The 558,305-nt window shown below is 35.4% G+C and overlaps 15 protein-coding genes and 11 long non-coding RNA genes across 37 annotated transcripts; 17 read left to right on the top strand and 9 right to left on the bottom strand.

Moving 5' to 3' along the window:
• The first annotated feature begins 19,372 nt into the window (after positions 1-19,372).
• LOC127875920 (uncharacterized) lies at positions 19,373-45,214 on the top strand. Its single transcript, XR_008047514.1, has 2 exons — positions 19,373-19,597; positions 45,094-45,214. It is a non-coding gene; the product is annotated as an uncharacterized LOC127875920 (long non-coding RNA).
• Positions 45,215-51,884: 6,670 nt separating this feature from the next.
• LOC127877810 (uncharacterized) lies at positions 51,885-55,458 on the bottom strand. 2 transcript variants are annotated; one of them, XR_008048621.1, is made up of 5 exons: positions 54,110-55,458; positions 53,392-53,858; positions 53,087-53,204; positions 52,673-52,896; positions 51,885-52,494 (listed from the first exon to the last, which is right to left on the bottom strand). It is a non-coding gene; the product is annotated as an uncharacterized LOC127877810 (long non-coding RNA). The 2 variants fall into 2 exon arrangements; XR_008048620.1 differs by lacking the exon at positions 52,673-52,896 and having other exon boundaries at positions 54,110-55,305.
• A 2,664-nt stretch (positions 55,459-58,122) lies between these two features.
• On the top strand, positions 58,123-63,739 carry LOC127877808 (uncharacterized). Of its 2 annotated transcripts, XM_052424061.1 has the most exons (6): positions 58,123-58,692; positions 59,038-59,259; positions 60,755-60,820; positions 60,959-61,012; positions 61,264-61,319; positions 61,802-63,739. In XM_052424061.1, the coding sequence occupies exons 2-6, from the start codon at positions 59,158-59,160 to the stop codon at positions 61,962-61,964; spliced, it is 441 nt and encodes a 146-aa protein (XP_052280021.1). In that variant the 5' UTR covers positions 58,123-58,692; positions 59,038-59,157; the 3' UTR covers positions 61,965-63,739. The 2 variants fall into 2 exon arrangements, 1 of the variants encoding a protein (XP_052280021.1); XR_008048617.1 differs by lacking the exons at positions 61,264-61,319; positions 61,802-63,739 and having other exon boundaries at positions 60,959-61,175.
• Positions 63,740-71,875: 8,136 nt separating this feature from the next.
• LOC127877811 (uncharacterized) lies at positions 71,876-73,911 on the top strand. Its single transcript, XR_008048622.1, has 2 exons — positions 71,876-72,137; positions 72,652-73,911. It is a non-coding gene; the product is annotated as an uncharacterized LOC127877811 (long non-coding RNA).
• Positions 73,912-82,548: 8,637 nt separating this feature from the next.
• On the bottom strand, positions 82,549-86,659 carry LOC127877809 (uncharacterized). 2 transcript variants are annotated; one of them, XR_008048619.1, is made up of 5 exons: positions 84,770-86,659; positions 84,051-84,518; positions 83,745-83,862; positions 83,337-83,560; positions 82,549-83,158 (listed from the first exon to the last, which is right to left on the bottom strand). It is a non-coding gene; the product is annotated as an uncharacterized LOC127877809 (long non-coding RNA). The 2 variants fall into 2 exon arrangements; XR_008048618.1 differs by lacking the exon at positions 83,337-83,560 and having other exon boundaries at positions 84,770-85,971.
• A 16,636-nt stretch (positions 86,660-103,295) lies between these two features.
• LOC127878563 (uncharacterized) lies at positions 103,296-104,311 on the top strand. Its single transcript, XM_052425094.1, has 3 exons — positions 103,296-103,387; positions 103,616-103,716; positions 103,845-104,311. The coding sequence occupies exons 1-3, from the start codon at positions 103,296-103,298 to the stop codon at positions 104,024-104,026; spliced, it is 375 nt and encodes a 124-aa protein (XP_052281054.1). The 3' UTR covers positions 104,027-104,311.
• A 31,259-nt stretch (positions 104,312-135,570) lies between these two features.
• LOC127877480 (uncharacterized) lies at positions 135,571-136,745 on the top strand. Its single transcript, XR_008048454.1, has 3 exons — positions 135,571-135,685; positions 136,364-136,423; positions 136,626-136,745. It is a non-coding gene; the product is annotated as an uncharacterized LOC127877480 (long non-coding RNA).
• Positions 136,746-142,037: 5,292 nt separating this feature from the next.
• On the bottom strand, positions 142,038-142,905 carry LOC127878962 (putative nuclease HARBI1). Its single transcript, XM_052425527.1, has 3 exons — positions 142,794-142,905; positions 142,608-142,704; positions 142,038-142,328 (listed from the first exon to the last, which is right to left on the bottom strand). Exons 1-3 carry the CDS (start codon positions 142,903-142,905, stop codon positions 142,043-142,045), a joined length of 495 nt encoding a protein of 164 aa, XP_052281487.1. The 3' UTR covers positions 142,038-142,042.
• A 2,665-nt stretch (positions 142,906-145,570) lies between these two features.
• LOC127878963 (uncharacterized) lies at positions 145,571-161,157 on the top strand. Of its 2 annotated transcripts, XR_008048865.1 has the most exons (7): positions 145,571-145,948; positions 146,517-146,645; positions 150,625-150,764; positions 151,525-151,716; positions 151,999-152,063; positions 152,222-152,321; positions 152,941-153,059. It is a non-coding gene; the product is annotated as an uncharacterized LOC127878963 (long non-coding RNA). The 2 variants fall into 2 exon arrangements; XR_008048866.1 differs by lacking the exons at positions 152,222-152,321; positions 152,941-153,059 and adding an exon at positions 161,009-161,157.
• A 30,683-nt stretch (positions 161,158-191,840) lies between these two features.
• LOC127880252 (uncharacterized) lies at positions 191,841-194,951 on the top strand. The gene is made up of 2 exons (XM_052427569.1): positions 191,841-191,900; positions 192,054-194,951. The coding sequence occupies exon 2, from the start codon at positions 193,813-193,815 to the stop codon at positions 194,839-194,841; it is 1,029 nt and encodes a 342-aa protein (XP_052283529.1). The 5' UTR covers positions 191,841-191,900; positions 192,054-193,812; the 3' UTR covers positions 194,842-194,951.
• Positions 194,952-194,954: 3 nt separating this feature from the next.
• LOC127880254 (uncharacterized) lies at positions 194,955-195,930 on the top strand. The gene is made up of 2 exons (XR_008049488.1): positions 194,955-195,307; positions 195,461-195,930. It is a non-coding gene; the product is annotated as an uncharacterized LOC127880254 (long non-coding RNA).
• A 3,465-nt stretch (positions 195,931-199,395) lies between these two features.
• On the bottom strand, positions 199,396-203,853 carry LOC127877713 (iduronate 2-sulfatase-like). The gene is made up of 2 exons (XM_052423845.1): positions 202,784-203,853; positions 199,396-202,539 (listed from the first exon to the last, which is right to left on the bottom strand). The coding sequence occupies exons 1-2, from the start codon at positions 203,771-203,773 to the stop codon at positions 202,039-202,041; spliced, it is 1,491 nt and encodes a 496-aa protein (XP_052279805.1). The 5' UTR covers positions 203,774-203,853; the 3' UTR covers positions 199,396-202,038.
• Positions 203,854-212,760: 8,907 nt separating this feature from the next.
• Positions 212,761-225,579, bottom strand: LOC127877550 (ubiquitin-conjugating enzyme E2 R2-like). The gene is made up of 5 exons (XM_052423523.1): positions 225,259-225,579; positions 220,298-220,384; positions 219,743-219,840; positions 217,054-217,188; positions 212,761-216,646 (listed from the first exon to the last, which is right to left on the bottom strand). Exons 1-5 carry the CDS (start codon positions 225,433-225,435, stop codon positions 216,433-216,435), a joined length of 711 nt encoding a protein of 236 aa, XP_052279483.1. The 5' UTR covers positions 225,436-225,579; the 3' UTR covers positions 212,761-216,432.
• A 6,957-nt stretch (positions 225,580-232,536) lies between these two features.
• On the top strand, positions 232,537-267,041 carry LOC127877348 (tyrosine-protein phosphatase non-receptor type 9-like). Of its 3 annotated transcripts, none has more exons than XM_052423090.1 (12): positions 232,537-232,657; positions 242,712-242,855; positions 245,063-245,152; positions 248,312-248,436; positions 250,838-250,943; positions 251,369-251,479; positions 251,938-252,581; positions 252,790-252,950; positions 254,486-254,564; positions 254,899-255,046; positions 256,662-256,866; positions 258,833-267,041. In XM_052423090.1, the coding sequence occupies exons 1-12, from the start codon at positions 232,622-232,624 to the stop codon at positions 259,054-259,056; spliced, it is 2,073 nt and encodes a 690-aa protein (XP_052279050.1). In that variant the 5' UTR covers positions 232,537-232,621; the 3' UTR covers positions 259,057-267,041. The 3 variants fall into 3 exon arrangements, with proteins under 3 accessions (XP_052279050.1, XP_052279051.1, XP_052279049.1); XM_052423091.1 differs by having other exon boundaries at positions 258,792-258,998; XM_052423089.1 differs by lacking the exon at positions 258,833-267,041 and adding an exon at positions 258,139-258,448.
• A 7,102-nt stretch (positions 267,042-274,143) lies between these two features.
• On the bottom strand, positions 274,144-371,701 carry LOC127879205 (DENN domain-containing protein Crag-like). 4 transcript variants are annotated; one of them, XM_052425907.1, is made up of 32 exons: positions 371,628-371,701; positions 349,074-349,412; positions 333,612-333,916; positions 331,867-332,056; positions 330,861-330,917; positions 329,971-330,040; positions 328,678-328,847; positions 326,843-327,087; positions 324,877-324,999; positions 323,994-324,138; positions 322,942-323,035; positions 316,480-316,561; positions 315,061-315,084; positions 313,462-313,639; positions 313,085-313,226; positions 309,003-309,148; positions 308,620-308,675; positions 308,004-308,066; positions 306,804-307,022; positions 306,111-306,231; positions 304,184-304,312; positions 303,475-303,769; positions 302,018-302,212; positions 300,322-300,438; positions 293,384-294,673; positions 282,530-282,749; positions 282,011-282,062; positions 281,162-281,646; positions 280,393-280,543; positions 278,634-278,887; positions 278,078-278,250; positions 274,144-277,669 (listed from the first exon to the last, which is right to left on the bottom strand). In XM_052425907.1, exons 3-32 carry the CDS (start codon positions 333,905-333,907, stop codon positions 277,533-277,535), a joined length of 5,919 nt encoding a protein of 1,972 aa, XP_052281867.1. In that variant the 5' UTR covers positions 333,908-333,916; positions 349,074-349,412; positions 371,628-371,701; the 3' UTR covers positions 274,144-277,532. The 4 variants fall into 4 exon arrangements, with proteins under 4 accessions (XP_052281867.1, XP_052281866.1, XP_052281869.1 ...); XM_052425906.1 differs by lacking the exon at positions 371,628-371,701 and adding an exon at positions 371,383-371,494; XM_052425909.1 differs by lacking the exons at positions 302,018-302,212; positions 371,628-371,701 and adding an exon at positions 371,383-371,494.
• LOC127879210 (uncharacterized) lies at positions 282,805-285,740 on the top strand. Its single transcript, XM_052425917.1, has 2 exons — positions 282,805-282,978; positions 283,323-285,740. The coding sequence occupies exons 1-2, from the start codon at positions 282,964-282,966 to the stop codon at positions 285,039-285,041; spliced, it is 1,734 nt and encodes a 577-aa protein (XP_052281877.1). The 5' UTR covers positions 282,805-282,963; the 3' UTR covers positions 285,042-285,740.
• LOC127879218 (uncharacterized) lies at positions 288,725-289,411 on the bottom strand. Its single transcript, XR_008048972.1, has 2 exons — positions 289,142-289,411; positions 288,725-288,979 (listed from the first exon to the last, which is right to left on the bottom strand). It is a non-coding gene; the product is annotated as an uncharacterized LOC127879218 (long non-coding RNA).
• A 3,935-nt stretch (positions 371,702-375,636) lies between the features above and the next one.
• LOC127879213 (ras-related protein Rab-30-like) lies at positions 375,637-415,599 on the top strand. Its single transcript, XM_052425921.1, has 5 exons — positions 375,637-375,746; positions 401,015-401,111; positions 405,604-405,687; positions 409,230-409,413; positions 411,929-415,599. Exons 2-5 carry the CDS (start codon positions 401,025-401,027, stop codon positions 412,180-412,182), a joined length of 609 nt encoding a protein of 202 aa, XP_052281881.1. The 5' UTR covers positions 375,637-375,746; positions 401,015-401,024; the 3' UTR covers positions 412,183-415,599.
• On the bottom strand, positions 389,345-392,705 carry LOC127879216 (uncharacterized). The gene is made up of 5 exons (XR_008048970.1): positions 392,411-392,705; positions 390,871-390,949; positions 390,513-390,617; positions 390,115-390,245; positions 389,345-389,498 (listed from the first exon to the last, which is right to left on the bottom strand). It is a non-coding gene; the product is annotated as an uncharacterized LOC127879216 (long non-coding RNA).
• A 2,781-nt stretch (positions 415,600-418,380) lies between the features above and the next one.
• Positions 418,381-420,476, top strand: LOC127879208 (kelch-like protein 10). The gene has a single exon (XM_052425915.1). It carries the CDS (start codon positions 418,529-418,531, stop codon positions 420,329-420,331), a length of 1,803 nt encoding a protein of 600 aa, XP_052281875.1. The 5' UTR covers positions 418,381-418,528; the 3' UTR covers positions 420,332-420,476.
• A 9,891-nt stretch (positions 420,477-430,367) lies between these two features.
• Positions 430,368-441,626, top strand: LOC127879207 (uncharacterized). 3 transcript variants are annotated; one of them, XM_052425912.1, is made up of 12 exons: positions 430,370-430,548; positions 431,034-431,327; positions 431,779-431,915; positions 433,182-433,368; positions 433,844-434,125; positions 434,423-434,637; positions 434,976-435,090; positions 435,295-435,438; positions 435,717-435,830; positions 436,562-436,751; positions 437,564-437,819; positions 439,620-441,626. In XM_052425912.1, the coding sequence occupies exons 1-12, from the start codon at positions 430,482-430,484 to the stop codon at positions 439,920-439,922; spliced, it is 2,304 nt and encodes a 767-aa protein (XP_052281872.1). In that variant the 5' UTR covers positions 430,370-430,481; the 3' UTR covers positions 439,923-441,626. The 3 variants fall into 3 exon arrangements, with proteins under 3 accessions (XP_052281874.1, XP_052281872.1, XP_052281873.1); XM_052425914.1 differs by lacking the exon at positions 433,844-434,125 and having other exon boundaries at positions 430,368-430,548; XM_052425913.1 differs by lacking the exon at positions 435,717-435,830.
• A 28,534-nt stretch (positions 441,627-470,160) lies between these two features.
• LOC127879217 (uncharacterized) lies at positions 470,161-472,325 on the top strand. The gene is made up of 2 exons (XR_008048971.1): positions 470,161-470,879; positions 471,146-472,325. It is a non-coding gene; the product is annotated as an uncharacterized LOC127879217 (long non-coding RNA).
• Positions 472,326-483,503: 11,178 nt separating this feature from the next.
• LOC127878562 (scavenger receptor cysteine-rich type 1 protein M130-like) lies at positions 483,504-504,111 on the top strand. The gene is made up of 27 exons (XM_052425093.1): positions 483,504-483,614; positions 489,805-489,861; positions 490,016-490,175; positions 491,104-491,264; positions 491,451-491,627; positions 491,718-491,889; positions 492,165-492,310; positions 492,699-492,864; positions 493,922-494,088; positions 494,299-494,445; positions 494,669-494,828; positions 495,069-495,226; positions 495,626-495,779; positions 496,332-496,510; positions 497,207-497,362; positions 497,648-497,732; positions 498,840-499,006; positions 499,396-499,560; positions 500,002-500,158; positions 500,345-500,508; positions 500,678-500,854; positions 501,041-501,157; positions 501,377-501,428; positions 501,778-501,803; positions 502,069-502,105; positions 503,192-503,247; positions 504,098-504,111. Exons 1-27 carry the CDS (start codon positions 483,599-483,601, stop codon positions 504,109-504,111), a joined length of 3,393 nt encoding a protein of 1,130 aa, XP_052281053.1. The 5' UTR covers positions 483,504-483,598.
• A 172-nt stretch (positions 504,112-504,283) lies between these two features.
• Positions 504,284-506,115, top strand: LOC127879214 (uncharacterized). The gene is made up of 4 exons (XR_008048968.1): positions 504,284-504,395; positions 504,516-504,531; positions 504,763-504,818; positions 505,153-506,115. It is a non-coding gene; the product is annotated as an uncharacterized LOC127879214 (long non-coding RNA).
• A 23,905-nt stretch (positions 506,116-530,020) lies between these two features.
• LOC127879212 (uncharacterized) lies at positions 530,021-533,780 on the top strand. The gene is made up of 3 exons (XM_052425920.1): positions 530,021-530,328; positions 530,761-531,013; positions 531,431-533,780. Exons 1-3 carry the CDS (start codon positions 530,107-530,109, stop codon positions 532,540-532,542), a joined length of 1,587 nt encoding a protein of 528 aa, XP_052281880.1. The 5' UTR covers positions 530,021-530,106; the 3' UTR covers positions 532,543-533,780.
• LOC127879209 (uncharacterized) lies at positions 533,774-537,815 on the bottom strand. Its single transcript, XM_052425916.1, has 5 exons — positions 537,473-537,815; positions 537,090-537,182; positions 536,398-536,478; positions 535,705-535,767; positions 533,774-535,258 (listed from the first exon to the last, which is right to left on the bottom strand). The coding sequence occupies exons 1-5, from the start codon at positions 537,717-537,719 to the stop codon at positions 533,985-533,987; spliced, it is 1,758 nt and encodes a 585-aa protein (XP_052281876.1). The 5' UTR covers positions 537,720-537,815; the 3' UTR covers positions 533,774-533,984.
• Positions 537,816-558,305: the final 20,490 nt, after the last annotated feature.

The raw sequence follows: 558,305 nt of genomic DNA, 5'->3' as shown, positions 1-558,305 counted from the left end.
GTAATTAAAGAGCATGTCAAGTTTTGAATTTATATGCTGAAACGTAATGTTTAACCCACAAACGTTTTTACTGTAACAGACACTTTTTTAAGATAAGTGGCACAGAAAATACACGTCGAATACCTTTTTAAAGATATTTCTTGTTATATTTGATCAGAGAAATTTAACCCCGCCTCCCCAGTTTCGCTGAAAGGATCAAGTTCCCCACGGGTACTACTTCCCCCGTACCCCCATTTTTTTCGTACCCATTTTGTTCATACCCAAATTTTGCTCGTAACAAACTTTTTTTCGTACCCATTTTTTTCCTACCCAATTTTTTTTCGTAACCAAATCTTTTTTTACGTACTTTATTTTTTTTTGGCATAATAATTTTGTACCCAAAATTTTCGTACCCATTTTTTCTCCTGTCCAAAATTTTCGTACCCCACAAACACAATTGTGGTGATGTAGATAAACTTAAATAGATGCTTTTATATCATCCTCTTCAAAGGCATCGTCACACCAGTACTGTCAGTACTTTCATTTTGGGAAAGGTATACCATGATATTATGCTTTTGTTTACTCTTTTTTACTTGTTCTCCGGCTGATTTTATATATGTTGTTTTGTTTGTGACGTTGATTATTGTGATTGTTATTTGTATTCAATTTGTATTCATTATATTGTGTACTTTTTGTTATGTGTTGATTTTATATGTTTTATGTCCTTTCTTTGATTTTTTCGGTAAAGGTATACCATGATATTATGATTTTGTTTACTTTTTTAAATTTCTTTATTATTTTTGCAATTACAAGTTTTACAGACAGTCAATTGTTGTTATATATTGCCTGAGCTAAGCGTAAATACTTGGTATACAAGGGGTTAGGACCAGACAATTACTGGTAACTTTCATACGATCCAAGAACACTAAAATGGTACCATGCAAAGCAATAATAAAAACGGACATGTTGTATCTACAAATATATATTTTACCAGACCACACCTGGCGTTGAAATTTCGGCAATTTCCACGAGGAACAATGATTTTGTTAATTGTTAAGCTTATTTTATGAAATAGTGTACTAAATTTTCGTTGATTTGGAGTAGTAATGTTACTTAAAAAAATGTGATCTAAAGTCAAAATAGATAATCAGATGGAATAACAGAAAATGGGAATTACAAATCTTTGTCATTGTATTATTATAAAAACCGGGTTTAAATTGGAATCGAGGTAAGTGTGTCTTTTACTATAAATTTTGCTGTTTGACGAATCTTGTTAAAGCACAAATAGAGGCAAATATTGTTCTCTTAACATTTATGCTAGAACCAGTATTCTTTTCATCAAACAATCAATCACACCATTCTAATGAATTTTGTAAAAAATAAAGTACATGTATTTATGTTGCTGCATACAGTAAACAAAATGGCATATTTTTCTGCACATGTTAGATGCTTAATAATAGTGGATTGAAGCTGAATTTATTTAACACATTTGCATCAATAATGTTGTGAAAACATTCAGGCAATTGCATGCATATTTTGTCTCAATAAATCTAAAATTGGTTATAAAACAATTAAAAACATGTAGATGATTGAGATATGAACTGTGAAATGGCTTTGAACTATTTTATACCAGTAATAACTATTTAAATGTGTTTGTCTTGTTAAAAATGATTATTTATTTGGCTTTAACAAACATTATTTCATCATTTATTCATGTAGCAATTTTCAATTCTATCCCATTCTAAGCGGATTGAGGTTTAAAGTGAGTATGCATGATTTTTATATGGGTAAAATTATAATATATTCATAAAAATATGTTGCAATAAGACAAAATAGGCAAGAAAAATTATACATTTGACGAATTTCATAAAATGCAGCAAAGACCAATTATCGCCCCGAGCCGATTGTGATGAAGATATTGCGTACATATTTTCCTACAATAACCGAAGCATTCGTCTTTTATTAGGATCAGAGTTTAGTGTAAGTTTGTCGTATGAATAGGTATCGTTTGCAGGAAATTTAAATGATCCGTTAAACAGGGGGTGGATCGTACGCAAGTAACTGGCGTGGCGTAAGTGAGAAAAATAGTAAACTGGTGTTCAAAATGGCGGTTAATGGGTGAATTGTGAATGTTTTCGTCGGAATTTTTGAAAGGTTTGTACATTTACCATATTGATTCGACATTGTCCTTACGCGCAAGATGATCTACTGATATTCATTTAACCTCGGTATAAATCCTGTAGATGCATTATTAATATTAAACAAGTTATTGAAGACTTTATACGCAAATGCCTCATTGTTTACGATTAACACGGTTAATTTTATGTGCATTTTGAAACCATATATAAGGATAATCTCAGCAGTTTTCATGGAAAGGTGGACTCAATAACCATTATAGTTTACCTTGTATAAGCACCAGGATGCTTTAAAAACAAAAGGCAATCACAATATATGCATCAAAATTAGAAAATTAAACCCCATTTCAATAACTGGTGAGCACAGTACCCCCACTTTCAGTAACTGGTGTTTATTCAAAAGTCAGAGTACACAGAAAAAAGAAAACATAATAATATTTATTTTATGTGTTACTACAGATGGAATCGTCCAACGGAGATCAAATTCAATTGGAAGTGTGCGGTGTTGCATTATCATGAATATACTCTTTAAAGCGGCGCATGCAGATTCATAGTGATTCCACACACGAGTGCGATTTTCCAGAATGCGGAAAAACATTCAAGTGTAAAAAATGTCTGCAGCGTCACACCCGTTCCCACACCGATGGTCCACACCAATGGTCCAAAAGTCTGTAGTCAGTGTGGGAAGGAGTTCACAACGACGTATTGGCTTAACAAACATGAAAATGACATTCACCGAGGCAAAGCATCGAATTATTTATGGACAGTGTGTGCGAAGCCATGTCAGTCAGGATACGCACTTCAACAACATTTGAGTTGACATTCGGATGAAAAATACACCCGTGAAGTATGTTCGGAGTCATACAAAACCCCATCAATTCTTCGAATACACAAATGCAGCCCTCCGGACGATGGAAAAGGAAAGCATGCCTGTGCAACATGCACCAAAACATTTAAAACAATGAGGCTGTTGAAACAGCACATGAATAAGCTCGATGCTCCCAAATTTTCTTGCCACGTCTGTGGAAAAATGTTTAAATGGAAGCATTGCATGAAAAATCATATTAAGCAATGTTGTGTGGAAATTAATCAAGAGTAAATCTAACACCCTTTCTTGTAAAACTACAACGTTTGCCACTGTTTCCCTGTTTATTTTTTCATTGTTTGAATTGCTTGTTTTTAAGTTGAGTGCCATTTTTTTGCTTAATTAATAAAATTCCTATTCAAACCAAAAATCACAATATTTCCTTTAATTTGAGCTTTATCGTCGTTTTAATGTTAGTAATCAGGAAATCAACACTGACAGTCTTTTTGAAGTTATTTTTCTCGAATGTTTTGAAACTTATAGGCTTGCATCCGTTCTTTTATAAATAGATTTTAATAATTAAGTTATCACAGTTGATTTTTTAAAAGTTTTTTGTTTTCAAGCTGTATGTTCTATATTACGAGTAGACATTCTGGAACTGAGTGTTTGTTTTTGTATACACTTAGTTGTTTTTGTTCTTATTTCCCAATATGTACATTCCAATAATATGCGATTTTGTAAATTTTTCACAAGGACACATAGATAATCAAAAAATATGTATACATTGTGTTCGGATTTCGGCATGTTCAGTGTTAATATATTTAAAAATATTTTGTGTTGGAATTCATGGAAAGATTTTATATAGTATGGGTTTTGGTACTAGTTAAGTTTCGTATAAGTGACATAAACCATACATTAATAACGTCATATACTTTTCTAGTCGTTTAAAGTTGGCATGTAGTCTGAGTGTGTTCACATTTTATTGTGATAAATATCCCCCCATTCCGAACCGCTGTGATTGTCATTACAAATAGTAATGTGATTTTATGTTTCATTATTATTACATTCGTAAATAGTAACACAGTGTGTGGTAATACCGTGAGTCGTGTTCTGAGAAAACTGGGCATAATGCATGTGCGTAAAGTGTCCCAGATTAGCCTGTGCAGTCCGCACTGCTAATCAGGAACGACACTTTCCGCCTAAATTGAATTTTCCTAAGAAGAGACTTTATTTAAAAGAAAAATGTCATAAAAGCGGAAAGTGTCGTCCCTGATCAACTTGTGCGGACTGCATAGGCTAATCTGTGACGACACTTTACGCACAAGTATTATGTCGAGTTTTCTCAGAACGCGGCTCCCGTGTTTCTAGTCAATTAACATTTATTTGAATTTATTTTGAATCATTATTTAAATGTTAATAAACGTAATAATAAATAAAGTACATTCTAGTATGTCTTATTTGTATGGAACAGATCATGCGTATTATATGATACAGATTCGAGCATTCATGTAAAACGCAAACGTGAACAGTTTTACTAGCAATGCAATTTATTCAGGACAAAACGTTAATATTTATACATTGTAGTTCGCTGTACTTGTCACGCGGAGTTAAGCCACAAAACGGGTAAAACAACTTTTACCGTGTCACACAAATATTAGTTACTATTAATCTCATTCTGATCAAAATTCCGCGAACACTTTAAATAAGAAAACACGGCCTCGTTGAATCTTGTTATTTGTCTATTATGCACATTATCTGACAAAGCTTTTGCATGATTTCCGGGAGACAAATATTGTTCCCACATATCCGTTGCATTACTTATTCTTTGCTTAAACAAAATCATTTGGTTATGATTAAAACAAACATTGTAAGTACGAATCCCTTTTTAATGTCAAAGTCACTTTAAATCAGCTATTATAAAAGGAGCATTATTTGTTTTATTTAGAGTTCTTTTAAATCATTAGATGGAATGCCATGTCTTAAAGAAGGTAGTATTTTTGATTCATTAACGTTGAAGTGTTCCCGAATCGACTGAACGCTTTTCGGAATTCCACCGAGGTTGCTTATCGTTTTCTTCTTTCCTTTGTGCGGAGCCCTTATGTCAAACTCATGGTTTCTGAAACAGAAAGCTAAGTTGTGCGGAATGGGATTGTAACTGCACAAAGGCCCGTATTAAAAAATGTTGAAAGGCTAAAATATAGACTCAGACTGAGATTTTCAATCAATTAATTAGCAATTTTAAATCATGCTTTAATCATGAATGAAAAGTGGTCTTTGTGTAAATCTCTTTATAGTAAATGTGATTTTTGATTTTTGTATGACACGAATTGTAGAAAAAAATAATAGTTCGATTCTTTTTTTAAGTCTGAGTCTATAATTCAGACGAAAACGTTCACGAATTCAAGCCTTGTGTTATGTACATATACCAAGTGTTGTTTTTTTAAGAAACACCAGTTACTGAAAGTGGGGGTACTGTGCTCACCAGTTATTGAAATGGGGTTTAATTTTCGAATTTTGATGCATATATTGCGATTGCCTGTTGGAAGCATCCTGGTGGTCATAAAAGGTAAACTATAATGGTTTTTGAGTCCATTTTTCCATAAAAACTGCTGAGAAACCCTTATATATGACATAAACATGCATATACAATGAACCGTGTCAATCGTAAACAATGAGAATCTTGTGCATAAAGTCTTCAATAACTTTTGTAATATTGATAATTCATCAATAGGATTTATACCGAGGTTAAATGAATATCAGTAGATCATCCTGCGCCTAAGTATAATGTCGAATAAGTATCGTAAATGTACAAACCTTTCAAAAACTCCGACGAACTCGTTCACAATTCACCCATTAACCGCCATTTTGAACACCAGTTACTATTTTTCTCACTTACGCCACGCCAGTTACTTGCGTACGATCCACCCCCTGGTTAAACTAAATTTAGATTCACATCGTAACAATATTAATAATATACATGCTGGCGAATTCGACTGTTCAGACATTTTCGATTTCAGAATTAAATAAGTGGCTTATTTTGCATTTTTCGACACATCGTCTTCTGAACTTTTATTTTTATTTATTTTTAAATATATGTATTTTTACATATTTTATATATATTCATAAATATTTGACAATATTCGTGCATACTCACTTTAAATGAACAACTTAATGTTTATGGATTACAATTAGATCTAACTGAAATAAGTCTTTATTCAAACAGGTGATCAAATCAAATATTAGTATTTTGTTTCATGGTTTAAAATCCATCCTGGCATAAGGTACCTGACCAGTGAGCCCTTTTCAGATGCTTTTTACATAAAACTTAACAAACAGAGAACAATGAATGAATTTAAATACATTATTCTTTTTTATGAATGGATGCTAGAGAACCAAAGAAAAACAGTTGACTTTGAGACTTTGACTGACAGGGAGCTAAATGAAATTCTTGAACAGTTCTATGCATCTCTTCAAAGTAAGAGGGGCGCTGAATACTCGAAGTCTGCTTTGGTATCAATACGGGCAGGAATCAACAGGTACCTGACCAGTGAGCCCTTTTCTCGTCCAATCTCATTGATGAAAAACAGGGTTTTTATGTCATCTAACCAGGTCTTGGGTGGCATCATAAAGGGTCTGAAACGAGATGAAGGATGTTAGTAAACACAAAGAACCCATTAATTTTGCAGATCACAACAAATTATACCAGTGTGAAGTATTTTCCTTAAACAAACCACAATCTCTACAAGATAAAGTCATGTACGAGATTATTTCGCAGTTTGGACGTCGTGGACGTGAAGGGCTGCACACTCTGACCAAATCGGCTTTTACAATTAAAACCGACGTAAATGGAAAAAGGTATGTTGCCATGACATACAATGAAGCGGACAAAACACACCATGGTCTTGACAACAAAGAAAAAATGAAAGACGCAAGAATGTACGAAACATCAAATGAATTTTGTCCTCTAAAATCATTTGAGAAATATCTTTCAAAATTAAACCCAGAGTGTGACAGGCTCTTTCAGCGGCCAGCTAGAGTGTTCTTAGGAGACACACAGGAGTTTTGGTTTGAAAAAGCGCCACTCGGTATAAACACAATTAACAGTTTCATGCCAAATCTCTCTGTTAAAGCCAACCTGAGCAAAAGGTACACTAACCATTGCATCCGAGCGTTTGTCTCGACACATCTTCATGACCAGGGTTTCTCAAATGCAGCCATCATGTCAGTGACAGGACACAGAAATGTCCAAAGCCTCACATCATATGTCAAACCCCAGGATGAGGAGAAACGAACCATCAGCAACGCCATCGCTTATAAGGGAGCATCGTGTGAGCCAGCTCTCTCTTCACCACTGGAAATTTCGACTTGCAGTGCATCTTCTGACAGTAACAGCCATGCCTGGACTGAATCTGACCAATTAACACCATCAACTGCACCTAATCTCAACCTGTTGAACACTTTTTCTCAATCCAAGCAGTGGTCCATCTTCTCAGGTCCCATTAATTCCAGCACAATAAATATAAACATCCATAAATACATCCAAAAACGAAAAACACTTCCTGTTTACAAACACTAAAACACAAATAACGGATGAAGATGAGACGGTGAATAAACACCATTTGTAATTTGTTCTGTACAGTATCGTCAGTTTATTCCAATTTATTGTCACATATACCGTGTTGTTTTCTTGTAGATGTAACACTCTTGCGTTAATTTAAAGTGTACAATGAAAACATGTTAGTTTACGCAAGTTGCTGTTGTTCTTATTTAACCAAACGTGAGAAATGAAATGTTTTTTTTCCATCCAGTTTGGCTGTTATTGAGGGCGGAGATCTGATCGACAGAACAGCCGAAAGCTATTTTTATGGGCGGAGCTTTACATAAAATAGTATGCAAGAAAAATAAGATACATTCTATAAATCTTTAGTAAAAATCGTGTTAGAATCGGAATAATTCGTGTACGTTCTAATTTGTTGTCGAATAACCCACGACCGGAAGTTTAGATGCGTGGTTTCAAATCACTCGTGCTTCGCACTCGTGATTTAATCCCTACGCATCTAAACTTCCGGCCGTGGGTTATTCGACAACAAACTATTACGTACACCAATTATTTCTTAAATTTACCTAAGGCAAGCATTTCCTTAACTTTCTAACTAATAAGGTACCATAGGTAACCACTAAAGTAAGATTTATCCTTAAATACTTCGGAAAAATAAATCCGATTTTGTTTAAAAAATAATTCTATAACTTGATTGGTCAAACCAAAAATATTACTATATTTAGAATATGTCGTTGAAAAGTGCTCGCAAAATGGCGGAAGGTTATTAGCGGACAAATGTGTTGATAAGAAAAATCTTAATATTACGTGTAGATGATGATTAATTAATATAACAAAGTGCATAATGTAAGAGGTTTACGCTTCCGGCATCTGTCGAAACAGCTGTCACACAATGTCTGTATCGATTGTATGCTGTTGTCGTTTCCTAATTGGGGAAGAAAAATCGCTGTATTAATATTTATGTATTAACTATTAAGCCATTGATTTTATTCAATTTATGAAAGTTCATTGAGATGATCCATGCCTTATTGCATTAAATACAATTGTTTTGATATCATTAAGTGCCAGGTAACTAAAAATAAAAATGTTTGCTTGTAAGGCCAGAGTTTTTTAATAAATAGATTTTCGGACCCGCCGACTCTTATTTTTGACGAAACCAAAAAAAAAAAATTATATAATTTCAATCTCGGATTTTTTTTTCGGGTGCCAAAAGCCGGGTTTTAGACACAAAACGCGTGTCGGGTTTTAGAGAAGTAATTTATTTAAAGCGTTTACCGATATCGCGTGTAAATGTATCATAAGCGCTTCTGTAACATCGATCATTTTTACTGAAAACATTCAAAATGGTGGCGAGACCCCGATGAATTTATACTGGTTTGGACTTATTATTTACCAGGATGCTAAAACAACAAAACAATTTATCAAAGCCACTAGTGACCAATCAATTGGCGATGTTGTGCGCAAACATGTTAATGAACACGACGAAATCGCTTCACTTGAAGCGTCTAAGACAATGATTGACACAGATAAGGTTAAGTGTGACCCATCTATGCCAGTGAATGTTTTGGTCGAGAGCGAATTGAAATGCATACATGCTATTTTAAAGTACCAAACGCCACAGGATCGTAGTATTTTAAAAGAAAATGCATTTGATGTCCTAATGGCTATGAGGAGGAATTACTGCTACCTTCCATCCGCCAGGTAAACCATTTGTAAATTATTTAAGAAATTTTACAATTTAATATATGCAATATATTCATTATTTGGCAAACCTGTCATTGCAATTAGCAGGCTGACCAAAAATAATGATTTTATTTATTTTTTATATTAACCCTTTCAGTGTGAGAACCGAATTTTGAAGGCCTTTGCAAACAGTTTTGGATCCAGATGAGACGCCACAGAACGTGGCGTCTTATCAGGATCAAAACTGTTTGCTATTCTAATAGTATTCTTTGAAAAAAATCAAAGAAAATGCTAATAAATTGTAGCAATTCAGCAGACGCCATTTTAGCAGACCACAAATTTCCAAGCATGCAAAGGGTTAATTGCTTTATAATTGATAAAATACAAATCTGTTTTGATAGTCTTGGCAAGGTGGTATATGTGACTTTTATAGTGACTTTTAAAAGATCTGTTTTTCATCAAAATGTAACATTGAAGGACATACTGTAGCCACTTTTTTCAAGGTGCAATGTATTAAAAATGTGTTATTCTATCTCTACATAATTCCTCTTTGCTATAAGATTGTAGTGGGAAACTTGTACAGCTTTGTGTTTTACAATTTTAAATATTAAACCATCACAAGCTTTATCTTGTTAATTTTGTAACTAATAGATTTTGGTTTGTATTTTCTTTTAATACTCGAGCAACACTTGGCGTGTTTCATTTTTGAATTACATATAAAAGATGTTGATTTAATAGAGGAATATTAAAGTGCCTAGGCAGTGACATGGGGGATTGGACGACAGATTAAGATTTTTTTAATTTGAAGATTGACTTTGCCAGAGTTTTTTTTAATTCAGATGTTCATTTTGTCTTAAAAGGAATTACTTGCAAAAGACATATTTGCGTGTTTGTGCATTTTCATTTGTAACAGAAACTGTTTCGGATAAAAGAAAATTATGCAACTATAATTATATTCGTATGAATGAAATGCAGGTCCTTTAATAAATGTTTTTATTGCTAAAGATTTGTATGAGAATGTTTAGAACATAATAAATTTCATTGACATTTATTATTTTGGTCATGAAATATACAAAGAACTTCATACTATAACATTTTTAGCATAGTGCATTTTTGGTCACCATCTTTTTTTTTTTTTTTTCCGTCCTCCTACTGGACATGTTTTGGAAAAAAATCCGAAAATCTTTTAATTAAAAAACTCTGGCCTAATGCGTTTCACAGAATAAAGTATATTACCCTGTATCTTATTTGATTTTTATGCCCCCCGGATCGAATGATCGGGATTAAAGTGATATTACTCATCTTGCTTTCAGTTGTTTATTATATTCGATATTTTACATGACTCACCAAGTCCTCTAAGCCGAAATGATCCGTAAAACAAACGAAAATACGGTTGATATTCAAATTCATTATTTTTCTCTTTCCGGGATATTGTTTTAGTATGTTGATGCTGCATTAACACATATAAGTGTATATGAAGTGAAAACACCAAAAATAAACAACGGTTGCGATAGACACCTATAAACTGTCAATTGTATTATGTAGACTGTGTTTCTTAATTATTTCATCAAAGCTTACTATTTCGCAAAACAATGTCAATGTTTTATCCAAAGATTACAATTTTGAAATGACGCCATTAATGACCCACCGACTTATTTTTTTCTTAAAATTATGTATAGTTAACACAATGAAATAAAAAACAACATGTGGGTGATTCTACAAAAAAAATGGCCAGAGGCTGTCACCCGCACATAAAATCACATAATATCGCAATTTTCATATTTTACCTTCAAACAAACATGTATTCTGTTACAGAAACTATACCTTAAAAATACTACAAGTATGAATTGGTGTAAAATATCACTGTTTTTTTTTATATAAATATTATCCCAAACCCTAAAGGTGGTGAAAAATCCCTTGTCACTTGGCTGGGGTAGCTCATAATACTATCAATGACAAGTATGAATCATTATATTTCAAACAACTTTAAGGCTTTAAAATGTGCTTGAAAGTTTAAAATAAAAAACTAAGCACGTTATCTTACCAATGAAATACACAAAACATAAAAAATCCAACAGCTTCTTTTGTCATCCAGTTTTTTGTCATTACCGAAAAGAATGTGTGTTGGCAACAATAATTAAAGAAGTAAATATAGTTGTAACCCCGCGAAAATGACGTCACTCGAGAATTCATTGGCGCGAACATTTTGAAAGCGGTATCTGTACAGGACGCTATGGAAGATGGCGGGTCTATCGATGGTAAGTTGCACATTTTCATGCGTATGCTTTTTACACGTCATTACCGAACGACCACTCATATCCCGTTCAATGCATTTTTGACCGTTTTATATGTATATTACTATCAACGTAAGTTACCTCTTTACTATCAATGTTTAATTATAGCATGATTATAAGCGACAGACGCTTATAGAAATGTTTTTTTTCGAAAAATGTCATTTCCGAAACGGTCATTACCGAAACGAATAAGATGTTGCGGTAATGACAAAAACGTTTCGGAGATGACATTAAACATGCAATCTTGAAAATAGTTTTTATCTGTATACTAAGAGTACTTCAATTGCTTATTCTAACATTCATTATTAAGTTAATGTTACTAAAATCGCAATTTGGAAGTTTCAAAGATAGATGCGCGCATTTTTTGTGCATTAAAAAGAATAAAACAAATTGAGGCGTTCCGTGACAAAACCTGCATTAATGACAAAAAAATCATGTTTTAAGTGTTTTTCAGTTTCATATTCGTTCATCCACAGAACAGAACTAACACTTAAAACCATTCCGTAAATCACAAATATAATTTAAACTCCGCGTTAATGCACTGCGTAAACTCGCATGTGACGACGTCATAAAAAGTGTGATTTTCCGAACGTCATCACTGATGTAACTAATGCAGGTTTTGTCGTGGAACGGCTCAATTATATGAGTCGTGTTCTGAGAAAACTGGGCTTAATGCATGTGCGTAAAGTGTCGTCCCAGATTAGTCCGTGAAGTCCGCACAGGCTAATCAGAGACGACACTTTCCGGCTTAATTACCTACAGTTCAGTTCTAGTGAATATAAAGATAGACAAAATGTCAATCTAATACAGTGATTTTTCCTCTTTAGTCTTAGATGGGCATATAACTTCATTCACGTAGAATTATGGCACTTACAAGCGGTGAGAGAAGCGCCATATGGCGCAAGCGGCAACGTGAAGATATCGCAAAACACGAAGAATACAAACAAAAAGAACGAGATCGCTATAGAAAGAAAAAAGAAAAGGGTGTGATAAAAACTGTTGAGAACATGACGGAAAGATAGCATAGAAAACAAAGAAATAATTGGAGGCGTAAACAAAGGAATAAACGAACTAAAGATCAAACCCTATTAAAAGCTGTACAAAACACGTTAAGCCCTCCGAACTCACCAGACGATGCTTTACCAGAAGTGCAACAAGCTAATAATGGAAGAAAAAAATGGGAAGAAAAAAAGTAAGGAAAGATAGAGCAAAGTGTTACAGAGAACTCTTCAAACTTAGAGTAGATCTTGATAAAGAAAGAAGGAATACAAATAAGTTCAAACGAAGGTATTACAAGCTGCTAAAGACAGCAGATAGAGACAGTAAAGGTAAAGAGAAAAAAGTAACATATCGCACAAACGTATATAAAATGATAATCAATGGAATAAAAAAGAGATACAGAGCCACATTAAGTCAAAAAGAACGTAGAATGATAAAGACACTGATTTTTCGGGAAATCATGCTGAAAAAATAGTCTATACTCGTATGCTTCCAAGATGACCGGTATAAGGTTAAGGAAGAGAGATTTCAAGCAAAAGACGCAAACTCAGACCCGAAAAATAAAGTTAAAGTTGAAAGAGACGGTAGTGAGTTTTTTTTTAACGGGACGATAACTCAAGGGTCAAGGCGGAAAAAAATATACAATCACGCGCCACCGAGTGAAAAAGCAGATAAGACTTTTAATTTAAATGACTCGAGAAATGTCTTGCACAAGAAAATCTACTCCGAATTTAATACAAAAATTAGCTACAGCTTGTTTTGTAAACTGAAGCATTTCTGGGTTATTTAGGCAACCGAGAACGATAGAGAGGCGTGTCTATGCAAATTGCATGAAAACCCAAAGTTAAAGATCAACCGACTATATTCAGAAAATGTTATCAACACCAACAATGTAGACTCTTTGTTTGCAAGTGTGACATGCGATACCAACAATGAACAGTGCATGTATCGCACGCGCAACGCTTGTAAGGACACAAAAAATCAATCAATGATGTTTTTACAGGCAAAATAGTAGAATGGTTCTTGTGGACCTCCAAGAAAGTCGCACGTGAAAGACTTAATGAAAAAGGAGAAGTAGTTCAAACACAACATACTATGACAGTTAAAGATTTAGAATCTGGGACAATAGAAACATTAGTTACTGAACTCCAAACTGACCTAGAACGACTATGTAGACATTTTTTTAACATTAATTCACAATATAAATCGCTTAAAGTGATGAAAGAAACCCTGTCAGCTGGCGACGTGTTAGTGCACATTGATTTTTCAGAAAATTACAACTGCAAATATGCGTCAGAAATCCAAAGTATGCATTTCGGTGCATCAAAGCGCCAAATATCAATACATACATGTGTTGCTTATACCAACGATAAAACGGTTCCCTTCGCAACTGTTTCGGATTGTTTGAAGCACGGACCCAGTGGCATATGGGTACATCTAGATCCCATCATCAACTATGTACGCTCCTTGAAGCAATTGAAGCGTATCCATTTTGTAAGTGATGGCCCGACAACTCAGTACCGTTCGAATATAAACTTCTATTTATTCTCAAAGAAAATATATGACTATGGATTTCAAGAGGGCACGTGGAATTTCTGGGAGAGCGGTCAAGGGAAGGGGGCACCTGACGGAATTGGGGCGGTGTTAAAACGGCAAGCAGATACTATGGTCAGCACTAGAGGAAGGGATATTACGAAAGCCGCAGATAATTGGTAACCACATTTTAACTTACTCTTTCGACCTGTTTCAGCTCAATTCAACAGTGAAAAATGCCCATAATAACACTTGAAGCTGTTTTAAGTCAACGAGGAAAAGATGGAAGAAATAGAAAAGGAGATTCCCGAAAAGATAAAGCTAGTTAAAAATACTATGAAAATACATCGGGTATTTGCAATAATTTAAATTACTTTTATTTTTTAATAACGAGTTACGTAGTTTGTCGTTTTTACCCTTAGTCCACTGATTTTAGCCTTTGCAAACAAGGTGGAGCTATATGCCAGACGCAGAGTAACTACGCTCTTGATTAGATACCAATGCACTTACAGTAATTGATATTCAGACAGTATTACTTCAAAATTTTGATACCAAATGCCCAAACGGGTAAAACTCAACATTAAGCAAACAGATGACAATTATCCCAGCATGCAAAGGGTTAAACACTGCAGGATAATGACGTTAATAACTTGTGTGTTTTTTCAGGTGACAACTACTAACAGCTGAAGACTAGTGCCATGATACTCAGGTTGTTCTAGCTGTGTGGATCTTAAGTGCAGGTGCAATAATCCCGAGGACACATGCTTTACTGACCATGCTGACGAGGTTAATCTAATAAATTTATGGACTATACGAATCTAATAAATTTATGGACTATTAGTAGTAATACTGGATAAATTAATTGGCAAAACTGTCCGTTCGTAATAGCTTTCATTCCGCATATTTTATTTATTTAGCGCTATTGGTGTAGAATTATATGCATTTATGCACACTAATTAGAATGGAGATATTTTTTTCATTTTACATTCATTTGTATACTGCCAAGTGCCGACAACACTGGTCGCAAACACACTTTAGCGTTTAATATAAATACATCTCATTCATTTATCATTCTGGACTAATTTACATTTGTACATTCAGATTGCTGTGAATACTGAGGTCTCAGTCGGTGGTCCATGTTCTGAAAATTCTACAAAAGATGTACCCAGTGAAAAGGTAATGTGATTTATTAATTATTATACACAAATAGATACATCTATGTCTCGTCAAAATTAACCGGATTTCATAGAAGTCACATCCATGCGGACGTTATATGTATATACTAAAATTTTATGTCGCGTAGCGAGTTTAAATTTGTATACCCGATGGTTTTAAATATTTACCAAAACTAAATGCGTATTCTGTTTTGATCTTTAATTAATATGACTCCGTCTTATGTGCATATTGCTTTCTTATTTCAATGTTATATAAACCATATTGCATTTTGCCCAATACGTAGTTTACGGAATGTGCAATCCGTTCGTAAACGTGCATAATATTATAGACCTTAAAGCCATTTATTTCAATTTCATAATTATGTGAAATTTTCAATATTCAGAGTCTTCTTAAGTCGGTTGATGTTGTTGACGAGTCACTTGTTGGAAAGTACTGCATGGTCCTCTACGTTTACGATGGGCTATCCTATCCAGAGATCATTTTATCCGATGACGAGGATTACGTTGAAGTCAAAACCATGAGTAGAGTTTGGCTAAATACTTCAAATAGGTATGTCTGGCCTATGAGAGATGACGTACTGTGGTACGATAGAAAGTCAATCATAACACTTCTTGATGAAGAGCCAGTACATGTAACAAAGAGGCACCTTAAAATAAACGACGACATTTGGGCTGCGGTTGAAAGTGCCCTAGAATGAATTAAACTGTTTATATTGTGCCATACACTGCTAAATTGAATCGGACGCAATTAAATTGATGTTTACAGTTAATTGTTTGAAATCAACGTTCTGTTCAAACTTTGAGAGTTTTGTGTGAATAGAAAGTTCTGCTTTACGTTGGAGGAAGGTTTTTGAACTGTGAAATCGAACATATACATCAGTACATGTCAAATTAACGGACTTATATCAGTAACAGTGCGATCATTTACCATTGAAAGGTGTGAAATGCGGAAATGTTGGAATGTTTATATCTTAATCGACTTTTAATTAAGGTAGAATATACTTATTATTTATGAGAATACAATTTTGTAAAACAATTATTCCTACATTTTCGTAAACATTTACATTCCGTTTACCTGGGTGTATTCAATCACTATAATTACAGCATTAATACAAAACCCAATATTTACAGAAGTGCCTCGTTTCCAAATCAGCCTCGTTTCAATTATGAAAGTACGTTGCGCTCACAAACCGGCCAAGATGAAAACGAGGCACTATTGTCAATATTGTTTTGCGTCGTGCTGTAACTGCAGTAATGGTCGTATGATGTGATTTATGGATATAGAAATGATAAGATCCCTATATTACAAGAAGGATGAAATCACGTTTTGTGTATGTCGAAGTACATGTTTGTAACTTGTTTTATGAGTATCTAGATGTACTATCTAGTCTACAAACGTATAACAAACGAGTGTCATTCATTTGAGTTATAAAAATAAATATATAAGTTTGAACAATTTTTACTTGTCATTACCACAACGTTTCGTCATTTCCGAAACTATTTGTCATTTCTGCGACTGTCAAGATTTTTTAATGTATTTGCATAGAAAACATCGCAACTGTAAATATTCTGCAACATGAGTTCAAAGCTATTCACAATTAAGTAAACCGTATGCATTTCAGTGAAAATTATTTTTCACATTTGACACAAACAGAAGATAATCACCTCGAAATTGTATCTTTTTCGAAACAAAGAACTTCTTTGCAATCTACTTTCATATAATGTTTTTCATAAGAAACGTTCATGTATGAACGAGAAAATTGTACATATAACTATATTATTTCTGAAAATTTGAAAATATATTATTATTTTACAATTCAGAATTTATTAAATGAATGTTGCGGAAATGACATAAGTAGCCTATATGCAATTTTTTTTGGGTAAAAAATGACATAAAGTTTTCATTTAAAATCACTGCAGGTACTTGAAGTGTGCAAAAGACATCTCATAGTTAATCTAAATGCACACAGTTATAACAATTGTGTTGGGACCAGTCCGAGTTTTGCTGTTCACTTTATGACCATTTTTGTAGAATCACTCATGTATCTGAAATTGTTCACCATAAAAATGTGTTGTCTATACATATTTATTACTGTGTGTTGTCATTTCCTGTTACATGTGTTGTAATTATTAGATGAACGTACATGATATGCATAAAATGTATATGTAACTTGTTTGTTTAATTCATACCTATTCTGAATTATCATTATATTATACTCGCATTGTCGCGGGTGACCGGCAGGCACTCTAACCACTACACCATGCGGTTAGTTAAATCAAGTCGTTGAATACAAGACACGTATTGGCGGAGAGAAAATCGATCGATAATGACTCAGCCTTTTTCTTTGATCAAAGTATTTCCCCACCTTGTTTCATTATTTTTGTTTCAAATATGCATGTCAGTAAATGCAATATTAATTTTACTAACTTTCACTATACGGTATGCATAGAATATTAACTAGTCTTGAATTTAAGTACTAGCGAATGAGCGATATTATTACGAACTAAGTATTCCCAACAAATACTGTTTACATCTATGTCATTTAACTATTAAAAATTGTAGTCACAATTAGTAATCAAGATCTAAATTACAGTTTGACTTATATACTGCTTACATAATAGCTACATCGCACGGACGGTAATTAGTAACTTGAAAAATCATTTTTAAAAAAACAACCATATTGCCAAGCAATATATGTCCCCTACCGGATCCACCATTGTCAGATTTTTTTTAACAAAATAAAGGTCATATATGAACAATAATTATAAAATGACGACAAAGAAACGATCATTTTTAAATGTCAAAGCTCTTATTATAATCATATTTTTCTCATAACAACGCACTGCACTATTCGTTGCTCGTTTAAGCAATGTTAGTATTTATTTAACTATCTATCATAAATTAATTCTTGCAAACTACAAATGTACAGAACAAATAGTTTTATAACGCATTTCATAACTAGCATGGCTTTCTATTTGGATAGAGGCTTAGAGCAAAGTTTATTAGATTTCTAAACGCTATTGAGCAAAACTGCATCATTTTGTTTTGCTTTCACTTCAGACGGTTCATGTTATTAAAGCGAGATTATACGATTTTCTCAAATATTAATGAATTTATATAAAATGTGTAAAAACTTATTGACTGTATATATATTTCAATATAAAATAAAAGTCCACAGCAACATGTGTCGAAAAATGCGAAATAATCCAGATATTTAATTCTGAAATCGAAAACGGCTGTACAGTCGAATTCGCAGCATGTATGTCATGCATGTACGATGTGAACCTAAACTTAGTTTAACGGTTCATTTTAAATTCATGCAACGATTTATACTCAAACGACACACGAACACTAACTCTGGTCCTAATAAAAAGACGAATGCTTCGGTTATTGTAGGAAAATATGTTCGTCACAATCGGCTCGCGGCGCTTATTTGTCTTTGCTGCATTTTATGAAATTCGTCTTTAATGTATAATTTTTCATGGCTCTTTTGTGTTATTGTAACACATTTTATCAATATAACACATATACAAATAGTATAATATCGCCTTACAAGCAATATACATAAACATATTTCAAACAGAAACGTTCATAACACCATACAGGGATAATTTTAGGTCTGCGTCATGCGCCCTGGACGCATAGAAATCTCAGGGGACGCAAACATTTGCTTTATATGCGTCCCACGGACGCATATTCCTAAACGTGTATAAATTATGAAACTGAAAAACATTTTGCGAATGGAGAAAACAAGAACTTCTTACCAAAAAACTTGCAAATCGACCGAAAATGCCGCAATTTTACTTTGGCGCACTCAAAAATCCGGGTCATTGGAAAGCTTAATTTTGTATTCAACAATAAGAAGCTTCATTATGATACGGAGCATGGGTTGCATAGAACTATATTTTTCTGACAATTTTGATATTTTCAACCAACAAATTAACAGACCTCGTGCATTTCATGTAAAACATGCGAAAATAAGAAATCATGTAATTCTTCCACGGGGCAAGCCTTGGCTTTTAATTTGAATGATGAATAAAAACACTAAGTGCTTGTTTTAAAGTGGAACTTTTTATCTTAATTACGCTCCATCTTAATGACTACAGTTACTGTTTTACTGTGATATGACGTCATTTTTGTGACGAAATGACGTCATTATTTTAGCGAAATTCTCCAGATAAACTTGTAAACACTGTAAATAAACGGTAAAAACAGCATAAAATAAAAAGAATATTTGTTGGAATCGGTGTAATTGTTTTAAGAAATGCCACCGAAAAAGGTGCCACAATTTGAGGATCCACAACAATGGAAACTAAACTTCGGAAATCAGACTACGGGTGGAAATAACACTAATAACAGTGGGCGTCTTTTTGTTTCGTCGGCCGAAACTACAAACGATTTCAAAGCGCCGACTTACACGGAAAGGATCCAAAAGGTACGAAATTTTAAAGCGAATCGGCTGAAGATATATCTTATATACGTTCTGAAAAAGCGTCCTTTCTGTTGCAACTAGGACAAAAATATTACTAAACCCAGCTGTCTTAATGTGCTATCGTAACGGCGATTTCTTCTCAGTTAGTTCATTTTGGGGCTTTTAATTAAAACAGCTCTTGTTTTAAGTAGGTTGATTGGATAATTACTAATTATGTAAAATTTCATAATAGACGAAAAATGCTATTTGGATATGTAGTTACATTTCATACCAGGTAAGTTCACCTTTGTTTTATTTGCTCAACCGGTCGCGGCCCATTGTCCACCGCATTAACGCGGTCCTTAAGACTCATTCTCAGACAACCCTGACAGCTTATGTCGCCATAGTTTTTACATGCATATTAAAAAAAATGTTATAAAATGCATAAATCTTACCGATTTTGTGTTTAACTATTCCCCCCTGCGAAAATTGCAACATCAATTCCGAGTTGAGGAACTTTTTTGGTGTTTTCACTTTGTTTCAAAATCTGGATAGAGATATCAAAATCGCTGTCGTCGGAAGCGGGATGAATAATCAAACAAGTGACCCGGATGTAAAATAAACATTTTTCAAACATATAGATGTTCATCCAAAGCTAGACGCGTATATTTTAAAATGGCAGCACTAAATTTTGTTCAATCACTGAACATTTTTCTGATTTTACGTTTAATGCGTGTCGCCGATTTCGGTAAACGTACGAGACGCTTTCTTTACATGGCGTACTTATTTGAAAATAAACAGTAGAGAACACAATTACTTGACAAATATGCTACGGCATGTATATGTTATCAAGCATTTGTAAAACTTTTAATGCGTCTTCAAAACAATTTTGAAAAAAATCAGCTCAAAAATTGAACATTAAACGTAATTTTATAAAAATAACGAACGGGACATTAACTAACGAACATTTACCTTTCAAATAGGCATATTTGAAACAAAAGCATAATCATTAAAATGTCGCTCGATTACATTGTCTTCACTTTAACTTGTCTTATTTTTCTTAAATATGTTCTATTTGTTTCAACCGCATCAGAATCCCGATCGGACGTTTGCGATAATAACGTAAGGTCATAACATACGAAAACGCGTACATTAAAAAGGCGCTAAAACGAGTATTTCTTTTCTGAATTAATAATAATTTGATCAAAAATAGTTTATACGACAAGCGGGACGATTTTTACTTTGAAATTGTGAATTTTCCGTTCCTAGATGGCAACATCCCTAAAGGACCTTCCTATGTATTTACATTTCGCAGTTGGAACGTTATGCCAGAGCATGTTCATGTATTAAAGATTTTAATGATCGTATTCTAAGATTAACAAAAAAATTGCTAAAACAAGGCTTTTTGTATCATAACCTAAAAAAATAATTTGCTAAATTTTACTCTTAAGTATGGTGATTTAATTTCAAAATATAATGTTTCTTTAAAATGGCATTTAAATAATGGAATCTCCCATCCATCATTTTACGGGGATGTTTTGAAGCGTGTCCGCAAATTAAAATATGTTAAACCAAATGTTCTTATTAAACTTTTCAATTTAATTAACTTGTTTTTATCAAAAGTGTACGATGCTTATGTACTTAAAAACACGTGTTTGATGTTTTCGATTCACTATATCTTTCTTCTCTAAAAATTTGGAATCATTAGTGATATTATAGGCATTTTTCACTGTTGAACACAATTGTGTCTTTGTGTCGTATGAACAAATCTGCATGAAAACTACATTTGGACTCAAATCGTACATCAAATCATTTCTGTCGTCAGTTGTCAAAACACCTATATACTGTTTGAGTCCAATAATGTCGCTTTAATGGAATTGCTATTTTTATATATTTGATTCTTAATATTTAATCAACTAAACTTGTTTTATTAGTAGTACAATTTTGCAGTAGCCCCCCCCCCCCCATTAATAGTTTTATTATTACTTTACAGTACTGCCCCTGGATTTTTTTTTCACGTCATTGTTTCTTCGCCTGTCAATTACGTCATAACTCTTTCTCTGTTCCTGGGTACATGGATTTTTTGACGTTATACGATCAACTTTCCAGTTGTAAGCTACATGTATAGGTCATTGGGTTTATAACGTTCAATTTTATTTATTTTTCTCTCTGATAGACGTTTCTTTTTTTATTTAATTATTATTAATTTAATTTTTAGCAGTCACATAAACAACCAAGCAATGTATTATGGAATTTTTACACCCATTATTGCTGCTTCTTCCTGTATTTTCGCGATGATTATCTGAAATATTAACTTAATGACGCTATATTCTTAAATCTTTTTCTATAAAGAAGGAATGTAGTTGACACTTGTTTGTAGTTTCATTTTATCGTTCGTCAAAAAGTTGTAACTCTGTTGCTCTGGTTTCTTCAATACCATTGAGTAATTAAATTGTAATTAAATTGAATGCGTTTTAATTCCCTTTTATTCTTGTTTGATTTGAGTTACAATGCTATGACGTTACATTTTCTTCACACTTAAATGTATTATGAATATTGCTGGGCCAAGCGTGAGGTTGAGCGCTCTATAACCGGTTTAAACCCCCAATGCTTTGCATTGACCGTTCCAAGCCGGTGACCCCAGCTTTAATCATATTTTGTGTTTATGTTGGTTTGTATTGTGCAGTTTTGTACTGTTTGGGCAATCGGTCACTAGCTTTAAATAAAGGACCAACTAATTGTTTTTAATGAGAATTCAATACTGCTCCAGCAGCTGGAGTTTCACTTCTTAATATTTTCTGTGTTTAACTGTCTTTGAGTTCAATAGTAGTCACCTAGTTCAACCGGATGTTTACAAAATTTGATGACCGCCAAAATTTTGAATAAACGGATTTTTCCAATATTTCGATTTGTAGCACTATCTAAGGTAAGTCTTTGTACTTATATTGTTGCCGGTTTAAAGATATTTCTGTATGTTTTATATGTAATCTAAATTATATTTTAATTACTTGAAATTGTAAAAATGTTTCATGCTATAAAGGTTATGCAATGGCATTTAGAAAGTAAGCATTGTATGTTACGCGACATCGTCCCGTATGTTATTAAATGTTTCCGTGTTCTATGGTGCTTTTTTTTTTGGTATCCATGCATGTTTAAATTAAATTTATATATCTTGTATTATATTTAGAGAAACAGCATGTGTTGAATATGTGTTAAATGAACGCTTCTTATTACATGAACAGATTCTTATCAATGTATATATTTTAAATGGTATGTCGCTTGTATAGTCACTAATAAAAGTTCAACTATATTCACATAATTGTGTTGATAACAAATGAACCAAATTAATAATATTACAACTGATACTACTAACATAATTTAAGCACTATCAACTATTGCAGAAGCGGTAACATGTCCTCAAGATCATTTTAGTCAACTGTCCCGTACGTTACTATGCACGGTCCGGTATATTATTCCTTAAAAACAAGGTTTTTGAAATCGATTAAAAACTGTATTGTTATGCCCCCGAAGGGTGGTGTATAGTTTTTTTGTTTGTCCGTCAGTCCGTCCGTCTATCTGTCTGTCTGTCAGTTAGTCAGTCTGTCTGTCCGAAAACGTTAAAATTGGTCATAACTTTTGCAATATTGAACATAGCAACTTGATATTTGGCATGCATATGTATCTGATGGAGCTGCACATTTTGAGTGGTGAAAGGTCAAGGTCATCATTTAAGGTCAGACGTCAAATATATGGCTTCAAAGCGGCGCAGAGGGGACCATTGTGTTTATGATAATCACATCTCTTTTTTTTAAATCTGTGATCATTAAGTTTTCTCATTAGTGTTATAATGTAACGGAGTACAGGTAAAGCCCACGTGAAGGGGCGTTAGTGTTGCACTTTACATTCCACTTATGTACATATCTAATCAAACTTGGCCTGCTATTGTCTATAAGGCTGCATTCCGATGGACCTCTGGAGACTATATAAGTGTCAAAGTAATTTGAATTTTTTACAGGATGGCGAAGTCAAAGGCGCAAAGAATGCGTGAACACAAAGAGAGAAAAAAAGAACAACTTGGAGATAAGTGGCTTAAATCCGAGAGACGAAGAGTGAGGGGCTATTTTGTTCCAATGGCTGAACTCGATGACGAGAAACAGATGAAGTTAAGAGAGCAAAACAAAATAAGACAGGCAAGATATAGGAATGAGAAAAAGAAATCAGGTAACAGTGAAGCTGCTGCGTCAAGTGTAATTACAGATGGAAGTAATGAACCCCAACCATCAACTAGTACAAATGCTGTCGGATACTAGTTCTTGTCTATAACAGAGCCCAGTCTCTGCTTAGACTGCTTGAGGCCTTAAACAAGGCGGAGTACTTCGGTGATAATGTTAAACTGGAGGTTTGGATAGACAGGTCCGATTCTGGTAATATAGACGAAGCAACATACGAGATCGCAGTAGGTTTCCGTTTCCTTCATGGAAAGTATCAAGTGATGTCTATGAGAATCACATAGTCATCTACGGACAGTGGTTGTCCACGTGGCAACCCAGTGTCAATAGCTCTGAAATCGCAGTTATCCTCGAAGATGACCTAACAGTCTCGCCATTCTTCTATAGATATTTAAAACTTGTGCACAAAAAGTATGACAAACACCCAGAAGTAAATGGCTATGCTTTGCAAGGGGTGTCAATCTTGCACGGATACACGAAAACCCCAGAAATGTTAAAAGGTCCTGAAGATAGGACATGCTTTGAATATTTGGAGTTTATATTAATGCAATATTTTAACATAAATGTATCGATTTCACCATTTGTATTGTTAGATGAAATGCAGTTCTAAAAGAATGTTTTTGAAAAAATAAACAACAATTTGATTATAATTGCAGTTTTATTGTTGCATATTCACAAAATGTGGGTTGATACATACATAAACATGTTAGATTTTATATCAAGGGTGCCTTGTGCTAAATGGCGGCCCACACTTTATCCTGGATTGCTTTTGTGTTAAAGTAACATTACTACTCAAAATCAACGAATATTTCGTACAATATTTCGTAAAATAAAGCTAAACACTTAACGCCCAATGTCAATAAAAGGGACATTTTCGTATTTTCACTGCCTATAGATTTCAACGTATACTGAATGTGCAAAGGTTTGAAGCTGTTTGTGGCAGACCAAGGTGATATCTACCCGAACATAACACTTTTTATCGAATAAAACTCAGATTTTGCTATAATATAATTGTAGCGCTAACAATAAAATAAAATGCAATTAACACGAAGAAACACCACAAGTAAACATAGTGGTATAAACATATATGATTCAAATGTTAATTATGACTTAGAGTTGATGATAAAGCTATTATCACAACTTTTAAATCACGGGTAAATCACAAATAAATCACAGATGAAACCACGTTATTCAAGTCATTTGTGTTTATGTCCGTAGTACCTACAAAGTCATTTAAGTGTGCTGATATTGTTGAAGGGGGCTTTGCACACTCTGCAAACATGTGTTTTGTATTCACTTTGTGTTTTCAGATGTCCTCGCATATGCGCCCGAGTACTTGCCTTGTGCTCACATATCTAACACTCAAGAGCGCTATATGACAATGGCCTGTGTCTCTGTTATTGTCGTCTAGATGGAAATGCAGTCCCGCAAAAGTTAAAGGGTAACATCCCAACGTGTGATCTTTCATGATATACCAATTGCGTCTGTGCTTATATCCTCTGGCACATATAGCACATATTTGTCGCGCTTCTGCCGTCATGCTGTATATCTGAAAATATAAAATATGTTAAATCAAATGCACATGATTTTTTTTATATTCTGTAATCACCGTTCTGTCACTATTAGAGTATTATAATATTATAGATGTAATGTATGTGTCATGTGTGTTACCGTTTAAAATATTTCATCCAATTTTAATAACCATATTTAATAACAAGACAACGGGCATTACTAAATCTACATGTTAAAGCAATTAAAATCAACGTTTTAAACAGTACAGTTTAATCCATGCAATAACCTTAACAGTTGGAAAGAACATGGACATAACCAACAGTAGGATCAATCGAAAGCCAAGTTAACTGCAACTCCGATCGATATATCACTTGTTATGAATCTATATTTGTGCATTGAGTATTGTTTTATAAAAAAACGTTCAAAAATATGCTACTAACCAAATGTAACTTATATAATCCTACCAAAAATACAAGTGCAAATATACGTTATCATCTTTCACTAAAGTATACAACGATCAAAGAAACATGTGTTGATATGTTGCGTCAAATTTGCAATTTTATATCAATCAGTTCGTATTAACGATAGTGGATTTATTATGGACTTTTCATCGAAATCAAAAGATTTAATTGAAACCTGACTCCAGAAGGGTGTGTCAGACAGTCGCCAGATTAAGTTGGAACTTTTTGTCAGACATATAGTCTCTCTATCAGATTCCATGGCTTGTTTTTGTGAAAGTTTCACATTTTTTAAGCACTTGTGCAAGACAGCATCGAAGCTATTGTATTTGTTGTGTTTTATGTGCCGGATCAAGAAAATGTTTTGAAATTCTAATTATATTTTTGTTTTTTAACTCGACAATAACATCGCTTCAGAAACATAGTTTATAACTGGTCGTTTTAGCCGAATATCGACTTGTCGTGCTTGCCTTGAATTTTGTTGCTTGTCGTGTATGCCAAATTGTTGGTGTACATTAGAAATGTCATTAGATGGTGTTTTAAAATACTGTTTTCGGACAAAACACATTTTATATGGAATTATTGACGTCCGCATATAATAGTTCGCTGCAAAATGAATATAAAACGGATATTTTGGAAGATTTAAAATGTGCTTGTCGTGCTTGCGTGCATTGTAACGTAAAACTTAGGAATTTGCCTCGAATGATAGACCAAACTACGTATCTGGTGTCAAATATTTATATAACCGGGAATAGTGCTCAACTTTACCCATAGCCTGCGCTTTATTTCGTCAAAATAGAGTAAATTATAAGATACTTACGTGGATTTGAAGTTTCTTAGCGGAGGCAATGTTTACAATTTTCTACTTTGCGTGCTAGCCAAAATGACGTCACGAACCACGTGATATGGCCACACTGTTTAACATGTTAGTAAAAAATTCCCTTCGTGGTCCTCCATTATCTTAAGAAGTTAGATCTAACAATACTCAAGGTCCAAACATTTGACTTTTTTCCACCTCCTGGAACATGCTTTGCACATTATCCAACCCGTTGACTTTAGAATAGTTGGTGTTTTCAAAGAGAAATGGGGCAAAGAGACTCGGAGCTACCAAATTCAGAATATTCCAAACACCGCTTTGCAAGCGTCTTTAATGGAGCATGGGAAAAGTCGGCTACATTTGAACATGCTATCAAGGCGTTCAAATACGTTGGTCTCTTTCCACTCGACGAGAGCATTGTTTTGCATACTGCCAATTGGAGCCGTCTCGGATTTTTCGCCGTGACGCAGTAAAAGGACCGTCGATTGATAAGCCCAATTACCAAGAAACTTCTGTTATGAAGAAAAGTGTAACTGATTCTTCAATATATCAAACCCCTTCCTGTCCAAACCAATGTCCATGCAACAGTGGAACTTCGGACGGAACCTTCTGAGCTGTCAGATGATGCAGTTACCACATGCTCCTTTGAGTATATCTAAGGCTAAAGCGAAACGGAAATCGCTCCAAAAAGCCGTTACTGGTGTCAAATTTAGACAGATTATGATAGAAAGACAAAAGCAAAAAGAAAAACTTGAAAGGGAAAAACAGAAAAGAAGAGAGAGAGCTAATAAAGCAAGAGAAAGACAAGGAAAAGGCTTTGAAGCAAAAGGAGAGAGAAGAAAAGAATAAGGTATGTGAAAAAAAACAGAGGTTGAAGGAAAAAGAAGTTAACAGGAAGATTAAGATAGCAACTAAACGAAAACGGACTTTGTCAAGCAGCTCTGATTCATAAATTGCATATGAACCAAATGACGCATCTGACTACGAACTTGATATTGATGAACGCAAATGTGATGCCCTCTTCGATAATGACGTACCTGTCTCGTGGATTGCTTGTAACAATTGCCCTCGACTTTTCTACCGCAACTGTACCGACGTAACATTTGCCGACATGAGTGAGGAGGCCGCTGCGTTTCCTTTTGAATGCCTATTTTGTTGAATAACATGTGTTAATCGTAACAAATAATACAATTGAAATAAAATGTATAAAAATAAAAAACACTGACCGTTTTTTTAAAAACACACGAATGTTCGGAAATACACTCACCTCGTGTTCGGCTGACACTCCATCCCTTATTCAAGTTGACATAACATTCGATGAGTAATGCACATAATTATAACGAATCTAAGCAAATGTAGCCAAAACTCCGGTACAATTTATATGCACACATAGTCCGGAAATACACGCATGATCGGCGCTAGAAAGAAGCTCGCTTAAAGTGATATTATGGGCATCTAACAGTTTATAGGTGTCTATCGCAACCGTTGTTTATTTTTGGTGTTTTCACTTCATACACACTTATATTTGTTAATGCAGCATCAACATACAAAAACAATATCCCGGAAAAAAATACACTTTTAATATAAACCGTACTTTCGTTTGACAACTGATCATGCATGTACAATGTAAACCTATATTAATTTTTAGTGCAGATTCGTTCATACGACACAAAGACACAATTTTGTTTTACGAATCGTTTCGGCTTAGGGGACTGGGCGAGTCATGTAAAATATGGAATATTAAATATATTTTTAATAAACAACTGGTAGCAAGATGAGTTACAGATTATTGGTCATTAACCACATTTTAACTAACTCTTTTGACCTGTTAATTCTTTTCAGCTTAATTTAACAGTGAAAAATACCCATACTATCACTTTAACTAATTACAAACGAAACTATATTGATTCACGCTAGTAACAGATTCCAAACTGCGGTAATATTTTGATTTTAATGAAGTAAAACAAAAGGCATATTTCTTGTCGGCCTGTATGTTGGTTGCCATTTTAGATGTAGACCTCGGCTATTCTACCTCCAGAGCAGAGAGTATTGAAAATGTAAACGATATTTTGATTGGCCAACCGAACGAATTCGTGACACGTCAAAACGGCAACACACATTGTCACAACATATAAATATTCCAATTTTGTATTAACTAATTGCAACAACCTAAACATTGTAAAACAGACATACATTTCAATATGTACATTAAGAGGTTCCCTTTCAACACTACAGTAGTAAGTTGTTATCGTTCGATTATTGGATTTTTAAAGTAGTATTATGGGCATCTAACAGTTTATAGGTGTCTATCGCAACCGTTGTTTATTTTTTGGTGTTTTCACTTCATATACACTTATATTTGGTAATGCAGAGTCAAGATAATAAAACAATATCCCGAAAAGAGAAAAATAATGCATTTGAATATCAACCGTACTTTCGTTTTACGACTGATCATTCATGTACGATGTGAACCAAAATTTAGTTTTAGTGCAGAGTCGTTCATACGGCACAAGGACACAATGTTGTTTTGCGGATTATTTCGTTTTAGAGGACTGGGTGAGTCACGTAAAATATCGAATATAAAATATATTTGATCGAATATAAAATATATTTGTATAAACAACTGGTAGCGAGATGAGTTGCATATAATCGGTCAGTAACCACATTTTAACTAACTCTTTTGACCTGTTAATTCTTTTCAGCTCAATTCAACAGTGAACAATGTCCATAATATCATGTTAAGAAACATTCCGAATGTATTGCAGCCTTGAAACTCAACCAATTTGTGTTTACAGCCTTATTCAAACTCTTAGAAATTTTTATCATAGCCTTATCTTCTAAGTGGATAGCTTTAAGTCTGGCCTGTCTCTTTAGATATGCTGCCATTCTCTTCGGGGAGTTGTCAAGGAACTACCATAACTGTCTGAGAACTGTCTCCACAGTACTGATGTATTTCAAGTTAGTGTTGCTGTCGGTACATGCAAGGACTAACTGTGACAAATACAATAAACATTAATCAGTACTAGATTTATTTCAGTTTAGTCCGTTACTTCGTCTTTCTTAATCATAATTTTTCGCAAGGATTAATAAGTGGTTTATTTCCGTCTGTTTTCAATTTCCTCCTTTCTTTAAAATAATAATAGAAAACAGAGAAACAGCTTCAATGTTTTTCAATATCAATTTGCTCAACGTTTCGGTCAAAGACCTTCATCAGGAGTAAAACATTTGTAATCAAATGTACTCCTTTCTTTTGGACAGACTTGTTTGGTGCATAAAGCACAAGAATCATATTACGACATCCTAAATGAAAAATAAATGATAACATACGTTAAGAAGTCAACATAAAATTCTAAAATTAAAATACAACAGTTAAGATCGTAGCATACTGCAAGACCCTGAACTATTCACGCACAATTAAATCGATGACGTATTTAACAAATCGTCATCATTATTGAGAATAAATATCCAGTTGAGGTGACGTCATTCAACCTAAAGTTACGGTCTTCGTCATACCTTTGAATTAAACATTCTATATACACTCTTATATAGAATAAACATCATTCATTTTTAACAACCGATTTATGAAACTTAAAATTTACAGCTGTTTTACTAGACTTTATAATTACGCGAGTCGAGGATATATAAACTGAATTTTAAAGCTACTTTATAGATTCCTCAAATCCTGGTTTAAATTTTACAAATCTTACAAAAACAAAAACACTCCATACGCCAGAGTTTTGGTTCAATAATGATCGATGAAACTTGACCAGGATGTTTTTCTGGACAATATATAGGTCAAGTTTGACGTTTGGTAATGATTAGGTGAGCGAATTAGGGCCATCTTGGCCCTCTTGTTTACAATTATTACATGTATTTTATATTGATTAAAATATCACGACTAGTATATTACATTACTTTAAAAAAATAATAATATTTAGTTTATTCGGTAATAAATATATTATCTGCAACAGTCTTCACGATAACTATAAGCCCGACAGCCCGGGACTGGTTAAATGTTAATCGGGCTACTAGAAATTAATAATTTATATAGTTTGGCTATTGGATTTTTTGTCTGTTTGCAATAAAGCATCATAATTCGGGCTAGTGGTTAAACTATATTTATTTTATAAATATAAATAAAATTGTATACTGTTAAACAAACTAATTGTATATTATATAGTACACTATGTTATATGAGAAATGGTGCTGAAAATATAATACGATGTAACAATTGGATTACCAAAGTACGAGACTTACTTCAAAACACTGGTTTTGTAGATGTTTGGATGTACCCAGAATCAGTAAATGCAAATGTATTTATTCCTATATTTAAAAATAGACTAATTGATATTTACATAAGTTTGTGGCTAAATGATTTAAACGTTAAAAGTTCATTAACTTTATACAAAGAATTCAAAAATCGATTTGAACTATCTGATTACCTTAACATAATCCAAAACTTTAATTTAAGAAAATACATATCAAAATTAAGACTTTCGTCCCACATGTTAAAAATTGAATCTGGGAGACATACAAATATTTCTAAAAACGAACGCAAATGTAATATATGTAACTCAAATGATATTGAAGACGAATACCATTTTCTAATTGTATGTCCTCTTAATACAGATATAAGAAAAATGTATATTGACAAATATTATTATAACCGACCTAGCATAAATTTATTCTTTTGTTAACAATTAATAGAACCAAAGTCCTAAAGAAACTGGCGATATATTGTAAAAATGCTTTTAAATTGAGAACTAATACATTGAATGCAAACGTTGAGTAATTCGATGGCCTTAGTGCATTTTTAACACCTTTTTATGTACTAGTTTGGTCACTTTCGCATTACTATGCATGTGCTTATTGTTTATATATTGTCAGTTTTGTATATGTAACGATGAACTGTAAATGTTCAAGTTATATGAATAAACTTTCTGTTCTGTTCTATATTACCGTGAAGACTGATCTGCAATGCTTTTTGTATGCAATGTAACTAATAATGGACACATTTCTTTGTTTGAAATTAATAATCAAACACAATCACACATTCAAACTCATTATTCATTCACAATTATCCAATTAATCAAAAGGTAATTCATTTATAGCATTTTCACTGATTTCTTCAACGAATTTTTATCCGTATGCAAGCAATAATTTCAAAAACAGTTTACTAGATTAATATAATAATGAATAAATGCTTAACATGTGAACATAAACACAAGTGACCATTAAGACAAATAACATTTTAAGAAGTCGGCGTCTGTGACAGATGAATTATAATTATTTAGATACATTAATAATATTATAAATATTCTTCAACATTAACTTTAAAATAACACAAGGAAATATTAACTGCCCTTTAAATTCAACTCAATTTCATTTTCAACATCCACTGACACTGATTACAATTTCAAATTCGACCTTTTTCCCTCGCACATTTTTACGAGCGAATTCAACCCATAAAATCTTGATTCTAGGCTGCTGCAGGCAAATTATCGCCTTGTGTTGGGGAGAACATCCAACGAGATGTGGCATGTTTGCTGTTGGAAACGAAGATGGTTGAGAATAATGGTAAAATAAGTTGGGTTACGATCAATAAAGCTCCAGTACTTGATGTTAGTTTTCAACTGTTCTTGCTCACTGTATTTTTCCGTAAACTCATCTATTCATTTTACAGTGAATACTCAAGTGTTCAAATTAAACTATTATTGTAAAATTAGATAAAGGGAGATATTAAGAATTTTCGATTTCCTCGTTTCTTTTGAATACTTATAGAAAACGTAGAAACAACTTCATCGTTTCTCAACATCAATTTACTCAAGGTTTCGGTCGAAGACCTTCATCAAGAGTAAAACATTTGTAATTAAATGTACTCCTTTCTTTTGGACAGACTCGTTTGGTACATATAGCACAAGAATCATATTTAGACATCCTAAATGAAAAATAAATGATAGCATACGTTAGGAAGTCAACATAAAATTCTAAAGTTAAAATATAACAGTAAAGATCGTAGCAGAGCCCCTTAACTGTTCACGCACAATTAAATCGATGACGTATTTAACAAATCGTCATTAATACTGAGAATAAATATCGAGTTGAGCTGACGTAATTCAACCTTTACGGTCTTCGTCATAGTTATACATTCTATATACATTCTTACATAGAATATTAAGCATCCTTCATGTTTCACAACCGATTGATGAAACTTTAAATTAACAGCGTTTTTTATCTATTAGACTTTATAATTACGCAAGTCGAGGATATATAAACTGAATTTTAAAGCTACTTTATAGATTCCTAAAATGCTGGTTTCAATTTTGTATCTGTGTGAATTAGATGGAATTATTGAAACCAGTTAATATACTTATATACAAAAGCATCTTCAGTCTACAAAACAGGTAAAAAAATAAAGGTTAATGGTGAAACATAATTAATGCTATGGTATTAAGTATAGAATAGGATGTATACACCAAATTAACTCCTTACTTACTTCATTCATATAATTTACTGAAACATATTGAAAAAAGTGTCAATCAGTTGAATTACCTTAATTCCGAATCTACCATGCCCTGAATATTCAGTGCGTGGAAGCCTTTCTTACGTACAAACGCTTCATTGTGTTCCTTCGGGGCTATAATGGGTATCAGAGTTCCATCCACTGCTCGCATAACTTGTGGCAGTTCGCATAGTCTGAAGAATCCCTTCTTCACGCGTGTTTGTACTTGAACATCGACTGGAAACATATGATATGTTTCATGTGTTTAAATTAATTGATAAATCATGTGTACAGTATATATTTTGTTAACTTTGATTTAGTTTTCGTTATCTATTGATTTTCATTTGACATATCAAAGCAAAACTAAATAAATTGGTGAATTAAAAACACAATGAAAAGTAAATAAACTTAAATTGTTTTATCCCTGAACAATTTGACCCATGAGTTTAAAGTTTATTATTTCCCTAAATATCTACAATAGATTGTAAGATATGATTTATTTAGAAATAAGAGTTTTAAATCTTGGTGGATGAATTGATGATAAATAAAAAGTATTTATAAAATAGAAATAAAGACATTTACTGAATGTTTATAATACACTTGTTGATTGAATTAACGTGCGAACGCATGTATAATTCGTGAGACGGATGATTTACTGATCCCATGAAGATCAGCCAGCTCTGAGTATATGTTCCCTTTTGCCAAGAATCATAAACTGACGAGAACCTGTAGGACATGAAACATTAAATACTATTATTACATTTAAGTCTTTGAAAAAAAAAAGTAGCGTGTGTGCGTTTAAGAACATGTTATTCTGCTAACTCAGTTGTTATATCCCCAATTATGTGTTAAGTGGTTGTGGGTTGTATAACAGAGTCCCCAAACAAGGCACATTTTAAATCATTTAGCAGAATCATTTATATTAAAGGGGCCTTTTCACAGATTTTGGCATTTTTTAACTTATTCATTAAATTCTTTATATTGATAAATGTAAACATTGGATCGTAAAAGCTCCAGTAAAAAATCAATAATAAAATTAAAAAAAGGAAAAGAACATTGCCCGGAGCAGGTTTCGAACCAGTGACCCCTGGAGTCCTGCCAGAGTCCTGAAGTAAAAACGCTTTAGCCTACTGAGCTATTCCGCCGAGTATACATACTTAACGTATTTTATACCTTATATAAGCAATCTTCGTAGTTTCACAAAATTTAACGACAAAAACAGAACTCTCCAAATTATTCAATCGTTTCGCGTTGCAACGCTTTATAATTTTTAGGTTTTAAAATCGTCAAAAGATGCATATAATGGCTATATTAGACCATGGTAAATGTTCAGTATTACTGTTTCCTCACAAATATCATAACTAAAACGAAAATTTGCGAATCTGAAACAACTTTTTTCAATTTTGTCAATTTACCAAAGCGTGAAAAGATCCCTTTAAAGAATCACAGGACTAAGACAATTTTATAGATTGTTTCGAAATTTACAGCGTTCATAAATTAACAAAAACCTTGAGCAAATTATTATTATTTTTTAAGACTAGGCTCCATTCAGCACCTATCCGAACATAAACAATATCCGAACTCCCATCTCTTTCAATGCAGATAGATGCTTACAGCCACATCGATCGTTTATTGCACAAATGATTAGAGCGGCGGAAAGCGCATGTAGTTTAACTGTTGTTGAACAATATAATGTTATCACATAACACATACAGTAGGTTTTGACCTAATTAATCATTGCGAATCAAGTTTACTTATGTATTTCAAGAACACTTCTTTGATAGGTATGTCACGCGACATAAACATATCCTCTGGGATGTCGTCCAACAAAACACGGGGCGAAAAGCGTCTTAATCGGCGTCTACGCACAACAAACGCGGCGTCCATTTTGGTTTTGACGTTACTGCTACTGCTACTAACAGTCGAATTCGCCAGCATGTGTATCATGCATGTACGCAGCTGAAAGCAGTTAATGACAATGCAATCTGATTTCTCTTTTCCTCCACATCATTGCTTGTCCAGGAAAAAGTAATTCTCCACAAACTGAAGGAAATTTATTTTGACAATTTAGCATTACTCTAGTTTTCTTTAAAACATGTGAAGCATCACAAGTACGTTGATGGTGTTCATGATTTGTTTCAACACACCCTACATGAATTACATAGACACCATATGAAGTGCAATCAAACTGCTTTGCGTGAGGAAAACTCTCCATGGTCCATTACTGGGGCTGTGAGGTTTCCAATCCTCGCCTGAACCTCTCATTCATAAATGCACTCAAACGGATAACACTCTTACATTGACAAGAAAAAACTAAATTATAATGTTTTAAACGCGAATATATATATATATTCATAAGACGCACGAACACTTAAATGGTACCGTGTTAGTGTTCATGTGTCGTATGAATAGATATTGTTGCGGGAAATTAAAATGGACGTAAATATGCAAAACAATAATAAAAACGAGCATTTTGTTTTTACAAACATCTATTTAACCAGACCACATATGGCGTTGAAATTTCTGCAATTGCCATGAGAAACAATGATTTTTAATTGTTAAGCTTTATTTTAGGAAATATTACCAAATACGCTAAATATTGTTTTAAAAAGAATAGTTGATATCTAACTTCACCATGTGTTTTGAGTTGAACGGCATTTTATCCACTATCCTTTGAATTTAAGAAGATAAATTGTTAAATTAAATTTTAATTAAAATGTGTTGCGCATAGTAGCCTTAAGTATCGAAAAATTATTATAGTAAAACAACTGTGCCCTATCAATTATAGTGTTCACTTTACTCGAAATATAAATTAATTTATTCAACCCATGTATGCGATAGGAATTAAGCAATACATATGAAAACAATAACCTTTCTAGTTCCTTAAGAAATTCTTTATTGATATAGAATCAGACGCATTCTATAGCCATATAAATAACGAATACTAAGTATAATTTCAAAGATCATCGTGAAACACATATGGATATACATAAAAAATATATGTTCATTCATTAAATGCCGTTCTTAAAGGTATGGACAAGCACTTGTATTGTAAATAATTGAGGTGAAAGTGCGTCTCGGATCAGACAGTCTCCTAGTCAACTAAAACAAGAAAGAACGAGTCACCCATTTCTGACTAAAGTGGCAAGTAACAAACATGATTACTTTTTATGTTTGTTTAAACTTACTGACTATTGGAATGATCATTCCAGGACAAGTATTTACAGAAAAGGTAAAACTTGTGGGGAAAAAAACAGTTCATATCATAACCACCACAAAATTTGGCTAAACTCCTATAGCCAATACACATTTAAGTAAAATTTTAAGTTAAACACAAACAGTACATGTAGTTTTAGAACATGAACACTAGTAAAGTAAACAAATGTCATTGCCACATTAGATAGTGCGGTAGTAAAACAACAAACTATAAACAGGCACAGTTAGCGTTGTTGTTTTTTTTTTGTTTCTTTTTTTTTTTGGGGGGGGGGGGGTATTTGTTAGTTTTCTGTAGAGCGTCCCGTATCTTCTTAAGCAATTTAACTGTGCCCCTTTGGTTTTCATTGATGGCACTCAGTATGGAAGTATGTCCTTCTCTAATTGCATTCAACACCTGTATTGTAGATTGTCTGATCGCCTCACTTATTGGATCCTAGTCCACAGCGGTCGTCCCCTGGGGGGCTGCCACCATAGGGGAAAACACCACCACCTGTTCCGATGTTGCTATCAGGGGCAAGGGGTTAACCGTCTCCCGCTGTTCCGCAGACGTCAGTGTCGGCACGACCTGCTGATTCGGCGTCTCATGAGGAGCTGTATCCTGACAATCATGGACGACAAAAGACCCTAACCAGTCTTTGAACTCCTCCTAATCAATGTCTCATCTAATGTCATATTAAACTGATCTGACATCTCGTCAAATGTCTGTTCCCATTCACTACACTCCTTTTCTAAACCTGATTTTTCTTTCCCTGTCACAAGTACATAATGACACTTTCTATGTATATTTTTCAATAGACCAAACAACATTTCAACTTTTCTTTCGCTTCTATCAATTTGTGTAGATAAGATTCGATTTTCATTATCTATTTCTTTAATCACCCTTTTCAAATGTATGTGTTCAGTTACAACATGTTTTGTTTTACTGTCTAATAACTGGACCGTATCAGAATAAGCACTGCTAGCACCATCTTCAACAGTTAAGTTATTGCTCTTGGAAAAGACACAATCTTCTGCTCTAAATCTTTTCAACTCTGCATTTTTTTATCTCGCACAAGTTTTCTATCTCTTTTGTACAAAGAACCAATCTTCATTTTAAGACTGGCCTCAGTTTTATCAGAAACCTGAGCACCATACCTCTCTCATTCGGTCTGACGGATTGACAAATTCTGTCAGACCGGATGAGTATTTGTCAGACCAAACAAAAAGGGAGAAAACACAAAATGAAATGACGGTAACACATAGTATTTATTTATATCATAATGACATATAACAAGCAAGTAGTTATGACTCATTCAATCATTGGGTACAATTTTACACGTATATTAGTATGTTCACGTACTTCAAAGACATACATTTGTAATTAAGAATTAACAAGACCATTGCCAAGCAATATATGTCACCTACCGGCTCCACCATTGTCAGATTATTATTTTTTTTTTTTTTATTTGTTGCCATAGCAACCACAATTTTTGCCGTAGGAAGAAAATGAATTGACGTGCATAATGTCCATATTGCTATCTATTCATGTTTGAAGTTTCATGAAAAAATATGAAGAACTTTTAAAGTTATCGCAGGATCCAGAAGAGTGTGCAGGATACACCATTTTCAGCAGAATTTCTAGTCTATTTGTTGCCATAGCAACCAGAATTCTTGACGTAGGAACAAAATGAAATGACGTGCATAATCTCCATATTGCCATCTGTCCATGTTTCAAGTTTTATGAAAAAATATGACGAACTTTCAAAGTTTTCGCAGGATCCATAAAAGTGTGACGGACAGACGGACCGACGGACACACAGAGCGAAAACCATAAGTCCCCTCCAGTGAAACCGGTAGGGGACAAAATGCACTTTTTATTGTATCAATTTCTTTAAAACCCTTTTCGACCGAAAGCAAAGCATATAAATTATTTTATGGCAAAATTCTAAATAACTATGTCGTTGATATATGATATATTGCAAAGCTGTTTGGTTTTATTTTTTACTGTAATTTGTCATCAAATGATTGTTGCAGTTTTTTTAGGGTGTTAATTTGTAGATTGGGATTTTATTGTTTGAATAAAATTATAGTATCGTAAATGCTTCTATATCGTAACTCGGGCACATACGACCGATCTTACAATCCTCGTGAACAGTGTCAATAAGACCCTTGTAAATAACCTCATTACGAGCTCTCGCAATCAACGATTTCTTTACTTTCGTTATCGTTTCGTTGAGTTGAAATGCAACATTGTCAACATCCGGTATCGTCTGCAACAAAAATATGACAGACAGTTCGAAAGTTGCAAGCCGGGCCAAAATCTGGTCCCACAATGAGAAAGAGGAATCAAACGCCACTACAATGGGCTGTTTGGCAAGTAGTCTAATTTTACAACAGCTAAAAACAAAAATATCTTGTGGCATCAGATTGGCGAGAGGTAAGTTTCGATATGAAAAATTATGTACTGAGTTGACTGTAAAATCGATGAATTGTTTAATAGTAGGTATTATAAGGTCAGATCAGTCTGTTTTGCGTTAAAACGATAAATTAACTTGTAATTTAATGCATACATATTGTTTTTGATATTTATAGATTTATATGTAAAAATGCAAAGTGAATCCGGACTTATCTATATATTAATTTTCTTTTTGGCAAATTAAATATTTTGGTATGATGTTTAGATATTTCAGCTAGATTACCATCTATATTTGTGTTGGACTGTTCCAACCCGTTTTCATATAGAGTAAAGTGGGTAGTTATCGCCCATTTAACATGTTTTTGCATTTAATGTCACTAACTTGCGATTTATTCGCAATCAATTTGTACACTTTTTGGCAAATTAAATATTTTTGTATGATGTTTAGATATTTCAGCTAGGTTACCATCTATATTTGTGTTGGACTGTTCCAACCCGTTTTCATATTAGAGTAAAGTGGGTAGTTATCGCCCATTTAACATGTTTTTGCATTTAATGGCACTAACTTGCGATTTATTCGCAATCAATTTGTACACTTAGGTTATTTGACAGTTGAACGTGAAAATGCCGATATGCTTACAATAGTCTTAACGTGTTTGATGCAAGAATGCACTAACAAAAATACAAGGTGTATGTTGGCAGTTTTCGGACACTTGAGGTAGTTATCGTCCACTTTATAAGTTATAAAAAAAATCAAATTCTTGTACTGAAATTGAAGGTTTATGTGATTTTTTCTTTAACAAAATTAGTTTTGAACAAAATCACAAAGCAAATCAAAGAAACATTGTACGGTTGAGTTACAAGCATCTTTAACAGTGGAATCGGTAGTTGCAAACTTTTCTGATTCCTTCCGCTTTGACACAGCGCCACTCTTTGCCATAGTTATAGCAATTTTTAATTGGCATCTAAATATTTTTGTCTAAGTTTCTTTGCCATGATTCTGCATACTCAAAGGGGTAATATATAGTTTGGATATACTTACTTCAGCATGAACGATATTTTCCCGCAATTGACAATTCTGAGTGGTAATGTTCGACCATACAAGTAAATAAACAACGGTGATTGTTTTTGGCATTAACGATTAACAGTCATTATATAAAGGATACAAATTATTATTTCTCACTATTTCAACACTTTATAGCATTAAACAGATGTTTTGTGACTAACAATGATTTGTAACCTACCTTACAGATGTTGATGTTGACGCTCACATTAAGATACGGTGTGGTTTTCATCGATCGAAAACAAAAAGCGCTTAATGAATCTGGTAGAAGTCGTTCTTAGAAAAAATGCTAGATGTATGATGTCATAATAAATGACATAATTTTTCAAATACGTATAAGAAATAACAATAATTTAAATGAGTGCGATAAATACCACCGGACGATATTACCCGACCCTACTCTACACTTAATTATTTGCGCCCTGATATTTAATTTACAATAGAAATAAATAACTGCAAATGACATACTTGTCATTAAAGTTATATTATGGGCATCTAACATTACATAGGTGTCTATCGCAACCGTTGTCTATTTTTGATGTTTTCACTTCATATACACTTATATTTGTTTATGCAGCATCAACATACTGAAACAATATCCCGGAAAGAGAAAAATAATGCATTTGAATATCAACCGTACTTTTGTTTGACAACTGATCATGCATGTACGATGTGATACTAAATATAGTTTGAGTGCAGATTCTTTCATACGACACAATTTTGTTTTACGGATCATTTCGGCTCGAATATCAATATCGAATATAAAATATATTTTTATAAACGACTGGTAGCAAGATGAGTTGCAGATAATTGGTCAGTAACCACATTTTAACTAACTCTTTTGACCTGTTAAAGTGATATTATGGGCATTTTTCACTGTTGAATTGAGCTGAAAAGAATTAACAGGTCAAAAGAGTAAGTAACCATCACTCACGTGACAACCATACGCATGTTCGAACCGCACATGTACCTGTTTTGTGGGGTGCGTTATGTTTAGACATACGTTCTGTGTTGTACTCCGTAACGCACAAAACTGAAAATTGTCTAACACTGGTACGGTCAATTACGCAGGAACCTGTCGTTGGGGGCCGAACTAAGTAGACCATTTGACACACTGACGATGTTCCGTACGCTGTTAAGTCCCAGCCATGACGATGTGATTCTCGACAACACTGGAATATAACAAAAATCTAGCAAGCATCGTGTTACAAAAAAAATTAAGTGGGAGGGTGGGTGGTAAAGGTAAACTTGTAAACCATAGCGCGACCTACCCTGTGATGCGACGAGCTAGTAAAAGACCGACAATTTGCACGGGCAGTGGTTTTGTACTTAGTGGACGAGTCTGTGTGTTACAGTAGACAGGGTAGGATGGATTATAACACTGGGGTTTGGTTGTCGGCGATCCCTTTAGGAAAATAGCGTTTGCGTTGAATAAGACAGTTTATTCTTGAGCGAATAAACATTATACGGCATTTTTATAACTTTTCTTTTGTTCGTTATTCGTGCTTGACGGTCCCTTTTAATCGTGCCTTAATAAACATACAAAAATAAACATTCAGTATACGCTGGCTAAAATAATTTTCAATTTTGTTTCCGATCATGAACTTGGCTTCCGCATGAAATTTTACAAACAGAAAAACCTGCGGAAAATACATATGTTATACCATTTATTTGTACATATAATTCTAAAAATAAAGAAGTGTTCAGTGTCCTGAAAATTAATATTGACATTTTAAAAACTAAGTTATCCAAAAATGAACCAAATTTTACAAAATTCAAAAATAATTAAGTATAAAACACAACACCTAATTTAAAGCAGTTACTCACACAATCTAATAACAGTCCAGCCCATTGTGAAAAAATGTAACGATCCAAGATGCTACATGTAGCAAGTGTTTTGCCCATAGGCTTGAGCTGGCCGTTAAAGACTCCTTCAAAGTTACAAACATGGACATTATCATTGACCTGCTAGTGTTCATGTACTATTTTTATAGAGGCTCGACGAAGGACCATTTGAATTGTTTAACATATTTTTTACTGTTTTGAGATTAATGACCACAAAATAATAGAATAACATGTCATAGAAAACGGAAATTAAATATGTTTATATAAAAATTTAGATTCAGTTGTCTATATCAATGCAGTTCTATCTCAAATCTCTTTTTTTACTAATTTAATTGCATAGAATACAAAGTGGGGGAAAAATGAGAATTTTGACAAAAATAGTGTTACTCAGTGTCAACAAAATAGTTTAAATACAAATTTTAAATAATGAACTGTTGCGTATTTGTTAATCAAAGAATGTGTCTAATGAATAATGCAAATTATGTTTGCTAGGTTGGCTTTATAGACATTCATGTCTTCATATTTGTCGTATATTTTAAGATGCCCATCACTGATATGAAGTGATTATTAAAGTAATATTATTGTCATTTTTCACTGTTGAATTGAGCTGAAAAGCATTAACAGGTCAAAAGAGTTAGTTAAAATGTGGTTACTGACCAATTATCTGCAGCTCATCTTGCTACCAGTTGTTTATTAAAAACATATTTTATGTATGATATTTTACATGACTCACCACGTCCTCTAAGCCGAAATGATCCGTAAAACAAAATTGTGTCTGTGTCGTATGAACGAATCTGCCCTAAAACTAAATTTAGGTTCAAATCGTACATGCATCATCAGTTGTTAAACGACAGTACGGTTGATTCAAATGCATTAGTTTATATCTTTCCGGGATATTGTTTAAGTATGTTGATTCTGCATTAACAAATATAAGTGTATATGAAGTAAAACCCCCAAAAATAAACAACGGTTGCGATAGGCACCTATAAACTGTTAGATGCCCATAATATCACTATAATGTTTAGCCCGAAATTTATTCAGCTACGGTACTATGTTTTCATATCAGCTCCAGTGTCGCAAAATGCACTCGAACAGTGCGACACATTTTTTTATCATGCTCTTCATTCATGCTTGTTGATTATTTTCAATACTTTGGCAAACATGTAGTTAAAGGTATTTTTTTCTCATAAAAATATTTTCTGAGTATTAAACAAGTGTAATCGCATTTGTAAGTTCCTTTATCACATCAATAGTTAAATAGTAATCTCTAATCTATGTCGCATATTCCCCATACGGTTTTTAGTTGTGTCAACTTAAACTTTCTGAAAGTACGGTTGATATTCAAATGGATCATTTTTCTCTTTCCGGGATATTGTGTTAGTATGTTGATGCCGCATTAACAAAATAAGTGTATATGAAGTGAAAACACCAAAAAATGAACAACGGTTGCGAAAGACACCTATAAACTGTTAGATTCCCATAATATCACTTTAAATAAACACTGAAAATATACATTAAAACGTTATTTAAACACAACAGTTTAACTCATACATCATCGTTCTAAAGCTGAAAAGTCCCATCAGCCTCATGCCATGGCATGCACAGCCAAATCTCCTTTAAGCGATTAAATACTTAATCACACAAACAGTGCTACATGTACCTGGCAATTTGAAATTGTCAAATTTGACATTGACAAATCGTTCGTTGTTCATCAATTCCTGTTTATTTATGAACTCATTCGCCCGTGCAATGGCATCGCAACCTTCAAACACTTAAACATGCTCCGCCAAGTTGTTTCAAAATGGCACCGGCAATCGCGCATGCGTTACATTGATCCCGCCCATATACGAATACCTTCGTCCATATGGACTCAATAGTGATACTGGATGATATGTGGGAAGTTCATCATATGTCGTTGTAGAAGAAAAAGTGGATGGCTGTTCTCTCGTTTATTTGTCGGTGTTGGGGACATCTTGAATTGGGCTTGGAGTTGGATCTCTACGTGGACTTTTGGGTTCTGATGATATATCATGAGTTTCTGAAGTATCATCTGGATAAAGTGGTAATGGTGTGAGAGAGTAAAGCGTTTGGGTGTCCTCCTCAGCCAAACGGAAAGTCTTAACGATGATGTTTTCCTTCTTCCGGATGGAGTGAATGTCAGATGATCGAATTCCGAGAAGTGATGCAAATTCTTTGATAATGGTGGTGCTGTCATGAAAAGTAAACAATCTCCAAGTAATTCAGGGGCGTCTTTAACCAATGACTTGCGCCGCTTTAACGATTTCATTGCCAGACGGTCACTGAAGAGTTGTGGTTTAGACGGACTTGAAATAGTCCAGCAATGGATTCGGCAAAGGCCTTGATAGAGTCGAAGGTGATGATGATTGCAAGGAGGAAGAGATAATGAGTTGCCTTGTGCTTTGGGGGGGGGGGGGGTTTTAAAGGCTTCTTCCCATTTAGAGAGGCGGTCTTCAATACCAGGTTTTTCTTACAGTAGACCATTTTACATAAAGTAGCAGGCGTACTGTGACTCAGGGGAAAGATGTCCATCGACATCATCGATCTGAACATATTTCAGAGGGTTGACTAAGAAAAAAAAGCATATTCTGGATTAAAAGAGGCTCTTTGGTGCATTCGCCATTTCGATCGGATCTGTCAACATGTATTTCTTTACTTTGTGCATGTAAAGACGTTGTTAGTGATAAGACGTTGTGTTCAGGTTCGTTCCTGTACTGTATCTAAAATAATAACATAATATTACAGGATATGACCTTGCGTTAAAAACAACGTTACATAAAGTGGCGCTTCGTTACGTTATCCCGCTAAAATCGCGACATTCTGGGAGCCTCAAAATAATTAAGCAACATGTATCTGTAATGAGTCTGATCAAATGTTCATCTTACAAAAATACTTGAAGCACAAATTATTAGTCAAAATAATTATCTCAGTTACTCTCAAAGTATCAATTAATCACCTAAACTCCAGAATAGAATTCTTTATAAGTTCATTTTGTATCACATGTGTATCAATCACATTGTTTATCAACTTTTTATCGCGCTGTTAAAGTGATAAGACGTTGTGTTCAATTTCGTTCTTTTATTGTATTTAAAATTATAAAATAATATAACAGCATGTGACCGTTACGTCACGTGAAAAACAACGTTACATAAAGTGGCGCAACGTTACGTTAACGCGTCAAAACCGCGACATTGCCACTGTTGATTTTTTAATCATGTATACAAGGTCGTCTATCTGTTTAGTGATCACATATGGGCCTTTCCACTTAGGAGACAGTTTGCTTCATTTTCAAGGTCGGCGTGTTGTGTCGTGCAACCATACAGGGTCACCAATGATGAAAGGTCGAACATTTGCATGCAAGTCATAATGACGCTTGCGATAATTAATTTCGCTTTTTTAGACGTTTTCTGGCTTGATTGTGGATTGTTATGAGATTATCATTTAGGTCCGTTACATATGTTTCAGGTTGATCGGCTGCATTGCACTGAGGCGGCAAACCAATACATGATTGTAAAGGCAAGATTATTTCATGGTTGAAAATCATCCGGTTCGGTGTTTGACCAGTGCTGGAATTAACAGACGAAGGGTATGCCATCATCCCATCACCTTTGGTTTGAAGTACAATACATTATCCAACGTGTTCGATTTAAACGTTCAACCATCAGTGTTTTTTTTTACCTCCGAGTCCTGCGTCCTGGACTTACAAAAACCTCTAGGGATGAAAAGTTTCGAATTATGTGAGTCCCAGAAATGCATTAACATTTCTAAAAAAATATCGTTTACTATTTGAACTCATTCTTTCAATTCGGGGACTCGTAGATTTGAAAGATATCGAGTTCCAGGACTCAGATGAGAACACAAACGATTGAAAGCTATAACATTTTCTTTTTAATATATTGCATTATTTCATCACTAACTAACATCATAATTTAAACACATTTATTTAAATAATTGAATAATCATAACTTTATTTGTAAATTTTAATGTTTCTTTTATGACTGACAATAGTAACTGACATTTTCTTGATAGTCCGCCAAATTCGTCTGTCCGTCCGTCAGTCGCCCGTTTGTTTCAATTATATCCCTGATCTTGCGTCCCAATATGCTGAATCTGTTCTTTAATATCCCAAATGTATGTTAAATAATCACTCTAGGCCTACAGAGTGACCTGCTGAATTTGTCATGGGACTGGTTCACTGGTCGTAGATAGAATGTCTGCAAATAACGAGAACAGCCAAACCCGCTGTCTCCGATGAGTAGGCCAGAATGATGTCCTGTAATGTATAACATAGTTTAAGACGGACTAATTACTAGCGTTTTAGTTAAATCGATATACCAATATACGATCCTGAATATCACAACATAAGACAGTACGCAGTACAGTGTCAAAATAACACAGTAGGCATGCTCAATGGGGAAATACAATGTAAAGAGATGCAAAGTCTGAGAAAACCAAAAACCAAATCTTCGCTAACTCAATATGAGTGTCTGATAATGCAGTCACGATATAAAACAAAGCACAGTTACCCCATCCTTACAATTCATTTTATGGGACATCATTCAGTTATTGCATTGGCTTCAACGCCTGAAAGAAAATGCATTATAATATAAAATAATAGACATGAGTAGAACTCGTCGAGCCTCGACATTTCGTTGTCCTTATATGCACACGATGTACACTACCATACTAACTATCATTGTGTTATGAATTCATAAAACATATATACGAAAAAAACGCGACACATGTTTAAAAGTTGACCGTTTTCAAACCAGCTCATAAGTTCACGATTCCTCCATATCCTGGCGTCGTGTGTCCTCCCCGGCCAGTTCACTGTGAAACTTGTAATTATGCAGTCCGCATCGCAAATTGCCTGAAACAAAATAAATGCATACGAATTCTACTATCGTATTCAGGGGACCGGGCCGTACATTTTTTCAAAAGAAACCAGTACTTTTTACCTCGCGAAATGATTTACTTGACAATTTTAAACCACACAATAACTATATCATACATAACCGAATAGTAAATACATAAATCAAGTTAATAAATATCATGACCTCAACGTTCAACATTGAATATCGAAGTTTAACGACGTTAATGCATTATCTTGATGTGTATTGCACCTGTACGTTTATGGTCGGGATCCCTTTCCGTGCCATGATATCCTCTACATTTTTATTTGGTTTCTGATGTTATGTGCGTGTTGTCTATACACTCAGCGCATTAGGGAAACCTAAAATGTGTTTTATTAAAATTAATTTTTTAAAAAAGAACTTAAAAAAAACACAAATTGACTAGTAGGCATCAACATTTGCATTAATTCAACAGTTACCAAAGTTCCGGTTTCAATATTTATTTATTCAGAACTTTCGAGGTAAAATGCTGAAACAGAAAAAAAGACAGATACTTAAAGTGATATTATGGGCATCTAACAGTATATAGGTGTCTATCGCAACCGTTCTTTATTTTTGGTGTTTTCACTTCATATACACTTATATTTGTTAATGCAGCATCAACATACTAAAACAATATCTCGGAAAGAGTAAAATAATCCATTTGAATATCAACTGTACTTTCGTTTTGACAACTGACGACAGAAACGAATTGACGTACGGTATGAATCTTAATGTAGTTTTCATGCAGATTCGTTCGTACGACACAAATACACAATTTTGTTTTACGGATCATTTCGGCTTAGAGGACTGGGTGAGTCATGTAAAATATCGACAATAACTGCACCCAATTGTATAAACGCTGGTTAAAGTTAACGCTCGGTAACTTTTAAACCTTGGTTTTAAACCTAAGTTTGCGGATATTCAGGTTTAGTAACCGTCAAGGTAACTCGATTGTATAAACATGAAATACCGCAAAGTAACTTAACCGCGCATAGTGGAATTTAACCAACGGTAAATTTAACCAAAACATTTCCACAATGCATTTTCTAATGACGTAATTTTCGCGCGAAGTGTCACGCTTCGATTTCGTTAACAAACAAAATAAACAGAGTCATGTTATTTTTTGATCAAATTCATTTACAAATGCTTTTACAATAAAATAAAGTGTACATTTTAACTATGAGTTCATCAAATTTTTCAAAATGTTTACGAACATATGTCACAGACCAGGGAAAAAAATATCATGATGTCGAGATTTGCCTCATTTAGCGGAATCCCTGGTGCTTCCAACTGCGAGAGAGTGCTTGCAAAGACGCCTAATTTTATTGTTTTTTAAATGCTGTAACATATAAATGGTCGTCGTAACATGCTAGCCTATTCTTCTAATTTTGCTTATAACCCGTTTTCATATGACTGAGTTATAAAATAATATCTTTCGCCGAATAACGATGTTTACACATTCAAAGAACAACGCTGAGTATATCATTAACTTAAAATTACATCCGAAAATCACTCTGTCTGTAGTCCAATATTGCATATTGAAATTGAGAAAAGTGCGCGTCGTTTTGACGATTTATTATAAACGCGACTTATTTCACACGTACATGCACTGTATATCGACGCATTTCAATTGTCAATTTATCACATTTTCCTTATTTCGTGCAATGTGCATTGTTTATAATCCGTGCATATACTTTTGACATTTTTAGAATGTACAACAAGCCATACAAATATCGCACAATTCATAAATAATCTGCAATATTTGCTTTCCGATTAAATTCATGTTGGGCATAGAGATGTGTAAAGAATAAGATGATAAAAATAGCACCACACTGGAATTTGGAATGTCCCATTTTTTACACGTGTATTAACAATTCATTTATCTGTTGTGTAATGGAATGTTTTTCATTCTTTGTTTACTTATATATTAAATTATTTTCGTGTACAATAAGGGCATTTACCATAGACAAATAAAACATTGTGTAAGTTTAAACATATGTTTGTATGCAGAAATCTGCATTTTTTTTTGTAACCGAGTTTACCAACGGCTATTATTTGTTAAACTGCCCCGGTTCATTTGAACAGCAGTAATGTAGAGTACGTGACGTAGCGTGTGACGAAAATGAAAGTTTATCAAGTTCATAAACTCATTTGAAAATAGTAATAGGATTGCATAAGGGTCTTTATTAAACTATGCTAAAATAATTATTAGAGACCCTAGATGCAAAAATTGAGTTAAATGGATTATTTATGGATTTTAAAGGATTATTAAAGGTAAGATACTAGTTCGAACGTGTTTTGGTTTTTGTTTGTACTTGTGTCGTTTACTGTTTTCGGAGAAATGATTTTAACATGGGCGCCATTGATGCATCGGATCACACACGGCATATCCATAACATTATATAAAAAACACGTTCTGCGCGTCCTTGAATTCGTCGTCCGAAGTCGGAAAACGTATTGCCCTGAAAAATTAAGTCAAATAAAGTGTCAGTCGCTGTAATTGTCTGTTTACTTGTCGAAATGTTCAAGGTTGTCGATGGTTAGCTTTTATAATGTCGCGCGACTCGGCCATTTTGTGTATGTTACCTCTTGGTTACTTGTACTTACCCACCTATAGAAGCAGGGTATGTTTTAACTGGGTTTTAACCGATCGGTTTAACTTACCCAATTTTATACAAACGCTTACCGACCAATAACCAACAAGTTACCGACTTTTAACCGCCGGTATGTGGTTAACCGCCGGTTTTACTGTTTATACAATCAGATGCTGGTAGCAAGATGAGTTGTAAATAATTGGTCAACTAATTCTGTTGACCTGTTAATTCTTTTCAGCTCAATTCAACAGTGTAAAATGCCCATAATATAACTTTAAAGTTATACTATGCGCATTTGTCACATTTGCAATATAAACATCGTGTATACCTACCTACAATGATGATACTTATAGGAAAAGGAAACGGAGTTAAATGAACGTGGATGTGCACATGGACAGCAATCATATATGTTTAAAGTTAGTAAAGTATGATTTCATATTGACAAATGATGCGATCATTTCGTTTAATAAGATTAAATACTTGCATTGTGAACATCATTAAAATAATGAGATATGAACTACGTTTTTTGGATAAGATTCCATGGATTTAAAAAATAATGCAGTTTTTCCTGAAGATCAATAATACAAAAGGCTTACCGTTTCTGTCACAAGATGCCTGTACGTTGATTGAATGAAAATGTTTTCTGTTGACGTACGCTGTTTCGTCGGGCTTCCCGGGTGATAGAAGGCGGATGTGGGTTCCGTCTATACATTCAATGACGGAAGGAAATCCCCGAACCCGGAAGAAGTCATTAATCGCTCGGCGTCGGTCTTCGTCGCTGGTCGGAAATTTAATGAAATTGTCCTACAGTCCGAAAATAGCGTCAACGACAGCGGTAATAACCAGAGAAACAGTCGGGTTAGGTGTCGCCAATAACCTGAAGAAAATTCACAGTAGCCAAGAATCGAAGAGTAATAAGTATCAGCTGTCGTGTTGACAGAGACCTGTCGTCGTAAAATAGGGTCCAAGAGGTCGACAGGTCTGTCTAAGCTCTGGGCAGAAAACCTATACCTTAGGCGCAGTTCGTCATCATCAAGTCCATTCCATTATTTTGTAAATCAATTCGTCGAAATCGTCGCTGTTGTCTGTGTCTAAAATAAAGTACGTCCGTCGCCATGTTGGTCAGTAGTCCGTGTGGTAACCAGCTCTTAGAGGTGGGTTAAAAATAACCGCGGTAATACGGCGGTTACTGTCAACGTCTTTTTTTAAACCGACGAGACGCGGTACCCACAGCGGTAACCGCGATCTTGCGGTTACCTTGTCGTTAAATTATTTATACAATCGGCTGCTGGATACTTTTATCTCACTTCACATGCGATTTCTTTGAGTGCTTTTGTGCCTCTGCAAGGCCTTGTTGTTGTCTTGTGAGATGGTGAAATAAAATAAATTGGATATTACTATATCCAATTTCTTAACTAAACCTTATGAAAACCTCCACATTTTGTTTCATGTTTTGCGTGAGAAGTATTGCTTCTTTTCTACCCCTTTCCTCTGGTTTAAACTCTAATATGCGACGAACACATTTTTTTTTTAAATTTGGACAGATTCTTATTTATTTCACCGTCTATGTTCGGATTAACAGATGACTTGATGAAGTCGTCATTTTTCAAGCGCTCAGCTTCTCAGAATCTTCGATTGAACATAATTATTTGTGCTAAGGTACTTCTGCACAACTTGGTGTTTTGCAGAGTTTTTTATAGTGTTTTTTACTTAAATATTTCATTTTCAATGTGTTTAGAGAGCACCACCACACCCTCCACAAATGGCAACAACTTTACGGTGTTGTATTTTGTGGTTTCCAGTGAATCAATGTCTAAAGACGAGACCCTCTCGTCCCATTCATCCATTTAGAGTTCAATAAAATTATTAATCCTTTCTTGCGCAACAGAATCCCAGATTTCATTTGTGTGGTATCGCAGGATCTTAGCACATTTTAAAAAAACTGCCCTATTTTTAAGGCATAAGATGGGCTTCTGAAATTTTGATTATCAGAACTGTAACCTACAACGTCTCTGCTGCTTCAATTACACTTGTCCATTTCAATGGATTGATACAGGGGACCAAATATAAACAAATGAGTTGTATGGTTGGAACAGAAATTCTAAAAAGCTTTATATGAAAAGTTAATGTTCGACACTTCAGGTCATGGTTAATGATTAAGGACTTTGTCTGTAATCGAATTATTGCAGAAAAAATAAAAATTCTTAATTTGAAAAATGTAATTTGTTCCTCTAGAGCTAGTGTTTTAATATTCGGTTTTGCGGAAAGAATATGATCCACATATGAAAATACTCGTTCTGGGAACTTGTTGTGTTTATCAACACTTACAGTTTCGTTCGAATTGATAGTAGCATGGGTTCCACCAGGAAGATGGTCACCATACTGATTTTTGATGAGCTTCGACAAAGCTGTGATGGTTACTGAAAGAATCATAGTTACTTACCCATCTAAAGTTGAAGGTGTCACAAGACAGTCATTCACTTTATCTTTTTAAACTGGCACATCTTCAAACAATGGGAGCTCTCCTTTGATAGAGTTGTCAAGTCTATATACAGTGACATTCAAATAATTCAAAAGTCTCAGATTTCTCACATTCATCATAGAAATGGATATGCTTTTGTCCTCAATAACATTCCACGGTGGTGTAGCAGACAATACCAAACTTCAATATTGTTGTCAGACATTCGGTCTGACAGATTGACAAATTCTGTCAGACCGGATGAGTGTTTGTCAGACCAAACAAAAAGGGAGAAAACACAAAATGAAATGACGGTTACACATAGTATTTATTTATATCATATAACAAGTATATTACCATGTATTACTAAATATTCTACCACAGCATAAGCCAAATTTCATATAAAAAAAGAAGAACTTCTAGCCCTGGGTTATGTGACAACAAACTATGGGCGTATTTATGAGAACTTCACATAAAAAAGTACACAAGAAAAATAAGAGACATTGTATAAATCTTTAGAAAAAATATGTGTTAGAATCGAAATAATTCGTGACGAAGAAACTCAACAAATCAATGAACTATTCTATCTATAACTATAATTAACTATATATAATAACCCACTGCCGGAAGTTTAGATGCGTGGTTTCAAAATACTCGTGCTTCGCACTCATTATTAAATACATACACATCGAAACTTCCGGCCGTGGGTTATTCGACAACAAACTATAACGTACACGAATTATTTCTTAATTATCAGAATTCAAATACTTGATAATCATTTTCTCATTGTCTCCTTCCTCCTGATAATCTGTACAATAATCACTGTTGTCATGTTGACAAAATAGCTCATTGATTTGTTGAGTTTCGTCGTCTGAGTCAACATCATCAGGTTCGGCCGTTTCCTGCTCATCTGAGGTACCTTAAATTAAAAGATGATAAATCACTTGAAAATTTTTTTTGCCAATATGCTCAATAGCATCAGTACCAGGTAATACTCGAAATTAAGTAAGAGCTACAAACTGAATTTGTGTGATGCATATTAAAAACTAAATGAAGTACCAATTTCAGAAAATAGCCGGGCAGTAACATGTTAAAACCTTGTAATTTGTCAATATCTTTCAAAGGCCATTTGTTGAAGCAGAGGACTTTGCTGGCTTGAACAACAGATACAGCAGAATCGTCAAGTTGGAAGCGTTTGTGAACTGCTGAGACAATGCCATCAATCTGCTGATCTCTGTATGCCAGTTTAGGTTTCTGCCCCCTCAGTTTTACACATTTAAACTCCCCTGACTCAATGACCCCTTCAAGTGTTTCCATGTTCCTGCCATTCACACATCAATTTTAAGAATAACACAAACTGTATATTTCCTAATAAAAATCATTTCTTTAAACGATGACATATAAAAAGAAGTATACATTTTGAATTTATAATCTTGAATTTATAATCATGCATAGCTTTGACATTTTTTTTTGGGGGGGGGGGGGGAGAGGTGAGACATGGAGATATTTACCTTGTTTTCAGACCTTCAACCATTTCAGCTGTTGTTTCTATCCAGTCAAGACTTCAGCTAGTGTGATGTCTTTCTTTTTCAACTTTTTTGACAGCTGCATAAGTGGCTCAATCAGTTCCTGCAACGTTAAGTTTAATAATGAATTTTACTGATCAATCAAGATGAGTTTTTACTATATCATTTCTAGTACCAGGGTATTTGTTATTAAAATAGTAGGTTTCAATCAAAACGTTGCAATGTGTTAAGTATTGAAAGCCATAACCCATGGTTAAATTCAATTAAAGGGGCCATAACAATTTTTTTACCTTCAGATACAGAGCATAGCTGACAACATTGATGTCTGTGAGAATTTTCACAAGGTCTTCAGCTTTTGCATTACTGTGGCTGAGTGTAGACAGATGGGCCTCAAAAGCTGCAAATGTCCTCTCCAAACATTTAAGCCCATTGTTCAGATGTGGCAGCCAGCGTGTCCCTGTTACCTTTGGAGGCAAAACACCTTTAACACTCAGGGCTGTGAATGTTCTTAACAAGCCAGTTTTGTTTTTGTGCTTTTTTTTTATAAAAGTAGTGCAGGCCAATACGTAAGGTTATAATTCTATCATATGTTTTGTTTGTCTTAACTACATCACGAAAGGACAGTTCGAGGCGGTGACACAGGCAGTGAATATTAATTAAATCTTCTCCCAGTTCTTTTCGGAGTAGGGTTGCCAACCCAAAGCGTACACCTATCATGTTGGACGCCCAATCGGATCCCAGACCAACAAGTTTTTTTCTGCAAGAAAGACTGTAGTGTATTTATCAAATTATGGAGTACGGATATTTCTACTAACTGTATGATTTATATATAATTTATAGGTCCGCTTAATATATCAGCATGTAGCACAACAGGCTTCCTGCAACATTTTGGAAATAAGATAGGATTGAACTTGGTTCAGGTTTCACCAATGCTCCTCTCATTATAGCAGGAAATGAAATTTGTGAATAAAATAAGAATTTACAATTAACATAATAAAGAAAAGACACCTTTTGGGATCTCCAACTTGTCAAATGTTTCGTTTACAAAGTTGAAGAGGTCTGTGGAGCAGGTGCTGACTGGTGACCCTATTGTCAAGAAACGCTCCTCAATCTGCCCATCAGTTGGGAGTCTGACATACAGCGACTCTTGCTCCGAGCCACTTATGTCTGTCGAGCCGTCCATAATTAATGAGAAGGCTGTTTCATTTTTTAGCATCTGCGCTGTCTTTGTCCTCTCTGCGCCTGCAATGAAACAAAAAACGAACAGCAGCCTTTTCATTTAGGTATGTCGTACCCAAGTCAACATCTTTGGTCTGATCAAGGCGACATAGCCATTGGTAGTCATGAATTGGGCGACCTTGCTTTGCTACGGCATGTGCATTTTTGAACAAATACCTTAGCCGTTTGCGCTCAGCATCATTCAGTGAAAGCAGAGCACGCCCAGATTTTGAAGCAACAACTTCAGATGGGGTTGCTTTGTTTTGCTTTCAAAGCATCGTGAGCTCTAAGATGGGCCACAGATTTTTCATGGTCAGTAACTGTACTCGCCTTGAAATTTGAACTGCCAGTTACAAAAGTGTTGGCATTTGTTTACATTGTTCAAACCTGGCCTCAACCCCCCATTTGTGCCATAAAATGCAATACATGACGTGCACTTCATTTGCCCATGGGAATTGTCAGAGTCTGGCTCAATATAAACAAGCCAGGGCCTTCCAGTTTTCCATGCATCCTGGAATGTGCGAACTGGTTGTTTTTCCTCATACTTTTTCCATTTGGGATTGGTGTGCTTGGTGTAATCGGCCTCAGATTTACGTTAAGCCCCTTGACCTTGGCCATCGGCTTTGGTAAGAAACCTCAGCATATCGGGCAAATCTGATTCTAACATTGCTAAATATCTATAATGACAATACAATTAGTAGTGAAATAATCTTTTGGAAAGAATAAAACAATATTTTGCAAACGAAATCACCGGATTATCCTTCCACGTTATTTTGGCTTCGCAATGCTGTTGACATCGAAGACCATTGACCTCTAACGTATGCGAGCACCTTGCTGCATGTTCCCGAATCTCACATTTTGCGAATAAATATGCGCTTATAAGCGTGGAACTACTACTCAATAGATATCCGTTTGGAAATTTCCAGAAACTGTCACGGAATATACCGAGTTTTAACAGTTCGTAATTCCGATAATTCGAAACACACTCGGCAAATTCCGTCTCTTCGTTCAGAATATTTTACGTAAATGGCCTCGCGTGATCCGAGTGATTTCGGAAAATAACGCGTAAAACCTAACATGTGCGAGCTATTCTTATTGGAGGACACGAATAGATCGGAAACATAAAACCGACACTGGTATTTACGTATTTAGTTCTACATGTTTTGATAACAAATATTGGAATCCCACGGAGCATAAGACGATGATTCATAGGATGTTTATGATATTTTTTGGAGTCGGACATTTTGGTCCGACGGAATTGCAAAATCGATCGAACCTTGTCATAATCTGTCAGATTTGTCCGTCGGTCCGACGAAGTTTGGTATTGTCTGGTGTAGTTATAAACTTAGAAATTCAACTCAGTGCCTTGCAACCATCTAAGAAAAAGAGTTTGTAAGTCTTTAAGAACACTTTATTTTGCAAGCCATTTACTGCACTAGTTTTTTTCAAGATATTCCTGCATTGTATCTTTAAGGAAAATATATGTTCAGCATTAGCTAAAAAAATGTTGAATCTATTACCTCGTAAAGGATGCAATGGACGACCTAATTTGCAGTTTTCTTTTAAATACTCGGATATAAATGTTAAAAATACTGAATGGCAACTTTTCTGTTCCCTCCTCCTGCAAAAGTTTTACATGCAGTATATATCAGACGCACTGTACCAGTCTGGCCTGCCTTTAAGAAAGATGGGTTGTGAATTGGAATATTACCTTCAAAATGACCCTTTTCAACTTAAAATAATGACTTATGTGATACATCTGCCATATGAACTAATGTGTGCTGGCCACATAAAAAAAGTGTTCATTTGGGTAATGGCTTGCTTTGACTCTTCATTAATTGCATTAAAATTTCTCATACCATCAGGCAAAATCGACGTTCTGTACTGTTCCAACGTCATTAAATTTTGTTTCTGTTGAAGCCCGATCACTCATTGTGTTTTTATGTTACATAGCAGTTTTTGGTAGTTTCATTTTCAGAACAACCAGCTATTTTAATATCAGACAAAGAAGAAGGTCCGTAAAAGGTCGATTTTTCGCCTTTAAAAAAAAATAAATATGAAATATACCATTAAACAGACCATTCAATGTACTCTCTGAAAATACCGCATGTATGAACGTCGTTTTATCTACATTATTACGTGAAATGACGTAATGTTGATACAAGTATAACGCTTTTAAGCGTTTTAACTGCTGAAATAACGTTGACGTTGCTTAGGATTTTCTGCGTGTAATATCGACGTTACAGTAGCGTATGAGTTGTTATACTAATAAAACTTGTTCAGTGATATCAAATAAAAATATAAAACGAAGTGTATACGTAGTCTATTAATTTTAATTGTTTCTTCATTTATTGATTAAAAATTAATCGCCGACACTGTCTCAGTTGAACTGTCAACAACAAAACATATCTCTTCACCTCTTAATTATCTAAACCATAAAGTGACCTATACTTAAATACAATTATGTATACATGCAGAGAAGATATATAGGTGAAAGTTGCTGTAATGCATGAAACTATAAGCACATTGTGCAGCAAACAAAGATTGGTATATACCAAGGACATAGATGTTAATCTAGTATGTATGCCATTGGCATTACCTCCTAAAAACACTAAACAATCAACTAGAACATTCAATGTAAAAATTTAGAACAGCCAACTGTTGCTTCCTTGTCGCTTACAATTTTCAGGTGCACATTATCGTCACTAGCATCAGCAATGATTCCTCCATGTTGCATTCTGTACTTAGATTTCACAAGGGCCAGGCAGCATATTTGTTTTATTTCCCTTTTTGAGCATTTAAAGTCAACGTAATTTCAAATTACCATAATTTAGGAATTAATGCAAGGTAAGTCAGCGACAATTATGTCACCCACCAAAACATTTTATTTAAAGACATTGATATAACACTTTTTTGTAGTAGAATTTTGATAATTTACGAGACGGTACAATACTTTGATCATTTTCCAGCAGCAAAGAAATTTCCTTTTATTCATTTGAATTTGTTGGATATGTAACCAATGTGTAGGTTTGTTGGCTGTGTCGATTTACGCAGTTTAAATATATATTGATGTCAATTTTTAGTAAATAAGAGGCTGTCCAATTTCAGACGCATGGTCCCACCAATTACCATCCAGCATACCAGTTTTGCAGATCAGATTTCGAAACAGAAATTATTCGTTTTCCTTCAACGCTATATTTTCATTTGACACACGAACACTAACTCCGATCTTAATAAAGACAGTTCCGCTCGGGAAAGAGGACTGGGACAGTAATGTAAAGTATCGAATATAATATATATGTGCTTTAAACAACATGAAGCAAGATGAGTTGCAGATAATTGGTCAGTAACCACATTTTAACTAACTATTTGACCGGCTAATTCTTTTCAGCTCAATTCAACAATGCAAAATACCCATAATTTCACTTTAATTATATATATTGATATTCCAAAATGTATGTATACATTTTTGAGCTTTTCGAAAACTATATTGATGTTTTTATTTACAGAAAAATACACAGACACAGTTATGAAAAAGTTGAACAAGAAAAGGAAATGTATGTATTATTCTTTATTTTAAAAACCATAATATAATCATAACTTATGTCATGATGTTTGTTTATTAATAAGTAAAATAACTGCCAATAATTTCCAACATGCCTACTTGAATTAAAGTAAATTAAAGTAATATTTTGGAAAGATAAATACATTACATGGATTGCATATAATCAGATGTGCGGAAATAGCATTATAAATAATTTCACGACCAATGTATTTTCTAATCGGCCCTCAGAATGTGTGCGCGTGACGTCAACGTCACCCGTCACGTCATCACTTGATCAATATGGCCGCGACGGAGATTTTAGAAGAGCTCGCCAATAGAATAATGGATTTAGATTACATTATAGAGGAGAATCATGACAAGAATGTATCAGTAACCACTGAAGACACATACGCCTTCGTAGAAGTAAAAAGAATTAAAATACCAAAAAGAAGACGGGACAGTGACGTGAAACGTTTTAAGGACTGGCTAGGCCGTGAAGACCAAGAACAAAACTTTGAAGAGATGCCACCAAAGGAGCTTGACATGAATATAGCTCGATACTACATGAGTGTAAAGCATAACACGACCAATAAGGATCTTGAATCATGGACTCTGAAAGGAATGCATTGCAGTATTAAGAGATATCTCAGTGATAAGGACTTCCCCCATGATATCATGACAGATAAACTGTTCAATATGTCCAGGGAGATGCTTAGAGACAAAGGTGTCGACCTGAAGGAGAAGGGCCTCGGTAATCGGGCGAAGAGGGCTGATCCTTTCACTAGGGATGAGATACAGATGATCTACCAGAAACAACTTCTTGGATCAGGTAAATCTCGGAATCTAAAGGCACTTACCGATTTAATGGCTGATTTAAGTGTCAAACAAATCGTACTGTTGTCTGTAGCCAAAATTGTTTATATCTCACCATGCCAACAAGGGGAATCACTCTGATACTTCAAACAAAGAGCTAAAAATATACTGCTCATAACCATTTTGAATATATGTTATTCTTGTTCTGCTTTCTTTGATCTACCGTCACGATTTTAATATTTTGTAAAGCCTCTATTGGATCTTCTTCGAAATGCAAATACAGATTTCATGTAGACTACAGTGCATGTATGTCATCCATGCTATATTTCGACTTTCAGTTTCACCTTATTTTCTATTTCAGATTCTGAACAATCGCTTATCAATGTTATTTGGCTCAATACTACCATGCATTTCGGGTAGAGGGGACGCCAAGAACATATAAATATGTTGTTGGGTGATTTGGACATGGGCAACTTGAAAGATGGAACTAGATACGTGTCCTACACGGAGAGAGCAACAAAGACTAGGAAAGGCATCAACACAGATCCCAGGATGTTCAAACCAAAAATGTTTGAAAAACCAGGTACGTATCTTTTTTTAAGTAAATATAAAATCAAATTATAAAAATATGCTTCACTGGGTGTTCCCCGCTGAGATAACAATGCGCATGCCCAGCAAGATCCTGTTCGGGGCTATGCGGGGGAAACAGCCAAACGGGCCAAAGGGCTGGAGCGGGGATTACTGCATGCAACCCAAATATTTAATTAAAAAATCAAACTGGCCAAACAAAAACTGTTGTTTTCTTCTTTAAGCAGGCTTTATTAAGTAAACTTACAAGTCCTTACATCGAAACTCCTTCTAGATCGTCAACAAGTACTCCAATTGAAACTCTTTCCATTGTGAATAATTTAATAACAAGTGACTCTTTTGCATCAAAAAGCGGTATTTCATCAGCAGAAGATGAATCATCTCGTAATAGAATTGTGTATGCCGCAATATTGTTTTCTTCGCTAAAATATGAGACCAGGTACACATAGTTGTATTATAGCGCTGCCAAACAAGGCTACTGCTGCAAACTGTGTAAACTATTTGCAAGCACAGACACATCAAATGTGTTCATCTCTAGGACCAAGTTGGGGACTCGTCCAACACTAAAAGTAGCTGGCCATGAGGATAGTAAGTGTCACAAATTTTGTGTATCAAAGTACATTGCAATATAAAGAAGTGAAACTCCAGCTGACATTCAAAACTTACTTAAAATCTTGTACTTTGTTTCAAGACAGCGATGTGCTAGAAACAGTTTTGACACACTTATGGACTTCATGATAAACATGGGTGCGACTGATATGGTTCCGTACATTGACGCACATCCGCAAACAAAGTACACATCTTCAACCACTTGTACTGAATTCATAACAGCAATAAATTCCACACTTGATGGAGAGTAGGTTAAACTATATAACTTTTAGAAAAAAATTATTTTTATCATCTAGAATCAAAAGAGTCGTAATAAGTAGAGGGGAGAATGAATAAAAACGATTTTGCACCACGTAACATGTATGGTTCAAACACACGCATGCGGACGTCATCTATCTTTAATGAAGATTTCCTACACTTGAAGTTCCTGTGCATGATCTCAATTAATTATATGGATTAATCTCTGATAAAGTCTCTGGAGTGTCATTATTTTATGATTGTGATTTTTTTCAGCTTCAATATGCCCCTACAAGTTCATAAAACAACAATAGCAATGAAAATTCAAACCGCTGTATACTCCATACATCGATATATATAATGTAGGCTTTACTGGATGTGTTCACGGTGTGAAAAGTGGTTCCACCCGAAATGTCTGGACAGGGATGAAGCAGATTCAGCACACCCATTTTATTCTTTAAGTTGCTTAGTACGTGTGAAACATGTAATATGGTATAATAAAGAACTGTATCGCATTATTCATATATGTTTAAATGGAGTTTTATGTTTTAAGTACTTAATTTGTCATACATGTATATCCCGTTTAGAGTTTTGCAAAACATCTTATCCCAGTTGTATTTACCTATATTGTTTGATATTGCCAGAACACCTACATCGGCGGATGGAGCTACAACGACAATCATACTGATTGCGAATACGACCATTATGATGTAAGTATTGCACATTATAACATACAGAGATATACCAGAATTTTATGAAAATGAACCGTTGCATTATTTGTCATGTTATTTTACATTGCTTTTTCTTTTACGTCATAATCATGCATTTTTACTTTCATAAAATTGCAGGGCCCGGAGGACGTTGATAAATACGCGATAATGTCGAAAAAGTGCTTCAACATGGTAGGTGCATTATTATATTTGTTCGCGTTTTTTATTGCTCTAAAAAAGCATGCTGACAACTGACTGTCGTTTTCCCTTTACTCCCTTTTACAATCAACACAATGTATATCCATAGACCAACTCATTTTTGATTTTACTGCCTTTACATATTTTACATCATACATACAGCAAGCAAGCGCAGGTTGTAGTGGTTTTAAATTGTGTCCAAGTGCCCTTTGGTATTTAAAAAACATAACGTATGTGATTTATAGATGCACAAGGCATTCCAGAGGTGTTGCCTCATTTTGACATCGAAGGTCGAACAAGGGTAAGAATTTACTGTTGAAACTTTAAATGGCCCGACACATGCATGGTGCTCCGTATACTTACTGCAAATACAGTATAGGTCATCATTCATATTCATGGGCAATATTTTTTGACCGATCAATTTAAAGGAATATCGATTCTTTTTAAATATTAAATTTATTTATATGCAAAAATGTATAAACAATCGGTATCGTTAGAAACAATGCTTCAGTTAAAATTAATCACCAGGAAACGTAGAGTTTTTTTATAATAAAATGATCATCTCAAGATTTGTAGACTATAGTTTGAACAATACAACATTTTTAATTCATCAACAATTTTCAGTTTGTTAGAAACAAACAACGACTGTATAATAGTATGCGCTGATGTAGTATCATATTAAACATGTAAAATTACCCGTTAATACAGACACGCTTGGATATTGAGTTATTGAAGTATAATGGCATATATTGGTATTAAGTTCCAAAGTCTGTTTTATTTCAGTGTTGTACCATTGTTGAAGACACACTGCGATTTTGTGGTTGCTCCAACTTTTCCAGCCCGTTGTATTGGATTCGGGCTTGTAGTTTTTTTTCACAAGAGGTTTTCCGTCCTTATCGGTTATGAAGTTCCATACAGGACACAACAACATGAGCACTTATTGTAGGGTTGAATGGAAGTATTTAAAAAAAATATTTTCTATATATGGTGGCCATCTTAAATATTTCGGCCATTTTCATAAAAACAAGAGATGTGCTCGTCAGAAACACAATGCCCCCAACTGCGCCGCTTTGAAGCCATATATTTGACCTTGAAGGATGACCTTGACCTTTCACCACTCAAAATATGCAGCTCCATGAGATACACATGCATGCCAAATATCAAGTTGCTATCTTCAATATTGCAAAAGTTGACCTTTGACCTTGAAGAATGACCTTGACCTTTCACTTCTCAAAATGTGCAGCTCCATGAGGTACACATGCATGCAAAATATCAAGTTGCTTTCTTCATTATTGCAAAAGTTATGGGCAATGTTAAAGTTTTCGGACGGACGGACAAAATGACTGACTGACGGACAGTTCAACAGCTATATGCCACCCTACCAGGTACATAAAAACGGGTTCCTTTCATTTTTAAGATATTTACACCTATATCTCACTTTCTGCCAAATTTCATGCTTTTTCAACAAATGGCACGATTATAACACCATATGGCTTGACTATTAAGAAGGAGCAAAGGTTAATTACAATTCTGAGCTATTCATATAAATGGTTAATTCTGTTCACAACCGATAATTTGAGTTCAATGACTAGTCAATATGCAATGTGCTTGTTATGCTGAAAATTGATTTTTCTCATAACTGACAAATATAAGGCGTCTGAATGAAACTTAAAGAGGGGTTATTAAATTCATTAAATTAGCAATGTGTGAATTTAATTTGTATTTTAGTTCGAGGTACAGTAATGCCGGATATTACTCAGATTGCTGCCGTGCATTTGAAGACAGGTTTTAAGTTGTCGACGTATGTGAACTTAACGGAAGACAACAAGTGCCAATTTCTTCCGAAACTCAGAAAGTGACTGGCATCTCTGTTGATGATCATGGCAACATGCGTGTAAATGGTGGAAGTGTTGATAGTGTCTCAAGTAAAACTTCTCTAATTGATTGTATGCAGTGGCTTGCAAAGTTTCCTGGAGCCATTTTTGTTGTTTATAATGGGCGTAGGTTTGATTTTCCGGTTTTGGTTAGTGCATTGCTGAACACAACACTGTTTTGAAACGTTTTTTAATTGTGTAAGCAGTTTAGTTGACTCTTTGCCGGTTTTCAAAAATTGTATCCTGGACAGTCACACAAACAGGAAGATCTAGCGAACGTGTTCTCCAGCAACGCCCACGATGTCCTTGATGATGTTGAAGCACTGGGATCTTTGTTTAAAACATGTAAAACTACTGACAATATGGTCCACATCTTTACTGTGACTGCAATCCATAATTCAGTTCGTTTAAGTCATGAAAAGGCAAAGAACATTTAATTGTTAGACGTGCTGTTGCATAGACCAACTCTAAAGCGACAAACAGCTGAAAATATTGCAGGATCTAAACTGGCCTTGTGTCATTTGAAAGCCAAATTTTCATGTTCCGGAGAGGATGGCCTTAGGGATACATTGCAAAAAACAATGAGGGACTACCGAAAGTCACAAACCCCACAAAATATTTTATCTGAGGTGGTCTCTAAAATTGGTCAGTTTTTCAGTGACGAAAGGTTACGGAACGAAAAAATATGACTTTCAAATGACACACGGCCAGTCAAAATTACGCAATGGCTTTATACTGATGTTACATTATGAACATCTAGTTGGCACTGGCTGTTTTTATTAAAATATATGTTGTATATGATTGTGCTACATGTAAGTAACATTATAAATTAAACAACTTAATGCTACTTAATATTGGGAAAAAACATTTTGTGGTGACCTGTGGCTGTATTCATATGTTGCCTTTTGACTTTAGGTGACCTTAAGATTGTATTATTAATGTATTATTATATCAATATTAATTCAAAGTTAGCTAAATTTCTTCACATCTCATGGTTTATAATTGTAGCTTTTAATAAGCAACTAGAATCCCCCCCCCCCAAAAAAAAGAAGCGATATACAAATTTATACTTAAATTCATTGTGTGATAATGAATGGGGGTTGGCATACTCAAAGTGTAATTTCTTGAGATAGGAGAACGGTGAAACTTCCTGAAATTCATTCAGTTTTTAGAAAATATGTTGTGTAAAATAAATATGTACAATATATGGATTTCATCACACTACAAGTGACATAAAACGTAATTAAAGTTTATTGTCACTGAATCATTTGTTGTTGTTTTTGACATTTTATCGAGATAATTGCAAATATTATTGGAGATTAAAGTTATTTATGTGCATTTTTTCACTGTTAAATTGAGCTGAGAAGAATTAACAGGTCAAAAGAGTAAGTTAAAATGTGGTTACTGACCAATTATCTGCAACTCATCTTGCTACCAGTTGTTTATAAAAATATATTTTATATTCGATATCTTACGTGACTCACCCAGTCCTGTAAGCCGAAATGATCCGTAAAACAAAAGTGTGTCTTTGTGTCGTATGAACGAATCTGCACAAAAACTAAATTTAGGCTCACATCGTACATGCATGATCAGTTGTTAAACGAAAGTACGGTTGATATTCAAATGCAATATTTTTGTTTTTCCTGGATATTGTTTTAGTATGAATGCCCATAACATCACTTTAAAGGCACAATTCGCTTTCAATGACACTTTTTTCATGCTGTATCTACTAACAAAATCCAGTAGAGTACGTTTTATTAAGTTAATTGTCAAAATATATGTATATCCCATTACAAAAAACTATACATTTTGGATATAGGGTAAATCCATAGAAAACGCCCAACCGAGTCAAAGAGTAGGCGTTTTCAACCAGGTATAAAAAGTTAACCGGCTTTTGCAATTAGTTGTGATATACAATTTACTATGTGGAAATAATACCAGAGTGTTTCTGGAAAAGTACCCAATAGGCTCCCACTACCTTAAAATCTAGCTTATTCCGCATTTTTCGACACATGTTTTCCTGTGAATTCTCTGAAGAAGAGGAAGCTGGAGCTTCAGATACGATTGTTCGAGGCCCAGTTTTCGCGATTGGACGAGGAATAGAATATTCTAATAGAATTATCATATGTGTATTTAATCAAACATAAAATTATTATTTTGTTATGAAGATAAAGTTAAGTTATATTTAAGAGTAACATGAACTCATCAACATTGTGTATTTCTGATGATTGTTGGAAACATTGTAGACAGTAAGTTTAAAATGCTATAAATGCTAAAATAGTTTTTCTCAATTAAGAATGCAAGGTATTTGCATTAACGGCTCTAAAAACATGACCTATTCAATGTGAATATGATCTATAAAAAATGTATTTGCTGCTACATTCCTGTAACGAAGGCCATCTTCAATCCCATTGTAATTTTCAGGATGATCTGGTAAGGCATATATGTCCAAAGGATCGATTGGCAGATTTCGGATGTTGCATATATTATGCTGTACATCGCATGACAAAATCACCCTGTTAATAAAAATGTTAATTAAGTGACACAAGTTACATTAAAATGTCAGAACAAAACATGAAATATATAAAACATTTAATTATAACATAAATAATACTTGAAAAATATGCATTTTTTTTAATCATGTTAGTCACATTAATTCAGATGCTGTCTAGACTGTTGTTTTCTTTTCAAGGTTGGAACAGGGGCAAGAAATTAATCATTGATGTTACTTAAAAACATATTACATTAAAATTGTAAGTCAGCTGTAGAGTCAAACAATCATATTTTTTAAGAAATACTTTTTTTGAAGCTGTTTTGTGTTAATATAAAATTGTATCTTCATGTAGAGAACAAAACTATCTCTCTCGGTGACTAACACATTGCGTTAAACAATTAAATTGGTCTTATTGACTGTTCACTGTGTATCAGTTACATGATGAGGGTCTTATAATGAACTCACTTGCATGACTTTAATGGATGCAATCTAATTTTATTGTGAAGAATCGCCCATCTCCTTTTCACAAACCCAATGGAACGCTCAACAACAAATCTCGTACGTTTGTATGCCCTTTAACACGAAAGTAATGGTTAAATTCTTCTGATGATTGATTTTATCTTATGTAGTGAAAGCATTATTGCATGGTCATGAAAAAGTGGGTTATTTACCCCTAATAAAAGCAACATACTTTTATATTTATTGAGTACTCAGAATTGAACATCATTATTGTATAACGTTATACTTTTTTGGTATAGTAGTGTAATACATTTAAAACATTTAATGAGAGTTACACAATATCAAATTATAGTATTTTCATAAATCAGACATTCACATATAAGCACCCTGTGTGCTTTACATTTTGCTCAGGAATGAGATGGGTTTGGGGAGCATTTATATGAAGTCAAAAAAATGACATTCTTTCATAAGAAAATCGTAGAAACATGACTGTCGCTTATTAAATAATTCAAACATTTCAGTGAACTATTTATATTGAGCAATAGGGGTGCTTTTATATGTGCTATAGTGTTTATTATGGAATAGCTGTTACAATGTAGTAGAATTTACAAATGTATTTTATCTAACCGGTTGTAATTCAGCTGGTGCTCATCAGCCGTTTTCATGAATGGAGTCAGAAGCCATCTCTTGCAAGGTTAATCTGAATCTCCAAGGAGATATTGATGTTGGTAATGGACAAGGTTCCATTCCATGATTTGATGTAGGCCACTTTGCCTGAGGATTCTGGCATCATGGACAGCACCAGGCCATCGTGGTACAATGTCTATGAGACAATTGGCATCAACATGATCTGTCAAAAAACATTTTATAGAGATACAAACATAGTATTAATATTCTGTTCCACTTTATATTTTTACCACCGTTATATTTGTAGTATAGTACACTATACCATCTTGGAAAAACATATGAACAACAAATAAGAAGTTATATTAAAATATCATTCACAATCCATGCATTTCAGTATACATAGAGAATATCAGAAAGAAGAATGTTAAATTGGCTCCCAATTTATTATTTGATTATTTTTAGGAATTTTAAATCAAATATGCATATGTATTGTGCACATTAGAAAAAATTATCAGATTAAATCATGAACTGTATGCATATATTGAAAATGTGTTTATATAAATGATTAAACCTTTAAAAAAATAATCAACAGTGAACACCGATTCACCAAGTCGAAAAATTTCATAGATTATATAGCTATGTTTATAATAATTTGAGAATACCAGCATTACCTGTGTATTTATGGAATGGTTTCCCATCCGGTTAACATAAGCCGGTTCATCCACAACTGGGGCTTGAATTTGGACGTGTGTGCCATCGATAATACCAATTACATTTGGGAATCTTGCAATGTTGTAAAATTCCTCCTTTATTTGGCGGATTTCTCCAGGAGCAGTCAATGCTTCTGTAACCTGTGTTATAACCCGTGAAACTGTGGGTTGTGAAACCTCATGGACATCTCCATCATTAAGTTGAATGGTAGGTGTAGCAAAATATCTTAAAGAAATCAGATTTTTTTTCAATACTGTTTAAACTATTGTTCCTGTTGTTTGTCGGTGCAATTAAAGGAGTAGGTTTGTCGTTAAGAAATATAATTCCCTGTCTCTCCAAACGGAAGCGTTCAATCAGTTCTGTATTTTGTAGACTATCAAGTATATCTACCCTATGAATGAAACGTCAGGCCATTCTGAAAAAGAAAATCAATTATTTAAGCAAATAAAAAGAAAAATAGTTTGTACTTTCTAAATAATTCCGAGTTGATACACACATTCGTACATTGCAAAAGGGAAACATAAACACAATCTGACATTCGATACAATATAAGTACAATGTCGGATATGTAAACACATCCCAGGCACACGTACAGTAAGCCTGCTATTGATAAGTGTCACTTAAACAATCATATTCTTTCCATTTCTTAAAACATATGATGCATGCAAAAAAATGACGTTAAATGATTCACAAAATAGGTTATTATTGAAATCATGACATTCGCGTGATATAACAACGCTATACTGTTTAAAAACCGGATTCTTAGTCATTGGAATACATATCATTCTATGTATAGAACGGTGATAAATATTGTGGCGTCCGTCAGGATGGGTTTTTTTAGCTTTTAGGGTATTATGTTCTTATAACAAGACGTGTAGCAGTTTAAATAATATATTTATTTAGTAGGTTTAATATGTTATTGCAAAATTAGACAAGTTTGGTGGACACTTTCTCGGAAATACGTTACAAGTTATTTTTAGTTACCCAAGATGTTTTTACTCACTTTACTGCCCAGACAAGTGGAGCTACCAAGATGGAAGTTGTGCTGTCAAATTCAAATTCTAGCGCCCTGATATACTTTCTGGAAAGTGCCCACGTGACCTTAACTGACCAATGACCATATGACAGCCTGCCAGCATAATAACAATAAACCAATAGGATTCTGACAGCTCGGGAATCATCCAATCAGAATCCGTCAGCCTGAGCTGTCAGAATCCACAATGATGCTGGCAAATTCTGTGTCATAGCGGCCATGACAGGTCAGATTTATGCATAACATTTACATAATAATGCATAAATATGGCTTGTCAATAAACAACAGGATCGAAATGGAAACAATACACATAATACTAATAGTTCTGTTAGTGCAGTTAATAATTCGTGGTATTACGGAATAAGTCATGGAAATGAAATGGATTATTGTGTTAAAAGGATGTAAACAATGGACATTGCAAGCCTTACACGAATAACAAGGTAAGTGCAATTATCATCATCATCATCATAATCATTAGTAGTATAACTTTGGAAACTGCATTCCACGTAAGTATAACAGTAAACAATAAAGCATTTAAGCATATAATGGGTGTGGGGGTGGGTCATTACAATCGCCCCACCTTTCTAAAATTAAAATTCTCCTGAATTTTGATAGCTCAAAAGCAAACGTCATGTGGTAGTTATCACATAAAATATACTGCAATTCAAACTTATTATAAGACTAACATTAATTAACAAACGAACATGAACATTAGAAACAGTTGGTAAGTAGTTGTTATCCAGTGCATATAACTTCCACCAAATACCATTACGCCGTACTTATTCACTCGGGGTAATAAGTCACACTAAGATATTTTCAATCTTACAAAGGTTCTTGTTTTGCATTCAATGGTTGTACACTACACAATCATTATGAAATAATTACCCACACAGTAACGTAATAGCGGTACATTCATATCGCAAATCCCTAGAAGGTTGGTGTGCACAGACAATCAAACTATTGATTTTAACTTGAACAGCAACAACAATATCAGATAACAATACTGAACATAATAAATTTAAATTCGTTATAATTCGTGAATACGTTTACCAATTATCGATAATACAGTAACTATTATCAAATTTTAAACTTAACGCGTAATCACACAATTTAAGTTACCCCTCTGTTTCAGGTGTAATTTAGAATAATGACATAATGAACTTAATAAATAAACACTTAGTTCAGTCAATTAACAATAAAATGCAACATATTTGTGAATCAAAACGACAATACAATACATCAGTCAATAAACAATCAAATGCAACACATGTGTGAATCAAAACGACAATAATAATAATAAATTATCAGTCAATGTCCAGACTGAATGACGCCGTAAAATAGTTTGCATGTTAGTTAGGTGTAGCCTTCAACACCGGAAATTGAGTCACGAAATCAATGTATGGAAAACGATTGTTCGCAAATAACAACCACATGTTTGAGGGTTAGTTTGTCATCCATGTGAACCTCGCCGTTCGTGGTAAAGTATACCTTTATTGTCAAGCTGTCTATTTAACTATCATTTATCGAGTTTCTTTGCTGATGCTTCACACATTTATTAGTTTTAAATTAAAGGAATTGTTAATAATGTTTGGATCAAAATAAACTTGGCAATCGTTCACACGCTCAGCAATTATTTGTCTTGATAACTTAGTTACACATATATTGTTACAGATTTGAGACATCAAAGTCTGAAGAGTAAAATCAAGACCAATTTCATCAGTCGAATATAGTACAATATACGACGAAGACATCAGGGGAGCACGTAATGGATCGACATCAGGAGAGCACGTCATGGATCGACATCAGGGGTGACAATCATGGATCGACATCAGGGGAGCACATCATGGATCGACATCAGGGGAGCACATAATGGATAAAGTACAATATACGAAGAAGAAGACATCAGGGGAGCACGTCATGGATCGACATCAGGGGAGCACGTCATGGATAAAGAACAATACACGAAGAAGAAGACATCAGTTATTTCTTTTTCAAACGTAATGGAATTTCCTTGCACGCTGCTATTAATTTATCATTTGCAGTGTCACGCATCATGGATGCAGATTCGATCATGCGCAACCATTTCATGTCCTCTTTCCTTAGGGCAATTTCCCTCAGTCTCACATAAATAGCATGACACGAATGTACATTTGTATCGACTGGTGCCCTCGGGCTCAAACTTCCAGGCAAAACCAGAAAATTGAAGGCATTCAGTAGTTCCACACGTTCAAACTTGAAATTACATCCCCTAGCCTGCAAGATTGACATTGCCTGAAACTCTGTGAGCATTAATCGCAGATCTGCTGACATTCCCTTTCAGCCACGGGGAGGCCATTTGAATTTCGGTTCCAGGAAGGTAACTGCCTCATCCTGGTCCCACTCTCGCCGGGCTGGAGGAAACAAAGGCATCGCGCCCATGGCTAGCAGTTTCTTGGCTCTCATTTGGTTTGATGGTGTTGGGGGAAGCCTTGGCACCAGAAATTCAGAGTTTGCACTAGAAATAATCTCGGTTGGCCCCGAACGACGAGCAACAGGGATCCCAATTGACATTGAAACTTCAACACAGGCTGTTGGTTGTGAAGTTACACACAAAACATGTGGTATTGAAGATATAGATGAAGATGTAACAGATACTTCGACACAGGCTGCAGGCTGTGAAGTCACACCCGAGACATGCGGCTCCGAAGACACGGACGAAGACGAAGCTGTAACCGGTACTTCAACACAGGCTGCAGGTTGAGAAGTTACACTGGAGACCTGGGGCACTGAAGACATGGACAAAGATGAAGTTTCAATAGGGACGATGGAGTTGCTGGCGAGAGGACTGTTTGAAGAGGAGGTTTCAGAATAGTCGGCCTGGATAAGAAGTTGTCCAGGGTAGCCCATGGTGTCTTCCAAAGAAGAGAGAGCTGACATCTCCATTTCATCCAAAAGTGGAGTTGAGCCACCTGATGAATCTGTTTCCAGGAAGAAAGATGGGACACGATTGATTTTCATAAAAGTTATATGTTCAACTCCAACTCCAATCTGTCGAGCGACTTTCTCCTTGGTGTCCCTATCAACATCCACAGGATTTGGAAATTGGTCAAAGGGACTGTGTGACAGTGGCAGCTGAGCCAGCCTTTTAGCCAGACGTCTCAGAATTAGAGGGTGTTTAAAAATGTCATCAGATAATGTCAACGAAAACAATTCATTGTCGATTTTTCCTTCTACAGTAGAGGACCCATGATAAACCGCAACATGCGAGACCGATATACCGCCTGCAGCTCCCACTGATACCGAACGAATATCACGCCAAAAGCTGCTCCCAGCAGACCGCGATGGTCCATACACCTTTACGAAATCTTCCTGGAAAATGGCTAAACAAGCCATCTCCCTGACATGGAAGGCCGTCTCCGGAACATTCGTATCTGAGTGAACCGTAAGGATGTGGCGTTTCATATCAGCTGCGCGTTTAATGGTTACATGGCAAAATGGACACTCCACTCCCAAGCGCTGATGTACAGTCTCGACATGTCTCTCAAATTGACGTTGAGTTGCCAATGTGGCATGGCACAACCAACAATTTTGGTGTTTCATTCTGCAAATTTACAAAAAGGTATAACAGTTTATAAGTTTGAAATTTGCTACTTTATATGTTCTCGCTTACTTATTTTCATCTTCATAAAAAAAGTTATATGAGTCATTTATACATAACACTCCATTAACTCAAATATATGTGTTTTACACTTTAAGAATTTTACAAATGTCTGAATGTTTAAACAGCAAGCCAATAATGTTCTGTTCAAATTGCATGTTATTGTACACATAGATATAGTTCACCAAATCAAAATGTTATATGCAAAAAGCAAGTTTATTTGTTTCAGGTATCAACGAAAAGTGTCCACCGCCCTAATAAAAAGGCAACACAAGTACTCAAAGGTATCACACATTACTCTAAAAACGACTAATTACTTTTAATAGCACTATTTTAAAACGTCTGCTCCAAATATATAAAACATCATATTTATTTAAATATGAAAGAATAACCGATAACGAATATGGTTGCGCAGGCCAATTCAATTATCAAAACATGTGATATATAGCCCATATCACATACTATGGTGCCTTTAACACGGTCACCACAACTTCATGAGCAACTTAGCTGATTCTCCCCAGCTTTTGCAGCAGCTCATAAACTATATATTTGGATCAAACCGACACACAATATAGTGATATAAAAATTAAGTCATATTTACTTAATTCATTTATTTATTCGAAATCTGCACTTGACTAATTGCAGAATTGAGCAAACCAAGATGGAATATGGTTTCCTTTGTAGGGAATTAATCTGTCTATGTGATACACTTTTGGCTTTAACTTTAGTCCATTCTTTACTAAATAGGTTATGTCGTCTAATTTCCTTGTTATTACATATGGACCTTTCCATTTGCAGGTCAATTTCGAACAGACTCCAATACGTCGAATCGGGTTATACAACCAAACAGCTTGGCCGACCGAAAAAGACCTCTTTTTCGCCTTGATGTCATAATGACGCTTCTGATATGCTGTGTTCTTACGAAGAGACATCCTCGCAATTGTATGACAGCTCACCAGCACCGTCTGTAACTGGCTACAATATGACTCTGGATCACGTGCCTCAATTGAAGAATTTGGTGACCCGATAAATGCCTCTACTGGTAGGGTTACATCACGCCCAAACACCATTTTGTTGGGAGTTACACCAGTACTGCTGTGCACGGAAGCACGATAAGCCATGGTTAGCTGTGGAAGGTACTCATCCCATCTCTGTTGGTCATCTTCACAATAAATGGCCAACATGGATTGAAGAGTTCTGTTGAATCGTTCTGGACAACCATTACTTTGGGGTCGAAGCGAACTTGTTGTTACTTTGTCGATGTGAAGAAAATCACAAATATCTTGAAAAAGCTGTGAAGTGAAATTTGTCCCTTTATCACTTAAAATTTGTTGAGGACAACCAAACCGACAAATGAAATTATTTACTAAAACATCAGCAATAGTTTTTGCTTCTTGGTTAGGCAGGGGATAAGCCTCAGTCCATTTTGTAAAATTGTCCACTACTACTAAAATATATTTGTTGCCTTTCAGTGTTGTACTTAAAGGACCTAACACGTCAATGGAAATTCTCTCCATTGGTTCACCATTGATATAATTTCTCATTGGGGCTTTAGGAGCTGTATTAGACTTACGACATGCACATTTATCGCATTTAGTGATATACTTATAAACATCCTCTTTCATACCTGGCCAATAGAACGATTGTTTAAGCCTATGTAAGGACTTTTCTAAACCCAAGTGTCCAGCAGACGGAATGTCATGCGAATATTTAATAATTTCATCTCGTTTCGTTAACGGTACAATAAGTAAATTTTGTTCGAAGCCAGTTTCCGTGTCTATGAAAATACAATACAATATTTGGTTAATTACTTTAAGTCTATCCCACATGCGCCAAAGTGTTTTAAGAAAAGAAGTACCATCTGATATTTGATCCCATGAAGGCCTATCTAATTGGTTTGTCTTAGCATTAAGAATAGGACTAATATTTGGGTCATTTAATTGGGCAACTAAAAGGTCATCAGGGGTCCAGCCATTTATAACTATTTGTGCGTCTTGTTGTATTGCTCGTATAGTTACACTGTTATTTTGGTTTATGATTAAATTATTATCACAATCACTGTCAGTATCTTCATTATTTAAATTCTCTTGTCTTTCACAAACTTTACATGGTCGTCTACTTAAAGCGTCAGCATTTGTATGTTTGAGCCCAGGCCGATGAACAACATCAAGGTCATATGTTTCTAGTTCCTGTAACCATCTTGCCATTCGACCTGACGGGGTTTTCAGCTTTTTGATCCAACTTACAGCTGCGTTATCAGTTCTAAGCAATGTTTTCTGACCATATATGTAGGGGTGAAAAGTTCTTGAAGCCATTACGGCGGCCAAAAGTTCTTTTCTTGTTGCACAATAATTTTTTTCGCATTTACTAAGACCTTTGCTCATGTAAGCAATTACAAGTTCATGACCGTTTTGCACCTGGGATAATACACCCCCAACTGCTAAGTCACTAGCATCACAATCTATTATGTATGATAATCCCGTTATTGGATAAGCTAATATGGGTGCTGACGTTAGCGCCTGTTTTAATGTTTCAAATGCACTATTTGCGTCCTCATTCCAACAAAATTTAATACCTTTTTCACATAACTTGTGGAGAGGTCGAGCTATTTTAGCAAAACCTTCCACAAAACGTCGATAATATGAGGCAAGACCAAGAAAACTTCGCATTTCTTTGACTGACGTTGGCACTGGCCAACTATGGACAGCTTTTATCTTTTCCGGGTCAGTGGAAACTCCTTCCTCAGACACTATGTGGCCTAAGAAAGTTATTTTCTTTTGAAAGAAAGCACATTTGGAAGGCTTTAACTTTAGATTGGCATCAACGAGTCTGTCAAAAATACGGGACAAACGCTCCAGGCCTTCAGAGATGGTGTTTGCTGGCGAGGTTATATCATCCATGTAGAGGACTAGTTCTACCCACTGCAAACCGCGTAGAACATCCTCCATGCAACGTTGAAAGGTTGATGGAGAATTCGCGAGGCCGAACGGCATACATACCCACTGGTACAATCCCAGTGATGTGGCAAAGGCCGTCTTTTCACGGTCCTCTGGTGCCATTTCAATCTGCCAGAAACCGGAACACAAGTCCATTTGGCTGAACCAGGTCGCACCGGCTAATGAATCCAAACAGGCATCTGTTCTAGGAAGAGGGTACGCGTCCTTAACGGTAACATCATTAAGTTGCCTGTAGTCACAGCAAAACCTAACGGTAGAGTCCTTCTTTGTTACAATGACAACAGGAGAGGCCCAAGGACTTTTGGAGGCTTCAATGACATCCTGTTCGAGCATTTTCTTGACTTCATTTCGCTCAGCTTCCTGTTTTGCCAATGGTAATCGACGCAACGGTTGTTTAATTGGTAGCGCTTGACCAGTATTAATACGATGTTGTACCCGGTTACATTTTCCCAAGTCACTAGAATGTTTTGCGAAAACAGAACTGTATTTTAATAATAATAATGCTAACTGATGACACTCTTCTTTAGCTAGAAATTTCGAGCTTCTATCATAAAGATCTTTTAAATGCTCAGGCAAATCAGTTCTACTGGGGTTTACAATTTTTTTTTCACTAGTTGGTGTCACTGATCGTACTTGAACTTTATTAAAAAATTTCTTGATCAATGTATGGTTCACAAGTGCCAACTGATTGGTTTTCGTGTAAAGTTACAGAGCTGTCGGAACAGTTTACATAATTAATTTTAAGGTCACTATCGTTTGTAGTTAACACACCAGGCAACATAAGACAGTGAGGATTTGCAGAGCCGATAGGTTCCGCCAGCGAGTACTTTGTCAGTTTATGTTTATTAGAAATGCCGACGGATACAAAAGCTGCGGAATTTGGCAGGAATTACAATTGTCCTGCGCACAATAACGCGACATGAAAAAGATTTTTCAGAGCCCACAAAGCACGGGATCTCATTACAATGGGTAACAAGTTTACCGCTTTTGTAATCAAGAATTTCAACATATTTCAAGAGAAAATCCTGGCCTATTATCATGCCATCTTGCGAAATGTCACAAACTAAGACCTCGATGTTGAAATTACAACCATTTAATGTAACTTCTAAAGCAGTTTGGCCATGACAGTTAATTTGATTTGAACCGGCATCGAATACAGGGGTTGCAAATGGAGTTAATAAGTATTTTGAAAGCTTAGGCATATTTTGATAAACGGTACTTGATAAAATGGAGCATGTTGCACCGGAATCAATTAAAAATTCTACTTCTTGAACATCAAGTTTGCCTGACACGTAAAAACCATTGTCCCAAACTTTATCAGAAAAACTACCGGTGCGAATTACATTTCCAGCAGGCCGATTTTGATTGGATTCAGTCGACACATGACCTACTGGGTCGACCGTGAGCCGTTTCCCTGAGACAAATGTGCAGGAACGTTTCGAGAAACTTCGCCAAACGATTTACGTTCACGCTGAGGACAGTCCCGGAAGAGATGCGCTTCCGAGCGGCACTTGAAGCACTTGCGCGACTCGCTCTTTGTTTTGGGTGACTGTTGCGTTGATCTTGCCAGAGACACGCTTTCAAGACGCTCCAGGCGGGAGTCGAGACCCTTAATGAGACCTGACAACTTCCGGTCTATGCCGTTGGTGTCTACGGCTCGAACACGGCTGGATCTTTGTTGATCATACCCGAGGATCGACTCATACTTATCGATCACTGCAGCGGCCTCGTGAATACTGGAACAGTTGTTGTCGATACATCGACACTTCATTTCGGGTGAAATTATTTTATACAGTTGATTTAAAGCAACAATGTCCTGTGATTGTGTGTTCAATTGACTGTACGCTTTCTTTGTGAGTTGTCTTATGTCGTCACAAAGAGAGATGATGCTTTCTCCGGGCCGGCGCTGTCTATTCTCCAACATCCCAAGGTACTTCGATTCATGTACACTGCTGCCGAATCGTTGTTTCATACGTTTTACCAACGTACAATAATCGTACTCGTCCAGGCTCATATAAAACTGCCTCGCCTTTCCTCGAAGACTGGATGCTAGGAATAAAACACGGCTCCTCTGGCTCCAAACACCAAGCTCGGCGCAATCCTCAAAATGGGAAATTTAACTCTCCCAAGGCTCTTCGCCGCTGTATGGCTCTGGCTTGAGATGGGGGACATGTTCGGATGCCCTCCAGTTGTAGCCGCGGTCAACACCTACGTTGTTGAAATTAAGATTTTGCGCTCGGCCATGTCGGGGCACGGGACTGGACCCTGCCTCGGAATCACTTTCCGACGTCGGAACAGGTGTTGCTCGCTGACGTCGACGATGGCGACCAATTGACATTGAATAAGTGACTGAAGCTTCGCTCCTTGTTTCAATTTCGCTATTCTCTAAATTTCTAAAATTTAACACGACCTCCGAATCTGAACTGTCGTTAGCCATATTTAAATTGTCACTTATTTTATAGGAATAGTGAAATATTTATAGATTTATAGATCTATTATACATAATATTTATTAAATGTTCCCTGTACACAGGCCTTTTAAATACACACAATATGTAAGTTATTGCAAAAAGAACACACACAAATATTATCTTTTATATTATATTGCGATTCGTGAATCACGGGTGAAATATTTTAAAATATCGATGGATATGCCTCTTTAAATCACTTCAGCACTCGATGAGTAACATATTACGTCATATATTCATTCAAAATGACGTCATCACATTGGAATTTACTATAACATCAGGCGGGTTGTAAATCGTCTTCGGCACTTGACGATCCCACTTCTGACACCAATTGTGGCGTCCGTCAGGATGGTTTTTTTTAGCTTTTAGGGTATTATGTTCTTATAACAAGACGTGTAGCAGTTTAAATACTATATTTATTTAGTAGGTTTAATATGTTATTGCAAAATTAGACAAGTTTGGTGGACACTTTCTCGGAAATACGTTAATAAGTTATTTTTAGTTACCCAAGATGTTTTTACTCACTTTACTGCCCAGACAAGTGGAGCTACCAAGATGGAAGTTGTGCTGTCAAATTCAAATTCTAGCGCCCTTATATACTTTCTGGAAAGTGCCCACGTGACCTTAACTGACCAATGACCATATGACAGCCTGCCAGCATAATAACAATAAACCAATAGGATTCTGACAGCTCGGGAATCATCCAATCAGAATCCGTCAGCCTGAGCTGTCAGAATCCACAATGATGCTGGCAAATTCTGTGTCATAGCGGCCATGACAGGTCAGATTTATGCATAACATTTACATAATAATGCATAAATATGGCTTGTCAATAAACAACAGGATCGAAATGGAAACAATACACATAATACTAATAGTTCTGTTAGTGCAGTTAATAATTCGTGGTATTACGGAATAAGTCATGGAAATGAAATGGATTATTGTGTTAAAAGGATGTAAACAATGGACATTGCAAGCCTTACACGAATAACAAGGTAAGTGCAATTATCATCATCATCATCATAATCATTAGTAGTATAACTTTGGAAACTGCATTCCACGTAAGTATAACAGTAAACAATAAAGCATTTAAGCATATAATGGGTGTGGGGGTGGGTCATTACAATATCAAGAAAAACAGACCTAAAAAACGGTATTTGTTAAAATAACAAGACATATTTTTGTCAGAAACACAATGCCCCCTATTGCGCCAATTTAAAGCCATATAGTTGACCTTGAAGGATGACAATTGTCCTTTCACCACTCAAAATGCGCAGCTCTGAGATACACATGCATGCCAAATATCAAGTTGCTATCTTCAATATTGCAAGTTATGACCAAGGTTACAGTTTGACGCCGCTTTGAAGCCATATATTTGACCTCTGACCTTGACCTTTTGCCACTCAAAATGTGCAGCTCCATAAGATACACATGCATGCCAAATATCAAGTTGCTATCTTTAATATTGCAAAAATTATTCAATATTGCAAAACTTTAACCAAGGTTAAAGTTTTCCACAGAATGACAGACAGACAGACAGGCCAAAAAAAATATATATTCCCGATCATTCGATACGGGGGCATATAAATAATTTAACAAAAACGAGAATTGTTATTTAACAGAAAAAAATCCGCTTCAAATAACCTACATGTGTCAGAAGGAATACAATTAATTCATGACGTAATACAATCCGCGCTCGGTTTGAGATCAAATGACGTCATAATGGCTACATAAAAAAACACTCTGCAAAACGTTCACAGAAATCATATGTTATCAAACGTGAATACATTCAGAAATTAAGGAATGTGTTTGCAAAATGTTAAGTAACATTACTGCTCAAAATCAACGAAAATTTCGTACAATATTTCGTAAAATAAACTTAACCAATTAAAAATCAGTGTTCCCTATGGCAATTGCCGAAATTTCAACGCCAGATGTGGTCCTGTAAAATAGATGTTTGTAGACCTATACAAAATGCTCGTTTTTGTTTTTGTTTTGCATATTATTCCATTTTGATTTCCCGCAACGATATCTATTCATACGACACATGTACACTATCATGGTGTTCGTGTGTCGTATGAATAGATATATTTGCGGAAAATGGAATAGTGTCTTAAATAAATAAAAACCGAGTATTTTGTATCTACAAAAATCTATGTTATCATACCACATCTAGCGTTGAAAGTGTGGCTATTGCTATAAGGAACATTGATTGTTGATGTGTTAACTTTATTTTACGAAATACTTTACCAATTGTGTTGATGTTGAGGGTTATAGAGACTTTAAATACCATTTGTCCATGAACCACCTAGTATTAAAGTTGCATGAATGTGTTGTCATTCAGTTCCTTATATAGGCGGCATTGTTTTTTCAGACTGCATACATAAATGTGTGAGTCTTGAAATGCTAGCCGAAGATAATTCCATAGTAATATTTTCAGTAAAATATATATATATATAAAAACTTAGCTGTATATGTTACAGTTCAAAGAGGAGAACAAGCATAATATGAAGATTAGCATACAATTTATGCTCAGACCGTGTTAAGAAATTCGGAGTTTACATCGAAAACATTCTCGAATAGATTACCTTTGTAACCAAGCGACTAGTGTTGGCGTCCTCCGTTGGCATTTGTTTATCTCCCTTATTGATAAAAGCTGGCATTTCCGCATAAATTTCCATGTTATGAATCAGCGTTATTGAGTCGCGAAACCCACGATCAACCACAAAGACATCGTCCGGCTTTATCCATTGTTTGATTTCTTCTATGTTGTTGCAAAGAATATTGTTTAAACTTGATGTGTCGTTATTTTTGTGTCCGAAAAATATGGCCCTTAAATGCTTACAAAATATGCAGTAGTTGTTACTATAACAATTTGTTTAACTAAAGGACGGCCTTTGTGCACACTGTATGAACACCGTTGAAATTAAAAATTGGAACTTTTCTATATATAAATGTACGTACCGTCAATAACTAATATTACTTGATCATCATTTTGGGCCAGAAGAGATTGAGCTAAAGTCCTTGTATGAGTGTCAATGACATTTTCACGACTGATGTGTTGAAAACCTAAATAGTGTTGAAGAAAGTTTTGCATCAACAGCGTCCATACAGCTGCAATTGCCCTTCGTACACTTGATTTTGAAATGCCAAAGAGAGTCGCGAGTAAACTATTAGAGATTCCGGTTTTCATTTTTAACAAAATAAATACAGGTCGTTGTCGATTTCGATCTAACTGGAGTTTCTCTAATATGCTCTTTCAACATGCTGTGGAAGTCCAAAAATTAGTCCTTGTTAAGGCTAGTCATGTTTTGAAGATCAATAACAGATTAATATTCAAGATTTTCAAAGGACATTCGTTTAACTGTTGATTTAACGGCAAACTGACGTACCGTATCTAAAAGCTCTGTAATTGTTTTGTTTAAAAAGGCGTCGTTCATTGATTTAAAGTTAACAGATGTATCTGGGTGGAATTGAGACAATGAAAAGTCTTAATGGCATGGACCTCATCTACTATGAGTAGTTATTAAAAACTGCTCTCCACAAACACTTCTGTTCTTAGCTGTTGTGGCACAACGATAAGTTTTGCCCAGGCTTCTTACAAATGAAGCAGTACGCGTGGCTTTTCGATGCTGTCTGCACTCGCAGTCGTACAAACGGCGGACTTCCTGCACGTACTTTGTTGTCCACCGAAATATGCCTTCCTTAATGACATTGATGACGTTATTGGGAAAACCCGCTTTAACCGACGTCATTGTTTCAACCGGAGTGTATTTTAGTGTTTGGTGTACAAATAGGAGTGATCGAGAGTCGGACTTGCACAGTAATATATATTTAAATTTAGATCTACATGAATTGTTTCTACGATATTCAGAAAAATAGTTCTTACCAAATGCTTTTCTACAAAACAAATGCATGGACAAAGCACCACAAACAACTAGCCTTTTTCACCAGAGTTAAAGCACGCACCAGTCTTCTGCCTTATAAATACCTACTATTTTAAAATCAGTCTGCATTTATAATATATTTTGTTGTAAATGTTGATTTTGTTAACGATTATGATTTTGGTTCTGAGGTTGCTTTTCTCGGTTTTAGTACTTTATTATTGAATAATATAGTTAAGAATAATTGACATGATGCCTACTTTTATTGAATTGTTTCACCGATCAATCCTATAGATTTCTACAACCAGTCAGCCTTGACATTATTTATGTGGCGGGGGGAAGGGGCGCTCGGTGGCCTAGTAGTTAATATAATTACCGGGCATTGCAATGTAACTGAACACGTCTTTACGCGATGTTAACTCTTGTGCAAACAAAACAATTCCAGAGGTCAATTTTTCCAAGCTATATTTAGTTTACACCCTTTACTTGTTGTTAATTACTAGGATGAAGAATGTTATTATCCGTAACGTGTACGTTGTTGGCATGCACCACGGGGGAAAAAGAGAACTAGAGGTCGGGGCGCTATATGTTTGCAAGTCGGAGCCAGAAAACCCATGGGATCCGAATGCTGTAGCGGTCTTTGATGACAGAGACCTATCCCGGCGTGTGTGCTACTTCTTCACACTATTATTGCCGATTGTAGTACTGGCTAAAAATAATTATGATGTCATGTTTAAAAAAGTTACTCAAAATAGTGACCATGAATCATACACGTTTCCGACATAATTGTCTGTATCTTTTTGTAAATACCATGATATTGATAAATTAAAACGTTTTTTCATAAATTAATATAATTTATAATAATAATTAAAATAATTAATAAAATTCGGAATACAAAACGAAACCTAAAAGGTAAATTTTCAAAAAACGTTCCAAAGAACAATGCGGATTAAAATAGAAATACAATTACCAACGACAATCGGGATTCCGGTATGACCACAGTTATTTTGATGATTTTTGACGATGCTGGAACAGCAGCGTCCAAGGTTTGATAATCACCTAAAAAAAATTCACAATGGCCATCTATGTAAAAGACCGAGCCAGTCCGATTGAGATAACTCGATTTTTCAGTTACTTCCCTTGGGCATACGCCACTGCGTATGATCCTAGCATTAATAACATTCTCCTAGCAGAGTTGTCGTTCGTGTTTCAACATTCAACAATGGCCGCCTTAATGAGAGTTTCGATTAAAAACTTTCTTACTGCATCAGACAATACCAAACTTCAATATTGTTGTCAGACATTCGGTCTGACAGATTGACAAATTCTGTCAGACCGGATGAGTGTTTGTCAGACCAAACAAAAAGGGAGAAAACACAAAATGAAATGACGGTTACACATAGTATTTATTTATATCATATAACAAGTATATTACCATGTATTACTAAATATTCTACCACAGCATAAGCCAAATTTCATATAAAAAAAGAAGAACTTCTAGCCCTGGGTTATGTGACAACAAACTATGGGCGTATTTATGAGAACTTCACATAAAAAAGTACACAAGAAAAATAAGAGACATTGTATAAATCTTTAGAAAAAATATGTGTTAGAATCGAAATAATTCGTGACGAAGAAACTCAACAAATCAATGAACTATTCTATCTATAACTATAATTAACTATATATAATAACCCACTGCCGGAAGTTTAGATGCGTGGTTTCAAAATACTCGTGCTTCGCACTCATTATTAAATACATACACATCGAAACTTCCGGCCGTGGGTTATTCGACAACAAACTATAACGTACACGAATTATTTCTTAATTATCAGAATTCAAATAATTGATAATCATTTTCTCATTGTCTCCTTCCTCCTGATAATCTGTACAATAATCACTGTTGTCATGTTGACAAAATAGCTCATTGATTTGTTGAGTTTCGTCGTCTGAGTCAACATCATCAGGTTCGGCCGTTTCCTGCTCATCTGAGGTACCTTAAATTAAAAGATGATAAATCACTTGACAATTTTTTTTGCCAATATGCTCAATAGCATCAGTACCAGGTAATACTCGAAATTAAGTAAGAGCTACAAACTGAATTTGTGTGATGCATATTAAAAACTAAATGAAGTACCAATTTCAGAAAATAGCCGGGCAGTAACATGTTAAAACCTTGTAATTTGTCAATATCTTTCAAAGGCCATTTGTTGAAGCAGAGGACTTTGCTGGCTTGAACAACAGATACAGCAGAATCGTCAAGTTGGAAGCGTTTGTGAACTGCTGAGACAATGCCATCAATCTGCTGATCTCTGTATGCCAGTTTAGGTTTCTGCCCCCTCAGTTTTACACATTTAAACTCCCCTGACTCAATGACCCCTTCAAGTGTTTCCATGTTCCTGCCATTCACACATCAATTTTAAGAATAACACAAACTGTATATTTCCTAATAAAAATCATTTCTTTATGATGACATATAAAAAGAAGTATACATTTTGAATTTATAATCTTGAATTTATAATCATGCATAGCTTTGACATTTTTTTTTGGGGGGGGGGAGAGGTGAGACATGGAGATATTTACCTTGTTTTCAGACCTTCAACCATTTCAGCTGTTGTTTCTATCCAGTCAAGACTTCAGCTAGTGTGATGTCTTTCTTTTTCAACTTTTTTGACAGCTGCATAAGTGGCTCAATCAGTTCCTGCAACGTTAAGTTTAATAATGAATTTTACTGATCAATCAAGATGAGTTTTTACTATATCATTTCTAGTACCAGGGTATTTGTTATTAAAATAGTAGGTTTCAATAAAAACGTTGCAATGTGTTAAGTATTGAAAGCCATAACCCATGGTTAAATTCAATTAAAGGGGCCATAACAATTTTTTTTACCTTCAGATACAGAGCATAGCTGACAACATTGATGTCTGTGAGAATTTTCACAAGGTCTTCAGCTTTTGCATTACTGTGGCTGAGTGTAGACAGATGGGCCTCAAAAGCTGCAAATGTCCTCTCCAAACATTTAAGCCCATTGTTCAGATGTGGCAGCCAGCGTGTCCCTGTTACCTTTGGAGGCAAAACACCTTTAACACTCAGGGCTGTGAATGTTCTTAACAAGCCAGTTTTGTTTTTGTGCTTTTTTTTTTATAAAAGTAGTGCAGGCCAATACGTAAGGTTATAATTCTATCATATGTTTTGTTTGTCTTAACTACATCACGAAAGGACAGTTCGAGGCGGTGACACAGGCAGTGAATATTAATTAAATCTTCTCCCAGTTCTTTTCGGAGTAGGGTTGCCAACCCAAAGCGTACACCTATCATGTTGGACGCCCAATCGGATCCCAGACCAACAAGTTTTTTTCTGCAAGAAAGACTGTAGTGTATTTATCAAATTATGGAGTACGGATATTTCTACTAACTGTATGATTTATATATAATTGATAGGTCCGCTTAATATATCAGCATGTAGCACAACAGGCTTCCTGCAACATTTTGGAAATAAGATAGGATTGAACTTGGTTCAGGTTTCACCAATGCTCCTCTCATTATAGCAGGAAATGAAATTTGTGAATAAAATAAGAATTTACAATTAACATAATAAAGAAAAGACACCTTTTGGGATCTCCAACTTGTCAAATGTTTCGTTTACAAAGTTGAAGAGGTCTGTGGAGCAGGTGCTGACTGGTGACCCTATTGTCAAGAAACGCTCCTCAATCTGCCCATCAGTTGGGAGTCTGACATACAGCGACTCTTGCTCCGAGCCACTTATGTCTGTCGAGCCGTCCATAATTAATGAGAAGGATGTTTCATTTTTTAGCATCTGCGCTGTCTTTGTCCTCTCTGCGCCTGCAATGAAACAAAAAACGAACAGCAGCCTTTTCATTTAGGTATGTCGTACCCAAGTCAACATCTTTGGTCTGATCAAGGCGACATAGCCATTGGTAGTCATGAATTGGGCGACCTTGCTTTGCTACGGCATGTGCATTTTTGAACAAATACCTTAGCCGTTTGCGCTCAGCATCATTCAGTGAAAGCAGAGCACGCCCAGATTTTGAAGCAACAACTTCAGATGGGGTTGCTTTGTTTTGCTTTCAAAGCATCGTGAGCTCTAAGATGGGCCACAGATTTTTCATGGTCAGTAACTGTACTCGCCTTGAAATTTGAACTGCCAGTTACAAAAGTGTTGGCATTTGTTTACATTGTTCAAACCTGGCCTCAACCCCCCATTTGTGCCATAAAATGCAATACATGACGTGCACTTCATTTGCCCATGGGAATTGTCAGAGTCTGGCTCAATATAAACAAGCCAGGGCCTTCCAGTTTTCCATGCATCCTGGAATGTGCGAACTGGTTGTTTTTCCTCATACTTTTTCCATTTGGGATTGGTGTGCTTGGTGTAATCGGCCTCAGATTTACGTTAAGCCCCTTGACCTTGGCCATCGGCTTTGGTAAGAAACCTCAGCATATCGGGCAAATCTGATTCTAACATTGCTAAATATCTATAATGACAATACAATTAGTAGTGAAATAATCTTTTGGAAAGAATAAAACAATATTTTGCAAACGAAATCACCGGATTATCCTTCCACGTTATTTTGGCTTCGCAATGCTGTTGACATCGAAGACCATTGACCTCTAACGTATGCGAGCACCTTGCTGCATGTTCCCGAATCTCACATTTTGCGAATAAATATGCGCTTATAAGCGTGGAACTACTACTCAATAGATATCCGTTTGGAAATTTCCAGAAACTGTCACGGAATATACCGAGTTTTAACAGTTCGTAATTCCGATAATTCGAAACACACTCGGCAAATTCCGTCTCTTCGTTCAGAATATTTTACGTAAATGGCCTCGCGTGATCCGAGTGATTTCGGAAAATAACGCGTAAAACCTAACATGTGCGAGCTATTCTTATTGGAGGACACGAATAGATCGGAAACATAAAACCGACACTGGTATTTACGTATTTAGTTCTACATGTTTTGATAACAAATATTGGAATCCCACGGAGCATAAGACGATGATTCATAGGATGTTTATGATATTTTTTGGAGTCGGACACTTTTGTCCGACGGAATTGCAAAATCGATCGGACCTTGTCATAATCTGTCAGATTTGTCCGTCGGTCCGACGAAGTTTGGTATTGTCTGCTGCATACATTGGCTTGTTTCGCTATTTAGAAGCTGTCATTTAGGATATATGAATTATTTATTCACTAAATCTCCGCTTATGACAACACTAGTTGGAATTCGAAGGATATATACTCGATGTGAATGAAGGACTTTCTGGTCTCTGGATCGTAACAGCTTGACACGGCAAAACTGGCATACTGATTACTGGTATTTTTAGTTGTCAATATAAGTCACATTGTGCTTTATAAATTGTATTCGAGCATTTTGCGACTTATTGAATGACTATGATACCCGATATCAACATTTCATCGGGGATTTGCAGATCACCAAGCTGTCCTGAGATTCAACATTGATTTCAAACTTTTACTGGTTAGTAATCTTTCTTAGTGTTAGTACTTTTTATCATTTTAAAGTTAAATGAACTGTGTCACAGTAAAAGAGACATTAACCCTTTCAGTGCGTGACCGAATGTTAAAGGCCTTTGCAAACAGTTTGGTTCCAGATGAGACGCCACAGAACGTGGCGTCTCATCTGGATCCAAACTGTTTGCTATTCTGATAGTATTCTTTGAAAAAAATGAAGAAAATGCTTATTTTACAAATTTAGCAGACGACATTTTAGCAGACGACAAATTTCCCAGCATGCAAAGGGTTAAGGCGATTGTGGCCAGTTTGGATCTAGATCAGCCAGCAGTCTCTTGAAAGCTGTTTGCTTAAAAGCGTTTTTCTGACAATAACAAATAATTTAATTGGATACTGATTTGACTGCGCTTTTCCTGTGACCTGGCTCAAATAACAGAATTGTCATTAATCAAATTATTTATTTCGAACATTAATCAATTGTTTTTCTTGTCCCTCGGGATCAATGACTCCAGCACTTTCCTGTTGAGAATTGAATACTGCTAAAGGCGATGCAAGGGGGCGTGAGGGATGTTGCATCTTCCAGTATCGCTCGATTGTTCATTGTCGGCTCGGGTACTACGTACATGTACCCCGGGTACTCTTAAGTATACTTACATGTATCCCGGCTACGGTAAATAAACTAAAATGTACCCGGGAAATTTAACCCTAAATCAGTCGTTGTCGACTATTTTTTTGTAATAATTATATATACACATTTATGTCAATTTTCTGAAGATGGCCTCTATATTATCGGAACACATACTCAAAAAGGATGTTGATGCAGTGTTTTTTGAAGAGAAGTGTGTTTAAGATAATCGGTTACGCGTTTTACGACATCGGATTTTGGGCGCGAATACAACTCGGGTACAGTCTAATATGGACCATGTACAATTACGTTTATTTACCGTACCTGGGGTACATGTAAGTATACTTAGAGTACCCAGGGTACATGTTAATATACTTAATAGTACCCGGGGTACATGTAAGTAGTACCAGAGCCGACAATGACCAATCAAGCTCCATTATCCGTCATGGACCGACTCAAAAAACCGAATCGGCAATATTTGACTTAATTTTTGGTTTGGTTGCTCTCGAGGGATCGAACATTTCAGAATCTTCCTAAAAGCCCTACGGGTTCGATCCCCAGATGCGACATTGAAAACTAGCATACTTTGTTATCTAAAAGGTTGCTAAACCTGATATACAATGATAATGTGAATTTTCTCTCACATGATGTACATCAGTCATATTATATAAAAACTTACAGCAGTAGTAAACAACTGGACAATAATTAATGAACGCATCTTTCATTTGTCTTTGACACTTTGATTTTGACATGGCCTAGATTTAAATATGTGACTGGACTTTACCAGCACTCTTGTAACAGGGCTAAAGTTTAAATGTACCATTGAAGATCGCCTAAATCCAGATTTGCTATTATAGACGTGTGAAAAGTTTTAAGGGTGTGACAAGTAAGCAAAAATTGGTCATTACCCAGAGGCCACAACTGTTCTATGACTGTATTAAAACAAGAAAAATCAGTGCCTGATTTAGATTTCCTTAGATAGTTCAATAAAAACTAATTTTATAAGCCTGGTAACAGTTTAACTTAATGCTACCAATGTGTCACACCAGGGCCTTGAATTTGAAATCTAGGACATGCATGGTAATTTCTTCATGAAATCAGGACACAAAATTGTATTTTAAGTCCTTAATTGACCTGGCTATAGTTCTCAGATTATTAAGCTCAATCAGTATATTTATGCCCCCCTTCGAAGAAGAGGGGGTATATTGCTTTGCTCATGTCGGTCGGTCGGTAGGTCGGTCGGTCCGTCCACCAGGTGGTTTTCGGATGATAACTCAAGAACGCTTGGGGCTAGGATCATGAAACTTCATAGGTAGGCCTACATTGATCATGACTCGCAGATGACCCCTATTGATTTTGAGGTCACTAGGTCAAAGGTCATGGTGACCCGAAATAGTAAAATGGTTTCCGGATGATAACTCAATAACGCATACGCCTAGGATCATCAAACTTCATGGGTAGATTGATCATGACTCGCAAATGACCCCTATTGATTTTGAGGTCACTAGGTCAAGGTCACGGTGACCCGAAATAGTAAAATGGTTTTCGGATGATGACTCAAGAACGCATACGCCTAGGATCATGAAACTTCATAGGTAGATTGATCATGACTTGCCGATGACCCCTATTTATTTTGAGGTCACAAGGTCAAGGTGACCCGAAATAGTAAAATGATTTTCGGATGATTACTCAAGAACGCTTTTGCCTAGGAACATGAAACTTCATAGGTACATTGATCGTGACCCGCAGATGACCCCTATTGATTTTCAGGTCACTAGGTCAAAGGTCAAGGTAGCAGTGACAAAAATCGTATTTACACAATGGCTGCCACTACAATGGACAGCCCATATGGGGGGCATGCATGTTTTACAAACAGCCCTTGTTATATCATTATTTATGCTTAGTGTATTGTAAACATATACACAATCATGCAGTTACATGATAGCAATAAATAATATCAAAGCTACCCATACTATAAAGGTCATTGACAAAGCCTATGGTCAAAATGTGAACACATTGAGTGTAATCGCCCTCTCGTGCCAGCAAAAACAACACGTTGACAGGTTGTCATTTTTGACAGTTCTACTTTCACTTTCATTTTGTTATATCAAACTATTATCAATTATGTGGCTGAGAAAAATATCGCCATTGCTTTTAATGCTCCCGGTAGGGTGGCCTATATGAGTTGAACTGTCAGTCAGTAAGTCAGTGTGTCAGTCTGTCCGTCCGTCCGAAAACTTTAATGGCCATAACTTTTTTAATATTGAACATAGCAACTTGATATTTGGCATACATGTGCATCTCATGGAGCTGCACATTTTCAGTTGTGAAAGGTGAAGGTCATCCTTCAAGGTCAAATGTCAAATATAAAGCGTCTGTCTGTCTGTCCAAAAACTTTAACATTGGCCATAACTTTTTCAATATTGGCGTGCATGCGTATCTCATAGAGCTGCACATATTGATTGGTGAAAGGTCAAGGTCATCCTTCAAGGTCAAAGGTCAAATTTTGCAATATTGAAGATAGCAACTCCATATTCGGCATGCATGTGCATGTCATGGAGCTGCACATTTTGAGTGGTGAAAGGTCAAGGTCATCCTTCAAGGTCAAAGGTAAAATATATGGGTTCAAAGCTGCGCAGCAGGGGTCATTGTGTTTCACAAACACAGCTCTTGTTTAATATATTTTCTGCACATTTCTTCAAAAAACTTACATCAATACACGATTATCTTCGTTAATTCAATCATTCCTGACAGACTTAGTTAGATATTTCGCTTACATTTTGACGCGCGTAGGTAGGACCGCATTACCGATTCCGAAATGTGTATTCATACTATTGCCTTCGAGGAACTTATCTGATGTTTGACGGAAAGGGCCGAAAATGTGCGAGTGTGGGTAAAGTTCCCCAAAGGTACTACTTTCCCGTTCCCCCAATTTTTTTTCCGTACCTAAAATTTTTAGTACCCAATTTTTTTTCGTACCCAATTTTTTTTTTGTACCCAATTTTTCTTTATCCCCAATTTTTTGTTCGTACCCAAAAAAATTTCGGTCCCAATTTTTTGGTTCCCAAATATTTTTTCGTACCCAAATTTGTTTTCATACCCAATTTTTTTTTCGCAAAATTTTTGTACCAAATTTTTTTTTCGTACCAACATACACAATTGTGGTGATTGTGGTGATGTAGTTAAACTTAACTTGATGCTTTTATATCCATCCTCTCAAAAGCATCGTCACACCAGTACTGTCAGTACTTTGATTCTATCTGATCCTCGGCAAGCTTGATCACATGTGACAACAGCGATGCCAGTTGGGCAATTGGTAGACGTGTCGTTTAACTCGACACATTGGTCGAATCGCTTTCAGCTTGCAGTATAGTACCCATACATTTTAAACACACTGTAGAAAGCAGGGATTTCGGACTATGCACTACAACAATCCTATAGTTACAAGTGCTGTAGTATACCTCTATGATACTACTGTTGATTTAAGTTTTGCTCCTAAACTTATAAGCATGCATAGCAATGATAGCATGTATGTTTAACTGTGCATCCTTGTTATAGTGTAAGACACATATTAAGAACTACATGTACTAATTTTCTTTACCTATTGTGCATTCAGCCGCCGTTTGTTTTGTTGCAATATCGAGGTTGTAATATTTTGTACCATGTTCAATTAATTTTGTTGTACAGACATCATAACTACCTTTTCGGCAGTATCCTAGCTAGACTGCTACAAATTATCAATTACATGAGAATATTAAACTCACCCCATGTACAGGTCCAAATGTGGTGCCTCTGGTTAATCATTGAAGAATGTTCACAGATATATCCGGTAAAAATCACAAGATTATTCCACATGCTTAAAAAAAATCCAAAATTGTTTTAAACAAGCGTGAATCGCACATGTCAACACAACTCTCATGTCTGTTACACTGACCTGATTAACTCACGTGACCATGCTTACGTCACCCGTCAATTACTTCTCCACGCGCCTGTCAATATCCTATAGTCTGTTTCAATATTTAAGGTTACTATACATTTAAAATGTACTACGCCCAGGCAAGGTTAAAGTCCAATAACTAGAAAATGAAATCTCCATTTGTAAAGACACACCTTCGCATTGGACCAATGAAATCACTCGTGTATTTAAAATGTCAATTAGTTGAAATGCATGTAAACAACGGTTTCAAACGGCGCTGGACAGTTAGTTTTGATGCATAATGCAACGGCAAGCACGGTAAGAATGTTTTTATACGTTTTATTGAATTATGGTATCGGGGTCTGTAAACATTGCAGGGAAAATGCCTTTTACTCCGTGAAGATTTCAGTCTGAGATACTGTCTGATCGATGTTAACTGGGTCACGCGAGTTGTGTATCATTTTTTTTCTTAAAAGTTGACCCAGTATATGTTAAAATATTGCAAGACATGTACATTTCCAGAAATGAAATTTATTTTTGCGTTGAATAAGACCGAGATCGTGAAAATCGCTTTGAAATTGATGAACTAATGGCTCTTCAAAGCGAAGCACCCTGTTTTCGGGTGATTTCGAGTTGAATACCTTGTTATATATATATATATATATATATTTGATAGTGAATTTTTTTTCAGAAAAGTTTATTTTTCGTTATTATATGATTATTTACCATTCAAAATGATGTTTTCACTAATAAATATCATAGCCACACGCTAACCATCTGTGTTCCTAAGAAATCGTTTTTTAGATCTGTTAATATTCATGTAAAAATTGAAACATCATCCGCTAATAAACTTTATCATGAGATTTAATACGAGGACAGAAGCCTCAAACAATACGATAAAGAAATGAAGTTTACTACAAATAACATTTCAAACCGCTGTCGTTGATTTTACAATAAAACATGTAATTTATGATTCATTTTGAAGAAAACATGTAATACCGCAAACATATCAAAAAGGCAATTTCAATATACAACAGTATACTTTGCAATGGTTTTAAGCAGTTAAACATCAGGGGCGTAGCGATACCTCCAAGGATATGCAGGCACATTAAAAAAATATAAGGGGGGCCAGGGGGCCGCAGGGCCCCCGGTAGTTCCAGGGCAAAGCCCTTGTCAGGGTTTCAGGGGGCCGAAGGCCCCCGAAGCTCCTGAAGGATACCAAATTGATCAGAAGATAGGATGCTTTCCTAAAATAAAATATATGGGTTCAAAGCTGCGCAGCAGGGGTCATATAAATATAAATATTTGGTTTGGTACACATACATTCAGGAAATTAATACAAGTTACAAATGCTAGATTAAATGTCAGGCAAAATTAATTTTATTTAAGGATTGAGGTTTACTTTTATGCCAAATCAAAAGGCGGGACTGTGTTATTCCTCTGGGTTTGGGTAGTGGTTACAAACGACTGGGCAATAAACACATAGCTTTTTTCCCTGCTATCAACTGCACCATCTCAGGGGTGGAAAATATTAACCGCCCCTTGGCACCCCATTAACCCTTCATCCTGTGTTAAATTAGGGTGGGGAGTGTGTAACAAATAGGGCGTAGAAAAATAATAAAATATTAAGCATGTCAAATTTTAAAGTCTTACCTGTACCAAGCTTAGTGTTGACATCAAAGAAGGGCATTCCACCTTTGTTTATGTAGTAAACTTTCCCATATGCTGCTCGGTTGATGTGACCACACTCGGGATTTTGACACAAAGTCCTTTTTGTAATTCACTATACAAGGTCACTGGCATAGGGCCAAGTTTACACTTCTGGCAGTACTGGAGATTTGACAATAGAACTTCAATCTCAATCAATCTTCTTCCGTTTTTCCACCGATCGTGTACACCTTTACCAAGTTGTTTTTACTTGTAAATTCTTTCAGTACAACCATTTAAAAAAAAACACTCATTACCCAAACATAAATTAGTATTACAGTAATTGTGTTCTTTTTTAATTTGCTTATCTTTTTTGGGTCTACGTTGTTAAGAACGCGTCGAAAAACGCCCAATTTGTCACGGTATTTCATCTTGAAATTTCATTGTCGGCCATGCTGGATGCGGAAATTTCCCAGCATGCATTTATTTTTAAGTTATTGTGTTTTTAAAGCGAGATTATACGATTTTGTCAAATATTTATGAATTTATATAAACTGTGTACAAAATATTATACGTATATTTATTTCAATATAAATTAAAATAAAAGTTAAGAATAATGTCGAAATGTGAGTTAAGCCAGATATTGAATTCTGAAAATGTATGTATAGACGAATTTGCCAGAATGTATATCATGCATGTACGATGTGAATATAAATTTATTTTATCGGTTCATTTAAAATTACTGCAACGATATATATATATTCATACGACACCCGAACACTAACTCCGATCCTTATAAAAAGGCCAATGCTTTGGTTATTGTAGGAAAATATGTACGAAATAAAGTCGTCACAATCGGCTCGGGGCGCTAATTTGTCTTTGCTGCACTTTATGAAATTCGTCTACAATGTATAATTTTTCTTGCTTATGTTGTGTTATTATTTTAAGATATTTCAATATATTACAATTAAACATATATAAAAAATCGTATAATCTCGCTTTCATGTTTCAACAAATATTTTACCGAATTTCTAAAATCAACTCAATAATTTTATATTATTATTACAAAATACTAATGGAAAATAAAAATTATGACTTAATTCGGTTCCCCACGATAGTTCACGATATCATTCCGATGTCTTCCGAAAATGTTCTACCTTAACGTATTGTTTTACATTCTGTTTTAGTTTATAAGATGTTAAATTATTTTGCCGTTTGCCATTTATCAGTTTACTAAATGCATACATATTGCTGTCTGGCACCGACTGATTGAAAACATTTTTTCTGAATCTTAATAGAACTTTTAATGCATCTATCCTCTCTCTCTCTCTCTCTCTCTCTGGTTCTCTAAACAGTTCATCCTCTATCTGTTTGTTTGGTTGTTTTTTTGCCACAATCCATAATATAGCATGTCAATGATTTCCTTCTCCGATTTCACTACTCTTCGTTTCTCTTGCTCTTCATTCCTCCTGAAATCTTCCTGCTGCTTTTCAAGCCTCTGCTTATAAATTTCTTCAGACCTCTTTTTGAACCCCTCTCACTCCTTTTTCACTTGTGCTCTACTACTTTAAATACTGTCTTCCTTGTCCTGTGCTGCAAGCCATTCACTGGTTTTATTCAAGCTAAATGTTATTTGTGCTTCAAATGCCAGTGTTATAATATTTCGATTAGTTCTCAAAATGTGGGCGACATAGCTGAAAACACGTTCTGGAAACTTATTATGCTTGTCAACACTTTTTGTTTGATCGTTGTTGATGTGTTCATGCGTTCCCACAGCAAGATGATCCTTGTATTGGCGCCTGATAAGTATCACCAGTGCGGGTGGGACAACTGCAAGGATAATTCTAACAAGGTCATCATCTACAGACTGGGAAACTAGCGCCTCGTATACTTTGTCCTTCTTCACAAGCACGTCTGGAAAAACATTTCACCTTTCATGAATGTATCCGAATCATTTTCGGCATGTTCTACATACTCAGCCAGCCTTTGATAATGCGAGTTCATTTCGGATATTGAAACTTCCTTCTTTTCCATCACTTTCCACAATGGAGTTGTAATACATTTTGAAAAAAAAGTCAAGTGCTTTGCAACCACTGATATACTAATCTGTTTTCAAGTCACTTAAAACACTTTCCAAAAGTCTATTCAATGTACTACATTTTTAAGTATTCAATCATGGTGTTTTTTCAAGAAAAAATGTGACCAGCATTTGAGAACAATATATTAAATCTGTGACCATGAAGGGGTTCTAATGGAAAAAATAAAATATTGTTTTTTGTAAGAAACTTGAAATGAATGTGTTATACCCTTGATGACACCCACTTTTTTATCCCATCGCCTAACATAAGCCTTACATGCGACCATAATACAGCGAACAGTTCCTGACTTACCTGCCTTTCTGAATATAAGATTAATTATCACATGCTGTACCCTGTTTCCCATGTAATACTACCATTACATTTTTTTTATTACACATACGAGTTTGATCGTTCATTAAAAAAATGCTTCCTCTACAGGATATTTCAACCTGGACAACTTGCTGTTGCGATGGGGCGTGTTAGGGACCCAGATGGCTTGAGAGTGGTCAGTTATCCCACAGTCATCGTTTTGTGGTAGATTTCCTGCACGGGGAGAATGTTCTACTGACAGCTGATATGTCCTCCTGCCATAGGTAATCCAGATACGGAATCTTAAATAATGTTGAAGAATATATTTAAATTAAAACACAAGTATGTTTTTATTTCAAACACAATTATGTTTTTAGTTCCCGTACAAGTATATTTGTAGTGCACACGCATCTATGTTTTAGTTCACACACACGATTATGTTTAGTTCACACTTAAGTATATTTTTAGTTCACACACAAGTATATTTTTAGTCCACACAGAAGTATGTTTTTAGTTCACACTTCAGGTTGAAGTTGCTAATATTATAGCCATTTACAATGATTATTTCATTTGACACAGCGGGACTTTTACATTTCAAGACACTTGTGATTGTGGTCTCATACTTTCTTTTCAACGATTTTCCTCTTACAAGCTTGTTTGATGAAAAAGCAAAGTTTTCGGTCATTATTCGAACAGCTTTTTCATCACTTTTTTTTATAAAATTGATTGTCCCAAGATCACTCCATTGATATTTCGTCCGTATTGAAGAGCTGTAGGGTTTGAAATAAGACCATTAAATGACCACGATGCTGGCAGAAATTGTTTTCTATTGCATCAGATTTGATCATTGATGGAATGATAGATGTGTAAGGATGATTCTATATCATGAAGTCACACATTTCTAGGAAGCCAATGATAGATAACTGGGTATCTTCATGGCACTCTGATGACATGAGTGACTTTTGGGATTGAACTTTCTTTTGCCATTGTTGGACTGCATGACGTTTTTGTAGACGAATGTCATTGGACTCATTGACTGTTCTTCGGTCCCTGAATACATCAATCAGAATCGATGTGTTCTTTAACAATTCAATGACCCCATCCAGTGCTGAACCGTTAGCTCCCATACGCTGCTTGTAAGCTTCCATGCGGGTAAGCCAGTCTGCATCTTAAACTTCTTCTGCATGTTTATGTTGCATTTGTTTCTGACTGGTTTGGGAAGATGTGCTCATTGGTTAGTTTTCTGTGGACTTTGGACAGGATTTGTACGGTCAAATGTGTATGCATCCACCCACATTCTCCACTGTACTTCTTTACCATCTGTAAACTTAAGCAGCCGTGTGCACTTCTCATGTGTTCCACTTTTCATTATGTTATTCCGTATTGTCTTGAAAGTAAAAAAGAAGGATCCAGAAAAAAAATTGTTAAATTTCAGGGCATGGGAGCTGTAAACATATTTTCAATAATGGTCTCCTCAGGGAAATGTAATTTCATGAAAGAGCGATTGCTTACAGCCCCATCCATACTGATGTACATGGTTTCAAAGCCAAACTGTAACAGTTTGTTCACGGAATCCCAAACATGTATGTAAAGATCACCAGCAATTACCTGGTCTGAAACGAAGTGTGCACATGGAAAGCGGAAACCAGAGATCACATTGAATATTGAACTGTAACATGAGAGATCCCATTTGTTTTATTTTTTTTTTGCCAATAGGTTTTCACATGTGCGTTAATTGTGCTTCAGGTTGCCAGCAGTCAATAAACTTCATTTGTGAACATGAAAAATGACAAGAGTTAGAAAAAGCACATGCTGTAATTGTATTTCTATGTGCCAGCAGTCAATATACTTTATTTATTAACGTGCACAATAACAACAGTTAGAAGAAACACCAGCCTTCAATAAACTTAATTTATTCATATCTGAAATGACAAGAGTTAGACAATAACACGCTTTAATTGTGTTTTAGGTAACCAGCCTTCAATATACTTCATTTTGTTTTATCCAAAATGACAAGAGTTAGAAAAACACATGCTTTAATTGTGGTTTAGGTCACCAGCCTCCAATAAACTTCATTTTATTCACATGCAAAATGACAAGACCTAGAAAAAACACATACTTTAATTGTGTTTCACGGTGCCAGCAGTCAATATACTTCATTTATCCATATTCAAATATTAAAATGACAAGAGTTAGAATATAAAGAAGTGAAACTCCAGCTGCTGGAGCAGTATTGAATTTTCATTAAAAACAATTAGTTGGTCCTTTCTTTAAGGCAAGTGACCGATTGCCCAAACAGTACAAAACAGCACAATACAGCACAATACAAACCAACATAAACACAAAATATGAATAAAGCTGGGGTCACCGCCTTGGAACGGTCAATGCAAAGCATTGGGGGTTTAAACCTGGTTATAGAGCGCTCAACCTCACACTTGGCCCAGCAATATTCATAATACATTTAAGTGTAAATAAAATTTAACGTCATAGCATTGTAACTCAAATTAAACAATAATAAAAGGGAATTAAAACGCATTCAATTTTATTACTATTTAATTACTCAATTGCATTGAAGATACAAGAGTAACTGAATTACAACTTTTTGACGAACGATCAAATAAAACTATTAACAATTGTCAACTACATTCCTTCTTTATAGAAAAGATTTGAGAATATAGAATCATATAGTTAATATCTCAGATAATCATCGCGCAAATACAGGAAGAAGCAGCAATAATGGGTGTAAAAATTCCATATTACATAGCTTGGTTGTTTATGTGACTGCTAAACAAATTAAAAATAATTAAATCAAACAAGAAACGCCTATCAGAGAAAAAAATATAAATAAAATGGAACAACATATTGTTGTTGTTTTTTAAGTTACCACCACTTATTTATTTTATCAAACATTACTACTCTTAACTAGAACATCAGTTATAGACATAAACCTTTTCATTAAGTAGATTATAACTTGTTATGTAGCAAACAAATGGTAAGGGTAGAAACAAAATCATTATATTTATATGTTCTTGTTTGTTTTTTAATCAGGCTCAAATATTGTCAACAAGAAAAGATTACATTAGCTTAATGGGAAACCGTTCAGCAGCCTTGGATTTAAAGTGTACTTTTGTCATCATGGCAAAAATACCGACCGAACCATAATTTAAAATCTCCAAAGGTATTGTACTATCTACATAAGCTGAAGCAAAGTTTTGCAAATATATTTAGATTTTCATGAAGCAAATTTATTTTTATCCCCCGGCGAAGGCGGATGGATATTATTTTGGCGTTGTTCGTCCGTCCTTCCGTCTTTGTATGTGATAAAACTTCAAAAACCTTCTGTTGTTTAACCACAGGGTCTAAAGAATAATATTTGGCATACCGTTACATCATCGGTGTTCCTCGAACAAGATTGATAAACAAAATTCCATAGCGTAAAAAAAGTCCCGACATGTGGGCAAATATGTTTCCCGTATGTTTATATTGTAAAAACTTGGGATGCCCAGCAAAGGTGCTGATCAAAGAAGGAATTATGCTTCCTGCCAGTCATGTATGTATCTGTTAGGAATACACACATTTGTTAATTGCGCATTTATAATACATGCCCTTTTTTGTAGGTTGGTTTTACTGTCTGTTCATTTTCGGCAAAGTGGTACATATGGAAAAAAACACACTAATTCAACATTGAATACAAATGTATGATAATTGTGGACACTTCTTAAGCAAATAGGAGCATAACTTACATATGTATGTTTATGTATTGTAAGAGTCATCGGGATGGCGAGTTGTATATAATGGGATTCGTGTCGTGTATGGATTGTTGAATAAATAAGCGAAGGCGTTAAACGGTTAACTAAAACGTTATATTTTTCCGTCTTTAAAAGTATCACCAGGTAAAAAAGTTGAACAAAATTTGTAAATATAACGTGATAAAGAACATATAAGTCTCACCCTAGACTTTTAATTTCAGGTTGTTACTTTCAATTTGGTATACTAAGTTTTAATTGTCGATTTATTAATATTATATTTTATTTATCTTATTTTTACTTATTGATGTTACCCGTTCAGAGTTGGAAATTTGAATGCTTCCGCCTTCTGAAGCTCCCCTTTTTATAGACGGTATCAGCCAATCGGGTTGCACGTCATAAAATCCGGACCAATGAAATCAATTGTTACAAAGTGACATTGGCGTTCTAAAATGAATATTTCAGATAAAATTTTGCATCCGATGCAAAACTACAATTAATTACAATTTATATTGTGGCGTTCACTTGATATTTAGAAAGAAATAGAGGATATTTGTTGGTTTCGGTAGCATTATAAAGAAGTGAAACTCCAGCTGCTGGAGCAGTATTGAATTATCATTAAAAACAATTAGTTGGTCCTTTATTTAAGGCAAGTGACCGATTGCCAAAACAGTACAAACAGCACAATACAGCACAATACAAACCAACATAAACACAAAATATGAATAAGCTGGGGTCACCGCCTCGAACGGTCAATGCAAAGCATTTGGGGTTTAAACCGGTTATAGAGCGCTCAACCTCACACTTGGCCCAGCAATATTCATAATACATTTAAGTGTAAATAAAATTTAACGTCATAGCATTGTAACTCAAATCAAACAATAATAAAAGGGAATTAAAACGCATTCAATTTAATTACAATTTAATTACTCAATGGTATTGAAGATACCAGAGCAACAGAGTTACAACTTTTAGACGAACGATAAAATGGAACAGACATTACTTTTCAGGCAATAACACAGTTATAAAGATGTGTTTTCAAAATACATAATGCAAATATGTTGTTAAATTATATACATTTAACATAATTTTAATAAGACCACATGACTTCAGAATGCACTTAACTCATTCAATAGAGCTATGTCACATTTACTTGGGAACCATGCAGGAAACGAAATAAATTTTATATATAAAAAACATCATTCAATTCATATTCTTAGCAAGAATTTCTTGGATGTATACCAAATATTTCAGGATAAAGCTCGTGTGGCAAGGAATCTATTTTGCACTAAGTCCACAAATTGGAAAAACAAAGGCTGCAGAAACTTTAGGATATTTTGATGGGAAGGTATTTGAACTTTATAAATTGACTTGACCACATTCACCTAAATTTAATAAACAAAATCTCTGTAAATTGCTTGAAGACTTAAAATCTAAATTCGTCTTTGTTCCTGCTGATAAGGCTGCTAATAATGTTATAATAATATGACGAGTGTTTTATGTTCAAACTATTTCACAAGAACTTGCACAAACTACATCATATTGTGAGTACAATAAGCAATCTAATGAAATTATTACCGACCATTTTGCCCAATGCATAAAATTAAATGTAATAGTCAATATTACTTACAAGAAATTGCCATCACTTTACTGGATACCTAAATTACATAAGACGCCATATAAAAGTTGTTTTATCGCTAATTCAGTGTCTTGTACCACCAAACAATTATCAGTGTATTTTACATCTGCATTGAGTGCTATTAGATATCATATAGCTAAATTTTGTTATAAAGTTTATGAAAATAGTAATATTAACCTATTTTGGTTAATAAAAAACACCTTAGAAGTAATTGATAAAATTGAAAATAAAAAATATAAGGTGTCACAGGTAAGTACTTATGATTTTCTTACACTATATACAACGCTTCCTCACGCTTTAATAAAATCCAAACTTGTTTCTTTGATTGAAAAAACTTTTGCTAGAAAGAAGTGTTTATATCTAGCTTTAAACACTAAAACAGCTTTTTTTACTTATCAGATATTAGATAATTACATCATTTGGACTGGTCTTGACTTTTGTGCAGCACTTACTTTTCTTTTGGATAACTTGTTTGTTGAATTTAATGGTAAAATATTTAAACAAATTATTGGCGTTCTATGGGTACTAATTGTGCGCAACTTATAGCTGACCTTTTTTATATTGTAATTAAAGCGAATTTATGTTAGAATTATCTAAAACTAAGCAAGTAGATTTGATTAATTGTTTTAACCTTACTAGTAGGTACATTGATGACATACTTAATTTAGATAATCCATTATTTGAACAATATATTCACAAAATCTACCCAAAAAAACTAGTCTTAAATAGATCGTGTATATCCAATACAGTCGCTGCGTATTTAGACTTTCATTTAACTATTAATAATAATTTGATCAAAACTAGTTTATACGACAAACGGGACGATTTTAACTTTGAAATTGTGAATTTTCCGTTCCTAGATGGCAACATCCCTAAAGGACCTTCCTATGGTATTTACATTTCGCAGTTGGTACGTTATGCCAGAGCATGTTCATGTATTAAAGATTTTAATGATCGTAATCTAATATTAACAAAAAAAAATGCTAAAACAAGGCTTTTTGTATCATAACCTAAGAAGTAAATTTGCTAAATTTTACTCTAAGTATGGTGATTTAATTTCAAAATATAATCTTTCTTTAAAATGGCCTTTAAATAATGGAATCTCCCATCCATCATTTTACGGAGATGTTTTGAAGCGAAAACTACATTTGGGCTCAAATCGTACATCAAATCATTTCTGTCGTCAGTTGTCAAAATACCTATATACTGTTTGATTCCAATAATGTCGCTTTAATTGAATTACTTTTTTTATATATTTGATTCTTAATATTTAATCATTTAAACTTGTTTCATTAGTAGTACAATTTTGCAGTAGCCCCCCATTAATAGTTTTATTATAACTTTACAGTACTGCCCCTGGATTTTTTTCACGTCATTGTGTCTTCGCCTGTCAATTACGTCATAACTCTTTCTCTAATCCTGGGTACATGGATTTTTTGACGTCATACGATCAACTTTCCAGTTGTAAGCTACATGCATAGGTCATTGGGTTTATAACGTTCAATTTTATTTATATTTTCTCTCTAATAGGCGTTTCTTTTTTTATTTAACTATTATTAATTTAATTTTTAGCAGTCACATAAACAACCAAGCATTGTAATATGGAATTTTTACACCCATTATTGCTGCTTCTTCCTGTATTTGCGCGATGATTATCTGAAATATTAACTTAATGACGCTATATTCTTAAATCTTTTTCTATAAAGAATTATTATTGTTTGATTCGAGTTACAATGCTATGACGTTAAATTTTATTTACACTTAAATGTATTATGAATATTGCTGGGACAAGTGTGAGGTTGAGCGCTCTATAACCGGTTTAAACCCCCAATGCTTTGCATTCACCGTTCCAAGGCGGTGACCCCAGCTTTATTCATATATTGTGTTTATGTTGGTTTGTATTGTGCTGTTTTGTACTGTTTGGGCAATCGGTCACTTGCCTTAAATAAAGGACCAACTAATTGTTTTTAATGAGAATTCAATACTGTACCAGCAGCTGGAGTTTCACTTCTTTATATTGTAAGTGAATTTTCAAATACCAGGACGATTATTCTAGTTTTATTTCTGAAAACAATTTGGATTTCAAATTTTCACAACTTCAATAATTTAACAACTCATATTTTCACAATTATGAACAGTTTGTGACTCATTTGTTTTACAATTTTGAACAGTTTGTGACTCTTTTTTTTCACAAAATGAGGTTGTAAAAAAATCCCTGAAAAGTCCGGTACAAATAATCATATTGATAAATACTAGTTTTACAAATAATTTTTTACAAACATTCTTGAAATTATACTTGAATGAATGGCGACTCTTGGGCTTGCAGCATAATAAACCCAATTATTTGAGAATGGCACAAAGAGTAAAATTCATTGTCAAACAATTACATAGTAAAAAGAAGATATTTTATTTTAGGAATCTTAACTGTTGCTGGGTACAGTGCTTACAATAACCAGCTAGTTCTGGAGTTATTCAGCACATTTGACAAGGCTGATGATGGCAGAAACTTTCCCACACAATAAAATAGTTAATAGAATTACAACAACAGTATAACATGTATACACGATTATATATTGATAATTTCAAATTCCCATATTACTAAGATTTAATCATAGATGACAAATTTCTGTCAACATTGGAAACAAATGGTCTTTTTACAGCTTTTTCTGTGCCTTCAGTCCATGAAAAACGAAAACAGGGCAGCTTACTTGGCCAAAGCATCCGGTACAACTGGCATGAAGGTGGCCCAAATGATTGTGGATGACAAAAGGAGGTAAATGCAATGTTTAAGTTTCATAATAAATACAACTTCCAAACAATGTGGGTATTATAAGTTCAACAGCATTGATAAATTCAAAACTATTTAAATTCCCATTAATTACTTTAATACATTGATTGCAATTTGTAATTTATTGTTATTGGTTTACTCTATATGCTGATTTTAATTTTATCCACTGTCATAAATACACATAAAAGAAAAAACATTTTATTTTTTGGACAGAGAAAACATGAAACAAATAATTACCACCACCCTCCAGGAAAACCCATTAGCAGAGGTCAATGAGAGATACAGCAATGTGGAAAAAATGCTTGAATATAAAGGTAGAATATATCTGAAATAACATATCCATTTGAAATAACTAGATAATGGTAATTTTGTAAAATTGAAACATAAATTGCCTCATTTGAAGACTCAAACCTAATTTTATATGAAACTTTTATTTTTAAAGGAGACATATCAACTGCAGTTTGCAAACACAAGTTTGCATCCTTCATCAGCCATCTTTCAAAGAACATCGTCCCTATGGCCACATTGGAACTTTTAATTAATGGGGAAACAACAATGATTCCAACAGAGTTTCAGACAAAAATTAACAAGTTGGAGAGAGACATAGAGATGTACTTTTACTAAGAATGAAGAATTAATGAAGTGTGCAGTGAGTGATGCATGAAAAAGGTGTGTATGTAGAAGTGAGTGAAGTGTGAAGAGTGAAAGAAACAGAACATAAGTCAAATAGTCTTATGTATTTATTAACAATTATTTTGTTTTTAGTAAACAGCTATTGATTGAAGGTGGTCATCATTTGATATATGTTTCCACATGATAATTATTTTTCCGTTCTGCTTTTTAACATATGTGAGAACATTTAAAACTTGTGTTTATATACATAGTGCACATTCTAAATAACTTTCAGATTGAATAGAGGTAAAATAATAAACTTAATATACTTTACACGCATATCAAGCTTGTGAACGCATTTAGAACCAATAAGGTCAAGGCTACTGTAACTGGAAATACATAAATGGTTAACCGGTAATAATATTCAATTCGGATGGATTCATAAAGTCGATTGGTGTATAGCGGATTTTAGTGTGTAACGGATAGGTTAAACGTTTTTTGCAAAATACTTTTGTTTATGTTAAGATTTATAGTTTTCTATGAATTGAATACCAAAAGCCTATCATTGTTAAGTCGATTCATGTTTTTGTTGACTTGTGTCAATGTTTACAACTGTTTCTTTTTTTGAAAACAAAACAAGGTCACGTTATGTACGCACCGTTTTTGTGAGGACAGGAAAAGTGCAGACGAATGGTTTCTTGAACTTTGCAGATTTTGTTTGGTTAACATAATGTTTATTGATGTAATATTTTAGTATTATGTGTCCTTTACAAAAGAATGCTCAGAACCCAAATTAATGCGTACCATATAAAATAAGCATGAAAGCTGCAATTCGGGATTTAGTGAATAACAGACATGTGGTGAACCATATTCAGGAATGTGGGGATTGTCTCAAAATAAATATAAACTCAATTGAAGTTGTCAAATACACATGTGGTTATCGTGTGGCTATGTTATTAATTAGTGAAAACATCATTTTAATGAAAAAAATCAAATTATAAAGAAAAATCGATTTCTCTGAAAACATATTTTTCATTATCAAATCTCTATATATAACAAGGTGTTCAACTCAAAATGACCCGAATATAGGGTACATCGCCTTGAACAGCCATTACTTTATCAATTGTGCAGCGATTTCCTTGAACTTGGTCTTATTAAACGCAGAAATGAATTTCCTTTCTGGAAATGTACATATATTGCAATTATTTTTTTACAAATGCTGTGTCAAATTTCAAGAAATAACACGATACTTATGTAATCCGATGAAGACTTAAGCGATCCGGTAATGGCTGAAAGGGTGTACCATGAAATTTGCGCTGTAAACAAATAATATTTTTTCGGAAATTTAAAACCACTGGCATGTTTTAATAGGAAAGACATGTGTCTATCTAGGTTTAATGGTTTAATTACTGAATGCATGATGTTTACGTTTGAAATGAGACTCGACGTCCTTAGCTATCCGTTATACACCAATCGACTGTATGATTACACGCATGGTATTAGAAAAATCCACCTCAGGAGACAAACACATGTGAGTTGGAGTAAAATATATTCAGGTAGGACGTAATACAATCCCGCGGACGGTGTGAGATCTGATAACGTCATAATTTTTCAACCCAACGCAATTTAAAGGGACCTTTTCACATTTTGGTATATTGACAATATACACACACACAAATGTTTCACAATCGCAAAGTGGCGTTGTTGTTATGATATTTATGTGAAAAGGTCCCTTTAAAGCGCCATCTTGAATGTACCAAATAAACAAATATAATACATCCTGTAGTATCGTATCATGTTATGAGTATTCAATGGTCTAAGGGAAGTAATTCTGTTATACATATTACAAGGATTATTGTTAGAGTAGCATCCCCTGAGATGCACATGTTATAGAGGGCGCTGATTAGATTCTGGAACCTTCAATGGTGTCTCATGTTGTTTGTTATCTATCGTTATTTAAATCCAAGAAATCGGCCTCGAGCCGGGTTTGACAATACATAATTTTGGCGACGAGTGAAAAAACGGATCTTTCGGATACAAAATGGCAGCATCCAGTGTTTCTGACATTGCGGGTATTACGTATTTCGACGTGGGAACAGATCGCTCTACACTGGGATTTCGGTGGACAAGATGGCTGCGATCGTTCGAACTGTATGCAGATGGAAAAGGGATTACCAATAATGCACAACGGAAAGCCTTGTTACTTCACAGTGCAGGACTCGAAGTGCAGGACATATTTTATACGTTAAATTGTCCTGATCCAGGAGAACACGAGACTGTTTATTCGGTTTGTAAACAAGTTTTGAATGACTATTTTACACCAAAAGTGAACGTTGCATTTGAGCGATCTAAGTTTCGTGGACTTACTCAAACATCTGATGAGTCAGTAGAAGGATATATAACGCGGCTTAGACAGAGAGCTGTGTACTGTAACTTTAATGATGTTGATGAAAGTATTCGTGATCAGTTGATTGAAAAGTGTTCATCACAGAGATTGAGACGAAAACTTTTGGAAATGGATAATCCATCGCTTGCACAGTGCGTTAAAGTAGCATTATCGTTAGAGAGTTCAGTTAGCCAAGCTAACATAATGTCGGGAACTGTCAACAAAATACAGCATGAGTCGCGAAAACGTGTGACAAATGGGCAATCTATGAACAATCAACCTAGTAATCAAAAGGTGAATGTCATGTGCTATGCATGTGGTCGGTACGGACACGTGAAAACTTACATAAATTGTCCGGCAAAAGGAAGGAAATGCCGGAAGTGCAAAAAGGAAGGACATTTTGAAAAATGCTGTAAGTCAAAATCGAAGTTTGAGAAGCCTAAACACAAATTTGGAAAAGTGAGGACTGTTGAATGTGAAGAATCCCCATCAGATTCAGAGGACAGTTATGTGTTCACGGTAACGAGAAGGAAGAAAGCTCCAGGCGATATTTATGTCAACATAGGAGGTATTGAGACACCTGTTATTGTCGATTCGGGGGCGTCGTGCAACGTCATTGACCGGGAACTCTGGGAAGATTTTAAGAACCAGAAAATGAAATGTAAATCATATTTAACAACAAAGAGAGTTTATGCATATGGTAGTGCAACACCGCTTACAGTTGCGGGTGGATTTTTAACGCAAGTGTCGGTTGGGAATAAATGCGTGGATACAGAGTTTGTTGTTGTTGAGGAGCATGGACAAGCCTTGCTAGGTAGACAGACTTCAATTGATTTGGGGATGTTGGTAATAAATGACCCTAGTTGTGTAAACAGTGTAAACGTGAGCATTGATAAGTCGTCCATACAAACTAAATTTCCAAAGTGTTTTGATGGATTGGGAAAACTGAAGGATTATCAATTACACATTGATATTGATAAACATATTCAACCAGTTGTGCAAGGATTACGACGTGTTCCGTATAACTTACGTGAAAAACTTGAGAAGAAGATTGAAGAATTAGTTTCCATGGACATTATTGAAAAGGTGGAAGGTACAAGTAAATGGGTGAGCCCTATTGTGGTTGTACCAAAATCAAACGGAGATGTAAGATTGTGTGTGGACATGAGACGAGCCAACGAAGCAGTGATAAGGGAAAGATACCCTATTCCGACAACAGAGGAAATTCTTCAGGACTTAAATAAGTCAACAGTGTTTTCAAAGCTGGACATTTTCATGGCGTACCATCAAATTGAGTTAGATGATTCGTCCAGAGAGATAACTACATTCATGACACACAAAGGCATGTACAGATATAAGAGACTGCTATTTGGAATAAGTTGTGCACCGGAAATGTATAATAAGGTGATGGCACAGGTTCTGAGTGGACTCGATGGTGTGAGCAACATCTTTGATGATATTGTAGTTCATGGACATACGGAAGCGGAACATAATGTCCGTTTAGAAGCTTTGCTGAAGAGATTGCAAGATAAGGGTCTTACACTCAACTTTGATAAATGTCAGTTCAATTTACCAAACATTGACTTCATGGGACTGAAATTATCTAAAACTGGAGTTGAAATAACTGAATCTAAGATAAAAGCAGTACAGAATGCTCGTCAGCCGCAGAACAGTTCTGAAATCAAAAGTTTTCTTGGACTTGTGAACTTCAGTGCTCGATTCATTCCGAACATGGCTACTGTTGCGGAACCACTTAAGAAGTTAACAAGAAAAAATGAACCATTTGTCTGGGGAACAGAACAGTCGGAAGCATTCAATAAACTTAAAGATAGCTTGTCTAAAGCTAGTAGTTTGGGATATTTCGATAGGAACAGAAAAACAGACGTGATTTGTGATGCTGGTCCAGTTGGATTGGGTTGTGTTCTAGTACAAGAAGATGAACATGGAGAATCACATGTCATTATGTATGCGAGCAGAGGATTGAACAGAATTGAACGCAAATACTCGCAAACAGAAAAAGAGGCTCTTTCTATTGTATGGGCATGCGAACGACTACATATGTACTTAGTGGGAACAGAATTCACACTAGTGACTGATCACAAGCCTCTACAATTCATATTTTCACCTAGATCCAAGCCGTGTGCTAGAGTAGAAAGGTGGGTGTTACGCTTACAACCGTATCGCTATACAGTGAAACATATCCCAGGAACCAGTAATATCGCGGATTCACTGTCGAGACTAATTCCGGAAAGTTCTACTGGGGAGGGCCAGGATTTTCTTCAGACTGAGGAATATCTGAACAATATCGCAAGTGAAGCAACACCCGTTGCTTTGTCTACAGGGGAAATTGAGAACGTTTCTCAAAATGATCCAGAACTGAAACAAGTACGCGAAATTCTAGTGTCTGGTCGATGGCATGAACTCACTAATAAACATTATCTGCCCATCCGCCATGAATTTTCTTCGCTAGGTTTTCTAGTGTTACGTGGAACGAGAATTGTGGTACCAACGGAGCTACGAAGTCGTATTCTCGAACTAGGTCACGAAGGACATCCGGGAATGGTTGTTATGAAACAAAGATTGAGACCCAAAGTATGGTGGCCTGGAATGGACAAAGACATAGAAAACTGTTGTAAAGTGTGCTATGGTTGTCAACTTGTTTCTTCGGGTGAGAAACCGCAGCCCATGATAAGAAGAGAAATGCCAACAAAACCGTGGGAGCACCTATGTGCTGATTTTCTAGGACCTCTTCCGTCAGGAGAAAACTTATTTGTAGTTGTTGACTACTATTCCAGGTGGAAGGAAATATGCATTATCAAAACAGTGACTTCGGAGAAAGTTATTAAGTGTCTGAAAAGCATATTTGCGGTACACGGACTACCATTATCCATACAGACTGATAACGCCCAGTATTTCAATAGTGCCGAGTTCAATAACTTTTTGAACAATTTGAGTATTGAACATAGAAACACAACACCGTTATGGCCGCAAGCCAATGGCGAAGTAGAAGTGCAGAACAAGGGTATTATGAAGCGCATTCGAATTTCTAATGCTGAGAACAGCAACTGGAAAGAAGATCTGCAAACATATCTGATGATGTACAGATCAACACCACATTCTACAACAGGCGTTTCTCCAGCTGAACTATTGTTTAAAAGGAAAATGCGAACCAAATTACCGGAGATTTACGATTATTCATCCAACGAGTATGAAGTAAGAGATCGCGACAGCGAGCGAAAGGGGAAAGGAAAGCTGTATGGTGATCAACGACGACAGGCACGAGATTCAGAGATCAAGAACGGAGATGTTGTGTTAGTGAAACAGAAGAAGAAGAATAAATTATCCACAGTGTTTAATCCAAAACCAGTGTCAGTGGTTGAAAAAAGGGGAAATAGTGTTGTTCTTGAATCTAGTGATGGGGCCAGATATTCAAGAAATGTGTCTCATGTTAAGAAATTTAATCAATCTGAGTTTTGTGTACCCAAGTTTAGTGAAAATTTAAAGTTTAATGAAAATTCAAAGTTTAATGAAAATTCCAAGTTTAATGAAAATTCTCAGTTTTGCGAAAATTCTCAGATAAGTGAATATGATCAGATAAGTGAAAATGATCAGCTTAGTGAGAGTACAGAGTTGGATCCTACTGTTCCAGAAACTGCAGGTGGTCCGGAGGAGAGAGGATTTCCGGAGAGATTACCATCTCCTAGGCAGTCGACAAAACCACCTGATCCTGTGGTCAGGCCGAGACGCGAGATGAAACTTCCATCAAGATTCACAGACTTTGTTATGCATTAAATATGCAGTATCATGAACGTTATATACACTGTTATTTTGTATAAATGAGTTAATCAATCAGTATTATAGCTGTTTAGTCTGTATTAAAACTTTATGTTGTATTAACTTGTATACGGACAGACACACAGAATAGTATGTATTTTGTTTTAAAGTAGATAAGTTGGCTTAACTTTGTGCTATATTCAAGTATTAATAATCTGTACACAAATACAGCTAGTTAATAGTTGATATTGCATGGACCTGACTATTATGCATATTCCAATCACTCATGTGTAAATTTTAGTAAATTGTGAACAACAGTGATATTTAGACCTGTTTTATTTAGAACTTGATTCAACAATGCAGAGTTAAAAGTACAATATTGTCAGTATTTACTATGATTAAGTAGCAGAAAATGTTTTATAGCAAGTCAATGATATTTCTAAAAAATATTTGATACAAGTTTAGAATGACAGCATTGTTTCAATAAGAACAAAGGTTATTTGATTCATACTATGTAAGTATGTTGATGTACATATGTTTTAAATGTTGCAATTTTAAATTGATAAATTGAAGGATTTCCAAATCATATGTCGTGAAACATTAAGATTACCATTTGAAAAACAATACTATGTTAAAATATTGTGTAAGTTTACATACTAGTGAACGGTTCTTGGAAATCTATAATTCACTTGGGGAGGAAATGTAGTATCGTATCATGTTATGAGTATTCAATGGTCTAAGGGAAGTAATTCTGTTATACATATTACAAGGATTATTGTTAGAGTAGCATCCCCTGAGATGCACATGTTATAGAGGGCGCTGATTAGATTCTGGAACCTTCAATGGTGTCTCATGTTGTTTGTTATCTATCGTTATTTAAATCCAAGAAATCGGCCTCGAGCCGGGTTTGACAATACACATCCTTCGAGAATTGTATGAAATGTATTAGCTTTATCACTGTGAATGAACAAAAACTGTCACGTGACCACAAAAGTCAACGTCAGTAGTCATTTTATGACAACAAACAGCCGCGCAAGGTAGGTTTTTTTCCAATATCTTTGCTGATCACCCTCTGACTTTCATACGACCTAGTGCACGCAATATGGCATGCATATAGCTTTCGATCGCTATATCACGCGTTTTGTGTGTTGCTCTGGTTTTCGAGAACACTTCGGCGCAAGTTTCCATTTAAGAAGCAAACGTCAGTAGTAAAATTACAAAGTGTCAGTGTCTCGAAAATTAACGATCACAGAACTGTCTATGCTTTACCGGACGAACATATATTACATATGTCTATGCATAAACAAACACAAATATCTACCAGATATTGAATAAACGTTTAAAGAGTGAAAACAAATATGGCAAACGTCAGTAGTACGTTTCGGAATGGCAAACGTCAGTAGCAAAAATATGCTAACGGCAGTAGCCGAATAAATGCACGCGTTTAATTAAATGAAAAACATGTGAAACAATATAATTTATGCAAATTTAGATTTTAATTAGATATAACTAGTTAAGATTGATGTCATAAATTAAAGTAAGACATATATAAATTCTGCAACAACAAAAATGAACTAATGTTTAAGTGATATTATGTGCATCTAACAGTTTATAGGTGTCTATCGCAACCGTTGTTTATTTTTGGTGTTTTTACTTCATATTCACGTATATTCGTTAATGCAGCATCAACATATTGAAAAAATATCCCGGAAAGAGAAATATAATGCTTTTGAATATCAACCGTACTTTCGTTTTGACAACTGACGACAGGAATGATTCGATTTACAATGTGAATCTAAATTGAGTTTTAAGCAGATTCGTTCATACGATACAAAGACACTATTTTGTTTACAGATCATTTCGGCTAAGAGGACTCACCAGTCACGTAAAATATCGAATATAATATATATTTTTTATAAACAACTGATAGCAAGATGCGTTGCAGATAATTGGTCATTAACCACATTTTAACTAACTCTTTTGACCTGTTATTTTTTCAGCTCAATTCATAATATCACTTTAATAAAATAATATGCAATCTTATTGATTTGTGACTTATACTATTTTACTTGTTTAAACATTACGAAATGATCCTTGAAACAAAATAAGTGTCTTTGTGTCGTATGAACGAATCTGCATAAAACTCAATTTAGATTCACATTGTAAATCGAATCATTCCTGTCGTCAGTTGTCATAACGAAAGTACGGTTGTTTTTCAAAAGCATTATATTTCTCTTTCCGGGATATTTTTTCAATATGTTGATGCTGCATTAACGAATATACGTGTGTATGAAGTGAAAACAACAAAAATAAACAACGGTTGCGATAGACACCTATAAACTGTTAGATGAACATAATATCACTTAAACATTAGTTCATTTTTGTTGTTGCAGAATTTATATATGTCGTGCATTAAAATGACATCAATCTTTACTTGTTATATCTAATTTAAATCTAAATTAGCATACATTATATTGTTTCACATGTTTTTCATTAAATTAACCGCGTGCATTTATTCGGCTACTGCCGTTTGCATATTTTTGCTACGACGTTTGCCATTCCTAAACGTACTACTGACGTTTGCCATATTTGTTTTCACTCTTTAAACGTTTATTTAATATCTGGTAGATATTTTTGTTTGTTTATGCATAGACATATGTAATATATGTTCGTGCGGTAAAGCATAGACAGTTCTGTGATGGTTAATTTTCGAGAACATTGAATCTTTGTAATTTTACTACTGACGTTTGCTTTTTAAATGGAAATTTGCGCCGAAGTGTTCTCGAAAACCAGAGCAACACACAAAACGCGTGATAAAGCGATCGAAAGCTATATGCATGCCATATTGCGTGCACTAGGTCGTATGAAAGTCAGAGGATGATCAGCAAAGATATTGGGGAAAAAAACTACCTTGCGCGGCTGTTTGTTGTCATAAAATGACTACTGACGTTGACTTTTGTGGTCACGTGACAGTTTTTGTTCATTCACAGTGTTTATGTTGACACGAGTATATAAGTTTGTATCATTCAGGTTCAACGTCGATTAATGACAAACTATAATAAAATTTCACTAAACGTAGTAGATGACAATAATCAAAAGTAGAGTTTTATTCATTTGGGCAACATCTTCTGTATTGTAATGAAATAGTTCATAAACATGTTCTTTTCAGCTTAATCCAGCAGTGAAAAATACCCATTATTGTGCCTTTGTTTTTTTTGCGTTTTTCTCTTGAATTTGAGGAAATGCCTTAAGTCATATTTACAAATTTCTCTTAATAAGTATAATCTCGGAATTAATAAGTACGTACTGTTGTTATTCGCTTAAAGTCAAATTATGCGCATCTAACACTGTTGAATGGAGCTGAAAAAAATTAACAGGTCAAAAGTGTTAGTTAAAATGTCGTAACTGACCAATTATATGCAACTCATTTTGCTACCAGTTGTTTATAAATATATATTTTATATTCGATATTTTACATGACTGTCTCAGTCCTCTAAGCCGAACGGAACTTTCTTTTTATTAGGATCGGCGTAAGTGTTCGTGCGTCGTATGAATAGATATCGTTGCTGAAAATTAAAATGATCCGTAAAACAAAATTGTGTCGTATGAACGAATCTGCACTTAAACTAAATTTAGATTCACATCATACATGCATGATCACACATCGTACATGCATGATCAGTTGTCAAACGAAAAAAATGTTGAATTTCAAATGCATTATTTTTCTCTTTCCGGGATATTGTTTTAGTATGTTGATGCTGCATTAACAATAAATGTATATGAAGTGAAAACACCAAAAAATAAACAACGGTTGTGATAGACACCTATAAACATAGCATATACTGTTAGATGCGCATAATGTAACTTTAAATTAATACGTTACTTAGCTTTTATAGAATGACGAGACGTTGTCATAGAGAAGAAGATCTTGATATCCTTCACAATTCTGATTAGGATGATAGATCGCTACCGTTTTGACACAGACGGCATTTAATATTTAAGTGACAAAATTGAACATCCAATAGCGTCAACACACAGCAGGAACACTATTTTAAATAGCATTGAACCAATTCTTATATCACTTGCTGCATCTAGAATTAAACTGAATGATGGATGATATCCTTGAGGGTTTTCAACATACAGTTTTACGTGTCATAACTCAAGTTACGCAAGCGCTGACTGAGCCTGAAATTGTAAGATAGTTCGTAAGTCTAATAGAACCGGGAAAACCGGTCAAATAAAGGAGATATTTTATAACATAGACAGATTTCCAAACGTAATTGATGGCACAAATGTGCAGATTCATGCCCCAGTTGCAGATTATTTTAACCGGCTGGGTTACCATTAAATAAACACACAGGTAGAATCTAATGCTCTTTTTTTAAACTGATTGTATAAATTGCTATATAATTATTTTAATTAGTCGGCATCGTTTATCGGTTTTCAATTTGTATTATTCTTTTTGAAGATTAAAGCATTTATATAAACAGAAACGCGCATTTTAAATGTATGTATGCATTAACAAATTTATTCTGATAACCTTTTTTTTGCTCGATACATTCGTATATATGAAATACTATCACTAAAAAATGTCAGTAATAAATATGGAGGCTATATATAACAGTTTTCTTTCTAACATTGTCGAATTAACTGTAATGCATGGATTGTGTATTGCATTTAAATATAACTTCTTATTTGTTGTTCATATGTTTTTACCATATGCTAAAGTGTTTTCCCTCTACAACAAATATAACAGTGGTAACACATAAATACAAGAGGCAATGTTCTGTTTCAGACCAGGCCAGCGCGGCATAATGTCTCTAATAACTAAATAAGACAATTCGCATCGAGCATGCAAGAGAAACCTGCAGACCAATTCAAGAGAAGATTTCTGACTCCATTCATGGTGTTTATTTGTGAATAACTGGTTTTCGTAAGTAATGTTGTTTTTTCCTATTGTATTCAACTATCATTAAATGTTTAATATATTACATTCAATAAAACACTTATGTATAATATAATAATGATGTGCAATTTGTGGTATTAAAATATAAAAGAAATATTGCTTATATAAGCACATGACCCATTTTTTCAGGACTATGCCATAATACTTTTGCTACGAAAGATAACGATAATCATCAGAAAAATGTAAGTGCAAATCGCACGTACGGGATGTGTTGTGGAACATTCCATTGGAATTTTGAAAAGGAGATAAGCTTTTCTTCATAATGTAATTCGATAGCATCCATGACAGTCGTGCAAGTGAGTTCAATACACCATAATAAGACCCTGTGCGAAATATTGTACCTTGATACACAGTTAACAGTCATTATTTTTCATCCACATAAATAGAGAATACTATGTTAGTGTGATTGTGTACTTAAGTTTATCCCACGAGTGAAAATAGGTTTACATGGCGAGGCCTGCCGAGCCTTGTAAGCCTTTCTGAGACGAGTGGGATACATTTAAGTACACAATCACACTAACATAGTATTCTATTTATCCTACAATATATTTTTTATTTAATTTATTCCTGATGCAATTAAAATATTAGTCTTAAATTGATAAAATAAAAGCAAAAAAACACATTAAATTTACTGAATCTAACATTGCGTAGTAATATTAATTGTGATCTTTCCCGTTTACGGAACTCGAAAAAGTCCTTAAAAATTCCACGCAATAGAAGAAAAACGAGACAAAATATCGCTATACTCCTCGATTCAATTTTAATCAGCGCTCCAAACGTAACACACTCAAGTAGAACACAGACGGTTATGTTCAAACTACAATTCTTGTTTAACCACTGTAAAATACCAAAAAGAAACATGGCTGCCATTTTGAAATTTACAAAATGTGTAGACACCTGCGTGAAGCATGATTCAGCATGTATCCCCGCCGATATTGTCAATTTAAGTCTACTGCAGTATACATAACTCTTCTTTTTACACACTTTAACTTACTGACATACAAAGTTAAACATCTACTGGTTCTACTCACCAAAGTTGTGTGAAAACCATGTTTTAAATTGTTTATTTTCGTAAAGTTTAATTTACTTCCATGAAGAGTTAAAATTCTGAACACATTTCTTCATCGCAATCCATCTTTTCCATTTTAAAGCACTGGATGTAAGCAGGCAATTCTTTGTGGATAGACATTCTTTGATCGACTGACAAAAGAAAGACTTATTCATCAAAGAAATTACCGTTTTAATTCAATATCGAATTCCTTCAAAAGTTAAAGAACAATTTCACTGAAACTTTTCTTTAAATTAATCCATCAATTGTTCAACAAAACATCGCGTTATTCGAGTACATTCGACATTTCAACGAAATCGAAAATGGAGTCTCGCCAGTTTCATTCCAGTTTTATATCCCAACACTGTTATTCACATTCATAATTTGATAATAATCCATCATTAACATACACAATAATCGTTCGATGCTTAAAAAATATTTAATTTTTAAATAAAAACCCTCCAAGTCCGAATTTATGTTGTCCTTGAATCCAAAGCGTCTAGCTAGTTTCGTCATTTAAATTACGTCACACGAGATACGTCATAAATTGCGTAATCAATTGAATGAAAATAAAAGTACGGAAAGCTGGTTTCTCATAAATTTTAGTGAAGAACCAAAATAGTATTATAGTAAAGTATTACTCAAAACCTGTGCCCATCTATTATTTAGTATAAAAGTAAGATATATATTATAGACGTTAATACACGGCTGAGCCGGGCCGGGAAGTGATAATCGGCCCCAGGTCGCAAACCAGGGTTATGCCCTCTGCGGGCCGATTATCACTGATCGGCCTATCTCAGCAGTGTATTATCCTCTAAATAATCCATCGTAAACACACACACTCGTTATCTCGTTAAACGACTGCGTACCCAATGACCTGAATGACGCAATCAGGGGTGAAAGGCCAAAAAAAGTAGTCCCTATGTACATGTTCTAAAAATAACCGTGGAGAAAACCTAATCTAAAAATAACCGTGGAGAAAACCTTATCTTTTCTGTATAAGTCGTATTTGTTCCACAGGTGGTTAGCGTGTGGCTATGATATTAATTAGTGAAAACATCATTTTGAATGATAAATAATCATATTATAACGAAAAATTAACTTTTCTGAAAAAAAAATTTCACTATCAAATATATATATAACAAGGTATGCAACTCAAAATCGACCCAAAACGGGGTGCATCGCTTTGAACAGCCATATCTTCATCAATTGTGCAGCGATTTTCACGATCTCGGTCTTATTCAACGCAGAAATGAATTTCCTTTCTGGAAATGTATATGTCTTGCAATATTTTTACAAATGCTGGGTCAACTTTTAAGAAATAACACGATACACAACACGCATGACCCAGTTGACAGTGATCATGTATTCTTTATGAATGAAAACTCCAGTTGTAAAGACACACCTCCGCATTGGACCAATGAAAACACTCGTATGTTTAAAATGTCAGTTAGTTGAAATGTATGTAAACAAAGGTTTCAAACGGCGCTGGACAGTTAGTCTTGATGCAGAATGTAACGACAAGAACGGTAATAATGTTTTTTCATACGTTTTATTGAATTATGGTATCGAACTACATGAACTTTGTAGGGAAGTTGCCCTTTACTCCGTGAAGATTTCAGTCTTAAAGACAGCATGATCACTGTCAACTGGGTCATGCGTGTTGTGTATCGTGTTATTTCTTAAAAGTTGACCCAGCATTTGTTAAAATATTGCAAGACATATACATTTCCAGAAAGGAAATTCATTTCTGCGTTGAATAAGACCGAGATCGTGAAAATCGCTGCAAAATTTATGAAGATATGGCTGTTCAAAGCGATGCACCCCGTTTTGGGCTGATTTTGAGTTGCATACCTTGTTATATATATATTTGATAGTGAAATTTTTTTTTTTTTTCAGAAAAGTTAATTTTTCGTTATAATATGATTATTTATCATTCAAAATGATGTTTTCACTAATTAATATCATAGCCACACGCTAACCACCTGTGATTTGTTCTATAAAATCATATAGCTGTAGGATAAAAGTAAAAGAATAATTAGTGTGTCAACGAACTCTCCTTTGTGTTGTAAAATAGTATCGAAATGTTGCAGAAAAAAGAACGTCAGTCTTAAAGAATAATGAGTGTGTCATTGAACTCTCTGGATTCGTACTTTTTCTGTGACAATTCGATTACGGATCAAGTCTTTAATAATTGTGCATGACCTGAAGTGTCCAACATTAGCCACTCTGGATCAGCAGACGATTTATTTCATAAATCAATCTCTGGGTTAATGGTCGCCATCTTTCGAACTACTTTCAAAAGAACAACAACAACAATAACAGTAGAAGACAATTTTAATTGCGAAAAGTTGAAAAATTGAGTACATGTGTCACGGTTGTTGAGTGGAATAGTGTTATTTTCAACTGTGTACGAAGCATTTGAACTGGTAGTGGAATAACCGAATTGTTGGTGGAAATGGAATTTAGAAATATATCTAATAATTCATCATCGTGTAGAATTATCATCAGCATCATTTCCGTGGAACATTGCAATATTCAAGTGTTTCATAGCTATGGTGCTTTTGACATAGTTCACTAACCATCAAGACTGAAATGATTCATGCACACAGGTAAAATAAATAATTGAATTTGTGCAGAATGTTTATTTTTTACAAATTCTTATTTAATTTAACCAATTTATTTTAGATAGATTGCACTGAAACTCAAAGTCTAAAGACACTTAAGCCAGTTTTCTGAGAAGAAACAATACTTGTTCAGATTATAGCAGGCTCATGCGGCCTCTGGTTTATTTATTTGGCCTCGGCCTTTAACCTGGGTCGCTTTGATTTCAGGTGTTTAGCCCCCATATCAACAAGGCTTTCTCGACCCTATATGTACTTAGTCATATTGTTTAAAGATTTTGAGAACCCTCTCTCAGTGCCAGTGGGAATAAAACAGGGACCTACTTATAGCTAGATAAATGCATCAAATATGCAAGCAACACTTTATAATCAATAACGTTATAATTGATGATTCTGTTCTTTTAACTACATTACTAATTTACCAAAACAGTGTGAAACACATTTTTATGCCCCGAAAGGAGGGCTTATAGTGATCGCACTGTCCGTCTGTCTATCCGTCACACTTTTCAAAAAATGCTCATAACTTCTATGTCGCTTCAGATGTAACATTCATATTTGGTATGCATGTGTATATGGACAAGGCCTTCCCATACACACACAAATTTTGACCCCTTTGACCTTGAACTTAGGGTCGGCGTTTAGTTTTTGAAAAATGCTCATAACTTCTATCAAAACGTTTATCGGGGCGTATGTCATCCTACGGAGACAGCTCTTGTTTTTGCTACTGTCCTCTGCACAAACCATGATATATCTGCATATGCATCCAACCAAATCGGTAAAACTATTTGTCACTTAATTACAGTAAACTTATTGCATGTTAACTTTTCAACAATACATATCTATATAATTATATATAACAGATCTTGAAAAAAACACACATCAAACTTCAAATTGTTTTAGTAAATTATAGGCTTTAATTGGTATTGTGACATTGACACCACTCATGCATGCGACTATACAATTAAACAACTATGGGACACAGTATTTATGAGAAATTCCAATACATCAACATATCGTCTCAGATTTAAGGCAGATAATCTAGTGCTTTTTTGCTGCCATTTTTACTATTACACATTTTTTCATTTTATGTTATGATGCATTGATCTTGTTTTTAAATTTACCAAGCAATCATGTTTAACTTGTGTAGAAAGATGTTGTCTGATAAATAATGAAAATATAATCACTACAAAGTGAACAAAATTCAGTTGAATACTGTGACCAACGAAGATTTGCCAAAGAGCAATTCAGATCATGATTTAAATTAAATACAAGTAATATGAAAGTCTGCCTATTGGATCCCAGTTAAGACTTATTTGTCAAATCTGCACATTGGCCATGTAGAATTGGGGACTAAATACCATCAAGTCATGTAAAAAGGAGCAGGGTATAGCACGCTGCTATTGATCTCTTGAGCTTTCACATGAATTTTACGGGTACTTTTCATACAACAAATGATATTATATAGTGTAATGATTAAGCATTATGAGCACAAATTATATCTCTTACTAGTGGTGCAAAAATCATTTAAGTGTTACATTTCAAAAGAAAATTTATATAAAAAGGTATTATTAATTGTTAAAACGTTATAAAAGGTTATTTCAATTCACCTAAGCATTTAATTACAAGAACAAGTGCATTTTATTTCCATTACAATACATGTAACAGTATTGGCATTGTATTTATCTGCATTTGATGTGCATTTAATACACTTAAAAATGCAGACAAGACACACTTCTAACAGAAACAAATGTATTTTTTTCTGCATTTTTCCAGCATTAATACTCTTCAAGTGTATTTTTTATCATCCCAAATTCACTTTACCAGGAAAAACTTTACCAGGAAAAAGGTATGTTAAAATGCATTTTTAGTTTGTTTTAAGTATATTTTCAAATACATTAAGACACTCTTTTGCAAAAAAATGTTTAACAAAAACTTGAAAATATTTAATATACTAAAGTGTAGTAATAATTAAAGTTTTGTATGAGCATCAAAAACAGTGTCAAATTCATACCAGTGCCTATTTAGTAGCAGTAGGCCTTTATTATGGTCTACTTGTGGTAGAAATAATGCATTTTGTATAATACAACATACATAAATTAAAAAATATAGCTGCCCATACAGTTCAATACAATGATCAATTAACTACACTATGCAAAGTTGAAATATGACATCAGGCTTGGAAATATCTATTCAATAATGTATAATATGCTGTTTTAATTTATAAGTGAAATAGACACTTGCATATAAAAACTGATTTTACATCAAAACTAAATGTTTAATTTGATTTTTAGCTCCACTGGCCAGGGTTGGCATAAAACCCGGGTTTTATAGTATTGACCGGCCTGGGCAGGTAATACTGGGAAAACCCGGGTTTTACTGGGCAATATTTGATAATAAAGATATTGCAATATTGTATAACTTGTACGATAATAATGAGTTTGTACATATTAAAAGAACATATCTATTAACAATTTTTTACTATTAGTTACATTGTCAACTTCTAATGCATGTGAAAAGATATTCATAATTCCTTCTCATTTTCATGAAAATGGAAAAAAAATTTCTTTGTCTCTTTGAATGGGCATTACTTGGGTATCGAAGATATTACACAATTATACAACAGCACAACTTGCATAATGCATAATGATAATATTAATGATTATAAATTAGTACATAACAGAAAATAACTATTAATTTTAGCAATTCTATTCTATTATTTACACTGTTAACTTCTACTTCATGTGGATGCATATTAATAATTACTTTTTTTTCTGCAAAAAAAGCGCAATTCATTTTGTGTTTGTTTTGGATGGTTTGGATGGGCTTTACTGGGTAATAAAGATATTACACAATTATATAACTTATATAATTATTAGTCTCTATAAAAACATATCCATTAATTATTAATAATTAGAAACCATTTGTTACATTTTAACCATCTACATCATGTGGAAAGTTTGGAATCCTAATAATACTTTCTTATTTTTACATAAATGAAATTCAATTTAATGGTCTTTATGGACAATACTGGGTATAACTTGGTATCTGTGTTTTATCTGATTTACGTTTTATTAACTCACTTACATTATTTTTCTAAAAATATGAAATGATATGTAACAGAATGGTATTTATGCAGGAAAAGGGAAATGGGTAGAAAAATTTATCAACATAATAGAAAAGGGCACAACTTTGCAACACCTTGAAAAAATCTTGCCTATATCCTCATCATCATAGGATGTTTCTTTGAAGTACTGTTTATTTATCTCTCTTTATCTTTCCTTTTTTGTAAATATTTGAGAAATTTTACAAAAATCTAATGCTTTTTGATTATTTTTGATAATGTATATTTTTGTTATCATTCAAATAATTAAGTTGATCTTACTTGTATGTTGCATTAAGACTCATGCTCCAATTTAGTGTTTTAAATCATTGACACAGTTTTGTGTCATCATTTATGAAACACAGTTTGTACAACTAACAGTAACACTGGGCCACTTGGATAAACATTGGACCTATTTGGGCCACATAAAGGCCCTATTAGGACCAGACAAAGGCCCTCTAACTGTTTATTAGTGGCCATAAAAGATACACAGACTAGTGCCAATTAGGGCCCTCCCATAAACTGTGAAAACATGCTTTGATTGCTTTGATTGCTACAGTATTAGTGACAGATTCCTGTTAATTGTATTTCAATATAAAAAAGTATTTCTTCAATGATCCCTCATTATCAATTATGACTTTAAAGTTTAATGATATTATTGTAATTAATAAAACAACAGTCACTTTAAAGTCTGCAGTAAAATTTTATATATCATTCAGTGACAATATGTTACTTCTATTTCAATATTATTGCCAACAGCATTTGCTAACTCTTTTTTCTTTACAATAGAGGCTAGCAGAGAAGTAAGGATGATACAAAACAATTACAACTGCATGTTTAATGAAGAAAAAATAGTATTGCCCAGTATTGCCCACTTTCAGAGTATTGCCCGGGGCGGGAAAAACCGGGTTTTCCCACCGGGTTTTCCCGGGGGCGGGTTTTTTGTGCCAACCCAGGCTTTTTCCGCTCCATTTTGGGAAAACGCCACACTGGAATTTTGGGAATTTCGCGTCGTGAAAACCCCAATTTTGGGGAAAAAAATAATCGCAAAATTGGCTCAATTGGGAAAAATTATCGCATGTAAATAGTGTTTCTTATATTTCAAAGAAGCCGTTAACTGGTAAATAACGACTATTTTGATAACTTATTAAAATTTGACAAAATATTATGAACATGTGTGATAAGTGCAGGTTTTTTAATCTGAATTTGGGGAAAAGGCTTGGCCTTTTTTAGTTGAAAAAAATCCCGGATTTTGAGGAAAATAAGGAAAGTCTTATATTATCATTAACATATTTTACAGTTTTTAAAACAAATTCAAGGCAGCAGATAATTTAATTATGCAATACTTTCTATTTTCTACACCGGATCAGGTAAACTTATATATTTAAAGGTTAAAAAAAAAAAAAAAAAAAATTTTTTTGTTTTTTTTGGGGAATTTGGAAAAAAAAATTCAATTGGGAAAAAAACAACCAGATTTGCATTGGGAATGGGGCCGAATTTCGGACCCGTGGCATAGGGCGGAAAAAGCCTGCAACCCTGCCACTGGCCAAAGGTCCTGTGTCCATCGTGCGTCCGTGCATTAACTTTTCCTTTAAACATCTTCTCCTAAACTTCTGGTCAAATTCTGATGAAATTTCTTAGGAATGTTACTGGGGTGAACCTCTTTCAAATTTGTTCAAATTATGCCCCTGGGGTAAAATTTGACTCTGCCCCGGGGTTCACAAAATTGAAAATTTGCTTATATAAAGCCTATTTTGTGAAAACTTTCAAAATCTCCCGTCCATAACCATTGGGCCTAGGGCTATTAAATTTGGTATGTAGAGACATCTAATATTCATCTACCAAATTTGTTCAAATTATGCCCCTGGGGTCAAATTTGACCCTGCCCCGGGGGTCACAAAATTGAACATATGCTTAAATAGGGTATATTTTGTGAAAACTTTACAAATCTTCTGGTCCAAAACCATTGGGCCTAGGGCTACCAAATTTGGTATGTAGTGGCATCTTATAGTCCTCTACCAAGTTTTTTCAAATTATGCTCCTGGGTCAAGTTTGACCCTGCCCCGAGGGTCACAAAATTGAACATATGCTTATATAAGGCCTATTTTGTGAAAACTTCAAAAATCTCCTTGTCCGGCCTAGGGCTATCAAATTTGGTATATAGTGACATCTAATAGTCCTCTACCAAATTTGTTCAAATTTAATCCCTAGGGTCAAATTTGACCCTGCCCCGGGGGTCACAAAATTTAACATATGCTTATATAATGCCTATTTTGTGAAAACTTTAAAAAAATTCTTGTCCATAACCATTAGGCCTAGGGCTACACAATTTGTTATGTAGTGACATTGTATAGTCCTCTATTTTGTTTGTTCAAATTATGCCCCAGGGGTCAAATTTGACCCTGCCCCGGGGGCCACAAAATCAATTATATGCTTATATAGTGCCTATTTTGTGAAAATTTTAAAACTCTTCTTGTCCTTAACCATAAGGCATAGGGCTACATAACGGTAGTGACATGTAATAGTTCTCTACCAAGTTTGTTCAAATTATGCCCCTTGGGTCAAATTTGACCCTGCCCGGGGTCACAAAACTGAACATACGCTTATATGGGGCCTATTTTGTGAAAACTTTAAAAATCTTGTTGTCCATAACCATTGGGCCTAGGGCTTCCAAATTTGGTATGTAGTGACATCTAATAAACCTCTACCAAATTTGTTCAAATAATGCCTCTGGGGTCAACTTTGACCCTGCCCCGGTCCCTGGGGAGTCACAAAATTGAATAAACGCTTATAAAGCGCCTATTTTGTGAAATCTTTACAAAATCTTCATGTCGAAAACCATTCGGACTATGGCTATCAAATTTGGTATGCAGTAACATCTTATAGTCCTCTACCAAGTTTGTTCAAATTATGCCCTTTGGGTCAAATTTGATCCTGACCCGCGGGTCACAAAATTGAACATTATATATGCTTATATCTTGCTTATTTTGTGAAAACTTTAAAATATTCTTGTCCTTAACTCTAGGACCTAGGGCTACCACATTTTGTATGTAGTGAGATATAGTAGTCCTCTACAAAGTTTGCTCGAATTATGCCCCTGGGGTTAAATTTGACCCAGCCCAGAAGGTCACAAAAGTGTACATGTGCTTAAATAAGGCCTATATTTAAGTATTTGCACATGCAGAGAAATTTGTTTCAGCCTTATTGTTCAGCAGTGGAGCGATACAGGGCCATCATGGCCCTCTTGTTTAAATACTCAAAAAATGAAACCGTGTTTCACAGTTTATAAATGCTGTCAGAATTATAAAATATGCAATTACTATAAATACAAATGCCAGTGACAAAGTAGAGTGGAGCTTAAAAAAGTATCCAATTGTAACAGTCAATTTTGGGAAAATCAACCTTATAACTATTTTCTGTGTTGGTCAATGTCATAATTGGTATAAAATGTATATTGAACTGGAAGTTTTCTTTATTTTAAATGATAACATTTGCTTGGTCAGCCATAATTGTCACAATCAAGTGGTCTTTTTACACTGAAGTTTTCTCACTGACTATGGGTTTGTTCTGAGAATGAGCCACTCAAAGTATCGTTGGGGAGATGAGTTGTCAATTTTATTTTTATCAGTCTTTCATAATCCAGTATACCTGTAAAAAGTGAATTTGTAACTAATAATCACACAATATGCACAATTAAAATTGTATGCATTCAGATTTATTTAGTACTGCACATTAATCATTTTCCAAAAATATGTAGCAACATTATATTATATAATGCTGCAATACTAAAGTAATTTACTAATTAAAGGTCGCTGATGTGTAATGGATGTGGTGTCCACCTAATGATCTGGAGGTCACTGGTTTAATCCCCAGTGTGGGAGCATTCTTAAGAAATCTCCCAGAGACACCGAAGTACTGGTTCTAGGCCCAGGAAACGAACTCAAGAGCATTTCACATACATGTACGTAGTTAGTACTTTAAATTTAATCGAACTAAAAATGTGTTAAAACTAACAACTGAAACCCTTATTAATACATTTTATTTTGAATCAAGCAAATGTGGAAATTCATTAAAAATAATAAGTAAAATTTAAAAATTCTACTTTTAAGTAATCATGATAATTTAGATTATTTTCAGAATATTTAATGATGATAATGATACAATTATATATTACCTAGATGATAAAAATAAAACATGTAATGTTAATTTATGAAAAAAAATGTTTTAATCTCATCAATATCAAGGTAATTACAACTAGATACAGGCAATTAGATGAGAAACGTGCATTAATTATATTAATGATCAACCCAGACATTTGTAGTGATTTATGGTCACTATTTTGATTAACGTTCTAAACATGACCTGTCATAAAAGGTATTTTTTAGCCAGTACTACAATCGGCAATGATAGTCTGTATTGCATACATATTCCACCGTCTTTTATCGATTCGCTTCCTCAAACTGAACAACTATTTAATGTTTACATCGCGAAACGTAATGCATCCAGTTTCACTTTCGGTTTGGTTGGTTTTGTAAACACCGTAATTTCATCTTAAAAATTGGATGATAGGGTGATTAAATAATAATGGAAAAGTAAATCACTTGGATAATAGGTCAAAATGCAACACAAATGAACGTTAATAGTGCTCTTAATATCAAAGTTTCGGTAAAAAGTTTGGCGCTAGTTCAACGCGCATCGTATACAGCCTCATAACAATAGACTGACAACCTTTTGGGTAGTAAAGAAGTAATACAAGGCAATATGGCGACCGTTAGCCACAAGGCCTATCTTACGGAGGAATCCGAGATAGCCGATGTATCACGATTGCAACATTAGCTTTTCATATAAAGCTTGTTTGAACATCTGTTCCAACCATGCAACTCAATTTTCTATTTGCCCCCCTGTATCAATCCATTGAAATGGAGAAGTGTAATTGAAGCAGCAAGATACGTTGCTTGCTACAGTTCTTATAAACAAAATTTCAGAAGTCCATCTTATGCCTTAAAAATAGGGCACTATTTTAAGATCCTGCAAAACCAAGTCGGGGATTCTGTTGTGCAAGAAAATATTAATAATTTCACTTAACTCTACATGGATGAATGGGGCGAAAGGGTCTTTTTTTAGCCATTGATTCACTCGAAACCGCAAAATACAACAATACCAAGTTGTTACCACTTGTAGATGATGTTGTGGTGCTCTCCAACACATTAAAAATTAAATATTTAAGGCAAAAAAACTCAAAAATCCTGCAAAACACCAAGTTGTGCAGAAGTACCTTAGCGCAAATAATTCTGTTCAACAGAAAAAGATCTGGAGAAGCAGAGCGCTTAAAAAAACAACCACTTTATCAAGGCATCTATTAATCCGAACATAAACGATGAAATAAAAAAGAACCTGTCCAAATTTGAACATGAATTGTGTTCGTCGCATATAAGAGTTGGAACCAGGGAGAAAAGGGGTAGAAAAGTAGCAATACGTCTCACACAAAATATGACACACAAATAATTAAATGTGGAGGTTTTGATAAGGTTCATATATATATGCATTTGACCTAGAACTAATTGCAAAAGAATTTGTAAGTATACCATGCGAATGTACTACCTAACATATGTTTGTACTACAAAGTCCGGAAATTTTGCTTTTGTAATATTAATGGTTAAAGTTGGGATTTTTTCAAACTGAATGTATGGCAAATCTTTGCTACCATACCACCAGAAATGTGATGTCACTGGCTTTAAAATGTGATGTCACAAAATATGTAATGGCGGCGTCCATGCGGTAACTCGTATAGATCCGTCAACATGTTACAGAGAAGCCTTTAGGGACCATTAAATGTAAGTATTTGCCGTTGATTGTTTTTAACAACATTAAAAACAAACTTAAGTAAAGTATTTATCACAAATATGGTCCAGATATTTCAATAATTACGTGTAAACGACAGCAGTGCAGCAACATATTTACGCTTACGTCATTGTAAATTTATTCAAGTTTATTTTCAGAAAACACACAAACTATTGTTGAAACATCAATGTTTTGTCATGAAATACAAATAATATGCGCAGAATACTCCTATTTGTTATTAACTACTACTGAATTAAATAGGTTAATAAAGGGTTTTTAAAAATTTTTGATTCTACGGAAGCCTATTTGGGTCATAATATCAAAAATAAAACCGTTTGCATGGTGAAATTAACATACTCTCATATTCACAATTGCCATCTATGTTTGATGTTTTTGTAAAAGGAATATGTAATGTAGTCATTAATTACTGATTTCTGTGTACCTGACATTAAAAAAAATGCATATTTGTATATATTAATACTATGAAAAACATGAATCTGACCGTAAATACATGCATTTTATTTTCCAGATGGATACGAGATTGAGCTGTCCATTGTGCCACGAGCCAATTGGGGATGAGAGGCCGTTTTCTAAACTAAGTGAGAAAGGTTGCCAAGGAATTCGCCTTGCGAGTAAACACCATGCAACCAATGTGACAGTATCTCCAGGTGACATGGTCCACATTTCATCCGAAAATACTTTACAAGACCTGGCCCTTATAAGAGTTTGGAAGATAAACCTGAGAAACAATTGCGATCTTTAGCACCTACTGTTGACTTTAAATCTAGGTGTTTATTTTGTGATACATTGGCTAAATGTGGAGTATCGAACAGGAAAAGGTCGTTTGATACATACCCTGTAAGAAGCTAAGAATTTCAAAGCACTCTAGTAAATCATTGTAAGCAGAGGGGTGATCAATGGGCACAGGATGTAGAAAGGCGTTTGAGCCATGTGATCGATCTACCAGCTGCTGATGCCATTTACCATCAGCAATGTAATGTGAATTTTAGAACAGGAAAAGGTATTCCGAAGGCATATCAAACAGGCGATAGTGTCACATCCTCAATGAAAAGTCCTGGTCGTCCAGAAGATAGTGAACAGAAACAGGCATTTAAAAATGTCATTACATTTCTTGAAAATACATCGTGTGAAACTTTAACAGTGCATGATTTAGTGTTTGAAATGCAAAGAGTGTGTGGTGAAAAAGCGTATACCACAAAATATATGAAGCAGGAAGTTATTGAGCATTTTGGTAATGGTGTTGTAATAAGCAGCATTGACGGAAGACGTGACATTATTACTTTGAAAACAAATGCAGCTTCCATAATTCATTCGTTCTATGAAGACTCACAGGGGAAAATTGAGAAGGAAAAGAAAACCAAAATATTAGAAACTGCTGCAAAATTGCTAAAATGTGATATTAATTCAATTAATATTGCAAAAGATCATTACCCAGATTTTAATCATATATCTTCTAAGCAAAACAATGTTGCCTTTTTGCCAGACAGTCTTCAAATGTTTCTGAAAGCTGTTATAGGTCAGTCAAACGACATTAAGGTTGCCTCAATAGGTCAGGGCATTATCCAAGCATGTCGCCCCAGAAATATCATTGCTCCGCTTCAGCTTGGACTTGGTGTCCAACTTCACCATCACTTCGGCTCAAGATTTTTGATTGATCATCTTAATAGCCTCGGGTTCTGTTGCTCATACAGCGAAGTCCAACTTTATGAATCAAATGCTGCGGCAGCCTTATCTACACGTATACCCTGTCAAGAAACAGACAATCAACCATTTCTACAATTTGTAGCAGACAATGTAGATCACAACACTGGAACCATAGATGGCCATGGCACATTTCATGGGATGGGCATCATAGCTTCGTCTACACCAGGATCTGAGGTTACATTATGTGTACCAAGACGCGAAGTTTCTATTGATCAACTTGTAGAAACAAGCAAGATACCAGTGAAGTACTATGTGCCATCCTCTGAGTCCTCTAATGATTCCGTGTTCAGTGAACTCCATGAAATAAGCGTTCTGCGACAATTGCAGAGACCATTGGATATTTTCTACAAAGTGATATGGCCACTACGTTCAAATAGACCAAGTTGGTCTGGTTTTATGCAAACATTTGACCAACATTGTGGAACAATTCAGAAAAAATTCATTATAACTTTCTTACCCATGATTGATCTTAACCCAAGTGATGTCAACTGTATCTATACAACACTCGAATTTGTATGTGACGAAGCTAGGAAATATTTCAAAACGCCGGTTCTGACTTTCGACCAGCCCCTGTTCCAAAAGGCCACAGATATTATTGCATCACAAAGCCCACACAGCTTACTAAGGAAAACAGTTCTTCGTCTTGGGGCGTTTCACACAGAGATGAGCTTTCTTGGGTGTATTGGTCATCTCATGTCTGGGTCAGGGCTAAATGAAGTTATACAAACAGTGTATGCTGCGAATTCAGTGGTACATATGTTGTCTGGGAAAGCTGTACAACGTGCAATACGAGGTCATATGCTTATCGACAATGCCCTTACAGTCCTACTTATAGAAAGCGCGTTCCTTCGCACGAATGATATTAGAGACTTTCAAAATATCCCTTTATGCTCCAAAGATAGTTCAGGTCTTGATCATTCATCCGATGATGAACCAGTACCAGAAATTTATCTGCAGAAAAATGCTGATTTAAAAAACTTGGCATTGTTGTATGACGATCTGGATAATGGACTTCTATCAGCCAATGACGTAAGCACAAACGGAAATCTGCAAAACATTGTTCGTCTGTGCGAAGATGAAAGGTCAAAGATGTCTTCTAATCGGACAGCATGTCTATGGCTCCAGTACATGGATATAGTTTCGTTGTTACAACGATTCATAAGAGCCGAAAGAACTGGTGACTGGTCCTTGCATTTAGATAGTTTGCAAAAGATGCTTCCATTCTTTGCTTCATCTGGTCATAATCTGTACATGAAAAGTGCCTATATCTACTTGCAAAATATGCTGTCTTTGCATGAAACCCATCCTGACGTGCACGAAGCTTTCAAAGCTGGAGCACATGTGATACAACGGAGCGAGCATAATTGGGCCGGTCTCTCAACAGACCTTGTTATAGAACAAGTATTAATGAGACCATTGAAGTCATCAGGAGGCCTGACAAGAGGGAGAGGTTTGTCAGACACACAGATAACTAAATGGTTACTGTCCATGCCCATTTGTCTGCAAATGAACTCAGCAATGCAGGAGTTTAGTAACAGTATGTATAAAACAAGTTAGCAGCACAAGGAAACATCCAAAGCAAGGATTTGCAGGGATTCAAAAGATATGGAGACTATATTGTCATTTTTTCGAGATAGAAATCCCTTTGACTAAACAAAAACTAAACTTAGGAACATTGAAAGTGGTGCTACTGCTGATGAGTCGGCGAATCCAGAATGTGCCTTGGCAATTGGAAAAAGTATATTGCAAGGAATGTGTGGAATACCGCAAAATTTACCTTCAAACGTTCGCTGCAAGCAGTTCCAATGAAAGAAAAGTCCTTTGTAAAATTAGATGATGACGGTCTGCAAATTGATACACAACTTTTGTTTCAGCGCCTTACAACTGCTGCTGATAGGTACATTGATGATACATCTTCAATCTTTCAGTTTGAGCTAGCAAGTATTCCATCCTCTCTTTTCGACAATAATGGCATGCCTAGAGAAGTTCAAAAGTCTTCATTAGCCGATGCGTTATGGAAACAATGCAAGTTTGAAGCATCCTTGCCTGTAAAAATTGACCCTTTACACGTGATTGTCATTGATGGGGGTTCTCTCATTCACCGTATTCCTTGGAAAGCTTGACAGACATTCAACGATATCTGCCGCAGTTACTATTCTCATCTTAAACAGAAGTATGAAAACCACATCACAGTTGTTTTTGATGGATACTCTAATGGACCAGATACCAAACACTTAACTCATTTTCGTCGAACAAAGGGAAAAGTAGCCACACATGTCAAGTTTTCGTCAGAAACTACTCTTCGCACGAAGAAAGATGTGTTTTTAAACAACAAAGAGAACAAACAGAAGTTCATTGAAATGTTAGGTGAATGCTTTGCCAGTGAATGCATAGACGTAATTCATGCGCAAGGGGATGCAGATATCATGATAGTGCAGACGGCCGTCCAGCTTGCAGAACAAAGCCCTGTCACCCTGATAGGCGAAGACACCGACCTACTGGTTCTCCTGTTACACCGCTATCGTATATCTGATTTACATCCAATTCATTTTAGGTCAGATTCAAAATCAGCAGGGAAAACTGTTAAGCTGTGGGATATTCAGAAAACACGATTATGTATAGGAGATGAACTCTGCCACCATCTACCTTTGCTCCATGCGTTAACGGGCTGTGATACGACATCGAGGATGTTTGGAATTGGAAAACCTGCTGTTATTAAGCTTTTCCAAAAAACACCCTCCTTTCGTAAAACATGTGAGGATTTTCTGGCATCATCTATCCATGAATCTATACGTAGAAACGGAGAATCCTTGATTGCAACAATATATGAGGGGTCAGATTGTACGAACTTGAATGAATTGCGTTACAAACGGTTCACGGCCAAGGTAATTACCAGCTGCAGTGCAGTTCAAGTCCAATCATTACCAGCGACGTCGGATGCAGCATCATTTCACAGCCTGAGGGTGTTTTACCAAGCCAAAGTCTGGATGGGCATCACAAGCCTCAACCCTCTTGATTATGGCTGGTATGTTGTGAATAAAGTTCTTCTTCCTGTCAAAATGACATTGCCGCCAGCACCTGAAAAACTACTTCAAGTAGTGAGATGCAGCTGTAAAATAAACTGTGATTCTAAAAGGTGTTCTTGCCGTAAACATGGCCTTGAATGCTCCAGTGCGTGCAAAGAGTGTAAAGGGCTTTGTTGTTCAAATTCACTTGGATTTTCTGACATACTATAACATGAAAATGATGAGATCTAGAGTTTTCCACTATTTTCCACTATTTTTAATATTAAAGTGTGAATAATTGAAGAATTTGATTTGTACGGCATAAATATCATTGCTTTCATGAAGCGCTGTCGTTTTACTTTTGTTGGTCCATCATAAATTATTTATCACAATCAACTGGTGAAAGACACTGTCTATTTAAAAGTTATTTTTAAGTGCAACATTTTTGTTTTAATGCTCATTTCTGTTTTGTCTTAACACAAATGCTTTTGTCATAGCAATTTGTTGAGTGTTGCACATTTTTGCCCCTATAGTACTTGTATGGATTAGCATTAGTGGCTGGGGTTATATTACCTCTTATTTCTGTCCTTGTAAGTAGTTTCCAGTGCAATAAACTGTTCAGATTGATTGAACAGCATGTTTTCAACCACTGTATTATTATTTGTTTTGAAGCATGCAAAGCAAACTTCATTTTCTTTAATGCATATGTGTGTACAGTCTCGTCACAGGATTTTGTATATAAAGAGAAATCACAGCTATATCTCTTGTATTATAGTGCTAATACTTCAAAATATGCACCTGTTAAAGTCGAAATTTCGATGATTACTTGCAGGCACATACTACTTACAGAAAATCAAACATTCGAAACGGTTTCAATTAGTTTGATTTTGATGATTTGATTTGTTTACAAGTACTTGTATGACAAATGTATGACATTAGTGGGTCGGGTAATATTACCTCAAAATTCAGTCGTCGTAAGTACTATTGTGTGATAAAAACATTTAAATTGATTGAAAAACATGCTTTATATTATTTTGTACAAAATGTGTTGTGATACAATGAATGCAAACTAAATATTTTAGATAAATATGGATGTTCAGGCAAATCAACGGCTTTTGTTTATATTTAAGAAACCCCTTGTACCTCTTGTTTTGTGACGCCAATATTTCAAAATCCGCAACTGCAAAAGTTCAGGACTTTTTATGGGTTCTTCTAGACACATAACAGTAACAGAAAAACCAACTTTCAAAAACTTTTGCAATTAGTTCTAGGTTGACCACCATTTTGGGGTAGATTGACTGGCCTAAAAGGGTAACTTTTCAGCAAAAGAGAAACAGCTGTTAATTATTTTCTTGAAAAAGGGGCATAAAAGATACAGAAAATTGGTTCATATCAGTGTAACATCGTTTGTTGTTTCACGAGTGATCAAAGAAAAATAATATTTTCACTCGTGGCGCAGAACATACATTTGCTATGATCAATCGTGAAATAACAAACGATCTTACACTGACATGAACAAATATCCTCTATGTAACATGTATGTGGCAGTCAGAAACTGAAGGGGACAATTATGTATGATAGCTACTCCACAACCTAATAAAAAAATACAGTATTGAAAGCGCAAATTAAATTCAGAAAAGAAGTACTTCTTCACATTCCAGACAACAAAACACCTTTTAATTTCACTAAATCCGTTGAAGGGGAAAAAGCATGAAAATCATTTAAGTGATATTATGGGCATCTAACAGTTTATATGTGTCTATCGAAACCGTTGTTTATTTTTGGTGTTTTCACTTCATATACACTTATTTTTGTTAATGCAGCATCAACATACTAAAACAATATCCCGGAAAGAAAAAATAATCCATTTGAATATCAACCGTACTTTCGTTTAACAGCTGATCATGCAGGTACGATGTAAACCTAAATTTAGTTTTAGTGCAGATTCGTTCATACGACAGAAAGACACAATTGTGTTTTTCGGATTATGTCGGCATAGAGGACTGGGTGAGTCATGTAAAATATCGAATATAAAATATATTTTTAATAAACAACTGGTAGCAAGATGAGTTGCATATAATTGGTAGGTAACCACATTTTAACTAACTATTTTGACCTGTTAATTCTGTTCAGCTCAATTCAACAGTGAAAAATGCCCATAATATCGCTTTAAGCATTTGAATTAAAATTAAATCTCTCAAACATAGTAAAACAAGCTGTTGTACGTGATGGTGGAAGTCTCACAGAAAAACATATCCTGGTAGGAAGGCGGGTAAGACACAGACTGAAAGTGGGAGAGTGTAAAACAAAGAAATGGTACACAGGTAAAGTCATTTCGCGGGTTTTATATACTAATGAATAGCTTTTTACTTATATGCTTGAGTGTGTTTTTAGTTTTATACCTTACAACTAAGCAATTTACCATTATTTTCATATTTATTTCACACATTTTAAAATACTATTCATAGAAAAATAGTATTATTTTGTAATGCATTTTTTAAACCTATATATTTCAGCTTGATTGCATCGAAAGCCTTAGGCTTATACGGACAATCGAGTCTTTTCCTGGGAAGAACTCTTACTTGGCGTCCAGATTAGGGATTGAATCCCTGGCCTCCACAAGGCTTACACCATAAACATTACAACATTGCCACCCTTAAGTGTCATCTTCCATTGAAGACAGTAACACAAGCAATACAAGAGAAAACTTAATGATTGAAGATACATAATATTATCTATAATTTAATACAACAGTAGTTACTTATGTACAGTTTTTGTTTATGCAAATATTTTAACAATAGTGTATTGCCTGCAGGTGCTCAGTTTCCGAGACTGGTTTAATATCGTGTACGACGCGACCCCGCAGTTTACACATATCATAGGCTGGATTCAGATGTGGATTCAATGGATCTGGAAAAACTTGTAACATTTGAATCTCTGAGCTGTAGCCCTGTGTTCGTGACACGTCAATCACCTAGCCGTAACCCTCTGTTTGTGCGTTTGTGTCACTGGACTCACCGAGTTGTTGCCATATTTTGTGAATTTGTGACACTGGAATCACTGAGACGTTGCCCTGTGTTATTAATAAAAATCATTTCACTTCAGGAGCTTCTGGTGTTGCAAGGTATGCAAACAGCAGCAACATCAGCGTATCCAAGCTGCAAGTCATTTGACAGAACTTTGCCCAGTATGTGACAAGGAGGTGAGCAAATATAAAGCTAGTTATGCTAACTTTGAAAGAAATCATATATGTTTTTCTGGGTGAAACCTTAATTTACTGTATAAATTTTATAATTATTTAGCCTTGATACTCGCACTGTTGCTTCCTTGTAACATTTACTGATTTTCAGGCATCCGGCAGGGACATGCGTGTTAATGGAACCAAATGTTAAAGTAACATTACTACTCAATTCAACGAAAATTTCGTACAATATTTCGTAAAATAAACTTAACCAATTAAAAATCAATGTTCCTTATGGCAATTGCCGACATTTAAACGCCAGATGTGGTCTGGTAAAATAGATGTTTGTAGATACAAAATGCTCGTTGTTTTTCCATTTTAATTCCCCGCAAAGATATCTATTTATACGACACATGAACACTAACATGGTGTTCGTGTGTCGTATGAATAGATATATTCGCGGTAAACTAAAATGGAATTGTGTCAAAAATAAATAAAAACGAGCATTTTGTATCTACAAAAATCTATGTAATCTGGCGTTGAAAGTGTGGCTATTGCTATAAGGAACACTGATTGTTTAGGTGTTAACTTTATTTTACGAAATACTTTACGAAATTTTCGTTGATTTTGAGCGTTATAGAACCTTTCACAAAATGTCATTAATATATTTGAATTTACATGACTTTTCCTCTTTTACAGCTTCATAATGTGACTGTACGTTTGCAAGACATCCATCGTCAAATGTGACAAACTAGTATGGTATGTTGCTTCACATTTGGTTATTGTACACAATAAATTAAATATACATATAACTTGACTCTTTTTAACTATAAAATTACATTTCAAAACATTTAATGCTGTTTTGTTTTTCAATAGGGAACATTTATTTTGCTGAAATATGCTTTTTCTGGTATTTGTCAAAATTTGCTCATAAAATAGGTTGCATTACTAAATTTAACAGTTAAATACCTTGGCACAAAAGACACCACCAGTTTGTCAACGAGCCATTCAAGAACATCTCAAACAACCGACGACTTTTCTGTTATGCTGAACAATTTTTGCGTCAAGAGGTACTTTCTTTGGTTTCTTTTAATACTTTGTCATATCATTTTATGTACGATTAATAAAATCCACTAAGATTATGTTTATCTTGCATTTTCTGTAAAAAATATATCAGTTTTTTTATTGATCATTTTATGTCCCTGCCTTTTTAAGGTTGAAAGAGCATATCATGTTACCTCTGTCTGTTTGAGTGTGTTCATTTTTGTTTTTGTGTGGGACATTTTATGATTTCCTTAGTTTGAATATATTTCAAATCACATAATGTATTACACAGTCATTAGAGGGACATGAAGAGATGATGTGCAGCTTGCCATGAAAAAGTGTCCTAAATACACGTATCTAGTTTTCAAGTAAATAATAATTACTTTTTCTTGATACAGTCTGGTTGGGTATTTTCAACATGTTATGCAATATCTCTAGTTTCGTTTTATCACATATAAATCCTTAGAACAAGGGCTTTCCAAACATCGAAATTAGATTTAAAACATTGTAAAGATCGTAAAAAAGTATGGAAGCAGCATAGGTAACTTGACTATTTCCAACAGAATAATTTGATCAAAACGAATTTCTTACTTTGTTAAATAACGTGTGCATTGTAAGGTCTTGCAATTGCTCAGTATTACTCTTCAGGTTAAAGAGGAGATTCAAGACAGAATTTCAAATCAGCTTTTGAAACGATACAATAATCCCAAGAAAGTATATGTATTTGTATGGTTTGTATGCTGATGCAAAAAAAAGGCCAATATTGTTATGACAATTGTTTGATGACTATTTTAGTTACATGTGCTGAATTTAAAAAAATCTCATATATTTAGATTAATGTTTCATTTAAAGGTCCTCTAAAAAATATTGTCCCAAAGGTCAGGGTACTTAAGGCGAGAGGCTCAGGTCTTAGTGGCCTTCATGTTCTACTATATGATACAAAAGAGTATGTTTAGTTTACAAAAAGGAGGACACACTCGGTAAAATAATGCGTAATCAGGGAAATCTGGGTGATTAAGTTGACATGGACAATTGATTATTTCTGATATATTTATTAAGAGAATGAATTTGACAAATATAGCTGTTTTATTAATTTAGCAATATATAAGCCTTGAGAACAGCCAGTTATAGGGAAAATGAGGACAGACGATTGCACAGAAATTTTGAAGAACATAAGCCGTGAGTTATTGTATATTTTAATCGTTTAAAAGTTGAAAACACGGTCATCAGTGTTAGCACTTATAATGATTTTCAATAATAAAAACATAGATTTTATGGTCAGGTTTTTCCTGTCGGCGAGGAAAGTGAAAGATAACAAGGAATTAGAACCTTAGACCCTACGTGGTATTTATTCTAGCATTAGAAGATATCTTATGGATAGGAACTATAGTATAGACCCGACAGACTCCACGGGATTTCGCCATTCCAGACAGTCTTTGAAGGCAAAGTCTGTAGATCTGAAGGAGAAGGGACTAGGGAACAAAAACAATCGGTCCGATCCGTTCACAAGCGAAGATATCAAGGATCTGTACGACAAGAAACTACTTGGAAATGGTAGGCAATTGCATTTGACACCATATTATGTAAATGTAACTTAGATACGTACAAGGGAGACCACTTTATCGTGACTGTATACCAAAACAGTATACATGTTTTACCCATCATCAGACTTGAATTGTCGAAATATTATTTGATATCTTTGCGCGCCTTTAGGACCAATTACCGAATTTACCGCCAATTTTTTAGTACGCCAAAACCTATGCTGTAAACAATACGTCATAAGCCAAACTGTATGCCGTTTGAGAGCACGCGCTTATGTTCTAATCGTCATATCCGCTTCAAGTAAACAACTCTCAAGATGGCTGAAGTTAGACGTAAAATTGAAATTGCTGTCAAAAACTGGTGTTTTACGTTAAATAACTACACGGACGATGAATATAAAGCTATTAGAGAGTACGATTGCGGGTACCTTATCGTTGGCGAAGAAAAAGGAGAAGAACAAGGCACGCCACACTTGCAAGGATATGTACAAATGCATAAAAAGGTACGCTTGACTTCTATGAAGAGAATTTTTAATGCTAGAGCGCATTATTCTACAGCTAAAGGCACCGCGCGCGACAATTACGTGTACTGTACCAAGGAGGGACGCTTTTTCGAGAAGGGAGTCGCGCAAGTGGTTGGACACATTAAAAAATGCGACATTGTGACTGCTTGTAAAGACATGTCAGCCGGCATGAGTAACGAAGATTTATTGGAAAAACATGGCGCCGGCTTTGTACTACATAAGCGCAAGATTAGTGAGATGTCTGCTGACCTTAAAGGTGATGCGATTAAGAAACGAAGGATGGAAAAGTGCGCGGAACTTGTGCTTAGACCTTGGCAATCAGAGGTTCTTAAAAAGCTAGAAGAACAGAACGACAGACAGATACTATTCGTTATGGATCCAGTTGGCGGGAACGGCAAGACGACATAAGCTTGCTACATGATGTCTACCCTCGACGCGATCAGGTTCGAAAACGGCAAATCAAATGATCTAAAGTATATGTACAAGGGGCAGAAGTATGTCGTGTTTGACTTTTGCAGAAGTAGTTCTGAGCACATTAACTACGAGGTGATAGAAGCGTTGAAAAACGGAGTGTTCTGCAGCTACAAGTATGAAAGCGTAATGCGCATGTACGACTCACATAAAAATAAATGAAATATCAAATTAAATGCTACTTTTCCTACAAAAAAGGCTTTTTAAATATATATTTTTATTAATTTATGAGGATAATAATAAAAATAAGGTGCATAATTGAACGAATAAAATAAATTCGAGACTAATCTTATTCGATTAATTGCGTCGGGATTTAGGCAATACATTTTAGACGGGTTATATTTCTGAACATTATGTTTGGAAAAAGTGAACGCAAAATTTAGTATAGCAGTCTTTGGTATTTGGCTTATTCCCGTAACGGCGTTAGGCCGGAAAATAGAAAGAAAAACAAAAAATCGCACTTGGTGTTGAAAAAACATATAATACAATAACATAGAGTACGATTCGCTACACAATAATCACTGCCATGACGTATTATTTCTTGAGGAATGCATGTACGTGTCATGTAGCGTTTGTCGAAGTGCCAAAGTTGCTCCAGCGGTCTTTGATTTTCCATCGCGAAAATAGATGACGGCAGGAATTATTTGACTTGATAGCCTATAAGGTAATGTCTCTCTGTATTTCAGAAAATTGATACAAATAAACGGTCATCGCGGGCTTTTGCACGTATTATTAAAGTTAATACTTGTAGGTAAATATAGTATATTGAATGAATAACTCATTGCAAAGAATAACATTTAAAATAAGCAATACAGATTTCAGTTTGAACCTGTGAATTGCCTATTGTTTTTGACGGCATGACATCCTGTTTGCCTCCAATCAAAACTTATTTTAAATTAACAGTTGAAAAAGCATTAAATAATAACATTGTTTTCATTTTTGAAACATTAGAGATCAGTACTAACACTATTAAATTTAAAATACTGAAATTACATCATAGACTACTCCACTCGCAAAATATTAAATTCTCTCATCACTCCGTATAGTGAGGAAACTAAAATATTTTGTACTGGTTAGCAAGTATTTGTCGAAGAGCAGTATTTACTGGACATTCTATTTATTAAGTGTATTGTAACGCTTAAACACAATTAGATAGATACTTACATGCATTGGTATTATTGGCATTGATAGCATCAGTTTGTTTATTTTGAATAAATGGTACTTGTAATGCCATGCCTATATTGTACAAAAATAGATAGATCTCTGTACTCGCTTTTCATGCCCCCAAAGGAGGGAATATAATGATCGCACTGTCCGTCGGTTAGTCTGTCTGTCCGTCACACTTTGTGTTTAGGTTTCGAAAAATGCTCATTACTTCTATGTCGCTTCAGATGTAACATTCATATTTGGTGTGCATGTGTATATGGACAAGGCCTTTCCATACCCACAAAATTGTTTACCCCGGTGACCTTGACGTTTAATTTAGGGTCCACGTTTAGGTTTCGAAATCTGCATTTAATTTTTGAAAAATGCTCATAACTTCAAAGCGTGTATAGGGGGCATATGTCATCCTATAATGGTGACAGTTACTGTTCTACCAAATTTAATTGGTAACTAACATAATTCACTTGTTTCAATTTTTAGCACAGGTAAGCTTTAAGGGGACCGGACGGTCTAAGAAGTTATGAAGATGTTCGCAAACACAAAAACAAGAGGTACACAATTGTATAATGAATAGTTTTTTGATAGCATAGCTATATATTTACATTTATATATGTATATATGTATCTTGGTTGCTCTGCTTAAGAGTAACGAGCCTTAAACCATGTACATGTTGTGTAATGTGTATCTGTTACTTTATTATAAGAAAAAAGTATATAATTAAATTGTTAGGTGAAGGGTTAAGTTTGTAAATTAGCTGTGTTGTATAATACATTCTAAGTAACACGTGATTGATATATGATCATAATTGTTTGTTGTTGATAATAATAACTTATTTAAAAAAAAACACCAATATCAATTCACATTCCATTTGGATTACTTTACTCATTTATAATAGTGTTCTCGTGTTTATGGTTTTATTTATGTTGATGGTGATTCTTGTATTATACAGTGGTATGTAAAGCTGAAAGATTATCTTAACCCATTTATGCCTTGTGGACTTCTCCCATCCTTCTAAAATGGGTCAATTTATTTCCAAATTTAGGAATGTCTAGTATACTTATTTCTATATTTAGAATATTTCTAACAGAAATTCCTTTAAGCAAATAGCGCAGACTCTGATGAGACGCCGCATCATGCGGTGTCTCATCTGGGTCTACACTGTTTGCCAAGGCCTTTTTTCTAGACGCTAGGCATAAATGGGTTTCACAAATGTACATCTATTTATACGTTGTCCATAGACATTAAAACATAAACACATATAAATAAAGACTTATTTTTAATGTTAATATTTTTAATCGTTATGATAAATAAATGTGATGAATTTTACGATTAATTAAATTTATATAATTCCGTTTATGTTGTTTTTATGATATTTTTCAGTTGTAAGACAAGGCTGCATTTAATGTTGTATTTTTGACGGAAAAAAAGTGCTATCTAGTTAATAAATACACTCAATATTATCACTTAAGTTGTTGTTTTTGATTTTGTAGTATAAGTATTTCCATTTATGTAAACAATTGGATCTTTTTATTGTGAAAAGAGATCAATCTAATTTATTGACAAACGACAAAAACTAATTTTGTACTCACAAGAAAAACCAAATAGTAACAAGAATAATTGTACCTTTGATAATCCTACTCTCGAAAGTAGGTCGCACAGATGTAATCTCTGTAGTGTGCCCCGCTCTGGTTGTTAGCCTCGGTAACATTCATTGGGTGGTCGTCAGATGGCTGCGTCCCTCTCGCATACACATCCTGTCTTTGTATGCCTATGTTATGTAACACAGCACACGCCATGGCGATGCGGCATGTCTTCACCTCGTCCACCCTCAAACCATAGCTGAGACAGGCAAATCTAGGCTTCAGAACGCCGAAGGTCTGTTCAATCAGCACTCTTGTTTTTGTCAGTGCTCTATTGTACCTAAAAGGAATCAAGATACAATAAGATTTATTTAACGTAGCACATTATAAACAATGAACAGCTAATAGCTTTTTCCCGACAAACAAAAGTACATGGTACATGTATACATAACAAATAATAGCAGCTGTAAAATGAAAGCACATACTATTATGTAGGTATTGAGATCAAACATACGAATAAAGACATAATAAATATAACACAATGTCATGCTAAAAGACATATATCGTTGTAGAATACAAAAATTCATCAACGTTTTAATAATTATACAAGAATAATTACCTTTCCTGTGATTGCGTTTGTGCATGCAGATAAGGAGTCAGAAGAAATGTCAGACAGGCATAGCCGGAATCTCCCAATAGTAACCCATCAAGCTGACCTGAATAAATTAAAATGTGTGTAAGAATGTTTTTATAAAAAAAGTGTGTGTGCAATAATCAGCGTTTTTTTATAACAACATATAATTACCATTCTCGAACGCGGCGCAGATAGAACTATCTCTAAATATTCGGCTGTCGTGGACACTGCCTGGCCACTTCGCCACAACGTCAGTGAAGAGGAACTGCGGTTCACATATCATCTGAAAAAAAAAGTATTGATAACGACATTGTTCGTATAAATATATGTGTTCACATATGTTTGATATAAGCAGTTGCCTGGAACTTATTATTATCTACCTGAATGTTTACGGAGTGATATCCCTTCCTGTTTACGAAGTCCATTTCGTTCCGTTTTGGCGCTCGTATCTTGACATGTGTACAGTCCACGCATCCAAGAACGTTGGGGAACCCTAAACATTTGTATAAATAAATAAATGGTACATCGCAGGTCATTTACAGTAATTGGCAATTGTAAAAAGTACATGAACATGTGATAGAAGGATATGTGTGTTGTCTTTGAAGTATACTGTATTGTTAAATGGAAGATACTGAATAGAACAGCAAGTGTATTTCTTCTTCCGACACAGCACCCCTTCTTTATAGAAGATTGTGTGCCGGGGCCTATTGGTTAAGGGGTGAATACTATACAAAGTTGCTTCGTTGGGTTTTGATTTAAAGTTATTTGCATGGGTTTAAATATTTATAAGTAAAGCATATATACAGCGCATCGTCAAATACAAACACGCAAAAATGAAAACATAAATACCCATGTATGCGCCATAATAACAAATACATATAGCATATAGTGTATTGTACACAACCAACATAATCCTAATTACTGAAATATAGTTAAAATGTCAAACTTAGGATTAAATTATAAATAAGTTTAAGTATTTTCCAGTCCACGACTTTTGGTAACAGTTTTTCAATTATGTTTCTTAGAAAATAAAGACACTAAATGAACTTTTTTGTACGGGATTTAGACAAAGATGGAAAGTTGTCTCCCTTTTAATGTTTACTTGGCAACCAATCAACTGTTTAACAAATGAATCTAATAAAGTAAATTACCAGCGATGCTGTAAAACTCTCGTTTTACTCTAGCTTTGTCGTTTTCAGAAGCAGGAAAAAATATTAACTGATGCATCTATTTGTCGACATAGAGCATCCGTCACCCGATTGATCACTCGCCCCACGGAACATCTTGACACGCCGTGTATAGCTGTTAAGGTTCATGGGGGGGGGGGATAAAATTCATTAAAACTTCGCTTTGGTTTTTTTTCATTCAATGTGGTACAATATGGTCAAACTATATATCATTTTAAAGCTTAAGACGGATAGAATAACATAAACACATTTTTGACATTCAATATTTGTGTGCTTTATTCATATTTTGGTTTAAAACCAATACATTTTTACACTAATTTACAAAATCTCAATCTAAAGTTAGGAAGGATATGCACTACCTTAAGTTGAATAAATGCAAAGCTATATACATATACAAGGTCAAGTTAGCAACATTTCACAGAAAATTATTGTCATATCACAACAAATCAGTTTTTATTCAACTGCCTTTTTTGGATAAATTTCCTAAACAAATTTCTAAAAATAACTAAAACGTAACTACTTTTTAAAAATCCAGGTATGGTGGATAATAACAGTTACACTTCTATTTCAAAGGCTCAACGATTATGTTATTTACCTCTCAACCAAATTGCAAATTTTAAACCATCTCAAATTGAAATAGATTGCAGACGACATATAAAATTGTAAAGGAATATAAAGAAATTGGCAAACCGATTGATTTTATATTTCGATTCCTTCCACCCATTTTGAAAGCGTGGCCATAGCTGTGCTCCGTAGAAAAACGTGCAAAACAAATCGGTCGAAACCACGTGCAGTGGTGAGAAAACCGGGTATGTGTATACACATACCTGAGAAAACACATATCTTAGTTTGACAGTTGGGTGGCAACTAGTAAAACAACTATTAACATTAATCAGAATGAGATCGCACTAAATAACAGAAATGACCACGTAGAGATATCATCACTTACCCTATTTCAAATATTTTCCAGCTGAAAATTGTCCCCCACACGTCTTTTTTAGTTTATTTGTATTGTTTTTCTGGAGCCGAAGTGCATCTCACAGAATATCCATCCAACTTCCGTTATTTTCACTTTCGTTATTAAAAACTCCGTTTAAAAAAAATATTTCTACTTTTAGATTGTTAAAGCGATGTATTATTATATATGATCATTATAATAGTATACCGTGATGAATTGAACGGAGTTACGTATCGATCTTTCTGTCAGTCTGTAAGCGTACTATTTTATGCGCAATAATATAAGTAATGTGATTCGACAACGATTGTAAACATTGGTGAAATGCTTCTTACATAGTTATTCTTTTGAGTGTTTATGAGGTCTGATCGTGCAGTTTGCAAACATCAACGGAAAGATTACAACCCAATGCATTTGTCATCGTCAACCGTTTGGAATGTCAATTAGGCGATGAGTGAGTTTTTAGCATGTTTCTTTCTATTTTATTATTTTAAAAATGGCTGCCCCCATGGTGATGAAATGACATGTGTTCGAGTTTTGATATTTCTAGATATGTAAACTTTTTTTACTATTTAAGCGTAACTTGCCCTCGTCAATGTCGATATTAATAACTAGTTACATAATTTTCCGCCGAAATACGTAGAATAAACATGATTCAGATTTTTGAAAATAATGTATATTTTATTGTTAAAATCGCTTTGTATTTTGATTGATTTTGTGGATGGTATGATACGTTGATGGACAAAATTTGTAGCAGTTTGAAGGAAAAACATCCTTTAAAGCATATATGTATACATTTTCAATGTGGCACTCTTCCTTTAGTCAAATTTGAGTTCAATGCTAGGGGTCCCACATTTTTCAAATTGAAGCCTCTACATGAACCTTAACAGTAGATGATGACAGCCCGTCGCGAAGAATTGGAGAGCTGTCAACACTGACCGCAAAGGTGGCACCGGCAATGACCGACGAGTCGGTGTGTCTAAGTCATTGAATACAACTCCCACGATGAAATGAATCGTTTCCGGACGAAATCTGTACCTTTCTCTGACCTCTTCGGCCGATAAGACTTCTAGCGGGTTGCTTCGATCAGCAAAAACGCGTTCAATCGGCTGACGCCTTCTCAAACGATTAATGTGATCAACGAAAGCGGCCATGTTTGAGTACTGCTTTATAACTTGAGACAGGTAGAACGCTTGCTCAATTATTTTTGCTCAAACGCAAAGATGAGTCTGACTCAGTACTCAAAAACGTTTCGTGATCACCAACTTGAGCAAGGCGTTTACACTCATCTCAAAAGTTGAGCAAAATCTCAAAGTTGAGTCAAAATATCGACTTAAGTATGTTCGTGATACTAGGCCATTAATTCATACATGTGAACAACACACAACTATTTACAATATTCACTATGTATATCCATTCACATTTGTTTTAATCGCAGGAGAGAACTATTTCCTGGATAGGGTTTACATCTATCATGATGTGCTAATTTGGGTTTACCCCTTGCACCATCTTGTATTCTGAACAACAACATCATTTATTTGTTGTATTACTACAAAGGACCTTTCCAAGGTTTTTGAAGTTAAATGTTTTTCCCTTTTTCTCTCTTAGGGTCATGAAACTGGATGTCCCACTTTGTATAATGTTAAATTTGTATTTTTATCATATAGTTTTTTTCATATGCTTACTTGTCATATTTAAATTTGTCTTCTAATTTGTTTTCTAAACCTTTAACATATTCTGTTTCAATTACAGATACATCTTCAACGAACCTGCCCAACATTAAAGCAAAAGGTAAATTGACTTCTCTACCGAACATCATATGACAAGGGAAAAAAACGGTGGATTCCTGAACTGATGACCTGTATGCTAACATTAATAGCGGTAATGTTTCATCCAAATCGTTTTGACTATTATTTACAAAGTGAGACCACATGTCCTCAATGGTTCTATTAATTATCTCAGCAAAACCATTTGATACTGGTCTGTATGCAGATGTTCTTGTTTTGTAAATTCCCAGTATATTACATACTTCCTGAAAAAGTTTTGACTCAAAATGTGCAGCTCTGTCTGCATGTAACTCTAGTTGTACACCAATTTGGCATACACATTTTATCCCACCGCTGCCACCAAATATATGTTGTTATATATAACGAACCCCCGTGATAAAAAAACACCCTTGGGTAGCGTGGTGTGGTCTCTTAGCGACAAGGGACTGATTTATTTAGAATGATTATTAGGGGCTGGGCGCAATCATTTATACATAACACAACAAACACAATACTTACGCATTTTATCCTGCCTCTGTTGCAAACATTGACCAAATAAAGCAGGGTCGAATACATTTTTATCCGGCCAACAGGAAGTAGTGTTTTACTACGCACGCTGTGACGATAAACATGTTCTAATATTTGACCTTTGACATTTATTGCGACGCATTATGAATGTTATCGTTATATTATATATTAGCCTTTTTTTCTTTTTTAAAATATATAATCGAACCAGCTTTCCGTATTTATCATTTTCGTTTACTTGATTAAACAATTTACGACGTATCTAGTGTGACGTCATTTCTCAGATGAGGTTTTGGGTCAGAGTAGTTAGCATTCGATACATCAAAAAATAATGCTGTTTAAATACATTTCGATAATAGCTTATAGGGATGGAAAAACAGAAAATGGATTTCGACAAAGGAATGGAACAACATAAAATGGATGTGTATATCGTTGTTAACGTATTGTTATAAGCAATGGATGAAAGTTGTCATTAAGGTAAATACAATTTCGTTTTTGTTTTGCTGCTGCATTTTTTCTCGTATCTTTACCAAGAAACAATTCACATTCTCGATTCGTTTTTTATTTCTCCTCATATTTTCAATAGGAAAGTATTAAAAGGAACAGTTTAAAGTGGAACTATTTTTACGTGACACAATCGGTAGTTATTCGGTCGTCTGTAATGTTGTGTACATGTTGGAGGCTCGACAGGAATACTTTTATTGTTATGTCAATGTATCATATGTCTTTGATAAAATGTGTCAACAGCATGAAGTAGGATAAATAGAACACATGGTTAGTGCCGAGATGGAGAAAGTTTATCTGGTTCGGCTCGAAAAATAAAATAGGGCTCGTTAAAGCTCGCCCTATTTTCTTTGTCTAAGCCTCACCGGATATACTTTCGCCATCTCGGCACCAACCATGTATTCATTTTATTAATCTTTTGAGAACGTTTAGATATAGTTAAAATATCATCAAAGTGAATTTCTTTCACTAAACAATACCCTCAACGTACAATACTAATTTAGCATACCATCGAGCAAACTCGTTTTCCATCGTTAATCGAACGCCCGCCAACCAAGCTATTTTATGACGTCACTTAACACAGAGCGTTCTTGGGTTAAGGACCGAGGGACACCGAAACTAACGAGAATACAGTTTAAAAATAAGCGGTATATAAACAGATAATTTAAGAGTTCAAAGTCGTCGATCAAAGTTAATATTCGGCATTAATATATCAATTAGTTTATATATTTCCAATTACATGTACAAATTAATAGGCAAACATTGACCTAATAAAGCAGGGTCGAATATATTTTCCTATCTCCGGTCAACAGGAAGTAGAGTATTCCTACGCACGCTGTGACACATATTTGATCGTAATCTTTCCAATACACTGCACAAGGGTGTAATATTTTACCAATATCAGCTGCTATCGTAATTGTGGACCATTTCTTCTCATATTTTCAATAGGAAAGTATTTAAAGGAACAGTTTAATGTGGAACTATTTTTTTACGTGACACAACCGGTAGTTATTCGCTCGTCTGGAACGTTGTGTACATGTAGGAGGCTCGACAATAATAATTATATTGTTATGTTAATTAATCATTTGTCTTGTGTCAACGGCATGAAGCAGGATAAATCGAATACATGGTTGGTGCCGAAATGGAGAAATTTCTCCCTATTTTCTTTTTCTAAGCCTCACCGGATAAACTTCTCTATCTCGGCACCAACCATTTATTCTCTACATCTTATAAAAGAATGAAAACTACTAACCACATTGACTTGAGGTTACTTCCAACTACCATTTTACCTGTGGCGAAATCGACAACTTCGCAACATACTTACCTTGTTGGTTTTTTTTTGTTGAAGGTGCTTCTAGGCCGTTACCCAACCCAGTCGTTATTGTACAGCGTAATTCAAACTAAAGTTCATTTCCGATGAAAAATCATACTAAAATAATTAGAGTTATTAAACAAAACACATAAATATCTTATTTATTGTTTTAAAGTCCCACCTATTATTAAACTTGTGTATTTGTTAAAGATTAACCTTATTATTGTTGTTCAAGGTTGTATCTTGCTCATTCATTGAATCCGCGATTTAGTATTACATTAATTGGAAGATATTTTTAAATAACGGACTTCATGTGTCATCAACGTCACGCCCAAAAAATAATCAATTATATCGGAATCGAAAGTTAACTAGTTTCAAGTTCGTATATATATTCGATACGATAATATCGAGTTAGAAAAAAAGATGATTCATATTTACAACATTAAAGAAAACGTAACACGACGCAGGTATGAATATTTTAACGATTAAATTGTGGATTATTGATTGCATTTGCTATTTTGATATATTCTTTTGTCAAAACGAAAATGCTAGTGGAAGTAAATGTTTTTAATAAACCTTGTGTTTTCATCTTTTGGTATGAAAATACGGCGGAAAACGCCACCTTGTTGTTCATCCGGATACAAACATTCATGAGACGGCGTTGCATTCAGGCGTATTAAGCCATCTTTCACTCCGGAAGATATTATTAAGGTTTAATACTTAATATTTAGTACTACTGAACGAAGCTTTTGGCATATTAGTTGACAGGAAATGAAAACTGCCAACAACAGGTCAGTCTGTCATATTTCAATTACTCATGAATCCTTTGCTGTTCAAGGGAAAATTGACGATTTAAATTGTCATGACATATTTTATCACCCTCTCATCATGAAACGCATGGCAAAAAAAATCGTCTCATTTTCCATTATAACACAGTGCAGTTGTTTAATTTACAAAACAATGTAGTACTCGAAGACGATAAGACTCGAGTCACAAGTTCTGCTGTTTAGGTGGGCCTGATCAGGGAGTCGTTTCAACCTCACAACTTTAGAGTAGTTGCCCTTTACAAGTTTGTTTACATAGCATTTGACAACACACATTTAATAGCAAAACAATCGAACGATGGCTTTTGTATCTTTTATGAATACAAGCTTACAATGATAATTAGGTTTATCTTAAATTGTTCTGGTGCTTTATCATAATTTATGTTTTACTCATTCTATATTCGTCGATGTGAATTAATCGATGAAAATAAATGATGACCGATTTATCCCACCCGCTAATGTTGAACTTGTAATACTTCTACAAGTTTTTTTTTTAAATACTTAACCGCAAAGGTGTTGAAAATCATACGTTTATCAAGTGAGTCTCTTAAAATAAATTGAATGGTGATAATACCATCATGATTAAGAAAATGAATATAATGATATCAAAATACTGTTTGTGTTTGCTATGTTCAACACGTGTATAGTAAGCATAATGGATTAGTAAAGAAGATGGTGCGTTATGTATTTAATAAATGCAGAAAAATTGCCATCATTGTTTCTATATTGTTTTCATTTGCTTACAATTTATTTATAAGTTAATTCAATACTGCACCCAAGTCTGCAGTGCCCAATTCTGCCATATAAATCTGCAACCCCATTTAAAGTATTCATTTTTATCATATTACATTTTGTGCATTTTTCCCCTTTGTTTGTGTTGGTTATGTAAACATGAACAATCATTTGTAAATTAATTTTTTTATTTATAGATTTAAGCATCATTGAGGTATCTTGCTAAGGGATATTTTTACTCCGAAGTTGGTGATATCCATGGAATAAGCAAGTCAAGCTTCTGTCGGACTTTACAGAAGTTAATCTCAGCTGTAAATCAAAAGTTGAAAAATATCAGGTAATTGCCTTAATATTACAGACCCATACCAAAAATGTATCACTTTTGTTGTTTTTTGTGTATATAACTACAGGCACGCAATATAAATATGATAAAGTTGTTTTTGCTATGCATAATGAAGATTCATTCAATCTAGGATAAACCCGGAGTACATCATATTTACCTTTTTCTGATGTTTTTTTCCTATCAGATATATCTTGCGCTTATTTGAATCATTGTTTACTTGCATATTTTGTTTATGTCCCTGGATCGAATGATCGGGGTATATTGATTTTGGCCTGTCTGTCCTTGTGTGTGTCTGTCACAAAACTTTAACCTTGGTCATAACTTTTTGCAATATTCCATATAGCAACTTGATATTTGGCATGCATGTGTATCTCATGGAGCTGCACATTTTGAGTGGTGAAAGGTCAGTGTTATCCATCAAGGTCAAAGGTCAAATATATGGCTTCAAAACGGCGTAGTCGGGGCATTGTGTTTCACAAACACAGCTCTTGTTAGTAATATCATAGCAATTCATGTCAGTTTATTTTTATTGGATCATTTAAAGTATTTAGAATTGAAAATGATTAAGCCTCATTGAAACCTTCACCTAAGCTTATACAAAAAAATTGTAATAGACGTTCATTTTACAGCAGCAACCTCTAGCTACAACATTATGATCTTAAATTGTAATAAAACAATTTTGATAATGCTCACTTAAGTATATTTATTTTCAATTTGTATACTCAGTTGAATAAAAATAAATTTATATTTTTAGATTTCAACAATGACCAGCTGGTCTGCTTGTCAAGAAGGAATTTTTCAGGAAATGTCAGCTGTCGAATGAAGTTTGAGCAGTTGACGGGACCCTTGTTCCCATTATCAAACCTGCTGAGTCTGAAGAGGCCTAGGTGTGCATGAAAGGATTCCGTGCCATTAATGTGCAGGCTGTCGTTGACGCCAACATGAGGTAAATGTAAATATAATTGTGTGATTCATTTTCATAAAATAAGATATTAAAGAAGAGACATATACCATAAATGGTTGAATTAAGCGCAATTCTCATCATCTTTGACATCAAATAGTGATTATTTATATACATGCGCAAAAACATTAAATACCACAATTTACACAATGAGTACTGTGTTATCAAGCTTATGTTCTTTAATACGTAAGCCAATGCAGCTATAAGAATTATCTTGAAACATGGTCTTAAGTTACACAATCATTTACTCTTCTTTACATTTCACAGATGTCGTGTCAAGATTGCCTGGTGCGACACATGATGCTTCGGTGTTTGATAGCAGTGATTTAAAGGTAACCTACTTGCATTTATTTAATCTACCATAAATAAATATACTTAAGCTAGGTTGGTAAAACTAATTGAGATGCTATCCTTAATCCAACAACATTAACTGTGGACTGCTTTATATCATAGACATAGCAACTGTTCAATATAATATTTTAATTTATAGCAATATCTAAGCACCAATGATGTGGGTCATCTGCTGGAGGATAGTGGATATACATTAAGGACTTACCTGATGACCCCTGTACCTCATCCCTCCAATGCTGGTGAACAGGCCTACAATTACCATTTATGTAGAGGACGGATAGTCGTAGAAAGAGCATGTGGTGTTTTGAAATCACGATTTATGTAATTTATTATATAAGCAGTGAAATATAAGTCTCATCGCGACAGTTGTCAACTTCTATAGAATCATTAGTTTTAGCGTAACTAATAAAATGTTGTAAAAGATTTGTAATGAATGAGGGTTTTTTGCAATAATGTATATGATTTGTTTTGAATAAATTGTGCATAACTTGCGGCTTTTTTAGTTAAAATAAAATGATATTCTTATTCATTGTATTTAAACTCTTACATATGAGCCTCACTCTGTGAAAAGAGGGTTTAATGAATGTGCGTTAAGTGTCGTCCCAGATAAGAAAAGATATCCGTCAATTAATTCAAGTGTCGACAAAAATATGATCCTTTGAATATAATTGTTGATGTACTGCTTCCTACATGTAATATTAATTTAGAGTCGTAATCTAACCTCGGTATAAAAACCATTCATGAGGTTACGTTAAAATAATCCATTGTATTTCATTCTAAAAAGCACTGCATGAAAATTTCACAGCTAACTAATTCTGTCCGGAATGTGCAAAACAATACTGAACTGCTGTTTTATAGTTGCTGAAACAGGCAATGGGGTATGTTGGACAAGTGGAGATGGAAATGCAATTGGAAGAGGATGATTTCGAGCCCATGGAAGAGGATCAACTATGTAAAAAATGAAAATTGAACACACCTACAGGTAATTTTATGTGTTTTTTACATATTTTTTGACAAATGGTCCAATAAAATTTCTGCATTGTAATATTTATATTTAATGCCCCCCCCCCCCATTGGAAGAAGGTATATTGGGGGTATATTGTTTTGGTGGATGTCGGTCTGTCTGTCGGTCGGTCGGTGTCAAGGCCCTGTTTTGTGGGACATCATCCTCCAGCCGTAGAGCTCTTGTTTGAGTTAAAATGACCTATTACAGAAGCAGACATGTTATAGGGTATTAATGAATAATCAATTCATAACCTATTTCAAAAACTGTAAAAACATATATATTTTATTGCTTTTCTACTCAACATAAACCATCCCATCAGTCAGTAATCACAGATATGCAGATTAGATTGTGTGGTTATTTGGTATGCATTTTGAATGTAGAACTTCATCCAAGGCCAATGAACATGAAGGCGATGACGATCCTCTGGAAAGTTTATTGAATCAGGTATTGGAATTGTTATATTTGCAGTCCGCACAGGCTAATCAAGGGCGTCACTTTCTGCTTTTATTGTATTTTTCGCTTAAACGGAGACTCTTCTTGACGAAACTCCAGTTAAGACGGAAAGTGACGGAAATAGATGGAAAACCGCACATTTAAGTTATATAGAATCTAGAAAATTTTGGTGCCGATTTTTTTAGGAGGAGTGCCCTCTGCATCTTTGAGCCTCTAATTGCTATGTTAAATAAAGATTTTGGATCATTTTTAATAGTCTGAATCGCACTGGTGGATGCTCGCCTTTACAGTCCAATAAGTGCTGTGAAATTGCAACAGTTTGCATGCGCCTGCACAACCTGTGTCTGGATTTAAACGATCCACCGATAGACAAAGAAGTTGGGGACAAAATGGATCAGGAACAATGCACCAGTGCAGGGAGCAGCTGATCAAACTGTTTCGTTAAATGTTAGTTAAAGTTAACCTTGTGAAGTGTTCACAAGGTTAACATCAACTAACATTACCAAAACTGTGTATGAAATACCCATTCATCCACAAACAGGGGGTGACACAACTCTGCACTAAAATGTCCTACTTCCTTTTTCAATTTATTTTCTTTTGCCTTTGTGAAACTCTCATTAATATTATATTTATTTTTCATTACACTTGAAATAAAAAAAATTGTATCAATAAATATACATCAATATACAACAGAATTGTTAAAATCGTAGCCGCAATTACAAGTTATTACAGGGGCCTTTTCACAGATTTTGGCATGTTTTGAAGTTTGGCATTAAATGCTTTATATTGATAAATGTAATATAAAGAAGTGAAACTCCAGCTGCTTGAGCAGTATTGAATTTTCATTAAAAACAATTAGTTGGTCCTTTATTTAAGGCAAGTGACCGATTGCCCAAACAGTACAAAACAGCACAATACAGCACAATACAAACCAACATAAACACAAAATATGAATAAAGCTGGGGTCACCGCCTTGGAACGGGCAATGCAAAGCATTGGGGGTTTAAACCTGGTTATAGAGCGCTCAACCTCACACTTGGCCCAGCAATATTCATAATACATTTAAGTGTAAATAAAATTTAACGTCATAGCATTGTAACTCAAATTAAACAATAATAAAAGGGAATTAAAACGCATTCAATTTAATTACTATTTAATTACTCAATTGCATTGAAGATACAAGAGTAACAGAATTACAACTTTTTGACGAACGATCGAATAAAACTATTATTAATTGTCAACTACATTCCTTCTTTATAGAAAATATTTGAGAATCATGGAGTTAATATCTCAGATAATCATCGCGCGAATACAGGAAGAAGCAGAAATAATGGGTGTAAAAATTCCATATTACATAGCTTGGTTGTTTATGTGACTGCTAAAAAAAATAATAATAATTAAATCAAACAAGAAACGCCTATCAGAGAGAAAATATAAATAAAATGGAACGTTATAAACCCAATGACCTATGCATGTAGATTACAACTGGGAAAGTCGGTCGTATGACGTCACAAAAATCCATAATGACATAATGACGTGAACAAATTCCAGGGGCAGTACTAAATAAAAATATTAATGAGGCTGTGCTACTAATAAAACAAGTTTAAGTGATTTTAATATTAAGAAGCAAATGAATAAAAATGGTAATTCCATTAAAGCGACATTATTGGAATCAAACAGTATATAGGTGTTTTGACAACTGAAGACAGTACTGATTTGATGTACGATTCGAGTCCAAATGTAGTTTACATACAGATTTGTTCATACGACACAATGACACAATTTTATTCAACAGTGAAAAATGCCTATAATGTATTCATGCAGATTTGTTGATACGACACAATGACACAAATTTATTCAACAGTAAAAAATGCCTATAATATCACTTATGATTCCAAATTTTAAGGGAAGAAAGATATAGTGAATCGAAAACCATCAAACACGTGTTTTTAAGTATATAAGCATCGTATCCTTTTGATAAAAACAAGTTAATTAAATTGAAAAGTTTAATATGAACATTTGGTTTAACATATTTTAATTTGCGGACACGCTTCAAAACATCTCCGTAAAATGATGGATGGGAGATTCCATTATTTAAATGCCATTTTAAAGAAACATTATATTTTGAAATTATATTACCATACTTAGAGTAAAATCTAGCAAATTTATTTCTTAGGTTATGATACAAAAAGCCTTGTTTTAGCAATTTTTTAGTTAATATTAGATTACGATCATTAAAATCTTTAATACACGAACATGCTCTGGCATAACGTACCAACTGCGAAATGTAAATACCATAGGAAGGTCCTTTAGGGATGTTGCCATCTAGAAACGGAAAATTCACAATTTCAAAGTTAAAATCGTCCCGTTTGTCGTATAAACTAGTTTTGATCAAATTATTATTAATAGTTAAATGTAAGTCTAAATACGCAGCGTCTGTATTGGATATACACGATCTATTTAAGACTAGTTCTTTAGGGTAGATTTTGTGAATATATTGTTCAAATAATGGATTATCTAAATTAAGTATGTCATCAATGTACCTACTAGTAAGGTCAAAACATTTAATCAAATCTACTTGCTTAGTTTTAGATAATTCTAACATAAATTCGCTTTCATAACAATATAAAAAAAGGTCATCTATAAGTGGCGCACAATTAGTACCCATAGGAACGCCAATAATTTGTTTAAATATTTTACCATTAAATTCAACAAACAAGTTATCCAAAAGAAAAGTAAGTGCTGCACAAAAGTCAAGACCAGTCCAAATGATGTAATTATCTAATATCTGATTAGTAAAAAAAGCTGTTTTAGTGTTTAAAGCTAGATACAAACACTTCTCTCTAGCAAAAGTTTTTTCAATCAAAGAAACAAGTTTGGATTTTATTAAAGCGTGAGGAAGCGTTGTATATAGTGTAGAAAAATCATAAGTACTTACCTGTGACACCTTATATTTTTTATTTTCAATTTTATCAATAACTTCTAAGGTGTTTTTTATTGACCAAAATAGGTTAATATTACTATTTTCATAAACTTTATTACAAAATTTAGCTATATGATATCTAATAGCACTCAATGCAGATGTAAGATACACTGATAAATGTTTGGTGGTACAAGACGCTGAATTAGCGATAAAACGACTTTTATATGGCGTCTAATGTAATTTAGGTATCCAGTAAAGTGATGGCAATTTCTTGTCAGTAATATTGACTATTACATTTAACTTTATGCATTGGGCAATATGGTCGGTAATAATTTCATTAGGTTGCTTATTGTACTCACAATATGATGTAGTTTGTGAAAGTTCTTGTGAAATAGTTTGAACATAAAACACTCGTCATATTATGATAACATTATTAGCAGCCTTATCAGCAGGAACTAAGACGAATTTAGATTTTAAGTCTTCAAGCAATTTACAGAGATTGTGTTTATTAAATTTAGGTGAATGTGGTAGGGCCAAAGGATGTGTATCATAAAAACATATTTTATTCATGGCCATACTAAATATTTTTGTTTTCCAATCATTGAGTGCAGTAATTTCAGCATTTTCCTTCCTGCACCATTTAGTGCAATAATCATGTAAGGATGTTACGATATTCTTAATGCAGTCATCAAAATCAACAGGAATAGGCAGTCTGTACTTAGGGCCTCTGCGTAGAAAATTTCTAAGGTTTTTATTTTGAATGAAATTAAGGTCCCCAGTAATCACATGTCCAACTGGACCATATATATATTTAGAACTAGTACAGTCACATAATGAAGGACAATTTCTTATTACATTTATATCTGTGGAAATAGAATTATAATTAAAAACGATACTTCTTACATGTTTACTATATTTGTAGCAAATAAGTGGTGATTCAGTATTGTGGAAATAAGGGGGAATCAACCGACGTACATTTTTATCATTGAATATTTTAGGAAGGTCAATTAAATCAAGACCTTTGTTACAAAACTCAATTTTGATACGATTTCTAGTTTTGTTAAGTACATTTTCAATAAAAGGTTTAAGAAAGTAGTCAGTAAAAGATTCAATAATACAAGCACATTCATATAGAGGGTCAGATAGTAAAGTTAAGTAAAATAAGTTTACATTTCTTATCAGTATGCGCCAACGAAGAAACAGAAAGAGAGCAAAGTGCACTTAGTAATTTATGTTTACCCCCATTTTGTAATACTGTGTAGCAATCATTTAAAGAAAGCAGACGTTTAAATTTACGCCTTTAGTTACCATTTTTCCTAATGCCATGTGAACGTTTATTTCTTAGACGTTTACTAAACAGAGAAAATAAATTAATCGATTTATTTTTAGAAATTGTTCCAACATTTAGAATATTATCATTTAATCCAAGTGGGTAAGCTGATTGCAAACGTTTAATCCATTCCAATTCTGACATGCACCTTGCTTTTAATTGGCACTGACTTGAAGTACTATTATTTAAAAAAAGTTGCTCCACAGGTTGAATTGAAATATTTGTAACGCTATGACCTGTTTTATTAAAGTGCTGGTAAATGAAATTATAAAATGTATTGTTATTTTTAATTTTAAAATAATGTTCCCTAAAACGTGTTTTAAGTGATCTACCCGTCTGCCCAACGTATTGCGCACCACAACAGGGTACATTTCAAGTAATAACATAAACCACATGCATAGAGCATTAAATTTTAAAAGCTCCAGTAAAAAATCAAAAATAAAATTTAAAAAAGGAAAAAAAGTGGCCCGCAGCAGGACTCGAACCAGTGACCCCCAGAATCCTGAAGTAAAAAACGCATAAGCCAACTGAGCTATCCTGCCAAGCATACATAAGGTGCGTATTTTATACCTTATATACGCAATCTTCGCAGTTTCACAAATTTAAACGACAACAACAACACTCTCCAAAGTATTCAATCGTTTCGCGTTGCAACGCTTTATAATTTTTAGGTTTTTAAATCGTCAAAAGATGCATATAATGGCTATATTAGACCATGACAAATGTTCAGTTTTATTGTTTCCTCACAAATATCATAACTTAACCGAAAATTTGCGAATCTGAAACAACTTTTCTCAATTTTGTCAATTTACCAAACCGTGAAAAGATCCCTTTTAAACACATGAAATTTACACTGAGGTTTAAAATATGTATATGGCATATGGAAAAAATCGTTTATGCTTTGCTGAAAAATGAATGAAACATAAATCACACACACATACAACTTACTTTCAGGTCCACCCTTTTTTCCGTTCGCTTCATGCGATGTTCTTCCGGGTCCACCTGCATTTCTCCTACATGATGGAATTTAATAACATTGAAGACTTAATCTTTTATCTGAGAAATCAATAATTTATACCACGATGCAGTAAGCAGGCACAACAAAAAACTTTTTACAACAGGTTGCCCGCACGGGAAACCATCTTTAAAATTGTTGTTGCCCAGCAATATCGAGCCCAGAACCATGTACTGTACATGTTTTGTCATGTGCATCTTATACATTCTTGCAATAAAATATAAGATAATTGAACAACAACTTTACTGACATGACATACTTTTAATGCATTATGTCTTATTCAAGTTATTGTGAGTCTGAATTTGAATCATTTCCTAGGCCTAAATAAATCGATATTAAACTGCTAATTGAGCTTCACGACAATCGCCTTACTGCATAGAAAAAAAACGACTACTCCAAGCAATATAGTTTTACTCATGAAAATATGCGATAAATACATTTAACTTAAAATTAGTTCAAGACCAACAAAATGAACAAGTTGTCAACTCACATTTCAACCGTCTCCTTCCAAAATACATCCTTTTTTTCTTCCGTAACGGAAGGAGAGTGACTATCAAACAGCAGACAGTATCCTTCGACACACCGGTCGACAAGAATCGTCGTTTCCGACGTGTTCCAATTTTTGTTTTTGTTTCGTTTGACTACAACCGCCATCATTAGTCTAGCGATGTTTACGTTTGCTGACAACGCGCGAAAAATACGTCATGCATTTTTTTCAGACTGCTTCACTATGTTTATCGGTTACAAAATACGTATATTTATGTAGTCGTTTTTTATGTGTGTTGCCTTTACGATTTCGTTGATGAAACGGAATTCATGTAAAGTCGTAAACGACTACATTAATCTCGATACGTAATTTACAATCGTATAAAAACGTAAATATTGATGAAACGGCCTCCTGATGAGGATAGAACACCTTTTGGCTGTAGTCAAAGCTGTAGTGGATTGTGGCATATGTGGCTTTTGGTCTTTGTCATGTTATGAGAATACATTTTTAAAAGAATCTTTACTGTTTGGGTTTTGCACACTATTGTAAATAACATTTATTGATATAATTAAAATAATAATTATAAATAATTGCTTTCATGAAAATATTCAAGTATATTGATAGATATGTGTTCTATCAAACGTATTTAAAACACTAAATTAACATGTATTTATAATTGTATTTACAATGTTTTTTTAATGTATTAATGTAACATCTTGAAAATCTATTATTTTAACTTTATATTAACATGGAATTTCAAATATAAGGATAAAACATAATTGAAATAACATTTTCAAGCAGGAACTTGACTAATCACTTTCGTAAAATATCTCTTTTTTATTTGCCTCTGACAATTTATCAAACTGAAGCTTTGTCCTCTCGCATTGCTCCCTGTAATTGTCTCTTTGACATTTAGGCCAGCATTTTTTTACTATCTGTTTTACGGGAGCGACCGACCCTATTTTTCGACAAATAAAAATAAGAGTCACTTTCGTTTGTTTGTTTTTTTTACATTTCACCCGCCGACCTAGTATGTTATCCAAAACTAGAAAAAAATGCGCAGATTGCCGAAAGTGTTGTTCAAAATTTGTTTATAATACGGGTTTTTCGTTGTTCCAATTCGACTTGTAAAGCGTCAGCGATTTTCATTGCCTATTGCAGCCAATACCACACGCTATTAGCCAATCGGTGAGTATTTGACAAATTATTTTCATATTGCATTTCCGAAATGGCGGACATTAACATCAACGAGACAAATGTAGCATATTCCAAAATCAAATTAATTAAAAACGGAGCAGAAACCATTTCAATTAGAAAAGATAATCTTCAGAACACCATTGTTGACATCATGCCCATATTATGTGATACGAAATTCAAAATAATAATGAGTTTTTGAAGATGATGCAGAGGTGTCACCATCGATAACTATCTGTGTGTTAAAAAGTTTTGGGTAGGTTTAATAAATATGCGTATTTATTAAAATGCATATCCTGTAATATTTTTATAGATAAAAAATCAACATCCCGAAAATGTCCAAGAAATACTACTTTACGTTTCTTTATAATGAACATGAGGACTGAACCACAGGTACTTGCATCAATAATCCCATTCCCCACCCACCCATAAATATTCACTTAATCCAACAACATTAACTGTGGACTGCTTTATATCATAGACATAGCAACTGTTCAATATAATATTTTAATTTATAGCAATATCTAAGCACCAATGATGTGGGTCATCTGCTGGAGGATAGTGGATATACATTAAGGACTTACCTGATGACCCCTGTACCTCATCCCTCCAATGCTGGTGAACAGGCCTACAATTACCATTTATGTAGAGGACGGATAGTCGTAGAAAGAGCATGTGGTGTTTTGAAATCACGATTTATGTAATTTATCATATAAGCAGTGAAATATAAGTCTCATCGCGACAGTTGTCAACTTCTATAGAATCATTAGTTTTAGCGTAACTAATAAAATGTTGTAAAAGATTTGTAATGAATGAGGGTTTTTTGCAATAATGTATATGATTTGTTTTGAATAAATTGTGCATAACTTGCGGCTTTTTTTAGTTAAAATAAAATGATATTCATATTCATTGTATTTAAACTCTTACATATGAGCCTCACTCTGTGAAAAGGGGGTTTAATGAATGTGCGTTAAGTGTCGTCCCAGATAAGAAAAGATATCCGTCAATTAATTCAAGTGTCGACAAAAATATGATCCTTTGAATATAATTGTTGATGTACTGCTTCCTACATGTAATATTAATTTAGAGTCGTAATCTAACCTCGGTATAAATACCATTCATGAGGTTACGTTAAAATAATCCGTTGTATTTCATTCTAAAAATCACTGCATGAAAATTTCACAGCTAACTAATTCTGTCCGGAATGTGCAAAACAATACTGAACTGCTGTTTTATAGATGCTGAAACAGGCAATGGGGTATGTTGGACAAGTGGAGATGGAAATGCAATTGGAAGATGATGATTTCGAGCCCATGGAAGAGGATCAACTATGTAAAAAATGAAAATTGAACACAATTACAGGTAATTTTATGTGTTTTTTACATATTTTTTGACAAATGGTCCAATAAAATTTCTGCATTGTAATATTTATATTTAATGCCCCCCCCCCCCCATTGGAAGAAGGTATATTGGGGGTATATTGTTTTGGTGGATGTCGGTCTGTCTGTCGGTCGGTCGGTGTCAAGGCCCTGTTTTGTGGGGCATCATCCTCCAGCCGTAGAGCTCTTGTTTGAGATAGTTAAAATGACCTATTACAGAAGCAGACATGTTATAGGGTATTAATGAATAATCAATTCATAACCTATTTCAAAAACTGTAAAAACATATATATTTTATTGCTTTTCTACTCAACATAAACCATCCCATCAGTCAGTAATCACAGATATGCAGATTAGATTTTGTGGTTATTTTGTATGCATTTTGAATGTAGCACTTCATCCAAGGCCAATGAACATGAAGGCGATGACGATCCTCTGGAAAGTTTATTGAATCAGGTATTGGAATTGTTATATTTGCAAGTCCGCACAGGCTAATCAAGGGCGTCACTTTCTGCTTTTATTGTATTTTTCGCTTAAACGGAGACTCTTCTTGACAAAAATCCAGTTAAGACGGAAAGTGACGGAAATAGATGGAAAGCCGCACATTTAAGTTATATAGAATCTAGAAAATTTTGGTGCCGATTTTTTAGGAGGAGTGCCCTCTGCATCTTTGAGCCTCTAATTGCTATGTTAAATAAAGATTTTGGATCATTTTTAATAGTCTGAATCGCACTGGTGGATGCTCGCCTTTACAGTCCAATAAGTGCTGTGAAATTGCAACAGTTTGCATGCGCCTGTACAACCTGTGTCTGGATTTAAACGATCCACCGATAGACAAAGAAGTTGGGGACAAAATGGATCAGGAACAATGCACCAGTGCAGGGAGCAGCTGATCGAACTGTTTCGTTAAATGTTAGTTAAAGTTAACCTTGTGAAGTGTTCACAAGGTTAACATCAACTAACATTACCGAAACTGTGTATGAAATACCCATTCATCCACAAACAGGGGGTGACACAACTCTGCACTAAAATGTCCTACTTCCTTTTTCAATTTATTTTCTTTTGCCTTTGTGAAACTCTCATTAATATTATATTTATTTTTCATTACACTTGAAATAAAAAAATTTGTATCAATAAATATACATCAATATACAACAGAATTGTTAAAATCGTAGCCGCAATTACAAGTTATTACAGGAGCCTTTTCACAGATTTTGGCATGTTTTGAAGTTTGGCATTAAATGCTTTATATTGATAAATGTAATATAAAGAAGTGAAACTCCAGCTGCTGGAGCAGTATTGAATTTTCATTAAAAACAATTAGTTGGTCCTTTATTTAAGGCAAGTGACCGATTGCCCAAACAGTACAAAACAGCACAATACAGCACAATACAAACCAACATAAACACAAAATATGAATAAAGCTGGGGTCACCGCCTTGGAACGGTCAATGCAAAGCATTGGGGGTTTAAACCTGGTTATAGAGCGCTCAACCTCACACTTGGCCCAGCAATCGTCATAGCATTTTAACTCAAATTAAACAATAATAAAGGGGAATTAAAACGCATTCAATTTAATTACTATTTAATTACTCAAGTGCATTGAAGATACAAGAGTAACAGAATTACAACTTTTTGACGAACGATCGAAGTAAAACTATTAACAATTGTCAACTACATTCCTTCTTTATAGAAAAGATTTTGAGAATATAGAATCATGGAGTTAATATCTCAGATAATCATCGCGCGAATACAGGAAGAAGCAGCAATAATGGGTGTAAAAATTCCATATTACATAGCTTGGTTGTTTATGTGACTGCTAAAAAAAAAATAATAATAATTAAATCAAACAAGAAACGCCTATCAGAGAGAAAATATAAATAAAATGGAACGTTATAACCGAATGACCTATGCATGTAGATTACAACTGGGAAAGTCGGTCGTATGACGTCACAAAAATCCATAATGACATAATGACGTGAACAAATTCCAGGGGCAGTACTAAATAAAAATATTAATGAGGCTGTGCTACTAATAAAACAAGTTTAAGTGATTTTAATATTAAGAAGCAAATGAATAAAAATGGTAATTCCATTAAAGCGACATTATTGGAATCAAACAGTATATAGGTGTTTTGACAACTGAAGACAGTACTGATTTGATGTACGATTTGAGTCCAAATGTAGTTTACATACAGATTTGTTCATACGACACAATGACACAATTGTATTCAACAGTGAAAAATGCCTATAATGTAGTATTCATGCAGATTTGTTGATACGACACAATGACACAAATTTATTCAACAGTGAAAAATGCCTATAATATCACTTATGATTCCAAATTTTAAGGCAAGAAAGATATAGTGAATCGAAAACCATCAAACACGTGTTTTTAAGTATATAAGCATCGTATCCTTTTGATAAAAACAAGTTAATTAAGTTGAAAAGTTTAATATGAACATTTGGTTTAACATATTTTAATTTGCGGACACGCTTCAAAACATCTCCGTAAAATGATGGATGGGAGATTCCATTATTTAAATGCCATTTCAAAGAAACATTATATTTTGAAATTAATTCACCATACTTAGAGTAAAATCTAGCAAATTTATTTCTTAGGTTATGATACAAAAAGCCTTGTTTTAGCAATTTTTTAGTTAATATTAGATTACGATCATTAAAATCTTTAATACACGAACATGCTCTGGCATAACGTACCAACTGCGAAATGTAAATACCATAGGAAGGTCCTTTAGGGATGTTGCCATCTAGAAACGGAAAATTCACAATTTCAAAGTTAAAATCGTCCCGTTTGTCGTATAAACTAGTTTTGATCAAATTATTAATAATAGTTAAATGTAAGTCTAAATACGAAGCGTCTGTATTGGATATACACGATCTATTTAAGACTAGTTCTTTAGGGTAGATTTTGTGAATATATTGTTCAAATAATGGATTATCTAAATTAAGTATGTCATCAATGTACCTACTAGTAAGGTTAAAACAATTAATCAAATCTACTTGCTTAGTTTTAGATAATTCTAACATAAATTCGCTTTCATAACAATATAAAAAAGGTCAGCTATAAGTGGCGCACAATTAGTACCCATAGGAACGCCAATAATTTGTTTAAATATTTTACCATTAAATTCAACAAACAAGTTATCCAAAAGAAAAGTAAGTGCTGCACAAAAGTCAAGACCAGTCCAAATGATGTAATTATCTAATATCTGATTAGTAAAAAAAGCTGTTTTAGTGTTTAAAGCTAGATACAAACACTTCTCTCTAGCAAAAAGTTTTTTCAATCAAAGAAACAAGTTTGGATTTTATTAAAGCGTGAGGAAGCGTTGTATATAGTGTAGAAAAATCATAAGTACTTACCTGTGACACCTTATATTTTTTATTTTCAATTTTATCAATAACTTCTAAGGTGTTTTTTATTGACCAAAATAGGTTAATATTACTATTTTCATAAACTTTATTACAAAATTTAGCTATATGATATCTAATAGCACTCAATGCAGATGTAAGATACACTGATAATTGTTTGGTAGTACAAGACACTGAATTAGCGATAAAACGACTTTTATATGGCGTCTAATGTAATTTAGGTATCCAGTAAAGTGATGGCAATTTCTTGTCAGTAATATTGACTATTACATTTAACTTTATGCATTGGGCAATATGGTCGGTAATAATTTCATTAGGTTGCTTATTGTACTCACAATATGATGTAGTTTGTGAAAGTTCTTGTGAAATAGTTTGAACATAAAACACTCGTCATATTATGATAACATTATTAGAAGCCTTATCAGCAGGAACTAAGACGAATTTAGATTTTAAGTCTTCAAGCAATTTACAGAGATTGTGTTTATTAAATTTAGGTGAATGTGGTAGGGCCAAAGGATGTGTATCATAAAAACATATTTTATTCATGGCCATACTAAATATTTTTGTTTTCCAATCATTGAGTGCAGTAATTTCAGCATTTTCCTTCCTGCACCATTTAGTGCAATAATCATGTAAGGATGTTACGATATTCTTAATGCAGTCATCAAAATCAACAGGAATAGGCAGTCTGTACTTAGGGCCTCTGCGTAGAAAATTTCTAAGGTTTTTATTTTGAATGAAATTAAGGTCCCCAGTAATAACATGTCCAACTGGACCATATATATATTTAGAACTAGTACAGTCACATAATGAAGGACAATTTCTTATTACATTTATATCTGTGGAAATAGAATTATAATTAAAAACGATACTTCTTACATGTTTACTATATTTGTAGCAAATAAGTGGTGATTCAGTATTGTGGAAATAAGGGGGAATCAACCGACGTACATTTTTATCATTGAATATTTTAGGAAGGTCAATTAAATCAAGACCTTTGTTACAAAACTCAATTTTGATACGATTTCTAGTTTTGTTAAGTACATTTTCAATAAAAGGTTTAAGAAAGTAGTCAGTGAAAGATTCAATAATACAAGCACATTCATATAGAGGGTCAGATAGTAAAGTGAAGTAAAATAAGTTTACATTTCTTATCAGTATGCGCCAACGAAGAAACAGAAAGAGAGCAAAGTGCACTTAGTAATTTATGTTTCCCCCATTTTGTAATACTGTGTAGCAATCAGTTTAAAGAAAGCAGACGTTTAAATTTACGCCTTTAGTTACCATTTTTCCTAATGCCATGTGAACGTTTATTTCTTAGACGTTTACTAAACATAGAAAATGAATTAATCGATTTATTTTTAGAAATTGTTCCAACATTTAGAATATTATCATTTAATCCAAGTGGATTGCTGATTGCAAACGTTTAATCCATTCAATTCTGACATGCACCTTGCTTTAATTGGCACTGACTTGAAGTACTATTATTAAAAATAAGTTGCTCCACAGGTTGAATTGAAATATTTGTAACGCTATGACCTGTTTTATTAAAGTGCTGGTAAATGAAGTATAAAATTTATTGTTATTTTTAATTTTAAAATAATGTTCCCTAAAACGTGTTTTAAGTGATCTACCCGTCTGCCCAACGTATTGCGCACCACAACAGGGTACATTTCAAGTAATAACATAAACCACATGCATAGAGCATTAAATTTTAAAAGCTCCAGTAAAAAAATCAAAAATAAAATTTAAAAAAAGGAAAAAAAGTGGCCCGCAGCAGGACTCGAACCAGTGACCCCCAGAATCCTGAAGTAAAAAAGCATAAGCCAACTGAGCTATCCTGCCAAGCATACATAAGGTGCGTATTTTATACCTTATATACGCAATCTTCGCAGTTTCACAAATTTAAAACAACAACAACATCTCCTTGCAAGTTTTATAATTCTTTATAAATTCGCTTTATAAATATCAAAAAATGTCATATAATGGCTATATTAGACCATACAAATGTTCAAAATTTGTTTAAATATTTTCCAAAATTCAAAAACAACTTTTCTCAAATAAAATTAACTTGACAAAGTCAAACCATCCAAATGATGTAATTATCTAATATCTGATAGTAAAAAATATTGCTTTATGTATAAAGCATAGATACAAACACTTATCTCTGCAAAAAATTTTTTCAACATAAATCAACAGTTTGGACTTACTTTCAGGTGAGGAAGCGTTGTTTAGTTCGAAAAATCATAAGTTCTTACCTGGACACCTTATATTTTTATTACAATTTTATCAATAACTTCTAAGGTGTTTTTTATTGACCAAAATAGGTTAATATTACTATTTTCATAAACTTTATTACAAAATTTAGCTATATGATATCTAATAGCACTCAATGCAGATGTAAGATACACTGATAATTGTTTGGTAGTACAAGACACTGAATTAGCGATAAAACGACTTTTATATGGCGTCTAATGTAATTTAGGTATCCAGTAAAGTGATGGCAATTTCTTGTCAGTAATATTGACTATTACATTTAACTTTATGCATTGGGCAATATGGTCGGTAATAATTTCATTAGGTTGCTTATTGTACTCACAATATGATGTAGTTTGTGAAAGTTCTTGTGAAATAGTTTGAACATAAAACACTCGTCATATTATGATAACATTATTAGAAGCCTTATCAGCAGGAACTAAGACGAATTTAGATTTTAAGTCTTCAAGCAATTTACAGAGATTGTGTTTATTAAATTTAGGTGAATGTGGTAGGGCCAAAGGATGTGTATCAAAAAAACATATTTTATTCATGGCCATACTAAATATTTTTGTTTTCCAATCATTGAGTGCAGTAATTTCAGCATTTTCCTTCCTGCACCATTTAGTGCAATAATCATGTAAGGATGTTACGATATTCTTAATGCAGTCATCAAAATCAACAGGAATAGGCAGTCTGTACTTAGGGCCTCTGCGTAGAAAATTTCTAAGGTTTTTATTTTGAATGAAATTAAGGTCCCCAGTAATAACATGTCCAACTGGACCATATATATATTTAGAACTAGTACAGTCACATAATGTAGGACAATTTCTTATTACATTTATATCTGTGGAAATAGAATTATAATTAAAAACGATACTTCTTACAGGTTTACTATATTTGTAGCAAATAATTGGTGATTCAGTATTGTGGAAATAAGGGGGAATCAACCGACGTACATTTTTATCATTGAATATTTTAGGAAGGTCAATTAAATCAAGACCTTTGTTACAAAACTCAATTTTGATACGATTTCTAGTTTTGTTAAGTACATTTTCAATAAAAGGTTTAAGAAAGTAGTCAGTGAAAGATTCAATAATACAAGCACATTCATATAGAGGGTCAGATAGTAAAGTGAAGTAAAATAAGTTTACATTTCTTATCAATATGCGCCAACGAAGAAACAGAAAGAGAGCAAAGTGCACTTAGTAATTTATGTTTTCCCCCATTTTGTAATACTGTGTAGCAATCGTTTAAAGAAAGCAGACGTTTAAATTTACGCCTTTAGTTACCATTTTTCCTAATGCCATGTGAACGTTTATTTCTTAGACGTTTACTAAACATAGAAAATGAATTAATCGATTTATTTTTAGAAATTGTTCCAACATTTAGAATATTATCATTTAATCCAAGTGATTGCTGATTGCAAACGTTTAATCCATTCAAATTCTGACATGCACCTTGCTTTTAATTGGCACTGACTTGAAGTACTATTATTAAAAATAAGTTGCTCCACAGGTTGAATTGAAATATTTGTAACGCTATGACCTGTTTTATTAAAGTGCTGGTAAATGAAGTAATAAAATTTATTGTTATTTTTAATTTTAAAATAATGTTCCCTAAAACGTGTTTTAAGTGATCTACCCGTCTGCCCAACGTATTGCGCACCACAACAGGGTACATTTCAAGTAATAACATAAACCACATGCATAGAGCATTAAATTTTAAAAGCTCCAGTAAAAAAATCAAAAATAAAATTTAAAAAAAGAAAAAAAGTGGCCCGCAGCAGGACTCGAACCAGTGACCCCCAGAATCCTGAAGTAAAAAACGCATAAGCCAACTGAGCTATCCTGCCAAGCATACATAAGGTGCGTATTTTATACCTTATATACGCAATCTTCGCAGTTTCACAAATTTAAACGACAACAACAACACTCTCCAAAGTATTCAATCGTTTCGCGTTGCAACGCTTTATAAATTTTAGGTTTTTAAATCGTCAAAAGATGCATATAATGGCTATATTAGACCATGACAAATGTTCAGTTTTATTGTTTCCTCACAAATATCATAACTAAACCGAAAATTTGCGAATCTGAAACAACTTTTCTCAATTTTGTCAATTTACCAAACCGTGAAAAGATCCCTTTTAGACACATAAAATTTACACTGAGGTTTAAAATATTGCATATGTATATGGCATATGTAAAAAAATCGTTTATGCTTTGCTGAAAAATGAATGAAACATAAATCACACACACATACAACTTACTTTCAGGTCCACCCTTTTTTTCCGTTCGCTTCATGCGATGTTCTTCCGGGTCCATCTGCATTTCTCCTACATGATGGAATTTAATAAAATTGAAAACTTAATCTTTTATCCGAGAAATCAATAATTTATACCACGATGCAGTAAGCAGGCACAACAAAAAACTTTTTACAACAGGTTGCCCGCACGGGAAACCATCTTTAAATTGTTGTTGTCCAGCAATAACGAGCCCAGAACCATGTACTGTACATGTTTTGTCATGTGCATCTTATACATTCTTGCAATAAAATATAAGATAATTGAACAACAACTTTACTGACATGACATACTTTTAATGCATTATGTCTTATTCAAGTTATTGTGAGTCTGAATTTGAATCATTTCCTAGGCCTAAATAAATCGATATTAAACTGCTAATTGAGCTACACGACAATCGCCTTACTGCATAGAAAAAAAACGACTACTCCAAGCAATATAGTTTTACTCATGAAAATATGCGATAAATACATTTAACTTAAAATTAGTTCAAGACCAACAAAATAAACAAGTTGTCAACTCACATTTCAACCGTCTCCTTCCAAAATACATCCTTTTTTTTCTTCCGTAACGGAAGGAGATTGACTGCCAAACAGCAGACAGTATCCTTCGACACACCGGTCGACAAGAATCGTCGTTTCCGACGTGTTCCAATTTTTGTTTTTGTTTCGTTTGACTACAACCGCCATCATTAGTCTAGCGATGTTTACGTTTGCTGACAACGCGCGAAAAATACGTCATGCATTTTTTTCAGACTGCTTCACTATGTTTATCGGTTACAAAATACGTATATTTATGTAGTCGTTTTTTATGTGTGTTGCCTTTACGATTTCGTTGATGAAACGGAATTTATGTAAAGTCGTAAACGACTACATTAATCTCGATACGTAATTTACAATCGTATAAAAAACGTAAATATTGATGAAACGGCCTCCTGATGAGGATAGATCACCTGTTGGCTGTAGTCAAAGCTGTAGTGGATTGTGGCATATGTGGCTTTTGGTCTTTGTCATGTTATGAGAATACATTTTTAAAAGAATCTTTACTGTTTTGGTTTTGCACACTATTGTAAATAACATTTATTGATATAATTAAAATAATAATTATAAATAATTGCTTTCATGAAAATATTCAAATATATTGATAGATATGTGTTCTATCAAACGTATTTAAAACACTAAATTAACATGTATTTATAATTGTATTTACAATGTTTTTTTAATGTATTAATGTAACATCTTGAAAATCTATTATTTTAACTTTATATTAACATGGAATTTCAAATATAAGGATAAAACATAATTGAAATAACATTTTCAAGCAGGAACTTGACTAATCACTTTGGTAAAATATCTCTTGTTTATTTGCTTCTGACAATTTATCAAACTGAAGCTTTGTCCTCTCGCATTGCTCCCTGTAATTGTCTCTTTGACATTTAGGCCAGCTTTTTTTACTATCTGTTTTACGGGAGAGACCGACCCTATTTTTCGACAAATACAAATAAAAATAAGAGTCACTTTTGTTTTTTTTTATTTACATTTCACCCGCCGACCTAGTATGTTATCCAAAACTAGAAAAAAAATTGCGCAGATTGCCGAAAGTGTTGTTCAAAATTTGTTTATAATACGGGTTTTTCGTTGTTCCAATTCGACTTGTAAAGCGTCAGCGATTTTCATTGCCTATTGCAGCCAATACCACACGCTATTAGCCAATCGGTGAGTATTTGACAAATTATTTTCATATTGCATTTCCGAAATGGCGGACATTAACATCAACGAGACAAATGTAGCATATTCCAAAATCAAATTAATTAAAAACGGAGCAGAAACCATTTCAATTAGAAAAGATAGTCTTCAGAACACCATTGTTGACATCATGACCATATTATGTGATACGAAATTCAAAATAATAATGAGTTTTTGAAGATGATGCAGAGGTGTCACCATCGATAACTTTCGGTGTGTTAAAAAGTTTTGGGTAGGTTTAATAAATATGCGTATTTATTAAAATGCATATCCTGTAATATTTTTATAGATAAAAAATCAACATCCCGAAAATGTCCAAGAAATACTACTTTACGTTTCTTTATAATGAACATGAGGACTGAACCACAGGTACTTGCATCAATAATCCCATTCCCCACCCACCCATAAATATTCTTTATTTGGAAAAAAAGTATGCAACACAGCTGCTGAAGAAAATAGCATTGGGTCCCGATGTTCGTATGTCCGTCAAAGTCACAAGAAAGTTTTATTTATTTTTCTTGACATTATTTTTCAAAAATGAGTTATTATTTAGCCGAAATATGATGTTCTATCAACTGTAAATAATGTTTTCATACTGCAAGATTTGTACTGCAAGGAATACAAATCAATTTATCACACCTCAGGCTTTGTTGATAAATGTGCTCAGGGCCCTCGTTTGGCCGTTTTTGGGGCCGAAATTCGGCCCCATTCCCACCTTAAAATAGTATACTTTTTTCCCCTATTTCACCTAAAAATTCCACCCTCCAAAACTTTTTTTTTTACTTTTATACCTATGTTGCCAGCTGGTATCTTGCTATAAACCTTTGATTATATGTATATTTATGTAAATTACATTAAAATAGAGCAATATTAAGTGTTGAATGATTGGTGAAAAGATCTTGTAAAATTCCCCTTTTTCGCCGAAAACGACGTGAAATTCACCCTCTAAGAGCCCCGGCCCCAATCCCCCAAAGTGTAGCAAGGGCCCTGGTGCTCAATCGGCTCTTTGTATTTGTTCCAGGGTTATTATTATCTTCACATTTAAATAGCAGTCTCTGTTTATTATATATCCAAAACATGTTATTGCTGTTTCTCCTTAAAATAACACAGACAACACATTCCATAGAAATTTTCATTTGAACTTAAACTGTGAATAAGAGAGGAACAAAATAATATGTGCAAAAGTTTACACCATTTTATTTTGACAATGCAGTAAGTCTTTTACGATTTTTTAAAAATAGAATACTATTTTAAAAATATACAATTACATAGTTCAAAAGTTGTGTTCTATATATAATTAATCTTGCGAGTATGTTATATACAGTCAGCAGAGTAATTCTACTAGAACAATTTAAATCCTTGCTACATGTGCTATTTAATTCTTTATACGGCCTGCACTTAAGAAAATGTTCAATGAAATAAATCTAGGTTTCTAGGTATATTGTGTCTTTTACCTCAATATTTTGTTGGTGCTAATGTGAAGCCAATGGACATGATACAAAACCTACGAAGATTACCGCCATAAAATGTCACATACAAAATAATTATCACCTAACCCATGCGTTTTGAGAGAATAATATTGTTTAACTCTTTATTATATAATTAAATGTTAAGCATGTGAAACAAGGACGGGTTATTTTTAACTCCAAATGTATGATTTGATCACACCTAGATGAAGAAAACACTAACATGTTACACACCAAATATTGAACCCCTGACCCTTGCGGTGTCTGTGTTGTTAGGGATTATCAAAGACATTAATCTATATAAAACAGTTGACCCCTGAAGCGCAAACAGTTTTGACCACGGAGACATGCTTTGAGGAAACTTAGCAAAGAACCACTATATGGTTGGCATGCAACGCAACAAACCAAAGGGCCATGCGGTTTCAGAGAATGATTATATTATTTATATTTATAAGCAAAACAGTAACAACTAGGGAGGGCAAATTTTCTGCATGATTTGAACAAACTTCAAAGAGAACCTCATAACGATGTTACACACCAAATATTGTAGTCATGCCTCGTGTGTTCACTTTACATATATATCCACTATAACTCTCTCTGAATATAAAATGAAATGCAGCACATGTTTTTATAAGTCTATAACTCACGGTTTCTTAAATAAAACATTCACATTTTATGTACTAGAACTTTCACTACACAAAGTTTGGATCAAGATCAATTCAAGCGCAGTCTGATCAGGATCCAAAGTGTTCGCTTAACATCTTTAGAAGTACTGACTGAATGACAATTATGTTGAACAGTTTGGATCCTGATCAGATTGCTTTTTGGAGCCAAAATGGTCGCAATCGCCCTAAGGTCCAATTTCCTGTTATGTGGCTCATTTTTTCTCATGATTGATACAAATTATCATGATATAAAGCAAGTCTGTTGTATATTAAATAGTATTTTTAGTGTGCATATTCCACCCATGGATGAAAGTTACAAAGTTGGTTGTTATTTAAAGCTATTAAACAATTTAAAAAGTTTTCAATTCATTTTTATTTAAGTCAAATGCATGCTATATTTGTTACAAACATACATATGATTAACACTCAACAAAAGTTTAACGATCACTATAATACACTACACACCTGGCGTGGTTAATGGTCTCTATTGAAGCAATATAGTGTAATACATGCGAAAGGTGCTTTTACATATAAATATATATAAAAATATGTTTACTATTATTATAAAAAGCTTCCACAATAGTGTAATAAGAAATATAAAACACTTATAGGTTAATGCAAGTATACATAAGGTTAAATTGGCTTAATTTTAAATTTTCAAAAAAAAAATCAGTTTAGACAGTTGTATTTTTATTTTATTTTGGTAGACTGCTCACTTTTCATGATTTTATTTTTATTTATTCCCCCCAACTCAATTTTTTTTTTTTTAATTTCCCGTAAAACAATTTTTAAAAAATGCTGGCCTTAACGTTTTCTAAATGTTTTTGATAATTGTCTCATTTTATTTTATTCTATTCTTCTTTGATGTTACCAGACTAAGTAATTCTACATGTTGTTGACATTTCAAACAAAGATCAGTGGCAGGCTTTATGTCCAACAAATATGGACACTGTTCCAACCATATTTTCTTAAAAGTGGAAGGCCCTACTTGTTTATGGTCAGTATGGTTAAGTGCGCCACAATACATTCATATATATCACTCTTGTTTTTGTCTGAAAGAAGAAGGATACACTTTTCATTGGCCCGTGGTGTTCGTCTAGGCAGAGTCATTTCTTTTTGTCTGCCATAACTTTCTAGAAAAGTTTTTACCATTTCAACATCTTGTAAATTAAGTGAGTGTTTAGGCAGTTTCTTGTTATACCCGTGCACTCTTGCTTCAAGAACATTTACATCAAGGGAGCGACCAATCGAATGAATTGTGTTTTTAGACAAACCATGAGCGAAAGCAAATGTATTGCGACAAACAGCTTGTCCGGCAAAGTAAAAACTCTGCCTTTTCTATCAACTGCTTTTCTTTTTAATCCAACCGTTACAGGACCATTCTGTCTATGATTGAAAATTTGATATTTAACTATTAAATGTAGTTCTTGTTTTGATTTTTCCAAGCATTAAAGCCTGTGTGAAATAAGAGTTCTCCAGTGAGCTGCATGGTTTGCTTGAGTACAAACGTGTACATCCACAAAGTATTGAGAAAACTGAACCAGTGCCAGCAATTCCACAGGCAGGAACATATAATCCGGCAATTTATGGTCGTGCATATGCATTTAATAAAAAAGAAGACATTGCGAAATATGCAAAACTTAAGCATTGGCAATTCTGGCAAAAATAATGTTGATCAAGATGAGCTTACAATAGAGTTTGATCGCTGTCAAACATTGAAATCAAATGTTTATACGTCAGCTCCTGGTATGTCCAATTTATTTCTTTGGTTTTGAGCTGATCATGATCATTGCTATGTGTTTCATATGACCACGATGTTCTACCTTTTATCACAATTTTCCATCCAGCGGTTTATTCGATAATAGTATTCAATATAAAGAAGTGAAACTCCGGCTGCTGGAGAAGCATTGAATTATTATTATAAATAATTAGTAGGTTCTTTATTTAAGGCAAGTGACCGATTGCCCAAACAATACAAAACAGCACAATACAAAACAACATAATTACCAATAAGAATAAAGCTGGGGTCGACGCCTTGGAACGGTCAATGCAAAGCATTGGGTGTTTAAACCGGTTTTGGAGCGCTCAACCTCACACTTGGCCCAGCAATATTCATAATACATTTAAGTGTAAATAAAATTAACCTCATAGCATTGTAACTCAAATTTAACAATAATAAATTAATTAAAAAAACGCCTGTCACAGAGAAAATAAAATTATAAATCCAATGACCTATGCATGTAGATTACAGCTGGGCAAGTTGGTGGTATGACGTCACAAAAATCAATGTACCCAGGAACAGAGAAAGAGTTATGACGTAATTGACAAGCGAAGACACAATGACGTGAACAAAATCCAGGGGTAGTACTGTTAAGTAAAAATTAAAATAATAATAGGGCGGTACTGCAAAATTGAACTACTAAAAAAACAAGTTAAGGTGATTAAATATTAAGAATCAAATGTATAAAAATAGTAATTCCATTAAAGCGACATTATTGGAATCAAACAGTATATAGGTGTTTGAAAACTGACGACAGAAATGATTTGATGTAAGATGTTAAAGCGGCATTATTGGAATCAAACAGTATATAGGTGTTTGACAACTGACGACAGAAATAATTTGAAGTAAGATGTGAGTCTAAATGTAGTTTTCGTGCAGATTTGTGCAAACGACACAGAGACACAATTATGCTCATTTGTGAAAAATGCCCATAATATCATTAATGATTCCAAATTTTAAGAGAAGAAAGATATAGTGAATCAAAAACCATCAAGCACGTGTTTTTAAGTATATAAGCATCATATCCTTTTGATAAAAACGAGTTGATTAAATTGAACAGTTTAATATGAACATTTTCTTTAAAGTCTTGCGCGAGACTTCAACAAAGTCGGAATGGGCATCGGAACTTACCGAGCTAGAATCGGGTGTTTTACGGCCAGGTGACGAAGTTTGGGTCTATTTTGGACATAGACACACTTCGGGTGGTTGGCGTTTTCGGCTTTATTGGTATTCTCCTCTTTATGCCCGTTGGTTCTTGTACATGTGAGCGGAGTTTTAGCGCATTGCGAAGGCTATAAACGTGAACACGTTCTACTATGAAAGAGGAACGGGTTAATGGCATCGCTTTAATGTTTGTGCATAAACACATTCCAGTTCATCGAAAACAAATTCTTCAAATGTAGGATTCGACTGGAGACAGAAGATTTGAATTAGCGTTGAATAAGATTGATATTTAAAAGTTGAAGAATAATAAAACATGTTAAGACAGTGAAGAAGTTTTTCACAATTCATGAAACATTATTCGCTAAAATGTTCGATAGATCTGTTTTCTTCATATTATAAGGTAGATCTATATTATTTTAGTATTTCAATAATAAATTTATAAAGCACGTTATATTATCCATATACATATTATGGCTTATTGCTGCTTCTTCCTGTATTTGAGCGATGATTATCTGAGATATTAACTCTATGATTATATATTCTCAAATCTTTTCTATAAAGAAGGAATGTAGTTGACAATTGTTAATAGTTTTATTTGATCGTTCGTCAAAAAGTTGTAATTCTGTTACTCTTGTATCTTCAATGCAATTGAGTAATTAAATAGTAATTAAATTGAATGCGTTTTAATTCCCTTTTATTATTGTTTAATTTGAGTTACAATGCTATGACGTTAAATTTTATTTACACTTAAATGTATTATGAATATTGCTGGGCCAAGTGTGAGGTTGAGCGCTCTATAACCAGGTTTAAACCCCAATTGCTTTGCATTGACCGTTCCAAGGCGGTGACCCCAGCTTTATTCATATTTTGTGTTTATGTTGGTTTGTATTGTGCTGTTTTGTACTGTTTTGGCAATCGGTCACTTGCCTTAAATAAAGGACCAACTAATTGTTTTTAATGAAAATTCAATACTGCTCCAGCAGCTGGAGTTTCACGTCTTTATATTGTATGAGAGAGCTGCGTCTCATTGTTTTTTTTCTATCTGACTTCAAATAAATAATATGACTATTTTGATGTAGTTAAGATTGTTACATCATTTTCACTTAAAACACCGTTTATGGTAACATAATCTAAAATTGACAATAAACTTGTAGCAGATTTTTTTGTTATCTTTATTGATATGTAGCGTCCACGATTCCGATAATATAGGTATAAAATGTGGTTTAAATGGCCTTTAAAACGCACCCGAGACGTATAAAAAAATCCGGGGCATGCCCATGGAACCCCCAACAATGACCAAAGATACTGCCTCGGCTAAAATTTGGGTATGGCTACGCCACTGGTTTAAGGCGATCATGAGTGTAAAGAAAACGAATTATTTCGAATCTGCCATTTGTAAACGTTATAGCAAGCATGGTATTCAAGCAGCATAGAAGCTGACGAATTCTTAAAAATTCCCGATGAAACGTTTTTTAACGATTAGTGGTACAGAAAATACACGCCGAATATTTTTTTAAGATATTTCTTGTTTTCAATAAGGTGAATATTCGCTTGATTAAAAAGTGTCAATGCATATACATTTGTTGGTTTAAAATTGGGAGACTAAACAGTTTAAAGGCGGTAGGTTTCCTTCCGATAACTCCTCTTCAAGAGAGAGCAAACGTTATAGCAACTGCATTGCATTGTGTACACACCGGTCTTACTGACCTGTGTACTAACGCGCAAGGAATTGTGGGTAGCACTTCTTTTAAAAGTGGAAAATAAAAGCGAAAGTAAGTCAAGTAATCGTGCTTCTGAAAATCGCTATCAATCTTAATAGAGATTCAAAATCGCATTTAAACATACGAAATAACATTTCTTTAAACAACATTCCATTTTAAACACATATTTAACACCGTTTTTCTCATAATAGAAAAATATTTATTCTTACGCGGAACTATTTTGGCGGAAGCACAAATCCCCAAATCAGGGGAATGTGATGCGTCCTAGCATAGAGGTTACAATAACGAAGTGACGTCACCATCTATGTATAGAATGACTGCATTGAAAAAAATACTTGTTACGCCCTAACCCCCGTAATTAAAAAAAACACCCTAGGGTAGCGTGGTGTGGTCTCCGAGCGGCAAGGGACTGATTTCTGCATAATGACTATTAGGGGCTGGACGCAAGCATTAATAAATAACACAACAAACACAATAGTCACAGTGCTCATTTATTAATCTTTTGAGTACGTTAAGATCTAGTTAAAATATCGTAAAAGTGAGTACTTTCCTTCAATTATTTCTTCTAAAGGCACATTGACAAAACTGTCGCCCTTAGCAGGAATTCCGGGCGCCCCCTCCCCCTAAGATGTTTCCTCCCCAGACATTCCCCTACCCCCACGACGATTCCTCCACAGACGTTTCCCTCCCCAATTTTAGTTTTAGTGCTTACATCCCCCCCCCCAATAAATTTATAATGTTTTGGTTGAAGTATAATCTTGATTTATTATCAAAATGATTATTTTGCTTATGTTATCTTTCATTAACTTAATCTATGAAGCAGCTTGTTTGTTGTTTTCTTTTGATTAAGAATTTATTATTTTTGTTAAACTGTTTAAGGAGTGCATGTAAATCATTAGTAAGTGCATGTTGGTGTACTAGAGGAATACATGGTATATTCTCAAAATTTTACTGAGTATCTTATACATGTTGTTGTTTTTAATCCAATTAAATAGGATCAATTGATGTATTATTTCAGTTTGAGTAAACTTGGGCTGGGTTGTGGAACTGTAGTTATTTGTTGTTTTAATCAAATTAAATAGGGCCCATTGGTGAATTGAAAAATGGTAAAATCAAATTTATATTAATTTCAAAAATGTTCTCATTGTAACAGTTAAATATGATAAATAAATAAACTATGTAACTGTAAAAAAAATGCATTCATATGTATATAATCCAATTATTGGATATCACTGATATTTTCATTTTTACTAGTAGCTAATTTAGACTAATTAAAACAGAATTGCACTTTCCTTGCAAAGTATTTCACCGAAAGTGAAAGTACAGTTTAAAAATAAACGAATAAAGAGCAAAATTGTTGAAAACTAACGAACATTTTAATTGATACTAACATAAGACCATAAGAGTGAACAAAATAACACTTACATTTTACATCATAACAATAATGTCTACTTCTAAAACAAATTCTACATTCATCCGCGGACTTCTTTGTGTCGTAGTCATAAATGCCTCCAAATGGAGGTGTGTGATGTGTCTTAGTATAGAGGTGACAATAACGTAGTGACGTCACCATCTATGTATAGAATGCCGGTATATAAACAGATAATTAAGGGGTTTAAATTCGTCGAACAGAGTTAATGGCCCCGTTTCATAAACAATTCTTAAGTTTTTCGTAAGTATTCTTCGATAAATACGTACGAACGTTCTTTCGCCAATACCTACGAACGTTTCATAAACACGTTCGCAGACTTAAGAATTCTTACGAATCACACGAACGTTAAACAAGTCTGCGATCTTCAAATGGAGGTTGAAAAACACTCTGAAGTAAGTTGGCGCGCTATGTCTGACGATTTAAGACAAGATGGCCGCCCGAGCAACATAGTTCTGCGATAAAGAAATATAGGTTTTAGTGGATCAATGCTCCGGACAATTGCTTGGGGAGATGATTGTGGTTTTCTGAGAGAGAGTAACCGAGAGGTTTGTTGCTCACATATCCAAAAACATATTATAGAAATATCATATAATCATGATCATAGTTTTATTTGAGTCATTATGACTTCATAATAAGTTCATAGTTCATTGGGAATTTTATATTAAATTCTAGAAATTAAAGATCAGTATTTAATAAAAAGTCAACAGCGTCGAAACGTGTGCGAGTGCACCAAATAGGTGAAAAATGTGGTAATATATAAAGGTAATAAAGCATAAGATAAGGAAAAATAATCGATCATTTGAATCCGTATAACAATCTTTAAATTTTATAAAAGCGATATGTATGAACGTTTATCTTTTGTTTAAATTATGACAGTCAGCAACAACTAGAGCTTTGTCACACACGTGACGAATACCCCTACATGCCGCATTGACACAGAATATGTTGCATGTTGTCTTCGGACACCATGCTACATGTTTTAAACGCAATAAGTTACCCCGTGACCAAGTTTTTGACCCGACATGGCCCATGTTCGAACTTTACCTACTATAATCTAGATACAACTCCTGACCAAGTGTGGGTGAAGATCGGATGAAAACTACTTGAATTAGAGAGCGGACACCTTGCTGAATGTGTAAAACGTACCGTGACCTAGCGGCATAACCCATATTCGAACTTGACCTAGACATCATCTTGATGCAACATCTGACCAAGTTTGATAAAGATCGGATGAAAAAAAACTTGAATTAGAGAGCGGGCACTTAATAAGGACAGACCGGCAGACAGACAAGATCACTCCTATATACCCCCTAAACTTCGTTTGTTGGGTTATATAACAGCCATGGCAATCAAGTCTGCGGTAGTGCAAACTGGCGTAGGGCCGCCACCAAAACCCTGGTCGGCCTGTCATAAAAAGATATTTGTATTTTTGAGTTAATTGCCATTTAATATCTGTAATTTTCTTTTTTAAACTTTGTTAGCTTTTCCGAAATACCGTTGTTATGGTGGCCGTTTTAACGAACTACGTGACCGTTTTAAACAGTCTCAAAGTCGGCCATATTTGTTGTTTTGACCGTCGAATCCAATCTCCACGCAGAGTTGTCGTTCCTTGCTCTCACATACAACTCTGCGAAATGCTCAGCTTGCCATTTTGCCTATAAAATAGGTAAAACCGAACAAACGCATTCAATGTATATTTGATTGGGTATTTAAGATCGCTTGCATTAAATTAAGAAATATGACTTTTAAATGTACGATAAATCGTGCAAAAACTTGCGAGTTTTAATGCAACTCTTTGAAACTATTTTATTGCCCATTTACGCAGATGGAATCATTCCACGCACTTCACAAATGTAAACAATTGAACATAATATTTAATGAGTGACGTTAGGAATTGCTTCGACGTGTGTATGTATGTTGGTTTCTTAACATCACAAAACCATCTCAATTTTATAATAATGAATTAAGACTGATATAAGATATCATGGTATGATATGGTTTTCTTTAAGGCAGTGAATGCAATGTAACCGTCGTGCAAGAGATTGTTTAGTATACTGTAACCTCAATTATGAACGCTTGGAATTATCATGACATGAATGAGACGCTTTCATCACAATAGTCCGTTCTGAGCCCAACACAGAGGTGAATGTAATGTAACCGTCGTGCAAGAAATTGCGTCGAATCTCGACATATGGAAATTTTATTCTTCTAAACGAATAAAATGACAGTATTTCAGCCAAACACTGTTAAGTTAATTTTTAGAGATTCCAACTTTTACAATTGACATGAACTATCGTATTTTCACCGTAAGCGTTTACACTCGCATGACCCAGTTGACAATGATCATGCAGTCTTTAAGACTGAAATCTTCACGGAGTAAAGGGCATCTTCCCTACAAAGTGCATGTACATCGATACCATAATTCAATAAAACGTATGAAAAACATTATTACCGTTCTTGTCGGTACATTATGCATCAAAACTAACTGTCCAGCGCCGTTTGAAACCTTTGTTTACATACATTTCAACTAACTGACATTTTAAAAAGACGAGTGATTCCATTGGTCCAATGCGGAGGTGTGTCTTTACAACTGGAGATTTCATTCATAAAGACTGCATGATCATTGTCAACTGGGTCATGCGAGTTGTGTATCGTGTTATTTCTTAAAAGTTGACCCAGCATTTGTAAAAATATTGCAAGACATATACATTTCCAGAAAGGAAATTCATTTCTGTGTTGAATAAGACCGAGATCGTGAAAATCGCTGCACAATTAATGAAGATATGGCTGTTCAAAGCGATGCACCCAGTTTTGGGGTGATTTTGAGTTGCATACCTTGTTATATATATATTTGATAGTGAATTTTATTTTTTTTTCAGAAAAGTTAATTTTTCGTTATAATATGATTATTTATCATTTAAAATGATGTTTTCACTAATTAATATCATAGCAACATGCTAACCACCTGTGGTATCGGTATGGAAGAGGCTTCAATCCGTGGGTCATCACTGTCATTGCAGGCCACTGGGTATTGAAGATTTACCCAAACTAAATTCATTATGGGGTATTAAGGAGTTACCCAAACCAAATTTATTACATCTGAAAGCAAAATGATATTACTGGCACATGTTTTTTAGTGCAACAATTCTTATCTGAAAATCAATTAATATTAAAGTAATATTATGGGCATTTTTCACCGTTGAATTGGGCTGAAAGGAATTAACAGGTCATAAGATTTAGTTAAAATGTGTTAACTGACCAATTATCTACAACTCATCTTGCTACCAGTTGTTTATAAAAAAGATATATTATTTTCGATATTTTACATGACTCACACAGTCCTCTAAGCCGAAATTATCCGTAAAACAAAATTTTGGCTTTGTGTCGTATTAACGAATCTGCATGAAAACTACATTTAGACTCGCATCTTACATCGAATCATTACTGTCGTCAGATGTCAAAACGAAAGTACGGTTGATATTCGCATGGATTATTTTTCTCTGTCCGGGATATTGTTTTAGTATGTTGATGCCGCATTAACAAATATAAGTGTATATGAAGTGAAAACACCAAAAATAAACAAAGTTTGCGAAAGACACCTATATACTGTTAGATGTCCATAATATCAATTTAAGAGGCATTTTATTTCACATATTTGACATCAACTCGAAAGATTTTTTTAATGAATAAATCGGATGAAGAATGAGATCTCTATCAAATAAATGTCAATTATTTTATGAACTTTATTTTTGTCCTGAATGATAGCCACAAGGCGGGGCAATCGGTAGTATTTGGCCTCTGCCAGATACTCGTGTAGATGCTGTAAAGTGTATGATAAACAGCCTTGTTCAAAGTTTCCTCCATCTCTGAGGAAATTTAAAATAATTCTTAAATGAGTGGTGTCACGGTCAATAAGAGAAATTTCAGTTTCATTGTGTAGTATGGAGTCAATTTCTGCCTTAACTAGAGTTTCCTTGCTGGTGGTAAATGTCACTACGCTATAGTACTAATGAACATAAATACATGTAATACTGTAAGGCCCTGGAGTATTTATTAACTTGTTTATTATCTGTTATTTCATAATGTAAACACACTGCTATTGTTTATATTGTCATTTACTCAACCATTACACTATCCCATACACAAGATTATGGTTGAAGTGTTTAATTGTTATATTAACTGATAGAGTCATCATTTAAATATGTTTTGTCTAATGATTATAAACAGAACTTGAATTCCAAAACTTACTGTCAATGTCCGAACTTCAAGGAGGCAAGTCCAACCGTCATCTTGCAATGATTCTATCGGTTATATTTATTTCTAAGTGACTTAACCTTGTATGATTATAATAATACGACTATAAGTTACTTTAAGACACTATTTATAGTCATTAAATGTTCATATATGTTGTTATATGTGTAAAATTCGCCATTCCTAAAAGGTACTTTTCAGCTGTTGAAGTATTTCGTATATATTGTACCGTAATATTTCTTTTCTGTCATAATTGCATTTTTGTTTAGGTCAGAGAGAAGTATATTTGTTTATTGTTAGATGTAGAATCTTTTGCCCATCTATATTTGCTCCTAAAATGTTCTTTTATTAGTTAAAATATATATTATTGTTGAATGTTTTGCCGCTAGAGAACTTTGTTTAGGATTTAGGATTCCTAAATGCATTTGATTGGTTGTCGCAATCCTAAGTCGTTTTGATTGGCTTAGCCAAATTCCTAAGACATTAGTGCACAGAATCGCGCAGAATCCTAAATCCTAAGTTGCTGAGCGGCAGGTATAAATAGCGCGGATAAACAACATTTGGTATCTTTCATGATCACAAAAACTTCCGTTCATTACGGCATAAAAATCAGATCTTTATTAATTATTTAGATCTTATTGTCAGATCTTCTCCATTCTGAGAATGGTAAGCTATTTTACAAGTTTAAACTAACTTTACATCTTTGGTTACAGTATTTAGATTCATCCTATGTCTTATGAACTCCAGAGAGCTCAAGAATTTATCTGCGCTATGCGAAAATACTTGTTATAAGATCTGTGTTTAAAGTCTACATTGAAGTGCCTTTTGAAACATGTCGACTTTATAATGCGATAATATTAGTAACTTTTAGTATCTTAAATAAAAGATATTGAAAACATGAACCGCAGTTGTTTTGAAGCCATCCTGACAAGAGCGGCTAAATCATAGGCTGGGTACAACTAAATGGTAGCGGTACATTACAATACTTAATATAAGTAGTGGTGGATGAATCCATCGAGAGGCAACGCAGAATAAATCATTCAGATGATCAACAATAACAAGGAACAATGTATCTTTGGAATTCGGTTCTGCACTCTGACGTCATCAGCGCGTTCGGAAGCGCGGTAAAGAGGGCAATTAGGCAAAACGGTCGGGATGGTCCATTGACAGTCCGGTCAAGTTCACCATATTCCTCCCCATTTTATAGCCCTTCTCTTCACCCCACCAAGACAGCCTGCCACACCCCCATACCGCGTCCCAAGACCACACAATAAGATTACATACTTACAGACCGGAGAAATTCTGGCCTAGTTTTTCAACTGCATTACTCATTCACAATTTGACTTTGGTATTTTATTTTACAATCCCGAGCACTGATTTAATTATTTGATCAAACGTTTCCTTCCCTTAAGCATAGACCACCTTACTGAATCCTGACACATATTCCATTATTTGACCTTGCTCCTATTTCATTATTGAGTCTTAATAACCATAGGATCCAATTCCAGTCTAACATATAGCGTACACATTCCACTATCAACACCCCGTGGCAAGTGTCTAACAGACATCCGACCGTCTCAACCACTAGTTAAAGGGCGCCCCAAAACGTGGCACCCTCATATGGTTCGACCCCCGACTCGCTAACAGACTATTTCCAGTATCTGACCCCCTACAGGTTATACAGACGTCTGCCGTTCTCAGCAGTAGTACGTAATATATCCCTGAGGGTCACCTTTCGGATCTGGGTCACAGTATTTGCGACCTCACCCACGTACGCCGGAGTATTATCTCTCTTACTCAGGACTCGCAAGTAAGGTGAGTCAGTCTCCACCAGGAGTTGGTCTGCCGGAATCCCTCGCACATCTGACTTGCACCTCATCAAAACGCGCAGCCAGACCTGAGATGCTAAAGTAGCATCGAGGGAATGCGTCGGACCAACTCAGAACCTGATCGAGGGTTCCTGTAAAACAGTGGAGGTGTATCCTTTGCGTTGGACTTACGTTTTTCTGCATGATACGGAGGGCCAGGGCACTAGCCTCACAAGAGTACGTGTCCCTCCCCCGAATATACAAAATCACTAGCCGCCTAGGCAAGCCAGCTCTAAGAGCCCTACAAACATCTCCTCCTGCCTACCCCACTCTCGTTCAGGCAAAGACCGGTCTAAACCGATCTCTCCAAGCGCTACCACCTCCTGCTTCCTCATTTCTCGCTCCACCAGTCCTACCACTCCTTTAAAGTCCCTAAGAAGCGCCTTAGGATGCACTCCGACAGCCGACCCGAAGCCAGTGACACTGGGATATGTAATTGGGTAGTTGGGTGGATCGCAGAAAACTGCAATAACCCACATACCCGCACTGGTACCTCAGGCGATGGCCCCACGGAATGCCCCACCAACGCCTCACTGGAACCAACCTTGGTCGCTTTACAACTGCGGTCCAAGTGAAAGTGGCTGTCGAATGCGATAAGTTCCGCATTCCTAGCCGAAATCCACTCACTGACAACAGGTGCGGTTTCCACCTCATCACACCATTTATACTCATTCACAAGAGACCCGGGCTCCGGAATCGACTCTGCCACTTAACCCAACGCCATCACCTGGGCCCCTTTCGCTGCACAACTGACTGGCTCGGGTCTCTGAATCAAATCCATCTCTGGACTCGAAACAGTCGCCTGAGCCTCTACAACCACACTCCGATCTGATCCGGCTCCCTGGGTCAACTCAGTTGCCCAAGTCGACCCAGTTGTCTGGAACGCCATACAATACTCTGGTCCGGGTCTCTGCATCAACTCAGTTGCCTGAGTCGACACAGTCGCCTAGACCGCCACACAACAATCTGGCCCGGGTCTCTGCATCAACTCAGTTGCCTGAGTCGACACAGTCGCCTGGACCACGCCACACCGCCAGTCAAACCTTTGGGCCAAGAAACTGTCTCTGACCTCTTGGCTGCATAGCCTAAGCAACGCGGCCAACACCCTCAAGTGGAAAAGGAGTGACCGCGAGTTTACCTGTGCAACGTGGAACACAGGGGGAATATAAAACATAAATCTCCGAGAGACCCTTTCTAACCAGACCTGGTCATTGTCGTTCAGGCAGGACTGCTCCGGAATGGACAATCTCTTGCGGTCCATGAAAAGCATAGCCTCATCAAAGCTCTGGAGACCCAGACAATTGATGAGACATTTGACCCCTCTGAACCGCGCATGGTCCATCTCCGAATTCTCCCATGCCTCCCGACGAAACACAGGCGGAAAATGCCGGGCCTCCACATGGTGTCTTATAGACCGTGCCCTTAATCCACACACGGGACAACTCTGGGTTTTTTTTCCTCTTTGAACCCACATCATCCTGCTGGGACCGGGATCTATCCCTGGTCACAACCTTTTCATTCAACTCTGCACATCTATCTAGAGGCCTGGACCGTCTCTCACACCGGTCCATACCTCTAATCATCCTACCTTGAAGTGACATTGCCCTTACGGGCTCTGCCACTTCATCCATTGGCCGTGCAATGCCGGTCTCCTCCGCAATTACCTGGACGAGATTAGCCGCCAAAGGAGAATCAACCTCCATCTCTTCTGAATCAGAGATGATGATGATAACCCCTTGTTCGGGGCAAACATTGACCGCAGCCTCCGCCAACCTCACTGGCGACACAGGGAAGTCCAGTGCTGATGGCTACGAGACCATGGTGGCCTCCCCTTCAGGCTCGACCTTTACCTCCACCGACATCACTGGAACAGCAAGGAATTCCAGGGATGTCGGATTAGAGACAGGTGCCTTCCCCTCGAGTTCGACCTTCACCCTTCCCAAATCCGACCCCTCTGGCAATGCAGGGAAGTCCAGTGCTGTCGGGACCTGAACCAGCTTTGGCCTCGGTCCGGGTTGGTCTACCTTATCCCGGGGCCTTCCGCTAAGTGAAGCCCCCGGAGTCCTTCGCTGCTTCTCAGGACCGGCAAACACCCTCTTAATGAACGAGTCACAAAGAATTTGGTGACCGTACTTCCTGACCTCTGCTACAAAACCTAAACGCCCTTTCCTCCTGGCCAAACTTACTTGGCCTTCCACTGCCCTTTTTACCCGTCCATGGTCCATGGGCAACATCGTCCCCAGCTCAATGATCAGGTCCCGCCCCGAACTCCAGAGCGTTCCCTGACCGCTGACCTCCTCAACCTCCGTCAATGCGGCAAACCACACGTGGCGTTCTACAAAACATCACAAATTTATAATATACTGTGCATGAGCTTCACGATCTACCGGCATATACGATGAATATAGACCTAACCTGTCCTACAACTTGGACATGTATACAGATCTTTTTAAATTTATAATATGATGTACATGAGCTTCACGATCTACCGGCATATACGATGAATATAGACCTAACCTGTCCTACAACTTGGACATGTATACAGATCTATTTCTTCACCCTGTTCCTCCGTGACTCCCACACACTTTCCATCGGACCACTCCTCACACACATCGCAAGCAATCATAAAAGAACCATCATCAATTCCCCTACACATACAGTATACTTGCTCATTTTGAACCTCTTCCGTAAGACCGCAACTCTCTCGCCCTCGAACCACCCATGCAGGAGGCTTGTCCAATTTACAACTTTTTAATTGGTCATGATTCACATTGACCCTTTTCCCTCGTAATCGGACCTGGTATAGGAAATCGGTGAATTTTTTCACTACAGACCCCGGTCCAGTCCATTGTGGCAACAACTTCTTAGCTTTGCCTTTCTTCCCCGACACATTACGCACATATACCAGGTCACCCACCCGATAGGGGTTCTGGCATAACCTCACATCATGATCCCGCTTCATGTGAGCCAGATATCCACTTAAACACTTGCGAGCGGTTTCGTGGACTGACACCATACTTTGTTCTAAATTGTGGACATACTCAGTCACAGGCTGTGCCTCATGAGGTGGCAAAGGGTAGACCAACTCAGCAGGAGTATAAACCTCTCTCCCGAGCATCATGCGGTTAGCGTTGAAACCAGTACTTCTACACACTGCTCAACGCATTGCCGCCGCTATTTGAGGTAGGTTTTCGTCCCAATTTTTTTGTCGGGAACCTACATAGCAACGGACTGCATCCATGAGTGTGCGATTGTACCTTTCCACCTGGCCATTGGTGCTTGGTCGATAAGCAGTTGTTCGCGTCTTATGAATGTGCAATAATTTACACACTTGTGTGAACAAAATGCTCTCAAAGTTGGTACCCCGATCAGTCATTATTTCCATGGGTACCCCATACCTACAGAACACTTGATTTACGACTGCCTCTGCAGTCACCTCAGCTGTCTGCCAAGGTAACGGGATACATTCTACCCATTTAGTGAACTGATCCACCACCATCATCACATACCGATTTCCACGTTGCGTTAATGGCAAAGGACCTAGAAAGTCTATATGAACCCTTTCCATTGGGAGTCCAGAATAAAACTTAATCATCTCGCCCTTAGCCTTACGGTTAGGTTTTTTGCTTACAGAGCAACGTGGACAAATGGATACGTACTTGATTATGTCCTTTGACATGCGGTACTAGAAATACTTGGCCTTAACCTTTTCAATGGTACGCTGTTCGCCCTGATGTCCTGACATAGGAATATCATGGTTCAGGACCATAATCTCTTGGCGCAATTCCCTTGGCACCAATAACTGCTGACGGTCTGACTTTGGATCGATTCGCCAAAGCATATCAGCCACCAATTTAAAACATGGGCGATTAATCCAATAAAACTTGGAGGCTGCAATTGCTAGAAACAGCTCTCCATCAGGAGGCTCTGTACCATGCAATAACCACTTCCGAATAAACCGGAAATCGTCATCCGCCCACTGATGTTCTTTAAGTAAAGCGTCCCGGTTCTTGACTGGGGCAGCTCTATCAGTGCTCTCAACACCGGAGTTTTCTCCGGTTTTAACCTCTTGGATTTTAACCGGTGCTAAAGAAACAACGTTATCCACCTCGCGAATAAACCCACCCCATTGTTCTTCTGCCCGAGCACATTTTGGACAACCACCACAAGGCAAAACCTCAAGGGATACACCATGCTCATAATGGTCTCCTCCATCAACAAGCAATCGTGACAATGTGTCTGCATTTGCATGTTTCTTACCAGCACGGTGGACTATGTCAATATTGTACTGGCTCAACTCCTCCATCCAGCGAGCTATCTGCCCTTGTGGTTCCTTGAAATTCAATAACCAAGTAAGGCTACTGTGGTCAGTGAGAACCAGGAAACGTTTGCCCAACAAGTAGTGGCGAAACTGCCGCGTAAACCTCACTACCGCTAGCAATTCCTTCCGTGTGGTACAATACCGCCGCTGTTCCTTAGTCAGTGCATATGACCCATAACAGATAACCTTAGGAACCCTTGACTGTATTTGACTGAGTACCCCACCAATCGCTTTACCAGAATCATCGGTGTCAAGCACAAAAGGCTCTTTCCGGTTAGGAAGTCCTAGGACAGGGGCGGACACCAGGGCCTCCTTTAAATCAAGGAAAGCCGAGTCTTGGTCTTTCCCCCACTGGAAATCTTTAACCACTTAATACAGGGTCCGCGACTTTGCCGCATAATCAGGTATGAACATACGGTGGTAATTCATCAGCCCCAAAAACCGCTCTACATCTTTAGAACTGTTCGGCACCGGCCAGTCAACCACCACCCTGACGTAATTTGGGGACAATCCTAAACCCTTTGGTCCTACAGTACGGCCCAAAAACCCCACCGTGTGCTGAAACAGCACACACTTCTTGGGTTTTAACTTTAGTTGGTATTTTCGCAACCTGACAAATACCCCCGTGATGTATGCATATGTTCCACGAATGTGTCCCATCACGCTTTCTAACCAACACAGGTGTAGAACACCATTCTGAGTAAGAAGGCTGGATCACCCCCGCCTCTAACATCTTTTTATGATGGTTCTCTTCCTCCGCTACAAAGGCGACCGGAGTTCTACGCATTTTCTGCCTAATGGGCTTGGATTCCCCAGTATCTATACAATGTTCAACAGCCGTGAAATTTCCCAGATCATACTCGTTTTTAGCGAATACATCCCGTAAGAACCCAGCCACCTGCAACTGTTCCCCATCGCTCAAGTTTAACTTCGAACGTTCATAAAGGTCTCTGAGATGGTCCGGCACCGTGATTACTTCATCACATTGTGTCGCCTCCCGTACAACCATTATTGAGAGCAGTTCATCGGGCAATGGTCTCACTAAACGTATCTCCTCTGCCCTTCCAACCACTTTCCCTTGCTTCAGCCTAACATGGTGATCCGACATGTTCACCATTGGCAGCCTAAGCCCAGCTTCACTGACATGGACCGACATAGGCACTATCAGATCATCACACTCAGCCTCAATTGCAAAGGTACCTATTGGCTTTCCCAAAGAACATTTAATCATGGCTACCGAGTTGGGTGGGATAATCACAGTTCGAGCGACAGTCACATTTGCCACTCTTGCCTCGACTAACCCCCCTTCTTGAGACATGGGAACCACATGGCCTATCACATGCAAATATTATGCTCGCAGCGCCATTTATAGTACTAATGGACATAAATACATGTAATACTTACTTAATATAAGTAGTGGTGGATGGATCCATCGAGAGGCAACGCAGAATAAACCCTTCAGATAATCAGCAATAACAAGTGTTAACGCCGTTATAAATAATATTTAAATACGACGTTAATGTACGCGAAAGTTAATTATAACGTTTGCGCCAAATACTTTGACGTTTGACGCTGACGTCATTTATTGTTATTGTCTATTTAGGAAAATAAACGTTAAGATTGAATTTTTTTTAAGAGCGCCTTAGCCAGTATGGAAGGATATATGTTGGTAAATATATTGTTGGAATTTATATTGAATATTAATTTCTGTATGTATTATTATTACGTGAGCGCGATTATTTGAATTATTTTATTTGCATAACATTTTCAATGTTTTGTTTGATTGACTGTTTACATTATATATGTATTATATTTGTTTTAGAGAATCGTCATGAATAAATGTAAGGACGCATATCTCGTTTTCCTGATATAAAAGGCGGAACTCTTAACAATTCTCAACATATCCGTGTGGATAAGAAGTTCGCAACTCCGTGTGGAGAAACAGAATTCAACTTAGTGTGTGAAGAAACAACGCTAATGTGAAGATGATTCAGGATTGAACGCATATGTGAACATAATATTAAGAAACAAAATGACGTCTCACGGTTAAAGAGACTTTCACAGTGCGAAGCGTTCGCGTTCGGCCCAGATAGCAAATTTAACGAAGCTGTATAAAAAACTGAAAGATAATATGTCGTCGTACGAAAATTATGAGAATGTTAAGCAGCTGAACGACAGATTGTGTGAAAATTTGAGACATTACAATGTGTTCATCAAGAGTGTGAAAGTTTGTGTACGGACTCAGTAATGTGTGAAGATTTATCGAAATCTCCCGAAAATTCACGGAAGAATTTCGATGAATTCCAGGAGAGTCTTTCACAGTGGCTGGTCGCTGATGCAAAGGCGCCTGATGGCAATAAGATATCTTCAGTAAGCCGTGCAAGTACGACAGCGTAATCGCGGTCAAACTAAAGAAGTGCCAGGGCGAAACGCTTGCTTGCAGAACACAAGCTGAGAACGCTACGTGAGAAACACAGACTCGAACAGGAACAGCGTGTACTTGAGCAAATACGCCAGTTGCTTGAGCACGAAAGCGAGGTAGAGGAAGCGCGGATCGAGGAGGCAATCTGGGAAGAAGAAACAGAAGAAGATAAAACAGTCATCGGCGATGTGATTGTGCGGTCCAGCGGAACAGACCGGATGTCAAGCGATGTGACGGGACGGTCCAGTGATGCAAACCGGATGTCTGGCGATGTGACTGTGCGGTCCAATGGAGCAGACCGGGTGTTCGGCGATACGACGGGGCGGTCCAGTAAAGTAAACCGGATGTCCGGCGATTTGACGATGCGGCCCCGCGGAACAGAACGGGTGTCCGGCGATATGACGGTGCGGTTCAGAGGAGACGTTCCGGAAGTGGGGCACCATGGAGAAAACACCTTACCTGACGATGTTTGTTACATTCGAGAAGGTCGTAATATTAGCAGGCCTTATTCTGTGACTCAGAATGTTACTTCCGGAAATCGTGCTGGTCCGATTGCTGCAGCAGAAGCCTGGTCAGACACGTGTCGCTCCGTGACACCACCCAAGAAGAGAGAGCTTGTTAAAAAGGAAAATAAGAAAAATAAGCCTAAAACACCAGAACTGCCCCTTGAGCAAACTGAAGATGGGCCTTCCTCAAACCACGTTTCCAAGGCAACCACACCCCAGCCCTCCGAGGAATTTCACTCGCCAAGGGAGGCAAGTTTAATTCAAGAGCCCAGTGCACCAGAGTTACCTTCCATTGAGAGCCCAGAGTTACGTGAAATACCTGAAAAGAAGCGGTACCAATCGAAGGTTGTAAAGGAGGAGATGAAGCTGGTAGAAGTGATGCCAGAACTTCCCCCTGAGAAGAAGAAACTGCCCCCTCCTCCGAAAATACAACCAAGCTACAATCCGTCTCCTGCCTCATGGAGATCCAAGGTTGAAGAAGCTCCGTCGCCATTCAGGAAGTGCAACAGCTGTATGACTTACTGGACTTCTTGGCAAAATACTGCATCATCAACCCAAACAGATTGCCATACTGCGAGCGTATGTTTTACGGGGTGGTCAACGTCTAGTCTCCGCGATACCCTGAGCTCACACATCCCCGGGCCCGTTGGGATATGGTGAAACTGCCTCCCGCCCAGCTTTCTTACCACGAGTTGGCCAAGCTGACGGACATGGCTGTGATCAGTCATGCACAGACACCTATACGTGATGGCCTGAGTGTACCAGAGCAGTACATGGAAAAGTTGAACTACTCGATAGAGTTCATCAGGACTAAGCAGTATGCCCTACAGGATCACATGCACCAGCAGCACGCTGAGAAGCTAAGGCTGATGGCAGATTTGGGAAAGTCTATGGACAGAGATATTGTCAGACTTGATTACAAAACCAAGGGCAAGAAGAAAAGGAAAAAGAAGAAGAAAAAGAAGAGTGAGAATTATGAATATGACATGATGAGCCCAATCTCATCTCCAAAGAACATCCGGCCAACGAAGGCCTCTGATATCACAGATGAGGTCATAGTGAGCACAATGAACGACACGATGATGAAGAAGGCAAAGAAAGAGCCAGCTGTGAAGAAACTTACCATGGAAATCAACAGAGACATTACGACAAAGAAGAACATTGATAAGCGAGTCACAGAAATTGAAGATAAGAATGACCTCATTGGGCTGTACTGTATGGACCACTACTTTAATGAACAGAACTGCTCAGCCGCCCCGTATGAGTTCCGTAGACAGCAAAGTCGTCTCTACCAGAAACTGCATTCTGGTGTTGAGATAAACATTGAGGAGGTTGAGGCAGCTCTTCAGCAGGCCAACAACAAGCTGCTCTCGGACAGGGAGTTCAAGTACATCTACATTGTGCTGGACCTTCCAAAGCGAGATAAGATCAACTTTCGACTGTTCCACGTCGTAGCAGCCTTGCCTGAGAAGGTGACTCATATGGATCATGTCATACAAAAGCTTATCAACAAAGTGGATTTTAATGCACTGGACATAATAATGGGGAAAAGCAAGGAGCTTTTCCAGCTGCTAAAAGATGAGACCCAGATGCATGTGGGTAATGCTCCAGCTGATATCCTAGCCGTGGAGCTGACTGCAGGGGGATTGACACACCAACTATGTGCTGAGCAAATTCAATAGAGAGGGGAAAGGCTTTGCAGACTTCATTGACTTTGTCAAACATATTCGAACCATACTTAGGACAGTCTGTATAGAAAGACTAATCAAGTTATTATATTTATTTATTTATTTATTTGACATTCTTGAAGCAGTGTCATTTATAGTGTGATTTATCTTTAAGTGTTGTCTTAAAATTCTTTGCGTGAAAGTGTATACTAATTTTCCTATTTATATGTTTTGTGTTTATAATTCTATGCATTTATTATTATGAAATCCGTGTGATTTCATGGCGGGGAGTGTTAACGCCGTTATAAATAATATTTAAATACGACGTTAATGTACGCGAAAGTTAATTATAACGTTTGCGCGAAATACTTTGACGTTTGACGCTGACGTCATTTATTGTTATTGTCTATTTAGGAAAATAAACGTTAAGATTGAAATTATTTTTAAGAGCGCCTTAGCGAGTATGGAAGGATATATGTTGGTAAATATATTGTTGGAATTTATATTGTATATGAATTTCTGTATGTATTATTATTACGTGAGCGCGATTATTTGAATTATTTTATTTCCATAACATTTTCAATGTTTTGTTTGATTGACTGTTTACATTATATATGTATTATATTTGTTTTAGAGAATCGTCATGAATAAATGTAAGGACGCATATCTCGTTTTCCTGATATGAAAGGCGGAACTCTTAACAACAAGAAACAATGTATCTTTGGAATTCGGTTCTGCACTCTGACGTCATCAGCGCGTTCGGAAGCGCGGTAAAGAGGGCAATTAGGCAAAACGGTCGAGATGTTCCATTGACAGTCCGGTCAAGTTCACCATACCGCCAATATTTTTTCTCACAGATTCTTATTGAATGTGGGATGATAACATCAAGTGGAAGCTCCTCAGAAATTGAGACATCATTGTCACTGTGCATGCTGAAGTTATTCTTACGATCCTGTTCAAGTGGTACATGTGTAGAAATCTTTGGTTTCTTTATGAAAATCGTTTTTTTTCTCTGCATGAAATCTGAATTTGCAACTCCTGTAGTCCTCAAATAAGGCTTCTGCCTCTTCATCTCTTGCATATATATAATAAAAGTAAAAACACGTGTCTGGGATTTTAAATATATATTGATATAGCCAACGCGTTTCGCACAGCTCATCGGGGCATAATACAATATGTTACAACGTCAAAATGTCATGGACATAACGTCATATCAATTATGACGTCATAACGTCAATGAATATTTAAATGAAATTTAAGTGGGGTTCAAATACATGTATAAAATGTTGTTCTTTGGCTAACCTAGCTGTTCGAAAATAGCTTATAAAATGGAAATATTTTAAATTTTGGTTCATAATGTTAACATTCAGCTAAATGTTTACTTAAAGGCATGTCTTGTTGAGGGGTCTCGCATGTGTTGTTCATGGACAGATCGTCTATTTCTAAGTTTATCGCCAGTTTGGCCTATGTAATATTTTTTGCATCGATTGCATACTAATACACAAATCACACTTTGTCTATCACATGACATATTAGTTTTTATTTTGAACATTTTTCCATTAAAATCAAAAGAATTCCCTTTAATAATATAACCACAAAGGGCGCATCTAGGGTCATTACATTTGGATACTCTTGGCTCTTGAGATGAAAAGTAAGATTTGGTTAACAGACGTTTTAAATTAGCTGGCTGTCGCTTACATTTTATTATCTTCTGATCTAAAATTATTTTATTCATAACCGGGTCCGTTTTTAAAATGTCAATGTTGTTTTTTAATACGCCAAACAGTTCTTTATTTTTTGGTTTGGGTTAAAATAAATGGAATTATATTTATCTTGTCTTTTTGTGTTGATTTTGAAAGTAATTAATGTTTAGGGATGGATAGTGCTTTTTATACCTGTATTTATAATAGATTTTGGATATTTTCTTTGTATAAGTGAATGCTCAAGTTCTTTTAAACGTTTAAGTTTAAGTGTATCATTCGAAACTATGGGGACAAATCCGTTTCGCTAAAGTGAAAGGAATATTTATTTTTGTGTGTTTATTATGACATGAGGTATAATTAAGATATTGTTTAAAATCAGTTTCTTTCCTGAACCCCCGTTAGCAGCATTCAGAAGAGACTGCAACCTGGAAGACATATTGGTTCATAAAAAACACAACCGAATGTTTTTCCGGGTTCCAAACAGGAGCGGACCTTGTGGGTCGCAGAGGTGCGCAATCTGTCCGTACATGATGGAGGCCGAAAAGTTCAGCGGTACCACCGGCAAAAGCTACAATGTGCGGAACGAGGTCACCTGCAAATCCACCAATGTAGTCTACGCTGTACACTGCGAACGATGTAAGACCTTTGTATACGTAAGGGAAACGGGAGATACCCTTACCAGCGACATCTCCTTAACCTGTCCCGGATACGGACTCGACACAATGACCCGGTTGCCGAGCACTTTTACGCAAACGGCCACAGCTTCGCGGACTTCCGGATCATGGGACTCGAAAAATTAAATGGATCGGACGAGTACCGGAAGACCATCGAACAACTTTGGAAGCGTAAACTGAGGACGTTCAAACAATATGGACTAAACACAAAAGACTAATAAAAATGGCGCGCAATGTAACGTTCAATAATATAACGTCACTTCCGCTAAACATGATATGCTTCACAAAATGGTATGCTGAAGAAGACCGAGAGGTCGAAAGCTACGGCAAATTTAATCAAAGCGTTTTATTTTTTATATATATATATAATCCAGAACACACTCTCTTCCCACTCAACTTCTCAAGCTGATGTCAAGTGACCGTGACATTCTTGTCGCGTGTTTGCTGGTAAAATGATCTATGAGATCGTATAATTCCATTTTATCTGTGTTACAATCTTTAATAAAAAAAATAACATTTATCTATAGACAGCTCGATATTATACGTTCAAAGAAACATTTAAATAGTAAAACTTGTAAAATCGTTGAATTCCTTTGTATCTGTGTTACAAACTTAAATAAAAAAATAACATTTATCTATAGACAGCTCGATATTATATGTTCAAAGAAACATTTAAATAGTAAAACTTCAGAACTGCTTTCTTCGCGCAGAAATAATGAATAACACAGCCTAAAGGGGCGGGTAGTAGCTGTTCCCGAAACTAAGATTACAACAGGTGTTGCCTCCCTTAAAGCATACAATTCTGAGATGCGTTCGTGCTCGGATATGTTTTTATTGTTTCACATCAAAGGAAAAATATAAATATAAGGATTGTTTCTTTTTTTTCGGGCGTTTATGCAGTATGAACGCTCAGTGCGAGTTTTTAAAATTTACCGAGAAGTGCTAGCACATAAAATAAAAGTAACTGTTGCAATATGCTTACATAATTTCTTAATGAGATCATGTATGCCATCTTCTTTTAGCTCCGAGTAGGTTCGTAAACGTCTCGGTGCAGTACTATTTCTTGAGACAGTCTAAGTATTCCTGCGTCAGATATTTCATTGTCACATGTGACAGTAGTACAAGTAGATGTTGCAGAGCAATTCTTATGAATAATTGAAGACATTGTTTTTTGTTTCTCTGTTCTAATAGCATGCTAAGAGTTGAGACTCATAAGATTACAAACAAAAGAGAAGCCTATTTATGGAATGCGGTCCTTTATATATGAAACGTAACTAATTTTCAAAACATTTATTTGATTTATTGAACTATCAATTACATCCCATAAACCCGGAATGTTAAAGTATACCGATTTCTGTAGTGGAGTATCATTCTTAATGGAATAAATCATATGTGCACCTGTATCGAAAACATGTTTTGATAGCGTAATTATTCCATACAGCGACTATATTTTTTTTTCTCAACATATCAAACGTTGCAGAATAAAAGTTGAAAAAGAATGGTAGCAGAAAATCGAAGAAATCTGAAAGTTATACTCTGGGCATAGTTGTACAGCAAAGAAAAACATTCATGTACAAAACCTCTTTATTATGTGAAGGTTGTAAAAACGGGACATAGATACAATTGTTTTGTCTAGAACAAATCGGAGTAAACGTGTCTAAGTATATCATGCAACAATTCATCCGAGGATCACTGGCTTGATTCCTTGTCCAGAAACAAATTGTTTGTGGGGATTTGTCATGAAATGAATTCTTAGGTTATTTTCTTCCTCCTACAGCTAATTCAAGTAGGGCAGTAGTCAGTTAATGGTGCATTCAAACTCCGAAGCTTAGATAAATGACAAAACAAAGATTTAGTAAGTTTGTTAATAAGGCTCGATTGGTCATTGTCGGCACGGGTACTACTTACATGTACCGCTATTATTTTTTTTATTAATTATGTTCACATTTATGTCAATTTTCTGTTAAATTGCCTCTAAATTATCGAAACTCATACTCAAAAAGCATGCTGATGCATTTTTCTTTAAAAAGAGAAGTTTGTTATATACACATACATATTCTTTCTGTTTCCAAATCTCCTCGATTTAGATAAACGATACCGTTTTACGGTAATCGGTAGCGCGCTTTACGACATCGGATTTGGGGCGGGAATTTCTAAATATAAATTGTTGTGACGATTTAAACACAAAAAAATAAGATTATATATATTTATTTACTTTCGTTTTCGCCCGACTATAAAAATGAATTGTGTACAATGCATCAAATCTTAATGAGCATTCAATATTCAATTGCTCTTTGATCATTAAATATGAACAGTACATGATGTGCACACAGCGCGTAGGCTACAATAAATTAAAATGTCACTTTTTAATATTTTTTACATTGCATGACTTGCAATTAGGGTAAAATAGCTATAGCAAAATCTACCATAACTTCGCAGTTTATCGACAGTCACCATAAGCAATCGCTCGAAACTGCTTTGAAATGCAGAACTTACCAGAATGAGCATGCATAATTGGATATATTGACAATGTTTACACCTTCATGTACATTGCATTCTTTTGGAAAGTACTGTCTTAACACACCTGTAAATATCGTTTTACAATCGATTTCGTTTGTGAAAGGATGATGTCGCGGTATTTCACGATCATGTGAGTTTTAACCATATAAGCAACCCATGTTGAGAATCAAATAATGTATTACATGTTCCGCCTATATGGAACGTCTCGTCTGTCTCCTGTTGACTCTTATATTGATATATCGGTTGTTTCATTGAATGACGTGGGTTTAAATCATATGATATGTGTTTATAATGGTATGCTGTGTGCTTGCCATAGTATGCTACATGTGTTTGTAATGGTATGATGTGTGTTCGTGATGGTATGCTGAGTGTTTGTGGTGATATGCTGTGTGTTTGCCATAGTCTGCTGTGTGCCTTTCATGGTATGTTGTATGTTGTCATGCCATGCTGTGTGTTTGACATTGTATGCTGTGTGTTTTTGATGGTACGCTGTGTGTTTGTGATGGTATGCTGTGAATTTCATTAAAATGGTGTGGGTTTAAAGCATATGATATGTGCTTATAATGGTATGCTGTGTGATTGCCATAGTTTGGTGTGTGTATGTGATGGTATGCTGTGTGTTTGTGATGGTATGCTTTGTTTTGTCATGGTATGCTGTGTGTTTGTTGTACTATCCTGCGGGTTTATCTAACATGATGTCCTTTTCATTCGCTACTATGTTAGTTTGCGTTATTTTCATTCGGAACATTTTGTTCTTGTCAAAGAACTAATATTTACGTCATACGTATGTCTGTCGGTCCGTACGTCCGTATTTCCGTCTGTACGTGCGTCTGTCTCTTTTTCTGTTTTTCTTTCTGTGTGTCTGTCTTTCTGTTTGTGTGTCTGTCTGTTGTCTGTCTGTCGATGTGCTTGTCTTTCTCTCTGTTTCTCCGTCCGTTCATTTTACCGGCCGTCCGTGTGGCCTTATTTCCGTTTATCCGTCTATCCGTGAGTCTTGTCTGTTTGTCTTTCAGTCTGTTTTTCTGTATGTCTCTCTGTTCGTCCGTCAGAATGTCCGTATTCCCATTTGCTCGTGTGTCCGTCCGTGTGTCCTTACTTCCGACTGTCCGTGCATCTTTCTTTCCGTCTGCATGTCCGTCCGTTCCTCCCTGCGTCCGTATATCCGTCTGACTTTCTTACCGACTGTCGGATATACGGACATACGGACGGACGGACATACCAACTGACATACAGAAATAAGGACCCACTGACTGAAGGAGGGGAGGACGGAGGGACGGGCGGACTGACAGACAGACGGACGGGCCGGCGGACAGACGGGTGGACGGATGGACAGACAGAAAAACAGACAGACAAACATACATGCGCACGGACGGAAGGAAAGACGGACTTTCAGACCGACGGACATACGTATGACAAGAACCGAGTATTCCGAATTAAACTAACGCCAACTTAAATCATAGCGAATGAAAAGGACATCATGTTAGATAAACCCGCAGGATAGTACAACAAACACACAGCATATCATGATAAACACACAGCATACCGTGACAAACACACAGCATATCATGATGAAAACACATCATACCATGACAAACACACATCATACCATGACAAACAACTAGCATACCATGACAAAACACAGCATACCATGACAAACACACTGCATACCATCACATACGCACAGCATACCATCACAAACACACACCATACTATGGCAAGCACACAGCATACTATAATAAGCACATATCATATGATTTTAACCCACATCACTTCAATGAAACTCACAGCATGCCATCACAAACACACCGCGTACCATCACAAACACACAGCATACCATGTCAAACACACAGCATGCCATGACAAACACACAACATACCATGACAGACACACAGCAGAATATGGCAAACACAAAGCATATCATCATAAACACACAGAATATCATCACAAACACACATCATGCCATTACAAACATACAGCACACTATGGCAAGCACACAGCATACCATCACAAACACACATCATAACATCAAAGCACACAGCATACTATTATAAACACATATCATATGATTTAAACCCAACCCACATCATTTCAATGCAACCTCCGATATATCAATAGTCACCAGGAGACAGACGAGGCGTTCCATACAGATTAAACTGTGCGGTGTGCGCATGAATTAAGGTAACTTTCCACAGAGCGCGGCTCATATTTATTTCGTTAATTAAAGCGCATGTTATATGAATAAGGTATTTAGAAAACAGTTCTTTCAAAGATTGGCAAACTGCTCTGTCGCGTTCAAACGATGGAATATTTATATTTTAAAACCCTCCTCTGTAACCGGTATGCAATAGCTTACTCAGCTGCGACCGGATGTCAGAATATTTCGCATCGTCTGCATGGTTTACGTTCTCTTCCGGATCAAGGGTGTGGTCGTACAGCTCAACCCCGGAGAGCTTATCCCAATTCGGCTGGTACACGGGAGCACCCTGGAACGCAGCCCACTCCGTATAGCGGAAACTGTCGGTTCTGACTGTGTATCCCATTACCGCTTCGTTGTCCCGCTCGTACTGAGAAAACGCCGCCTCTTTTACTGGAGTGTCTGGGTTGCTTACAAGAGGTATGAGGCTAGTTCCTTCGGTACACAGGTCTACCAGAGTGGAGTTCTCTGGGCATTTCGGAACAGCCGGTAAACCGGCAGCTTCTGCAAGAGTAGGGAAGAGATCCACGTACTCTGTCAGCTCGCGGGTTGAGACGCCGCCGTCTGTTACCCCGGGTATGTGGATCATCATCGGAGCGTGGGTTGCGAGCTCGAAGTTTGTCTGCAAAACAAAAACGCGTTCATTGATGAATAGTGAATTGAAGCATGATTATAAATCGATCGTTTACCTTTATGTTGTTCCGTTAATTATTAGCTGATCTTTTCCCTGTTATGTAATGCTTCTTCTAATGTAAAGTTAGTACAAATTATCTATATTTTGTAATAATTAAGTAATTTAAAATGAGACTTAATAGATTCATTACATGTAGTTGACTCATGAAAGGATATCGGACAATGAACGTTACCTGTTTGCACCATTCGCCGTGCTCGCCTAGCTGCCAGCCATGGTCCCCCCAGAAGGAGATAATCGTACTGTTGGTGAGGCCCAGTTTATCCAGTTCCGCTATCACACGGCCGACCAGAGAGTCGGTCCAAGATAGCGCGGAGTAGTAGGCACGTCTCAGATCGAGCACAACCGAGTCGGGCAACGTCGTGTTGATCCCACCGCTTGCATTTAGACTTTTGATGTCATGGAACATAAGCAGTCCTCCGTATACGTTCCATGCTATATCAGGCATGTTGACGGGAGCGTATGGGTTGTCTGGAAGGCTTACATTGGGATAGAGGTCCAGAAATGACTTCGGAAACACAAATGGCAGATGAGGCTTGTGAAAGCCAACGGCAACAAAGAATGGCTGTTCCCCCGATATTGCTTTAGGTGCAACTTTACGCAGGGTCTTAACGGCATGGTCTGCAAGTTGTTCGTCGATTAAAGGCTCCTTTTTCAATTGCTCATCTGGGACAGCGACCCAACTGTTTTGATTTGTCTCGAAATTTGGTACACCATGGAAGTATGGTTCTGTCCATGATATAGGGTCATCACCCCCAGACGATTTCCCTGGATGGAACACTTTACCCATGCCAATGGAGGCATATCCATTGATCTTGAAATACTCTGGAAGCGTTGTAAAGTTTCCTCCTACCTTTCGAAAATATGGTCCTATTGTATAGACGTGTGTTGTATCCGGTCGTCGACTGGTCAGAAGAGATGTTCTACTTGGATTACAAAGAGCAACTTGAACGTACGCGCGCTTTAGTAGCAGACTCTTTCCCGCAAGAGCGTCGAGGTTTGGGGTGTGCATCTTCGGATGGACTGGTGCTGGGAAGTCCTCGCCTTCGTATGATCCCAACTGAGGACGCATGTCGTCCGACACCAAAAACAACACATTCTTTCGCGAATTAATTGCTGTCGTCGAATGAAGAACAAAAATTAGACCCAGCAATTGTTTCAACATTGCTGAATGTTATTGAAACTACGTTTAATTAAAACCAAAAGTGGTTATGCTCGTGAGTTGATATCGAAGTACAAAGTGCAATACTGTATGCAGTATCAAGTAATAAGTAGTGTGAATAGGATTGCAGTTTATCAGTAACGAGACTAGCGTTAATTCATCTCAACTTAATTATCACTTGTTAAGACAATAAATACAAATACGAAATGTATTATTTATTTATTTATTATTAGCGTCATTGTGAGCTTTAATGGTAGTATTTTAATTTGTTGCTAGTGGTAGTTTTAAAATGTGCTGCTACCGCGGTATTTTTCTTCAATCCTGTTGGTGATTTTCAATAATACATGTGATAAGCCATTAAATTCTTATCAAATTATTTGTTTACGTTTTCCCTAGTAATGGTAATGATATCAAGATTTTCTTCTCGGATAATTGTCAACACTTTAATAAGGCAAAATTATAAAACATCACTCATAAACCTTAATGTGGCTATTTTCCAAATGTAAATATGCGTATGTAAATCTTTTGTGGTATGATTTTCATGGGTGTAATTGCAATTCGTCACTAGAAGAGACGATCAGAGTTTAACAAGAATTTCTGTCCTAAAGGGGCCTGTGGAGTTTCTTTGTCCTATACTTACTGATGCCGATACTATAAAGCATACAAAAACAAGACACATAGTTTAAAGGCTTCTGAAATGCCCCATAATGGTTTGCATTGTGGTAATTATCCCAATAGTATTCATGTTTCGCTGTGTGTTTGTAGAGTGCCTTTGTATAAGAATTGGTTACTCATTAAAACCATGCGCTACTTGTAAGATGTATTGCCTGCATGTTGAAGATTCGTGTATTTCTCCATGTGAACGAACAGCAACGAACACACATAGTCCCTTTAGTTTAACTCTTTCAGTGCTGGAACAGAATTTTGAAGACCTTTGCAAACAGTTTGGATCCAGATGAGACGCCACAGAACGTGGCGTCTCATCAGGATCCAAACTGTTTGCTATTCTGATAGTATTCTTTGAAACAATCGAAGAAAATGCTAATTTAAGAAATTCAGCAGACGACATTTTAGCAGACGACAAATTTCCCAGCATGCAAAGGGTTTAGTGCTCCTCCTGAGTTCATTGTATTTAACACGAACCATCGTGTTAGACTGATTGTAAGCGACCATATATTAGAATGCCCTGAAAAGATTCAAATGTATAATAATTTATTTAATCGGCACGTGAGATTATCAAACCTGCAACCTAAACATCAAACTGAAAGTTTCGTTTGCAGACCCAATACATGTATCCGAAAATACGTTTTTCATTTTATATCTACCGGTAATAAATACAATATATTCTCACTGACATATAACCATGCTATCGCATTATCAAAACCTATGTCTTCGTTTGTTTGTTTTTTAAAAGTGACGCTCAGTAAAATACTTTATGTTAAGAAATCAAGTTTAATTAACTAGTGTGAGCGCCACGCTGGTTAAAGTTTTTTTTCACGTTTTGGTAAATTGACAAAATTGAAAAAAAGTTGTTTCATATTCGCAAATTTTCGTTTACGTTATGATATTTGTGAGGAAACCGTAATACTGAACATTTACCATGCTGTAAAATAGCCTTTATATAACGGAATCCGGATAGTGTCATCTATAATCTCGCACTTATTTCATCAAGGGCGACACTAGACACACGAAGCGATGCTTTTTCTTGACAGTCGCGGCGAAACTTGATCTTTTTCTTCACAGTCGCGGCGATACTTGATCTTTTTCTTGACAGTCGCGGCGATACTTGATCTTTTTCTTGACAGTCGCAGCGACGCACGATATTTATTTTTTTCAATTATCGCCCATATTATCCGAATCTCGTGTATCGCGGTCTAATTTCAGACCGCGACACTAGACACACGAAGCGATACTCGATATTTTTCTTGACAGTCGCGTTCAAATATCGATGTAATAATATCGCGTTCGAAGGGCGACACTAGACACACATAGCGATACTTGATCTTTTTCTTGACAGTCGCGGCGACGCACGATATTTTATTTTTCAAATATCGCCCATATTATCCGAATCTCGTGTATCGCGGTCTAATTTCAGACCGCGACACTAGACACACCAAGCGATACTCGATATTTTTCTTGACAGTCACGTTCAAATATCGATGTAATAATATCGCCTGTCCACTGTCAGGTTTTCAAAAAAATCATGGGAGACAAAAAGGGGATATTTTCATGTCATCAAGCATGTACATCATGTCGTATGTATATATATGTTGATATAATAGTATTTTTTATGTTTATTTCTGATCAGCAATTAAAATGTATATGATTGATATAGCAAGCTATTCACTTCTTTTACTTCAATCTGGCCATAAATAAATATTTAATATTACATAAATATTTTATATACACGTATATTTGATGTAGGAAAATAGCTTGGAATAACGATTTTGAATATAAGACAGAGTTTCCAAGGTTAAGTTATTAGTTGTTTTATTCTACGGTTCAACGTGCATTGCGTGCATTTTAAAAATTCATATTTGACATGCACAAAAGTAACAGTGTGAACTTTATCTGAATATAATTATATAATAGACATTTATATTATATCTGGAACCCTGTTAAGCAATATGAAACAAACGTTTTCGCCCTTCAAAAGCGTTTTTGTTAGCCAATATGAATATTATAAAATTGTTGTTTGCACTGTATGCAGTTTTATTTATGCCGATAATTTATTTGATAAAGCATCATAAAAGGTATTTAAAAGGTAAAACAATACCAGCAACAAAAATACCGTCTAATTAATGTATCAATAGACTGGACATTAATGTTGCTCGTCAATAATCTGGATAACCTATAAATGATGATTACACATGTACTGAAAAGAAATCTTCTGGTTTTATATTGATGTCTTACTTGAAGTTAAACGTTATCTATAAATCTGCAATCCTATTGGAAGTGATACAGATTATAATGATATATTATCTTAAAATTGATATAAATTTTACTCCATTGTTCAAATTTCTGAATAGTTTAAAACATATATCGTTGTCAATATATATCAAAATTATTATGAAAATAAATAAATCTGTACTCGGTTTAATAATGCTAGAATAATCTTGTATAAGTGAGTCGATGGCAGCAGTATTAATAATAAATGTTTGAAAATTACTGTAACACCTTTTAAAAAACCTGACAGTGGTCAAGCCATAGGTATTGGGCGCGTGGCCAAGTCACTTTAACACTATCAATATGTCATAAAACAACATTTTTAATAAAAAGAAAATAAATAAAAATTCTGATATAATATATATAAACAAGGTAGGTATCTCTTGACACAGGAAATTCAACTACATAAACATTTTTATATATACTATATCAGCATTTTTTATTTATTTTTTTTTATGAAAAAAAGTTGTTTTATGACATATTGATCGTGTTAAAGTGCCTTGGCCACACGCCCAATACCCGTGGGACAGGCGATATTATTACAGCGATATCTGAAAGCGATTGTCAAGAAAAATATCGAGTATCGCTTCGTGTGTCTAGTGTCGCGGTCTGAAACTAGCTCGCGATACACGAGATTCGGATAATATGGGCGATATTTGAAAAATAAAATATCGTGCGTCGCTGCGACTGTCAAGAAAAAGATCAAGTATCGCTTCGTGTGTCTAGTGTCGCCTTTTGAACGCGACACTAGACACACGAAGCGATACTTGATCTTTTTCTTGACAGTCGCGGCGATACTTGATATTTTTCTTCTTGACAGTCGCGGCGAAACTTGATCTTTTTCTTGACGCGGCGACGCACGATATATTTAGCACGATATATCGCCTTTTGGGCTACTTACAGAAGGGCGATATATCGTGTTAAATATATCGTGCGTCGCTGCGACTGTCAATAAAAAGATCAAGTATCGCCGCGACTGTCAAGAAAAAGATCAAGTATCGCCGCGACTGTCAAGAAAAAGATCAAGTGTCGCTTCGTGTGTCTAGTGTCGCCCTTGATGAAAGAAGTGCGAGATTATAGATGGCACTATCCGGATTCCGCATCTTTGGACGATTTAAAAACCTGAAAATTATAAAGCGTTGCAACGCAAAACGATTGAATAATTTGGAGAGTTCTGTTGTTGTCGTTATAGTTTGTGAAACTAAGAGGATCGCTTATATGAAATATAAAATACATTTTTCATTGCGTAAGGAAGGATGGCCGAGTGGTCTAATGCGCAGATTTTTTACTCCAGGAGTCAGTGGTTCGAGTCCTGCTGAAGGTTACCTTTTTTTCTTTCTTTTTTAAATTTTATTCTTGATTTTTTTTTTACTGGAGCTTTGTTCATCCAATGTTTAATTTTATCAATATAAAGCATTTAATGACAAACTTCAAAACAACCCCAAATCTGTGAAAAGGCCCCTTAAATATGTCATTATGAAGTTACTTAGTCATAGCAGATGTTCATTTGTGCAGATAAGACGTACATTGGCCGAATAATAAATTACTCAATGGACATGGGCGGTTAACATTGGAGCAGCGCTCGGAATACCCGGATTGAATGCTCGTTCATTCAGATTTTAAAATCAATTAGTAAATATGTCTTTATAAATTACGTGATCGCTAGGGCGTGGTAAGTTTTTATCCCAGTGTCATGATTTAAATAAACTTTGTACAGGATCTTAGTTCTGGGACTTGGGGTTTCCGATATTGTTTAGTTATTTAATAGCATAAGTATTAAAATAAAACAGGTGATGCCTGGGGCGTGGTCAAATTTTACCCCCAGCGGTATGATATAACATTAACACAGTTTACAGAGGACCACTATACGATGTGGTACATCAAATATTTTATCCCTTATCCTTGCGGTTTCTGATAAGATTTTTAACGTATTTACTATAAACGTATGTTTAAATCCGGTAACCCATTCGGCGTAGAAGGTTAGGGGTATGATTTGAAAAAGTCTTTATGATATTTGATTAAAATCGTTTCAGACGCGCGTTGGATCTTAGATTAATATTGGAGTAGTGTAAGGTTTGACTTGTCTGATTACTTGTATTGACCTTTTCATGGCCATGATCCCAGTTTTAATCATTTTACCTGTTGAACTGATTTTCAATTTTAAAAGAAGTAGATAAGAACAATAATTTCTCTCCTGATACAGTTTCTGGAGTTCAATTGTTTGCCGTGTAAGATGATATTTGTTAAGTTTCACTATTAAAATCTATTTAAGCTCTGGTGACCTACACATGCAGCACCCCGGACCGATTTTAACAACTTTGAAACATTGTCAAGCAAGGATCACTCGAGGAATGTTTATGAAAATCAGTATATAGCGGTTTAAGAGATGTCGTTTGACGCAAGTTATTGACGACGGTAGCCAGACGTCCACCTACCACAATAGTCCACCATGAAAACTTCGTGCTGCGGTAAGCTGACAAGGGACATTGCAATCGCAAATTGAAGGTCAGAATTATGGAACTTGGCCAATGACCTCAAACGATGATCCCTAACACAAGTGTAAAGTTTCCATTGAATACGTGCTGTAGGAACATTGATATTGAGATGTTGCATGTTTACCTTTTTCATATGTCCAAAAAGGGGCATAATTCTGCTAAATTGCTGGTAAGACTTGTGGAACTTGGTCAGTGACCTCACTCAATGACCCATACGTGAAGTTTCAGTTAAATGCCTACAGTAGACACAGTGAAATAAAGATGGCACACGTTTACCTCAACCATTACGCGGACACCGGCACCGAAATGTGTAGGAATTACATAGTTCGGACTAATCTGTGAAAAGTCGAGCCAAACTAATCGTCAAACCGGTATCTATTTAAAAAGTTTTTTCGAACTTTTCACTTTGTGTTTTTAAATAATTAACAAACATTTCAACACGTTTGCATCCACCACCTTACAAATGTTTGACATACCGCAAATTTTGCGCACGCACGCGCGAACACACCCTGACTTTCCGAGATCTATTAACTGTGCGATTGTAAAAACAACGCGTACGTCGCTCTTCGAATACACAAAATAAATTAGTCGCGTTCTGAGAAAACTGGGCATAATGCATGTGCGTAAAGTGTCGTCCTAAATTAGCCTGTGCAGTCCGCACAGGCTAATCATGGACGACACTTTCCGCCTTAATTTGATTTTGGTTATTAAGAGACTTCATTAAAACGAAAAAGCGAAAAGTGTCGTCCCTGATTAGCCTGTGCGGACTGCACAGGCAAATCTGGGACTACACTTTACGCACATGCATTATGCATAGTTTTCTCAGAACGCGACTCAAATGTTGTCAACAGACAACGAACTTCATTAAAGCGCATCTTATTGTCGTTCCTAAGATTTTGTTTATTGTTTTGTCAGAAAACGTTTTACATATCATATTTACATGGTGTTCACGATATGTCTGAAGTTTTTCGGCGATAAAAAAATAATTTCTTATGCGCAAAAAAACTCGATTTTAGTGTTTTTTTTTTTATTCTGCTAAAAGGAATCGCGTTCTAAGGCATAACATTATCTCAATGAATAGTTTTGCAGCATACTTGACAAAATCTACGATTTTACGGGATATAGATCGCGGTTTTAAAGGTTTCCAAATTAAGCACGTTGACCAACGGTACCGTTTATTACATCCGGTGCGACGCTTAATACCGACGTATACCGTCTAAGGGAAACATTATTTTTTCAGTTTTGTTGTTCATACGAGTTATTGATGCAATAAATGATACAAGTCGTGTTTTTGTTCGACTTACACCAATTTAAATCGTAATGTCGTTCCATTCATTCAAGATATGTAGGCGATGTAAAACAATACTAAACATACATTTAAAGACTTAAAAGCATGTACACAGATTCATTACTAGTATAACAAGACACGTCTGTTAAACAAACCACGACTAACAGTCGATCGATATGCGGACAATTGTTAAAATACGTTAATATCGTACACCTTCACCTATGATCACTTTATTTCAAATGCAATAGGGGTATTTCTTGTATTATCCCATTTATGCCTAGCGTCTAGAAAAAAAGACTTGGCAAACAGCGTAGACCCAGATGAGACGCCGCATGATGCGGCGTCTCATTTGGGTCTGCGCTGTTTGCTTAATGGAATTTCTGTAAGAAATAATCTAAATATAGAAATAAATATACTAGAAATCCCTAATTTTGGAAATAAATTGATCCAATTAAGAAGGATGGGAGAGTCCACCAGGCATAAATGGGTTAAGACCAGCATACCCTTGACTGCTTAACGTGCACACAGATATGAAGGCCCAAGCGTTCTCTGAATATCTTGCAGAGACAAAACGGTATGGGAACTCCGCCAATGCCGGTCCCAAGCCCGGATGAAAAAAGGGCTAGGGTTGTGCGCAGGGCCAGCACCCCGACCATGGAAAACAAACTACGCTACAGAAACCCGAACCACAGCAACACAACATGAGGATTTACGGGCCCTATGCTCCGACAGGGGCGAAGAGGACTAAGAGAGTAGAAAAAAAGTTATCTGGTGCAAGCCCCCGTGACCTTGTACTATGACTTTTTGACAATAACGTTGTAAGACGTCTTACAATGCTCCCGATTATCCAGCATATGATATTGGGTGATCGTATGTCAAAGCGCCGTCAATTATGTATAAATGTTCAGGTGATAACTCACCGTAAATCTCTATGCTACATGTCTCTATGAAACTTCTGACAGATTGACATCAAATTTGAGAATTTCTCCTTCCCCCTCCAGTATATAGCATATCAACTTACATGATCGTTTGCCAAAACATTCTCCATATATCATGCAGAAACGTAAAGATCTCAGGACAGACCGACCATCTGACGGACCAATAAACATTTTTCAATTAAAAAAAAGATCACTTTTTCGAAGGTGTTCAAAAATATCACTAAGAATGGCACTGTTATTTAACAGTCGGTCCAGGAAAAGCGCTGGTTTGGGGAGGGCATGGGAGCCCCCCCCCCCCCCCTCAAGCGCCAGAAATTTAGCCAATTAAAGACCATTTTAAGTAAAATAAAAGTTCTTCACATGCTTATTCAAAAGACCATATAATAATACCAAAATCACACTCCTTTTGAATTTTACAAAAAAAAAATGAACAAAAGATGAAATTAAATGGCTTTAACTGCCTTTTTCCGGACGATTTATAATGGCGGTGTGACCTACCAAGGTCGAAAAAACGCTTTCCTTAGGTTGCATTACCATGAAGAATGTGGGTATAAACATTAAGGTATCATACCCCCGACGAAGTGGAAGGTAAAAAGAATTGCACGTGTCCGTATTGTCGTTCGTCCCTGCTACTAGGTGGATCTTGCTTAAGTTTTCACGATGGCCTTTGTGTATTTATCGCAAAGAAAGGATTTTGGCCATGCCACATTTTGGCAGATTTATGGTCCTTTGTTCTAGTTTTTTCTCACGTCCCGAAAGCTTGTTTTCAGACTTTTAGTGGATCTCCCTCACACGTTCACAGGTGAATGACTTCAAAATTGTAGATGATAATACAGAAAGGTATTTTTGCTGACCACTTGTGGCAAAATATGGCCGGTGTGTCTGCTTTTTTATCATATAATATTCAGTTTTCAACACCTCTTAGGATACTGGGCTGATTTTGTTCAAACGTTCACAGTTAACCCTTTGCATGCTGGGAAATTTGTCGTCTGCTAAAATGTCGTCTGCTGAATTTGTAAAATAAGCATTTTCTTCATTTTTTTTCAAAGAATACTATCAGAATAGCAAACAGTTTGGATCCAGATGAGACGCCACGTTCTGTGGCGTCTCATCTGGATCCAAACTGTTTGCAAAGGCCTTTAAAATTCGGTTCCCGCACTGAAAAGAGTTAAATGACCTGAATGTGTACTTGATGATACAGAAAGAAATGTGGGTGCGACATAGTTCAATTTTTGCCCAAAATGTGCAGGTACATTTCCGGACCACCATTACGATTCTGATTGAATGACCAATGTGGGGAAAAGAAATACAGGAAAATGTGCCCAACTTTCGATACAATTTAATTGTATTTCAGTGTAATTTCTGCACAGTTAAAACCGTCAACACAGAGTTAGACATGCAACATTTAAGGTGCAAAACGACTATCAATACATTATGTCTTCTCACTTACACAAATAACTTTTAAAACGTACACATTCATACCAGCAAATAATAAACAAAATGAAAACATTTTTACAACTGCAGTTTCGAGTTGTTCTGATTTTAAATAATCAAGTTAATAAATTCAGATTTTAAAGTTTTAAACATCTTTTCTTTCAGGATGATGACATTGGAAATACCTTGGTGAGGAAAATAACCCACCCACCCTCCTTACGGAGTCGACCAAATGTCGTCATTATTTAAACCATCTATCATCGCCACAACTTACGGTATATATTCCGTTGTCAATACATCATAAAACCAGGGACAAAACTTTGTTTTCATAATAAATATAAATATTTATTGCCAAATAGTTACAATGAATTTAAACTGCACGTTTATATGCCCGTTAAAAGTCTTATCAGCAAAGGACATTTAAATTGATTATGGAAAATATGACAAAAACTCCACTGCACTGTAGCTGCTTTGAAAACGCGAATTTCAATTTTCCAGCATAAATGGACAAAAAAAATCAAATTCTCATTCTTTGCTAGCCAAATATCCAATTGTCAATCAAGAAGCATGGCTTACTTGAATTAAGTGGGTTACAGCGATGCACATCTATTAAAGCTACATATAAGCAGTGTAGGTGAATCAAAATTGACACTCAGGTGGAAATCAGCTGACAAGAGGAGAAATAAAGGCCTGCTCTGTATAAGGTAGATGGATAGGATTGCAACTGAGAATGGACAGTATTGAGCTTTGTAATGTGTCAGGTAAATGCAAAATGACTGACTTAATAACAAATACATGTCATACATTATGCACACGGACACACAGCGTTTTTGTGGTTGTTAATTATTACATATCACATAAACCAATGTATTATGTGGAATTGGAATAATACATAAAGCAAAAAATAAAATATGTGTATTCAACAATAATATATGTATATGCAATTGTACCTGTTGTATTTATTTATGTTGACAAATTTAAGTAAAATAGCCACCTGAATACAGAATTGCGTAATTAACTGCTTTTACCCAAAAATTGTATATGCTTGTATGGATTAAAAAAGAAATCAATAAAAATGAAACCAATTCTATGCACGTTTGAACACAGTTTAAAAATACAGTTTCAAAGATTTACAATAAGTAAAGAAAAACAGTCATACTAGAACTAAAGCATATACATAATATGTCAAGCATACATACATACAGAACATGAAATGAACACAATTTTGTGTGAGAAAATAACCAAAATGACGTCCATTCTGAGTTTGATGTCTAATTCCAAATAAACATTAAATGATAATATAGTGTTTCACAGCAGTAAAGATTCAAAAGTGTGAGCACATAAAATTCAATTGATTTCAAGTTTTCATTGCAACACACTTGCTTGAGAAACCTGACAGGTAAATATTGCTGGAATCTGTAATAAAAAACTATTATTTGGTAGGGCAAGTACACAAAGTTACAAGCTCATACAGCTGTTTCAATAAAAAGCACACATTTCCAAACTTTCTACTATATAGATCATGAATAAATGTGTACTATATAAATGAAAAATAGATTTGTTTTTTGGTTTGATTATTTTGAAATTATACATGCTTGAAACAATCTCCCTTTTTCTAGATATGTCCTAGCATTCGAAAAAAAGCTTGAAATATTACAAATATTTGGATAATGTGTGAACAGCAGTACAATCCATCACCAGCAATGCAGACAGTTTTTGGGGCATTAAAGGGACACATCCATGGGAGATGACATTACAATGTGATGTAAAAATGAAGATTAAGAGCAATTTTTGTAATATTTGTTGAATACAATGGCATTCTTTCTATAAATAGTTGGCAAACAATTTGATGTACAAGCAAAGGTCACAAAGAACATTTCCACAGGTCAGTACTTAAAGCTTTGTTTACATGTTTTTGTAATATTCATACCAATATGTTATTGTTTATGAAGTTGTCATATTTAACAGTTTTATATGTGTCAATATTTCTGGGAAACACCACAGATATACCACTTTTAAGTACCCAAAGGTTCTCTCGGCATGCAATTAGCGAACATATGAAGTTTTACAGGGTATTAACAAACAGAAAATTCACTTGCAAACACAATTAAAAGCACAAATAAATACTGAAAATAAATATAAATATAACATAAAAAATACTCAAACAACTCAACTAAATGAAAACAATACAATAGTTTAACATTATCAATAATTACAATATGGCAATAATATATTCACCGAAAAGAAACACATTAAGCTAAGACTACTTTGATTTTCCCAAAATTAACTTCTTAAAATTCCAAATCTGTTTCACAATTTAAACAACCATTTCAAGTTGAAGTTATTTTCTCCTCTTTCAAAAAGTATGGTAAACAATCTTGACATTGACAGACTCAGAAAATGTATCATATGAAAAAGGATGCACTTACTATTTGCAGACATTGTTTGTGAAAATCAAACAAGTCATAAAAACACAAAAATGAGTTGTACGTAACTATTTTCACGAGTGTTGTGTGGAGCAGAATTAGAGCAGAATCTCACCAGTGAAAAAACATCTTTTAAAATTTCTGAGATTCTTTATACAAAATTTAAGACAAGTCATCTTTTCCAGAAGTCGAATCACAATATGTACTTATTACATTTCTGAATATATAAACCAATATGACATGTATATATGGCAATATTTAAACAAAAATTAAACGCATCTTGCCATTTGTGCCCTTCTTAGCCATAGAGGAAACAAAAATTCCCCAAATTTGAAGTCTGCACCTGGGTCATTACTTAAAGAAGGGAAAATGAATATCAGTTAAGCTGTTAATAGAGGTTCTGGTTTCTAATAACACTACATCTAGTTATATGTAGCATGTCTTCACGATCACATCATACAAATTCTATATTGAAAGGGGGCATTATTTTTGTGATTTTTAGCCAACAGCAGTGAAAATTGCACTTCACAATTTTATATCATATGAAACAAAGTCATGCACGCAAATTTTGTTGAAAGTACTTCGCCTACAAATCAGCTGACAGACCTGGTTAATCCAGTATAAAGCATCAAGCAAGGGGTAAACAAATGGCAATGTGTGTCAATAAATTGGGTATAATCCAACACATACTGGAATATAAAACAATTTACAGTTTATCTACAGCTTAAGAAGCTACAAAGGACCCTTCAATTATGTAAACTTAAATGTCATTTAAAAAGCGTTTGGAAACTTTTTATCCTGTAAAAAAATGCATTTTTAATCCCTGAAAGAAAATTTGTAACAATGTCTGTATACTTTTAAACTTAACGCATAAAACCAAAGCCCAATAAAACTTGTACTTGAACGTGACAATATGAGAAATGTAGCAAGGCATTTTTCAAGTCTGTTACTAAGACCTATTACCTGCACTACCTCCTGTATGTCTTACATTTACCCGACTAAGACTTTTGGAATTCAGCATATTTCTAATGCAAACCATTCAAGGTCTTCAGAAAAGAAAAAGTAAAAAGAAACACATCTATTCCAATTTGAATGCTGTATTCACAAATGATGATGGAACTAGAATGACGTTGAATCACGACTCCTCGTTCCCAGAGTCATCATCATCATCATAATACATGTTGTCCTCATCATCATCGTCATCACAATCATCACCATAGTCATAATCGCAAAAGTCTACATCATTTGGTTCATTTTTCGGTGCAGTGGAAACACAGTACTCCTGCAATGTCATTGGAACCTTTACTCCATCCTTCTCGGCTTCATCGCGAGTTTGAAGCACCTGTTTTCTGTGAGACAATAAAAAAAGCATTAGTTATCTTTGAGAGTAGTCCTCAAATTTGTAAAAGAAATGCAATACTTGGCATTCACTTGTGCAGGTCTTTGTTAACTCATAAAAAATGGTTCATGAAGAAATATTAAAGATGACGCAATTAACATAAAGATTAAATGTCTATGTACAAGACATTGCACGTGAATGTTTAAATGTCTTGTTTCATATGCAATGGGCTACAAAAGCTATTCATTTGTACTCATCAGGTCATTTACTACAGGATAACATTTTTAAAATCAAAATTATGTAAAATACTTAAAATGGTAGTTTGAGGTAAGAAGCCAAGATTGCTATGCATGTCACAGCTAGGCTAGCCATTGTTTCTTGTAAATCATTCTGAAGACATTGCGGCTCCTAGCATACCTTATCAAAGTCTCATATTCCTTGTCCTTTCCCCGTGAGTCTTTCCACTTCCTGTACATGACTGACGCATCAACGTTGGCAGGTGAAAACGTGTTCGGTTCATTTAGTAAGGAAATTATGCTGAGCAAAATAGTTCTGAAAAAAGTATTAAAGAGGGTTTAACAGACAATCAAAATCATGAAAATTATGTTATTCTTTGTAAATGATTGCCTTTAATTGTTCACATTTTAATAAATTTCCTTCCATTACAAAAGGTGCTGGAAAATAAATCATGTAGTGATATTTTACAAGTTAATGAGTTAACACCAGTGATTTTTTTGCTCAAAATTACCACAAATTTTCGGCTGCTTCCCAATCGCAAAATTCCATGTTTTTTCCCAAAAAATCTGACCAAAATTTCCCAAAAAAAGCCCAATTATTTTTTTTATGAAAGAAATCTCTTATGACTTAATTATGATTTCTTAACTCTAGATCTCAACTTAATTTTTAAAAAATTAAATTTTTTCCTACAAAATATATATCTTTAATTTAGTCCTTTTTGACCATAAATAATTCCCAAAAATGCCACTTTTATTGATTAAAAAAAATCCTAATTACACCAGACTCCTTTTCCCAAAATGGCAAGAAAACCCCCTGAAGATGCACTTAAAAACAATATTAATTCTGTTACTTATAATCATATTTATAATGCTTAATTTTCCCAATTTCATGGTTTATCGCGCTATTTTCCCAATTTCTCAGTTTATCGCGCTAATTTTCCCAATTCAAATGGCACAGGCTTTAACAAATACAAGCAAAAAAATCACTGAACACTTCTTGAAAAAGGCAGTAAAAGATACAGCTGTACCCAGCGGGCCAGATAAGATGCGTATTTGCGTAAAATACACATGAAAAATAGAAAATACGCATGACTTAAAATTTTCTTGAGTAAAAATCTCCTGGCTTAATTCGGATTACGCATCGTGTGCAATTTCAATGCATATTTGCCGTTTATACATGCATATAAATTCATGTAAACATGACTGGTTCCTTTCATTGTGTCCACACCGGTAAAAACGTAGTGACATGACCATCTACATGTATGTATAGAATGTGGCTTCCAACCTAATTTACTCCTCAGAATGGTATCATTTCATTTTGGTCCACGATAAATGCCGATGTTGACACAACGGGCTCACCGCTACATTGTTGAGATTTGATATACGCTTATATTGAAAACATTTGACATCACATTCGATAAAACCCTAATCGCCCAACTTCAAGCATTTAATTTTTGCCATCAGTTCATCTCTTGTGAAAAACCTTTTTCCTTCAAGCACTTTTTAAATGGCAGCCGAAATACACATATAATAAACAAGTTGTGTGGACCGAGCTTAGAAGATTTTGATCGTGGCTGTACAGTGTGTGCTAAACAGTGGCTTGCCAAATCAAGACGGAAAAAGAGATTAATGGCTGCTTATAAGCCAAAGGCAAAACAATAGAACAACTGTTAAATCATTGTGTAAAACAAAATGTATTGCTCTATTGTGTACAAGACTGCTTGTTATAGCGAGTTAACACTATATGTACAATTTATTATTAATTGTAATCCTTTGAACATAAATACTCACTAAAATTATTGGATTTTGATTTTACTCATCAATGAAAAATTCAATGAGTGAAATACCCCTCGGCTGAAAAAATATCTGGAGCTCTGGCTGTACCCCACCAAAATTTCTTTGACCTTTTTATTTGAGCCAGCGTGACCGACTAGAGTCTTCTGCAAATCATGCAATGACCTCAACAATTGAGGTTGAATTTCGAGAAAATTCTTCAATAGTCATGAAAGGTATGGACTGGAATCAAAAGAGGCTCAACCCTTGGAGTTTCAAGTTTAAATTTGACCTTGATTAGGCATGACTATCATTCCTTCTGTGCATTGTCTCAATGACCTAAACATTGATGCCAAATTTCATGAAAATCTTCAAAAGATTTAAGATACATTGTATATGGAGCAGATAAGAATTTATTGTTAAAAGGGCAAGAATTCCCTGGAGCACAACATAATGACAATATGCTTATTTAAATCCTGCAGGAAAACTGCATATAAATTTGCATAAAAATCAAATCATTATTTCCTGTTGTGTGACACAGAAACATATAATCTATTAGAACGCGTCATATTATTTCTTAAAAGCAATAAATGCCTGAAACATTATTCTACACGAAGTATATGCATGTCCACCTAGGAGCAATGCTGAAAATAAAAGTGTCATTGAATTTGAATCATAATTGTTTGAGATCAAAAGAGAAATTATTATGTACATGTCCACCATGTAGCCTTGTAGGGATACTGCAGATGAATTTACATCTATGTTAAAGTTTTATATTAGAGGTCACAGTGACCTTGACCTTTGACCTAGTGACCCAAAAATGGGTGTGGCGTGAAGAACTCATCAAGGTGCAGCTACATATGAAGTTTCAATGTTGTAGGTGGAAGCACTTTGATTTTAGAGCAAATGTTAAGGTTTTAGCACGACGTGGAGGGCAGACGCCAGACGACGTGCTGGCGATGACAATACCTCGGGTTTTCTCCGAAAACAGCCGAGCTAAAAAGGAGGAAATCAGCTAAAAGGAGGGAAATCAGCTTAAACAAGACCAAATCAACTCAGTGTTCTAACTGTTCAGAAATGAAGCTGTTAAAGTGTACCTGACGTTCTGAGTGGGGTTCCATCTCTCAGAAGGTTCCTCTCCGCTCTGAGGGTCATCCACTGGAGGGTGCAGGATCGATATACACACATCTCCATTCTGCAACATATGATAGAAACTTTCAAGTATTGATGTGTACACAAAAGGTTAAGGAGAGTACTATAGTAATAATGTCACCACAGTTCAATGAGATTTGGAGGACAAAACATAAGCCCTTATCAGTTCTTACACTAAGGTGCACTAAACATCGTATTACATTTTACAGATTCATGAAAACTGATAACATTCTATTAGACTACGTGTACCTAAAATGATAACTTTTGTAACTATGATTTCATTTAATAGCTATAATGTACTTTAAATATTCTGCTTATCAGTTAGAGATGAAAGAAGATAAAATTTAGCCTTAATATGACATTAATTACTTATGAAAATATTCATTTTCCCAATTTTTCAGATAAAATTTCCACTGAATTATTGATCATTAAAAAAAACATTTCAACCCAAAGTTTTTTCTTAACAAAGCTAAGATTTTACAATCAAAATGTATGCATACCTCATACACATTTGGATGCCACATTTTGTTGACGAATCGCACACTGGGTGGAGCATATGGGTAGTCATGTGGGAACTTCATAATGGCCTGCAATGGTAAGTAACTCTTAGTTCATCTAGCTGGGAGAACTTACCTAAGTTGCGTCCCTTTGTCATATGTACAACACTAAATGCAATGCCTGTCGGTTCATGCAGTCTGATGTGAAAACATGTTGGCACAGGCACATAGCACACTTTTTATCAGCTACTGTCCTTGCTAATAATGCAAGTGGTGAATCAACAATAGTTATCTTCAATAGATACTGTATTGTCTGGTTATTATAAGCCCCAAGGTTTTCAATGCATGGAATCTCTGGAAAGCAAGAGTAGCCTCACAAAGAGGCGAGTGTTTTTTAAGGGTTTTATTAAATAAAAAACATAACTTCACTTCTTATTATTTATTACCAGTATTTATAAGGTTTATAAGATACCTGTAAAAAATATTCTGGAAGGATGCCGATTTAAATAAATTCTACTACAAGTATTGAAAGTCTTAAAAAATGCATTTTTTCAATTTAATTGAAAAACTGCAATTATTGATAGAAAATATGAAGACATAAAATGTAATTAGAAATTTAAAAAATCTGTTCTCACAAATAAATGTGTGTTGTATTGCATTGTCCGCTGTCATAATTATGTTTCAGTTCTTACATTTTATACAATCTCATAACTTGAGCTGTGCAAAAAACCTGAAAAATAGCCCCCCTGCTTTGTCAGCTAGATTAAAGGGCAAATAACTCAAGAAAAAGTGAAACATTGGACATCAAAAGAAAGAATCTGACTTAATTTCAAGGTGATAATATTATGTTTATTTTCTATTGCGTAGCTTGAAAAATATGATTTAGTTATCTCCACAAACTGGTAAAATTGTATGTGGATTGAATGTTGAACTGAAATATGATTAGGCCCCTCTCAGATTTCATTTGCATGCATCTTTGTCATCATTGTTCAGGGATATGTGAATGGCTTGGGTGCTCACTGTCTTTTGCCTGCCATTTTTTCAGCCTGCCTAGATCCCTATATGAGATCAATTTTTATGTACACTTAAATGCTTTACAAATTATGTATATTTAAGAGCCAAGTTTGAAGTTTGGAGTTCATTAAAACTGTTTTAAGCCTCAAGAGCTTTTGAATTGACTGTTCCAAGATGGCCACCCAGTTTTGTTAATGTTTGTTCTTTGTTATGTACATGTATGTGTGTGCATTTTGTCTAGTTTTGTTTCACACTGTTTGGCAATGGGTTCCTTGCCATAAATAAAAGGCGGCATCAAATAATAAGGTTTTTGTCTATTGCTCTTGCAGCTGGTGTTTCACTTTTAAGACATTTGTTACATAACTACATGTATGTTTAAAAGAAAAAAAAAATTACAATACCAAAATAAGTGTAAGTGGGATACATGATTCGAGTAAGGGATAATCATATTTTAAATCAATTATACATAAAAGTGTGCTGATGTTGTTATTTTCACATCCACTATTGCAATTTATTGTCTGTTGTATCATTTTGAGTGTTATCATAATATGTGAATTAAATGGAGGAAAAATAAATAGATAAGAAAAGCAAAAGTTCTGTTTTTATACCACCTCAAAAGTGAAGATTTTGATTTATAACTACATAATGTAGATTTTTTTTACAGACATGCGCAAGACCTGGGGGCACATCCACTTTCCGTGCAAACTGCCTACCATGCTGTATTGCCAATTGAATTCCTGGGTAAATGCTAGTTCTTCTTGAATGCTTTGAGGTTTTAGACGTACATACATACTGCTCAAAAGTTCTTCCTTGTAAAGGCAAAACCACGTAAAAAAATATGTCCAATTTATGTTCAATCAACATGTAATAGTAAATACATCCTAACAAACACAATAGCTGGTATCAATGACATCAACGTGTGTGTCTCTTCAGTCCGTTTCCTGGGCCTATAACCAGTTCTTAGTGTCTTTGGGGAAGATCTAGAGAACGCTTCCCGAGTGGGGATTGAACCCCTGAGGCTGACCTCCCGGTCGCTAGGCAGACACCATTAAATATATTATATATGTCCATATCCATAATTCCATTATGCCACGGCGAATGTATAAGCCTTAAATTATGGACTTCCCAGACATAAAATTGAAAATTCCACTTTTCTTTCAGTTTTTAAGACAACGCTACCGAAAGTGTTGATTTCTCAAAACAAACATACTGCAACTCTTATCTTTTACCCCATAATCCAGTATAATAACGATTTATATGTTCATAATCAAAATATGTTTAATATTGACAATAAATGTGTTAAAGAATTTCATAAACAAAATCACCAACCATTTAAGTGAATATACGATGTGAATTGTGGGATCAGGAAATTCCCATTATATATGCATGAACCACGTGACACGATGTGCCAGCATCAAGCACCACCAATCAACAACTGAATTTTACTTTCATAAATAGTTGCAAACCTGAAAGTGAATTTCTGAGAATAAAAAAGCCTCTTTCCGTTTATTGTATATGTTTGAATTAGCATAGGTAACGTAAGTATTTTTAAATGTGTATAATCAAATTTGTTATCCAAAAGCAATTGCAAGGTTTCATTATTCACAAATTTGTACAACGTCACATCATTACTACCGGGGGAAAGCATGGACTAGATATTTGATTGCTAAATAAAAACTTCGTAGTGCAGATAAAGCTAAGATCTTTTTTCTTTTGGTTTAAAAATTTGAAGGGCATTTTTGTAAAAAGTGAAACTTTTTCTCAAACTAAAAACAAGTTGTTTTAGCTGTATCTACTTCGCTTCAGTCGTTGAGATACAAATGAAGGTTAGTATAGATTTGAGACATGTACAGTTAGTGTAAACACCTTCACATGGGTTCGGCATATATAAGGCTGCCTGAGTGCTGATTGGCTGATGCCATACCTACAAGAAATTGATTGAAAGTTGGAAAAATCTATTTTGGTCTTGCTGAGAAATTCATGAAATGTACATGTAGTAGCTCCGATGCAGAGTAAACGGAGTGAATAACCAGATTTACTGTTAAGATTTGTACGTGCTGAGTATTAGAAAACAGTGTATGTGCCGAATATCCAATGTCTGAGGGACTGCTGCCATCTGTAAAGTCGACGTACGACATCAGGGTTTTTTTTTTACTAAGAAAGTGACGCTGATATTCGGCGTCTTCCCCTACCAGAATTTTTCCCCTCAAAATACAATTTCCCCACCAAAAATATCATTTTTCACCAAAATATAATATTTTCTCTCAAAGAAATGTTTATTTTTCCTTTGGGCATTCGACAATTATCCAATTTGCACCATGTACAACGATCTCGCTCTCTCTCTCCAGACTAACACAAAAAATCTGGGAATCCCAGTTATTCTAAATATAGCTCTTAAATTACGTCATGTAAACTGGGCAACTAATCGTAATAATCATGTGACTATTTTACTGGATACCGGTCTTGCGCGAGAAGGGTGTTTCGTCATTTAATTACCGGAAACCAGTCGAATTTTCATCCGGATATATGCAAGCCAAGATATAAACGTGAAAACAGACAAAAATGTCTCACAATTGGCGTTCTTACACAAACAAAATAAAACGCTCTGACGAAGATACTGAACGCATCGAGGCATTTTTTAAGAAAGAATCATCGAAAACCGTTAAAACCCAGCAGGATTCTGAGGTAATCAACATCGAACATTGTGAAAGTGAAAGTAGAAAATCGGCAGCTGCCGCTCCTTTCCCTTCCAATACTGTAGCAGATCAAGATAGTCAACCCATTCATCATGAAATTGAAATCACAAAATTGACATCGCCCCCCAGCCCCAGTACAGAAATATAGTTGAAAATATTTCCCATTATTAGATCTACACCTGCAACTATGTTATGGACTTTGACTTTAATACATGTTAAATGTGTTTAAAAACAAAAAGGACAGAGACATGCCTTTTTTGATGAGTTATAAACATTGAAATGAACAATTTTTATTTTTTCCCCTAATATGTCTCTTTCGTACTCTTTTTTCCCCTTTCACCCAGCGTCTTCCTTTTTCTCTAAAAAAAACCCCTGGACATAGCAGCGATTTTCCTTGTCCAATTGGGAAAAGTACCTGTACCGGTCCAATTGGGAAAAATCGAGTCGTGAAAACCTCAAAATTGGGAAAAATCGAGTCGTGAAAACCTCAAATTGGGAAATTGGTGTATTTGATTTTTTGCTCCCAAATACTTTAAAATTGATAACCAAGTGTTTTCAAGCTGTCAATATTATATAAACCTAGGTTTAAGCTATAGAGCTGCAAAGGGAAACTAACTAAATGTTGCTTAAAAAAAAAAAAAAAATATTTTTTTTTTTTTTTTTTTAAATTGGGAAATTTGTATTTTTTTCGTAATTGGGAAAGTGCCGTTTACCGGTACTTTATAAAGAAGGAGGAAAATCGCTGCATAGTTTTTTAGTGTAATTTGCACCCGGACGTCCGCTTATGGAAGTGCTGAACTATGTGAAAAGCCTGCTGGAGACAAGTGTTTTTTGAGTGGCTCAAAACCAGATGCTAGGTTTTGTTGGTAGAACGCCCTGTAGGAGTTCAAGGTCATATGGGCTGAAGTTTCACACTAGAAAGGGCTCATAAGCATGATAAGACCCATAAAAATTAAGTACTTTTCATAACATGTTTACTTTATATTGATTAATAAAAATATCTGTTGTTAAGCAAATTTTTTCGGACAAACAATTAGATTTCTTTAAAGTATATTGAAAATAATAGCAAAGTTCAATAAATATTCAATCAATTATATACCCAAAAAACACAACAGCTGATATATGTCATTCCCAAGAACAAGGAAATATGTAACAAAGAAAACAAAGGAAGTGAATGTCAATTTTTTTAAATCCATCTAACATACACACGATCTTTGTAAATTGTCTTTTAAATTATATTCTGGAATGCTATACCTTGAAGTAGCCGCCCTCGTACAGTGTTCCAGGAGGCCCAAATATTGCTACTTCCCATTCGAATAACTTCTCATCGTCAAGTAATTTCACTCTAAAACCCTCAACTGGTTCGCTAACAATTTTCTTCAATTCGAGCTGTAGAGCCTTGACGGCTCCACTTGTTGGACTTTGTGCCATTGGAAAATTGTCTATGAAACTATATTTTTGACAAATGAAAGAAAGAAATGTATAATGTACGAGACTCTGACAGATGAACCAGACGTTCCTCTTTTGTTTGCTCTGCGCAGTATAATGGCGATATTTCAATTATGACGTCACAGACGATAGTGTATTGAATGTCGTAAATGAAAATAAACAATACGAGAAAAGTAAAACGTCAAAATATTAGTATATGTTATGATTTTCTCGTGTTTAATGTTCGATTAAAACCGATAAAAATATGTCTACTATATGTTTAATGTTTATTTTAATGAAATATTAATTAACTAATTCATGATTCAAAACGGTCAAAAAAGTCCCAAATCATTTCGCAACGTTAGCCGCTGATTGGGTTTACTGTACTCGAGCCAAGTAAAAATATTCTGTCCATTCTTGAAAAAGAACGTGAATGTAACATTTGCTTGTTACATATAAGTTATTGCATTCCCTACATCGCTTCCACTCAAACATTAAGTGTGGAAATGCAAAGTAATATGATCAGAAGCTGCTACCTATTTTACGGACAAAGCTAATTGGATAACCACGCATTAAAATAAATATATGGACATTATGTCTACAAATTATATTTTTAAATGAAAAGGTAATTCAACAAAACATTTAAATCATATTATTGATTGATGAAAAAATCGTTTTACATGTCTAAACCTTTAGATCTAATATCATAATATTTACCATGGCTAGTTACTTTATTTCTTGGTTCAGTAATACCTCAGTTGTTGATTTTTGCAAACCAAACCTGTCATTTTTTCTGCACGGAATGGCTTGTCTGATGCACAGCGATTGGCAGAAAGCTTCTAAAAACGGGAAACCCAAATCAAACATGAAATTTGATAAATGATACAGACGTAATGTAAATGTCCTGCTCTGGTTGATTTTGAACAATTTAAATGATTTTGGTAAGAAACATTTAAATACAAAAATAAGGTTATCATATAGTGCCTCTTATCCCCACTGATTTTCTGCAAAATTCACAATCTTACTTTTAAGATCAAATCTAAATGAGCATTCGGTGTAGAATCCCAAAAGTATTTGATTATTGGTTTTAGGTCTAATCTTTAGATAGTGATGTGTTTCCACACGTACAATTTGCTTATTTATGAGATCGGGAAATTGCTACCGTCTCTGGCTTATACCCATATGGCTAAGGCCGGGAAACAGAAACAGCATAAACACATAGAGGCAGCATGTATTTTAGCAGAGAAAACAATTAATATTTTGTACAATTTACCACAAAATAATGGCATCATTTTTACATTGTATCTAGATGTATGTATTTACATATGATATAGCATATGGCGAAGTTGGTATGATGCTTAAATGTCCATTGATAGCATCGCGAAAATAGATTATGCGGGACGAAAAATTTAAGTTGCATAGGTATGTATATGGTTATGTAAAAAAAAATATGTACCGATGGTCAACGACTGCCGCTGCGCGATGGGCTTTTGTCCGTATAAACAATATAATTAATCATAATATTTAAAGGAATTTTTTCACAGAATCGTAATTATTTTTTAACGCCATGAAATGAATTTAGTGGCTAAACATGCAATTATCGGAAATATTTTGAAAAGAGAACAGAACACGTGTGTAGCTCTTCGTCAATTAATCGTATAGTAACGGTTTACATAAAGAATTTGTCGGGATTCAAGGGCGGGACTGAATTAAGGCAATATCTTAGTAGAAACCAATATTACGTTATGGATTTAGAATTAAAAAAAATGCTATGATTAAATAGTTTCGATGCAACGCTTTATAAATGCTTTAATATTTTTGACCATTTATTACCGAAATGATATTTTTTGGGTTTTATTTATTCATGGATAATATTTTGCTTGTTTGTATACATTCTATACATGTTCATTAAAATATTTATATTTATTCTTCCCCCAAAAAAATTTGGGGGAGCACATAGTCGCCGCTTCATCTGTCCGTGCGTGTGTCCGTGTGTCCGTCCGTCCGTGCACAATTTTTGTCCGAGCTATTTCTTAGCAACTAATGACCAGAATTCAATGAAACTTTATGGGAAGCTTCACTACCAAGAGGAGATGTGCATATTATCAGCGGGTGATTTTTCATAGAGTTATGGCCCTTTGAAATTTTCCATTTACTGTACATATAGTGCAATTCTTGTCCGGGCTATTTCTCAGCAACTAATGACTCAGAGCTCCAGATCAGGTTTCGGGTCAGTTAGTTTTCACTACAAGATTTTTTTCGCAATTAGTTTTTTTCCAAAGCTCACCATTTTCAATTAGTTAGTTTTTCTTTCAATGAAAAATATAAAATAACAAACTGAACTTTTAACTCCATTGACCTTTGCATGAGCTACTGTGTGCATACCGGTCCCTTTCTGAATTTAAAAGCCCTCTCTCGCCACATTGTGTTTAATACAAGAAGAACATTTCAAATGAATATCAGCATCCGAGCCTTCAATCTGTAACCAGGGAAAGTTATTTGTCCATGCCGAGATCTGTTTTTGCGTGATACCGCGATGTTTGGGTTCGGAGATCGTCGATACCACCTCATCAACCGCTTTTGACACTTTATGAGATAATATACTGCCAACAATAGACTTTGGACTTTGTTCTCGCCACAAAATGAAACCAAGTATACTTGGCGCTGTCGCAGAATGAAGTTTCTTTTGAACTCGTCCAGGCTTTGCAGCCGACATGTTTAATTTTTTAAACAGAAGAGCGTAAACGGAAATGCAAATATTATTGTTTACAATCAACTAATTCACGGATCCGGTATCGGAAATCTCGTTATCATTTAACTTTCGCAGCGCAGAACTCGGAAATTCCGTACGATCAAACTGCCGGTCATCATTCGGATCTGTCTGCCTCAATTCGTTTTGATACGATGGGTTTTAATTGTTTTTTCGTTTTTCTTTAAAAACAAATCGTAATAACGATTAAACGATACTTATCTGGAGCTCTGCATTATTGACCGGAATTCAATGAAACTTAATGGGAAGCTTCACTACCAAGAGGAGATGTGCATATTATCAGCCGGTTCTCGTCGGATGAATTTTCACAGAGTTATGGCCCTTTTTAATTTTCCATTGTACATATAGTGCAATTCTTGTCCGAGCTATTTCTCAGCAACTTATTACGGGAATTAAATGACACTTTATGGGAAGCTTCACTGCCAATAGGAGATGTGCATATTATCAGCCGGTTATGGTCGGATGATTTTTCACAGAGTTATGGCCCTTTGAATTTTTCTATAAACTGTACATATAGTGCAATTCTTGTCCGGGCTATTTCTCCCCAACTACTCACTGGAATTCAATGAAGCTTTATGGGAAGCTTAACTACCTTAAGGAGATGCGCATGTTATTTGTGGGTTCTGGTTAGATGATTTATTGAAGCGAGATTATACGATTTATATATGTGTATAACTGTAATAAATTGATAAAATATACTACAATAACACATAATAGGCAAGAAAAATTATATATTAAAGCCGAATTTCATAAAATGTAGCTAAGACAAATTAGCGCCCCTAGCCGATCGTGACGTACATCTTTTCCTACAATAACCGAAGCATTCGTCTTTGTATTAAGGATCGGAGTTAGTGTTTGTGTGTCGTATGAATAGATATCGTTGCAGGAATTCAAATAAACCGTTAAACTAAATTAAGATTCACATCTTACATGTATGGTATACATGCTGGCGAATTCGGCTGTACAGCCGTTTTCAATTTGAGAAATAAATATCTGGCTTATTTCGCATTTTTCGACACATGTTCTTCTGAACTTTAATTTTAATTTATATTGAAATAATGTATAATAAGTTTTTTAACACATTTTGTATAAATTCATAAATATTTGACAAATTCGTATACTCCCGCTTTAAGAGAGTTATGGCCCTTTGAATTTTTTAAGTTGCTAAACCATCCATGGTATTATTTTGTCCAAAGTTATGCCCCTCAAGACGTTTCCTTTTATCTGAATATATAGTGCAATATTGTGACAAAAAACACTTTGGGGAGCATCATCCGTCTCCGACGGTTTCTTGTTTTAGTTTTGCGAATTTCCGAATACTTCCCATCAAGCTTTAGTCTATATTTTTAAGCCCCCGGATCGAAAGATCGGGGGCATATTGTGTTTTGCCTGCCTGTCTGTCTGTCATTCATTCATTAATTGATTGTTTGTGTCCCAAAACTTAAACCTTGGTTAAAATTTTGCAATAACTTTTGCATTATTGAAGATAGCAAATTGATATTTGACATGCATGTGTATTTAATGAAGCTGCAAACTTTGAGTGGTGAAAGGTCAAGGTCATCCTTCAAGGTCAAATATATGGTTTCAAAGCGGCGCAATAGGGGGCATTGTGTTTCTGACAAACACATCTCTTGTTTAATCAAGCTTTTAACCAACCATGAAGTGATTTGTTATCAGATTTTTATTTGAGCTCTGCCTAAACATTGAGTGCGAAGGCTGGAGTATCGCCAGTGTTATGAAACATGTTTACGATCTTCTTACACCTTGTAAGTTTTCTCTAGATCTATTGCTAACTTGCTAATTTAATATATTATTTAGATGGACCATAGTTCGTTGCATTATAATACGGTAACTTAAAACCTATTCCCAAATCGTTTAAATATATTTCCGATATTAACGACACATGTACACTAACTTATGTGTGTGGTATTCGATTTACGCAGCACGTTTATCCATTCATGTTTTTATTTTCTGTCTGAATAGGAAAATTGACTAAGGTCGTTTTAGACGCGCGTTTCAATTTTGATTAATGCTGGTGTAAGTGAGAAGTTCGACTAGCCATCATATCGTTAAACCATAATTGCTTTGCATTTATGTAAACATTTTATGTTTATAATGGTTGTTCTCTTAAGAACACTGAACTGTCTACCAGAACCACCAGATCAAATAGTTGATCAATTTGCACGCAATGTTAAGTCGGGGTGACAATTCTCCCATGCGACCCTGTCCATCGTAGAGAGGACAAAATATTGTTATATTGCTTCTGCCACCACAACGTTCGTATTAATTGCAGCTTAAAGATAGGCTCCATTTTGGGCCTTTGAAAAATGCACACAAAGAGCAATCATCTTATTCTTATTAACAAATGGACATGTACTTCTGCCCAAAAGTTGAACATTCAACGTCGTAGTCAACATTATCAGCGTCTTTGTGTCTTCTGAATTTTACCTGCTAACTCGAACCGCGATTTCATTTTATAGTTTGTGGTGGGTATTTTTAAATAGCCGTTAAACAATAAGTTTAAAGTCATTCACTTACACAAGTATTAACACTTTTGTAAAATTCCTTTCATTGTGTGCAGTTTTGTTTAGACGACAGCAAGAGATACGAGTAAACGTGTACAGGGTGCAGGATCACGATACTATGTTGGATTCCCCATTAAACGTTCATTGAAGTAAACCCACCGGTAAGTGCTGCTTTAATTCCAAATAACTTTTCAAAACAATGTTTCTTAACAATATCAACGAGTGCATAAAAAAGCAGATTTTTAAGCTGCTAATGGCAATGTGAAATACATTGTTTTATTTAATAAGCATGTGTTATTGTTAAAAAATTCCATGTATACTGCATGGTTTTGCTTCACGGAGCGTGAACTTTTGTCACCGATTTCAGGCGTAGTCAAGGATTTATTATTATATCTTAAGATATCGGCACAAACTGTAAGAACAACTGCCTTTTATGCACTAAATATTTTTGCAAATGTATTTCAATAACTTGGCATATTTGCAAAAATAAAGTTTAGAACGGTATGTTTATATTCTGTCCAGCCAATGTGTTAATCCCTGAAAATCTCGTTGATTCAGCACCCTGGTGTTACTATCGGGTAATTCTTGGTCATAAAGGATCTCATTTCAGTGTACAAAATTAGACTAATGGTACCCTTGAAAATCAATAATGCACTGTACAAAACGTTCGCCGTTTACATTCGTGAATTACATTACGATTTAAAAATGCGCTTTTGACATTATGATATTCGTTTAAAATAGAAAACTCTTAAATGAATTATACAATGACATAGTTCAGAATGACATGCTTATTTCTTAACTCCAAAATATGTCGAAAATATTTTGAAATACAAACTAGGATAAATGAAACTCTATAAATATAAACAGCAGAGAAGTGTTTGTATGTCTTTTACTTAAGGCAACACACTAATAACCTATATACTACATTACAATTCATGGAACTCGCAAATATACATTCTTTGTCAGGGCAAGATTATACGGTTATTTCAACTCAAAAATGAGGAACACGCGATTGCGTTTTCAATAATTGAGAAATATATATTACATGAAAAATTCTCTTTGGAATATTACCAGCAAACAAATGAAAATTTAAAATATCATTCAGACTGGTTTTTAATCTATTTTCAGCCACTGCCTGTTATCAATTGAGGACACTTTATTTCGGATATTTCTGATGAAAGAGCCAAATATACCAAACACCTCGTGATTTTGCAAAACGTGTTTGACTTTGGTTTAAATTATTTTAGATAAATTAAAAATATATTGTAGATCGACCATAATCAATTGTTTTAGTTAATCTATGGACATAATTATGATGAACAAAAATATTTCTATTGAATAAAGATTAATCGTTGGTTATATGCAAACCTTTGTAATTACTGATATATGCATAATGATTCCATACGCACAGGACAATTTGTCAATCACCTGGTTCAGATTCATCCATGATGCAAATGTCCTTTTTTGTTTGTAATAATTGTTTATTCGATTAAAAAGCAGTAATTTTGTGATGTTGTTTTTTAAATTTAATCCCCTTTTATGTGTGTTGATGTTTTTTCAAAGACTTCCGGTAATTATCGGTTTGTAATGTGTCTATAATAATGAAAATAAGTGCAACTTTCTACAATAATGACAATTTTATTTGCATAAAAAATTAAAAGAAAGTTTAAAAAAAAAACAGAACAAATAACCATTTAAATCATATGATAACATTTGAATATCGGCAAATCATTGGGCGGGGACCAGACAAAGCGTTTGTTTATTTTCAGACCGTTATGACTTGACGCCTTCTTTTTTTTATTGCGACAACTGCCGTAGTTGTATAGAACTTCCGGTACAGATGATAATGAAGAATTAAAAAATAAAACTGCTTAATTGTGTTTTTATTTTGAGGATGATCTCCTCAGAGTTATCACACGAAGAAGAAAAGGTATATATTGCAATTTTATTTTATCTGAATGTATCTGAAATATATGTGTAGGCTGACAGTCAATTGTATGTCTGCTATAAGCAGGAAGTTCCACTTGACATCTCAATAACTTGGGTCGGGCCTTTAACATGTTTAATAAACTGCACTATTTAACATTCATATAGAAATGACCTTACTTGTACGATTATGCTGATATTTTTTCGGTTGTTTATTTACCTCTCAATGGGATGTACATGTTCATAGACACATAGTTGTCTAAAAGAAGCCTGTAAAGTTGTAAAAGATCTTTCTTTTAAGGTTCAACTGAAACCATATTATCTTGGTTAGTTGCAATAACTTAACTCTCAGCTTTATAACTTAAAGGGTTTCTGAGAGATGCAATGCGCTGTCTACTGTCTGAAAGTTGCAATGCTTGATCACCACTCCCAGGGCTAGCGCTGGCCCAAAATATCTTTGAGCCACCCAGATCTAGGGGGGTCCGGGGGCACATGCCCCCCCCCCCCCCCCCCCCCCCGGAAGTTTTTTTGGATCCTAGATTATCTGTGGTGCGTTTTGGGCCTATTGCCAACCAGTTTTTGTTTGTTTAAAATAACAATATATACAGGCACATGTCACATCTCATAATATACATCACACCACAATTTTCATAGTTATAGAGATATTTTCATACAGGACATTTTTAACAACATGATGAATGGCATGTAAAATACAAGCATACATTTCATTCACAAAATACATTGCAAACAAATCCTGCTATACACAGAGAACAAAGTCATGACATGTATCATTATTATATCATTATTATTATGCGCTGTTTTTTACAAGGCTACAGTTTGTAGATCACTTTAAAGTCAACATCTTTGCAGTCTTTTCCTTCAATTGAGATTTTCATGAGATGTTCCAAATTTTGTAGAGATATGAATTACTGTTCCTATGTGTTACAAATTCGTAACTTTAATTAAACTTTAATTGCAATTAAACCGCGCGTGTTGTTCACGTTTTCCTTTGATTAAAATACGCCGCTGTTAGTTAGCATAGTGTGTGAGTAAAACGATCAAATTAATTAATAATCACCTTTTCATCGGCAGAAAGTTGTAACATCAACGACATAGAACTAATTATTTAATTATCACTCTTTAATTTAGATCGATAGTCAGCTTGGAAATAATTAATATATGGTCACGCTTATTTTCATTTTTAATCTTATAATACGACATTTGCGACCGGCCGCTATTTTGTTTGCAGACGACAATATTAACTGTGTATTCAAAGCTCCACCCATTTTTACGTTTCATTCAACAACGTCATTTCATGTGTAAGCGAACTCAGTTTTGATTGGCCAGCTACCATGTGCACTTCAATAACAATAAGGTCAAGCGATGTCTCGATACAGGTGCAGACCGGTTTTCGTTCACTGTTCAAACTGCGAATACTTTCATCGAAACAAAGAGAAAAATATAGAAAACCAGTTTCGGGGTAAAATGGCGGCGGTTTTCAATGAAATTTTACGAGATTTTAGCATTTTCGCAAATCGGATTTTTCTTGAGCCAAATTCTCAATATTTTCGCAAATGGCTCAAGTGGCGAACGACAGCGCGAGCCCTGACTCCAAGGGCTAAGGAACACTGACACTGCAAAACCTTATCATTGTTTGCCAGTCTAAAGCACAAACTCATGCAAATGGTACCATTAAAGCAAGAAATAACTGCTTTTTCTTTTCTTTTGTCATTCTTTTATGCACTCTATCTACCATATTGGGAAACTGTTGCATCGTTGCCAACTTTAAGTGTCACTATCAAGTAGGACGCAGTACACCAATCTTTTGCAGGTCATGATTTTTTATGTAGCCTAAGTCCATTACGATGTTGGACAGATGTGGAATATTTACACTGTACTAAAGTTCAACATTAAAATGTCAACAAGAATATAGTGTATTGAAACGTTGTTGTTTTTTAGCGTGCATGCAAAGTAAGGGTATCACTTTTAAACTGTCGCGTTCTGGGTTTTGCTCAAAAACGTTTTCCAAAACAGTAAACGTTTAAACAACAGTCAATATCAATATAATGAATATTGGGGTTCAAATAACGTAGCCGACTAGCCGTACGAAGTATATTGATGACGAACTGCGAAAATCGGGTATTGCGGTAAATCTGGGCTACCGAATTCGGCAGTAATTTATTTCTGATTGGTTAGCGGATGTCTAAGACATGAACAGAAACTAACAGAAAATCTTCGCTACTTTCCGAAAGTCTTACAACTTAGCAAATGCCATCATCTTATATTTAAGTGATTGATTAGCAAAGTAAAACACAGTGGTAGCATGTTAAAAAGCAATATTTTAACCAAATAATATATTGATTACGTTTTTGCTAGTTACAGTACAGCCACGTTTTTGCTAGTTACAGTACAGCCAACGCGGAACAAACATATTTCGCGATCCGCGGCGGCAAGGCACAACGAGTCAGCCGTTGAAGCCACATCAGAATGTGGCGGCAAGTTGCATTTCGCCGCGAAGCTTCGCAGTTGTCCGCCGAGACATGCCGAGGCAAGCCGCTATCCGCGACATTACGATCAATCGATGCGCTTCTTCAAATCAAAATCTTTTTAAAATGATAAGTTAGTTAAAGAAATTTAAAAGAACAATTACAATAATATTTCAAATCATAATTAATTTAATGTGCGCGGATTCAAAATAGATAAACTAATTAATACAAAAGCATTCTGTTTTTTGTTTTTAGTGATTGCATTCCCGTTTCTAAAGAAATTGCTGTCATCCAGATAGAAATAATTATTATTTTAAAAGAATGCAAATATAGAAAATCGAATTTATGAAAACAAAATACGATTATCATGGGCATGTATTAATAAAATTCCAATAATCATTTGCCATTGTCATTTTAAGAATAGGCTAAAGTGCTTAAAGTAACTTTGTGTGCGTTTATTGCGCCATATGATTATTGTCTTTATATTAAACGATCAACAAACATATTTGCTTTGGGTTTAATTTTTACGACAACATGTATTAGCATTTAAACAATGTCACTTAATTATGTTTTGGCACATACGATTGGTCAAGACTCCAGCAGGTGGTGGATTTATAATTGCTTGTTGTTTTTGCTATTATATTTTAGCTGAGACAATTAGCAGTTTGAAGCCACATCAATAACCAACACTTAATTGATGTTTTGTTAATTAACAGCTTATTATAACTATTGTTTGACTATGCGTGTATAAAGTAGTTTCATTTTGTTTATATTATACAGTTGATATCGCTAACCATTACCCGATAATCCTGTTTATTCCAGTTTTAAAGTAAATTCCGGGAAAATATTTACGATAAAAGTGCTCAAGACACACACACATTCGCAATTATTCTTAAGTATCAAATACATTTTGGCATTTGTTACTATTTAAAGATGTGATGAAATAACGTCCAAACGGGGCGTTTTTTTCGCATAAATCGCCTGACGTGATGTACATACAGAATATTACGCTAGTCAATTGTTCCAAGAGTTTGTATCACTCGAGTGGCTTGTGTGATGACATATCACACAAGAGGCGGAACCTCGAGTGTGATGCAAAATAGCACAAGCCACGAGTCAGAATCGAAAAATTAACATTGTAAGTAATTAATTCAACTATAATTTGTTAAAGCGCATTACGTGCCATATCGCTTATTAAAACGTGAGAATAATAAATATGAAAGTAGCGTAAATCTAGGTTTCTATGCTACACAAATGTACATGTAGGTGTATATCTTTTCACTCAATCCGCCGCGTACATACGCGGCGGATTTTCTCCCCGAAAGTACCCGAGGTTAAAACAGACTCGGCATCTTTGCGCGGATCGATGCCGACTGCATCGGCGATACGCCGCGTGAACACTCGACACGGCCGCCGCATACTAAATTTATGGCCGTGGCGAAGCCGCGGATTATGTTTGTTCCGCATTGGCTGTACTGTAACTGGTTTTCTGCGGTCAAACGATATGCACATTGTATTTCATGTTCAAAATACGACGTTAATGCATGCATTTTTAGCTCATCTGAGCACAATGTGCTCATGGTGAGCTTTTGTGATCGCCTTTTGTCCGTCGTGCGTTGTCCGTTGTGTGGCGTCAACATTTGCCTTGTTCACTCTCTAGAGGCCACATTTATTGTCCAATCTTCATGAAATTTGGTCAGAAGATTGGTTTCAATGATATCTTGGATGAGTTCGAAAATGGTTACGTTTGCTTGAAAAACATGGCTGCCAAGGGGCGGGGCATTTTTCCTTATATGGCTATAGTAAAATCTTGTTAACACTCTAGAGGCAACATTTATTGTCTGATCTTCATGAAACTTGGTCAGAAGATTCATCCCAATTATATCTTGGGCGAGTTCGAAAATGATGCCAGTTGGTTGAAAAACATGGCTGCCAGGGGGCAGGGCATTTTTCCTTATATGGCTACAGTACACTCCACGCGTTTTCCCCAAAAAACGCGCTCCCTCTGCAGGTTTTTTTTTTTTTGCTAGCGAGTGTTCACGCGGCGTTTAGAGAGCGAGGTGAACTCGATAAAACGCTCGGCGTTACGCCGCGTTCGCTTATTCCCGCGGCGTGTATTACTTTAGCCGAGTCGGTAAATGCAGACAATTTCCGTTCTTATCAGTGACCGCCGCGCAACGCCGCGTCAGCAGTGTGCTACTGGGCATGCCAAAAAATGAAAACATTGTTATAATAAATTGTTTAAATACTGTAGTACATGTATAAAAAAGATAATTTTATAGAAAATTAATACGTATAAAAATTATGTTTTTTAATTCACAGATACGTCTACAATATGAATGAATATAGACATTTGACAAATAAATATTTAAATCATAACACATATAAGACAAGAATAAATGTTCCGTAAAATTTCCAAATGAGAATAATAATTAGTAATCCGAAACACACTACGATTTTTAATGTTAACACGATGTTTACAAATGCTTCCAATATACAGTCATCATGTATATTTCCCGACAAAAGCGAGCAAAAATTATGCTGCAATGTACAGGGTATACTCCTGCAAAGCGTGCGTGTATTGATTTTTTTTATACAAACTTTATAGCGCAGAGAACATTGAATTTTGTTGATTTCGGTTAAAAGTTTCTTTGGTATTTTTTAACAAAATTATATCGCGAATAAGTTGATATTTCTTCCAAAATAATTTCAAATCATACACGCTGAATCTTTATCGTTACAGTATTTTAGTAGAGTAATTATTTTAACAGTAATTGTACTGTAAACTGATTAAAGAAGACATCTGGGCGGAACTGGATTTTAAGTGTTTGACGTTATGAAAACACGCAAAGCTTGTCCACTGATCTATTGTGTAGACTGCTGTCTGCAGTGTTTTGACAAAAGGGATTAACATGTGTGAATGTCACTCTGCCGATTTGGTCCATAATTACTGGTAAACATTGTTTTGAATGTCGACGCAACAAGAATACAACTGTGAATATTAAATGCAACTATCAACTCAATAGTTACCACCTTCTTTTAGCAATCAATTGAATAACCTAACTTCAAATAGAAAATAAATGCATTAGCCAGCAGAGAATTGACTTTGTTCCGACAATTAAAACCATTCCTTATGCATTCGTTGAACGTGTTTACTTGAGTAAGTTATGCCTTTAGACAGGAAGCGGCTTTTCTATGATTACGTCAAACTGTCAATTCACACAGATTTGCAAGATTTTTAGGGTCCTTGGTCATTTGTTTACATGTTCAGTATAGAAAATCACCTGCTAACATGAAAACTTTGGATTAAATTATCGAAATAAAAACAATGTTGCAAACTGTGTTTATATTAATTGGTAAGTATTAGTTAAAAGACGACACTTTGTTTGTCGTAAATCAACGAGTTTTCTATACAACAACAACTTCTTCTACAACCACGTCGGGATCGATCTATCTTGGTTGTTTTTGTTTTTTCATTGTAAATATTATACTACATGTACATGTATGTACTTGTAATAAATGTAATTTTATTTGATAATCAGGAAGTCAAACAAAATTAAATTGATCGTTATCTCGTAAAACGCGGAGTTTCCCCCGCGTTGCCAACGCCGAGGGCCACCGCGTCGGCTTATTAGTTTTGCCAATCGTTAACCGCCGCATCCAAAATCATGCAAACGCAGCGTCTGGCGGGATTTTCTTAATCTCCCTCCAGGTCAATCACCGCGGAGTATGGAGGGAAATTGGGGAAAAAGCGTGGAGTGTACTGTATAGTAAAACCTTGTTAAAACTCTCAAGGCCACATTTATTTTCCGATCTTCGTGAAACTTGGTCAGAAGATTTGTCCCAATAATATCTTGTTATCTCAGGTGAGCGACTTTGGGCCTTTCAGGCCCTCTTGTTTTCAAAATGTTGTTTTCAGAAACAGTATTTTTCGTTGACTTTACATTATTTTCGACGTTCTTGGCATTGTTTTTATAGAATGACGAATACACATGTTGTAATACGGATGGTCTGTTTTATAAAATTTAATGGATTTGATATGATATCATTGCGCGAATGGGATATGCACTCAAAATTACTTCTGGAAATAATTAGTATTTTCAGTTTGGAAATGTGATGGTAGTGATGCGTTTTAAATGGACATAGGGATAACGTTTAAACGGTAACATTTTGTTTATTTCATTTCATTTAAACGTTTAGAAAAATCTGTAAACGTGATACCCTTAATGCAAAGAATATCTTATGAAAGATGCGATTCAGGAAAATTTAATGTGTTTGTGTAGATGATGCATTACTTCCCTCTTTTCATCATGAACAACGTCAGTTTAGTGATTTGCACTGAGTGATCCAGTGCGGAGAACTGGGGTTGTGTTTATTAAGGAGTGCATATGGACTCCCAGAGCCGTCATTGCAAAAATTTTCAATGGCTCTGAAAGTCCGTTTATATGGACTTTTATTTTAGCTTGCTTCCATTGATTTTCATTTCAAGTCCCAGGTTATTGAGACACTAAATCACAATATAATTTTGAGTATCTAATCTAAGTAGCTGCTGTGTAATATTTTGTTTATTACAGCATTTTTTTTGCCCTGTTAGAAAAAAGTACAAGAACTACACCATTTGGGAAAAATGAACGCCCAAAACATATGTTCATATGTGGATAATGTGCTTTTGAAAGAAAATTTGTAATTTTTATGTCCCCCACTATAGTAGTGGGGGACATATTGTTTTTGCCCTGTCTGTCTGTTGGTCCGTTGGTCTGTCTGTCTGTTTGCGCCAACTTTAACATTTTGCAATAACTTTTGCTATATTGAAGATAGCAACTTCATATTTGGCATGCATATGTATCTCATGAAGCTGCACATTTGGAGTGGTGAAAGGTCAAGGTCAAGGTCATCCTTCAAGGTCAGAGGTCAAATATATGTGGCCAAAATCGCTAATTTTATGAATACTTTTGCAATATTGAAGATAGCAACTTGATATTTGGCATGCATGTGTATCTGTCGGAGCTGCAGATTTTGAGTGGTGAAAGCTCAAGGTCAAGGTCATCCTTCAAGGTCAGAGGTCAAATATATGTGGCCCAAATCGCTTATTTTATAAATACTTTTGCAATATTGAAGATAGCAACTTGATATTTGGCATGCATGTGCATCTCATGGATCTGCACATTTTGAGTGGTGAAAGGTCAAGGTCAAGGTCATCCTTCAAGGTCAGAGGTCAAATATATGTGGCCCAAATCGCTTATTTTATGAATTCTTTTGCAATATTGAACATAGCAACTTGATATTTGGCATGCATGTGTATCTCATGGAGCTGCACATTTTGAGTGGTGAAAGGTCAATGTCAAGGTCATCCTTCACAAGGTCAAGGTCATCCTTCAAGGTCAAACATCATATAGGGGGACATTGTGTTTCACAAACGCATCTTGTTTCTGATGGTAATTGGTAATTTTTTAATTCCTCTTTGATTGAGAAAATGCCTTTTACCAGTACTTAAAGGGACCTTTTCACGTTGAATTGACACAATTTAAAACAAGTTGTTTCAGATTCGCAAATTTTTGTTTAAGTTATGATATTTGTTAGGAAATAGTGATACTGAACATTAACCATGCTCTAAAATATCTAATAAATTCTATTATATGCGTCTTTTGACAATTTGAAAACCTGAAAATTATAAAGCGTTGCAACGCAAAACGATTGAATAATTTGGAAAGTTCTGTTGTTGCCGTTATATTTTGGGGAACTACGAGGACTGCTTATATAAGTAAAAAATTACTAAAAATACATCTGGTCATAGCATGAGCACGTATGGTCGAGTGGTCTAAGCGGGAGACCTTTTGCTCAAGGACTCCAGGGGTCAGTGGTTCGAGCCCAGTTTGGTTACTTTTTTTATTTTTATGTCCCCCACCACTATAGTGGGGGACATATTGTTTAATTTGTTTTTGCCCTGTTTGTTGGTTGGTTTGTTGGTTTGTTTGCCCTAACTTTAACATTTTGCCATAACTTTTGCAATATTAAAGATAGCAACTTCATATTTGGCATTCATGTGTATCTCATGGAGCTGCACATTTTGAGTGGTGAAAGGTCAATGTCATCCTTCAAGGTCAAAGGTCAAATATATAGCTTCAAAGCGGCGCAGAAGGGGACAAGTGTTTCTGACAAACACATATCTTGTTTTAATTGTATTCTTGTGTTGTTTTACGGGAGATTTTCAGGTTCAATGTTTAAATTTATCAATATAAAGCATTTAATGACAAGCTTCAATACATGCCAAAATCTGTGAAAAGGCCCCTTTAATGACCAAAGAAAAAACTGCTTATCGCTGAACTATTTTTCTGGCAGATTTAGCTTCAAATGTCACAGTGGTAGCAAATTGTTAAACCAGTCCAGGCCTTAGCACTAATTAGTAGGGCTCTGGTTGACATTAATTTTCTCATTATTACTACAACCAAAGAATCAAATCAGTGGATGAAACACATTAATCAATCAATTGGTTCATGCATTAAACTGTAAGTGTAAGGAAAAATCATGGCAGCTTTGCGATTGTTTGCTATTGGGAAAAGTACCAGTACCAACCCAATTAGGAAAAATTAGCACGAATATAAATGAAATTGGGTAAATTTGTGTCATGAAGTCTTCAGATTGGGAAATTGGTGTCTTTTATTTGTTGCTAACAAATACCCGGTACTTTAAACTTTGATAACTAGGTGTTGTCAAGTTGTCAATATTATATTGACTTATGTTCAAGCCATAGAGCTGCATTGGGAAATTAACTAAATGTTGCATTTTATAAAAAATAATTAATTTTTTAGCTCGGCTGTTTTCGGAGAAACCCCAAGGTATTGTCATAGCCAGCTCGTCGTGTCCGCCGTCCTTGTCAAGGTTTGTTAAGGTTTTTAACATTGGCTCTAAAATCAAAGTCCTTCCACCTACAACTTTGAAACTTCATATGTAGATGCACCGTGATGAGTTCTACATGCCACACCCATTTTTGGGTCACTAGGTCAAAGGTCAAGGTCACTGTGACCTCTAAATAAAAAAAATATATAAAAAATTCTGACAAGCTTACGCAGCTGAGCGTGGCACCCGTTATGCGGTGATAGTGTTTCATTTTTTTGAAAACCTTCAATGGGGAATTTTTTGGGCAGCGAATGGTTAAGTTTTTGTTTTTCCCCATTGGAAAGGTGTCATTTTCTGGAACTTTTATATAAAGAAAGAAAAAATTGCTGCAGCTCTAACCTTTATCATTGTAGATATTTTAGGAGTTGAAATGGGGATTACTGTGTTTTCTAGTAACACTTTGGCATATGTAAGACGCATAAGGTTTTGGCATGATTAGACAAGTTTGATGTATCATCTTCGCAAAAAAATGGAAATATACATGTATTAATATTTAAACTTTCTGGTTTCTATCGAATTAATGCTTGGTTTAAGTGAAAGATATTACAAATAAAAAACTCTTTTGGGGCCTGTAGTTTTTAATTCAGGCCTCTAAAATTTTGTCACCCGTAAGCCCAATCAGCCTATACTCAGGAATTTCAAATTATAAAAATATTATTTATTATTTAATTTCAGCTTATAGACACGTTTTGCAAGAAAGTGAACACATACCGCCAACATGAGAGTAAGCCACCAATACCACGAAATACGGCCGTCAAATTCCTTATGGCTAGGAAATTTGAATACAACCGTGCTGCAGAATTGTACCATGCACATGAGGTATTTTACATGTACCATCCAGATTCATGAACAAGTATTTATAACTTGAAGTGAATTGCCTGTTTTACAACTGACGTTATTATTATAGATTGTGATATTAATCTAATCTTAATTTCACTTTTTTTTACTTTCCTTAAATTAAATTGTGTGTGACGAATATTTCATTTGAGATCAATACACTTGATATAATTTATAATATTTAGATTAACTGAATTGGTCCTATTTACCAAACACAGTTAAATAAGACAATTAAATGAAGAAAACTGACTGAAACTGGGTCACTGAGATTATCAAAACTGTTCATATTAGTGTTTCTTACTCTGTCACAGTTTGCATAAAAAAATAAGAGAGTATAGGACTATACACAAAACAATCTGAACTTATCAGTCAGTACCATGCTTAGGGATAGCCAAAACTTCACGCCGACTAGCTCTCAGTGGTGCCAAAAGTTCTTTGTCACCAGCCTTATTGTGAGGCTGAAGACAAGGAGCAGGTGCTTCATGGGTAGGAGTGCATGTCATGGCTGGGACTTCTAGGCCAGCATTGTCTGTGTTCAGTTCTCTCTGGGCTGGAACACTGGGAGTAGCCTCTGGATTCAGATGACATGTCTGTTATTCATCCTGACTTATGGGGGTTGTGGGAACGCTGGGTGTTGGAACTGAAGTTCTAGTAGAGCGCTGATCAGAGAACACATACTAAGGGCTTGCCATAGAAATGCTCTGGCTCCAGTTATTATACCCCCACAAACAAAGTTTAGGCGGGTATAAAGGAGTGAACTTGTCTGTCGGTCGGTCTGTATCTAGATGATGTCTAGGTCAAGTTTGAATATGGGTCATGCCGGGTCAAAAATTAGGTCACAGGGTCACGTAGTGCGTTTTAAACATTTAGCATGTTGTCCGCTCTCTAATTCAAGAAGTTTTCATCCAATCTTCACCAAACTCGGTCAGAAGTTTTATCTACATGTAGATGATCTCTAGGCCAAGTTTGAACATTGGCCATGCCGGGCCAAAAACTAGGTCGTGGGGTCACTTTGTGCGTTTTACACATTCAGCATGGTGTCCGCTCTCTAATTCAAGTAGTTTTCATCTGATCTTCACCAAACTTGGTCAGAAGTTTTATCTAGATGATCTTAAGGCCAAGTTCGAACATGGGCCTTGCCGGGTCAAAAACTAGATCACGGGGTCACTTAGTGAGTTTTAAACATTCAGTATGGTGTCCACTCTCTATTTCAAGTACTTATCATTGGCTCTTCACCAAACTTGGTCAGAAGTTTTATCTAGATGATCTCTAGGCCATGTTCGAACATGGGCCATGCTGGGCCAAAAACTAGGTCACGGGGTCACTTAGTGCATTTTACACATTCAGCATGGTGTTCCCTATTTCAAGTACTTTTCATCCGCTCTTAATATGGGGGTATTCATCACATCTGTGACAAAGCTCTAGTGTCTTTTGGTCCTGGGAAAATTGACTGTTCCTTGGATTCAGTGTGATTCCATTTTGAGAACAAATTGCATGCCTGAATATATGCTCCTTCAATGAAAGTCTCCCACATGCATGTATTATCAACACATTTGACCTTATTTGGTAAATCATGTAAACCTTTAGTGCCCCGGAGTAGTGATGAAGGTTGTGAAATGCCTGTCTTCCTCACGAATTGAAGCAGAGTGGTAGCCATTCAATGTTACTATTACTGTTTTCTTTTATACACCATGACGTCAAAATTACCCAACCAACTCAGATTAAGTGCTGATCGATGCTTGTCATCATTAGAATTGCCTGACAATTTCCAAAAATTTCTTCTATAGATATTTCACCTATTTAATATCTACAAAGTGTTCAATGTCATGGAAATAGTGTTCTGTGAAATGCACAGAAAGTGTTATCAGACAATGCTACAACAATGTTGATAGTATTCCATGAAATAATGTTTGCTTATAGAGGCTGCTCTCAGATGTGAAACAAAATGGCTGTGACTTTCCCCTGAAATCTTGGAAACAGACAAGTTTCTGCCAGGTAGCAGTCCTAAATCAACATCTTCCTTGGAGTAAAATCCAAAGGATGATTGCTACCTGAAGATATAGTTAAATAATAATAATACAGTACAATGTACAATGTAATATGACAATTGTTAGTTAATAATGAATATTCCAACATGTTGTACTATCGTAAGTTCAATTTGGCGATCAATTTAGGATTTATGCTTCCAGGACATGCGGGAGAAAGAAAACCTGCAATTCATTGACGTTGCAGAGGCACCTTTTCAGAAAGAATTGAAGACTGGCAAGTTTACAGTTCTTGTAAGACAGAGCTTCTTAAATCTCTTACGCACCCTGTTCACATTACTTTATAGAAACTTTACAATCAATATCACTTGTCAAGGGCTATTTTTTAGTGACAATTTTGAAAACGATTTTGTTTTTGTTTTTATGCTCTCAACGAAGGGCATATAGTTATCGCACTGTCTGTCTGTCTGTCCGTCTGTCCATCCGTCTGTCTGTCCGTTACACTTTGCGTTTAGGTTTCGAAAAATGCTCATAACTTCTATGTCGCTTCAGATGTAACCTTTATATTTGGTATGCATGTGTATATGGCCTTTCCATACGCACACAAATTTTGACCCCTTCTACCTTGACCTTGAACTTAGGGTCCACGTTTAGGATTTGAAATCTGCGTTTAGGTTTCGAAAAATGCTCATAACTTCTATGTCTCTTTAGATGTAACCTTCATATTAGGTATGCATGTGTATATGGACAAGGCCTTCCCATACGCACACAAATTTTGACCCCCCTGACCTTGAACTTACGGTCCGCGTTTAGGTTTCAAAATCTTTGTTTAGGTTTCGAAAAATGCTCATAACTTCTATCAAAGCGTTTTTTGGGGGCATATGTCATCCTATGGAGACAGCTCTTGTTTGGCACTGAAAAGATATTTTAACAATCTTGATTTAAAAATTGAATATCATTTTATAGACATCAATTGTTGATGAAAATTTGATTTCCTTTGTGAACACTAGTTTTCTGTCAAATATTGCATACATCGTCTTCAAAATGAAAAAATGGTTAACCCATTTTTTTATTTGTCTTAAGAACAAAACTTATGGAAATTTCTTTGTAAAAGAATTATGCTGTTCTTAGAAGCATTCAATGTGTATTAATAAGTACCAATATTTTACAATAAATGGTCAAATTTCCATATCGAAAGTGACATAACTTCTATTCAAGTGGAGATATTAAAAAAATTGCAAACTGTTTTGTAATGCTTATGAAAATATCTATCTTGATAATTTAAAAAAATTATGACAAATATTGGTATTTGACAGGGAATGCTATTTGTCTACAAATAACAAGTGATACATTGAAGCTACTCCCACAGATCTTGCGAAAAATGTGTCTTATGCCATATGCAACCAGTGTCCAATCCTGCTCAAAAGATTCTCTGTCTGCTATCAAATCACGCAATCTTATGCAATGTCTCATACATGTATGTAAGCATGGTAGCTCCGGGCCACACTGCACACATTTGCAGGCTGGTCTGAAGCTACGCTGGCCACATGGGGCATAAGACCCATTTTTTCATGATGCTGCTCATTCAAAGAGGCTAATGAAAGTAAGTGTTTTTTCAAGAACTTTGCCCTGTTCAACTTATAATACACCGTATAACTAGTGCAAAATTCTATGATTTAAATTTGGCATCCAAATATATGATGAGTAAAGACAAGTATGATCTGTTTTTTTATGTAACAACATATTGTCGCTGTCGTTCTCAAACCTCCTAGCTACAAAATGCCAACTTTTCAGGAGAGAGAAAAAAACTTCACATTTTTTTATAACGATGTTTTAGAAATTGAAATTCTGTAAAAATACCAAACAAATGAAGCTGCAAAATACGGTATAAGTCCTAGACGCGTAATTCATACTGATAAGTCAGAATGAAATTCAGAAATGGTAGCTACGATATTTTGGCACCACAGTTTTGTCATTTTTATGAGGTACGACAATTCGTCCTGATAGGAAACCTCTTAGCTGCAATTATTAAAAGTTTTTGTCAAATGTGTCAAAACGAAATGACGTACCTATAGGTGAAATGACGTCGCTACGACTTTTCGCCGGAAAAAAATCCAATAATCAATCTACAACATTTGGTCACTTGGCTTTTTCAAGGGCTCTGATGGGCGTAGAGCTACGAGATAAAGCACAAAACACTGCCAGACTTCATATATTCAGAAAAGACGGATTTTTTTTTTACAATTTTGGAGCTACGAGGTTTGAGAACGACAGCGACGATATTCCTTTTTTAACCTTTATGCAATTACTGACTGCATCATTTTTATGCCCACGAAGGAGGGCATAAAGTGATCGCACTGTCCGTCTGTCTGTCCGTCACACTTTCCATTTAGGTTTCGAAAAATGCTCATAACTTCTATGTCGCTTCAGATGTAACCTTCATATTTGGTATGCATGTGTATATGGACAAGGCCTTTCCATCCGCCCACAAATTTTGACCCCTGTGACCTTGACCTTGAACTAAGGGGCCACGTTTAGGTTTCGAAATCTGCGTTTTGGTTTCAAAAAATGCTCATAACTTTTATTAAAGTGTTTAGCGGGGGCATATGTCATCCTATGGAGACAGCTCTTGATTTTAAGTAAGAATGTTAAATCATTTGGTATTGTTGTCAGTGGGTCTTTATTTTGCGCTTGGCTGGACCTAACATTATTGAATGAAATATAAAACAAATAATTTCCTTATAGCTGTCACACAGATGTGCAAGGAAGGTATCAAAACTTTCCAATTGTCTCAAGCAGGAATATATACCTTGCTAACTGAAACTGTAAAACACATGTTTCAAGTGAGTGTAAGTGTCACATTGTCAGTCAATCTCGGCTTTTCTTTGGGAATAAAATTGTTCATTTTGTTTTCAATAAAATTGTACATTATGTTTCCGATTTAATACAAAAGATAAAAATAACCATTAAGCACTTATGTTACTTGAGCATTGCATATCTACACCAATGCAAATTATATTATTGGCATAATGAAAAATAAATAAAATAATGTGTTTACATAAAGCTAAAAAGGCAATTGTGATGTAAGTAATAAGCTTACAAAACAGTGTTGTAACACAGCTGCAATCATTATAGCAGTGTAATTGATACAACATGCATGCATAGGGCAGTGATTTTATGTGCAATATTAGCTACGCTATTTAGGGCCCTGAGGGTATTCCCAAGTATACTCCCAATACATATTTTTCTTCTCAAAGTATTATTTGCCTAAATCTTTTAAATCAGGTGCTTTTTGGGGTTTTCAATGAAATAAGGTTTACATTCCTTTTAATTTCACGGACATAATTTACTGTTAAAAAAATAATTTTATTATTTAAAAAGGTAGTTTTTACTGCAGAGTTGAATGACTATCTGGAATAGGTCCAATATTGATACAGTTGCGTCCTATTCCAGTCCGGTAGAGACTGTCATGGTGCAGGTATTGCGCTGTTTACCGCCCGGCTACACCAACCAAGTGAGACGACCCACCAGACTGTGCTGAAGGCTCTCATTTACCTGCTGGATGCTGCTTTGGAGAGGTCACTTATTTTCTCAATAGTTCTAATTTTGTGTTGAGTCATGCACATTGGAAATGGTGCAATATGAGGTCTGCTTAGCTCCAGACCAATCTGCACATTGGCACACTGGTCAGGAGCTACCCTGGCTGTTTATGACTCCAGAAAACCTTGCTATACTTTGTAGCAGAGGGGGGATCTGCTGACCAGACTGAGGTCACTGAGCAAATGAGTGTGCTGGTCTGGAGCTATGCTAAGACCCTTTTTTGCATGAAGCGGATCATTTAACACCTGTATAATGGTGGGCGTTGTCTTTAACATATCAGCAGCTCATTGATTGTATGCCCCTGGCTGCTTGCTGAGCTAATCAGCAGTTCATTGATTGTATGTCCCTGGCTGCGTGATGAGCTCATCAGCAGCTCATCAAGAGCTCATTGATTGTATGCCACTGACCGCTTGATGAGCTCATCAGCAGCTCATTGATTGTATGCCACTGGCCGCTTGATGAGCACATCAGCAGCTCATTGATTGTATGCCCCTGGCTGCTTGATGAGCTCATCAGCAGGTCATTGATTGAATGCCCCTGGCTGCTTAATGAGCTCATCAGCAGCTCATTGATTGTATGCCACTGGCCGCTTGATGAGCTCATCAGCAGCTCATTGATTGTATGCCACTGGCCAATTGATGAGCTAATCAGCAGTTTATTGATTGTATGTCCCTGATGAGCTCATCAGCAGCTCATTGATTGTATGCCCCTGGCCTATTGATGAGCTCATCAGCAGCTCATTGATTGTATGTCCCTGGCCTCTTGATGAGCTCATCAGCAGCTCATCAGCAGCTCATTGATTGTATGCCCCTGGCCTATTGATGAGTTCATCAGCAGCTCATTGATTGTATGCCCCTGGCCTATTGATGAGCTCATCAGCAGCTCATTGATTGTATGCCTCTGGCTGTCTGATGAGCTCATCAGCAGCTCATTGATTGTATGCCCCTGGCCTATTGATTAGCTCATCAGCAGCTCATTGATTGTATGTCCCTGATGAGCTCATCAGCAGCTCATTGATTGTATGCCCCTGGCCTATTGATGAGCTCATCAGCAGCTCATTGATTGTATGCCTCTGGCTGTCTGATGATCTCATCAGCAGCTCATTGATTGTATGCCCCTGGCCTATTGATTAGCTCATCAGCAGCTCATTGATTGTATGTCCCTGATGAGCTCATCAGCAGCTCATTGATTGTATGCCCCTGGCCTATTGATGAGCTCATCAACAGCTCATTGATTGTATGCCCCTGGCCGCTTGATGAGCTCATCAGCAGCTCATTGATTGTATACCCCTGGCCTATTGATGAGCTCATCAACAGCTCATTGATTGTATGCCACTGGCCGCTTGATGCAAGAGGTACATAGCTCATAGCTTGTAGGTCATTCGACATTGACCTAATTAGATATTACAGTAATTCTCTTTTTTTCTCAACTAACAAGAATGTGCCATTTGGTCTAACACTTACACTGTTTGCTTCTTTTCATTTGACACAAAGTTGATACTTATGGCCATTCTCTCTTTACATCTTACCATCATTATGTCTTTGCATCGGCCATCTATCACCAACCTGGGGCATGTGTGTTTGTCAAAAACAGATTTTGTTCTAAGATTAGAGTATATTGGCATCATGTTTATATAAGTAAGTCAAAGGTATATTTTAATCAATCAGCACAAGCCATTAATTGTTATTCTAAAATTCAGATTTCCTGCCGGCTAATACAAGTTGGAGCAACTAAATGTTTACATTTAAACTTATATTGAATATATTCAGAGTATATTTTCACCTTCATATAAAAAAACTGCGAAGAAGAAGGGGTATATTGTTTTGCTGACTGTTTGTCGGTAGACTTCGTCTAGTCTGAATGTCGGTAGACCAGTTTGTTTCCAATCAATAACTCGTCAAGGAATTGACTGATTGGCTTGATACTTTACATGTGCATTGGGCTTGGACAGTAGATGACCCTTATTGAAATTGGGGTCACTAGGTCACTAGGTCAAAGGTCAAGGCCACTATCACACTAAGTTAACAATCTTGATTAACAGTCGCAACCCTGAAATTTTGTTATGTAAGTTTTAACAACTTTTCACTTCAGAATATAATACATACGGTTTTTGGGAAAGTCAGGCTTAATGCATTGGCATGAAGTATCATTCCAGATTAGCCTGTGCAGTTCGAACAGGTTCATCAGAATGACACTTTCTGCCTAAACTGGATTTTTGTTCAGAGGAGATTTCCTTCAAACGAAATTTTCCATCAAAGCGGAAATTGTATTCCCTTATTAGTCTGTGCGGACCTCACTGGCTTATCTGGGACAAAACTTTATGTACATGCATTTAGACTGGTTTTCTCTTAGTGCTCAACTCTTTAACTTTTATTTCAGCCGTGAGACTCAACGTAACGGTCTTGTGTTTGTTTACGACATGTCTGACTCTAAGTACGGAAACTTTGACTACGACCTCAGCATTAAGATACTCAACATGTTGAAGGTACAGTGAATATGTAGCATCCTCTTTTACCTAAACTTTGAGGAGGTTTCTGTGATGCGCCATTATCAAAATTACGGAAAATATGCTTTCACTTTGGTACTTTCTAATGTCTTTTAACCAAATCTGTGAAATATTGATGTCAAATGAGGTTTAACATAATTTACAAAAATTGACATTGAAAAACATTCATCTTATAAGTGGTGTTAAAAGAAGTAAAAATGTAGAGCACAGATTTTTTCTGTAATTTTAACTAAGGTTCAATAAAGACACACCAATTAAATGTGTATGATTAGAGGAATCATATTTTTGCAAATATACTAATTTAGAACTAAAAAACGAATGTATTTGTTTGATCTCAGAAGCTGGTCTCTTCATAGGTTTTTAATGTTATTTAAATATATAAAACTTTATTCCTTTTCATTCAGGGTGCATATCCAGCGAGACTGAAAAAAGTTCTCATCGTGACTGCTCCACTCTGGTTTAAAGCCCCCTTTAAGATACTGCGCCTCTTTGTCAGAGAAAAACTGCGAGATCGGGTAGGCAGACCATGGCGTGGCTTTTTACTTGTTTGTCTTGTTAATTGGTACTTAATAAAGTCTATAGTTATGATGACAAAATAAATTGTGTTGTTAAGAATTGAGAAGTATATTTCAAGTTAATAAATCCCCTGCAGGTTTAATCAGAGCTGACTATAGGTTAGCCCTTTGGCCATTCATGTTTTTGTCATTCTGTGTGGCTGTAATTCCATTATTCCTTGCAAATCTGGATCCCACGGAAACTCAAGTGTACTTGAAATTTGCAGGGGTCAAAATGAAATTTTCTGGGGTAAAAATACAGAAGTCCAGAGTTATTTTCTTTCTGCATATGTGTTAAATTCTCTGAAATGTTTCTTAGTATAAATTTGAGATAAATAAAAAAAAACAGCATTTTTATCTCGACATCCTTATTATGTACTTCTTGACTTCCTTCAAGATACTTTTATTCCCTCTCCCAGGTGTACACAGTGAACCAAAACCAGTTGCTAGAACACATTCCTAGGGACTCGCTGCCCAATAAGTTTGGCGGCAACCTTAAGGTCGACCACAAGCACTGGCTGCAGGTTTGTGCCATCATCCACCAGACAAATGACCAGGAGGTCATCAACGCGTACTTTGTGTCGCGCAAACGATCATTGATGTCGCAAGGTTCGAGCGATAATTCTGAGTTTGTTCACATCGATGGTATCGAATCTGAGGACTCGAAAGAGAGTGTGACTGAAAAACAGAGCAATGAAGGGCATGAAAAGAATGATGTCATTGATAGAAATGGCTTTGAAAAGGAAGTTAACTTTGAAAAGGAGGACAATCGTAATCACTCTAAACGAAGACGCAATTCTGGTAATCAGACAAGTAAGCATTCTAATGGTTGGTCTCCCAATGACGTCAATGAATCTTACCCAGTAGATGCGTATGGTGCTCCCAAACCATGCAAGAAGCGGTCAGGGTCAGGTGCTGACCAGTCAATGCACATCCCAGAGCAGGGGGGCATGACAGTAGAGGAGCTGGTAGAGCATGTTAAATCCCTTGGCAAGAAAGGCCTGCATGAAGAATATGGCCTCATAAGAAGGGAACCACCTGCGGGTACCTTTGAAGTTTCAAAGTAGGTGTTCAATTTGAGCTTTTTGTTATATTTTGCTGTCTATTTTAAGGTTAAAGGGATTATGGCAAACACTCGATTCCTTCTTCAATGTTAATTTTAATTTTTGCAGCTGACATAATCACAAGTTCAAGGTAAACGTTTATCATATTGTTTTGAGATGTTACTATATTTGCTCAAATAAAAGATGCGATTGTTGCTGTATTGTCAGGGCCAAGCACAATGTGCCCAAGAACCGCTACTCTGACGTGCTGTGCCTGGACCACTCACGGTTCATACTGCCTGCTGAGGAGAACGACCCCTCCTCAGACTATATTAACGCTAACTTTGTTGACGGGTACATGCAGAAATATGCCTATATCAGCACACAGGGTATGTCAATCCAAAGTTGTTCTGTAATGCTTCACAAGATTAGTTGATTATCTGAATTTAATTTAATGTATCTCAGTTGTATACTTGGTTTTTAGCGAGGCCGTTTTCGGAGAAAACCCGAGCTATTGTCATAGCCAGCTCGTCGTCCGCCGTAGGCGTTTTGCTCAAACCTTAACATTGGCCATAACTTTTTAAATATTGAAGCCTTGATATTTGGCATGCATGTGTATCTCATGGAGCTGCACATTTTGAGTGGTAAAATTTCAAGGTGAACATCATCCTTCAAGGTCTAGGGTGGAAAAAAAAAGTCAAGGGAAGTAATAAGCTTTAAATGGACATAGTTAATTGACCTGCCCACGTATATATATTTTTGTTAAATAAATCAAAGTGGCGCAGTAGGTGGCATTGTGTTTCTGACAAACACATTGGGGTAAATGGTAAAGGTCATCCTTTACTGTCTGTGGTAAAAAATACAGATTTAAGGGAAGTAATAAGCTTTTAAAAAGGGAGAAAATTATTCAATATTGAACATAGCCACTTTATATATTTGGCATGCATGTGTATCTCATGGAGCTGCACATTTTGAGTGGTGAATCTACAGTCACGGGTAGTGGCTTTTGATTATTTGCAACTAAAAATAAAGATTTGTTACAGACAATTATTTTCAAGGGAAGTAATTTATATAATTATAAATCTCATATTATATATTTCCTTACCAAGAATTGAAGTTCTTTTCACAGTTACTGTACAGAGTTATTATTTTGATTATTTATTACCCAAACGATTGATTTGTCAAAGTTTTGTTTTTAATGATATAATTATAATTTCTTTGATGTTCATTACATACCTGTGGACTTATGTCCATAGATACATGATCAACTCTGGCTATGCTCTGTTTTAAACCACAGGCCTTGGTTGTCAGTGATGTCTGAAATGGTCATAATTGACTGTGAGTCCCCTCCCCCCGATTGGATTGGACAAAATTCAAGTGAATTAATAAAATTTAAAGGGAGATGATTTCTATACCTGCCAAATGATAAATAGAAATGTTATTTCAATGCGGCGCAGTAGGGGGCATTGTGTATCTGACAAACAAATCTCTTGTTGGGTCACTAGGTCAAAGGTCAAGGTCACTGTGACCTCTATAAAAAAAAAAAAATTCTGACAAGCTTTCGCAGCCGAGCGCAGCACCCGTTATGCGGTGCTCTTGTTTGAGTCCTGTCTTTAATAATCGGTTTTAAATATTAAAGTGAGTTATATACTTAAGAAATACTTAAAACCAGTAACATAAAAATACACTTTTTAATTTATGTTTTTATTTTATTTTGATTGTGTGTATTATAGTAATAAAACATGTTATCTTCTATAAATTCTTCTTAGGATTACATGATGTTTCATTCCCATAAATTCACCATTATTTCTGTGCAATTTCACTCTGGTCTGGAGCTACACTGATGGCTTATGGAATGGTCTGGAGCTACACTGATGGCTTATGGAATACCATTTTTGTCATAAGGTGGGTTATGTGGTTTCAGGTCCATTGCCGAAGACGTTTGCCGACTTCTGGCGGATGGTTTGGTTGTCCCAGTGCGTCACAATAGTGATGACTACCAAGTAAGCGCAGATTTGTAAGACATTGTAGCAAATATATTTGATGAAACAAATTTTTTATCCGACATTACCCTTTGTTTCATATAATTGCTCATAGAAAGTGCCTTGTCGCCTATCCCTTAAAGATGAAAAAACACTGCATAAAACTTGTGTCAGTCTGATGCGCAGGTTTTAAACCACTCGGCCTATCACTCTTTTTTTGTTTGAATTTTTACCTGTCATAACGCCAAATCTTTGTTAATTTGTCAATAAACAAAATAGAAAAGATAAATGGATTGTCATTTCTTTCTTAATGCAATTTTCTGAGAAGGTAGATGAAATGTGATTTCAACTTCAGGACGCAGGAGAAGGGTCGTGTAAAGTGTGGTCAGTACTGGCCGGAGCAGACCGGTTTGCTGGAGTGTGGAGAGTTCATAGTGACCAGCACAGCTATTGAGCAGAATAGAGAATACACTATCACAACGCTAAGGCTACTTAATACTAATGTATGAATCATCTGCATGTAGTTTTAGTTGAAAATTTTATATGCTTAGTTTCAACCTTTTTAGTATTGCATGATTTCATTGAAAGCTGAAGAATAATTGATTCACTCTTGAATTTCCTAGTAAGAACCAGTATTCAATGTCTTACGAAGATCTTGGGAACGCTTGTATAGTGGCAATTGGGCAAATTCAAAATATGAAGCAGTCTCTACAAATAAAAATAATGATATCATGATAATCAAGAAAATATTCTTCTAATCCATATGAAGCAAGGTACGCAAGAAACAGCTCTTATAAGGTGTGCGGCCAGCTTAGCTTTAGACCAGCCCCAGTCTAGTCTTGATTTACACTGTCTGCTATAAAGTCATGAAAGTTCTTGTGTTGTTGTCTAATTAGCGGACTGGGTAGCACCTGACCAGACTGAAAGTTCAGAACTAAAAAATTACTTTACTGATAAGTTTTAATCAAGGGCTTGCAATTTACAAAATTTATGATTAGTATGATCAAGGTCAAGATCACTTTAACTAAATATAGAAAATGGCTTCAGCTAAATAAATAATTTTGAGTTGAGTTATTTCGTGGATACATATAGGATCTGGCATGAGTTGTCATATCATACCATATTTAATTAAACATTAAACGAGTTCAGGAATTTTGTTAGTAATTGAGCCTTTGGCGAGCTTACTAACGAATTTTCTGGACGAGTTTAATAAAGTATGATATGACGAGTGTCAGATCTTTTTTATCACATGCTTTTAAATGAGCCGATTAAATAAATATTTACACAAACATAATAATAAATCCCGAATGTTGTTTACATTTCGTGATGTCATTTGATGATGCAACGTCATTTCAGCAAAATAACAAAATGCGATTGGTCAATAAACAGTCGAAAACTAAGCCAATAAAAACGCCTAAAAATGTTGTATTACACATGTGTAATATAAAAAATTATGTAATGGTTGTATTACATGGGAAACGGGGTATAGCATGTGATAAAAGCATATATATACTTTCACAACTTTATTTCTTTTTGCATAATGGTCAAGATCAACAGTAAAGGTCATTGTTAGATAATAAAAAAAAAAAGGTTTTCATTCAAAATCAAAGTTTATGTGTCTCATATGATATCTTGCTAATTAAGAAAATAGTAAATAACTACCTTCTGTGCAAGAAGTTTTGTTCAGAAAAAAGGGCTAAAAACCTTGACAAGAGCAAGAAAAATCTTAGGCACTTTCCCAGGACAGCTCTCATTTGTGCTAGGTGGTACCCTGGAAGTGCTTCCGTAATGTTGTGTAAGGTTAGAAACACAAGTTATACAGAGGTGTCAATTTTCAGGATTATTCCTGAATTCAGGATTTAAGCCCTCAAGGAAAACTTTTGATATTGATATAAATCAGAGGATTGTTTTGGTTATTTTAAGCATTCTTGTCACAAAATGTCACTCTTAAACACAAATTATTGACCTTTGGCATATTGTTTACAAAGGAAACATAATTTAATGAATCATTAAAACTCTTTTGACTCTGGTCCCCAAATTCTAGGATGATTTTCAGGATTTTAGATTTCAGTAAATTGACACCCCTGTTATAAAACTTAAGCCTCTTCACCCTTTCAGACTTCAGAATCGCGGTCAGTTCAGCACCTACAGTTCACAAGCTGGCCGGACTATGGGATTCCGCCAGCCTCTGGGTTCCTGGAATTCATACTGCGTGTTCGAGCATGCCAGGCTGAGAACACCCGGCTACTGGAACCTTCATGGCAGGGACACCCGCTGGGGCCACCCATGGTTGTACACTGCAGTGCTGGCATTGGACGAACAGGTAGAGTGAATTGTGATTCTTGCATATTAATGTTTGTCTGTTGATCTTTCTGCAGAAATGAGTGGAGTAAACAAACAAACAAAAATATACAAAATCTACATTTCTTAGGCAATTAAATTTAAACTTGAAATTTGACATCACAGTTAGTATAGATGAATTTTTCCATTTCTCCATTCCCATTATCCACACCCCCTGAGTTATTTGCCCTTGAATATAGAAGCAGAAAGGGGGTGTTGTTCTCATTTGTGTGTTCATTTGAAGGTTAAATATTGTTGTTAATTTTCTGATAAAGGTATCCTACTGCAGTGAAGTGTTGCTAAAACACACCAGGATGTAGAATTCAATGAAAAGAATGTTGATATAGTACAACATTAGAGCAATGGAAACACACGTATAAATGCTAGACAACCACTGCTAAAGTGCACATTCCAACACTTGCATCATAACATTACCATTTTTGAAGTCTAATAGATGATTGTAATCATCAGGCAAGATCCGACCAGACTAACCATTCTAAAACTGAACATAAAAAAGGACAATAACAAATGTAAATAAAATACATTTAGACTTTTTAGCTCACCATAGCACAGCTTGCTCAATTTGCTCATGTTGTTGTGATTAAGCTAAAATACAAAAATGAAAGGTGGCCTGAAAAGAACAAGGGTTATCTTTTTTTGAGAAAAAAACATTGTTTGGTAAACGTTGACTTAATTGTGCTGTTTCCAATCAAGAACTTATTTTCAAGCATCCATTCAGCATATATTCCATGAGGTTTGTTCCTTATTAAAAAGTACATGGATGCTAATTCCAACAAATGCGGTATGTTACTATATAAAATCATCAATAGCCAATAAAAACATGTTGGTTGTGTCTTAAATTATGAGAAATGGAAGAAGAACTAAAAAGAATGGACACATTTTAAAAGGTTGAGTCATAAAAATGCAAGAAGGCCCATCGCCATTCCGCTAAATCCCTATTGTTGAATTTTTGTATTGATCAATTATTATCTGTAACTTTTCTCGCCCGGTACCTTCATCAACACTGACATCAGTCTATTACCACACTAGGTACTTTCATCAACACTAATATCAGTCTATTAGCACACCAGGTACCTTCATCAACACTGACATCAGTCTATTTCCACACCAGGTACCTTCATCAACACTGACATCAGTCTATTTTCACACCAGGTACCTTCATCATCACTGACATCAGTCTATTACCACACCAGGTACCTTCATCAACACTGACATCAGTCTATTACCACACCAGGTACCTTCATCAACACTGATATCAGTCTATTACAGAGGCGTCAAAGTTCAGGATTATTCCTGAAATCAGGATTTTGGCCGTTAAGGACCAATTTTTATTTTGATATAAATCAGAGGATTTTTTTCTGGAATTTTAAGATTATTGTCACAAAATGTCATCTTAAACACAAATTATTTTACTTTGACATATTGTTTACAAAGTTATATACAATAGTAAACAAAGTTACATGAATTATTAACCCTTTTTTGCTCTGGCCCCAAAACGATAGGCCTATTTTCAGGATTTTAGATTTTGGCCAATTGACACCCCTGTATTACCACACCAGGTACCTTCATCAACACTGATATCAGTCTATTACCACAGCGGGTACCTTCATCAACACTGACATCAGTTTATTACCATACCAGGTACCTTCATCAGCACTGATATCAGTCTAATAGCACAGCAGGTACCTTCATCAACACTGACATCAGTATATTTTCACACCAGTTACCTTCATCAATACTGACATCAGTCTATTTCCACACCAGGTACCTTCAACAACACTGACCTCAGTCTATTTCCACACCAGGTACCTTCATCAACACTGACTTTAGTCTATTTCCACACCAGTTACCTTCATCAACACTGTCATCAGTCTATTTCCACACCAGGTACCTTCATCAACACTGACATCAGTCTATTTCCACACCAGGTACCTTCATCAACACTGACATCAGTCTAAGTCGCTTGGACCACATCCACACGGTGAATATTCGTGAGACGGTACGCCGGATCCGATCACAGCGCGCCTTCAGCATCCAAATGCCAGACCAGTATGTGTTCTGTCACCTTGCTGTGATAGAGTACGCCAAAAAACATGGACTCCTTAGTGAAGAGTGTCCTGTATTGGAAGACAGTGACAGTGAAGGGTTTTAACCAGATCTGTCAAGGACTCTGTGACGCAGAAAAATGCTAGGCGGATAAAAAGTTGTTTGTTTTTCATTAACACTCCTAAAATATGAGAAAGACAGGTGGTCCATAATTTGTGTTTCATTTGAAAAAAGTACCATCCAGTTGTTATTACCAATTTAAATAAGGACGTTCAATGCAAAAAGTTTCTCTCTGCCCAAAAGTATTTTATTTGTAAACGTTAAATTTGCTAATATGATCAAATGTAGCTAAAAAGATTGAAAACTAATCCTGGAATACAAAAAGGTTGAGACATTGTAATCAAATAAGGGTCTGTTGTGCTAGTGAAAACAAACACATTTTTAACACCTTATGAGTAATATTATGTGCAATCAGTTTTTTCTTTGATGTTTATTGTTAAAATTGATTTAGGGCCATGTTTTCCTGTTGATCTGTATTGTGTCTGTCTGAACATTAACATGTGTGTGAATTGTACATATTTTTAGCTCACCTGAGCACAAGGTGCTCATGGTGAGCTTTTGTGATCGCCTTTTGTCCAACGTCCATCGTGCGTTGTCCGTTGTGCGACGTCATCATTTGCCTCTATAGAAGCCACATTTATTGTCCAATCTTCATGAAATTTGGTCAGAAGATTGGTCTCAATGATATCTTGGATGAGTTCGAAAATGGTTACGTTTGCTTGAAAAACATGGCTGCCAAGGGGCGGGGCATTTTTCCTAATATGGCTATATATGGCTATAGCAAAATCTTGTTAACACTCTAGAGGCCACATTTATTGTCCGATCCTCATAAAACTTGGTCAGAAGATTCATCCCAATGATATCTTGGACGAGTTCAAAAATGATGTCGGTTGGTTGAAAAACATGGCTGCCAAGCATTTTTCCTTATATGGCTATATACATGTACATGTATGGCTATAGTTAAATCTGTTTAACTTTCTAGTTTGCTCAATCTTCATGAAATTTGGTCAGAACATTTGTTTCCTGTGCAGTAAAGTTTGGTTTTATTATGTCAATATTATGTGACATTAACTGTACAATGTTATTTTTCATAACACAGAATTTTCATAGTTAACATAACTGTTTTAGTCATTTACACTTATGATAAGCCTTTCAACTAAGAGATAACTGAAAGAAAGACAACATGTACATGATTTTGCAGTGTTTATGCAGTATTTATCTCCCTTGTTTAACCTGGTTCAGTAATCCATTTTTAGTTTTGCTCTGGAATTTGGGAAGATATTAATCATTGATAAATGCACTGTTCTGAGGGAAAATTGACTACTCTGCCATTGATCTCTTCTGAACTGTATAAAACAAGCTGTTTTGGCTGATTTAAACACCTCTTGATGCTTTCTTGAAAAGTTAACAGCTCTTGAAAAAGGTTGGAGTTTTGAAATAATTAAACTCTAAATTATTTTAAACACCAGCATAAAGACATTTTGGCATTATTTTCTAAATTATTCTTATTATTTAGATTATTTTTATTTGGCATTTTCTAAATAAGAAAGACTCTATTCTATTTCAATAACTGTAGTAAATTTTTCTTATTTTTTTATTTGATTCACTGAAGTTTCCTAATCTCCATAAATTTTGTTCTTTAGATTAAATTAGACCTATTTTGTAAACTACATCAGTTTTTTGACAGATTTTGAATTTCTTTTTACATTCATTAAGGTATTTACTGTATGTTGTTCATTTTTGTAACGATACTTAGATTCTTTAGACTTGGCTTGTACCTGTTCTTAATTTTCTGTCATTGTTCTTCATTTTCCGAGTTCTTGGAACAAAAATTAGTTATTTTTGTAAAAGCTGCCTTGGTTTTCACTTAAAAATAAATTCTTTGAGTGTATTTAGGCGTCCCTGACTGAACGCCTTTAGTTAATTGAATTACAACCAGTCAGTATAGTCATCCTGACCGGAAATAAGAGTTCAGCATTACATAAGTGCTCACAAAGTTACAAAACTGTTACCGTCCTGTGACCGGTTCATTTGCGTAAGCGAAGGAGTCCGCACTACCACACCTGGATAGGGCAGTTGAGTTCGATAATGATTTGGATTGGTAAAAAACATGGCAGCCAGGGGGGGGGGTCTTTTTCCTTATATTTATATAGTAAAAAAGCTTGTGAACACTCTAGAAGTCATATGTTTTGCCTTATCATCATGAAATTTTGTCAAAACATTAGTTATGTGGATGTCTCGGACGAGTTTGAAAATGGTCCTGATCAGTGAAAAAACATGGCTGCCAGGGAGTGGGGCAGTTTTCTGTATATGTATATAGTGACAACATGTGAACAGTCTAGAAAACACATTTTTTTACCAGTCTTCATGAAATTTGGACATATCTTGGAAGAGTTAAAAAATGGTTCAGGTCTGTTAAAAAAAACATGGCCGCCAAGGTGCCATTTGTTGTTCATTCTTCATGATACTTGGTAAGAACATTTGTTCCATTGATATCTCAGGTGAGCGACTTTGGGCCTTTCAGGCCCTCGTGATTCTCTTTTTGAGGAAACACTTTTTTCCATCAACTGTATAAAATTATTATTATTATTTTAAATATTATTATAATAGCATTTTTGTTCCATTGTTATCATACCCCCACAAACGAAGTTTAAGGGGGAATATAGAAGTGAGCTTGTCTGTCTGTCGGTCGGTCGGTCCGTATGTAGTGTCCGCTCTTTATTTCAAGTTGTTTTCATCCGATCCTCACAAACTTGGTCAGATGTTGTATCTAGATGATATCTAGGTCAAGTTCGAGTATGGGTCATGCCAGTCAAAAACTAGGTCACGGGGTCACTTAGTGCGTTTTAAACATTTAGCATGGTTTCCGCTCTCTAATTCAAGTAGTTATCATCTGAGCTTCACCAAACTTGGTCAGAAGTTGTATCTAGATATTGTCTAGGCGAAGTTCAAACATGGGTCATGGCATGTCAAAAACTAGGTCACTGGGTCACTTAGTGCGCTTTGAACATTGAGCATGGTGTCCGCTCTCTACTTCAAGTAGTGTTTATCCGATCTTCACCACACTTGGTCAGAAGTTGTTTCTAGATGATGTGTTGGTCAAGTTCAAACATGGGGGATGCCGAGTCAAAAACTAGGTCATGGGGTCACTATGTGCGTTTGAAACATTGAGCATGGTGTCTGCTGTTTTTTTGTGAAGACAACATGCAAAATATTCTGTGTCAATGCGGAATGTGAGGGTATTAGTCACGTCTGTGACAAAGCTCTAGTTTTGAAATTAATTTAAATTGCCTGTTATTTTCTTTTGATTATTTTTTCAACATTTTACATTGAACAAAATTCAATTACAGTAGTTGCTTATAATAAAAGATTTATTTAGAGTAGGGATGTCACTCGATGACGGAAATCGTATTTGCTGTTGGTATGCGATATCTGGATACTTTGGGGATACTGTATAGATCTTTAATATCAGTGGAAATGTGCAGTGGTAACAATATTTTCTCTAACATAGTTTATTTAAAAAAAAGTTTTGAACTGTTAAAGCAATTAGATTGTTCCTTATGAATAATAACAATCAAATTACTAAATCCATGAGAAATTGACTGGTAAAATACAAGCTTTTTCACAGCTTTACAGTATACACAATTGGGTAATGGCTACTGTCAGCCTATATATTTGTTCAACATAGCCTGTTCATATGTTCAACAACGCCTGTATTGTTAAAGTACCAATATATTTTGAAATGGTTGTATAAAAAAAGTCGTTAAGAAGAAATAGTTAACTCAAATCAATGTCTTCATGTTCATATCAAGTAATTATTGTGTCTGTGTGAAGTGTCATTATGTTTGTCAATGCAATTAATTAAATCTGTGTCAATTAAATTAATTAAATCTATGTTGATTTTTGGAAGTGAAAGCAATATCTGTTGTTCATCCATTAATCGCTTGTTAACTGATAGATAACTTCACTATTATCTAAAAACCTACAATGCATAGTAGATTGTGATATACTGTTTGTATTATGAACCTGTTAAATGTAATTGGAAGTGAAAGCAATATCTGTTGTTCATCTATGAATTGCATATCTATCAAGTATGGTTATGACACATTTTGGTATGAGTGGAGACCACTTGCAGAGTCCTATAGCCTTTGTGGATTTAACCAATAAACATAAAAAAGGCATTTGTGTGCCTAATTAACGAGCTATTTGGTGTATTTTATATATCTTATACTAAATGACTGTCTGAATTCTATCCCATTATCCAGATATTTTTGTATCTGAATATTTGTTTACACCCCTATATAACTTATTGCAAGATTGTAAAACTTGTGAACTTTTTACCAGTCATTCGTGCCAGTCTGTGTCTTGTTTCTTTTTGTTATGTTCCTGTGCTTGCGGTACAACATATTTAGTTCACCTGAGCACAACATGATGAGCTTTTGTGATCGCCTTTTTTATGTGTTTTGTTGTCTACTGTGCGTCTCAATGTTGTCTACTGTGCGTCTCAACATTTGCTTTGTGATCACTCTTGAGACTATTATTGCACAATCTGTTTGATATTCTGTGAGAACTATTGTCCCAATTCCCCCTCTGATGAGTTTGAAACTGGGTCATGTGGCATTAAAATCTAGGTCACAAGGTCAAAATTAAGAAAAAGCTTGGGAACATGCTTGAAGTCATATTTATTTGCAAAATCTTCATGAAATATTCTCTTAACATTTGTTCTAATCATTTCTCTCACAAGTGAGATCTGGTTAGTGTCCATAAAAAATGGCTGTATAAACACGGCAGTTGTCTCTATGTTGCTTAAGTAAGAACACTCTAGAAACATTTTGAACATTAAATGTATAACTTGCTCAGAACATTAAAACATTGTGTTTTTATGAGATCTGGGCTTAGTTTGAAAATGATTGTGTATTGCAATTTTTGTTGAAAAAAAATATGGCTGCCAGGTTTTGGTGCAGTTTTCCTTATAAGTCTATTTATAAAACTACCTTCTCAGAACAGTTAAGGTCCTTGGATGTCTCGGGTGAGTGCTGTAACGGCTGTTCTCTTTTTACCTCTTTATGTTTTGCATACTGTGGCTGTTCTGTTTCTCTATGTTTTACTTATACTTGACATTGTTACTGATAGATTTTTTACTACCCCTCAATGTTGTGCTATGTCAGGATGTATTTGTCTTTAGTATGAACAGAACATAGTTTGCTTCAACAGCGTGATAAAGATTCTCACGTTCATATGATTTTCTGGTGCTCCGTTCTGCAGATATACCTTGTAATACAGGGCATTGTACCCATTCTATTTATAAACACCATCATTTGGTATTAAACAAAGGGAGGGGAGCCTTTTTATCCAATTGTTGCTTTTTTGCAACATTTTGTATAAAGACACCTTATATAGACATTAACTAGTCCTAGTCGTACAATTTTGACAAAAATGTTAGTATTTATCATTTTCAACAAAGAATTAAATCACTAGATTCATGTGATGTATGGAATGTAAAAGCAATTTAAAGATAATATTTGATGTGTATTAACCATTGACCAGAGTCATATGATTTAAAAAAAAATCTGCTGTAGGAATGTTCATGTCCGCCTGAAAGCATAACGTTTGTACATAGTTATCTAAGAATTTTGTTTGAACTTGGACAGGTTTTTTTCTTTTGAAATGTGTGTCATTTTGATTTGTTAAGTGTTAAAACTTGCATTTTTTGTTTTGTAGCATCCTGTTTGACAGTTCTAGTCAATGTGTATCAAACATTCACCTTGATTCTCCTCCCTCTGGTTTAATGTTGCTACCACTGGTAAAATACATCTTCATTTTTGTAATCTTTCTTCAATATTGTTTAAACAGTTTTTAATTGTTGTTTTTGTTGCCTCTTTGTCATTTTACTGTGTCTGTTGATCAAAGCACATCAAATCTCTTGTATAAGGGTACTTCTGATTACGCAAAGTATTTGATTGAATGTATCATAAGTTGAATCCAAAGCGTCTCTTTTGCTATTTAATCTTATTTATTATTTTGACATGTTACTATATAAAGTGTTTGGAATAACACCCTATGTTTACTATGTTTTTCACAAATAATTGCTAATATGTTGTTTCTATGAAATTTGTTACCTAGTTGTAGATATGTTTTTGCTACTTTGGTGCTGAGAAAATTGTAAATATTATATTATGCATTATTTAAAAATTAAGTCAGAGTTATGTTTATTGTAATAATTTCACATACGCAGTCAATATTGGTATAGATGTTAAACTCAGCCAATAACCAGAAACTTCATAAAACCATAATAACATGGTGTTAAGATATTGCAATACAGCTATTATTGTTATTACTTTACAGAAATGTAGCTAAAATGCCAAATATAAGTATTACTGCAGTTGCAAAACAGAGACTCATTTCCTCTATTGAATCTCAGACTCTCAAATATACTGTTCTTATATGTATGATAGCAACAGCTTTAGTCATATCTGTTAAGAATGTAAGAGTAAGATATCTTCCAGTCATATGTCATATTGGTATGTTTTTATTAACCAGGTTTTCCGAAGGAAAAAACTGGTTATTAGATTGGCGAATGCTGGCGGGCTGGCGGGCGGGCGGAACAAGCTTGTCCGGGCCATAACTATGTCGTTCATTGTCAGATTTTAAAATCATTTGGCACATTTTTTCACCATCATTGGACGGTGTGTCGCGCGAAATAATTACGTCGATATCTCCAAGGTCAAGGTCACACTTTGAGTTCAAAGGTCAAAAATGGCCATAAATGAGCTTGTCCTGGCCATAACTATGTCATTCATTGTGAGATTTTAAAATCATTTGGCACATTTGTTCACCATCATGGGGCGGTGTGTCGCACGAAAGAATCACGTCAATATCTCCAATGTCAAGGTCGCTACGACTAAAAATATTATTTTTTTTTAAACAAACTTACAAAGGGGGTTAATTTTGTTTGTTCATTTCAAAAGTTCAGTTTGAGTTTTCTCCCTTTATCAGATTTTTTTTTCACAATGAAAACCTGGTTTTGTGACAATTTTGTCCCTTGTTTATTTGTTATCTTATTCACTGTTTGCCAAATGTAGCCCTTAGTTATCCTAGACGCATACATGTAGTATCCCACATTCCAAAAGCTGACACCCACATGCTGGTGCGCTAATAGACTTCAATTAATTAAAATTTGCCAATTGTTGTTAAATCTCTAACCACTACTGTTGACAGTGTAGTGTTGCTTTCCATCTCTGTTTATCACCGAGGTCGCTAGTTTTGTACGGTCGTAAATATATCAAACAAAATAATTTGGCACTTTTTAAACTGCAGGCTACATGTAAAATATTATTTAAATATGCGTTAAAACAGTACAGTAGTATATACCTGTATGTATTTGAGTGGATATTTGGTGACCCATTAGTGATGGTTGTATTACATTATACTAATATAAAATGGGATTGAGCAATGACAGTGAACATTTAGTGAGCTACACTTCCATTTAAAATGACCTCCAAACAAAGTTTTCAGGTTGTCTTCAGTATATCATCACTCTTTTAATATTTGTTGTCGGATGCCTATATGTCAGTTGTCACATGCCTATATATACGCAAGCCACGCTCTGGGTAATATTGGCTTTTGTCCACGATTAGCCTGCACAGTCCTCACAGGCTAATAAGAAGCGATATTAAAAACAGGAAGTGTCATCCCAGACTTCATTGAATAATGTGTGATAAAAATAGTTAATTACTAACATATTTTAATGGTCTCATTTCAATGCCCTCATTTTTAGAACATCATGCTGCGATCTCATCAGCTTCACATCTGCGTCTGTTCACCTCTTGTGTTTTGATATTGTGCTATTAGTTCTATGCTTTGTACATTCTGCATTATCCTCAATGTCTGTTCTAAATGAAACATTGTTTCTCCCAGTCAAATGCCAGTGAACTGTGTTAGATGTATGTTGGTTATTGTAATGTAGGATTTATAACTGTTTTTACAGTTTATAACCATTTGCATTTATGTAAATAAAACACTGATATCAATTCTGAAGCCTTGTACATTGGAATAAATCACAATATGTTGCTACACAAACTCTGCATGACTGACTGTTGTTGCCAAGTGAAGGACAAACCTAGTTATATCTATAAACATGTGTATAATAGACATGAAGTTTTACCTTGCCGTTTGCATTACAAATTTATTGGTTAAACTAATGCAGCAGTGTTGTTTCTTATTCAAATTGGACATGCAAATAAGAAGGCCAAAAACCCTAAGGTGCTCACCTGAGACCCAAATGAACTTAACTGTTCTGAGCTTTTATTTTCTCACTATAGCTATATAAGCTAACCCTCCCCCACCAGGCATTTCTGTTTTACCTGAACTGAACAATTTTCCAAGTTACCCAAGATATTTAAAACAAGAAATATCTTTTAAAAAGATATACGGCGTTAATAGTTCAATGAATGAGATCAAGGATAGCGAATGTCTTCTTCTGTGCAGTTCTAACTGCATCACAGGCAGTACAGGTTGTTATGCGGAGTTTTCGCGGCTTATTTTACATTATTACATATTGCTGGTCATAAACCTATAGAGACAAAACAGAAAACCAAAAGAAGAATGATAGTGAAATTGAAACATATGAGTCAACCGGCCACACGCGAAGTATCCGTATTTATAGGCGCGTTCTTCGAACAAACCTGTTTTAGTGGTTTGTCGGGCATTGCTATTTGATTAGATTATTAACAGTATCGAGAATCATCGCTCTCATGCTTAATACATTAGTCAATATGGTGGAATAATTATTGTTAAATTAATAAAAAATAATATTTATCATTGTATTGTTGAAAACACATTAAATATATTATATTGACATACCATAATTATATTGCTGAATATCTTCATTTAACATATTTCTGGTCTAAAGAAAAATCCAGGTCACCTAGTTCACGGATAGCGTCTATTATATAACGATTATTTTACTGGCCGCGAACTCCAGTGATGAACTGTATATAAACTCTGACATTCACACACTGGCCGCGAATTGACCCGACACCTCGCAGCTTGAAATGCAATGCATTAAAGTGAGGCCTCGCTTCCACTGCTCTTTATACTTTTACATGTTAACACGTTGACAGGAATATGGAAGTAAGTACTAAATATGAAAACATAGCCTTTAAGTATAAACGCTTTTGCGCTGGTAATTCTCTGAAAATAAAAGGTGCACGCACAAACTGTATCCATGTCGAGACTTGAGTGTAAAACTGTTCTATCTATTGAGCCTTTTCATTAGAGATAAAATTGTTTCATGCAGTAAAACAGTGTTACAAAGACGCGGACATGTTTCCAATGTTCTGGTGGTATACTCAAATCAGCCAATGGAATAAATGAAGTGTATTCATTCGTACCTAGCCGCGGGAAATTTTATTTGAATTTTATTGGACACTTACAAAGGTCAGGTCAGGTGAAAAGCTGGCTTAATACAGCACGCCGAAAAAAATCTCAACAAGTTTTATGAACATCAAACAAAAAAGAGATGTAAGATGTTCAATGGGTTTCGCTACACCTGCATTTGGAACACTGCCACAAGAACTTGCAGCAATGTTTTTAAACGGACCTGAGCTCATTTAAAACAGTTGAGATAACATTCAAACAAATGTTCTGATCAAGTTTCATGATGAATAGGCAAATGTGACATCTTGAATGTTTGGACTGTTTTGCAAAAGCCTTGTAAGGAAAACTTACCAACCCCTGGCAGCCATGTTTTTCAACTAACTCTTGGACCAGTTTGAAAACATGGCTCAGATTTTCAAGAACTTTATATTCTGGAGAAGTTGCATGATTGAACAACCAAAGATGACTTCTAGAATGCTCTCAAGTTTTGACCTTAATCGTATAAGGAAGGAGCCGCAACATGTGAATTATCAAGCAAATAAGTCAATTCGTTGACGAATTATTGATCAGAGAACTGGTCTACCGACAGACCGACTGACATCCAGCAAAACAATATAAGCCTCTTCTTCAAAGGGGGGGTGGGGGGCATAATAATGTAACTAGTAAGATCCCTTTTTATACCTTGTTCACAAAAGGTTTTAACTCCAGCAATTCTTGTCCAATACTGTGTAAATATAATTCTATAGTCTTATGGTTGTTTGCAACATGCAAGTTTTGTTACAATTGGATAAAAATAAATTTCTACCCTCAATGATGACCATAAACATATTTTACTTAAACAAAAGGCACTGCCTTTGATGCAAACTGGTTCAAATTTAAAATTAAGTTTGTTCTTACAGTAATAGGCGAACTGTGCAAGGTTGGCAATGATTGGATTAGATAATTCAGGCTCTGTACTATTAATTTCTATTTTTGCCCTTTTTTATTTCACAAAAGTCAATAACTCGTGTGTTCCTAGTCTGAAATCATTTAATTTTTACATCAACTTTACTGTTATGGATAAAGGCTATTCAAGATTGGCTAATTTGGTGAACAATAAAGAAAACTCTCAATTGACCAGTCGCTCGCCAATAATCTGTTGCTCGGCCCATTTAGTTTATTTGACATAAAACTCTTATTCTGTTAGCACTTAACACTATTTGTGGGACCATGTGGCAGAAATTGACAGTATATGATTGGTTGTGCTGTGACTGACAGCTGGCAAGAGGTCTATTTTATCCTGCCTCTGTTGCAAACATTGACCTAATAAAGAAGGGTCGAATAAACTAGTTTGTCTCCGGCAGTACCTCCCATGACCAGGATCTAACCGTAAGTACGTATTCCTGCGTGCCGATTTACATGTTCTAATATTTGACCTTTTACAAAATGTGCATGCAAGTTCCTGAGAAATGTTTTGCCAAAACAAAATGATAGTAAAAGTAATAAATGTATTAAATTTAAACAAAAATATGACAATGAAGTAATCAATTTTGTCTTTAAATTTATTTACTCATAACCTTTAATATACTGCGATTCTTTATATAATAGAAAGGTTACACTCCACTAATACACACTTATTTTCGGTCGTCTGTAATTGATTCGTTTACAATGAAATATCATTAAATCAAACAACATAACACTATGTTACAGACAAAATTTAAAATGAAGCAGGATAAATCGAATACATGGTGAAAGCTCGCCCTTTTTTCTTATTCTAAGCCTCACCGGATAAACTTTCTCCATCTTGGCACTAACCATGTATTCTCTATATATCCAATATTGCATTTCATTAAAACAAATAACATAAATCTAGTGTGTGTATCACTACTATATGGCCCATTTTTTATTTCCACAGAGCTCTGTTGGTCATAAACACTCAGAGAAATATGGTCAAGTTACAATGTCTACAGGTCTATGTTCCAGAGAAATATGGTCAAGTTACAAAGTCTACAGGTCTATGTTCCAAACAGAAATATGGTCAAGTTACAAAGTCTACAGATCTATGTTCCAGAGAAATATGGTCAAGTTACAATGTCTACAGGTCTATGTTCCAGAGAAATATGGTCAAGTTACAAAGTCTACAGATCTATGTTCCAAACAAAGCAATGTCTACAGGTCTATGTTCCAAACAAAGCAATGTCTACAGGTCTATGTTCCAAACTAAGCAATGTCTACAGGTCTATGTTCCAAACAAAGCAATGTCTACAGGTCTATGTTCCAAACAAAGCAATGTCTACAGGTCTGTGTTCCAAACAAAGCAATGTATACAGGTCTATGTTCCAAACAAAGCAATGTCTACAGGCCTATGTTCCAAACAAAGCAATGTCTACAGGCCTATGTTCCAAACAAAGCAATGTCTACAGGTCTATGTTCCAAACAAAGCAATGTCTACAGGTCTATGTTCCAAACAAAGCAGTGTCTACAGGTCTATGTTCCAAACAAAGACTCTTGCACATGAAAAATTAGCAATAAATCAAATTGTAATCTTATGATCTGACACGATGTTCATCCAACAAAGATTGCATGGTAATTTCACAAACTCTAACACTATTCTAGATTGGATCAACAGTGAAGTCTCTATTGCAATAACTGTCCAAATGATGTGCCATGGATTAAGTGCTACTTTTTACATGGGGTGTAGTTCTATTCAGTGGATGTTGCCCATATAAAATAAGTTCTGGGCATATAAAGTTACGCTTCAATGCCTGATAAAATGACCCCATTGCAAATACTGCAATATCTGTGAAGAAATTTGAATACATTTTCTCTAATATTCAAATATGTAATGTGTGCCGAAAAACTAAAACATAAAGTACTTCTGTAACCATTTTATTTTTAAATACAATTCAAAAGCACGGTCAATTACAATTTACATGTTTGTACATAACAATATGTTGTCTAAAAATGAGTGTACACAGCAAACGCGATATCATAGAATACAAGATTAGCATTGCTCATAAAATAATGTTAAAAAAGCATGTAACAAATGCTTACAGTCACCAAATGGTTTAAACATATTATGTATGTAGAGAAAGTAAAATGAAATGATATACCTGTACATGTTATACAAACGATAATTTAAATTTATGTAATAAAAATGTGTGTATTTCATTATAGACAAATGTTAATCTAGATGTTGAGCTTTCACTATTGGAAGATTGCAATGTTTTGGTATCATTTAATGGAAAACAATGAACAATTTTAAAATGTTGGTGTGTTATTAAAGAGTAAAAATCATATCAAAGATAAAGAAATAACAAACCTTAGCCAAAAGTAAACCCTGCATATTACATGTATACAAACGTGAACCATTAAAAGGCAGAAGTCTGAACTGTTCTTTTGAGTGAAAAGGAAATTATCTTAACAGAAATTCCAAGAAACATACCGTAGTCTTGCTTATCAATAAAATAATTAAAGTTAAAGGTACATCTAGTAAATCAGCTACCACAGTTCAAAAAAGATTTAGGTAAGTCAATAGAAAACCAAAAAGCTTGATACACCTTCTGCTGTAGTAAACAATTATGCTACTGGACATTTGAACAAACTCAGATACTTGTGTCAAGAGACTGTTGGAAATGGCAGCTACATTTTAAACAGCTAAAATAAAATTAAGATACATTTATATGTTAATGTTTCAATAAATAAATGCTAATGTAATACACACTATGGTATCTTGATGACATGTCTAAGACACTTTGACAGTCACACAGACAACATTCTGTACGAGATTTAACTGCTAACTAACAGCATCAAAAGCTAATAAGACAACAAAATAAACATAAAACTAACAAACAAATTCCCTGTGAAACATATGTAAACTGCAAACAAAACTGGAATGTTAAGAAAGCACTTGCAAAAAAACAGAACATATTGAACTAACCAGATGCTATTAAATGTAACATATCAAACAAAATGGATTAACAATCTCAACTATTTGTCAATTTTGAGAACATAATTGAAGGTATTTAATTATTTGAGTTATGTAAATAGAGGAAAGAAACATGTGTTTCAGTTCATCATTGACACGGCTGGGTTTGAAATAATTTTGGTTACTGGATTTCTGGTGAAACTTAAGTAAAAGTTCAATAAAGATCAATTTAAGAATAGAGCAGAAACTCTTTTCACAAAATGTATTTTTTTGAGTTCTGAAGTATAAACAAGAGATGTGTTTGTCAGAAACACAATGCCCCCATTGCGCCGCTTTGAAGCCATATATTTGACCTTTGACCTTGAAGAATGACCTTGACCTTTCAACACTCAAAATGTCAAGCTCCATGAGATACACATGCATGCAAAATATTAAGTTGCTATCTTCAATATTGCAAAATTATTGCAGGCAAAAATTTAACCAAGATTAAAGGTTTTCCACAGGATGACAGACAGACGGGCCCAAAAAATATACCCCCAATCATTCGATCCGGGGGAATAAAAAAACACGTGATAGATATGGACTTTAGGGCTCAATCAACTATTGCGCAAAGATGTCAATACTTGTACCACTAACACACACGTGGAATGCAGAAATTCAAAGTCTCAACCTAGTTAAAGGCTCACAGGAGTTTAAAATGAGGGTTTCATGAGGGAAATACTTCATGGAATAAAAAGCACCACACCCATCAAAGTTGATACCTAATATTTTATTGGTAAAGACCACGAGGAAATCAGCAGAACACACAATAAATCATGCTTCACAGCAAAGGAAAAAAACACTCTAAAAACTTAAGTCAAACCATAAATTGTATTGACATGTTAATCTTGAATATCACAATAACTTATTTAAATAAAGACACTTATGTCTGGACAAGTTATATGTTCATTTCCTAATGAAATCAGGTTCAATCTATACGTCAAACATATTTGGGAAATAAATTTGATACAGCAGAGCATACAAACGAATATCAAGAAAGCTTAGTGTATAAACAATATTGGAAAAATGTAATTGTAATGCACAACTCAACATATTGCACTGAAATGTTGGCATAGACCATCATGCATATTTAAATTACAATTGTTATATACACATGTGTTCATAGTCCATCAAGTATTAAATGCAAAACAACGTCATTGAAATCAGACATTTTTACATTCACATACAAACACTTTACTCATTTCATTACAGAGCTTTAATTGAGCAATTTATGCAGCATAATTACTTTTTAAAAAAATGCAATAATACTACTTTTCCAGTAATCATATATTTAACTCAATTATTTATCAAAGTGACTATGGCAACTGTGCAAAAAAACAAGAGCACCGCCTTGCGGGTGCAGACCGCTCATCTATTTTCTTTTTAAAGGTGAAGGGACTCTCATTTTCAATCACAAAGGAGGGAGGAGTGGAGTGAAGAGGGGTGTATAGTGTGGGGTTGTGGACATTTATTACATTATCTTCCAAAAAAGCGAAAAAAAAAAAAAAAAAAAAAAAAATCGGGGGGGGGGGGGTATAGTGTGAGGGTGTGGTGATAATTTGTGAGATGATCTTAAAAAAAAAAAAAAAAAAAAAAAAAAAATCAAAAAAAAAATTTGGGGGGGGGGGGTGGGGGGGGTGGGGTGGGGGTATAGTGTGAGGGTGTGGTGGTCATTTGTGAGATGATCTTATAAAAAAAAAAAAAAAAAAAAAAAAAATTAGGGGGGGGGGGGGGAGGGGGGGGGAGGGGGGGGGAGGGCACGGGGGATGGTTTGGGTGAAGTCTATTGTGGTATGTCAGGTAAGAGTAGTTTCATCAAAGTATCAATCAAATCTAATCATAAATAAAGAAGTTATGGCAATTTTAGCAAAATTTAATAATTTGACCTTGAGAGTCAAGGTCATTCAAAGGTCAAAGTAAAATTCAAGTTGCCAGGTACAGTAACCTCATGATAGCATGTAAGTATTTGAAGTTTGAAAGCAATAGCCTTGATACTTCGAGTGGATCGAAACACAAAATTTAACCATATATTAAAAGTTACTAAGTCAAAAAAGGGCCATAATTCCGTAACAATGACAACCAGAGTTATGCAACTTGTCCTTTTACTGTACCCTTATGATAGTTTGTGAGTGTTCCAAGTATGAAAGCAATATCTATGATACTTTAGGGGTAAAGTGACCAAAACATAAATCTTAACCAAATTTTCAATTTTCTAAGTATAAAGGGCCCATAATTCCGTCCAAATGCCAGTCAGAGTTACATAACTTTGCCTGCACCGTCCCCTTATGATAGTTCATAAATCTTGCAAGTATGAAAGCAATAGCTTTGATACTGTAGGAATAAAGTGGACCTAAACACAAAACTTAATCAAATTTTCAATTTTCTAAGTATAAAAAGGGCACATAATTCTGTCAAAATGCCAGTCAGAGTTACATTACTTTGCCTGCACAGTCCCCTTATGATAGTTAGTAAGTGTTGCAAGTATGAAAGCAATAGCTTTGATGCTTAAGGAATAAAATGGACCTAAACACAAAACTTAACCAAAATTGTCAATTTTCTAAGTATAAAAAGGGCACATAATTCTGTCAAAATGCATGCCAGAGTTATCTAACTTTGCCTGCCCAGTCCCCTCATGATAGTAAGTAAGTGTACCAAGTTTGAATGCAATAGCATTGATACTTACTGAGAAAAGTGGAACTAAACGCAAAACTTAACCAAAATTTGCAATTTTTTAAGTACAAAAAGGGCACATAATTCTGTCAAAATGCACGCCAGAGTTATCTAACTTTGCCTGCCTAGTCCCCTCATGATAGTAAGTAAGTGTACCAAGTTTGAATGCAATAGCATTGATACTTTCTGAGAAAAGTGGACCTAAACGCAAAACTTAACCGGACGCCGACGCCAACGCCAACGCCAACGCCAACGCCAACGCCAACGCCGACGCCAAGGTGATGACAATAGCTCATAATTTTTTTTCAAAAAATAGATGAGCTAACAAGAGTATTTTTTAATATACAAGTCTATGCCCATATTTTGCATGAACACATAAATTGGTTAAGTTCTATTGAAATATACTGCAACAGAAATAAAAGAACAATATAATACATGATTGATGAACAAACACAAACACTGGAGATTTAGTTTTGAACATCATTATTTCAATATCACAGCAAAACAGGTTAATGATGCACATGTTATACAACACAAATAATTTGTGAACATTTTATTTAAAATCTCTAACAATACTTGAAATTCATTCTCTATGGTATTGTGGCACATTATTTCATAATATGTTACATGGAATGTCAATGCTTCAAAAAATGTGACCATTTGCTGGCCTGCTTATGGTTACTTCATTTTATTGAACAGATATCATTTAATAACATAAATGAGAGCTTTGACACAAATATATCATGTTAATACCCTCACTTCATGGTGATGACATAATTGAAGTTTCAATTTAATTGGTTGAGACATGTATAACAAGTCTCCCCCAACCACCACCCCCCAAAAAACTTGTAACATTTTATTTGGATTAACCAACCGACCAACTGACTATGCAAGTTCAATCAACCCCTCTGAAACTTCTTTGCGGGTGTATAATACAACATTTCAACATGACAGCAAGAAAAAAAGCATTATCTGCATGCAGCAGGTCTGCATAACAAAACAGGTAGGCCTTTAAAGTTTAGTCGAAACCAGTGTAAAATAAATAACAACACAATGCACTCAGCAAAATGACTGAAATAGTATGTAGAAAATGTGATCCCTGGTTGCATCCATATACAGCAAGCTCCCAGACTGGTGACCAGTGACTTAACCTTACACGTTCGCTTAAATTAAAAAATCCAGTCAAGACAGAAAAGAGTCATCCCTGATTAACCTGTGCAGCTCTGCAAGCTTGTATTAGCGGGCAGCGTGACTTGCCACAGCACGGTCTACATGTCCAATTCTTGGAAGGCAGCTCTGCAAGCTTGTATTAGCGGGCAGCGTGACTTGTCACAGCACTGTCTACATGTCCAATTCTTGGAAGGCAGCTCTGCAAGCTTGTATTAGCGGGCAGCGTGACTTGTCACAGCACTGTCTACATGTCCAATTCTTGGAAGGCAGCTCTGCAAGCTTGTATTAGTGGGCAGCTTGACTTGTCACAGCACTGTCTACATGTCCAATTCTTGGAAGGCAGCTCTGCAAGCTTGTATTAGCAGGCAGCGTGACTTGTCACAGCACTGTCTACATGTCCAATTCTTGGAAGGCAGCTCTGCAAGCTTGTATTAGCGGGCAGCGTGACTTGTCACAGCACGGTCTACATGTCCAATTCTTGGAAGGCAGCTCTGCAAGCTTGTATTAGCGGGCAGCGTGACTTGTCACAGCACTGTCTACATGTCCAATTCTTGAAAGGCAGCTCTGCAAGCTTGTATTAGCGGGCAGCGTGACTTGTCACAGCACGGTCTACATGTCCAATTCTTGGAAGGCAGCTCTGCAAGCTTGTATTAGCGGGCAGCGTGACTTGTCACAGCACTGTCTACATGTCCAATTCTTGGAAGGCAGCTCTGCAAGCTTGTATTAGCGGGCAGCGTGACTTGTCACAGCACGGTCTACATGTCCAGTTCTTGGAAGGCAGCTCTGCAAGCTTGTATTAGCGGGCAGTGTGACTTGTCACAGCACGGTCTACATGTCCAATTCTTGGAAGGCATTTCTGCAAGCTTGTATTAGTGGGCAGCTTGACTTGTCACAGCACTGTCTACATGTCCAATTCTTGAAAGGCAGCTCTGCAAGCTTGAATTAGCGGGCAGCGTGACTTGTCACAGCACGGTCTACATGTCCAATTCTTGGAAGGCAGCTCTGCAAGCTTGTATTAGCAGGCAGCGTGACTTGTCACAGCACGGTCTACATGTCCAGTTCTTGGAAGGCAGCTCTGCAAGCTTGTATTAGCGGGCAGCGTGACTTGTCACAGCACGGTCTACATGTCCAATTCTTGAGAGGCAGCTCTGCAAGCTTGTATTAGCAGGCAGCGTGACTTGTCACAGCACGGTCTACATGTCCAATTCTTGGAAGGCGGCTCTGCAAGCATGACTTGTCACAGCACAGTCTACATGTCTAATTGTTGGAAGGCGGCTCTGCAAGCGTGACTTGTCACAGCACGGTCTACATGTCCAATTCTTGGAAGGCAGCTTTGCAAGCGTGACTTGTCACAGCAGTCTACATGTTCAATTCTTGGAATGCAGCTCTGCAAGCTTGTACTAGCGGGGAACGAGGCTTGTCATCTCTTTGTACACGTTTCACCTCATTCTGAGCCAGCCTTGAGAAGGCCATCTTGTATTCACGGTCAAATGCAGCTGTAACAGCCAATATGAAAAGCTGAATAAACATTTTAATAGAAACAAGGCTGTACCAAGAAACTTGGTTTTCAACATTTTACTAAATAAATTACTTGATATAATTATGCAATTCAAAGCTAGGTCTGCATGTAAGCTACCAACGTATTAAATTTCAGCATAAAATTCCCTCATCATAGCAATTAAAAAAGTTTTCCTAAAATTTACATCCATCTTAAAAATGGTCATGGGCACTTAAAAAATCAGCAGAAATTTCACAGAAATTTCTGAACCCAGATTTTGACTAGAGCCGTTTTTCCTATTTAATGTAACAATAAATTTAATGTTGACTCGAAAACTGTACATACTCTCCCAGACAAGGGGTATAGCAACACTAAAGGCCACACAACCACCTCGCTGTATCCATACCGATATCTATGTTATCCCTGCCACACGCCTCCAGTGCCAGATACATGATGTCTCGGTACATGCTCCGGAACCGTTTCCTGCGTGTACGCAGTCGGCGCCGACCATTCATCACCATCTTGATCGGGCTGAGTACGTCATTGCACTGGATCTTGGAGATGATCTGGTGCATCACTCTGGTAATAGAGGTAAGGGATACCAGAAATCAAGCTTTTGCTGATTTTCAGTGCATTTAATGTTTGCTTGCTGAATAAATATGGGGCCCTCACCATAGATAAAGGCTCCATAATGGTTCACAAAAACGAACGAAATAATTTAAGCCAATTATATGAACTTGAAATGTGTCGCAGACACTCATGTCCCCAGAACACATGTTTTTGACAAAGATTGCAATACAAACAAGGAACAACAATCGGTTTTAAATACAATTAAAATCAAATCTAATAAATGTATCTAATAATCAATGAAGACTCCAAAACACAATTTTGCAAGACATTTAAATAAGCATTAGACTAAAACTTAATATCCCAAGGACTGCTAGCATGCAGGTGACACCTACTGCCTATTGAAGGGCTGCGAGTCAGTGAGAAGAGCGTCTACAGTAGTGGAGCTGTCACAGTTACGCCATGCCAGGTGCATGGGCATGCCCACCTCCTGGTGGATACGCAGGTTGTCCCACATGGCCCGCACGCTCACATTATCTGGCCCGAACACGCCGGAATCGTCAGCCCCAAGCCTTGGGTTGTACGCCTTAGCGGTCAGTAGGAAGCCAGGCAGATGATTGGATACACCGATACGCTTGCAGTACCAAAGCTGCATAGACATGGAAATAGTATAGGAATCAAGACAACATTATACTTAAACATTGCTGGACTTATATCAATTGTGTATAGTCTCTTAATTTTTGACAGACACATAAGTGGTTTGGAAATACAGAACACTCTACAACTTTACAAATCATACTGATTTGTGTTGAATCTCAAGAACATTAATTGTCAAATTTGAACAAATATCAGAAGAATTAATCTCATGAACAAAATAGTCAATCATTAGCATATAAAGTTAAGAGGTAAACTAACGCATGAGGGAAACATAAAAGGGCCCATAAAAAGGCCTATACTCACAAATTTCATAAAATGTCTTAGCGGAATGGCCTTTAATAACTTAATATTGTTCAAATAAAAAAATATTCAATATGTTAGTTAAAATCATTGTATTTCATACAGACAATTTGCTTTTTTTAATACAACTACAGTATTTTCCAGAATACAAGACGCAACTTTATGCAGCTAAACGTGAAGTGGGTCTTATAAAAAAAATCAAATTTTTAAGTCAAATTTCATAAATGCAAGAGTAATACCCCTTACTGGTACTTTGCATTTCTGTTTTCATGACACAATTTAAGTTCACAACAGCATTGGTTACATAGTTATTGTATTGTATATTATTGAACAGAATTTGTGTTAACTAAAATTCCAGACAAAATGCGATAGTGTTGGGTATTGTTAAAACACGCTCAGCAAGTCTCTTGACTGATTGCTGAACTCGCATTGTTGTGACAATCTTTTTGGTTATCCTTATAATAATTACCTGGAATTAGACAAATAGTTTTCAACTGTGAGATGACAGATGTTGAAGAACCATACTTTGAACAAGCATTATTGATATAAAATCAAACATCAGAGCAAATTAAATACGTCATTGATTAACATCCGTAAATGCATACATTGGAATATGTCATCATAGTTTATTTGTGTCTTATATAAAAATGTGTCTTGTAGGCAGAAACAATTCTAAAAATAATGGAAATTAGGGATTGTGTCTTATATAAGGGTGCTTCTTATATTCTGGATAATACTGTATGATAAGTTAGGATTAAAAATAAAGATTTCCTTTGGGAACCCAGAGTAACCAGGATCACAGATTGGATATAATATACCATACACTATACCAAGTTCCATCAACCAGGATCACAGATTGGATATAATATACTATACACTATACCAAGTTCAATCAACCAGGATCACAGATTGGATATAATATACTTTACACTATACCAAGTTCCATCAACCAGGATCACAGATTGGATATAATATACTATACACTATACTAAGTTCAAGCAATCAGGATCACTGATTGGATATAATATACTATAAACTATACTAAGTTCAAGCAACCAGGATCGAAGATTGGATATAATATACTATACACTATACTAAGTTCAAGCAATCAGGATCACAGATTGGATATAATATACTATAAACTATACTAAGTTCAAGCAACCAGGATCACAGATTATAATATACTATACACAATACCAAGTTCCAGTAGATGATGGGGTGGTCGTCAAGGAAGGTGTCTCTGGACAGCACAGTGTTGCCCTCACTCTCTATAATGCTCTCAAGACTCTTCCTCAGCACTATTGGACTCAGGTAGGGCACAGACACAGGCTCCATGGAGGACAGGGCTCTGGAGATACAGAACCACCTGATATAACTCACACATCAAACATTGCCCTCCTCACCTCATTATATCCCATAGTAATGTGCTCACTTTAAAGACTCAAAGTCTTCTATCAAAAATTGCCTTCTTCTCAATCAATCCCATGGCAATGTGCTCACTTCAAAGACCCCCCAACTCACCCATCAAATATTGCCCTCCTTCTCTCAATCAATCCCATGGCAATGTGCTCACTTCAAAGACCCCCACCCCAACTCACCCATCAAATATTGCCCTCCTTCTCTCAATCAATCCCATGGCAATATGCTCACTTCAAAGACCCCCCAACTCACCCATCAAACATTGTCCTCCATCTCTCAATCGTTCCCATGGCAATGAGCTCACTTCAAAGACCCCCAACTCACCCATCAAATATTGCCCTCCTTCTCTCAATCAATCCCATGGCAATGTGCTCACTTCAAAGACCCCCCCCCCCCAACTCACCCAACAAATATTGCCCTCCTTCTCTCAATCAATCCCATGGCAATCTGCTCACTTGAAAGACCCCCAACTCACCCATCAAACATTGCACTCCTTCTCTCAATCAATCCCATAGTAATGCGCTCACATCAAAGACTCCCAACTCACCCCTCAAACATAGCCCTCCTTCGCTCTGGTGTAAGAACAGTGTGTCCCTCTGCATCATCGCTTCCCATGGATATACTGAGCGGGGAGCGAATGTTCCTGCCATCCCCTCCACAGTTCTCCAGGGAGTCCATAGAGCAGCTATAGTTAGTAGCACTGGTGAGGCACTCGCTGGTCGTGCGCCGGTGACCCATGCGGCCCATCTGGGACAGTGTTGGCCCGTGTTCTGGGCTCTCTGGGCTTGTATCATCAGGGGGGGGCTGTGTGGCACGGGAAGGCTCAGCGCTGGGGTGGCGTACCCATGGGTCGTCGCCGGTTCCCTCATCGTCTGGAAACATGAAGTGTTGGTTTGTGTCCTCCCTTGGACAGAGGTTTGCATCCTTGCCGTACGAGGTATGTGATGGATTCTTCTCATGAAAGTCTATCAGTAGCTCATCATTTATTTTCTCCTCTTCTGCAATCTTGGCTTCTTTTCGTTTCCTGTGGTCCTAAAAAAGAGGAACAAACATTATGCAAAATAAAAGAAAAATTGATTTATAGAGGGGGGCATAGCTCAAGAGTGTGTAACAACAGAAAGCATGACTCCTTTATACCCCCTAAAACTTTGTTTGCAAAGGGTATAATTACTACTCGACATGTTCTTACATACTTTTTTGACTGGATTCACAACAGTTAAATATTCTTGGATTATCGAACGAAGAATTATCAACAGACTGACCGAAAAACAAACTCTCTAGCACCCTCATAAATTATAAACTCATAAACCACCTACAAAAAAAATGACAAATGTATTTATAGCAATAAAAATATACCATTTTGGTAAATTGTTGCAGTACTTGAATAAGAACTTACCTTGATGTAAATAAGCAAATGAGGCACTATCTTTTGGTTGCAGAAAACACACCTGAAAGCAGTCAGGATAAGTCTGGATATATATATGCCTTGATTTGGTAAAACTGGGCCAATGGCATGGGTATAGTGTTGTCCCAGATTAGAATTGTGCAGTCCCAATAGGCTAATCAGAGGCAATACTTTCTGCTTTTATGAATGTTTTTGTTCAAAGAAGGTCTCTTCTAAGCGACACTTTAGGCACATGCATTTAGCCCAGTTTTCTCAAAATGAGACTCATATATCAATAGTATACACAAGAAAATGCCAATAGAGCACCATCAGACTCCTATATAAATAGTATACACAAGAAAATGCCGAGAGGTCACAGCTTTACTTGGGGCTTATGACTGGTCTTGAAGATCTTAAAGCATATTAAATAGAGAAACATCTGATGGGAAAGTGCCATGAGGAGCAGGCCCCATGCTCTGGCAGTGATTTTGTCATAAAGCACACAATGAACACAACACGATGATGACATACGCTGTATTGAGGTTGGAGTCATCTGCGTTCCATCCGGCCATGATCTCCTCATCATACAGCAGGCAGTGACAGCGCGTGCACCGACAGCAGCTACTCATCTCAGCCTCCACCACCACCTCCTGCTGCTCACAGTCTGGCTGCAGTGCCAACACGCTGTCACACTCCGCCTCACACTCCCTGTCCATACGCTCCATGAATGATGGGCCACTTGGAGCACTCTCTGAAATATACCAGCACAAGGGTGTGTGCAAGATTTTGTGAAGAGGTCCTTTCTTATTAGCCTCTATACTGGTAGCTTCGGACAGTCCGGTAGGTTCGGACGTTTTAAAAATGACGTAAAATCGAAGGTATAAACGCGACGTCGCGAGCCAATCTTCTGACAATATTTTGACAAGAAGACACACTGTCGTATTCCAGTAAGAAAAATCAGCAAAATGCGCCATAAACAGGTAAGAATTAAACAGTTTGTGTAAGAAAAACATAAAACGAACCTATTTATCAACGGTCTCCATGGCGAAACTCACAAATTTATCAAGAAATCAACAAAAATCGTCTGTCTTATATCCGACAGGGAATTCAGCAAAGGGAGACAATCATAATATTATGATTATACGTCACAACCAATAGGCGCTTTAAATAAATAGAGGCCCCGTATGGGGAAGTTTTATGCGTGTAAATTTTATGTTGCAAATAACGTCATCTGGTTTTCAATTAGCGGTCAATTAGTATAGTAGTAAAGTTTGATATAATATTTTAATGGATATCTTGTACTATGTATTACCCTTTCTTTTAGCCGAAAGCATCGAAATATCATGGTAAATACAGGGGATACAGAAAAGAGGCACTTGTTCTGGCTGTCGAAGCTGTCCAAAAGGGATTGTCGGTGCGGAGAGCCGCAGCACAATTTTGTGTGCCACGGGCCACCCTTGCTGATAGAGTATCGGGACGGATAAGTGGTACAGTAACCAAGGAGACACTCTTTAACCAAGAGGAGGAATTGAGGTTAGTGGAGTATTTAGAGTCACTGGCACAGCTCGGATATGGGGCCACTAGAAGTCGACTCAAAGATTTGGCTGGGGATTTAGCCTTTAGCCTTGGTAAACGGGGAAAGAATAAGCCTTTAAGCAACGACTGGGTCTCGGGATTTTTACAGAGATGGAAAACACGCCTGTCATCTGTTCGCCCAAGTGCATTGGAATCTTACCGTGCGAAGTATGCAACTCCGGAATCGGTGGATCATTATTTCAAAAATCTTGAAGAAACATTAAAAAAGTATGACTTATTAAACAAGCCAGAGTGCATTTACAATTTAGATGAGACCGGTATCCAGCCAGAACATCGCCCCCTTAACATTATTGCCCCCACCTGTGAAAAGGCGCAGTCAGTTACATCCCCGAGATCAACAACAACTACCGTAATTGGGTGCGCAAATGCTATGGGCAATCACGTTCCACCTTTCTTTGTTTTTAAAGGGAAACGGGAGAATCCCGAGCTTATGAAAGGTAGCTCTCCGGGTTCAAGATTTTGTATGTCCGACTCTGGGTGGTCAAACAGTAACGTTTTAAAAATTTATCTTGAGCAGCATTTCATTCCGAACGTCCGACGTGGAGAGAATGACAAGCAACCGATATTGCTTCTTTTTGATGGGCATAGTTCTCACACATCCACTGATCTTATTGAATGGGCCATTTCAAAAAATATTATCTTATTTGTATTACCTGCTCATACATCACACATATTGCAGCCATTGGACGTAGCTATTTTTGGCCCCTTTAAAGGTCATTATTACAGGGAATGCGCTGCATTTATGCATAGGCATATGGGTAGATCAGTCACCAAATACGACATGGCAGAAATTGCGTGCACGGCATATTTGCATGCAATGAGTCCCTTAAATATTGTATCGGCCTTTAGAAAGACGGGAATATACCCCTTTAACCAACAGGAGATTCAGGCTGAAAAATTGTTCCCATGTGAGACTTTCAGGGAAGACACGCCCTTACAGAAGGTGATTGCAATGAAAACTGGTAAAGAGGCAGTTGATAAATACTTCGAAGACAAGTACAACCGTAGAAGTTCTAGCCCTATGTCACCAAAGACAGGTGTTCAAGTATCCAAATGCACTTGCAAAAAGGCCATATTGAAACCTAAACCCAGTGGAAAACAAATAACCGAGGCCACTTTCTTGCAACAGCTGTACGAATACGAGCATGCAAAAGAAACCCGTACTGGCACAACTGCAACGAATCCGAAGAGTCCCCAACCATCGACAAGTGGAATTCACAACAACTCCATTGAAATTGCTTTAAGCGATAATGACATTTCCGATGAAGACTCTGAGGTTTGCTGTGTATGTAAGAGTTTTTACCCACCATCGGAAAAAAATCCTTATCTTAAAATTGTTAATTGGGCCTATTGCGATAAATGCAGTCATTGTGTGCATCTATCTTTTTGTCACGAGAAACGAGTCATAAGGAGAGGAGACACGTTTTTGTGTCCCCACTGTGTTTAGTTAATTAATTATTGCGTTACGTGTTCTCCCTTATCATGCTTTTCATATTGTTCTCGTCTTAACATTTATATAATCGTGCGTAGTCTTTTAAACGAGAAACATAAGTACCAATCTTAAAAACACCAAGTCGGAAGGGATGTGTGTATAGTTGTGATTGACGGCAAAACCATACACATATCCGTACTGTTATCATTTTTAAATTTTTGCTGTGTAAAATCTGAAAAGGATATTGTCGTTTCAAATTATATATATATATATATATATATATATATATATATATATATATATATATACCAATATATAGTGCCAGTTACGCGGTCTCGGTAGTTTTCAGACTGTACTTACGAGGTCAATATAAAAAACGGGGTCTATATACAACCCCGCATTCTAGGCTCCTTTAATTACTATGAGGGGGGTGTAGGGGAGGTAATGCAATCAAATCTCACAATAAGGTCTTAAATCGAAAACCACAATCACGTCTGAAATTGAAATTGTATATACCTCGCAAATAAGTTCGCTATATATATTCCTTGTATAAGACGTTAAATAAATGGCGTGTTCATAAATAACAATATATAAGGTACCCTTATATACCTTAATTCGTGTTAATATCGGATAAAAAAGGGTATGGAGATACAGGTTTTTTATGTGGGAACCCCATAACCTATTTCTAAATCAGAGACCCCGTAACTTGCCTTATGTGTGAATATATATATATATATATATATATATATATATATAAGCAGGATAAGGGAAGTTAGATACAGTTAAAATTTATTTTACGACACGGGGTCTCGATCGAAAAGGATACTAGTCCGTTTTATCAGCTCGAATTGTAAACGTCATTTGCAATTGAGCCCGTCGAAACGTTACTGACGTTATATTTATTTCTTCATGGTTATATCACAATTGTACCTATTTATTATTCGTTTGAGCCCATTTTGGCATGTTAATTGTTTTAAAATGAAGAAGACACTCTCCTTATACCGTTGCACTAAAAATCAATGTAAATCCCCCTTCGAGAGCCTCATGCAACTTCACAACATCCGGGTGTCCGAACCTACCGGTGCGCCCAAGCGGCACAGAGAGGTCAAATGGGTCATTCTCTATTTTGAGTAAGTAAATGTTTTCGGATTGTTCTGACGAAATTTCATGTTGTTGTTAGTTTGTTTACTGTTCATATTTCAATAATCCTGCACTTTTTTGCTACTTTTCGCTTAATGTCAATACGCATGCGCCAGTCGTATAATTAAAGTGTCCGAACCTACCAGTTTCCAGGCTACAAAAGGTATGTCTCTTACTGGTCATGTACGTAATTCCGGCCTGTACGTAAAAAATCGGCCACCTGTGTAAAATCATTTTCATGATCTTAACGCACATATTTTGTTTTTATTTAAAAAAATCAACATGAAAACCATCCCCACTCTCAATATTTTGCAAATGTAGGAACCATATCACTGTAAACTTTTGTGTTATAATGTCACAAATATAGCAGGACATATTTGGCTCATGGGGAAAGTGATGTCATCATGAGTTGCAACAATTATATTCATATAAGAAACAAATATATTTGATAAAATTATTTTTATTCAATCTAATAAACTTTAATTAAAGTTTTACCAATTAATTGTACAAAAACTTATATTCAAAACATACAAATCAGAACCTAAATATAAATTTTTAATATATGAATTACCTCCCTTTATAAGAATATTACTAGATTACATGTTTTAATATTATATATAAGCGTTTACTAATAATCAACACTGAAGTCAACTTTTCAAACAAAATGTGTTTACTTTTTTAGCTATGTTTGAAAAAAGTTATTAAACGCATTAAAAACAAATATTTTTTAATGAATAAGCAGTTTCCCATTGTTTATATTTATTAAAATAGGTAGGGGGAGTAACTGGTATAATAATTTCTCATTTATTTTAAATTTCAAGTCAAAAATTTTAATAGTTTAAACATTGATTAATACTCTGAAATTGAGGACATTTGTCAAAAGATATTGCTTTGTAATTTTATCTGCAGATCAAACTGAAAAGTGGCCGATTTTTTAGGTACATTTAACCTACGAAAATGCATAGTTTACATGTCATCATTTTCTGTTCATTAAGTAACATTCACCGATCTAATTCTATTAAAATTTTCATGCTAGGTGAGTTTTGAACCCAGGATTATATATGTGAAGTTTAGTTTCAACCAGTTGCCTAACACTAAAGATTTTTCTTAAATAGTCCCAAAAGTGGCCGGAATTACGTACATGACCAGTATGTTGTCTCCACTATACATTTAGACTAATGAGAATGCTTGAAACATATTAATTTTAGATTTGCTGCACATTATTTAAGTAAATCCAATTCTTTTTCAGACTTCAGGTGTATAACATTCCAAAAACGCTACTCGCCCCAGAGGACTAGTGATCACAAATCATAATTTGCCCTTATTTAATCATTCTGTTCCCACCTTTACAAAAACATGCTATGGTTTGGAAAAAAACATTTATGTTTTATCCTTTGCTTGTTCATATATCTAAATGTTTTTATATAAATTTTCAGCTTAACATGTCCTCTAAAAAAGTTGACACGTAACTCGAATTCTTTTACATTTCAGGTTGATAATTTCATGTCTTTTGTTATTAAGAACAGAGATCGGTTATGTAGTAAAAACGTCAGTGTTGTTAATAAAACAATAAATAAACATAATAAATAACATAGTGAATTTCCTAAAAGAATTGTATTATTTTTATTCCATGGAAGTGATTTGCCTGGTAAATAACAGGGATGTGCATTGTTGTTTTGAAACAGTGGAGTAAAAGATGACTTCCTAACATGAGCCGCATCATGCGAAAGTAGGTCTTGTGCCATATTCGGCCAGCATAGCTAAGCTTATGAGACCTTATGGTGGACAGGGAAGCTCCTAACCAGACTGCTGCATTTTGAGGCTGGTCTGAGGCTATGCTGGCTGAGTATGGAATGAGACCTTCTCTGCATGACGCTGTTCATAAAGGCATGTCACAGGAAAACAGGACTTAATACATCTGGGAAATGTGTAGTACAAGATTAGACGGTGCACCCTTTTTTCATGGTATTTTCTGATTGAAAAATGTCACTTCTAACCATAAATCCACTGCTGGCAAAATGTACCACAATTCACCAAATTTTAATTGTTAGTAAAATTAACAATGATTCGTGTTTGGAGAAAAAAATATTGAAGTGATATGATCACCTGTATGACGGCTAGTCAGTAGAACCAGTTAATACTTCATTGAGTACCAAGGCTTATAAAATGTATGTGTGGAAACATGTTCAGCTTGGACTTAACGTTAACTGTTTGAACAACAAGGCCACAGAATGATGGGACTGACCCAGGACAAAACTTGACACCGATGCAACCTTGTGCTTTTTCCCAGGCATGCCTCAACATTTAAATTGTATCATCATTTGGTTATTCTTGAGTTCAAATACCAAAATATTATGACATAAAAATATATATTGACAAATCAACATCTACTGCAGCACAGTAGCCAAGACAGAATGACAATAGCCTAACGTTAGAAGGAATGTTCTTTAAAGTGATTTATAATTTATCTATTATGATCTATTAGTAAACAAGGGACAAAATTGTCACAAAACCAGGTTTTCATTGTGAAAAAAAAATCTGATAAAGGGAGAAAACTCAAACTGAACTTTTGAAATGACCAAAAAAAATTAACCCCCTTTGTAAGTTTTTTTTTTTTTTTTTAATCTATTTTTAGTCGTGGCGACCTTGACATTGGAGATATTGACGTGATTCTTTCGTGGGACACACCGTCCCATAATGGTGAACAAATGTGCCAAATGATTTTAAAATCTCACAATGAATGACATAGTTATGGCCAGGACAAGCTCATTTATGGCCATTTTTGACCTTTGAACTCAAAGTGTGACCTTGACCTTGGAGATATCGACGTAATTATTTCGCGCGACACACCGTCCAATGATGGTGAACAAATGTGCCAAATGATTTTAAAATCTGACGATGAACGACATAGTTATGGCTCGGACAAGCTCATTTATGGCCATTTTTGACCTTTGAACTCAAAGTGTGACCTTGACCTTGGAGATATTGACGTAATTATTTCGCGCGACACACCGTCCAATGATGGTGAACAAATGTGCCAAATGATTTTAAAATCTGACAATGAACGACATAGTTATGGCCCGGACAAGCTTATTCCGCCAGCCCGCCAGCCAGCCCGCCAGCCAGCCAGCCAGCCAGCCCGCCCGCATTCGCCAATCTAATAACCAGTTTTTTCCTTCGGAAAACCTGGTTAAAAACATAAATACCCCTACATACTGCTTTGACAAAGAGGTTTTAATGGTTTTACAATAAGCTCCCTATTGACCTACAAAGTCAAAGCCTGACCTTGACCTTGAAGGTGACCATGTGGTTCTTGCAAATGACTTAATGTCTCAAATAGGTTAACATTTATGCCAAGTTACCGGTATTTCAAATCCTAAAAAGCCTGCCTAAAGGATACTTTTGAGAACGACAACCTTTAAACAATTAAAACCACTAGTTAGCCATTTTAAATATTATTAAAAAAAGACACACATGAAGGTTAATGAACATCTGCAGAATGGTGTACAAGAACAGTTCAAATGTTAATGGACTAAACGAAGTTTTATGGAAATTTGTCCCTTAAAAAATGTAACACATGAAACATTACCTAAAGTAAGCCATCTTGAAAACGAGCAAATATCTACATGTAGTGTGAGAAGTTTCAATTTTTCAACAAACATTTAAGTAGTAGTTCAACAGTCAAAGTTTTATCCAAGACGGCAGTCTGTCGGCCATTTTAAAGTTGACAGATAGTCAGGAATTAGCAATTTTTATCAAGTATATTGAAGCAAATAGAAAAGATCAATTCCAGGAAATGTTAATATATCCAAATAGGTTGCCAGCCAGTCCTATTTAATCTGAGCAAGGCAAAAATCATGTTTTGCACTAAGTGCTCTTTTTCATCTAAGGTGTAAAAAAGAAGTCTCAACAATTGGTTTGTCAAATATGGCATTAAGTCAGCCATTAAGTATATTATAACATGGTTAAAAGTTTTCACAATAAAACTCATTTTCAATACATTCTCAATGCATGAGAAATTTTCATCTTAATCTGACCAAAAATTGAACAAGAGGGCCAAGTTGGCCCTAGTTCACAAACCTGAGAGGAGTCGGTTCATTCAATCTTAACCAAACGTCAAACTTGACCTAGATATTGTCCAGACAAACATCCTGTCCAAGTTTCATCATTATTGAACCAAAACTCTGGCGTATGGAGTGTTTTTGTGTTCGTTAGATTTGACCTGCTGACCTATATTTTGAGTTGACCCCCCTTACCAAACATCAAACTTTGCTTACAAAAATAAATATTATGACCAAGATTCATAAAATCTGAAACAAAATTTGGACTTCTACTAGAGTGTTTACAAGGATTTTGTTTAATATAATGAAAATTTGGACAATCTAAAGGCAATAATTATGGCATTAATTATGTGATTTTGCTCATTATCAAACTTGACTGAGATCTTTCAGCAACTTTGATAAAGAATGCTTGAGAAATGTGAATGCTAGAGTGTTTACAAACCAAACGCATGTGGACGGGCGGACGGCGGACAAAGACCAATCCTAAAACCTCACTTGCGGCCATGTTTTTTCACCGATCTGGACCATTTTCAAACTCGTTCGAGATCAGGGCCCTCACACTACTTTGGGGGAAGGGGTCTGCAGCATTTAGGAGGGGGAATTTTCGCGGCGTTTCCCTTTTTGGGGGAATTTTTTACTTACTCTCTCATTATTTCATTTGTACATGTTTGCACTATATTCATTGCATTTTTCATAATTTAGTATGTTTTAAAAAATTAAATTGAAATAGAATTGAGATATAATAATTATGAGACACATCTTTCTATTAAAAAAATAAAAAATAAAAAATTTTTTTTTTTTTTTTAGGGGGAATTTTTTGCCCCCAAAAGGGTAAAAAAGTATACTTTTCAGGTGGGGGACTGCCGCCGAAATTCGGCGGCAGATATGATAGATTGAGGGCCCTGGAGATATCAATAAAACCAATGTTTTGACCAACTTTCATGATGATTGGGCAAAAATTGTGACTTATAGTGTTTACAAGGTTTCTCTATAGCTAAATAAGGAAAACTGCCCCCCCCCCAGCAGCCATGTTATTCAACTGACTAGAACCATTTTTGAGCTCAACTCTCATATCAAGGAAACAAATGTTCTGACCAAATTTCATGAAAATAGCGCCAAAAATGTGACTTCTAGAGTGTTCACATGTTATCACTATATACATATAGAGAAAAATGCCCCGCCCACTGGCAGTCATGTTTTTTTACTGATCTGGACCATTTTCAAACTCGTCCGAGATATCAATAAAACCAATGTTTTGACCTATTTTCATGATGATTGGGCAAAAAATGTGACTTCTAGAGTGTTTACAAGGTTTCTCTAGAGCCAAATAAGGAAAACTGCCCCGCCCACTGGCGGCCATGTTTTTCAACAGACCCGAACCACTTTTGAACTCAACCAACATATCATTAAGACAAACAATAAAGTTACATGAAGATTGGGCATAAAATGTGAATTCTACAGTGTTAACAAGTTTTTTCTTTTTTTTGACCTAGTGACCTAGTTTTTGACCCGGCGCAACCCAGTTTCCAACTCGACCGAGATTTCATTGGGACAAAGCTTCTGACCAAGTTTCATGAAGATCGGACAATAAATGTGGCCTCTAGAGTGTTTACGAACAAATGTGGACGGACGGATGGACTGACAGACGACGGACTAAGACCGGTCACAAAAGCTCACCTGAGCAATCAGGTGAGCTAAAAAGTATTTCGAAGGATACAAAATGCTAGCAGAGCAACCAACAAACAAACCAAACAATAAGGTGACTCCAGTATAATTGTGTTTGTGGCAGTATTATGATTAAGCTTAATAGAAAACTTCCATTGTGAGTTTGGTCACATAAAAATGCTATAATTATGAAATATAGCTTGAGAACTTTAAAAGAACTTTTTAAGTTTACATGTGTGTTTTAAACATTGCACTTTGTTATGAAAAGCTCTGTTCACACCCTTTAACACACTCACACACACACATCTACATGTAGTAGCTTCCATCCACTGCCAAGAGAATACTTACGGGAGTATGATGCTAAAGAAGTTAAAAATATCATCCAAACATTACAAAGTTGCCAATAATGCAGATGCATGTATTTTTATACAGCAAATATTTAATTATCAAAATACAATGTTGCTCATAAAAAATGTAAGCTTATATACCAATTTAATGTACATGTACCAATACTTTCAAAACATTTCTTTTGAATCTTATGATCACGGATGCGCGTCTTTTTAATTTATTATAATATACACAAAGTTCCATCATGGTTTTGACATGCATGTATAGGCAGGTTTCTGATTACTATAAAATCAACCATCAAAATCCAAGTACATGAACATTTTGAGTGTTAATTGGGAAACTGTTCTATCTGATTAATATTAATGTATAAATGTCACTTTTTTACCCATGTGCAACACATACTGTGTAAATTCTATGAAATTTCAATAATTTGTTTTAACACAAATTATTTGTTAGCTACATTTACTAATTATGCATGTCTTTTATCACCCTAATTAGGCTATCTTATATGTCTTGAGTTTAACAGTTGTACAGTTACCTATAGGCCATTGGTTCCACCTTTTTATAGATTGGCAAAGTCTGATCATCTTCATAAGTTTCAAAACTTAAGTTAAAATATTTTGCTCATATCAGCAATTTTTTTCCTTCTTTATAAAGTACCGGAAAACGGCACTTTCCCAATTAGAAACAACTACAAATTTCCCAATTGCTATTAAGAAAAAAATAAAGGTTTCTAAAAAACAAAAAAATGTATTTTTATTTTTTTAATCAATAAAATGCAACATTTAGTTAGTTTCCTTATGCAGCTCTACTGAATAGCTTGAATCTAAGTAAATATAATATTGAAAACTTGACAACATTTCGTTATCAATTTTAAGGTATTTGGGAGCAAATAATCTAATTCCAAATATGAAGACTTCACAATGCGTATTTTCCCAATTGCAGGGTTTTTCGCGCAAAATTTTCACAATTGGGCTGGTACTGGTATGTTTGCGCAAAAAAATCGCTGCAAATAGTCTTTTGATGTATTTTGTTAATCATACAACATCTAAGTGAAAATAAAAATGTACCGCCTCAGTTTCAAATGTCAGTATGCATAAAAAAGACAACTGATTTTCCAGCCCCTCCCACAAGATAACTTACCATGAACACCATTGATGCTTGATGAATCTAGTTGATCATTACTGCGATTCAGGAAATCTAAGCTGCCTTTCTTGCGTGCTTTCCCACGATTATATTCATCCTCTGAATCCTCATCATGCGACGGAGTCAGAGAGTTATTGGAGCCCAGTTTGGTAGGTGTGAGCCACTTGATCTCAGAGAGTTTGTTGGCCACAGCACCAGTAGCAAACTTGAGCATTCCACTGATATTGTCCTTATGGCTTCTAAAACTCCTGTTTCTGAATAACCCAGCGGTTTTCAGGGTGCCAGACAACTGATCTCTTTTGGGTTCGTTCAATGATGTTATAGACCGTCCAAGGGATGAGACTTCAGATTTGACACCATTGTTTTCTGCTCTTTGAACACTTGGTTGTCCTAAGTTTCCAGGAAAACTATTAGTCCTTTCTATTTTAAAAACAGTCTGCTTTATGGAGTCTACTGGGGTAAGCAGTTTGCTAGGTTCTGATTGGTCTACCCTGACCGTGATTCCACCTGTATGAAAGGTACATGTATTGCACCCACCCAAGTCTGAACTATCTTGGAAAGGTTTCTTCAGAACAAAATCTTTCCGATCCTTTACAGGCGAACTTTGTTTTGAAGAACTACTTTTTGTGTCAAGCTTTGGAACTGCTACTGGTTCAACAAATAATCCAAGAGGATCATTTTCAGTCACAGGCGTCACAATGGAATGTAAAGGACTAGATGTGGCAGACTTCAGGCTGTCTGACCGACTTTTCATCTCAGCAATACCCTCCAACCTTTGTTCAGTGGCATAACCTGTCAATGCACTATCCGAAATACCAGAATCCTCACTGGACACATTTTTGACACTTATCTTATCACACTCGTCACTTCCCTTCTCAAGTTCAGCCCCCTCTTCATTCCCCTCACTTATCACCTCATTATCATCCAGTCCAACACCACTATCTTTTATTTCCTCCGACAATTCTTGCATTTCGCTGGTCATCACGCCAACATTGCTATCAATAGTCTTTGACAACATTTCCTTACCCCCAGAACTTACAAGACTAGCAAGGTCATTTCCCTTAACCCTGTTCTCCTCACTACTGGGATGCCTGATCTTCCAGTGGGGTAGCAAGCTGTTTGACCTTGTTTTCAAATAATGATGGTCTCCAGCACTGCTGTGACGTTTCCTTAGTTTTTCGTCGCCTTGGTTGATGCCCACATGTCCAATGGTTGGTACCACGCTCTTGGGGAGGGAACCAGACAACATCTTCTCACTCACCATCAGCAGACCTGCCTCTGAACCATCTGTTGTGGAGGAGAGGAAAACGTAGAGACATGATTTGGAAATGTCAGGGTCAAGAAAATTTCAGAGCAGTGCACAGAAAAAGAATTGGGGGAGTTAGGAGCACAACTTGATCTATGAATAATCTTAACATTTAAATGCATGAGTTTTTTATGCTTACATATTTTAAATTTTATAATTGCCTCGGTCATCTCCATCTTCCTTTGTCAATGACTGTGAGTAAAAATATACCAAGTAGGGTGGCAAAATTATATTATGATCTGGATCTTTCATTACATTTTCATCTAAGTTTTGAGAAGATTTTTTTGAGAGTTCTCAAGATAGCCATATAATGAAATGGTGGCAATATTTGTACAGAATCAACAGAATATTTTGAAATTGTTGGGTTCTGGGTCCCAACAGGATTATTCCTGTGAAAACTGTTTTGAAATCCTGCTAAAGACTTATTACAATTCCAGAGAAAATGTATTCCAAGGAAAATTCTGATGAGAAAAATATATTATGAAAGCAGCATAGCAACTGACCACAATAACTTAAACACTTACATGAATAAAATCAATAATGTCTATAGTACTAGTACTAATTATAACCTTTTTTGTCTTTAAATTCAAGGGTGTGACTTTTTTAGACAGATATTTCCAACAAAAGTTGACTAAATAAACTCAGAACGCATTTGACATTTAAACCAAGGGAACCATCAGAAACAAGTAACAAGAGGGCTTGAAATGCCCAAAATCGCTCACCTGAGATAACAAGATATTATTGGGACAAATCTTCTGACCAAGTTTCATGATAATTGGAAAATAAATGTGGCCTCTAGAGTGTTAACAAGGTTTTACTATAGCCATATAAGGAAAAATGCCCACCCCCTGGCAGCCATGTTTTTCACCCAACCAGCCAAGATATTATCGGGATGAATCTTCTGACCAAGTTTCATGAAGATCGGACAGTAAATGTGGCCTCTAGAGTGTTAACAAGATTTTACTATAGCCATATAAGGAACAATGCCCAGCCCCTCGGAAGCCATATTTTTCAAGCAAACATAATTATTTTCTAACTCATCAAAGATATCATTGAGACCAATATTCTGACCAAATTTCATGAAGATTGGACAATAAATGTGGCCTCTAGAGTTTTAACAAGGTTTTACTAAAGCCATATATAGCCATATAAGGAAAAATGCCTGCCCCCTGGTGGCCATGTTTTTAAAGCACCCAAAACTATTTTCGAACTCATCCAAGATATCATTGGGGCAAATCTTCTGACCAAGTTTCATGATGATCGGAAAATAAATGTGACGCCTAGAGTGTTAACATGGTTTTACCAAAGCCATTTAAGGAAAAATGCCCCGCCCCCGTGGTGGCCATGTTTTTCAACCAACCGCCATCATTTTTGAACTCGTTCAAGATATTATTAGGATGAATCTTCTGACCGACTTTCATAAAGATCGGACTATAAATGTGGCCTCTAGATTGTTAACAAGATTTTACTATAGCCATATATAGCCATATAAGGAACAAGAGGGCCATAATGGCCCTGAATCGCTCACCTGACTTACCAAATACAATCCCAACCCAGATTTCATCAAGATAAACATTTTGACCAAATTTCATAAAGATTAGATGAAAACTGTGACCTCTCTTGTCTACACTAGGTTTTTCTATTATTTGACCTAGTGACCTAGTTTTTGACCCCTGTTGACCCAAATACAATCCCACCCCAGATTTCATTAAGATAAACATTCTGATCAAATTTTATAAAGATTGGTTGAAAACTGTGACCTCTATTGTCTACACATGGTTTTTCTATTATTTGACCTAGTGACCTAGTTTTTGACCCCAGATGACCCAAATACAATCCCATCCAAGATTTCATCAAGATAAACATTCTGACCAAATTTCATAAAGATTGGATGAATACTGTGACCTCTATTGTCTGTACAAGTTTTTTCTATTATTTGACCTAGTGACCTAGTTTTTGACCTAGTGACCTAGTTTTTGACCCCAGATGACCCAAATACAATCCCAAGCCAGATTTCATCAAGATAAACATTCTGACCAAATTTCATAAAGATTGGATGAAAATTTTGACCTCTACTGTCTACACATACAAATTGTGGACAGTTTTTCTATTATTTGACCTAGTGACCTAGTTTATGACCTCAGATGACCCAAATACAATCCCAATGCAGATTTCATCAAGATAAACATTCTGACCAAATTTCATAAAGATTGGATGAAAACTGCGACCTCTATTGTCTGCACAAGGTTTTCTATTATTTGACCTAGTTTTTTACCTAGTGACCTAGTTTTTGACCCCAGATGACCCAAATACAATCCCAACCCAGATTTCATCAAGATAAACATTCTGACAAAATTTCATAAAGATTGGATGAAAACTGCGACCTCTATTGTCTACACAAGGTTTTTCTATTATTTGACCTATTATGTGACCTAGTTTTTGACCTAGTGACCTAGTATTTGACCCCAGATGACCCCAAAACAATCCCAACCCAGATTTCATCAAGATAGACATTCTGACCAAATTTCATAAAGATTGGATGAAAACTGTGACCTCTACTTTCTACACAAACAAATTGTTGACGGACGGTTGCACGCACGCACATACGGACGCCGGACATCACACGGTCACATAAGCTCACCATGTCACTTCGTGACAGGTGAGCTAAAAATGCCCCACCCCTCTGCAGCCATGTTTTTCAAGCAAACATAACCATTTTCTAACTCATCCAAGATATCAATAAGACAAATCTTCTGACCATATTTCATGAACATTGAACAATAAATGTGGCCTCTAGAGTGTTAACAAGGTTTGACTATAGCCATATAAGGAAAAATGCCCCGCCCCTTGGCAGCCATGTTTTTCAAGCAAAGGTTACCATTTTCAAACTCATTCAAGATATCATTGGGACGAATCTTCTGACCAAGTTTCATGAAGAACGGAAAATAAATGTGAACTCTGTAGAGTGTTAACAAGGTTTTACTAAAGCCATATAAGGAAAATGTCCCCGCCCCCTGGTGGCCATGTTTTTCAACCAACTGGCATCATTTTCGAACCCTTCTAAGATATCATTGGGATGAATCTTCTCACCAAGTTTCATAAAGATCGGACTATAAATGTGGCCTCTAGAGTGTTAACAAGATTTTACTAAAGCCATATATAGCCATATAAGGAAAAATGCCCGCCATGGCAGCCATGTTTTTCAAGCAAAGGTTACCATTTTCAAACTCATCCAAGATATCATTGGGACAAATCTTCTGACCAAGTTTCATGAAGATCGGAAAATAAATGTGGCCCCTAGAGTGTTAACAAGGTTTTACTATAACCATATAAGGAAAAATGCCCCGCACCTGGCGGCCATGTTTTTCAACCAACTGGCATCATTTTTTAACTTGTCCAAGATATTATTGGGATGAATCTTCTGAACAAGTTTCATGAAGATCGGACAATAAATGTGGCCTGTAGAGTGTTAACAAGATTTGACTATAGCCATATATAGCCATATAAGGAAAAATGCCCCGCCCCTGTGGTGGCCATGTTTTTCAACCAACCGCCATCATTTTTGAACTCGTCCAAGATATTATAAGGATGAATCTTCTGACCAACTTTCATAAAGATTGGACAATGAATGTGGCCTCTAGAGTGTTCAAAAGGTTTTACTAAAGCCATATATAGCCATACAAGGAAAAATGCCCCGCCCCTTAGCAGCCATGTTTTTCAAGCAAACGTAACCATTTTTGAACTCATCCAAGATATCATACAAACCAATCTTCTGACCAAATTTCATGAAAATTGGACAATAAATGTGGCCTCTAGTGTTAACAAGGTTTTACTATAGCCATATAAGGAAAACTGCCCTGCCCCCTGGCGGCCATGTTTTTTCACTGATCTGGACCATTTTCGAACTCGTCCGAGATATCAATGAAACCAATGTTTTGACAAAGTTTCATTATGATTGGGCTAAAATTGTGACTTCTAGAGTGTTCACAAGGTTTCTATATAGACATATAAGGAATACTGCCCCGCCCCCTGGCCGCCATATATTTCAACGGACCGGAACCATTTTTCAACTCAACCAACATGTCATTAAGACAAACATTTTAACACAGTTACATGAAGATTGGGCATCAAATGTTACTTCTACAGTGTTCACAAGGTTTTTCTTTTTTTTGACCTAGTGACCTAGTTTCTGACCCAGCATGACCCAGTTTCGAACTCAGTCGAGGTATCAATGGGACAAATGTTCTGACCAAGTTTCATGAAGATCGGACAATAAATGTGGCCTCTGGAGTGTTCACCAGGCAAATGTTGACGGCGCACGCCGCACGACGGACAAAAGGCGATCACAAAAGCTCACCATGAGCACAGCTCAGGTGAGCTAAAAAGGGCACCCCTCATATAACTTGGTATAATTGAGAGTGACAGAAACAGCTAGGGAAAAAAAATGGTTAGAAAATGTACAGGATGGTGTTAAAAAGGGAGGAAAGAATGATGGACCAGTCTTATTACATTTTCGTATAACTTTCTACATCCATGAAATTTCTGTCTAACACATGCACCCTTAATCATAGTCTTTTCTATTGCCATTATACAATTTAAAAAAGTCTTCCTGAGTTGACCAGTGCACAAAGGCAACACATGGAAAGAAAAGAGGAAAAGGCACAGCCACCTAATGTTTGATTGTTTGTTTGTTCAGTTGGGTTGTTTGCTGCTTTCAACAGTATTTAAGTCATTTCACAACGGTCAGTAAACCAACGGACACCTTTCCTGTGTTCGCTGTTTTACCAGCGATTTGTGCACATACTTATGCAGGAGTGTGATTTAAGAAACTGCTCAGGGGAGGAAAATGCCCTACCCCCCTTACAAGGTTCATCTTAACTCTTCGTTTCCATATACATATAGCAAAGTTTTCAACTATTTGTAAAATTAGTTCAACACTGAAATGGAGGAAATTAGCTGAATAGAGGAAAAATCACACCCCTGTGTTATGACAGTAACTAACAAGATATGTGTTTGTCAGAAACACTATGTCCCCTTTTGCGCCGCTTTGAAGCTATATACTTGACCTTTGACCTTGAAGGATGACCTTGACCTTTCACCACTCAAAATGTGCAGCTCCATGAGATACACATGCATGCCAAATATCAAGTTGATATCTTCAATATTGCAAAAGTATTAATTAAATGAGCAATTTTGACCCATATATTTGACCTTGAAGGATGACCTTGACCTTTCACCACTCAAAATGTTCAGCTCCATAATATACACATGCATGCCAAATATCAAGTTGCTATCTTGAATATTGCAAAAGTTATTGCAAATGTTAAAGTTGGGGCAAACAAACACACACACAAACCAACAGACAGGGCAAAACAGTATGTCCCCCACTACAGTGGTGGGGGACATAAAAATTGCCTACTTGAAACAAAGGTAGTGGGGAGAATAACCAAAGAAAGGAGTTCATGATCCATGCCCACACAAGTTACCGGGTATGTGGATGGCCCAAGGGTTGAACCTGTGCTTAACAATTCTTAGTCCAGTAATCTACAACTTAGCTAGCTGGCCCAAGACCCACTATATTTATCTTGACATTTCCCTAAACAATAAGAACAGACTGGAGAATACATACAGTACATGTCCGGGGAGGTGGTGTTTCCAGGAATGGAGGACTGTCTCACAATGCTGTGGGCTGGTAACTGGAACTTCTCTGCTGCAGAACCCTTTTCTGAGACATCGTCCAGGTCCGCTGAAATCACAGCAATTTAATATATAGAGGGCTGAAAGGAACAGAAGTAATTGACAACAAACAACCCCTATTCTAAACACATTGGTAGTAAGCCCATTTATGCCTAGTGGACTCTCCCATCCTTCTAAATTGGATCAATTTATTTCCAAAATTAGGGATGTCTAGTATATTTATTTCTATATTTAGAATATTTCTTACAGAAATTCCTTTTAGCAAACAGCGCAGACCCTGATGAGACGCCGCATGATGCGGCGTCTTATCAGGGTCTACGCTGTTTGCCAAGGCCTTTTTTCTAGACGCTAGGCATAAATGGGTTAACACTTTTTTTCAGATTTCAAAATGTTGTAAGTTATTACTGTTTAACAATTAAGAGAATATGTTCAGAATTAAATTTAAAGTGGTAAATATCAACTGCTTATGGAATGAATTCTCATCAAAATTGCATTCACAAATGTATGGATTAAAACTGTTATAAAATATGACAACTACATGGCTAGGATTTAATTAAAGCCACACACCTTATTTGGCATGGTAAATTTAAGTATAAATAAGAAACATATTTTATCTATGCCAATTACAATATATCGGGTGGTGTCAAGTTATAAATCCATCTTTTTGCGCTTTAAAACTTAAAAATAATCATGTGTGTCGAAATGGACGAAATCCTACAATTCTGGAATGCAACTTTAGGTCTTGTTTCCTACATATTATTTAAATCCATGTTTTGAGACTCACATTTAACACAATTAACAGACTGTAAATAATTTATAATTTAGCAAATTAGGCTTTACAGTGAGGTCACTGTAAGCTTGTCACCTGATTTGCATCACTTAAACATTTTAACAGTTTTCATAATTCCGAGCTATTTAATTTTTAACTATGTATTTTATAGAATGTGATAAAAATGCTTGTATGCAATAAAACTTGTCTTCTTGACCATGTGGTTGTGAGAAGATTATAATATCCATCATGAATTGATTTAATGCTATTATAAACTCTTTTTTTTTTAATATTCACTATTTAATAATGTTAATTAAACATATCTAGTTTAAGATGAATACAACCAAAATGGATGAATTTTTAAGGTGCCAATTGTTAGTGGTCTCAACAATTTTTAACCAACTGTTAAAAGTCAACACAAACCAAACAAATAGGTGAAGCACACTCTGGTGAAACTGAGCATAATGAATAGGCATTAAGTGTCGTCTCAGAGTGGCCTGCGCAGTCCATTAAAGCATATCAAGGACGAGTCTTTCCGTCTATACTATATTTTGTGCAGTCTACAGATCTGGGATGACACTTTACCCACATGCATTTAGCCCAGTTTTCCCATAGATTGACTCAAATGTTAAAACATGAATTATGTTTAATAGAAACAGATACTATAACATTACAAAGCGGAAAATTTATAAGATCAAGACTTGAAAAAAATACCCTTAAACAAATTGATACGTCTTACAAGATGTTAATTACTTGCATCCACTCCAACTGCTTTCTACCGAACTCATAATACATTTTCTAGCTTTCTAAGAAAACCTTGAAAAACGAATGGTACTATGAACAACAACTCTGTATTTACCTTTAGACTCCTCCAGTATTTCGGACTCACTCTTTTTATTCTTTCGCCTAAAACTGAAACTAAGCACATTTTTCAGATCCCTGCGGAACTTGGACTCCTTATCTTTGGACTCCCTATGTTCGGTGTCGATTATTTCAGAGAAAGTCTTGGCTTCTTCCAGAGTCATGGAGTTATAGCCCCTGTCCGACGCAGCTCCTAGACAGGAGGGGTGAGAGGTGGAGGGTGCAGAGATTACAATGCAAGTGGTCAAACTGGGAAGAGGCTGCATTCTGACATTGCCCTCTAAGGGTAAAATTCTGACATGAAATTCCAAGATTTTCCTTTCACTTATCCCTCACATTTGATATTTGCAGATATTTAAATACAAATTAGCAATTAAACAGTGCAAAGTGCTGATTATGCATGCAATTTTTAAACATGTTTTTCTTCTTTCCTTGAATGATTAGCCCCCCTTTAAAAGATTTCCATCAAAATTGTCAAATTCCAAAAATACTTGGCTTAATATAAAAAAAAAAACTTTTAAATTATGAATTTGTCTACTAACAATTTCATATTGTGTTCACCTCTATGTTAACACAGTAATGTTTAATTAAGAAGGTTTCAAGAATCTCCCCGAAAGTTAAAGATTAATTACAGTAATTTCATTTCATTATTAACACATGTCTTCAATGTACATTTATTCAACAAGATCCAAAAAAGAACTTTAAAGCTTTCCACATAAATATATGAATTATTGAATTGCTGACCTTTATTTTCAAATCAAGGGTATCTGATTACATCAATAGACACATTCAATAGTTATTGAGACACATGTATACCCCCAAAACACTGATCTCATATTTGTCAGTAAAACAGTTCTAATGCACCCTCTGAATTTGATAAAGCAAGAAAAGAACAAATGTGAATTATACAAATTCTGTTTAACAAAACTCAAACACATACAGTCATTTGCATTACAATAAATATGCAGAGTAAATTGTATGCACTTTAATGGCAAACAAGACTGCTTGATCTATAATCTGGAAAACCAAAACAACAAGCAAATTTGTTGAATTGACATCCCCCGCCAATATGCTTCTGGACACAAAAGTGTTATATTTGACACTCAAAAAAGCAAGATACAAAGGGCCATAACTCCGTTATTAACAGATGGTGTACAATGCCATTTGGCGTGCATCATCCTCTTATCCATATATATACTCATACCAAGTTTCAATGAAATCTGCAAAAGCACTTCCAAGATATGGCTCCGGACGGACGGATGGAAAGACAGACCGACAGACAACGCCAAAACAATATCCCTGTGCCTATGGCGGGGGATAACAATGGTACCTAAATAAGCTTTCTTAAATGTACAAGGCTGACTGTATGTGTGTGTGTGTGTGTGTTAGAGAAAGCCTGGCCACCACCATAGTGAAATCAAACAACCACACAAGTAGTAGCTGCTAAATCCTTACTCTCCACTTCCTCTGGGATATTGCTGGTCTTCCTGGGGACATCAAACATCGGCACCTCAACATGACCCTCTGACTTCATGATGGGCTCGTGACGCGCGTCCACACGATCGTCCTCAAGAAAACTGTCATAGCTTGTGCGAGAGATCTGGTCTGACTCACTGCTGGAGAATGTGGATACACTGCGACGACGGACGGTACGTTTGAACTTGGCCACTCCCAGAACAACGTTGCGAAGTTTGCGCCACAGGACACGACCCTGGTTGAAGGCTGTGGGCCATATACCTTCCAGCACCGCCTGTTCAGGAAATGAGGACAACATTTTCTTGTGCATAGAGAATATATATGTCTAGTGGTATGCCTTTAGCAAAGTAAGTTTAAATTTGTATTTAGTTAAATTATCTTTTTTGCAAACTTATTTATTTGACATTTTTGAAAGATAAGCATTGAGCTTGGTACTATTCTTTAGACGATAGGTTAATTGTGGCTTGAGGTACTTATTCTATTTAATTCTTATGAGTAGTCAGAGCAATATACATATCCAGTAATCAAGTCAAGGTTGAAATTTTTTATTTTATATGTTCATGCATGCATAAACAAAAATTTAAAATCAACAGAAATGCATTATTGTTAAGATATATTAAATAACTGCATTGATCTGAACACAAGAAAAAAAACTGGAACATTTCAAAATCATCCATGACTGCCATACCTTGTTGTAATATCCATATGTGATGGCGTTTGGTTGGATGCCAGCGCGCTTCATGGTGGAGTAGACCTTCACAGCCAGTTCAGGCTTGTTGTACTGGCCACACAGTTGGAGCATCACACGAAAACACAGCTGCAACACACAGAATTGGGGTATCGTTAAAGCATGAAAACATGGGTATTATGACATAAGTGGCCATCAAAGCTTCAACCAGCCAGCGCATTTGCACATTCTTGACAGGAACTAATGCTATTCTGTCCACTAAACATACCTCAAAACAGTATGCAACTTCATAGCAGACAGAGAAGCTCTTGACCAATTGCACAAATGCCCAGGCTTGTCTGGAGCAATCCTTGAAGCTTTTGCAAAATACTGTGTTTGAATGGCTAGAATGTGCCAATGTTTCAATAGTAAGAACAAAATATGATAGACCGTTTTTAAAAGAGTACAGAGATAAAAAAAAAGAAGTTAGAATTGCACCAGACCACATTTGAAACAAGGGCTGTTTGTATAACATGCATGCCCCCCATATGGGCTGTCCGTTGTAGTGGCAGCCATTGTGTGAATACGTTTTTTGTCACTGTGACCTTGACCTTTGACCTAGTGACCTGAAAATCAATATGGGTCATCTGCGAGTCATGATCAATGTACCTATGAAGTTTCATGATCCTAGGCGTAAGCGTTCTTGAGTTATCATCCGGAAACCTTTTAACTATTTCGGGTCACCGTGACCTTGACCTTTGTCCTAGAGACCTGAAAATCAATAGGGGTCATCTGCTACTCATGATCAATCTACCCATGAAGCTTCATGATCCTAGGCATATGCGTTCTTGAGTTATCATCCGAAAACCATTTTACTATTTCGGGTCACCGTGACCTTTGACCTAGTGACCTGAAAATCAATAGGGGTCATCTGCGAGTCATGATTAATCTACCTATGAAGTTTCATGATCCTAGGAGTATGCGTTCTTGAGTTATCATCCGAAAATCATTTTACTATTTCGGGTCACCATTACCTTGACCTTTGACCTGGTGACCTCAAAATCAAAAGGGGTCATCTGTGCGTCATGATCAATCTACCTATGAAGTTTCATGATCCTAGGCGTATGCGTTCTTGAGTTATCATACGAAAACCATTTAACTATTTTGGGTCACCGTGACCTTGACCTTTGACCAAGTGACCTCAAAATCAATAGAGGTCATCTGCGAGTCATGATCTATCTAACGATGAAGTTTCATTATCCTAGGCGTATGCATTCTTGAGTTATCATCCGGAAACCATTTTACTATTTCGGGTCACCGTGACCTTGACCTTTGACCTAGTGACCTGAAAATCAATAGGGGTCATCTGCGAGTCATGATCAATCTACCTACGAAGTTTCATGATCCTAGGCGTATGCGTTCTTGAGTTATCATCCGGAATCCATTTTACTATTTCGGGTCACCGTGACCTTGACCTTTGACCTAGTGACCTCAAAATCAATAGGGGTCATCTGCGAGTCATGATCAATGTACCTATGAAGTTTCATGATCCTAGGCCTAAGCGTTCTTGAGTTATCATCCGGAAACCACCTAGTGGACGGACCAACAGACCGACCGACCGACAGACATGTGCAAAGCAATATACCCCCTCTTCTTCGAAGGGGGGCATAAAAATTCCTTAAAATCAGCCATGTTCTCGGAAAAACAGGGCTTAATGCATCGTCATATGTCATCCTTGAAGAGCCTGTGCATTCCGCATAAGGTATTCAAAAAGGACACTTTCTGTTTTTATGAAATTATTAATTTACAGGAAGCCTATTCTGAACAAAAAAATCATTTTAGGCGGATAGTGTTGTCTCTAATAAGCTTGTGTGGAGTGCGTCAAGCCCATTTTCCCCAGAACAAGACTAAAGTCTTAATGACTAGATCCCCCAGGTACCCTACTGACCTCATCAGGAGGTTTGAGCTGGTGTTTCTGCATGACCCTCATGACCTCGTGGCCCAGTTTAAGGGCTTTGGTGACTGACTGGCCAGACTTGATGTAGGCAGGCAGAGTCATGTACCACAGGCTGAAAGAAGAAAAACATACATTGATACTATAAGCATGAAACATGTGCTTTAACAGAAATTAAACTTGAATGTCAAATAGAACCGTCAAGATTTTGTCACGAACACTTTGAACTCATGCTCAGCTAATATCCAAGAATTAATACAATAGATTCAAAACCCCAATCAGTACTATAAGTTTTTAGCAAAATCCCAAACAAAATGTACTTGCACTTTCTTATAATCTAGTTAAACCAGAGATATCCAAGTGTGTTGTTTGGATAATATAACATGCTAATCTAAATATAATTGGCATGTGTGGAATCAACTATTGTTTGTGCGCAGGCATGTTCTTTATTGTACATGAACCTAATCTAAATTTGATTTGCATCTGCATTTGATAGAATATCACAGTAATGTAATAATCACTATGAATCAAACAATAATAGAATAATATTTTGGGAAAACATGATAACAATCTTTACAAAGGCAGTAATGGTACATTCCTATCGCATTGACTGAACATTATCTACCAGGTACACAACCTGTGTATTTGCAACACAAAGCAACCTCAACGAGGCCTCAGGTGCCCTACCTATAGGCATGTCCCAGGAGACACTTGGCCCACATTGTCGGGTTGGAGGTGGCAGTATACGCCTGCTGTGCTGCTTTTTGTGCTGTCTTAACTTCCTGTTTGGTTCGGCGCGCCACGGGGCTGTTGGGACCTGCCTGGGATCGAGCCTGTGAGGCTGACCGCGCAGGCTTATTCTTCTCCAAGAACAGACTTGGCTGTAGCACTGGGAATCCGTTGTAGCTGAAACCATGTGAGTATAAATATTGATAACGTAAATACGAGAACAAATGGCCATTCCGATTTGGTTAAACCTTTTTTGCAATGTGATGTCTTAATTAAATGATATCTTTTTATTCTAAAAGTCGTAAACAGCAATACTTTCCAAATCAAAGTCTTCAAGCGCTTATACTTTTCAAAATTATTTGAATTATATTTGGCTATCTGAATAAAACAAGATGTGTTTGTGAAACACAATGTCCCCCTATATGACGTTTGACCTTGAAGGATGACCTTGACTTTGACCCTTCACCACTCAAAATGTGCAGCTCCATGTGATACACATGCATTTCAAATATAAAATTGCTAGCTTTAATATTGCAGAAATTACATTACATGAGCAATTTTGACCCATATATTTGACCTTGAAGGATGATCTTGACCTTTCACCACTCAAAATGTGCAGCTCCATGAGATACACATGCATGCCAAATATCAAGTTGCTATCTTTAATATTGCAAAAGTATTTATAAAATAAGCGATTTGGGCCACATATATTTGACCTCTGACCTTGAAGGATGACCTTGACCTTTCACCATTCAAAATGTGCAGCTCCATGAGATACACATGCATGCCAAATATCAAGTTGCTATATTTAATATAGCAAAAGTTATTGCAAAATGTTAACGTTGGCGCAAACAGACCAACCAACCAACAGACCAACCAACCAACCAACAGACAGGGCAAAAACAATATGTCCCCCACCACTATAGAGAGGGACATAAAAATAGTCAATCTTGTTTTATTGAACAAAAGGATTCGGTCCAATAACTTTCAGTCTAGTCAGTATCAGCGTAGACTAGTCATTACGACAGCTTAATGGGGTACCCTCACTCAGCCCAAAACATGGCTCAGTAGAGATGAACAACCGCAATCACATCACAGTGTTTCAATTTAACAGTTGGCCTGTACTGGTTTCTGCGGTTATTAAATGCTGCTCCTCACCTGTATCTAACTCCCTCAGGCAGGCCAACAGGCTCCGGTGGTAAAATGAACATTGTGCGCTCACTGTAAGTGGATACAAAAATATCTTACAAAATGAACAGTCATTAGAAACAACATGTTTGAATTTAAGAGTTAAAAATATTTTTAATGTAGGGAAGAGAAAGCATTAATTTTAACAAAGAAAACATTCTGTTACCTTTAAACATTTTTTATTAATATTTCAGTAAGATAAATGTGTTCAGTGAATGCAGATACTCTCTGCAATCACTTTTCACTATTGATTCAATGCCCCATTTGAATAAGCCCGAGTCCAAAAGCAGATCAATATCAAGGTTAAAATGTGGTCAAGTGATGTCTGTTTATTGAGAGTTTTCATAGATGTAGCAAGCAGTTATGATGTCAGACAAAACGTGCCTTTATGAGCTATCCACAAATTAGGAAGTTCTGAATAAGTTGCCAGTCCAAAAGTAAGTCACTGTCAAGGTCAAAATGAGGTGAGGTCCATGTGGGTGTGTTGATAGTGTGTAAAGAAAACATCAACACAAGTTTTGAATATAAACTGAATGGATTCAGATAATAAATGTTTTGTTCAAAACATTCCAAACTGTAACTGCACCTTTTCTGTGAGTCGTCAAGATCTATCAGCCTGGGTTCCTCTGAAGTCTCCACAACCTGCAACATGAGAATACAACTATACAGGGGTGTGACCCTAATGAGGATCATCAAACTCTACATGTTTAAAGTTCAAATTAATGGCACATGTGCAAAGGCAGTTTTATGAGAGTTCAACAAGCGATGGATATATTCAATATTTTGTTCAAATATGTATGGACAAGTAAAATTTTAAGAATAACAGTTTTGAATTGATAAAAGCATTGATTTTGTGTTCTTTGTGTGATGTATTGTTGAATTTAATTCAGATATTTAAAAAACAACAGCAATTAGATAATGTGACTATCAGGCAATAATTTCAGGGATGTTGAACTTAAAAATGTCTACCTTTTCACAGCATTCATCAAAGAATGCCAGGCTGTCATCTTTGTCTGACACAAAAGAGCGCTCCTCAATAAACCGGTTGAAAAGCTGTGTCCTCAGCAGAGTCTGCATAAACTTGTGGTTGGCTTTATCTCGACTCTTAAGAAAACCTGAAAATGTCATTTTAACATGAGATGTGCCTCAAACATGCATACTTTTCCTAAGATCCAACAAAATTATAATTACATGGGTGAAAGTAAAAAAAAGAAGAAAATACTGAAATATGTTAGCTGGCGGCCAGGGGGCCGCAGGGCCCCCGGTTGGTCCAGGGCAAAGCCCTGAAGGATAGCAAATTGATTTGCAAATAGGAAGCTATCCTCAAGTACAAGACCAACATATGTTAACAGTAATTTTTGCAGCTTACTTAAGATGCATTCAATGGAAAACAAACAATGGTTATGTTTGTACATGTACAACAAGAGGGCCATGGTGGCCCTGTATCGCTCCACTGTTTTTTTATGCGAAAAAAGCGTGCAATGCGCATGGGTTGAAATGTACTCAAGCATGTGACTTTCTCTTTCTATCCCTCGTCCCACTGGGCGCTTAAAGTTGGAAGGGTGAGCATTTTTTATATATGGAAAACGTTACTACGGTGTTAACTAAACAGACTAAAAAGTCCGGGAATTATCGCACAGGTCCTTTGCTTATAACGTAGGTGCATTTATCTCTCTAAAAGATATTGTCGTTCTTTCTATTTCACATATTTTTAGATGCTGAAGATCAAATCTACGCATGTTCTACAAGATTAATGAAAGTTCCTTCATTCAATCATGAATCTTTTTCCAAAATTCCAAAAAGTGTTTGTAGGTTTCAAAGTTTCTGTTACTTATATAGTTCATGACATATGCAAAATACCTAATGACGTAGATCACCTGAACTTTACTTCATTCTTGAGGCATTAGTGAGTGTAGCAGGATTGTTAACGTGGTGAAGAAATTGTTTATTGTAAAAAGAAGATATTTGCCTGAGGAAACAAAGTTACGAGTTTTTCAGGTTCATGAGGTGCCGAAAGGCAGTAGGAATGATAACTTTGTAGAGGTTGTTTATTAAACAAATTAAATGTTTATGAGACAAAAAATTGAATTATAATTCATCAAGATGTTGCGATCATGGCAACACTACTTGCATATGGCGTGAGGTTTAAAGAGATATCATGACAAACAATTAGCTTGACCTAACTTTCCTTTACTTTTTCCATCTGACATTGGTTACCTGTCATGTTTGTTTTTGAAAAATACTAGGATTGCCATATATTGAAATAAGGTATCTGACCTATTCTCTGATAGGTTGCTAGTAATAGACTTAGCGGCAGTCATGTTATAAACAAGGGGATAGTTCACGGCATTGGTAGAATATACTTTTAATAGATACATCTTTTTTAAGTTTGATTCTCCTTACTTTTTTGCTACTGAATATTAAAATCACTTAATTTCAATGTAACAATTTGTTGTTAAGTTTATCTTGAACAAATATTTTTTGCAATCTGTTTATAAATCATAAAATGATGTCTTTCAATTTTTTTTTTTGATAAATAGGGCCTATAATAAAACAAGAATTTTGAGAATGTTAACATAAAAGAATAATACTAACCATTTGGTGAAAACAAACAAAACAATACAATTTTATTTTATAAAATGTTATATACAAACAAGGTTAATGGACTAAATATAAACAAACACACTTGAGTGTTCTTCTTGTGTTAATGATGTATTTAAATGAGTTAAATTAATATATATAATTTGTTTACCTTTCAATATCTTGCATTTCACATCTTTAGTTCAATGCTACATGTATTTCAATTAACTGAACAGCGTGCAAACATAATAAAGCAGAATATGCATATGAATCTGATTATACACAGATCCACTATCATATAAATCAAATCATGTTTGTCTATTTCTATTTCTTTGTCTTTGACACAAATTCACTGTGCACATTTCAAAATAAAAATATGTGTTTCTTGTATCTTAAACGTAGTCTTTTTCGTTGACAAACACATTTCATTATTCCTATCAAACTATATGATGTCAGTCGTTAATTCAATTGATATTTGTCATTTCAATAATCTTAATTTTCGCTTCACAACGGCGCCATTTGCATACGAAATACCAAACACATTTTTTGAAACTGATTTTAATTGGAAGATTGGGAAACGACAGCCAATTATATCGCTCGTTTTAAAAATGCTTAGGCAGAATCTACCAGTGTAAAATGCGGAGAGATTTCGCGGGCCGCGGATATATTAAGCATATGTTCATTTTTGTGACCCCCGGGGCAGGGTCAAATTTGACCCCAGGGGCATAATTTGAACAAACTAAGTAGAGAACTATTAGATGTCACTACATACCGAATTTGGTAGCCCTAGGCCCTACGGTTATGGACAAGAAGATTTTTAAAGTTTGCACAAAATAGGCTTTATATAAGCATTTGTTCAATTTTGTGACCCTCGGGGCAGGGTCAAATTTGACCCCAGGGGTATAATTTGAAGAAACTTGGTAGTGGACCATTAGATGTCTCTACATACCCAATTTGATAACCCTAGGCCCAATGGTTATGGACGAGAAGATTTTGAAAGTTTTCACAAAATAGGCCTTATATCAGCAAATTTTCAATTTTGTGACCCCCGGGGCGGGATCAAATTTGACCCCAGGGGCATAATTTGAACAAATTTGAAAGAGGTTCACCAAGGAACATTCCTGAGAAATTTCATCAGAATTGGACCAGTACCTTAGGAGAAGAAGATGTTTAAAGAAAAAGTTAACGCACGGACGCATGCACACACGCATGACGGACACAGGACAATGACATAAGCCCCGCTGGCCTCTGGCCAGTGGAGTTAAAAACTTTATTTAGTCATTTAATCTATTGATTTTTTTTATCAAGCATACACTCTTTAACTTAAAGAATTACTATAAATGTTTAATTATAAACACTAAAAATTGAGCTTTCTTTCCGCTGGACTTGTAATTGATCGTTTTCCACCAAAAGTACAATACACAACGCCACACACATCTATCTTTTTAAGCCAATTCCATCCATTTCATTACCTTAGAATCACATTCAGACAGCCATTGTCATCTGGAGCCATTTGTTTTTCGCTTGCTTTTCAAGATCTTGTGTGTTATATCCTACGGGTAAGAACTTGATTGTAAATTTGAATTTTGAACGCTAGCAGACGACGAGACAAAATGGCTGACAATGACAACCGCTTTTTTAAATAATATTACTTTTCGGCAGTTATCATTAAAGTTCGTTGCAAAACACGGCTTCTTGTAGAAATCCGCAGAAGACCTTTGTACTTGGAACGGAGATTGACTAAAGCACTCACCGGGTGAATAGTGCCCAGAGGGATAGAACGATTCACGAGACTATAGAAAATCAAAGAGCAAAACGCCCAGGGGGATAGACTAATTGAGAAGCAATGGCCGCGTCGAATCTATAATTAGATATGGGTTAACAGAACAGTGGGAAACCAATTATCACGCCTGGAATCGATCGTATTTTGTTTATTTTGTTTTTCAGCATTGCTGGACACATGGCCTACCCCCCCCCCCCCCCCCCCCCCCCCTCCCAACAAAATCTCATCGGATTTACATGATTCACGAAAACGACCTCTGAGAAGCCAAAAAACACAAAATTCCGTAATAATACAGAACACTTTCACCCATGTAATTACAAATTTTACCAACAGTAATATTTTGCCTTAGATATCCTGTATTATACGTAACAAAGTTTACCAACAGAAAAATATACATATTCTCCGAAAGAGATCCCAAACATTATGAATTATATAGCACGAAATACCTTTCCTGGAATGTTTGAGATTTTGGAAGAAAAACACTAATTTACGGGCAAAAAATAACGCTGACCCATGAAAAATTGTTTGAGAATCACATATAGTAACTACTTTCTTTTTTTAATAGTCTAATTATTAGACTATTGGTGCATAAAATAGGTCATCATTGTAAGTACCTTAAACTTTTTTTTAATCTAGCACAAGTGTATTCCATGACAAGTCTATGTATGCACCCAACATGTGAACTTACCTTGCATATCAAAGAGTGAGGCAGCGTTGGTGGTGTCAATGTCAGGGGCGTTCTCAATGGGCTTCAGGTATTGCTTGTAGCCCTTCATGATGCAGGCCATGAACCGTAGAAACGCCTCCTGGATTTGCATATCTAACACCATCTGAAACAAGAAAACAAGCAGGTGGGCTTGAACTCACAGTGATGTAATCAAACAGACAGGTGGTCTAAACTGATTTGCATGTGTCATTAACTGGACAGTGCTGTCCAATTAGCATAAAACAGTGATTAAGAGCGTTTTATTAAGGCCTGTGCTTAAAATCAGCACCCACCTTCCTGTGTTTCTGTTATAAGTTTGTACCCACCGCCCTATGTTTGTATTTTATATTGATACCCACCTCTCTATGTTTGCGTTTGAAGTCCAGATCCATGGGACCCATGTCTACTGTGCTCTCGTCATGTCCCGACCATTTCACTGTGGACAGTTTGTCATACAGCTTGTGCAGGGACTCCTGTAACACCTTCGCAGGCTTCTTGGGCAACAACTTGTAAGAAATGTTCTTCTTGTCATCAGGCCTGAAAAAAATCTGGATTTCCTTAAATTGACTGATTGACAAAATTGATTGAGAATATGTTAATGCCACCACAATTCCCAAAGCTCCTTTGGGAAATCTTAAATTATATTAAAGGGAACATTTCTGATAAAATATTTTCAATAAAAAGTCTACTGTCATGTTTCAAAAAAGGTAAAATATTAATTATTTTAGAATATTTTATTATCTTACAATGTTGATGTAAAAGGAACTAAACATATAACAGACTTACGATTATTATATAACATTAAGGAATTGGTCTAAAAGAGCTTTATGCCTACTTGGGTTTGATTGAGCTGCAGCCATGTCTTCAAAATACATTACTATATGGACAATGGTATTTTGTAAATGAGTTTGACTATAATTGGCTTTGTTATGATAATGATATCCACCATATATCCATGAGCAGATCTGGCATGGAAACAACCTACTCTGTAATTGCTTTGTAAATCATCCTTGACATCATACAACTTTTTTTAAGTTTATGGACCTCTTGGCAAAACTTTTTATTCCTCACTCTCCAAAAAGCTAAAATATTGTTCATGAAGCTTTTTTTTTGGCTACAGCTTTGAGTGGTGGTTGTATGATCCACAAAACATTGTAAAAAGTAATATTTGTTTGTTTGGAACAAAATATACATGTAGACATCCAACTTGTATGATATAATATTATACAATTACAAAACATAATAATATCATGTAAATAAATGCAAAAATAACATCCATGCTGTACAATTTATTAACTATAGTAAAGTTGACTAAATGAAAGAATTTTAATTGATGAAAAATGTTCATGAATTAATTATTGACTTAACAAGAGCTGTCACCAAAGAATGACTTATGCTCCCTATAAACGCTTGGTAAAAGTTATGAGCTTTTTTTGAAACCTAAACGCAGTTTTCAAAACCTAAACGCGGACCCTAAGTTCAAGTTCACAGGGGTCAAAATTTGTATGCGTATGGAAAGGCCTTGTCCATATACACATGCATGCCAAATATGAAATTGCTATCTTAAGCGACATAGAAGTTATGAGCATTTTTCAAAACCTAAACGCTAAGTGTGACGGACAGACAGTCCGATCACTAAATGCCCTCCTTCGGGGCATAAAAAACTAATTTTAAGCAGTCAAGAAATGTAGACCATGCTGAGCTAGAAACAAGTAGGAAAGTTCTTTCAAAATAATACAAAATAACAAAACATTTTACATAGATACCTCACAGCTAGAATACAAAATACACACTTTTCTGAACAAGGCAAGAATAACAGATGAAAGCCACTTCATTTTGCAAACACATCTCATCAGTATTGGAATCATTTCAAAATGCTTACAAATAAATCTGCAAAAACAAATCCATCATGCTTGCCTGAGGAGTTGCATTCTATTAATTACATGCCGCAAACTTACTTATTAGATATCCCACGTAAACTCCTGACAAGGCAAGCAAAAATACCAGTGATAACTAATTTCCATACACATCTAAACGGACATAAAATAATTTTAAATTTAATGGTTGACTTGTACAGTAACATAAACAAAAGGTAGGGGTTCTATTCAAGAAATTATTGTGGACATGTGCACATTGGTTTTATAACATTTTAATTTGATATTAACTGACGTACATTTCATTTTATGTTTTTCACATCATGAACTAAAAAATTACTCCCTTAGACATGAAATCCTATGGGCACTGAACCAATGTTTACAATGGCTAGTGTTTCTACCACAATACAACTTCAATGTCAAATCATGTATGCACAAACTAATGAATGTTGGACTTGTATCAAGGAATTCATCTAAAACTGTCTTTGCATGACAGAAATCAAGAAACCAATACACAGATGTAAATTGAAATTGCATTGATTTTGTCTTGCTTAAGTCGCGATGAAATGTTTCTGATAGTAATTAAATTGAATTTTCTTAATGAATGACAATGAGGATGTTATTTTCTGCCACAGATTGCCTGGGAAATGAATACCTGTGGTACTAAATCTGTATGTCTAATATTTTTTTATGATGGTAGATTATTTCACATTTAATTCTCTGCTTTAGAAGGCAGCCATAAATCTAGTTCAATTTGATGTTTATAGCAACTAGAAGAGGTTATATATGGATATGTTTATGTTGCTTGGAAAATCTGGATTGGGTCTTACAATTGATTATGTATATATCTTTTAAATAGCTACATTTCATGAGTGTTTTTCTGGAAGTTAAATGTGGTATTGTAACAAAACACATTTTTGGAAGTTTACTTTTCATGATACAGAGGTTGACATGCCCTTTAAGTACATTGATTATACAATATGAAGAGAACATACACAATCTGCATCTAGCCAAGGCATAAGACAAATATGGTCTGAAAACAAAGCTACTTTAATTTCTTTGCAGCTAAAAATGGATCAGTTAAAATTGAAAACTATCATTTTAAACATTAATACATCGCTGGTCGTTAAATAAATTGACATCTCACTCGTAAAATATATGTATGAATTCTTAAACTTTTATGTGGTGTGCCCTATGCATATGAGGTTAGGTATTAAATCTTGTCAAACCAGTTTTATATGCAACACGTTTAACCTTGTAATGTCACAGTGGTAAAGTGGCTAAGTCTAGCAACAACAAAATCTCAGGTCCAAGGTTTTATGCAAACTCTGCAAGTGTTCTCAATATCTCCTCTCCATACACCAAGACTTGTCAGAAAACAGACTCAAGAGTGTCTCAATAAGCCTGAGGCTTTTGACAAAATCCAGCTAAAATAAATATGTTTAAACTCAGATAGTCTTTGTATGCCTTCCAGTAACATACACAAGAGCAGTCTGGACTTACGGCCATATGTTGATGGTGTCCAAGTCAACACAGATCACGTCTGGAGGCGGGTCAAACAAGTCAAAGTAGCGGGAGTCCAAACCTGTAAGCGTATAAGATGGGCATCAGCACAGGAACTGCTTAGTGCAATACAGGCTTTGAGAACAAAATTAACTCAAATTTAACTTATAACAAGAGATGTGTTTGTCAGAAACAAAATGTCCCCTATTGCGCTGCTTTGAAATAATATTTCGAACAAACAAATTCGTTGAATTGATATCCCCCGCCAAACTAGAGCTTTGTCACAGAAAAAAGCATTTTTTCAAGATACAAAGGGCCATAACTCCGTTATTAACGGATGGTGTACAATGCCATTTGGCGTGCATCATCCTCTTATCCATATATATACTCTTACCAAGTTTCAATGAAATCTGCCAAAGCACTTCCAAGACATGGCTCCGGACACAAAAATGCCGGATGGACGGACGGAGGGAGGGACGGACGGAGGGAGGGACAGACAACGCAAAAACAATATCCCTCTGCCTTTGACGAGGGATAACAAATGCTGTTTGTTAAACATGCATGCCCCCCATATGGGCTGTCAGTTGTAGTGGCAGCCATTGTGTAAATACGGTTTTGGTCACTGTGACCTTGACCTTTGACCTAGTGACCTGAAAATCAATAGGGGTCATCTGCCAGTCATGATCAATGTACCTATTTAGTTTCAATGTCCTTGGCCAAATAATTTTTTGAGTAATCGTCGCGAAACCAATTTACTGTTTCGAGTCACTATGACCTGACCTTTGACCTAGTGACCTGAAAATTAATAGGGGTCATCTGCCAGTCATGATCATTGTTGCTATGAAGTTTCATGATCCTAGGCGTAAGCATTCTTGAGTTATCATCCGGAAACCATTTTAATATTTCGAGTCACTGTGACCTTGACCTTTGACCGAGTGACCTGAAAATCAAAAGGGGTCCAGAGCTCCAGATAAGGATTTGTGAAATTAGTAACGGTACTGCCACTGACAGAAAGAAAAGGAGTAACGCTGAAAATCAATTAGTACCTGTACTACCATATCCAAAAATACAGGTAGTACTGTACTACCTGTGTTATTGGTTATCGAAGGGTGTATAACTGACTTAACAGTTACATTTGCAGCAATTATAATAAATATATTTAGTTTCTTAAACAGTTATTAGGTTTTCCATTCTGAATTATGATCCAAATACAACTACACATTACATTTCATGACTAAATAATATTTCTTTATTTTTCTTGACAAGAAAACACAAGCCAACTAGTAAGCTAAGTAAATGAACACTTATGTCACTGTCTCATCTCAAAAGAATCATTGCTTTACTAGTTTAGCAGTTAAGTGTCAAAGTTGCCATAGCAAATTCCATAATTTAACCGTAAAACGTCTTCTATTTTCTCCGTGACAAGCCAATCATATTTGGGTGTGCAATCTTCTTAAGTTTTTGTTTGGATCCGTTTCCCATCATGTTTTCTTTTTAGCCACCAATGCAATCAAATCGTTTAATATCTGGGCGTCAATATCTTTTTCTGGGTTTACAGATTTAATGTCACGATGGTTAGATGAAATTATGTAGCCATTATGTGACAACAAAGTGTTTTTTTGAACCACTTTCGGTTTATCCGGCCTTCCCTTGCACCCAGACATTGTTTTTGACGGGTTTACGAGTTACCGGAAATCATGCGACAGATTAGACAATAATACCGAAACCCAGTCTACAATTTTTCGGTAATTTAAATTCACGAAAAGCGCCGTTAGGTTAGAGACCAACAAATCACGCCGCGCTAACGCGGACGTATCAGTACGGCCCGATTTTTTTCGTAAATGCGTAAAAGGGATATTAAAGTCGTAATTGTACGTCCAGTTTATAAAAATAAATGCGTAAACCTTCATGAAAAAGACGTATTTACGGCTGTACGGCCCTTATCTGGAGCTCTGGGGGTCATCTGCCAGTCATTATCACTGTACCTATAAAGTATCATGATCCTAGGCGTAAGAATTCTTGAGTTATCATCCTGAAACCATTTTACTGTTTCGAGTCACTGTGACCTTGAAGAAAATCAATAGGGGTCATCGGCCAGTCATGATCAATTTTTACTGTTTAGTCACTGTGACCTTGACCTTTTACCTAGTGACCTGAAAATCAATATGGGTCATTTGCCAGTCATGATCAATGTACCTATGAAGTTTCATGATCCTAGGCGTAAGCATTCTTGAGTTATCATCTGGAAACCATTTTACTATTTCGAGTCACTGTGACCTTGACCTTTGACCTAGTGACCTGAAAATCAATAGGGGTCATCTGCCAGTCATGATCAATGTACCTATTAAGTTTCATGATCCTAGGCCTAAGCATTCTTGAGTTATCATCCGGAAACCATTTTACTATTTTGAGTCACTGTGACCTTGACCTTTGACCTAGTGACCTGAAAATCAATAGGGGTCATCAGCCAGTCATGATCAATTTTTACTGTTTAGAGTCACTGTGACCTTGACCTTTTACCTAGTGACCTGAAAATCAATAGGGTCATCTGCCAGTCATGATCAATGTACCTATGAAGTTTCATGATCCTAGGCATAAGCATTCATGAGTTATCATCCAGAAACCATTTTACTGTTTTGAGTCACTGTGATCTTGACCTTTTACCTAGTGACCTGAAAATCAATATGGGTCATTTGCCAGTCATGATCAAAGTACCTATGAAGTTTCATGATCCTAGGCGTAAGCATTCTTGAGTTATCATCCGGAAACCATTTTACTATTTCGAGTCACTGTGACCTTGACCTTTGACCTAGTGACCTGAAAATCAATAGGGGTCATCTGCCAGTCATGATCAATGTACCTATGAAGTTTCATGATCCTAGGCCTAAGCATTCTTGAGTTATCATCCGGAAACCATTTTACTTTTCTGAGTCACTGTGACCTTGACCTTTGACCTAGTGACCTGAAAATCAATAGGGGTCATCTGCCAGTTATGATCAATGTACCTATGAAGTTTCATGATCCTAGGCGTAAGCGTTCTTGAGTTATCATCTGGAAACCATCTGGTGGACGGACCAACCGACGGACCGACCGACATGTGCAAAACAATATACCCCCTCTTCTTCCAAGGGGGGCATAAATATCATTTGGCAGGTTTAGAAATTATCTCTCTTTTAAAGCTTATTACTACCCTTGTATTGTATTTTTTGACTTTTGACCTTGAAGGATGACCTTAACTTTTCACCACTCAAAATGTGCAGCTTCATGAGATACACATGCATGCCAAATATCAAGTTGCTATCTTCAAGTTATCCACAGACAGACAGGCCAAAAACAATATGCCCCCGATCATTCGATTCGGGTGCATAAAAACGGTACATTACTTTAATAATGTATTTGAGAGAATAATTTCACTTATGGTACATACATATTCAAGTTCAAATAAAGCAACTATTTTCACACAAATAACATATATTATTAAGGCAAAAAAAAAAAGTCCGTTTCGGGTCGCCTGACTGTGTCTCCCGAATCGCCGCCGACCCTCAACATTTTATTGGGGTCGCCAAAAACAAAAAAAGAGCTGTCACCATAGGATGACTTATGCCCCCTATATAGCTTGATAGAAGTTATGAGCATTTTTCAAAACCTAAACACAGATTTCAAAACCTAAACGCGGACCCTAAGTTCAAGGTCAAGGTCACAGGGGTAAACATTTTTGTGCGTATGAAAGGCCATGTCCATATACACATGCATACCAAATATGAAGGTCATATCTCAAGGGACATAGAAGTTATGAGCATTTTTCGAAACCTAAACGCAGATTTCGAAACCTAAAGGCGGACCCCAAGTTCAAGGTCAAGGTCACAGAGGTAACATTTTTAGTGCGTATGGAAAAGCCTTGTCCATATACACATGCATACCAAATATGAAGGTTATATCTCAAGGAACATAGAAGTTATGAGCATTTTTCGAAACCTTATCACAGATTTCGAAACCTTAACGCGGACCCTAACTTCAAGGTCAAGGTCACAGGGGTTAAAGATTTTGTGCGTATGGAAAGGCCTTGTCCATACGCGGACCCTAACTTCAAGGTCAAGGTCACAGGGGTTAAAGATTTTGTGCGTATGGAAAGGCCTTGTCCATATACACATGCATACCAAATATGAAGGTTATATCTCAAGGGACATAGAAGTTATGAGCATTTTTCAAAACCTAAACGCAGATTTCGAAACCTAAACGCAAACCCTAAGTTCAAGGTCAAGGTCACAGGGGTAAAAATATTTTTGCGTATGGAAAGGCCTTGTCCATATACACATGCATACCAAATATGAAGGTTATATCTCAAGGGACATAGAAGTTATGAGCATTTTTTGAAACCTAAACGCAAAGTGTGACGGAAAGACAGACAGACAGACAGATGGACAGACAGACAGTTAGATCACTCGAAAGGGGGCATAAAAAAAGTTGCTAGCTTCAATATTGCAAAAGTGACATTAAATTAGCTATTTTGACCCATATATTTGACCTTTGAACTTGAAGGATGACCTTGACCTTTCATTACTCAAAATGTGCAGCTCCATGAGATACACATGCATGCCAAATATCAAGTTGCTATCTTCAATATTGTAAAAGTTATGGCAAATGTTTAAGTTGGGGCAAACAAACAAACCAATAAACAAACCATTAGACAGGGCAAAACAATATGTCCCCCACTATAGCGGTTCAGGACATAATTCTTTAATTTTTTTTCATTTTCGTTCATATAAGATGTAATATCAAGCAAACAAAGCATATATATATATATATACGCATATTTCTTTTTAAAAGCTTTAGTAACCTTCCATTAAAGTACCCCCCCCCCCCCCCCAAAAAAAAACAAACAAAAAAACAAGATGTTTTTGTGAAACACAATGTCCCCCTATACGATGTTTGACCTTGTAGGATGACCTTTACCTTGTGAAGGATGACCTTGACCTTTCACCACTCAAAATGTGCAGCTCCATGAGATACACATGCATGCCAAATATCAAGTTACTATCTTCAATATTGCAAAAGTATTCATAAAATAAGCGATTTGGGCCAAATATATTTGACCTCTGACCTTGAAGGATGACCTTGACCTTGACCTTTCACCACTCAAAATGTGCAGCTCCATGAGATGCACATGCATGCCAAATATCAAGTTGCTATCTTCAATATTGCAAAAGTATTTATAAAATAAGCGATTTGGGCCACATATATTTGACCTCTGACCTTGAAGGATGACCTTGACCTTGACCTTTCACTACTCAAAATGTGCAGCTCCATGAGATACACATGCATGCCAAATATCAAGTTGCTATCTTCAATATTGCAAAAGTATTCATAAAATGAGCGATTTTGGCCACATATATTTGACCTATGACCTTGAAGGATGACCTTGACCTTGACCTTTCACCACTCAAAATGTGCAGCTTCATGAGATACACATGCATGCCAAATATGAAGTTGCTATCTTCAATATAGCAAAAGTTATTGCAAAATGTTAAAGTTGGCGCAAACAGACCAATAGACCAACAGACAGACCAACAGACAGACCAACAGACAGACAGGGCAAAAACAATATGTCCCCCACTACTATAGTGGGGGACATAAAAATAAACAAGGCTATTGTCAAGCAATATGGTCCCCTACCGGCTCCACCATTGTCAGAAATTCCACCATAATCAGAAAAAAAAAATTTGGTTGCCACAGCACAATTTTTGACGTAGGAACAAAATGAAATGACGTGCATAATGTCCATATTTCCATCTATCCATGTTTCATGAAAAAATATTAAGAACTTTTTTAAAGTTATCGCAGGATCCAGAAAAGTGTGACGGACTGACTGACAGACAGACTGACAGACAGATGGAGTGCAAACCATAAGTCCCCTCCGGTGAAACCGGTAGGGGACAAAAATAAAATAAAAATCCCTACCTACCGACCCTGTTTTTTTTCCAAGGAGACCAAAAACGGACCTATTTTTTATTTTGGCCTAACCTTCAACTTACTCAATATGTTTCCAGTATTGCCGCTATAATTTCTTTATTGAAATGTACACAATTTTTTAACAGTGAATCAAACAATAAATCAAAGTTTTCGTCCAATGGGTGAATCCTGTTTATAGTTTTATTTCTTCATTCTGTATTTGCATCATGCAAAAATGGATCTTATGCCACATGCCGCCAGCATTGCACCAGACAAGTTGACTATCTAAAAGTCTGGTCAGGAGCTACATTGTCATCTAATGAGACCACACAATCTTCATAGCTAGCAGGGGTGCTCCTGACCAGACTGCAGGATTGCACACGCTGGTCTGGTTTAACGCTGGCCGCATATGGTATATGGCCCACTATCGCATGACACATGTCATATAGCACATCTTATACTTCAATATTCATTGCATAAATACACTGGAAGATGGATCCCCTAAGAACTTACCTATGATGTATGGTGTTGGTGATTGGAGCAGATCTGACAGTCCCAGGGGACACAGTGGAATATAGGGGCACTGCCACTGCAGGGGGAATATCAGCTGAAACCATAGCAACACAATCACTAACAGGAAATAAGAACAAAAGTAATGCGTAATTCATGTGACAATTTATTGCATAAGCTTGTAAAAATCTAAATAAAGCAGAAATGGATGAGTTTATTCACTTAGTGATACATTTTTGTTTTCTTTTTTTAAAGTCAAAAAGTTTTTAATTAAGTAACTTTATATTTATGATGTACATGAACCTGTTAAAATACATGCCATAAACTGTATCAGTAATAGGACAAACACAAAATTATACTTGATAAAACTCAAGAATATATGTATTAACATTCAATGACGTTTTACCCAAAACTCTAAGCCAGAGGTGGCAAACTTTCATTGAAATGAAGCTTACAAATATTGAGTAAAGTCAGAAAGCGCCCACTCTGCAAACCCTGCATTATACGTACACATGAATGTGTTTTTGCAAAACAAGGAAGTTAAAAAAAAATTACTCCAAATAGTCTACTTAGTTTTTCCAAAATTGCAGTCAAGGAAGTTTGAAAACTTAACAAAAATGCTTTCAACATTTGGAAGTGAGGACAGTCCTAACAAACTGGTTGTTTTAAAGTGCAGAGTAAAACCCTTGATTAAAGTAATAAAACAAAGTTAACATTAAGTTCAGAAAACTCTATATGGGGTAAAAGCATGTATGCAATAGCTAAACATAGTATTGATAAATGATACTGCATTGTACTTGTTAATGTCATGTGATGCTATCAAAACTTCCAAGTACTTTGTGCAAAACAAAAACACTATATGGGGTAAAAGCATGTATGCAAAGGCTAAACATAGAGTATTGAAAAAAGATATTTCAAGTGCATTTGTTCTTCGTGCAAAACCAAAACCAGAGGCCAGGAAGTTCAAACTTCCAGTTTTCAAAAGCTTATAAAGCCTTGCAACTGATTCAGCCAAGCCCCTGTCCATTGCCTAGCTAGGGTCACTGGTACGTTACCGTAGATACGGCCTCAGCTACGCTGGTGAGCACGGCAGGCCGGAGGGAGTGGATGAGGATCTTGTGTTCATGGAGCACATACAGCAGGATGGTCATGCAGTTCTCAGGGCCCAGGTCCTTTAACATCAGCAGGAACGAGGCTCCACTGGAGGAGTCAAACACAGAACAGTATTGGACCCGCTTCATGCCAAAATGGGCATACATGCCATTAGGAAAAGCAAACCTCCAGACAGGCATGTGCACTTGCCAAATATTGTCAACAACTATTATAGAACTACACTACACTGGAGCTACCCAAGACCATGGCATTTGACACATTTTAACATGATGCAGTCCATAGTTTTACCCCAGGATATTGTATAAAAGGTAGTGCGATGGGCTATAATTCCAATGGTGGCCTCTTTTTGCAATACTGAACATTCAGATTAATGTAAAATATTTAATATAAAAGCTATTATATGATAAAATTTGAATATGAAGCAACCTTGTACCTTGGTCATTTGATGTACACAAAGCTGCTGCTAAGGGAGTGTTTCTACCTGCCAGAAGGCATCATCAGCCCAGTAAATTACAACCTCCGAACTAGTTTTATAATATAAAACACTGATTCCTTCTACAACAATAATTTTTGTTGTATATGTTTAGTATTTACATTTCCCCAAGTATTAAACCTCAGTCACACCACTAATTGAAGTGATAAAAAAGCCCACTTTTATTTCAGTAGACTCTGCCACAAGCTCTGGTTTAAGGAATATAAGCCTGCTAGCTCAGTTGGTAGAGCCCTGGACCACCAATCAACGGACCATGAGTTCATTTCCAGCCTGGCCACATCTTGTGTGATGATTGGTCATGAACTACTTTCTACAAGTACTTATCAACTCACGTCTGAGGAAGGGGCGAGTCTTCTGGCATGGAGAGGCATATAGAGTCCTGATTGAGCTGCACAAGGATACGTGGTCGCTGGGGCGAGGGGTAGGGAACATCGTACATGAAGTGGGAGATGTGCCTACAAGTTGTACAGAACGGCTTTAAGTATGTATTAGTCTGTTATTCCCAATATGTTACTGTCTGCAATGAAACACTTAAAATCACTCAACAACATCACAGGATCGAATCTGAAACTTTAAATAAAACAGTGGTTCATGTATTTCAAAAAGCTGTTGTATAGTGCACTAAAATATCAGGTTGCCGTGGTGTAATGGATACAGAGGGCCAGATAAAATGCGTATTTGCGTAAAATACGCATGAAAAAAAGCAAATACGCATGACTTAAAATTTTGTTAAGTAAAAAAACTCCTGGCTAAATACGGATTACGCATCATGTGCAATTTCAATGCGTATTAGCCGTTTATACATGCATATAAATTCATGTAAACATGACTGGTTCCCGTCATTGTGTCCACACCGGTAAAAACGTAGTGACATGACCCAATCTCCACGCAGAGTTGTCGTTCCTTGCTCTCACATACACCTCTGCGAAACGCTCAGCATGCCATATTGCCCAGAAACTAGGTAAAACCGAACAATCGCATTCTAAGTATATTTGATTTGGACTTTTTTAGGATCAGAGGCGTAAAATAATGAAATAGGAATTTTAAATTTACGATACATCGTGCACAAACTTGCGAGTTTTAATGCAACTCTTTGGAACTATTTTATTGCCCTTTTACGCAGATCGAATCATTCCAAGGACTTCACAAATGGAAACAATTGAACATAATTTTTATTGAGTGACGTTAGGCATTTCTTCGACGTATGTATGTACGTAGGTTTGTTAACATAAAAAAAACATATCAATTTTATAATGATGAATTAAGACTGATATAAGATATTATGGTATGAGATGTTTTTTTTTAATAAAGTGAATGTAATGTAACCGTCATGCAAGAGATTGTTTAGTATACTGTAACCTCCATGATGAACGCTTGGAATGATCATCACATGAATTAGTCGCTTTCATAAAAATAGTCCGTTCTGAGCCCATCACAGAGGTGAATGTAATGTAACCGTCGTGCAAGAGATTGGACATGACCATCTATGTATATAATGTGGTCCCTGACCTAATTTACTCCTCAGTCAGAACGGTATCATTTTATTTTGGCCCACGATAAAGGCCGATGTTGACACAACGGGCTCCCCGCTGCATTGATGAGAATCAATACATGTATACGCTTATGGTGAAAACCTTTGACATCACATTCGATAAAAACCCAAATCGCCCAACTTTAAGCATTTAATTTTTGCTATCAGTACATCTCTATGGAAAAACCTTTTTCCTTCAAGCGCTTTTTAAATGGCAGCCGAAATACACATATTATAAACAAGTTTTGTGGGCCAAGCTTAGAAGATTTTGATCGTGGCTGTACAGTGTGTGCTAAACATTGGCTTGCCAAATCGGATTTTGATTTTTACTCGTCAATTAAAAATTTCATGAGTGAAATACCCCTTGACTGAAAAAATTATCTGGAGCTCTGAATGGATATGGTGTCCGCCTAGCGACTGGGAGGTCACGGGTTCGATCCCCACTGTGGGAGCGTTCTTTAAATCTCCCCCATAGACACCAAGTACTGGCTCTAGGCCCAGACAACGGACTCGAGAGCGTTTCAAATAAGCCTTAGGCTTACAATGCAATCGAGCTAAAATAAATAGGTTTAAACTAAAAACTAAAATATATATTTTATATTCTTCCTTATTTTATACCATTTAACTAAAAAATAATAATCTAAGAACTAAATTCAGAAAAGCAATAATCTATTAAAACATTTAATTTTACATATTAATGAATACAATTCAATTAAATATATTAAATAAAATTCAATCGACATCAACCACAAAGCCCCCAGTATTACCGTTCAATAGGCACGATATGAGAGCTAGTGATGGAGACCCTGTGCAGGTAAGACAGCAGCTTGCGGAAGGGGTCGAAGAACGGCCAGTGAGACAGCAAGCAGATGGACTTGTTGGAGTGCACAGTCTTCCTGATGCGGTACTGCTCCCGAATGTTCTTGTTCTTGACCCCGAGGTTGCGCATCTGGAAGTCGGACAGCTTGTCTTCCGGGTACTCCTCGTAGAAAGTGATGGCTGCACCATACACCTGTGAACACAACACAGGCTTGATTGGTAAGTGAGATTCATTTCAAGCAGTATTGTTAGATTTTTCTCTCCTCATGGGCAAAGGCTTTAAAATTCTTTGGACAGATTTTCCTTCTATAGGCCAAGAATAAAGACAACGCATGTATATAATTAACTACTGACAATTTCTTTATGGTTTATTGGACAAAATAAGGATGCAAATAAGATAAAAAAGATAACTGTGTACCAAAGCATGTCAGCATAAATTTACTCTACCACTGGTACAGCGCCTATTCTAAAATAAACCCAGTGTCAAGTGTAAAGCTGACCCATTTGCAAAAGAATGTTTACCGTAAAACGTTGTGTATAACGCGCATTTATGTATAACGCGCATCTACTTTTTAAAGCTAAAAAATCGGGAAAAAAGTTTTTGAAGCAAAAAAATCGGGGGAAAAATTCCGTACCGCAGGCTAACTGAAAATCGTTATATTTACATTGCCGATCTTACTTATTCTTTTATTGCTTCAATTATAAATTATTTTTAAGACGATAACGATTCAACTAGTTGGTGTTTTTTTTAATCATATTATGCGTAAAAATAAATGTTTGGATTTAAATGAATTATGCATGAAATGCACACTTTCCAAGAGGATACCATCAAGGTTTTCATCATATGTCTCCGAAGTAACTGTCCACGATTTTATCGTGGAGTACACATAACGGATGGATTAGTTATAACTAAGAAACTGACATTATTGATTGGTATTGTCACCTGGTTATTCATGCATGACTAATTCACAACCGCGCGTTTTATTTACAATGCCGATATCATGCGTTCTTTTCGAGTGTCTAAAATTGACAGGAGACTTTAACGACTCAAACTTCTCAACACCATCACGACATTACCGGCGATAAACAAACAATGGAGTTGTGAAGCCGTTTGCCGGTTCGCATGTTTTGATAATAGCCCAGCTACACAAAACTTGACAGGTAACGCAAATTGCTCAATAATCACATCCTCAATCTTGACAAGACGTATGAAAACGTGTAAACAAACACAGCATCAATTTTATTAACACATTTGAAAAGCAAGAAAAATAATCTTAAATATATCGGGAAATACCTTGCCGACATACTATTGTAAATCGACAAGTGCCCCCAAATAAATTGTGTAACCCTAGTACAGTAGGGTATAATATTGTGGGAAAAGTAAACAATAACATTTAAATAAAAATGGCCTCCTCGTTTTTCATTCTCTTCTTCAAATTTATTTGATTTCAATGCTCTGTACGTACCTGAAAAAGATAGAAAATATATATGTTAACTTTATAATGTTTGTTCATCTTATTCAGATCGTCAATATAACACTATTATTAACATAGTTACAGTTAAAACACCGGAAAACAGAATGATGCGAATTACCGCTACTGGGTAACTGACAGCGAAAAAATGTCTTGGCATGGCTGAAGTTGTGCATAACGCGCATCAAGTTTTTAAAATGAAATTTTGGGGTAAAAAAGTGCGCCTTATACACAACTTTTTACGGTAGATCAGATATCAAATACAGTTTCACAGTAAACTCCTACAACACACTATACTTTATGCTAGCCACCTTATTCCAGCCGATGCCTGTCAGCACGAAAGTTGAGTAGACTGGCAGGGGGTGCTGAGACTTGGCTGACCAGCACTCCACAGTGGCCCCCATGGGCAGACAGAACATGGCTACCGACTCGGGCAGGGGGAAGTCTTCATAGTCCTCACGGGGGTATCGGTCCAGCACCGCTGGCAACCAGAAAACAAGAATATAATGTGAGCTGCGTTGTAGGAAAATGGTTCTTAAGCTGTATGCCTCCAGCCTAGCTCCAGATCAGCTTGTGCCTTTTAGCAGTCGGGAGCTACCCGGTCTTATAATGACTAAAAATGCATATGCAGGTCAAAGCAAAGAAGGCCACATGAGACCCACTTTCTTCTGATGGAGCTCACTTGGTAGTTTCATTAAGCCTTTTTGAGAGAAAACACCTTAGCCTTTGTATTTTAGGGGAGGAAGACATCGGGAACTTATTAAACAATAAAATTGTCATTTGCCTGAAATTTGTACAATAAAGAGCATTAATTACCTATCATATGCTATATAAAAATATATACATGGTCAGATTAAAAATACATTAAACAATCCAGCTGTGTTTATTTGTTCTCAAAAATTCTATCTTTTTAAAATTTGGCCTTGTAGTGAATTATTTTTCTTTAAAAATATAAGATACTGAGCACAATTAATTATATACAACATAAATTTAAAAAAAAAAAAAAACACGGAATAGGTTCAGATTGCTGTCTCGTCATTATGAATATTAGCTATTAAAAATATTTCCTTGCGTTTGATTTGCAAGCATCAGGTTTTTTATTTATTGGCTACTGAAAATGGGAAAGAGGAAACAGGGCTAAAACATGATCTTACGAGTTATACAATTGACTAATTTATTGAATATCAGTCCAGAATGGCTCCTTAACATTTATCAAACAAAAAAATGTAACTAGAGCTTGTAACAGCAGTGACAAATGTCCCCGGATGTTGCTTGTAATGTAGAAAGTTGTAGTATTCTTGTTATATAAGTTCTACCTTGAAAATGGGGTATAACTTAATTAATTAATTTTTAACATAGGATTATCTGCCTTTGATAACTTGATAATATAAGGAATAATTCTGGCAAGTTTAAATATTAAACATAGAAAAATCTACACGTTCCTCGTCTGACAGGTTTGTACACACAGACGTCCATGGTTAAACAAGTATACATCCCTCTACTTCTTACAAGGAGTATAATATTAGTGAACATTAAAAATCATTAATAAATCAAAAAAAATTTGGTGTTTATTAATTATGAACCCTCTAAGACCTGTATAGTACCTGGCTTGTATGCTAGAATATCTGTCTTGGTCATGGCTTTCTTGTAGCAGAGATAAACACTTGAACCCACCTATAAGGAAGACAAAATATGCATACATATATGAAGATGAATCTTACCCCAAACACATTGAAAATGGTCTGAAGCATTTTATTGTCAGATTCTGATATCACTTTTTAAAATCGAGACAATAGCATCTGCATAGTCAATTGTTGTTGTTGTTTTGCCATTTCAGTCATATAATGGGATCTGTCAACCAACTTGCACTTTTACTGGGTAAGCTGGTTTACTAGAACTATGTGCACATACATGTACTTATGCCAGTAGTAACTGACAACTGTCCTTCTTTCAGAGGTAGGGGGAGGGTGGCAGTAGTAAGGATTTTATGACCAAGTTAAAACTAAGCTATCCAGCCTGACCACCTGGCCACTGTTTTTTTTCTCAAACGGAGAAGTTTGTGTCTTTATAGCTCTCATTAGAGTAAATAACTTTCTTGCATGATTATTGATTCAATCATTAGTTGAAAAGTTATTACTAGAGTTCTAAAAGAGCAAAGATAAAGGATGCTTTGGACACTTTTAAAAATAAAGTTACAAGAGCAGCTTCATGCGAAAAGGTTTCTTATGCCATATGCAGCCAGCAAAGCTCCAGACAAATTCTTGCAGTCTGTTCAGGAGTAACTGTGTTGAAAAATTAGACCACACCAAATTCCATGACTTTATAGCAAATAAGAATGAATGCACAGGCTGGTCTGGACTTATGCTGTCTGCATATGGCATAAGACCCCATTTGTTTCATCATTTGGCTAAATGATTAAAGAACAATCTTTCTCTTAAATTCCCAAAAGCAAGAGTGAGGCCTGTGTGTTCACGCTCAGCCAGGTGCAACATACCATCGACCTGTTGAGGTTCTTGTGTATCTGACAGTAGGAGTGCGGCGGTCCCTCTCCCTGAAACGGTCACACAGAGGAGAGACATCAGCACAACAATTGAGACACAGAGGGAGAGAGAAGAGATAACAAGAGATGTGTTCGTCACAAACACAATGCCCCTACTACGCCGCTTTTATTATACTTTTTATTAACATTTGGCAGGTACAGATAATTTTTACAAGGGAAGTAATATTTTTTAAAGGGATATAATTGAAAATATTACTTCCCTTGTGAAAATGATCTGTACCTGCCAAATGATAAATAGAAATTATCTCCCTTTAAAGCTTGTTACTTCCCTTGATTTGTTTTTTTGACCTTTGACCTTGAAGGATGACCTTGACCTTTCACTTCTCAAAATGTGCAGCTCTATGAGAGAGACATGCATGCCAAATATCAAGTTGCTATCTTCAATATTGCAAAAGTTATGGCCTATGTTAAAGTTTTCGGACATACGAACGAACGGACAGACAGTTCCAATGCTATATGCCACCCTACCACGGGCAAAATAACAAGTAGACTGAGGGTTTAATTGGGGTTGAGTTAGATTGAATGTACAACATATACATGGCACACAAAATTGACCATGGCTGGTTTCAATTAATTTATTTATAATATTGGTTAAAAATTCTGAATTTTATTATAATTTGATTTAATGAAAAGGAGATGTATAAATATTATTTTAAGATTCAACTCAGATAGTGCCAATATAATGTCATAAGTGTTTATCACACGTTTGTGTCTGGTAAATGTTCAAAATCTAATTTCTGTCATCTTAAATTAAAAATAACTTAAGAATCCCCACAAAATGTGCCCTGGCTATGAAATACAAGAAATTCTGAATATCAGTGGGGAGCATAAAAAGGTCAGGTCAGGACAGTTAAGGCCAGATCAGGTCCATCCTTCAGCAAATATTAAAACCTCTTGTTTACAGCACAAAATAAGAACACTTGAAAGCCCAATCAGCCACCTTGTTTTCCAGTATGACACAGAGGTCTACAACGGCTAGCATGTCACTGGGGGCGTTCTCAGGGGCGCGACGGTATGTGATGTAGGTGTGCTGGTTGCTGCTGTTGTTCACGTTGGCGGGGGAGCCGTAGTATGTTTGGAGGATAACCTCACAGCCTCCCATCAGACGCTCCTTGCTCTCATACAGTACTCTGCAAGGAGATACATGCGGTCGTAAAAAAACATCAAGAGCAATCAGAGAATTTATTTTCTCACACAAGCGCAGAATTATTTCCTTGGTTTAATATTGGGCTACCTTTTCAGGAGTTGGCATAGACTATATATTTTATTTTCATACTCCTTTTTAAATGCTTACTTTTCCTAAACCAATCCAACGCTTATAATCTTCATAGTTTCTCTTTATATAAACAAGGGCTGTTTGTAAAGCATGCATGCCCCCCATATGGGCTGTCAGTTGTAGTGGCAGCCATTGTGTGAATATGTTTTTTGCCACTGTGACCTTGACCTTTGACATAGTGACCTAAAAATTAATAGGGGTCATCTGCCAGTCATGATCAATGTACCTATGGAGTTTCATGTTCCTAGGTGTAAGCATTCTTGAGTTATCATCCGGAAACCATTTTACTGTTTCCAGTCACTGTGACCTTGACCTTTGACCTAGTGACCTGAAAATCAATTGGGGTCATCTGCCAGTCATGATCAATGTGCCTATGAAGTTTCATGATCCTAGGTGTAAGCATTCTTGAGTTATCATCCGGAAACCATTTTACTGTTTCCAGTCACTGTGACCTTGACCTTTGACCTAGTGACCTGAAAATCAATTGGGGTCATCTGCCAGTCATGATCAATGTGCCTATGAAGTTTCATGATCCTAGGCGTAAGCATTCTTGAGTTATCATCCGGAAACCATTTTACTGTTTCGAGTCACTGTGACCTTGACCTTTTACCTAGTGACCTGAAAATCAATAGGGGTCATCTGCGAGTCATGATCAATGTTCCTATGAAGTTTCATGATCCTAAGTGTAAGCATTCTTGAGTTATCATACGGAAAACCTTTTTACTGTTTTGAGTCACTGTGACCTTGACCTTTTACCTAGTGACCTGAAAATCAATAGGGGTCATCTGCCAGTCATGATCAATGTACCTATGAAGTTTCATGATTCTAGGCCTAAGCATTCTTGATTTATCATCCGAAAACCATTTTACTATTTCTAGTCACTGTGACCTTGACCTTTGACCTAGTGACCTGAAAATCAATAAGGGTCATCTGCCAGTCATGATCAATGTACCTATGAAGTTTCATGATCCTAGGCGTAAGCATTCTTGAGTTATCATCCGGAAACCATTTTACTATTTCGAGTCACTGTGACCTTGACCTTTGACCTAGTGACCTGAAAATCAATAGGGGTCATCTGCCAGTCATGATCAATGTGCCTATGAAGTTTCATGATCCTAGGCGTAAGCGTTCTTGAGTTATCATCCGGAAACCATCTGGTAGACAGACGGACAGCCGGACCGACAGACCGCCGGACCGACATGTGCAAAACAATATACCCTCTCTTCTTCGAAGGGGGGCATAAAAATGAGGAAAAGCAATTTTTGCCATTTTGACATATCACTAGCATGCCAAATGACATCAGCAATTTTCTTCATTATGTTATTGTGTTATGTTAACTTATGTTACAAATACATACTTGTTTCACACTAAAGATACAAGTGACCTCACTATATCCTGCAACTACCCACCCAACATCTGTCAGCGGTGGTTTATCCCGGCTGCGTCTGTAGCAAATGTACATCTCATGCTGCAGTATGCTTCCATGGTTCAGATCTGCAGGGTACTCTGATGGTGTCTTCTCCAGGCACACATACCCGTTAGGCACCTTGTCCCCCAGTGACTTGTTTATCACTGTGATATCTGTGATAGGGTCCTGCTTGTACGTTGACTTTATGGCAGCCTCATTTGAGAACTCCTCTAGGGGCTGCGGGTTCTCTGGTAGCCCAGCAACCACAAAGTAGTCAGCCACACGCCGGTCATCCATCCTCACACCCTGCAAAACAGGGTACAAAACGAAAATTTTACAATTAAGGACTACTATGTCGTGAATAATTATTTATGTGTTTAAAAAATAACATTCAAAACTGACCATAAAACAAGATTTGATTGACAGTGTGTTTAGCCATTCAAAAGCTACATGTATACAGTAATTGTTCTGACGCACATGTCTTCTTAAAACACTTGAACACTCTTAAAAGTACAATGTACTTGACAGACTTACATGGATGTTAGAACATAGTATTAGTCTATTGTCAATTATGTTCATATTTCAATAGATCCTTAATAGTGAAATATAAAAAGAGCTTCATCAAAAATTGTTCTTAAACCTGCGCACCCTTTTGTAAGCTACATGTATTTTAAAGGGCAAACAACTCGGGACATTTGGGGTCACTGTGGATGACAGGTGTTTTGCACATTTAAACTTCATAGTCTTGTCATACTTTAACTTTCAAGTTAAATGCTATTGATATGTCAAAGTAGTTTGTTCCAAAAACAATGAACATTTTGTGCTACAGACATAAAAATAACCAATTTCAAGGGTACACAACTCAGGAACATGTGGATAATTGGGAACCAAAACAGTCTTTTCACATCAACATTTCTCAGTGACTTCAGTGATGACATGTTTTAGTTTTAATTCAATTGCTTAAGAAATGTATATGGAAATGTAGACAAGTTTTTCACTCCACATACTAATCTGTGATACTTGATGCCAAGAGATCAACAAACCACCCCACTGACTGACAAACAAACGAGTGACTTCCCTTAGACATAATTGTGTATTTCTAAAGACTCCATGTTAGACGAAGCTGAGTATAATGAAGACTGCCTTGCTTTTAACCTTTCAATAATATATTTCTGAGGGTTGTGAACTAATACCAAACCATTTCAGGGATTTTTCTGCTATCTAAAAAAGGCTGTACAAAGGACCAAATCCCAAAGCAAAAGTACCCAATCCCAAACTGAAATTGCAAACATAAATCCCGATATCCCATAAAAATAAATATCTTTTTTTAAGGAAGAATGTCAAATGATAATAATATCTCAATTTTATTTCATAAACATTAAGCAAAGCAGTGCTCCAGCTAGGCCTTAATGGAAGGGCACCCCGCCCTGCCCACTTGAGGCCCCGCCCTGCCCTTTTTATAAAAATATAAAAAATATTATTTTTTAGACATATTAAAATTATAAATCTCTTATTACATATATTTATTTATTCCTCATTGTAGAAATTTTTTGGCATGATAATGGAAATAATATATTCTAACAATTATTAATGCAATAAAAATTAATATGCAACAGGGAGCTTTCCGGATATGACTTTGCACTCGAAAGTGCCCTTTTGACAAAATACTGCGAGCTCAACAGTTTCCTTTTGACAAAATATATCCCCCATGCCTTTTTCAAATCCCAGCTGGCGCACTGACAAAGTATATAACTATTATTTATATGATTTTGTCCTGATGTTGTCAATATTTGTTGGGAAAAAAAAATGAATTTTTTTTGCAAATTTGCCATTTTATCGATTTTCAAAATACCAATTTGACCAGACTCCTTTTCCCAAAAATTGCTAGAAACACCCCTGCATTTGATAAGCTTCACGAGAGCTACCCTGTCTGTATAAATGTTGTACATTTTGTACACAGGATACAGACTACTGGAAATAGAAGACTATGTTGAGTTTTATTGCCGAATTGTTATTGTACATGTCTAATTTAAACAGGATTTCTCAGCCACTGTGCTTGCATAACAAATATTCTGCACGGTTGAGTAACCTTCAGCTGTGTTGAACTGAATGCTTTCTCAACCAGGGATTTTTCTGCCTATTTTGGGAAAAGGAGTTTGACCAAATTGGGAATCTTTTATCGACAAAATTGGTCATTTAGGGAATTTTTGCTTCGATGAAACGGCTCATTTGGGTAAAAAATTGTGAATTAATCATGCTTAAATAATTCAGTGGTTTAACAAATAAATTTGTTTTTATTTGTTATTTTGTCTTCTTTATGTAAACAGATGCAATATTGGGCATGTTCAACGTAAATTCAAGTACCGCAGTTTTGTTTTTCAGTTACAGTTACACTCTGTGATAAGAACTGAACAGTCAAAACCTTATAGCAGATATTTTTTACCAAAACAAACACTGGTTAGTCACACAAGTTATAAGACACTTCATTCTTAAAAAAAAAATATTATATTTTTGTTTTTGTATTTTTTTGGAAATTGGGAAAAAATTAATAATTTCGGTTTGGGATCGGGTCCGTTTGCTTTGGGAGTGCCTCCGTTTTCCGGAGTGGGTTATGGGAAATGGGACGGGGCCTCGTCAGAGATTTTCACTCATTTTTTTTATGTTATTTTACATTAACTTCTTCATTTCTGCACCGATTTACTTCATATTGATACTGAGCCTCTCTTATGACACTAAGGTCAATATCAACTATGCATGGCCTCATTATCAACCCTGGGGAGCCCCGGCCACATAGGCCACGCCCACCCAAAATTGCCTTTTACTATAATTTCTTCATTTCTACACCGATTCACTTCAAATTGATACTGAACCTCTTTTATTACAATACAGTCAATCTCAACTATGCATGGCGCCATTACCAACCCTGGGGAGCCCCGCCCACATAGGCCACGCCCACCAAAAATTGCCTTTTGCTATAATTTCTTCATTTCTACACTGATTTACTTCAAATTGATACTGAACATCTCTTATGACAATAAGGTCAATCTCAACTATGTATGGCCCCTTTACCAACCCTGGGGCCCCCTGCCCATAATAGGCCACACCCACCCAAAATTATCTTTTACTATAATTTCTTCATTTCTACACCGATTCACTTCTAATTGATACTGAACTTCTCTTATGACAATACGGTCAATCTCAACTATGCATGGACCCATTACCAACCATGGGGCGCCCCTGGGTCAAACATGGCGCGTGGGGATACGCGTCGGCCTCTGCCGCGTCATTTCTAGTTTATTCTAATTCTAAGTCAAAATTTACCGGTATATAATCCCAAAGAAAAGTTAAGAGCAATCAAAGCAAAATCCATGCTGAATGAAACTGTAAAAAAACATAACTTTGTAGTTTTCACTCTCAATGTCAACGTCTTCAGATTTAATGATTATGTTATCTCTCCCTTTACACCTAACAACTCCCACTCAGTTGATGATGTCTGATGTATTGCAATAAAAGCATATGTGGGATGCACTTTACTACATTAATTTATGAATTCTTTAATTCAAACAAGAGGGCCATGATGGTCCTAAAGCGCTCACCTGAGCTACATGAATACAAAGTAAACAAACAGAGGAAGACTTGAAATGGTCACATTGACCCACTCCATCTGACCCAGATTCCAACATGAACAAGATATTGTTCAATGTTGAGATAAATATTATAACATAAGTTTTATTAAGATCGAGTCAAAAATGTGGCCTCTAGAATGGTTAAAAGGTTTTTCTAAGATTAGACCTTGTGAACTTTTTCTTGGGTGACCTAGATTTCAACTCCACCTACATATACATGTATTTTTCTGATACAGATTCTGATCAAGTTGAAAGATTGCATGATAAATGTGGCTCATAGAGACACACAACTTTTTTGCTACAAAATTGACCAGAGCCTGTATTAACAAAACACTTTGTATGACTAAGAATAAAGCATATTCTTTCATTTTAAATATTAAAGGAATGCTTCAATTTAGAGTCAAACAATATTACATGGCATTTACCACCCTTTATTACACATTTCTTAACTGAGGATGTTATGTTCCTAACATAAGCACCATTGGTAGCCTGTACATATTAAATGTCATTAAGTGCTTCTTCTGGAACCCAAGTCTATTATTTATTCTCAAGTCTAAGGATGGGTTGATGAATACTTACCCTGCAAATTTATTTTGTCACACCTGTCTCAGATCAAACTCTGTCTATATGTTGTCAATATTAATATTCTGACAAAGTTGGTCAAGATTAGAATAATTAAAATTATAATAATGGCCTATGGATTAGTAATTAGCGAACACTTGACGAGGAAGACACACTTAAATATGATTACATGCCCGACTAAACTAACAACAATAGCTCACCATGAGCACAAAGTGCTCAAGTTTTTTAAAAACTAGAGTGTTAACAAGGTTTTTATATAGCCATATATAGCCATATAAGGAAAAATGCCCCGCACCCTGGTGGCCATGTTTTTCAAGCAACCGTGACCATTTTCATACATTGTACTTGTCCAAGATATCATTTAGACAAATCTTCTTACCAAACTTCATGAAGATTGGACAATAAATGTGGCCTCTAGAGTGTAAACAAGGCAAATGTTGACGCCACACTACGGACGCCGCACAACGGACAAAAGGCAATCACAAAAGCTCACCATGAGCATATTGTGCTCAGGTGAGATAACAACACTTTGAGGAGTTCTTATTTGTACATGTTAGAAGAAATAGCCATACTTCACTCAGAGTGACAAAGAATTATTTTTTTTACAATTTGACAAATTCTGTATTCTGTTAAAAAAAAATCATAGCAACAAGTTCAAGTTCTTTATCAACAAGTATCATATAAGCATGTTTAAAAAATATTAACACTCTTTACATGACACTTAACGCCCAGTTTGTACTTCATCAGACCTAATAAAACAAATGTACATGTATACAGCAAATAGAAGTAGACTTGTTATGTATTTTTTCTTCAATATTCCCATTACTGTAAGCTGACCTTTTACCAAGAAACAAGAACAGTGGAAATTATAAAACCAGATGTATAACATTAAGTCTTTGTGAACAAAACTTACTTGCTCATATGTATATGAATAAAGAAATGACAAATTGGAACTTGTAATTTACTTACCATCTGCATTGAAAGTGTATAAGAGCTGTATGACATTTGGGAATACAGTTACAAAGGGAAACTACTCATACAGTCTAACCAGGGACTTGGTGGCCACTGAAAGATTTTATCTAATTCCCAAATTGTTCAGTTTCACTCTAGGGATTGTGTTAAAACTTGCTTGGATTTACCAGGTGTAAATAACCCTTATATAACAAGGATTGAAGGTTTCAAGTGCAATGAAAAAAATTAACAAAAACAATTTTTTGAATTTTTAAGTGTTTCTGCTTCAAGTTTTGATGTATTGTTTTGTATTTTTTCTGTTCAGTAATCAGTTGTTAAACAGAATTTCTAAAACAACAGCACCATTAACACAAAGAAACTTCCTTTTTCAAGGTAAAGATTTTTCATAGTAACAGTACATTTTTTTTAAATCTGATCTGTAACTTTGAATGACAAGCTTTACCTTCCACCTAGGGACCTATTACATGTACATGTATATGCCACATATTTATAATATGCTTATAACTTCTGCAAAATATTAAAAACAAGATGTGTTTGTGAAACACAATGTCCCCCTATATGATGTTTGACATTGTAGGATGACCTTGACCTTGTGAAGGATGACCTTGACCTTTCACCGCTCAAAATGTGCAGCTCCATGAGATACACATGCGTGCCAAATATCAAGTTGCTATCTTCAATATTGCAAAAGTATTCATAAAATAAGCGATTTGGGCCACATATATTTGACCTCTGACCTTGAAGGATGACCTTGACCTTTCACCACTCAAAATGAGCAGCTCCATGAGATGCACATGCATGCCAAATATCAAGTTGCTATCTTCAATATTGCAAAAGTATTCATAAAATGAGCGATTTTGGCCACATATAATTGACCTCTGACCTTGAAGGATGACCTTGACCTTGACCTTTCACCACTCAAAATGTGCAGCTCCATGAGATACACATGCATGCCAAATATCAAGTTGCTATCTTCAATATTGCAAAAGTATTCATAAAATGAGCGATTTTGGCTACATATATTTGACCTCTGACCTTGAAGGATGACCTTGACCTTGACCTTTCACCACTCAAAATATGCAGCTTCATGAGATACACATGCATGCCAAATATGAAGTTGCTATCTTCAATATAGCAAAAGTTATTGCAAAATGTTAAAGTTGGCGCAAACAGACAGACCAACAGACCAACAGACAGACCAACAGACAGGGCAAAAACAATATGTCCCCCACTACTATAGTGGGGGACATAAAAATTATTCTTCACACTATTTGTCACCAACTGCAGTGTTTTTTTTTCAGTTTTGGGGGAAGGGGGTCGGGTCCCTTGATAGGGGGAAAATTCGCCCGTTAATGGGGAAAAGGGGGAAATTTCTATGCTTAGCTAGTTACAGTACAAAATCAAGTTTTAACACTATAATTCACCATACAGAGGGAGAAAAACATAATTCAAACTCTTTTATTCATTAACATGTTATGTTCATGTTCAAAGTTCAACATTTCTGGGCTTTTCAGCGAATTTATCAATTATTCTGGTGACCTCCTCTTCACCAAGTCTCTCCGTGTGCAGACAAAGTCTGATCAGGGACTTCAGTGTAGCTTCCCCAAGCCTGTTTCTCTGTGGCGTGCAAAGCAGGTTGAGCAAATTAAACAGTCTTTCAACACTCTCTTGACCGGACGTTTCTGGCGTTTCACTGCCGGCATTTGAAGAAGACTGACTTTTAAGTTGTACTTGTTTGAAAAGAATATCAATTTATTTTTAAGTTAAAACAGATTTGTCAATTTTTTTACGATAGCTTTTGTTGTTGTGTGACATGTTGGAATACGTATGGTTTGCGGTAGGTGTCGTAAAGCGAAAGTCGTGATAGTGAACTATGTACGGTTTGCGGTAAAGGCTAAAATAAAGTAAACACGCGGATGCAGTTCAGGAAAATTGTAGTAAATTTGTAACGAAAGACGTATTTAAGTGAGGTATTGATTAAAATTGAATAACACTTCCGAGAGGGGAATTTTAAAAATATTTGGGGGAAAAATATATACTCTAAAGATGGGGAAATGGGGCCGAATGACCCGAATATTTCATCCAAAAAAAACACTGAACTGAGAGAATTTGTTATAAGTGGAAAATTCAAATTAGCAAAAGTAGTTGTAAAAACATTACAACTTTGATACAGTAGATTTCGCTTAATTGAATAGCCCATTTGTCACGTCCGAATATTCAATTATCCGGAGTATCCAAAAACACGGAATCAGTTTATTTCCAATGTTATCACTGTTCATCTGAATTACCGATGATGTTTGTAAATACGCTTCTACGCCACAGCACGCGCATTTCCATTTAATAAATAAATATTGTCCATTCAATTTCTTCTGGTAAGTAGGTTTCATTATCGTATTTCAAAGCTATATTGTTAAATTTAATATATCGCAAAATAATTGCAAATAGTGCCCACAGGGATAGAACGATTCACGAGAAAATGAAAGAGCAATACGCCCAGGAGGATAGACTAATAGAGAAGCCATGGCCGCGTCGAATCTATAATTACATATGGGTTAACAAAACAGTGGGAAACCAATTTATCACGTCTGGAATCGAGCGTTTATTTTGTTTGTCTGCATTGCTGGACACATGGCATACTCCCCCCTCCAACAAAATCTCATCGGATTTACATCATTTACGAAAACAACATCTGAGAAGCCAAAAAATACGGAATTCCGTAATAATACGGAACACTTTCATCCATGGTTTTGTTCAAATAACGCATAGAAAAGCGCAGATAGTCGTTTGTTATTCATTATACGGTGCATTGAAAATACTCCACTCGTAATCTTCACTCACTGGTTACATGACATACTACATTGTGTACATGGGTGTGGCGTGTAGAACTCATCAAGATGCATCTACATATGAAGTTTCAAAGTTGTAGGTGGAAGCACTTTGATTTTAGAGCCAATGTTAAGGTTTTAGCACGACGCCGGCGGACTGCTGACGCTGGACGGCGGCAACACGACGAGCTGGCTATGACAATACCTTGGGTTTTCTCCGAAAACAAATTTTTCTAGTAAAATTCATTTTAATTAGTAATTACTTACCTGATATCATATGCATACTTATTCCGATAGGATCGTTATTTATCCGGAATTTTTCATCCGAGGAATCCCACACTTTTCAGAAACCCGTCTAGTAGGACAGAGCGGTCACATAGTGCCGTGTAGCCGCACAACCAAAACGGGACATAACCCAGAATCCACTCTTATTCCAATAAAAAATATGAAATATTAGATGAAGAGCGGGGTGGGAGGTGGGACTTACCGATATCAGGTAAGTAATTACTAATTAAAATGAATTTTACTAGAAAAATTTGTTTTAATAGCTTAATTACGTTACCTGATATCATATGCTGAATTTGCAGCTGAGGCGGGAAGGTTCGCGAAAATCTCCCCATCACAGCGGAACCCATATCTCGGGTTCTCAGCTAATCTTCGTTATTACGGTATTAACTTAATTCACGGATAAGCGTAATATACCTATGCCGTAGAAGATACTACCGTTTGTGCAACCACAAGGGGGCCCAACAAATACAAGTTGTCCTGTTGGCACTCCAGAGAACGAAGATAAAAAAATGAAAAAGTAGTCTGATTCCTCCAGAAAGCAGCTTGAAGCACGTCAGAGAGTGGGATATGATTAATATATGCCCACGAAGCCGACATTGCTCGTAATTCATGCGCTCTAATCTTAAAAAGGGATGAATCCCTTGAAGAAAGAGAAGAGTAAGCCCTTTTTATAGTCGAGGCTACCCAACGGAAAATAGAACCCGCAGACACATCGCCCCCCCCCCCCCCTTTTAAGGGAATGAAGAGTCTCTTACGAGAACCTCGAATAGACTTAACTCTACTAAGATAGAACTTCAAAGACCTGACAGGGCAGAGGAGTCTATCTTCATCTTCATTACCACAAGTTCTAGAAAGACTTGGGACCTTGAAGGGTTTAGAAGCCATAGAGGGGAGTTGATTTTTAGCAAGGAATCCTGGCTGACACAACAAGGTGACAGAGCCATCGGAGGAATCAAAACGAAGATGGCTTTCTTCGATAGAAAGAGCATGAATTTCACTTCTACGTTTGGATGAAGCCATGGTAAAAAGGAAAACGGTCTTCCAGGTAAGGAACTGTAAAGAAGCCTGATTAAGTGGTTCATAGGGAGCTTTAATAAGTGATCCAAGAACACAAGCCAAATCCCATTTGGGGGTAAGAGAACGAGACACAGGACGTTTAAGTTCCATGGCTCGGATCAGTTCCGAAATGGCTGGGTCAGCACAGACTTGTGATGACTTACGAAAAGCCAAGGAATGCGAAAGCACAGATCTGTATCCTTTGATGGAGCTAAGAGAAAGTTTCTTATCATCAAAGAGATAGATTAGAAAATCCGCTATGCGTCTAGCAGAGTGATTGAGGGGATCAATTTTCCCTCGAACACACCGATTAGAGAAGAGTTTCCAGCGAGCATCATAGACTGCTCTGGTGGACTTTCTCCTTGCAGAGGCAACGAGCGTTTAAGCCCTGACAGAAAAGCGCTTCTTATGCAGGGATTGCCTGATAACGGCCAGACGTGTAAGTGGAACATGTCTGGATCCATGTGAAGTCTGCCTCTCTGAGATAGGAGATCTGACCTGTGCGGGAGTTCCCTGGGAAATTCGCACAGGAGACCGAGAAGGTCGTTGAACCAGGATCTCCTGGGCCAACAAGGGGCTATCAGGAGGATCCGGCAAGAGCTCACCCTGATTTTCCCTAAGATTTGGGGAATTAGAATGGGTTGGGGATAAGCGTAAGCGTCCAGTTGATCCCAATCGAACGAAAGCGCGTCTACCGCCCACGCTGCTGGTTCGTACACTGGACTCACATACAGAGGAAGTCTGTGGTTGTCTCTGGTCGCAAACAGGTCGACCAGTGGATAACCGAATGTGAGGAATATCTGATTGGCCACTTCCTGATGAAGTGTCCACTCCGATGGAAGTAACTGGTGTTTGCGAGACAAACCGTCCGCCAGGGCGTTGAGACGACCTGGTATGTGTTTGGACAAGAGAGAGACGTTTAGGCTCTTGCAAAGAACAAGTAATTTCATTGTTTCCAGATACAGGGAGTGAGAGTGTGTCCCGCCCTTTTCTGGATGTAAGCCACGACTGATGTGTTGTCTGTCTATACCATCACACAGGAGTCCCGAAGATGTGATTGGAATTGAGAAACAGCTAGAAAGACTGCTCGCATTTCGAGATTGTTTATGTGCAGGAGAGACTCCTGAGGAGACCACAATTCTGATAATGTCAGGCTGCGGGGTTCCAGGTGAGCGCCCCAACCTTCCATGCTCGCATCCGTTATGAGATGTAAAGAAGGTTGCGGGGGAAGAAGCGGTACTCCTGCCAATAGGGTCTCCTCGTCTAGCCACCATTGAAGGTGGGGGACTAAGGACGGAAGGATGGGAATCTGTGTAAGCAGATTGTCTGGAGACCATTTCCATCGAGCTGAGAGATAGTGCTGAAGAGGACGTAGGAAGAGACGTCCCAACTGCACGAAGTCTGCTACAGAGCTCAGGATACCGTTGAGTGAGAGGAAATCTTGAGCTGTGATATGAGATTGGGACAGCACCCATCTGACCTTCAAAAGGAGGTCTGATATACGTTGCGGTGAGACCCTGACCCGATTGATGTGGGTCAGAAAATTCATTCCCACGAATATGAAATCCTGAGAGGGAATGAGGTCTGACTTGGCTACATTGAGAAGGAGTCCTAAAGAGAGGAGCTCCTTCCAAAAGAACTCTAGGTGTAGCAGAAGCAGTTGACGATCGAGCTGGTGTAAGAGCCAATCGTCGAAATACTGAAGCAGTTGAACCCCGTGTAATCAGAGGTGTGCGCTCACTGCGGCCATGAGTTTGGTGAAAACTCGTGGAGCCGTGGCCAATCCAAAGGGCATCGCCCGAAACTGGTAGACCTGGCCTCGAAAGGAGAAGCGCAGGTACTTCCGGTAGTTGGGATGGATAGGAACATGGAAGTATGCATCTTCCAGGTCCAAGGAAACCCCCCATTGCATGGGTTTGATGGAGTGCCGAATGAAGGCAGGAGTCTCCATCTTGAAAGTAGGTTTGACTAGAAACGTGTTGAACACTTTTAAGTCTATGACTGGTCTCCAGGAGCCGCTTTTCTTTTGAACAAGGAAAAGGCGACTGTAAAATCCTGGAGAACAAGGGTCGTGAGCCCTTTCTACCGCCTGTTTTTCCAGGAGTCCGAGACTGGAGTTTGGAAGTTGTGGATGCGGAGATACCAGATCTATTGGGACGCGAGAGAGTGGGGGCCTTTTTTCGAATTGAAAAGTGAGGCCTTGTGTGACAAGAGAATGAACCTACGCGTCCGAAGTTATTTGGAGCCATCGATTTGCGAAGTGCATAAGTCTGGCCCCGACTGGTACCTCCGGCATCAGAGGTTGTGGCGGTTGAAAGGGGTATGACCTAGGGCTGACCTTTAGGAGGTCCACCCTTGCCGGAAGAAGGATTAAATGACTTCTTGTCCGCATTGGGTTTGCCCTTACTCCAATTTTGTTTTACAGAAGGCTTCCGATAGGAAGTTGTTCTGTTCTGAAAAGGAGGCCTATTAGTGGGCTGACGTGGAGCAGACGGACGCTTAGTAGGGAAACTGTCCCTTTTAGCGTTCTTGGCCAGTGGGGCTCCTGGGGGCTTAGAAGCAGGGCGCTTAAAAACCACAGGGCGCTGGCCAGAGTTGCTCCTAGCTAAGGAGGCATGTATCTGATCTTCACGATCAGCAGTAAGTGCCGACTGTATCCTCCCTCCGAAAAGAGACTCTGCTGTTAGTGGAGCAGTTCGAAGGGAGTTTACGCCTGTTTCCAAAAGGAAATTATTGGGCAAGGAAGAGAGGATGAGGTCTCTCCGAAGCCTTAACATCTCAGACATAGAAGACGCAGCATTGTGAGATAAACACTGCGTAGTACGTGAAAGATGTATCAACAAGGCCCGGAGCTCCTCTGGGATTGAATCAGAGAGCTCCCAAACCAAGTCTAAGGCTGTGGCTGCCATGAGATCTAGCTGGTTAGCCAGACCTATGGAACGGCGTTCTCTCAGCTCCCAATTTTCCAACAGGGAAAGAGGGACTGATGTATGGGTAGATGATGAAGGCATTGTAAGTGACAGCTTACTAATGTCAGCATCAGGAACCGGAAGTTTGGAAAGGTCCAAACCGGTAGCAGGGTCTGGTACTGGGGCCTTATAACTTTTCCCGCTACCATCTGTTTAGGCTCCGTCAGCTCCTTAGGGGCTTTCCATGGAGATGGCGAAGGCTTATTGGCTGGTTCAAGTGACTGGAAAACAGCCATTGTGGAAGAGCCAATAGGAAGGCGTAGATCCACTCGGGAAGTAGCCTTACTTATCCTGCCGGGCTCTCGTCTGCGTGCTACCTGTTCTGTAACGGTAACTGCAGATCCTGTGAGAGACAAGAGAGGCGGGGGCAGAAGTCCTCATCTAAGGTATTGAACATAAGTTCGTATACCTGATTGATGGAGGCCTAATAATAAAGTTCGGCCTTATTAGACTCTGAACCCGCCTCAATCGAACCATCTGCGGGAGCATTGGATTGATTGAAACCGGTGGATATAGGAGAAGGAATAATAGATTCATTCGCTTCTATCATGAGAGAATCGTTTTCCGGCACCATCAAAGATATAGCTGGTGAGTTAGGTCTCTCAGAGATCAAGTCAGCAGACTCACTTTGAATACCAGAGGTCGCTGGTAAAGGATCAGTCGAAAAAGGGACAAAGATTCCCGGCGACTGTTGGATCCACAAAGATTCCCGGCGACTGTTGGATCCACAAAGTATTGGGATTTGATGGTGTAGCGGCAGCCCGGGGTATACTTCTATGCAATGTGGAAGAGACCCGTGGGGCTGAAAACGCAGCCGAAGTGGTTAGATTAACCCCTGTACCTTGAGCTTGATATGTATGCAAACTAGTGTTTGAATACAAATTATGCTCAGTGGTTGTAGGAACGGCTGAAGTGTGTGTTGAGGCCAACATAGAGGCCGACACACGTGGAAGGGTGTCAATAGATTCCTCAGAGAAGGATCGACTAGGGGACCTAGGAGTCCGAGAGCGCCTAATAGAGGAAGGTTTATGTCCCTTATCCCTGCGACGCCGAGACACTGTTCAGCGGCGCTGGGAATGATGTTTCCTGATCGAACGTCTCCCCGAGCGCTGGCGTGATCGCTCTTTACGCCGAGAAACACTCGGTGAGCGTGAACAACGTCCCCTCCGGTAATGATGAGGGCTATTTGAAGTAGACGATGAGTCATACGACGACGAGCCCGAGGTGGAGGAGTAATCGGAAACATCAGACACTACACGTTTACGTCTGTGACTCACAGTAGAAACACGGCTGGGTCTACCTTTGTGGAGTACTGACATAGTAGTGTCAACATCTACGGTGACCGGAACGGTCTGTGGCACAGACCGAAACCCGGTGACCGGATCGGTCATTACATGACCAGTGACCGGACCGGTCAATGACCGGTGACCGGACCGGTCAATGACCGGTGACCGGACACAGCATGACCGGTGACCGGACCGGTCAATGACCAGTGACCGGACCGGTCATAGCATAACCGGTGACCGGACCGGTCAGTGACCGGTGACCGGTTGACCGGTCATAGCATGACCGGTGACCAGACCGGTCAATGTTGACCGGTGACCGGTGAAGTCTCCGGACCGGTCAACTGGTCATTCCCGATGAACGGACCGGGCAAATTTTGTCCGGTGTCGTCACGGGGTAGGGACCAATGCATGGCAGCTACTGGTGGCATATGGTCAAGACCATGTGGTGAAAAGTCCCGACACACGGAACTTTTCCTACGTTGATCTGATGCCGAGTCATTCAACTGGTCATTCCCGATGAACGGACCGGGCAAATTTTGTCCGGTGTCGTCACGGGGTAGGGACCGATGCCTGGCAGCTACTGGTGTAGTATGGTCAAGATCGTGTGGTGAAAAGTCCCGACACACGGAACTTTCCCTACTTTGATCTGAACTATTCTTGTTGCGTCCACGACTTTTGAAGGGTCGACGCTTAATGGCCCAGGTATCTGCAGACCAATGCTCACAGGAAGGGCAGCAGTTATCCTGGGTACATCCTGCACACGACAGGCAGCTACCATGGTTGTCCCATGCTGCCTTTGTGTGTCCACATGAGCCACGTGTTTGAGGCATATTTGCCTTGAACAAACAAACAAATACACAAAACAATTACAGAAATACACGGATATATATACGGAGAATGTTTTAACGCAATACAAAAACTTCTCTATTCTGTTAAACAGAAGAATCCAGCGAAACAGAAGCAACAATTAAGTTAATAACAAAATGTCGGCCTTTGTATATCGCCATCCGGAATAAGAGTGAATTCTGGGTAATGTCCCGTTTTGGTTGTGCGGCTACACGGCACTATGTGACCGCTCTGTCCTACTAGACGGGTTTCTGAAAAGTGTGGGATTCCTCGGACGAAAAATTCCGGATAAATTACGATCCTATCGGAATAAGTAAGCATATGATATCAGGTAACGTAATTAAGCTATTAAAGCAGCCTAGCTAATAAAAATTGTCTTAACAATTTAACTATTTAACTGGAAACAAAATTGTTCATTGTAATTAAAAACAAGGCAAGAGTTTTTTAACAAATAGCAAAATAAGTGGCAAAAGCTCTAAGAATACACTATAACAGGTATGTTATAAAGCAAAGTTTGCTTTAAGTCATGCATTCTTTATATGCTCTAAACTTTGCGTATTGTTCCAAAATTAAACAAAAGCTGTCTCTATAGGATGACATATGCCCCCTAAAAACGCTTTGATGGAAGTTATGAGCATGTTTTGAAACTTAAACACAGATTTTGAAACCTAAACGCGGACCCTAAGTTCAAGGTGAAGGTCACAGGGGTCAAAATATGTGTGTGTATGGAAAGGCCTTGTCCATGTACACATGCATACCAAATATGAAGGTTACATCTGAAGCAACATAGAAGTTATGAGCATTTTTCGAAACCTAAACGCAAAGTGTGACGGACAGACAGACAGGCGGACGGACAGACAGACAGTGGGATCACTATATGCCCTCCTTCGGGGGCATAAAAATAGAAAATTTTGCTATTTCTTTTTTTTTAAACAGATAATGGCCTAGGCCCAATCCCCACCCTGTACAAGCTAAAGGTAGCCATTTTTAGCAACCCCATTGACCAATCTTACCTTAAGTCTTCCTAATGTTCCCCACAAGTCCTCTATGGCCCAAAAGGCAAAACAACAGTCGCCATTGTCAGTTTCATGCTATCCACAGAACTACACAACAAATACTTAAATAACTCCTTTTAGTGGCACTTTGCGGAGGCTACACTGCCAGTGCAGCTATTGGTCTCCATTCAGCAAAAGGTTCTAGCCTGGTGTCAAGTTTTTACAGTCCACAATAGGTTTTCATTTATGATTCAATAAAAATGACCAAGTGGGAAAAGTCGTCTGAAAGGACACATCAGCGTGAGAAACTGTGAATCTATCTGTGAGCTATCGCACAAGAACAGCACGAAATCCACTCTGAAAATAGAAGACATTTTCAAAGTGACAATGCAACAAGAGAACTCCACTGTGTTATTCATTTAGTTCAGAGTAGAGCTGCAGCTATTGGAATGGTACACAGGTATGATGCACTTACCCATAACAAGCCTTATTCCTATATTGTTGCTTAATTGTAGGGTATGTAGGCTTCATACTCTAAAATGCTACATGAAACATTAGTGAGAATGTAGGAACTCTGACACAAGTTACAGTGATGGATATACAGGCTTGAGCAATTCTCAATGAGTGCAATTGTAAATGTTAAGTCACCCAAAAATTACAAGTTTTGAGAACATTCAGGAAAATAAGAGAAACAGTTAATACAGGATTTAAATTTGCCATTAACTAGATTGTACTGTGTGCAATCATTTAAATTGCTATTTATTTGCTTCAAACAAAACCACAATCTGCAATCAGGTAAAATTCAATTATTAACATGACTGAGATAGGAATTACCAGTACTTTCAGATTTAATCTGTTTATCTCATTGACCGCACACAGCAATATTAGCAGTGTCTGCACGCCATTCAAAACATACAATGTTCCAATATTGACATTTGGTGTTGCATCCATGCAAACAGTTTAAAAACTTAGTGCATCAACACCTTACACACTCCTCTATAAATAACATATTTCTGTCATGTGCTTATTTCACATGACATGTATTTTACAATGCAAAATAAAGTGCATGTCTGCAGACTTATGAAACAACAACAAAAACAGAAATCTTGATCATTTCAACTCAATGAAGTAATCAATTGTTAACACATAGTACTGGTTTCCTCAAACTAATTGCTTGATCTTTATCTACATAGTAGTATCATACTAACTATGTCATAAAAAAACACAAACACCCAAAATCCCACAGAAACATTCAAATACCAAAATGTTCACACAACAATAAAAAAACATTCCTTTCGACAGTCCCATGCATTAAACACCACACAGGGTTGACAATGCTGTACATAGCAGTGAGGGTTGGTGATAAATAAGATCCCATCTACCACATCTGACTCACTGGCAAGTAATCTGGCATGTGAATCTGTTACATATAATGTAACATCATTTTGAAACAACTCTTAGAAAGTAACTCCATCATTTCAATGGCCATACATGTACATGTGCAGAATTAATTGGGTTTTTCTTTTTATGGTTATCCATCAATGAAAAACAGAATCAAAAGCCTCTTTACTACAAGTGTGTACATGTATGAACTTATCATGAATCATTAAATTACAATTATATAACTAAAGTATGTGTGCACTTAATAATCATTAAATTACAATGAAATTTCTACAAGTATGTTTGCACTGATTTTTCAATAATTTGATAATACCTTGTTAAGTACCGATAAATTACTACAAGTGTGTCTGCACTCATTAATCTTTTTTCGAATGCAATGAAATTTCAAGACAAGCCTAATCTTTTTAAGAGCAGAAAGTGAAAGATGAATAGATCTACTTAGTATTTAAATAGACAATGCAATAGACAATGCTCCTTGCTAAACCTTTTCAGTGAAAGTTTGTTATTTATCAAATCATAGATAAAATACAAACCAAGTTTGTATGTAACACAATTTAAACAAGAGGGCTTGAAGGGCCCAAAGTCGCTTGCCTTTGTTACAAAGGAACTGACCTCTTCTGTGCAGCTCAAGATATCATTAGAACAAAATGTTCTGACCAAGTTTCATGACAAGTGAACTATAAATGTAACTTTGAGGGTGCTAACAAGGTTTTACCATAGCCATATAAGGATAAATTCCCTGCCCACTGGTGGCCATGTTTTTCAACAGACTGGAACCATTTTCGAACCCATACAAGATATCATTAAAACAAATATTCTTACCAAGTTTCTTGAATATTGGACAATGAATGTGACTTTTAGAGTGTTAACAAGTTTTTACTACAGCCATATAAGGAAAAATGCCCCGTCCCAATTTATCAAGTTTCATGAAGGTTGGACTATAAATATAACTTTAAGAGTTTTAACAAGTTTTTACTATAGCCATAAAAGGAAAATGCCCCCCCCCCCCCTGGACGCCTTGTTTTTCAACCAACCAGAACAATTTAAAATTCGCCCAAGATATCATCGAAAAAAATCTTCTGACCAAGGTTCATGAAGATTGGACATTAAATGTAGCCTTAAGAGTGTTTACAAGGTTTTTTATGTAGCCATTTACAGCCATAATAAGGAAAAATGCCCCGCCCCTTAGCGGCCATGTTTTTCAACCAACTGAAAGCACTTTTAAACTCATCCAAGATACATGTATACATTTGCACAAATCTTCTGACCAAATTCCATGAAGATCGGACAATAAATGTTGCCTCTAGAGTGTCAGAAAGGCATATGTTGAAGCCCCACTAATCACAACGTACGACAGACAAAAGGCGATCACAAAAGCTCAACATGAGCATATTGTGCTACATGAGCACAATGTGCTCAGGTGAGCTAATAAAATGCCTCACAACAACTAATGAATTCAGCTGTATCAAAACACACAAAGAGTTCAGTTTGTTTCTCCTACACCTATGACCCAGACACAGTATTTTAATGTGAAATACCTAGAAGATTGTAAAATCAAATTCTGAATGGTGGGTTAAACAGCCATAATAATGTAAGCAACATACCCAACCCACCTTGGCTCATTCACAAACCATTAAGTGTTAAACTCCAGCTGGTTGTCTTCAAATCAGATCATATGTCACAGGTACATACATAAAAGATGCTGATGGTCAGTCACACATATTACCTATGTGACATGATTAATGCACTAATAATTAACTTTAATTAAGTATTGGTGCTACAAGAAACAAAACAAACTTAATGGCTGCCTAAATTTGTTAAATACATTCAATATTACTCGAGTGAAATGTTCACATTATATCACATTTTGGAAACGGTGTTTTAAATAGAAAATATTTTCTTTTAATCAAATTAGCATATGTGTTAATACTGTTTCTGATTACTGAAATGCACAATTATCAGCAGTACCAAGTCAAGGAAAGTGAATGACCTAAATTTAAGCCAAAAGTTTTAGAACAGAACAATAATCTATGAAATCAATGATAATGGTGATACTGTACTGTTGAATAACCGAGTCCTCATATTTATGTCCATTAACACTGTTTTAAACACTTTGAATCGCTTGATATCTTTTGAAATACCAGTCACATCAGATATGAAGTACCACTATCAATTTAAAGGGATCTTTTCACGGTTTGGTAAATTGACAAAATTGAAAAAAGTTGTTTCAGATTCGCAAATTTTCGTTTTAGTTATGATATTTGTGAGGAAACACTATTACTAAACATTTACCATAGTCCAATATAGCCATTATATGTATCTTTTGACGATTTGAAAACCTAAAAATTATAAAGCGTTGCAACGCGAAACGATTGAATAATTTGGAGAGTTCTGTTGTTGTCGTTTAAATTTACGAAACTACGAAGATTTCTTATTTTATGGTATAAAATACTTAAACTGTGTATACTCGGCGGAATAGCCGAGAGGGCTAATGCGTTTTTACTTAAGACTAATACCAGGACTCCGGGGGTCACTGGTTCGAGCCCTGGTACCGGCTACTTTTTTTCCTTTTTTTAAATTTTATTCTTGATTTTTTACTGGAGCTTTTAAGATCCAATGTTTACATTTATCAATATAAAGCATTTAATGACAAACTTCAAAATATGCCAAAATCTGTGATAAGGCCCCTTTAATAGCAAGAAGATGTCAATAATGCAGACCTCCCCTTGCTCTTCACCAAATTAAAAGAAGCATAGTAATTTTCATATCCCTGTAATTTTTACTGCAATAAATATGAGATAAATCCAAGAATGGAAAGATCTCAACAAAGAAAAGTAAATTTTGTACAAGAGAATTTTCAGCAGGTAAAATCATGATATCCAGAAACTACATGTATGCAATATACATACATGAAATCTAATTCAATAACACACACACACAAGTGAAACAAAAGATAATGTCTTAGCCAACAATGTTGTCTTAAAGTAAAATAAATAATATTGCCTAGTTTCCCATGTGAACATAAACTTTTTATAAGGATGTTAAAGTGCATTTTCTATATATAGAAACACCCTCAAAATTGTGGGATTTTCTTGAAGGAAAACTCTAAAAAAACACGCGTATGGTGTTTTCCCTTCGTGTTGGAGGATTTATATAATATCTTCCTTTATATTATTTTCAATGTAAATGCTTGTAAATTTTTAAGATAAAGGACAATTTGTAAACATAATCATGTTTTTATCTGAATCCTTATGAACAAAAGCTATTTTTAGTTTTAACATAGGTTTCACCAAAAGGTGAAATTTTACCAAAAATTTACCTACATGTATGTTAAAACTAAAAATAGCTTTTGTTCATAAGGATTCAGATGAAAACATGATTATGTTTACAAATTGTCCTTTCTCTTTAATATTTACAAGCATTTACATTGAAAATGCATGCATTTCTTTATTAGTAGTCAATAACACATTGCACTTTCCAGGGTAAAGAATGCCTGTTTCAGTATCAGTACTAAATAGGTCACGATATTATCTGATAAAAGCCGACCGATTATAGGTAAGTCATTTTATTAATTACCTGGGTTATTCCCCTTTTCAAATTCCAACTAGAGCTTTGTCACAGATGTGACGAATACCCCCACATGCCGCATTGACACAAAATATTTTGCATGTCGTCTTCACAAAAAACAGCGGACACCATGCTCAATTTTTAAAACGCACTAAGTGATCCCTTGACCTAGTTTTTGACCAAGAAAGGCCCATGTTCTAACTTGGCCTTAAGATCATCTCGATAAAACTTCTGACCAAGTTTGGTGAAGATCGGATGTAAACTACTTGAATAAGAGAGCGGACACCATGCTGAATGTTAAAAAACGCACTAAGTGACCCCTTGACCTAGTTTTAGGCCCGGAATGGCCCATGTTCAAACTTGTCCTAGAGATCATTGAGATAAAACTTGTGACCAAGTTTGGTGAGGATTGGATGAAAACTACTTGAATTAGAGAGCGGACAACATGGTAAGGTTTAAAACGCACTAAGATACCCCGTGACATAGTTTTTGACCCGGCATGACCCATATTCAAACTTGACCTAGACATCATCTAGATACAACTTCTGACCAAGTTTGGTGAAGATTGGATGAAAACTACTTAAATTAGAGAGCGGACAACATTGTGATGTTTAAAACGCACTAACTGACCCCCTGACCTTGTTTTTGACCCGGCATGACCCATATTCAAACTTGCCCTAGACATTATCAAGATACAACTTCTGACCAATTTCGGTGAAGATTGGATAAAAACTACTTGAATTAGAGAGCGGACAACATGGTGAGGTTTAAAACACACTAAGTGACCCTGTGACCTCGTTTTTGACCCGGCATGGCCCATGTTCGAACTGGACCTACACATCATCTAGTTACAACTTCTGACCAAGTGTGGTGAAGATCGGATTTAAACTACTTGAAATAGAGAGCGGACACCATGCTCAATGTGTAAAACGTACTAAGTGACCCTGTGACCTAGTTTTTGATCTGACATGGCCCATGTTCGAACTTGGCCTTCAGATCATCTAGATAAAACTTCTGACCAAGTTTGGTGAAGATCGGATGAAAACTACTTGAATAAAAGAGAGGACACCATGCTGAATGTTAAACAAGATGCGTTTGTGAAACACAATGTTCCCCTATATGATGTTTGACCTTGAAGGATGACCTTGACCTTGTGAAGGATGATCTTGACATTGACCTTTCACCACTCAAAATGTGCAGCTCCATGAGATACACATGCATGCCAAATATCAAGTTGCTATGTTCAATATTGCAAAAGAATTCATAAAATAAGCGATTTGGGCCACATATATTTGACCTCTGACCTTGAAGGATGACCTTGACCTTGACCTTTCACCACTCAAAATGTGCAGATCCATGAGATGCACATGCATGCCAAATATCAAGTTGCTATCTTCAATATTGCAAAAGTATTTATAAAATAAGCGATTTGGGCCACATATATTTGACCTCTGACCTTAAAGGATGACCTTGACCTTGAGCTTTCACCACTCAAAATCTGCAGCTTCAACAGATGCACATGCATGCCAAATATCAAGTTGCTATCTTCAATATTGCAAAAGTATTCATAAAATTAGCGATTTTGGCCACATATATTTGACCTCTGACCTTGAAGGATGACCTTGACCTTTCACCACTCAAAATGTGCAGCTTCATGAGATACATATGCATGCCAAATATGAAGTTGCTATCTTCAATATAGCAAAAGTTATTGCAAAATGTTAAAGTTGGCGCAAACAGACAGACAGACCAACGGACCAACAGACAGACAGGGCAAAAACAATATGTCCCCCACTACTATAGTGGGGGACATAAAAACGCACTAAGTGACTCGGTGACCTAGTTTTTAACCCGGAAAGGCCCATGTTCGAACTTGGCCTTATGATTATCTAGATATAACTTCTCACCAAGTTTGGTGAAGATCTGATGAAAACTACTTGAATTAGAGAGCGGACAACATGCTGAATGTTTATAACGTCTTAAGTGACCCCGTGATGTAGTTTTTGACCTGGCAAGGCCCATGTTCGAACTTGGCCTAGACATCATGTAGATACAACTTCTGACCAAGTTTGGTGAAGATCGGATGACAACTACTTAAATTAGAGAGTGGACAATTAATACAGACCGACAGACCGACCGATCTACCGACCGACAGACAAGTTCGCTCCTATATACCCCCCTAAACTTCGTTTGTGGGGGTATAAAAAGGAGAAAAAACATTAAACAGTTGTGCAAGAAACGGTTTCTGATAAAGAAAAGGTTACAATTACACAACTCTCGGTTTTCATAAGATTTGAAAACTGGGAGTCAAACAGACATCTTAATTGTGAAAAATAATTATCAGGGCCACATTTATTGGACATTCCATTTATTTTATTCCAGCATATTTGTTTATGCCATTGAAGTTCCCTGACAGTTAAAAATTGCATCAAATATTATTTGCTTTATTCAAAAGTAGTATGTTTTTCGGCGTAAGCTGTATTAAGCCAGCTTTTCACCCTGACTTGACCTTTGTAAGTGTCCAATAATATTCAAATAAAATTTCCCGCGGCTAGGTACGAATGAATACACTTCATTTATTCCATTGGCTGATTTGAGTATAACACCAGAACATTGGAAACATATCCGCGTCTTTGTAACACTGTTTTACTGCATGAAACAATTTTATCTCTAATGAAAAGGCTCAATAGATAGAACAGTTTTACAATCAATTTTCGACATAAATACAGTTTGTGCGTTCACCTTTTATTTTCAGAGAATTACCAGCGCAAAAGCGTTTATACTAAAGGCTATATTCGCATATATAGTACTTACTTGCATGGCATTTCAACCCGCGAGGTTTCGGGTCAATTCGCGGCCAGTGTGTGAAAGTCAGAGTTTATATACAGTTCATCACCGGAGTTCGCAGAAGGGGTTGCGATCTTTTCATTGAAGAAAAAAATTGGAATCTATGCTATTTTTGTCTGATGGAGTAAATAGTTTGTTTAGTCGCTTTGTCGATATATCAATATTTTAGGCACAGCTGTTGCCTTGGTCGTGTACAGTTGGCGTAAACAAGCCGTCGTTTCAGCAGCAGAATTGTTACCTAACTTTAATGCATTGCATTCCAATCCGCAAGGTATCAAGGTCAGTTTGCGGTCAGTTGCAGAAATCTTTATATAAACGCCGTCTCGTAAACTTTGTGCACTTGAAGTCTGTTTTGATCAGAAAGATACTAAATAAAGATATTCGGCGATATTATTGTGGTATGTCAATCATCGATTTTTAATATGTTTTCAACATTTGCATGATAAGGACCAATTTTGATAAAATTAATTAGAAATATTTATCCATTTAGACCAGTTTATTAAGCATGAGCACAATAATTCACTATACTATAATTATGCAATTAAATAAGATTCTAGTATTGCCGGCTGACCTATATGCACTCGTTTATTTTCATGTTTCTTGAGTTTTTCTATTATGTAAATATAGATATCTGAGTAATAATATCACATAAAGCAAAATAAGCCGCGAAATCTGGCGCAACACCCCGTAATTGATTTGCTTGCGATGTAGCTAAGAACTGCGCAGAAAAAAGGCATCCGCTACTTTTTATCTCATAGAGATAACTTTTGATCGTTCATAAACATCGACCACAATCAACGCCGTATATCTTTTTTTAAAGATATTTCTTGTTTAATTTGCTTTCAACAAAAAGCAGGATTCTTGTCTAGTAATACCCCCCCCAAAACCTGGCTCAGTAGCAAACATGTGACACCAGGTGAATGACTCAATGTGCTTAATGCTGCAATCAATAACCAACACAAGGTCAGTGACTCATGGTGGACTCGCACTGAAATGTTCTACAGCTAGATGGGAGACATTGACGCTGTAATCTGGCAACATGACACTGGCCTTTGCACTTAGAACAACAACTCATGAAATTCAAACTCCATGCTTATTTGGCATCTGAAGTATGGAACTAATGAATAAGAAATAATGCAACTTACATGTATCTATCATTGTAATTGAAATTGCTAGTTTTGTTGTTGTTGTAAAGTGACATAATTAATATTTTACGCAATTCTCGAAAATAGCAAAATAGCAGTCCTGTACAGTAGTAACTTTTTGTTATATATATCCACAGTATACATTACAGTTTACCCAAAGGACATTGCCCTTTTTTCTGTACTAAGGCCAACATTTTTTAATAAATTGATTTACGGAATTTTTTTAATAAAAATAGGGTCGGGGGGTTGAAAAAATAATAAAAATAAAAGAACAAAATCACAGTCGACAAACAAACAAAAAAAAGTTTAAACTTGTCAATTTTTTTTTTTATAAACCAACTTTTTACGTCACTTTTTAACTATATATCTTATTTATGAAAACAGTTAGTCACTAAAAGCAATAGAAATAGTGTTATTAATGCATTTTTCAAGAACATTTCTTTTTAATCTTAATTCTTGTGGAATGTCTTCATTGTCAGCTATTTAATAAAAAATTGTACATTAAAACATTATTAAAAGAAATCACTCAGTGTTTGTTTTTCATCAAATAAAGTGTAATCTGGCACTTTTTTGTTTTATTGTTTAATGTCCTGCTTAATAAACCTTTCTTGAGTAGAAATCAATGTTGAATACTAGTAGCATTCATGAAACAAGAGGGCCAAGATGGCCCTAGTTCGCTCACCTGAGAGGAGTCGGTTCATTCAATCTTAACCAAATGTCAAACTTGACCTAGATATTGTCCAGACAAACATCCTGGTCAAGTTTCATCATTATTTCATCTGCGCGTCATGATCAATGTACCTATGAAGTTTCATGATCCCAGGCGTAAGCATTCTTGAGTTATCATCCGGAAACCATTTTTCTAAGTTGAGTCACCGTGACCTTGACAGCCATTGTGTGAATACATTTTTTGGCAATGTGACCTTGACCTTTGACCTAGTGACCTGATAATCAATAGGAGTCATCTGCGAGTCATGATCAATATACCTATGAAGTTTCATGAACCTAGGCATAAGCGTTCTTGAGTTATCATCCAGAAACCATTTTACTTTTTCAGGTCACCGTGACCTTGACCTTTGACCTAGTGACCCGAAAATCAATAGGGGTCATCTTGAGTCGTGATCAATGTACCTATGAAGTTTCATGATCCTAGGCATAAGCATTCTTGAGTTATCATCTGGAAACCATTTTACTATTTCGGGTCACCGTGACCTTGACCTTTGATCTAGTGACCTGAAAATCAATAGGGGTCATCTACGAGTCATGACCAATGAACCTATGAAGTTTCATGATCCTAGGCCTAAGTGTTCTTGAGTTATCATCCGGAAACCATTTAACTATTTTGATTCATCGTGACCTTTACCTTTGACCTAGTGACCTGAAAATCAATATGGGTAATCTACGAGTTATGATCAATGTCCTATAATGTTTCATGATCCTAGGCCTAAGCGTTCTTGATTTATCATCCGGAAACCATTTTACTATTTCGGGTCATCGTGACCTTGACATTTGACCTAGTGACCTGAAAATCAATAGGGGTTATCTGCGAGTCATGATCAATGTTTCTATACTATTTCGGGTCACCGTGACCTTGACCTTTGATCTAGTGACCTGAAAATCAATAGGGGTCATCTGCGAGTCATGATCAATCTACCTGTGAAGTTTCATGATCCTAGGCATATGCGTTCTTGAGTTATCATCCGAAAACCATTTTACTATTTCGGGTCACCGTGACCTTGACCTTTGACCTAGTGACCTCAAAATCAATAGGGGTCATCTGCGAGTCATGATCAATCTACCCATGAAGTTTCATGATCCGAGGCGTATGCATTCTTGAGTTATCATCCGGAAACCATTTTACTATTTCGGGTCACCGTGACCTTGACCTTTGACCTAGTGACCTCAAAATCAATAGGGGTCATCTGCGAGTCATGATCAATCTACCCATGAAGTTTCATGATCCTAGGCATATGCGTTCTTAAGTTATCATTCAAAAACCATTTCACTATTTCGGGTCACCGTGACCTTGACCTTTGACCTAGTGACCTCAAAATCAATAGGGGTCATCTGCGAGTCATGATCAATGTACCTATGAAGTTTAATGATCCTAGGCCCAAGCGTTCTTGAGTTATCGTCTGACAACCACCTGGTGGACGGACCGACAGACCAACAGACCGACCGACATGAGCAAAGCAATATACCCCCTCTTCTTCGAAGGGGGGCATAAAAATGTTGGCCTAAACAGTCAAAAGAGTCTGGTTCAAATAATTAGTGACTACAAAATAGCGTAGTTGACCTGGAAACTCAACAACTTCCTGACCCAAACAATTGTTCCTGGTTCAACACACACTGTTAAGGTAACTGATGTTTAATGGTCAAGTTTACCCTAGTGAGAATATGAATAACTTATGAAGTGTTTGTTTTTATCATTTATACCCTAGTGTTAAACTTTATATTAAGATTGAAAATAAAATGTGCATGTTCATGTAATAATCCTTTGACTACCAATCTACAGTAGCCTTGACTACAAAGAATCTGATAATTATTGCAACTTTTTGTAATTAGGCATATTTCTATCATCCGGTTTTGGGGCTTGTTGTTCTGTTTATTTTTTTATTCTTTTGTTGTTGTTTTTTGGAGGTGTTGATTGCTAGGTTTTTTGTTGTTTTTTTTTACTATCATATATTCAACTTTGTACTACATCAAAAGCAACAGAGCTCACATAATCACAACAAGCAAATTCGTAGAATTGATATCCCCCGCAACATATGCTTTGTGTGAGGATGGGTGCAAATCGGACGGATTTTACAAATAAAAACTGCTTAAACAAATATAAAAAATAATATAAGAATGTTATAAAATAAAACTAATTATTTAAAGACATAAAAACAATCATAAGATATTGTTTATAACAAAAAACAAACATCAATAGTTTATAGTAAGCACATTTATGTTTAAATAAAAAGTAATTTTATTCAATTAATTAACAAAGAATACAACCAAAATTTGAGAACATCTTATTATTTTTATATTAGAACTTTATAAAATTAAATTGAATGCAAATAAATATCCTTATTAGAAAAAACATGAGTTGACAGTACATGTACTTGCAATGTATTTATATTTTTTGTCTTATTTTCACATGTTTTGACCACAAATAGTCAAGCAAAATTAATTTTCAGATTGAGAAAGTATTTGTTACAAAAATATCCTTACGTTGGAAAACTAACTGCAAATAAATAACTATATTTTTTAATACCAAATTAAACAGACGTATTTTTAAGTCATTAGGCATTCAGAGATACATCCAAGTTGTCGTATATTTACGACGCTAGGAATTCACACTGTAGATTATTGGACGCATTTATATACGACGCTAGGAACTCCACTGTAGATAAATTGGACGCATTTATACGACGCTAGGGCTGAATGGGTTAATGGAGATGCTATAACCATATCATCATTTTTTCAAGATACCAAGGGCCATAACTCCGTTATTTACAGATGGTGTACAATGCTATTTGGCGTGCATCATCCTCTTATCCAAATATATACTCATACCAAGTTTCAATGAAATTCTCAAAAGCACTTCCAAGATATGGCTCCGGACACAAAAGTGACGGGCGGACAGCCGGACAACGCCAAAACAATATCCCTCAGCCTCTGGCCTCTGGCGGGGGATATATACTCATACCAAGTTTCAATTAAATCCGCCAAAGCACTTCCAAGATATGGCTCTGGACACAAAAGTGCCTATAGTAAAAAGCATTTTTCCAAGAAACAAAGGGCCATAACTCTGTTTTTAACAGATGGTGTACAATGCCATTTGGCGTGAATCATCCTCTTATGCATATATATACTCATACGAAGATTCAATGAAATACGCCAAAGCACTTCCAAGATATGGCTCCGGACACAAAAGTGACGGACAGCCGGACGGACAGCCGGACAACGCCAAAACAATATCCCTCCGCCTCTGGCGGGGGATATATACTCATACCAAGTTTCAATGAAATACGCCAAAGCACTTCCAAGATATGGCTCCAGACACAAAAGTGCCTATAGTAAAAAGCATTTTTTCAAGATACAAAGGGCCATAACTCTGTTTTTAACAGATGGTATACAATGCCATTTGGCGTGCATCATCCTCTTATGCATATATACTCATACCAAGTTTCAATGAAACCGCCAAAGCACTTCCAAGATATGGCTCCAGACACAAAAGTGCGTATAGTAAAAAGCATTTTTTCAAGATACAAAGGGCCATAACTCAATTTTTAACAGATGGTGTACAATGCCATTTGGCGTGCATCATCCTCTTATGCATTTATATACTCATACCAAGTTTCAATTAAATCAGCCATAGCACTTCCAAGATATGGCTCCGGACACAAAAGTGCCTATAGTAAAAAGCATTTTTTCAAGATACAAAGGGCCATAACTCTATTTTTAACAGATGGTGTACAGTGCCATTTGGCGTGCATCATCCTCTTATGCATATATATACTCATACGAAGTTTCAATGAAATCTGCCAAAGCACTTCCAAGATATGGCTCCGGACACAAAAGTGCCTGACGGACGGTTGGGCAGGCGGACGGCCGGACGGACAACGCCAAAACAATATCCCTCCGCATTCCGCCAAAGCACTTCCAAGATATGGCTCCGGACACAAAAGTGCCTATAGTAAAAAAGCATTTTTTCAAGATACAAAGGGCCATAACTCTGTTTTTAACAGATGGTATACAATGCCATTCGGCGTGCATCATCCTCTTATGCATATATATATACTCATACCAAGTTTCAATGAAATCCGCCAAAGCACTTCCAAGATATGGCTCCGGACACAAAAGTGCCTATAGTAAAAAGCATTTTTTCAAGATACAAAGGGCCATAACTCTGTTATTAACAGATGGTTACAATGCCATTTGGCCTGCATCATCCTCTTATGCATATATATACTCATACCAAGTTTCAATGAAATCTGCCAAAGCAATTCCAAGATATGGCTCCGGACACAAAAGTGCCGGATGGACGGACGGATGGACGAACTGACAGCCGGACGGACGGACACCGCCAAAACAATATCCCTCCACCTCTGGCGAGGGATAAAAATAAAGTGTTTTCTTTATAACAAAAATGTATTTTTCTGCTGATGATTTTATTTTCAAGTCAGCAGATGTCAGATGATTGCAATTCTAATGCTGTGCTTAAAAGAATACAGCTTCTAAACCTGGCAGCAGATTTGAAATATTTTAATAGGCACATTGATGAAACTTTGATGAAAGCATCTGGGTAAAGGCCAGGTAACATGAACAAAACAAAGTTTCCAAATGTTCACTCAGTTAATTGTTAGTCTTCATCTACACTGTTTATGTGTATTATTCTGCTTAATACTTGAACTTAACTTGTTCATACATCAATCTGTTGATCCTGATTTTGAAAACTTTTTTGGTAGCCAACAGAGCCACTGGCTCTACATGTATTTCTTTTTTAGCATGATACCACGTTGACAATTACATGTATCATGCAATATCAATATATATGATGTAGCATCTTTTCTATATTTTACTCAAGCTGTGACTAATGTGAAACAAATTCAAAGAATTTCATAACATTCAGAAACCGAATTAAACCTATTAAGTTGATTTTTTTTCACTTTCAAAATGAAAAACTTACTCGCAATTTGGATTTTTTATATATTTTTTGTTTAAAACATTATTGTACCATATTGCTTAAAATTGTGCATTATTAGCCGCAAGCCTCAGTAGCAAACCATAGCTCATACCAGAGTAGCTTCTCTTGAATCTTACAACACCAACATCAACAATAGCGGCCGATTTTGTTAATGCAACTCTGTAACACTTTAATCGCTTAATTTTAGCAAGATTTTGATATTGAAAATGGGAGTTGCCATTATAGAAAGTAATATCTCTCAATACTTAAAGGATTTATGGAAAAACAGGTTTGAGAAATCTGAAATTTCTACTTGCAGAAAATTGCAAGCTTTATATTTTTCAACTCGCTATCCATAAATGTCGCTCGCATTTTGTGAGTATGCGAGCTAAGTTTTGGTCCCTGATATTGTTAATTTACTACACGCAAGTAACTGTTTCAGGGTGATCATGAAATTTATAATTTGCTAAGCCTAGGTGTATGCTTGACCTGTTTAATTGACACAAGACATATCAACACAAGTTTCATTTGAAATATTGCACTTTAGCAAACATTTCAAGCTTAACTTTGTTCATTGCTTAGTTGAAAATTCAGTACTCTAGAGCATATTAGATTGGTTCTCTTCTGTTTACTTTTGCAGTGTGAGCATTATGATTAATTATGATTGAGTACTGTCTATTTGCATGTTTTTTTTTGCATGAAAACATTTGCAAGTAATGCTAATTCTACGTGTTTACAAGGTTTTTTTAGATTTGGACCTCCTGACCAAGATTTTGACCCCACATGACCCAATGTCAAACTTTGCATAGATATCATCAAGAAAAACATCCTGGTCAAGTATCATCATTATTGGACCAAAACTATGGCCTCTAGTGTGTTTACAAGGTACAAATCTTCTGACCAAGTTTCATGAAGATTGGACAAGAAATGTGCCCTCTAGAGCAGTGATTTTTTTTGCTTTTTTTTTGTTACAGCCTGTGGCATTTGGATTGGGAAAATTAGCGCGATAAACCATGAAATTGGGAAAAATAGCGCGATAAACCATGAAATTGGGAAACATTATAAATATGATTATAAGAACAGAATAAAAATTGCTAAGTTCATGTTTAACAGCATTTTTATATTATAAAGTGTTGCTTTCATGTCTTACAACGTTTAGTTAATATCCTTCCACATGCATATTAAACTTGCAATAATCTATAGATTCTTCAATATACATGTACCATTATGATTTAATCATTATCTCTTTAAGAGTATGAATTTAATTCAGGATGTTTTTTAAAGTAAAATATGATATGGTGAAAACATTAACACATGTACCATTATGATTTAATCATTATCTCTTTAAGAGTATGAATTTAATTCAGGATGTTTTTTCAAGTAAAATATGATATGGTGAAAACATTAACAAATATTAACAAACACGCTTTTGTGTTCTTGCTGTTTTAATGTTGTATTAAATGGAGCTAAAATAATACATTTCATTTGTTTACCTTTTAATATCTTGCACAATTGACATCCTCAGTTCAATGCTATTTCACCAAACTATACAGCGTGACAAACATAATAAAGCAGAATATGCATATGAATCTGAATATACACAGATCCACTAACATATAAATCAAATCATGTTTGTCTCTTTCCATTTTCGAACGGTTCTCGTCTTAAATGCTTTAACTTTGTGAACTCCAATTTCCCAATACAGATTTCCGTGACGCACATTCACTGTGAACATTTCTAATAAATATTAGTTGTTGTTCATCTCAAACATAGTATTTTGCGTTAATTGACACACACATTAAATTATCTCCTAATAACCATGTGATATCCGCTGTTAATTTAAGTGTTATTTATCATTTTCGCTGCTCATCGCAAACTTCTTGTCTGCTTGCCGCCATCTTGGTTGACGTGTGTAAAAACAGGCGTTAACAATCGGGATACATCGACTATCGTCGGTATCCTCTGCAATATAGAGAGATGTGTGGATAGCAACGTAAAATCGTATTCGGCTACATTCGCGAACATTCGTAAGTCAGTTGTCATTCGGTGAAGACTCGACAAGCTCGATCGGCACACTCGTTCTACGAAATTAACGCTAAATGACATTGTAATCTTCTTGGCTTAATTGGGAAAATTTGGTCATATTTTGGGAAATTTTGGTCAGATTTTTGGGGAAAAAATTCATTTTTTGCAATTGGAAAGCAGCCGAATATCGGCGGTAATTTTTGGCAAAAACAAATCACTGCTAGAGTGTTTACAAGGTTTCTTTATAGCAAAATAAGAAAAACTGCCCCGACCACTGGCGACCATGTTTTTCAAGGGACCGGAACCACTTTTGAACTCAACCAAGATATCATTAAGACAACCATTTTGACAAAGTTACATGAAGATTGGGCATCAAATGTGACTTCTACAGTGTTTACAAGGATTTTCTTTTTTTTGACCTAGTGACCTAATTTTCAACCCAGCATGACCCAGTTTTGAACTCGGCCGAGATTTCATTGGGACAAAGCTTCTGACCAAGTTTCATGAAGATGGGACAAGAAATGTGGCCTCTAGAGTGTTTACGAGGAAATGTTTACGGACGGACAGACATACGACGAACAAAGACCAGTCACAAAAGCTCACCTGAGCAATCAGGTGAGCTAAAAAGTCTTCCCTGATAAGCCTTAGTGGACTGGACTGACTAATCTTGGATGACACTACAACATGTCAACGCACAAACATTAGGCCCTATTTTCGCAGGATGAGGCTTATTTAATAAATATGGATCCTTGGCTTCCGCCTACCAGGAAAGTTACAGTGTACCATAACCACTCAGAAACCAATATTGCTTTCTCATTTATATTCACATTTTGTTCTACTCATTCTCATGTAAATTTGTTTTTTACTCATTTGCCAATCACCAGGTCCAAGATTCTGTGAAAATCGTCTGTTCTTTCCATACAAGATACAAAAATCTTTATTTAACGTCAGATGTGAATAACAATAAACATAAGCTCATGAGCTATTTCCCCACAAAGCAATTGTATATATATAACAAGTGTATATTGAGCTGAAAGAGAGAAAGATTAAGCATATCATAAAAGCATTTATAGTACAAGGACATATTTAAGCATATAAAACACAAAATTAAGTAAAAATGTTCATTAAAAGCATAATATTTTGTAAGTTACACACAAATACGACAAAGGGAAATACACTGTAACTCCAATATAACGCGGATGACAGGTTCACGTCACGCAACAGCGTTATAAACCGACAGCGTTATCAGTTTTGAGCTCATTTATTGCAGTGGGCTATAAAAACAGGTAAAGTATAGCCTGTAATATAGGTCCTGTTTTTTGCCATGCTGTGTTGTCATACGCAAATACATGCATATAAACCGAATCGTATCGATTACAGTATACATACCGCTTTTTTTCTAATGTGCACATTTATCCGATAATCCAATAAAGTTACATCACTAAAAAAAAAATGTCTTGAACATTTATGGCGATAAATATGTTTAAGAATTTCATAAACACAACCATATGCATACGCCATTTTTCATAAGTGTAAAGAAAACAGTGCATTATGGGGCAGAGCTTTCATTGGACGAGCAACTTTAAATTTAGATTGAGTGCAATACGATACATGTACAAAGAAAATTTGTTTTATTGCGTCATACGCAGTCCCGAAAAAACGTGTCTCCTGGGGACTTTCTGATGCCGGGCAAAAATGAAAGTGAATCTCTGTTAACAATGACACTGCGTTAGCATGTAAATAAATTGTCTGGATTATTTAATTAATTTCTCGTACATTTACTTAAATATTAAATGCCTAAATACTAGAATGATAATGAAATGACAGAAAAACTTGTTTTATACTGTGTGCAGTATATTTCACAGCCGCTCCTTTAATATAGTCAAACTGCAATCATATCAAAGTAAGATGTTTTACCGGTAATTGTTTTAAATAACTTTAATTTGATAATTATTCCGCTTGCACTTAACTTATTGAAATTAGCGCACCAAACCGCTCTGATAAGGAATACATGTAATCAACACTGACACACGAGTTTTTCACAACTTTATTCACATTACACAACAGATTAACACCCATTAGCTGTCGGTGTTGTTTAACCTCAAAGCGATTAAAATCAGTTAAATGGACGGTTGAATAAAGCAATCAAGATGAGATCACCGCCATCTTTGAATTTTCTGAAAATACATGAAGTTGCCACTGGGCTACCAATAAAAATATTTGGTAGCCCATAAAATTTTCCTGCAAATTGATAAGAGGCAGGTTTTCATCTTTATTTTATTTCTGCATTTACATATACATAATATATATATACATAAAACAGCAAGTAGTCTGATGTACACAGTCAATATCGTAAATTAATGTTACAGTACAGGCCCGTGTACTTAAATGTACCAAAGAAAATCATATACTACATGTAGATATTACATGTATGTGCACATGTATGTGTACTAAAATTCGGACAGCACGTTAAGTCGTAAACGTAAATAAAGCGTTTAGATGATCAATACGATTGACTTGTATGGTGTTAATCAATGCAATTGCTCATTTTAACAACAAATACCGAGTTTCAAGAAATCAAGAGTATTAAATCATTTATTTACTTGTGTCCGACTTTAAGTACTGTCCGAATTTACGTATTGCATCCGCATGTTACGACACTTGTGTGCAGTCAGTATACAATACAATAATTGTTTCAATAATAAAGGAACTGATACAGCGTAACGGTAACGATACAGCGTGTTTACATGATATTTTATTAAGAGAAAATGGCAATGCCAAATAATTCGCGAGATTCCCCGGTACTTTAGTTGAAATTCACAACGAAACTTTTAATGGAAATTAAATGATCTCAATGTTGTACCCGCTACGAAATTTTTATTTACAAATAAATACATCCACGCCAATTTTCGCGCGCTTTTTATCAGGACAAAGAAATTCATTTCTTAAATGTAGAATTTTGTAACCTAAAATAGCTGTTCACAACGCATACAAACCGTGGCAGGTTATTTACGCATGTTGCAATACAACGGTCCTGATTGGGGGCTTATTTCATAATATCTTTAAATAGAACCTTATGCCGAAATTCATTTGACACTTTAGAAAATTTCAAACGTTTGTGTTTATGACTCTTACCGTCTATATTACCCACCCATAATTTGGTTTTAAAAATATAAATCGTGCATATATGGGATTATTGATTAACAGTCGATTAATCCACGGACTCTAGATTACAATATACACTCCGTGATTAATCCAATTATTAATTGACAATGCAAACTAATTAGCAGGTGTTAACCGCGTTCACAAAGTTTTCATTAATATTCATTTTCGGTTTCGTTACCGTTTTGAAGATTCCGCTATTGTTTTGATTTATTTAATGTTTGGCGTCATTGGATATTTAACGACATCAAAAACGTTGTCGCTATTACTCGTTGTTGCGGTTCACAAAGAATTCCAAACTGCGAAATGATGTTGCATCATGTGCGCCAACTATCCAACCGGCTCTCATTATATTATTAGCAGACGACAAATGTTGATTTTGATTGGATGATTAAAATACACTGTTACTGTTTAAGACATTACCGCAAGTGATCGGTGACTGATTAGATAATTGATTGCACTTTATTATCGGATTATAAGCAATACACAGTGTACAAACACATGGTCAGCGTGTTTATTCTACGTATGTCTGTCAATAAACCGGGCTACCGCTCTTATAGATTTATAGTAGCCCGGCGGGCGTCAGCTGGAGATTTTCAGTAGCTCAATGACAAATTTCGGTAGCCCTCGGGCTCCGGGCAATGGATTTGTCGGACACTGATTAGAAATGGAAGGTTGGAGAACAAACGTGATCCAAGCACCCCCTGCGTTATATTGGACACAGCGTTACAAAGGAGCGCGTTATATTGAAGTTACAGTGTATACCTAAAAACTATATTGGAGCTGTTTTTGCATAGTTCATAATTAAAACATATGTTATACACTTTTAAGTTGTACAAACAAAGCATTGCAGACCTAAATTAAAAATTACGATATTAAAACGAGTACAGCACACAATTCATGTTTAAAAGCATATACAAGCACATGCACAATAACTTCATAGTACAACAAATAAATAGCACATATATACATATGTATAAGGGAGTATAAAAAAGCATATTTAAGCACATGAAAAACAACTACATAGCACATATATACACACATATATACATGTTTATTTTTTTTATTTATTATTCCATTAACTTTCAACATCTTCAAAAGAAAACCATTTGCAAACAAACAGCAAAGAAATTAAACACATTTTCAAAGATTTTGAAAGTTAAATAGGGAAGCGACTGCCCATGACAAAGCTTGATAAAAAAAATCAGCCTTATTAGTAGTCTATCTTTAATAAACCAGACCATCCGTATCACCGCTTGTGTATTTGCCATTCTAGTTTTTATTAAGAACTTTGAAAATTTTTATAATTATAATAAAATGTGCATATTGTTTGACTGCAGAAAAATTAAAAACAGTTACCTAGCAAATATAATTTGATTAACACAATCAATGCTTTACAATATGCTATTGCACTGCTTTACTTTTCTAATTGATCACTTGAAATTTTTTATGGTTGACATTTGCAACATTTTGTTGACTTATAAATTTTCGGAATCAGCAAAGATGTTTCGCCACGTACTGTTCATGTCCATGCCATCTGCTAACCAATAAAAAATATTTAATTAACTAAATAAAATACAGGCAAAATTGGTATCAAGCTTTATTTTCAAGAGATCCGATGAAGCTTTAACAAAAGTATTAATTTCATCCTCAAATGATGGTGCACTCAATTGAATCCCTTCAAAAAGTCACTGGATTTACATTCTCAAAAACAACTCTGGAGGGCTCAAATCCGGATTTCCAGAATACTCTGGACAATTGACAGCCCTGCCATCAACCACTTCAGTCAATAACACAGTGAAGAATTGAAGCATAATTGTCTAAACTTTTGGAAGTTTATAATCTAGGACACCACTGAATAGTTAATACATCCAAATTGCAACTTCAAAAAACTATTATTTGATTACAGGGCTTACTCTGCCATTCGCCAAATTAGCCACTGGCTACAACTTGAACTATTTGGCTAAAGAAAATTCTATTTGGCTACAACTTTTTCTTCACTAAAACTTAAAAATAGCCAAAAATAGAAGAATTTTGCCAAAACAAGGCGTATTTGGCTAAATAATTTTTTAAGCCAGGGGAAGCCCTGGATTAGCCAAAATTGCTACACTTTCGCAATTGAAAATTTTGTCCAATGACAGCGGAAGATTTGAATAGCTTTTTAAGAACCATGTAGACGTGCCTTAGTGTCCAAACCTGAATTTTGACAGCAAATAAATTAGTAAATTACAAAAAACTGTTTGCTCAAGTTCCTTATGCAATCAAATAGTTACATTTACAAAAGCATTTACACCATTCAAACGCATAAATGGTCAAACAGCGAATATTACCCATATCGCGTTAAACGTATTGTTCATTAGAAAATGCCAATGTCCTCGTATTTTGCATTGTCACATGATTTCGTGCAAAAACAAAACAGAAAAACTTAAGTAAAAAGTACTAACCAAACATGGACTATTTGATTTCGCGTTCAAAACGACTTCATGTGTTAATAAGGCATACTTACGTTCAATGGTCAGTATACCAGAGCGATGCAACAAGTAGCAATGCTTTATCTGACACTTTCTATCTTAAATCCGTAGTCCATTTTGTGGATATGCCAAAACCATTAGTATCCATCCGCGAGAAAAATGATTTATTTTAAAGCATACAATAAGTAATGTTTCGCTATTATAAATCTGCATATAAATATATATATAAACTAACTTTTATCTATTTTAAATGTGTTAAAATCTATACTAATATGCTTACCTAATTTCGTTTTAATTAACAATATTGAAAAGTAGTTCTTGAGACACAGACTAAATACAGTCCTCCCGAGTGTGCGGTTTGGGCATGGTCTTATACAAACAAAACAGTATTGATCCTTTGAGTATGGATTACAGTTTTCAGGTTACCCATTAGTACAAAAACAAACAGTATCGTTGAGATAGTGCAACTCGACGAGGACCCATCATAGGGGAAAAAAGATACGAAGGGAAAATGTACTTATGATATATTTGTAAGGATTGGTGGAAGAAACCACAGGTGGTTAGCGTATGGCTATGATATTAATTAGTGAAAACATCATTTTGAATGATAAATAATCATAGTATAACGAAAAATTAATTTTTCTGAAAAAAATCACTATCAAATATATATATATATATATATATATATATATATATATATATATATATATATATATAACAAGGTATGCAACTCAAAATCACCCCAAACGGGTGCATCGCTTTGAACAGCCATATCTTCATCAAATGTGCAGCGATTTTCACGATCTTGGTCTTATTCAACGCAGAAATGAATTTCCTTTCTGGAAATGTATATGTCTTGCAATATTTTTACAAATGCTTGGTCAACTTTTAAGAAATAACACGATACACAACTCGCATGACCCAGTTGGCAATGATCATGCAGTCTTTATGAATGAAATCTCCAGTTGTAAAGACACACCTCCGCATTGGACCAATGGAATCACTCGTGTGTTTGAAATGTCAGTTAGTTGAAATGTATGTAAACAAAGGTTTCAAACGGCGCTGGACAGTTAGTCTTGATGAATAATGTAACGACAAGAACGATAATAATGTTTTTTCATACGTTTTTTGAATTATGGTATCGAGGTACATGAACTTTGTAGGGAAGATGCCCTTTACTCCGTGAAGATTTCAGTCTTAAAGACTGACTGATCATTGTCAACTGGGTCATGCGAGTTTTGTATCGTGTTATTTCTTAAAAGTTGAACCAGCATTTGTTAAAATATTGCAAGACATTACATTTCCAGAAAGGAAATTCATTTCTGCGTTGAATAAGACCGAGATCGTGAAAATCGCTGCACAATTGATGAAGATATGGCTGTTCAAAGCGATGTACCCTTTTTTAGGGATATTGAGTTGCATACCTTGTTATATATATATATTTGATAGTGAGTTTTTTTTCATAAAATTTAATTTTTCGTTATAATATGATTATTTATCATTCAAAATGATGTTTTCACTAAATAATATAATAGCCACACGCTAACAGGTGTTATAACATATATTCGTTTTTATGTTGTTTATGTATATATTTTTCATTTTGTCCTGACATTTGCTGTATATCATTCAGACGTGTTAATTACATATTGATACAATATTTACCAGAATTGATGCCGGTATTAATAAAAGGAAATACTCATGTTCCTTTTACATATACTACTAATTTAAATAAATCAAATAATAACGGGTTTGTCATTGCACGTAATACATTGGTTTTAGTTAGTTATTTGTTCATATCCTAGATTTTCGAATGACATAAACTCATGATTTATATTTATTTTTCTTTAGATTCATTCAATTGTTTACGTCATTTTATCGTTTTTTAACAAATCTGCACATTGGTGTACTGTTTGAAACAAAAAGCAACCTGCACAAGAAAGCGTTTAATGATAAACTGATAGCCACTTCATTGTAAAAACGAACACTTAAATAGTATTAAATTAAAGGGGCTTGTTCAAATTTCAGCAAAATTACAATATTATAAAAAGTCATAGATTCAAAGACAGACAGAATGTATTCTTTAAATTTAAACCAACTAATTAACATTCACGACTTAGTCAATTACCTATCAAAATAGTTAAAATAATCAATCATGGAGAAGGCTTTTTTCAATAATTTGAAAATTGATGCCATTTTTCCAGTTGTCGGCATAAGGTTTGCTTTCAGAGAACCCGCGTTCGAATCCAGGATAGTGTGGTTTAGTCATAGTTTTTCCTGTTTTTATATTTTTTCAGGATAAAAACGTGTATTACATTAAATGACACTTTAAAACAATTGCGAAAATCATTAAACACGTACTTTAAAGTATTTTATTCACATAACGTGTTTAAACGAAAGTTCGTTTTCTGTATGCATGGATACATGTGATTGAGGTCGTTTAAGTTGTAATTAACTAATTCCTAAAAAAAACATTAAGTTAAATATTTGTTAAAATCAAACTAAAGCATAATGCTTTAGTAATTTTAACGAATAATTACTAATTCTTCTTGAGATGCATTACGATGGTACATACAGGAACTGGTATGTTAAATTGAATGATTAAAGGTCTTTTAATCTTGACAAATACCTGTAAGCAGGAATTTAGTTCATACAAAGATCTATAAATAGATGTTAGGCTCATTCTTGTATTTATTTCATTGTTACTCAAAAAATTGCAACTGTGTTCCTCTGATAAACAAAAGACCATTGGTAATTTAAATGGTATTCAAAGGAGTAAGCATTCTCGTTTACTGCTGTATAATTTGAATAACAATTTTATGAGTAAATGCATATGTATATGTTTTGAAAAAAATAATTATGAGACATGTTGCTCGTCTAACCTTAAAGGGACCGTCAACTTCGATTGACGAAAAAAATATTACAATTATTAGTTTATATTGATTAAAATATCACGACTGGTATATTACATTACTTGTATATTGATAGGTCTTTGCAACAGTTTAAATCCTAAACGCAGTAATCTTCCAAATCACTTTTAAGGATTTTTGTGATGTATATGAATGTTCGTTAATAAAACTTAATCAAGTGAATATGATTGAATTTAGCAAACACCAACTCATATTTTAAAATTACTTAGTGAATGTGGCAAAAAAATAATATGCAAACGAGCAACACAAACAACTTTCTTAGGCAAGATGATAGGAATTAAATAAAATTACCAATTAACGTATATCTTGTTTACAAGACTTAATTGTTTTTAATGAGAATTCAATACTGCTCCAGCAGCTGGAGTTTCACTTCTTTATATTTTATATTGAGAAACAAACATCATATAGTACAAATCCCAGACCAACGTAATGCATGCATCTCCAAAAAGAAACCGTTATGCAGGATGTTTTACTATTATTTTATTTGTCCTGTCCGATCCTCCCCCGTCGCACAAAGGGGTGTATTTGTCTGCCTTAGTCCTGTTAATACAGCTTGAATGTTGCTCAAATATCATTTTGATTAAATTAAAAAGTGTCACATTATAATGCCTCACGTTATAATATGTAGGTCAGACCTTAAATTCTGATCGTTGCTACTGATGTAGTCAAGAGATGTTTAACTTGTCATAATCTGTGGGCAATTTCTGTGGTAGGTTTTGAAATAGAATAAGCATGTTGTATATGGTTTCCATAATTCATATAGAAATGTGAGTACACAGTAATAGCCGCCACCATACATTGCGGAAATATGTCTAATTTATAATTAAATGACTTTTTTTCTCTGAGAGTCAACCCGCTCTCGAAACATTATATGGTAATCGATACTTACTTTTTAAAGAGATATCAGAACTATTGAAGCTACATATTCGCATTAACTGTGTCCTGCTGGAGAAATTGCACTGTTGTAGCTGAAAAGAACGTCACCAGCATCAGTGCGTTTCTTGGCAGTCTTCCCGCTCGAGATTAGCTTTGCAGACTGATGCATCCAAAATAATATTTTTCTCACGATTTTAAGTTCTTTACTTTTCTCTACCTAATTAATCAAAAACAAAGGCTAGATTGAACTTTACCGGTACAATTATACGCTTTTCCATTCTCTTTTACGTACCGGTAAAGTTCAATCGTCCAAAAACTAAAATATATATATAAATTTCGATATCCCTGTAGTATTTAGTTTGGATGAAGTGCTAAAAAATCAGCATTGCGAAAAAGTTCTAATTCTTTCTTTTCCATAGGATTCGAACCCCAGCGGAACCCTATCACATTTCAGCTAGCAGAAAGATGTTATAAATTATATTACCCCAAACATTACAGTATGAATTGATACGGGTGTTAGGGCCTACTAGAGAGATTTAACTGATTAAAGAAAACAAAAAAGAACGAAAAGATTTGACACCAAAAAATCTGCAAAAGTAAGTAAATTAAGAAACACTTTGCATATAGTTGTTTGATATGTTACCTTGGAAGAATTTAGTTTAACTTCAAGCTATCGATATAACGCATGCATTTTGTTTTATCTTCATGCAATGAATATGTTTACTGATTGTAATTAGCAGACTAAATTTATCTATTCGGATAAATATTTCGGATATTCGTATGCGAACGATAACTATGAAACATGTATTTAGGGATTTGAATTGATTTTAAAAATCAACAGTCAATGTCCTCTGGACTGATATCTTGAAGAGTCAAATTGAAAAATGCTGGGGTCAATTTTGAGGTGCAAAATATGTGAATTAGTCTTATTTAGGCGTAACAAAAATAATTGTTTGTTTCCGGTGGCCCGACCCTACCTAATTTTTTGTCGCCGGTCCTAATCTTTTTTGAGCCCAAAATTCCAAAAAAATCGGACCGCGTATTTTTCGGCGACGGTCAATAAACTTGTCAAACTTGTCTATGTTATCCGCATATCATTTTTATTGTTATTGAAGCGCACGTGGTAGCTGGCCAATCAGCAATGAGTTTGCTCACACATGATATTGGGTCATTCATGCGCAGACACTGTACACTTGGAATACACACTTGATCTTGTCGTCTGCCAACAATATATCGGGTGATGGCAAACATCGTATTTAAAGATTAGCAAATCAAAAGAAGCGTACAAATAAATAAATTATTCCTAAGCTGATTACTTAACACCTTTCTCCCGACTATCGATCTGAATTAAAGGATGATAATTAAATAATTAGTTCTATTTCTACGATGTTACACCTTTTTGCCAATTATCGTTTGAAATTAAAAGATGATAATTAAGTTGTTTTTTACCCACAAAAAATGCTATTGCAAAGCAATATGGCAACCAAATTGTATATTTGCTTGGTTTTGCAATGTCTGCAGTCAAACGATATGCACATTTTATTTAATGTGGCAAAAGCGTACAATTTTTCGGACTGTCGTTTTCGGATACATTATTTTTCGTCGATTATAATTTATTTTCAAAGCTCTTTATAGAAGAAATAGAATGACGAATGCACATGCGGTGGTACGGACGGTGTGGTTTATAATATTTTAAATTGTATTCACCTGAAAATACAATTGGAAAGAATATAAAAAAAGAACAATTAGTAAAGGCTCTGGATGGGATGGTGGATCTGCCCTTTATTCCTTTTGGATTCCTGCGGCTGCGGTTCCAAGACCCCGACCTAATTTTCAGGATTTAAAATTTGGAACAATTGACACCCCTATTAAATGTTCATCTATGAAATAAGTTATGTTTGTACTTTGACAAGTACCATACTAATTATTTCTATATTGAAAAATGTATGTTACATTATGATATGCCCTTGTTGTCATTAAAAGAATATAAACAAGTTGATAGTAAATGTATATATAATTATTTCAAAACCAGTTTTCGCGCATCGAAAAACAAAAACCTGGTCGGCTCAAAGAAATTTTGGGACAGCGCTAGCCCTGGTAGATAGACCTCACGACACCAGTACATAATATAATCTGAAAATGTGGTCCTTTGGAAGCATAAACTGCATCCAAGAAGTATAATAGCACACCCAGTTTGATTGGGTCTGTTCATGGTGATAATGATACATGCAACACCACTCGCGTCCCCCAAGCATGGCTTTTTGGCTATTTAATATATTATAAATTATAAATAAAATAATATATACTCCATGATTCCAAAGGAACGGAAAGTATAACAACACTGAATCCCTATAGACACTGAGGGTCAAGCTTACTGCGACTTTAGTTATGCCTTTTATTGGTAATAAAATGGACTATTAAAGCCGCTGCCAGAAGTCAACATTAAACTCGGACATAAGGAAAGCAACAAATGCAAAATTAATGAACAGCAAGTTTTTATTTCATTAAAGCATTTAAATTAAGCCATATTGCATTACATACATCATCAAATTTATTATGCCCCCCTTCGAAGAAGAGGGGGTATATTGCTTTGCACATGTCGGTCGGTCGGTCTGTCCACCAGGTGGTTTCAGGATGATAACTCAAGAGCGCTTGGGCCTAGGATCATGAAACTTCATAGGTACATTGATCATGACTCGCAGATGACCCCTATTGATTTTGAGGTCACTAGGTCAAAGGTCAAGGTCACGGTGACCCGAAATAGTAAAATGGTTTCCGGATGATAACTCAAGAACGCTTAGGCCTAGGATCATGAAACTTGATAGGTAGATTGATCATGACTCGCAGATGGCCCCTATTGATTTTCAGGTCACTAGGTCAAAGGTCAAGGTCACAGTGACCCGAAATAGTAAAATGGTTTCCGGATGAGAACTCAAGAACGCTTAGGCATAGGATCATGAAACGTAATGGGTAGATTGATCATGACTCGCAGATGACCCCTATTGATTTTGAGGTCACTAGGTCAAAGGTCAAGGTCACAGTGACCCGAAATAGTAAAATGGTTTCCGGATGAAAACTCAAGAACGCTTATGCCTAGGATCATGAAACTTGGTAGGTAGATTGATAATGGCTGGCAGATGACCCCTATTGATTGTCAGGTCACTAGGTCAAAGGTCAAGGTCAGGGTGACCCGAAATAGTAAAATGGTTTCCGGATGATAACTAAAGAACGCTTATTCCTAGGATCATGAAACTTGATAGGTAGATTGATCATGACTCGCAGATGACCCCTATTGATTTTCAGGTCACTAGGTCAAAGGTCAAGGTCACGGTGACCCGAAATAGTAAAATGGTTTCCGGATGATAACTCAAGAACGCTTATGCCTAGGATCATGAAACTTGATAGGTAGATTGATCATGACTCGCAGTTGACCCCTATTGATTTTCAGGTCACTATATCAAAGGTCAAGGTCACGGTGACCTGAAATAGTAAAATGGTTTCCGGATGATAACTCAAGAAGCTAATGGCTACGATCATGAAACTTCATAGGTACATTCAGGGGTTCCACTGGCCCAAAAAAAGTTGTCGCCACTTTTTCGCGGCGCGAAACTGTCAGTTATTCCGACCTTATTAATTATGACAATCGTCTAAGAAACCTTACAACATCAATGTCATTGACTATATTATTACTTTTAAAAGTATGTAAATACATAAATACATGTAATAATAAGTATTTTCATAAGTCTTAATAAGCTTTATTTATACATAAAAACATTGGTTTGCACATGATAAACAATCACATATAACCATCTTCTTTGCCAGGAAGAGCACATTGGCGAGCGCTGCCTTCACTGCTGCCTCATTCTTTGAGATTGATGATTTGCTGGCAGCCGCCATATCCTTCCGAAGCTGCATCGCCTAAGCAGCAGTCTGGTGTTCTGAAAAGAATAAATAAATAATACCATGAGACTTTGTTTTTATTATTTCCATACTGTATAATCAAATTTCAATACAAACAATACAGCTGGGAAGCAATGAGAATATGCACTTAAAACTAAACAATTTGCTACCACAAACAAACCTACCCTTTGTTTTTACATGCTTAGTTAAGGACTCCTTTTACATAACGTTACAACCAGATGTAAATGCATTTTTGAACTGGCTTTTAACACAGTAGTCACAAAACATTGACTTTGTTTTCGCATCATATGAAATGAAGGGAAATTCTGACTTCCAGCTATCATTGAATTTTCGCTTTGCTACAGAATTATCATGTTTTTGCAATTTTGACGGATTTTCATTGCTTTCATTTGTTTCAATTTCTAAAGCACGCTTTCGAGGATTAAAGAAGTCATGAAAAGCCATGATTGCTTGTGAATATGTAATCATATACCGGAATGTGTCTTTATATACGAAAGCCATCAACATAAACTGTGAAAAATATGAACAATCTTTAACTAATGTGTAAATAACAATACACTTACCATGGTAGTGATTAAAGAGTAGCCGCCTTATATATCGTTACAATCATTGATCTTTGTGCCAGTTTGTCCTAAGTGTTACATAATTGAGTGTTCTTTATCATAAAAGAACCGTTAATCCGATAATAACCCCCATAAAACTTGACAATAGCAGTAAAAACACCGACTGTAACACTTTCACGCTTCCGTGATTTCAGTGCACTCTACACTGTAGGTCGCTCACATCGTCGTAAATCAATATTTACATTTTTTTTTTGAAATTCGCCACTTTAAAAAAATTGGAGCCACTTAAAAAAAAATTGCGCCATTTGGCGCCAATGGCGATCGACAGCGGAACCCCTGTACATTGATCATGACTCGCAGATGACCCCTATTGATTTTGAGGTCACTAGGTCAAAGGACAAGGTCATGGTGACCCGAAATAGTAAAATGGTTTCCGGATGAGAACTCAAGAACGCTTATGCCTAGGATCATGAAACTTCATAGGTACATTAACCATGACTCGCAGATGACCCCTATCAATTTTGAGGTCACTAGGTCAAAGGTCAAGTTCACGGTGACCCGTAATAGTAAAATGGTTTCCGGATGATAACTAAAGAACGCTTATTCCTAGGATCATGAAACTTGATAGGTAGATTGATCATGACTCGCAGATGACCCCTATTGATTTTCAGGTCACTAGGTCAAAGGTCACGGTGACCCGAAATAGTAAAATGGTTTCCGGATGATAACTCAAGAACGCTTATGACTAGGATCATGAAACTTCATAGGTACATTGATCATGACTGGCAGATGACCCCTATTGATTTTCAGGTCACTAGGTCAAAGGTCAAGGTCACAGTGACAAAAACATACTCACACAATGGCTGTCACTACAACGGAGAGCCCATATGGGGGGCATGCATGTTTTACAAACAGCCCTTGTTGTACATACAGTTGTACACAAAAAAATGAGAAGAAGATGCACCATGTACGACATTTTCTAAAAAAAAATATTTTTAAAAATAAAATTATTTGCCTACCTACCTACCCTAATTTTTTAGGCCATGTCAGTGGAAACAAACATATTTTTTTGTTAGGCCTTATAAGACGCGCAAAGAATTTAGAGATACTTTTTATATTGGCTAAATTCTTTTGAACGTCTTATCGGTGAAGGATCAATTATGTGTTGGACACCAGAAAGTTTAAACTTTCATCAATTTGCGTAAAATTGCAAAATAACAATACCAACTCGTTCAGTTTTAGTTCAGAAGTCCATTTGTACCTCAAAGATCGTCCAATTGAAGTTAGAAACTAGAAAGGCATAAATATTTAAGTTAAACTTCTGCTTAAATCGCAACAATATCACTGACCTCTTGCCATATTATGAAACAGATTTAAATATCAACCAATCAGTAGAAAGGTATAACGGTGTAACGTGTAAGCGTAATTTTATTTAACATGAGCTTTTAACACAGACTTTTACCTAACTAGATCTAGTATGCTCATCTTTGTCAATTTAATAAGCATATGTTCACTCACTCTCCTAAGTTTCAGCAACTTTTTATGCATGTCTTTTTCGCACCTCTGTCTGTGTTGTTTTATGTACTTACATTCTACGTTACATAAGACGGTATACTGTACGATCTGTATCAATATTAATTATGTACAGTCAGGGGTTTTTTTGGGTTGTGGGGGAAGGGGCCTTTAGCCCTTATGCGGGGGGAAATTTTACGCGGGATTTTCCACTTTGGGGAAAAATTGTGCGCGTGGGAATTTTCGCGGCGTTCCCCTTTTAGGGGGATTTGTTTACTTACTCTCTCATTATTACAATACATTTGTACATGTTTGCAATATATTCATTGCTTTTTTCATAATTTATTACGTTTTGCAAGATTAAATTGAAATAGAATTGAGATATTATAATCATGAGACACATCTTTCTATTAAAAAAAAAAAAAATAAAAAAAATATATATTTTTTTTATTTTTTTTTAGGGGGAATTTTTTGTTCTGAAAGGGGAAAAAACCAGTCTAGTTTGGTGGGGGAAGACGCCGATATTCGGCGTCTGTTATATAAGGTAAAAAACCCCTGACAGTATAAAAATAAAAGATTGTCTCTTTAGAAAAAAAACAATGCTTATTTAATCCAGAAAAGTATAATAACATCGGTTTACTATGTAACGCTCTGCACCACAACAGAAAAACGCAAACTGTATTTTACGCCGTTTATTCTTCCACATTTAAACCAAATGCTTTACATCGAGGCCGTGTTATCGATTTATATCTACTCAGCGAGTGAATCGAGAGATATTGAAAATTTGAATAGTGATTGGATTTAAATTGCTCAGGTGTGCAAAATTCAAATTGTCATTACATAATTTTTACAGAACATTATCGAGAAATGAGGTACATTTACAATTTTCAACAATAACTCGCTAGACGGTGCCCGCTAATTGGAGCCATTTCAAAGAGATGTGGTAACTTTCATGACCATGTGTTGTGTTTATAAACTTAACTATGCAAAAAGAGTCATTAAGAACTGCGTCTTACAGTATTCTGTTTGTTTTCAATTAATATGCGTTAATTGGTCTCTCTGATATAAACAATTGTTGTTCTCGCAGTATTATTAAAGTTTTGACAATTGATAATACAGGTCGAAAACAAACTGACATGTTTATGTCAATTAATGTGAGATATTTGTGTGCACAAAGCAATAAGTCATAGGTGTTTTCGCAGTTTGGATTTTTTTCGGCGTAAGCTGAATAAGCCAGCTTTTCACCCTGACTTGACCTTTGTAAGTGTCCAATAATACTCAAATAAAATTTCCCGCGGCTAGGTACGAATGAATACACTTCATTTATTCCATTGGCTGATTTGAGTATAACACCAGAACATTGGAAACATATCCGCGTCTTTGTAACACTGTTTTACTGCATGAAACAATTTTATCTCTAATGAAAAGGCCCAATAGATAGAACAGTTTTACAATCAATTTTCGACATAAATACAGTTTGTGCGTTCACCTTTTATTTTCAGAGAATTACCAGCGCAAAAGCGTTTAACTAAAGGCTATGTTGTCATATTTAGTACTTACTTGCATTGCATTTCAACCCGCGAGGTTTCCGGTCAATACGCGGTCATTTTGTGAAAGTCAGAGTTTATATACAGTTCATCACCGGAGTTCGCAAAAGGGGTTGCGATCATTGTGTCTTACTGACAATAACGTAGTGACTGTAATGCATTGCATTCCAATCCGCAAGGTATCAAGGTCAGTTTGCGGTCAGTTGAAGAAATCTTTATATAAACGCCGTCTCGTAAACTTTGTGCACTTGAAGTCTGTTTTGATCAGAAAGATACTAAATAAAGATATTCGGCGATATTATTGTGGTATGTCAATCATCGATTTTTAATATGGTTTCAAAATTTGCATGATAAGGACCAATTTTGATAAAATTAATAAGAAATATTTATCCATTTAGACCAGTTTATTAAGCATGACCACAATAATTCGCTATACTATAATTATGCAATTAAATAAGATTCGAGTATTGCCGGCTGACCTATATGCACTCGTTTATTTTCATGTTTCTTGTGTTTTTCTATTCTGTAAATATAGATATCTGAGTAATAATATCACATAAAGCAAAATAAGCCATGAAATCTGGCGTAACACCCCGTAATTGATTTGCTTATGATGTAGCTAACAACTGCGCAGAAAAAAGGCATCCGCTACTTTTTAGCTCATCTATTTTTTGAAAAAAAATTATGAGCTATTGTCATCACCTTGGCGTCGGCGTCTGCGTCGGCGTCGGCGTCCGGTTAAGTTTTACGTTTAGGTCCTTTTTTCTCAGAAAGTATCAATGCTATTGCATTCAAACTTGGTACACTTACTTACTATCATGAGGGGACTGGGCAGGCAAAGTTAGATAACTCTGGCGTGCATTTTGACTGAATTATGTGCCCTTTTTATACTTAGAAAATTGAAAAGTTTGGTTAAGTTTTGCGTTTAGGTCCACTTTTTTCAGAAAGTATCAATGCTATTGCATTCAAACTTGGTACACTTACTTACTATCATGAGGGGACTGGGCAGGCAAAGTTAGATAACTCTGGCGTACATTTTGACAGAATTATGTGCCCTTTTTATACTTAGAAAATGAAAATTTTGGTTAAGTTTTGTGTTTAGGTCCATTTTATTCCTTAAGTATCAAAGCTATTGCTTTCATACTTGCAACACTTACTAACTATCATAAGGGGACTGTGCAGGCAAAGTAATGTAACTCTGACTGGCATTTTGACAGAATTATGTGCCCTTTTTATACTTAGAAAATTGAAAATTTGGTTATGTTTTGTGTTTAGGTCCACTTTATTCCTACAGTATCAAAGCTATTGCTTTCATACTTGCAACACTTATTAACTATCGTAAGGGGACTGTGCAGGCAAAGTTATGTAACTCTGACTGGCATTTGGACGGAATTATGGGCCCTTTATACTTAGAAAATTGAAAGTTTGGTTAAGTTTTGTGTTTTGGTCCACTTTACCCCTAAAGTATCATAGATATTGCTTTCATACTTGGAACACTTGCAAACTATCATAAGGGTACAGTAAAGGGACAAGTTGCATAACTCTGGATGTCATTTTTACGGAATTATGGCCCTTTTTTGACTTAGTAACTTTGAATAAATGGTTAAATTTTGTGTTTCGATCCACTTTACTTCTAAAGTATCAAGGCTAGTGCTTTCAAACTTCAAATACTTTCATGCTATCATGAGGTTACTGTACCTGGCAAGTTGAATTTTACCTTGACCTTTGAATGACCTTTGCTAAAATTGCCATAACTTCTTTATTTATGATTAGATTTGATTGATACTTTGACAAAACAACTCTTACCTGACATACCACAATAAACTCCACCCAAACCATCGCCCGTGCCCCCCCCACTTCCCCCCCCCCCCCCCCCCGAATCCCCCCCCCTATTTTTTTTTTTTTTTTTTTTATATATATTATCTCACAACCACCACACCCTCACACTATACCCCCCCCCCCCCCCCCACCCCACCCCCTCCCCAATTTTTTTTTTTTAAACGGTTAAAAAACAAAACTATTTATTTTGCTTATTTTATGTTTGAAATACCGTCCAACCATCGCACCCAAGAATCCCCCCCCAACCCCCCAACCCCCCACCCGAATCCCCCCCCCCCCCCCAAATTTTTTTCTTCTTTTTTTTTTTTTTTTTTTAAGATCATCTCACAAATAACCACCACACCCTCACACTATACTCCCCCCCCCCACCTCACCCCCCCCCCCAAGTTTTTTTTAAACGGTTAAAAAAACACAAATATTTATTTTTATTATTTTATGTTTGAAATACCGTCCAACCATCGCACCCAAGAATCCATACCCCCCGACCCCCCACCCCCCCCTTCCCGATTTTGTTTCCCCTTTTTTTGGCATTTTTGGAAGATAATGTAATAAATGTCCACACCCCCACACAATGCACCCCTCTTCACTCCACCCCTCCCTCCTTTGTGATTGAAAATGAGAGTCCCTTCACCTATAAAAAGAAAATAGATGAGCGGTCTGCACCCGCAAGGCGGTGCTCTTGTTATCTCATAGAGATAACTTTTGATCGTTCATAAACATCGACCACAATCAACGCCGTATATCTTTTTTAAAGATATTTCTTGTTTATATTATGAACCATACTTCAAAGGTACTGTCCTACTGGCAAATGCATGTGCTACTAATTTGCCAATAGACCAGTTTCACATCGACAATACTACCGCTGTTGCTATTTTTAGATATCACGTGATGCTTCGAATTTCAGAACGAGGCTGAACATGTACAAATCTTTGGCGGAGCATATCGATGATTATAAACAGTTGATTTTGATTAATTACATTCGGGATTTTCATAAGAACTGACACTGGTTACAATTACGGCAAACACATGCATACATGGATGTGTTGTTTAGTCAATAAATTGATGAGGTGTTATAAAATAAAAATTCTCACACCTACGTCATCTTTGCAAGCCATAGTAGCTATATAGCAACACCACAGGTGGTTAGCGTGTGGCTATGATATTAATTAGTGAAAACATCATTTTGAATGATAAATAATCATATTATAACGAAAAATTAACTTTTCTGAAAAAAAATAATATTTCACTATCAAATATATATATATATATATATATTTGATAGTGAAATTTTTTTTTCAGAAAAGTTAATTTTTCGTTATAATATGATTATTTATCATTCAAAATGATGTTTTCACTAATTAATATCATAGCCACACGCTAACCACCTGTGAGCAACACTAGTGTATACGTGTATATACATTTTATTTAATCTTGCTTCAAATTCAAGATACCCATTGTCATCAGAGCAAATGTGATCTGAAGAATAAACATTGATAATTGCACAAAACAAATACATACAAAAGTTGTATAATACAAAACGTTATTTTATAACTTAAATTCTCAAAGGTATGTTTGTTGGTCTGTAATATTTTTCACGAATGATCGAACGTGTAAAATGTGTGTTGACTCAATCATAAGAAAAAGCAATAAGAAATACAAAGCACATGAACTTTTTACATGTCATGTCATTTTTCGTTTAACTTTAATTAATGTTCTTTTACAGTGAAAGACAATATTGAAGAATTCTTTTAAACAGGTGTAAAAACGAACGTGGAGCAAACTGAACTGTCTACGCATGCACCTTGATTTCTCTTTACTGGTCGTGTACGTAATTCCAGCCACTTTTGGGACTATTTTAACAAAATCTTTTGTTTTAGGCAACTGGTTTAAACTAAACTTCACATATATAATCCTGGGTTCAAAACTCACCTAGCATGAAAATTTCAATAGAATTAGATCAGTGTATGTTACTTTTATGAACAGAAATTAATGACATATAAACTATCAATTTTCGTAGGCCAATTGTACCTAAAAAATCGGCCACTTTTCAGTTTAATCTGCAGGTACAATTACAAAGCAATATCTTTAGACGAATGTCCTCATTTTAAGAGTATTAATAAAGGTTTACACAAACACAATTTTTGACTTGAAACTTAAAAAATATGCGACATTATTATACCGGTTACTCCCCCTACCTATTTTAATAAATATTAACAGGCCTGCACGGTTAATGGGGAACTGCAAATTCATAAAAGATATTTATTTTTAATAGTTTTAATCAATTTTTACTAACATAACTAAGAAAGTAAAAACATTTTGTTTAAAAGTTGACTTTAGTGTCGATTTTTAGTAAACGCTTATATTTAATTTTACAACATGTAAACTATTAATATTCAAATCAAGGGAGGTAATTCATATATTAAAAGTGTATATTTAGGTCCTGATTTTTTGTTTTAAATGTATGTTTTTATACAATTAATTAAAAATTACTTAATTAAAGTTTATCAGATAGAAATAATAACAATTTTATCAAATATATTTGTTTCTTATATGAATATAATTTTTGCAATGGATAATGACGTCACTTTTCCCATGAGAGATATGTCTTATGCAAATAGGCTAGGTATATTAGCCCAAAAAAACACTTAACCTCAAACTAATTCCTTCACAATTGGTATCTACAGTTTTCTATTCTAAAATGAAAGGAGAAGCTTAGAAAAAAAGTCCTAAGCTGTATTTTGATGGGAAATGTGTTTTTTGGGGGAAACATGCCCTTTTCTTAATTTTCATCACACATTTTTGGAATTCATCTACTACGAAAGAATAATCATACATTTTCATTTATTTCAATGTTAATTTATCATTTTATGGTGGAATATGATATATATGTAACATTTTTCAAATTATCTATCTTGAATAAGTGATATTTTTTTCAGAAATTACATTTTTTAGTCATTTTGTAAGTAATTTGATGAAATAACATGTGATAAAGCATGAACCCTTATCGTTTCAACGCTAGCAATTATACTAATCAATCATGGTTCATTCTAAGACTTTGCATGAAAGAGAACTCTAAATGTATGACAGTTGATTAAGCTAACTGTTAACATGAAAATATTTCATTCAACATATGACAAATTGACTAAAAAATCGAAATTTGCGTTAATTCGATGAAGTTTTTTTATAATCAAGATATTTCTGCATTTTCAATATGCTTATTGAATAATTAAAACATAACAACTAGCATTAACAACTTAACAATAATTCTTTGCTAATTGCAATATTCAAGCTACATTACAGTTTTGGTATAATATTATATTATATATAATATGATATATATTAAAACATTTAACACCGAAAGTGTGTTAGAAATATACAATCTCATCTCATTATTGATTTGAATTTAAAAAAAGGATGATACGTAACAATTAACACTACTAGCTGAGCAACTATGCTTTGCTTATGTCAAGTTACAAAACATTTGATGGTTTGTGTTAAACACTTTACCAATTGCATTTACATTGAAAGATATCTGATTTTTTTTTAATTCTAGATATCCAGCTCTTCAATAATTGACTGTACGTTACTACAACTTGTTCCTTTGCATTCACCACAACAACCCGTACATTTAAAACCATGTTTCCGACAGCTACATCTTTTGGTATCACAACCGGTTTTACAGTTACATCGTATGACATTTAATAACCGCTCAGGCGCTGCTATCATATTACACTTTACAGGTGTCAACACGTCATTCTCTTTTCTCCAGCCCCACTCTAATGGATTTAGTTCACTACCGACCCAGGTTTGGACTTGTAAATATGTTCTAAAGCTATGAAACCTTGCTGCCGCCTTAGTTGGAGGAAGAGTTTCAACTTGTACCACATTGTTACTTGTGTTAACCTTTTGCACAAATTTTCTTAATCGAAGAGCGTCCAAATCCTCAATCTGATTTCCATTGTAAACACATTTGAATGCGTTTTCTCCTGCTTCCTCAATTGTAGAATGTGAAGAAGTGTTCATAAAAACTTTTGCTTGGTTTTTGAAGTTCGAATCATTCAAAGCTTTTTTCAGAACAACACCCTTTCCAAAACCATATATCCTCGATGTGGTGTCACAACCTGTAAATGCATGTATAAATGGTAAAATGTAACAAATATCAGACCCCAGCATTTTTTGTGTTTCAGTAATATCCCATATCTTCTTTCTTTTAACACTAGTCTTTGTGTCCGACTTTAGGTATATTCTTTTTCTGTTCAAATGAGCATGATGACAAAGCAACACAAGCAGGTCAGTTTCCTCTCCAACAACGACTACATTATCATCAGTTGAAATATCTACAGCAGTTTTAGCGATCAGAAGGTCGGCATCATTGCTGGCATTAAGTACATGACAACCTTTATCAGTTAGATGTGTACCTAATAATTCAATGAAGCATTGTTAGTTGTTTGGATTAAGGAGAAACTTTTCTTTTTTGGTTTTGAACGGTGTACTTTCATTAAATAAAATTCTAATGCCCGTAGCTCCCTTTGATCGACGCTGATGTGTAACATCTTTTATTGAAGGTCCATTAATGTATCCGTCAAAAACGATATGTGCTTTTCCATATTTTTGTTCCACCAAATGTGTATATTGAGTACATATTTCGCCAAAAGATGCACCATACGCCCAAGGTATACGATGTAGAAGTGAGCCACCATCAAGTACAAATTCAACATCTTCTGGAATTGTATCTACTCCACAAGCTCCCAAATCCCAAATTCCATTTGCAAGTAATGGCTTCTGTGCTTCCCGAAGGATTTTGTTCCAAAGTCAAACGAATTTCCATTTGTTGATTGCCTGGTTTTGGGACTTGACATTAAGTTTGATGTTGATTTCCCTCTACTACTGGTTTGGTTTGGGTGGCAATATGTCTTACGGCAGTCGATATGCACATATTGTCCCGGAACAAACACGATAATCTGGTCTGAAAAAAAGTTAAACTTTTGTTAATTGTGTGTTACAAGTATTTAATTGCATGTATATAAATATATAAAGTGTTTCATTATAACAGTGGACTATTTAATTTGATAAATACATTAACCTTGATAGCAATGTGTTATTATATTAAATATTATTATATATTTAATGGACATTGATGGAAACCATTATATAACTTTAAATCTGTTTTATACAATGATGTCGGAATATGACAGAACGAGTGTAATGGCTATTGCAAAATATATGCACGAAGCGTTTACTACTCGACAGAAGTTTCTGAGTGATTATTTATATAAAAGTGTTTCACGACGTTATAAGTACTCTTATTATGAAAGATATACCGGTAACTTAAATTTATTGCATGTCAAATTATTATACGATATGTTATTTACATTGTATGCCCATGTCTTTGAGTTTCATGTTGTTCTGCGTGTTGATAATATATTATTAATAACAAATCTCGGTTTTCATCACATTGGATGATTGTTGAATAATTCTATTTTGGGTCGGAGGCCTTGCATAACAATAAACCATGTGTTCTGTTAGGTTATGTTATTATTCGTCATGATTTTAAATGAATACTAATTTATTAGTTAGAATACCTTTATAGTTTTTTGCAGCTAATGAAAGTCCTTGACATCCCTTTTCTCCAAGTTTTGAAACTTGACGGTCATCATGCTCTCCACAGATGACACACACCTTTTTAGTTGTGTCTATACTGGTTACTTCCAGGCTGTAAATATTGAAAATATGTTTAAAGCTACATGCATTTTACACAAATAGTATATTACTATATATTATCAAGTACTTTTTTTCTCCTCAAAAAAGTTTATAAATGCAGCCAGCAGGGCTATGGAAATATATACAGCTATAATCCTAATATAAAGATAGACTTAGCCATTTACTGATGTTTTTGTAAATGATCTCACATATTACTAGTTCATCTTCTAAAACCATATATATTGTTAATTTATTAAAGTACAACAGAAAATTTGGTTACCTCATTTTTTGTTATATACAGTTGTTTCCTCATATGCAGGGAAAGCACAGTTGTCTCATGACATCACACACAGGTAAATAATTGACGATAACAGCAGACATGATTCTGAAAAAGAAGGGACAAGCATATTTGTATTAGTGTTGTTTGATTCTTTATCCAGACATTATTGTATTATAAGTTAAATTATTAATGTTACAGTTACATTATTACATCTGTATATAATAATTAAAAAAACAACAACAGAAACTAGACCTTATCCAGTTTATCATGTATATTGTATTTTTATTCATATAAAGTTTCTTACGTGTAGAGCTATGTCTAAATGGTTTAAAGATTTATAAATATAAAGTTAAAATACCTTTATTTTATCTATATGAAGCTGAAAAACCAGCAAGCTCATAATAGCAGACGTGATTTTGATAAACAAACATCTCCCCCTGAAAAAGAATTAAAAACAAAACATAAGTTCTTTATTTAAATTTTCAGTTTTTTCGGCGTAAGCTGTATTAAGCCAGCTTTTCACCCCGACTTGACCTTTGTAAGTGTCCAATAATACTCAAATAAAATTTCCCGCGGCTAGGTACGAATGAATACACTTCATTTATTCCATTGGCTGATTTGAGTATAACACCAGAACATTGGAAACATATCCGCGTCTTTGTATCACTGTTTTACTGCATGAAACAATTTTATCTCTAATGAAAAGGCTCAATAGATAGAACAGTTTTACAATCAATTTTCGACATAAATACAGTTTGTGCGTTCACCTTTTATTTTCAGAGAATTACCAGCGCAAAAGCGTTTATACTAAAGGCTATGTTGTCATATTAAGTACTTACTTGCATTGCATTTCAACCCGCGAGGTTTCGGGTCAATTCGCGGCCATTTGTGAAAGTCAGAGTTTATATACAGTTCATCACCGGAGTTCGCAGAAGGGGTTGCGATCATTGTGTTACACCGGTCTTACTGACAATAACGTAGTGACTGTAATGCATTGCATTCCAATCCGCAAGGTATCAAGGTCAGTTTGCGGTCAGTTGCAGAAATCTTTATATAAACGCCGTCTCGTAAACTTTGTGCACTTGAAGTCTGTTTTGATCAGAGAAATACTAAATAAAGATATTCGGTGATATTATTGTGGTATGTCAATCATCGATTTTTAATATGGTTTCAACATTTGCATGATAAGGACCAATTTTGATAAAATGAATTAGAAATATTTATCCATTTAGACCAGTTTATTAAGCATGAGCACAATAATTCACTATACTATAATTATGCAATTAAATAAGATTCGAGTATTGCCGGCTGACCTATATGCACTCGTTTATTTTCATGTTTCTTGTGTTTTTCGATTCTGTAAATATAGATATCTGAGTAATAATATCACATAAAGCAAAATAAGCCACGAAATCTGGCGCAACACCCCGTAATTGATTTGCTTATGATGTAGCTAAGAACTGCGCAGAAAAAAGGCATCCGCTACTTTTTATCTCATAGAGATAACTTTTGATCGTTCATAAACATCGACCACAATCAACGCCGTATATCTTTTTTAAAGATATTTCTTGTTAATTTTGATGGCACTTTCACGCTTCCGTAGTTTAAAAAATGAATCGTGCGATATGTTGTTGTTTGTCTATTTTATTATTTAAATATCAATCATATGTGCATATATTATTGATGTTTTCATAATTAACGATGTAGAAATCTAAACAAATATCATATAAAGCCGAAAATTGAAAAAAATATACAATGCAAAGCGAAAACGAGTTTCCGTCGTCTGCAACGATTTTCATTTTCATTTTTAAGAAACGAGTACAAATATTAAAATTGAATTTACATAAGACTAGCGTTATTTGTATTATATATTTTTGATTCTGAAACACATTACTTACCTAGAAAATGCTGCTTAAAGCTGGAAATAGCCAAGAAAGTGATCTAAATAATGAACGCTGCTCAGAGCACATTGTTTACATCTACACCGGTTCCGGTAAAATACGGTTGTATGGTGTAGTAACGGTACCATCGCTAATTCTTAGAATTGACTTCACTTTAAACAGTGATATCTCGGAGACTGCACGGAGATTTTTTTAGGACTTTTTTTTGGAGTTTGATATGTTATTGATAAATCATTTGTTGATAAAAACAATTGTGAAGGAATTTGTTTGACCCCAAATTCCTAATATACCTAGCCTAAAACGCTTACAGTGATATGCTTCTTTAAATTGCAAAATATTGATATTAGGGTTGGTTTTCAAGTTGATTGTTCTAAAAATAATCAAAACATGTGTGTTTAGATCATGAAAATGATTAAATACAGGTGGCCGATTTTTTACGTACAGGCCGGAATTACGTACACGACCAGTAAGCGTGATTATGAGGGATAAATATATGTCACTTCATGTCAAAAATCTCTCTTGTGTGTGTGTGTCTTTAATTTTCGGAAACACTCTTTAACCCCGGTCAATTAAAATGCTTCTTTTAATTGTGTTCTTCTATACACTAACGAACACTCTTTATAAAACTATGTAATGACGGCGTTTTATTTTAGCAGTACCGGGTAACCCGCTAAATAGGTTTCGTGCTTATAGCATAAAAGTTAATAAACATTTCAAATGTATTTATAAGTATTAAGCACTTGATTATGTATCCGAATATTCTTTCACAAGGAAAATCGCTCCTGCGCTAATTTTTACAAGGCGGATATTCGTTCATACATTGTTTTAACTTCCCGGACATTCATTCCCACGCTATTTAGACATCCCAGACAATTGTTCCAACATTATTTTGACAGACCGGATATATTTACTCCTTCATAGTTTTAACGTCCAGATTTCTGCAAGGTTTGGCAAATTAGAGATCTCAGTGTAAGTCGATATATTCGAATATTTTAAACGTTTTCATTCTCATGATCATGATAAAATATTACCAAAATATAAAGTACAACACAAAATATGAGAATTTTTTTTAACTATTTTAATAACGACATATTAAATTACCAGATAAAATGCCCAGAGTGTAATATTATTTTGATAAAATGTGATAATAATGACCGGGATAGCAATTTTTCAGGAACGAATCTCCAGGCTGTCCAAATAACGAAGGAACGAATGTCCGGGCTGTCAAAATTATGTATAAACCATTATCAGCATTATCAAAATAATGAAGGCACGAATGTTAAGGTTGTCAAAAAACCACGGACTCAAGATGTCACTATATGTTCCATGCAAAAAACAACGAATGCCCGCCTGTGTGAAAACTAGGCTAGGAGGAATGTCCAGCATTCTCTGTATAATTATGATTAAATTGGCTAATATCTATACAGTAATTAGTTTGAGTATTTGGCGTTACATTAGTCTTACAAATGATTACGTACTACTTCTACCACGAGAAGACATTGGCCGGGGTACCATACATGGTGTTCAATGACCAGGCATCTACCACGGGTGGTTTATGACACCATGCTGTTATTTAGTATTTGTCGGCACAGTATCTGATCATAACGAGATAATGGGTTTATGCAGAACACAGGGGCTATTAAACAACAGATGTATCAATAAACAAGATAGATCTTTATTCAAACAGCACGATATAAAAGCTCTAACAAAGCGTGTCAAATGTGTGAAAAAAATGAAGAAAAACAAGTACTTTAATCAAGACAATTTATTAAATGTATTGACACATATAATGTCAAGTACATATTTATAACTTATTCTGAATTTTCTAAGTCGTTACATCTCCGAATGTTCAAAAGAGTGAAATGTTAAAATCAGATGCGGTGTTGCGCGGGACTATTGGAAATTTATACACGTTCAGCCTCATTCTGGAGTTCTGCGAGTCACGTGCCTTTGCGCTCTTATCAGTTTTGGCCTATTGTGAAAAGGGTCTATTAGTGCGCATGCACTCTGTAAACAGTGACATGTTTATTGAAAGAGATGAGCTAAGATAAACAACACCTGGGCTTCTTGATGTATAGACCGAGTTTCCAATACTAGGTCATGCATGTCAATTAGGAACATAACAGGATTTATCACCATGGGACTGGAGATGATGCCTGGGTTGTTTTCTATTTTTTCTAGTCAAAACCACAGGAGGGAATCCTGTATTTGTTTTATTTATTTTTTTTGTATATATTATGCTTCTATTATAGCATATATACAAAAAATAATATAAAAATACGGGATTCCCGCCTGTGGTCAAAACACAGTATTCTGTGTCTATCAAAATCCCTGGTATTAATGCTGTTTTTTCTCTCTATAAATTCATTTTTCCTTTTCCTTAGGCCATCACAAATAACTCCTTGTGGAAACAAGGAGTCAGAGCATAACTATTATCAATACAGTTCAGCTACATGTACATGTACCTTCTTATATAGGAATTGGAAGTTTTGCGCTTTCATACATGTAGTTTCTCCCTTTTTGTTAGCTCACCTGAGCACAACGTGCTCATGGTGAGCTTTTGGGATCGCCTTTTGTCTGTCGTCCATCCGTCGTTCGTCGTCAGCATTTTACCTTGTGAACACTCTAGAGGCCACATTTCTTATCCGATCTTCATGAAACTTGGTCAGAACATTTGTCCCGATGATACCTCGACTGAGTTCTAAACTGGGTCATGCTGGGTCAAAAACTAGGTCACTAGGTAAAAAAATAGAAAAACCTTGTGAACACTGTAGAAGTCACATTTGATGCCCAATCTTCATGTAAATTTTGCCAAAATGTTTGTCTCAATGATATGTTGGTTGAATTAAAAAAAATTGTTCTGGTCCATTGAAAAACATGGCCACCAGGGGGCGGGGCAGTATTCCTTATATGGCTATATAGAAACCTCGTGAACACTCTAGAAGTCACAATTTTTTCCCAATCATCATGAAACTTGGTCAAAACATTGGTTTTATTGATATCTCGGATGAGTTCGAAAATGGTCCAGATCGGTAAAAAAACATGGCCGCCAGGGGGCGGGGCAGTTTTCTCTATTTGTATATAGTGAAAACATTTGAACACTAGAAGTCACATTTTTGGTCCAATCTTCATGAAATTTGGTCAGAACATTTGTTTCCTGGATACGACGGTTGAGTTTGAAAATGGTTCAGATCGGTAAAACAACATGGCTGCCAGAGGGGGGGGGGGTCTTTTTCCTTATATTTATATAGTAAAAAAGCTTGTGAACACTCTAAAAGTCACATTTTTTGCCTAATCATCATGAAATTTGGTCAAAACATTGGTTATGTGGATACCTCTGACCAGTCCTTTCCAAAGGATTTTTGTCAGGCTCCCCGGGGCTGATAGGGGTGGTTCGGGAGGGAAGTTGATTTTTTTTATTTAACGTGTCAATTCACGTTCTGTGGTGCGTTATAACTCAAAGAAAAACAGCGTCAAAAGACGTCATTTGGTGCACTATGACTCTTCAAGAAAATCCCCAAGTCATTTAAAAATATATATAATGTTTAATATTGTTTAATTGTTTTAAACCTTTCCCGTACATATAGTCAAATCCTGACTCGAACGATTCCCCAATACATCCGTTTCAACCCGACTCTATTACTGTACAGTATACTTACTATTATTTAAGTTTCTATTGATTACCCGATAATCCCGTTTATTCCGTTTTTATCAATCACTTTCTGGTAAATATTAACGATAAAAGCTTTCAATAATTTCTTTAACACAAACCTTGCCATTTATCTATAGTATCAAATAAATTCTAAGTGACTATTTATAGATTTGATGAAATATTGCCTCTGAACATGCGTCAATCCCCTGACGTGTTGTGTGCTTGTTAAAACGATACACGCACGTTTTCTATTCAAATGACGCTATGTTGTACATGCTGCATAATTTTCGCGCTCTTTTATATTGAGAAAAAGATTCAACACAAAATAAATTTGCACTGCTAATTTGAAGCAAGAATATTTTAATGTTGCGGTAACATTTACATTCAGAAGTGTGTTTCTGATTAAAAACGTGTTAACATCGACTTACGGGAATGGGTTTCGGATTACAAATTTAATTATTCCCATTTGAGATTTCAACAAATATTAACAGTTGCGTTATAAATTCAACGATAATTTGTTTAAACATATAACGAGTTGAATAAATGTTTTGACGGAATTATGCATAAAATTCACTTTGTCCACGATGATTACGGCCGGTTGCCATCATCAGTCTTCAAAGTATCGATTATCGGACGAAACATTTACAAGTGTGCGTAATTAATTCAACGAAAATTTGTTAAAGCGCATTATGTGTCGAATAAATGTCAGAAAAACGAGGTGAATCAGTTCTTTAAATGGACATGATGAAATATACATGTACTGGAATTAAATTGTTATCGCATAATTGTAACCGGGAGTTATTTGCACAACTTACTCGCTATAAGTAATTAATTGTTTACCACTTAAAATTAATTTCTTGTATTAATGATGAGTCGTAGGTAACACTAGATTACAGTAAAAAGGTGTGATGATGATGCCTGAAACCGTCTTTAATGTATTGTTCTACTTACCGGTTTTATATTACATAAATGTTACAACTTCTTGCTAATCAAGCTGCGATAAACTCTTACTTCGTGCCCGACGTCAATCAAAAATAATGGTCGATAGTTAACACCGCCCTCATAAGCATTTGCGTAACCGATGGGACGATGAACATCACAGTTTGACGACTGGAAAGTTACCTGATACATCCTTGTCAGCATTTAAATGACTGTGTAATGTGGCTAGAAAAATCGATACGCGCCTCATGCTATTCTCTAATCAGTGGAATATCCAATACCCCATGTGGTGTTTATGGCGATTCCTTGTGAAAGCAGGTACCGAGTGCTCTTTTAAAATACATTGATCGGAAAATTTCAAGCTCCCCGGGGACTCTGATTTCGAAATTCAAGCGCCCCGGCGAGGGATCGTTAAATGGCCTGTGGAAAGCCCTGCCTAGGACGAGTTTGAAAATAGTCATAGACATTTGAAAAACATGGCCATAATAACAGAGGATTATTATGTTGATGATTGGTTGTGGATGAAGTGCAACAAACGTTATAATTTTTGCCATCTGAAAACCCTTTATTAAAGTATCTCAAAATTTTAAGAAGTAATCAGGGATGGAAACTTACGTTTTACAATTGGTTGCCCACACAGGTAACCATCTTAACTATTTTGGTTGCCCAGCTAAAGACTAACGAGCCCACTACAATGTACATGTATTGTCATGTGTATCTAATACTTTCTTTAAATAAAAGATAACTGAACAAAATTGCTGACATTACACTCTTTCTGTGTATAATGTCTTAATATGAGTCTGAGTTGAATAATTTCCTTGGCCTTTATGAATAAATATTATTAAAATTATTAATCAACAGTCGCCAATTTTATTAAATGTTTAATTGTACTTGAATGTTTCAAGCTTAAAAAAGCTAGTTGCCCGGCTGGACTACCAACTTTTGAATTTAAGTTGCCCAGGCTAAAATCTACTTGCCCCGGGCTCACGGGCAACCACTAATTTCCATCCCTGGTAATATTGATTTCACAGAAAATTACTTAGGGGAGAAACAACTGTATATACTGTAACAATTTAGAGTCAGGCCCCAAATTCCTGTGCTGGCCACTTTTCACACATTTTGTTGCATGTAATTTAATGACTGCAGAACCATTAGCCACAGCAGGTACCTCATTATCTCTAACAGTTGCTTGATGCCTAACCCCTTGTTTACAGCCCTTTGCAGTGAACAGCATGGAACAGCAATTGCTATACAGTGGTATCAATATAGAGATAAACACATAAATACATCTGTCTGGCATTTATTTTCGTATAAAAATCAGCATGCTGACTGCATAATAAGAACAGATTACAACATTGAAGCAAGCTCTTGAAATAGCAAAATTATGTACTTATATATTTCCAAGAAAGGTTTATACAATATATATAAATTTAATGGGCGTGATATTTCATATTTCTTAGCTTTAAGTACAGTGATGCCTGATGAACTTACTCAATATGGCTATTATTTAACTTATAACTATCACAAAGTCCCAGTGTATATTATGATTATCAAGAAGAAAAGGTAAAGATATGTACGTAAAAATATCCTTTACAGCATAGGCAACAACTGTTGTCAAAATTCAATTATATTGATCAATAGAAAATAGATAATATTCTCCAACTTTTCTGTTGAACATTTATTGACAAAAAACTATCGTGTCTACATGTACACATATCATATCACAGATATACTTTGTTCAAGAATTAAAGAGATAGAGAAAATGTACTTAAAACCAACTATTTGCGATACTTATGAAATGCAGCTTGTATTTGAGAATAAATTTCACAATTAAAATGCATTTTAGTTTTGCATTGATTTTAAATAAAGAGTAGAAGCCAGGCCTTTTCCTGTCTATTTTGGAAAAAAGTACCTAGCAAAATTGGGATTTTTCAAGTCGCGAAATCTTCCAAATTCGGAATAATTTTCATCGACAAAAGCATTATTTGGACAGGGAGTTTTCCAGTCATTTTGGATAAAATTCATATAAATTATGGTTATATATTTTGTAGGTTGTTTACAAAATAAAATTGAGATATAGTCTAATAATCATAAGTCATAAGACACTTATTTCTAAAAAAAAAAAAAAAAAAAAAAAATTTAATTGGGAATTTTTATTTGAGAATTGGGAAAAAATATGCATATTTGGCATTGGGAATGGGTCCGACTATCGGACCCGTGAGATAGGCAGAAAAAGGCAAGGAAGCGTAGAGGAATTGTTTACCAACAACACTTACAAATGTGAATAATTAACAAAAATTAAATGAAGTATGAAATTTCATTTTAAATCATAAATACAGATTGATATACAAAAGTCATGTAAGACTACATGGATGATATGTGAAATACAGTATCATGTTAAAGTCAGAAATACCATTATTCTAATGAATTTTATATACAGATGTATGATATGTGAAATGCAGTATTACTTGAAAATCAGAGTATCATTGTTCTAAATAACTTTGAATGGAAAAACAGTGAAAACATATTTTAATAATAGAGCACACTAAGTCTGTACTACCGCCTGTCTGCTCAGCACCCGTCCTCTTTTGAAAATTTTACACTAAATAATCGAACTATAAAGCGCAAGTTAAGTATGTACGCCTGTCTGAATGAAGTTCTGTGAAACCATTTATTTTTGTCAGCACGAAATTTCGTCCTTTTTAAAAAAATGACTATTTCGTCAGCACTTAAATTCGTCCGTTTCTGGTTTTGAAAAAAAAGTGTCCGATTTGTTTGTAATGTTTGTAATACATGTAATACGCGGTTGCGAAAAATTCGTGCTGGGGAAAGAGGGGTGACACTTGGTAGTCACTTGCAGGAGGTGGGCCTTGTTTGGCATATGCCAATTATCAAGTCTGTTATTTCAGGTGATAGTACTTGTCCCTTATATTTTTAATAGTATTGTCTTTAATCCGGATTCGCAGCGTGTTGGCTGTATAATCTGCAACAAGTCTGAAAAACACAATACACACAATGGGTAATAAAGTTGTTAACAATTAGCGCTAATCAACACTATTCTACCTAAACGAAGTCGATGCATTCGATACAGCCTTATTGCATTCGCGTTTTACAGGAAATGTCAGTTGTCAGTACACTGTATAATGTACACCCCTTTGTGTCAAAACCAGATTTAACTTAAGTGTGAATAGTCGACTGTTTCATGTTCTTTGTATCAATACCATCCGGGTATCAGTACTATAAGTATACCAGTCTACAAACAAGGTGCGCGCTTCCGCATATGGGTATTCGGACGTTCAAAAAATTGACCTACGATTTAGCGTTCATGCCGTCGAACGCATTTAGCAATATAACTCGTTTTTTTTTTCACTATTTCTTTACTTGCAAAAAATACTAGTAGCTTATAACTTACCTTGCAATCTTTTTTTACTCGCATTTTGCGAGTGTGAGAGTGTTAATTTCGAGCCCTGTGTATATGCGTGGATTACGCTGGATTTAAATGCCTCATGCCTACGGTAATTCAGTCTTATTTGTTTCAAATATGGGACATGATTGTTTGTTAGGATCTCGAATTCGTCCATCGGTCGAAGGACGAAAAAGACGAATATTAATGTCTGACGAATAATAATGGTTTCTCAGTACTTTAATTATTTTGAACTCCACCTTCCCAGAATAGTTTAGTTCCTTTGGGTCTCAGGTGAGCGCCTTAGAGCCCATGGCCCTCTTGTTTCAAAATGTGTTTATTTTATGCTTTATCTTTTGATCATAGTTTGTGTTTTATAGATCGTTAACTCTAAACAAACGTTTATTTTGTTAATGTAAGGTATTACTCTGCCAGAATGTCTTTAAAAGCTTGCTTCAAATTTTGGTTGGTCCTTTTGACGTATTTTTGTTTAAGGAGAATTTGTCTCACATAAAATAAAAATAAAAAAAAACATACTGACAAGCTGGTTATCTGAGAATCTTGTTTTTGAAGTCCTATTGACATTCTTAACAATTGCCATTTTTAGATTTCGACCAATGGAAGACTACAAGTACTTGTTCAAGGTTGTGCTGATTGGAGAAGCTGGTGTTGGAAAAACATGCCTGGTTCGCAGATTCACTCAGGTCTGATTTGATGGGATTGTACCAACAATGGTCCTAAATATAAACTGAACTTGTAGTCTAGTTAGTAGTAATATATAAATATATATAAATATGCATACAAAGTAATAGTGGAATGATACTTTTATTTTGTCTGAGCTATTTTTAGCTCACCTGTCATGAAGTGACATAGTGAGCTTATGTGACCGTGCGATGTCCGGCGTCCGTTGTGCTTGTGTGTGTGCGTGCGTTTGTTTGTCAACAATTTGTTTGTGTAGACAGTAGAGGTAACAGTTTTTATCCAATCTTTATGAAATTTGGTCAGAATGTTTATCTAAATGAAATCTGAGTTGGGATTGTATTTGGGTCATCTGGGGTCAAAAACTAGGTCACTAGGTCAAATAATAGAAAAATCTTGTGTAGACAATAGAGGTCACAGTTTTCAACCAATCTTTATGAAATTTGGTCAGAATGTTTATCTTGATGAAATCTGAGTTGGGATTGTATTTGGGTCATCTGGGGTCAAAAACTAGGTCACTAGGTCAAATCATAGAGAAACCTTGTGTAGACAATACAGGTCACAGTTTTCATCCAATCTTTATGAAATTTGGTCAGAATGTTTATCTAAATGAAATCTGAGTTGGGATTGTATTTGGGTCATCTGGGGTCAAAAACTAGGTCACTAGGTCAAATAATAGAAAAATCTTGTGTAGACAGTAGAGGTCACAGTTTTCAACCAATCTTTATGAAATTTGGTCAGAATGTTTATCTTGATGAAATCTGAGTTGGGATTGTATTTGGGTCATCTGGGGTCAAAAACTTGGTCACTAGGTCAAATAATAGAAAAACCTTGTGTAGACAATAGAGGTCACAGTTTTCATCCAATCTCTATGAAATTTGGTCAGAATGTTTATCTTGATGAAATCTGGGTTGGGATTGTATTTGGGTCATCTGGGGTCAAAAACTAGGGCACTAGGTCAAATCATAGAGAAACCTTGTGTAGACAATAGAGGTCACAGTTTTCATCCAATCTTTATAAAATTTGGTCAGAATGTTTATCTTGATAAAATCTGGGTTGGGATTGTATTTGGGTCATCTGGGGTCAAAAACTAGGCCACTAGGTCAAATAATAGAAAAAGACAACAGAGGTCACAGTTTTCATCCAATCATTATGAAATTTAGTCATAATGTTTATCTTGATTAAATCTGGATTAAGATTGTATTTGGTTCATCTGGGGTCAGAAACTAGGTCACTAGGTCAGATCATAGAAAAACCTTGTGTATACAATTGAGGTCACAGTTTTCATCAGATCTTAAAGAAATATGGTCAGAATGTTTGTCTTGTTAAAATCTGGGTTGGGATTGAATTTGGGTCATCTAGGGTCAAAAACTAGGTCACTAGGTTAAAGTTTAAGAAAAACTTTTGTAGACAGTAGAGGTCACAGTTTTCATACAAACTTAATAAAATTTGGCCAGAATGTTAATGTTGATGAAATCTGGGTTGGGATTGTATTTGGGTCATCTGGGTTCCAAAACTAGATCACTAGGTCAAATCATAGAAAAACCTTGTGTAGACAATAGAGGTCATAGTTTTCATCTGATCTTAATGAAATATGGTCAGAATGTTTATCCTGATAATATCTGATTTTGGAGCGTATGTGGGCCATCTGGGGTCAAAAATTAGGTCACCAGGCCAATTCTAGTAAAACCTTGCGTAGATGAAAGAGGTCACAGTCTCATCATGTCTTAATGAAATTTTGTCAGAATGCATTAACTAATGAAATCTGGCTTGGGATTGTATATGGGTCTGATAGAATTTAAGTTGATGTAGCAAGGTTAGTCAGGTGAGCGATTCAGGGCCATCATAGCCCTCTTGTTATTCATGATTGAGTATTATCTCTAAAATAATCAAAAAGAAAAAGCAATTTTAATCAGAATGCCCAATACTTAAGTCTAGTTACATAGTCAAGTATTCTCATTTGAAGTCATACTTTGCTGAAATGCTTACACATTATTTTAGTCCCCTACTTATGGTTTGCGCTCTGTGTGTCTGTCAGTTTGTCACACTTTTCTGGATCCTGCAATAACTTTAAAGGTCTTCATATTTTTTCATGAAACTTGAAACATGGACAGATAGAAATATGGAGATTATGCACGTCATTTCATTTTGTACCTACGTCAACAATTCTGGTTGCTATGGCAACAAATAGACTAGAAATATTGCGTAAAATGGTGGATCTTGCGATAACTGTAAAAGTTCTTCATATTTTTTCATGAAACTTGAAACATGGATAGATGGCAATATGGAGCTTATGCCGTCATTTCTTTTCGTTCTTACGTCAAGAATTCTGCTTGCTATGGCAACAAAGAAACTACAAATATTGCTGAAAATGGTAGATCCTGCGTACATGTTGGAAGGGGACTTTTATCACTTGGCAATAGTCTTGTTAAGTAGTATTGTACTGTATTTTTCAGGTTATATGTCGCACCGGAATTTAAGCCACATCCCCTTTTTTTACATTATTTTATTTTTGTCCATACATTAGACGCTCCGGCGTAAACGACGCACATAAATCATCATTAAATATTCCCAAAAATGCAGTCACACATGTTTATCCATTAAATGTTAAATCCTCTTTCAGGTTTTATTTCAGATAGAAAATTCATCTTAAAAGCGATGCAGGCATTTGTTCTCTCACATGCTCATTGTATTTATATATTTTTATCCATTAAATTTACTTGAACGTATTAATTTAAACAAAAACGTCATTCAGAACAATGTATTACCGGTAATATTTGACCCTATCCGCAAGCCGTTGCATTCGCACATTTGTATCTGTTTTGTCAAAACATCGCAGTGTAAAATCTGCTGATCATGTTTTCATAATTACCAAAATTAAATCCAGTCTTGACCAGATTTTCCTGTAAATCAGTACACAGAACATTGTCTGTTTCAATAATAAACTACCTAAATGAGCGTAACGTCAAAGATACAGCATTCTCTTTGCTACACAGTTTTTCTTCAACAGTGTATACACCCACGCTAATTTTCGCGCCTTTCTAACAGAACAAAGAAAAGTACATGAGCTATAGATGTGACTAGCATAAACGTGGCGTAAGCAATAAAATTGGAAATACGAATTTAAATAAGCGAATTTGATAATACAACAAAACAAAATAAAAAACAATTACATGTATTGTGTAATAAACTGCATTTAGGCTATAAATGCAGCATTTGCTGTTTCATAAAAAGTAAATGTACCATTTTATTAAAAAAGTATAGCGATGTATGTTTGTTTTAATGTGTATTGTTTGCAAAACTTTTGTAGCATAAAGTATACTGGCATTCTCAAATTGGTAACACAAGCATTTTTATGATGAATATTAAAATGAGGCCTGTTATGAGAAGTGCTTATATTCTTATCGTGATAATCTTAATACAAGTGTGCAGACATGTGGTGTACCAGGCTTACCAATAAATGCTTTTAATCCACACTGGGAACATCGTCTCCCATGGAGAGATTATGTTCGTTCATATATCACAGATGGTTAAAGGGTATTTGAGATCTCAGGTTTGCAGACATGTGGTATCGCAGGCATACCAATAAACGCTTGTAATGCACACTGGGGACATCGCTGACGGATTCTCCGATGTCGACGACCATGGCGAATAAATGATGTGAACTTTTATTGTGCTGTATCTGATTGTATACTTATTGTTGTATACTCTGCTTCTCATTGATATTGTGTTTGTTTGTTGTACTTTGTTATTTTTTGTTTCAAATTGTTTTAAAAAATTGTAAGGTTAGCTCGTAAAATAAATTTAGCAGACGACTACTTTTTTTGTTGCGTTGTTTTATTTACGTTATGGTACTGTATAGTACCCCAATATTATCGTTAGTAGTGTGTAACCGACTATGTGTAAAATAAAATTGTGTTACAAAAACAGCGAAACAAATTACCGACAATGGTTATCAAACTCGCGGATTTATGCAATTCTGACTTAAAAATTTGACATTCTGACTTTGGAAAAATCGATTTTGTACATACATAAGACGCTCCGGGGCATACGACGCATGTTACTTTTGCCTGTAAAAAAGTCGCGACTTATACCCCGAAAAATACGGTACTTGAAATCTTTGGGGCCCATTGTTTTCTTAGAAAACTGATTCTTTCAAAACAAATCATCTTCAGGACTCATCTTTCAAATCCTAAAATTATCACTGCTTATAGATCTTACAGCTTTATGAAGGAATTGAATGAGTTATTATTTAATCTAAACCTTAACAATTTACTAATAATTATCATATAAAAAAACATATACAATTATATATTTTTTAGTTAGAGGAAAGTAATTTAAAGTTGTCTTTGACTATTTTTCAGTTTCTACTTTCTAGTTTTCCTTTGTTTAGTGTTCTTCTATCTTCTGTTACATGTATGTCAGTTAATTATGAGTAAAATTTGTATTCTTGAATGTAAATTTAGTTGTTCATATGTGTTACTTTCTGATTTGCAGGGTTTATTTCCCCCTGGCCAGGCTGCCACTATAGGCGTGGACTTCATGATAAAAACAGTGGAGATTGACGGGGACAAGGTCAAGGTCAGTGCTTTCTTCAGATCTACATGTATCATAAAGATGAAAATCATCATTTTTAGCTCATCAATTATCTTTTTTTAAATTATGAGCTATTGTCATCACCTTGGCGTCGGCGTCCGGTTAAGTTTTGCGTTTAGGTACACTTTTCTCATAAAGTATCAATGCTATTGCATTCAAACTTGGTACACTTACTTACTATCATGAGGGGACTGGGCAGGCAAAGTAAGATAACTCTGGCTTGCATTTTGACAGCATTATGTGCCCTTTTTATACTTAAAAAAAATGGAAAATTTTGGTTAAATTTTGTGTTTAGGTCCATTTTATTCCTTAAGTATTAAAGCTATTGCTTTCATACTTGCAACACTTACTAACTATCATAAGGGGACTGTGCAGGCAAAGTTATGTAACTCTGACTGGCATTTTGATAGAATTATGTGCCCTTTTTATACTTAGAAAATTGAAAATTTGGTTAAGTTTTGTGTTTAGGTCCACTTTTTTCCTAAAGTATCAAATCTATTGCTTTCATACTTGCAACACTTACTAACTATCGTAAGGGGACTGTGCAGGCAAAGTTATGTAACTCTGACTGGCATTTGGATGGAATTATGGGCCCTTTATACTTGAAAATTTGGTTAAGTTTTGTGTTTTGGTCCTTTTTACCCCTAAAGTATCATAGATATTGCTTTCATACTGGGAACACTCGCAAACTATCATAAGGGGACAGTAAAGGACAAGTTGCATAACTCTGGTTGTCATTTTTACGGAATTATGGCCCTTTTTTGACTTAGTAACTTTGAATATATGGTTACATTTTGTGTTTAGATCCACTTTACTTCTAAAGTATCAAGGCTTTTAAACTTTAAATACTTTCATGCTATCATGAGGGTACTGTACCTGGCAAGTTGAATTTTACCTTGACCTTTGAATGATCTTGACCTTCAAGGTCAAATTATAAAATTTTGCTAAAATTGCCATAACTTCTTTATTTATGATTAGGTTCGATTGATACTTTGACAAAACAACTCTTACCTGACATACCACAATTGACTCCGTCCAAACCATCACCCATGACCCCCCCCCCCCCCCCTCCGAATCCACCCCCCCCCCCCATTATTTTATTTTTTTAATTAAAGATCATCTAATAAATGACCACCACACCCTCACACTATACCCCCCCCCCCCACCCACCCCCACCCCAAAAAAATAATTTGTATGCCCCCGTTAGGGTGGCATATAGCAATTGAACTGTCTGTCAGTATGTCAGTCAGTCTGTCTGTCCATTCGAAAAAAACTTTAAAATTGGCCTTAACTTTTTCACTTTTAAGATAGCAACTTGATAGTTGGCATGCATGTGTATCTCATGGAGATGCACATTTTGAGTGGTGAAAGGTCAAGGTCGTCCTTCAAGGTCAAATGTCAAATTTATGGTGTCTGTCCGTCCGAAAACTTTAACATTGGCCATAGCTTTTTCAATATTGAAGATAGCAACTTGATATTTGGCATGCATGTGTATCTCATGGAGCTGAACATTTTGAGTGGTGAAAAATAAAGGTGAAGGTCATCCTTCAAGGTCAAATGTCAAATATATGGCGTCTGTCTGTCCTAAAACATTAACATTGGCCATAACTTTTTTAATATTGAAGATAGCAACTTGATATTTGGCATGCATGTGTATCTCATGAAGCTGCACATTTTGAGTGGTGGAAGTTCAAGGTAAAGGTCATCATTCACGGTCATCCTTCAAGGTAAAATTTTTTTTAAAAAATTCAAAGCGGCGTTCTCATGAAGCTGCACATTTTCACTGGTGGAAGTTCAAAGTCATCCTTCAAGGTCAAGGTCATCCTTCAAGGTCAAAGGTAAAAAAACATATAAAAAAATTCAAAGCGGCGTCATCATGAAGCTGCACATTTTTAGTGGTGGAAGTTCAAGGTCAAGGTCATCCTTCAAGGTCAAGGTCATCCTTCAAGGTCAAAGGTCAAACAAAATTTTAAAAATCAAAGCGGCGTTATCATGAAGCTGCACATTTTGAGTGGTGGAAGTTCAAGATCAAGGTCATCCTTCAAGGTCAAATTTTTTTTACGAAATTCAAAGCGGCGTTCTCATGAAGCTGCACATTTTGAGTGGTGGAAGTTCAAGGTCAAGGTCATTCTTCAAGGTCAAGGTCATCCTTCAAGGTCAAAGGTCAAAAAAATAATAATTTCAAAGCGGCGTTATCATGAAGCTGCACATTTTGAGTGGTGGAAGTTCAAGGTCATCCTTCAAGGTCAAGGTCATCCTTCAAGGCCAAAGGTAAAAAAAATAATATTTCAAAGCGGTGTTCTCATAAAGCTGCACATTTTGAGTGGTGGAAGTTCAAGGTCAAGGTCATCCTTCAAGGTCAAAGGTAAAAAAAAATAAATAAATCAAAGCGGCGCAATTGGGGGCATTGTGTTTCTGACAAACACATGTCTTGTTGTTTTCAAACATGGTTAAAAAACACAAATATTTGTTTTTATTATTTTATTTTTGAAATACCGTCCAACCATCCCACCCAAGAATCCTCCCCCCCCCCCCCTCAACAACAAAAATTAATTTTTTCTTTGCATTTTTTTTTGCATTTTTGGAAGATAATGTTATAAATGACCACACCCCCACACTATACACCCCTCTCCACTCCACCCCTCCCTCCTTTGTGATTGAAATTGAGATAGGTCCCTACACCTTTAAAAAGAAAAATAGATGAGCAGTCTGCACCCGCAAGGCGGTGCTCTTGTTTATCTTTCTCATACTTTATTATGAAGCCGTATTGCCAGGCATTAATATCAATTTAATTATGTATTGGTAATGATGAACAATTAAAGAATGTTTTAATAAGCATGGCATGAGAGGGTTGAATACTGAAATGATTAAACTCCTATTACTGCGTGTTGAACTCTAGTAGACTTCTGACAATAAAACATCAGTACACAGTGATTATGGCTGACGGAATTGGTGGGTGGTAACAGTTCACCAGACCTTTAAGGGAGGCGGAAATCACAAGGTCATGTATTGCGCAAATTGTTCTTGAACTTCTAGAGTCAAATGAAATTCTGTTATTATATAGTATCTTATGCAAGACATCATATCATTAGTAAAGTATAGCTTGCTACCTAGCTTACACCCCATTGCTGTACTGTTGTTTATTCCTTATTCAAATTGAGTCATTCTAGCTATAGATTGCACCCCCAATGCTTACTGTTGTATATTCCTCATTCAAGCTAAAGCTTACATCCCACATTGCCTAACCATTGTATATTCCTCATTGTGCTATTGCTTGCACCCCAATTGCCCTATGGTTGTATAATCCTCGTTCTATCTCCAGATCTAGGCTTGCACGCCTGTTGCCTTGTTGCCTTACGGTTGTATATTACATATTTTAGCTATAGCTTGCAACCCTATTGCCTTACTGTTTTATCTTCCTTGTTCTAGCTATAGCTAACACCCCACATTGCCTTACCTTTGTATATTCTTCCATCTAGCTATATCTTGCTTCCCATTGCCATACTGCTGTATATTTCTTGTTCTAGCTCCAGATCTGGGACACTGCTGGACAGGAGAAGTTCCGCTCCATCACTCAGAGCTACTACCGAGCTGCACATGGCCTAGTTCTGGTCTACGATGTTTGCTCTCAGAACACTTTCGACGCTCTGCCCCAGTGGATGGTCGACATTGAGTCGTTTGCAAATCAGAAAGTCATGTCCTACCTTGTTGGTATGTCATTGACTTGGAGTGTAACTTTGTAAAGACTTAAGTTCATTCTTGGGTTAAGACATTTTTAGATGTTTTGTGTAATGTTGATCATAATTAGTTAAATTAATCTTTTTTTAGCTCACCTGAGCACAACATGCTCATGGTGAGCTTTTGTGATCGCCTTTTGTCCGTTGTGCGTTGTGCGGCGTCAACATTTGCCTTGTTAACTCTCTAGAGGGCTCATTTATTGTCCAATCTTCATGAAATTTGGTCAGAAGATTGGTCTCAATGATATCTTGATGATGAGTTCGAAAATGGTTACGTTTGCTTGAAAAACATGGCTGCCAAGGGGCGAGGCATTTTTCCTTATATGGATTTGTATGGCTAAAGTAAAATCTTGTTAACACTCTAGAGGCCACATTTATTGTCTGATCTTCATGAAACTTGGTCAGAAGATTCAACTCAATAATATCTTGAACGAGTTCGAAAATGATGCCGGTTGGTTGAAAAACATGGCCGCCAGGGGGCGGGGCATTTTTCCTTATATGGCTATAGTAAAACCTTGTTAACACTCTAGAGGCCACATTTATTTTCCGATCTTCATTAAACTTGCTCAGAAGATTTGTCCTAATGATATCTTGGATGAGTTAAAAAATGGTAACCTTTGCTTGAAAAACATGGCTGCCTAGTGGCGGGGCATTTTTCCTTATATGGCTATATAAGGCTATGATAAAATCTTGTTAACACTCTAGAGGCCACATTTATTGTCCAATCTTCATTAAACTTGGTCAGAAGATTCATCCCAATAATATCTTGGACGAGTTTGAAAATGATGCCGGTTGATTGAAAAACATGGCCACCAGGGGGCGGGCATTTTTCCCTTTTTTCCTTATATGGCTATAGTAAAACCTTGTTAACACTCTAGAGGCCACATTTTTTGTCCAATCTTCATGAAATTTGGTCAGAAGATTTGTCTTATTGATATATTGGATGAGTTTGAAAATGGTTACGTTTGCTTGAAAAACATGGCTGCCAAGGGGCGGGGCATTTTTCCATATATGGCTATAGTAAAATCTTGTTAACACTCTAGAGGCCACATTTATAGTCCGATCTTCATGAAACTCAGTCAGAAGATTCATCCCAATAATATCTTGGACGAATTTAAATGATGCTGGTTGGTTGAAAAACATGGCCACCACGGGGGTGGGGCATTTTTCCTTAAATGGCTACAGTAAAACCTTGTTAACACTCTAGAGGTCACTTTTATTTTCTGATCATCATGAAAGTTTGACAGAAGATTTGTCCCAATGATATCTTGGATGAGTTCGAAAATGGTTTTGGTTGCTTTAAAAACATGGACACCAGGGGGTGGGGGCGTTTTTCCTTATATGGCTAGATATGGCTATAGTTAAACCTTGTTAACACTCTAGAGGCCACATTTATTTCCAATCTTCATGAAATTTGGTCAGAAGATTGGTCTCAATGATATCTCGGATGAGTTCGAAAATAATTATGGTTGCTTGAAAACATGGCTTCCAAGGGGCGGTGCATTTTTTCTTATATTGCTATAGTAAAATCTTGCTAACACTCTACAGGCCACATTTACTGTCCGATCTTCATGAAACTTGGTCAGAAGATTAATCCCGATAATATCTTGGATGAGTTCAAAAATGATGCCTGTTGGTTTAAAAACATGGCTGCCAGGGGCTGGGCATTTTTCCTTATATGGCTATAGTAAAACCTTGTAAACACTCTAGAGGCCACATTTATTTTCTGATCTTCATAAAACTTTGTCAGAAGATTTGTCCCAATAATATCTTTTTATCTCAGGTGAGCGACTTTGGGCCTTTCAGGCCCTCTTGTTTAATTATATAAAATCCATGTACTTAAGTGTAAAATGTTAGCCTGTTAAACTTTTCACAAATGCAATAATATGTTTATAGTATATTTTGCATTTGTTCATGTATACAATATTTAAAATCTGGTCACGTTTTTTAGTTGCTTTTGCAATTATTTAATATAGGTAAGTTAAAGTTCATATGTTATTTCCAAAAAAAGCCCACAATAAATCACTGAAATTATGTGTTTGCATATACATGTATTAGGGATTAACCCAAAGTCTTTGTTGAATAAGAAAACATTTGTGTTTCCTAAAAACAAAGTTGTTGTTGTCTGTAAAATCCATATTTGTCTGATTGTAGACACTTATGCAAACCTTGTAAAGAGGCAGCATTTACTACATACAGCATTCCCACAAAAGTAAACCATCATAAAACAAGTGTATGTCACGTTAAACATCCATCTCTCGACCTCAAAGGTCAAGGTCACTCTTAATAGGTCATGGTCAATATTGAGATCAAAAATTCAATGTAAGATCATCTGTATACTATGTGCAAATGTCTTGTTTTCATTGATAGTTTTGTCCAAATTGTTTCTTTAAGTATTAATAAAAACAAAATCAAGCCCAACCTTATATTACTGTTTATAGAATAACACAATTTTTGGTTTGGGCTTCAATTTATGTATGCTGTTTCAGGTAATAAGACTGACCGGGGTGATGCAAGGGAAGTACCCACACACATTGGGAAGCAGTTTGCAGATCGATACGAGATGAAATTCCTCGAAACCTCTGCCAAAGAGGCAGACAACGTGGACAAACTATTTATAGACATGGCCACCATACTTACTGAGGAAATACGCAGTCGAAGACTGGTACCAGATTCCCAGTCTGCAGACATTTCAAAGGACACAAAATCGATAAGTTCATGTGCTCAGTGTTTTAAACTCTAGATCTGTGATCTTGTAAGCCAAAAGCTATCCAAGTTTTTTGTGTGACATTGAACCAGAATTTCTGTGCATTTTGTGTATGGAAATTATTGTTCTTCTTAGGAAGGGCATAATATTCACTGAAGGTTGAAATAATTTCATTTTTGATTTTTAGCTGGACTATTCTTCCAATAGTCCACGCTAATCTACTCAATCAAATGTCGGCGTCGGCGACTGTGTATTGGTCCAGATAAGGTTAACATTCATCATCTCCATATCAGTATCTTCACACATGTAGCTTACATACAGACCTAGGTTTGAGTTGCATTTTGCCCTGTTTAGTCAAGGTCCATGTTTCTTTAGAGAAAAAGGTTTCCTTCAATAGCTTGTCTGGATGGTGGTATATTGCTGTAATTTTATGTGAAGGTACAGGTGTACTTTATATGCAGACCTTTCTTAGCATGTTCAATTTAACTAAAATAATTTGTTAAAAAAAGAATTTTTTTGGCATTGTCACATTTCTTGTTTTAATAAATTACTGTTAATGTTTTAGTTTACATAAACCATTATACTACCGGTGCTACAGATGTTCAGCTTTGTGGTTATCTATTTGGTGACAGAAATATTACATGATACTCACAAAGCAGATGAATAGTTGGGCATGCTGTCTAGGGTAGCTCTTGTTAACAGATTTATTTAGTCATTTAGACTGTACTGGCTTTAAGAAATTCAGGAGTTGCAAATACTTGTATTTATTTATTTTTATTTCAACATTATTTTAGTCAAGTTTAGTTGTTTGCTATTTGTTGCTGTTTGCCTTTTTTATTTTTTGGCCATCCACAGAGTGAAAGTCCATCAATCAATTTATGCATCATAACCGTACCATTATTGAGGCAATGTGAATAAAACGTTTCACAAATTATCAATATATGGAGATGGTATGTTGTTTCCCTTTTTGAAAGTTCATTGTTACATGCATGTACCATTCTCGTATGGTGTTACTTATTTAGAAACGCTAAGCTCTGTGCAACACCTATTAACATATCTCACAGTTTGAAGTCAAAAAGACCTACATTTTAATTATTGAAAAGATACAGCTTTATTGGAATTTCATTATTTATCAGGAAATATTGAAATTTAGTCAAGGTTGCCGTATTCTTAGAGCAGGTATTAGCAACACTATTTCCTAAGCTCTAAGGTCAATGCAACCCAGAGATGTGAATGTTCATCTATAAGCATAAGGAAGCTTTCTGTGGCCGAACATGTGTCGTTTTGGGGTAATTGTATCTGTGAGCCTGTGACGAATAGTCAATACTTTAAGGTTGTACATAAACATGTTATATTTAAAAAAAATACAAATAATGTCTACTTGCTTATGTATTATTTTGTTCTAGTCATTTTTACCTTTTATTGCTTTATTTGTTTCATGACATAAAATTAACGTGTTATAATCATAGCACTTATTATTTATTTGCTTGCCAAATATTGCCAAAGAACAGTGGCTGTTGTTAATGGTTTTGTTTTGATTATTTTGTTTTAAGTAGTTGGTTAAGGTAAAACATTGTGAAATATTTGTTCATTATGAGTTTGATTGTTTACTGTTATGCATAATGGTTATGTTGATCTCCATAAAAATTATGTATTTGTAATGTTCATTGTAATTCTGAATTGCCCTTCCAGTTAATATTAGCAGCACGGTAGGAAACAGAATTCAGGAAGGCATGTGCATAAAGTGTTGTCCCAGATTAGCCTGTTCTGTCTTATTAACCACTGCACAGGCTAATCTGGGAAGATACTTGACACATTGGCATTAGGCCTTGTTACCCCAGAGTGTTGCTCATATAGATAAGAATTGTCTTCTTTATAATATTAACTTTTTCAATGACTTGTATTGGTTCTATGATGCATAGGCATCTTATGCATGTGCCAAATAGTAAGCTTCTAGTGAGAGAAGACTGGTGTGACTGTCTTCCAGTATACCATGATAAGGTATTTCATACCCTGATAATATGAGGCTTGTTCTGAGAAAACTGTGCTTAATGCATGTGCGTTAAGTGTCATCCCAGATTAGCCTGTGCAGTCCACACAGGCTAATCAGGGACGGCACTTTCTGCCTAAACTTGATTTTTGGTAAAGAGGGACTTCCTTGAAACTAAAAATACCATAAAAGCGGAAAGTGTTGTCACTGATTAGCTTGTCCAGACTGCACAGGCTAATCTGGGACGACACTTTAGGCACATGCATTAAGCCCAGTTTTCTCAGAACACGACACATATAATTAAAGTATATTGTTTAAAAAGATTGTCAAACAAATTATTTTAATCTTGCACATATGTGCCAAGATGTTCATTTTGTTGTGTCTTGTTGTATGTACTATTTTATAACAAAATTATGAAGTATCAATTACCAGCCAATTAACAACTATATAGAGCTCTATATGTATATGTTGGAGTTTAACCACGAGGGAGGTACCCCAAGAAGGACTTAACATAGTTTATTTGTCTTTTAACAAAACAAATCTGAAAATGTTGACAATCATGATCAGAAAGATTGTTCTTGGAAATCAAAGAAGATCTATATCTAGGAACATGAGCTAAACAAGGATATACGTGTCCCTAAATAAAAGTGTTAATATGGTATTTAATGTAAATAGTCACATATATCTGCTGTATCTGAAAGTTTTTATTGTTTTTAAACACATCAAGCCTGTTTTAAGTGTTTATACAGCAGTACAAGCCATGATTTACTATTTGTAAGCCGTACTTATAATAACTTAAACAAAAGAAAATGACAAATAATGCATAAGGTTATTGCGTCTGGTTGTGTTCTTAATTTTATTGATTGGCATTTGATGTTTTGTGATTGTCAGTTTCTTGTCTAATTTTATATGTTTACTACATTTATTTTTGTTATCACTTATAATGACAGTGTTGTGTTCACGATTAAGTTGTATTTTACTTACAGTTTTGTTTTATGTGAAATTATCATAGCTTTTAAACATTTACTGCAATAACTTACATTATTATATTGCCTTTATTTAATCAGCATGGTATACAATAAGTGTTTGCTAGTGTTTACTATAAATGCATGCTCCAACCCTAAAGTTTTACTAGCTGAATCAGCTTTATGGCATTTGTCCAGTCTGGCGAGTTTATTTTTATTTTAAAACTGTCACTGCAATGTTAAGCAGTCTTCTTACATGATTTGTTTTACTATGCATAACATACACATATTGTGTACATGTTGTTAGCAGTTAGCAGTTAGTTTACAGTGTCAACTTGTTTAAATTGATCTAGTCCTTATTTGATAATATTTGCAAAATGTGTTCATTTAACTATTTACATAATTAAATCATGGTTTACAGGATTATTTTATGCACTTCATGTTTCTGTGTAGGCTTATATAATTATTTGTGCCAAAATAAAATGCAGTTTTGAATAATTTGATGTTATTTATATATTTAAATAACCAAATTTTCTGGTTGAAAATATGATTTGTGAACATGAAAATTTCACCGATTGCGATATAGCACATTTTGGTTCAAAAACACAAAATGAAATATTGGACTCCTGGTTTCAAGATAAAAAATTCTAAAATATAGTACATCAGGATGATATTCATTCACATAATAAAATACATCACATCTCGCTTGAAATTCACAGAATGAAGTATAGCAAATATTTGTTAAATAATCACATTTTGAAATAAAGCACATCTCATTTTACTCAGATACAATGTATAGCACATCTCGGTTTCGTATACTTTGAACGTTCTGTGAAACTGTATTTCATGTGTCAATAGTTCAATTGCCCAGAATCTTAACAATATTCCTCCAATTTACATCACAGTTGATACTTATGGATACAAATATCCGCATCTGGGTTAATATACACATATCATTAAATATAGCTCATCTCAGTCAAAATTCTGGTACAAGAATGTAGCTTATCTGGATTCATATTCATTGAATGAAATATAGCACATCTCAGTTGATTTGCACAGACTGTAAAGTCCTGTCTCATTTATGTTCACATACTGAAATAAAGCGGGTTATGGATGTTTCGGTAAATGACCAGTTCGGTAAATTGATTTATAGAGTAAAAGTCGTGGATGTTTCGGTAAATTGATTTTATATAGGAGGTATACCTACAACGAGGTGTTAATGACACCTATTATCGGCTTACAATAACATTGGGGGCATTTATTTGCAAACTGTGGATTACTTTTGAGTTGAGTAATTAATGCCATGCCTAAGGTAAAGAATTTAGTTAATTTTACGATTTAAATAACGCAATACTGTTGTTTGGTTTTTAAATTGGTGCTTTTATTTAATTAACAAAATTATAACATAATAGTAAAAATAAGAAATAATGATTTATGGCGGAATAAATGTAAGCTCTGCAATTACGTTTAATGCTATTTTAAAAAGTTTTTTATGATTAAAGAATAAAGGTTTCATGTTGAATTTTATATTTATTTATATGTTTTATTATTTCTTTCTGGTTGCGAAAAACACACAAAAAAACAATATATAAAATTTAAAACGTGTACGTAATTAATAAAAAGTAATATAATGATACGCGTTATGTTTTATAATTATGTTAAGTGCGCGTGTCATTGAACGTTGAGTTAAGCGAAGAGATACACATACTTGAAAACTGATAAAATTGACATATAACACAACGCCAGCCGAATGAATACACTGTGTAATAGCAAGCTGCCGTGATGATCATTATCTTATCAAATTAATACACTGGCACCTGACTACTGTACTGGAACAATGGGTTTTACGGCCAAAATAACTGATATCATTTTTTGCCCTAACAAATCGGTTCAATAAATAAATGGTGTGTCTACGGTGACTCCATCTTCCACATGAATCACATGCAATAGCGTGCGCACGAGAAATGACCTCAATATTGCAGTAAATACATGGATGTTCAGCCATGATTGTATGATACAGTAAAAGAAATCATCTGCCTATATACATACTTTAACATTTGAGCAACAACACTTACCATAATTACTCGATAACCCGCGAAAATTTTCTCTTCATCCTCTCATTGATTTCTTATTTGACAATGACCATGATAATTTTATAATTACCTAATTACATAATAATGTTATTTTTACCACAAATAAACATCCTTTGATGTCACCACCAGTATTTTTTGGTAAACATGATTAAAGAAGGAAAACGTTTGTTTATTTCACAGTTTGAAAGTTACTGGTCGTGTATGTAAAAACTCGGCCACCAGTGTTAAAGCATGTTCACGATCTAAACATAAATATCTAGATTATTTTAAGAATAATACCTTATGTGCAGAACTGTTTGTAGGAAAAAAAAGCGAGAAATTTATTTACATACGAAACAAACATATTTGATCTTATTATTTTAAACCACCGAAAATTAACCATTACATAAACATGAGGTAGTTTGCCAACATAATGAATATGTTGCCCAGCTCTTGCCACGTGGAGGCCACCTCTTGTAAGAGCCACATTATTATATTTTTTTTAACTGCTTTAATTAAGGTATTTATCAACTAAATGTTTAAAAACATATATAAAATACAAAACGATCATGACCTTAATATATAATTTACCTCCATCGATTAGAAATTTAATAGGTTGCAAGCCTGGATAATTAATAATAACACTTTGCAAACATCGTACATTTAAACAGATAATTTAATTAGTACCAAACAACTCAATTAATGTACATCAAAATTAATCCACTGTTTGCAAATAAATGCCCCTAATGTTATTGTAAGCCGATAATAGGTGTCATTAACACCTCGTTGTAGGTATACCTCCTATATAAAATCAATTTACCGAAACATCCACGACTTTTACTCTATAAATCAATTTACCGAACTGGTCATTTACCGAAACATCCAGCACCCAATAAAGCTCATCTCAACTGATATTCACAGACGGAAAAGAGAATACTCGTTTGATATTAACGGACTCAAATGTAGCACTCTTCGGTTTAAATTCACAGACCAAACAATAGTCTGAAGATGCTAACGTGTATATTTCAGCAAAAAATAAGTTAAATTCGATTTGTAGGTATAAAAAGCAGCATATTTTCATTTCAAATAAATTTTACTGGGTAGAAAAGACCGTAAAATGACACGTCAATTTGAAAATTTACTCTGACAGCGTCAAATGAAAGCATAAACGTGGCATCGGCACGTTTTTTTAATAACGCTTCAATGACGTCACAGTGAAATTTGACGTCGTTTCTTAGAGGCAGTAACGACGTAGTTTTTTTCATAAAACTCTGTGTAGAATACGAATGCATCCACAGATTTTATTTTAGTTCTTTCAAATTCCACGATTAAATACATAAAGCATCGGTAAAATTATGGACTCGATGGATTGGGAAGACACTACTAGCGGTATCGACCGTATGAATTGCAGATTGCTATTTAATTCGGACCAGGTTTTAAACGAACTGCGCCTATCTGGGCAACTCACGGACGGATTAATCAAAGCCGGCGGGCAGAGCTTCCGGGTACACCGACCAATAATGTCGGCGTGCAGTCCGTATTTCCGCGCTCTCTTTACGAACGAGCTATTCAAAACCGACCGCTCTCAAGTGTCCGTTCCCGGTATTTCGGCGGAATTGATGAAGGTAATAATCGAGTACGCGTACACAGGGAGAGTGGAGGTCGATGCCGATAATGTTGAAGAGTTACTTGCGGCCGCCGATCAGTTCCACGTAATGGGGATTGTGAAAGCATGCAGCGACTTCCTGACCTCCGAGTTGACGCCGGACAACTGCATAGGAATACACAAATTTGCCAAGGCTTATTTCTGCCATATATTGGAGCGTAATAGCTTTAAGGTGATCATGTACGACTTTTTGACGGTGATGACAGAGAGTAGCGAATTTCTGAACCTGAGCGCCGACGAGCTAGCTGATATTCTATCGCGAGATGAACTGAACGTGAAAAATGAGGAGCTGGTGTTTGATGCCGTTGTACGCTGGATTGACTTTGACCCGGAGCGCCGAAAGGAGCACATGGCCTTGCTGCTGCGCTCCATGCGACTCGGACTTCTTACAACCCACTTTTTCGTGGAGAAAGTGAAGCCTCACCCCTATGTGAAGGACTCGGACTCATGCAAGGCTATTGTTATAGACATTTTAAAGCTTCTGTATGATTTAGATACGGAATTCGAAAAGTTGATGGATGTCGAAACTAACTTCAATCGGCCTCGGGTGCCGCACGAGGTGCTGTTTGCTGTCGGCGGGTGGAGTGGCGGATCGCCGACCAACTTGGTGGAGACGTACGACACACGGACAGATAAGTGGATCTCCGTAGACTGTTCGAATTCGCGACGCCGGGCGTATCACGGCACCGCATGCATCGGACACCGCATATACCTTGTCGGGGGTTTCGACGGGAACGAAAGCTTGAACAGCGTATGTTGCTTTGATACACGAACCAGAACTTGGTCGGATGTTTCATCAATGAATACCAAGCGATGCTACGTAAGTGTAGCTGTACTGGACGGGTTTATTTACGCGTTAGGGGGGTCCGAAAGTGGCCAAAGATTAAACACTGCCGAACGTTACTCCCCGCGCCTCAATCAGTGGTCTCTGATACAGCCGATGAACCATCAACGTAGCGACGCCAGTGCCGCCGCGCTAAACAACCGGATCTACATATGTGGCGGCTTCAATGGGACTGAGTGCCTGAACAACTGTGAGTATTACGACCCTCGCAACAACCAGTGGACCATGATCGCTCCCATGCGGAACCGCAGAAGCGGCGTCGCAGTTGCCGCTTACAGGGGATACTTGTACGCGTTGGGAGGCTTCAACGGAATCTCACGGATGAACACGTGCGAACGCTACAAACCAGCCACTAACTCGTGGACGCCTGTCGCCGACATGTTAAGTCCGAGGAGCAATTTTGCCACGGCTGTTCTTGACGACATGATATTCGCTATCGGCGGATATAACGGTATAACGACGATCACAAACGTCGAGGGTTATGACGGGTGTGTAGACGAATGGTACGACGCTGCTGAAATGAGCGTCATAAGGAGCGCGCTTGGCGCTTGCGTGGTGACCGGCCTTTCAAACATCTGGGACTACATCAGCAAGAAGCGCGAGCTGGAGAGGGGAACCAAACCACGTGGTCAGATCTCTAAAAACTAACAAGAACAAAGCAGCTATATAATATTAACGCATATTGGCAAGAAAAAACATCTACAAACCTGTATTTTTACTATAAATTGTGTATCTGCTTAATGTATTTTTTTTACAAGTTTGACCAGATTGAATAATTAAATATTGTTCTTTATCTTGCGTCTGTTGTATGAATGTACCGTAATTTATTAATGATGATGAAAATAACTAGCGGATTATCTTGCTGGGTCAAGAAACGCTTTCAAGTTACTGATTATTCGACAACGACAATAGTTCATAGACGTATTAACAATTTAACAGCAAATAAAAGTAAGCAATAAAACAACACCACTACACATATATAGTGGTGCTTCCACAACTACAATGTAGTCCATACCAATGTCAAATTGTTTGTCGCTTAGGACGGTGTTGGTTATTAATCCTGAGGTACCTTACTATAAAGACTGAATAAGTAATAGCAGTAATTAATTTAATGTTTTGCCGCCATAGTTGAACACTTTTTAGTTTAGCTCTATCGCGCAGAAACTTAAAGCATTTTAAAAATATGTTGTCAATTTCCATTTCAGCACTCATAAATTCCATCGCAAACAATTAAGGAATCTGTCATACAAAATAGATTCACGATATTGTTATCAAATACAATTACATTTTAATAAATAAATTAATAGTACACCAAATAATATGCAAGTGATTGCATCATAGTTCACCCAGTATGATTTATGTTCATTAAAAGGTTATTTAATTATAAATATTCATCATATATATCTTCGGAGGGTACATACACATCCACATAAATAGTGTTTAGATATCATCATTATTTTTGCTTTCTTTCAGGGCACTTTTCTGTTCCTTATCAAACATCAAAATGAAGCGAATGTGTTTCGTCAATATTTTTCATTCTTCTGACACAGCACATCTCGTCTTTGTTCTATTAATGTTCTATTAAAAATCATTGCCACAAGAGGCGGGTAATATTCCATATACAGGTTGCCCGGATAAGGATAAATGGGGTTCACACAGGTTTATCCACGGGCTGAACACAATGTAAACACACCGCTAAGAACTTTATTTTTGCAAATATCTCAAGTTATTGAAATACATTTGCAAAAATCTTAAGTGCATGAAAGACAGTTTTTCTTCTAGTTTGTGCAGATATCTTAACATTTTATAAGAATAAATCATTGAATATGTCTAAAATCGATGCCAACATTGCACGTTGCGTGCAGCAAAACCGTGTACAAAAATGCGTTACAATAATTGAAATGACTGGTAATTTTAAGTTAACGCAAGTCGGGTTGCCTCTATTGTCTTAATTTCGAAACGCCGAACTGTGAATAACATGTGAATTACCTTACATAGTAAATTCAGTAGTCATTATATATAAAAAGGAAGTTAAAGTTATTCCGTTTGTAGTATTCTTGTCCTTTCACTTTCATAATCTCAGGTTGACACATTCAGACAAATATATTTTAAAAATAATAATAATTGAAATTATTTCCCTTTATCACGACTATCTTAACTATCTTTTTAATCTTAACAGATCCTTCTTTAACATTTCTCAAATATGAGAAAATAGTAACATTGAAAACAGTTTATTTACGTTACTGACGATCTTGATGTCAGTGTTTTTGCTTTAAGCTCACCTGAGCGAAACTTGATCTCGCTTTTATCTTCATGAAACTTGGTCAAAACATTTGTCCCAATGTTTTCTAATAAAATCGAATATATTTGACGAGTTCGAAAATGGTTCGCGTGAGATAACAATTAAAGAAAAAGCTGTTCAAAATTCAAGAAAGCACATATATAATCCAATCTTCATGAAACTTGGTCAGGACATTCGTTCATATATCTTAGCTGAGTTCCGAAATGGTTACGGTTTGTTGAAAAACATGGTCGCCTGTGGGCGGGACATCTATTTGCATATGACTATAGTGAAACATTACTTACACTCTAGACAGTTGTTTTTCTCTTTCACGATTTTGTGAATGGGGCCAGGGCGATTTGAATTGGAAAAAATCGAGTCGTTCTACTAAAATTATGAAATTGGTGTGTTTGTTTTGTTAGTAACTAATATTATTGAATTGATGATGCAAGAGTTTTCCATGTTCTAATTACTAAGATTCAACTTATAGAGCTGGATAGGAGATGGACTTATAGTTGAGATTGATTACAAAATCTATTATTATTATTTGTTTTTAGCAACCTTCAATTGGAAATGTTAGGCTGTCATTTGGGAAAATATATACCTTCAGAGATTCGGAATGGGGCAAAATTTGATCGAAAAATACAGCTAGAAGTCACCCTTTTAGTCCAATGTTAATGAAGCTTGATCGAAATGTGTTGTTATGATATCTCGACCGAGTTTGGCATGGTTCTGGTATATTGAAAAACATGGCCACTAGGAGACGGGGCAGTTTTCCTATATTGCTATAGCGAAACCTTGTTTAGAAGTCGTTAAGACTTTGCTACGCCACGTAAGTAATCCATCATCTGCAGATCCAGTACAAGAAGAATATTTACAGTACAATATAATTCGAAAACTTTCAAATTTACCGGTAATTCACAAACTTAATATCCGGCTATATTGGTTTGATATGAACTTTTAAATGGTACTCAAATTAGAAATATTTAAAGAGTTATAGGCAATGGGAAATTTGTACTTTTCAATAAAAGTCTGCTTCGGCTTGAAATTTCACAAAGTTGCGCTTATGAATATCTCCGGAACTATTTCAATTAAATCTCAAAATCATATCTAGCTAATGATTTGTATACTCACTTTAAAATGATACTTAATTTAGCAGTATATTAAATAAGTCAATAACAAAGGTCTATTCGAATGCAGATACAATGTATGTACTCTTCAAAAGTCTGCTTCGACATGACATTTTTTCAAACTTTTGCGTATTACTATCATCAAAATAATTTATCAATTAAATCATTGTTGTTCCTGTCATAATACTAGGGGATGTTTTGGTTTGATTGATTGTGTTTGGTATCTCAGGGGTTGAGATCTAAACTTGGTTTTATCATCGGAAAAGAAAACACTCGAGACGTTGGAAATCAACGTAGTTACCAGTCCATGCGCTTTCGTTACTCCGTTAGGCTTATACAACGAAATTTAATCTGCGGCAAACCTACACTGAATAATTTTTTTCAATAACATTTCCATAAAAAAGTGAGGATGTTTACATGAGTTTTTGTGCAGTTCTCTCAAGACAACGACCACAAAAGGTGTTTTAGTTTCAGTGAAAGGGAGAGTACTAATTCAATATTAACAAATAATATTAGTTCCTTCAGTAACCGTTGTCATTCTTTATGTTACATACAGGTCAAGCGTAAACGACTGTACATGTTTCTAACTCATAATGCTCGAGAATTAATATTGAAATCGCTTGTAGATTGGATTGTGCGATCTGCTTTTCAGAAATGACACAAATGAAAAATAAACTCTATTATGTTTATAAATAAGTTAGTTTCGTTGCTGTTCTCTATATGAAGATTATTTAAAATGTCATTTAAAAAAGATTCCTTGCAAGTCAACATTTACCCATTAATTGTGCTCTTTACGCGTTGAAAATTATCGCATAAAGGCTGGACGTACGTTTTTTTGCGACGACTTGCATATGCGCTGTGATGAACAGTGATTTCACAGAATTAACCACTGGTTAATGGCCTGTTACGCACGCTCTTAGATGAAACATCACATGTTTTTACCAGCTTTTACCAGTTGGAGGACAGACTTATTGAAGAAACAAATAATGTCAACCAAACAAATTACCCGCAGGAACTGTTATCAATGTTATAGCCATGTTATGACGCAAAATATTTATTACAGAAATTTGATACAGTCAAATAACTGTCATGCATACATATTTTTCTTTAGCAAAAGACAAATACTATTATAAATAAGCAATATAACATCAAATGCTTTAAGGATGATATTTATTATTTAAATGTTAAATTTATAATTTATCTTTCTAATGTCTTCAGTATATTGTAGGATTAAATATATTACATGTATGTTTTTGCCGTACGAAATTAAGTTTAACTCAGTCAACAATAAAGCCTAAAGTATAGTTTCTGAATGATCGTCCCTAATTGTTGATTTTGAACATGTACGTAAGATTTTTGCCATGTAATATCCTTGATAAATAACTTAACAAGAAACGTTCATTGCCATCTTCCGAAAAAGCCAAATGAAACAATCCTTCAAAATACATGTATTTATAGTGTAAGTACATGTAAAGTACAAAATTGAACCACTAATGAATCTTTATAAAAACAACATCACTTGTTATTTCACTTAAAAAGACAGAAAAACGCGAAAAAACGATCGGATTAAAAACTAAATACCAGGTATGTGTCGAATACAGAAAACTTAAAATGCATTTCCAAAGCTCGTCGTAAAGGTGTCTAGGTCTCGCTTAAACGTATCTGCATCTGAACAACAATAACCTTGTATTCTCCACGATAATTATTTCGAATACTTTGCGGTGTCAACATTTCTGGCAGTAGCAGCGAAGTCAATGGACACGTAGGTCGTAACAGCTTCTTCCGCGGTCTTGTGAAATGTGGCAGTTCCCGGAGCAAGGTCCAGCTCGGCGTATATCAGTGCGGGATTCTCTATCTGTAAATACAAATATACACATACCAGGAACATCGGGTTTGATGTTTTGCTTGGCTGTTACCGGTTCTTCAAACAAGTCAGATGAAAATAAAAATCTACAATATAAAATATAATCTATTCTTATTTAGTTTAAAGAATAATACTTTATACTACCATATATTGCACTACTTGTTTCTTTCAATGTAAATAAGTTCAATGTCATGTGGATTGGACACTGCTCCGAAGCTCAACTCGTACTGACAGCACATCTTTTTTATTTGGAAACATTGTTCATATGGTATCGATCTGTGCCTGCTTCTGACGTAGCCGATGTTTTAATCAACTTATCTTAATCGACGACAATCTTCAGTTGTTTCATCCTGTTGTTAAAACAGCAAAGTCAGACAGTAAAGTGTCATCATTTTATTGCTTCTGTTACGTTATTTTATAAGGGGTCCTGTTATTGTCTGTTTGATGCTCTGTCGGATTGTCGGATTCTTGTGTGTTAAACATGACGTCAATCAACACAACGAATTTATGATGTATATCAATGCTTATCATCAAAATTAATAGTGTCAATCAATAGTGTTTTCATCCGTAAATACCAATGAGCATACTTTAAAATTGTACCCTTTCGTAACCTTCCTTACAATAGAATTAAAAGCATAATTACGCTTTCCTTAGCAAACATTCGCGTATGGGTCCCATATGGACTTGTCCATTATAAACCTGTATGAGCTGTATATAACATGTTTGTATGGTATGGCCCATAGGGCGTCCATATGGTTATTCCTTGATGTGGCCCGTATGTTTATTACATGTCTATTTAATGTCTCCCTTTTCAGACAACATACATTTACTTTTTGTGTGAATTCTATCCACTTTCTTTAATGTGCGTTTACACATGAAAGCTGATGCAATACATGCAGTTGTTATGCCCAATCATAATCAAGAATTAGTCCTTTGCAACATGCTTATTGTAACTGTTTTATTTAACTGTAAATTTACTGACCACGCTTGCATTTGCCAAGATCGTCAGGTGGACGTAAGTCCATTCTTATGATCAATTCCAACCTGGTGAGTTGTAAATTGTAAGAAAACACTTTCCCTTCCTTGAACATTATGTATTATTGTATTATGAAATGTGTGCTATTTTTTAATATAGTGATATTTATTTCATTAATATTTCATAGGATTGCATGTTTTGATTTGTTTGTAAAGATATTGTTATTGTTTTGTTTAGGTCTTTCGTTGTGGATATGTTGGTCAGCGTCAATAAAATGGATTAAACAGAGCTATGGACTTTGTATGCCATGCCCCCACCCCACACCCCACACCTACTACATATGGATATTATATTGCAGCACTGTTAGGAAAAATGTTACGAAAACATTTATGACGTATGTATACTAGTAAAAGTTAGCACCCGTTTGGGAGTACACAATTGATACTTTAGTGTATGGAACCCACATATGGGCCGAACGGCGTCCTTTAACAGTTGTGCGAAATTTAATATATTAAGCAAAACCAATGACAAAAGGAATCAATGGAAAAAACTTTTTTTTTAATTTTACAAGTTGTATTCGATACGTAAATTTTTCGAGTTTCTATATACTGTCACTATAAAATAAAAGCTGTTGGGTATGTATTTCTTATAAGGATTTCTTTTTAGTATAGAGAGGTACTAAAGTGATATCGCTTTAATACATTACAAATTTAATACATAAATGGATACTTTCACATAAAATATATTATCGCATGTTCTTAATACATTATATGAGCATGCATTTTTATTGCAGATTGGTTATAGGGAATATTGCATGAATCTGGTGTTCGGTATAGCACGACTTGATTGTTTGATACTGTAGCCCGCACGGCGAGCGAAAATCACAGTCATGGAATGTTCCTTATGTATTCAGTTTGCAATCCTTATATATATATATTATAAAAAATACAGATATCTAAATAATTGTATTTTTGTTAATAAATAGTTCGATAAATTAGGTAAGTAAATGTTGTTTTGAATGAATAAATAAAAATTTCAGTCATTAAAACGTAAGTAATACATACAGTGAACCAGTTCCAGTCCACCTTTTACATGTTACATGCAAATTTCACTACTGCGTGAGACAAATTTAGTTTTTTTCGTGGAATGAAAGATGATTCTTATATATACAATTTAAGTCATATTTGAATAAAATCGAGCACGAATAAGTGTGTATATAACGCACGTAAACAACAGACCGAACGTATCCAGTTCCGATCTAAGTCATACATATCTATTTAAAGATGTTTGCAATAGGGGGTCAGCTCAAAGTAGTTTTGGACTGTCACTGTTGAAAGTTCATGTAAAAAGGTATAGACTGTATTAATACAGAATGTGGGGTGGACATAAATAATATAATAAAAGTAATAATGCTCCAGTTTTACTTCGAACAAGTCAAAGTCTGTTGACATAACACTTTATATGCTGTTGTTTTTTTTAAATCCAGTCCACAGACACATAATCCAAATGTTAAAAACACAGCATTGAAAGGCTTAAAAAACAAATTAAAATTATTTATAGTAAACAAGTAATTGCAGACAAACATGTTCATCATATTATCACATATTTTGTTGAGAAATAAAGTTTGGTGCATGTATTATGCACAAAACAACAGTACCTTTGCATCTGAATAAAATGGTGCAAAACACAGATGGTTAGTGTGTGGCTATGATATTTATCAGTGAAAACATCATTTTGAATGATAAATAATCATGTTATAACGAAAAATCAACTTTTCTGAAAAAGATAATTTAACTATCATATGTATACCAATTTATCCAACTCAAAATCACACGAAAACAGGGTGCATCGGTTTGAACAGTCCATAACTTCATCAATTGTGCAGCGATTTTCATGAACCCGGTGTTATTCAAACCAGAAATGAATTTTCTTTCTGGAAATGCACATATCTTGTTATATTAGTGAACACTAATATTGATGACTGTTACAAATAAAATATACATTCTTACACACAATAACTCTAACCTTTTAGTATGTGTACCACAGAACAAGAAAATAGATAAATCCAAATTTCAGCCTTCCAAAAAAAAAACGTTAACAAAAATCGCTCGTTCTGAAGCCTTGTGGTGGAACAGCATGCGCTTGCTGACCAAGAGTTCAATCAATTTTTGTAAACATACATTTGTTTGACAAAGAAATAATTACTTTACATGACACTACAGTAAAATAAAGTTTCTGCTCACTCTCTCCGTACAAGCCTTACGATTTTGAAGTGTGCCGGAACTGGTTCTTGTTCGTAACTGTAAAGCCATAACATACCAATCTCATTTCCAGCTCTGATGAAATGGGTCACGCGCTTTTAACTTACATTTTAATGATTTCCATGCTGATGTCGCCTTCTTCTCTCAAAACTTAGCATTTCGGACTTGGTAATCCTGTATTGTGAGGTAAAGAGCTTCGTAGTGAAATAGATCATTTGAATAGTATTGATCAAAAAGTGTATACAAGTAATAATTTGTGCAATTACACTACAACACAACATAATCAATTTAATCTTGGAAATGTGATTCAGCTTCTTATCAAAGATTAAAAATTTAAAATACAAATTATAAAAATCACAAAAAACATATTAAGAAACTTAAATTAGACATATTAAAAAAGAAAAAAAAGTTATAAGTTATGGAACTTATTATCCAACTGAGCCACAATCCCATGTGATTGAATAATAAATATTAATGTGTAATATCATAAATTTAGTCAATATTGATGGGTATTTTCTTTTATTAGTATGGTTATACAAAACTTAAAAAAAAGATTGTTTATTACAAAAAAAGCACATGCAAGTAACTTTCTGAGGTAATGTTTTCCTGCCTATCTGTGAGGACATTGGGTTATAGTTCTATTGCTGCTTCTTTGCAGCACATCGTTCAAACTCGTGATACACATTCGTCTATATGTTTATGGCTATACATATAATGTAATACCTTGTATATCAATTAAGAAACAATTGTTATTTTAATGAAAATACAATCTATACAGTAATGGTAGTCAATACTTATTGAGTGGTTCACATTGTGTCAGAAATAATAGAGAATGACTGCGTGAATAAAATGTGATGACTCGTATATGATAACATCATGTGTTGTGCAATAAGTGACACAATAAATTAATCACCATTATATCACAGTTATTCATAGCGGTAATGATTAGAATAATTTTGGAGAGGATGAAATTGGTATGACTGGTGCTTATCACAACATTATAATTTGTTAGTTGTCAAATTTTATTAAATGTATGGGCGCATACGAATATCTAGAAATACACAACATGCTTTATACGTTTACATAGCTTCATATTATTCCAGTTCTTGTCGTGATTTCAGTATCTTTAAATTATCTATACCGTTTTAGTCATACACTTGATTCAGTTACGTAACTGCTGAGTACGTACTTAATGTTAAGGAAGCTTTTAACAAATATATCCAAAAACATGAAAGCGTTTTGAATATCTCGACACACTTCGAAGGAAGCTCTTAGCAATAATAAAATGAGAGATTCTTTATTTGAAGTGGCTCTGATATTAGATTTTTATTCGTTTCTGTTTTTTAATCAATGTTGATAATGCATATAAAGGATTTTACAGCGAGGTTAGATGATATTAGTATATCATCCTGCGCGCAAGGATTATGTCGAATAAGTATGGTAAATGTACAAACCTTTCAAAAGTTCGCACAGAAACACCGAAACATTGGCTGTTAGCCGCCATTGTGAACACCAGTTAATATTTTTCTCACTTACGCCCCACCAGTTAATTGCCTACGAGCCACATCCTGTATATATGGATATATTTTTCATTTTTGTATATAAACAATATAATCGATAACAAGACGACTCAAACATCCTTGAGTAATTCTCAACAATAAATCGGTGTTCCTGCTCGTAGCCCGCACTATAAAGATTCCTCAAATAACGAATACAAAACGATTTCCGAGTATCACAACTAAATTGTTTTAGCTTGCGTCAACAGACATGACCGATAAATATACACTGCATTTAAATCATTAATATCATAGCGTTTTGGAACATTCTAATCATACATATAATATAGATTCATATTGCCGTTTATTTAGTAGACTTGCATAAACACATATTACTATTAGTGCTTTTGTCGGTAGTACAGAAATTTTACAAACATAAATATTGTGAAGTATTCGTCTTTAAACTACAGAATGTCAAACAAAAATAACAAATGAAGTAAGGAACACGATTATTGGTGAATTGTGAAGTGGAGAAAGACGGCTCAATTGTATATGAACTGTAGACCTAATGTGCTGTGTATCTACTTAATGTTCGCACTATTATTGTCAATGCAACAGCGCAAAAAGTTGGATATATAATTTTCATTGCGTTTAAATCGTTAAATCGTTAATTTAATATATAGGATATGTGACATTGTTTGGAACCTGGTCTTCAAATAATTATAATTTTAACACAATATTGAAATAAAAAAGATTTTTTCATTAAAACCGAGAAATTACTGAAACAACTATGCGTGTGTACATGTATTTGATTTATATATTGTTAATAACCATAATCGAAACACCACTGGTTCAAGGTAGGCGCTGTCATTTTGTGCATCAATTTTTAAAATCTGCTTGAAATTATATTTCCTGAACAAAGTCAGTATAGAAAGACGTATATACGTAACTGGTAAATATAATTCAGTAATATAAAAACATTAAGCGACATGCTTTTTTAAATATTATTCTGTGAACTTGGTACAACATATGTCTGAAATCGATGACAAAATGTCACGTTGCGTGAAGCATAACCGTGCAGTACACAAGGCATTTTTTTACAAGAGCACAGGCTTATAAAATAAAGTAATTGTGATGTATTTCACACTGCCATAAACAGCATAAACATCTGTCTTTCATGCACTAGTTGAAATCGGTAAGAAATATTGTTTTAAAAAATTATTTAAAAAAAGCTGCACTTACCGGCGTGTTTACATCCATTAACGTTTAATTGGGAACCCAAACAAAGTGACGTGAGCCTGCATCCTGGTATTTATGTTTAACTTTTTTCGACATATTTCAGCAAACGCCTATGGTGAGAGTCATATTGTTCCAGCAATTGCATATGTGGGAGAAACCGTCCATGCTTATTATAAACCGTTAAAGAATGATTCCATTGAAACGATTATATGGTGGTTAAGAGTTGAAAACCAGAGTGACACTCGAATAGCGAATGGTTCCCGATATGAGATAAATACAAGAAATCATACAGTAAACCTCACAATTAGAAATGTTTCATTGAGCGATGCTGGCAAGTACATAACTCAATGCGGTAGTCACTGGTGTACAGGGCATCCATCGCATTTGGAAGTGAAAGGTAAATGAATTGCTTTATGATATGGCTATAGGAAATTGCATCTCTTTATTTAATTATAATAGTTTTAAAATCGCCGTAGTGTAATGGATATGGTGTCCGCCTAAAAACTGTGATGTTACGGTTCGATCCCCACAGTGGGAGCGTTCTTTAGATCTCCCCTTAGGCACCAAGCACTGGTATGCTAGGCCCAGGAAACGGAATCGAGAGCGTTCAAATATCGTGAATAGCGTGAATCTTTCGATGCAATCGAGATCAAATAACTAATAATAAATAATGGATTTACATCCGCCACATGGTTTTCAAAGCGTACACTAGATCTAACTCAATAACAGTTTACAATAGTATTATATTTATTCTGCAATTGTATTATATACATTTTGTTTCCATATAGTAAGATATGGTTTGCTTTTCTATGTTATATTATATACAACTCTATTTACTTCGTCTTAAGAACTCCCGAAGCTCAAGTTCAAAGAGAGAGCAAACAAGCCCGATATTGGATGCCATGATTGTCTACTAGGATGGATGGGCCGGCGAATGAACATCAGCTGTATTGTTGAGGGAGTGATACAACCGCACGACGTTAATGTAGGACTTTTTTCAGCGTAACTGTCTATGCTTATCTGTAAGAAACTTTTGCAATAAAAGAAAGCAACCATACTAAAAATGTCAACGTACACCAATAAATGATGCATACTGTGGGACGATAATACTTTACACAATTGTTTAAATTCAGCATTTAAATTAAAAGTGAAAGGATATCTATAACTTTCATTTTCGAACTGAAAATAATTTGCCGCAACATTTTACATTTTATTTTATAATCAGAAAGCACCGCGAATTCATATGATGCAATAAGTATTTCATATGTCCTACGTATACGCGGTTCGATTAACAATGGCGACACTCACACAGGAGCTCAAGTTGATGATAACTTACTGTGTACAATGAGCTCAATGTAGTCTGTGATTTTTGCCTACAAGAACACATTGTAAAGTGGTTGCATTTCTAAATAAATACGCGAAATAATAATATATAAATTGATTGATTATGTATATGTACGATTGTATGTAATAAATGAGTAAAACTTTTATATTAACGTTGTAACTGACTCGGTATTCGTAATTAGTTTCTTAGTCATTCAATAAGCGACGGAAATAATGAACTGATGCGTATAATCTAACACCTGCGACTACACACGCTTCAATCAGCAAATAAAGAATCTTAAACTGAATACGTTTAATACATATGGAATTTAGATTTATAATGTTACTGTTAGTTTTAAATTGTGTTCATATTATATTTATTCAGTTCCGCATGAGTACTCATATGCAATATTTATGACAGGTTTTGTACCAGTTATATTATGGTGTCCGATTAATCACGTTAACTACCAATCATCTTGTTCCTGTTGTACTTCACCAAGGGCATACCATCTCAATATTAATTTCAACGCCGACTGTCTTTTTGAAAGATGTCTTGTTTATTTGTGTTTGATACTGAGTCGTAAATCTTGCTGTATGTGATACATGACGTTCACACAAAAAAATGAACAAAACGTACTATACCAAATAAGTATATGGTGTAAGTTAAGATCATAAATCGTGATGAATTGGGGGAAATACAGATGTTCAATACATAGAGAGGTAATGAATTCAAATAGCATGCCTTTTAACTAAATGGACGAGATTTTACACAAATAACATCATTTAATGCTATGTATCCTTTACCCAATAACATAAATGTATTACCTTATATCGGTCATCAACAGTCAACGAAAAAGTTGGTAACACGAAATTCTTTCTATGTAATGTTTTCTTGAGTTAAATTATTCTTGTATTGAACATTAAATAGATTTCAATCGATAAAGGAGGACATGCTGAGACGAAATCACAAAATCTTTCTCGACATGAATATCGGAGTCAAACCATCTACGCCTTTCACGCGAGAGAAGCAGACGATAGGCAAAACGTTACGTGCACTGTTTCATCCAGCAGATTTTCCAAAAGACTCATTATTAAAGCACCGCTGCGTATTCTAAGTATGACTTGTACTCCTAAATCTCAATCCGCATGCTTCTTTTAGATTTGAAATTTGAATACCGAATGGTCACCTGCCCTGATACTTACTATGGAGTATTCTGTTTTTGTGTAATAGACATGTTCATATTAACGTCATGTTTGATGGCTGCAGATCTTTTCTCTTATAAAATAATATTTAAAAAAACACGAACATTTATATAAAGTTACATTATCATGTAGATACGCTGGTATCTTATCTATCAGAATTGTTAATCGCGATTTAAAAAAAAAAAAAATAGAAAAAGCTCTTTTACGAAGGCATCTAAATGACACGATCTATTAAACATGTGTTTTTCTTTTAAGGCGCTGACGCAAACTTTCTAAACAATTGCATTTATTTAAATATATTTATAATCATACAAACATGTTTAACTTATCCGTGGCGAAAGAAGTTGATATATTTATTTGAATCATGTTTTCAAACGTACTTTCTAGAACTGCCGGATGTTTCCGACTTAACCCTTACGAGTAGTGCAATAGAAAATGAAACGATAACCTGCAGGTCACCAACTTCTCAAACAGATTTCGATATTGTCATATTGTATAACAACTCATGGTATACAGTATCTTCGCCCGATGATGCAAAGTGCACAAGAATATTACAGATCAGTCGTTATGATAACGGGAGGCCGATTCAGTGTTGCTTCATATACCAAACGTTTGAAGAACCGAGTCCTGGCACAATGTGTACAAATAGTACCTTTTTGGACATAAGATGTAATTAACATATGCTAGAAGTTAAAATGCAAATGTAATAGTGAACAAATTGTACATCAATGTATTGTCTTATGGTGTAGTGATTTAATAAACGTTGCTCAGGAGCACTAAAATGGGACATCATTGTACTAAAAAACAAAAGAAGTCAAACCCATATTATGTTAAAATTAGCCGACGTAATTTTACTGGTACATACAGTGAATACATCGAATTGATTGCTTCTGTAGCTCCAAAATATTGTTTATCTAAATTAAGCACATTTTTGGCCTAAAGCTTACATTTTGCTTTTTTTTCAAGATACACCGTCAAGAGCTTACATAAAAAGACGTCGTTGTTGTGAAAACGACGGAGATGGAAACACGTATGTCGAGTTAGAATGTATCACGGGTAAATCAAACCCAGTGAGTACTATTTCCTGGACAAGCAATACGTCAGTTCAATCTACTAGTACCGAGCAAATTAATTCAGATCACGAAATAAGGAAGGAATATTCTGGGTGGACAGCTTCGAAGGTAGTTTGGTATAAACTGTCTTTGATATGGATAATAAACTATTTTCCATCATATAACTGTAATCTTACAGCGTTTTCCGCGATACCAAAGGATTTACATATTTCACAAAGTGAACGCGAAATAAGATTATATTATTAATACTGAATGTAACTATAGCTTTTATTAAAAACACGCGACTTCTGTTATCTATCGATATATAAGTAGAGATGCGTTAAGATGCGTACATGGCTCTTACTTCTCGTTCTTGGGTTTATTTCTAAGAATCTATACTAATTTCCGTGGGTTATTCGACATGTTAAAAATATTGTTGTTTATGGTCATGGTCAATTATTTCTCAGGCCCTGACAGCGAATATCACTCGTGTTCATCATGGACAGAAGATAGGGTGTTCGGTAACCAACATTGAGTTTCCAAACTGGCACATAATCACTGAATACATCATAAACATTACGTGTAAGTGTGAGACTTTGATTTGTTTGTGTTCTTTAACTACGTTCCTGGTCTCTTTAAAGATTTATGTGCATCCTAAAATATATTGCAAAGCAACCATTTTACGTCCACACTGTTTTATTCGGTTTACATACAGATTACTTAATGGTTTGTTATGTATTTCGAATCCCATAAAACTGAAATAAATAATAATCTTGTTCGTTCCAGATCGTCCTCAAATCACGATTTCTGGCGTTGATCCTGGGCATGTGCTTGAGATTAAAGTTGGCGATGCTGTCAACATCACGTGTGACGTAGATTCGAACCCAGCTGCAAGTGTTCATTGGTCGCGTAATACATCGAGGATCTCAGGTAAGGTGCCAGATTTTACCGCTTTCTTCTTAATTTATTTTCGTTGTAGGATTTATTACAATGCACATGCTTGTACAATTGTATTATACAAATTGTTTCTCACATGCATATTTGGATTCGTTCCATTTTTCATTTCATCGATGAAGAAAACCCAAGCAGTATATAAATTTTAAAATTGTGTTACGTATTTAATTAGAAATATTGCCATTGCGATTGGATTAACGGAATACATATATTACATCATTTAATGAAAGAAATACGTGTCCATCTTCTCACAGAAGATCATCGATTGGCGATAAACGGATCCGTGCAACCAGGCCATTACAACTACACGTGCTTTGCTTCAAACGGTGTTGGTCGCGCTGAAAGAACGATCAGTGTGATCATGAAAGGTTTTGTGTACATTTAGTATACTAATATCCTTGTGAGAACACATCTAAAATATGGTTAGTGTACGAAACGATTTTTAAAACGCTCTGAATCAGTAAACAGCAGCTGGTTGAAGACATTATTTGGCTAGCGCCGATTATAGCCGTCCGGCCCAGCAATGCCGTACGTTTTCGTTTATAATACATATAATCAAATGTTGTTTCTTCACTTAAATGTATTTCCAAATAAGCGTTCCACTTTGTTAAGATGACGTCGCGCGATCGGATTCTTTTCAGTTTCACTTGTAACCTACACTTTCATTATTTCGATGACGACTGGGTGTAGACGCCATTTGGTTCTCTTGATGTCGCGTGATCGGATTCTTTTCAAATACAGAAAATCGGCCAAGTCCGATATGATCTGATTGATCCGGCGGATCCGAATAACGGCCCGGTGTAACGTCAATGTATAACTATTTATAGTAATAGTATGTATTATTCATGGGTTGCATTCGAAATCTTCAATATACCTAACTTTGAAGGAATTGAATTATAAGAGTTTTCATTCTTTTGAAATTAGACTTGTTTAAACCTATTTTGTATTTCTGACATTGCGTTGGAAATAAGCAAAACGGACACGATCTGATCTGTTATGTTTATCATTATGTGTCATATCCATTGTGTGAAACATGACATGACAAAAGACATAAATATTTAAATAATGAACGAATATTTTGTATTCCAATTATTTCAAGCTGCCTATAAGCTGCAAGATAAGGCAAGAGCCTCGTCGTCTCCGGCAGATCTAGTGACTCCCGTGTCGGTAGCGGCCAGCGGAACTACCGTTCTAGTGGTGGTTCTTACGGTAATGGTCGTCTGCATTACACGTCGACAGATAAAGAGGAAGAGACAGGGGACAACCAAAGCAGCAGCACTACACCCACCGTAAGCGAATCATATACAATGTATATATCACGTACAAATAATGTTGGCCCTACCTTTTACAGGTACCGACATAACAAGAATAGTATATTGAGTTGTTCATATGTTGTTATCGTGTTTTAACCGTCTAATTTGTTGTTACAGGTATGGCTTTTAAGGCATTCACTTTAAAATAATCCATATTTATGCTACCTATATGTAGTGAAAAAGTTTAAGAATCTATGAGATTATCATCCTCTTACCAAAACAAAAAACTATCAAACTTTAAGCAATCTTCGCCAATGTGTTTTGTAGCAGGGATTTCTAAAAAAGAGAGAAGATACTGTTGGAGGAAAAAAGAACATACTAAAAGTTGACCAAAGTCCAACACTTCTACACAAGAACTCATTTGCGTTGTTTAAACCGAATTTCTGAAAAGCATTTTTCACACAATGAATCGAACTACATTCTTGGTTTTGATGCGGTAGTTTGTTCGCTACTTATTATAACTTGATAGAAGCTCTGTTTGCAAAATATTACAAAAGGCGCAAAAATATCAATATACTAATTGTCACAAAGTATTTGCAGCAAGGACACAGTGGGAGTCATGAGACTATGTAATATAATTATAGTTCTTCTAACCAACATACTAAAATGGAATGCGCTAAAATATAAATGTGATAATATAAGTCAAAATTGATCCAAATACAATTTTAAAACGTGTTTGCCTCATGCTGTGCAATGGTATTGGCCATTCTTATAACAACATAATAGAAAATACCAACATATTACCCGTTGTTCTTCAGTAAAGTACTTTAAACAAATATCATTTTTAGCCATGGCCAAGTTCAACAGTTTCGTAATACGGAGGTCAGTTTGCTCCCAGCAGCTGAATGTTCCGATTTTGCCTCGGTGACTCCCAGCCACCTTCGGGCGAGTGAATCCGCGAACTCCAGACCGCAGATTGAGATTGTGAACCAAAGTCCTGAACTATCCACTGCGCACGCTGTCAATAGCGATGACCAGGAGTACTCTACGGTGGTGCCCAGGAACCAGAGAACAGCCGCCTCTCAACAGGAACTGGCGTTCCAGGTACTACACTACATAGAAAATATAAGTTGAGAGTATGTGCGTGTACTTGAATTAATTCGACGGGTCGTTTAAAGGTTTTCACGGCGAGGTCTGCAGGGCAATTGATATGAGTCGGATAAATGTTATTATTTTAAGAATTCGCATAACATTCATTTCATTGTACTGTTGTTTTTTTAATTAAACAAGGGTACGTTTATCTGTTAAAAGTATTGCTAGATATAAAAGACATGTAATAAATTAAAGGAACCTAACCTTCCGTAATAATATCGAATCTATTTGTGAACATTCTACAATCGAAATAGTCCATAACAATTAAATGCAAAACGCAGTATAACAATACAAAATATCGCTTTATGACTCAATTCATTTTAACAACATCCTCTCCTTGTCTATTTTAACAATTGGTGTACGGGGCATTTCTTTTTGGGTAGACTTTTATTTATAAAATAAAATCAAAGAAATATCCTTTACATGACGTCAACTTTCAAAATTAAAAAAATCCATGAAATATGCATAAAACTAGCTCTATTAGATTTTACTCTCTTTTTAATTTTTAGCATCTATGTCACTTTTGAATGCCTATTGCAGTGATTCAACCTAAAACTTTACATATCTCTATTGTTCGCGTACATTCTACAATATTTAAGGTTAATGTATCAAAATGCAATCCCATTTTCACACGTGTCAAACCACATGTAAATAAATTATAGTACATGTATTATCATCTACACAAACATATTTGAGCTGAATGGTGCAATAGACTTGAAGTGATGTCATCAAACACGCTCATGCAATTTGGCTTTTTCAATATGAACTCTAGTACAGATATTTGCTTGATAGTGCACGCGTTTCATTCTTAAACTGTAAATTGATTTAAATATTTCCTTTATTGTATATGTTCACATTACATTATTAAATAATTTGTGTCCTATACTAATCAATTATTGTCTTAATTTGCAAAAGTAGTCCGTTACAAGAATGTACATGAGGGTGTCAGTTAAACATTGCTTATGGTCAAAAGCACACGTTAACTCGACAACAAGAGGTTCCTGTTTAAAAATCCTTTTTGGAATGATAAATTTTAACCCCACGAAGAATAACATGCAATTGTCTTATTTAATATCTCATAAGTTTTACAATGGAAAAAAGGGGTTCAACATTCAAGAAATACGAACTCCCGAGCTTTGATGCGATATTTGAGAACTTCTCCATGACGGGTTTAATGTGACATTTAAGAATAATTCCTTGTCGGGGCTTTGATGCTATAGTAAATAACATGTTTCCGGGTTTGAATGGATGGTTGAAAACTTCTCCTTCCCGGGTTTCGATGCTTTATATAAGAACTCTTACCATCCTGCGTTTGATGCATTGTTAATTGTTCTAGAACTTCTTCCTGGGCTGTGATGTAATTGTTTAGAATTTATCCATATGCGATAACTTAGAATTTCTCAATGACGGGTTTTTGGTGCGATATTTTTAAATTCCTTGATCCACCAATTTCATTTCATTTGCACACATTACACAATTTGCCACATTCTCTGTGATGTACATTTGGCGAATTTAAATAGGTGAATACCAAAGAGCAATTTGAGGGATAATGTACATGTGGTTGGTAGCAATGTCTATTTTTATTTTTGTTATTTATGATATTATTAAAGTATTATTCTGTAGTCTAAATGAGAATATATTATATTTTAAATTGTAGACTTTCATTTTCATCTGACTTGTTTGAAGAACCAGTAACAGCCAAACAAAACCTCAGACCCGATGTTCCTGGTACATGTTTACTTGTGTTTACAGATAGAGAATCCCACACTGATATACGCCGAGCTGGATCTTGCCCCGGAACTTCCACAGTTCACAAAACCACGGAAGAAGCTGTTACGACCTACGTGTCCATTGACTTTGCTGTTACTGCCAGAAATGTTGAAACCGCAAAGTATTCGAAATAATGGTGTGATTGTCGTGGAGAATACGTGGTTATTTTTGTTCAGATGTATATACATTTTTAAAAGCGAAACTAAGACAACTTTACGACGAGCTTTGGAAATGCATGTTAAGTTTTCTATATTCGACACTTACCTGGTTATCAGTTTTTTGTAATCCGATCATTATTTTCGCATTTTTCTGTCTTTATACATGAACTTATGTTTTGTAAGTGATGTTGTTTTTATAAAGATTCAAGCGTGGTTCAATTTTGTGCTTTACATGTACTCACACTCTAAATACATGTATTTTTAAGGATTGTTTCATTTGGCTTTTTTGGAAGATGGCAATGAACGTTTATTGTTATATTATTTCTCGACGAAAATCTAACGTCAATGTTCAAAATCAACAATTAGGGACGATCATTCAGAAACTATACTTTAGGCCTTATTGTTGAGTGAGTTAGACTAAATTTCGTGCGGCAAAAACATACATGTAATTCGACACATTTAATCATACAACATACTGAAGACATTTGGAAGATAAATTATAAATTTAACATTGAAATAATAAATATCATCCTTATAGCATTTGATGTTATATTGCTAATTTATTATAGTATTTGTTCTTTGCTTAAGAAAAATATGTATGCATGACAGTTATTTTACTGTATCAAACTTCTGTAATAAATATTGTGGCGTCATAACATGGTTATAACATTGATAACAGTTTCTGCGGGAAATTTGTTTGGTTGATATTATTAAATTGTTTCTTCAATAAGTCTGTCCTCCAACTGGTAAAAGCTGGTAAAAGCATGTGATGTTTCATCTAAGAGCGAGCGTAACAGGAAATTAACCAGTGGTTAATTCTGTGATAACACTGTTTAATCACATCGAATATGCACGTCGCCACAAAAACGTAAGTCCACGCCTTTATGCGATAATTTTCAACGCGTTAAGAGCACAATTAATGGCTAAATGTTGACTTGCAAGGAATCTTTTTTAAATGACATTTTTAATAATCTTCATATAGAGAACATCAAGGACACCAACTGCAACTTATTCAAAAACATAATAGAGTTTATATTTCATTTGTGTCATTTCTGAAAAGAAGATCGTACAATAAAATCTACAAGAATCGATTTCAATATTAATTCACGAGCATTATGAGTTAGAAACATGTACAGTCGTTTACGCTTGACCTGAATGTAACATAAAGAATGACAACGATTACTGAAGGAACTAATATTATTTGTTAATATTGAATATGTACTCTCCCTTTCACTGAAACTAAAACACCTATTGTGGTCGTTGTCTTGAGAAAAATTGCACAAAAACTGCCTTGCAGTACGCTCATTTAAACATCCACACGTTTTTATGGAAATGTTGATGAAAGAAATTATGCAGTATAGACCGTTCCATAATCGATAAATTGACCGCCGCCATATTGTCAGTCACGTGACTGTCCGCCATTACACTGCTGCTAACTTGTGCGAGTCTACGATTCCAAAAGCCAAAGACGTAGAGAATACCCGCTTCACCGTTGTTGGATAAATAGATCTAAATTACTTAATGAATTAATGTGAGGCGATTATCACATTTTTGTTGTTTAAATTATTGTTTGAAGTTGAGATTGATTGTTACAAATAAAATGTTTGAAATGCTTTCGTGTATTTGTTTTTTTTATCTGTAATTAAGTGGTAATCATCGGCGAAAATTTGCCGGTTCAGTCGCTCATACTACAACTCTTGTATAAATAGCATTTTAAGCCTTCTCTTAACTTTTAGCAAGACCTATGTTTTATCAGATTTTAGTGATGCTCACATATAAATTTGTAAATTATCTGTTGATGAGTTCAATTAAAAAAATCCTATATATAATGTGTGTGTATATATATATATGTATGTATATGTATATATATATATATATATATATATATATATATATATATATATATATATATATAGATATATATATATATATATATATATATATATATATATATATATATATATATATATATAATATGTAATCTCTCATGCTGTTTTAAATTTGTCAACTGGAGCTCATAACCTTAGTATCTGGGTGTCTAGTTGATTTTATAGTGTATATATATATATATATATATATATATATATATATATATATATATATATATATATATATATATATATATATATATATATATATAAATGTTATCTCTCATGCTGTTTAGAAACTACATGTATTTTAATCTGTCAACTGGAGCTCATAACCTATCTGGTTGTTAAGTTGATTTTATTTTATGCTATGCTTATGTTTTTTTGTTGTTTTTTTTAGTTAATTTTTATTATTTTTCTATTTCTCTATGTATAAAGTATTAAATACCTATGTTTTAGATAGAGAGCTGTCTCTTATAACTCTGTACTGAGTGGCAATACACCTGTAATCTATGAATAACTTGTATGTGTATATAGCAGTCAAATATGTGTATTGAAGAGACGTTAATAAACTATTAAAACTCATACTATGTCTTTGATTAGACTTGTTACTTTTAACGTTTCACAAACAATTCACGCATGTATTATTGTGTTGATTTTAATAGCCGCAACATCAAGCAGATAATATTTTAATTAATACTTATAAAAGATTCTCGCGCAATTAATTACCGCTAATTGTTTGTAATTGATCTCATTTGGTAAAAATCTACATTCCAAAATCATTACATATTATAGTAAGTATGATATTTTTGATACGCCTTCCATTATTTTTCTTGTTCTAACTGATATCAGAGATAAAAAATTGTGGTTTGGATTTATATTTATATTTTTAGATGGAATTTTGTCACGTTAAAAAACGAGCTTTTTATCATGAGAGAGTGATATTGATCTTGACGACCTTTTATGTGATTATTTGGAAGATGAAGAGAATGCGATCTATGTGATATATCGATATTTTCATCTTTGAATCATTTAACAGCAATAAAGCTAAAAATACTAAAAATTGTATTTTATAGGTCTTTGAAATAACGCAAAACATATGGATAACGACACCAAATGTTTAGTCAATTAATCCACACAAAAAAACTCCGATAAAAAAACACCTAAATAATATTTCAAAAATATATTATTAAGCGCCAAACAAATTCATTTATTTGCAACTTTAAAAACGCGGCATAAGCATCAAATTTAAGATTATCTGAAGACTGAAAGGCCGACAATTTGACACAATAAAGAGCTCTATGCATAAGCCGTAATTTGTTTTTTGCAGAAAAGCTTCAATAAATTACAATAGTAATACATCTAATTATAAAAATATAATTATCAATGGCATGAGGACGCTAGTGTGATAAATAAATGAGTGTTAGAAAGTGTAATGAGTGCTTTGAAAATAAACATACTACAAAGCCATATTAAAAGCAAAGGACATGACAGTATTTACATGTAATTTTAATTTGATGGGTTTTGTACAAAGAATGACGCTATTGAGGAACATTAACATACAACTGAAAAAACACAATTTCATATGATGCAAATTGAACTTTGTACTCATGTATATTGAAAACTCGTTACTAGTGAGTATGAGTGACACATATATAACATTTTAACACACATATATTTATATACATATATATATATTTTAAATATTATTTACCTCTGTTTGGTGTCAAATGTAATTTATTGTTTTATGATATCGTTCGTGCATTGCCGTAACATCAAATCTTCATACGGAATGACGTAGTTTTAATATACCGATACCCGCTAAATACGTTAAATGTTTTATGTTTTTTTTTTAATACTTTATTTTTTCATAAATTAAACGGGCAAGTATCTTTACGGTGTACAATTTCTGATATTCTATATTGGACATAACTTTTAATTTGTAAAATATGTAACATATCTTATTTACGCAACTGTTAAGTATGTCGGAGGTAAATTATCTTACCAAATCCCTTTTTATCAATGAAGGAATAACAAGAATTTTAGCCAAAACCTGCTTTTTAATTTTACAAAGAAGACAGTTCTACATGTGTAAATAAGTAGTAGTGTTGCTTATTTTATGTAAATAGCAGCGATAGTATATGTATTATCTTTGTCATATAATGTACTTGTGTATAGTAAGAAATTCTAGTCATAACTTGATGGTATATTGAGCGTCTTTGTGTATAAAATCTATTATATAGGATTAAAGATGATAAATTCTCTTTAACGCTCAATTATAGTTCTTTAGGTTTTAATGTAACTAGTGGTTTATAACACAAATGTTTCTTATTTTTTAACCACCTTAAATAAATGTTTTATTAAAATACAGAATGCCGCTGTAAACCAGTTCACTTAGGTAGTCGCTTTTTTTTTCATCATTTTAACTATGCGCATTAGTACCCAGTTTTACAATCACCAGTGTTTTACCAACTTCAATATTTTATTACAGGTGTTTAACATAAGGTTAACAGGGGCAATATGTGTTTTTTTTTATGTTTTTTTTATGATGTATGTTTATGAAACATGTATTTGTAAAAAAAGAAAAGAAAAAAGCAATAGTTTTAAGTGTAATATTACACACTTAAATGTCTTTTACAAATCTATAAGATTGGCCATGCATGTTTGTAAATTGTGTTATTGTATTTATTATTATATTGTACATGTCATGGACTAGACAATAAACTTTGAAACTCTCTCTACCAAGTGACTGCTTAATACTACCAGGAAGATGAGACATGGTGGCATCATCAATTGTGTTTAATGACCAGATTGTCATCTGCCACCCAGTGTGGTTTATGACACCATGTGGTTAGTTAAGTCTGGACAATATCTGATCAAAACGAGGTAATCGGATTATGCAGAACAAAGGGGCAATTAAACACTGGAATGCAAAGGCATACACGATTTAAAGATTGATGCAAATAATCAAATGAAAAATATTGCATTTAATTTAATTAAATGCTTTTTTTAATGTGTCAATGTGTTAGTTTTCCAAGACAACCAAGACCATGTAATGACGGCCTTAGAATTTAGAAAGAAATTCATCCGTTGAATAATCGGTGCTCTCTTATATATGTTACCGATTGTTAAGCAGCAGTGTAATGGCGGACGCGGAGAGAATTCAGGGTAGATAATTATGTAATGACTAAATTATGGAACGGTCTATATGTGTGCCGCAGATTAAATGTCAATGTATGAGCCTAACGGGGTCACGAAAGCGCAGGGCCTGTTAACGACGTTGATTTCCAATGCCTCGAGTGTTTTCTTTTCCGATGCTAAAACCAGGTTTAGATCTCAACCCCTGCGATACCAAACACAACCAATCAAACCAAACCATCTCTAGTATTATGACAGGAACAACAATGACTTAATTAATAAATTGTTCCAGTGATAGTAATACGCAAAAGTTTAAAAAAAAATCATGTTGAGGCAGACTTTTGAAGAGTACATATCTGCACTCGAATTATTCTTTTTTTTTAAACTATTTGTTAAAGCTCGATTGCATAACAAGCATAAGCTTATATGAAACGCTCTCGAGTCCGTTTCCTTGGTGTATATTGGGGAGATCTGAAGAACGCTCACACAGTGGGGATCGAACCCGTGACCTCCCGATCACTAGGCGGACACCATATGCACTACGCCACGGCGATCTAAAAAGGGAACCTTTATTATTGACTTATTTATTAAATAATAATGAATTAAGCATCATTCTAAAGTATACAAATCATCAGCCAGATATGATTTTGAGATTTAACTGAAATACTTACGGAGATATTCATTAGTGTATCTTTGTGAAATTTCAGGCCGAAGCAGACTTTTAATGAAAAGTACACATTTCCCATTGCCTATAACTTTTTAAATATTTATGATTTAAGTATCATTTAAAAGTTCACATCAAACCAATATAGCCGTATATTAAGTTTGTGATTTAAATGTGAAATTCTCGTATTGTATTGACTTAGGATCTATTGAATTGAATTCACCTTAGAAAAAAATAAACATTTTTGCCCAACAATAAGTTTCCGGCATTAAAGATAAACACAAAGGCCTCGTGATAAAATGTTTAAAATATATAATTGCTTATAACCTTTAATCGGTCTTAATAAGTTTAAAAGTTTGCCATGTCAATAATTCCGACTCTTTGCTGGTTTTAGTTCATAGAAAGGGTGCTTTTTGTCTTTTTCTTTCTATATTTTACAACAATTGACATCATAATGTGCGATTCATGTGTAACTTGTGGAGACATATGGAAGTATTACATACATACAAGTCAGCAAACTAAAATGTCTTTCAAAACAGTCCGTATACTTGAGTAGTTTTTACGATATTTACTTTGCAGGCATGTATTCCCTTTTTCTTTCAAAAAGTGCTTATGCTTACAAAATATAAACTTGTGTACACATCATTTAAACCAAGAGGCATCAACTACCATGCATTAAAGAAAGTATCTGATGACATGGAACGAAGCATTAACATTTTTCTGATTTGTGCGGAATCCGGATAGTGCCATCTATAATCTCGCCCTTCTTTCATCAAGGGCGACACTAAAGACACGAAGCGATACACGATATTTTTCGCGACAGTCGCCTCGACGCACGATATTTTTCGCGACAGTCGCGGCGAAGCACGATATTTTTCGCGACAGTCGCGGCGACGCACGATATATTTAACACGATATATCGCCTTTTGGGCTACCTACACATCATCATGCGGTTTGCTGACGTGTTTGTAGTGAAATAAAAACACTATCGTGGTCAGGAAAGAAATCATAACGAAACTTAAGCTAAGATTTTCAGTGGGGTAATTTACAATAATTAAAGTGTTCCTAAAAGAGACGTTTTTACATGTTGGTCAATTGAAAAATGATCTTAAAATGTTTCAGATTTGCAAATTTGCGTTTTAGATATCGATAATCGCGAGGAAACAGTAATACTGAACATTTACCATGCTTTAAACTATTCATTATATTCATTATGCATCTTTTTGCTATTTAAAAACCTGAAAATTATAAAGCGTTACAAACACGAAACGATTGAATAGTTTGGATAGTTCTGTTGTTGTCGTTATATTTTGTGACATTATAAAATTATATTGTATTGCTAAAATAATGTATAACATGTCGAGAGATAAAACTAAAAACGACTAACCGGTTCTTTTATCATGTTTTAATTAATATCTACTAAATTAATAAATGACCTTGCATAAACATACGACGATTGCAAGTGTGTTTTTGACGATGCTGGAACAGCAGCGTCCAAGGTTTGATAACCAGTAAAAAAAAATCTTCACAATTGCGACCTATGTGAAAGGCCGAGCCAGTCCGATTGAGATTACTCGATTTTTCAGTTACTTCCCTTGGCATTCGCCACTGCGTAGGAGATTGCTCGTTGATTTTCATTGATAACATTCTCCTAGCAGAGTTGTCGTTCGTGTTGATAAAGGTAAATATTAATAGAACAGCATATCCTGGGGAAACAGATTCAATAAGTGTATCAGAACGTTAATTTAAAATTAGTAATTTTACATCCATTTTATTTTTATGGACCAATGAAACAACTATATATTTTTTCTCTATTTTGTTTGATATTTGTTCTCAATTTAGTAAATAAATTGCGAATAAAAACATGTAAAATTAACTTTTTACGTGATCACAAAACTAAAGAATGCGAACGATTTCGAACCTGCAAATTGTAAACGCTGCACTGCTATGATATATATACATAAAACAACATCTCTTTGAGTAAGTCGATCTCACATACAACCTCTGCCATCACAAGAAAATCCTAAAAACTCCTCGGCATTTTCGTTGCGTTAGGTTAGGTCGTGAAATTAAGCGGATTATCTTGGAAATATTGGATTAACAAAATAAAATTGGATTAATAGTAAAATTAATTTGGAAATAATAAATCAAATTTAGGGTCTAATAAGATCTTCTATTTGAAGGCGAATAGTGGAGTTAAATAAAAACGTAATTAGCGTTAAAGTGCTTCAGTGCAAGAAGGAAAATTATCTAATTAATTAATGGGATATAATTAAATCTAAGTGTTTAATTTAAAAGCAAGTGCTCCAGTGTTAGAAGGAAAGGTGATATTTAAGTGATAATTGTGTGGATAAAATCGGTAGAATCAGGGAAAAAGAAGTGCTTCGGAAAAGTAGTAAGTCTATAGCGTAGTACGCCAACCTTTTCTAAAAAAAAAAAAAAAGTGACTTTAACATTATAAAATTCTTTCCTCGGTTTAGAATACCCGAGATCCCTTTAATTGATAAAAGCAAGACATAGTTTATATATCTTTGGTAATATCCTTTAAAAAAAGAACGCGAAAGAAAGTAATCGATTAGTATTTTAATGTCTTTAATGTAATAGCACTGTGAAATTATCTGACATAAAGAATCTAGCCAATTTAACATTTAAAAGATAATCACGCCAATTTCAATAGTTTTTCATTAGAGTGTTCTTTTAAAGTTTAAACAAAAGAAAACAGTATAATACATGGTTTTATAACAATTCAATATTGTATTCAGTTAATCAACATACAATATTTTTCCAAGAAAAGCTATTTGATAAGAAAATAAGATACAGAATAAGCGCTTTAAGTGTAATGTAAAAAGACCCTTTACAGTATAAAAACCTACGCTCATTAAGATTAGAGATCGCGTAACAATTAGCACTTGCAATTTGCAATTGTCGCGAAAACAGGGACCCTCTGTTTACTACCAATTATCGGACTACCAATTAAGCGCCCAAACACCCCTATTAGGCTAAGACCAATTAGAAGTAGATACCATTTACTATTCGACTACTCGCGAATCATTCATCAAACCGCTAATAACTGAAAATAAACTAACTAGAACGCGAAAACAGGGACCATCTGTTTACTACTAATTACCGCTGTACTAAGTAACAGATCAAAAGGGCCCTATTTAGTTCTCAATTAAGACCTATTAGACTACTCGCGAAGTCCCTATCGAACCGCAAATAATTGATAGATAATTAACTACTCGCAAGTAAAGAACAAAGAATTTTCCTCAATCAACTAAAATCCAAACACTGCGCGAGCGGCGAAATCGCAAACATAAGTACCCAATTGCTTCTTTCCATTACATACAAACAGCTTAAGGAAAACAAGACTGAGATTTTACAAGGGAAATAATAATTAAGATAAACTTAAGAAAAACGACTACCGTACACGTATTATTCTAAATCAAACCTTACCGCACTTCCTATCATTACTATGTCCGGGCCATTTAAGAAAGTTCTCAGGAGAATGAAGAGGTCGTTCTCCAGTAAGGAAACCTCAATGACGGAAACCCCTAAAATCAAGCGCGCAATGTTCCGCCCCGGGGACATCTCAATTGACTCCGAGTCTGGCGCTCCGTATTCAGCGACGCGTATTACCGATGACACCTCAATAACCCCAGTCGTCCCTGTAACCGTGACTCCCCAGACAATTAATGACAATATGACCAAAACCCCATCGACCACGAAGCAGACTACTCCCCCTGCCAACGGGCCATCATGCTCCCAAACCCATAAACATGCCCCGGCAATATGGCTTACCTTTTGCCTTACCACTGTCGCGGTGATCTTCCCGCGAGAGAAGGCTAAGGCAATAGGGGAAGCCTTTATCAAACTGCTAGGCTCTGAGAGAGTAAGACCCCTAAAAGAGTCCAAAGCTGGTCTCCTCTTCAAAATTAGGGACGACGCACTCAACCAAGCTAAACATTTCTCCTTTGATAGATTTGACTTCAAGCTAATTGCTCAAACTAAACTTGCAAGGGGTGTCATCCAGGTTCCCAAAAACGCGGATATAGACAAATTAAAAAACGATCTAAAAAACAAATCCAATGTAGAAGCAGTCCATAGTGGTCTTAAAAACAATGTCATTACGGTCACATTCAAGACGGAAAACGCCCCAACAAATATACTAGGCCACAATGTTAAGCCCGCGCTCCTAGCAACTCTTCGATGCTTTAAATGCCAGATGTTCGGCCATGCGTCCAATGTTTGTAACAATAACGCGAAGTGCCCACATTGCGCGGGGAATCATTCGCACGCGTCGTGCAATACCAGGCACGCTAGGAAATGCGCAAACTGTGGCGGCGGGCACAGCGCGGCGTATAAGGGGTGTCCGATCTATCTCAAATACCAATCTACTATCAACAGCAAAAACTTAAAGGTTACCAATCAATACATCAATAACCTTCAAGCTATAAATAAGCGACCCAATCTTGCCCAAATAGCTAAACAGTTAGTTGGTAAATCTGAAACAGAAATTTTGTCCATACTCAAAAACAAATTCCCCAAAAATGAGGAGCAATATAATATTGAGCATACCACTCCTACTCCGCCCGAACAACCGGCATCAATATCAACCACAAATAATGTAGCCACAAACAATGTTGAACAAACATTCCGCCATCAGCAACAACAGCATAAGCTACCCTCCAGCTCACAAACTTCAGATCACCCTAAAAAAATGCTCAATCCTATACCATCACCGCAACAAACCAGGCAACAACAACAACCTAGGCAACAACGCCATCATCAGCAACGACACAGGATATCCGACCACCCCGCGTATTCTCCCTTCATTATACATAAAAACCGGCTACGCATGGCCCGTAACAGCTCGACCCCGATCATGCGCCAAAGCCTCCGCAAAGGACACGCGATTGCACCGCCGTTTCCGGTCTTCTTTCGCCACGCGTACGGATTATATTAAGTAAATCCAGTAGCCTTAAGCCCGTACGTTAGGTCAATTTAACACACCAAACCCCAAATGTCTGCGACAGTTCATACTCATAATATAAACAGTCTTACAATTATGTCGTGGAACGCCCGAGGGGTTACTCATAACTCAAATGCAAAAATGTACGAGCTTCAAAATTATGTTAATAACAACGAAGTGCATGTAGTATGTCTCCAGGAAACGAACTACAAAAGTAATCACAGACAAGTTCATTTAAAAGGATATCAAGAACCTGTGAGAGGTGAACAAAGAGAAAAACTTATAGGCACTGGGGTAGCAATATATGTAAAATCGGGCATTTCATTTACTAAAATAAACATTGATCAAGATTGCCCTATTGAATCGTGTGCCCTCACACTGTACTTGACTAAGCACCAATCATTCCGCATTCAATGCGTATATGCTCAAACTAAAGATAATACGTGTAAAAATTATGCAAAAATATTCCATTCAGTTGAACATAGAAAGAATAATATTATTGTTGGCGATTTCAATCTAAAACACCCCTGCTGGAACCCCGAGGGTGATCCACGATGCGACGATAACTCTGAAAATCTCCTAAAATTAACTAACAATAACAGCATAAACTTCCTTAACGACGGTCAAATAACGAGATTGTCTGATCGCGAAGATCAACCCGACAGCGCGATCGATCTAGCTCTTACCTCAGCCCATCTTCAAGCTATAAGCGATTTCAATGTCATTGACGACTCGTTTGGAAGTGACCATCTTCCAATCATAATAAACATTAAGACAAGAATAGAGAATACCCTTCCGTCCACACAACACAAATGGAAAATACACAAAGCCACATCTGAACAATGGAACAACTTTAAAACTCAGTGTAATAATGAGTTCCTTCCTAATGTAGATAATACTGACACCAACTCTTACTTTAAATCCTATATAACAAAACTTAAAACTGCGCTTGATAACTCAATCCCTGTAAGCAAAACACCTAAAAAACTCAAACGGTCTGTACCATGGTGGAATCAAGAATGCACAGACGCCATTAAATATCGTGAAAAATGTAGGAGAAAATGTATCCGAATCAGAACCGGACCTAAGTATGACAAATATAGGGAAGCCCGCAAAAGTGCTAAACAAGTATTAAAAAAGGCAAAATTAGAAAGCTGGAACGAATTCTGTAATAATCTCTCACATAAAACAACTAGCAAAGAACTATGGGATCAAGTTAAGCGCATGCAAGGCAGACCCCCTACTAATACACCTATCTTTCGGGTTAACAACGAAGTTCTTGTATCTAACGCTGATAAAGCTTCTGCCCTGGTACAACATTATCAAAAAGTAAGCAGTGACGAAGGATACTCTGAAACGTTTATTGCAAAGAAAATAAAAACAAAAAATGAATTTCCTGTCTGGTTACAATCTCTTACCGAGGAAAAAACTCACAAGTACAATGCTCCTTTTAGCCTGTTCGAGCTCGAATCAGCTCTCCTTACATGCAAAAACGGCGCGCCGGGCGACGATTACATCCATTATAAGATACTTAAACAACTTCCACTCTCGGGGAAACAAGAATTACTTGCCCTTTATAATAAATCATGGTCTGAAGGTACTCTTCCTGATGAATGGCACGAGGCCACAATAATTCCGATCCTTAAAATCAATAAGCCTCAAGACTCTCCAGCCTCATATCGGCCGATCTCTTTAACCTCTACGTTCACCAAACTAATGCAGAAAATGATAAAACCGAGACTCTGCGCGTATCTAGAAAAACATAACAAAATTTCAGAAGTCCAATCGGGCTGTAGATCTAACCACTCTTGCGAAGATCATTTAGTACGCCTTGAAGCTGATATTAAAAGAGCCCAAAATCTTGGTCAAACCGTAGCAGCCGTATTTTTAGACCTCACAGCCGCATTCGATAAACTATGGAACGAAAACGCCATTAAAACACTTAATACGTTAGGAAAAGAGGGTAAAATGCTCAACTGGCTTGCAGCTTTTCTTACAACGCGTAAAATAAAAGTGAGACTGCATGACGCGACATCAGAATCAGTTGAGACTATAAACGGCTGTCCCCAAGGTAGTGTCCTATCTCCAATATTATTTTCCGTGACTATGAACACCCTAGACAGAGAAATTAAGGCACATAATTCACAAAATAACACTGATCTAATCAATTTATCACTTTTTGTAGACGATAGTGCAATATGGACCACATCTAAATCACCGAATCTAGCAATTACTAAAATCCAAAAAGCCCTAACTGCAATAGAAAACTGGAGCGCATCGTATGGCTTCCTAATAAATCCCACAAAAACCCAAGCAATCTTATTCCCTGCCAGTGCACAAAAAGTAGCGGCCAATGCACGTAAAGCAACTCGATCTAAGAAAACCCCTAACCCCCCACAACTTACTCTATGTGGTGCTCCTCTTCCGCTTCTTGACAACATTACTTTTTTGGGTATGACATTTGACAAATATTTAACATGGAAAGACCACATCCTTAAACTAGTTGTACGCTGCCAAAAGGACCTCAACTTTCTAAAATGCATCCAAAGAAACAACTGGGGTACGGATAAAAAAGCCCTTATGCGTATCTATAAAGCCACTATCTGGGCAAAAATAAACTACGGAAGCATTGCGTACAATTCAGCCAGTGAAACATTACTCAATAAATTACAAGTAATCCAAAATACGGCACTTAAAATTATAACTGGTACACGTAAATCTACAAGCACCGTTCTGCTGCACGCTGAATGTGGAATGATAGAACTGGGTCAACAAAGGCAAATTAACCAACTAAAATACCGCGCGCGCACGCTATCTATGGGACCACACCTCCCAATTAACCTTAGTGTTACTGAAGACCCGGCCTACCAAAAAAGGAAAAAGAAGAGTGGTCTCCCGTACGCGCAGAACGTGCTCGAGCTAGGAAATTATTATGAGACTATTGACATTAAAACTCAGGAACCTACATACTTTAGCTTAAGAAATCTATCAAAACCAAATATTGACTTACATCTAACAACATTAATTAAAAAATCCGACAACGACCCAAACAGTGGCTCTATAGCTCAAAACTATGTAACAGATAAATATGGGGATTACACCCAGATTTTCACTGACGGTAGCAAAAATGAGGAACTTGAAATAGCAGGCGCGGCTTTTGTAGTGTATCAACCCAAAAATGTCATTATACATCAGTGCAAAGTAAAATACAATAAAGAACTGTCTATATTTGCTTGCGAACTAGCTATAATAAACAGCGCCATAAAGTGGCTTAATGAACTTGAAACCCACGAACGCTCAAACTACGCGATATTAACCGATTCTCTCAGCGCCTTACAAGCACTTAATGCAGGATCATCGAAAACGCGTCCCGACCTTATATGTGCAACATTAAAGGGAATCACAAAACTAGCAAACAACAATATCACTCTCCAATTCGTATGGATCCCGAGTCACGTAGGCATTCCGGGTAACGAACACGCTGACCAACTTGCCAGAATAGGTTCCCATGAAGGTCTACCCTCTGATTTAAAGCCTAGCGCGCGCGAACTAATTGCAATCATTAACCAAAAAGGGTATAATGAACAGGATCACAAATGGTCAATTTACTGCGCCGATCATAATTTACCGATATTTACCAACCCTAGCCATAAGATTAACATCTATAGTCCCATTAAAAGGGAGGACAGGGCTTACTCGCGCATGCGCCTAAGGGTGACTAGATTGCACGGCGACTATTACAAAACTGTCCTCTGCCCCCAGTGCAACATTTATAACACGTTTGAACATCTTTTCTTTATATGCCCTAAACACGCTGAACAGAGACTAGAACTAAGTGCAGGGGTAATAGCGGCCAACAAAAACCCACTTATCATTAATCGCGACTCACTGTTGATGCCTCCAAGCGGAATCGCTCCTGTTGTGCGACTGCACGTGTTTAAATTTTTGCGCGACACGGGCTACTTAGATAAAATATAATATTCCGTTGGACTATTAGCGGTAGATAGAAATAACAACACATACCGTCAGTTATATACTGCTTCATTTATTCAAATTAATAATAGCAATCTTATGTACTAATGACGGGCGGGACTCGGACGATGGTCACTTCGGTGTGCACCATATGGCCACTCGTCTGGGCCCGAACTGAACCTAACCATATTATCCCGGCCCTATAGGAAAAATTAAAATAAATAAATAAATAAATAAATAAAAACTCAGATCAATAATGGCAACTTTATGTACTAATGACGGGTGGGTCTCGGACGATGGTCACTCCGGTGTTGTCCATATGGCCACTCGTCTGGGCCCGGCTCGAACTTATATACTATTATTAATTAATTTGGTTCTAAAACTGTACCGTAAAACAATCCATGATATATGTAATTTTAAAGATTCCAATTAATAATGACTATCTTATGTACTTATGACAAGAGGAAAATTGCATCAATAAATAAATAGAGATAGAAACACTGCATGTAATGTGCACGCCGAGAACCTATATTTGTATTTGGGGTCCAAATGTACTTTGGATTGGTAGTACATTACAATGCAGTGTCCAATAACACCTTGTTGACGTCAATACATAAATAAACAATACTATAAACAAGGCAAAGATGAGGGAGCTGTCTTTAACGAACGTTCCCGGTTTCCTCGTCTGCGCTTTATGATATATAGGAAAATTACACCAATAAATAAATAGATAAAGACTAATAATACTAAAACGACGGAAGGGTACGTCCCCCCCCACCCCCAAATACATATGTCACTTGGCCCCTTTCGACCACTATGGATAAGCTCTAAGCCTTCTTTTACAACCAAATAGCGCTCTAGGTAACAAAACCCAGGGTTCCGCGAGACCCTCGCTTTCCTTCTCTTAAGCTGTAACCAGCAACAACGACGAAGGTAGGGGAAAAGCACACAGACAACATACTTCCACGCAGGATCGGAAGACGCAGTAAGTGCGCACGTGGGCAAATTTACCCACAGTGCAACCCCCATAGGTGTAAATATTGTTGTAATTAAATGTGATTAGTTAACATTTTTCCCATATGTACAAGACTTAAACATGTTGAGTAGAGCGTGTCAGCTGGGCCAGAGGGCGCGCCTGAAGAGATATCTCTCGCCCGTGCACTCTGGCTCCGTTGACATGACATCCGTGCACTCTGGCCCCGTTGACATGACATACCCAACATGACAAAAATAAAAATAAAAAGAGAATGGTGACGGTATTTGTTGTTGTTGTTTCCCCTACTGTAGCGTAGGTGATGTTTTCTTGTAGAGTAGTTTAAGTTTTTTCCTTGCATGCCTGTGCCCTGTTACGTTTGACGTTGAATTGCAAACCTTGTATTGCTAACCTGCACGTATTACCCTTGTCACTATGAGGATCAGATCGAATTAGAGGGATGGTCAGCATTAACATCCCAGATCTATTCCCTCCTGAACAAAATGCACTAATACATATAATTACCATCTGTGTAACCACTAGCAATATAAACAGGAAGAAGAACGTGCGCTCTCTCTCTCTCTCTCTCTCAAAAACAAATAAAGGCGCGTGAAAATTGTCTCCCAAAGAACGAAAGTGTAGAACCAGATATTGTCCTCCCTGTACCACCAACAACCAACCAGTCATCTCGGTCCAACCACACAAACGCAGCCCCTTTTCTACTATATTAAATTTCAAAACTATTCTGACCCTTGCAACACCATTAAACACCTGACAATATCCACCAGCACAACAGAGAGAGCCCATGTGAATTTACACCAAGACACAGGGCAATAGAGTAATATCTGTACTAATCTATGTTTATGTACTAACAAGTCCTCCGCGAGGGACGTTAAACGGGGGTGCAGTGTATCGGTGCTGTACACCGGGCACTTAAAAGAACCAGGGGCGCCTCTGGAATCGGGGCGCCCTCTGTATCCCGCTCGAACCCCCACTAACACCTCTTGGGGCGGAGAGCACAAAAACCACACACAAACTATAAAGAATTAATGCCAATAAGGATAATGATAATCTAGAGATAATAGGAATACTGCAAAAACCATTTTGATAAAAGGCAAACCACTACATAATCCATTAAAAAAAAATAAAAAAAAAAAAAAAAGCATCTAGTCACATTAAGGTCTCATTGGCCATCGTGCTATGATGTATAATATGACCTTATTTTCTCCTCTGAAGGGTCACAGGGGCAGGTCGATACATCTGTAGTCGAGAAGACGCTGGACGACCTGTAAATAAATCTCAAATACACACTCTTTGAGTAAGTGTCCGTCCCGCTAGCGCAGTGGTAAGGTCGTTCGCTTTTTCACCTTTACGACACCGGTTCGATTTCCGCTCCCGGCGCAATGTTATATTTTGTATGTTTTGTGGTCACCATTCCTGACAGTTGTTTTTTTTCCGGAAAATCTCACCCCTCCCGCAGCATTTGACCATATAAAAAATTAAAAAGTTTTTCAGTACAAAACAAATAGCTGGAAATTGCAGCTATCATTCAAAATTCGTCCCAACTGTCGTCAATCTAATCTTATTAGGTAGGAGTGCTGGACACACTCCGGGTCCCAACATTATGCAGCCTCAGCGCGGAGGTAACTCATTACCTTGGAAAAACACAAATACACACACTGGGTGCAGCATAGGCGCGTATAGACTCAAACAAGGCAACAAACTCAAGTGCGGGCACAATCATTTAAAATTTACATATTGAATACGATATTCTAACAGAAATTACACAACCACCTAAGTGTACATACCATGTTTGATATTTCGTTCGATTGTTAGATTTCAGCATATACATGTATAAGGTCATTTCGCTATTAGTTAACTTATCCATATGTTCGTGGGCGAACTCGGATATTCGAGTGCTCATACGATTGAGCTCACATGGTCCGGCTATATGCTCATACCTACTTTCGAGAATCATCATGAATGTATCGCCATACTTAATGAACAAGAATGTGACCCGCCTCCCAGTTTCGCTCAATGGGTCAAGTTACCCACGGGTACTACTTCCCCGTACCCCTAAACTTTTTTCGTACCAAAAATGTTTCGTACGCAATTTTTTTTCGTACCAAATTTTTTTTCGTACCCAAAATTTTCGTACCCAAATTTAATATCGTACCCAAATGTTCTTTTCAACATACACAATTGTGGTGATATAGATAAACTTAAATTGATGTTTTATATCCATCCTCTTCAAAAGCATCGTCACACCAGTACTGCCAGTACTTTGATTGTATTCATGGCGAAATCGACCTTATTGGGTTGCCATGGCATTAGATGGCTGGCATCGAACTGACATCGACAGTCCAGGCCTAAGATGTTCATGGAAAGGGACAGATAATATTCTCGGGGAATTTATTTTGAAACCATGAAGCTTGACACTTATCTATTTTTTCTGTTTCTGTAAAGATCCTAAATTCTTGAACTGGATATGTAGAAGGTGAAAGGCTTCTAAACAAGGTTTGGCTAAAGCCATATAAGAAAAACTGCCCCGTCTCCTAGTGGCCATGTTTTTCAATTTACCAGAACCATGTCAAACTCGGTCGAGATATCATAATAACATATTTCTGGCAAGCTTCATGAATATTGACTAAAATGGTGACTTCTAGCAGTGTTTTTTTCGATTAAATTTTGGGACCAAAATTCAGACCAATTCCAAATGACAGCCTAACATTTTCAATTTCAGGTTGCCAAAAACAAGTAATGATAATATATTTTGTAATCAATCTCAACATTAAGCCAATCTCCCATCCAGCACTATAAATTAATTAAGGTAAGGCACCTCAGTATTAATAACCAACACCGTCTTAAGCGACAAACAATTTGACAATCGTATGGACTACATTGTAGTTGTGCAAGCACCACTATACATGTGTAGTGTTGTTGTTTTATTGTTAACTTTATTTGCTGTTAATACGTCAATACAACATTATCGTTATCGCATAATCAGTAACTTGAAAGCGTTTCTTGTCCCGTCAAGATAATCCGCCAGTTATTTTCATCATCATTCATAAATTACGATATATTCACACAAGAGACGCAAGATAAAGAAATACTTTATTATTCAATCATGTCAAACTTGTAAAAAATTACATTAAACAATTTATAGTAAAAATACAAGTTTGTTTTTTCTTAACAATATGCGTTAATATTATATTGCTGCTTTGTTCTTTTTAGTATCTAGAGATCTGCCCACGTGGTTTGGTTCCTCTCTCCAGCTCGCGCTTCTTGCGGATATAGCCCTAGATGTTTGAAAGGCCGGTCAGCACGCACGCGCCAAGCGCGCTCCTTATGACGCTCATTTCACATGTGACATAGATTCGAACCCAGCTGCAAGTGTTCATTGGTCGCGTAATACATCGAGGGTCTTAGGTAAGGTGCCATATTTTACCGCTTTTTTTAAAAATTGGTTTTCGTTGTATGATGTATTACGATGCACAGGCGTTATTATACACCCTTGCTACACACGCGCATATTTGAATTTTGTTCTATTTTTCATTTTATCGATGAAGAAAAAACAAGCAGTATATAAATTTTGAAATTATGTTATGTATTTACTTAGAAATATTCCCATTGCAATTGGGTTAACGAAATACATAATATTACATCATTTAATGAAAGAAATACGTGTCCATCTTCTCACAGACGATCATCGATTGACGATAAACAGATCCGTGCAACCAGGCCATCACAACTACACGTGCTTTTCTTCGAACAGTGTTGGTCGCGCTGAGAGAGCGATCAGTGTGGTCGTGAAAGGTTTTGTGTACATTCATTATTCCCCGCCATAGGCGGAGAGATATTGTTTTGGCGTTGTCCGTCCGTCCGTCCGTCTTTCCGTCCGTCCGGAGCCATATCTTGGAAGTGCTTTGGCGGATTTCATTGAAACTTGGTATGAGTATATATATGGATAAGATGATGATGCACGCAAAATGGCATTGTACACCATCTGTTAAAAACGGAGTTATGGCCCTTTGTATCTTGAAAAAATGCTTTTTTGAGTGTCAAATATAACGCTTTTGTGTCCAGAAGCATATTGGCGGGGGATATCAATTCAACGAATTTGCTTGTTATACTAATATCCTTGTGAGAAAACCTACAATAAATGGTTAGTTTACGAAAAGATTAGTAAAACGCTCTGAATCATTAAACAGAAGCTGGTCGAAGACGTTATAAGGCTAACGCCGAATATAAACGTCCGGCCCAGCTAAGTCGTATGTTGTTGTTTATTATACATATATAGCGTATCATTTAATGCGATTATAAATTTGTTTTAATATATTAATTAACAAAATATATTGTATACCCATTTGGTTTATTTTATTTATGAAAAAACACACAACATGTTCATTATTATTAAATATAGTTCAGATATAGTTGTGTTAAATATTCGCAGATCTTCGAACATCCAATCTTCTGTTTTATTCTTTTCAGCTGTGGACTACTTGGATGCTGGCATGTGATTACGTAGATAGGCACGCCCACCGAATATACCAACGTATAATACTAAGACCCGAGGTTAAATGTCTGATCCCATATCTTAACTCATAAAGATAAATTAGACTGAATTTAGAAAATTAAGGCGAGTTTGTTCGTTGATGTTTCAGTGGTTTGACTTCACAGCTGTAAGATTTTCACAGGTTTTGATCAAATCTATCGGTATCCATTCGAACTGGAATAGTTATTAAGTCCTACCCGTACCATTAAGTAATGAAATCTTTTTTCATTAAACCATTAAATTCAGTTCGATACCTTTGGTAGTAAAACGATTGGACAATATCACAATTTTGCAATCACTTCGAGATCATTTTGGAACTTATCTGTCTGTCCGTGCGTCCATCCGTCTATCTGTCAGTGCGTCTGTCTGTCTGTCTGTCTGTCTGTCTGTCTGTCTGTCTGTCTGTCTGTCTGTCTGTCTGTCTGTCTGTCTGTCTGTCTGTCTGTCTGTCTGTCTGTCTGTCTGTCTGTCTGTCTGTCTGTCTGTCCGTCCGTCCGTCCGTCTGTCCAAGATCTTACGGACTATACCTCAGTAGTTGGTTGTAAATAACTATACATGATAGGTCTTTTGATCATCAATACAAATCAACAAATACCATTGTAAGATAACATTCCTAAGTTTATGCAAACATATATTTTACGAGTGTGATGAATAAAACATGTTTAAACAAGATATGTGTTTGTCTCAAACACTATGTTCCCTTCTGCGCCGCTTTGAAGCTATATATTTGACCTTTGACCTTGGAGGATGACCTTGACTTTTCACCACTCAAAATGTGCAGCTCCAAGAGATACACATGCATGCCAAATATCAAGTTGCTATCTTCAATTTTGCAAAAGTTATGGCAAATGTTAAAGTTTGACGCAAACAAACAAACACACAAACACACAAACCAACAGGCAGGGCAAAAACAATATGGCCCCACTATGGTTGTGGGGGACATAAAAATATCAACAACATAAATACAACGTTTGCTAATGTTCCTTATACTGTGGCCTACACAGGCCTTTACATACGTTGGCGTATTATTCTCATCGTCGCTCTCGCTATCTGAAAGGGCAGAAGCATGTCGCGTATAAGGTCACTTTGTGTATATTTGAAGGCAAAAGGACATTAAACAGTACTCTAAAATCTGTACACCAATATGGTCAATTTCCAAACGTTCGATTGTCTCTGTGTTTTTTTAAACAAACGTTGTGTCAATTTGCATGACGGTTGTGAACCGTGGGGTTTCAAAGCCAGACCCCAATTAATGTGGGAACCATCATTTTAAAGAGCGTTCAGTATCTTATTGAATGTTTTGATGTTTTTTTCCGTGAGTGTTTTTTGTGACAGGAGTTTTCTTTTCAGAACGTTTTGCAAAATGACAAGGGTGTAATGATACGCCATACAAACCAGTGACACAACTGGATAAATACTACAAATAAACCATAAGATGTAAACTCAACCTGTTGTTGTTGTTGAAGACGAGTCTGTTTATTCATTTTATGTCACTATTTCAGATGCTAATACTATACGCATCTTTAACTATGAAAATGTCGAATAACATTTATGTTTCTTTTATGCTGCATGTCCAATTAGTATCCACTAATGAACGCGCCAATGTTTCATTTTGTCGTCAAAACGCTAACATTTCCGAGTCAGTAATCTAAATTTTGTCGCACTGCATTTTGGTTCATTTTGAGATGGAGAGTAAGTTGGTTCCTTTTTCCTAGTTCCGTATTCCTTATTCGAATAAGGAATAAGGAACTGTTCCTTAATCCTTATTCAAGAATAACATATTTGATATAGGGTTTTTAATAAAAAATAATGCATACAATTCTAAAGTAAATCAAAACAAAATAACTCGAATACATTTACTTAATGTATTACGTTACATGTTCATGTTTCTTCCTCGTGCTTGCATAAGATTTCTTGTTTAAACCGAACCGATATTTTCTAATTCGAATACCAAATTCACATCCACAAAACCTAAAGCATATAACATTATTTTATATGTATGTTATATAAAAGTGCAATCTTGTACATTTCAACATGTTTATTTTTATTTATAATCCAGTTCCTTTTTCGCGGCTGATTAAGGAAAAAGGAACCAGTTCCTTATTCCTTATTCAAGTCCAATAAGGAACTGGCTTTTTTTACCAAAACATCAACGAAATTGATCCAAAGTTAACCACATATAAATGAACATCATTAAATATTGGTCGCATATTTAAAATACTAATTGCAATACATTTCTACTTCGTTTTAAGTAATAATGATAATCCAGTTCCTTATTCACTCAAACATAATAATAGTAATAAGGAACCAGCTCCTTATCCCTTATTCAAACTGATTAAGGAACTGGATTATCATTACTTAAAACATAGTAGAAATGTATTGCAATTAGTATTTTACATATACAAACAATATATAAATACTATGTTCATTTATATGTGGTAAACTTTGGATCAATTTCATTGATGTTTAAGTAAGAAAATACCAGTTTCTTATTCGGCTTGAATAAGGAATAAGGAACTGGTTCCTTTTTCCTTATTCAGCCGCGAATAAGGAACTGGATTATAAATAAAAATAAACATGTTTAAATTTACAAGATTGCACTTTTATATCACATGCATGTACAATAAAAATTAATGCTTTAGGTTTTGTTAATGTTAAGTTACCATTCGAATTAGAAAATATTGGTTCGGTTTCAACAAGAAATCCTATGCAAGCGCGAAGAAGAAACATGAATATGTAACGTAATACATAAAGTAAATGTTTTCGAATAATTTTGTTTTGATTTACTTCAGAAATGTTTGCATTATTATTCTTTAAAACCCTGTAACAAATTTGTTACGCGTGATTAAGGAATAAGGAACAGTTCCTTATTCCTTATTCAAACAAGTAGTAAGGAACTAGGAATAAGGAACCAACTTACTCTCCATCTTTTGAGCTAGTTTCCTCGTCGATTTGTTCAACCATTGAGTATGTTATTGATAGAGATCAAGAACTTCGTGTATCGTTCATATTTAAAAGTGCTATGACGATAAATTCAGCTATCCATTGTTTGTTTTTCAAAGTTTAAAATTTAAATCCAATATGGCTTCGCTTTTTTTGTATGATGTCTCTTTCGTGACCAATTTAATGATATCTTGACGTAATAGTTGACCAATAGTTGGTCGCAACCAATTCTAGTAATTCCACCAATATTTTCGTGTCGGGTCATTTAAACCCGTGATGTGCAGATTGTGATGGGACAGGTCTTGGCGTGATGTTGTAATGTTTCGTGCTTTGAGGTATCGGCATGCCATGTGCCGTGTCGCGAAACGATGTTTCGTCATAACGGGATGTCGTAGCGTGATGAGATATGTCGTGATGTGATTTGTTGTTATGTGATGTGTCGTAACGTTTCGTGCCGTTTTGTGATCTGTCATGATGTGATGTGCCGTTGTGTGATAATATAGGAGCTGAGATGTCTAACTGTGAAGTGTTTTGATCCATTATGTCGTAGCCTGATATATCCAGTTGTGGTACGTCGTGATGTGGTATATCGTTACAAACCATATTGTTAAACTTTGGGACATTTGTCTTTTATTTAGAGCTTGGTATCCCAATATCAACACCGTTTGTATCTTCTTTTTTTCTTATAATTTCTTAAGGTATATTTAAACTTTGTTGAACTTGACGATTACTAACACTGGTGACAGAGGAATTTATTTGTGAATTTCCATACGCAAATCACTATTCAAACATGATAAAAAATCGGTGATTAACGTTTCAGAAAAGAATGCATTTAGAATTAAAGATATGTATGTACATTCGTGCAGTTTAAATAAACAATTCGTGTCTAATGAATGGAATATTATTTTATGTTGACAAGGCATACGTTTTTCAATTGTGCAAATAAATTAACAAAATGATTGCACTGTAAAATCAAGCCACACGCTCATAGAGAAATTTATTATTAAATACGCTGGATTAATAACAAACCCGCTCACGCTATTTTCAACAATAATAAAATTATCAACGGCGTTCAGTATTTAAATAATGCTGATATTTCGAATGCAATAAATATATACCATATAAGATGTTTGTATTAAAATTCCGTCTTATTAATTTATTGCATTCAACCCCATTCGACGATAAGCCCAGAGCGAGAACCAAATCACGATCCCATGCATCTTATCTTAAATACTTAATCTATTCTTTTGTAACTAAATTATTTAATACAGAATAAGTTTATTACTTAACCTGACAACATGAGGCGAACGTACAGGTTTGATATTCAAATAGCATATTCAAGCTGTGCTCTAAAATAACAGGTATATCACCAACGAAGCACGATTTAATTTTCTGAATTCAATCTCAAGCTGAGAAAATATATGAATTCCATAGATTTATAACTTAAAGGGGCCTTTTAACGTTTTGGTTAATTGAAAAAATTAAAAAAAGTTGTTTCAGATTCGCAAATTTGCGTTTTTGTTATGATATTTTTGAGGAAATAGTAATACTGACTATTTACCATGCTTTTAATTATCCATTATATGCATCTTTCGACGATTTGAAAACCTGAAAATTATGAAGCGTCATGCGACGCGAAACGATCGAATAATTTGGATAGTTCTGTTGTTGTAGCTATATTTTGGGAAACTACGAGGACTGCTTATATAAGTTAAAAATATATATTCGCTCTATGCGTGAGCCAGAGGGGGTAATCACGTGATAGTCAAAATTGCGACGTCCAAGCCGAGACAGTTATTTTTCGCCCGTTTTATAATCTTTAATACTTTTGTTTATTTTTTAAATGACGCTCACTTTCCAGCCATATCAGTAAAAAGGTGATTAGCGTTTATTTCGTATTAAAATTATATCTCGACTTTACTCCCCGTAAATTTTCTTAGTGGAGCACTAATTAGGTCATTCCGCTAAGTAATTTCGCATCTAGTAAAGTCGAGATATAGTGCGAATATCACTATGAAATAAACGCCAACAACTTTCTTGCTAATATGGCTGAAAAGTGAGCGGAATTAAACAAATATAATACAGGTAATAAAGGGTATAAAACGGCGATAAATACCTGCCTCGGTATGGACGTCGCCATCTTGATAATCACGTGATTACCCCCTCTGATAAGCATGGATGGTCGAGTGGTCTAAGCGGGAGACTTTTTACTCCAAGACCCCAGGGGTCAGTGGTTCGAGCCCTGTTAAGGGTTTTCCTTTAAAAAAATTGTATTCTTGTTTTTTTACTGGATATTTTCAGGTCAAATGTTTAAATTTATCAATATAAAGCATTTAATGACATGCTTCAATACATGCCAAAATCTGTTAAACTTTAAGCTTTGGTATTGAACATCGATCTATTTGGTTCGCCTGTCTAACAGTTTGCGACAGCAATCATCACTGAGCTTGCAGTTTGCAAACCGAAAAGCGAATGGCTGAGGATTTGTATCAATTATGACCTTAATTTAAGGATTAAAAAAAGTAATATATATATCCGGATAAAAAATGAGTCTTTTTGGTTTGATATTGTGTAATATGTGTATTAACAAAACACATATTTTTAAAACATATGTAAAAAGCGTATATAGATCTGTTATCTCTTTTAAGGCAGACAGAACATTGAAGAATTCAAAGCAAGCATACAAACTAAAATTTAGCCATACACAATTGACGAAAGAAAAGTTTTATTCAATTGGATATAATACTCTGCTGAACAAAGAAACTCCTTCATGTACTCAAGAAATAATGTGTTGATAAATATCAATTAGAACACAGATACTCGTAATTAGCCAGCCAGCCAGCCAGCCAGCCAGCCAGCCAGCCAGCCAGCCAGCCAGCCAGCCAGCCAGCCAGCCAGCCAGCCAGCCAGCCAGCCAGCCAGCCAGCCAGCCAGCCAGCCAGCCAGCCAGCCAGCCAGCCAGCCAGCCAGCCAGCCAGCCAGCCAGCCAGCCAGCCAGCCAGCCAGCCAGCCAGCCAGCCAGCCAGCCAGCCAGCCAGCCAGCCAGCCAGCCAGCCAGCCAGCCAGCCAGCCAGCCAGCCAGCCAGCCAGCCAGCCAGCCAGCCAGCCAGCCAGCCAGCCAGCCAGCCAGCCAGCCAGCCAGCCAGCCAGCCAGCCAGCCAGCCAGCCAGCCAGCCAGGCCGGCCGGGCGGGCGGGCGGGCGGGCAGGCAGGCGGGCAGGCAGGCGGGCGGGCAGACATTTTATTCAAGACTCGAACATAGTACATCGTCAAAACACATACATTAACAAAGAATATGTCAACATGATAAGACATTCTCATTTCGCATTTTCGAGGAAAAAATAAAAAATCTACAGGGAGGAAAAAGGTGTTAAGTAAATAAAAATGACAATACCATCTCTGTAGTGGAGATGGGCTTTATGTCTTACATTCAAAATTTGTAAAAAGCAACAAATCATTTTGAACTTAAGTTTAATGTTACCTTCTATAAAAGAAACGGAACATAAATAATTAAATACGCTTAAAAAAGTAAACATTTAAAATAAATTCTTACGAAGACCACAGATATCCCTTGAGAAAAAATAAACAGTGAAAGTGAGTGACAGCGCGGAATGTGATTTACAATGAACAACGTTTGATGTAATAATAATGTATCGCCTCATGTTACAAGAAAACCATATTTTGCTTGAAAAGTGGGCTTACACATGATTTTAATGTTATTCTTCTTTTTAAGCGAGCCGTCTTTGGGTGTTGTCTTTTTTTGTGTTATTATATTCTTCCTTGCGGTGGATAGAACTGATTATTGTCATAAATGCAACGGCTTTAATTTATATTTAATAAATTTGGTTACACTTTAATCAGTAAAGGCGTTCGTTTTAATACGAACCACCAAATATAGGTCCGTATCTACGGATTCGACGCATGCACCGCAAGGCACTACATAAATAAATTACACGTTGAAAAACCATTTTAATATCAACTGAATCATAAGGTAATTGATAACGTTTCAACAATGTGGAACTATTCAACCGTTTCCACATACCGGTAGTTGGCGACAGATATTGCATCGGATTCTCACAAGGACACTAGTCCGAGTACTACGCTTCAAAGAGAAATTCAACCAACGTCGACGATGCCCCTTCTGATTCGATCATATACAACAAATTTGATGATGTCAACGTCTGTCGGTGTGTCTACTTCAACAATATTTTAGGAGTGACCTTTGCAAAAACGTCACCAATAAAATCAACAACGTCAGATGAATCATTTATAAAAAACAAAACAACTTTACCTATGTCCATTGCAAGTCCGCGATAACAGTCAATCAATCCTTGTGTATTTACGAAAACGCTGTTTTAACATTACATCTTGAGAGATTTTATTTCAATCTACATTCTTAAACGTGGCACCAACGGACTTTAACGTACAATCAATAAAAAAATACATATATTTTCGTTTGCCGGAATCAACATAGCCGATGAACTCTAGAACAGTCATAAATTCGCCGAAGAAATCAACCCCGGTAACAACTCGTACTTCTGAAGGCTCTCAGAGCATTTTCGCCCCACGTGGCGTCTAATATTGCCATATCAAAGTCACTCAATACGAAAAACAGATTTTCGCCGCTTTTAGATATTTTAATGCCTTATAGCCAGAGACGGCATGAAATGCGAATGGTTTTGCACAAAGACTGACTTAATGACCACTAACTTTGGAATGGAATTAACAAAAGCCATTACGACAAACTGACAAAATATGTTCGGTCTTATGTAAAAGTCATGACATTTAAACAATATGTATGGATACACCGGAAACAAACCGACAGCGTATGGTAGAGCTTCATCCAAAACGAGACAGATTTACTTTTGTGTTGTTTTGTTACCTAGATGTTTGTATATATTAAAAAATATGCACACTCAAATAAAATTGTTATCCTAAGACGCTGTAAAATGAACGTTTATATAGAGAGGTTAACGGTACGGGGATGTAAACATTCCCTGAAAATGATTTTTTTAAACTGCGAATTGTTTAATCCATCAGGATTTATTGTCTGTTATACAATCAATAATTATTTTGATATTTATCGAGCCTCGCTGTGTGAAACATCACACGTTAGGTCAAACGTGTAGAATGTTTATAAAAAACAAGTCGTCATAATATTGCGTACGAATTTAATTATGATTTTCTAACCTTAAAATATGAACACGAGTTGTAATGAACCGAAAAAGTCCTACATGCAACATTTGTGTATCTCTTTCAAGCAAGTATTTATTTTGAGATTAAGATTAACGTCACATTTTATAAAAGAAAAGAAACTTAATAAATCTGCATTTTAATTTTTAACATTAAACATTTGAATATATTCTTACGGTATATCATGTCACCAGTTTAAAACAGTCAACAATGTCAGTGAGCGACAACGTAGCAGTTGATTTAAAATGTTAAATGTTTAACAGGTAAATAAATGAGAGAATGATAGTATAACTTCACCTTATGTTAATTGAAAAGTGGGCTTACATATGTTTTAGAAGACTGCAAAATAGTCTGAACTGTAAACACTTATCATCTTGGAGTGAAGACAAAGACTTTCTAAAGGATTAATAACTGTAATATAATTATTATGTATGAACACTTAAAGTTTTAGAAAGAAACAAAACTGAATTTTAAGGATTCTCAGACGTGTTTAGGTGCCAACTCCATCTATCCCTCCCCGCGCTATTTTTGTTTCGTTGTCAAACACTCATTTATTTTTGCAAAATATGTTGTACTATATGAACATCATGAATGATTCAAACTCAACCAATAGTGGAACAAACAAAAGTGTATAAAACATTGAGCATTTGAGGAAATTCACTTTTAATAAAGGGACTTAACAATAGTTCCTATTTTTTACGTCATATAGGGTATTAACAACATAATAATATCATAAATATTACGAACGGTTTGCATGCCGAACGATTTGTACCTGGGTTCTCTTGTGCTAAAATTGAACGCTCTACATTTACACCGCGAAGGTAATAGACTCTATGAGGCGCGTATTGGGGTTTGTTATTTTTTTTTTGATTTTGCTCTCAAGTTCATAGTTTAATTTCGCGCATATTTGGGCAATGTTCGGAGTTACGTATATTCACGACTTACGGCGATGTTAATAAAAAGTTTAAATACTTAAAATCCCTCCCATGACTTGCTTTTTTAAATTCCGTCATATTAATATTTTCTTTCACATCTCACTCTAAGATAAGCTCGAAGTTATTGCATTGAGGTCACGCGCATCTTTATAGAATTAAAATGGCTTTATGAAAATTAGATATTTCATACACATGCAGTCTATGATTTGATGGTTAAAAGTGATTCAAATATTCAAAGAACTTATAACATCTTAAAGCGCTGGTTTCAACACTAAAAACATTACCAACTAAATGCACGCTGAAGTTTGAAATTAGTATCTTATGGGGTCAAGATTTTCGTTCATTGTTTATATTTTGTTTTGAAAAGTAAGACAGCTAGTGAACGAACACTATGAGCATGTCAATTATTTAATATCGGCCCGATATCGGGGCGATTTATATTTGCATATCGGTCCTATATCGCTGTTTAGATCGAGATCAGACTTGCACCACGGCGTGATGTCTGTCCGATATAAAATACGGCATTCTGTCGTCGTTCCCCCGCAAGAATCTCAGTTCAACTCAACATGGCGCCGATATAATTATGTTCGTAAATCGGTTCGATATTGGAGTTTTGCTAAGGCCCAGATCACGGCGCGATTATAACTTAAATAGAAAAATAATTTTTCAATTAATCACGTGAAGCGTCATTGCGGAAATAACTAGATACGAGATGTAATTGGACTCTTTATTTCCGCTCGCGTCGAAATGTCGAAATAATAACATGTGAGCCATACTAAAATGTTTTCTCCCTAATAAATACAGTAAACAAACGCAGTTAATTTTCATCCTTTTATTGGGTTCATGATGTATTTTTTTTTATCTTTTATTGTTTTTCTCCTTGTTGAGCACGCTATTGTTGTGTTTGTTGTCTAATACGCTTCACTGCTTCGTTAAAAAACGTCTTTTATTCTGCTATTTAGCATTTAATAACGCCTCCAATATTTACGGCAGATTACACAGGCCATTTAAATAAATGCAACAGCTTTAACAGTATATGTTCATTAACTTTAATTCCACTTTAATCAATTAAAGCTTTCGTTTTATGTATATACAAAATTTTGGCCCTTATCTACGGGCTCGGCGCATGCCAAAGTCACTGTAAGACTCAAGATAAATAAAGAAGGACACATTTGAAAGCTATTTATTATCAACTGATTCACAGAGCAATCCATATCGTTTCTACCATGTGGAAATATTCTACCGTCTCAACAAAGCTGGTGAGAGTTCTGGTAATCGTTTTCCTTTATGGGCCTATTCCATTAATAAGTGCTTCGGGTTTATGCTTCGTTTTGGAAACAAACCAGACGTTGCAACAATATTGCGAATGGAGCAACTGGTTTCCATGGAATTGTGTAATTTGCGGCCTAGGCGTACCCGGAAATCTCTCCCTGGCCTCCCGGACACGAAGCATCTGCTGTGACAAGAGACTTCCACCGGAAACCTGCGGCACATCGTGTAACGTAACACAAAATGACGTCAAAGAAACGGGCATATGTGAAACTGAATGCCCACACCTATATAACACCACGGCAAAAGCGAGTTTGCCTAGTGCAAAAGTTGAAGCGCAGACACTACCTTCGACAACAACAGTCACCAGTAAATCGGATTATAACGAGTACACTAGTCCGAGTACTACGCTTCGAAGCGATATTCAAACAACTTCGACGCTGCCCCTTCTGGTGCGATCATCTACAACAAAAGTGGTTGAAAACAGTGCTGGCCACGGGGATTCGAGTTATTTACGGGCGGTGGCTCATACGCAGGGAATGTCTTGCGATGATCAGTGTTGCTATCTTGGGTCTTGGATGTTGTACAGTAGGGGAAGTTTAAGATGTAAGATAGTTTACTATTTCATCAAACGCATACCACTAATCAGTGAATTAAAGCATTTTTACACGCATCTTAATCGTTGTTTATTTGGAGTAGAAGTAACGATTTTGGTTCATCAGAATGCATTATTTAAATACACAGTATAATCATATACGTATTTTAAATGTATGTATAAGGAAATGCTGTCATAATTATATGCAGAAATATATGAAATACTCGATCTATATTTCTCTTCTTAACTCAATCTTTATGGTTTTTTTTTGTTTCAGTGTGTCTGTTTATTCTAATGTCCTTCTATGTAACCATAGCCACCACAGGGTTTCTGGCCACCCTGCGTATAGTCAGGGTTTACAATAACCGGAAGTCACGTGTGCATACAAGCGCAAAACCGCCATTCAACGACAGTGTGTGATAAAACATTAACACGATAGAAAAACACGGTAGAAAAACGATCTGCTTTATTGTGTCGTTAAGGTGAAAAGGTTTATTTTGGACCCGAAAATTTAACTCAACAAAACACTTTAAAGCCACACACTTTGCCTCTGACCTTGAAATGAAATACATGTTAATCAATACATATACCGGTAGATGCAATTTGAAAGTGTGCATAATTGTCATTAAATCTATTACCTAGTTTCCAAGTAATTAATTATTATTCAAACGGTACCGCTTTTAAAACCAAAAGTAGGATTTCTATACGTATACGTCCTTTTCGACAAACGCGATTATTTTTTTAATTTTACAGCGCAAAAAGAAGGATTTCAACCTAGTAACCACCAAATATTTTCTAATTGGCATAGATAAAATTAAATCTATAGCCTAGTTAGCAAGTAATTTATTATTTTTCAAACGATACCGCTTTTAAAACCGTAACTAGGATTTCTAGACGTAAACGTCCATTTCGACAAACGCTATTGTTTTTAAGTTTTACAGCGCAAAAAGGACGGATTTCTACTTTGTAACCACCAGATATATTCTTAATGGCATAGATAAAACATGTTTCTTATTTATACTTTAATTTACTATGCCAAATAAGTTGTGTGGGTTTAATGACCGTACTAGGACTGTTGCTATACTGGTAACAACTTGACTCTCCGTTACGAATGCTATGTAATTGCTGTTGTTTGTCTGTTTTCGTTTATTAGAATTTCTTTGTGTGTTTGCCTCATGTTTAAGAACAGATAAAACATGTATAATGGTTTTAAGAACGACCAAATAACACGCTCCGTCACAATCAATACAAGTTCAGTTTTTAGTATTTATGATAGAGCGTTGGTGAAGTTCATGACGTTATGATTGATAGCCTGTTAATTTTGTTGCGATGGCAAGGGGATCAATCTGCGTAATCTGTATGCCTTCCATTGATATATATAAGTGTGTTTGTACTCTTGATAATTTATTTTTTGAACGTGACCCAACGAATGAATGGATAAAATCGTCGCAATTCAATTGATTGATATATTATGATAATATGACTTAAACCTCCACGTTCATAATCAATTCCCACAAGCTGAATATGGGAATAAGTACTTCCGGTCGAACAAAAATACAGTGCACTTCAATCGACCACTGAAAGCCACCTATCCCTAACATATTTATGAAATAATAATTTCCGTCGGCATTTATAGAACGTGTTCATCGTGTATTCTACGAGCCCTAAGAGTGATACATAATCAATTATTGCGAGTCCGCACGCCGGAACGGAACAAGAAGGTAGTATTCTCTTTTGTTTTATACTTTCTTACAAAAAAAATATTTTAAAGAGGTTTTTCTCTCAAAACCATTCACAGGTTTGCACAGAAAAGCATACCAACTTCGAATGACGTGCTCAGTCTGGTGCCGTGTCTAAAAATATAACGGGGCTTTCCTTTAGTCACTGGAAGCAAAGGGGGGGGGGGTACCAATGGGGGAATGCGTATACGTGAGCTGACCGGGTAAAAGTGAGGTTAGAACTTACTTCCAAGATGGCGTCGTTTTTGTGTTTTTCGTGAAGGTGTAGCGGAGATTTTCACCCGGTAAGCCACTTTGTATTTGTATAAATGTTTAATGAATACCGATTCTTCGATTCGGCTCTACGGTGCTTTGTTTGTTTCAAGGTCGTAGACGTCGGAATTAATGAGTTATTGAAGGAAAATCGTCCACAAACCTGTGTTCTACTTTCTTGACATTCCAGAAATTTGGTGTACATTTTCTCTTATTAAACACATTATTGACGTACGTGTACAGTAACATCACGATTTTTTTCATCTCCCCCCCCCCCTATTTGTAGAACTGACTTCCTTTTAAACACATTTTGGGGCCTGACTTCCAAATGACAAACTGCTCTTCCCTATATTGCGCGCCTTAAAGATGTTTTATTCACATACAGACAGAGTTATGTGTAATGACAATATTTAACACGAAAATTCTCACATTGTAATCTGCAATGATAACATTAAGACCAGTTCATTTCGTGGAGTAAATCCAGTACTCATTGTGAGCACTGGTTCTCACATACACATGGAGGATTAGCATTAACTCCGAACAAGGTAACGGCTGTAAGAAAGTCTACTTTAAATGGAGGCTTTGCACTAACCTAGAGCAAGGTGCCGACGGTGAGCCAGTCTTCTTGCAATGAATGCTTTGCATTTACCCAGCCCAAGTTACCGACTGTGAGACAGTCTAATTTCAAATTGAGGCTTTGCACTTACCCAACGTAAGGTAAGGACTGTGAGCCAGTCTACTTTCAAATAGACCAGTTTCACATTGCTATGACTGTTGCTAGTTTTAGATATCACGTGACGCGTCAAATTTCAGAACGAGGCTGAACGTGTAACTTTCTTTAGCGGAGAATATCGATGATATTATATCAGTTGATTGTTATAATTGTTAACTTTCGGAAGATTCATGAGCACTGACAATAACGTCAAACATAGGCATACAGACATGTGTTTAGTAAAAACATTTATTAGTAATTATAATATAAACATTAAAGCACGATTTTTATATTTGTTAAATTGTAATATATTGATAAAAATATGTTACAATAATGCAAACTAGGCAAGAACAATTATACATTCAAGACGAATTTTATAAAATTCAGCAAAGACAAACTAGCGCCTCGAGCCGATTGTGACGAAGATATTTCGTACATATTTTCCTACAATAACCGGAGCATTCGTCTTTTTATAAGGATCGGAGTAAGTGTTCGTGCGTTTTATGAATAGATATCGTTGCAGGAAATTAAAATGATCCGTAAAACTAAATTTAGATTCACAGCGTACATGCATGATATACATGCTGGCGAATTCGACTGTACAGACATTTTCGATTTCGGAATTAAATATCTGGCTTATTTCGCATATTTCGACACATATTCTTAACTTTTATTTTAATTTATATTGAAATATATGTATTATAAGTTTTTTTCACACATTTGATATAAATTCATAAATATTTGAAAAAATCGGGCATTATCGTTTTTACGGCCTGTAACATGTGTTTCTTAGTCACCAGATGAACTTCAGGTAGCATAACGACATACCTTATAAACATTTCAAACCTATCAGTCTATTTTCATGGTAAAATCACTCTTTTTATTCCAATATTTTGCCCAAATGGGCTTTATCAAGGTTTCCTATATTTATATATTATTATTATATTATATAATATATTGATATTTCAGTCTAGTTCAAGGAGTTGTATGAAAATCTATTTTCAATGACTGCAACAGCTTGTCCAATCAATACAAATGTAGCTCATCAAATTGCAATAGTTGTCATTAAACGTCATGTATGGAAAAAATGTCTGGCGAATGCAAATGAGCTTTGCTCTGGAAAAAATGGGGTTCAATTTATTTGCTTAAATTGTCGTCGCAGATGAGTACAAAAAGGCTATTCAGGGAAGACACTTTCCGTCTTAACTGGATTTTGCTAGGAAGAAACTGTCTTGTCTTTAAACGAAACAAACTATAAAAGCGAAAAAGTGTCGTCCCTAAAGGCGAAACTTTATGCACACGTCATATGTTGTGTTATAAAAATCGGGAATATTATGACAATTTTTATGACTTTTAACCTTGTGGTACGACATCTGCAAACGATCTTTAGTTTCACTCCATACTGCACGATAAACGCAAACGACTGACATTTGTAAAGCCAAATTCTTGCGAATGTGGTCGACACAGCACAACACAAACGTTCTCCATTTTTTCTGAAGTACGATGAGGGACTTGATTATATACACAGATATGGTGCTTTCAAGACGGAGACATTAATTGAACACGCGTAAATCATTTAACGCAACATAAGCGCATCGAGGTAAGTTTAGCTCACCTGATCACAACATCAGTCGTGCGTGGTACGTCGTTCAACGTGCATCTTCAACATTTGCCTTGTTAACACTCTTCAGGCAACATTTATTGCCCGACCGTCATGAAACCTATGTAGACGATTTGTTACAATGATTTATTGGCCGAGTTCGAAACTAGGTCACATGAGGTCAAAAACTATGTCACTAGGTTAACTAGAAAAAGTTTGTAAATATTCTAGAAGTCACATAAAACTATGCATAACTCATGCATGTATAATGTGGCATGTCTGTAAATTGTTTTCTGGGCCGGTGGCCTTTAATTACGAAGTAAATTGTCTTGTCGTGTCTCTTGTCTTGATTGCATTTGATTGTTTGACTATCTAAGTGAGTATATTTGGTTTGACATCAATTTATCTTAACGTTATTGCTAAAACTTACAATAAGTATGATTTTTTTATATAATTTTTACTCTGTAGAAAGATAAAAATGTCTGTGTGGAAGAAGAGGCTTAAACACATATTATAATATCCGCTTTGAACTGCACTTTTACGTAGGCATTATTATGTAAAATTTTTATATTTTTATTCAGCATATGTTGGATCAGTCAATCTGTGAAATACATGCCGATAGAAAAATATAATCCGTATTCTGCTACTCGCTGTTGTTTCGATACCGTATCACCATACTACCGGAAACATTTTTTTCTGAAATAATGTCGGCACTGTACGGCATTGAAAAAACAGTGAACCCCTTGTTCCTTAAATTGACTCATCTACTGCAACACAATAAACACAACATATAAGTGTGCAACGGCATAATAATAATACCAATATTACGCGTTTCGATTGTTCCAATAGAATTTATAAGTCTTGTGGTTCGTGCTACTTTGAAACTAACTCGAGACTTCGCCAATAGTAAGTTATATATCATAACAGATTCAAATGCATTGACATAGTGTAATATTTCGTCAAAATTATTGCTCTGTGTTTTGTTTTTATTGCATCCAATACAAATTATGGCTCAACAATGCGCCAGACAAGTTTAAAGCGAATGCATATAAAATTTGGTTATTAAATAATGAACACTCGTCTTTTGATGTATGTTCTAGCTACATGACATTTTGTGTACATCGAGCAGTCTTATCATGTTAATAACTGTAGTCACACCAACTGATAGGCGTTCAGATGGTTTATACAATATGGACATTGTTTGTCATAAAGTGTCGCCATTTATAGAGCTGCTATGTTCCACTTGTATGTCGTGACATGCCTTTTTTATATGAGCTTTTCGCTCAACCTCCGCGAAGAGATTTGACTGGAACCAGCATAGCTCGATCAAATCTCTGCCGTTATTACCAACCGCGTGATGATAGCCGAGCCACGCGGTGCACTAATTGTCCCGTTGTTATTTTTACTTTTTAAAATTTATGTAATTTATTTATTAATTATGAACCTAAACCTATACACTAATTGCAAAATATAAAGGAAGTGATACTACTTTTTAATATATCAAACTTAAACAAAATAACACACTAAAATCCTTCCAGATCGATAAGGATTTTCTTCTGATGACAAGATTGTATGTATGAGCATGGCACGACAACTCTGCGTGGATATTGCTTTTTGCTACTCAACTCTACTCAATTTATTGAAACTGGGCCTTCCGGCCTAAAATAGATATATTACATATATATATTTAATACAAAGTTGTGTAGATCCCATCCAAATATGTTTAAGTATAACGAACTACTTAATAGCGCAAACAAGACAGTGTTTAGAAAGTTATCCATGTTAAGTTTTTAATTCTTTAAAATACGAGAAAATGTCATAAAATATATATGTAGTATATAAAAAATCACAAAGAAAACAAGTTCAGAATAATGTTACAGCTTTTGCAATTATTACACAACGTATAGAAATTATGTGGTTACTATGAATAAACCTCGTCCATGTGACGAAAACTGAAATGACGCATGTTTTGTATTTACTTCAAGCACCTGTTGATATTGTATATGAATGTTAATGACAAGGAACTTTATATGCTTGAGTTAATATAATATGGTCTATTTCTAAATAATAGACCTATTTATTGTTGTGCCACTCTGCTGGGCTGGTTTGGTCAGTTTCCTTATTGTTGGTGTTGTGTAACCGTAAGTTAAAGTAGCGAATTTAACCAAATAAAATTTCTTTCTCACCGTTATCTACACAAGGACGCGTCGTAATTTTTCTCCTTTTAATTATTTCTAATCTAAACAAGTAAACGTTTATTAAATCTGTAAAATAAAGTTTGAAGCAGGTAGTTGAAGGGTCTTTCTTTGCAATTCTTGGAATCTTTAGGATGGATGCTGAATTTACGGGGCTGTATTTTATGGATTTTCTGTAGAGTGGATTCGATGGTTGGGAAACAGTGGCATGGTCGCATGGCGCCTTACCTACGCATAGTCTTAAGAGCAAAAATCAATCCAAGCGTTATGAGAAATCGTAGTTTATATGTATTCATGGATTCAGTGTAATAACCATATTTTCTGGAAATAGGCTAATGTTTGCCTTAGTGGCAGTAAGAGAGTACATTTCAAGCTGTCAATGTGACCTGTTCTGAGATCTTTGGTCAAATGGGGTACATGGACGTAATTGAGAAGCTTCCAGAAATCTTGAACGTGGAACAATTAAGATTTTTTCAATTTTTCGCAATTTAAGGTGAAAATGGCTGCTTAAGAAATTCCTATAAAAACGCAAAAATTCTGTATTTATTTAAATGTCAATAAAATAAGTTTATACATTTTTTTAAATCCACAAGTGCAGAAATAAATCCATAGCATACACATTTATAATATGTTATACAGTAACATGTAGTTAATACTACTCAAGAATAAGGATACACTGTACAAGTTATATTGGTAACCATGGAAACACCATAAATAATCAAATTATTGTATTCTGTGTATACAAACACATTTTTCTTAGGTTTTTGTTGAAATAACTGATGCAAGAAAAAACTACTTCCATTCAAAATGCAGATACAAAGTCATAGTGTCTGTCTCAATAGACCCTTGTGTTGAATTTCTCTAAAATTAGTTTGCTGTTTGCTGTAAATTTGGATCAAGTAAGAAAACTAGCAATTATATCATTAAATGTTATGACACTGAAAAATATGTCTTGAAAACTCTACCATGATATTCCAAAGTTTGTATCCACTTTTCCCAAATATAATAATTGTTAAAAAGGTATATCAAGGATTAAGTTTATCCTGTAACTATGGAAACCAATTTCAAAACAAACAAAAAATTTATTTAAAAGATGTGAAACTAGTATCATTTATTTCAAAGAGGTGAAACTAAAATAAGTTATTTAAAAGTGGTTACACTTAAATTATTTATTTAAAAGACATGACCATTAAATATAATGTTTATTAAACCTTGCAAACACTAATACACAGCCTAATTAAACATTGCAATGTTCAATTTCTCAGTAATTCAGATATAATAGTAGTTCAATAATATAAATTTATAAAGAATTCAAAACCACCCCCGGAAACCCGATATGCTGTGAGAAGTTGGATGTGCTAGAAGAAGTTGCCGATAGATTTCGATGAATTTTGGTAGGGTAAGTAAATTCAGTTCTATAATTGTTTAAAGGGGCCTTTTCACAGATTTTGGCATTTTTTTAACTTATTCATTAAATGCTTTATATTGATAAATGTAAACATTGGATCATAAAAGCTCGAGTAAAAAATCAAGAAAAATTTTTAACCCTGGAGTCCTGCCAGAGTCCTGAAGTAAAAACGCTTTAGCCTACTGAGCTATTCCGCCGAGTACACAATTTACGTATTTTATACCTTATATAAGCAATCTTCGTAGTTTCACAAAATTTAACGACAAAAACAAAACTCTCCAAATTATTCAATCGTTTCGCGTTGCAACGCTGTATAATTTTTAGGTTTTAAAATCGTCAAAAGATGCATATAATGGCTATATTAGAGCATGGTTAATGTTCAGTATTACTGTTTCCTCACAAATATCATAACTAAAACGAAAACTTACGAATCTGAAACAACTTTTTTTCAATTTTGTCAATTTACCAAAGCGTGAAAAGATCCCTTTAAAGGCATTTTTGAATTAAAAGATATTTTGGTGTATGCAAAGGATTTATTAACATGTATGTTAGAAAAATCCTGGTTAATAATATTCAGGATTTATTGAAATATGGCTAATTAAAGTCGACGATGCAGGGATTTGTCCCATATTTAGCACTTTATTTACAAATTTCTTTAAAGGTATGCCAGTGAAAAAGTTTTTGCAACGACAATTATATTAACCAATGTCCCAGAGTATATATCCGCAAGGGTTATTTAAAAAAAAAATCGTATTGGTGGAAAAAATCGACTTTACATTAAACATGTTGATGAAAAAATGATATGAAATGGTGCTGTACAAAGATGTCGAGATATGACATGTGTGCAGTTCATTTATAAACTTAAATGCTCACTATTACAGCTGATTTATGCCAACTCTGATGCATTGTAGATCAATTTCATGGAACTTTGAGGTTTTATAGTTACGCCCGTTCTGAAGCTAAGTTAATTTCCAGCTTATTTGTATCTTTTTTGTATTGTTTGAAAATCATTGTAAATGTAAAGCAATTGATTCATACAGGTAAAAATAAACGTCCGGTAGGCAATCTAAACATTTATAATAATATTTTCTGCCTATAGTTCCAATTATGGGTAGACTGTCATAAATGTGAACTAAATTTGGATCTATTATACATGACTTAAAGTTGTCAGCTTTGCAAACATCTCCGACAATGCACGCGTGTAAATGTTTGTTTCTTTTCGTTCTTTTTGGTAATGATATTTGCAAAATGTAAACAATAATTTTCAAAACCCAATCAACGCCTCCTTCTTATGTGTATTTGCATAGATAACACGCACACCCTACTGGGTTTTGAAAATAAATGTTTACATTTTGCATATATCATTATTAATATATTAATTTGCAAAATAATAAACGTAAAAATAATGTCAGCAATTATAAAGACATACATATGTCCATTAAGGGGGCGGGCAGGGTTATCGCCCCTTCGTTTTCCTTGTCCATTACTTTTGCCTGTCAAATACACCCTCGAATGGCGACTCAATAGATTTGCAAATCATATACATGTATAACCCAAAACGAAAAACTCGTGCGCTTTCGCGCTAAATCTTTAACACAAAACCCGTGCAATTTTTGCGCTAAACCATTACCATAATCTCTTTTTTAAATAACATGAATAAAACCATACTATACCGTATTTATCAAACCGATAATATTTTCATTTGGTTTGATTGTTCATACGTTTGTCAAGATTTGACAATAAAACACTTTAGCCCCCCCCCCCGCCAGAGGTGTGAATACATACTGAATGAACACAATGGGCTCGTTCCGTGTACATATCCACACCTCTGGCGGGGGTTAAAGTGTTATTTTGCCCAAGATTGTATTATGTTTAGATTAAACTTCGATTATTGACTATTTTACATTGTATTTGTGCTGGTTATGCAAGCCATAACAAAAAGCAGCTACACCAAAACAGGCTAGCAATAAAATTCCTATTGAAAATAAAATATTGCTGTACCAGATAGCCAATTTCGTATACAAAACTAACATTTGCAGTGCCTTTACATTAGATATGTATCGCTACATGCACCAGAACATGCCAATGCGAGGTTGTTTTAGACTAATTGAGCGGAGAAAACGGTATGCCTTGACATGTGCGTGCTCAATATCAGGCTGTTCAAGAAGTTGTCCGTGTATAAGGTCCATGTGCGTGCTCAATATCAATCGTCAAAACCAATCGGAACTCAACTTTATCTAATAAAAAAACGCCATGAGCGATCGATTTATCAATGTTTGTCAACCAAAATGCGTCCACATGAACAACTGGTACTTAAACAGTGCTAATTAGTGTGAAAACAGTGATATTAATGTTAGTCCGTGTTCAATTTTAATTGACGGTTCAGGAAATATTCCATGACTTATCTACTCAGACAGACCAACCAGAGGAAAATGGTTGATACTCGCTGAAACCGCTTACGGCTGGGCCTATGATAGGCGTCAGCCGATTAAAAACAAGGAAGTAATAAGCACCATCTATCATAACCACCGGAAGTAGATGACCAGTTAAGCGAAAGTAAACATCACGCAAGAGGTAGTGCTCGTGAAAAGAATAAGTTGTACCATTTGTATCGCGAACGTTTTCCAAAAGCTGTGCTACAAATTAATAGTGGACATATCAAACTTCTATCATAAGTTGTTGGAGTTCATAATTAATACATCCGAGTGTTGAAATAGATCAATCATCTGCTACCTGGTACCAAAAGTTAAGTGGATTGGGACATTTTTTTCCTTTGTCCGAGGAAAGTATACTAATTTTGCCATATTTTTCGATGGGTCGCAAAATGATTTATAAAAACTATCGGTTTTTGCAAGCTTCAGCCAAAAAATATAGTAAGTATGCAAATGTTTGGCTGAAATATAAACTTCGTTGTGTACGGCGAATAGAACTTGATATGTTCGGCTTATAGCAAAATAAAATAGTAAGTATTCAATTGTCACCGAAGGATAATTTCGAACAATTTCCAATACGAAAATCGTCAGGGTACTTATTTGAAGCGTCTTTGAGCCCCATCGAGATGCGTCAAATGCGCACAAATACCATTTTATTCAGAAAGCAGAGTTATCGGTCCGCTGTCCCAAGTACAAATCTTAAGTATCGTCGGCATCGATCGAAAATGACGTACCTCCAGCTTCTCATACTGCATAGGCGTGGTAAAATGGGTAAAACATTCAAATGAATGGAATGTTTTCACTTAACTATTCATTTTATTATAATCAGTTATCAGACTAGTGTTAAAATGCCAATACGATGCAACTCTTCGCCGTACATGACTTTAACTATTCACCGTACACGACTTTTGCCATAAGCAACTATTCGCCGTACACTACAGATTTCCACGAACAATAATCAAACCAAGACCAGAAATAGCGTTAAGATGGTATCTATTGCCTATACGAATAGGAAATCAACTCCATACAAGATGACAAACCATGAAATCATAACAGAAAAGCTGTTTCTTCGAGAAGTACCCATTTCAAACCGATACCAAGCAGTCCTAAATGTGTGTGAATAACGCTTCATCAATACGAATTGCAATATAGATTTTTAAACATATTAATCTTTTTGTAAGATGCCTTACACGCACTGGTTATCCAGGAGCGCGTAATTATTAGATATTTTAGGTAAATACTAACTGCTCTCCATGGTTGGTTTGTTTACTTTCGCTTCGCTGGTCATCTATTTCCGGTGGTGATGATAGACGGTGATAAGGAAGATGTACCTGTTTGAAAACTCGATTTCTCAATCGAATCGAGGCACCGAGGCATCGGCGGCCATTTTTTTCTCAATTCTGACCACGTGAGTCCCCGCATTGAACATATATTGGTGTTAAACGTAAAAAGTTCATACGATGTTCGGTCTTCATCAGATGTATAAGCATAATTCATAGATATGCACTATATCTTAATCAGGTTTGCACTTCCGAATGAATACATCAGCGCCAGATCTTCATCACATGTTCTTATCCGAATGTATAGCTAGGCAACAGATCACCATCAGATGTTTTAATCAAAGTTCATAGCAATTTGCTAGATCTTCATCAGATGTGCAATTATGACTTCATATGCATGTTCAAGATCTTCGTCAGATGCGAACATTATAATTTGTAGCTATGCGCTAGACTTTTATCAGAAAATATAAATGCATAGCTAGGCGCTATGTCTTCTTCACTTGTTTAAATCATAATGTATAGCTATGTACAAGATATTCGTCCTGGTTCGATATTCCTTTAAGTTCAAATATCAAATACCATACTGCATTTTGCCTGCGGCTCGATATTCGTATTGTAAGAAAAGGGACTGCTGATTTTATTGTTTAAAAACACAACGAAGAAACTTGAGTGATTTTCATTTATTTATATCAACCCAGAGGTACTTTAACGTACAATTTATATTAAAAATAGTAAACTGGTCTCTTTAAATTGAATTATTGTTTTTACTTTAAAGTAAAATAGTTAATCTTTGAAATTATGCCAATGATGGACGAGTAAAATAATTTATGTTTGAAACAATTTTTTTAGGATACCTAACAATTTATTCAAAACAGGTAAAATGGATCATCGCATATACAATTTATTCAGTAACGCGCCAAGATGATCTTTTATACGATTCATTCAATAACGCGAAAAGCTGTTTACATCTTCAAGTGTACACATTGTTTAGTTTTCTTCCTGTAATTACTGGCTGCACACAAATCACATCGCATTTGCAATAGTTGACAAGCTGCTTACCTTATGGACAAAGTCGTTTACACGGATAGTTTGAAGCTTGTTCTGGTTGAGAAATGGATAAACGCTTCAGTAAGTCATGTGATTGTTATATTTAATATTATTGCGTATTACCTTTTTTCGTAAAACACCTTTACTACGATTTGTTAACGTAATAGAAATCAAAAAGTCATAGCATATCATGGAAAATGTTGACTTAAACAACATTAAAACACGGGAAGTTTAATGGTAAAGCCACACAGTTCGGTGAGAAATAGTTTTAATAAAATGGCTGTGCGACATGAAAACGTAATGCAATATATAATTGAACGGTTTAAATGTGGTATGTGCAGACAAATTACATGGTAAAGGCAAGGTTATCTTAACCCTATAGAAGAAACTGGAATTTCAAAATTTCGTTAATCTAGACGAATGCAAAATACTAAGAAATTGTGATGATCCCGCTTGTCTTGACGCTCTGTGGTTAAAACTTATATGCATTTCCTTCATGAAACAATGCGAATCAATGTGACGAAGTTTTGTTAATTTCATTTGTGAATGCACATCTTGTGTTTCTTATGATTGTTTGCATTTCACACGTTTTAACAGAAGCGTTCATTGAGACTACAGTTTTATAGATGAAATGACATCATCATGTTTAGATATTTTCAATACAAGTAACACAATTTTGCTTCGAATGTTTGATCAATCAATAAATATATTCAAATTTTATTATTGAAAATTTTGATTTAGAACTATTTTTTTGTGTGGTTACTGCTCAATACACGTCGATTCATCTTGACGTCATCAGACTGTCTCCTTTACCATTTGTGCTGCACTAAAAATCGCTAAATATTTGTGAATTGCTATATTTTACCTTTTTAGGGTCTAATTTTTAACAATGTGTTTGAAAACAAAGCTGCAGGTAAAAAAAAGAATATATGGTTGGCGTTTTTTGATACAATGCAATTTCAAAAGTAAACGACCTTATATTCTGTATATAAAAACGCATGGTTTAGATCTTCTGAGACTCGCGAAATAGAAATATCTTCTTTAGACACTTAGCTAATATTTTTTTAATCATGCAATCACACATAATATGTCATACCATATGTTCTTAAACGAGCTCATTAATTTGTTTGAAAATATGGAATGTTAAGAGGGAGTTTTTGACAGAGTAATGTTTCAAACAACGTATATTTAAGAAATTAATGACGTAAACAAAGTACTAGATTGGAACTACATGCGCAATCGATAGTTTAAGTACCAGGAAGTTCGAATGCATGGAGTCTTAAATTTATAAAATGTGCGGTAATTTGAAAAGGAAGTTATTTGTATGTTGTTTTGCCAAAACATTTTGTCTTCCTTAAACATGTTAAATGTATTTTCCTAGGTACATTGGATTTGGGCCAAGCACAAAATAAATTTATTTCGCTGTGTTCACCCATAAAGGTTAAGTTTCGACTCAAGAAACCAAACGTTAATCACATTTGCTTCGTCTATTGACTCAAATATAAATGTAATACAAATGTTCAAAAACTGCATGACATTTCTACACACAATCAATTATCTTAGTGCAGAACTTTCAGTCCAAAAGTGCTATGTGCAGAATATGTATTAAAAACTCTAAATACAATAAATCGGAATATAAATTAATTGCATGCAATGCCATTAGAACGGTAACAATTTTCGACAAAAACTGACGTGTAGCGGGGTTCATATACGTAACTTACCTCAGCGCTCCCGATTATTGCAACGCCTGTTCGATCGGCACAATCTGGTAGTCATGTCGTCTAATATATCATACAGCGGCACTGCCCTCTGAAGTGTTAGTAGTAGTGGGAATGGGTTTAGATGGTTGTCGTTAAGTATAGAACTGGAACGGTTCCTAGCTTATGCTATAGGTTGCGACTTATGTGCGATCTTTTATGAATGCTATGATTTGTCTTTCATAATTGATCGTTTTATAAGCTATTGAGATGAAGTGCACAAAATGATATGTATTTTTCAAGATCATAACACGTGTGTTTCCCCGAGTTCCTTTGATCTGGTACATGCGTGTACATTATAATACGTTCATCATAACTTATTCGCTCCGTAACAATACGATTACAATACGATTACAATATCGACCTCCTCAAGATTAAGGCGAAAACTAGAGAAATGAGAGTATTAATGCAGCCCGACCTACATAGACATCACTGTGTCTTCACCCTTTAAACAGAGCATATCCCTCTACCATGTTATAATGGCAGATGATGACCATGTGATAATTTGAATCGAAATGATGACGAACATTTTAGCCCCAAAGTATAAAGAGACACGTGAAATGTGAAGAGTGACGACAGCATCTCAGCCAAGTGTGAATCACCTTGGATACTCATTTCAGACTTGAAGAGACAATAACTTACAGAAACTACACACGTTCAACACTTCGGTTTTTCGAAGAACTTTTGAGGAACACATGCCCCAGAAATCGAAACGGACGCCAACAGTTTTTAGCAACCGCTTTCTAAAAGAGCTTAAAAAAGTTACTATGCCAATGATGCAGCTTTACTTGATTTACAAGAGTTACATGACCGATGTCATGTACACCTATTTTATATCGCATGACATTCTTATGTGACGTTGTCTTTGAAACATAACAAACGTACACAACTCCATTTCAGTGTTCATTGCGATTTATTTCTATTGATTTAACTCTAACACAACTTTTTCCAATGTCCGAACAATATTCTGAACTACAACATACATACGGCGGCATAACGGCCGGGGACTGCCCCGCAACAACAACTTATTGTGTGCCTCTTATATCCGGCTGTGTGCGTGGTACTGTCCAGTTACCGTTCAAGTACATATGTCACTTATTTGCATAATGAGATTATTACGAATGTTTCAATTGAAATAAATAAGTGTAGGTTATGTTATGCAATTTAAATGTCAATCAAAATGGAGTGGAACAATATCACAGGTCCAATGGCGTTGATCATTCGGCTGGTTGTACGTCGGGAGTTGCAGATGGTACATCAAAATGTTGCTAACGGCGAATACGATGTTGCTGTTAGGTCGGTTTTTCCTTCCCTTTCCATACTGTGTAGGTGAATCGCACGTAGTAAATACGCTGTTGCTTTCAAGTCGGGTCTATCACAGCCGCCGTGAAGAAGATCAGCCCGTCATTCGTGCGCGGTTGGCTTCGTTGATCTGTGTATCTAGGTTCACATCGAGGCTGGTTAGGTCATTGTTGTTCCTGTTGTTTTTGTCGTTGAACCAACCGTCATTGCGTAGTAGTTTCTGTTGTTGTAATTTAATGTGTTGTCATCGTGTTGTTGTTTCTGTTGTTTAATCTTTGCCATCGCTTCTCTTGGGACATTAAGGTCTTCATTTGGTCAAAAATTCTTACAAGGTCTCAGCAATGGTAGTTCCCCATGATGTCTTAAGGCTCCAGATTTATAAGCACGTCAATTACACGAACCGCTGCATCATTCCATATGTAAAACGTCATAATTTTGTCCATATTTGCGTCACGCAATGTCTTTTCGAAGATTCCCAGGCGTTGATTTCATTTCAGCAATAAGGACCATGTATTATGCTTTGCGAGCAAAGAAGTGATGTCCTCTTGTGCATATATTCACGAAGTATAACCTTCAATTCGTTGTGGATATTCTTGTGTGGAAACGTCGATCACTGATTGTATTGTGTTAAAATTCGCATCGAAGTGTTGTTTAAAAACCAGTTATTCGTAATGATGGCAAAACATATAAACAAAATATCAGTCAATACCTCGAAACTTACATCAAACAAGTACATGGCAGTATGACCTCTGCCAGGTCATTTTCGTATGTGTATTTATGAATCACAATATCGTGTGTTTACTCTGTAAAACCCGACAGGTTAATTTATCGACCTGCTTAAAACTGATTCTGCATTCATATACTTAATTGTTGACATGTGTACGCCCTAGGCAATTTTTTATAATGGCATACACCATATATATTTACTTTGACTTTACAAACTGTAACAATTACACTCAACTACATTTACTTTGTGGTGAGACAGATAGTTTTCTTTTTATATTACAATAATTATAATATAATTATTACTTTTATGTCTACCTATTGGCATATCTCAACTTCGAGTCTTATTATCTAAATCATGGGGATGCCAAAGTCTTGATTTACGACACGCAAATTTGTCGTAAATTTGTCAGCCATCCCACATAGATATAATGCAATAACATTATTCCACCAATAATTCTCTATGTTACCTTAAGTAACGGATTGCCGATTACTAGCAGAATCGTGCTCCATTAAACTCTTAAGTAACTGGTCACCGAGTAACGGGTAGCCGATCAACCGTAGGCTCGTGCAGCCATTAAAATCTAAAGTAACGGGTAGCCGATTAACCATAGACTTGTGCATCCATTTAACTATAAGGTACATTTATAACAAAAATTAAATATGCATATATCGTTTGATTTTAACTGCGCTACACGCGACAGAAACACATTAAATTCTTACTTCAAATTACACCTATTAAGACCTTCAATAAATATATATACAAATTTACCAACATTTCATACTTATAATCGTGCTCCATTAAAATCTTAAGTAACTGGTCGCCGAGTAATGGGTTGCCGATCAACTTTAGGCTCGTGCACCCATTAAACTCTTAAGTAACGGGTAGCCGATTAACCATAAACTCGTGTATCCATTTAACTATAAGATACATTTATAACAGGAATTTAATGTGCACATATCGTTTGATTTTAACTGCGTTACACGCGACAGAGACACATTAAATTCTTACTTCAAATTACACCTATTAAGACCTTCAATAAAAATATATACAATTCCTATATACATCTCATACTAATACGCAAAATACATTAAATACATATGAACATTACTTTTTGTATTTTATTGTCTGTCTCACACATTAAGTCTACTTTCCTATTTTTGTTTACATTTTAATTTATTTTTCTATACACTGCGTTATTATTGTAAAATTCTTCAAATATTCTACTTTATTCGCACGTCTCTAATTCTTATCATTTATGGTCACGTCCCTAATTTCTGTATTGTAATAATAAACACGCATTGGGAAAATTGTTAAAATTTGCTTAATCATCTGTATCACACATTGCTTTATTTTTATCATGTATAGTTCTGATACTTTCTAGTTTCTTTATTTCCATAACTCATCAAATAATGTAAAACTCTAATACGTTATTAAATATTATTTTATTCTCATTCACTGGATTTTAGGAAACATTTACCGATCAAAGCAAAATTTTATAAATTTTGATACTGATTAAAGCGCATAACAGCGTAAACTCTTTCCAAATAATTCCTAAAAATTGTGTTGTATTGACGCCTTTTACGTTCTATTTCTAACATAAATTTTAAAATCCCTCCTGCAATTGTATAATTGCCATAATTGCCATCATTTATGAATAAACTGACCTCTTCATCAACTTTGTCCTTTTTCCGTGGCCTGAGATACTGTATAGTGCTGTACTTCACTTCGATCCTAGGTCATCGGCAACCATAAATGACTTTGTGATGAAGTCTTTGAAACATAATGAACGTACACAATCCCATATAAGTGTTCATAGCGATTTATTTCTTTTGATTTAACACAACGCTTTCTAATGTCATGTCCGAACAATATTCTGAACTACAACATACGCGCGGCGGCTTAACGGCCGAGGACGCCCCGCGACAACAACTAATTGTTTGACTTCTATATCCGGCTGTGTGCATGGTACTGTCCATTTAACTAAGTAAAAATACAGATATAAACAATGAAACAGTCGATTGTAACATTTGAAAATTCTGATGGGCCGTTTGCAAAACCACGTACCCAAAGGCAATGACGTAATATGACGCATGCAACGGACGCTTATGGACGTTAGCCCGCCATTTACATGAAATTATGCAACAATCAATGGGCCGAATGCATACCCAAGGCATGACTAATCAGCAAAACAAGCAATGGGCAATTAACTTTGTGCATTCTCTTCGTCTAGTTTGACGTTAACATATGGTGTATGTTTGGATATCTATTTAGGCAGATACGATATTGAACTTGTTGCAAAACAAAAATAGATTAATACTATCCTTAGTAATATATCTTAGGCACTATGTGACACTTAGTTTAATATAAAACAAACACTCGTGTTTGTGCATAAAATACACAAAGCACTATCAGTATCCGAATGCAATTTATTTCAATGTAAAGCTCATCAATTGGTTCATTTTTACAATATTTTGTATACCTGCAGTGATACTGTCCTATGTGTGCTTCGCATCGAGTGTAGTCGCCGCTTCATACCGAAGATGTAAGTACGCTACAATGTTAAATCGTCAAATATATTATAACGATGTTGAATAAGACACAGAGAGTTAAGCGTAAATTACCTCTTTAAAACAAATGCACAATTGCAAACAGTGACTGGAAAAGCATATATAACGATGACTGTGTGTTGAATACAGATAACTTAACGGACAAGGATATCCGCCTTGTTGGTGGTTACAGCGATTTGGAAGGACGAGTTGAAATTAGAAAACATGGCGTCTGGGGAACCGTGTGTTCGTATGGTTTTGGTGTGAACGCCGCCAATGTGCTCTGTAGAATGCTGCACAAAGACCTGCGGTAAATCACAAAGTACACTTTAACAAGAGATATGAAAACTTTAAACATATTTTAATAAATGTATTTTTATTATTATGTCGAGTGTTACATTATAGCACGCACATAAATGTACATACATTACACGATCGCACAAAGCACAATAAATATAGCATGACATAATCATTAAGTTCTTACGTATTTTAAAGGGGCCGTCCAACAGATTTTGGCATGTATTAAAGCTTGTCATTAACTGCTTAAAATGATTTATATTGATAAATTTAAACATTTGAACTAAAAATCTCCAGTAAAAAATAAGAATACAATTTAAAAAAAAAGAAGAAAAAACGTTAACCTCCACAGGGCTCGAACCACTCACCCCTAGAGTCATGAAAGCTTGGAGTAAAATGTCTCCCGACTTTACCACTCGACCATCCACGCTCATGTCAAATGCGGAGGTATTTTTTAGCTATATAAGCAATCATCGTAGTTTCCCAAAATATCGAATTGCGTCGAACGACGCTTTAATCTTATGGACAGTCCCTTTAATAACTGCTTTTTATTTTAGCATAAATTATTCTGTGTATGCATATATTCGAACCAATCATAAACAAAATCTTAATACTTGTCAAAATCTTATGAAAATGCTAGTTTTGTTGATATTGTTATCGGTACTCCACATCCTTTTATAGTCGCAGATTTAGGCGCCTTTTGAATACATATACTTTATCATATATATGCAAAATTATGCCATGAAAAGAATGTATTGTGTTCCGAGAAAAATGCATTTGTGTTGAATATAATGAAGATGTGAATTTATTTATGACGTTATTAGATTAATTATATTCCTATAAACATATCACGAGTGTACTTCACGTTGGTCTAAATATATGCAAGTATATTAGCTGCATAGTCATTACGTGCAATTGTATTTCGTTTCTTGAAAACAAAGTTCTCTAGAATACTACATCGACGGGCGATATGGTGATGGACGGGGACCTATATTTTATACTTATCTGCATTGTTTGGGTTCAGAAGAATCGATATACAACTGTTCCCAATACAGTGCGTCGTCATGCACACACTCCAATGATATTGGCTTAATGTGCGTCGGTATGTTTATCTTACCGAAACTACTAATATTATATTTTTCAGATGTTAAATCTGTTTAAATTCCTTACATAATGTTAACGACAAAATGTGTTCTAACACAATAGTTAGCAACGTATATGTCATAGTCATCATCAAGTATGATTACAATGTTTATCTCACGAGAATATTATACAATTTGAATATCAGGTTGTCCAAATGCAACACTCGAAACACCCCATGGCCTGCTTGAGCATGTGAACATAACCAACTTCGGTGATGTGTACAGTGGTCCGTGTATGAGAGGATTATCTAAACAAGAGTTCATGTTTACATGCACCCCATTAGGTGGATGGATTGAACATATTAACCACTGCGAAAATAACGGTAAAGCCGACATTTTGTCTGTCCTAATTTAAACTGATTTTATTTACAAGAGAAAACCGTTATTTGACATGTATTCCGTTTGCATCACAGATATACGTGACATTCGTCTGACTGGTAAAAGTGACTACTACATGGAGGGGTTTGTAGAGGCATTGATAGGTGACACGTGGCTTCCACTATGTGGTACAACGATCATCAACAGGAACACATATTATTTTTACTCTACACAGACAAACGTTCTCTGTTCGAAGTTTGGAATGACGTAAGTAGTTGTGTTTTGTCTGTTTTTATTAAATGAATCCAGCATGGTATGTGACATGTTTACCACTAACATAATCTCTGAATATAACATGGGGCAGCACTATCTTAACTGTGTCTGGAAATATGGGTTAGATTAATAGACAAATATTATACGTATACTAAATATCGCACGTACCAAATAAAGGACTAAACACTCCTATTATTTAAACCATTGAAGATATACCACATTTTTGTTGAAATTCTGAGCATTCATGCCTGTTATAAATCGCATTTTAGCTCCAAAACATATAGTGGCAGCATGAAAACACTTCAAAGTCCAGGTGTTATCCTATCGAACTGTTTTGGAAATGAGACAAACGTCAATCAGTGTAGACATTTTATAGGACATGTATGTCAGTATCAGACGTGGATCGCATGCAAAGGTAACTGTGACAGGACGTCCGAAAGGAATACAAAAACATATATTTCCTATGTTAGTTCAGAATTTCCTATATGTTGTATTAGTCCACACACAACATTTAACAGTTGATACGATATCAATATGTTTCGAACTTTTTTATTGCAAATTACTTGTTAAACCTTTTTTAAGAAACATTTTTTTGGCATTCTTATAGTTTTGAATCAATAAATGAAATGACAATAAGGATAAAAAAGGACGCAACTACACGCTCATTTCCAAAATCAAAATGACATTTAGCCAAGAAAATGTCATGTCTTTTAAGATCTAGAAAAACATTCACCTATATGCTTTTTCTGCATGATTTCAATATTAAAACAATCGATGTTGATAAAATGGCTTTTATTTTACAGTTTCAGGTGATACTAAGCACAATATAAAAACAATCCATTTAGAAAGCGGGTCAAGTCCTTATGATGGTCGCATTGCATTATACGTAGATAATGTAATTGGCAGTGTGTGTTTCGACAGCTTTGACTATGAGGATGCGAAAGTCGTTTGCAGAATGTTTGGATTTAGGTAATAGTCAAACATATGTTAACTTGGTGAACGATGTCTTTGAAATTTGGAACGTCATGTTCATAATAGATATTAAACAATAAGTCGATCTCAATATCACATTGTTAATTTTAGGAAAATAGCTAATCTAATATTTTAATTCTATTAAAAGTGACGAATGTTATCGCCAAGGTAATATGATTAAATACGATTGTAAAAAAATAAGTATTAATGAGTTAAGTGAAGGTGAATCAATGTGGCAAAACATTGATCCTCAGGAAAAAGTTGCTAAGAATTATTTAAAAGATATATGTTTAAGGTAATTTCTGTATGAAAATGTCCCTACCTATGTATCAGTAAAGTGATACTGGTGTTTCTCAAGCTGAATACTATGGTTACAGTTTTAAATTATTCAGAAGAAATTCGCGTCGAGAAGTTTTCACAAATGGAATTGGTGTTTTTGATTGTTTGCTCCCAAATGCTTTAAAATGGATAACTTAGTGTTGTCAAATTGTCAATACCATTTTTACTAAGGTTCAAGCCATAGAACTGCATAGGGAAACTAACTAAAGTTTGCATTTTATTTATTAAAAAATTGTTTATTTGAAAACCATCAACATTTTTGTCAGCAATTGGGAAATTTGTTGTGTTTTTTTTCCAAATTGGGGAAGTGCCGTTTAACGGTACTTAATAAAGAAGGAAAAAAAATCGCTGCATTTGCTTGAAGAACGGTGCTGCATAAAATAACAGTGCTGTATTAAAATATCGGGCCTTAATTAAGGGACAGTCAGATCACGTTGAAGCCAAATTAACGACCAGAACTTTTGGCTGCAAACTGTTATGTATGGTAATAATGTTATTATTTGCCATGTCTTTCCTTATCCCGGTAATATAATATGCCAAAGCTGATAAAGTGACAGTATTGCACAGTATATCCTATATGGTTGATAATCTAATTTAATAAGTTTGATATGGTCTGTTAAATAATATAATTTTAGGATAAGATAATGCTTTACAATACCAAATATCGAAGCTTATTTTCTCAACACGTTTAATATAATATAATGTATCGTTTTAGTGCATCATCGTATTACCTCGATGTCCATGCGATTGTGCAAGACCGATATGCACTAATAAAGGATCTTGCATGCAATGGATTTGAAAATCATATCAACAACTGTTCGTATATTTGGCCGAGTTCTTCAAATAAGTGCCTATACAAACCAACTCGTGTTCTATGCGTTGGTACGTAAAACAAATCCACAACGATCTGTCTACATTGATACATATTTTATACATTTCTTAAATAGAAATAGATAGTTGTTATTTTAAAAAATGTGTGTAAAGAAAATAAACATAGAGGCCTCTTACATCACATATGTAATATTTTTTGCATACACATTTATGATTTTTATGAAGAGTATAAACGTTAGTAAATTGCTTTATTTTAAAAAGAATGTGGACGCCTCGATGTACAATATGGCATCGTACAGTCATACGACTACAGGACAAACACAGTGATAGTTCGTTGTCAAACTGACAATCCAAGAACAGTTCAATACATATGTAACAGAAACGGAACGTGGACAAAAGAAACATCATGTTTGTTGTATTACGTTTGATTTTAATTTCACTAAATTGAACACTATTGTGATAATACAATCATGAAATTGAATAAATAGAAATGCGTAGGTCGGTAATAATGTGTTGTTCACATCAAGAAATTTTTATTATCATTTTTATATTTTTCTTATAGCGAACACGTTACCAATCTATCCGTCTGTGTATGCAGTAATCATATGAATTAATTATAATTTAAATTTAGGTAGACCGATACAAATTCAGGAAATACGTCTTGTTGGCATAAATAGTTCTTTATTGGCTGGTACAGTGGAAATAAAGATAAACAACGTTTGGGGAACTATTTATGCTGACGAATTAGGATATAACGAAGCTCGGGCTCTTTGTGAAATGATGAATTACAGGTATGCGCAGATTGTGAGGAAGCAACTGGCGTTTGCATTTTATTTATAGCATTTCCACTTATTTTATCTTCGAAATATCCGCTAAACTAATACCAACACGAAAACGAAATGGTTATCAATGTGCAATTGAATATAAATAAAGTATTATCCTTTTTGTGTTCAACACAACATAACGTTATATAATTATTATGACTGGATGCTTAGGTTTGTATTGACATCATTATATCCGTTGGTTTACAGGTCTTATGCGAAAATATATGCAGGATTTGGTCCTGGGACCGGTTCAATTCATGTGGGCTCATTTCGATGCACTGGTTCCGAAAAGAACATAAACGAGTGTGTATTTACCAATGAGACAACGTGGAGCTATGCAAAAGATGCCGGTATCATATGCGGAGGTAAGTTTATTTTGAGCATTCTTTCCATTCAATGTTTAGAGCTCGTAATATTTTAATTGCAGTTCAACACACATTGTTCGAATTATTCATCGGGATGAACTTATGTGATATAAGCATATTGGCTTGATTGAGTAATCAATGATCCATTTTTAGAAGGGGCATTACATAAAAATTCAGGCATCGTATATTGTTTGTACGGTTAATAATTAATGATATTAAAAGTTATCGTTATTTGAAATTGCGTTAAAGTACACACCTTTAAACACAATGTTGAAAACTAATCCGAAACAACACAACACAATGTTGTTATATAATTGATAAAAGTAATGCGTGAATTATGGTAATGACAACGTACAGTGTTAATTTTCAAGGTTGTTTAAGGCTTAAATTGTGTTATAGGCTATAACGAGAAGGTTAATATAACAGGCGTTAGGTTGGTGAACGGATCAAGCAAATCTAACGGAATTGTTGAATTGCTTCACGGCGGTGTTTGGCGTTCGCTGTGTGGGCAATTATACCAGCCAGACAAACTTTGCAGATCGTTGAACATGACGTACGTTAAAATATATTAAGATCTAACGAGTAAATTACCTTTGAAAATAGAAACATATTAGATTTAACACAGCATTTGATGCAAATGGGATATCTGTTCCGCCCAGTGTAAGATGCTTTTATTTTTGTATGAGAAATATGAAACAGATTTTCAACGAAACGGGGTTTTAATGTTTTGGAGAAACTATTGCATACATTGTGCGAGATTTGTATGGGAAACATAAATTAACTGTTCAGACATCATAAATGCAACGTTATGTGATAACTGCTCGCTGCTGTAGCGAAAACAAATAGTGCTTAGCTTCTACATCAAAGTTGAATTATATATTTTGCTAAGTTTAATATGAGTTTTTTTATTGTGCAACAGGTAAACATTTGTATGTATAATTGTAATTTTCAATTTTTATCATTATACTGCGGTTTGAGTGTAATGATCAGGTTATTTTTACTATAGTCTGCACGTGTGCACGTCAGAACATGCAATAATGATTTCACATATTGCATTATGATGTTTCTTTAGTGGATTTTTATTTGATCTTGATTTGTATTGCAGTTATTTACGCCATCGCTGCTGTTCAAAACATGAACATAGAAGTGGATTGATATATAGTCCCCGATTAAGTTGTTACTCAACAAATACCTACATTGGTGAATGCAGATATGACCCAAATCGTTATGTCGATTATCTGACATGGGGATATTGTGGTGGTTCAAACATACTTGTTTGCTCAGGTGAGTGTTGATTAAATTATAGCTGGCATAACATAATGTTTCGGTAATCATGTATATGCTCTTAAAAAATGTTTTTAAAAGTGAAAGAATCTTGATTTATTGATTTGGGTATTTTTCGCATAGTCCCTGTTTTGACAAAAATCAATTGAAGAAATGTGAAAAGGCTAATAAATATTTGAAAATTTGTAGTTAAAAAGTTTAGAAACGTTAATATTAAGTAAGTAAGAATTAAAATTTAATCGTGTTGGATTGGAGTTGAACATTTCATACATATTCACCATGTACGCGTATATCTACTGAAAATTGGCAAACAATTCACGTGTTAAATGCTTTTATTCCTAAATACTAAGGTTGTATAATGTCGGTTTTAATCTGTTTATCTATTGTGCTTTTTTAAATGAAGAACGTTATAATCACTGGGATCCCAGAAGTACGTATAAATGAACCATAACGTTCAGGAAAAGATGGAGTCGTAATATATTGATACGCTTGGTATATACTGAATGTTTAATGCGATCATCTCGATGGTGCTCTCCCTTTTCAATTTTAATCGGTAGTGTGTACGCTTGAAATGCAGTTAAATTTTCATAGTTTTCACTCATAAACTTGATCTGGTTTGACTACATGAAAAACATGTTTTCATTGTGTTATGTAATTGTGACAGTACTGATTGTGTTTTCAACGAACTTATTTCAGAATGCCCGCAGCTAAATGTGTCTATGGGTAGTATTGTGTACTCTGATGATGGGGCTACCGCTACACTGCTATGTAATGAAGGATATTTTTCAAATATAACATCATTTCGATGTCATGGTGGCAATTGGTCTGACAATAATATTAATTGTATTTTAAGTAAGTATGATTTTACATGAAAAGGCATCTTCGTTGCATCTGAATCAGATTCTCATAATCAGCTACACATGTCATAAAACCATTTAAAATAAAATGCGATTAAAATGCAATCAAAATCAACAACAACCACTTGTTTATATATATATATATATATATATATATATATATATATATATATATATATATATATATATATATATATATATATATATATATATATATATATATATATATATATAGTCTTATTCATATTTACTCTTTTTTAATTACTTTCTCCTATTGAAGGTCCACAACTCAACGTTACGCATGTACGGCTCGCTGACGGTTCTAACTCAAACGCCGGAAGATTGGAAATAGCTGTCAAAAATGCGTATGGCACAATATGCGCCAAAGATTTTAGCTTTGTCGACGGTGATATTGCATGCAAATCTATAAATATGAGGTTAACATTTATTTATGCATCTACTCGTTTATGTAAAAACAAATATATTTCCATTAATATCGTAGGATAGAAGCATTTATCCCTTCTGCGAACCTTTGATCTTTGTTATAAAATTTGCTAATTCTATACATGAAACATTATCCGTATTTTATTTGTTTTTATATTTTTGGAATTTCCAAGAACATTTTAAAGTCATGCTCTTAAACGTAATCGTTAAGATGAGAAAGTAAGTTTGATACTTAATACTTATAAGGTCTAATGTATTTCATGTAATGCATGTGTTTATAAAAATATGGGTATTAACATGTAGATTTTAAAGTCTAAGCGTGTATTACGTCATTTTGTGTCAAGCGAAGCGCGCGCCCGTATTACGCCATAAGGGTATTTTTAACTCTAGATAATGCAAAGGCATGTCATCTGGTGCGAATTTCGGTTTAAATGCTTTTAAGAGAAGAATATCCTTGATAGTTGTATTCCTTTCGAAAATTGAAGAGATTATATATTGTATAGCTTACATTTTACACAGACAACCAAGTGGTAAATTGGCCTTTTACAACAATAATTTCGGCTTTTGTCTGGCATGGCATAACGATATTCTAAATACTTCACTGTAACATGATATATCTTTTCAACTTTTATGTTCCCTACTAGTTTCAATAACTATATGCTTTACACTATTTTCTTCATGTCTGTCCGTTTCTATGTTTGTTTGAAAGCCCTTCTTCCTGCAAAACTGGATCCTGAGATTTTTCTAAAATTACATAGGGCAACTAAATAATATAAGAAACAATGTAGAATATAAGATAAAACCATATAATAAGTTACGTTTAATTGTTGGAGTATTTAACATTCATTTGACTGAGTTTATTTGATGTGTCACGTAGTTATTAGGTGTTCGTTAATAGTTTTACAAATTATACAATTATACATTTTACTTGGCTTCAACTTTTTTCAAGTTACTAGACTAATATATGCCTTATTTGATCTCAGATCAATGTTATACCATTTTTCATTGAATAAATGTGTATTAATCAGCTACCGTGTCGCAGCAGTCTACAACGGATCATACTTCGGGCCAGGTTCTGGACAAATCTACATCGATCAACTGGACTGTACATCGCATCGAAACCACATAAAAGATTGTTATTACAGGAAAACGGGAATTTGTGATCACTCAAACGATGTTTCATTGGTTTGCAACGGTAAGTACAAGACATATATTAACTCTATTTCAAAAATTAAACCTCGGAAGTGACCGTGAAATTAAAAACCCTTTCACGAGTATATATCTTCTCACCAACTGTTAAACACTTTGACACAAGGCAACAGCGAATCACGTTGTGTAAGCAGTTCGAATTCGCTGTTAAAGCACTCGCGTCTATAGTAAAATACCAGAGTGTCATGTATATACGCGCTAATAAGTTTGCCAAATAATGTATTCAAATATTTAATTGAACCTCGTTTATTACAATATATTTCTTGTTAAAGAGAAATCATTCCCTAAACGTTAATCAGATAAATCATCAAAAATAGTAACACCTTTTGACATAGCAACTTAAAGAATCACTTTTCTTTGTTCAACTCAATTTAGAATGTGGCAAACTTGTCACGGTCCTAGATGACAGGATGTTTGAGTTCAGTGACTCGAACGTAGTTATGTACGGTGATTGTTCATTTTACAAGTCTTACGTCGGTCAGCTGCGCGCGATCTGCGACAAAGGCACGTGGACAACACTTGGGAATTGCATCGAATACAGTAAGAAATGAAACTTCCGATTCATAAAAAAGTTTTACCTAAATGAAAAAAATGAACAAGTACACATTCACGTATACCTTTATACAAGAAAATGTTCTATATTTGTATTTCTTTAAAATAACAATTACACATGAACTGTCAAAATATATGTTACGTATTTACTTCACATCGTAGCCAATCTTTAATAAAAATAAAACTTGAAGAATGAAAACGTTACTATTGACACTATTATGGAATAACTGAATGCTTTTGTATGAAAATATATCTTTTACAAACTTATACAATCATGTTATATGTAATCCATTTGTTGTAACATATGTGTAGAACTAAAACACACATGTTCCGGCGTATTCTCGTAGTATATTAAACTCATAAGAAAGATGAAAGTCAGACAAGTGGTAATGAAAGTTTAAAATACTTTTATACATCTGATCATCTAAGGTAAACCCATGAACGTACAAAGTGTACGTCTTGTGAATGGAAGAACTCATGCTGAGGGGAGGGTCGAGATGAAAGTGTTTAACACATGGGGTACCGTATGCAGTACTCACTTTGGGATGAAGGAAGCAGAAGTGGTTTGCAGGATGATGGGATACCTGTTCGTATAATCCATTTATTGCTTGTGATAAACTTCTTTTCGTGTATATTATTTGAATTCTAAAACAAATGTTCAACTATAATTTGTGATATTTAAAGCCCACTTAACATCATTTAATAAATAATACAAAAACTAAACGGATACATGCGGTAATGCTTATTCATGTTTCAATACTTCCTTTCCTAGGCGTGCTCAGTCGTTTGCTGGGATTGGCAGTAGTGGAGTAGGAACTGGTCCTATTTTTATCGACGAGCTTAACTGTGGGAACGACGCCTCTCATATCAACGACTGTGAATACACCACGTACCATAACTGTTCACACGATCAGGATGTGTCTGTGGCTTGTTCTGGTATGGTTTTCGTAATGGATCCTTCCCGGACTATGTAGCGATATCTTTTAGTATTTCATGTTGTGACAACGTGTCATATTTATTTATAAATTTCGTCCGCCGTTTTAACTTGACTGCAGATCTTTCCGAATATGAAATAATACTAAACATTGAATGATGTTAACTTCAGATTGTGGCAACGTTGAAATTCACGAAGGTCGCATACTGACCCATCCCGTAATCACAACAGTCAATGCTACGCTAACGTTTTCCTGCAATGAAGGATTCGAAATGCTGGGAGCAGACACCATTACATGTGAACGTACCGGAAAATGGAGCAGTTCACCACCTACGTGCAGGAAGAAATGTATTTGCAGTTATTAATTTGATTTTTTTACGTATTAGTTCACTAAAATATATAGGTACTGCTTGCATTCGTTTAGCAAAATATATATTATATATTTTGTAAATGTTCTGAATGTTGTGCCAAACAAAATAGCAGCTACAGCAAATGAATATAATAATACTTTATATAGATGTCATTTGTTTTTAGCAAATATGACTGTGTTGCTCGCTGCTTCCGTTTCATCCGGGACCTTAGTCGTTACGGGAATTATAGCTGTGTCCGTGTTCTTCTTCAAGCGAAGAAGAAATCGAACGTCCAGCAACAGTAGATATAATTCAAATTTGTTTGACAGTCCTGATTAATTCTTATATAAATGAATCAATAATTGGTACTTTTTAATATGCTGTTAACTCTTATCATACATCTTAAAGTAAGATAATATTTAATCAACCACACATATATTATAAGTTGAGCTAATAAGTTATCAACTTTTACATATGCAAAAGTTTATCATTTATTAAATTGAATAATTGAATTTCTTAGATTACAGAAAATCAATAGATAGATGCGTTACGACAAAACCTAATACTTATTTGTAAGTTTTATTTACAATTATTTAATTTAAGTTAAAAATACAATTTATTTATAATTTTCAAAGTGAATACCGAACCGAAATTATTATAAATAAGAAATATTAAATATTTTAATGAACATTGACAGTTGTTTGAAGAAATATAAAACGATTACAGTTTTCTGTTTGCAATTTATTATTATAAGAAACGCAATGTTTCGTAACATACTATTATATTGCGCGAAATTTTTATAATAAAATATTATTATAACGATCTGAACAATAATGTGGTCTTTAACTGTGTTGTGTAGACTACTTCAATTTGAATTGATGCAATGTAAAGTAAAAAAAATGAAGTATCCTATTGTTTCAGATCATCAGTTAACACAGTCCAAGATGGTAAATTGTTAATATACTTTTAGTTTTTTGATGTATTGGCACCTGTGATATGGGAATATGATCCAATACTGTAAAATAAATCATGAGCTCGAAATTACAACTTAAAATCGTTGTCATTTGTCAAAATGTGAGATCGTAAATTTAAGTATTGAAATTCTACTTAATATATATAATCACTACACAGGTTGATATGACTTGGATTAAATTTTTATCTATTATATTAAGAGTGATAAAACATCAATATTGTATGTATGAATTATTTCAGGAAACAATCAAGTTTATGTTAACTCGGGAATGGACAGGTATGTTAATGCATTCATCAATTTATCTTGTAAAATAAACTAAATAGTTTACTTTTTGTTTGAAAAGTATGCTTTCATGAAACTATTGCACTGAAATTAGTGACTTTTCCTCAAGTAGTTTGAAACCCTTTCAAGTTTTTCTTTAATATTAAATGATTGAACCTCTTGCTCACAATATCAAGATTCTATATAAACAAAAACAATATTGTTCATTTACATCACTCAAAGGTTAGAGGGGCCTTTCCACGTTTTGGTAAATTGACAAAATTTAAAAAAAAATATTCCAGATTCGCAAATTTTCGTTTTAGTAATGATATTTGTGAGCAAACAGTAATACTGAACATTTAGCATGCTCATGCTTTGAATTAGCCATTATATACATCTTTTGACGATTTAAAAAACTGAAATTTTAAAGCGTTGCAACGCGAAACGATTGAATAATTTGGAGAGTTCTGCTGTTGTCGTTATATTTCGGAATACTTCGAGGATTGCTTATATAAAGTATAAAATACATTTCTCTATGTGTGAGCACGGATGGCCGAGTGGTCTAAATAGGAGACTTTTTACTCCAGGACTCCAGGGGTCAGTGGTTCGAGCCCTCTCGAGGGTTACTTTTTTTTCTTTTTTAAAATTTTACACTGGATTTTTAACTTGAGTTTTTAAGAACAAATGTTTACATTTATCAATATACAGCATTTAATGACAAACTTCAATACATGCCAAAATCTGTAAAAAAAGGCCCATTTATTGCACAATATGGTGTTCAATTTAGTATGTTTAAAACAGGAAAACATCATATTATGTATGAAACACATAACAGCGTCATTCAAACTGTATCGTTTACTTGCAATTCGTACGTCGCACTATCTATTAATGAACACTTGTAGTGTTATAACCGAAAAATAGTAGTTTTAACTAAGTGTTGTCAGTCAAAGTTATTCATCCACAAATGTAATTTTTCAATTTGGTCACAAAGTAATAAATAATTCAGCTGTCACATTGAATGCAATTTCCGTAAACCTTAATATCATAAATAAATACATAGCTTAACTGTTAACGAAGCTCAACTTTTTTTCAATTTTGAAGCTCCAATGAAGACTATGTTGAATTGGACGATGTAACTCCCCATGGCAGAATTACAGGTTTAAATTCCTTTATTTATTTTATTTTACCAATAATTTAACATATTTTTTCATAATACACTCATGCACAAAATAAGTATCCAGTCTTTGTTGCTCAGTATCATTTATTTATGCTTTAGCTTAGATAACATAGTGACACATTATCTCATTGAGAACCCATAATATCAGCTAAATGCATGTAGCGTATTTGTCCATTTTCGAATACGGGTCCATTCAAATTCCCGTTAGCTAAAAAGAGATTTAGGTCGTGTCTTTACATGCATGTGCATCCCGTCACAAAAATATTCGATATTTTTTTGATGAGGTCATTTTGATAGCAGAGTTTAAGGTGCTTGTACTAGCTTGTTCAACAGTATGGCAGTGTACTCCCAATTTTCGATGGAGCAGTCTGCAATCGTTTTATTGCACACACATGCTTTTTACTCAAAATGTATTTTTTTTAAATGCGATGGTTTTGTCATATTGACATAAGTGATAAATAATATGAAAAAACAACAACACATTGTTCGAATTTTTCACTTTGCGCCTGAGAAATAAGTTTATATCTAGAGCTGTTTATGATAAATATGTTTTTGAAATGTTTCGTTAGTCCTTTTGAGTGTGGTGTGTTATAATTATCTGCAAAAAGAACACGCCAATTTGATAAATTGAAGAGTAAAAGCGTGAAAAAGCAAATGAAATGGTACTAATTAAAAACATATATGATATATTAAAAATAGTGTTAGGACTTTATATGCCATTAAAAATAAGTTAAGCTAAAATTGGCAAAATAGTTTAAATTAACAAAATCATCACCATTTCAGACAAATATGTTATATATTTTAAATGTATAAATATTTTATTTTTTCAGAGACCGAAAGGTAAATTTTTGCAATACATCAAATAAATTGTATGTATTTATTGGCGTTATCATGATTGCAAACGTGTGTCAGTGTTATTAAAAACTACCCAATTGTATTTTAATATGTACTTCCGAAAAATATATAAATATATATATATTAATTACTTAATTAAAATCTTGCTAAATCTATGAATGTTAACATATAAATGCAACAATATTGTTCAGTCAAAGAGACGGACGTACTGATTAGTTTGTTTCACTTGCAGACAAAAATCGACAAAAACAACTGCTTATGAACAATTGTTTGGTAAGATAATATAATTTATAAGAAACATAAGATATCATATAATTATATAGTTTTGAACGTTTTATTCCTTTTAAAGTAGCATAGATTTAATTTACTTTCATTGTTTTATTTTATTTTCAGACTCGAAAAGGACAATGTAAGTTTAAAAGGCATCACTTAACCGCTGTCCTCGTGTCTCAATAATAACATATTTCGTTAATTACAATAACTCCATTAAATGGATACCTTTATTTTCATATTCTGTCCAATTATATGTCGAGTATTGAAATACACATGTGTAAAACTAACTGTATTTATAGCTAAGAAAATCGTTTCCTTAATAATGTACGCTTTTGAAATCCTTATGAAATATTCACTGTGCATGCAGACGATCAAACAACAACAGTGGTATCGACCGTGTCACAACCAATATGCATAATGCAGGTAAAACACATTACAAAATATATTATTCAATTTCATGTTTATATTTTATTTCATTTATTCAGTTGTCATATTTAAAAAATCTGAATGCTCGAAAAGCAAATAACGTAAGAATTGTAATCAAATTACAACAATAAAAGTATGGAACACGTGTTTTTGTTCTCATAAGCTAACATACACAATGTAAAAAAATAGCCATAAAGGCATTTTATTTCAGAATGTTCATACAGTTTTAGTTTCTAGCTTAAGTATGTATTTTTATAAACAATTCAGATTAATGGGATGTTAATGTCACCACATTTGAATATTAACAACATGTATTTTTAATCGAATGTAGGTCCTAGCTCAAGAATAGCAAAGCCAAAAGGAAATCGAAAATGACCGAGTTACGTGTCGGGACGAAATGAAAATAAATTGTCGAATGATTGTTTGTAAATAACGATAACAGTTCACGGAAAAAAACTTGTATCATCTGATGCGGTGAAAGAAAATAGTGAATTGCTCGCTTCATTTATTTGCTGTTACCAGAAAGGTCATGAAACGACAGTAATACTGCGAACTTGCATTAAACTGCGTTGGTTTTGATAAAGGTTTGCCTTTTCATTGAGTAAGTCACTTGAATGATGCATTGCTTAGCTTTTTCATAATTATAATTAATGGAAATCATTTCTCATGTATGAAAACGCATTTGGATGTATTATAGTTAATTTAATTCTTTATAGCTGCATGTGTGTGTGTGTGTGCGTGTGTGTGTGTGTGTGTGTGTGTGAAATATTATGAGTCTATTGTGTATACTGTTGATACATTTAAACTGGGCATACGAGTTAAGTGACTATTAGCCAGACATGTTTACTTAACATTTACATTTATAGTAGCATTTCAAACATATTAATTTAAATATTAATTGGTAAATGCATATATATGTAATTATTTACTGCATAACTTTTAGCATGAGTCAAAGCCTTTGATTGCACTTGAACGATACATTGCTTATATTTAATATTTAACATATTTTGGATTACAACTCCCATGTATAAAACACATTTTGATGTCATAATAATTAGTTTACTTTTTTATGACTGTTTGTGTGACTGTGTGTTGTTTAATGTGTACTAATACTGTTAATATGAATCAACTGACTATTAACCAGGCGTGTTTGCATAGCTTTTAAATTAAAAGTACAAATTAAAACATGTAAAACAAAATGCTGATTTGTAAACACATACTTTAGTAATTTACATTATTTACACAACAGAAGGTAGCAATACATCAATCCCCGCCCCCCGGAAAAACGGGCAGTAACGCGCTGGTGACCCTTAAAAGCGGGGTGTTATCGCGGGAATTATCACGACGCTTTAAAGTGATATTATGGGCATTTTTCACTTTTAAATAGAGCTGGAAAAAAACAGGTCAAAAGAGTTAGTTAAAATGCGGTTACTGACAAATTATCTGCAACTCATCTTGCTACCAGTTGTTTATTAAAAATATATTTTATATACAATATTTTACATGACTCACCCAGTCCTCTAAGCCGAAATGATCCGTAAAACAAAATAGTGTCTTTGTGTCGTATGAACGAATCTGCACTAAAACAAAATTTAGGTTCACATCGTACATGCATGATCAGTTGTCAAACGAAAGTACGGTTGATATTCAAATGCATTATTTTTTTTCTTTCCGGGATATTGTTTTAGTATGTTGATGCTGCATTTACAAATATAAGTGTATATGAAGTGAAAGCACCAAAAATAAACAACGGTTGCGATAGACACTTATGAAATGTGAGATGCCCATAATACCACTTTAAGTATCATTAATACTCCAAATAAACAAATATTTCGTGAAATATTTTGTAAAATAAAGGTAACTCATAAAACTTCAGTGTTCCTTATAGCAATAGCCAAAATGTCAACGCTAGGTGTGGTATGGTAACATTTATTTAACAAGATACAAAATGCTCGTTTTTATTTTTTGTCGCACAATATATTCCCTTTTAATTTCCTGCAGCGATATCTATTCATACGACACACGAACACTTACTTGGTAGATGAAAATGTGTTGAATATATTGTCCCACAAAAAAAAAAAAAAAAACAAACAATTTGTATCGTGTTAAATCTATGTTACCAGACCACATCTAGCATTGAAATTGTGGCTTTTTCGATACAGAAAAAATGATTATATATATATATATATATATATATATATATATATATATATATATATATATATATATATATATATATATATATATAAACTTTATTTTTCGAAATTGTGTACGAAATATTAGTTGATTTTGAGTGTGTATGGGTTTTTAAGAAAATTCTCGTTTAAGCATGACTGGGTGAGGTCTTATGCATAAGGTTTATTTTTAATCTTATTTAATCTTATTTTTTATTATATATTTTTAATTTTAATCCTGAACGATATTTTTTCAGCATTCTGAAGGATAATTTGCAACGCGTAGATCACAAGACAGATAAGAACCGCTATTTTTTAGTGGCAATTTTATTAAAAGAGAGTATGAACTATTTTGTCAAATATTAATAAATTTATATAAAATGTGTGAACAAATTATTATACATATATTTCTAAATAAATTAAAATATAAGTTAAAAAGAACATGTTTCGAAAATCGCGAAATAAGCCAGATATTTAATTCTGAAATCGAAAATGTCTGTAATGTCGAATTCGCCAGCATTCACGTGTGATAGTGAAACTCTTCTTTGACTCCGACGCATTCAGTAACTGTAGTCGCATTAAATGTTTGAGAAACAGCGGTACAATAAACTACATAGAATATATATGAGAAAACCATTTTTGCAGACTTTATTTATCGGATTACAGAAGTTTTAAAATATTTAGATAATACGTTAAACAGTGTTTTTTTCAGGTAACATGCCCCTTTCCCATATACAACATATGTTATAGAATTATTAGTTTCCAGTAGCTAAAAAACTTAATTACAACGCATTGGGTTTAGTTGATAGTTGTTCGCTTGCGAACAACTGAGGTTAAGAGCAAGTTATGCAATCCAGATTTGATGATTACCCTTAACCAAATCACTGCCTGCAGTCTGCATACGCGTCGAGAAATAATTCGCGGCGTTGTTTCAGTTATTGAACTACAATCATTTAGAAATTGAAACATTATATGAATATCGTGTTAAATGAAATAATTTTGAAAGGATCATTTATATTAAAAGTCAAAACACAATTTTTTAGCTATACGTGTCGCGGAAGAGTAAGTTTATGAATGATTGAAAAAAAGTCCAATGGTATTTTTTCGCAGCACAGTTCATTCCAAATCCGAGGTTATTAATAGACGTCGGCTGAATAACAATATAATGTCGAGATTGCAATACTAGAGCATGCGTCTTTTGCGTAATTTCTTTGATTGCGCTTGACTGATTTCTGGTAGTACAACGGGATGGGGGGGGGGGGGGAGATCTCATATGACAGGGAAATGTTCGGAGGTTCGCAATAGACTGATCCCGGCATTCGCTCGAGGTATGAAAACCCCATTTCGCCCCGGAACAAAAACGCCGGTCCATTATATCAACAAATGATAGCTAGATTTAAATCATAGAGGTTTATATGGTGTGTGTTTTTGAAAGGATTATAAGTACACACACAGCCGATTCCTTTTCAACGGGAGAACAACGGAAAAGCTCAATACCATTTTACTAAGTGATCAATAGAACCATTATTTCAGTATGTAAAGCAAAATAAATGTTAAATTGAAAATGTTTTATTGTAATATGCATATTAATTGTATCTCATTATGTTTAATAATGATACGTAATATGCTGTTAATTGAAAAAAAATCGTGACAATCGGAAATACATTATCCATATTCGCATAACAAACATAACATGCGGTGAATATGCGACTAAAAATGATAAAAAACAACAATTTTAAATATGATATATAAATGTGTCAACAATCAGACTCCAAAATATTTAAATGATATTATAACTTTTTCTCGAAATCACAAATATAACTTAGGATCTGCCACCCATAACGATATACAGCAAACTGGCAAATAAAGGTAGCCTATTCAGGCGTTCAGGAACGATTCCCATACGTGCTGACCGAGTACGGAAAATGTGTGGTTGGATAATTAAACGATTTTCCTCTTAACGTTACACTATACTATTTCGGTAGTGTTTTTTTTTCTCGTGTTGAAAGCAAAACAGTGTTTATCGATAGTCAACTATGTCTTTCCCTGACGATTTAGTCACCGAGTAAAGACCCTGAAATTCTGCGTGATAGATTTTAACGCGTAATTGTAACCTGTGCCACCATTTGTGTCTATGTGTAGTTTAAACATGCAGAGAGTAGTCTGGAATTCCGTACATTGAACAGTGTTACATCCTGTACGCTGTGTACATACACAGTGATGCAGACACATTTTAGGGGATTTCCCTCGAATCAGCCTATAAAATATTCGAATGTAGTAATTCGTGCCTGTTTGTGTTATGCAGAGGTCATTTAAGGTGAAAAGCTGGCTAAAATAGATACGCCGAAAAAGCGCATGAGTGTTCTATACCAATATTAAGGTCAGAGACTGGTTGACACCGTGTGAACTGCTAGAGCAACAAGTAATGCATAAACCAACAAAGTACGCGCCAACAGCGCTGTCTATATGACTACCCAATTCGTGAGTAAAAAAAACTGCCCGCAAATTGATTTATTTTTTTATTTTCATCAATTTTCCTATTGTTTATTTTCAATTGTCTATGGTGCAAAACAAAGTTTTGAAAAGGGAATTTCCATCATGAAATTATATTCTAAGTGTGATAGGTATTCGATATTCCCACAATCTTCATTTAATATGATGGTGATTGCAAATTTTATTTTTTATTAACTGGTTCTTATTATACCATTTTCAACATATTTTAATGCTTTCAGAACGTCTAAAAAGAGACATGTTTTTGTTATTTTGTTTAAGTTATCTCTATAATATAAATATGATGACAAACAGTGCACACACATGTCGACCTGTTCGTTAAGACACACTCTTTATAAATTTGAATGGGTTTTGTTCATTTCAAATTTGCGATTTTAAAAGCTATATGATAATTTTGAAAAATGAGTTGCGTCTTAGATTATGCAATTGCGAACAACTTCAATGCCTTCAGCCCTTTGATTTCTTGATGCTACCAGAATGAATCATGATAAATAAAATCGAAACAACGCCGGCACAAATGATAATAATATATATTAATATAATACAGTACCAGCAGATGAATGAACAAGAGCACCGCATAACGGGTGCCACGCTCGGCTGCGAAAGCTTGTCAGAATTTTTTTTTAGAGGTCACAGTGACCTTGACCTTTGACCTAGTGACCCAACAAGAGATGTGTTTGTCAGAAAGACAATGCCCCCTACTGCGCCGCATTGAAATAAAATTTCTATTTATCATTTGGCAGGTATAGAAATCACCTCCCTTTAAAGGTTATTACTTCCCTTGAATTTTGTCCAATCCAACCGTGGGGGGGGGGAGGGTCTCACAGTAAATTATGACCATGTCAGACATCACTGACAACCAAGGCCTGTGGTTTAAAAGAGATCATAGGCAGAGTTGATCATGTATCTATGGACATAAGTCCACAGGTATGTAATGAACATCAAAGAAATTATAATTTTATCATTAAAAAAAAACTTTGAAAAATCAATCATTTGGTTATAAATAATCAAAATAATAAATCTATACAGTAACTGTGAAAAGAACTTCAATTCTTGGTAAGGAAATATATAGCATGAGATTTATAATTATATAAATTACTTCCCTTGAAAATAATTGTCTGTAACAAATCTCTATTTTTTTTAGTAGCAAATAATTAAAAGCCACTACTGTGACTGTAGATTCACCACTCAAAATGTGTAGCTCCATGAGATACACATGCATGCCAAATATATAAAGTGGCTATGTTCAATATTGAATAATTTTCTCCCTTTTTAAAGCTTATTACTTCCCTTATATCTGTATTTTTTACCATAGACCGTAAAGGATGACCTTGACCTTTAACCACTATGTGTTTGTCAGAAACACAATGCCGCCTTCTGCGCCGCTTTGATTTATTTAACAAAAATATATATGTGGGCGTCCATTTAAAGCTTATTACTTCCCTTGACTTTGTTTTTTCGACCCTAGACCTTGAAGGATAATGTTCACCTTGGAATTTTACCACTCAAAATGTGCAGCTCAATGAGATACACATGCATGCCAAATATCAAGGTGCTATCTTCAATATTTAAAAAGTTATGGCCAATGTTAAGGTTTTAGCACGACGCCTACGGCGGACGGCGGACGTCGGACGACGAGCTGGCTATGACAATAGCTCAGGTTATCTCCGAAAACAGCCTCGCTAAAAATTGAGTTTGAATTCAAGTTATATATATAATATTTTAACCATACGATTTGTGATGTACTTCAATCTTAAATACATTTTAATGTGCAATACTTTTTTTGGTGTCTGTTTTTTTTTCAAAACTGTTTTGTTTTCTTTTCACAAAGTTCGTCATTGCTTTTTACCAACGAAGTTGTCGATACTGAATATGCCTATTTACTCCATTTTTTATCGCGAACAGGAATATGAAAACTTAATATCATTTTCAATTGCACCTACCTTAGTACTTCTTTTGTATTTGTATCGACCAGGCATCACCAGCTATTACATGTACTGAAACTAAACAATAACACAGTATTAAAGTCTTTGTATTATGTTACCGCTTTAAATGCTATTTCTTTTTGTATATAGGCCGGTCCGAAGTCCTAGAAAAGCGATTTCTGCAAAATAAGTGTTTGTGTTAAATTAAAAGTCGCCAACATTTTTTTACAAATATAGAACGGGGATCTAATTTTAAAGACTTACATTTCATTGGTTTTGATCGAATACGAAATCTAAATCGCATTCAAAAACGCAATAACCAGCTGTACAATTATGTATTATGTGATTATCTAGTAAATGTTTACTCCCAGCAGTTTGGTGATGTATGTTTATCAGTTTTTGTCCTTATGTTGTCTACGGAAATAAATAACTGGTATCAGCATAACACTTTTTACAAATAAATAAATAAATAAAAACATACATAAATATAGGAGTTAAATAAAGTAAACGGCGAAGAAAAAATCCCATCGGACCTGTTGGTCAGAATCGTAAAAAAATGGAAAAATCAATTACAACTATATACATATGTATGTATTGTGAATTCATCAAGAATGTGAAGTCATCGAGAATGAATGGACTGTAAAAAAAATCGGATTTGTTTACACCGACTTGTATACTGTACAAGGAAGAAATTAAAACGTTCCGTGAATGCAGACTGGAAAGCATCTGTCAGCTAAGAAGATACAATACTGTAGTAAACACAAACAATCATACGTTTACCAATTTAATGACGAGTCTTTTTGAAGCATTTGGAGAATTAGGTATCCAATATATGGTGTATATAATATAAGCGAATGGAGATTTGAAACGATGGTTTCAGGTTATTCCTTCGTGACCAAATGTCAAACTGGTCTATGTCGTAATATTGGTTTACAAAATCTTATTGTTCTTGAACGTTATACTGTTATGTGACTTCATATTGATATGTTACATCATATTTATCTGTGACTTTACCATGTACGAAACCGTCAAATACATACACTTCATCACATATCGTTGTGGCAGATTAAACAAACACACACATTAATGTAACCTATTATTTCGTATTACAAAGCATTCATCTTTGAATAACCGCTGAGTAAAACTATGAATTTATTTTGACTTACAAATTACATTTGTACCAGCAAATCGAGACACGTTTAATTATTTATTTTTTAAATGTAAAAGATCACTGTCGAATAAAACATATTTTAAATCAATATTCATTGTACTTTAGGTAGTTAAAAAAAAGTTTAATAGCAGAAAAAATGTATCTTTAGGCTTTAAGCAGTGGGTGGAGGCATGCGAAAACTGGCGCTTACTGGGTTTAAGGGATGTTAGTTGGAACTTACTTCAAATATGGCGTCGTTTTCTCTTTTGTTTCGTTAAGGAGTAGCGGATAGTTTCACCTGGAATGCATCTTTATAGTTATATTTCTTTAAAATAAATTTGCCATTTACGCTCTACGGTGTTTGTGCTTCCCTCCGACTTTTGTTTCAATATCGTAGACGTCGGGATAAAAAAGTTATCGAACGAAAAACGTCCACAAATGTGTTTTTTACTTACTTGACCTTCGATATTTTGGATGTACAAATATCCTATATCAATATTTGCGCATGTGAATAACACAGGGTATATATAGAAAGTAAGTTTAAATCAAACACTCTGTGTTTATTAGTGTCGAGTAGTTTTTGTTAGTTCTTATATAAAACATAGACTGTAGCCTTAGTTGTTTTATAGTTACCTACAGGTAATTCTAACATATTCTTAACACAGGCACGTAACATTCAATCATTCCCTTTCCATCCAATATTTTGTTTTGCTTGTGGAAAGTTGTTTCTGACGGCTATTACATTTTGGATGAATCATATTATTTGTGTAGGATATTTTATATTCCTGCTGATAACCTTATCGATCAATTAAAATAAACTTCGATTGATTCGATTGTTTGTCATTTGAACCCAACTACGCAACATGCGCGTAGCTAGGCCGGCAACAATGGCGCCCAACGCTCTTCACTGATCGATCAGGTTCACTTGATGGCCACATAAGACGTCGTTTTCTACCGGGTTTATACGTTAAAGCATGCTAAGGGCCCGTTACGCCACATCATCAGGACCAAGGACCATCGTCGTTGGAAGTGCATAAACTGTGTGTGACTTGGTGTATACACACTGACAATCGTGATTAGTTCTCATGACGCATGGCGGTGAGGTGAGCTGTACATTTTATTTTTGACTATTTAGTATATTGATTTAATAAATTGTTCTGGTTGTATCATTAAGTTTTGAAATAATGTAAATGTAATTTTTTGTCCAACCTAGGTTTATGATTTTTTTTTAATGCACTTAAGTTGTCCCGTTTAACATACGTCCCTGCGTTGTGTAAACTGTGTTTTCACTGTCACTTATCCGTTTCTAATCACAGGTACTCGGCATTAGTTACTTCCCCCTTTCCCCAAGCTGTTACACCCTTCCCAAAACTCTCAAAATTGTCCATTAGTTATACAAAATAACAAACAAGACAGTTAGTCGAATCTGTTTATATAATTATAAGGTATGTGACTTTGACCCTTGAATTTCTAATTTCGGCACACCAGCCCATTTCTGAAGCTCACTTCTCCATAAATTTTCAACCGATTTGCACAGTCTTGGTAACAAACAACGCAGAAGACTTCAAACTAAACGAATAAATCGATGCATGTTTGCAAAATGGTACCGTTAATCAAAAAACAAACTTGCATCAACATTTCTTAGAAAATCGATCTGATTACCACGAAAATACATTACACAGGTACACAATTCAGTTGGACAGTCATTCAAATTGTAATTTCTCATCTCATACAATCAAATACAATTAAAATTAAACACAATACTAACATATATATCCATCCAACCCAAATATGTGGCGGCTTTCCAACCATTCAACCAATGCCTTTCGTCAGTGCTACGCCAATGTCCAAGAAAGCGTTCAACAATGCTTTGTTCTTATTGGTTAGTAACGGGGGTGTGACTATCCTTTCACTGGTGCCCGGTACTGTCTATTTACATTACACTAGAACTGGAACTCAATTTGGCGTACTTTGTGTAATGCTTAAAATGTCTCTTAACACTGATCAGAAAAAGGCTCTAAAATAGTTCTAGAGGGACATAATATTGTGCTCTTAGGAGCGGCGAGGAAAGGCATATCCCACCTCGTTCGTGTTATCAAGGAACATTGTGAGAAAAACCACAAAAGGTGTGCCATAACATCAACAACAGTAATTGTGTGCAGTCTGTATCCTCCAGATTTCAATTCCAGGACTATTCACAGGTGGTCGGGGATAGGAGATGGGCGGTATTCCCCAAAGGAAATTTATAACATAATTCAGAATATTGTGAAATATGTGGACGTGTTAGATCGTATTAAAAATACGGACGTTTAAGTGGTTGACAAGTGCTCTATGATGAGCAAAAGGTTGATGGAATGTTTAAATGAGGTATTCTGTTAAAAAAAAAACTTCATTATACTTCGGTGGCATTCAGGTTCTGCTGGTTGGCGATTTTAAACAGTTGCCGCCCGTGCCTTGTGACGGTTCGTTCTGTTTTGAAAGTGAAATTTTCAATACTGCCTTTCCCTACAAGATAAATTTGAATGCAACCTCATAACAGCTGTGGATGAGATTTCTCTTGGAGAAGTCTTAAGTGAAACAGAGTTTCGAATGAAAATGCTCGAATGACCTGTCATTGGTGAAACAACAAAAAATTTTTCCACAAACGATTTGTAGACGATTACAATCGAGATAACATTTCAAAAGTTGAAGGCAAACTATTTCAATTGCTATCTACAGATCATGCAGACAAAAATCATTTGAATTATCTAAGGCGCCGAGAAATGTGTGGGTAAAACAAGGAATTCCAATAATTTAATTAAGAACTTATCTGACCGATTAGTAAGTGGAATGACTGGAATCGTTTTTGATGTGAAAGACAACAACATAATGGTTGAATTTCCAAAAATGAGAGAGAAAATACCGATAGAGAGAGCCAGATTTGAAGGTAAACTTTGTATTTACCTTTGCAGGCTTTCATCAGCAAATGCTCCTTTTCACAAAATAATGTTAAGCCATCAAACTCGTAAAAAGTCACTTTTGTTTGTTAATTGATTAACAAAACTGTAGACAGATATGAAAGAATGAGTAATTGTTTTTTTTTTAAACTTAAAGCGAGATTATACGATTTTGTCAAATATTTATGAATTTATATAAAATGTGTAAAAAAACTTTTTAAACATATATTTCCTTATAAATTAAAATAAAAGTTAAGAAGAACATGTGTCGAACAATGCGAAATAAGCCAGATATTTAATTCTGAAATAAAAAATGTCTGTACAGTCAAATTCGCCAGCATGTATATCATGAATCAACGATGTGAATCTAAATTTAGTTTAACGGAGAACTTAAAATTCCTGCAACGATATTTTTCATACGACACACGAACACTAACTCCGATCCTAATAAAAAGACGAATGCTTCGGTTATTGAAGGAAAATATGTACGAAATATCTTCATCACAATCGACCCGGAGCGCTAATTTGTCTTTGCTGCATTTTATGAAATTAGTCTTCAATGTATAATTTGTCTTGCATATTTTGTGTTATTGTAACATATTTTTATCAATACAATTCAACATATATAAACATGGTATAATCTCGCTTTAATTATAGTTTTTCAAATAAAAGATTCAAGTTAACCCTGTACCTGTTCAATAATTAATTATAATTTAATGACTATGGAAAAAAAATCAGTATATATGTTCTATACACCACACCTGTACAAACATTGAGAATGGAATTGTTTTACAATTGTCTGTCAACCTTTAGCACACATAATTAACACACCAAAAAATTGCATCATTCCATTGTTTTACCCATTTAATACTTGTTTAATGTTCATAAATCATGTTAAGCAAATGTGTCACTATATAAATTTTAATTAATCTATAACCCATTACATGTTTAACACGTATTCTAGAATCTGCATACTATGTATGCATAATCAGATATTTCTGGTGTAATGGCATTGTAAGATAACTATTGTGATATTATATTATAAATTGAACCTTTATATAAAAACAGTGATTTTTTATTAAAACTTTAATTATTTCATCCATAGATATCAATTCTATCATCGTTGAACACACAGTTTAGACATTAATTTGATCATCTCTGAATAAACAGTACAGCAAAATAAGACAGCTCTGTCAAATCAGGATTCGCTGTGTTTGATTGCAATAGTGTATAGATCTGCATTCTAGTTCATGTTAGCGTAACTAAGATATCGGTTGATAATAGATGAATTGTAACTAACATATTTATAGCAGGTTAAATTTTTAATCAACAGGGCTCTTGATAATGGGGAGAAAAAAGGGAAATTAGCAGTCAATTAGTATGTTATGGCTCATAACTTCTTTCTTTGTTTGTTTTACAGAGTTGAGTTACACTGTAAAGAAATATTTAAACCAGGTTAGCTTGTTGTGGCAATTGGACGGGCAAAGTCATTATATCGACTGAGGGAGGTCAGCTGCTCGACAAAGTGCTGCATACGACAACCAGAGAAGGTCACACAGTTCCTTGGGCAAGAAGATTCTACCAATACTGAGGATGACAAGAGCTGCTGCACTAGAAAGCTGCGGTATTTTAAATTGATTTTAATATAGCTTGATCTATTTTGCAGCATAGGTTTTTAATTGAATGTTCATAGGGGATGGCTGCGTCATTCTATCGACCTTCATTTGTTTTGTTTTATACAAGGTTCTATCCTAAAATAATGCTATTTAAAGATTGTCTGTAATGGAACGCATTTGTGTTTGTACTTGCCCCATTATAAGTGGATCTCTGTTGATTAAATAAATTTTCAACAAAGACTGAATTTATCATTGATGGTGTTATATGTACCATTTTGAGGTTTGAATTGCCTTTTTGCATAATTCAATGAAACCAATTAAGCATGCTTGTAGGACCTCATAGCATTGGTAGGATAGGAATGTTGGAGTTTTGTGTTTTACTTTTGAGCTTCTGCTACATGTATTACTGTGCTCGTTCCACATTTTGAACCAGTTGCTTACTTCAAGCAATTGAGTAAGCCTGGGATCATTAAGATGTATCACAGGACGCATATCTCTAGGTGTCTATGATTATGGATGTGTTTTGACGCAGGTCAACAGCCCTATTCAAATCTTTCCCTTTTTCACCCAAGTAACTTTGATACTGCTTCACTGTGTTCAGCATCTCTGCATTAAGAATGTCCTCAGCTAAATGGTTTATCATTTAAGAGTGCATGTTTAAAATAAGGTGATATTTAGTTAACTTTCTATGAAGCTGCAAATAATTTCCTTTGTCCCATTGAAAGCAGTCATAGAACATTTGCCACTGTATGGTGTCTCCTGAAAGCAGCCTCGTGTGATGCTTTTCTTTGCCGCCAATACCACCTTAACAGAATGCTATTTCTGACTTCTTTTATTACATGCGACACATCCAAGATGAATTTAACGTCACTGAAGTTGCAAGGAGGGGAACATTTAAAGGATGTATTATTTTCTCCCAAGTTGTATTTCATAAAATTTCTATTGCTTTGTGCTCCATCTTAGCTTGTGTACATGACAGTAAATCCAAAAAGCAAGAGCTTGTCCACGGCATCCCAAAAGAGCCCCTACAGGTCTGTAGCCTGAACCCCATTAGTTATAAAATGGTCTGAATCCTTTCAATCCAAGAAACACGAATTGTAAAGCATATGTTCCAACTACTTTCTCATTTTGACTGTCCTAAGAATCGTACATGAATTGCTTTCATCATCTGCATCGGCAAAGCCACACAACTCGACCAAATCTCCATTCTTTGAAATCTGCACGTCTGTCTGGATAGCCATTTCATCAATTATTATACCCAATTTCCATCCATCCTCACGTATGTTTTTTTTTCTTTTAGCCTTTCAGTGCATCCATTTGAGGATATATACATTTAAGCCAATTTCATGCTTCACCTTATTTTTGTACAAATTAAGTGTTGAAGGGCTTTGCAAAATCATCATATTTGTGGATCTGAATTCCTCATATCATTGTGGTGACTTACAAAACCACTGCTGACAGATTCCTTCAGCTTTTGAGACCATCTTCTAGTAGTGTTTTTCCCAGGCGGGTAAAGGGGCATTGCGCATTACTTTCAAAAAGGGCATTTTAACGCGCAGTTTATGCACAAAAGGGCAAAAACGTTATGTGGATACCTGGTTTTTAGAGAAACATTTAATTGCATCAGAGGCAGTTGTGGGAAAACATAAAAATATAAACAAAAACATTTAATGGTAATTGGTGTATTTAACTAACTTTAATTAATATTGATATATTTACCTTGCTATGTCTTCCAAAGTTTAATGCTGTTTCGTTAAACTGTACAGCATGACAAACATAATAAAGCAATATATGCATATGAATCTGATTACAAACAGATCCTCTAACATATAAATGAAACCATGTTTGTCTTATCCCATTTTCTAACGATAATCTTTTCAAATTTTAACTGCGATTTATAAACTGAACGCTAATAATTTGCAAACACTCGTTTCCGTACATATATCCACTGAGTAGATTACTAATAAATATGTTGTTGATATCTAAAACGTTTTGTGCATCGTTCGTTGTCACATGCATTACTTTGCATTTCAGTACTCCCTTCTAAATTTATGATCTCCATCGTTTATTTGATCGTTATTTGCCATTTTTGCCGAGAGTCACAATTTATTTTCTGTATTGTCCGCCATCTTGTTTAAATGATGAAAGCGACAGGTGCGCACATCAAGGTAAAATCGTATAATATGTCCATCTAATACGCGATACGCATTAATAGCTAGTATACTGTTCAGTTATTGTTTCAATAATTAATAATCTAAAGGACCATAACAATAAAGATGTAACTTGTTTTTTTTGTTTTGTTTTTTCAAATTTAATTTCGCGTTGAAATAAATGTTTTGATATTACTGAATAATGCATGAAATGCACAATTTCCATGAGGAGGTGACTCCGACGAGGATAACATCGATGTTTTCATCTTCAAAGTAACTGTCAACGATCTACCATGGAGTTCTCTTCCAACATTGTTTACTTGGCATAGCATACGTTTAGTCATTTCATCTGTTAGAGCGAGGAACAGTTGTTTTAGGACACTTTTGGTGGTTAAGCAATTTTATTTGTATTTGTCAAAACTGGTTCATCTGGTTGTATGTTCTCCTTATTGTGGTCCCAATTGTTATAAGTGTCATTTTCAGGCATTTAATACAACATGTTCTTTTGGATGTAATTGAAACAATATGTTCACAAATACTAGGTTTAATTCTCATCTGGATTTTTTCTGTCCCTTTATGTATTTCGAATACATGTTCAATCTTGACACCAGAAGGTTTTTTGCTAACTAGTTTGCCTAAACAAGTTTTTCAATGTTATTTCTTTTCCATCGATACTGGTTGTCCATTTACCGGTTGGGAAGAACTTAACAATTTTACGAACTGGGGTTTAATCTATAAAAAAATCTGTTTCATGTTGCTCATCCAATAGGATACCACCATAAACAGTTATTGTTGTAAGTCCTTCAGTATCTCTGTGGGACTTTCTTATCTTACGTTTAGTTGAAAGACATTTTGCAAATGTTCTACAATTTCTGTCATGCACTGATGAACAAGATATAGCGGTTTCCAATTCAAAGACATCAAGTATTGTATTAAGTTCTACTTCACTGTCTTGCTTTTCTTCAACTCTAGACAAAAGCTTGAAAGATCAAAATTGCATGTTGTTGGTCATAACTTATAATGAAAGATTGATAACATCTTCATATTGGACATTCATGTTTAACCCTTACCTGTTCAATATTTATGTAATACCTCACCTACTATGCATATGAATTTAAATACTGTTAATATGTAGCTAAATGAACTAAGTGTTCTCATTGAATTATCCTATACTGAATACTCTTACCTACAATAGTCTTATAGACATTGGAAGTAGATCCTGACCAGGCATTTCCCCTCAGGAGCTGTCTGGTCTGGGTCTGCTCTTTTTCCCAGAGGTTCTAAAAGGCATAACCATGAAATAAATTTTTAAAACATATGGAGATGTACATTGTTTAATACAATGTATAATTTAACAATAATTTAACAGCATAGATACGGAGTGTCTTGTTTATTGTTTTCTTTTATGTAGCTATGTAACTATTTTAATTGATCATTTGCTTAAAAGGAATACATGTTCTTTATCACAATGATTTCAAAAAGTAATTATGAACATTACTGCACATTTTGGTCGAAGTCTGATCGAAATGCTGAGCGTCTAAGCCAAGTCTAACATGTCTACAATGTGAAACCATACATACAGGTCATGTAAACTTTTGTTTTACCTTACAGAAATCAACAAAGCACCCAAGAAGTGTTGTCTGTGGAAGAAATCCAAGAAATTTGTGACAAAGATGATGATGATGGTCCTGATTTTGAAGAGCTTGATGATCAAAGCAACAGCTTTCTTTTGCATTTAGATGATTACGAGGGAAAGGAAGTATCTACCAGAGGGGCTAAACTTAAGCAAAGTAATTGAAACGCTCAGATCAGAGAAACACTTTAAACACCGTTGCAATATGAATGTAATTAGATAATCATCAGAATAAGCGAGTTTAGACTAGAAAATTTTGCAAAGCAGGAGTTTTCAAGCCTTAGTAAGCTTTTGGATGAATCTAAAAACACTGACACAGGATAGGTTGTCTCTAAAGACCTTGGAATGTTCTTTTCAAAAGTTCATACTCATGCTAATAGCTTATAATTTAGAATGCGATGTCTGTAACTATTTGAGAATGAAACCTCCTATTCAATTGCCAATCAAAGAATTTGTTTCAATATCTCAGTGGAAATCCTGAAGTTCATCTTACCTGAGAAGGCTAAGAAGGTTCAAGCATTTGAAAAAAAATCAAGACGTACGCTTCAGGAGGCTTCCCGTGCTCGTGTTAGATATGTAGGTGGCTCCTGAATTGCAAAAGTGAGGCACAAATACATTAACAAAAAAGCTAGCCACAGGTCTGCAAGTAAACCAAGTGATGAAGACTTTTATCAAGAGGCCAAGTGTGCTTTAAACATTTTGGGTTGTTTAATGTCAGAGCATACTTGCAACAACAAGTGAGCCAGCAGGATATCTTGTTGACCTGTCAAGGCATTAAAATCTGAATAGAGGTCTCACAAACATTCCAGACAGACTTTTTCAATTCTTCATCAATTTGACAGTGAAATGTTTCGTGTTTTTTTTAATGATGAAAATGTGAACAGACTAGGTGCAGATATGTTTAGGGTGTGCCAAAAAGAGATACTGTCATCCTTACCATTATATGAAGAATGTGCTGCACAGAAAAAGAAGAGGTGAACATGGATGATATGTCACTTGAAGACATTATGCAAAGTGCAATCCTAAAAGTGTCACAATATGAAAGTATTTATCAATCAGTTATAAAACATTTTCGTATGGTCCTGTTCGACCACTTTAGGTGCATTCCGGGAATAGGTTAGGTGCATTGACAGAATGTTGTTAAAAGGAAAACTTGTTGATACAGTGTAAAACTCTCATTAATTGAACTCCAATTAATATGTTAATCGTAGAAATGGGCAATATAAAAAGATATTTTTATTAATTGTATAATTTCAAAAAGGATCATCTTGAATTCGGTTACAAGACATAAAACGATGATGGAAGTGCAACATTCACATATGTGTTATACCATGTAAAAATTGACATTTTCCTGGATTGGAAAATAAATACGATTCTTTGACATTTTCCGCCAACTCTTTTTTGTTTACTTGTGGATGATTTCCCACTTCTTATACATCGTATTTATGCGAAATCGGGAATCATTAGACGTAATAGTCACACCGCCGTTATAACTAATGAGATGAAAGCTTTTTTGAAAACAGTGTTGGTCAACTCGACAATGGCGTAGCACTGACGAAATGCATTGGTTTAATAGTTGGAATGCCGATTCTCGCAACAAATTTCAGTTGGATGGATATATATGTTAGTAAGTGTTAATTTTCTTTTATTTTAATTGTATTTGATTGTACGAGATGTGAAATTACAATGTTAATTACTGCCCAACGGAATTATGTACGTTTGCAATGTATTTTCGTGGTAATCTCAGATCGATTCTAGCAAATATTGTTGCAAGTTTTTTTTGACTACTTTAATATACACTTATGAGAACATGCATCGATTTATTCGTTTAGTATGAAGTCTTATGCGTTGTTTGATACCAAGATTGTGCAAATCGGTTGAAAATTGATGGAGACGTGAGCTTCGGAAATTGGCTAGTGTGCCGAAATAAGCAATCCAAGGGTCTAGGTCACATACATATGTTATATATATAAGTAAAAAAAAAATTTTGCGACTTACTTTTTTGTCTCGTTATTTTGTATAACTGATGCACAATTTTGAGAGTTTTAAGAAGGGGGTAGAAGCTGGGGGAGGGGGGAGGGGAAAGGGAGTAGTAACTAATGGCGAGTGCCTGTGTTTCCAATAACATTAGAGGTACTAAAAGAAGTACAACAAATATAGTCGCGTTGACAGCTCAGTTGAAAGTTTAGATGTCATAATTTGGGATCCATACAATCGAAAGATTTATTGACACCTTATAAAAAGTTTCAATCAATTTAAAATCGCATTTGACTTTAGTTGTTTCAAAGTTACAACATTTTGAAACAAAGCTCATTCTTCTTTGTAGTTTTATTAATAGAAATCGTGAATACCGAGTTATTTCTTACTTGTCTTTAGATTTTATCGACTTATTTCGTTTAGAAATACTGTTGGGAGTTAAATCCTTACAAGGTAAAATAATCGCGTCGTTTTACCGCGTATTCGAACGGGCAGAAATAATAAATCGATGTATCAATTTAAAAGCGTACACGTTCGGTTTGTGTACACTGCTTTTAAATAATCGATTTATTCGATAACTAACGAATAAATTGCTAAAAAATTGATTGTGTATAATTCTACATACGTTGTAAGGAAAATTATTAACAAGGATTTGCGGGTTACTTGACACTACATAAAAGTGTTCTGTGTATTTTTCGGACCGGAAATAGCGGAATCGAATCTGTACATTTATTGATTGAGTTGTATTGTATAATACATTTCAATCATTGTGTAATTGCATGTGCATGGTTGTACGTGTGTGAGAGTGTAAATAGTAGTAAATAGTAAATAGTTTAATTGAAATGTATTTTTCAATTGTTCTTTAATGCGCATAAATAATTGTAATTATTATAATTAAATAAGATTATTTTGGCGATTAAATCGTACTTATTAAATTAATTTAATTGAATTTATTTTAATTAACCGTAAACATGTATTTATATTTTTTATTTTGAATTTGATAAAACTTGAACATTAAGATTTTGACATAAGTTTAATCTAAACGCTACACTAATTGTTTATTGTTGATCATTAAAATAAGAGGTTGAACATTTAATAATAATACCTCATTTTTGGTTTTCAATAATTGAATGAATGTGTACAATTATTTGTTGCAATTTTGTGTTATATGAAATCTACGGTATACTATTATGCATAGATGTATAACAATTGAATGAGATTTATTGATCACTATTAAGTTAGTGATTTAGTGTTTTATTATATTGAATCATTTTGAGTTGATAAGAAAGGCAACCGTTGTAAAACGGAAGTTATGAATTGAGGATTTGAAGGTTGATGAATCTGGACTGTGTGTTTTACCAAGTGTCATATAACCAAATTGAATCTCAAAGTGTATACAACTGAAGTGAAATAAACACATGGTGAACATTATTGAGTTTTAATTGTGAATTATTGAATTGAAAATAATATTAACTTGAAGTGAACAATACATTATGTTGAAAACATAAGTAATTGAAAATGGATACGGAGAAGGAATTAAGGAGACAAAGAAGGGAGAAACATATTACCAGACAACAAACAGGAAATATGAGAACGTTTTTACGAGGAAGAGGTTACTCCGGAAACAGAAGCCCATATAGAGGTGGACGACCGTACGGGCAAGATGCTTATCATAGGAACATTAAATTTCAACAATATTAAAACAGAAAACAGCTCTTAGTGATGGGGTTAATGAGGGCTGTGTCAATAGCACTGCCCCTAAACTAGTTGAAAACATTTTAGTAGAATGGTAGTGATGCTAACCTAACTTCTATTACTATTAACGGCAAAGAGACAACCGCGCTAATTGACAGCGGGTCACAGGTCAGTGTGATAACTGAACTGTTTTACAACAAAATGACGCCGAATGAATTGGATCTTGAATTAAAAGAAGCTAATGGCACCCACATTCCATATTCTGGATATATTCTGGCAATAATTGGAAGCAAAATTTTGGACATCAGATAGAAACGATTCTTCTTGTTGCGCCGGTTGGCGAGAGTCATGTCAGCGCTCATGTCATCATAGGCACAAATATTATCAGACATATGAAATACATGTGCAGTGATGAATGCCCGGATGATAAATGGAAAGCGGCTTTTTATGCAATAGAATTAAATATTGGGAAAGTGCTTTCAACCAAAGACATCATGTTACATCAAAATGAAACCAGGACAGTTGTAGGTCTCCTGCGAAAACGTCAAAACACTGAAGCAGCTGTAACGGAACAATGCCAAATTGACAGTCATGGGGCATTGGTATGTCCTAGATTTACATCCATAAAATACTCGTGGCATAACTGCAAGGATACCTGTGAAATTGTATAATATATCTGCAAGATCTGTTAAAATAAGAACAAAACACGAACTTTGTGAATTACAGGAAGTAAACATTCTGCATGAAGCTCAAATATTGCAACCGTTGAGCGCCACCATATCATCTATAAATACTGCACCTGAATAGAAAACAAAACAAGTTATGAGAAAATGAAAAATGAATACTATGTTGATATCGAAGGAACTGATTTAACTCCGGAACAAAAGCAATAGATGTATCAGTTGTTTAGAAAATGGGATACGGTGTTTCCGTAATAAAAAATTGACATCGGACAAACTACCGCGGTGAACCTCATCGACGAATACCCCCCCCCCCTCTCCCCCCGCTCTCTTCAATAAAGTCCGAGAACATCTCAAAGAAATGTTAGAAATCGGAGAATCTCAAAGTACATGGTCATCAAATTGTGAAGTCGTCAGGAAAAGAGGATGGAACCATACGATTCTGTATAGAGTTTAGAAAACTCAATGCAAACACGAAGAAAGAAAGATAATTAGATAATTATGCTATACCTAAAGTTGAGGACACACTACATCATCTAGCAGGATCACGGTATTTTTCGAAATATGACTTGAAATCCGGGTTCTGGCAAAATGAGTTAGATGAAGATGACAAGGAAAAGACAGCGTTTCAAGTGAGAGGATTAGGATTTTATTAATGTAGCCGTCTTCAATTCGGACTCTGCAACGCCCCCGCAACATTTCAACGTCTAGTGGAACGCTGTATGGGTGACTTAAACCTAAAAGATTGCCTCATTTATTAGGACGATATTATTATTTTCTCCAAAGACGTCAAAACAATGATTTCAAGTCTCGACTAAGTGTTCTGTCGTTTAGCTGAATATAACTTAAAAATCAAATCATCGAAATGTGAATTTTTCCAAACAAAAACAACTTACCTCGGTCAGGTAGTATCAGCAGATGGCATAGAAGCAGATCCCGTCAAAATAGAAGCAGTAAAAAATCGGCCAACTCTTAAGTCTCTAAAACAAGTACGCCAATTTCTCGGCTTCGTTGGCCACTATCGCCAATTCATAAAATGGTTTGCTTTCATTGCACGACCGTTAAATAACCTGCAGATAGGCCATCCGACTAAACGAAACACACAAAAACAACAAAATAACCAAACCAGTACCATTTCAATGGGGATCCGATCAGCAAACAGCTTTCGAAGAGTTGAGGAAACAGCTCATCAATCCACCTTTATGAGGCTATGAAGATTATTCGTTGCCGTTCATACTACACACAGATGCCTACTCAAAGGGATTGGGTGCTGTATTGTATTAACGCCTGAACGTACACGAAACGGTCATAGCTTATGCAAGCCTTTCACTCAAACCATCAGAAAAGCGTTACCCGGCGCACAAATTGGAATATTTAGCGCTGAAATAGTTCATTACGGAAAAGTTTCATGATAATCTCTACGGCGCGTAAGGTTAGGTAATCACGGACAATAACCCGCTTACCTATCCGATTACGAGTGCAAAGATGGACGCGACAGGACAACTATGGCTTGCTGCGTTAGCCAACTACACGTTTACAACACGTTACCAGGCTGGCAAAAACAACGCCGACGCAGATGGGTTAGCCGGGTAGTAGTGAAACCGAAAACGATAGCTGCTATAACTACTGTAGTAACAGTATATATTGAACACGCTCCCTATTGTTTCAGTACATACGTACATGAAAGCGACCCTGCAGACATACGCCTTGAGTTCTCACAAATGGAGAAAGTCTCAGCTTGCCGATTCGGAAAGTGCCAAGGTTATACATCATTTACAACGTGGAACAAGACCTAATGTAGCCCATTCATCAAAATGTACCAGTGTCTTGAAATATAACCTACATTGGCCAAGTCTTGTGTTAAAGGAGGAGATTTTGTATCGAAGGAATAAAATATGTGAGCAGGAGTATAGTCAATTAGTTTTGACAGAAACATTACGCGAAATAGTGTTTCGTAGCCTACATGATGACATCGGCCACCAAGTGATCTGACATTGTCATGATTTAAACAGAGATTCGTTTGGCCAGGAATGGAAAGTTTTGTAAAAGACAAGATCAGTAATTTCGCCCGATGCATAAGTTGTAAAACTCCAGCCGAAATTAGTACTCTCGTGAACATTGCAACGCTATCACCAATTGAGCTAGTTTGCATAGACTTGTTGAGTTTAGAAAAATGAAAAGGTGGATATGAGCATATTTTAGTTATCATCGATCTTTTTACGCGATGTGCGAAGGTGTTTCCAATGAACCATGGGTTCGTCAGGTTCAGTAATTCACGGTTCTCTGTCTCGAATTCAATAACGAATTCCAAACTGGCAGGAGAGTTTGGAGAGCAATCGCACTTCAAGCGAGGTGTCCCATGTTCGAGTCCAGAACTGACTGCACACTTTTCACCACCCGGCGACATGCACAATAAATTATGTGCACATCACGATTAATTTATTTTTAACGGACACGGTTTTATCTTTTATAAATAATTAAGTGCTGAAATAAAGTGGTTTACCGGTAACTCCCTTTTCCGGAACTGACTTTCTTTTCAGAACATTTAGGGACCTGACTTTGTAACGACAAATACGACTCATTATTATGTTAGAAGTTTTTACACGAAATAACTCGTGAATGAATTCTGCCTTGATACGATGTCTTGAATGACTTTTTTCTCATAAGAGGTCAAGAGTTAACTTTTTTCTTTTTCCATTTACACAATATGAACTACATGATGAATTGATTTGGTTTTAAGTCATTAGCTTAAGGGTGACATAAACATTGATTTGAATGTTTTCTCACATGCTTAAAACTTACATTTGGTTTGCGTAAATTTATTCATTTTGCGGTATAATTTACGAAGTTATATTTCTACATTCGTATTTTAACACGTATGAACAAACTAATGTTTGAATATGCCTACAATACAATATGCTTACTCTTTTCATGAAACCAGACGCTATTTATAGACGTTGAGAATGCCAAGGTTAAACAAGAAAGCGTTAGTAAGTGCGTGTCGCTCTAGAAAGCGATAAGTATATAGAAACCCATCCATCCAGCACAGTACAAGATACAGTCTAAGTTATCACACCCGTTAAAACACAAACCAATGACAGACACGGGCATAATATGTGGATTCGAGACTCGAACAAAGTTAACTACCATTACCATTATTTCGATTCGGAATATCTGAAGCGATTTGGATAACTGACTTGAGCTCAGAAGATGCATATAAGTTGATAGTGTTTTAGTGTGTTAATTGCAAATTTAAATATTAACTGTATATTGAATATTATGAAATTCTTTTGCCACAACGATACTGATACATATGTGTATATTTGATGTGACACATTTTAGTCGAACTTTTTTAAGCAAGTCATGTAGTTGGTTAATATATCATAATCGCACAAATGAACTTGTAGTGGAAAGACCGAATTTTGTAAATACAACACATGATATGATATGATTCAAATGATATTATCAATATATATATACATGTAATGTGTTTCTTTTTTTAGAGTAATGTGAATACATATTATTTAAGACGATTGAATTGAGAAGCAAACTAAAGTATTGGTTCATACAGAAAGGCTTTTTTGTTTTTTCCAAACAGTGTATGTCAATCTTAAGTATACGTTAAAATGACCATAATTCTTTCCGAAATGAATTTACCATCTATGTTAGTGCTGAGTAAAATTGAAATTGTGTAGGCACTTGAAAAAAAATGACGTGATATAGATTATGGATTATTTTAATATAAAAAACAACCGAGTAAGAAGCTTGCATCATGACTTGTTATCATGATTGAAAAGTGTTTGGTAGCATTTGTTGCAATTATATGTCAGACTTATCTACCGGTATGTAGAGTTTATAAAAACACCACAAACATCAGCTCTACATATTTGTGTTTGGTTCGTGTGTGTTTATGTCCTGTTTTAGTCCGTTTCTGTTAAAGATTCTTTCTGGCATATTCTACATTTAACTCATGTGATCTATCAATTGGGAATGCTATCTCAGTCTTCCGTTATCTTTGAATTCCTTGTAACATAAACTGCATCTACAGGTGCATTTATTATCGCTCTCTGAGACGTGTATCATCTAAAAAGATATTGAAAAGGATGGTTGAACACATTTTTATATCATAATTAGATCGACACGTCATATATTACCTTTAATCCATTACTGAAGATAATAACGAAAAGGGCGTATATCAGCCATCTACAAATAGGGGTGAACTAAAACAGTTTGCTGGCAGGGACTTTTGTACAGCGTTATTATAATTATCTAGTACGTAACGTGACTAAGAAAACACATTTATTGCTCCCAGAACATGATATTGAAATGTAATATTGGTAAACACACATAAACCTTATTAAAGATGGGTAGGTATTTCGTGACCCTTTTGAACAGGAATGATCGATGTGACATTTAAATTCAGATAAAAAAATGTACTTAAAAGAAAATCAGTTCCAGCAAGGGGTTAAACCACTATATTTCGGGAATAAATTAATTTTCAGAGATAAAACCGCGTCGGGAAAAAGTTATCGTAATTTTTGTTAGATTTTACTAAAAATATGAGCAAATACTGTGTATTAAAAAAGGACATTATATTTGTACATCTAATTCATCGAAGTGGACAACATATTTGTGACGGTTTTCCTTCAATACCTTTTTATCCAGACGTTTTCGACGACTACGATTTTGAAACAACAAAAGAAACGAGGGAGCACAAACACCGTAGGCGTATAGCCCATTTCACAGGAGCTTCGGAAATTATCGGAAATTTTCGTCAAGTCATATCACATGGAGAATTATCAGCTGATCGGCTTGTCCAATCAAATGCTGGTTCCAAAATGTTTACATTATTCAAAGACTTTCTGAAAATGGCGGCGGCATCAACATCAGACGAGCGTTCCTTTATTGATTTAAAAGATGCATATTCTTCTGGAAAATTTCCACAAATGTTGAAAAAATTTAACATTTCTACAATTATTACATATTTCCTCCAGACACATGCCGATTTTCGTTCTATTAGAGAAGTTTCCTACGAGCTGTACGCCAATGGGCACGTCAGAGTAAGTAAACAAAACATGTAATGGTAGAATCTAGGTCAAGTTCCGAGAAAAAGGAAAACATTTTTTTTAATTGTAGCGTTTTACCTGTTCAGAATTTCGACATATATTTTCATTCATATTATGTGTAAGAACACTGATTTATAATATAAAATAAAGCTTTTCCTCGACATTTTCTTAATTGCAAAATGCATGCGTAGTGTTTCCTTAACCTTCTATTTCGTACTCAAAATGATTCATACCAAACCGTTTCGGCACGTTTATTTATTAGTTTTCAAGCCGGTCTAGGCTTGGACTATTATTTTATTTTTTAATTTATTTTGAGGCTGGTTATAACCACAACGATGATTTCTACGAAAATACAGTGTCAGTGTGCTCAGTTTATATGAATGCAACCAGTAGATCTATATTTTGCTATTATTTGCATTATTACAGGACATATGTACCAGAGAAGACGTCACTGCTGAAAAGGTTCTGGTTAAAGCTCAATGCCTCGCACACATGCGACAAAAAACGTACGAGATTTTGGTTATATTGGACAGGAGTGGCGATATCATTCATGCCCACTGCAGATGTGAGGATGGGCATGGACCAGAAGCGACATGCAAACACGTTGCAGCCCTTTGCTATGCCCTAGAGGACTTCGTGAAGGTGTTTATTCTGCCAGAAGATGTCCAGTCATGCACAGGTAAGAAAAACTTAGATTATTTTCAACACGTGTATTCAAAGACCTTAAAAATAAATTCTATTATCGAACCACAATAAGTATGTTTTGATTTGCAAACATTCACTTTATATCTGTTTTAATTGAATATAGTGAACAGTTTGCATCCTGATCATACTGCGCTTTCAAGCGCAGGCCTATCAGAGTCAAAACTGGTCACAGTTCCCTTATGGCTCTATCCCATGTTTTACTGGTATGATGGGCGCGGGTTCGATTCACACAAGGAGTTTTTTTTTAGGGGGCCATAATATAAGCAGATTTTTGTCATTTTATTGTCAATTTGGGGATAGTCTTCAAAACTGGACAAAATCATTTTTGACATAAATCTGGGGTATAGCCCCTGTAAATAAGTTAACAATATTTTCTATTTCCTCATTCCAGATAAACTAGAAGCTTGGAACAAACCAAGAGACGTAAAACTTCCAGCTGCACCTCTCTATGATGTGGACTTTACAAGGAAAAAGTTTGGGAAACAGCGAAAGCAGAAAAGAGAGCTGAAAGGGGTGCGGCCAGAATGGTACCAGCTTCACGAAGTGTGTGCTAGCGACAGGACTGCGGTAACAGAATTCCTGTCTGATCTAAAGGGATGGTCAGCAGAGAGTGGAAAGATGTTGCTGCTCAGCACTGTAGTGGATCTAGAGGAACCCGTTGAAACAATATCAACTGTAAATCATCTGTACAATTACATGTCGCAGTTCTTACAGAATGTAGAGCGCATTTGTTCGCAAGACGATGTTCCTCTTCAGGAACTTAGAGATGCGTTGAAAGTCTCTGAAGAGGAACAAGTCATGATTGAACAGAACACTCTTCTACAAAGTAGAATTTCAGACTGGTTCACCTTAAGGCAGTATCGCATTACAGGTTCTGTCGTGCATCGTGTTTGCAATTTCTACGTGTACAAACGATCAGACCCAGAAAACATTGTAAAATCAATCATGCAGCCCTCTTCATTCACAAGTGCTGCAATGAGACTTGGCATGGAACTTGAACCCAAAGTCCTAGAGCGTTATGAGGCTACCAAGAAGGCGGACAATGACGAGGTTACTCTGAAGAAGATGGGGCTACTTATTGACACTGAGTATGGTTTTTTGGCAGCCTCACCAGATTCTGGTGTTATTCAAAATGGTAACCTAGTAGGTTTGGTAGAAGTCAAGACAAAGATTGGTGACAAGTGGAGCAAGAAGTCAATTGCTGACAGTGTTAAAGACTCTGGCTACCCTTTAAAATGTGTTGCCAGCAATGACGGAACCACACATTTCATGCTGAAAGAATCAAATCCCTGGTATCACCAAATACAACTGCAGCTATTTGTGTGCAGGTCATTTGCTAAGTTTTGTGACCTTGTAATATACCATGTTGAATGTGGCGATTTTATTTGCTTACGGATTAACATTGATAATGATTGGGTCAGGAAACATGTAGGAAAACTGGAGCAATTTTTTGATACACATATGGCTCCAAAAATAATTGAAAAACATAAATCAGTAGTTTAATCTGCGAGATATAGACAAGTCATTTTAATAAATGACAAAAAAACTGTACATATGTTGGTTCTAATAACATTAATGTACATAATATCAGCATTTAAAGAATAATGTCAATACTTGTAAAATGAGCCACGTCAATGGGAAAGAGACCATTAGGTGATTGCGACCATTTAGGATCCAGATCAGCCTGAGCTTAAAAGTGCAGGCTGATCTGGATCCAAACTGGTAGCAATTGCCCAACGGTCCCTTTCCCATGACACGGCTCAAATATGACTGTACACATGTATATTAATATAACATGGCACAGAGTGTGACATAGAAAGGGACATAGATCTTGTAAACCCGAGCAACAAGATGTCGCACAAGTAGCAGCAGAGTGTGACATTTTGCTTTCAACATTTAACAAAGATCCATATCACACACACTCTACCATTAACATTGATGTTATTATACTGACCACATTGTGGCATTTGTTTCAGTATCAAAATTTCTTAATCACACAATATATATGAAATAGAATTATATGTTTTAACACAATTGACTTTCATATATTTGAGTCATCTACTTTTTATTCTGCGATAAATGTGTATGCCACCCATCGAAGAAGTGGGGGTATATTGTTTTGCACATGTTGGTCGGTCGGTCAGTCGGTCTGTCCACCAAATGGTTTCCGGATGATAACTCAAGAACACTTTGGCCTAGGATCATGAAACTTCATAGGTACATTGATCATGACTGGCAGATGACCCCTATTGATTTTCAGGTCACTAAGTCAAAGGTCACAGTGACTCGAAACAGTAAAATGGTTTCCGGATGATAACTAAAGAACGCTTAGTCAAAGGATCATGAAACTTCATAGGTACATTGATCATGACTGGCAGACGACCCCTAATGATTTTCAGGTAAAGGTCACAGTGACCTGAAGAAGTAAAAGGGTATTAACATAAAAACGTATTCACACAATTGCTGCCACTACAACTGACACCCTATTTGGGGGGCATGCGTGTTTTACAAACAGCCCTTGTTCTACGCAGAAGAAAGTGGTTCGAAATGACACTGCACAAGCGGCCTGGTGACAGTATTTTCCTGTGATCATTATGCCTTGTAATGATTTCCATGCAGGGGGTTAATTTTAGTAAAGAATAGAGTAAATACCATTATGAACAAAAGTAAGGTATAATAATATTAGTTTTCTTGTTAAAATAATGTTTATTGTTACTGTAAATAAATCTTCGTAAATGTTACTTGTATTTTTATTTTTGCTCCAAATTGGCTGCAAATCAGAAAGCTTGAATCAACAATTTCTACAAGTCTATATCACATAATATTTCTAGACAGTGTCTATGTGATCACTTATAACTAACTGGTCAGGCTTATCTGGAAAACCTGATAAAAATACAGACTAGGCCTTAAACATTAATCAGAGTTGTACTTCTTTGAAGTTTTTCTTACAACATGTCCTCATCCTCAATTTGCTCGTCTAATGTCTCTGTACTTCGTGTGTTTCTGACCAGGGGACCAAGGTTGGCTAAAAATCCACACACAAAACTTATTTCATTCATAATCGGCAAATACAATACTGGAATTTTCTTTTGCTTCAGAAATGTAAAATAGCTCAAACGAGCATTGAAATTTTCTACAACAATTCTTGATCTAGCAATTAGCCTTCCAGATTCACGATCAGTAGTGTCAAATTGTTTCATCTTCTCTGTAAGAAATGGAGGTCTATATAATTTTATGTCTTTACCTTGAATGCAATCTTTTATCAAAAAGCCTTTATCAACCATAAGTCCATCATGTGGCTTCAACCTAGTGGACAAATCACTTTGAGCAAATATTTCCTTATCCGAACTATTGCCTCCATAGGCATCTGAACAGTGAATAAGTGCACCATTTGGAGCTGTGCTGTACATAACCTTAACAGTGTGACAGTTCTTATAATTACTGAAGAGTTGCTTTCCTGGCAACGGTGCTCTTGGAACTTGAGTACTAAACTCCACACAGTCAGATATTGCAACTAAATCTGGAAAGTGTTGCTTTGTAGCAGTTGGCATGTGTTTGTGTACATTTTCATGAGACGGCCAAATCTTAATTATTTTGAACTTCCTGTACATTCTCTTTATCCAAAATTTAAAAATCTCTGAGATACGCCCAGTTGAAATATGAAACTCGGAAGACAAAACAGAATCTACAGGGTTTCTTTTCAGTTTGTACAGAACAAGCAATAACTGACTTTCAGTAGAAATATGCGAAAACAGTTTTGAAGGATCATCACTATGAGTTTGTATAGTGCATAAGGTGACTGAACATTTAGAAATTAAGTATTTGTGAAGAATTTCAAAAAGTTTATAATTTTCAATGCCAGTGAATTTCTTCAATTCTTTATCACTTGATTTCAATAATTCAATTTTCTCTAAACATGCCTGAACACTTTTGTTTTCAGTTTCAATAACTGTCTGTGTGGAGGTTGATTTTTTAACAACAAAATTTTGAGACGGTATAAGTGTCTGTACATCTTTAGACAGTGTGAGATCTGTGTTGGAAAATGTTGATCGTCTAGACTTTGGAGTCATTTCTGTTTGTCTTGAAGTTGGAGGTGTTTTCTGAAGAGCCATATTTCGCATTTTCTTAGGATCCTTCGGAGTAACCTGAGACTCCATTTCTCTGAAAAGCTTTCTTTTTGGCCGTACAGATGACGCAGTACTTGCAACTTCCTCTGGAGCTAAGGAAACAATCGAAAGATAATACACTTAATAAAAAAATTATGGGTACATAAGTATAAAATTCATTTGGCTGTATAATGTTTCCATTTGCCATACTGGGTGACAAAATATGCAGTTACAAGCCCTTACAGGGAGAGGGGTTTACTGGCCACCAACTTGAAAAAGCTAATAGGCTGCGTGAACATCTCCCCGAATAACTAAATTCGTACTGTGACATAATTATGTACTAGCCCGCTGTTTTGAATTTCTTTATTGGACAGAGAATTTATGCGCAAAATGTCACGGGGTGAATAGGTCAAAGCCTGACCGTGGGATCCACACTGAGCAGGTGCAAGCTAACCTGCCGACACCTTGAATTACTAAAATCTTTTAATACAGACATTTTAAAAAGAATTCTAAATTTATTGTTCAATATGTCTTATGAACAGTAAATTTAAGTACAGACCTGTGACGAAACAATCTGGTAGATTCATCTCATTATCATTTCTCATCTGCGAGGTTGACTGACCTAAAATATTAATGATGCTTTGTTTTAAATATCTACATAATTAGTTTGTAATAAAATCTCAAAGCCTGATTAATTTTCAAGCTAAAATTGCAACCAAGAAATATATTTACATAATCACTTAGACCAGGCATGTTAATTAGTGGAAATTAAAAGCACAACACCACTCCCTGGCATCAATCAGATTGCAGTATTTCAAACATATAGTAGCACATAAACTTTGATGAATCAGCTATTAACAAATTTAATACCTCCATAAATCGGCTGTTTTAAAAAGGCAAAAGGTAAAGGCATTTGTATATAAAGTTTGAAATTATATCATATTCTACCGACGTGTACATTTACCTCCCCGATCATTGAGTCACAAGTCGGCCATTTAAATTGTGCTTGTCACAGATAAATAATTTTAAACGCCGAAGTTGGTTACAGCTTATTAGTGATCATTTGCAAAAATAAATTGGTCAAGCAGTATGAGTTTATAACCACACAAGGTTTTTAATAATTTATAAGGATATAAATGTATTGTCATTGTAATAAATACACTCAGATAATTCTTTATTGTCATATTTCACTGACAATTCACTTTTGCACGGAAAATCAGTTCTTTTGAATTATTCAGTTAAAAATACAAACCGGTATTGCTACTTTGTGTTGAATAAATTTGGTCACTCTCCTGGGAACCCGAGTATGAAGTTGGGCCAGCTTGTGAAGACTCTAAAATATTCAAAAAGTTTATAAATAAAATATTTAAATGAATGATAAACGAGTATGGGTAGACGCTGAATAAATCTTAACGCATATGATAAATAAGTGTTTAAAATTATTGAGTGGCTAATCAGATCGCAGTATTTAAAACAAACGGTAACGAATTATTTTATTACATCAGGTCAGTAAACTATTCAATCTATTAACAGTTTTCTTATCAGTTTAACAAATTGAATACCTCAGTCAGTGGTTAATTGACTGTTTTACACGGTACATGTGCTGGTCACTGATTAATAATTTTAAACACCAAGTCGGTTAAAGCTTATAGGTGAGCATTTACAAAAAAAATTGGTCCAGCCACTGTTGACCAATTTATTTTTGTAAACACTCACTAATTAACTTTAAATGTAAGCGGCTTGAGTGAAAATTGAATCCTTTACAAGCACCGAGTGCAACCAGGAAACAACAATCTAATATTATTATATATTGCCGACCCACTCTGATTGGGTCTGTTTGCGAGTGATAATGGAAAGTGCGACACCATCCATGCCCCTAGCACCCGTTTATATGCCAGATTCTTATTTTAAATATAATCAAATGTTAAATTAGAAGTGACTTACCGGTACTAGTACCACTTGTTGTTGTACATGTTGAAGCAGTCGCAACATTATTCATGTTCAGAAGGATTTCAGCTGCTAATCTTCTCTCGTAAACTAAAATGTATAAGATTTTAATTAAATAATAATGTTGTCATAACATGGCAATCATAACCTCCAGTACTCAAAGCAGACGCTCAATCAGTCTGGCATTGAGTTCATAGGCAATCAATTCATTTCTGACAACTGACCATGCGGACATATAGAAAAAAGTAAAATTGCTACTTGTGGTACGAAAAAATGTGGGTACGAAATACACAAAAACATTTGACGCAGGTACAACACAAATAGTTAACAAATCTGCGAACACATGCGTGTTGTTCATAATACAAACTGTAATTACAAACCTGGAATGCCTATTGTTGGCACAAATGGCTCGCCAGGCCGACGTGCAGACGGGAAATGTGCTGAGCAAATTCGCAAGTTTTTCATTCGCGAAAATGTCACTTCCGAGATCTCTTCCTGCGTCATTCCTGCTCGTAACAGCCATTCCCTGCAGTTCTTCATATCCTTGATTGGTAATCGGTGAAATTTAACATCTTTTACATAACCAAATGCGTTTTTGCATCCTTTCACTAAGCACGAGGTCGGCATTTTCTTGGCGACTTCACCTATCACGATCAAGTATCCGCCATATTCCGTCGCAGTGTTGTGGTTTTTGTTACTATTAATAGTATATGACTACATTATTTTGTACATGTATCTACCAGCATTTGATTGGTCAGTCGATATTTGTTCGGAACCTTGATCGCGGCTTTTCGAGGAATTCCGTTGGAATTCGGTATGAAATGGGCTATTCATTAAAATGAAATACAAATATAACGTGACTTACCGAGTAAACATATCGGGTATTCCTTTACGGCAAACACGAAAACGACGCCATCTTGGAAGTAATTTCCAACTTCCGGTGACCTCGCTTCAACCCAGTGGGCTCTATTTTACGCATGCCACCTGTGTAATACGTATCGACGTACATAGCTTGAATGTAATCTTATTTCAGTCTTCAGAGGCTGTAAGAAGTAGAGCTCTGTTGTTGAAACATATTTACCATATTTCGTACACCTAGTTTGTTTGACAAATTTCCGATATACATCACTTCCTTGGTGTTGTAATATCTTTTAAAGATGGACCATATTTCTTAGTTTCCTTTAACTTTAAAACGTATAAAGTATCTCCTAATCGTTTTGATAGATTTTCTATACTTACGACACTAGGGCAATCAAATGGGTCACATTCGATTCGCGCTTTCACTTTTTCATTCTTTGTCTGCATTGGTACATTTTTAGCTCGGCTGTTTTCGGAGAAAACCCGAGGTATTGTCATAGCCAGCTCGTCGTGTCCGCCGTCCGTGTCAAGGTTTGTAAAGTATTTTAACATCTTAAATCAAAGTCATTCCACCAACAACATTGAAACTTCATATGTAGATGCATCTTGATGAGTTCTACATGCCACACCCATTTTTGGGTCACTAGGTCAAAGGTCAAGGTCACTGTGACCTCTAAAAAAAATCTGACAAGCTTTCGCAGCCGAGCGTGGCACCCGTTATGCGGTGCTCTTGTTATTTAAATCGTTTGGTTTGTGTCTTGGCGTTAGTGTGAGGTGAGGTCCTCAATCCTTTATAAACCCAAAATGCCTTGCATTTACAGTCCAGGATCGGTAATTCCGAGGTTTGGCGATCCCTCAAACCTTTGTAAACTCCAATACTTTGCATCGTTAGTCCCATAGCGGTGATCTCCGTTTTAACCATTTAAGGTTATAGTAAGCGTTCTTTTATAAAGATAGTGAATAAGACCATGAATATGTTGATGTAGTTTCTGATTTTCATTGTTTGCTATATGTTTTACGTCTATAATGTTTCCTGATTACTTTAAATTTCATCCTAGTATAAGCCGTTCTACTGTAGGGAATTTCCGCAGCGAAATCAAGAACCAGCGGATGGAATTTTAATTTCTTGACTTACACTCGAGTGCAAATATTTTTAATCGCACTTATTTTAGTAAAATTTAACACTGTTGAATCCCCGCTACCAAAACATTTCCTCAGTAAATTCACAAATGGTTTCGAATTGACATCTTACCAACCAACAAGAAACAGGATGGAAAGCAGTAAACCAAATGTTTGAATGATAAATCTTTACTAAAGGACTAGTTCCTTACTGATTACAAAATGAGTTTGAAGAGTGCATTTGCACGAGGATGCCAACAAAATCACTGAGATTAATTGGCTATCAGCTTCATTTTTGTAAAATAAAGTGTAAAATTGTCATTTCAATAATCTGTGAACAAATCTCTTTAATAAATCCAAATAATAAAATACTTAGATATGCTTGAAAGAGAGACAACTCCGACAACTCTATATTTGTAGAGATCTATTTATTCGTGTATTGTTCACATTTTAAAGTGCTGTATCGATTAATTAAGCTATCAATTGTTTCATTTACAAAAATTTAAAATCTAACTCTAATATGGATGCGCTTCTTGGTTTGTCTCTTTTTGACAAATTGTTTGGTCGATTGAGGTAAGGAACAGAACAGAACAGAACAGAATTTTTTATTTTGACTTAAGCATAACAAGCTTATCGTCATATACAAATACATGATAATGTTACAGACATGCGTGATGAATATAAATAATAACATTGTATAAATTACATTCATGAATTCATAAATCACTCATCACTGGAGAGTGAGAGTGCTCTAATTGCAAGTTATAATGTGACATGGAATACATATAAAAACATAACCACATTTGATACATCCATGGTTATCAAACAACATGTACCAAGCAAAGTACACTCAATTGTTAGTATAAGCTATAGTTCTTCTTAACAATCATGTGATAATAAACAAAGTGTTATCTCTTTTTTTGAAACATGATATACAATAGATGGCTAACTTTCTAAGTGTCGTTTTCTTACTACTATTAAGGAGTTTAATAAATTTGAACATACTAGGTCGCTTGTAATAGAATTCTGGGATATATTTGATTCTTTCTTCTAGGTATAACGGACATATTAGTATGAAATGGTACTCATCTTCGATATCGTTACAGCTACACAAGGGGCATATTCTTCCGTTCCTGTCAATATTATGATGTCTGCCTGTTTCAATTAACAATTTATGAGATGAGAGACGCATTTTGGCAATTATCCTTCTATGTTTTTTGTTTTCAATTAAATCTAAATACGATGACCTTTCGAATGTAGGTTTCAATTCTTTATACATATATAACGGTGTTGACGAATCAATATTAGACCTCCATTCAGCTACATACTGATCTCGCAATCTTATTTTTAATAAAGGGATGAATTTGTCGATATTAATAGATTCTGGGAATAACCATACATCTCCAAATCCTGAATGGTTAAGTATATCGCGAACTTTTGATGACCAATCCACTGTATTATTTCTTTGAACAATTTCCGATCTTTGCATATTTATAACAGTGTGTAAAATACAGTTACTTTGTTTTGTTTGATATAGTTTTAGAAAATATTTAACAATTCTTAAATAGCGTCCAATGATTAGAGGGAAACGACCGACTTCCGCATACAATGACAATGAATTAGTTGACATCTTTACATTTAATAATCTTTTACAGAATTTTCTGTGAACACGTTCAATATTATCGGCAGTTATAAACCCCCATACTTCACAATTATAATTCAAAATTGACGCAACATATGAATCGAATAACTTGAACATGATATTTATTGGGACTACCATCTCTTTTGTTATAGAAAACAATCTATTCATTGCTCTTGACGCTTTACCATACAAGGTGTTTGTGGCTGGTATGTATGATCCGCCACTAGATAAGACGATACCTAAATAGTTAAAGTTACTAACTATTTCAATTTCATTGCCTTTGAATGTCCATTTATAATTTTTGTTCAAGACACCACCCTTTCGAAAAACCATTATCTTTGTTTTATCCATATTTACAGTTAAGTTCCACTTATTACAATAAATTTCTAGGTTGTCTAAGGATTGCTGTAAGCCTTCTTTGGTTTCGGAGAAAATAACTGCATCGTCCGCAAATAGGAGTAGATAAACCGATAATTGATCAAGTGTTATACCAGCGTTTAAACCGTTTTGAAGACTGAATTCTATATCATTCACAAAAAGTGAGAACATGATCGGCGATGTTATTTCCCCTTGCAATAGTCCAACGTTGCTACTAAATATGTCAGAAAGGGAACTCATGTGTTTAACTTGCAGTTTCACCTCATTGTAAGGACTGACCAAATAGTTTGTCGCAACCCAATTATTTTTGGCCATTCAACAAATATTGTCTAGTTGGTCATTTAAACTTGGTCAGTGACCACTTTTGGGGCCAATGCGTAATTAAAGTACCAGAAAAATAAGCACCAGAAAATGTCTTGTGATGTATATCAGGACAAACCATCTTGATATACTTTGGTACAATTGTCTTTAATTTAGATTCTAGAGCTTGTAATCTCAATATAAAAACCGTTTATGTTAAAAAAACAGATTTTTTTCCTTAAAATACCTTAAGTCCATACGCATACCGCCATGATTTAAACATTGATTATACATTGGTTATAAACGTTTTAGAAAAGAATGCATTTATAATTAAAGATATTTTTATGTATATACGATCATGCAATTCAAATACACAATTCGTGTCTAATTATGAAATATTATTTCACGATAACAAAGTATTCCTCTTTCCATTGTGTAATTACATTACAAAATGATTGAACTGCACAAACCACACGTTCGTATAAAAAAAATACAATGGATTTATAAAAAACCCACTTATGGCTATTTTCAGCAGTAATAAATTATCAACGGCTTTCAGGATTCAAATAAGGATGATATTTCGAATGCAATAAATATATTCCTTTTAAGACGCTTTTATTAAAATTCCGTCATATTAATTTATTGCATTCGACGATAAGCTCAGAGCGAGAAACGTATTACGACCCCGCGCATCTTATCTAAAATACGTATTCTGTTCTTTTGTATCAAACGAAATTATTAAATACAGAATAAATTTATTACTTAACCGTTCAACGCGAGGCGAACTTGCAGGTTTAAGGTTCAATTAGGATCTTCACACTCTGCTTCAAAATAACAGTTATATCACTAACAAAGCTCGATTTAATTTCCTGAAATGCTGAGAACATATATTACTTCCAGAGCCTTGGTATTGAACATCGATCTATTTGGTTTGCCTGTCCAACAATGTGTACCCAGCAATCATCAAGAGTTTGAAAAAGTTGTTTGCAAACCGAAAAGCATATGGTTGAGGAATTGTATCAATTATGACTTTAGTTTATGGATTTTTTTTTCAAAAATTGTTATTTATGTCCGGATCAACAAATGATTCTTTCTGGTTTGATATTGTGTAATGTGTATGATAGCAAAACACATATTGTTAAAACACATGTAAAGAGAGCATATAGATCTTATTACGCTTTTTAAGACAGACAAAACGTTCATAAATTCAAAACTACCATAAAAAATAAACATTAGACCCCCCACCCCACAAAAAGAAAGAAAGAAAAGTTGTATTCAATTGGGAATAATATTTTGCTGTACAAAGAAAACTCCTATATGTACTCAAGAAAATAATGCGTTGATAAATCTCAATATATGTATAGTAGAATAAAGTAAAAAAAAAAATCGACTAAGTTTTGTCTTGTTTTGTTATTGAGTATTAAAACTGGAAAATATTGAACACCGGCAGTATACACCATCGTGTGAGTGGAACATTATTTGTGACGTTACCATTAAAAGCTACACTCTCTTCACAAGGTCATATTCTTCATAGGGAAATCTTATTCAATTACATATTTTCCTCATGCGTACATAGATAACATAAATTACTAAAATTTGCACATGTTTATATAAGATAAAGTCGTAAAAGATGTTTTGATCTCCGCTTAACCGATTGTCCATAATAGTTACGAACGCCCTAAAATACGTTTTCGCCTACAAATCAATGATGGCATTTTGTGGTTTTCGTAAACAATATTTAGAAATGTCACTTATAATAATGTTTTGAAAGATCCTGGAAAAGTGTTTTGAAACTTATACATTGTGTAAAAAAAATTATTTCATTCAAAGAATTTCACATAGTCCTAATTACATAAACATAGCAGTTCGTTAAGCTGTACATCACATACACATCTCCATGCACTACTAACAGATTAGAATTTACTCCAGTATGCCTGATTATCAAAATCTGCTGCTTGGTTGTCATGGAAAATTTTTATCTGTGGGTTATGTACTGCGTGGCCAAGTGTTACAAACATCGGATGTCCCAAGGGGGTGCCTCTATAAGTCGGTAGTCCAAAGTGGGTGCCTCCATAAACCGGAAGTCTCACGTAGGTTCATGGATACACCGGACACTCACCGACAGCTTATGGTAGTGCAGCATCGTAAACGATACATATTGATTCCTTGGTGTTGTTGTGTTATCTTTATTTTCGTAACAAATGTGCGTATATAAATCAACATAGAAACGATGTGTGATGATCATTGAAATGGAGATATTGAATGAAAGGGGATGTAAACAAATCCCTCCAGCATTTTCGTAAATTCACAAAGATTGATTGACTGTTATACACTCAATAACTATTTTGATGTTTTTAATGCTTTCTTGTGTGTCACTCACATAGAATGTTTTCCAAAACAAAACGGCCTCATGCCTTAAAGAATTAAATAATGCTTTTCTAACCATTACATATCAACAAAAAGTTGTTGCTTTTTAAATTGTCTTACATTCAAAAACTGAAAAGGAAGCAATCATTTTGAGCTTAAGTTTAATGTAACCTTTTATAAAAGAAACGGAAAAATAAATTATTCAATATGCATTTAAAATAAACATTTAAAAAAAATATATTACGGAACAACCATTTATGGACATTAAGAAACAATGGCCAGTGAAAATGAGTGGCAGCGCGGAATTGGATTTACAATATAAAATAAATACAATGTATAACCTCATGTTACAAGAAAACCATATTTTGCTTGAAACTTGAGCTTACATAATATTTGTGATAATCTCATAATGACATGCCACGTATTCTGAACTGAGCGCATTAATAATCTTGGAGTAAAGTGGACTTTTGTAAGGCTTTAGACCTGTAATACATTTTGATTTTCACTTCTTTCTTCGCATGTTTTCTATTTGTATGGCAGTCTGTATGAAAATCGTACCACACAATTAATGATTCTCAGACATTTTAAGTTGCCAGTCCTCAGTATTTCCCCATATTTTGTTAACAAACACTTTATAAATGAAAGTGTTTTTTTTCAATTTTTGAACAAAAAAAGAGTTTAAATATGTTAAAATGATGCATAGATTATCATCAGTTCATAGTAGAACAAACAATATGTTTACATGGTACATACACATATCAGGAGTGACGGATATATATCCGACTTAAGGCGGTGTTTCACGGAGTTCATAACAGGTTTACATTTTTAATATCCCTCCCATTACTTGCCTTCTTAAGTTCCATCATATCAATATGTTTAATGTATTTCCTTCATAACTCACTCGCGGATAAGCCCAAAGTTATTGAATTCAGATCTCATAAATCTAAATAGAATTAAACTGGCTTTGATAAAATAATATTGGTACTACTACAGTTTATAATATGATGGTTTAAAGCGGGACAATGTTTTTTAAAGTACTTACAACATCTCAAAGATTAGGTTTCAAAACACAACTAAACTCACTTTGAAGTTTTGAAATCAAACTCCTACTAAGTCATTTTGTTCGTTCATTGTTTATATTTTGTTTTGAAAAGTAAATCAGCTAGTAAACGAACACTATGAGCCAAGCAAATAAGTATTATAGGCCTGACATCTGGGCGAACGATTTATATCTGCATATCTGTTCTAAATCGCTTTTTAAATCGGTCTGATATCGGACTTAAAAACACGGCGTGGTGTCGGTCCGACGTCGATTACGGCAGTCTGACGTCGTTCCCCTGCTGTTATCAGCTCGACCCGACATCGCGCCGATATAATTATGTGTATACATCGTTTATACATCATTCCAATATCGGGGTTTTATCTCGGCCCTAGATCGGACCTGAAACAAATATATATATATGTTTGTTTTCTTTTTTGTTATTAGATTCTCCTCGAATCCTTGCGGTGGATAGAACTGATTATTCGCATAAATGCAGCAGCTTTAATTTATATTTCATTAATGTGATTCCATTTTAATCAATACAGGCGTTCGTTTTATGTACGAACCAAATATAGGTCCGTATCGACGGATTCGCCGCGTTAAATGACACGTTTAAAAACCATTTTTATATCAACTTAATCATAAGAAACTATTCAACCATTTCCATATAGTTGGCGACATATATTGTATCGGATTATCACAAGTACACTAGTCAGAGTACTACGCTTCACCGCGAAATGCAACCAACTTTGACGCTGCCCCGTATGATACGATCCTCTACAACAAACTTGGTGGTGTCAACGTCTGTCGGTGTGTCTACTTAAAAATTATTTTTAGGAGCGATCCCTGCAAAAACGTTACCAATAAGATAAACAACGTCAATTGAATCATATGTAACAAACAAAACAACTTTACCTGTGTCAAATGAAAGTCTGCGATTAGCTTATTTAATATAAATATAATAAATAATTTATTTCAATCTACATTCTCATACGTGGCAGCAACGGACTTGAACGTACAACCAATTTAAAAAAGACATTTATTTTCGTTATACGGAAAAAAGAAAGCCGATGAGCTCTAGAAAAGTAACACATTCACCAACGAAATCAACCCCGGTAACAACTCGTACTTCTGAAGGCTCTCAGAATATTTTCTCCTCACATGGCGTCTAATGTTGCAATATCAAAGTCACTCTATATGAAAACCGCTTCTAAATATTTTAATGCCTGTAGCGCCGTTAAATGTCGCTTCGCCGTTATATGTCGCAGGCTACGAGATAAGTCGCAACGTTGACGATAAATGTCGCAAGGAACGATAAATGTCGCAAATCCTACTGACGATATATGTCGCAACTTTAACGATAAATGTCGCAAAAATTTCAACTGCCGATATATGTCGCTACATTAACGATAAATGTCGCACACCTTTGTAAGTCATGTTAAAAACAAAAACTTGAAGTAAAATGACTAAAACTTTAAGGTTAAATTTAGATTACCCGACGAGGTTCTTTGAGCCGACTTCCACCACAATGGTCAGTTTTTAGTTAGTATTGTCCGAAATGGTCAATTGTGATCCGTATTTTCCATAATTGTCAGTTGCGGTCAGTATTGTCCGAAATGGTCACTTGTGGTCAATATTGACCCAATCAATTCTTATAATTCTTGGCTCGAGTAGCCAGTTGTTGATTTCTCTGTGCTAAATGGACTGCTGTTATTTAGATTGGCCAAATGTTGTAAGATGTGATAAAACTTTAACATTATTACAGCAACACAGATTACAATAAAATTGTATTGAATATTGTATGTTAGTTACATGAACGTAGTACATGTATCATTATCTTAGTTAATGTATAACTATTTTGCAGACGCACTGGCATATGCCGGAGTTTGTACTGGCATACTGATGAACTGACTGAAGAATAATATGTTCTTTTTATTTTTTCAATATCGTTGCCTTCAATTAATGCTTTACATATAGGCAGCGGTATTCTATGTCGCCGATTCACTGGCTCGCTGCAGAGTATCAATCAAGTGAAAAATACCTCATCCCTGTTTATCAGTCAACTTAGCCTTCTGTTCGTTATTTCCTTTACTTGCGTGAATATAAAGGTTTTTGGATAGTAACAGTGTCAAATATCAATCTCCGTACACAGTAATTTTGTTTTATTAGATTCCCGACCCTTTTGGAATTTGAACTCGTACTCTTTAAACTAACCAATCACGAAAATGGCCGCATTTACTTTAAACATATATATAATCTGACACGAGTTCTCGTTTTATACCATTTTTACAGACATTTATTTTTTTACATATTTTTATCTATGGAAGAGCGCCATGAAATGTAAGTGATTTCAGCCAAGTAAAAATTGGGTCGGTTAAAAACGAAGTTTATAAAATTCTAAATACTATCATTTAAGTTATGTTTTAAACTTAGTTTTTATAGAAACACTATATACAGCAAAAATACCAAGAAATAGACAGATTTACCGTTTACTTTTTGAAATAAAAATAAAAATGCAACATGCATCATTCGTATTTTCAGCAGTAAATCACCCAATTTAGCCATAACGTTGTTTTAATTTTAAAAATTGAAGGATGTGCATCAAAATTTTAACATATTTAACAATAAACATACTTATATGCTATATTAAATCAAATTACGCTAGAAAAGAAATAAAACGCGTCGCAAAAAAGTATACGATGTCGGCAGGATTCGAACCTGCGCGGGAAGATCCCAAAAGTTTTTGTTTTCCATCGCAATAACCACTTGCCACAACAACTTCAAAGTAGTGCAAGCTTAAATTAGATATCCATAAGTAAACATGAAAAAAGGCTTGTCGATCTTTGAAAAAATCGCGAAATCGTATTTTCAGATGATATTTGGATCAAAGTCAATATTTATTGTGAAAATAATGTATTCTAAAGGATTTACGTAAACATATATCAAAATTCGAAGTTTTGAAAAAAATAAAATGCATCTCTCGGAAATAACGATCATTGAAGATCGGCAATGATCGTAAAATACATCGCGGGAAATCATCAGGGGTGCGCTACCTTAAGAAGAGAACCGCAATTCCTGGCAGTTTTCATATAAGGCATTTTCCTTTGCCGGCCCCATAATTACCCAAAGAGCTGAGCACAGAGGTTGGAACCAGATGTCCCGGTGTGATCCTGGATCGATGATTCTATCCAAGAATATTCGCCTTCTATCGCTGATTCAAAGATGGCAAAGCTGTCAGTCTCCAGCAGAAATACCGAGGCATTCACATGTTGTTCTACCCAGACGGTTCCTGTAAGACTGACCTTATATAAACAAACTTGTCGAAACGGCCTTAAACCCAAAGCAAAAACTTACGGGCCCCTCGCTTTTCCGATTTCCGACCAATTTAAAACAAGGATTTTGTCATTTTTGACTACAGGTTAACGTTTTTGGTCGAAAATGAATAAATATGACCGCTTCGGTCGATCTCACCGCAGCTGACAGTTATGGACAATACTGACCACAACCTGAAAGTTTTAGTTATTTTTACTTCAACTTTTCATTTTAACGTGACTTACAAAGGTGTGCGACATTTATCGTTAATGTTGCGACATATATCGGCAGTTGAAATTTTTTGCGAGATTTATCGTTAAAGTTGCGACATATATCGTCAGTAGGATTTGCGACATTTATCGTTCCTTGCGACATTTATCGTCAACGTTGCGACAAATCTCGTAGCCTGGGACATATAACGGCGATGCGACATTTAACGGCGCTACCAATGCCTTTGCCAGAAACGGCATTTCATTCGCAGGGTTATGCACAAAGACTGACTAAAATGACCACAACTTTGGCATGGAATTAACAAAGGACATCACGACAAACTGACAATATATTTTTGGTCTTATGTAAAAGCCACTGCTTTTAAATAATATGTTTTTCTTGCGTTAAGGGCTTTACCAAATGTTCCTTGTTTAATTTAAAATTCAATACCGTTTCTAAATAGTTAAAGTTATCAACCACTCCGATGACATTACCAGTCCATGCCTATTGTTAACCGTGTTACGTCAAAGCTGTTTGAGATGATGGTTTTCGTTGTCATAGTGTCCGCAGTAAGTACCGCTGACATTCATCCCACAAAAACAACGATATATCAATAAAATGTCGGCACAAATATATTTTCTAAATATTATGTATTTAGTCATATTGTTTTAATGATAATATTTGTTATCCTTTTTTCCAAAGGAGACGGAACTCATCAATCTCGCAGCGGGTTCTAACATGGTTATCTCAAGTGGAAATGTTTAAGCGATCACACGTCAGTAGTTTTGACGAAAACAGTGTGGTGATATGTTATCAATCTCGAAATAGAATCGACCCAACTGATTTCCTACACTATATTATCTACTGTCGTATAAGAATATAGTTATACAAACTTGAGCTTTGAATTTCATAGTTTAGTTTAAAATTACACTTTAATGTCTTTGGTGGTACTCACTTAACATGACTTAATTTAGAATTGTTTTTGTTTTGCATAGAAAAAAACATATTTCACGAAGAGAACATGGCTAAGGCTTTAATACACGTGTACGTAATTGTTTATTCATAACATTAGTGTACCTTCCTCTTAGTGTAAGTAAGTCATGCGATTTTAAACCTACCAATCAGATATTGCAGAACGTCTGTGACTGGAGTTACTGGTTGCCATGGAACTGCACGTGCTGCGGACCGAACGTGCAAAAGGATAGCGTGCTGGCTTCGAGATTGCGCGGGATTTGCTGCGAGATTTCAACCGATGCACCGGAATGCCTCAGGTTGTGCAATGTGACTTATGAGGACGGCAATCAGAAAGCGGCGTGTAACCGGGCATGCCCCCATAAGACAACACCGAGTCCGTGTGTCAGCACGCCAGGTACTACGTCCACAACTCGTCGACAAAGATCTAGCATGCCTTGGAATACTGGAACACACCCTTTCTCGTCTGTAACTACCGTCAACCACATCACAGTAGCGTCGTTTTTGAACGCGCAGATATCAACACCTAGTGCTTCATTATCACATTCCATCGCTGTGAAACCATCATCACCACCTCTCCGAAATACAACCGCATTCGCTGCTACGCACGATGTTAAGTCTACGCCAACTAAAAGCATTCACAATTGCCACGTACCGATGCAATCTCAGCCGCTTCAATTGTGTGAACTTAGCGAATGGATGCCATGGGATTGCACGCGATGCAGAGCGTGTAGTTCTGCGTCACAATTATTGGCTAAACGAGTGAAAGAAATTTGCTGTCTTCAAACCATCACGAAGGATCTTGACCAATGTTTAGCGTTTTGTGGAGTAAACCCGAACATAAGAGAGGAACTTCAACAGTGCAAGACAGCTTGTCCGTACTATGTGACAGATGGCACGTGTGCTTCAAACTCAACGCCGCAGTCTTTAGGAATAAGCATCGATTCAAATACACCGCACACATCTACTTCACAAACGGGTTCGGTGTCCGGTCTTTATGGGGTCGCGTTTGCCGACGCATTTTAACGTCGACCAGGGAAAGCCACTGTCATCCACTTTACCGCCACATAATGGGATAACAAACCTTATGTCTAGCACGAAGACATTCTTATGGACATGACGTCTAAGATCCAAATGCCATCGTCTGGTATCTCGAATATTTCGAGAACTAATTCATCACGAAATGTCACGGGATTGACCATTTCACGAGCAAATGTGTGTGAAAACGCCAGTTCGTCTCAAGTTGAAGGTCCATCTTGGTGCTATATATTAAAATGGCGGTTAAACAACGACGGAATACACCATAGTGAGTCGAACATTATGTTTGCATTTATCTCTTAAAAAAATACCTTTCTGAACAAATTATAATTCTTCATAGGGAAATCTTATTAAATTGTATCTTTGTTTCTCGTTTGTACATAGACAACATGATAACTGAAATTTACACATGTACATACAAGTATAAGTCGTAAACAGATTTTTGATTATCGTGAACTGATGGTCGCATAATTGTTTCGACCGCTTTAAAAAGTTTTACCTTTTAATCAATGATGCCATTTTATGGTGGTTTTCGTACACAAAAATAAGCATTTTACGGATATAATACTTTTTGGAAAGATTCGTTGTGAAAGGTTTTTTTTCAACTCATAATTAAAAAAAAGATTGAATCCAATGTTTTTTTTAACATAGTCCTTATTACATATGCAAAGCAGATAGTTTCACTATACAGTTCGGTGTGCATCTCCATGCTCTTCCAAATGATTTATAAATTAAGATCCTTTTCAGTATGCCTTATATCATAATCTGCTGCTCGGTTGTCTTGGGAACTATTCGCTGTGGATTGCGTCCCGCATTGCCAAGTGGTACAACAGCGGAAGTCCCCAAGTGGGTGCAGCGATACACCGGAAATCCCAAGTTGTTACCTCGATACAACGGATGTCCCAACTTGGGGCATGGATGCACCGGAAACAAACGGCAGCTATTGTAGAGCTGCATCAAAAACGAGACATATTTTTGTTTTGTGTTGTTTTGTTACATAGATTGTCTTTATATTGTTTAAATATCTACATTCAAATGAAATTGTCATCCTAAGACGTTATAAATGAACATTTTAATGGAGGTTTACTGTAAGGGAATGTAAAATTTCTCTTTATATAATTTTTTTAAACAGCGAATCTTAATCCAGCAGCATTAATTGTCTGTTATACAACAAATATAGTTTTGATATGCATCATTCCTCCTTGAGTGTAAAATTACTAGGTAGGTCATACACGTAGAATGTTTTTTCAAATCAAAAATACGTCATAAATTTGCGTAGAATTTAATTATGATTTTCTAACCTTAAATATGATAAAATGTAATAAACAGAAAAGCGTCTCTGTATTCGAATGCCCTACATTCAACATGTGAATCTCTTTAAATAGAGTATTCATTTTGAGCTTAAGATTAACCTAGCATTATATTTAAGAAAAGGAACATAATAAATCTCATTTTAAGATTAAACATTTGAATACATTCTCGCGGTTAGTAGAACATATTTTTTCCAGTAAGAAACAGTCGACAATACAGTGAGCGACAGCGTAGCATTTGATTTAAAGGGGTCGTCCAACAGATTTTGGCATGTATGAAGCATGTCCATTAAATGCTTTTATATTGATTCATTTCAACATTCGACCAAAAATCTCCAGTTAAAAAACAAGAATACATTTAATAAAGGAAAAAAATAACCTTAACAGGGCTCGAACACTGACCCATGGAGTCCTGGAGTACTCGACCACTCGACCACCCATGCTAATGCTTAAGCGGATGTATTAGTTTACCTATATAAGTAATCCCTTGTAGTTTCCCAAAATATTACTACAAAAGTAGAACTTTCCAATTATTCAATCGTCGACGCTTTACAATTTTCAGGTTTTCAAATCGTCAAAAGATGCATATAATGGATATTTAAGAGCATGTTAAATGGTAAGTGTTACTATTTCCTCAAAAATATCATAACACAAACGAAAACTTGCGAATCTCAAACAACTGTTTTTAATTTTGTCAATTTACTAATCTATTGGACGGCCCCTTTAAAATGAAAAACGTTAACCAGGAAAATAAACGAGAGAATGATACTATAACTTAACTTAATGCAAATTGAAAACCTTATTTTATTGAAAAGTTGGCTTACATATGATTTGAGAAGACTGTCAAATAGTCTGAACTGTAAACACTTATCATCTTGGAGTGGATACAGGGACTTTCTTAAGGATTTAGAACTGTAATACCGGGTATATTTGGAGTTTCAGTTATTTCTTCGCATCTTTACTATGTGTATGGCAATATGTATTCACACTGAAAGTTTTTGAAAGAAAAATAAAACTGAACTATTAATGATTCTTATACGTTTTAGGGTGCCAACCAATCCATCTTCCCCTTAACCCCTTTTTGTTAACATACACTTAATTGACATTCGTGTTCATTTAGATTTGCAAAATATATTGAAATATGTGAAATGATGTATCGTTCAAAATCAGCTAATAGTGGAACAAACAATACTGTATTAAACATTGGGAATTTTGACGAGCAAATACACTTTTAATAAAGGGACTTAACAATAGTTCGTATTCTTTTAAACGTCATATAATGAAGATATTTACAACACCAAAATATTATGAATAAGACGAAAGCTTTGCATGCCGAGCGATTTGAACATGGGTTCTCTTGTGCTAAAATTAAACGCTCTACATCTACACCACGGTAATAAACTCTATGTGACGCGTATTAGGGCTTGTAATACATTTTTGATTTTCCCCTCATGTTTATATTTTAATTTCGCGCATATTCGGGCAACGTTCGGAGTAACGGATATTTACGACTTACGGTGATTTTAATAAAAGGTTTAAATATTTAAAATCCCACCCATGACTTGCTTTTTAAATTCCGTCATATTAATATATTTCTTTCAAATTTCACTCAAAGATAAGCCCAAGTTATTGAATTGGGAGCGCGTGCATCTATAGAGAATTAAAATGGCTTTATGAAAATAACATATTCCATACACACGCAGTCTTTGGTTTGATGTTTCAAAGTAATTCACAGATTTTTTTTTTAAATAACTTAAAACATCTTAAAGCGCTTGTTTCACAACCAAATACGTTACCAACTAACCGCACGCAACACGCTGCAGTTTTAAAATAGTATCTTATTGAGCCAAGATTTACGTTCATTTTTTATATTATTTTGAAAAGTAAGACAGATAGTGAACGAACACTATGAACATGTCTATCATTTAATGTCGGCCCGATATCGGGGCGATTTATATTTGCATTTCGGTCCTATATCACTGTTTACATCGAGATCGGACTTGTACACGGCGTGGCGTGATATCTGTCCGACCTAAACTACGGCATTTGTCGTCGTTCCCCCACAGTAATCTCAGTTCAATCAAACATCGCGCCGATAATTAAGTTCGTACATCGGTTCGATATTGGAGTTTTGCTACGGCCCGGATCACGGCGCGATTATAACTTAAATAGAATAATACTATTTCAATGAATCATAATTGCGGAAGTAACTAGATACGACCTGTAATTGGACTCAAATTTCCGCTCGCGTCGAAATGTCGAAATAATAACATGTGAGCCATACTAAAATGTTTTCTCCCTGATGAAAACAGTAAACAAACGCAGCTTAATCTCATCGTTTTATTGGGTTCATGATGTATTTTTATCTTTGTTGTTATTCTCCTTGTTAAGCATGCTATTGTTGTCTAATACGCTTCACTGCTTCGTTACAAAAAACACGTGTATCAATGTGCTTTTTAGCAATTAAGATCGCCTCCAATATTTACGGCAGATAACACAAACTATTTAAATTTATGTTCCTTATTTGTTTTTGCTCTCTACCAACAGTTTCACTATGTAAAGGAAAGAAACAATTACAGAACACTATGTTGTGTTGTAACTGGGTATTTATTTTAAAAGCCATAAAAACAAATTCCACTGTAACTAACCAGCAACCTCTTGTTATCCGAACATGTAAAGTAACATCAGTTGTTTTCCCTTATCTGGGCTGCCTGTAGCGCCCACAATAAGAGTATGAAAAAGCAAAGCCAACCAATGACAGAGAAATTTTCCAGAAACCAGGGGAGGAGGAGGGGTGGCGGTAGATTTTCGAGTAAACAATAAACATGTCTCCAATCCAGAATTTTTCCAACAATGATTCTAATGCTGTGCTCCGATTTGTTTAAAAACCGTCATGTGACAAATATCCTGTCATTGATTGGCTGCGCCTCTCTCGACTACTTAATTAAGGTCAGCGAACACTAAATTCAATCCGCAAAACATCCACATAAAACTTTTATGAAATCATAAAATACATTTGTTCCTTATTTGCTTTAGCTCTCTACCAAAAGTTTCACTATGTAAGGGAAAGAAACAACATAACAGAACACTATGTTGTGTTGTAATTGGGCATTTTATTTTAAATGCCATAAAACAAATACCACTGTAACTAACCAGCACCTCTGGTTAGCCGAACATGTAAAGTAACATCAGTTGTTTTCCCTTTTCTGGGCTGCCTGTAGCGTCACAAGTGACAACGACCGCCAGACCAGATGAAACTGTAGGTAGAACTTTAAGTATAGAGTAACAATAAGGACTAGACTAGACGGTGTTCAAATTATAACCAAATAAATTTTGACTAAATGTAAAGGGTTGTGCTCAGTAGTATGGCAACTGGCAACTGTTTGATGTAAAAATAAAATGCACATGACAAGGGTAATACTGAAGACTTACCTATATACAAACATGTCTGTTATAAATTGACATGTTAAGGCTATATTTTAGCATGCATAAACTATTGAAATGAATGCAACAGCTTTAACAGAATATATTTATTAACTTTGATTTCACTTTAATCAATTAAAGCTTTCATTTCGTATATATAACATTTTGGCTCTTATCTACGGGTTCGGCGCATGCCCACTGTAAGACTCCAGATAAATAAAGAAGGACATGTTTAAAAGCTATTTGAGTATCAACTGATTCATAGAGCAATCCATATCGCTTCTACCATGCCGGAGTATTATACCTACTCAACAAAGCTGGCGAAAGTTCTGGTAATCGTTTTCCTTTTTGGGACTATTCCATCAATAAGTGCTTCGGGTTTATGCTACGTTTTGGAAACGAACCAGACGTTGCAACATTATTGCGAATGGAGCAACTGGTTTCCATGGAATTGTGTGTTTTGCGGCCGAGGCATACCTGGCAGTTTATCCCTAGCCTCCCGGACACGAAGCATCTGCTGCGACCAGAGACTTCCACTGGAATCATGTCGCAATTCGTGTAAAGTAGCAAACGATGACGTCAAGGAAACGGGCATATGTGAAACCGAATGCCCACATTTATACTATACCACGGCAAAGGTGATTTTGCCTAGTACAACGAACACACGCACTTCAATTCCAACAGTCACCAGTAAAGCAGATTTACATAGGATCACTAGTCCGAGTACTACGCTTCACCGCGAAATTCAACCAACTTCGACGCTGCCTCGTCTGATACGATCATCTACAACAAACTTGGTGGTGGTGTCAACGTCTGTCGGTGTGTCTACTTCACACAAAGACACTACGCTTCACCGCGAAATTCAACCAACTTCGACGCTGTCCCGTCTGATACGATCATCTACAACAAACTTGGTGGTGTCAACGTCTGTCGGTGTGTCTACTTCACACAATGACACTACGCTTCACCACGAAATCAACCAACTTCGACGCTGCCCCGTCTGATACGATCATCTACAACAAACTTGGTGGTGTCAACGTCTGTCGGTGTGTCTACTTCACACAAGACACTACGCTTCACCGCGAAATTCAACCAAGTTCGACGCTGTCCCGTCTGATAAGATCATCTACAACTCACTTAGTGATGTCAACATCTACCAATATGTCTACGTCAAATTTTTTTTAGAAGAGACCTCTGCAAAAACGTCAACAATAAGATCAACGACGTTTAATGAAACACGTGTACCAAACAAAACAACGTTAACTATATCAAATGCAAGTTCGCGATTAGCGCAAACAATTTATTTCGATCTACAATACCAAACGTGGCGACAACGGACTTAAACGTGCTTTCAATTAACCAAACTTCAATTTTCATTAGCCGGAAAACAACAAATCCGATTCGTTATAAAACTCATTAATTCGTCGACGAAATCAATCCCGGTAACAACTCGGACATCTAAAGGCTCTCAGAACATTTTGTCTTCTAATTCGACTTCCACGGCGCCCTATGATGCCACATTAAACTCACTCTATACGCCAACGGCATTATCACCGCTTCTTAATGTTTCCGTACCAGTGTCACAGACGGCGTCAAAGTCGCATGGCGCTGCACAAAGACTTCCTGAGATGGCCACCAACTATGGCACGACATTCACAAAAGACATAACGCATGAAAGTCCTTCTTTCAATGCAGGCTTAGCATCACCCAGAGCAAGGTAACGGCTGTCAGCCAGTCTACTGTAAATCGCGGCTTAGCATCAGATCAGAGCACTCTAACGGTTGACAACAAGTATTATGTCAATAGTGGCCAGGTATCAACCCAGACAAACACAACAGCTTCGAACCAGTATACGCAGCATGGGAGCTTAGCTGAAAACAGTGCTGGTCACGGAAATTCGAGTATTTTATGGGCGGTGGTTCATACGCACGGAATGTCTAGCGATGATCAGTGTTGCTATCTTTGGTCTTGGCGGTTGTACAGTAGGGGAAGTTTAAGATGTAAGATATTTTACTATTTTATTAAACGCATGCTACTAATAAATGAACTAATGCATTTTTACATCTTAATCGTTGTTATTTGGAAAAGAAGTTACGATTTTGGTTCATCAGAATGCATTATTTAAATACACAGTATAAGCATATACGTACGGAGTTTAAACGTATGCATAAGCAAATGTTGTCATAATTACATGCAGAAATATATCAAATTCTGATCAACATATTTCTCTTCTTATATCAATATGTATGTTGTTGTTTTTTCAGTATGTCTGTTTATTCTGGTGTCCTTCTATGTAACCATAGCCACCACAGGGTTTCTGGTCACCTGCGTATAGTCAGGGGTTACAATAACCGGAAGTCACGTGTGCATACAAACGCTAAACCGCGATTCAACGACAGTGTGTGGTAAAAACGACTAAACATTCACACGGTAGAAAACGATCTGTTTTAGAGTGTCGTTAAAGGGGCCTTTTCACGTTTTGGTTAATTGACAAAATTTAAAAAAAGTTGTTTCAGATTCGCAAATTTTCGTCTTAGTTATGATATTTGTGAGGAAACAGTAATACGAACATTTACCATGGTCTAAAATAGCCATCATATCCATCTTTTGACGATTTAAAAACCTAAAAATTATAAAGCGTTGCAACGCGAATCGATTCAATAATTTGGAGAGTTCTGTTGTTGTCGTTATATTTTGTGAAACTACGAGGATTATTTATATAAAGTATAAAATACGTCTGTCATTGTATCCGGAAGCATGGCCGAGTAGTCTAAGTAGTAGACTTTTTACTCCAGGGGTCAGTGGTTCGAGCCCTGCTGAGGGTTACCTTTTTCTTTTTAAAATTTTATTCTTGATTTTTACTGGAGCTTTAAGATCAAATGTTTACAATTATCAATATGAAGCATTTAATGACAAACTTCAAAATATGCCAAAATCTGCGAAAAGGTTCCTTTAAAGTTATATGATTAATTTTGGACCCGAAAAATTAACTCAACAAAACACTTTAATGACCGTGCTAGGACAGTTGCTATACTGGTAACAACTTTACTCTCCGTTATGAATGCTATGTAATTGCTGTTTTGTCTGTTTTCGTTTATTAGAATTTCTTTGTTTGTTTGCCTCATTTTCAAGAACAGATAAAACATTTATAATGGTTTTAAGAAACAACAAATAACACGCTCCGTCACAATCAATACAAGTTCAGTTTTAGTATTTATGATAGAGCGTTGGTGAAGTTCATG

This window comes from Dreissena polymorpha, chromosome 4, assembly GCF_020536995.1.
Source record: "Dreissena polymorpha isolate Duluth1 chromosome 4, UMN_Dpol_1.0, whole genome shotgun sequence".
Classification (NCBI taxonomy): domain Eukaryota; kingdom Metazoa; phylum Mollusca; class Bivalvia; order Myida; family Dreissenidae; genus Dreissena; species Dreissena polymorpha.
This window is presented reverse-complemented; position numbering and strand designations above follow the sequence as displayed.

What these genes read in the sequence shown, in the direction of transcription:
- LOC127877808 (XM_052424061.1), top strand. Translation starts at nt 59,158, where the DNA reads ATGGAACTAGATACGTGTCCTACACGGAGAGAGCAACAAAGACTAGGA. An exon ending in CGAAAAAGTGCTTCAACATG is followed by an intron (nt 61,013 to 61,263) that starts GTAGGTGCATTA and finishes TGTGATTTATAG; the next exon opens with ATGCACAAGGCATTCCAGAG. An exon ending in ACATCGAAGGTCGAACAAGG is followed by an intron (nt 61,320 to 61,801) that starts GTAAGAATTTAC and finishes GTTTTATTTCAG; the next exon opens with TGTTGTACCATTGTTGAAGA.
- LOC127878563 (XM_052425094.1), top strand. Translation starts at nt 103,296, where the DNA reads ATGAAAAACGAAAACAGGGCAGCTTACTTGGCCAAAGCATCCGGTACA. An exon ending in ATTGTGGATGACAAAAGGAG is followed by an intron (nt 103,388 to 103,615) that starts GTAAATGCAATG and finishes TTTTTTGGACAG; the next exon opens with AGAAAACATGAAACAAATAA. An exon ending in AAAAATGCTTGAATATAAAG is followed by an intron (nt 103,717 to 103,844) that starts GTAGAATATATC and finishes TTATTTTTAAAG; the next exon opens with GAGACATATCAACTGCAGTT.
- LOC127878962 (XM_052425527.1), bottom strand. Translation starts at nt 142,905, where the DNA reads ATGATATGTGAACCGCAGTTCCTCTTCACTGACGTTGTGGCGAAGTGG. An exon ending in CTGCGCCGCGTTCGAGAATG is followed by an intron (nt 142,705 to 142,793) that starts GTAATTATATGT and finishes TAATTTATTCAG; the next exon opens with GTCAGCTTGATGGGTTACTA. An exon ending in CAAACGCAATCACAGGAAAG is followed by an intron (nt 142,329 to 142,607) that starts GTAATTATTCTT and finishes GATTCCTTTTAG; the next exon opens with GTACAATAGAGCACTGACAA.
- LOC127880252 (XM_052427569.1), top strand. Translation starts at nt 193,813, where the DNA reads ATGGTGAAACTGCCTCCCGCCCAGCTTTCTTACCACGAGTTGGCCAAG.
- LOC127877713 (XM_052423845.1), bottom strand. Translation starts at nt 203,773, where the DNA reads ATGTTGAAACAATTGCTGGGTCTAATTTTTGTTCTTCATTCGACGACA. An exon ending in ACGGCGAATGGTGCAAACAG is followed by an intron (nt 202,540 to 202,783) that starts GTAACGTTCATT and finishes TTTGTTTTGCAG; the next exon opens with ACAAACTTCGAGCTCGCAAC.
- LOC127877550 (XM_052423523.1), bottom strand. Translation starts at nt 225,435, where the DNA reads ATGGCACAAAGTCCAACAAGTGGAGCCGTCAAGGCTCTACAGCTCGAA. An exon ending in GGCATCCAAATGTGTATGAG is followed by an intron (nt 219,841 to 220,297) that starts GTATGCATACAT and finishes CATATGTTGCAG; the next exon opens with AATGGAGATGTGTGTATATC. An exon ending in GAATATGAGACTTTGATAAG is followed by an intron (nt 216,647 to 217,053) that starts GTATGCTAGGAG and finishes ATTGTCTCACAG; the next exon opens with AAAACAGGTGCTTCAAACTC.
- LOC127877348 (XM_052423089.1), top strand. Translation starts at nt 232,622, where the DNA reads ATGATCTCCTCAGAGTTATCACACGAAGAAGAAAAG. An exon ending in GAGAAAAACTGCGAGATCGG is followed by an intron (nt 251,480 to 251,937) that starts GTAGGCAGACCA and finishes TCCCTCTCCCAG; the next exon opens with GTGTACACAGTGAACCAAAA. An exon ending in ACAATAGTGATGACTACCAA is followed by an intron (nt 254,565 to 254,898) that starts GTAAGCGCAGAT and finishes TTTCAACTTCAG; the next exon opens with GACGCAGGAGAAGGGTCGTG.
- LOC127879205 (XM_052425907.1), bottom strand. Translation starts at nt 333,907, where the DNA reads ATGGATGACCGGCGTGTGGCTGACTACTTTGTGGTTGCTGGGCTACCA. An exon ending in CAGGCATCGGCTGGAATAAG is followed by an intron (nt 327,088 to 328,677) that starts GTGGCTAGCATA and finishes TTGTGTTCACAG; the next exon opens with GTGTATGGTGCAGCCATCAC. An exon ending in AGCTCAAACCTCCTGATGAG is followed by an intron (nt 304,313 to 306,110) that starts GTCAGTAGGGTA and finishes TGTGTGTTGCAG; the next exon opens with CTGTGTTTTCGTGTGATGCT.
- LOC127879213 (XM_052425921.1), top strand. Translation starts at nt 401,025, where the DNA reads ATGGAAGACTACAAGTACTTGTTCAAGGTTGTGCTGATTGGAGAAGCT. An exon ending in TGGTTCGCAGATTCACTCAG is followed by an intron (nt 401,112 to 405,603) that starts GTCTGATTTGAT and finishes TCTGATTTGCAG; the next exon opens with GGTTTATTTCCCCCTGGCCA. An exon ending in TTGACGGGGACAAGGTCAAG is followed by an intron (nt 405,688 to 409,229) that starts GTCAGTGCTTTC and finishes TTCTTGTTCTAG; the next exon opens with CTCCAGATCTGGGACACTGC.
- LOC127879208 (XM_052425915.1), top strand. Translation starts at nt 418,529, where the DNA reads ATGGACTCGATGGATTGGGAAGACACTACTAGCGGTATCGACCGTATG.
- LOC127879207 (XM_052425912.1), top strand. Translation starts at nt 430,482, where the DNA reads ATGCGTGTGTACATGTATTTGATTTATATATTGTTAATAACCATAATC. An exon ending in TACAACCGCACGACGTTAAT is followed by an intron (nt 431,916 to 433,181) that starts GTAGGACTTTTT and finishes AACATTAAATAG; the next exon opens with ATTTCAATCGATAAAGGAGG. An exon ending in TAATACATCGAGGATCTCAG is followed by an intron (nt 435,439 to 435,716) that starts GTAAGGTGCCAG and finishes ATCTTCTCACAG; the next exon opens with AAGATCATCGATTGGCGATA.
- LOC127878562 (XM_052425093.1), top strand. An exon ending in GACGTGGATCGCATGCAAAG is followed by an intron (nt 492,311 to 492,698) that starts GTAACTGTGACA and finishes TTTATTTTACAG; the next exon opens with TTTCAGGTGATACTAAGCAC. An exon ending in TGCAGATCGTTGAACATGAC is followed by an intron (nt 495,780 to 496,331) that starts GTACGTTAAAAT and finishes TTTGTATTGCAG; the next exon opens with TTATTTACGCCATCGCTGCT.
- LOC127879212 (XM_052425920.1), top strand. Translation starts at nt 530,107, where the DNA reads ATGTTTACATTATTCAAAGACTTTCTGAAAATGGCGGCGGCATCAACA. An exon ending in ACGCCAATGGGCACGTCAGA is followed by an intron (nt 530,329 to 530,760) that starts GTAAGTAAACAA and finishes GCATTATTACAG; the next exon opens with GACATATGTACCAGAGAAGA. An exon ending in AGATGTCCAGTCATGCACAG is followed by an intron (nt 531,014 to 531,430) that starts GTAAGAAAAACT and finishes TCCTCATTCCAG; the next exon opens with ATAAACTAGAAGCTTGGAAC.
- LOC127879209 (XM_052425916.1), bottom strand. Translation starts at nt 537,719, where the DNA reads ATGCCGACCTCGTGCTTAGTGAAAGGATGCAAAAACGCATTTGGTTAT. An exon ending in GCCAACAATAGGCATTCCAG is followed by an intron (nt 537,183 to 537,472) that starts GTTTGTAATTAC and finishes TATACATTTTAG; the next exon opens with TTTACGAGAGAAGATTAGCA. An exon ending in AACAAGTGGTACTAGTACCG is followed by an intron (nt 536,479 to 537,089) that starts GTAAGTCACTTC and finishes TGAATATTTTAG; the next exon opens with AGTCTTCACAAGCTGGCCCA.